Source organism: Pseudophryne corroboree, chromosome 7 (assembly GCF_028390025.1).
Source record: "Pseudophryne corroboree isolate aPseCor3 chromosome 7, aPseCor3.hap2, whole genome shotgun sequence".
NCBI classification, from domain to species: Eukaryota; Metazoa; Chordata; class Amphibia; order Anura; family Myobatrachidae; genus Pseudophryne; species Pseudophryne corroboree.
Genome location: NC_086450.1, coordinates 281,904,434 through 282,481,149, shown reverse-complemented (window position 1 = coordinate 282,481,149; position 576,716 = coordinate 281,904,434). Strand labels below are relative to the sequence as shown.

General features: G+C 47.1%; 2 protein-coding genes across 6 annotated transcripts; one reads left to right on the top strand and one right to left on the bottom strand.

The window, feature by feature from the left end:
- Window positions 1-226,115: 226,115 nt before the first annotated feature.
- CPSF4 (cleavage and polyadenylation specific factor 4) lies at window positions 226,116-351,228 on the bottom strand. 2 transcript variants are annotated; one of them, XM_063934163.1, is made up of 8 exons: window positions 351,084-351,228; window positions 292,555-292,608; window positions 292,119-292,271; window positions 289,741-289,836; window positions 289,564-289,657; window positions 260,670-260,742; window positions 260,274-260,444; window positions 226,116-226,460 (listed from the first exon to the last, which is right to left on the bottom strand). In XM_063934163.1, exons 1-8 carry the CDS (start codon window positions 351,226-351,228, stop codon window positions 226,392-226,394), a joined length of 855 nt encoding a protein of 284 aa, XP_063790233.1. In that variant the 3' UTR covers window positions 226,116-226,391. The 2 variants fall into 2 exon arrangements, with proteins under 2 accessions (XP_063790233.1, XP_063790234.1); XM_063934164.1 differs by having other exon boundaries at window positions 292,558-292,608.
- Window positions 351,229-351,321: 93 nt separating this feature from the next.
- PTCD1 (pentatricopeptide repeat domain 1) lies at window positions 351,322-467,241 on the top strand. 4 transcript variants are annotated; one of them, XM_063934159.1, is made up of 9 exons: window positions 351,322-351,407; window positions 359,167-359,615; window positions 393,567-393,707; window positions 425,810-426,028; window positions 426,695-426,796; window positions 454,264-454,932; window positions 464,063-464,179; window positions 464,836-465,018; window positions 466,932-467,241. In XM_063934159.1, the coding sequence occupies exons 2-9, from the start codon at window positions 359,211-359,213 to the stop codon at window positions 467,085-467,087; spliced, it is 1,992 nt and encodes a 663-aa protein (XP_063790229.1). In that variant the 5' UTR covers window positions 351,322-351,407; window positions 359,167-359,210; the 3' UTR covers window positions 467,088-467,241. The 4 variants fall into 4 exon arrangements, with proteins under 4 accessions (XP_063790229.1, XP_063790231.1, XP_063790232.1 ...); XM_063934160.1 differs by lacking the exon at window positions 351,322-351,407 and adding an exon at window positions 351,452-351,534; XM_063934161.1 differs by lacking the exon at window positions 393,567-393,707.
- The last annotated feature ends 109,475 nt before the right edge of the window (window positions 467,242-576,716 follow it).

Sequence of the window (576,716 nt, the reverse complement as noted above, 5' to 3'; positions counted from 1 at the left end):
GCTCTGGGGTCTTTTGTTCTTGACCCGTATGCCGGAACTTTGTTGTTCAAACTGGACGCCATGAGATCTCTGGCAACCCCCACTTGTCTACTAGAGTCTGAAACACTTCCGGGTGTAGAGCCCATTCGGTTGCTCGAATGGTGTGTCGACTGAGAAAGTCCACTTCCCAGTTTAGGACTCCTGGAACGAACACTGCGGATAATGCTGGAAGATGGAGTTCTACCCACTTTAGTATGTGACTTACCTCCTTCATTGCTTTTTGGCTGCGAGTTCCTCTCTGATGGTTGAGGTACGCTACTGCCGTTGCATTGTCCGAGTGGATCTGGACTGGTTTTCCTTGCAATGTCCTTTGCCTGAATCAGTGCCATGTATATGGCCCGGAGTTCCAACAGATTTATTGGCAGATAACTTTCTTCTGTGGTCCATTGTCCCTGGAACCACAATTTTCCGGACACTGCTCCCCAGCCCTGAAGACTGGCATCCGTTGTCAGGATCTCCCAATCTGATATCCAAAAGGGTCTCCCCTTGTCCAGATGGGATGTCTGTAGCCACCAGGCTAATTACCTTTTTACCTTTACTGGAAGTACCATCATTTGTTTCTTTATTGTCTGATGTACTCCATTCCATCTGGTCAGAATCAGGTGTTGCAAAGATCTTGAGTGGAATTGTGCATATGCCACCATGTCAAATGTTGACACCATCAACCCCATCACTCGCATTGCCGTGTGAACTGATATTGTTTGACTGTGCAACAATTCCTGAGTCATTAACTGCACCTTGGATATATTTTCCACTGGTAAAAATATTCTCTGCAGACTTGAATGCAATACAGCCCCTAAGTGAATCATCCGTTGTGACGGAATCAGAGATGACTTTGCCCAATTTATGAGCCATCTGTGTTTCTGTAGACAAGTTATTGTCTGTTGAAGATGGCTCAAGAGCAATTCCTGGGATTGTGCCAGGATTAAAAGATCGTCAAGGTATGGGAAAATCCTTATCCCCTGCTTGCTGAGGTAAGCTGCCATAACCACCATGATCTTGGCAAATACTCTGGGGGCTGTGGCTAACTCGAAGGGTAATGCCTGGAATTGAAAATGTTGCTGGAGGATAGCGAACCTGAGGGACACTGATGGGACAATGCTATCGGCACATGCAGGTAAGCATCCTGTATATCCAGAGATACCATGTAATCCCCTGGTTCCATGGCCAAAACTATGAAGCGTAATGTCTCCATGTGGAACCTTGGGACCCAAGTGTATTTGTTTAACATTTTGAGATTGCGGATGGGCCGAAATGACCCATTTGGCTTCTGGACCAAAAATAGGTTGTATTAAAAACCCTGCCCCCATTGTGCCGGGGGTACTGAAATAATTACCCTGGAGTGAATCAATTTCTGAACTGCTTCTTGCAGGGCTCTGGCTTTCGGCTCTATATGAGACAGGCTGGTGCAAAAAAACCTTCGAGGAGGCTGCTTCTTGAAAGGGAAACCATAACCCAGAGCTTCTTGCACCCAAGCGTCTGTTGTCGACTGCTGCCACATGTGTGCAAACTGAAGAAGATGGCACCCTACCTTGGAGTCCCCCAGGTGGAGGCCCGCACCATCAGGGTGATGGTTTCTGTTTGTTATGCACACCAGTGCCAGCAGGAATGTACTGGTGTCTGAACGGTGAGGGATGCAAAACAAATGAACTCACAGACAGACTGGGGAATATGACATTACATACACAGAAGGTGATAGGGTAACAAAATAAACACAAAGTGAACAGAGAAGCCCAAAGGCTAAGAAACTGGGTGTCTCCCTAGTATTAGGAATGCTCAGATGGAAAGAAGCGAGATGTAGTGATTTAATACGTAGAGAACCCGAAATGCTGTTGCTAAGGGCAACAGCAAAACCCTAAAGGGTTACCAACGGGTGTGGCAGTAAACTCCTTGGTCAGAGATGGAATAATAGACACAAGGAGAGTCTCCACAATCCTAGTCCTCACTTGCAGTGCACTGGTTCAGCTTACTGCCACTAAACTGACACCTGAACACCTTGCACAGTGAGAAAGGATTTAGGCAGGCAAGTCTGAGAATACAGCCGCAAACTTGCTAGGTTCACAGAGTAGCAAAAGAACCCCAGCAGGTTAAACGACTGACTCCAGTCTTACTGCTAGGTCTGGATTGGCAGAGTGTAATACCAAATCCCAAGGCCTATTTGCAGTAAGCAACAAACAAATACAAAGTTTACACAGTACTAGCTAGCTTTCAGGAACTGACTAACCAACAAAGATTCAGCAGCATCTGCCTAACCTGAGAAGAGGGTTTATATAGCAGGTGCTGTCCACGCCCCACTCAGACCTCACAGACTGTGAGCACAAAAACCAGCACCGGATCCCCTGCCGTGCACAGAGCCTGTAACCACTGCACAGCAAAAGACCCGAACCGGAGTATCAGCTACGCTCAGGTTACTACGCTAGCACTTGTCTCCCGATTGCCATGACGACGTGGCAGCACAGAGCAGGAGACCCTAACAGTACCCCCTTTCTGACGAGGGGTCAAAGAACCCCTACCACCGGGTTTATCGGGGAACTGTGAGAAGAAAGAGCGTAACAGTCTGGGGGCATGAAGATCACAACTGCGCACCCACGACCGCTCCTCCGGGCCATACCCCTTCCAGTGCACCAAAAATGACAGCCGACCCCGAACCATCTTGGAGTCAAGAATCCTTTCAACAACAAACTCCCTCTGGCCACGTATCAGAAGAGGGGAAGGTCTTCCACTGGAAGAAGGATTACTAATCGCCCGGTTTAAAAGGGAACAATGAAATGTTTTATTGATACCCAAAGAACGGGGTAGATCTAACTGAAATGCCACCGGATTGATAACCCTAGTGATCTTATAAGGACCGATGAACCGGGGGCCTAACTTATGAGATGGCTGTCTCAACTTCAAATTCTTGGTAGACAACCAGACGAAGTCTCCTAATTTGAAGCTGCAGGGTCTTTTCCGCTTATCAAAAACCCTTTTGGTCACTAATGACACAGACACAAGGGCTTTCTTCACTTTCCTCCAAATACCTCTAAGGACCGAAACCACATAGGAACCACCAGGCATGGAGTCCAGGGGGTCAAAAGAATTGGCCTTAGGATGATGCCCATACACACAAAGGAAGGGAGAGATCCCTGTAGCAGAGTGAGCCGCGTTGTTATAGGCAAACTCCGCCATGGACAAATGAGCAACCCAGTCAGTCTGACACTTGGAGACATAACACCTGAGGAACTGCTCCAAGGACTGGTTCACCCTTTCAGTCTGCCCATTAGACTGCGGATGGTAGCCTGACGACAAGCTGACAGAAATCTGGAGATCGGAACAAAATGCCCTCCAGAATTTGGCCACAAACTAGGATCCGCGGTCAGAGACCACATCAAGTGGCAACCCGTGGAGGCGCACAACATGCAGCATAAATAATTCAGACAGGCGTCTGGCCGATGGCAGCCCAACCAATGGAACGAAGTGCGCCATCTTCGAAAACCTGTCAACGACAACCCAGATGGCTGTCATCCCCGAGGATTTGGGCAAGTCCACCACAAAATCCATTGAAATGTGGGTCCATGGCTTAGATGGAATAGAGAGTGGATGTAATGGGCCAACAGGAACCCCTCTAGGAGTCTTATTTCGGGCACAGATGTCATATGCCCGAACCCACTGATCCACATCCCTAGCCACCGAGGGCCACCACACCGCCCTAGATAGCAACTCCCGAGTTCTGGCAATACCCGGGTGACCTGCCGACTTCTTGGCATGGAATTCCAGGAACACTCGCTGTCTTAACCTAGGAGGCACAAACAAAAGACCTACCGGAAGGTCTTTAGTCTAAGGACTAATGACAAGAGGTCCTGGGTAATGCCCACTTTAATACATGATGGGGACACAATGGGCAATGGCTCCTCGGTGGTCTCCTGGATTGGAGCAAAACTCAGCGAGAGCGCATCAGCCTTGATGTTTTTTGACCCAGGGCGATATGTTATCAAAAAATTAAAGCGAGCAAAAAACAAAGCCCATCGTGCCTGCCTGGCATTGAGGCGCTTCGCTGACTCTAAATATGCCAAATTCTTATGGTCGGTGAGAATTGAGACCACAAACTTAGCCCCCTCAAGCCAGTGTCTCCACTCTTCGAGTGCATCCTTAATAGCCAACAATTCCCGGTTACCCACGTCATAATTCATCTCGGCAGGCAAAAATTTACGGGAAAAGTAAGCACAGGGATGAAGGCGATTATCAGACACCCCCATCTGAGAGAGCACTGCCCCAATACCCATCTCAGAGGCATCCACCTCCACCACAAAAGGACGCTCTGGATCTGGGAGTCGCAGCACCTTGGCCGAGACAAATGCCCTTTTGAGACGGGCAAAAGCCGCTTTGGCCTCACAAGACCAGTGAGCAACATCCGCCCCTTTCTTAGTGAGTGCCACCAAGGGCGCCACTATAGACGAAAATCCAGTGATAAATCGTCTATAAAAATTTGCAAAGCCCAGAAAACGCTGAAGCGCCTTCAAACTAGTGGGCTGCACCCAATCCAGGACTGCCTGTACCTTGGAACCCTCCATTTGGAAACCTTCTGGGGAGATAATATATCCTTGAAATGCGATTTGCTGAACTTCAAATTCGCACTTCTCCAGCTTCGCCCCAAGCCGGTGGTCTCTGAGTTTCTGGAGGACTAAGCGTACATGCTTCCGATGTTCCTCCAGGGAATGGGAGAAGATTAGGATGTCATCTAAGTATACAACTAAGAATCTATCCAAATATTCCCTGAGCACATCGTTCATGAAGTCCTGGAAGATTGCCGGGGCATTACAGAGCCCAAAAGGCATCACTAAATATTCATAATGCCCTGAGTGGGTATTAAAGGCAGTCTTCCATTCATCCCCCTCTCTTATTCGGATTAGATTGTACGCACCGCGTAGGTCAATCTTAGAAAAAATGGTGGCAGTACGAAGCTGGTCAAACAAGACCGAAATGAGAGGCAGTGGGTATGAGTTTTTAATCGTGATACGGTTCAATTCCCTGAAGTCGATGCAGGGTCGCAACGAACCGTCCTTTTTACCCACGAAGAAGAACCCCGACCCAACTGGAGACTGTGAAGGTCTGATAAATCCCTTAGCCAAGTTCTCCTGAATGTACTCTGCCATAGCCTGAGTCTCAGGACGTGACAGGGAGTACAACCTGCTCTTGGGAAGCTTAGCACTCGGAAACAAATCAATGGCACAGTCATAGGGGCGATGGGGAGGTAGTACCTCTGCAACTCTTTTGGAGAACACGTCCGCAAAATCTGCATAACATCCTGGCAATCCTGGCAAACTTAGCTGCGAAAGCCTGACTGGAAGGCTCAAGCAACTCCTGAAACAATCAGTACCCCAACTAAGAATCTCCCCAGAGACCCAGTCAAATTGAGGATTGTGGGCCCTTAACCAGGGTAACCCCAACACCAATGGGGCAAAAGTACAGACAGTCACATAAAAGGACAATTTTTCAGAGTGTGTGGCTCCAATAAACAAGGAAATCTGGCTAGTGCAAGAGGTAATTTTACCCTGGGATAATGGTTCCCCGTTTAACCCACAAATCTCAATTTCCGATGCCAAGGGTACTAAGGGAACAGAGTGTTTCAGGGCGAATTGGCGGTCCATAAAAACCCCGTCGGCCCCACTGTCCACAAAGGCCTCAGTCTTGACAGTTTGACCGAGGATCTTCAAGGTCACCGGAATGATAAAAGTCTTCTTGGGAAATTCTGACTTCTGGCCTGACAGGATATTTCCCATCACCCTCAGGCCCTGAAGTTTTCCGGCTTTTCTGGGCATGATACTACCACATGACCTTTATTCCCACAGTACAAACATAACCCCTGCTGTCTCCTCCGCGTCTTCTCACGCGAGGAGAGGCGGGTAGCCCCAATCTGCATAGGCTCCTCGGAAAATTCCTCAGAGTCTGAGGTTCCCTTGGGAAAGAAGGAAACCTCGGTCTCCCTTTCAAGCCTGCGCTCTCTCAGCCGTCTATCCATCCGAATGGATAACTGCATGAGCTGATCCAAGCTATCAGGCAAGGGATATTGTACCAGTTGGTCTTTTAACTGGTTAGAAAGACCTCTTCGGTACTGGTGTCTCAAGGCTGGGTCATTCCACTGGGTATCATGGGCCAACCTCCGAAACTCCATATAATAAACCTCAACTGGCCTTCGCCCTTGCTTAAGGATCGAAATCTGAGCCTCGGCTGAGGCCGTCTTGTCAGGGTCATCATACAACATGCCCAGTGCCGTAAAAAAAGCATCAACACTTTTAAGCGACGGACAGTCAGGCTGCAACCCATATGCCCAGACCTGTGGGTCTCCTTGAAGCAAGGAAATCACTATGCCCATCCGCTGAATCTCCGACCCAGAAGACTGAGGCCTAAGCTGGAAATATAGCTTGCAGCTCTCCTTGAAACAAAAGAACTGCGAGCGATCTCCAGAAAAACGATCCGGGAGATTTACTTTCGGCTCTTTAACCCCTGAAGGTACTGCTGCTGCGGGAGCTCCGCCAGCGGCCTGTGAGGTGTGCATTTTAATGGACAAATCATTAAATTGTCGAGTCAGGTCCTGCACCTGATCGACCACCTGTTGCAAAGTATTTTGAGGGGTATGCTCCATATTCCCACAAAATTTCAACAGGAGTATTGGGCTGCTGAATATGTTATGCACACCAGTGCCAGCAGGAATGTACTGGTGTCTGAACGGTGAGGGATGCAAAACAAATGAACTCACAGACAGACTGAGGAATATGACATTACATACACAGAAGGTGATAGGGTAACAAAATAAACACAAAGTGAACAGAGAAGCCCAAAGGCTAAGAAACTGGGTGTCTCCCTAGTATTAGGAATGCTCAGATGGAAAGAAGCGAGATGTAGTGATTTAATACGTAGAGAACCCGAAATGCTGTTGCTAAGGGCAACAGCAAAACCCTAAAGGGTTACCAACGGGTGTGGCAGTAAACTCCTTGGTCAGAGATGGAATAATAGACACAAGGAGAGTCTCCACAATCCTAGTCCTCACTTGCAGTGCACTGGTTCAGCTTACTGCCACTAAACTGACACCTGAACACCTTGCACAGTGAGAAAGGATTTAGGCAGGCAAGTCTGAGAATACAGCCGCAAACTTGCTAGGTTCACAGAGTAGCAAAAGAACCCCAGCAGGTTAAACGACTGACTCCAGTCTTACTGCTAGGTCTGGATTGGCAGAGTGTAATACCAAATCCCAAGGCCTATTTGCAGTAAGCAACAAACAAATACAAAGTTTACACAGTACTAGCTAGCTTTCAGGAACTGACTAACCAACAAAGATTCAGCAGCATCTGCCTAACCTGAGAAGAGGGTTTATATAGCAGGTGCTGTCCACGCCCCACTCAGACCTCACAGACTGTGAGCACAAAAACCAGCACCGGATCCCCTGCCGTGCACAGAGCCTGTAACCACTGCACAGCAAAAGACCCGAACCGGAGTATCAGCTACGCTCAGGTTACTCCGCTAGCACTTGTCTCCCGGTTGCCATGACAACGTGGCAGCACAGAGCAGGAGACCCTAACACTGTTCTGGTTTGGAAGCTGGCCCTCTAGTGGCCCATTACTTCTTTGCTTTACCAGACTTATTATACTGTGTTTGCTTTGATTTAATTTTTACATTTTGTTTTACCTTGCCACCAAAATGGCTGATATCCCGAGCCCTTAGGGTTATAACTGGCAGGAAACCTGACCTTCTTGGATTCAGCTTCTGATTCCAGAATAGCTGTCAGTTCCTTACCAAAAAATGTTCCCAACAAAAGCAAAGCTTCCAGAACCTTTTTGGATTCTGAATCAGCTTTCCATGTACGTAGTCAAATTGCTCAGCGAGCAGCTACCGTTAAGGCTGATGCTTTAGAAGCAATCATACCCATATCCATTGCTGCTTCTTTTAGGAATAGCGCAGCCTGTTTCATATGGGCTATATGGGACTCCTGCTCCCTCATAGGTGCTGAGAGCCCATTTTCCAGTTCTTCAGCCCATTCAACTACCGCTTTTGCCATCCAGGCTGAGGCCATAGCCGGCCTTATGACTGCCCCTGACAGAGAAAATATGTTTTTCAAAAAACCATCAACTCTTCTGTCTGTGACATCATTTAATGACATAGATGGCAAAGGCAAAATAGATTTTTGCACTAATCGAATGAAGTGCGTATCTACCTTAGGAGGCACGTCTCTTTTTTTAAACAGTCCCCAGTTGGAAAAGGGTAGTAAGAATCCCATTTTTTTGGAATTCTATATTTCCTATTGGGCATAACCCAAGGTTCCTCCCTAATCTCCGTCAGTTCCTCTGAACCTGGAAACTCAACCCTAACTGTTTTGGGACGTTTAAACAATTTTAAAAAAAAGCTCCAATTAACTCAGCTATATCCTCTGAGCTGAAACCCTCCATTTGTTCTTCATATGGTGAAGTAGAGTATATGGAGTCATCATCTGTTGTATCATCCTGTGTAGCCTGTGAATTTGATGATATATTTACCCTTGGTTTATCAGCTTGTTGATTTGTAGAAGCTGTAGGGGCTGTACCATAAGATGGGAGCTGCATGTATGGGTTAATAGTGTACCCTATTCCTGAGGTTGAAGCTGCTGGGTCCAACCTGTCAGCTATACTGGATAAGGTTTGTGCAAGCACAGCCCAAGGTGGATCTACTTGTCGTTGAACAGGGATCTGCCTGGCAATCTGCTGAAACGCAAAACAATTTGCACATAAACCATCATGTGCCAGACTTTGAGTTGATAACCCCACCTTGCAGGATAAGCATGTTATGAGTGTTGGTGTTACTGTTAATGTAACCTCGTTACCTTTGCCGCTCTTAGACATGATAAACAATTAGCTTTTTCACAGTATACTACACAATCTGTGACTGTAATCACTTTACATGTATAAAAGTGATATCAATCTGACCCCAACCCAAGCACCAGCATTAAGGCTCAGAAGAAAACACTGACAAATATATATAACGTCAGCAATCACACTAGCAGTCAGTCACATGTTATATATTTGTCATATGAGCATATTATCAACTGTGAACACATTTCAAATATGTAGGAGTACATCTACTGTATTCTGTTCTATACAGTTATTTTAATGTATTCAGACGCAATTGCGGAGAAAACCACAGTATTGTACATAAACTCATATCCAATAGGCACTAAACTTACCTATTCGTACTGACAAAAAGTAGATAGAAATTTAGTGCTGTATAACCCTTACTCCGTAGAGTGGGATACAGGGAGACTCACCCCACTTCCAGGATCGATCAATACGTTAGTAAATGCTGAGTGGATCCAGAAGCTACTAGTGTACACTGCTGCTCCGGTAACTTTTAGTGGACACAGACGCTCAGTGAATGCTAGTGCATGCAGACGCTCATGTCTGTGACCTGGTCTCTTAGCGGTAAACCTTAGTGTATACAGACGCAGCAGCCTATGCTGCGACTGAGTCCCCTCGAGGTAGCGTCTGAGACGGAAGTGAAGCAATCAGTTCATGGCAGGAGACGCATAGTAACTGGTCATGAACTGGGGGGAGGGGCAACAAGGAGAGCGTCTGATTCCCCACTGCTGACATCAACCCTAGGGATCGCAGCCTCAAACTAATCCTGGCACCTTATGATCACTAAAGCCTAGCGCTGGAGCACCCGTGGTGGCAGCGGCGCGCCAGCTACTGTTAGGTAGTCTCCTCCCAAAACAGTGCGGCTGTGTCCGTATTCCCCTTCTAAGCGGAACCGATGCCTTACCTTCTTCCTGTGCTCTGGCCACAGCCTGGTAACGTCTGCTGGACCTGCTAGTTACATCCAACACAGACGCCCGTCGAGACAGCACTTGTACCGTGGGTAAGCGTGACCTGGCGGAGAGTTGTTGGAGCGACTCTTTTCAATATGCGTGTAGGACACTGTAAGGAAAGATCACTCAGAAAACATAGTAAGACTATGAAAATAAATCAAATAAAGCTTAGGGCTGCCAAAAAACAGCAGCCCTGTGACCATGGTCCGGCTCCTGCCGCACTAAACAAAAAACTGATTTGACTGAGTCAGTGGGCGGGATTATATGGACGCCCATTGCATCCTGGGAGGCCAGAAAGCTTGTGATCGTTTGGTGCCAATCTGCTGTCGCTCCATCATATCCCAATGTTATCCTGTGGATAACCTGTGGACCCTGCCGGAGTAAAAAACCTTTAACTTGCATATAAAGTTATGACAAATATGTTTCTGAAATAACAAAAAAAAAAAATTACCAAGGTAATTTGTAGAGATGAGCGGGTTCGGTTCCTCGGAATCCGAACCCGCCCGAACTTCATGTTTTTTTTCACGGGTCCGAGCGACTCGGATCTTCCCGCCTTGCTCGGTTAACCCGAGCGCGCCCGAACGTCATCATGACGCTGTCGGATTCTCGCGAGGCTCGGATTCTATCGCGAGACTCGGATTCTATATAAGGAGCCGCGCGTCGCCGCCATTTTCACTCGTGCATTGAGATTGATAGGGAGAGGACGTGTCTGGCGTCCTCTCCATTAGAATAGAGATAGATTAGAGAGAGAGATTGTGCAGAGTCGCAGACAGAGTTAGTTTACCACAGTCAGTGACCAGTGCAGTTGCTAGTTAACTTTTATTTAATATAATATATCCGTTCACTTCTCTCTGCTATATCCGTTCTCTGCCTGAAAAAAAAAACGATACACAGCACAGTCAGTCACACAGTGTGACTCAGTCTGTGTGCACTCAGCTCAGCCCAGTGTGCTGCACAGTCATCAATGTATAAATTAAAAGCTTATAATTAATTGTGGGGGAGACTGGGGAGCACTGCAGGTTGTTAGCAGGAGCCAGGAGTACAATTATATTAATTAACAGTGCACACTTTTGCTGCAGGAGTGGTGACCAGTGCCTGACCACCAGTATAGTATTGTTGTATACTACTAATATCTCTTTAAATATCAACCAGTCTATATTAGCAGCAGACACAGTACAGTGCGGTAGTTCACGGCTGTGGCTACCTCTGTGTCGGCACACGGCAGGCAGTCCGTCCGACCAGAATTGTATTATTTATTATTATATACCTACCACCTAACCGTGGTTTTTTTTTCATTCTTTATACCGTCATAGTGTCATCCTAATTGTTACGAGTATACTACTATCTCTTTATCAACCAGTGTACAGTGCGGTAGTTCACGGCTGTGGCTACCTCTGTGTCGGCACACGGCAGGCAGTCCGTCCGACCAGAATTGTATTATTTATTATTATATACCTACCACCTAACCGTGGTTTTTTTTTTCATTCTTTATACCGTCATAGTGTCATCCTAATTGTTACGAGTATACTACTATCTCTTTATCAACCAGTGTACAGTGCGGTAGTTCACGGCTGTGGCTACCTCTGTGTCGGCACACGGCAGGCAGTCCGTCCGACCAGAATTGTATTATTTATTATTATATACCTACCACCTAACCGTGGTTTTTTTTTTCATTCTTTATACCGTCATAGTGTCATCCTAATTGTTACGAGTATACTACTATCTCTTTATCAACCAGTGTACAGTGCGGTAGTTCACGGCTGTGGCTACCTCTGTGTCGGCACACGGCAGGCAGTCCGTCCGACCAGAATTGTATTATTTATTATTATATACCTACCACCTAACCGTGGTTTTTTTTTCATTCTTTATACCGTCATAGTGTCATCCTAATTGTTACGAGTATACTACTATCTCTTTATCAACCAGTGTACAGTGCGGTAGTTCACGGCTGTGGCTACCTCTGTGTCGGCACACGGCAGGCAGTCCGTCCGACCAGAATTGTATTATTTATTATTATATACCTACCACCTAACCGTGTTTTTTTTTTCATTCTTTATACCGTCATAGTGTCATCCTAATTGTTACGAGTATACTACTATCTCTTTATCAACCAGTGTACAGTGCGGTAGTTCACGGCTGTGGCTACCTCTGTGTCGGCACACGGCAGGCAGTCCGTCCGACCAGAATTGTATTATTTATTATTATATACCTACCACCTAACCGTGGTTTTTTTTTTCATTCTTTATACCGTCATAGTGTCATCCTAATTGTTACGAGTATACTACTATCTCTTTATCAACCAGTGTACAGTGCGGTAGTTCACGGCTGTGGCTACCTCTGTGTCGGCAGTCGGCAGGCAGTCCGTCCATCCATAATTGTATTATTATTATAATATATACCACCTAACCGTGGTTTTTTTATACCACCTAACCGTGGCAGTCCGTCCATAATTGTATACTAGTATCCAATCCATCCATCTCCATTGTTTACCTGAGGTGCCTTTTAGTTCTGCCTATAAAATATGGAGAACAAAAAAGTTGAGGTTCCAAAATTAGGGAAAGATCAAGATCCACTTCCACCTCGTGCTGAAGCTGCTGCCACTAGTCATGGCCGAGACGATGAAATGCCAGCAACGTCGTCTGCCAAGGCCGATGCCCAATGTCATAGTACAGAGCATGTCAAATCCAAAACACCAAATATCAGAAAAAAAAGGACTCCAAAACCTAAAATAAAATTGTCGGAGGAGAAGCGTAAACTTGCCAATATGCCATTTACCACACGGAGTGGCAAGGAACGGCTGAGGCCCTGGCCTATGTTCATGGCTAGTGGTTCAGCTTCACATGAGGATGGAAGCACTCAGCCTCTCGCTAGAAAACTGAAAAGACTCAAGCTGGCAAAAGCACCGCAAAGAACTGTGCGTTCTTTGAAATCCCAAATCCACAAGGAGAGTCCAATTGTGTCGTTTGCGATGCCTGACCTTCCCAACACTGGACGTGAAGAGCATGCGCCTTCCACTATTTGCATGCCCCCTGCAAGTGCTGGAAGGAGCACCCGCAGTCCAGTTCCTGATAGTCAGATTGAAGATGTCAGTGTTGAAGTACACCAGGATGAGGAGGATATGGGTGTTGCTGGCGCTGGGGAGGAAATTGACCAGGAGGATTCTGATGGTGAGGTGGTTTGTTTAAGTCAGGCACCCGGGGAGACACCTGTTGTCCGTGGGAGGAATATGGCCGTTGACATGCCAGGTGAAAATACCAAAAAAATCAGCTCTTCGGTGTGGAGGTATTTCACCAGAAATGCGGACAACAGGTGTCAAGCCGTGTGTTCCCTTTGTCAAGCTGTAATAAGTAGGGGTAAGGACGTTAACCACCTCGGAACATCCTCCCTTATACGTCACCTGCAGCGCATTCATAATAAGTCAGTGACAAGTTCAAAAACTTTGGGTGACAGCGGAAGCAGTCCACTGACCAGTAAATCCCTTCCTCTTGTAACCAAGCTCACGCAAACCACCCCACCAACTCCCTCAGTGTCAATTTCCTCCTTCCCCAGGAATGCCAATAGTCCTGCAGGCCATGTCACTGGCAAGTCTGACGAGTCCTTTCCTGCCTGGGATTCCTCCGATGCATCCTTGCGTGTAACGCCTACTGCTGCTGGCGCTGCTGTTGTTGCCGCTGGGAGTCGATGGTCATCCCAGAGGGGAAGTCGTAAGCCCACTTGTACTACTTCCAGTAAGCAATTGACTGTTCAACAGTCCTTTGCGAGGAAGATGAAATATCACAGCAGTCATCCTACTGCAAAGCGGATAACTGAGTCCTTGACAACTATGTTGGTGTTAGACGTGCGTCCGGTATCCGCCGTTAGTTCACAGGGAACTAGACAATTTATTGAGGCAGTGTGCCCCCGTTACCAAATACCATCTAGGTTCCACTTCTCTAGGCAGGCGATACCGAGAATGTACACGGACGTCAGAAAAAGACTCACCAGTGTCCTAAAAAATGCAGTTGTACCCAATGTCCACTTAACCACGGACATGTGGACAAGTGGAGCAGGGCAGGGTCAGGACTATATGACTGTGACAGCCCACTGGGTAGATGTATGGACTCCCGCCGCAAGAACAGCAGCGGCGGCACCAGTAGCAGCATCTCGCAAACGCCAACTCTTTCCTAGGCAGGCTACGCTTTGTATCACCGCTTTCCAGAATACGCACACAGCTGAAAACCTCTTACGGCAACTGAGGAAGATCATCGCGGAATGGCTTACCCCAATTGGACTCTCCTGTGGATTTGTGGCATCGGACAACGCCAGCAATATTGTGTGTGCATTAAATATGGGCAAATTCCAGCACGTCCCATGTTTTGCACATACCTTGAATTTGGTGGTGCAGAATTTTTTTAAAAACGACAGGGGCGTGCAAGAGATGCTGTCGGTGGCCAGAAAAATTGCGGGACACTTTCGGCGTACAGGCACCACGTACAGAAGACTGGAGCACCACCAAAAACTACTGAACCTGCCCTGCCATCATCTGAAGCAAGAAGTGGTAACGAGGTGGAATTCAACCCTCTATATGCTTCAGAGGTTGGAGGAGCAGCAAAAGGCCATTCAAGCCTATACAATTGAGCACGATATAGGAGATGGAATGCACCTGTCTCAAGTGCAGTGGAGAATGATTTCAACGTTGTGCAAGGTTCTGATGCCCTTTGAACTTGCCACACGTGAAGTCAGTTCAGACACTGCCAGCCTGAGTCAGGTCATTCCCCTCATCAGGCTTTTGCAGAAGAAGCTGGAGGCATTGAAGAAGGAGCTAACACGGAGCGATTCCGCTAGGCATGTGGGACTTGTGGATGCAGCCCTTAATTCGCTTAACAAGGATTCACGGGTGGTCAATCTGTTGAAATCAGAGCACTACATTTTGGCCACCGTGCTCGATCCTAGATTTAAAGCCTACCTTGGATCTCTCTTTCCGGCAGACACAGGTCTGCTGGGGTTGAAAGACCTGCTGGTGACAAAATTGTCAAGTCAAGCGGAACGCGACCTGTCAACATCTCCTCCTTCACATTCTCCCGCAACTGGGGGTGCGAGGAAAAGGCTCAGAATTCCGAGCCCACCCGCTGGCGGTCATGCAGGGCAGTCTGGAGCGACTGCTGATGCTGACATCTGGTCCGGACTGAAGGACCTGACAACGATTACGGACATGTCGTCTACTGTCACTGCATATGATTCTCTCAACATTGATAGAATGGTGGAGGATTATATGAGTGACCGCATCCAAGTAGGCACGTCACACAGTCCGTACTTATACTGGCAGGAAAAAGAGGCAATTTGGAGGCCCTTGCACAAACTGGCTTTATTCTACCTAAGTTGCCCTCCCACAAGTGTGTACTCCGAAAGAGTGTTTAGTGCCGCCGCTCACCTTGTCAGCAATCGGCGTACGAGGTTACATCCAGAAAATGTGGAGAAGATGATGTTCATTAAAATGAATTATAATCAATTCCTCCGCGGAGACATTGACCAGCAGCAATTGCCTCCACAAAGTACACAGGGAGCTGAGATGGTGGATTCCAGTGGGGACGAATTGATAATCTGTGAGGAGGGGGATGTACACGGTGATATATCGGAGGGTGAAGATGAGGTGGACATCTTGCCTCTGTAGAGCCAGTTTGTGCAAGGAGAGATTAATTGCTTCTTTTTTGGGGGGGGTCCAAACCAACCCGTCATATCAGTCACAGTCGTGTGGCAGACCCTGTCACTGAAATGATGGGTTGGTTAAAGTGTGCATGTCCTGTTTTGTTTATACAACATAAGGGTGGGTGGGAGGGCCCAAGGATAATTCCATCTTGCACCTCTTTTTTCTTTTCTTTTTCTTTGCATCATGTGCTGATTGGGGAGGGTTTTTTGGAAGGGACATCCTGCGTGACACTGCAGTGCCACTCCTAGATGGGCCCGGTGTTTGTGTCGGCCACTAGGGTCGCTAATCTTACTCACACAGTCAGCTACCTCATTGCGCCTCTTTTTTTCTTTGCGTCATGTGCTGTTTGGGGAGGGTTTTTTGGAAGGGACATCCTGCGTGACACTGCAGTGCCACTCCTAGATGGGCCCGGTGTTTGTGTCGGCCACTAGGGTCGCTAATCTTACTCACACAGTCAGCTACCTCATTGCGCCTCTTTTTTTCTTTGCGTCATGTGCTGTTTGGGGAGGGTTTTTTGGAAGGGACATCCTGCGTGACACTGCAGTGCCACTCCTAGATGTGCCCGGTGTTTGTGTCGGCCACTAGGGTCGCTAATCTTACTCACACAGTCAGCTACCTCATTGCGCCTCTTTTTTTCTTTGCGTCATGTGCTGTTTGGGGAGGGTTTTTTGGAAGGGCCATCCTGCGTGACACTGCAGTGCCACTCCTAGATGGGCCCGGTGTTTGTGTCGGCCACTAGGGTCGCTTATCTTACTCACACAGCGACCTCGGTGCAAATTTTAGGACTAAAAATAATATTGTGAGGTGTGATGTGTTCAGAATAGGCTGAAAATGAGTGTAAATTATGTTTTTTGAGGTTAATAATACTTTGGGATCAAAATTACCCCCAAATTCTATGATTTAAGCTGTTTTTTAGGGTTTTTTGAAAAAAACACCCGAATCCAAAACACACCCGAATCCGACAAAAAAATTTCGGTGAGGTTTTGCCAAAACGCGGTCGAACCCAAAACACGGCCGCGGAACCGAACCCAAAACCAAAACACAAAACCCGAAAAATTTCCGGCGCTCATCTCTAGTAATTTGTCCGGCGCTGTTGAGAGGGTATGCTTATCCTTTACAGCTGCTGTTTTAAAGGGATAGTTGGTCCCTGAATGAGTGAAAAAGGTAAGGTATATACAGCGCTAACAGAAAACTGGATATGGGAAAATAATCACAATTTATTAAAAAACATTGTTGCAACAAATAAATTCATATATAAAAAGAGGACAATATTTTGTCATTAAAAAATAAATAAATAAAGAAATAAATATAGGGCAGGCACAGCAATTTTTGTTTGATAAATTACCACACGAGGAGACCGAATAGATGTACTGGTATGAGTCCTTGGAATGGTAGCCACAGTCCTAGGGAGCAGTTTGCAGTGCTAGCAGGTGAGGTCCAAATATAAGAGGCAGATCTTTCAGATGTTTGATCCGGACTGAGGTGCGTCCTGTTGGATTAGTGGATCTTTCTGCGCCTCGTGGACATCCGCTATTTTTCCCAATTAGCTGGTGGACTTCTAGGCTGGTTTCCAAGTTCCAAGAATAGTTCCAGTAATATACGGCTCCTCAGAACCAACGCGTTTCGCTGTATTCACAGCTTTTTCAAGGTATATGTGCCCTCTGTGTGGATGCCCTTTTTAAAGGCTGTGCTAATTGCCCATTGAAAACAGCTGAGATCGATTTTGAATATCTCAATAAATCAAAAAACAAAACCATATCCAGTTCAAACTAATTGTAATTGATGGAGACAAATGTATATTCATAAACCCAACAGAAATAATTAGTATAAAAGAAGATGTATAATAAGAATACAGGAATACTTCCTGTTTATTTATGGGCAGGTCACATGACCGCCTGTGTGCGTCGTCATGTATTGGTTCAATCATAACATATGACCTAATCACGTGACTCGGTCACGTGACTCGCTCCGGTCACGTGACTCGCTCCGGCCGCGTGACTCGCTCCGGTCACGTGACTTGCTCCGGTCACGTGACCGGCGCCATGTCCGGACATACAGCAGCTCGTGTCACTTCCTATCTTGTATTTATTAGACATCAGGTCACATGTTGGAAGCAAACATGTGACCGGCATCATAGGCCGGAAATGCATCATTCCCTTACTCTGAAGCCTCTAAAGGGTCACGTGACCGGGTGCAGAAATAGTTATATTGCCCTTAGTAGATGTTTTACCTTTATTCCACAATATAAATTCGTTATTATACTTGTAAAACTTTACTATAGGCAGTATAAATTCTTTAGATAGATAATTGTGGGTATATAAGGAAAGAATAAAGATCCCATAACAGCGATAGTTGTCAGCAGTTCCAATGAGTAATTCGATGCAGTATTGATAAACATAAATAAACCCATAGAGTATAAACTTCTTTCAATTTGTTTTATCATAGACTACGATCAGGTATAGACATGATTCAAAACATCACTTGGAAATCATCTTATGCATTTGCCACCCTGGATGTATCCAGCTTGTACACAAATATTCCTCATAAACAAGGTGTACAGGTGGTAGATCGAATCTTAGCAGAAGATGCAGACCTTTCCGAGAGACACCGGGGGTTTATTGTCGACTCTATTAATTTCATACTATCTCACAATTATTTTCTTTTCATATATACCCACAATTATCTATCTAAAGAATTTATACTGCCTATAGTAAAGTTTCACAAGTATAATAACGAATTTATATTGTGGAATAAAGGTAAAACATCTACTAAGGGCAATATAACTATTTCTGCACCCGGTCACGTGACCCTTTAGAGGCTTCAGAGTAAGGGAATGATGCATTTCCGGCCTATGATGCCGGTCACATGTTTGCTTCCAACATGTGACCTGATGTCTAATAAATACAAGATAGGAAGTGACACGAGCTGCTGTATGTCCGGACATGGCGCCGGTCACGTGACCGGAGCAAGTCACGTGACCGGAGCGAGTCACGCGGCCGGAGCGAGTCACGTGACCGGAGCGAGTCACATGACCGAGTCACGTGATTAGGTCATATGTTATGATTGAACCAATACATGACGACGCACACAGGCGGTCATGTGACCTGCCCATAAATAAACAGGAAGTATTCCTGTATTCTTATTATACATCTTCTTTTATACTAATTATTTCTGTTGGGTTTATGAATATACATTTGTCTCCATCAATTACAATTAGTTTGAACTGGATATGGTTTTGTTTTTTGATTTATTGAGATATTCAAAATCGATCTCAGCTGTTTTCAATGGGCAATTAGCACAGCCTTTAAAAAGGGCATCCACACAGAGGGCACATATACCTTGAAAAAGCTGTGAATACAGCGAAACGCGTTGGTTCTGAGGAGCCGTATATTACTGGAACTATTCTTGGAACTTGGAAACCAGCCTAGAAGTCCACCAGCTAATTGGGAAAAATAGCGGATGTCCACGAGGCGCAGAAAGATCCACTAATCCAACAGGACGCACCTCAGTCCGGATCAAACATCTGAAAGATCTGCCTCTTATATTTGGACCTCACCTGCTAGCACTGCAAACTGCTCCCTAGGACTGTGGCTACCATTCCAAGGACTCATACCAGTACATCTATTCGGTCTCCTCGTGTGGTAATTTATCAAACAAAAATTGCTGTGCCTGCCCTATATTTATTTCTTTATTTATTTATTTTTTAATGACAAAATATTGTCCTCTTTTTATATATGAATTTATTTGTTGCAACAATGTTTTTTAATAAATTGTGATTATTTTCCCATATCCAGTTTTCTGTTAGCGCTGTATATACCTTACCTTTTTTACATGTTTCTGAAATAAGTTTTCTAAGTATATGTTCAAATAATTCCCAGTCAGTGTCTGAAGGAAAGATGTCTGTAAGTAATATGATCTCTTTTTACTTTTTTTTCTTTACTGTCAATAGTCTCCTATTAATCCTACCCAACATGCCACGTCTGTTCCTACAAAAATGGTTTATACTACATATACACAGTGCTGTTCTATATATAGTGGTCTGCATGCAATATAAAATTATAACAAAGGATTAGATATTTCTCTTTGATAAATCAATGCATGTGCAAAGTCTGTTTTCTTCTAGGGACATTATGTTGCCAAGACGTATGGCATTATTATTTCTCCTACATACAGGTGATGTATTAAAAAGTCCTAGTTCTTTTCTTTGTCTTAATTCATCTTCAAGTTTCTGAGATAGTTTGCCAAATTTTTACAGTGTCAGAAAAACCCCTTTTATTAATCCAGTGTTTGTTATTTGCTTCACACTTCCTCTGGAAAGTTTGCCTCTTTTAAAAATTGCACTTGCCCCTTGAAGTGCTCTTTCCCCTCCCTTAGTCCGGACAGCCTCTAAGGGACTCTTTCCCCTAGATTTACTATTATACGAGCCTCATCGCGTGATTGTTCAGTTCACCTTGCGATATCCTTATGGGCTGCACCCGTCATTTGTACTGCGCAGTATTCTCAAAAGTCAGTGTATACTTCTGTGGGAGATCCTTATCGGAAAGTTAACCAAACCAACAATAAAAAGGTCAAATGAAGCAAACACTGTGGATCTTAACTTCTGACACAACAAACCAAAAAACGTTGATATTGCTGACTTAATTTGTACCTAATCCACAGATATTTCTCCAACCACTGTCTAAGAATGTTAAACTCTTTGAACAGATAGGAATACATTCAGGTGGTAAATGATTGATAAGCAAAAACCGCAGAAAATAGGGATAAGTTTCGCCAATAAACTGTTTTAATATATCAGTTATATACTTTGAAACTTTGATTTTAACTCAAAAGATAACCTTAGGGGGCATGGCCTGACACAGGAGGAAAGCAGTCGCAGCTCCTGCTCCTAAACCACCTTTTATCCCTCCTGACCAGCTTAGACCCGTCTATATGCCACATCCTTCCCTCTCAAACTCCCCCCTACCCTCCCTACTACTACACACTCGAAGCTGTGGAGTCGGGGAGCGACGTGGAAGCTCCTGCGGACTGCAGTCTACACTTGGCCCTGAAGCCAGGGCCTCGATTTGACCTTCGGCCCGCCGGGCCTCCAGACGCACCGTGGTAACGGCGTCCAGACCTGTCTCTCCCCCTCTGGCGCTCGCGGACCTGACTACCGGCTGTAGACGTCCTCACCTGGCCTTGCGACCGCTGCTTCTGCGGGGGAACCCGGCTGGAGGTGCCGCGATCGGCCCTTCTGACGCGACGACGCGACCCGGCGGCTCTCTCCTGCTGCTGCGGGCGGCCTGGAAGGAGCGGAGATCAAGGCGGCACCTGCCCGCCATGAACCACCCCTCTACAGTGACCGTCTCTCCCTGCACTGCGGCCCGCAGGGTGCTGCTGGCCGGGGCTGGATCCGTGGGCGGCGGCCATCTTGAAATACAGGTCTGCAATGCATGTGTCCCCCGAAGTGCAGATGAGCCTGGGGGATCCTGCACACTGCACAGGGGACCCGGTACTGGGCTACTGAAGTGATTGGGAGGCTGGGGCTTTGATGTGTGCGGTGTCCCAGCTGTCACCCCCCCCCCCCCCCTTTCCATTTACTGCTGCCTCTCACTCCCTGGAGCCTATATGGTGGAGGTGGATCCGGGCTGCTGACACCTCTGTTATGAGAAAAAGTCACTGGGTTACACTGGATTCGTGTGCACCACTGTCCAGGCACTACCCTGCTAATTTGAGTTTTGACCTCCGCATCTGTTTAAAGTGCCATTGCTCAGCATTACCTTCTTCTGCAGGAGGCACAGCAAGCATCACTTGCATATCCCTTGTTTGACTTTAAGGACTTGGAGCTCCCTCCTGTGGCAACTTCTTGAATTACACTCTTTCTTCAGACTCTCTTTTACTATAACAAGGAGCTTACGGAGCCCTCTCCCACTGCTGGCTCTGCTGTTCTGTAGAGTGGGATCACTCAGCACTACAGCACGGTGGCGGCTGCCCTCCCATGCTGGAATTGCTCCCTGTTCTTTACTCCGGATAGATCCGGCCTTCTACAACAATGTCACTCTACTCTTCACAACATAGTGACTGAACTTTAAACTACAATGACCTGACCGGGCCACGCTGAGGGGAACACGTGCTATGTCACCTATATGTTGATATTCAGCTCGACGATAATTCATTCTGACTACACTTAACACCGTGCCTCATGCCGTGAAGACGTTCCGCCAAGAAATGGTCAAATACTCCAGCCACTTCATCCCAAGCCACAGCTTTTCGTACACTATTTCGGCCACCAGTGTCCAACTTTGCCTCGTCCACCCCTTCATCACCCTCCTTACTCTCCAGTGCCATGGAAGACAACGCGGCTGCGGAACCCCCTGCTCTCCCTCCACCGTCTACTCCTATTATGGAATCCTCAGACTTATCTGCCATTCTCTCTAAATTCAGGTCTCTTCCCATCCGCCAAGACCTGCAGCAGGACCTCCAGTCCATGGAACAACGGATACAGGACTCCATTCAGGCCTGTATTTCTTCCATTCAGTCTGATGTCACAGACAGAGTGGTAATGTTAGAAGATTGCTCTGAGAGGACAGATTCTAAAATATCTGATCGCCATGATCTCATCTCTCGCCAATCCCGCTCTCTGATAGCCATGGGCCGCAGACTCGATGACGTTGACAACAGAGGGCACAGGAATAACCTGCGAATAAGGGCACTGCCTGAAGACGTCACACTCCAAAACATTGAACCTGCTCTCACCAAAATATTCAATGAACTTTTGGGGGCAAACTTAGACTATCAAATGGTGTTTGACAGGGCGCATTGAGCCCTATGCCCTAGAGGGGCCCCAACGGAAAGACCACGCAACGTTATCTGCAGACTCCACTACTTTCAGGAAAAGGAGGAGATTCTTAAAGCGGCCAGACGTGCACCGGACATTGCTTTTGATGGCCATAGGATACAAGTTTTTCCGGACCTCTCATGGTCTACCCTGCAATAGAGGCGTATTCTCCGCCCCCTCACGGATGATCTCAAAAAACGTAACATCAAATTTCGCTGGGGATTCCCCTTATCTATTCAAGCGACCTACAAAGTAACCCTCTTTGTTTTACAGGAATATGAAGGTCTTAAATACATTTGTTCGGCCCTAGACATCCCTACCCAGAGTCATCCTAATTGGCTGGACCCGTTTGAACTGTCATTATCACCTCCACCTCGTGCGGAACAGTGGCAGAAAGTCCGTAATTCTAGGAGGCGACGGCGAGCTGACACAGTCGTGGAATCTGAAACCGTTATGACTGCAGCAGCTGCCGCTGATCACACGGGATGACTACTGCGAGCTGGACTTCAAGTTACACTCTCCATGGACATGTGACTATTTGACATACTTAATGTGTTTTTGCTATGTTTTTTCTTTTTGATGTGTCCTTCCATTGATGGTTAAATAGTTCGCTGTCTGCGATTGTTTAGGTTATTGTTTGCCTCATTGCTGCTTGAATAATGCCACTTCCTGCCAGGTTATGTTTTTCGGTTTTCAGGTTGTGTCACTTCTATACTAGGTCAATACTACTTGTCATGCCTTTTTGTCTTTAGTTTTCAGCGCACTACTTGATCTCGTAGTCTTGACTCAGTTTTCTTCTTTCTTCGAGCTGCTCTCTCTGCTGGTTAATTTTGTTTAAATTTCAATGCTGCTTCACGGCGATGTATCCCGATTCCCCTCTGACCCCCCTTGCTCTGCTATATATTTGTAGATCATGGGCCGTTTATGGTTTCCCATGACTAATGATGCAGAGTATTGCTGTTGTACTAACAGCTGTTTTTTTGTCTCTTTTTGTCTACGTTACTTCCCCCTGTCTTTCCTCTTGTGATTTCCTTCCCCCGCTCCCCCAATTGGATGAGGTATTATGGGTGGTTACTCTCTCAACAAGGTAAAATGGGTGATACGGTGTTGTGGCGGCGTTGAGATTCCCTGGTGACTTGTCAATATGGCTAATTTGAAGTTAGTATCATTTAATGTGAAAGGCCTTAACATCCCCGAGAAGAGGTCCCGGCTTCTACACTACCTACATACCGATAAAGCGGATGTGGTGTTCCTCCAGGAGACACACTTTAAAAGAGGTGCCTCTCTGAAGCTACACTCACGTCATTTCCCGCAGGGATATCACAATGATTTCTCAGTAGCTAAGGCCAAGGGAGTTGCAATTTTATTTGCCAAACATGTTAGATTGAGTGATGTATCAGAGGTTCCTATTGCGGATGGGAGGGGCCTACTGGTGAAAGCTGCTATTACTGGCCAGACTTTTACATTTGTAAACCTTTATCTCCCTAATCAGGGTCAGAGCCATTTTCTGAGGGAGGCTTTGGAGTTGGATGAGCAAACTTTGGAAGGGGTGCTGGTGGTAGGTGGGGATCTTAACTGGGCATTGGAGCCTCTTCTAGATACCTCAACTGGCGCAACCAGGTCTTCTTTAACCAATATTAAAAGCTTTAAATAAATTCTACATGACTTCCAACTAATAGACACCTGGCGACTGCTCTACTGTAAGGATAGGGACTACACATTTTATTCTTACCTGCACAATTGTTATACCCGTATTGATTATCTCTGTGTGGACCATAACTCTCTTGATTCTCTTGTAGATGCCACAATAGGACAAATAGTTGGCTCTGACCACGCCCTCATTACTCTTATCCTATCTTTACGCCACCCTCCCCCGCGCCAATGGCGATGGCGCTTTAATGAGCAATTTCTTAGAGACCCAGACTGTCGGCCCCAAATAGAAAGTGCTATTGAGGATTACATTGCTCTTAATATGACTGACAAGGTCTCCCCAGTGACGGTGTGGGAAGCCCATAAATGCGTGGTTAGGGGTAAATGCATCCAACTGGGTTCCCACCTCAAGAAACAAAAACATGAATGCCGGGAAGCCCTACTTGCTAAAATTAAAAGACTGGAACTTACGCATAAATCTACGCTATCTTCCGATGTGTCAGCAGAACTGCAAGAGGCTCGGTCATCCCTAAATAGTTTACTGAACGAAGGCACCTCCAGAGCGTTTCGTTGCTGCTGACATAAATTCCATAGGTGGGGTAATAAACCTGGGAAGCTTCTTGCTCGTGTCCTTCGAGCCCAAAGATCCCTAACTTATCTTAAAGAGATTAAGGATTCCTCTGGTGTGTCTCATGCTTCGGACAATAAGATGGCTGAGATCTTTCATGCTTATTATACTGATCTCTATAATTTGACATCACCGCGCTCCCAGTGTGAGCAGTCAGTGCATGAGAAGGCAGTAGAGGACTTTCTAGAGGAGATTAAATTCCCGTCACTCTCCCCAGCTATGATTTCAGCCCTTGAAGACCCCTTTACTGACGGTGAACTCATGTCTGCCCTGAAGTCCTTCCCATCTGGTAAAAGTCCGGGCCCCGACGGCTTCCCCATATCTTATTACAAATTGTTTCAAGATAAACTGCTCCCTCTTTTGCTCCGTGCCTGTAACTCGGTCTCTCTCCAGGCCCCTTTCTCGAATCAGTCCTTAGGAGCCCACATCGCAGTCATTCCTAAAGATGGTAAAGATCCATCATTGCCGTCCAGTTATAGGCCAATCTCCCTCCTTAACGTAGATGTTAAATTATATGCCAAACTCATAGCGGACCGCCTGAGTTTGTTGCTGCCGGAAGTGATACACTCGGACCAGGTTGGCTTTGTTCGAGGTAGGGAAGCAAGGGACAACACCATAAGGGTGATTGACCTGATAGCCCATGCAGGCTCGGCTAAGACTCCTATGATGCTTCTCTCCATCGACGCCGAGAAGGCCTTCGACCGTATAGACTGGGTTTTTATGGAGATGACACTGCGAAGACTGGGCCTGGGAGAGGTGTTCTTGCAAAAAATCTTGGCACTATACCGGGCTCCCTCGGCACAGGTGCGGGTGAACGGAATATTTTCCGACCCGATAACCATCTCTAATGGGACTAGACAGGGATGCCCGTTGTCACCTTTAATATTTGTTGTCTGCATGGAGGCCCTGGCTAGGGCAATTAGGCGGAACCCTGATATCAATGGATAGAAAGTGGGTGAAAGTGAACATAGACTTGCATTGTTTGCAGATGACCTTCTGGCGGTCGTTACGTACCCTGCTGTGTCATTACCTAACCTTATGAAAGAGTTTTCACATTTTGGGCATTGTCTAATTTTAGGATTAATTATGCTAAATCGACTGCTCTTAATGTCTCCCTCCCTACTGAATTAGTCTCCCCCCTGAGGGCTGTGTTTCCCTTCACCTGGCACCCCACATACATTAAGTATTTTGGCATTCTGATCCCCTCCTCTCTTTCTACTACAGTCACTTTAAATCATCTCCCTTTACTGCGGAAGTTGCGCAGGGAAATGACGCAGTGGCTCCAGCAGAAATTTTCCTGGTTAGGCCGTATGAGCATTGTGAAAATGAATTTCCTGCCAAGGTTGCTGTATCTTTTCCAAAATATCCCCTTGAAGCTCCCCCATCAGTTTCTGGGCGATAAGCCGATTTGTTTGGGGTGGCAGGAAACCCAGGTTCAAACATTGCTACTTATTTTCTAGGAGGGCCCATGCGCATATTACCAGGCCATGATTTTGAATAGGATCCTGGATTGGTCGCGACCTGGCGCCAGCTCTAAACAGTGGGTAGATTTGGAGAGAAGGTCCTCGAGACTACAGTTACAGGCAGTACCCTGGCTTAGAACCATTGGTCGCTCTTCTCATTTGACGGTTGGACCCACTTTAGTTCTATAGAGAGCACTACGTTCTAAATTGGGTCTTTCTTTGTCAACTTCCCTCCTTTTCCCGCTTAACAACCCATTGTTTGTGCCGGGTATTGGAGGAGGTGCGACCGCCAGATGGAAACGGGCAGGCTTGACTAAGATATCACATTTGCTCTCAGGGGGAAAAGTTAAATCTTTTGATGAACTCAGGGAGGGCACTGATATTCCTGCGACTGACTTTTGGTTCTATTTCCAGACTCCTCACTTTATTTTGTCACACAGGACAGCTACTGCATTAACAATAGGCGTCACACCTTTTGAAGCAATGTGTTCCCAATCCTCTAAACCCACCCATGTTATATCAGGTATATATAAGAAATTACTACATGGTCTTCTCACAGGAGATCCCGCCTTTTGTACGAAATGGGATGCTGACCTTATACCTCGAGGGATACATATTAATTGGAAAAACCACTGTGAAGTTATATCTCTGTGCTCTACAAGTTTGGAGGTGATAGAAACACAGTATAAACTCCTTACTAGGTGGTATCGATGTCCCTCCCTCCTGCATAAGTTCTTTCCATCGGTGTCCCCCCTGTGCTGGAGGGGTGGTAGTGAACGAGGTACCCTTATTCATATATGGTGGGACTGCCCTCTAATTGCTACTTTTTGGGGCAAAGTTATTCAAATTTCCTCCGAAATCCTGGGGTTTCAGGCTCCTACTGAGCTTGACTTCTGGTTACTCTCCCATACTGCAATACCACTAGCAAATTATAAACATTCCCTTCTCAAGCATCTTAATAACGCAGCAAGGGCAGTAGTCTCGGCCATGACTAGTGGCAGCAGCTTCAGCACGAGGTGGAAGTGGATCTTGATCTTTCCCTAATTTTGGAACCTCAACATTTTTGTTCTCCATATTTTAATAGGCACAACTAAAAGGCACCTCAGGTAAACAATGGAGATGGATGGATTGGATACTAGTATACAATTATGGACGGGCTGCCGAGTGCCGACACAGAGGTAGCCACAGCCGTGAACTACCGCACTGTACTGTGTCTGCTGCTAATATATAGACTGGTTGATAAAGAGATAGTATACTCGTAACTAGTATGTATGTATAAAGAAAGAAAAAAAAACCACGGTTATGTGGTATATACAATTATGGACGGGCTGCCGAGTGCCGACACAGAGGTAGCCACAGCCGTGAACTACCGCACTGTACTGTGTCTGCTGCTAATATAGACTGGTTGATAAAGAGATAGTATACTACTAATATTATATACTGGTGGTCAGGTCACTGGTCACTAGTCACACTGGCAGTGGCACTCCTGCAGCAAAAGTGTGCACTGTTTAATTTTAATATAATATTATGTACTCCTGGCTCCTGCTATAACCTATAACTGGCACTGCAGTAGTGCTCCCCAGTCTCCCCCACAATTATAAGCTGTGTGAGCTGAGCAGTCAGACAGATATATAATATATATAGATGATGCAGCACACTGGCCTGAGCCTGAGCAGTGCACACAGATATGGTATGTGACTGACTGAGTCACTGTGTGTATCGCTTTTTTCAGGCAGAGAACGGATATATTAAATAAACTGCACTGTGTGTCTGGTGGTCACTCACTATATAATATATTATGTACTCCTGGCTCCTGCTATAACCTATAACTGGCACTGCAGTAGTGCTCCCCAGTCTCCCCCACAATTATAAGCTGTGTGAGCTGAGCAGTCAGACAGATATATAATATTATATATAGATAATAGATGATGCAGCACACTGGCCTGAGCCTGAGCAGTGCACACAGATATGGTATGTGACTGAGTCACTGTGTGCTGTGTATCGCTTTTTTCAGGCAGAGAACGGATTATAAATAAAAGTGGTGGTCACTGGTCACTATCAGCAAAACTCTGCACTGTACACTACTGAGTACTCCTAATGCTCCCCAAAATTAGTAAATCAAGTGTCTAAACGGAGAGGACGCCAGCCACGTCCTCTCCCTATCAATCTCAATGCACGTGTGAGAAAATGGCGGCGACGCGCGGCTCCTTATATAGAATCCGAGTCTCGCGATAGAATCCGAGCCTCGCGAGAATCCGACAGCGTCATGATGACGTTCGGGCGCGCTCGGGTTAACCGAGCAAGGCGGGAAGATCCGAGTCGCTCGGACCCGTGAAAAAAAACATGAAGTTCTGGCGGGTTCGGATTCAGAGAAACCGAACCCGCTCATCTCTAACAAATACCAGATCCCACTAGAATCATCATGATAATGCTTTTCTGTGTAGACCACTTCACTGTATAGAAACCACTCTTGTAATTAGATACGATTGATTAGCTCACTCATTCCCCTTCCTTGACTCTGCCCTTTCCCCCCTCTACCCTTTGTCTTGTCTTCTTTTCATTAATATAACTTGTGCTTCCATTGTGCTTTGTTGTACTCTTTTTTTTACATATATTGAGTATATTATTGCTGATCCTCTGCTGTATAATATAAACTTGATTATTTTCTTGTTGGATCAATTATATCTATTGTGTTTTTTTCTCTCTCTTAATTTCCTTTGTGTTTTTGATGTTCTGTGATATATTGGTCTGGCGACCCCTGTGTTTATACAATATTGCATTATCTGTAACATCTTTACCTTTTTTTTTTTTTTTTTAAACAAAATAAAGAATATATAAAAAAAAATAACCTTGGGTGCCTATGATATGAATATACTGGATCAATTAGCAGGTAATTAGCAGCCAAAACGGAGGCTCCCATTCCTGGGAATGATACTGGATGTGGAGTCGTAGAAGGTGTTCCTTCCGTTGGAAAAGAAGGCATTAGTAATCCAGTCAATGGTTCGGGATGTCCTGAAGCCAACACGGATATCAGTGCATCTATGCATTCGCCTTCTGGGGAAAATAGTGGCCTCTTATGAGGCTCTTCAATATGGAAGGTTTCACGCAAGACCCTTCCAGCTCGATCTGTTGGACAAATGGTCTGGATCGCATCTTCACATGCACCAGAGGATCCATCTGTTGCCAAATGCCAGGATCTCCCTTCTGTGGTGGCTACAGACTTCTCACCTCGTCGAGGGTCGGAGGTTTGGAATTTAGAACTGGATTTTGCTAAACACAGACACAAGCCTCAGAGGGTTGGGGAGCAGTCACTCAGGGGGTGCAGTTTCAAGGAAGATGGTCCAGTCAGGAAGTCATCCTTCTAATCAACATTCTGGAACTCAGGGCCATATACAACACCCCTCTACAGGCCTCACATCTTCTTCAAGATCGGGCCATTCAGGTCCAGTCGGACAATGTGACGGCAGTAACTTACATAAACTGACAGGGCGGAACGAAAAGCAGAGCAGCAATGTCAGAGGTGTCAAGATTTCTCCCCTGGGCAGAGAAACGCTGTGGCGTTGTCAGCGGTCTTCATTCCGGGAGTCGACAACTGGAAAGCAGACTTCCTCAGCAGACATGATCTGCACCCAGGGGAGTGGGGCCTTTGCCCGGAAGTATTCAGGTGCTTGACACGTTGATGGGGATATACACAGGTCGACTTGATGGCCTCTCGTCTCAACAAGAAGCTCAAGCGGTATTGTTCCAGGTTGAGAGACCCACAGGTGGTGGTGGTAGACACCCTGACGACTCCATGGGGTTTATTTACTAATATTCGTTTTCGAGTCGGTTTGTTTAGTGTTTAAACTCATTTTTTATCGGGTGCATTTTCATGCAACTTTTTGAAACTATATACGCTAATTTACAAAGCAGTCGAGTTTATGATTTTCGGGTTTTCCGATGTCGATGCCAGCCATTTTTTTTTTGACACATTTACGGCCGTCATTGTCGTTTGCGTAAGTGTTTTTGTTGTTTTTACTGGTTTATTTTCTATGTTAAACGCGGCAGGGTTATTTATCAACCACGGCCGCATTTTCACTTTTAGTTTCGATTTTCATCCCCGTTCGTGATTGGTTGTGTTTCAGATGTAGGAGTGTCTCTGCGCAACCATATAAATACGCCCCAAACAGTCCGCACCTCGTGGGTTTAGTTAGTGGTGAGGAGGGAGGTTGTGCTGTGGAGTTTGGTGAGTAGTTGGTTTGGTGAGGAGTTTTTTGGGCGATTTCTGAGTGTAGTATTGTGTTTGAAAATAAGATTTTACTTACCGATAAATCTATTTCTCGTAGTCCGTAGTGGATGCTGGGGACTCCGTCAGGACCATGGGGATATAGCGGCTCCGCAGGAGACAGGGCACAATAATAAAAGCTTTAGGATCAGGTGGTGTGCACTGGCTCCTCCCCCTATGACCCTCCTCCAAGCCTCAGTTAGGATACTGTGCCCGGACGAGCGTGCATAATAAGGAAGGATATTGAATCCCGGGTAAGACTCATACCAGCCACACCAATCACACCGTACAACCTGTGATCTGAACCCAGTTAACAGTATGATAACAACGAAGGAGCCTCTGAAAAGATGGCTCACAACAAGAATAACCCGATTTTTGTAACAATAACTATGTACAAGTATTGCAGACAATCCGCACTTGGGATGGGCGCCCAGCATCCACTACGGACTACGAGAAATAGATTTATCGGTAAGTAAAATCTTATTTTCTCTGACGTCCTAGTGGATGCTGGGGACTCCGTCAGGACCATGGGGATTATACCAAAGCTCCCAAACGGGCGGGAGAGTGCGGATGACCCTGCAGCACCGAATGAGAGAACTCCATGTCCTCCTCAGCCAGGGTATCAAATTTGTAGAATTTAGCAAACGTGTTTATCCCTGACCAAGTAACTGCTCGGCAAAGTTGTAAAGCCGAGACCCCTCGGGCAGTCGCCCAAGATGAGCCCCCTTCCTTTTGGAATGGGCTTTTACCGATTTTGGCTGTGGCAGGCCTGCCACAGAATGTGTAAACTGAATTGTATTACAAATCCAGCGAGCAATCGTCTGCTTAGAAGCAGGAGCACCCATCTTGTTGGGTGCATACAGGCTAAACAGCGAGTCAGATTTTCTGACTCCAGCCTTCCTGGAAACATATTTTTCAGGGCCCTGACAACGTCAAGTAACTTGGAGTCCTCCAAGTCCCTAGTACCCGCAGGTACCACAATAGGTTGGTTCATGTGAAAAACAGAAAACACCTTAAGGAGAAATTGAGGACGAGTCCTCAATTCTGCCCTGTCAGAATGAAAAATTAAGTAAGGGCTTTATATATGATAAAGCCGCCAATTCTGACACACGCATGGCTGAAGCCAGGGCTAATAGCATCGTCACCTTCCATGTGAGATATTTTAAGTCCACAGTGGTGAGTGGTTCAAACCAATGTGACTTTAGGAAACTCAAAACAACATTGAGATCCCAAGGTGCCACTGGGGCACAAAAGGAGGCTGTATATGCAGTACCCCTTTTACAAACATCTGAACGTCAGGCACTAAAGCCAGTTCTTTCTGGAAGAAATTCGACAGGGCCGAAATTTGAACCTTAATGGACCCTAATTTTAGGCCCATAGACAGTCCTGTTTTCAGGAAATGTAGGAAACGACCCAGTTGGAATTCCTCTGTAGGGGCCTTCTTGGCCTCACACCACGCAACATATCTTCGCCAATGCGGTGAAAATGTTTTGCGGTTACATCCTTCCTGTCTTCAACCAGGGTAGGGATGACTTCATCTGGAATGCCCTTTCAGGATCCGGCGTTCAACCGCCATGCCGTCAAACGCGGCCGCGGTAAGTCTTGGAACAGACAAGGCCCCTGCTGGAGCAGGTCCTTTCTTAAAGGTAGAGGCCACGGGTCTTCCGTGAACATCTCTTGAAGTTTCGGGTACCAAGTCCTTCTTGGCCACTCCGGAACCACGAGTATCATTCTTACTCATCTCCCTCTTATGATTCTCAGTACTTTTTGTATGAGAGGCATAGGAGGGAACACATACTCTGACTGGTACATCCACAGTGTTACCAGAGCGTCCACCGCTATTGCCTGAGGGTCCCTTGACCTGGCGCAATATCTAGTTTTTTGTTCAGGCGGGACGCCATCATGTCCACCTTTGGTTTTTCACAACGGTTTACAATCATGTGGAAGACTTCCCGATGAAGTCCCCACTCTCCCGGGTGGAGGTCATGCCTGCTGAGGAAGTCTGCTTCCCAGTTTTCCACTCCCGGAATGAACACTGCTGAGAGTGTTATCACATGATTTTTCGCCCAGCGAAGAATCCTTGCAGTTTCTGCCATTTCCCTCCTGCTTCTTGTGCCGCCCTGTCTGTTTACGTGGGCGACTGCCGTGATGTTGTCCCACTGGATCAATACCGGCTGACCTTGAAGCAGAGGTCTTGCTAAGCTTAGAGCATTGTAAATTGCCCTTAGCTCCAGTATATTTATGTGGAGAGAAGTCTCCAGACTCGATCACACTCTCTGGAAATTTTTTCCTTGTGTGACTGCTCCCCAGCCACTCAGGCTGGCATCCGTGGTCACCAGGACCCAGTCCTGAATGCCGAATCTGCGGCCCTTTCATAGATGAGCACTCTGCAGCCACCGCAGAAGAAACACCCTTGTCCTTGGAGACAGGGTTATCCGCTGATGCATCTGAAGATGCGATCCGGACCATTTTTCCAGCAGATCCCACGTAAAGGTTCTTGCGTGAAATCTACCGAATGGGATCGCTTTGTAAGAAACCACCATTTTTCACAGGATCCTTGTGCAATGATGCACTGATACTTTTCCTGGTTTTAGGAGGTTCCTGACTAGCTCGGATAACTCCCTGGCTTTCTTCTCCGGGAGAAAACATCCTTTTCTGGACTGTGTCCAGAATCATCCCTAGGAACAGTAGACGTGTCGTCGGAAAAAAATGCGATTTTGGAATATTTAGAATCCACTCGTGCTGTCGTAGAACTACTTAAGATAGTGCTACTCCGACCTCCAATTGTTCTCTGGACCTTGCCCTTATCAGGAAAGCGTCCATATTTCTTTTAAGAAGAATCATCATTTCGGCCATTACCTTGGTAAAGACCCGGGGTGCCGTGGACAATCCAAACGGCAGCGTCTGAACTGATAGTGACAGTTCTGTACCACGAACCTGAGGTACCCTTGGTGAGAAGGGCAAATTTGGACATGTAGGTAAGCGTCCCTGATATCCAGTGACACCATATCGTCCCCTTCTTCCTGGTTCGCTATCACTGCTCTGAGTGACTCCATCTTGATTTGAACGCTTGTATGTAAGTGTTCAAATATTTCAGATCTCACCTAGCCGTCTGGCTTCAGTACCACAATATAGTGTGGAATAATACCCCTTCCCTTGTTGTAGAAGGGGTACTTTGATTATCACCAGCTGGGAATACAGCCTGTGAATTGTTCCCAATACTGCCTCCCTGTCGGAGGGAGACGTTGGTAAAGCAGACTTCAGGAACTTGTGAGGGGGAGACGTCTCGAATTTCCAATGTACACCTGGGATACTACGTGTAGGATCCAGGAGTCCACTTGTGAGTGAGCCCACTGCGTGCTGAAACTCTTGAGATGACCCCCTACCGCACCTGAGTCCGCTTGTACGGCCCCAGCGTCATGCTGCGGACTTGGCAGAAGCTGTGGAGGGCTTCTGTTCCTGGGAATGGGCTGCCTGCTGCAGTCTTCTTCCCTTTCCTCTACCCCTGGGCAGATATGACTGGCCCTTTTGCCCGCCTGCCCTTATGGGGACGAAAGGACTGAGACTGAAAAGACTGTGTCCTTTTCTGCTGAGATGTGACTTGGGGTAACAAAAGGTGGATTTTTCAGCTGTTGCCATGGCCACCAGGTCCGATGGACCGCCCCTTTATACGGCAATACTTCCATGTGCCGTCTGGAATCTGCATCACCTGACCACTGTCGTCTGGCAGATATGGACATCACATTTACTCTTGATGCCAGAATGCAAATATCCCTCTGCGCATCTCGCATATATAGAAATGCATCCTTAAAATGCTCTATAGTCAATAAAATCTTGTCCCTGTCAAGGGTATCAATATTTTCAGTCAGGAAATCCGACCAAGCCCCCTCAGCGCTGCACATCCAGGCTGAGGCGATTGCTGGTCGTAGTATAACACCAGTATATGTGTATATACTTTTAGGATATTTTTCAGCTTCCTATCAGCTGGCTCCTTGAGGGCTGCCGTATCTGGAGACGGTAACGCCACTTGTTTTTATAAGCGTGTGAGCGCCTTATTCACCCTAAGGTGTGTTTCCCAACTCGCCCTAACTTCTGGCGGGAAAGGGTATACCGCCAATAATTTTCTATCGGAGGAAACCCACGTATCATCACACACTTCATTTAATTTATCTGATTCAGGAAAAACTACAAGTAGTTTATTCACACCCTACATAATACCCTTATTTGTGGTACTTGTAGTATCAGAAATATGTAACACCTCCTTCATTGCCCTTAACATGAAACGTGTGGCCCTAAAGGAAAATACGTTTGTTTCTTCACCGTCGACACTGGAGTCAGTGTCCGTGTCTGTGTCTGTGTCGACCGACTGAGGTAAATGGGCGTTTTTACAAGCCCCTGACGGTGTCTGAGACGCCTGGACAGGTACTAATTTGTTTGCCGGCCGTCTCATGTCGTCAACCGACCTTGCAGCGTGTTGACATTATCACGTAATTCCTAAATAAGCCATCCATTCCAGTGTCGACTCCCTAGAGAGTGACATCACCAATACAGGCAATTTGCTCCGCCTCCTCACCAACATCGTCCTCCTACATGTCGACACACACGTACCGACACACAGCACACACACAGGGAATGCTCTGACAGAGGACAGGACCCCACTAGCCCTTTGGGGAGACAGAGGGAGAGTTTGCCAGCACACACCAAAAACGCTATAATTATACAGGGACAACCCCTTATACAAGTGTTTTCCCTTATAGCATTTTTATATATGTAATCATATCGCCAAATAAGTGCCCCCCCTCTCTGTTTTAACCCTGTTTCTGTAGTGCAGTGCAGGGGAGAGCCTGGGAGCCTTCCTCACAGCAGAGCTGAGCAGGAAAATGGCGCCGTGTGCTGAGGAGAATAGGCCCCGCCCCCTTTTCGGCGGGCTCTTCTCCCGGAGTTTGTGAGATCTGGCAGGGGTTAAATACATCCATATAGCCTCAAGGGCTATATGTGATGTATTTTAGCCATAAAAAGGTATTATACATTGCTGCCCAGGGCGCCCCCCCCAGCGCCCTGCACCCTCAGTGACAGTTGGTGACTGTTGGTGAAGTGTGCTGACAACAATGGCGCACAGCTGCAGTGCTGTGCGCTACCTTATGAAGACTGAAAGTCTTCTGCCGCCTGTTTCTGTACCTCTGGACCTCTTCAACTTCGGCATCTGTAAGGGGGGTCGGCGGCACGGCTCCGGGACGAACCCCAGGGTGAGACCTGTGTTCCGACTCCCTCTGGAGCTAATGGTGTCCAGTAGCCTAAGAAGCAAATCCATCCTGCACGCAGGTGAGTTTTCTTCTCTCCCCTAAGTCCCTCGTAGCAGTGAGCCTGTTGCCAGCAGGACTCACTGAAAATAAAAAAACTAACTTAAACTTTTATTCTAAGCAGCTCAGGAGAGCCACCTAGATTGCACCCTTCTCGTCGGGCACAAAAATCTAACTGAGGCTTGGAGGAGGGTCATAGGGGGAGGAGCCAGTGCACACCACCTGATCCTAAAGCTTTTATTATTGTGCCCTGTCTCCTGCGGAGCCGCTATATCCCCATGGTCCTGACGGAGTCCCCAGCATCCACTAGGACGTCAGAGAAAGTAGTCTTGTCATTCTTGCAGTCTTGTTTTTTTGGGTTTTGCCTCATTTTTTGTCCAAGTTATTTTGCTTTAGAGTCCCTTGTCAGTGTGTGTGTGTGTGTGTGTGTGTGTGTGTGTGTGTGTGTGTGTGTGTGTGTGTGTGTGTGTGTGTGTGTGTGTGTATGTTGTGCAGTGGTAGTGGAGGAGTGTGTTGTTTGTCTTTTTTTTTTTTCTGTGTTAATTGTTGAACCACACAATTATGTCTGACTCAGAGGTGGGTGAGGTGGCTAAGGTGAGTGAGGTGGAGGGTGTGAGTGAGGGGGAGGAGGTTGATCAGGTGGAGGAGGTGAGTGAGGTTAGTGAGGTGGAGGAGGTGGGTGAGGTTGCTGCAGCAGCCTCAAGTGACAGTGATAGTGACAGTCAGAGAGCTCAGCAGCCACGCACCACTATTAAGACTGGGCGGAATGTAAAGTTTAGTTATGCTGAAAATGTGGCATTGGTGCGGGAGCTGATGAAGTATCAGCGGCAGCTATTTGGGCCTGAGTCCGCCAAGGTGCCAACACGGAAGAAGACGGTGTTGTGGGCGAAAGTTGTTGCTGCTGTAAATAGTGAGGGGGTGGTCAAGAGGACGGAGGACACGTGCCACAAATGGTACTATGACATAAAGCGACGTGTCAAGTCCAAAATGGCCAAGGAGGCGAAGTCGGCTCACAAAACCGGTGGTGGACAGCCCTATATTGCCAGATATATGGACTATGAGGAGCCCATGCGGAGTTTAATACCTCCTGAAGTAGTGTCTGCAACCCATGTCCGTGATTCCGATCTGCCCAGGAAGGATGGTGGGCATGTGTATTTGTCTTAACATTCTATTACATTACTTGTGTCGTTATTTTTTGGGTAAATGTGTGTCATGTGACGTTGCATATTACTCCCATCTTCATGTGTGCGTCAGCAAAGACATTGTTTTGGGTAATGTTTTCTACAAAAGCCAATGTAACATAGTACTTTATTGTATGTCATGTTGTTTTTTAACAGTACATTTTCCATGTGTAGTTTGGACTTGGTGTGTCATTGAATTGTCCAGCAATAATGTTTTCCTTTTGCACATTTTACAGTTTGCAATTTGGACTATGCTTTATATTTCAGTTATCCATGTGCAATGTTTCAAAAACAGTGGTTGACATGTTAGAGTAGGGGTGGGCAACAGGCGGCCCGCGGGCCGGATGCGGCTCGCAGACCGATCCTGCCTGGCCCGCTGTGCCCCACCAGAGTGCAATGACAAGAGGCCCGACATGCCGCTTGTCATTGCACTGCTCTCAGACGCGGGGCCGCTGAGGAAATCCCGGTCACGTCACAGGGTCAGCTGACCGGGATTTTCTCTGTTATCATGCGCTGGGCGGCACGGGGGGCGGGCACTGCAGTGAGCAGGAGCGGCGGCCGAGAAGCGGCGGCCAGTGAGGAGAGGAAGCGGCGGGCAGCGAACGGGAGCAGGAGATGCCACATCAGCAGTGACTCCGGCCGGCAGCAGCGCAGATCATCGGACAGCGGGGATTGTCTGCCACTGTGACAAACAGGTAAACCCCCTGTCCAGCCAGCCCCTGGATCACTGCTTAAGCTGCTATATAGGTTTAGGGGTGGGGAGGGAGGGGAGTTAAAAACTGCAATATGGGTTAAGGGGAGGGGGGTTGGGGTAAAGGGGGGTAGGGACTGTCTGCCGTAATGTGTAAAAACGGGGGCCCTGTATGCCGTAATGTGTAAAAACGGGGGCGCTGTCTGCAGTAATGTATAAAAACGGGGGCGCTGTCTGCCGTAATGTATAAAAACGGGGGCGCTGTCTGCCGTAAAACGGGGGCGCTGTCTGCCGTAATGTATAAAAACGGGGGCGCTGTCTGCCGTAATTATAAAAACGGGGCGTTGTCTGCCGTAATGTGTAAAAAAGGGGACGCTGTCTGCCGTAATGTGTAAAAACGGGGGCCCTGTCTGCCGTAATGTGTAAAAACGGGGGCGCTGTCTGCCGTAATGTGTAAAAACGGGGGCGCTGTCTGCCGTAATGTATAAAAACGGGGGCGCTGTCTGCCGTAATTATAAAAATGGGGGCGCTGTCTGTCGTAATCTGTAAAAAGGGGACGCTGTCTGTCGTAATGTGTAAAAAGGGGGGCGCTGTCTGCCGTGATGTGTAAAAAGGGCACGCTGTCTGCCGTAATGTGTAAAAAGGGATCTCTTTTTGAGTATTTTGTGTGTGGCCCTCGAATATTCGCTGAAAGTGTTAAGCGGCCCCCCAGCTGAAATAATTGCCCACCCCTGTGTTAAAGGCTGGAGTAGTGCAAAGTGGCTTTGAAGCCAGTTACATGTGTAATTTCATTAGTACTGAATGTAATCTTGTTTAAGACAAACCCACTATTTTTTGGTTCATTTAGAGTCTGTATTTGTACCCTGACACAACACTGCAGACTTAGTTTCCTTACTATTATGATTTTTTTTTATTTTGGTTTGGTTTTTGGCTCATATTGTGCTAATGTGTGTATGGATTGCCACATCACAGAGCATTTTCTATATTGCATCTTTCATTAATGACATAACATTTTTAAATGAAGATGTCTGTGTTTTGGCTTGTTAGTGTATGTATTAGTAATTGTGGGGCAGATTTATTAAGCCTGGTGTAGTGATAAAGTACCAACCAATCAGCTCCTAACTTCCATGTTACAGACTGGGTTTGAAAAATGACAGTTAGGAGCTGATTGGCTGGTGCTTTATCACCTTCCGCTTGATCACTTCACCAGGCTTAATAAATCTGCCCTTGTGTCCTATGTCCTGTACATTATTTCCTGTGTTGCACTTTCCATAGTGCATATGGGTATTGGCCAAAGTGTGTGTTTTTTAAATTATTTTATGGTTTTGGTCCGAAATTTTTCCCTCCATAAATAAGCATCCATTTTTGAAAAATGTAATGTTTAGAAACATAATGGGTGGATGTATCAACAATAGCATGAATAAATTAGTTCTTTTATTTGTTTCATTATTTACAGTGTTGGAAAAAAGCAGTACTGGCCGGCCTACAGTTACTCCCATGACATCTGATGATGATGACGCTGCGGAAGCAGGTAAAGTGTCCATTGTAGTATAGGTTATGTTTGTAAAGGAATGGCCATAACAAAAGTACACTTTAAATCCTAGGTCCATCAAAAGAAGGCGGACTCCTGTAGCACACCAAACAATAATACATGTGGCAACAAAGAAAGCAAGGTCTGATGTCTAATCACAACCACAGCAGTCTACCCCGCCACGAAGATTGTCTACTGTATCCAAATTTTGGTCACACCTCCAAGACGCCAACCACACTCCCCTCATCTTGATTGTGAGTAAGAAACTGTAATGAATAAAAAAATTACTCATCTCATAATAATCTATTTAATTAGACTAATTAACTCTAAATTCAACAAAATCTGCTATACTTACCGAAAACAATAAAACATCAAATGGATTCTGTGCAAAATGGGCTTGTCCACATCCAGTAAAGATATGGATGTCCACTTCAGCCATACAGCAGCAGATTGTGTGGAAGATGCTGCAACATAAACACATGTGTAAGCTTGGCAAATAGTAAGGTTTTTTTCCTCAAGTTCATTTATGTGTTTGTCCTACCATTGGCACCAACATGCCAAAACATTACTATGGGTTTTTTTTTTAAACACTATAAGGCAACACATTATGATTTAAAGTGTGTTTTTATGGTGGAGTATGTCTGATCTACCATACAACTCATGTGCTTGCTTTAAGAATGAAGTAACCAGACACATTTGCCACAAACAGGAATATGTCTGTATTTAAGTTCTGAGTGATGATGTTGCTATGCTGGATATCTGAAAGCACCATTTAAATACATGTGTTCCATGTTTATTGCTTTGCTTTAATTTCACAAACATATGTCTAACTAACGCCAAAATTATTCTAATTCCAGATTCTAGTACTGGTACCAGCATCCTGATGCAACAGCAGCAACACAGTGACATGGATGAGACAATCATGTTACAAATGCAGCCATTAATCGAAGGAATCAGCCACCCAGCACCTGTGAGTACACCACCACAGCAAAGCACTCCACCACCACAACACAGCCCAACAACACCAGTAGCACAAGGCCCTGATCAAGTGTTTTGGGACAGTTGGGCTACACAGCAGGCCACTAATCAAGATTGCCTGCGTAGGCAGACCCAAATTTTTGCTAACCTACCATCTCACCTCAGAAGAATCAGCAGAAATATCAGTTGCCAAAATGAACCAACCACCAGAATTGCCAATACCATGGAAATCATGCGTGCAGACATTACACATGTCATGGGCAACTTACAACGCATAATGGAAGAACAGCACAGACAACAGCAAAGCTACATCAACATCTTAGAAAACAATCAAATGATCAATGAATCTATCACCAGAATTTAGAAAATCAAAATGCTGCAACACATGAACTCAATGCCACCCTCACTAACCTCAATGAAACACTCAGATCCCAGCACCAACAGCAACCAAGCAGCAGTTCTGGTATGACTACTCCTATTCTATCGCCAGTGTCCTCATCACCAAGGCGCTCCACCAGAGCACGCCAACACGACAGTGGTAAAGGCAAAGGCCAGTCCAAGCAGCCAACCCAAAAAATAAATAAATAGAGACACCGAATTCTGTATATAGAAGAAAATAAACACGGTTCGAAAGTGTAGGTTTGTCACAAAATATATATATCACTTAGCACCTTGTCAATTTGTTCAACATCATTAATTATAAGTGTTACAAACAACAACAGGATTTTTGGCAACACATTTAGTCTTTAACATCTTTGTATTTTTTTGGAGGAGGAAAAAGTTATTTGATCTGCACATTGATCTTAGCATGCAGTAACAATACCACTTGATTTTTTTCTAATAATGACTCTTTCTAGATTCCAATCATTCTCATATCCGGCAGACAGACTAATTGGCAGCCATGCAGAATGTCTTTAGCATGCAGAAACAAGACCACTTGATATTTTTTTTCTAATAATTACTCTTTCTAGATTCCAATCATTCTCATATCCTGCAGACAGACTAATTGGCAGCCATGCAGAATGTCTTTAGCATGCAGAATCAAGACCACTTGATTTTTTTCTAATAATTACTCTTTCTAGATTCCAATCATTCTCATATCCTGCAGACAGACTAATTGGCAGCCATGCAGATTCATCCATGACCAATACAACCTACAATGTGAATTTTAACTCTTTTACATTTCTTCTCTAGACGACATTACAAGAATAACACAATTGAGTTGGCTAAAAAGGTCCTAATATGTTGTGAAACAATTTAGATAATTCAGTCCCAAAATGAATTACATTATTGTTGTGCCATGTTTGTGTGTGTTAAAAATGAGTAATCAGATTCTTACACATGATGCAGAAACAAAGAAATTGTAAATATTTTAATGTACAAAAATAATGTGTCTAATAATGGATATATGTTGAAAACTGTGTATTGACTTACAAATCAGCAAGTTTACTCCAGCAAACATAACAAGATAAATTATTTTGGATGATACTAAGTTTGTGTCCCTTAAATACGATGGAGCATCACACATAGGGACACATGTATTCCTCAAGGCTAACATATTATATGTGGAGAAGTGTTACATTAGGATGTTACACACATTCATAAAGTAAAATACTAAAAAAATTACTATGTGGATTATGTGTGCTTTTAATAAATTATCAGTACAAGTTTATTAACACTTATCTAGACTTCATGCATGCCACTCATAATCTGTTGTTTAGAGATTTTAAATAAACACAATACACATGCTACATTTGTTTTACATAAAGCGAGGGTATGTTTGTATGTCTCAAGGAGACAGACACATTCTGAGTAATGGTTTTTAAACAAAAAATGGGGCAACATATATTTAGGCTTACACAACAAATTAAAGAAGCAAACAAAACTTACATTAAAAATAACTATTTATGAGGTCTTGCCCAACCTGCCTCCCTACATCTGTACTGCAAGTATCACCAGATGTCTCTAATTCATCTGCTTGCTGGCTGCTTTCTTCATCCTCCTCCTCCTCATCAACATGTGGCAGATCTTGTTGCAAACACATGTTATGAAGAAAGCAGCAGCAGAACACAATTTGAGTCACCTTCAAGGGACTATACAACAAAAGGCCACCAGACTTATCCAGACACAGAAACCTAGATTTCAGCACACCAAAACATCTTTCTCTCACATTCCGCGTGGACTTATGTGCATGATTGTAATTGTGTTCAGCAGGGGTATCAGGTCGGGACAATGGAGTTAAAAGCCAAGAGAAACAGCCATATCCTCCATCACCTGAAAGACAGATATAGTAACGTGATTCATGTTAAGATACAGCAACACATAAGTAACACACTGTATTTGGACAAAGTATACACAGGCCTACACATATCAAATTACAAACCCAGCAGCCATCCATCTGGCATTTGTCCATCCTCAAACTTATCAAAGAGGGATGACTGACTGAGGATGAAGGAGTCATGGCAGCCCCCAGGGTAACCAGCAACAACACTCATTATTTTGAGTTTTGCATCACAGACCACCTGCACATTTGTGGAGTGCTCTAGATGACGATTAGTATAGATGTGCTGCCTGCCCCTAGGTGGTCTCGGCTGAATGTGTTTGCAATCCATGGCTCCCAGCACATTGGGCATGCCAGCAAGCTAATAGAAATCTACCCTGATGGCATGCCACTGAGACTCCTGGGTAGGGAAGCAGATTGAGGCATTGATGTGGGGCTGCAAAACAGCCAACACCTGTGTGTATATTTGATGGAAAAAAACATGAAATTTTAGGACAGAACTGGCCACTGAGAGTAATTAAAACCAACCAAAAACAGAGGAGGTAGTTAGGTATACATCACCTGTGTTAATATTCTAGAAAATGAGGGCTTTGAGATTCCTATGACTTCCCCATACACAGCCTGAAAGCTCCCAGTAGCCATAATGTGCAACACAGCCAGGAGTTTGTGTAGGCCTGAGACAGGGCGAGAGCGTGCTGTCTCAGGGTCTAGGCCCAGTTTGACAAGGTCATACAGACGGAAAATGTTGTTATGATTTAGACGGAACATCTGTATGACCCTGTCATCGGACAATGTGTTCAAGTTTAAACACCCCCTAAAAAAACGAGGCCTGCGCAGCCTCCGCGGAACCTGTACAACCTGCTGACCATGTTCAGTTTCTTGGCCCTGGCTACTTACAGGCTGATGTCTGAGTCTGAGGAATCCCACAGCACACAAAAGATCACTGGTCCACAGTCCTGCTGCCATTTCTGAGTGTAGGTTGTTTGAAATGGGCCTAAGATCTTTTTATAGGCATCCTAATTCAGGTGTGAATGATTTGTAAGTGGCAACACATGTAAACACGCCTGAAAAAAGCAGGTCTATTTTTTTGCCGCTTTTTTTAACGAATCGCAAAAAAATACGACCGCAATTGAGCACTCAGAGACTAACGCCCAAATACGAATGAATAGTGAATACCCGTGTTGTATGACATAACAGCCGCGTTTGACCGATGGTCTATTCATTCGTATTTCTGAACTTTGCCATTAAAACCATTACGAATAGCCCAAACACTGCCGAGAAATGTGCTTAGTGAATTCCCATGTTGGGACTTAGAAAAAAAAAAAACACAAATCGGACAAACTCGGATTATTAGTAAATATAGGCCCATGGGTCTATCAGATGGTGTACGTGTTTCCCCCACTTCCTCTGATCCCAACATTTCTAAAAATAATAATAAAAAAGGAAAAGGTTCAAGCAATTCTAATTGCTCCGGACTGGCCAAGAAGGGCCTGGTACGCAGACATTCTGGAGATGCTCCTCGAAGATCCGAGGCCTCTATCTCTTCACGAGGATCTTCTGCAACAGGGCCCATTCGTCTATCAGGACTTACCGCAGCTACGTTTGATGGCATGGAAGTTGAACGGCTTAGTCTAGCCAGGAGAGGGATCCCTAACAAGGTTATCCCGACTGTGATCCAAGCCAGGAAGGGGGTAACGTCTAAGCATTACCATCGTATTTGGAAGAAATACGTCTCTTGGTGTGAGAGCAGAAAATTTTCTTTGGTGGAATTCCATCTAGGACGTTTCCTGCTTTTTCTGCAAGCAGGCATGGATGTGGGCCTACGTCAGGGCTCCATAAGAGTCCAGATTTCGGCCTTGTCCATTTTCTTTCAGAAACAATTGGCTTCTCTCCCTGAGGTCTAGACATTCTTGAAAGGTGTTCTGCACATCCATCCTCCCTTTGTGCCTCCCATGGCACCTTGGGATCTCAATGTAGTGCTGCATTTCCTGCAATTGGACTGGTTTGAACCGTTACAGAAGGTGGACATAAAATATCTTATGTGGAAGACCGTCACACTGTTGGCCTTGGCATCAGCAAGACGTTTGTCGGAGCTGGGGTCTTTGTCTCACAAAAGTCCCTATTTAATTTTCCATGAGGACAGAACTGAACTCAGAACTCGTCAGCAATTTCTTCCTAAGGTGGTGTCCGCGTTTTACATTAACCAACCAACCTATTGTGGTTCCGGTTGTCGCCGACACATCTGCTACTTCAAAGTCTTTGGATGTTGTGAGGGCTTTGAAGGTGTTTGTGAAAAGAACAGCTTGTCACAGAAAGATGGACTCGCTGCTTGTTCTTTGTGATCCCAATAAGATTGTGTGTCCTGCTTCAAAGCAAACGATTGCACGCTGGATCAGACTTACTATCCAGCATGCTTATTCCACGGCATGTTTGCCATGTCCAAAATCTGTACAGGCCCACTCTACTAGGTCGGTGGGTTCTTCCTGGGTGGCTGCCTAGGCTGACTCGGCTTTACAGCTCTGCCGACCAGCTACTTGGTCAGGTTCAAACATGTTTGCAACGTTCTATAAGTTCGATACTTTGGCCTCTGAGACCTTCAGTTTGGTCAATCAGTTCTGCAGGACCCTCAGCACTCTCCCACCAGTATCCTCTAGGACATAAGAGAAAAATAGGATTTTAATTACCTACCGGTAAATCCTTTTCTCGTAGTCCATAGAGGATGCTGGGGTTCCATTTAGTACCATGGGGCAAAGATGGGTACCTTGGGAGCCATGGGCACTTTAAGAGTTTAATAGTGTGGGCTGGCTCCTCCCTCTATGCCCTCCTACCAGACTCAGTCTAGAAAGTGTGCCCGCGGAGACGGACATACTTCGGGAGAAGGGAATACACAGATAGTGGTGAGATTCACACCAGCTTACACAGAACAAACGGAAAGCCAAGCCAACCAGCTTGAAACAATTCAGCAATGGCTGAACAACTGTACTTAACCAAGTAACAACGCAGTACTTAACAAAGTAACAATGCAGGAAAACGAAGCGCTGGGTGGGCACCCAGCATCCTCTACGGACTACGAAAAAAGAATTTACCGGTAGGTAATTAAAATTCTATTTTCTATTACATCCTAGAGGATGCTGGATTTCCATTTAGTACCATGGGGATGTACCAAAGCTCCCAGTACGGGAGGGAGAGTGCTGAGGCTCCTGCAGAACAGATTGACCAAACTTAAGGTCCTCAGAGGCCAAAGTATCAAACTTATAGAACTTAGCAAACATGTTCAACCCTGACCAAGTAGCTGCTCGGCAAAGTTTTAAAGCCGAGACACCCCGGGCAGCCGCCCAGGAAGAACCCACCTTATGAGTAGAGTGGGCTTTAACAGATTTTGGACACGGCAAGCCTGCCATAGAATAAGCATGCTGGATAGTAAACCTGAGCCAGCGAGAAATTGTCTGCTTAGAAGCAGGACACCCACCCTTGTTAGGATCATAAAGGACAAACAGAGCGTCCGACTTTCTGTGAAGAGAAGTTCTCACATAAATCTTCAAAGCCCTCACAACATCCAAGCACTTTGAGGTAATTGAGGAGTCAGTAGCAACTGGCACAATAGGTTGGTTGATATGAAAAGCCAATACAACCTTTGGAAGAAATTGCGGACGCGTCCTTAGCTCAGCTCTATCTAAATGGAAAATCAAGTAGGGGCTTTTGCAGGACAATGCCGCCAATTCTGACACACGTCTAGCAGATGCCAATGCCAACAGTGTGACCGCCTTCCAAGCAAGAAACTTGACATCAGCCTCCTGTAAAGGCTCGAACCAATACGATTGCAGGAACTGCAGCACCACATTAAAATCCCAAGGTGCCGTAGGAGGCACAAAGGGTGGTTGGATATGCAGAACCCCTTTCAAGAAAGTCTGAACCTCGGGGAGAGCAGCCAATTGTTTCTGGAAGAAAATGGACAAGGCCGAAATCTGGACTTTTATGGAGCACAAACAAGCGCAGACCCACATCCATACAGAAAGAGGAGAAACCGTCCTAGTTGAAACTCCACCGTAGGAAACTTCTTGGATTCACACCAAGACACATACTTTTTCCAAATCCGATGGTAATGTTTCGACGTTACTCCCTTCCTAGCCTGTATCAGTGTAGGAATGACCTTTTTCAGAATGCCCTTCCAAGCTAAGATCTGGCGTTCAACCTCCATGCCGTCAAACATAGTCGCATTAAGTCTTGATAAGCGAACGGCCCCTGTTGAAAAAGGTCGTGAAGAGGAAGAGGCCTCAGATCCTCCAGGAGTAAATCCAGAAGATCTGCGTACCAAGCTCTTCTTGGCCAGTCCAGAGCAATGAGGATCACCTGAACTCTTGTTCTTTTTATTAGTTTGAGAATCCTTGGGATGAGCGGAAGTGGAGGGAACACCTACACTGAGTGGAACACCCATGGATTCACCAGTGCATCCACTGCCACTGCTTGTGTGTCTCTCGATCTGGAATAGTACCTCCGAAGCTTCTTGTTGAGGCGAGAGGCCATCATATCTACCTGAGGGACAACCCATTGGCTTGTCACCTCTGCGAACACCTCCGGGTGGAGGCCCAATTCTCCTGGATGGAGATCGTGTCTGCTGAGGAAGTCTCCTTGTCCACTCCGGGAATGAAAATTGCTGACAGCGCCACCGCGTGCTTTTCTGCCCGGAGGATGATTCTTGTTACCTCTGACATTGCCACTCTGCTCTTCATTCCGCCCTGTTGGTTTATGTAGGACACTGCCGTTACATTGTCCGATTGTACCTGAATGGCCTGATCCTGTAGAAGATGTGCTGCCTGCAGAAGGCTGTTGTACACAGCTCTTAGCTCCAGAATGTTTATCGGAGGGATGGATTCCAGACTTGACCACTTTCCTTGGAAGTTTTCCCCTTGGGTGACTGCTCCCCAACCTCTGAGACTTGCGTCTGTGGTTAGAAGGATCCAATTCTGAATCCCGAACCTTTGGCCCTCGAGAAGGTGAGAAGTTTGTAGCCACCAGAGGAGCGAAATTCTGGCTTTTGGCGACAGGCGAATCTGCTGGTGCATGTGAAGATGACCATTTGTCCAGGAGATCCAGTTGGAAGGACCATGTGTGAAATCTTCCATACCGTACAGCCTCGTAGGAGGCAACCATCTTCCCCAGAAGGCGAATGCACTGATGAACCGATACCCGGGCAGGTTTCAGGACCTCCCGGACCATTGATTGTATCATCAACACTTTCTCCATTGGTAGAGACACCCTCTGCATTTCCGTGTCGAGGATCATCCCCAAGAAGGACAGACACCTCGTCGGCTCCAAATGTGACTTTGGAAGGTTCAAGATCCACCCATAATCCTGGAGTAGTTGAGTTGAGAGAGCAATGCTCTGTAACACCTTCTCCCTGGAAGATGCCTTTATCAGCAGATCGTCCAGATATGGAATAATGTTCACTCCCCGCTTGCGGAGGAGTAGCATCATCTCTGCCATGACCTTTGTGAACACTCTCGGTGCTGTGGAGAGGCCAGATGGCAGTGCCTGGGACTGATAGTGACAGTCCAGTAGAGCAAATCTTAGATAGGCCTGGTGAGGCGGCCAGATCGCAATGTGAAGGTACGCATCCTTGATATCCAGGGATACCAGAAATTCCCCCTCCTCCAGACCTGAGATCACCGCTCTCAGAGACTACAGCTTGAATTTGAATTACCTCAAATAGGGGCTTACCGAACCGTCCAGTTTCGGCACCACAAATAGGTTGGAGTAATAACCCATGCCTTTTATGTGAGGTGGAACTGGAACAATGACACTTGTGTGTAACAATTTTTGAATGGCTTCCTGTAGGATAGCACTTTCTGTCAGCAAATCTGGCAAACCTGACTTGAAGAATCTGTGAGGTTGGAGTTCCTGAAACTCCAGTCTGTAGTACCCCTGGGCAACAATATCTTTTACCCAGGGGTCTAGGCAAGAAGACACCCAGATGTGACTGAAATCTTTTAGTCTGGCTCCCACCTGCCCAATTACCAGGCTGGGAGGTCCACCGTCATGCTGAAGACTTAGAGGAAACAGAACCTGGCTTCTGTTCCTGGGAACCTGTTGTTGCAGGTATTCTGGATTTCCCCTGACTGCCTGTAAAGAAAGTGGAAGGGGGTTTGGACTTTTTACCTTTCGTGGTCCGAAAGGACTGCATTGTAGATGTAGGATAAGATTTACTAGCTGGTGGCGTAGCTGAGGGAAGGAAGGTCGACTTATCCACAGTTGCCGTGGAGATCCACACATCCAATGCGTCCCCAAACAGAGCCTGACCTGTGAATGGTAGGTTCTCCACACTTCTCTTGGATTCCGCATTCGCAGACCATTGGCGCAGCCAGAGTCCTCTGCATGCCGAGACAGCCATGGAAGAAGCCCTTGCATTAAGTAGGCCAAGTTCCTTCATGGCCTCTCCCATGAAACCTGCAGAATCCTGTATGTGACGCAAAAACAATTCAATGTCACTCCTATCCATAGTATCTAATTCCTCTAGTAATGTGCCTGACCACCTTACTATGGCCTCAGAAGTCCATGCACAAGCAATAGTGGGCCTTAATGCCACGCCTGTAGCTGTGTATAGTGATTTGAGCGTAGTCTCAATCTTGCTGTCAGCCGGCTCTTTTAAAGCGGTTGAACCAGGGACAGGTAAAACCACCTTTTTAGACAACCTAGATACGGAAGCGTCTACAATAGGCGGGTTTACCCACTTTTTCCTGTCCTCTTCAGGGAAGGGAAAAGCAATGAGAACCCTCTTTGGGATCTGGAATTTTTCTCCGGGTTTTCCCAGGATTTTTCAAACAAGGAGTTTAACTCCTTAGAAGCAGGGAATGTAAGGGAGGATTTCTTATTGTCTGTAAAGTAAGTCTCCTCTACCTACTCAGGTACTTTTTCAGTAATGTGTAAAATGTCCCTAATGGCCTCAATCATTAGTTGCACCCCCTTAGCAAGGGATGCATCTCCCTCCTGCTTATTCCCATCACCGTCCTCTGTATCAGAGTCGGTGTCCGTGTCAGCCTGCATTATGTGGGCCAGAGCACGCTTTTTAGGGTATGTAATGGGGGCCTTAGATGAGGTAGTGGAAGCTGGACACTTCAAAACTGCTAGATTGATTTAAAACCTGCATTTCATTCTGAGTATGTGACATCCTAGATCAGATCTAGGATGTAATTTCCCTTATAGAATCCACCCATGGGGGTTCGGACTATGGAATATGGCAGTCCTGAGTACATGGAAGAGACTCTTCAGGAGAAGATACACATTCTGCAGCGCAAGACACAGAGTCCCTAGACATGGTAATGTGAGATATACAGACACACACACACACACACACACACACACACACAGGAAAATGTCCGACACCATTTCCCCCAGAGTACCTTCAGAGAGTCACAGAGTATAAGGAGCCAGCCCCACAGCCCCCAGTAGGCAGTTAATAGAATAAACAGCCGGCGCTTACTAAGTAACCTTAATAGAATAAACAGTTCTTATAACACTCTTCCCCCCTGTCTATAACACCCTGGTACTGCAGAGGTATGCTGGAGTGATGAGGAGTGCAGCACTCCCTGTCAGCGTCTCATCTGTGTGATCTGCAGGGAGAAAATGGCACTGGTGAGTCCTGGATTCGCCTGTAATGGCGCATCTTCCCGCACTTAAGAGATTATACTGTCCTGAGGTATTTGTGCTGCTAACAGCGGGATTAGCCCCTGTTAGCATATTTGACCAGTGTAGGGTATGTGCGCTGGCCCAGGACGCCCCTCACTGCGCCGTACACCAAGTGCCGCTGAGCCTTCCTTCCCTTGTGTCCGGGGCGCCGGCGTCATACTCACCACTCTTCTTTCTTGTGGCTCTGTTAGGGGGTGGCGGCCAAGCTGTGGGAGTGAGCGGTCGCCTCGTGCGCTTGCGATCAGCACCCTCAGGAGCTCAGTGTCCTGTCAGCGGAGATAGAGAATCATTAACTTATAGAGTTGGTTCCTACTCCCCCCACTAAGTCCCACAAAGCAGGGAGGCTGTTGCCAGCAGCCTGCCTGCTCAGAAAACAATAAAACTAGAAAAACTCCTAGGAGCTCCCTTAGCTGTGACCGGCTCCTCCGGGGCACATTTTCAAAACTGAGTCTGGTAGGAGGGGCATAAGGGGAGGAGCTAGCCCACACTATTAAACTATTAAAGTGCCCATGGCTCCCAAAGGACCAGTCTATACCCCATGGTACTAAATGGAACCCCAGCATCCTCTAGGACGTAAGAGAAATAAGATTTTAAATACGTACCGGTAAATCCTTTTCTCATAGTCTGTAGAGGATACTGGGCGCCCGCCCAGTGCTTAGTTCTTCCTGCACTGTTACTTGGTGTCAAAGTCGAAAAATATTGTAGTACACACACCACGTACTAACAACACACATGCCCGCTGCGCGTGCACTTGTTCCGCCGTGCGTGCACATATCCGCAATTTGCGTATGATCGCTCCCGCGGTCCTGCGCGTGGTATGGGTATTTATGGCGGAGTTTGTGAGCGCATAGAGGGTTATCAAAACATTACATGTTTAATCCAAATAGTGCACATTGTACACATAGCCCCCCTGCACCACATGAGCAAGTATCAACAGTTTAAATGATTCCAGGACTAAGGGATTTGCCTTTGCATGATAGGAAGGTTATAAGGTGATGTCTAGTATCCAGCTGTAGGGTATTTTAAGGGTAACATTCCGGTGTTGGTTAGAGGAAGATCGCATGTTCCTGCGTATAGTTATGTGCAGAAGTAGAATATAGATATAAACTGTATTTACTGTATATTATGTACGCGGCGGGAATCCAGAGGAGACCACCCACAAGAGCAGTTGAGAAAGACATCGCCCACCTTTTCAAATCAACCTATGACCTCTCCTGTAATGTAAAGATGCATCTCTGTGTCCAATGGACAAAGGGATTACAGTATCCATTCGGTTTCCGAGAAACCGAACCCCCCCGAACTTCACCCTTTTTACACGGGTCCGAGCCATACTCGGATTCTCCCGTATGGCTCGGTTAACCCGAGCGCGCCCGAACGTCATCATCCCGCTGTCGGATTCTCGCGAGATTCGGATTCTATATAAACAGCCGCGCGTCGCCGCCATTTTCACACGTGCATTGAGATTGATAGGGAGAGGACGTGGCTGGCATCCTCTCCGTACTAATACAAGACAGTTGGTTGATCTGATTGCTTGTTTTATTTTACTATAATTGTGGGGAGGATTGGGGAGCAGCTGTTAGGAGGAGTACAGTGCAGAGTTTTGCTGATAAGTGACCACCAGTTTTTTATCCGTTCTCTGCCTGAAAAAAACGCTCCATACCATATCTGTGCTCAGTGTGCTGCATGATATATCTGTGCTGAGTGCTCACACTGCTTAATTGTGGGGACTGGGGAGCAGCTATAGCAGGAGTACAGTGCACAGTTTTGCTGACAGTGACCACCAGTATACGTTTGTCTGCCTGAAAAACACTCCTGTGGTGGCTTTTTTTTATACTAGTAGTTTAGCAGTTTGCTGACAGTGTCCACCAGGTCCATTTATTATACTGTATATAGCAGAACGGTAGGCCACTGCTGTACCTACCTCTGTGTCGTCACTCGTCATCCATTAATAAGTATACTATCCATCCATCTACATTGTATACCTGTGGTGGCTTTTTTTTTATACTAGTTTAGCAGTTTGCTGACAGTGTCCACCAGGTCCATTATACTGTATATAGCAGTACGGTAGGCCACTGCTGTACCTACCTCTGTGTCGTCACTCGTCATCCATTAATAAGTATACTATCCATCCATCTACATTGTATACCTGTGGTGGCTTTTTTTTTTTATACTAGTTTAGCAGTTTGCTGACAGTGTCCACCAGGTCCATTATACTGTATATAGCAGTACGGTAGGCCACTGCTGTACCTACCTCTGTGTCGTCACTCGTCATCCATAAGTATACTATCCATCCATCTACATTGTATAGCTGTGGTGGCTTTTTTTCTTTATACTAGTTTAGCAGTTTGCTGACAGTGTCCACCAGGTCCATTTATTATACTGTATATAGCAGAACGGTAGGCCACTGCTGTACCTACCTCTGTGTCGTCACTCGTCATCCATAAGTATACTATCCATCCATCTACATTGTATACCTGTGGTGGCTTTTTTTCTTTATACTAGTTTAGCAGTTTGCTGACAGTGTCCACCAGGTCCATTTATTATACTGTATATAGCAGTACGGTAGGCCACTGCTGTACCTACCTCTGTGTCGTCACTCGTCATCCATTAATAAGTATACTATCCATCCATCTACATTGTATACCTGTGGTGGCTTTTTTTCTTTATACTAGTTTAGCAGTTTGCTGACGGTGTCCACCAGGTCCATTTATTATACTGTATTTAGCAGTACGGTAGGCCACTGCTGTACCTACCTCTGTGTCATCACTCGTCATCCATAAGTATACTATCCATCCATTTACATTGTATACCTGTGGTGGCTTTTTTTTTTATACTAGTTTAGCAGTTTGCTGACAGTGTCCACCAGGTCCATTTATTATACTGTATATAGCAGTACAGTAGGCCACTGCTGTACCTACCTCTGTGTCGTCACTCGTCATCCATAAGTATACTATCCATCCATCTACATTGTATACCTGTGGTGGCTTTTTTTCTTTATACTAGTTTAGCAGTTTGCTGACAGTGTCCACCAGGTCCATTTATTATACTGTATATAGCAGTACGGTAGGCCACTGCTGTACCTACCTCTGTGTCGTCACTCGTCATCCATTAATAAGTATACTATCCATCCATCTACATTGTATACCTGTGGTGGCTTTTTTTCTTTATACTAGTTTAGCAGTTTGCTGACAGTGTCCACCAGGTCCATTTATTATACTGTATATAGCAGTATGGTAGGCCACTGCTGTACCTACCTCTGTGTCGTCACTCGTCATCCATTAATAAGTATACTATCCATCCATCTACATTGTATACCTGTGGTGGCTTTTTTTCTTTATACTAGTTTAGCAGTTTGCTGACAGTGTCCACCAGGTCCATTTATTATACTGTATATAGCAGTACGGTAGGCCACTGCTGTACCTACCTCTGTGTCGTCACTCGTCATCCATTAATAAGTATACTATCCATCCATCTACATAGTATACCTGTGGTGCCTTTTAGTTGTGCGCAGTATATATAGTAGTAGGCCATTGCTATTGATACTGGCATATAATTCCACACATTAAAATATGGAGAACAAAAATGTGGAGGTTAAAAAAATAGGGAAAGATCAAGATCCACTTCCACCTCGTGCTGAAGCTGCTGCCACTAGTCATGGCCGAGACGATGAAATGCCATCAACGTCGTCTGCCAAGGCCGATGCCCAATGTCATAGTACAGAGCATGTAAAATCCAAAACACAAAAGTTCAGTAAAATGACCCAAAAATCAAAATTAAAAGCGTCTGAGGAGAAGCGTAAACTTGCCAATATGCCATTTACGACACGGAGTGGCAAGGAATGGCTGAGGCCCTGGCCTATGTTCATGGCTAGTGGTTTAGCTTCACATGAGGATGGAAGCACTCATCCTCTCGCTAGAAAAAAGAAAAGACTTAAGCTGGCAAAAGCACAGCAAAGAACTGTGCGTTCTTCGAAATCACAAATCCCCAAGGAGAGTCCAATTGTGTCGGTTGCGATGCCTGACCTTCCCAACACTGGACGTGAAGAGCTTGCGCCTTCCACCATTTGCACGCCCCCTGCAAGTGCTGGAAGGAGCACCCACAGTCCAGTTGCTGATAGTTAAATTGAAGATGTCAGTGTTGAAGTACACCAGGATGAGGATATGGGTGTTGCTGGCGCTGGGGAGGAAATTGACAAGGAGGATTCTGATGGTGAGGTGGTTTGTTTAAATCAGGCACCCGGGGAGACACCTGTTGTCCGTGGGAGGAATATGGCCATTGACATGCCTGGTCAAAATACAAAAAAAATCAGCTCTTCGTTGTGGAATTATTTCAACACAAATGCGGACAACAGGTGTCTAGCCGTGTGTTGCCTTTGTCAAGCTGTAATAAGTAGGGGTAAGGACGTTAACCACCTCGGAACATCCTCCCTTATACGTCACCTGCAGCGCATTCATCATAAGTCAGTGACAAGTTCAAAAACTTTGGGCGACAGCAGAAGCAGTCCACTGACCAGTAAATCCCTTCCTCTTGTAACCAAGCTCCTGCAAACCAGGGACGTGCAGTCAGGGGAGGCAGGGGAGGCAGTGCCTCCCCTGTCATTAATGATTAAGTTAATACAAAGAAGATGCATATGACACATATTCTGTGTCATATGTATCTTCTTAATATTATTCTTTACATTGCTCCCCTCTGTATGTGTTTGGGATGCACCGATCGTGGTGCCTCCCGTTGTCACTGGGGAAAGTATGGGGAGCGGGGGGCGGGCACAGGCGGGGACTAGCCATGGGCTGTAAAAGCCCATTGAAAATATATGGGAAAGCGTCACCATTAGTGGTGCCGCTTTCCTACAGGGACGTGCTTTCAACCTATGAAAGCACGTCCCTGTCAGTGAGGCCACAGTGATTGGCCAGCGGATCCGTAACTGGATCCGCTGTCAATCACTGTGTCGGCGACGCTGGCGGAGGAGGTGCGGGCGGCTGGATGCGGCGGTGGTGCGGGCGGCGGCGGTGCGGGTGGCGGGTTGCGGCGGCGGAAATGTACCTTTATCTGCAGAGTTTGGCAGCGGAGCGGTTCCAGTTTCAAAAATGGCGCCTCAGCGTCATTTTTGAAATTCAAGATGGCCGCCGCGAGCCAATCACGGCTTGCCGCGTCATCGTCCCGCCCCCTCCGGCTGACTTATATAAGTCAGCGCGAGGCGGAGGAGAGTCAGTCCGACGGCGGAGGAGGAGCAGTGAAGAGCTCCTGAAGAAAGAAGACGCCGGAAGTCCTGGCTGGGCGGCGGCTATGCAAAAGAGCTTAGCAGCCGCCGCCCACCAGGTGAAGACGCTGGAAGCCCTGGGGGGGTGGCGCCCCCCAGGTGAAGACGCCGGAAGCCCTGGGAAGGCGGCGGCCACGTAAAAGAGCTTAAAGGCCGCCGCCCCCAGGTGAAGACCCAGTTTAATAAAGCTTATTTTTGTGTGGTGTTTTATTTTAATATTTTCTTTACAGGTGGACTACAGGTGCCAGCGGGCCCTTTATGTCCGGGAATGCTGGCACTTGTGGTTCTCCAAGTGCCAGCATGCTGGGGCAGGCTTGCTGGGACCTGTAGGCTACCTGTAAAGAACAATATTACTATTCTTTGCAGGTGGACTACAGGTGCCAGCAGGCCCTTTATGTCCGGGCATGCTGGCACTTGTGGTTCTCCAAGTGCCAGCATGCTGGGGCAGGCTTGCTGGGACCTGTAGGCCACCTGTAAAGAACAATATTAACACACAATGAACCCCGCACCCACCGCCACCAGGGGTGCGGGGCATAGCACTGGGCTATCAGCCCAGTGCTGGTTATTGCTCGGGAGGGGGGACCCCATTTTTATTTTTTGGGGTTCCCACTTTCCGAGGAATTCCAACCCTGGGCTGACTGGCTGGGGGGGCAGATTAATGTTATGGCAGGGGGACACCACACTGAGTGTCTCCCCTGCTATGGCATTACTTTCCCTGGCTGGTTCTGCCTAGTGCTGGTTTTACTGATGTGCTGGGGGACCACACTTTTTTTTTTCGGGGGGGGGGAGGGCTTGTTAGCTGCCAGTGCCTCCCCAACCAGTGACCTCACCGCACGTCACTGCTGCAAACTACACCACCAACTCCCTCAGTGTCAATTTCCTCCTTACCCAGGAAAGCCAATAGTCCTGCAGGCCATGTCACTGTCAAGTCTGACGAGTCCTCTCCTGCCTGGGATTCCTCCGATGCATCCTTGAGTGTAACGCCTACTGCTGCTGGCGCTGCTGTTGTTGCTGCTGGGAGTCGATCGGCATCCCAGAGGGGAAGTCGGAAGACCACTTGTACTACTTCCAGTAAGCAATTGACTGTACAACAGTCCTTTGCGAGGAAGATGAAATATCACAGCAGTCATCCTGCTGCAAAGCGGATAACTGAGGCCTTGGCAGCCTGGGCGGTGAGAAACGTGGTTCCGGTATCCATCGTTAATTCAGAGCCAACTATAGACTTGATTGAGGTACTGTGTCCCCGGTACCAAATACCATCTAGGTTCCACTTCTCTAGGCAGGCGATACCGAATATGTACACAGACCTCAGAAAAAGACTCACCAGTGTCCTAAAAAATGCAGTTGTACCCAATGTCCACTTAACCACGGACATGTGGACAAGTGGAGCAGGGCAGACTCAGGACTATATGACTGTGACAGCCCACTGGGTAGATGTATTGCCTCCCGCTGCAAGAACAGCAGCAGCGGCACCAGTAGCAGCATCTCGCAAACGCCAAATCGTTCCTAGGCAGGCTACGCTTTGTATCACCGCTTTCCAGAATACGCACACAGCTGAAAACCTCTTACGGCAACTGAGGAAGATCATCGCAGAATGGCTTACCCCAATTGGACTCTCCTGGGGATTTGTGACATCGGACAACGCCAGCAATATTGTGCGTGCATTACATCTGGGCAAATTCCAGCACGTCCCATGTTTTGCACATACCTTGAATTTGGTGGTGCAGAATTATTTAAAAAATGACAGGGGCGTGCAAGAGATGCTGTCGGTGGCCCGAAGAATTGCGGGCCATTTTCAGCGTTCAGGCACCGCGTACAGAAGACTGGAGCACCACCAAAAATACCTGAACCTGCCCTGCCATCATCTGAAGCAAGAGGTGGTAACGAGGTGGAATTCAACCCTCTATATGCTTCAGAGGATGGAGGAGCAGCAAAAGGCCATTCAAGCCTATACATCTGGCCACGATATAGGCAAAGGAGGTGGAATGCACCTGTCTCAAGCGCAGTGGAGAATGATTTCAACGTTGTGCAAGGTTCTGCAACCCTTTGAACTTGCCACACGTGAAGTCAGTTCAGACACTGCCAGCCTGAGTCAGGTCATTCCCCTCATCAGGCTTTTGCAGAAGAAGTTGGAGACATTGAAGGAGGAGCTAAAACAGAGCGATTCCGCTAGGCATTTGGGACTTGTGGATGGAGCCCTTAATTCGCTTAACCAGGATTCACGGGTGGTCAATCTGTTGAAATCAGAGCACTACATTTTGGCCACCGTGCTCGATCCTAGATTTAAAACCTACGTTGTATCTCTCTTTCCGGCAGACACAAGTCTGCAGGGGTTCAAAGACCTGCTGGTGAGAAAATTGTCAAGTCAAGCGGAACGTGACCCGTCAACAGCTCCTCCTTCACATTCTCCCGCAACTGGGGGTGCGAGGAAAAGGCTAAGAATTCCGAGCCCACCCGCTGGCGGTGATGCAGGGCAGTCGGGAGCGAGTGCTGACATCTGGTCCGGACTGAAGGACCTGCCAACGATTACTGACATGTCGTCTACTGTCACTGCATATGATTCTCTCACCATTGAAAGAATGGTGGAGGATTATATGAGTGACCGCATCCAAGTAGGCACGTCAGACAGTCCGTACGTATACTGGCAGGAAAAAGAAGCAATTTGGAGGCCCTTGCAGAAACTGGCTTTATTCTACCTAAGTTGCCCTCCCTCCAGTGTGTACTCCGAAAGAGTGTTTAGTGCAGCCGCTCACCTTGTCAGCAATCGGCGTACGAGGTTACTTCCAGAAAATGTGGAGAAGATGATGTTCATTAAAATGAATTATAATCAATTCCTCCGTGGTGACATTCACCAGCAGCAATTGCCTCCAGAAGGTACACGGGGACCTGAGATGGTGGATTCCAGTGGGGACGAATTAATAATCTGTGAGGAGGGGGATGTACACAGTGAAAGGGGTGATGAATCGGACGATGATGATGAGGTGGACATCTTGCCTCTGTGGAGCCAGTTTGTGCAAGGAGAGATTGATTGCTTCTTATTTGGTGGGGGCCCAAACCAACCAGTCATTTCAGTCACAGTTGTGTGGCAGACCCTGTCGCTGAAATGATGGGTTCGTTAAAGTGTGCATGTCCTGTTTATACAACATAAGGGTGGGTGGGAGGGCCCAAGGACAATTCCATCTTGCACCTCTTTTTTCTTTCATTTTTCTTTGCATCATGTGCTGTTTGGGGACTATTTTTTTCAAGTGCCATCCTGTCTGACACTGCAGTGCCACTCCTAGATGGGCCAGGTGTTTGTGTCGGCCACTAGGGTCGCTTAGCTTAGTCACACAGCTACCTCATTGCGCCTCTTTTTTTCTTTACATCATGTGCTGTTTGGGGACTATTTTTTTCAAGTGCCATCCTGTCTGACACTGCAGTGCCACTCCTAGAGGGGCCAGGTGTTTGTGTCGGCCACTAGGGTCGCTTAGCTTAGTCACACAGCTACCTCATTGCGCCTCTTTTTTTCTTTGCATCATGTGCTGTTTGGGGACTATTTTTTTGAAGTGCCATCCTGCCTGACACTGCAGTGCCACTCCTAGATGGGCCAGGTGTTTGTGTCGGCCACTTGTGTCGCTTAGCTTAGCCATCCAGCGACCTCGGTGCAAATTTTAGGACTAAAAATAATATTGTGAGGTGTGAGGTGTTCAGAATAGACTGAAAAAGAGTGAAAATTATGGTTATTGAGGTTAATAATACTATGGGATCAAAATGACCCCCAAATTCTATGATTTAAGCTGTTTATTAGTGTTTTTTGAAAAAAACACCCGAATCCAAAACACACCCGAATCCGACAAAAAAATTCCGGTGAGGTTTTGCCAAAACGCGTCCGAACCCAAAACACGGCCACGGAACCGAACACAAAACCAAAACACAAAACCCGAAAAATTTCCGGTGCACATCACTAGGTGTAACATCATTGCAGTGCTTTGCTGCATAAGGTTTAGAGTGTAATAATATCATTGCGTTGCATTACTAATAAGGTTTAAAGTATATCAAGAGTGTGTGCGCGCTGTGTGTACTTTGTACCTCCAGCGCGGCGTTTGTACGTTAAGTCCGTACACGGTACGAGACTCTGTACCCAAATAGCGTACAAAGTACGTAGAGTGCATATTAAGTCTTACGGCCGCAGCAGCTCCATGGTAAAAGTGTGTTTAAAGGTATAGCTTTATGGTTTAATATAATATCGACATTATCATTGGTTAAGTAATGTTGGTTCAGCCGTTGCTTTTCCTGTTTCAAGTTTGGTTAGCATGGCTTTCCACTTGTGTGTGCTGGTTCAGAATCTCACCACTATCCTTATCTATCCTCTCAAAGTATGTCCATCTCTTTGGGCACAGTTTCCTAGACTGAGTCTGGTAGAAGGGGCATAGAGGGAGGAGCCAACCCACACTATCAAATTCTTGAAGTGCCCATGGCTCCTAGTGGATCCATCAATACCCCATGGTGCTAAATGGAAACCAGTATCCTCTACGGACTACGAGAAAAGGATTTACCGGTAGGTAATTAAAATCCTATTATTATTGTGCCTCTGGAACTAGCCTCGAGGGCTAGTACCAGAGGCACAAGGTTATCTGTCACTGTTTAGGGCAGCAGCGTTAACCAATGTCCCACCACCACCACCACCACCACCAAATTAAGGGGTCTATTTACTAAGCCTTGAACGAAGATAAAGTGGATGGAGATAAAGTATAAACCAATCAGCTCCTAACTACCTTGTCACAGGCTGGGTTTCAAAAATGACAGGAGCTGGTTGGCTGGTACCTTATCTCCGTGCATTTTATCTCCATGTAAGACTTAGTAAATAGACCCCTAAGTATTCATTGATTAAAGTGATACAATGCTCATTAAAATTTATGTTGGGGCTCCATTTCAAACGTGTAGACCAAAAATTTACATTTGTAATCTAAAAAAATAAATAAAATAAAAACTCCCAGGATGAGAGAGACTCAATTGTGAGAAAAGGGATGGGTACTGAATACTTCAGGATAGTGCACAAATTCAGCATTTAAAATGTAAGCCATTTGGAATTTAAGACTAGGGAGAAGTTGTACAGTTAAATTGTATTTCTCTTACGTCCTAGTGGATACTGGGGTCTTGTACTTTAGTACCATGGGGTATAGATCGGGTCCTCTGGAGCCTGGCACTTTAAAAAACGTTTAGTGTGTGTATGTATGTGCTGGCTCCTCCCCTCTATGCCCCTCCTACCAGACTCAGTTTAGAAAAATGTGCCCAAGGAGCCGGGTGCATCTTTCTGGAGCTCCATAGATTTTCCTTTGTTTTTACTGTAGTTTATTATTTTCAGGTAGCTCTGGTTGGCAACCAGGCTACCTGCTTCGTGGAACTTAGAACGGGGACCGAACCAACCTCCTGAGGGTTAATGGTTGGTAATCCCAGCTGACTGGACACTGAGCTCCTGAGGTACTGATCACACATCGTTAGTATGTGTGCCCACGCCAGCAGCCAGCCGCCACCCTCTAACAGATGTCGAAGTTACAAGGTGCGGTGAGTGTTACACCGGGGTCCCGGTTAGCGGGTCCCCAGTACAGTTTTGGCGGCAAGTCATATAGCGTTCACGGGCCCAGAGCTGCGGTGCTCGCCGCAGACAAACTTGCTCAGGGCTGTTAAGCTGTCTCAGGGCTTTGTGTGTACTGTACAATGTATATTATGCAGTTCGTTATAAGTGGCCAGTATAAACTATCATAGGGACAACGCGCCATTACAAGGGGTGGGGCTTCCCGGAGCGGGACAGCATCGGGAAGGCGCCATTTCCTGCTGCTGCAGATCTTTAAGGCTGCATACACGCTGCTACTCCTGGACCCACGCTGCTACAGACTGCAAACTGGTACCAGGGGGACATAGAAAGGGGGGAGCATGCCAGCGGTAGAGCCGCTGCACTTATATCAGGTCATACACATATTTCTGCACACTGTGCTGCTGTGTTCTGTGTGCTGGTGTCCGCTCCTCAGTCTCATTCCAGGGGCTCTCTAGGGTCTGTGTGGAGGTGTTGGTCAGTGGGCTGCGCTGTATTACTATTGTGTAAGATGTCTGTTGAGATGGGGGGTAATTGAGAGTTAATCGCAGCAGAAAATTTGTTAGCAGTTGGGCAAAACCATGTGCAGATATAACATGTGCAGAGAGAGTTAGATTTGGGTGGGATGTGTTCAAACTGAATTCTAAATTGCAGTGTAAAAATAAAGCAGCCAGTATTTACCCTGCACAGAAACAATATAACCGAGCCAAATCTAACTCTCTCTGCAAATGTTATATCTGCCCCCCTGCAGTGCACATGGTTTTGCCCAACTGCTAACAAATGTGCTGCTGTGATCAACTCTGAATTGCACCCCTGGTTATGTGTGCTGCTTGTAACTCTACCCCGTCTTCAGTGGAGTCACTCATGTGTGAGCAATGTTCCTTATCACCACAGGGACCCAGCTCACCAGCACCTGATTGGTTAAATAGCTTTAAAAGCATGATTCAGAATGTAAATTCAGAATTGGCTGCAGCTAGAGAGACAGGTGTTAAAACACTATTAATTGTGTGGCTAAAGCAGCAGATACCAAGAAGGCTTCTCAGCCCCCTCTAGTGATTTCACATAAATGCTCACTGTCACAGGTGCTCCAGTCTGATTCTGATCAGCCTGATGTAGATAATGATGATGATATGGACGAGGACAGCTCTCTGTCCCCAGGAGTGGAGGCTCTCATTTTTGCTGTAAGAGAGGTTCTTCACATACCGGATCAGGAGGCAGATCCAGAAGAGGAGTTGTATTTTAGTGTTAGTCTTAAGACCTCAGCAATTTTTATCTAATTTTCCCCTTCCAGCTGAGGACAGGAAGATATGGGAAAACCCTCCGTCAGTCGATACATTTGTATCCGGACGGTCTAAGAAATTGGTACGGTCGGTGCCAGGGGGCTATATCCCTAAATGAGCCAGCTGACCATAAAATTGAGACCATGCTCAAGGTAATATATACGGCGGCAGCTGCGGATCAAAGCACCACAATTGTTTGTGGGTGGATTTCCAGGGCAGTAGTCAAGTGGTCTGTTAATGTTCTTGACGGTTTAGACTCTCTGCACTGGGATGAGGTCATTACTCGGCTGCAACATATACAGGATGCTGCGAATTTTATGAGCACGGCTATTAAGGATTTGTGTAGGATTAATGGCCACACTACTGTCATGGTTGTTTCAGCGCGCAGAGCTCCGTGGTTATGTCTGTGGTAGGCAGACGCTGATTCCAAAAAGGGTGTAGAAAATCTTCCCTTTACAGGTGATGTCTTGTTTGGAGACTAATTAAATAAATGGACCTCTCAAGCAACGGCGGGTAAGTCTACCTATCTGCCGTCGGCTGCACCACCAGCTAGGCATTCTTACACTGGACCCTCCTTGCAGTCCTTTCGTGTGGCAAGGTTCAGAGGCAGGGGCCGAGGGATCTTCACCACTCCCAGAGGATCTCGTGGTAAGTCCCGTAAACTTGCAACTGCTGTCTCCCTGGACCAGACCACTGGATCCCCTGCCAATAATACTTCCGCGTGATGGTTGGCCCCAGCAGCAAGGTGATTTTCAGGTAGGTGCTCGCCTTCAACACTTTGCCCACGTGTGGGTGTAGTCCTGCTGGGATCCTTGGGTGAGGGACCTCATTTCCCAGGGTTACCGGCTGGAATTTCAAACACTACCTCCTCACAGATTTTTTAGGTCAGGCTTACCAGCTTTACCCACAGCAATAGTTACCTTGCAAGAGGCTATTCAAAAGCTTTTGCAGACATGGGAGGTGGTTCCAGTACCTCCTGCATTACGCAACCGGGGTTTTTACTCCAGTCTTTTTGACGTTCCCAAACCGGACGGTTCGGTGCGCCCCTTCTTGAACCTGAAGTCTCTAAACCCGTATCTGCGGGTGTTCAAATTCTAGATGGAATTCCTGTGGGCAGTGTGTCTGCTCTGGAGGAGGGGGAGTTCCTTGTGTCTCTGGATGTCAAGGATGCTTACTTACACATTCCCATGTGGCCCCCTCATCAGGCTTACCTCAGGTGCGCCATATTGGACGACCATTTCCAGTTCAGGCCATGGTGGAGATGATGCTGCAACTGCGCATGATGGGAGTAAACATAGTCCCTGACTTGAACAACCTCCTCATACAGGCTGTGTCCAGGGAGTGTCTACTGCACAGCATCGATCTGACGACTTGTCTGCTTACAGATCATGGGTAGATCCTGAATTTTCAGAAATCTCACCTGGAACCGACCCAACGTCTTTAGTTCATGGAAATGTTTCTGGATACAGTGTCTCAAAAGGTGTTTCTCCCAATGGACAAGGCCTTGACTATCCAGGCTATGGTTCTTTCAGTGCTCAGCCCTCGCAGGGTATCCATACATCTTTGCATCCGATTACTGGGCTAGATGGTGGCTGCTTATGAGGCAGTCCAATACGGCAGATTTCATGCTCGTCCATTTCAGCTGGATCTGCTGGACAAATGGACGGCGTCTCACCTTCACATGCATCAGGAAGTGACCTTGTCTCCGAAAGCCCGGATTTTTCTATTATGGCGACCACAGGTTCACACCTGGTAGAAGGCAGGAGTTTCAATATCCACTCTTGGATTCTACTGACAATGGATGCCAGCATTCGGGGATGGGGGACTGTGACTCAAGGGGCCCAGTTACAGGGGATATGGTCAAGACAGGAATCTGCTCTGCCAATAAACATCCTGGAACTCAGGGCTCTTTACAATGCTCTTCTGCAGGCATCTCATCTCCTCAGGGATCAGGCGATCCAGGTTCAGTCGGACAATGCCACAGCGTTGGCGTACATAAACCAACAAGGGGGTACAAGAAGCAGAGCGGCGATGAGAGAAGTATCAAAAATCCTCCTCTGGGCGGAGCCAACGCAAGGGCATTTCAGCCATATTCATCCCTGGAGTGGACAACTGGGAAGCAGACTTTCTCAGCAGGCACGACCTCCATCCGGGGGAACGGGGCCCACATCCCCAAGTGTTTCAACAGTTAATTCACCGGTGGGGCTGTATGCAGATAGATCTGATGGCTTCTCGACTCAACAAGAAACTATGCATTTACTATTCCAGGACGAGGGATCCACAGGTGGTTGCAGTGGACACGCTGATGATACCGTGGATGTACCAGTTTGTATAACTGTTCCCTCCTCTACCGCTAATCCCAAGGGTTCTCAAAAGACTAAGAATGGAAAGCATTCAGCCAATTCTAATTGCCCCGGATTGGCCTCGACGGGTGTGGTACTCGGACCTCCTAACCATGGCTCTGGAGGATCCTTGACCTCTACTGCTACGAGACGATCTTCAACAAGGTCCGTTCGTCTATCCAGACTTACAGCGGCTACGTTTGATGGCTTGGAAGTTGAGAAGGAAATTCTAGCTAGAAAAGGTCTTTCCTCCAGGGTCATTTCCACCATGGTACAGGCCAGGAAGATGGTTACATCAAAACATTACCATCTTATTTGGAAAAAGTAGGTCTCCTGGTGTGTGGGTAGATAGGTTTCTCCCGTGGAATTTCGGATTGGTAGTTTTCTACTTTTCCTGCAAGCGGGTGTGGATATGGGCCTATGGTTGGGCTCTATCAAAGTCCAGATTTCTGCGCTCTCTATTTTCTTCTAGAGACAGCATTCCTTGTTGCCAGAAGTGCAGACTTTCCTAAAGGGAGTTCTTCTTATGCAACCGCCCTTTGTACCTCCCACGGCCCCGTGGGACCTCAGTGTGGTTCTATCCTTTCTCCAATCGGACTGGTTTGAACCATTACATAGGGTGGAGTTAAAATTTCTCACCTGGAAGACGGTGATGTTATTGGCATTGGCATCTGCCAGGCGTGTCTCTGAATTGGGGGCCTTATCCTGTAAGAGCCCTTATTTGATTTTTCATGAAGACAGGGCGGAACTTAGGACCCATCCTCCGTTTTTGACGAAAGTGGTGTCCGCTTTTCATGTGAATCAGCCTATTGTGGTTACAGTTTTGTCTGACGCTTCCGTTGGTCCTGAGTCCTTGGATGTGGTCAGGGCTTTGAAGATTTATGTCAAAAGGATGGCCAGTCATCGGAAATCTGACTCGCTGTTTGTCCTTTATGATGCCTTCCAGATTGGTCGGCCAGCTTCTAAGCAATCTATTGCTCGTTGGCTCAGGTTGACGGCTCTGCCTTTGCCGACGTCTATTCAGGCCCACTTGATGAGGTCTGTGGGCTCTTCCTGGGCGTCTGCCCAGGGTGTCTCGGCCTTACAGTTGTGCTGAGCTGCTACTTGGTCTGGTTCGAACACGTTTGTTAAATTCTATAGGTTCGATACCTTGGCTAAGGATAGCCTTCAGTTTGGTCAGGCAGTTTTTGAAGGGGTCTCAGAACTCTCCCACCTGTTTGGGAGCATTGGGACTTCCCCATGGTACTAAAGTACAAGACCCCAGTATCCACTAGGATGTAAGAGAAAATAGGAATTTAATACAGTACCTACCAGTAATTCTTTTTCTCCTAATCCAGTGATGGCTAACCTTGACACTCCAGCTGTTGTTGAACTACACATCCCAGCATGCCCTGCTACAGTTTTGCTATTTGGCCATGCTAAAACTGATGCAGGGCATGCTGGTAAGCGCAGTTCAACAACAGCTAAAGGGTCAAGGTTAGCTATCACTGTCCTAGTCTGTAGTGGATACTGGGTGCCCGCCTCAGTGCTTTGTTCCTGCTTACCTGTGTAAGTATTGGGTTGGACCAGAGTTGCGGTCTCATTATGTTGTTGGGGTAGCCGTGCTATCCTGGTTAGGTTGGCGTTGCTATCCTCTGTTCGGGTTAGCGCCCTCCTCTCGTTTCTGGTTGTGTGTTGGCTTGTTGCCTCACCGCTGTTGTAATGTTTCTTCTCTCATATTATGTCCGTCTCTTCGGGCACAGTTTTCCTAGACTGCGTCTGGTAGGAGGGGCATAGAGGGAAGGATCCAGCACACACCTACACACACTAAAGGTTTGTTTTAAAGTGCCAGGCTCCAGTGGACCTGATATATACCCCATGGTACTAAAGTACAAGACCCCAGTATCCACTATGGACTAGGAGAAAAGGAATTACCGGTAGATATTAAATTCCTATTTTCTCTAGCATCCATAAGGGATATTGGGGGAATCTAGTACGATGGTGTATAGGGTATCCGTTCACATGGTCGACACATGAAAGGTCGACATATGAAAAGGTCGACATGAGTTTTTTAACTTTTTTTTCTTTTGGGGAACTTTTCCATACTTTACGATCCACATGGACTATGATTGGAACGGTAAAGTGTGCCGAGCGAAGCGGTAGCGGAGCGAAGGCACCATGCCCGAAGCATGGCGAGCGAAGCGAGCCATGCGAGGGGACGCGGTGCACTAATTGGGGTTCCCAGTCACTTTACGCAAAAAACGACACCAAAAAAAGTAAAAAAACTCATGTCGACCTTTTCATATGTCGACCTTTCATGAGTCGATCATTTTCATGTGTCGACCATGTGTCCATGTCGACCATGTCAATGTCGACCAATGGTGGTCGACCTAATGACTGTCGACCATAACATGGTCGACCATTCATACCGGAACCCAATTTATTAGTGTATTAAGTCCCTAATCTAGATACTTAGTCTGCGACGCGACTTAGCTTGTCATTAGCGATAAGGTGCTGGTTCCATAATCTGTCTCTTCCTGGAAGGGCTCTTTGTGGGTTAAATGTGTATTTAACCTTTTCCTGTGTGTGTGTGCTGTCACTGCTACAGTATGTCAGGCAAAGAGTGTGTTTCATGTAAGGCACAGTGGGGGTAATTCCAAGTTGATCGCAGCAGGAAATTTTTTAGCAGTTGGGCAAAACCATGTGCACTGCAGGGGAGGCAGATATAACATGTGCAGAAAGAGTTAGATTTGGGTGGGTTATTTTATTTCTGTGCAGGGTAATACTGGCTACTTTATTTTTAGACTGCAAATTAGATTGCAGATTGAACACACCACACCCAAATCTAACTCTCTCTGCACATGTTATATCTGCCTCCCCTGCAGTGCACATGGTTTTGCCCAACTGCTAAAAAAATTCCTGCTGCGATCAACTTGGAATTACCCCCAGTGTTCCTCTTCTCCAGGGGGTTCACTGGTGTGTACTCAGTGTAGTATCCCTTCCCAGGCTAGTGGGGCAGAACCAGCGTGGCTGGACTCCATTAGGGGAATGATTTCCACCATTTCTACTAAATTATCTCGGAATGAGAAAAAGAAGCAATACTTAAGACAGTCTATGGCTGATTTATGAAAAAGGACTCAGTACCCAGACCAGCGTCTCAGTCCCCTACCAATTGTCCGAAAAAAACCTTCTTTGGCCCATATCCTGCACTCTAACTCTGATAATGAGGAGTGAGAAATGGAGGAGAGTGAGTTGGACTCAGAGGTGGGGGAGGGTACTCTGTCACAGGGAACATAGGTTCTCATAGATGCTATCAGGGAAGCCCTCAATATCCCTGATATGGTGACAGAGGAGAGTGAGGAATCATACTTTAATATAAAGAAAAAATTCTCAGCTACTTTTCCTTTGTCAAAGGAACTCAATACTCTGAATAACCGTGGGTTAATCCCGATAAGAAAATTAAAATCCCTAAGAGGTTGTTCTCATCTTTTCCTTCTCCTCCTGAGGATAGGGAAAATCCACCGATAGTGGATGCATCAGTCTCAAGGCTTTCACGGAAAATTGTATTGCCTGTCCTAGGTGCAGCCTCCCTAAAAGACCCTGCTGATCGCAAAATTAAGAATACGCTCAAATCTTTGTATACAGCTGCTGGGTTGGTGCAGAGACCCACTAAAGCATGGGGGTGGATTACGCGAGCCACTGCTAAATGGTCAGGTAACCTAATTGAGGGGTAAGACACCTTACCTCAAGAGGGGATTATTTTGCTCCTGCAACATATACAGGACTCGGCGCACTTTATGGTGGAAGCCATAAAAGAGATAGGCTTGCTTAATGCACGCACTACGGCTATGGCAGTGTCGGCACACTGGGGCTTATGGCTACGCCAGTGGACTGCGGATACAGACTCCAGGAAAGGCGTGGAGGGCCTACCTTTCACAGGTGAGGCCTTATTTGGAGATGAACTAGACAAATGGATCTCCAAAGCTACTGCGGGTAAGTCCACATACCTACCGTCTGCAGCTACGATGGCCTACTCAGGATCCAATTTACAGTTCTTTCGGACTGCCAAGTTTAGGGGCAAGACCAGAGGTTCTTCTACCGCCGCCAGAGGTGTTAGAGGTAAACCACGAAAACCAGCTACTGCCGGTTTACAGGAACAGAGCTCAGGCTCAGCTTCCTCAAAACCTTCCATATGACAGTGGACCGCGATTCCTGGAAGACAGGCAAAGGGGAGCCCGGCTAAAATTCTTCAGTCACATCTGGACAAGATCGTGCCAGGATACCTGGGTTATAGACCTTATATCCCAGGGCTACAGACTGGAGTTCCAGGAGCTCCCACCTCATAGATTCTTCAGATCAGGCTTACCAGTTTCACAAGAGGCAAGAATAACCTTACAGGATGCAATTCAAAAACTGTTACAGACCCAGGTCATTGTTCCAGTTCCACATCATCTACTAAAAGGAGATTTATGGTAAGAAATTACCGTTGTTAAATCTCTTTCTGCAAGGTACACTGGGTTCCACAGGGAATAACATCAGGGTGTAGAGTTGGGTCTTGATCCGAGGCACCAACAGGCTAAAAGCTTTGACTGTTCCCAAGATGCACAGCGCCGCCTCCTCTATAACCCCACCTCCATGCACAGGAGCTCAGTTTTGTTAACCAGTCCAATGCAGTAGCAGGTAAACGAGATGAAAAACTTTAGTATCCACATATTCCACATTCTTGCGACAGGAGAAGGTACCAGCGGCTAATGCTATACAAACCCAAAGAAGCTAAGTGCGTCAGGGTGGGCGCCCTGTGGAACCCAGTGTACCTCGCAAAAAGAGATTTAACAAAGGTAAGTTCTTACCATAAATCTCCTTTTCTGCAGTGGGTTCCACAGGGAATAACATCGGGGATGTCCTAAAGCAGTTCCTCATGAGAGGGGATGCACTGTAGCGGGCACAAGAACCTGGCGTCCAAAGGAGGCATCCTGGAAGGCGGAAGTATTGAAGGCATAGAACCTAATGAACGTGTTCACGGAGGACCACATAGCCTTTAACAATTGTTCAAGGGTCGTACCACGTCGGGCCACCCAAGAAGGTCCAACAGACTGAGTAGAATGTGCTTTGAAGGTAGCAGGAGCTGGAAGACTAGCCTGTACATAAGCATGTGCAATCACCATTCTAATCCATCTGGCCAAGGTCTGCTTATTAGCAGGCCAGCCAGGTTTGTGAAAACCATAAAGGACAAAGAGGGAATCAGATCTCCTAAGACAGACATGTCCAAACTGCAGCCCTCCAGCTGTTGTGAAACTACATATCCCAGCATGCCTTGACACAGTTTTGCTGTCAAAGAATGCTAAAGCTGTGTCAGGGCATGCTGGGATGTGTAGTTTCTCAGCAGCTGGAGGGCCGCAGTTTGGACATGCCTGTCCTAAGAGAAGCTGTTCTCTTCACATAAATACGGAGAGCCCGTACCACATCCAAAGACCGCTCTTTGGAGGATAAACCTGGAGAGGTAAATGCCGAAACCACAATTTCCTGGTTAAGGTGTAAAGACACTACCTTAGGCATATAACCAGGACGAGTTCTAAGAACCGCCCGGTCATGGTGAAAAATCAGAAAGGGAGACCTACAGGACAAGGCACCAATGTCTGAAACCCGTCTAGCAGAGGCAATAGCCAGCAAGAACAAGACCTTAAGAGTAAGCCACTTAAGGTCCACAGACTCAAGAGGTTCAAACGGAGACTCTTGTAAGGTGTCCAGAACAACCTTCAAATCCCAAGGAGCCACAGGCGGAACATAGGGAGGTTGAATCCGTAAAACACCCTGAGTGAATGTATGAACATCAGACAGAGTCGCAATTTTTATCTGAAACCCTATATCGACAAGGCAGAAATATGAACCTTGAGGGAGGCTAGACGAAGGCCTAAGTCCAGGCCCTGTTGCAGGAAAGCCAACAGCTTGGCAGTACTGAACTTATATGCGTCATAATGGTTAGTCGCACACCAGGCGAAGTAAGAATTCAAGACCCTATAATAAATCCGAACAGACGCCAGTTTATGGGCCTTCAACATAGTTTGAACGTCCGCCTCAGAAAATCCTATGGCCCTCAGTACGGAAACTTCAAGAGCCACACCGTCAAAGCCAGCCGGGCCAAATCCTGGTAGACACAAGGGCCCTGAACGAGGAGGTCTGGGTGCAGTGGAAGTAGAAAAGGACACGATCAAGAGACCCTGCAGGTCTGATAACCAATGCCGTCTGGGCCATGCTGGAGCAATTAGTAGTAGTCCTCCTTCTTGCTTGAACTTCCTTATCACCCTGGGCAGAAGTGACACCGGAGGGCACACGTACAGCAGCCGAAAGTTCCATGTAATTGCTAGTGCGTCCACGAACGCTGCTTGAGGATCCCTTGTCCTTGCTCCGAAGACCGGAACCTTGTGATTGTGTCGAGATGCCATCAGGACTACATCTGGTAGGCCCCACTTGTCCACTAGGAGTTGAAAGACTTCTGGATGAAGGCTCCACCCTCCAGCATGTACGTCCTGGCGGCTGAGGAAGTCCTCTTCCTAGTTGAGGACTCCCTGAATAAACACTGCCGATATGGCTGGCAGATGGCGTTCCACCCAACAAAGGATTTTTGACATTTCCTTCATTGCCATGCGGCTTCGAGTGCCGCCTTGATGATTTATATATGCCACCGTTGTGGCATTGTCCTACTGTACTTGAACAGGCCTGTTCTGTACCAGAGGCAGGGCTAGTGTCAACATATTGTATAGTGCCTGCAATTCCAGAATGTTTATCGGGAGAAGAGATTCCTCCCTGGTCCACCGATCCTGAAGAGTGTTGCTCCAACACCACTCCCCAGCCCCGCAGACTGGCATCCATCGTCAGAAGGACCCAGTTAGAGATCCAGAAGGGACGACCCCTGCGCAGTTGCTGGTCCTGTAGCCACCAGCTCAGTGACAAGCGGACCTCTGGAGTCAAGGAGATCATGTGAGTCCTGATCCGGTGAGGCAGGCCATCCCACTTGGAGAGTATCAACCTCTGCAGAGGGCGGGAATGAAATTGAGTGTACTCTACTATGTCGAAAGCTGACACCTTGAGGCCTAGTACTTGCATCGTCGAGTGTACCAACACATGTGGGCAAGAGAGGAAGCATCTTATTTTGTCCTGAAGTTTCAGGACCTTCTCCAGAGACAAAAACAACCGCTGGTTGTGGGTGTCCGATAGCGCTCCCAGGTGCACCATGCTCTGAGCAGGGACCATGGAAGATTTCTTCCAGTTGATGAGCCACCTGTGGGCTTGCAGGACCGTCAGTTCCAAATGACAGAGGAGAACCTCTGGAGAGTTCACCAGGATCAACAAGTCGTCCAGATACGGCAGGATCCTGATACCCTGACGGCGGAGCAGAGCCGTCATAACCTTGGTGAAAATTCTTGGAGCCGTGGTCAGACCGAAAGGTAAGGCCTGGAATTGAAAAGGTAGGTTGTCAATAGCAAACTGCAGGTACTGCTGATGCGACACTGCAATAGGTATATGCAGGTAAGCATTCTGTATATCCAGGGATACCATATAGTCCTTGGGCTCCAATGCCAGAACAATAGAGCGAAGTGTTTCCATACGGAATTTGGAAACTTTCACAAATTTGTTCAAAGACTTGAGGTTGAGAATGGGCAGAGAAGACCCATTCAGTTTCAGGACTAGGAACAGCGTGGAATAATACCCCCTGCCTCTCTGTGAGCCAGAGGCACCGGCACTATCACTCCTGTATAGAGGAGAGATTGTACCACCAAATGGAGAGTTTTTGCTTTTACCTGATCCAAAGGGATGTTTGTTGAGCAAAATTGGCAAGAGGGACGTTTCTTGAAAGAGATGGCGTATCCGTGAGTGACGACTTCCCTTACCCAGGCATCCGATGTGGTCTGTAACCACGCCTGAGCAAACCGTAGAAGTTGGCCTCCCACCCTGGGATCCCCTAGGGGGAGGCCCGCCCTGCATGCAGCAGGCTTGTCTGTTTTGGAAGCAGGCTGACGGGCAGCCCAGGCACATTTAGGTTTGGGCTTAGAGGTTTTGGAAGTGCAAGCCTGTTTCGGGTACGCCTGACCCATTGCTTTACCTGGAGGTCAAAGGTACAAAAGGAAGTACTCTTAGCTTTCAGAGCCGAAGGAGAAGTACTCGGCAGACATGCAGTCTTAGCTGAAGCTAAGTCATCAACAATCTTGTTGAGATCTTCCCCAAAAAGAATGTTTCCCTTAAATCTACAGACCAGGACCGCAACCAGAGAATTCGGCAAGCCAGAATGGACATAGTAGATGCCTTGGACACCAGGACACCTGCATCAGATGCTGTAATAATATATGAAAGACACTGTCTAGCATCATCACAAAAATCTGACGGTAGTTCCGCTTCAACTTCCTGAACCCAGGCTTCAATAGAAATCACACAGCAGCTATTGGCACGCACTCAGTCACATATACAATGCAGAAATTATTACAAACAATAAAACTGCACTGGACTAGCAATACTAAGTACAAGCTGTACCACTAAGTAAAGCTATAAAGGTATATAGATATAACAATGCACAGTAAAGACTCGATGTATATCACAGGGTACTTGTACTAGCTATCCCTGCAGCAGGCGGCTTTACAGAGGAGACATTGCCCAGCAGTCCCAAAATCAGCTCAGCATGTGTGTAATGGCACCCAAACACTGACAGGGAGTGAGGGAGACAGAGAGATGCAGCTCCATGGTGGGAACATTTGCAGTAAATGGCACCTGGGGCTGGGGGAGGGACTACAGGTCAGAGCCTTATGCCCTTGCTAGACTTCACCACCGGGTACTGCGAGGCCTATTAAAGTGGATTATGAGGTAATCCGACCTGTGCCCCTTGCCCTGGTGGTCTAGTGGGGTCCCTATACGGCCACAGTGTCCACACCAGCGTGCACGGCCCTTCTCCTAGAGACCGTGGCGGATCACAGTTTTCAGCGGGTCCCACCTGGGTGACCCTCTTACCTCCTCCCTGTAAAGCGGCCACGCGATCCTGGAGAGCAGTTGCAAGTGTGTGTGTGCCTGAAGAGAAACCGGAGCCCTCTTCTGTAAGTACCTGGCAACCAGGGCACGGGAGTATACAGCGCCACTAGGGGAGGTGAGGGAGCCGCACCACTATATGCGGCCCTTGAAGTCTTCTTTCTTCTAAAAAAGCTCTTTTCAGGGCTGCCTAGTGCAGCCCACCCTGTTAGCTGCCTGCACTGCAGGCACCAACTTACAAACTGAGCTCCTGTGCACGGAGGCGGGGTTATAGAGGAAGTGGCGCTGTGCATCTTGGGAACAGTTAAAGCTTTTAGCCTGTTGGTGCCTCAGATCAAGATCCAACTCTACACCCCGATGTTATACCCTGTAGAACCCCAGTGTACCCCGCTGCAGAAACAAGGGTTACTATTCCAGCTTTTTTGTAGTACTGAAGCCGGACAGTTCGGTAATACCGATTCTGAACCTCAAGCCGTTGAACCTGTAGTTATGATCTCAGGTCTGGAGGAAGGGGAATTCCTAGTGTCTCTGGATATCAAGGATGCGTACCTTCATATTCCGATCTGGCAGCCTCATTAGGCTTATCTACGGTTTGCACTGCAGGACTGTCACTACCAGTTTCAGGCCCTGCCATTTGGTCTCTCCATGGCACCGAGGGTGTTCACCAAGGTGATGGCAGACATGATGTTTCTACTCTGCAAACAAGTGAACATGGGCCCTCATTCCGAGTTGATCGCTCGCTAGCTATTTTTTGTAGAGCAGCGATCAGATAGTCACCGCCTCTAGGGGAGTGTATTTTCGCTTTGCAAGTGTGCGAACGCTTGTGCAGCCGAGCGGGACGAAAACGTTTTTTGCAGTTTCTGAGTAGCTCTGAACTTACTCAGCCCTTGCGATCACTTCAGCCTGTCCGGTCGCGGAATTGACGTCAGACCCCCACCCTGCACACGCCTGGACACACCTGCGTTTTCCCTACCACTCCCAGAAAACGGTCAGTTGACACCCATAAACGCCCTCTTCCTGTCAATCTCCTTGCGATTGGTTGTGCGAATGGATTAGTTGCTAGAAGCATTGCACAGCAACGATGCTGTTTGTACCCGTACAATGTGCATGCACATTGTGGTGCATACGCATGCGCAGTAGTAGCCAGATCAATGTGCTGCGAAAATCGTCAGCGAGCGATTAACTTGGAATGACCCCCATAATTCCGTACCTGGACAATCTTATGATAAAGGCACTGTCCAGGGAGCAGTTGTTGGAGAACATTGGTCTCTCAACCAGACTACTCCTGGATCATGGGTGGATTCTGAATCTACCAAAATTTCACCTAGAACCAACGCAGAGGCTTCATTTCCTGGGAATGATACTGGACACAGAGTCTCAGAAAGTATTCCTTCCCTTGGAAAAGGCAATGATAATCCAGTCGATGGTTCGAGCTGTCCTGAAGTCAACCAGGATCTCAGTGCATCTCTGCATATGCCTTCTGGGGAAAATGGTGGCCTTTTACAAGGCGATTCAGTACAGAAGGTTTCATGCAAGGCCCTTCCAGCTGGATCTGTTACAAAATGGTCCGGATCGCATCTTCACATGCACCAGAGGATTTGTCTGTCCCCAAAAGCCAGGATCTCTTTCTGTGGTGGCTACAAACTTCTCATCTAGTCGAGGGTCGGAGGTTCGGCATTCAGAATTAGATTCTGCTAACCACAGACGCAAGCCTCAGAGATTGGGATGCAGTCACCCAGGGGGTTCAGTTTCAGGGAAGATGGTCAAGTCAGGAAGTCGTCCTTCCAATAAACATCCTGGAACTCAGGGCTATCTACAACGCCCTTCTGCAGGCCTCATTTCTTCTTTAGAATCAGGACAGTCAAGTCCGGTCGGACAATGTGATGGCGGTGACGTACATAAGCCGACAGGGCAGAACGAAAAGCAGAGCCGCAATGTCAGAGGTGTCAAGAATTCTCCTCTGGGCAGAAAAACACGCTGTGGCGTTGTAAGCGGTCTTCATTCTGGGAGTAGACAACTGAGAAGCAGACTTCCTCAGCAGACACGACCTGCACTCGGGGAAATGGGAGGTTGACGCGTCGGTGGGATTATCCACAAATCAACATGATGGCCTCTCGACTCAACAAGAAGCTCAAGCTGTATTGTTCCAGGTCGAGAGACCCACAGGCTGTGGCGGTAGACGCTCTGACAACTCCAAGGGTCTACTAGCTGGTGTACGTGTTTCCTCCACTTCCTCTGGTCCCAAGAATGCTAAAAAGAATAAAAAGGGAAAAGGTTCAAGCAATCCTCATTGCTCCGGATGGCCACGAAGGGCCTGGTATGTGGATCTTCTAGAGATGCTGATTGAAGATCCATGGCCTCTGCCTCTTCACAAGGATGTTCTGCAACAGGGCCCGTTTGTCTATCAAGACTTACTGCAGCTACGTTTAACGGCATGGAAGTTGAACGGCTGATTCTAGCCAGGAGAGGGATTCCTGACGAGGTCATCCCGACTATACTCCAAGCCAGGAAGGGGGTAACATCTAAACATTACCATCGTATCTGGAAGAAATATATTCTGCGGTGGAATTTCATCTGGGACGTTTCCTGCTTTTTCTGCAGTCGGAAGTGGATGTGGGCCTACATCTAGGCTCCATAAAAGTCAGATTTTGGCCTTGTCTATTTTCTTTCAAAAACAATTGGCTTCTCTACCGGAGGTCCAGACCTTCTTAAAAGGTGTTCGGCACATCCAACCTCCCTTTGTGCCTTCCACGGCACGTTGGGATCTCAATTTGGTGCTGCAGTTCCTCCAATTGGACTGGTTTGAACAATTACAGGAGGTGGACGTAAAGTACCTTACGTGGGAGACTGTCACACTATTGGCATTGGCTTCATCAAGACATGTGTCGGAACTGGGGGCGTTGTCCTACAAAAGCCCCTACTTGATTTTCCATGAGGACAGAACTCAGGACTAATCAGCAATTTCTTCCTAAGGTGGTGTCCGCGTTTCACATCAACCAACCTATTGTGGTTCCGGTTGTTACGGATGCCTCTGCTACTCCAAAGTCTTTGGACGTTGTAAGGGCTTTGAAGGTATATGTAACGTGAACTGCTCATCACAGGAAATCAGCCTGTTTGTTTTATATGATGCCAACAAGATTGGGTGTCCTGCTTCAAAGCAGTCAATTGCTCGCTGGATCAGACTCACTATCCAGCATGCTTATTCCATGGCAGGCTTGCCGATTCCAAATTCTGTGCAAGCCCACTATACTAGGTCGGTGGTTTCCTCTTGGGCGGCTGCCCGGGGCGTCTTGGCATTACAGATCTGCTGAGCAGCTACTTGGTTGGGTTTGAACACGTTTGCAAAGTATTAAAAGTTCGATACCTTGGCCTCTGAGGACCTTCAGATTGGTCAGTCAATTCTGCAGGAACCTCAGCACTCTCCCACCCGGTTTAGTCAGCTTTGGTACTTCCTCATGGTACTAAATAGATTCTCAGTATCCCCTAGGACGTAAGAGAAAAGTACTTTTCTCGTAGTCCGTGGGGGATACTGGGTGCCTGCCCGGTTCTTCGTTCTTTCTGCACTGTTACTTGATTAAGTTATGTTGTTTGGTTCAGCTGTTGCTGTTCCTGTTTACAAGTTTTGGTTAGCATGGCTTTCCACTTGTTATGGTTGTGCTGGTTCGAATGCTCACCACATTCCTTTTCTATATCCTTCTCTCAAAGTATGTTAATCTCCTCAGGCACAGTTTCCTAGACTGAGTCTGGTAGGAGGGGCTTAGAGGGAGGAGCCAGCACACCTAATCAAACTTCTATAGTGCCCAAGGCTCCTAGTGGATCCGTCTATACCCCATGGTGCTAAATGGTTTCCCAGTATCCCCTACGGACTACGAGAAAAGGATTTACCGGTAATTAAAATCCTATTTTTACACTCCTAGGGAGACTTTGCCAGTATAAATATAATAAACTCCAGCGCCATTACAGGGGGTGGAGCTTCCTTGGAGAGGGACTAGCAGCGTTTTTGTGCCTTCCTCTGCTTACAGCTGCAGCAGCAGGCACACACAGCTCCTCCAGACACTCGGGATACGCAGGAAAACTGGTACAGGGGTGTACCAATGTGGGAAATCCACTATTGTACACATTCTGTGTCCTGAAAAGGCCAAAACTCCAGTGTTTCACTGTGATATACCTGCTTGCAGCCTCACTGGGGCTGTTTAGCTTGGGTGAGCTGTTCCCTTCTCTCTGTTTCCCTCTCACATACAGTAAAGGCAGGCTTGCTATTGTATTACTTGTCTGTGTGTAAGTGTTATTTACTGTAAACATGGTAAAACACCAATTATGCAGTGTCACACCAAATTCTCTCCCTCTACATATGGTTCCATGTCATGTGAACAATGTAGTCAGTCCTCACAGCACACTGAGGGGACTGGAGGAGGAGGGTGAAGAGCCTTCCTGGCTTGGTGCCATAAAATTCATGATTTCAGATATGCCATCTCAGCACCCTGCTAATGCTAAAAAAAAACTCAACTGCAGCAGGCTGTTGCAGACCTGGCTGCAAGGGCAGATGATCCACAGACCCCCATCTCTAGCACAGGACCACTTAAATGTGGATTACCTGCCTTACTCTCAGACTCTGATGAGTAGATACAGGAGGAGGGGTAGGAATTGGATCCCCTTACTGGGCATTCCCCTTCTGCACGGGGTATTGAGCCTCTCATTTCTCTTACGTCCTAGAGGATGCTGGGGACTCCGTAAGGACCATGGGGTATAGACAGGCTCCGCAGGAGATAGGGTACCTAAAAAGAACTTTGACTATGGGTGTGCACTGGCTCCTCCCTCTATGCCCCTCCTCCAGACCTCAGTTAGATCTTGTGCCCAGAGGAGAATGGGTGTACTGCAGAGAGCTCTCCAGAGTTTTCTGTGGAAAAAGAATTTTGTTAGGTTTTTTATTTTCAGGGAGTCTTGTTGGCAACAGACTCCCTGCATCGTGGGACAGAGGAGAGAGAAGCAGAGCTGGTTTGTCAAGTTGGGCACTGCTTCTAAGGCTACTGGACACCATTAGCTCCAGAGGGAGTCGGAACACAGGTCTCACCTGGGGTTCGTCCTGGAGCCGCGCCGCTGTCCTCCTCACAGATGCCGAAGATAGAAGCCGGATAGAGAAGGCAGAAGACATCTTAGGCGGCAGAAGACATCAGATCTTCATGAGGTAAGGTGCACAGTGGTAAGCTGCGCGCCATTGCTCCCAGTCTCACACACACAGAGCAGCACTGAAGGGTGCAGGGCGCAGGGGGGGGCGCCCTGGGCAGCAATAAACCTCACATTTTGGCACAAATACAGTTGGATTAGACTGCGGAGGCAGTAAATCTATGAGCCCCCGCCATTTTATTGAAAAATCACTGGGACCGAAGCCCGCCGTCGGGTGGGCGGGGCTTGATCCTCAGCACTAACCAGCGCCATTTTCTCCACAGAAGCTGCATGAGAAAAACGCTGGCTCCCTGGTCTCTCCCCTGCTGAACTCACAGGCTGGAAAAAAGAGGAGGGGGGCACATTAGCGACGCAGTGAGTGGGAATTGGCATAATATATATAAAAAAGCGCTATCTGGACATATTTTTTCCAGTGTTTTTAAGCGCTGGTGTGTGCTGGCATACTCTTTCTCTGTCTCTCCTTAGGACCTGGTTGGGGTTTTGTCCCCTTATAGGTTAATCCCTGTGTGTGTGGGGTGTCGGTACGTGTGTGTCGACATGTCTGAGGCGGAAGGCTTCTCCAAGGAGGAGGTGGAGCAAATGAGTTGTGTGTCCCCATCGGTTGTGCTGACTCCAGATTGGATGGACATGTGGCATATGTTGAATGCAAGTGTGGCATCTTTACATAAAAGGCTTGATAAGGCTGATTTAGGGGGGACATCAGGGGGTCAATCCTCAGATTGTACCGACTCACAGGGCCCGTCGGGGTCTCAAAAGCGTCCCTTAACACAAGACACTACTACCGACACGGATTCTGATTCCACTGTCGACTATGACAAAGTAAAATTGCACCCTATGGTGACTAAAACCATTCAGTGTATGATTGTGGCAATAAGGGATGTGTTGCATATTGTGGATGAACCCTCGGTCTCCGACACAAGGGTACACATGTTTAAGGAAAAGAAACAGATTATTAACTTTCCCACATCTCATGAATTAAATTAATTCTTTGGTAAAGCTTGGGAGACTCCGGATAAGAGACCGCAGATCCCCAAAAGAATTTATATGGCATACCCTTTCCTCTAAGCAGGACAGGGAGATTTGGGAATCACCCCCCACTGTGGACAAGGCCCTGACGCGCTTGTCCAAGAAAGTGGCGCTACCGTCTCCTGAGACAGCGGCCCTTAAGGACCCTGCAGATCGCAGGCAAGAAACTACCTTAAAGTGTATTTATTCTCATACGGGTGCTGTGCTAAGACCGACAATTGCGTCGGCATGGGTGTGTAGCGCAATTGCAGCTTGGACAGATGAGCTGACAGATCAATTTGATAATATGGATAAGGATACTATATTCCTAACTCTAGCCCATATTAAAGACGCAGTCTTATTTATGAGGGATGCTCAAAGGGACATTGGATTGCTAGCTTCTAGAGCCAATGCCATGTCTGTCTCAGCGAGAAGATCCTTATGGACTCGCCAATGGATGGGTGATGCGGATTCCAAGAAACATATGGAAGTACTACCCTATAAGGGGGATGTATTGTTTGGGGATGGGCTGACGGACCTGGTTTCCACAGCTACAGCAGGTAAATCTAATTTTTTACCATATATTCCCCAACAGCAAAAGAAAGTAACACCCTATCAGATGCAGTCCTTTCGGTCACACAAGTCCAAAAGAGGTCGGGGATCCTCTTTCCTCGCCAGAGGTAAGGGCAGAGGCAAGAGAGCACCTGCTTCGGCAGGTGCCCAGGAACAAAAGTCTTCCCCGGCTGCTCCAAAACCCACAGCATTTCGCTGGGGCTCCCCTGAGGGAGTCCGTACCGGTGGGGGCACGTCTTCGACTTTTCAGTCAGGCTTGGGTCAGTTCGGACCTGAATCCCTGGGTGTTGGAAATAGTTTCCCAGGGTTACAAATTGGAATTCGAGGAGGTGCCCCCGCGCCGATTTTTCAAATCGGCCCTACCAGCTTCCACATCGGAAAGGGATGTAGTGTTAGCTGCAATTCAAACGCTGTGTATACAGCAAGTGATAATCAAGGTTCCCCTGCACCAGCAGGGAAGAGGTTACTACTCAACCCTATTTGTGGTCCCGAAACCGGACGGTTCGGTCAGACCTATTTTGAATCTGAAATCCCTAAAACTGTACATAAAAAGATTCAAATTCAAAATGGAATCTCTCAGAGCGATAATAGCCAACATGGAGGAGGGGGAGTTTATGGTGTCTCTGGACATAAAGGATGCGTACCTTCATGTCCCCATATATGCCCCCCATCAGGAATACCTGAGATTCGCTGTACAGGATTGTCATTACCAATTTCAGACGTTGCCGTTTGGACTCTCCACAGCCCCAAGGATTTTCACCAAGATAATGGGCGGAAATGATGGTGGTCCTGCGCAAGCATGGAGTCACAATTATCCCATACTTGGACGATCTCCTGATAGAAGCGAGATCAAGGGACAAATTGCTGAGCAGTGTGGCGCTCTCTCTGAGAGTGCTCCAGCAACACGGTTGGATTCTAAATCTACCGAAGTCACAGTTGATTCCGACAACTCGACTACCGTTCCTAGGTATGATACTGGATACGGAACAAATGAAGGTCTTCCTCCCAATAGAGAAAGCCCAAGACATCCAGAACATGGTCAGAGACCTGCTAAAACCGAAAAGGGTGTCAGTTCACCAATGCACTCGAGTTCTGGGGAAAATGGTGGCGGCCTACGAGGCCATTCCCTTCGGAAGGTTCCATGCAAGGACTTTTCAATGGGACCTTCTGGACAAGTGGTCCGGGTCTCATCTGCACTTACATCGGAAAATAACTCTGTCCCCAGGGACCAGAGTGTCCCTCCTGTGGTGGTTGCAAAGTGCTCACCTCCTGGAGGGTCGCAGGTTCGGAATTCAGGAGCCTCCGAGGATGGGGAGCGGTCACACAGGGAAAAATTTTTCAGGGTCTTTGGTCAGACCAGGAGTCCTGTCTACACATCAATGTGTTGGAACTCAGGGCCATTTACAACGGCCTTCGACAAGCGGAGAGTTTTCTTCGAAACCTACCGGTTCTGATTCAATCAGATAATGTCACAGCAGTGGCTCATGTGACCCGCCAAGGCGGGACAATAAGCAGAGTCGCGATGGCGGAAGCCACAAGGATCCTTCGCTGGGCGGAAAATCATGTAAGCGCTCTGTCGGCTGTCTTCATTCCGGGAGTGGACAACTGGGAAGCAGACTTCCTCAGCAGACACGATCTCCATCCAGGAGAGTGGGGACTTCATCAAGAAGTCTTTGCAGACGTAACACGTCTTTGGGGAACTCCTCAAATAGACATGATGGCGTCACGCCTCAACAAAAAACTTCGGAGGTATTGCGCCAGGTCTCGGGACCCTCAGGCAGTAGCAGTAGACGCTCTGGTAACACCGTGGGTGTTCAAATCGGTCTACGTGTTTCCTCCTCTTCCTCTCATCACAAAAGTGTTGAGGATCATAAGACGAAGAAGAGTACAGACGGTACTCGTTGTCCCAGACTGGCCTCGAAGGGCCTGGTACTCGGATCTACAAGAGATGCTCACAGGAGATCCCTGGCCTCTTCCTCTGAGGGAAGACCTGTTGCAGCAGGGGCCCTGTGTATTTCTAGACTTACCGCGGTTACGTATGACGGCATGGCGGTTGAACGCCGAATCCTAGCGAAAAAGGGGATTCCGGAAGAGGTCATCCCTACTTTTATAAAAGCTAGGAAGGTGGTGACGGTAAAACATTATCACCGTATCTGGCGAAAGTATGTGTCTTGGTGTGAGACCAAGAATGCACCTACGGAAGATTTTCATCTGGGTCGTCTTCTCCACTTCCTACAGACAGGAGTGGATATGGGCCTGAAATTAGGCTCTGTTAAGGTACAGATTTCATCCCTCTCGATTTTCTTTCAGAACGAATTGACTTCTCTTCCAGAAGTCCAGACGTTTGTAAAGGGAGTGCTGCACATCCAGCCCCCTTTTGTGCCTCCAGTGGCACCATGGGACCTGAACGTGGTGTTGCAGTTCCTAAAATCACATTGGTTTGAACCGCTTAACAAGGTTGAGTTGAAATTTCTTACCTGGAAGGTGGTCATGTTGTTGGCCTTAGCATCAGCAAGGCGAGTGTCAGAATTGGCGGCTTTGTCACACAAGAGCCCCTACTTGATTTTTCATGTGGATCGAGCTGAATTGAGGACACGTCCGCAATTTTTGCCTAAAGTGGTTTCTTCGTTCCATATGAATCAACCTTTTGTGGTGCCTGTGGCTACAAGTGACCTGGATGATTCCAGATCCCTGGACGTAGTCAGGGCCTTAAAAATGTATGTAGCCAGGACGGCTAGAATTAGGAAAACAGAGGCTCTGTTTGTCCTGTCGCTCCTGCTTCGAAGCAGACTATTGCTCGCTGGATCTGTAATACGATTCAGCAGGCTCACTCTACGGCTGGATTGCCGGTACCAAATTCGGTTAAGGCCCATTCCACTAGGAAGGTGGGCTCTTCTTGGGCGGCTGCCCGAGGCGTCTCAGCATTACAACTTTGCCGAGCGGCGACTTGGTCGGGGTCAAACACTTTTGCTAAATTCTACAAGTTTGATACCCTGGCTGATGAGGACCTAGCGTTTGCTCAGTAGGTGCTGCAGAGTCATACGCACTCTCCCGCCTGATTGGATGCTTTGGTATAAACCCCATGATCCTTACGGAGTCCCCAGCATCCTCTAGGACGTAAGAGAAAATAAGATTTTAAACCTACCGGTAAATCTATGTCTCCTAGTCCGTAGAGGATGCTGGGCGCCCGTCCCAGTGCGGAAACTCTGCAAGACTTGGATATAGTTGTTGCTTACATAAGGGTTATGTTACAGTTGACATCGGTCTTGGACCGTTACTGTCGTTTGTTCATACTGTTAACTGGTTATAGTAAAAATGGTGATCACCAGCGCTAAGTTGTATAAAGGATATATAATACACTAGTTATATCAATAAAAAATCTAGGACGGTAGGTTATGTTGAAAAAGTATATAGTATATTTAATAAGAACAATATCTTAAAATCACAGATGTCTTTACAACACAATTAAAAATTAATTATTCATATGAAATGACACATCCACACATCCCCTCAATAAGATATTATATCATACCCCGGCTAGGACTCCCTCTGGAATTATGTCCATATAAATTGCTGGAGAATTTATGAAAACAATGGAGTTCAGAATGTCCCTTTTAAGCATACCAATGCAAGCGTTTCCAAGCCAATTCCTCCACAGATGGTAGTGTCCAAGGGAAATGCTGTCCAATTGATGCCGATTGGGATGGGGACATTTCTTCAGCTTCCACTTTCGTATCAACACTTAATTCTAATCATTATAATTTATCCTTCACTTCCACTTATAGTCAGGAAAGTGTTGATTTCTTGGATGTGACCCTTAGAGTAGTAGAGGATAAAATAATTACTTCTAATTATATTAAACCGGTAAATACCAATTCATACCTGCATTATAAAAGTGTCCATTATGCTCCCTGGAAACGTAATATCCCAAAGGGACAACTGATGAGGTTTAGACGTAACTGCACTGAAATTGATACCTTTCATATACAAGCCAATGCTATGATTGAATCATTTAGACTATGGGAGTATCCTGAAATCATTCTGGAACAAGCCCTAAAAGAAGTTTCTAGCATGGATAGAAAGGACCTTTTAAAGAAGCATAAGGGCCATAAATCCCTTCAGGATCATCAAAAAGGAATAGAAGATAGACAATGTGCCTTTATTAGCAAATACAACAGATGTTCGGGACAAATTAAAGCTATTATTACTCATAATTATAAAGTACGTAGACAGGATAACATACTTGGTAAACTATTACCAAACAATGCACAAGTGATCTATAAGAAAAGCAAAACACTAAAAACCATTTTAATACCAAGTCATTTAAGAACAAACAAAACTAATGTTAAAACTCCGAATCATAGTTGGCTAATACAGAGACCTCCCGGCTTCTATAGATGTGGCAAAACCAGATGTACTATGTGCTCCTATATGCCAAGAAAGATCATGTCTATACAGCTACCATCAACCAACGAAGAGTATACATTACAATCCTTTATGAATTGCGACTCAAAATTTGTTATATATCTTCTTAAATGTGGCTGTGGCCTATGCTATGTAGGAAGAACTACAAGATCACTTCATACTAGGTTCATGGAACATCGTCGCAATATCATGAAGAATTGCAATACACATAGTGTCTCACGACACTTTAATGATATGCACTCCAACGACCCCAGCAGTCTTTCTATTGTATGCTTAGAATTTGTTGCACCTACAGCTAGAGGTGGCAACCGGTTTAGTAAATTATGCAACAGGGAGGTTTATTGGATGCTGAAGTGTAACTCCTTACACCCTGACGGACTTAATGAGACAATAGAACTCAACTCTGTAATATAGATATAACATCTCCTCTTCTCCTCCCTTTATTCCTGTCTATCACCCTCCTTTGGTCTTATTCCATGTGGATGATTTTAATGTTGTGTATATATATATATATATATATATATATATATCTTCTAACATTGTCTCTCCATTATCCATTTATCCTTTTGTGACAGTTATAATAACATATAGTTGAACACTACTCCCAGTGATGGATATAATATAGCATCATATCTTTAAAGACAATATTATCTTTTAAGCAAATAATTAATCAATATTATATATATGCCTTTCCTGTTATTGGTTAATATGAACACATTATTCCTTAGACATATTGTCTCTGTATTGAGTGAAATAATCACTATAGATATGTACCTAATGTTGGTGGATTCATTTCATGTTTATATCTCCATATCTACTTAGAACAAAAGTATTTGGGGATCGCCGGGCGGGTGCGCACGCGCGGGCCGTGGACGATCCGTACTCGCTGGATTCCCTGCGGCCGCGTTACCATGGTGCGGCGTCCCGGCTCCGATCACGTGCTTTGGTCACGTGTGTCGACGTCACGGGTCGCGCGGCATGGTGGGAGGCCGCGGGAGTGTCCTGAGTGAGTGCGGATGTGCCCGCGGCTGGCGCAGGCGCACCAGCCCGGTGGGATGAAGATTCGGGTCGGACTGGTCACCTAACCCGAACAGACCAATTATTCTAGGAAATTGGATCATGTGACGACGTTTGGTCACATGACCGGACTTGATAAATATTACAAAGGAATTAAATGTATATTTTAAACACTTTCTAAATCTCGTTTTTGGACATAAAATGATGTTTATACATGTGAGACCAATTCTAATATGAATGGTATATAATGTTTATATTTTTATTTGGACGGTTAGGTTTGTTGAATAATTGCATTTCAGGTGTCTAGAATTTTACTAATTGTCTAGGGTTTATAAGGAGCCCAGGGTCAGACTCTACCATTCACTCCTGAGGAAGCTGGGTGCTAATACCAGCGAAACGCGTTGAGTTAGAGACTGCCGGACACATCTTTAAAAATCCCCTCAACACCGTTGGACATTCTCTTTTTCATTACCCATACGGCATCAATTGGACAGCATTTCCCTTGGACACTACCATCTGTGGAGGAATTGGAGTTTTTCCCTATCTGCTTGGAAACGCTTGCATTGGTATGCTTAAAAGGGACATTCTGAACTCCATTGTTTTCATCAATTCTCCAGCAATTTATATGGAAATAATTCCAGAGGGAGTCCTAGCCGGGGTATGATATAATATCTTATTGAGGGGATGTGTCATTTCATATGAATAATTAATTTTTAATTGTGTTGTAAAGAAATCAGTGATTTTAAGATATTGTTCTTATTAAATATACTATATACTTTTTCAACATAACCTACCGTCCTAGATTTTTTATTGATATAACTAGTGTATTATATATACTTTATACAATTTAGCGTTGGTGATCACCATTTTTAATGTATACATTTCTTTGGGGAATTACCACCCCCTACACCAGCAGCTTTTGACAGCGCACTCCTTCTATTCTCTTTTACGTGTTAACTGGTTATGTATGTTCCAAGTTACATGGTATGATTGGTGTGGGCTGGTATGAATCTTGCCCTTGGATTGCTAAATCCTGCCTAGTATTGTCCATCTCCTCTGGGCACAATTCTCTAACTGAGGTCTGGAGGAGGGGCACAGAAGGAGGAGCCAGTGCACACCCATAGTCAAAGTTCTTTTTAGATGCCCTATCTCCTGCGGAGCCCGTCTATACCCCATGGTCCTTACGGAGTCCCCAGGATCCTCTACGGACAAGGAGAAATAGATTTACCGGTAGGTTTAAACTCTTATTTTTAGCTATACGGGATGTGTTAAAACTCCCTCTAGAGGATGCTACGGCACAGCAGTCATTTTTCTTCACACAGAACAAGCTCAGTGTCACTTTCCCTAATTCTGCAGAGTTAGATGACCCTATTTAAGTTAGCCTGGAAAAATCCAGATAAAAAATACCAAATGTCAAAACATTTTTTTGCACACTTTCCCGTTTGCTCCTGAATGCAGGAAAATCCGGGAGGAACCCCTGGCTGTTGACATATCAAGATCTCGTCTATCTAAAAAGGCGGTACTGCCAACTCTGGGCTCCTTTACCATAAGGGAAACCTGGGGATAGAAAAATAGAGACTACACTGAAGTCTATCTATACTGCAGCGGGTATATCACAAAGACCGGTCATAGCAGGTTGCTGTATGACTCATGCCATTCATACCTGCGCTACTCAGATTCAAGAGGGCCTCTCGGGGGATATGTCCCTGGTCACTACAGTGACTCTCCTGAAGTACATTCAGGGCACTGCACATGTCCTGTGTGACTCTCTCAAGGAGATATGCAATATTAATGCTAGGACATCTGCTATGGCAGTGTCGGTACTCAGGGCTTTGTGGTTGCGTCACTGGATAGCGGACGCAGAGTTCAAGCACAGTGTGGAGTCTCTCCAATTTTCAGGGGAATGGCTCTTTGGGGTGGAATTGGATACGTGGATTTCTAAAGTTAATGCGGGGAAATCTACGTTTCTCCCCTCTGGGGCCCCGCCGGCTAGACGTTCCCGTCGCCTTCTACTCAGTCCTTTCGGTTTAACAGATTTTGATCTAGAATGCGGCTAGAGGCACCAGAGGTAAGACAAGAAAACCAGCAATCGCAGGTTCTCAGGAGAGCACCAGTTGAGCTTCCAGTAAGGAAGGGGATCTCGAGTTGGGAGCTCGGTTGCATCACTTCAGCCGCATCTGGGAAATTTCCTGCCAGGATACCTGGGTAACGGACATAATTTCTCAGGGCTACATGCTGAAGTTTGACGGTGCTCCTCCCCAACGATTTTTCAAATCAAGCTTGCCAGTTTTGGAGGATCTGCATGTTTCGCTGCAACAGGCCATCCTCAAGTTGGTCCAGTCCCAAGTCATTGTTCCAATGCCACTTCAACGACAAGGAAAGTGTTACTACTCCAACCTGTTCGTGGTACTAAAACCAGATGGTTCGGTAAGACCCATTCTGAATCTGAAGTCCTTGAACCCTTACCTAAAGGTTTTCAGGTTCAAGATGGAATCCTTGCGAGCAGTGATCGTGGGTCTGGAAGAAGAATTCCTGGTCTCCCTGGATATCAAGGATGCCTATTTCCATATCCCAATTTGGCCACCTCATTAGGCTTACGTGAGGTTTGCCCTACTGAAGATCACTACCAGTTCCAGGAGCTACCCTTTGGTCTGTCCACAGCTCCGAGGGTGTTCACGAAGGTGATGGTGGATATGATGTTCCAACTCCGGGTCCAGGGGGTCAATGTTGTCCTTATCTGGATGATCTCTTGATAAAAGCGAGATCTAGGGAGCTTTAATTGCTCCATATAGATCGCACTATTCAGCCTCTGTCACACCATGGGTGGATCCTCAATTTACAGAAGTCTCACCTGGAGCCCACTTAATGGCTCCTGTTCCTGGGAATGTTGCTGGATACTGTGGCCCAGAAAGTGTTCCTCCCAGAGGCGAGTACACTTCAGATGGTCATCCGCATGGTTCTCCGGCCTACTCAAATATCCATCCATCCCTGCATAAGATTGTTGGGGAAAATGGTTGCTTCATATGAGGTGATCCAGTATAGGAGGTTCCATGCCAGAACATTTCAATTAGATCTCCTGAGCAAGTGGTCCGGATCACATCTTCAGATGCACCGGATAATACGGCTGTCACCGCAGAACAGGATTTCCCTCTTGTGGTGGCTGCAGTCCTCCAACCTACTGGAAGGCTGAAGTTTCGGGATTCAGAATTGGATCCTCCTCATGACTGATGCGAGTCTGAGAGGATGCGGAGCTGTCACCCAAGGGGCTCAGTTCCAGGGCAGGTGGTCAGCCCATGAAGGCCTCCTTTCGATCAACATTCTGGAACTTCAGGCGATCTATAATGCTCTGATTCAGGCATCTCCTCTACTCAGGGATCACGCGATCCAGGTACAGTCGGACAATGCCATGGCAGTAGCGTATATCGATTGACAGGGAGGAACAGAAAGCAGGGCCTGAATGCGAGAGGTGTCAAAGATACTCCTCTTGGCAGAAAGAAATGCAAGAGCACTGTCAGCAATCTTCATTCCGGGAGTGGACAACTGGGAAGCAAACTTTCTGAGTCGTCACAATCTCCACCCAGGAGAGTGGGGGCTTCACCATCAAGTGTTTCAGCAGATCATCGACCAGTGGGGCTGCCAACAAATAGACATGATGGCTTCTCGTCTCAAAAATAAGCTTCCCTGGTAATGCTCACGAACCAGGGACCCTCAGGAGAGGGCAGTAGATGCACGGACGTCGCCTCGGCCTTACTGGCTGGTCTACCTGTTTCCTCCAATTTCATTGCTCCGAATGGTGCTCAAACAAATCAGGAATCAAGGAGTCCAGACAATTCTGATTGCCCCGGATTGGCCTCGGAGGGCGTGGTACGTGGATCTTCTGGACATGTCCATTGAAGACCCTTGGCCTCTGCCACTGAGAAGAGATCATCTTCAGTAAAGGTACGTTCGTCTCTTTGGACTTACGGCAGCTTCGTTTGATGGCATGGAAGTTGAGCGGGACATCCTAGCTCACAAGGGCCTTTCCAAAAGGGTTATTTGGACCATGGATCAGGCCAGGAAACCTGTGACATCAAAATCTATCATCATATCTTGAGGAGATATGCCTCTTGGTGCGAGGACCACACTTATCCACCTGTGGAGTTCCACTTGGGATGTTTTCTCCGTTTCCAGCAGGCTGGTGTGGATAAGGGCTTATGTCTGGGTTCCATTAAGGTCCAGATTTCAACTCTCTCCATCACGTGGAAGACGGTGATGTTATTGGCCCTGGCTTCTGCTAGGCGTGTCTCAGAATTGGGGGCCTTATCATGTAAAAGTCCTTAATTGGTCTTTTATGAGGACAGAGTGGAGCTCAGGACTAGGCAGCAGTTCCTGACGAAGGTCTTCTCTGCGTTCCACTTGAATCAACCTATTGTGGTTCCATCGATTTCTGCCACTTCTGCTCCTCTGGAGGCATTGGATGCTGTGTGAGCCTTGAAGATCTATGTCAAGAGATCAGCTCGGATCAGAAAGATAGATTCCTTATTCGTGCTTTATGATGAATACAAAAAGGGTTGCCCTGCTTCAAAGCAGTCCATTGCTCGTTGCCTTAGGCTTACTATCCAACAGGCCTATGTATTGGCAGCCTTACCTGTTCCAAAGTCTCCAAAGGCCCATTCTACAAGATCGGTGGGTCTTCCTGGGCAGCTGCCCATGGAGTCTCGGCCTTGCAACTATGCCGAGCTGCTACCTGGTCGTGGAAGAACAACTTTGTGAAGTTCAACAGGTTTGATACCCTGGCCAAAGAGGATTCCCAGTTTGGGCAGGCGGTACTGCAGACATCTCCGCATTCTTGCTCATTCTGGAAGCTTTGGGATGTCCCCATCATACTAGATTCCCCCAATATCCATTGTGAATGCTAGAGAAAATAGGATTTTAATTACCTACCGGTAAATCCTTTTCTCGTAGTCCATAAGGGATATTGGGCGCCTGCCTCGTAGTGCGTTGACTTTCTGCAGGTTGTCTTTTATATGGTTACCTGTTCAGCTGTTTTGTTCCCAGCCATTGCTGGTCGTTATTATGTTAGTGGTGTGCTGGTGTGTAAATCTCACCACTCATTGTTATTATGTTCCTTCTCTCAATTATGTCCTTTCTCCTTCGGGCACTGTTTTACCTATAATTGACTGTGGGAGGGGTCATACAGGGGAGGAGCTATCACACCCAGTTGAAGAAATTTAAAGTGCACCGGCTCCTTTGGACGCCGTCTATACCCCATCGTACTAGATTCCCCCAATATCCCTTATGCACTACGAGCAAAGGATTTACTGGTAGGTAATTAAAATCCTATGTTCTCCTAAGTCCACAGGATAACATTGGGGAAATGATGACACAACAGTGGATTTGCACCAAATGGTCAAAGCTTTCGGCCTCCCAGCATGCAACGGGCCCGTCCATATATCCCCACCTTCTGGCTCAGGCAAATCAGTCGTTTTTCCAAAGCTCAAGGCAGGAGCATCATAGAGAGCCCTAATCAGGCGAGAAGAACACACATGCACACCCTTCCATACAAGGAAGAGGTTAGTGAGTGAAAGGATCCTCAAATCAGGTGCGTCAGGGTGGGATCCCTGTGGATCATGTGGACTTAGGTGAAATACCGTTATCAACGGTAAGTTCTTACAATAACGACTATTTCTCCGGCAGAGTCCATAGGTTATCCACAGGATAACATTGGAATGTCCCAAAGCAATTTAGTGGTGGGGGACGCTCCTGATTGGACAGGAGAATCCTTCGCCCAAATTCAGCGGCCTTAGAGGCAAGGGTATCAAAGGCATAATGTCTAATGAATGTGTTAATGGAAGACCATGTGGCTGCCTTACATATCTGTTCTGCTGAAGCACGTTTGTGCTGCCCATGATGGACCTACCTTACGAGTAGAGTGAGCAGAGACATTAGCCAGAAGAGGGAGATCAGCATGAGAATATGCTTCTGAAATGGTCATCCGAACCACCTCGCCAGTGTCTGCTAATCAGCAGGCCATCCTCTCTTGTGAAATAAATATATATATATAGAGAATGAAGAGAGTGTCTTTCTGATGGCACTGGTACGATTCACGTAGATCTTTAAGGCATAGACAACGTCCAATGATGCATCTCCCGCAGAAAGGTCCTGTCCCTGGAAGGCCAGGACTACAATTTCTTAATTAAGGTGAAATTTAGACACCACCTTAGGAAGATACCCAGATTTGGTTCTGAGAACTGCTCTATCTAGATAAAAAATCAGTAATGGAGGACGACATAATAATGCCTCTAAATCTGAAACTCTTCTAGCTGAAGCAGCTGTTAACCATTTAAGATCCAATCTTTTAAGTGGTTCAAATGGGGCAACCAGAATGGCCTTTAGGGCTAAACTTAAGTCCCAAGTCACTGTAGGAGGAACAAAAGGAGGTTGAATGTGCAGCATTCCTTGGAAAAAAGTGCGTAGGTTAGCAATTTTCTTTTGGAACCATACAGTCAATGCTGACACTTCCATTCTCAAGAAAGGCACCTGTAAACCTTTATCCATTCCTACTTAAAGGAATGCTAGGACTCTGGAAACTCTGAAAGACCTAAGGTCAAATTTTCATTCATTGCACCATTGAATATAGGCTTGCCATATTCTGTGATAAATGTGAGCTGAGGAAGGTTTCCTTGCTCTGAGCATAGTTTGAATTAACTGTGTGAGAATCCTCTTGCCTTCAGGATGGAAGTCTCGAGAGCCATACCGTCAAAGACAGTCAATCCAGGTGTTTGTGATAACAAGGACCCTGAGACAGTAGATCTGGATGTTGAGGGAGTAGGAATGGAGCATACATTGACATCCTCTGCAGATCTGTGTACCAATGTCTTCTGGGCCAAGCTGAAGCTATTAGTATTACGCCACCCCTTTCTTGTTTTGCCTTTTGCATCACCCTGGGTAATAGGGCGATTGGTGGAAACACATAGGCCAGACAAAATTCCCATCTTACAGGCAGGGCATCCACAAAGATCGCTTTGGGATCCTTTGTTTTTGACCCGTATGCAGGAACTTTGTTGTTCTGATGGGATGCCATGAGATCTATCTCCGGCAACCCCCACTTGTCCACTACAGTCTGGAAGACCTCAGGGTGTAAAGCCCATTCGTTTGCATGAATGGAGTGTCGACTGAGAAAATCCGCTTCCCAGTTTAGGATGCCCGTAATGAACACTGCGGAAAAGGCCGGATGATGAAGTTCTGCCCACTTTAACGTGTGACTTACCTCCTTCATTGCTTTCTGGCATCCTCCCTGATGGTTGAGATACACTACTGCCGTTGCATTGTCCAAGTAGATTTGAGCTGGTTTCCCCTGAAGGATGTCCTTTGCCTGAATAAGTGCCATGTATATGGCCAGGAGTTCCAATATATTTATTGGCAGGCAAGTTTCTTCTTTGGTCCACTGCCCCTGGAAACAGTTCCTTCCTGACACTGTTCCCCAGCCATGAAGGCTGGCATCTGTTGTCAGAATTTCCCAATCTGATATCCAAAAGGGTCTCCCTTTGTCCAGATGGGATTTCTGTAGCCACCAAGCTAATGACCTCCTTACTTCCAGAGTAAGGACCATAGTTTGCGTATTTATTGTCTGATGAAAACCATTCCACTTGGCAAGGATCAGACATTGCAGAGGCCTCGAGTGGAACTGAGCCTACTCCACCATGTCGAATGTTGACACCATCAATCCCATCACATGCATTGTGGCGTGAATGGATACCTTTCGACTGTGTAGCAGCTCCTGAATCCTTAACTGAACTTTGGATATTTTGTTCAGAGGTAAGGTTACTTTCTGAAGGCTCGAATCCAACACAGCCACCAAGTGAGTCATCCATTGTGATGGAACCAGAAACTACTTTGCCCAATTTATGAGCCAACCGTGTTTCTGCAGACAAGCTATTGTCTGTTGCAGATGACACAGAAGCAATTCCTGAGATTGTGCCAGGATTAATAAGTCATCGAGGTATGGAAAGATTGTTATCCCCTGCTGGTGGAGATAAGCTGCCAATACCACCATAATCTTGGTAAATACTCTGGGGGTGGTTGGCAGTCCAAATGGAAGGGCCTGGAACTGGAAATGCAATTTTGGATGATAGCAAACCTGAGATAGTGCTGATGGGACAGTGCTGTAGGAACATGTAGGTAAGCATCCTGGATATCCAGGGATACCATAAAATCCCCTGGCTCCATGGCCAAAATGATGGAACATAAAGTCTCCATATGAAACAGAGGCACCCAAATGTACTTGTTCAGCACCTTGAGATTGAGTATGGGCCGGAACGACCCATTTGTCTTCTGGACTAGAAACAGGTTGAAAAAAAACCCTGTCCTCGTTGCGCAGGAGGAACTGGGATGATTACTCCTGACTGAAGCAATTTCTGAACTGCCTCTTGCAAAGCCCTGGCCTTTGTTGTCACTGAAGATGGGCTGGTACAGAAAATCCTTTGAGGAGGGTGTTTCTTGAAAGCAAATGCATAACCGTGAGATATCGCTTCTTGCACACAGGCATCTGTGGTAGTCTGCTGCCAGATCTGTGCAAACTGAAGAAGTTTGCCTCCCACCCTGGGGTCCCCCAGATGGAGTCCCGCACCATCAAACTGTTGGCTTATCTTCTGATTTAGAAGTTGGTCCTCTGGTAGCCCAATGCTTTTTAGTCTTACCAGACTTCTTGTACTTGGACTGTTTGCCATCACCTTTTCCTTTTCCTTGAGACCGAAAGGCTGGAAATTTAGGCTCGAATTTGTGTGTGGAAAGAAACTTCACTTTCTTCACTGTCTACTTCTGACTCCAAAAATAGGAATTTAATACCTACCGGTAATTCCTTTTCTCCTAGTCTGTAGTGTATACTGGGGATCTGTACTTTAGTACCATGGGGGTATAGTGTGTGTGTATGTGTGTGCTGGCTCCTCCCCTCTATGCCCCTCCTACCAGACTCAGTCTAGGAAAACTGTGTCCAAGGAGACAGACATACCACAATAGAAGAAACAAATACAACAGCGGTGAGGTAACAAGCCAATACACAACTAAAACCGAAAGGAGGGTGCCAACCAGAACAGAGGATAGCAACGCCAACCTAAACAGGATAGCAAACTATACCAACAACATAAAGGGACCACAACGGTGGGCATACCAAAAAACCCAGGTAAGCAGGAATCGAAGCACTGAGGTGGGCGCCCAGAATCCACTACGGACTAGGAGAAAAGGAATTACTGGTAGATATTGAATTCCTATTTTCTCTTACGTCCTAGTGAATACTGGGGATCTGTACTTTAGTACCATGGGGAAGTCCCAAAGCTCCCAAATGGGTGGGAGAGTGCTGAGACCCCTGTAAAACCGCCTGACCAAACTGAAGGTCATCCTTGTGTCAAACCGATAGAACTTAACAATAGTGTTCAAACCAGACCAAGTAGCAGCACGGCACAACTGTAAAGGCTGAGACACCCAGGGCAGCCTCCCAGGAAGAGCCCACAGACCTCGTCGAGTGGGCCTGAATAGACATTGGCAAAGGCAGATCCGCCGAAGTATAGGCCTGTTGAATGGTCAACCTGAGCCAACGAGCAATTGATTGCTTAGAAACCAGTCGACCAATCTTGGCGGCATCATAAAGGACAAACAGCGAATCAGATTTCTGATGACGAGCCGTCCTCTTGATATAAATCTTCAGAGCCCTCACTCTGGCCCAATGGAAGCGTCAGACAACACCGGAACCACAATGGGTTGATTGACATGAAAAGCTGAAACCACTTTTGGCAAAAAACTGAGGACGTGTCCTGAGTTCTGCCCTTTCATCATGAAAAATCAAATAAGGGCTCTTACAGGATAAGGCCCCCAATTCAGAGACACGTCTGGCTGATGCCAATGCTAGTAACATCACCATCTTCCAGGTGAGAAATTTCCACTCCACCCTATGTAAGAATTGAAACCAGTCCCATTGAAGAAAGGACAGAGCCACATTGAGACGCCACGGAGCCGTGAGAGGCACACAGGGTGGTTGCATATGAAGAACTCCATTTAGCAAAGTTTGTACGTCCGGCAACATGGCAAGTTGTTTCTGGAAGAAAATAGAGAGCGACAAAATCTGGACTTTGATGGAGCCTAAAGGCCCATATCCACTCCCGCTTGCAGGAAAAGTAGAAAACGACGAATTATAAATTCCACGGGAGACACCCTTCTACTTTTACAACAGGAAACATACTTTTTCCAGATATTATGATAATGTTTTGACGTAATCACCTTCCCAGCCTGGACCATGGTGGAAATAATCGAGGAGGGAAAGACCTTTTCTTGCTAGAATCTCCCTCTCAACTTCCAAGCTATCAAATGTAGCTGCTGTAAGTCTGGATCGACGAACGGACCTTGTTGAAGAAGATCCTTTTGGAGCAGTAGAGGCCAGGGGGTATATTTACAAAGATTCGTGTTTTGGGCGTTTTGAAGGGTGTTTGAACTCGAATGGTATCGGGTGCATTTTACTGCAACTTTTTGAATCCTGATACGATCATTCACTAAGCTGCCGAGTTTTGCACAATCGTTTTTTCCGATGTCTATTTGATTCGTAATATCAGGCAGTGTTTTATGGGAGTGATGAGTAAAACACTGCCTGACAAAACACAAGGAATCCCGTCCGGATCTGTGAGATCCATGCAGGGCTTCATTGTGTACCTTAAAAAGTTGATTAAAGTCTTAAAAAAATCTGAAAAAAATTACGTGGGGTCCCCCCTCCTAAGCACAACCAGCCTTGGGCTCTTTGAGCCGGTCCTGGATGAAAAAATATGGGGGAAAAAATGACAGGGGTTCCCCCATATTTAATCAACCAGCACCGGGCTCTGTGCCTGGTCCTGGTTCCAAAAATACGGGGGACAAAAAGCGTAGGGGTCCCCCGTATTTTTGAAACCAGCACCGGGCTCCACTAGCCAGGTACATAATGCCACAGCCGGGGGACACTTTTATACTGGTCCCTGCGGCCCTGGCATTACATACCCAACTAGTCACCCCTGGCCGGGGTACCCTGGAGGATTGGGAACCCCTTAAATCAAGGGGTCCCCCCCTCCAGCCACCCAAGGGCCAGGGGTGAAGCCCGAGGCTGTACCCCCCATCCAAGGGCGGCGGATGGGGGGCTAATAGCCTTGTGAAAAAATGTGAATATTGTTTTTAGTAGCAGTACTACAAGTCCCAGCATGCCTCCCTCGCAAGCTGGTACTTGGAGAACACAAGTACCAGCATGCGGTGGAAAACCGGGCCCGCTGGTACCAGTAGTACTACTACTAAAAAAATACCCCCAAAAAAACAGGACACACACACACCGTGAAAGTATAAGTTTATTACATACATGCACACCTCCATACACACATACTTACCTATGTTCCCACGAGGCTCGGTCCTCTTCTCCATGTAGAATCCTTGGGGTACCTGTGAAAAAAATTATACTCACATAATCCAGTGTAGAATCCGACCTTTGAATAATCCACGTACTTGGCAAAAAAATAAAACGGAAACCCGACCACGCACTGAAAGGGGTCCCATATTTACACATGAGACCCCTTTCCCCGACTGCCAGGACCCCCCTGACTCCTGTCAAAGAGGGTCCCTTCAGCCAATCAGGGAGCGCCACGTCGTGGCACTCTCCTGATTGGCTGTGTGCTCCTGTAGTGTCTGTCAGGCAGCACACGGCACAGATACAATGTAGCGCCTATGCGCTCCATTGTAGCCAATGGTGGGAACTTTGCGGTCAGCGGTTGACCGAAAGTAACCTCACCGCTGACCGCAAAGTTCCCACCATTGGCTACAATGGAGCGCATAGGCGCTACATTGTATCTGTGCCGTGTGCTGCCTGACAGACACTACAGGAGCACACAGCCAATCAGGAGAGTGCCACGACTTGGCGCTCCCTGATTGACTGAAGGGACCCTCTTTGACAGGAGTCAGGGGGGGTCCTGGCAGTCGGGGAAAGGGGTCCCATGTGTAAACTAGAGATGAGCGCCGGAAATTTTTCGGGTTTTGTGTTTTGGTTTTGGGTTCAGTTCCGCGGCCGTGTTTTGGGTTCGACCGCGTTTTGGCAAAACCTCACCGAATTTTTTTTGTCGGATTCGGGTGTGTTTTGGATTCGGGTGTTTTTTTTCAAAAAACACTAAAAAACAGCTTAAATCATAGAATTTGGGGGTCATTTTGATCCCAAAGTATTATTAACCTCAAAAACCATAATTTACACTCATTTTCAGTCTATTCTGAATACCTCACACCTCACAATATTATTTTTAGTCCTAAAATTTGCACCTAGGTCGCTGGATGACTAAGCTAAGCGACCCTAGTGGCCGACACAAACACCGGGCCCATCTAGGAGTGTCACTGCAGTGTCACGCAGGATGTCCCTTCCAAAAAACCCTCCCCAAACAGCACATGACGCAAAGAAAAAAAGAGGCGCAATGAGGTAGCTGTGTGAGTAAGATAAGCGACCCTAGTGGCCGACACAAACACCGGGCCCATCTAGGAGTGTCACAGCAGTGTCACGCAGGATGTCCCTTCCAAAAAACCCTCCCCAAACAGCACATGACGCAAAGAAAAAAAGAGGCGCAATGAGGTAGCTGTGTGAGTAAGATAAGCGACCCTAGTGGCCGACACAAACACCGGGCCCATCTAGGAGTGTCACTGCAGTGTCACGCAGGATGTCCCTTCCAAAAAACCCTCCCCAAACAGCACATGACGCAAAGAAAAAAAGAGGCGCAATGAGGTAGCTGTGTGAGTAAGATAAGCGACCCTAGTGGCCGACACAAACACCGGGCCCATCTAGGAGTGTCACTGCAGTGTCACGCAGGATGTCCCTTCCAAAAAACCCTCCCCAAACAGCACATGACGCAAAGAAAAAAAGAGGCGCAATGAGGTAGCTGTGTGAGTAAGATAAGCGACCCTAGTGGCCGACACAAACACCGGGCCCATCTAGGAGTGTCACTGCAGTGTCACGCAGGATGTCCCTTCCAAAAAACCCTCCCCAAACAGCACATGACGCAAAGAAAAAAAGAGGCGCAATGAGGTAGCTGTGTGAGTAAGATAAGCGACCCTAGTGGCCGACACAAACACCGGGCCCATCTAGGAGTGTCACTGCAGTGTCACGCAGGATGTCCCTTCCAAAAAACCCTCCCCAAACAGCACATGACGCAAAGAATAAAAGAGGCGCAATGAGGTAGCTGTGTGAGTAAGATAAGCGACCCTAGTGGCCGACACAAACACCGGGCCCATCTAGGAGTGTCACTGCAGTGTCACGCAGGATGTCCCTTCCATAAAACCCTCCCCAAACAGCACATGACGCAAAGAAAAAAAGAGGCGCAATGAGGTAGCTGTGTGAGTAAGATAAGCGACCCTAGTGGCCGACACAAACACCGGGCCCATCTAGGAGTGTCACTGCAGTGTCACGCAGGATGTCCCTTCCAAAAAACCCTCCCCAAACAGCACATGACGCAAAGAAAAATTAAAGAAAAAAGAGGTGCAAGATGGAATTGTCCTTGGGCCCTCCCACCCACCCTTATGTTGTATAAACAGGACATGCACACTTTAACCAACCCATCATTTCAGTGACAGGGTCTGCCACACGACTGTGACTGAAATGACGGGTTGGTTTGGACCCCCACCAAAAAAGAAGCAATTAATCTCTCCTTGCACAAACTGGCTCTACAGAGGCAAGATGTCCACCTCATCATCATCCTCCGATATATCACCGTGTACATCCCCCTCCTCACAGATTATCAATTCGTCCCCACTGGAATCCACCATCTCAGCTCCCTGTGTACTTTGTGGAGGCAATTGCTGCTGGTCAATGTCTCCACGGAGGAATTGATTATAATTCATTTTAATGAACATCATCTTCTCCACATTTTCTGGATGTAACCTCGTACGCCGATTGCTGACAAGGTGAGCGGCAGCACTAAACACTCTTTCGGAGTACACACTTGTGGGAGGGCAACTTAGGTAGAATAAAGCCAGTTTGTGCAAGGGCCTCCAAATTGCCTCTTTTTCCTGCCAGTATAAGTACGGACTGTGTGACGTGCCTACTTGGATGCGGTCACTCATATAATCCTCCACCATTCTTTCAATGGTGAGAGAATCATATGCAGTGACAGTAGACGACATGTCCGTAATCGTGGTCAGGTCCTTCAGTCCGGACCAGATGTCAGCATCAGCAGTCGCTCCAGACTGCCCTGCATCACCGCCAGCGGGTGGGCTCGGAATTCTGAGCCTTTTCCTCGCACCCCCAGTTGCGGGAGAATGTGAAGGAGGAGATGTTGACAGGTCGCGTTCCGCTTGACTTGACAATTTTCTCACCAGCAGGTCTTTCAACCCCAGCAGACTTGTGTCTGCCGGAAAGAGAGATCCAAGGTAGGCTTTAAATCTAGGATCGAGCACGGTGGCCAAAATGTAGTGCTCTGATTTCAACAGATTGACCACCCGTGAATCCTTGTTAAGCGAATTAAGGGCTCCATCCACAAGTCCCACATGCCTAGCGGAATCGCTCCGTGTTAGCTCCTCCTTCAATGTCTCCAGCTTCTTCTGCAAAAGCCTGATGAGGGGAATGACCTGACTCAGGCTGGCAGTGTCTGAACTGACTTCACGTGTGGCAAGTTCAAAGGGCATCAGAACCTTGCACAACGTTGAAATCATTCTCCACTGCGCTTGAGACAGGTGCATTCCACCTCCTATATCGTGCTCAATTGTATAGGCTTGAATGGCCTTTTGCTGCTCCTCCAACCTCTGAAGCATATAGAGGGTTGAATTCCACCTCGTTACCACTTCTTGCTTCAGATGATGGCAGGGCAGGTTCAGTAGTTTTTGGTGGTGCTCCAGTCTTCTGTACGTGGTGCCTGTACGCCGAAAGTGTCCCGCAATTCTTCTGGCCACCGACAGCATCTCTTGCACGCCCCTGTCGTTTTTTTAAAAATTCTGCACCACCAAATTCAAGGTATGTGCAAAACATGGGACGTGCTGGAATTTGCCCATATTTAATGCACACACAATATTGCTGGCGTTGTCCGATGCCACAAATCCACAGGAGAGTCCAATTGGGGTAAGCCATTCCGCGATGATCTTCCTCAGTTGCCGTAAGAGGTTTTCAGCTGTGTGCGTATTCTCGAAAGCGGTGATACAAAGCGTAGCCTGCCTAGGAAAGAGTTGGCGTTTGCGAGATGCTGCTACTGGTGCCGCCGCTGCTGTTCTTGCGGCGGGAGTCCATACATCTACCCAGTGGGCTGTCACAGTCATATAGTCCTGACCCTGCCCTGCTCCACTTGTCCACATGTCCGTGGTTAAGTGGACATTGGGTACAGCTGCATTTTTTAGGACACTGGTGAGTCTTTTTCTGAGGTCTGTGTACATTTTCGGTATCGCCTGCCTAGAGAAGTGGAACCTAGATGGTATTTGGTAACGGGGGCACACTACCTCAAGAAATTGTGTAGTTCCCTGTGAACTAACGGCGGATACCGGACGCACGTCTAACACCAACATAGTTGTCAAGGCCTCAGTTATCCGCTTTGCAGCAGGATGACTGCTGTGATATTTCATCTTCCTCGCAAAGGACTGTTGGACAGTCAATTGCTTACTGGAAGTAGTACAAGTGGTCTTCCGACTTCCCCTCTGGGATGACCATCGACTCCCAGCAGCAACAACAGCAGCGCCAGCAGCAGTAGGCGTTACACGCAAGGATGCATCGGAGGAATCCCAAGCAGGAGAGGAATCGTCAGAATTGCCAGTGACATGGCCTGCAGGACTATTGGCATTCCTGGGGAAGGAGGAAATTGACACTGAGGGAGTTGGTGGGGTGGTTTGCGTGAGCTTGGTTACAAGAGGAAGGGATTTACTGGTCAGTGGACTGCTTCCGCTGTCACCCAAAGTTTTTGAACTTGTCACTGACTTATTATGAATGCGCTGCAGGTGACGTATAAGGGAGGATGTTCCGAGGTGGTTAACGTCCTTACCCCTACTTATTACAGCTTGACAAAGGCAACACACGGCTTGACACCTGTTGTCCGCTTTTCTGTTGAAATACCTCCACACTGAAGAGCTGATTTTTTTGGTATTTTCACCAGGCATGTCAACGGCCATATTCCTCCCACGGACAACAGGTGTCTCCCCGGGTGCCTGACTTAAACAAACCACCTCACCATCAGAATCCTCCTGGTCAATTTCCTCCCCAGCGCCAGCAACACCCATATCCTCCTCATCCTGGTGTACTTCAACACTGACATCTTCAATCTGACTATCAGGAACTGGACTGCGGGTGCTCCTTCCAGCACTTGCAGGGGGCGTGCAAATGGTGGAAGGCGCATGCTCTTCACGTCCAGTGTTGGGAAGGTCAGGCATCGCAACCGACACAATTGGACTCTCCTTGTGGATTTGGGATTTCGGAGAACGCACAGTTCTTTGCGGTGCTTTTGCCAGCTTGAGTCTTTTCAGTTTTCTAGCGAGAGGCTGAGTGCTTCCATCCTCATGTGAAGCTGAACCACTAGCCATGAACATAGGCCAGGGCCTCAGCCGTTCCTTGCCACTCCGTGTGGTAAATGGCATATTGGCAAGTTTACGCTTCTCCTCCGACAATTTTATTTTAGGTTTTGGAGTCCTTTTTTTACTGATATTTGGTGTTTTGGATTTGACATGCTCTGTACTATGACATTGGGCATCGGCCTTGGCAGACAACGTTGCTGGCATTTCATCGTCTCGGCCATGACTAGTGGCAGCAGCTTCAGCACGAGGTGGAAGTGGATCTTGATCTTTCCCTAATTTTGGAACCTCAACATTTTTGTTCTCCATATTTTAATAGGCACAACTAAAAGGCACCTCAGGTAAACAATGGAGATGGATGGATACTAGTATACTTATGGATGGACTGCCGAGTGCCGACACAGAGGTAGCTACAGCCGTGGACTAACGTACTGTGTCTGCTGCTAATATAGACTGGATGATTGATAATGAGATGAAATCAATATATATATGTATGTATATATAATATCACTAGTACTGCAGCCGGACAGGTAGATAATATATTTATTAGGTAATGATGACTGATGACGGACCTGCTGGACACTGTCAGCTTAGCAGCACCGCAGACTGCTACAGTAAGCTACTATACTATAGTAGTATGTACAAAGAAGAAAGAAAAAAAAAAAACCACGGGTAGGTGGTATACAATTATGGATGGACTGCCGAGTGCCGACACAGAGGTAGCTACAGCCGTGGACTAACGTACTGTGTCTGCTGCTAATATAGACTGGATGATTGATAATGAGATGAAATCAATATATATATGTATGCATATATAATATCACTAGTACTGCAGCCGGACAGGTAGATAATATATTTATTAGGTAATGATGACTGATGACGGACCTGCTGGACACTGTCAGCTCAGCAGCACCGCAGACTGCTACAGTAAGCTACTATACTATAGTAGTATGTACAAAGAAGAAAGAAAAAAAAAACCACGGGTAGGTGGTATACAATTATGGATGGACTGCTGAGTGCCGACACAGAGGTAGCTACAGCCGTGGACTAACGTACTGTGTCTGCTGCTAATATAGACTGGATGATTGATAATGAGATGAAATCAATATATATATGTATGTATATATAATATCACTAGTACTGCAGCCGGACAGGTAGATAATATATTTATTAGGTAATGATGACTGATGACGGACCTGCTGGACACTGTCAGCTCAGCAGCACCGCAGACTGCTACAGTAAGCTACTATACTATAGTAGTACGTACAAAGAAGAAAGTAAAAAAAAAAACCACGGGTAGGTGGTATACAATTATGGATGGACTGCCGAGTGCCGACACAGAGGTAGCTACAGCCGTGGACTAACGTACTGTGTCTGCTGCTAATATAGAGTCTAGACTGGATGATAAATTATTGATAATGAGATGAAATCAATATAATATCACTAGTACTGCAGCCGGACAGGTACTATATATATTTATTATGTAATGACTGATGACGGACCTGCTGGACACTATCAGGTCAGCACAGCACCGCAGACTGCTACAGTAAGCTACTATAGTAGTATGTATAAAGAAGAATGAAAAAAAAAAAACCACGGGTAGGTGGTATACAATATTATATATATATATATATATTATATACAATTATATATATATATATATATATATATATATATATATATATATTAAACTGGTGGTGATTGATTATTAAACTGGTGGTCACTTCAGGTCACGTTGCAACTTGCAACTAGTACTCCGAGGCCTAAGCAGACAATCACAAAATATATTATTATACTGGTGGTCAGTGTGGTCACAACAATGGCAGTGTGGCACTGACTCTGGCAGCAAAAGTGTGCACTGTACGTTATATGTACTCCTGAGTCCTGCTCTCAGACTCTAACTGCTCCCCACTGTCAGTGTCTCCCCCACAAGTCAGATAATACACTTACAGTCACACTATCTAATCTATAAATATCACTTCAGCAAGTAGTATAGTAGTATACAGTAGTAGTACTCCTCCTAATAATGCTCCCCAAATACTGTGTCTCTCTCTTCTCTAAACGGAGAGGACGCCAGCCACGTCCTCTCCCTATGACTCTCAATGCACGTGTTAAAATGGCGGCGACGCGCGGCTCCTTATATAGAATCCGAGTCTCGCGATAGAATCCGAGCCTCGCGAGAATCCTACAGCGTGATGATGACGTTCAGGCGCGCTCGGGTTAGCCGAGCAAGGCGGGAAGATCCGAGCCTGCTCGGACCCGTGTAAAAAAACCTGAAGTTCGGGCGGGTTCGGATTCAGAGGAACCGAACCCGCTCATCTCTAGTGTAAACATGGGACCCCTTTCAGTGCGTGGTCGGGTTTCCGTTTTATTTTTTTGCCAAGTACGTGGATTATTCAAAGGTCGGATTCTACACTGGATTATGTGAGTATAATTTTTTTCACAGGTACCCCAAGGATTCTACATGGAGAAGAGGACCGAGCCTCGTGGGAACATAGGTAAGTATGTGTGTATGGAGGTGTGCATGTATGTAATAAACTTATACTTTCACGGTGTGTGTGTGTCCTGTTTTTTTGGGGTATTTTTTTAGTAGTAGTACTACTGGTACCAGCGGGCCCGGTTTTCCACCGCATGCTGGTACTTGTGGTTCTCCAAGTACCAGCTTGCGGGGGAGGCTTGCTGGGACTTGTAGTACTGCTACTAAAAACAATATTCACATTTTTTCACAAGGCTATCAGCCCCCCATCCGCCGCCCTTGGATGGGGGGGGGGACAGCCTCGGGCTTCACCCCTGGCCCTTGGGTGGCTGGAGGGGGGGACCCCTTGATTTAAGGGGTTCCCACTCCTCCAGGGTACCCCGGCCAGGGGTGACTAGTTGGGTATGTAATGCCAGGGCCGCAGGGACCAGTATAAAAGTGTCCCCCGGCTGTGGCATTATGTACCTGGCTAGTGGAGCCCGGTGCTGGTTTCAAAAATACGGGGGACCCCTACGCTTTTTGTCCCCCGTATTTTTGGAACCAGGACCAGGCGCAGAGCCCGGTGCTGGTTGATTAAATATGGGGGAACCCCTGTCATTTCTTCCCCCATATTTTTACAACCAGGATCGGCTCAAAGAGCCCGAGGCTGGTTATGCTTAGGAGGGGGGACCCCACGCAATTTTTTTTCCAGTTTTTACACTAAACAGACCCTTTCCCATAGATAACCATGCACAGATCTCACTGATCCATGCATGGTTATCCAAACTCGACTGGAAAAAGCAGGTCTATTTTTTTGCTGCTTTTTTTAACGATTCAAAAAAAAAAACAGACCCGCCCTTGAGCACTCAGAAACTAACACCCAAATACGAATGAATAGTGAATGCCTGTATTGTATGAAATATCAGCCGCGTTTGACCGATGGTCTATTCATTCGTATTTGTGAACGTTGTCATTCAAACCATTACAAATAGTCCAAACACTGCCGAGATTGGTGCTTAGTGAATTCCCGCATTGGGACTTAGAAAAAAAAACACAAATAGGACAAACTCGGATTTTTAGTAAATACTGGCCCATGTATTCTCCAGAGCCATGGTTAGGAGGTCTGAGTACCATGCCCATCGAGGCCAATCTGGGCCAATTAGAATTGCTTGAACGCTTTCCCTTCTTAGAATTTTTAGAACCCTTGGGAGTAGCGGTAGACGAGGGAACAGGTACACAAACTGGTACGTCTAAGGGTGTCATAAGCACATCCACTGCTACAGCCTGCGGATCCCTTGTTCTGGAACAATAACGGCATAGCTTCTTGTTGAGACAAGAAGCCATAAGATCTGCGGACAGCCCCACTTGTGAAATAACTGTTGAAACACCTGGGGATGTAGGCCCCATTCTCTCAGATGGAGGTCGTGTCTGCTGAGGAAGTCTGCTTCCCAGTTGTCCACTCCTGGAATGAATATGGCTGAGATGACCCTTGCGTTGGCCTCCGCCCAGAGTATTTTTGACACTTCTCGCATCGCCGCTCTGCTTCTTGTTCCCCCTTTTCAGTTTATGTACGCCACCGCCGTGGCATTGTCCGATTGAACCTGGATCGCCCGATCCCTCAGGAGATGGGAAGCTTGCAGAAGGGCAGAGCAGATTCCTGACTTGACCATATCCCCTGGAACTGGGCCCCTTGGGTCACAGCCCCCCAACCCCAGAGGCTGGCATCCATTGTCAGTAGAATCCACGAGTGGATATTGAAACTCCTGCCCTCTACCAGGTGAGGAACCTGTAGCCACCATAATAGAAAAATCCGGGCTTTCGGAGACAAGGTCACTTCCTGATGCATGTGAAGGTGAGACCCCGACCATTTGTACAGCAGATCCAGCTGAAATGGTCGGGTATTAAATCTGCTGTATTGGATTGCCTCGTAAGCGGTAACCACCCAGCCCAGCAAGTGTATGCAAAGATGGATGGATACCTTGCGAGGATGGAGCACTGAGCGAACCATAACCTGGATAGCCAGTGCTTTGTCCATTGGAAGAAACACCTTCTGAGACACTGTATGCAGTATCATTCCCAGGAACTGAAGAAATTGGGTTAGTTCCAGGTGAGAATTCTGGAAATTTAGTGTGAAGTTCTAATTATTTTAAAGAAACATTTCAACGCCAGCGCTAATATATACTGCGGACGCAAGGCGCATCTTATTAGCATATACGATAAAAGTCCGCTGAACGTTGCAGCACTATATCCCTTAAGAGAAAGCAAGCAGTCGCACACATTGTATGCTGAGGTCCAACACTCAGAGATATATATATTTGATATTAAAGGTTATGCATACAAAGTAGCATATGTACAGTATATCATTAAGTATAACATGTATAAATTATGGTTTCAGAGTTACAGTTATAAAAGAACCAGTTACAGTTACAAAAGAATCAGTTACAGCCAATATACATACGCTTAGTTTCACTGGAATCAGGCAGCCAGTCATCAGGTAGGAGACCTCTGATAAGGGGGGGGGGGGGGGGGGGGGGCAGTGTCAGAATGCCATTGCCTGATCCTGAGTCCCTCTTTTTATACAGTAAAATAATGGGTGTATACAATGGCGAGTTTCCTCTTCTTCCATTGGTCCAGAGGCCAGGCCTCTCAAGAACTCGACGGCTCATAGGCCAGTGTGAGGGCTTTTGTCATATGTTGTAAACACATGTTTGCCCCCAGGGCCATGACTGTGCATCCAGTTTCCAGTCTTAGAAAGTCCTTTGTATTCATACATTTGGTCATAACTAATCGTTGCAATGTGCTACAATCCACCCATAGCTATCAAATTACTCCACACATTCTCCTGATCATTTTGACACTAAGCATGTTATATTTAACTTGTTCCGTTCCAATAATACATATATATCTGATGTTACACTCTATTATATAAATACATTATAATGTCTGGTGCTTGACATGTTTTGTCTATGTGTAATTTATGTGTTGTATGAAATATGTGTTGAATATATCTTTGTGTCTTGTCTGTGTGAATGCGTATGCTACCATATAGCCTGTGCATGAACAGGGACCTCTCTGTTTGGAGTTTGTAAGTTGTGTGTATGTAATATATTTTTAATAAAGTATTTTTTATTCAATAGAATGGAGATTAAGTTACAGAAATTGCATATCAACGGCATATCACATATATCAAACAAATCACATCCTCATTTATGAGATAAGTTTACAGCAGTGGAGTAACAGGCTGTGTCCATGAGGAAATGAGCAAAGACATACAATTGTTCGGAACATTTGGACTTGCAAGATCCGCAACTAATATATAAATCCCCATTAACCTTTTTGTTTTTCGCCCTTAAACTAACCCCCCCAAAAAAAACACATAGAAAGAAGCACAGTAAGGAGGAATCATCTAATTCAGGACCTCATCAGTCATGCATGTAATTAGGCGAACACGCAGAGCTCAACAGCCAAACATCTAAACGTACATCATTAAACATTAAGTCAGTGACACAATAGCACTTCAGTGCCCACTATGATTGAGGGACCAGGTGGGAATGGGGAGATTCCAGCCATGGAGACCAGACTCTTTAAAATTTGGCTGATGCGTTTTGTTTCATATATATATATCTTTCCTTGGATATTGTATCGTTAACTAGGGTCTTGAGCGCAGAAACTAAAGGGCCACTAGGGGCCATCCAGAGCCTTGCAATGCAAACCTTAGCCAAGGCACATACATTGCGAGCATATAGACCCACCGGAACAGACACAGAAGTAGAGCATCCCATCCCCAAAATACAGAATTGTGGGGTAAGCAATCCTCCAGTCACTCCTGTACTCTCCAGAATCGACCTGACCCCCGACCAGAACACCTGCAGCCTCGGGCAGTCCCACACTAGATGCCAAAATGTTCCCACCTCCACCCCGCACTTAGGGCAGAGGCTAGATCCGCCAGTCCCAAAAGTGGCCAGTCTAGCTGGAGTCATATATGTTCTATGTAGAATGAAGAATTGAATTTGTTGATACCTGAGAGACTTGGTAACTGTAGCAGGATATTCCAGAGCAAGGGCCCAGTCCTCCTCAGTTATTAGACCCATATCCTCCTCCCGTTTTCCACGGAGACGTGTCAAAGGGTCCGTATGGAGTTTGGTAAGAAGATATCCATACGCAAGGGAGACCATCTTAGCTCGACCCAATGTAGTCACAAAGGTCTTGATAGGAAATGGGAGGATTCGTGGGGGGGACTCAGCAAATTGGGACTGGAAAGCATGACGAAGTTGAAGGTATCTGAAAAAGTAGGAGTTGGGTAAATCAAACTCATCTTTCAGTTGCTGAAAGGATTTGAGTACACTATCTAGGTAAAGTTGGGAAATAGAAACCACAGATCTAGGGGCCCATACCTCCCGTCCCTCAAGCGCATGTAATTCAGGAAGCCAGTCAGAGTACCAAAGGGGGGTATCTGGGTTCAGGTCGTCGTACCCCAAGAGGTCCCTCAGGGCCCGCCATATCTTTAAGGCCTGGAAAATAATAGGGGGAAGAAACCGAGCTATGCTCCCACTCAGCAGCACCTGCATAGGAGAGAGGTGAGGAAAATAGCAGCGAATAAACTCACAATGTAAAGAATCAGCGCCAGAATCCTGCGCCCACACACTAATATGAGTCAGCTGAGCAGCATAATAATACATCTGAAAGTTAGGCATAGCCAGGCCGCCATCAGAGCGCTGCCTGGTGGGGGTATTTAACTGTATCCTAGGTCGTTTGTTAGCCCAAATCAGTGAGGATAAAACACTATTCAATTTCCTAAAGAATAATGGATAGATATATACAGGGGACTGGAGAATAATATATAAAAGTTTGGGCAGTATGATCATTTTAATGAGATTAACCCTGCCAGACACCGTCCGTGGAAGCTTACACCAAGTTTTGGATTTGCACATGACCTGCCGCATGGTCGGGTCCAGGTTCAGAGGGATAAAATCAGAAGGGTCGTTAGTTATTTGGATTCTGAGGTATTTAAATTGTATTGTCCAACATAATGGCAGGGAGATTTTGGGAACAGTAGGAGGGGGGCCTATGACTGGCATAATGTATGATTTAGACCCAGTTGATTTGAAGACCCGAATGAGCACCAAAGCTCTCAATCACACGCAACAGAATGGGCATTGACTTGGTGTAATCTTGCAAAAACAACAACATGTCGTCGGCGTAGTAGAGAACTATTCTATCCTCACGTGGGCCCGTACAGATTCCCACAATATCTGGATGCGATCTTACCAAACAGGCCAAGGGCTCGATGGCCAAGGCAAACAGTGTGGGGGATAGGGGGCAGCCCTGCCTAGTACCACGGGACAATTGAAAGGAGGGGGATACATAGCCATTCACCAAGATCCTGGCACTCGGATGTTGATACAGTAATTTAGTCCATCTGATAAAGTTGGGCCCAAAGCCCATACAAGCCATCACCTCCCATAAATAAGCCCATTCAATGCTGTCAAAGGCCTTGGCCGCGTCCAGCGAGACCACAGCCGAGTCAGAAGGGGAGTCATGTGGGAGTTGTAAAATGGTATACAGTCTACGTAGGTTAATAGACGTGGACTTCCCTGGTATGAAGCCAGTCTGGTCCGGGTGAATGAGGGAGGTGATCACTGTGTTAAGCCGTACTGCCAATATCTTTGCCAGGATCTTAGCATCGGTGGGAATCAGAGATATCGCCCTATAGGAGTCTGGAGACCTAGGGTCCCTACCGGGCTTTGGAATCACTATTATAACTGCCTCTGACATAGAGGGGGGAAGTTCGTTATTGGCAAATATATCTAAGTATAAGGCATGGAGCCTGGGCCCGAAAAAAATCAATATGAGTTTGGTATACTTCGGAGGGAATTCCGTCACACCCGGAGCCTTGCCATTAGGGGACACACCAATAGCCGCAGTCACCTCCGCGAGCGTCAGAGGTGCCTCCAGTACCTCACGGGCCTCAGAGGAGAATGCGGGCAGCGGAATACCCCCCAGATAATATGAGAGATCCAGAGTAGAGCATGTCAACTGTGAGCTATAAACCTTAGAGTAATAAGATCGGAATAACTGCGCAATGTCCGGCGTGGTGTCAACAAAGAAGCCATCACTGTCGGACATTTGGGTGATCGTAGTCCCAGGATGATCATGATGTATCAGACAGGCCAGGAGGTCACCCGTCCTATCAGCCTGCATATAAATATTAGTAGCCCTAAAGAGGAGGGACCGTGAGTTTTTATCAGATAGGTGGGCCAACCAAGCCGACTGAGCCACCAGCCAGCGTGCTTTCGTCGTGGGGGTACCATCCAGCAAATATTGGGATTCCAGATCTCTGGCGTCACTTTCAAGGGCCTGTTCCCTCTCCCTAGAGGATATTTTATGAGCTGCTATGTGTCCAATATATGAACCCCTCAAAAACGCCTTGAATGAATCCCAAACCATCGTCCCCGGGGCAGACCCTGTATTGTCGTTAAAGTAACCCCCCCACTGAGTCTCCAGTTCACTGCAGTCACCCAGCTGAGTCAGCCAAGAAGGGTGCAGCTTCCAATAAGAGTGCCCCCTCTGACTTTCCACAGCAAGAGTCATCAACAAAGGGGAGTGGTCAGAGACCCCTCGGGCCTCGTAGTGGACGTCAGTGATCACAGGGACGAGGGCGGGGGACACCAGTATCAGGTCGATTCTGGAAAAGGAGCCATATGTGCTGGAGAAACAGGAGAACTGACGGGCCGCAGGGTGACGAAGCCTCCACACATCTACCCACTGCAAGCTATCCAAGAAATCAGCAAACTTGGTAGAACCACTACCCACCACCGCAGCATTCGGGGAATGCCATCTATCCAAAGACAAATCTAATATATTATTAAAATCGCCCAGACATATCACCGGGTTGGTAGGAGAGGAAGCTATAAAAGAGGCAGCTTGCTGCAACACAGCATATTTAAAAAGGAGGGGGGACATACACCGCTAAAATGTAATAGGGCTGGGAACTCAGTTTGCATTCCAGGAATACAAATCTTCTATACGGGTCAGTTTTGATCGATATTAACTCAAATCGCACCAATTTTTTAATCAGAACCGACACACCCCTGGAGAAGGAGGAATGAGAGGCATGGTAAGCCCATCCCACCCAAGCCCGTCGTAGAGATAACAACCTATTTCCCTCTAAGTGGGTCTCGCTAAGGCATGCAATATCCGGGTCATATTTCCTAATCATATTTAGAACCAAAGAGCGTTTGATTTTGTTATTCAAACCTCGGACATTCCATGCCAGAAATTTCAGGTTAATCATGACCCCAGGTAAACTCTATGTGCCACACGGATAGACATCTCTTCCAAGTTGGAGACACGTGTCTCCGCCTCACCCACTCTCTCACGGATATGCTGAACATCTTGTCGGAGTAAGGAGAGGTCGCACTGCACCCTTTCAATCTTATCGGAGAGATGCTGTTCACTGCCAGCTATAGCCTCCAGCACCTGCTGAATAGACGGCGCCTCTGCTGCCGCTGGGGAGTTGACAGTAGATGCAGAGGGGGAGCTTGAGTGAGTTGGAGAGGCTCCCTGAGGAGGAGCCGATGACACCCTGGGGTTGGGTTGCCTAACAAATCTCTCTAGTTTGGCCGCGGCCGCACTCTGGCCGTTCCTAACCATATTGAACAAGGAGCAGTCACACACACCCCCGGGTAGGGTTGCAATATAGAAGTGCAATTAGAAGGCGGCAGCAGCAGCAAGGTTGTATGTATTCAGTGGCGGGAAGCAACCTTGACCGATCTTTAGGTCAATATATCAATGGATAGGAAGCACAGGCTTTGTGTAAAAGTAAAAATAATAAAGGTAATATTGAGGAGAGAGCAGCAGTGCAAGTATGCGGGTACGCTCGGGTACGGAGTACCCTTAAGAATTTGGCAGCAGGTACGCAGTACCACCTGCCACACACTTTGCCATTACCACAATTATAATGTGCCCCAAAGCAATAAGACCGTGGTGCTCGGCAGCATGACGGCTCCTCCCACTTTGTCAGGGTTACTGGGAGTGCGACAGTGGCTATATTTTCCTGTTATAATGGAGGCATTACTATATATTGCTATTAAATTGGGGGCATTACTAGAAAATGTCTATTATACTGGAGGTATCACTATATATTTCTATTATACTGGAGGCATTACTATATATTTTTAGCCTTGCCAGATTTCCTCCCCCTCTTCCCCCCCAAAAAAGGGGCTGTGTCGTGTGGCTACGCCGCTAGTGTCATGTAGCCACTCCCACTATCAGCATGTGGTCACGCCCCCTCACAACACATGGCCACACCCATTTTTCGGTACTCAGTACCACTAAGAAAATATTTCTACTTGCACCACTGGGAGAGAGTATCCTGCAGCAAATTCCAGGAGGCAAAGGTAGGATATTGGTGTGTAGTACACTGTGAGATATTAGTGCAGCACAACAGTTCAGTCAGTTCCAAGCTATATGCAGCCCCTGTAGGGTAGACTGGGAGAGCTGTGCAGTGAGGCTATGTATGGAGCTGCACCCAAAATGGCCCCCGGGTTTACAGGCACTTCTCCACTTCTCCCCCTCCCCTGGAGTACCTGTCTTTGTTGTCCAACAAGGTGATTATTTAGCATAGAAAATGAGAACAGGTGAGAGCAATCTGCAGTATGGTCCCAAAAAGCAGAATCAGTTCACAGGACACAGCAGTATCAGATCAGGCAGCCCTTCAGATGCTTATAACCTTTCCAGGTAAGGATAGCAGGCCAGAGCAGTGGGGCCATCTGTGTAAGCTGCTTCTAAAATGGCCGCAGTGCCCCCTCCCCAGGAGTACCTGCTTCTCCTCCGGGCATCAGGGCTCCGGGCCGCAGCCTGTCAGGGAGAGGAGAGGTAGTCGCCTCCTCCCAGTCGTCCCGCCGCTCGAGCTCCGGGCGTCCCGCGGCCGAGGGCGCCGAAATTGAGGCCGGGGATCCGGAGGAGGCACAGACCGCAGGGCCGGATGTCAGCCGCCGCAGCTCCACGGTCCGTGGAGATAGCGGAGGAGGGTGCCCACCGGTGCCCAGCAGTATGGGGAAGGAATCAGGCCGGGTAAGCACACCAGAGGGGGTCAGGATGATTTACAGGAGTAATGTAGCCGGGGAGCCCCAGAGACTTGCTGCTTACTCCTTAGCTGCCGTGGCCACGCCCCGTATGTAATATATTTGACTTCAAAAGTCCACCCTTTGACAGTAGACAATAACTGTCATAACGGTCACACTAAACATAATTAAAAAAATATTTCAAACAATAATTGGTGACCTAGACACACGTATGTATTCATTTCGCAAATCAGACATTGACTATAGTTGGGGAAGGCAGGGAAGAGGACGGGACATCCTCGATATGCGCTCGGTGGTCGCGAGACCACTGGTTGGATGTGGGACGACATTTAACCTATAGAGTATGCTGGGACAGTGCTATAGCAAATGATGTCTGACTTGAACGAACGTTACATACATACATACATACATACATACATACATGTACCTACGTCTTTGCACACTGATGTTCGGATTCGACAGAGGTTTTGCTGGGTAAAGGGAAAAAACACAAACAAGTTGTGAAAGAGACATATAAAATTTTCATGGTATATATTCCTATCACTCCCTGAACATTGTTTCAATTTCTGAATCGTATGCTAGGCCTGTTTCATCATTGAACAAGGGTTATTATTTCAGGTAGTGTCCTTCCTAGATAACATAAACCTTCAGAGTTCGGGAAGAGCCACTCATAAACTTTTCTTCCACATATATTAGTGAGCTCTTTATCTGCTATGTGTGAATAGGCCATTGTCTGATTGTTCCTGATTACCTCCCAACTTCCTGGTTTCCTGAAATTGGTGAGATTTAAACATACAAGGGATTTATCTATGGTACTGGTGGATCTTAAGACTAGGGGGTCTAGTTATTAGAGATGAGCGGATTCGGTTTTACTCGGTTTTACTCGGTTCTCAAAACCGAATCTTATTGGCTCACGGATGTCACGTGTTTTGGATAGCCAATAAGATTCGGTTTTGAGAACCGAGTAAAACCGAATCCGCTCATCTCTACTATTATATTCCTTGTCCACCGGTCCCGTTCCCCCCCCCCACTCCGTGTAATTCAAGTAGTTTAGCTAACTCTGAAGAACATGCCACTAATCCTGCATTATTTTGTCTTAGAGGTACCTGTGAGCACATCCAACATTCTGTTTGGTTTAAGACCTTACCCACTAGTGAGTGGTAATCACTCATAGCATGTCTGTTAAATTCTACAATATTGCTTAACTGACATGCACTCATCTTCAATTATAGGGTCACAATAACTACAAAATACAGTATTCCTCAGACAATAGCCTATCATGTTACCTCCGCCCTCTGTAACTACTAGACCTTTGATTTTCTCTGGCTTTTAGTGACAGGCTGATCCTGGGATCCTATAAAGATATCACTCCTTTCTCCAGAACCAGTTTCAGTCCCACACTCGACTCCTCAAGAAACCTCACAAAAATAGAATGTCCTGAAAAAAAATGTTTGTCAAAAGAAAGATAGAACAAAACAAATCTTGCTTATAGCAAATCCATTACGACGACTGGTCTTTTTGTAATCCTTTAGTACGCTCAGGTAGTGTTCAACAGTGCCGCCACTCAGTCTTCACGGAACAGATTCTCAGGTGATATTTCTGCAATTTCACTCCCTTTACGAGTTCCTTCCGGACTAACGATTTCCTGCGATGGGAATCGTGGACCCAAGTCTCTCTCTCTGCTACTTTCACTGAAATAGTGCGGTCAACAAAACTTGGTACGGTCCTTCCCACCTTTCTATTAGGCACAGTGCCGTAACTAGGCATTTTAGCGCTGTGTGCAAGAAACGGAATTGGCGCCCACCCCCATGTAAAACACATGCAGTGCGTGTCATAGGCGCGTGCACAATTTTTAGGGGTGTGGCTTCATAGGGAAGGGGTGTGGCCGCAAAATAATACCAATTCATACTACAGTGCACAGTAGTCTCCATTATTAAAATTACGCTGCACAGTAGCGTCACTACACCAGGTAGAGAGCCTTTTACACATTACGGCAGACAGTCCCCCTTTTTACACGTTACGGTAGACAGCGTCCCCCTTTTTACACACATTACGGCAGGCAGCGTACCGTTTTTACACATTATGGCAGACAGCGTCCCCTTTTTACACATTACGGCAGACAGTGTTCCCCTTTTTACACATTACGGCAGCCAGTCCCCCTTTTTACACATTACGGCAGACAGCGTCCCCCTTTTTACACAGTACGGCAGACAGCATCCCCTTTTTACACAGTACGGCAGACAGCATCCCTGGCAGGCCCCCCCCTTCCCCACACACACCGATTGTTGGCCTCAGTTGTCAGTACAACAATCAGTGTGTGTGTGTGGGGGGGGGGGGGTGCCTGCCAGGAAAGTGCTGCTGGAGGTGAGGCCAACACTGGCAGGCACACTGATTCATTAAACTCCCCCCCCCCCTCCGGAAGGCACATACCACAGATCTGCGCCTCTCCTCTCTGTGTGGCTGCTGGGGAGCTGGCTGGAAGTGAAATCCAGTCCACTACGCTGCGGCTGCCTGACTCCTTCTTCATAGGCTTAGCCGGTCCGGCAGCGGCGCAACCCGCTCAGTCTCCCCAGTTGCCTGCTGGTCACATGCACACTGGAGGAGGGAAGGGCTACTGTTGGCGTGAGCTGGCTCTGGTCCCAGCGGCAGCTGTCAAATCAGCGTGCGCTGACAGCCTGCTGGGGCCGGGCCGGCACAAATTAAAAATAAAATAAATCCTCTGCCGCTAAGTGTGTGACACAGCGCACAATGCGCTACCACCGCAAGTGCGCTGTGTGCAAGGCACACTTAGCCCACACCAAGTTACGGCTCTGATTAGGCAACCTGAGCGTAAGAACAATCACACAGACTCTTGGTTCACAATCAAGACAGTTAGTAGTTGGCATATCAAGAATGAACAGTTTCAAGTTCTTTTGTTAAGTTCTCAAATGCTGGCTCATCTCGATAAGGTACTGTACTGTAACCTCATTGGTGTATTTCTGATCATGGTGCGGACCGATCATGACATGAGGTTGTCTTCCAGAAAAAAATCCCCCCCCCCCCCAATTTTTTTTCAAAGAGGGTGATTCGTTAAGTTGGGCTCTGGGAGTGGTTCCGATGCTACATAACACTAGTGGCAGTGTCTATGACCACAATAGTCCAGTTTCAGCCATCACTTTGCTCCTACTCCTAAGGATACCATATCTACACACAAATTTCTGCACAATTTTCTTTGCGGTAAACACTGCAGTATTTGTGGCAGCAGGAAATGCCTCTACCCAGTTTGCGAAAACATCAGTGCACACCAATACATATTTCAAATTCCTACAGGGTGTTAACTGTACAAAGTCAATTTGTATTACATGAAAAAGGTCCATCTGCAGGAGGAGTATGGGATGGCTCTGTCAGTGCTACCTTACCAAATGTTCTTCCTCATGCAAGTAAGACATGTCATTGCTTTCCTGCTTGCCTGAGAAGAGAACCCTGGTGCACGCAAGTAAGCTCTTCCCAATTTGCACATACCTTCCTTACCCTAGGTGAGTCAGACCATGTGCCGCCTCAGCTAGGCCTGAGAGATACGTCCTGGGGGCCACTGGCTTACCTTGTCCATCTCTCCAGAGTCCTGAGGACTCCAGACCGCCTTTTCCTGTAGGGAACACAAATTTGCATCTCAGTTTAACTGCTGTGTGTTTGCAATGTAGAGTAAAAACATCTCTAGAGGAGAACAAAAATATCAGGTCTGCGTTCACTAACGGGCTGTCACTTATGTCTGGTCTCGTAGTAAAGGTCTGATTCAGATATTCCACACCATCATGTATGTACAAAATGCAAAATCAGTGTCTGTACTAAATTTCCCTTCACCAGTATTCTCATCCTCCACCCTTTGTGCATGACAAGGCACATGCAGTATTATACTGGTGTCATCAGTGACAGCTCCCTTTTGTGCTGATGAGACATACCGGGTTTGGGCAGAACTTTGAAGGACCAATATGGCATGTGATGTATTAACTGTCAAATCATGTACCAGTACTACGTCCTAAGTATTTGACCCCTGTCCCACACGACTGCAGTTTATCCCTTGAGACCTTGTGTCCTGTCCATTCTCAGGCTGAAAGAACTGTAAACAGTCATGTAGGGCTTGGGAGAAAATACTCAGGCTGTCACTTGAAACCTTGGGAGAGTCGGGTCCATGTATTGTACCACCTTTGTGAATGCAAAGATGAAGAGGAAACTGTGAAGAAAACAGAATAGAGGTTGGTGACAGTAAAGTTTGTAGAGGTGGAGAGGGTTTTATTAAAATGACAACTGGATTGGACACTATGGGGAATTGATTCTTAAATACTTGGTCTACCCCCTTAAATCTTGTGCTTGCTGTGTTACTACTGGGACTACCCCAGCCATCAATCCAGGGTCCTGTCCATCCTAAGTTCATAGGGAACCCGGTATCTGTGAGATAATTTCCTCTACCTGTGATGGCCATGAATCTAGAACAGTGGAATACAACATTAGTCTTTGAAGAGTATCTAACATACCTTGTACTTCCTGAGCCGAAGTACAATATATGTATTTCACAGTTTAATTTACACAACAAAATCTCTGTCGATTAAGTTAGTCAGGGGCCACTGCTGCTAGGAGAAAAGAAACGGGTTTAGCATCATAGAGGCCCAATCATAACTTCAGCAGGTTTTGGCAAAGGGTAATGTTGCACTTCTCTCGTTACTCCCATTTGCCGAATTAGTATTTACCTGTGATTTTTCTTACTATATATGTACTTGAATGGCTCTATCCTTACTAGTTCCATTGGTCTCACCACTTCCCCTGCAGGCTATAGCTCCTCCTTTACCGGTTGGATATTACTCCTCTTGTCAGGCTCTGTCTAGTTTGTGTTCCCGGAGAGAACACTAGTGGGTCAGTGGAGATGGGATGGAGAAAATGAGGAGGCTGGATAAGATTCTTGCGCATCTGCACTGTGTTGTTTATTTAACAATTGATACAAACAATATGGCAGCAGGAGTACTGATGACAACAGAAGATATGCAATTGTGGGTGGACCAGCGTGGAAGCTGAAAGTCTATGGCAAAGTCTGTGACGTGGGTAACAATCGATCAGGGGACGGATGTATCGGCATGGGAACCGATGGTTCCTGGATCGTGGAGCACCGCAGGGCTGATGGTGGGAATAGCGAGCAAGGTAACTGTTGCAGGAGACAGGAATAAGTGGTTTAAATCCTCAGTGCAGGTTGGAATAATACTGGCAGCTTGCAGGCTGACGAACAGGTGTAGGTAACGAGATACACATGGAGGAGAGTCTCTACTGCAGAAGGCTGGAGAACACTGTAGATGGATAAGGTGTGAAGCTGATCACAGGTACCCGGGTTGCTGGTGCTTGTGGTTCCATGGCTGTGCAGGACCAGACTGGAAAGCAGAGCAGGTACCAAGAGGAACTGGAGAATGGAGCCAGAGACACAGGTCAGAGGAATGACACGAAGTCCAAGGCAAGGACTGACTCACCCTGCTGCTCCTGATATACCCCCCGGTCTGCAGGTATAGGTTGGGAGTGAACGGGAGGTGCAGCCAGGCTATGGATTGGCTGATGCGGGGACTGTCATGGTGGCGCCCATGCCGTGGTTTGGCGGGAATGCGGCGTGCATGCACACCGGCTGACAACATGAGTGTCCTTAGGCCCAGAATGGCATTTAGCGACAAGGTGACCAGTGGCAGCGAGACATGGGAGCCTCAAACAGAGGTTGCACCGGTGGACAGGTGCAGCTGCAGTAAGTCAATTCCTGACACCTCTGAGTGCATGAGAAATGGCCGAAACCAGTCAGGTCACCATCTCCTCCTAAATAAAACTTTTTTTTTAAACATTAGATTTTATTGGAAAAATTACACAGAAATAGTGGGAACAGAAAAACAGAAAAAAGAAATAGGAAAAATATTGGGGGGGGGGGGGGGGTCAAGGTCCTAAATAAAACTTTTGACAGTCATTAGTACATTCATATTTTTATTACTTTCTATAGTTTGTATACTGGCTGTAACTGCTTCCACATCTACATATGGCGGTTTACTTGCTTTCTCTTTTTTTTTTTTTTTACTTACTTCTTCCCATTGTTGCTACGAGTTCAAACAGTTATTATATTTTCGTTCTTGTCTTATATGACTTTGGTTAAACATACTACCTGCAATACCTTAGGATCAAAACCGCCAATTACTGGAAATGATGCCCTATCATCAACAATCATTCGTACCCATTCATCACAAAAAGCCTCTGTGTATGGATCATATTTCCTACACATAATATAACCAGCGGACCCTTTCAGCCCGTCCTTCAGCCTGAACCCTGGCTGGCGCACGTTTCTCGCTTGTGCATTTGGCTCCCATTGTGGACTTTCTAAACACAAACACCAAATAGACAATGCAAGCAAACGATGAAAGTTCTCCCGAGTTCTTTCACCAACTCCACAGTCCACTCCAGTAGTGACTGCCCGTGTACCCAGTGAGGACCCTACCAGACCCCTCAGCACTGGAAGTATGAAGTATTAACAGCAATAAATCAATACCCCACCTTTTTCAGTGGAGGTTGAAAGCCTGATCTTTTTGGTTTCTATCCACTGAAAATTTTATTGGGTGAGAAACAACTTATCGATCACCCTATCCAATGAATGTCCACCTAGGAATATTTCCTGAGAGAGTCAGCAAAAATTCCTTCTCTTTACACAAATCATGTCTGCATGTGCTAACACAGCGCGTATGATGACGCAGTTGCGTGAAATGACGCAAATGGTATCACGTTGCGCCGCATATCACATACACACATGTGCGGTCCAATCGCACCGCTTATAGATATTTGTTATCTATACGCCCTATGATCACGGGAGTCGAATTCACATGCTGCGCTCCACAGCCGGAGCGTAACACCAAAATCATGCTCCTCCACACGTTTTACTTTTAAAACACACACACTATGTGCCTCAATACCAATACGTGAGGTCGCTAGCCTCCACGCCACTAAGCCTCTGCTTACTCAGTGGCTCACCGACGAGATCCCGCTTTGTACTGGGGTTCAATGCACTCACTTATTTTCAACAACCCACACTTTTAGATTTTCTGTACAGAAAAAAAAATCACTCCCTTTGATTGATTGCTTGCCCCAGAGGTAGTACACTTATAATTCATTATGGCTATTGACTAGGGCCCTCATTCCAAGTTGTTCGCTCGCTAGCTGCTTTTAGCAGCATTGCACACTCTAAGCCGCCGCCCTCTGGGAGTGTATCTTAGCTTAGCAGAATTGCGATCGAAAGATTAGCAGAATTGCAAATAGAAATTTCTTAGCAGTTTCTGAGTAGCTCGAGACTTACTCAGCCATTGCGATCAGTTCAGTCAGTTTCGTTCCTGGTTTGACGTCACAAACACACCCAGCGTTTGCCCAGACACTCCCCCGTTTCTTCAGACACTCCTGCGTTTTTCCCAGAAACGCCAGCGTTTTTTCGCACTCCCAGAAAACGGCCAGTTTCTGCCCAGAAACACACACTTCCTGTCAATCACAGTACGAACACCAGAACGATGAAAAATCCTCATTATGCCGTGAGTAAAATACCTAACTTTTGTGTAAAATAACTAAGCGCATGCGCTCTGCGAACCTTGCGCATGCGCAGTAAGCGACTAATCTCAGTATAGCGAAAATCGGCAACGAGCGAACAACTCGGAATGACCCCCTATAATTTAAATATGATATGATTCAGATTGGATAGCTATCTTGCAGAACCCACAATGATATAAATATCCATATAATAATAGTAATATAACACACACATATATATATATATATATATATATATATATATATATATATATATATATATATATATTATACAGGTTGAGTATCCCTTATCCAAAATGCTTGGGACCAGAGGTATTTTGGATATGGGATTTTTCCGTATTTTGGAATAATTGCATACCATAATGAGATATCATGGCGATGGGACCTAAATCTAAGCACAGAATGCATTTATGTTTCATATAAACCTTATACACACAGCCTGAAAGTAATTTTAGCCAATATTTTTTATAACTTTGTACATTAAACAAAGTGTGTCTACATTCACACAATTCATTTATGTTTCATATACTCCTTATACACACAGCCTGAAGGTCATTTAATACAATATTTTTAATAACTTTGTGTATTAAACAAAGTTTGTATACATTGAGCCATTAAAAAACAAAGGTTACACTATCTCACTCTCACTCAAAAAAGTCCGTATTTCGGAATATTTCGTATTTCGGAATATTTGGATATGGGATACTCAACCTGTATATACACACTGCTCAAAGAAATAAAGGGAACACTTAAACAAAACATCCTAGATCTGAATGAATGAAATATTCATATTAAATACATTGGGGTAGATTTATTAAGCTCGGTGAAGTGATAAAGTGGAAGGTGATAAAGGACCAGCCAATCAGATCCTAACTGACATGTCACAGGCTGGGTTTGAAAAATGACAGTTAGGAGCTGACTGGCTTGTTCTTTATCACCTTCCAATTTATCACTTCACCGAGCTTAATAAATCTGCCCCTTAGTTCTTTACATAGTTGAATGTGCTGACAACAAAATCACACACAAATTATCAATGGAAATCAAATTTATTAACCCATGGAGGTCTGGATTTGGAGTCACACTCAAAATTAAAGTGGAAAAACACACTACAGGCTGATCCAACTTTGATGTAATGTCCTTAAAACAAGTCAAAATGAGGCTCAGTAGTGTGTGTGTGGCCTCCACGTACCTGTATGACCTCCCTACAATGCCTGGGCATGCTCCTGATGAGGTGGCGGATGGTCTCCTGAGCTATCTCCTCCCAGACCTGGACTAAAGTATCCGCCAACTCCTGGACAGTCTGTGGTGCAACGTGGTGTTGGTGGATGGAGCGAGACATGATGTCCCAGATGTGCTCAATTGGATTGAGGTCTGGGGAACGGGCGGGCCAGTCCATAGCATCAATTGCCTTCGTCTTGCAGGAACTGCTGATACCGAAGTGGACATTGCAACTGTGAACTGTTTATTATATCCACATAATTGATGGACTCTTAAATTATTATTATTTGAATTTTTAAACACTCAATGAGCTCACATGTTTAATTAGCCCCCGCGTGGAGCTTGCTTTTACAGAGTTGCCTTCAATTACAAGAGTTCTACAATCAAAAGCAAAGATTGATACAATATTTTAAGGGAGCTTCTCAGTGTGTACTTTATTTGATACAAACATAAACAAAAAGCTACTAATATACAGAGTGCAGAATCAGTATCATTAGTCACTTTTTAAAGATTCAGGACATTTGGTTTTATTTGTATTATTTTGATAACTTTTTAATAAATTGTTCCTTTAATACTTTCAACGACAGCGCTTCTCTGTGTTTTTTTTTACCATTTTTATGATATTTTTTGAGGCTTAGCACCTCAATTTTTGAAGCTGCAGTCAGTGATTAGTATTCTAGGATTTATTAGTGTCTCATAGCCAGTGTACTAGCGCCCACTTCCATCATTTTGTGTGTATTTTGTTTAACAAACTATCAGGAACAGCTGGAAGTCAGCTGTTAGCTAGGTGGATAGGGAGTGACCTTATGTTATGTTGCTTTTAAGTCCAATGCAGACTGTACCTTTCACTAGACTCAAAATGGCCGCTGCTCCTCCCCCTCCCAAGCCATGTGCTTGGAAAAAATAGTGTCCACGCCATGGGGCCAGAATACACAAACACTAGCTCTATCCTTTGTCACAAATAAATCACAAATTATTCAAGCCCCGGAAGTTGCCCTAATGGACAATTCCCACTGCATGGTAACAAAAATTTCCACACACTGCTTTTTCAGCACGAACAAAGCTTTGCTACTTCAGCTATATCCATACTATGCACCAACTTTTAAATGCTCTTTACATTTACTTAACAGATAAACAATCCAATCTGAATCAAACACAATATGACTTATTGAACCTCGTTTAGCAACAATAAAAAGTAAGCTGTAGCATTTCTAATATTGTGCGTTTTTGTCACACAGGCAACAAAGAAATCTATTGTCTCGATTCATATCAGCGCCTTTCTGATAACGCAAAAAACGTATGTGGTTCAGCAGCATCTAGATGCGTCCATCCTTAGCTGGTAGACCACAGTGTGTCTGTACAGCGCATCATTAAGTACGTGATATCCTGGCTGCGAGCCCCCAACTGTGAAGTTCTAATTATTTTAAATAAATATTTCAATGCCAGCGTTAATATATACTGCAGACGCAAGGCGCAACTTATTACCATATACGATAAAAATGCACTGAACGTTGCAACACTATATCCCTTAAGAGAAAGCAAGCAGTCGCACACATTGTATGCTGAGGTCCAACGCTCAGAGATATATATTTGATATTAATATATATATGATATTAAAGGTTATGCATACAAAGTAACATATGTACAGTATATCATTAAGTATAACAGGTCTAAATTATGGTTACAGAGTTACAGTTATAAAAGAAGCAGTTACAGTTACAAAAGAACCAGTTACAAAAGAATCAGTTACAGCCAATATACATATGCTTAGTTTCACTGGAATCAGGCAGCCAGTCATTAGGTAGGAGACTAGAACACTAAACAAATCCCCTCTTGCGCTATAAATAATATGGTATGGCTCAAAAGTTCAATAAAAACAAGTTGATAATTTCATATAATCTATGTTTTTTAAAATCACTAACAATGTCTTTGCATATCAAAAGGATATATTTCAACATATGGACTGAGTTTTATACATTTTTTGAAAATTTTAATTCTCTGTGCACAGAGTTTATTTAGATCCACCTCCTTTAGATATGCAAAGACATTGTTAGTGATTTTATTGACCGGTCGAATAGTTTATTTGTAAAGTATATATATACTGATAAAGCTAAATATTTATCTTATTTAAAACCCTTTAAGAGGTCTAAGAACACTGTACGCTATTGACGTATGGAGTACCGTAAGGGTACGCACGTTGCGTAACGATCGCTTAGCCGTAGTCGAGACGCTCAAGCGTCACGTTCGCTCACGGCCAAGAGATCACAGGCAGGCACGCTATTGGCTGCCGACTAACGTAATGATTCGCTATAGCGATGCGAACGCTCGGGACCACGAGGAGATCACCAGCGGCGCAGACGCCCACAATGTTAAACCTTTATAACTATACCATAAAACTGTGTATTATGCAGTAAACCTTGGTGTAGAGATAGAGTGTGGATGCAACACAGTGTAACCTTATTAACTTAAAAAGCGCTCTGAGAATACTTAACACTATAAGAAACACACAGATACCGTGCTTAGGGTCTAACGCCTAATATGAATGTTATACTTGAAAAAGAATAATACAATACAAGTCATACACTACAATATAACATAGACTAACTAACCAGATAACTACACAGTAAATACAATACAGTACACTTACGTTTTAAGGGAAAATGAGAGAAAAAGGAGAAGAGAGAGAGAAAGAGATATGGCCCATAATAACAAGAAAGACAATATGATTGCGGAGAAAACTTACGCACAAAGGGAACGATCGCATGCGCCTCTGGACATCCAGCTCCCGATTATCAGCAATGAGAACCGTTGAAGAGTGAGAGCTGGATGTGGTCGGCTTGTCTATTTATGCCCCACACACAATACAATTCAATGGTCCCTACAATCTCATTGTTCATTGGACACAGGAATTCCTCTTCGCATTATAACAAAAGGTCATAGGTTGATTCATACAGGTGGGCTGTGACAATTTCCAACTGCTCAGGTGGGTGGGAAACTAGTTTTCCCGCCGCATGGATAAGTAAGTGCAAATAATAGTAAATGGACATAAACTTCTTATGTCCATAACTATTCGCACGAGCGATTAATCTGCTTCAAACCAACACCGGAATATTGCTAATTAAATACTCTTCCGATGGATACTAAACACCACTGTATTACTCCTGTCTGACCCTTCGTATCAAACAATGAGGGATCTCTTTGTCCAGGAACATGCTACATTAACTAAACTTTCAGAATCTATCAAAGGGACCATAATCTATAAAATACATTATATAGTTAAAATATGTTATGAACGAGTCGCCCGCTAGACGCATACAATCTCTACCGTAAATGCGCATACCGTGCGCCTGCGGGTGCCCGCAACAGCGAGTATGCGCACGCACGGGAGAGCGCACGCATGCGCAGCAGGGACACATATGAGGTGCAAATATGGCAGTGTGCATCGTGATATTTTTCTGACTTTGACAGTCCACCCTTTGGCAGTCAACAATAACTGCCACTTCCTAAAACATTTCAAAACGAGAAAAATATATGTCAAGTGTAAATACATTTCCATGGTTGAGTAGGGGAGGAGAGGAGAAGGTAGGAAAAGGGTATGACATATTGAGATAGCAGAAGCATGTGTGTATGAATCCGTGTTTGGGGGTCATGTATCATCGTGCCGTACTTGTTTTAAATCAAGCTTCGAGGTATTGCAAAGTATACATTTGAATTCCTTCTTATCCCGTGGTACGGGTCTGTGGATGGGCTGTCAAACTTTACCGAGCTTTCTTCGGCTTTGGTTGTAACAAAATGGGGAGCACATTTTAGTTGATGATACATGAATGGGGGAATATGTGATTGCTGATATCTGTGCCTGTATTCCCTATCGACTATGTGTGTAATTACCTGAAGGTTGTAGAGATGAAGATAAGACACAATTACGGTAAATGCAGTGGTATTCTATGTCAGGTTAATGAACATTTGTCGATTGAAGTCTTGTTCGGTGTCTGTTGAATGCAGTCTTCTTTGTGCTTTTGCCAAAAGGCGTAGGCAAAAAGCTTTGTCAATGTCCATAGACTTACAAAAGTGTTGGGCTAGCCTAATTTTAAAATTTCTAGGGAAACTGGGGGTCTATGGCATAGTTCATCAAATCTCTGTGTATAAGGTTGTCAAAACTTCTTCTTTAATCCACCAGTTGTCTGTATACAGGATCATCAAATTCCTCGTCAAACGTAGGTCTTTTTACCTTGGAGAAACCGGAAAAACAGGTGAAAGAAACGGACCGTATAATCGCATTTTCATCACATCATTGTTTCTACAGTTGGGTCATAAATCAAATCCATTGGAATTACAATTTCCTCACTCCTTAGACTCATTACCCTGGTACTACGTTTGCACTTCATTAAAGCCTGACCGCATCTAAATATCAAGCCAATCGATATGACAACACCTAAGATACATAGGAGAAACTTCCCTACATCCATTATGACTCCTTGAGCCCATTCTCCTAAACCAGAGAACCAATTTCGCGGGTTCAACCATGACACCCAACTAGTCAGCTCATTACTCACAGCAGCAAGGGTGAGATTGTGTCTCCTGCGAAATTCCCATTTTAATTGGAGAATGTCGTCCATCTTTTGGTCTATGACCTCGACCGGGTCCTCGGTACTATTTGTAATATATGTGCAACATTTCACGCCGTACTGCGTTGCCAGTGTGACACAATATCCACCTGTTACTGCTGTGAGATAATTGAGAACCATTCTATGCTGAACTAGTTCTGTTTTATAAGCTTGAAGTTCTCTTCCAGTATATCTAAACGTGTCATCATACATTTCAGTGATATTATCTAACAAATTTGCAAGCGCAGAGATGTATCTATAGTTCAGCACTCCTCTAGCGGTGCGAGTGATATCTAACGCGATTAGGAATTGAATCCCGGTGGATTCACTGATCAGGTCAGAGGCCGGATGCTCTGTTCTCTCTATCAGGTGCCGTTTAACTACGTGCTCGTAATGAGTGTGAGTATAAGGAGCTTGGGCACCACGGTGAATATCTTTCATTTTGGCATGTGATACAGTCATTACTTCAGGCAGTACTTTTCCAATATAACACAATCCTTCAGAGTTTGGGGCAAGCCACTTATACGCCTTCCTCCCGCATATGAAATATGCATCATCGGGGAGAACATATGGGACGGAGTAGGACATAACCATATTACACATCTTCCATGTGAAATCTCCTAACCCTAATTCTCCCATCTGTCTAGTACACGTACCAGTTTGTACGATATGTGCACAGTATCCTGGTGATACCTCTCCAACTCTCGTAATCCTACTTCCTAGGGTATACCTATATCGGAAAGATTTTTCTCTACTGGCTATGTGGCGTATAAGCTCTGTATCTGTAGTCATTCTATCTGCCCTATATGAAAAGGTCATGGTTTGGTTACTCCATGACACTTCCCAATTTCCCGGCTTTCGGGGATTGGTAATGTTAAAACATATTAGGGACTTATCCACATGATATTGGTGGAGCTTCAAACTAGGAGGACTGGAGATATTAAACCTCCTGTCCACCGGTCTCCCACCCTTTAGCTCAAGTACCTCCCCTACCGTTAAAGGGAATGGTACTAGTCCTGACTTGCTATGACCTTGAGGTACTTGAGAGCATACCCAACAATCTGTTTGATTTAACACACTACCCACTAATGAGTGATAGTCACTCAAGGGATGCCGGTCCATGTGGATATTAAAACTGGATTGGCATTTCTTGATGCACCCATCCTCCACTACATTGTCACAGAGCCTACAGATACAGTTTTCTTCAGCTAACAATCCTTCACAATTCCTTCTATGGTCTATGTTATCGGATCGTTTTCTGATACTCGCCTTTACTTGTTGGTTAAGTTGTTCTTGGAAAACTACGCCTCCATCTTTGTCATCAGAACCCATTCCAGAACCTTTCTCGACCTCCATGGTACTCTCGCCGGAACAGACTGCTCTGGTCAACATCATGGTCAACAGGAAAATCCGGATCACAGTCTCTTGGGGCAAGTCCATCTTATAGGAGGAAACGAAGAAGAATGAGAAGGGGGAAAAAATAATTTGAGGGAGAGGGGATGGGAAGTGGAGAAAAACAATAAAAGGGAACAGGGAATCGACAACTGCTTTTGATCTTGTGATTTTCAATGCTCAGGTGCCGCCTCAGTCCTCCTGGAACAGACACTCCAGTGATACAACTTCCTCTACCGTCTGTTTCTTATCACGGGACCTCTCTGGATCAGCAACCTTCTTACAGTGGGACGAATGAACCCAAGTCTCTCTCTCGGCAACCTTCAATGCTGTAGTGCTAGTCAATAAGACTTGGTATGGTCCTTCCCATCGGTCAATAAGGCAACCTGAGCGTAGAAAATTCTGTATCATTACATAATCCCCAGGTTCAATGTCATGACAATTACTATCTGGCAAATCAGGAATCACTAACTTCAGATTGTCATTTTGATTCCTTAGCTGTTTACTCATATTAACCAGGTACTTTACAGTCACTTCATTGTTACACTTCAAATCATCCTGAGGGTTAATCATAACATGCGGTTGTCGACCAAACAAGATTTCAAAGGGAGACAGATTAAGAGGGGACCTGGGAGTGGTTCTGATGCTGTACAGTACAATGGGTAAAGCTTCTGGCCATGTCAATCCTGTCTCTGCCATAACTTTGCTCAGTTTATTTTTAATAGTGCTGTTCACTCTTTCCACCTTCGCACTCGCCTGTGGACGGTATGGAGTGTGCAGCTTGCTATCAATTCCCATCAACTTACACATTCCTTGAAAGACATCACCTGTAAAATGGGTACCCCTATCACTTTCGATAATTCTAGGGATACCATATCTACATACAAATTCCTGCACAATTTTCTTAGCAGTAAACATAGCGGTATTTGTGGCCGCAGGAAATGCTTCGACCCAATTTGAGAATACATCTATACAAACAAGTACATATTTCAAATTTCGACAAGGGGGTAATTGAATAAAGTCAATCTGTATTACCTGAAAAGGGCCGCCTGTAGGTGGGATATGGGATGGTTCTGTTGGTATTGCCTTTCCGATATTCTTTCTCAGACAGGTAAGGCATGACATTGCTCTCTTACTTGCATGAGATGAAAATCCTGGGGCGCACCAATATGCTCTTACCAACTTGCACATTCCCTCCATGCCCAGATGAGTCAGCCCGTGAGCTGCCTCAGCTAAACATGGAAGATATGCTCTGGGGGCCACTGGTTTACCTTGTCCATCCGTCCAGAGTCCTGAGGACTCCTGGCCATATCCCTTTGCCTTCCAGACTGCCTTTTCCTGTGTGGAACACAAATTTTGCATTTCACACAGCTTCTGTGTGTTGATGGTATTAAATACCATCAGTTGTGTGGTGTCTGTCTGTCTGGGGGTACCAGCTGCTAATTTAGCAGCTTCGTCTGCTCGGCTGTTACCAAGTGACACTGGGTCCTGGCTATATGTGTGTGCTTTACACTTGATAACAGCCACTCTGTCGGGTTCCTGTATCGCTGTTAGAAGCCTTTTTATGTGAGCTGCATGTGCTACCGGTGTACCAGCTGCCGTCATGAAGTTTCTGAGGCGCCATAGGGCTCCGAAATCATGGACTACCCCGAATGCGTATCTAGAGTCGGTGTAGATATTGGCTGATTTGCCCTTAGCCAATTCACATGCTCTGGTTAGGGCGACCAGTTCAGCAACCTGGGCTGAGTGAGGTGGGCCTAGCGGTTCCGCTTCTATGGTGCCTTGGTCATCTACGACTGCGTATCCAGTACACAAGTCTCCCGAGTCTGACTGTCTGTGACAACTACCGTCCGTGTAGAAAGTTAGATCTACATCTTCCAGTGGGTTGTCACTGATGTCAGGCCTTGCGGTAAAATTTTGGGTCAAATATTCCATACAATCATGTGTGTCATCCTTTGTATTAAATCCTCCTTCCCCACCACTCTCATCCTCCACCCTTTGTGCCTGTCCAGGCACACCTGGGAGATATGTTGCAGGATTTAATGCACTGCATCTCCTTATGGTGATGTTTACGGGGGCCATTAGTGCCAATTCCCATCTTGTAAACCGCGCTGATGAGACGTGCCTGGTTTGGGCAGAATTTAGCAAGGCTGACACTGCATGTGGTGTATGAATTGTGAGGTTGTGACCTAGCACTACATCTTCGCTTTTTGTTACTAGCAATGCTATTGCAGCAACGCTTCGCAAGCATGTGGGGAGGGATCGCGCTACCGTATCTAGCTGAGCGCTATAGTATGCTACCGGCCTGCTGGCATCACCGTGCTTTTGGGTTAGGACGCCTGCCGCGCAACCAGCACTTTCTGTTCCGTACAGCTCAAAGGGTTTCCCATAGTCTGGCATACCTAATGCTGGTGCCTGCGTTAGGCACTGTTTAAGTCTCTCAAATGCCATCTCGGACTCGTCTGTGTGCGAAATCCGATCAGGCTTGTTTGAGGAAACCATCTCCTGCAAAGGTAATGCTAGAATGGAAAATCCTGGGATCCAGTTACGGCAATACCCACACATTCCTAAAAACGTTCTGATCTGTTGCTGGGTTTGTGGCAGAGTCATGTCTCTAATTGCTTGAATTCTATCAGCGGTCAGGTGTCTCAGTCCTTGTGTTAGACAGTGTCCCAAATACTTTACCTTAGTTTGGCATAATTGCAACTTGTCTTTGGAAACCTTGTGTCCAGTGTCTGAAAGATGAAACAGGAGCTGTTTCGTATCCTTCAGGGATGCTTCCAATGAATCAGAACACAGTAGTAGATCATCCACGTACTGTATTAATACTGATCCACTCTCTGGTTGGAAAGACTGTAAACAATCATGCAAAGCCTGGGAAAATATACTTGGACTGTCTATGAAACCTTGTGGTAATCGAGTCCATGTGTATTGGACTCCTCTGTATGTAAATGCGAACAAATACTGGCTGTCAGGGTGCAGAGGTACCGAAAAGAAAGCGGAGCAGAGGTCAATAACAGTGAAAAATTTTGCAGTGGGAGGGATTTGCATAAGGATGACAGCTGGATTTGGCACTACGGGGAACTGACTCTCAACTATTTTGTTAATCCCCCTTAGATCCTGCACTAGCCTGTATCCCCTCCCCCCACTCTTTTTAACAGGGAAGATGGGACTGTTGGCTGTGCTGGATGTTCTTACCAGAATGCCCTGTTGTAGCAAGCGCTCTATTACTGGGTAAACTCCTAACTCCACCTCTGGCTTCAGAGGGTATTGTGGGATTTTTGGAGCTATCCTACCATCTTTTACTTGTACAACTACCGGAGCTACGTTTGCCATTAATCCAGTGTCCTGTCCATCTTTAGTCCACAGTGACTCTGGTATCTGGGATGTCATTTCTTCTACTTGGGATGGAGTCCTATTTGTCATAATGGTATGTGACATTAATTTTGATGGGGAGTCTAACATGTCTCGCACTTCCTGAGCGTGATTCTCAGGTATGTCCAAGAATACACCTTCAGGAGTACAATAAATAACGCACCCCATTTTACACAATAAGTCTCTTCCCAGGAGATTAGTCGGTGCCGATGCAGCCAGCAAAAAGGAATGCTTGGTGTGTAAAGGCCCTACTGTAATCTCGGCTGGTTTGCTAACAGGGTAATGCTGGACTACTCCTGTTACTCCCATGGCTGGAATTGTCTTACCAGTGGTTCTCATGCCCACTGTCGAATTTATCACTGATTTGGCCGCCCCCGTATCTACAAGGAAGTTTAATGATTTACCAGCTACATTAATTGCAATTTCGGGTTCACTCCCAAGACTTGCAATCAATTTTACTGGTTGCAGATTACAGGTATGGCCACACCCCTATTGGGTATGGTGACCTCCCTGAATCCCGCTGGCAGCAACTACTTGTGAAGGGGTTAAATGGGAACTACCAGAGGCTTGCCAGTCTCTGTTCGGGGGGTATCTTTTTGTTTCCCCTGCATGTGGCTCATAACTCCGTTTCTGCGGACCCTGCTCCCAATGTCGTGTGTCGTGTCGTTGTCTAGGGGGTTGATATGAGTTTTGTGAATGTTTCACTCTACAGTCTCGTGCCATGTGTCCCTGTCTATGACAAGAAAAACAAGTTACCACATTTGACTTACCCACAGGGTTTGGTGATTTATACAAAGGCTGCCTTGTGGTCAGGGCCTGTATACTTACGGCCATTAACTTATCACCTTGTGACTCCCTGTGTCGGGTGATATTCCGGTCGTGATCAATAGCAGCCTCTCTCAAAGTAGCCACCGACAGACCTCGCCAACATGGTTGCGTGGTCTGTACCCTTGTCTTTAATGTCTCTTTTAAACCATCCATTAGTACAGATACTGCTACTTCTCGATGGTTTATGTTTGTTTTAATGTCCTCTATACCTGTGTATTTTGCCATTTCTAGTAATGCCCTGTGAAAATATTCTGCAGCAGTTTCTGACTCTTTCTGTTTAATGGAGAAAATCTTGTTCTATTTAACTACAGCTGGAAAATACTCCTTTAACTGTAAATTTATTCTTTTTACGTTATCTTTGTTGTACACATCTGTAAGAGGTACATCCTGATCCAATCCACAGTCAGCTAAAAATTGAGCTGCGTCGACATTGGAGGGTAAACATGCCCTCAGCAATATCTGCCAGTCTTTATTATTGGGCTCTAAAGTGTTCCCTAGGTCTCTGATGTATTTCTGGCTAGCAACTAAGTCTTTCCTAGGGTCAGGGAATTCAGACACTATGGTTCTTAATTCCATTCGGGAAAATGGGCTGTACATGGCAATGTTCCTAACAGGTGTGATTCCTGTTGTGTCAGTTTTCCCATTTGGCACTGCTATTACCCTAACAGGATTAAGTCTACTAACATCATTCTGTGTAGGTTCTACAGCCTGTGGTGAAATGGTTTCAGCATAGTGTATGGTGCCGTACTTACCTGTAGATACGACCTCACCTATCCCTCCGCTAGGGGCTTTTGTTACTAATCTCGGGGGTGGAGCCGTGCCTACTGTTGTCTCTGCTATGGTGGCTGCTAGAGAGAGCGCCGATATTGTTGCCGATTCGTCCTCTTGATCACACTCCTGGGGAAAGTTCAAAACAGGGTACAACTTGCACGGGTTAATACTTGCATTGGTTAACTTATTAACATTTACACAGTTGCTAAGTGTTTGTTTGTTACACCCTAATGCGTCATTCTCCGCAACCAATTTCTCTCCTGATATGTATGGTGGCGGCGGGGCCGTGGCTACCAATTTCTTGATAGGATTAGATCCCGCCGCCAGAGCCAATCCTCTCTGTATTTCACCCTCCTGTTGCCATAACTGCAAATAATCATAATGTTGGATTCGTCTCTTTGTTGATTTAATGAGACATATCCTCCTCCTTAAATTTTGCAACACTTCTGGGCTAAAGCTACCTACTCTTGGGAATTTCTCCCCGTCATGCACTGTCATTCTCTCCCATTCATCACATAAAACCTCTGTATGTGAACCATATTTTTCACACATTACGTACCTTGCCGACCCGACTGGTCGGTTCACTGAATCAACCCGAACCGAGGTTGATCGCCCCCTTCCTGAACAATTGGCCCCCATAACTTGCAGGCGTTGCTTTCACCACCTCTGACCTTCAATCAGGGTCTTCAGCGAACCCTTACAAAAAAACAAAATGTTCACGATAGGCTGACGGTGGCGGTTTACCGAGTACCCCACTCACTCGCCCATGCCGACCAATACGACCTACACACTGCCTTAGCGCTGGCGTACTCGACCCAGGGCCCCTATAAACCTCTATTTACTGGAACATGCGAGGGATATCCGCAGAACACTTACTCTTTCCAGTAACTATTGGTTGTTGGACAATTCCTGAGTGACCAGCGAACTTCCCTTCAGAAAATAAAAAAATTACACAAATCACGTCAGAATGTACAAATAGTTTTATGACCGGGTTCGTACACAAATGGTACTGGTCAGACTAACTAATGCACACAATTGCGTGCGGTACAATCGTTCAGCACATAAGCAACTAATCTTATGTGCTGAGCGACCAGTGGAATCGAAAATTTCGGCTGCGAATTCCTTCAGCCAGAGCTTTATTGGCCTATATGGGTTTTGCACCAACCCCCTGGGTTGTGCCCTTTTCTCTTATTTATAGCGGACTTCTTAGTCTGCTGTACCTGGACCTCCTGGTCTGTTCTGGACCTCCTGGTCTGTGCTACAGTATGACCTCCTGGTCTACTATACTCTACTGCTCAAATTTTATATTTAACAAGGGATGCCTCCCTCGCCACCATGTACGACACTTACATGCATGTACCTCTGCGAGAACTCGACTTCTTGTGGTTCAACCTGGAAAATTGTATAAACTTATATATACAAAACACTCACTCACCACATGTACACTTTTGTTTCTATTTCTATTTCTGCGCAGAAATTTTCTTTAAACCAGATGTGTTGTAAATTTGGAGAAGGATCTGTTAGTCTAAATTTCGGACACTAAAATAAACTTGCGCTATTTATCGCGTTGCCACCTTTTCGCCTGTTACGATAACACTACCGTGTGATTTGAATTACGTGGGCGTACCCGGGCGCTCCGTTGCGTAATATACGCTGCGTGCGTCGGCCTTTGAGTTGCGTACGCGAGTCTCACCCTTTGTTAGAGACACGTGTACGCAAAGCAAATATCCACCGTAACACAACTAACACGTTTATCAATGTAGATGATCCTCGATCGTCTACCGCGCACCACACCAATCTCTCCTTATACCTTAGGTAGAGTTGCGTGTGGGCTTTACACTTTATCCCTTAATATATTACTTTTACACTTTAACTATGAAATAGCGACAAATCTCTCTTAGCACGTTTTATCAATTATAAAATGGCAAACAGGAGAGTGATATGAAAATACACTAATGAAAAAGAAATGCAGATATGTGCGTGCGTACGCAAGACAGAAATAAACAGTTTTAAAAGACACTAGCGTTTTGTTCTTACCTCCGGTTCCGGATTCCTTCAGCACCCTTTACTAAGCTAAGCAGACGCTTATCCAAACAGCACTACGAGGAATATGACCTCCCGCCCTTTGCTGCTGGATAATGTCTGCTGAAATTACCTAGCAGAGATATGTGAAGGACGGACGAGCCGCCAATTGATAAAGCTAAATATTTATCTTATTTAAAACCCTTTAAGAGGTCTAAGAACACTGTACGCTATTGACGTATGGAGTACCGTAAGGGTACGCACGTTGCGTAACGATCGCTTAGCCGTAGTCGAGACGCTCAAGCGTCACGTTCGCTCACGGCCAAGAGATCACAGGCAGGCACGCTATTGGCTGCCGACTAACGTAATGATTCGCTATAGCGATGCGAACGCTCGGGACCACGAGGAGATCACCAGCGGCGCAGACGCCCACAATGTTAAACCTTTATAACTATACCATAAAACTGTGTATTATGCAGTAAACCTTGGTGTAGAGATAGAGTGTGGATGCAACACAGTGTAACCTTATTAACTTAAAAAGCGCTCTGAGAATACTTAACACTATAAGAAACACACAGATACCGTGCTTAGGGTCTAACGCCTAATATGAATGTTATACTTGAAAAAGAATAATACAATACAAGTCATACACTACAATATAACATAGACTAACTAACCAGATAACTACACAGTAAATACAATACAGTACACTTACGTTTTAAGGGAAAATTAGAGAAAAAGGAGAAGAGAGAGAGAAAGAGATATGGCCCATAATAACAAGAAAGACAATATGATTGCGGAGAAAACTTATGCACAAAGGGAACGATCGCATGCGCCTCTGGACATCCAGCTCCCGATTATCAGCAATGAGAACCGTTGAAGAGTGAGAGCTGGATGTGGTCGGCTTGTCTATTTATGCCCCACACACAATACAATTCAATGGTCCCTACAATCTCATTGTTCATTGGACACAGGAATTCCTCTTCGCATTATAACAAAAGGTCATAGGTTGATTCATACAGGTGGGCTGTGACAATTTCCAACTGCTCAGGTGGGTGGGAAACTAGTTTTCCCGCCGCATGGACAAGTAAGTTCAAATAATAGTAAATGGACATAAACTTCTTATGTCCATAACTATTCGCACGAGCGATTAATCTGCTTCAAACCAACACCGGAATATTGCTAATTAAATACTCTTCCGATGGATACTAAACACCACTGTATTACTCCTGTCTGACCCTTCGTATCAAACAATGAGGGATCTCTTTGTCCAGGAACATGCTACATTAACTAAACTTTCAGAATCTATCAAAGGGACCATAATCTATAAAATACATTATATAGTTAAAATATGTTATGAACGAGTCGCCCGCTAGACGCATACAATCTCTACCGTAAATGCGCATACCGTGCGCCTGCGGGTGCCCGCAACAGCGAGTATGCGCACGCACGGGAGAGCGCACGCATGCGCAGCAGGGACACATATGAGGTGCAAATATGGCAGTGTGCATCGTGATATTTTTCTGACTTTGACAGTCCACCCTTTGGCAGTCAACAATAACTGCCACTTCCTAAAACATTTCAAAACGAGAAAAATATATGTCAAGTGTAAATAAATTTCCATGGTTGGGTAGGGGAGGAGAGGAGAAGGTAGGAAAAGGGTATGACATATTGAGATAGCAGAAGCATGTGTGTATGAATCCGTGTTTGGGGGTCATGTATCATCGTGCCGTACTTGTTTTAAATCAAGCTTCGAGGTATTGCAAAGTATACATTTGAATTCCTTCTTATCCCGTGGTACGGGTCTGTGGATGGGCTGTCAAACTTTACCGAGCTTTCTTCGGCTTTGGTTGTAACAAAATGGGGAGCACATTTTAGTTGATGATACATGAATGGGGGAATATGTGATTGCTGATATCTGTGCCTGTATTCCCTATCGACTATGTGTGTAAATACCTGAAGGTTGTAGAGATGAAGATAAGACACAATTACGGTAAATGCAGTGGTATTCTATGTCAGGTTAATGAACATTTGTCGATTGAAGTCTTGTTCGGTGTCTGTTGAATGCAGTCTTCTTTGTGCTTTTGCCAAAAGGCGTAGGCAAAAAGCTTTGTCAATGTCCATAGACTTACAAAAGTGTTGGGCTAGCGTAATTTTAAAATTTCTAGGGAAACTGGGGGTCTATGGCATAGTTCATCAAATCTCTGTGTATAAGGTTGTCAAAACTTCTTCTTTAATCCACCAGTTGTCTGTATACAGGATCATCAAATTCCTCGTCAAACGTAGGTCTTTTTACCTTGGAGAAACCGGAAAAACAGGTGAAAGAAACGGACCGTATAATCGCATTTTCATCACATCATTGTTTCTACAGTTGGGTCATAAATCAAATCCATTGGAATTACAATTTCCTCACTCCTTAGACTCATTACCCTGGTACTACGTTTGCACTTCATTAAAGCCTGACCGCATCTAAATATCAAGCCAATCGATATGACAACACCTAAGATACATAGGAGAAACTTCCCTACATCCATTATGACTCCTTGAGCCCATTCTCCTAAACCAGAGAACCAATTTCGCGGGTTCAACCATGACACCCAACTAGTCAGCTCATTACTCACAGCAGCAAGGGTGAGATTGTGTCTCCTGCGAAATTCCCATTTTAATTGGAGAATGTCGTCCATCTTTTGGTCTATGACCTCGACCGGGTCCTCGGTACTATTTGTAATATATGTGCAACATTTCACGCCGTACTGCGTTGCCAGTGTGACACAATATCCACCTGTTACTGCTGTGAGATAATTGAGAACCATTCTATGCTGAACTAGTTCTGTTTTATAAGCTTGAAGTTCTCTTCCAGTATATCTAAACGTGTCATCATACATTTCAGTGATATTATCTAACAAATTTGCAAGCGCAGAGATGTATCTATAGTTCAGCACTCCTCTAGCGGTGCGAGTGATATCTAACGCGATTAGGAATTGAATCCCGGTGGATTCACTGATCAGGTCAGAGGCCGGATGCTCTGTTCTCTCTATCAGGTGCCGTTTAACTACGTGCTCGTAATGAGTGTGAGTATAAGGAGCTTGGGCACCACGGTGAATATCTTTCATTTTGGCATGTGATACAGTCATTACTTCAGGCAGTACTTTTCCAATATAACACAATCCTTCAGAGTTTGGGGCAAGCCACTTATACGCCTTCCTCCCGCATATGAAATATGCATCATCGGGGAGAACATATGGGACGGAGTAGGACATAACCATATTACACATCTTCCATGTGAAATCTCCTAACCCTAATTCTCCCATCTGTCTAGTACACGTACCAGTTTGTACGATATGTGCACAGTATCCTGGTGATACCTCTCCAACTCTCGTAATCCTACTTCCTAGGGTATACCTATATCGGAAAGATTTTTCTCTACTGGCTATGTGGCGTATAAGCTCTGTATCTGTAGTCATTCTATCTGCCCTATATGAAAAGGTCATGGTTTGGTTACTCCATGACACTTCCCAATTTCCCGGCTTTCGGGGATTGGTAATGTTAAAACATATTAGGGACTTATCCACATGATATTGGTGGAGCTTCAAACTAGGAGGACTGGAGATATTAAACCTCCTGTCCACCGGTCTCCCACCCTTTAGCTCAAGTACCTCCCCTACCGTTAAAGGGAATGGTACTAGTCCTGACTTGCTATGACCTTGAGGTACTTGAGAGCATACCCAATAATCTGTTTGATTTAACACACTACCCACTAATGAGTGATAGTCACTCAAGGGATGCCGGTCCATGTGGATATTAAAACTGGATTGGCATTTCTTGATGCACCCATCCTCCACTACATTGTCACAGAGCCTACAGATACAGTTTTCTTCAGCTAACAATCCTTCACAATTCCTTCTATGGTCTATGTTATCGGATCGTTTTCTGATACTCGCCTTTACTTGTTGGTTAAGTTGTTCTTGGAAAACTACGCCTCCATCTTTGTCATCAGAACCCATTCCAGAACCTTTCTCGACCTCCATGGTACTCTCGCCGGAACAGACTGCTCTGGTCAACATCATGGTCAACAGGAAAATCCGGATCACAGTCTCTTGGGGCAAGTCCATCTTATAGGAGGAAACGAAGAAGAATGAGAAGGGGGAAAAAATAATTTGAGGGAGAGGGGATGGGAAGTGGAGAAAAACAATAAAAGGGAACAGGGAATCGACAACTGCTTTTGATCTTGTGATTTTCAATGCTCAGGTGCCGCTTCAGTCCTCCTGGAACAGACACTCCAGTGATACAACTTCCTCTACCGTCTGTTTCTTATCACGGGACCTCTCTGGATCAGCAACCTTCTTACAGTGGGACGAATGAACCCAAGTCTCTCTCTCGGCAACCTTCAATGCTGTAGTGCTAGTCAATAAGACTTGGTATGGTCCTTCCCATCGGTCAATAAGGCAACCTGAGCGTAGAAAATTCCGTATCATTACATAATCCCCAGGTTCAATGTCATGACAATTACTATCTGGCAAATCAGGAATCACTAACTTCAGATTGTCATTTTGATTCCTTAGCTGTTTACTCATATTAACCAGGTACTTTACAGTCACTTCATTGTTACACTTCAAATCATCCTGAGGGTTAATCATAACATGCGGTTGTCGACCAAACAAGATTTCAAAGGGAGACAGATTAAGAGGGGACCTGGGAGTGGTTCTGATGCTGTACAGTACAATGGGTAAAGCTTCTGGCCATGTCAATCCTGTCTCTGCCATAACTTTGCTCAGTTTATTTTTAATAGTGTTGTTCACTCTTTCCACCTTCGCACTCGCCTGTGGACGGTATGGAGTGTGCAGCTTGCTATCAATTCCCATCAACTTACACATTCCTTGAAAGACATCACCTGTAAAATGGGTACCCCTATCACTTTCGATAATTCTAGGGATACCATATCTACATACAAATTCCTGCACAATTTTCTTAGCAGTAAACATAGCGGTATTTGTGGCCGCAGGAAATGCTTCGACCCAATTTGAGAATACATCTATACAAACAAGTACATATTTCAAATTTCGACAAGGGGGTAATTGAATAAAGTCAATCTGTATTACCTGAAAAGGGCCGCCTGTAGGTGGGATATGGGATGGTTCTGTTGGTATTGCCTTTCCGATATTCTTTCTCAGACAGGTAAGGCATGACATTGCTCTCTTACTTGCATGAGATGAAAATCCTGGGGCGCACCAATATGCTCTTACCAACTTGCACATTCCCTCCTTGCCCAGATGAGTCAGCCCGTGAGCTGCCTCAGCTAAACATGGAAGATATGCTCTGGGGGCCACTGGTTTACCTTGTCCATCCGTCCAGAGTCCTGAGGACTCCTGGCCATATCCCTTTGCCTTCCAGACTGCCTTTTCCTGTGTGGAACACAAATTTTGCATTTCACACAGCTTCTGTGTGTTGATGGTATTAAATACCATCAGTTGTGTGGTGTCTGTCTGTCTGGGGGTACCAGCTGCTAATTTAGCAGCTTCGTCTGCTCGGCTGTTACCAAGTGACACTGGGTCCTGGCTATATGTGTGTGCTTTACACTTGATAACAGCCACTCTGTCGGGTTCCTGTATCGCTGTTAGAAGCCTTTTTATGTGAGCTGCATGCGCTACCGGTGTACCAGCTGCCGTCATGAAGTTTCTGAGGCGCCATAGGGCTCCGAAATCATGGACTACCCCGAATGCGTATCTAGAGTCGGTGTAGATATTGGCTGATTTGCCCTTAGCCAATTCACATGCTCTGGTTAGGGCGACCAGTTCAGCAACCTGGGCTGAGTGAGGTGGGCCTAGCGGTTCCGCTTCTATGGTGCCTTGGTCATCTACGACTGCGTATCCAGTACACAAGTCTCCCGAGTCTGACTGTCTGTGACAACTACCGTCCGTGTAGAAAGTTAGATCTACATCTTCCAGTGGGTTGTCACTGATGTCAGGCCTTGCGGTAAAATTTTGGGTCCAATATTCCATACAATCATGTGTGTCATCCTTTGTATTAAATCCTCCTTCCCCACCACTCTCATCCTCCACCCTTTGTGCCTGTCCAGGCACACCTGGGAGATATGTTTCAGGATTTAATGCACTGCATCTCCTTATGGTGATGTTTACGGGGGCCATTAGTGCCAATTCCCATCTTGTAAACCGCGCTGATGAGACGTGCCTGGTTTGGGCAGAATTTAGCAAGGCTGACACTGCATGTGGTGTATGAATTGTGAGGTTGTGACCTAGCACTACATCTTCGCTTTTTGTTACTAGCAATGCTATTGCAGCAACGCTTCGCAAGCATGTGGGGAGGGATCGCGCTACCGTATCTAGCTGAGCGCTATAGTATGCTACCGGCCTGCTGGCATCACCGTGCTTTTGGGTTAGGACGCCTGCCGCGCAACCAGCACTTTCTGTTCCGTACAGCTCAAAGGGTTTCCCATAGTCTGGCATACCTAATGCTGGTGCCTGCGTTAGGCACTGTTTAAGTCTCTCAAATGCCATCTCGGACTCGTCTGTGTGCGAAATCCGATCATGCTTGTTTGAGGAAACCATCTCCTGCAAAGGTAATGCTAGAATGGAAAATCCTGGGATCCAGTTACGGCAATACCCACACATTCCTAAAAACGTTCTGATCTGTTGCTGGGTTTGTGGCAGAGTCATGTCTCTAATTGCTTGAATTCTATAAGCGGTCAGGTGTCTCAGTCCTTGTGTTAGACAGTGTCCCAAATACTTTACCTTAGTTTGGCATAATTGCAACTTGTCTTTGGAAACCTTGTGTCCAGTGTCTGAAAGATGAAACAGGAGCTGTTTCGTATCCTTCAGGGATGCTTCCAATGAATCAGAACACAGTAGTAGATCATCCACGTACTGTATTAATACTGATCCACTCTCTGGTTGGAAAGACTGTAAACAATCATGCAAAGCCTGGGAAAATATACTTGGACTGTCTATGAAACCTTGTGGTAATCGAGTCCATGTGTATTGGACTCCTCTGTATGTAAATGCGAACAAATACTGGCTGTCAGGGTGCAGAGGTACCGAAAAGAAAGCGGAGCAGAGGTCAATAACAGTGAAAAATTTTGCAGTGGGAGGGATTTGCATAAGGATGACAGCTGGATTTGGCACTACGGGGAACTGACTCTCAACTATTTTGTTAATCCCCCTTAGATCCTGCACTAGCCTGTATCCCCTCCCCCCCACTCTTTTTAACAGGGAAGATGGGACTGTTGGCTGTGCTGGATGTTCTTACCAGAATGCCCTGTTGTAGCAAGCGCTCTATTACTGGGTAAACTCCTAACTCCACCTCTGGCTTCAGAGGGTATTGTGGGATTTTTGGAGCTATCCTACCATCTTTTACTTGTACAACTACCGGAGCTACGTTTGCCATTAATCCAGTGTCCTGTCCATCTTTAGTCCACAGTGACTCTGGTATCTGGGATGTCATTTCTTCTACTTGGGATGGAGTCCTATTTGTCATAATGGTATGTGACATTAATTTTGATGGGGAGTCTAACATGTCTCGCACTTCCTGAGCGTGATTCTCAGGTATGTCCAAGAATACACCTTCAGGAGTACAATAAATAACGCACCCCATTTTACACAATAAGTCTCTTCCCAGGAGATTAGTCGGTGCCGATGCAGCCAGCAAAAAGGAATGCTTGGTATGTAAAGGCCCTACTGTAATCTCGGCTGGTTTGCTAACAGGGTAATGCTGGACTACTCCTGTTACTCCCATGGCTGGAATTGTCTTACCAGTGGTTCTCATGCCCACTGTCGAATTTATCACTGATTTGGCCGCCCCCGTATCTACAAGGAAGTTTAATGATTTACCAGCTACATTAATTGCAATTTCGGGTTCACTCCCAAGACTTGCAATCAATTTTACTGGTTGCAGATTACAGGTATGGCCACACCCCTATTGGGTATGGTGACCTCCCTGAATCCCGCTGGCAGCAACTACTTGTGAAGGGGTTAAATGGGAACTACCAGAGGCTTGCCAGTCTCTGTTCAGGGGGTATCTTTTTGTTTCCCCTGCATGTGGCTCATAACTCCGTTTCTGCGGACCCTGCTCCCAATGTCGTGTGTCGTGTCGTTGTCTAGGGGGTTGATATGAGTTTTGTGAATGTTTCACTCTACAGTCTCGTGCCATGTGTCCCTGTCTATGACAAGAAAAACAAGTTACCACATTTGACTTACCCACAGGGTTTGGTGATTTATACAAAGGCTGCCTTGTGGTCAGGGCCTGTATACTTACGGCCATTAACTTATCACCTTGTGACTCCCTGTGTCGGGTGATATTCCGGTCGTGATCAATAGCAGCCTCTCTCAAAGTAGCCACCGACAGAGTTAGCCAACATGGTTGCGTGGTCTGTACCCTTGTCTTTAATGTCTCTTTTAAACCATCCATTAGTACAGATACTGCTACTTCTCGATGGTTTATGTTTGTTTTAATGTCCTCTATACCTGTGTATTTTGCCATTTCTAGTAATGCCCTGTGAAAATATTCTGCAGCAGTTTCTGACTCTTTCTGTTTAATGGAGAAAATCTTGTTCCATTTAACTACAGCTGGAAAATACTCCTTTAACTGTAAATTTATTCTTTTTACGTTATCTTTGTTGTACACATCTGTAAGAGGTACATCCTGATCCAATCCACAGTCAGCTAAAAATTGAGCTGCGTCGACATTGGAGGGTAAACATGCCCTCAGCAATATCTGCCAGTCTTTATTATTGGGCTCTAAAGTGTTCCCTAGGTCTCTGATGTATTTCTGGCTAGCAACTAAGTCTTTCCTAGGGTCAGGGAATTCAGACACTATGGTTCTTAATTCCATTCGGGAAAATGGGCTGTACATGGCAATGTTCCTAACAGGTGTGATTCCTGTTGTGTCAGTTTTCCCATTTGGCACTGCTATTACCCTAACAGGATTAAGTCTACTAACATCATTCTGTGTAGGTTCTACAGCCTGTGGTGAAATGGTTTCAGCATAGTGTATGGTGCCGTACTTACCTGTAGATACGACCTCACCTATCCCTCCGCTAGGGGCTTTTGTTACTAATCTCGGGGGTGGAGCCGTGCCTACTGTTGTCTCTGCTATGGTGGCTGCTAGAGAGAGCGCCGATATTGTTGCCGATTCGTCCTCTTGATCACACTCCTGGGGAAAGTTCAAAACAGGGTACAACTTGCACGGGTTAATACTTGCATTGGTTAACTTATTAACATTTACACAGTTGCTAAGTGTTTGTTTGTTACACCCTAATGCGTCATTCTCCGCAACCAATTTCTCTCCTGATATGTATGGTGGCGGCGGGGCCGTGGCTACCAATTTCTTGATAGGATTAGATCCCGCCGCCAGAGCCAATCCTCTCTGTATTTCACCCTCCTGTTGCCATAACTGCAAATAATCATAATGTTGGATTCGTCTCTTTGTTGATTTAATGAGACATATCCTCCTCCTTAAATTTTGCAACACTTCTGGGCTAAAGCTACCTACTCTTGGGAATTTCTCCCCGTCATGCACTGTCATTCTCTCCCATTCATCACATAAAACCTCTGTATGTGAACCATATTTTTCACACATTACGTACCTTGCCGACCCGACTGGTCGGTTCACTGAATCAACCCGAACCGAGGTTGATCGCCCCCTTCCTGAACAATTGGCCCCCATAACTTGCAGGCGTTGCTTTCACCACCTCTGACCTTCAATCAGGGTCTTCAGCGAACCCTTACAAAAAAACAAAATGTTCACGATAGGCTGACGGTGGCGGTTTACCGAGTACCCCACTCACTTGCCCACGCCGACCAATACGACCTACACACTGCCTTAGCGCTGGCGTACTCGACCCAGGGCCCCTATAAACCTCTATTTACTGGAACATGCGAGGGATATCCGCAGAACACTTACTCTTTCCAGTAACTATTGGTTGTTGGACAATTCCTGAGTGACCAGCGAACTTCCCTTCAGAAAATAAAAAAATTACACAAATCACGTCAGAATGTACAAATAGTTTTATGACCGGGTTCGTACACAAATGGTACTGGTCAGACTAACTAATGCACACAATTGCGTGCGGTACAATCGCTCAGCACATAAGCAACTAATCTTATGTGCTGAGCGACCAGTGGAATCGAAAATTTCGGCTGCGAATTCCTTCAGCCAGAGCTTTATTGGCCTATATGGGTTTTGCACCAACCCCCTGGGTTGTGCCCTTTTCTCTTATTTATAGCGGACTTCTTAGTCTGCTGTACCTGGACCTCCTGGTCTGTGCTACAGTATGACCTCCTGGTCTACTATACTCTACTGCTCAAATTTTATATTTAACAAGGGATGCCTCCCTCGCCACCATGTACGACACTTACATGCATGTACCTCTGCGAGAACTCGACTTCTTGTGGTTCAACCTGGAAAATTGTATAAACTTATATATACAAAACACTCACTCACCACATGTACACTTTTGTTTCTATTTCTATTTCTGCGCAGAAATTTTCTTTAAACCAGATGTGTTGTAAATTTGGAGAAGGATCTGTTAGTCTAAATTTCGGACACTAAAATAAACTTGCGCTATTTATCGCGTTGCCACCTTTTCGCCTGTTACGATAACACTACCGTGTGATTTGAATTACGTGGGCGTACCCGGGCGCTCCGTTGCGTAATATACGCTGCGTGCGTCGGCCTTTGAGTTGCGTACGCGAGTCTCACCCTTTGTTAGAGACACGTGTACGCAAAGCAAATATCCACCGTAACACAACTAACACGTTTATCAATGTAGATGATCCTCGATCGTCTACCGCGCACCACACCAATCTCTCCTTATACCTTAGGTAGAGTTGCGTGTGGGCTTTACACTTTATCCCTTAATATATTACTTTTACACTTTAACTATGAAATAGCGACAAATCTCTCTTAGCACGTTTTATCAATTATAAAATGGCAAACAGGAGAGTGATATGAAAATACACTAATGAAAAAGAAATGCAGATATGTGCGTGCGTACGCAAGACAGAAATAAACAGTTTTAAAAGACACTAGCGTTTTGTTCTTACCTCCGGTTCCGGATTCCTTCAGCACCCTTTACTAAGCTAAGCAGATGCTTATCCAAACAGCACTACGAGGAATATGACCTCCCGCCCTTTGCTGCTGGATAATGTCTGCTGAAATTACCTAGCAGAGATATGTGAAGGACGGACGAGCCGCCAATTGATAAAGCTAAATATTTATCTTATTTAAAACCCTTTAAGAGGTCTAAGAACACTGTACGCTATTGACGTATGGAGTACCGTAAGGGTACGCACGTTGCGTAACGATCGCTTAGCCGTAGTCGAGACGCTCAAGCGTCACGTTCGCTCACGGCCAAGAGATCACAGGCAGGCACGCTATTGGCTGCCGACTAACGTAATGATTCGCTATAGCGATGCGAACGCTTGGGACCACGAGGAGATCACCAGCGGCGCAGACGCCCACAATGTTAAACCTTTATAACTATACCATAAAACTGTGTATTATGCAGTAAACCTTGGTGTAGAGATAGAGTGTGGATGCAACACAGTGTAACCTTATTAACTTAAAAAGCGCTCTGAGAATACTTAACACTATAAGAAACACACAGATACCGTGCTTAGGGTCTAACGCCTAATATGAATGTTATACTTGAAAAAGAATAATACAATACAAGTCATACACTACAATATAACATAGACTAACTAACCAGATAACTACACAGTAAATACAATACAGTACACTTACGTTTTAAGGGAAAATGAGAGAAAAAGGAGAAGAGAGAGAGAGAGAGAGATATGGCCCATAATAACAAGAAAGACAATATGATTGCGGAGAAAACTTACGCACAAAGGGAACGATCGCATGCGCCTCTGGACATCCAGCTCCCGATTATCAGCAATGAGAACCGTTGAAGAGTGAGAGCTGGATGTGATCGGCCTGTCTATTTATGCCCCACACACAATACAATTCAATGGTCCCTACAATCTCATTGTTCATTGGACACAGGAATTCCTCTTCGCATTATAACAAAAGGTCATAGGTTGATTCATACAGGTGGGCTGTGACAATTTCCAACTGCTCAGGTGGGTGGGAAACTAGTTTTCCCGCCGCATGGATAAGTAAGTGCAAATAATAGTAAATGGACATAAACTTCTTATGTCCATAACTATTCGCACGAGCGATTAATCTGCTTCAAACCAACACCGGAATATTGCTAATTAAATACTCTTCCGATGGATACTAAACACCACTGTATTACTCCTGTCTGACCCTTCGTATCAAACAATGAGGGATCTCTTTGTCCAGGAACATGCTACATTAACTAAACTTTCAGAATCTATCAAAGGGACCATAATCTATAAAATACATTATATAGTTAAAATATGTTATGAACGAGTCGCCCGCTAGACGCATACAATCTCTACCGTAAATGCGCATACCGTGCGCCTGCGGGTGCCCGCAACAGCGAGTATGCGCACGCACGGGAGAGCGCACGCATGCGCAGCAGGGACACATATGAGGTGCAAATATGGCAGTGTGCATCGTGATATTTTTCTGACTTTGACAATACATATATCTATTTTTCACGTAATAAAAAACATAGATTATATGAAATTATCAACTTGTTTTTATTGAACTTTTGAGCCATACCATATTATTTATAGCGCAAGAGGGGATTTGTTTAGTGTTCTAGTGTTACCGGAGACTTTTAAGTGCCGGTTCTTTTTGACTTGATTTACCCCAAGTCGAGCTCTCTCCTGCAGCTTAAGTATTTATTAATCATAGTACTATCTGTATACAAATTTTAATACTAGTAATTTGATCACCAGGATATGGTGATGATTTATTAGCGCCTGGTTATATTTTCTTCTAGTATTAGGTAGGAGACTTCTGATAAGGGTGTGTGAGTGTGTGTGAATGAATGTATCAGAATGCCATTGCCTGATCCTGAGTCCCTCTTTTTATACAGTAAAATAATGGGTAAAATACAATGGTGAGTTTCTTCTTCTTCCATTGGTCCAGAGGTCAGACCTCTCAAGAACTTGATGGCTCATATGTTAGTGTGAGGGCTTTTGTCCTATGTTGCAAACACATGTGTTTGCCCCCAGGGCCATGATTGTGAATATGGCGAAACTGATGTAAGCCTGATGAGGGGGCCACATGGGAATGTGTAGGTAATCATCCTTGACATCTAGGGATACCAGGAATTCCCCCTCCTCCAGACCGGACACCACTGCCTGCAGAGATTCCATCATAAATTTGAACAACCGCAGATACGGGTTGAGACACTACAGGTTAAGGATGGGTTGCTCCGAACTGTCTGGTTTTGGAACGACAAAAAGACTGGAGTAAAAACCCCGGTTGCGTAACGGAGGAGGTACTGGGACCCCCACCCCTCTCCGCAAAAGTTTTTGAATAGCCTCTTGCAAGGTAACTCTTGCTGCGGGTAAAATTGGCAAGCCTGATTTGAAGAATCTGTGAGAACAGAGTGCTTGAAATTCCAGCCAGTATTCCTGGGAAATGAGGTCCCTCACCCAAGGATCCCAACAGGACTTTGCCCACACGTGGGCAAAGTGTTGAAGGCAAGTACCCACCTGAAAGTCGTCTTGCCGCTGGGGCCAACCGTCATGCGGAAGGCTTAGTGGAAGGGGATCGGTGGTCTGGTCCAGGGAGGCAGCAGCTGCAGCTTTACGAGACTTACCACGAAATCCTCTCAGAATCGTGGAGACGCCCTGGCCCCTGCCTCTGAATCTTGCCACATGAAAGGACTGCAAGGAGGGTCCTGTGTAAGAACTTCTAGCAAGTGGCGCAGCCGATAGCAGATAGGTAGACTTACCCGCGATTACCTGGGAGATCCATTTATTTAATTCATCACCAAACAAGGCATCACCTGTAAAGGGAAGATTTTCCACACCCTTTTTGGAATCAGTGTCCACTGATCATGGACGTAACCATAGAGCTCTGCGTGCCGAAACAGCCAGTGTGGCCTTTTATCTTACACAATTCCTTAATAGCCTCGCTCTTAAAAGTAGCAGCATCTTGAATGTGCTGCAGCAGAGTAATGTCCTCATCCTGGGGCAGATTGTCTAATCCACAGGTTCTCAAACTCTGTCCTCAGGACCCCACACAGTGCATGTTTTGCAGGTCTCCTCACAGAATCGCAATTTAAATAATTAGCTCCTCCTGTGGACCTTTTAAAATGTGTCAGTGCGTAATTAATACACCTGTTAACCTGCTGGGTTACCTGCAAAACATGCACTGTGTGGAGTCCTGAGGACCGAGTTTGAGAACCTGTGGTCTAATCCATTAATAATATGATCAGACCACTTGACCATTGCCCTAGAAATCCACCCACAAACTATTGTGGGGCACTGTGCAACGCCCGATGCCTTATATATTGCATTGAGAGGTGTCTCAATTTTATGGTCAGCCGTTTCTTTTAGGGATATAGCCCCTGGCACCGGCAGTACCAACTTCTTAGACAGTCTGGACACAGATGTTTCGACTGACGGGGGGTTTTCCCATATCTTCCTATCCTCAGCTGGGAGGGGAAAGGTAGCTAAAAACCTCTGAGGAATTTGAAATTTCTTATCAGGGTTTAATCACGCTTCCTTGGCCAGGGAGTTTAACTCCTTAGACACAGGATAAGTTGCTAGTGTCTTTGGTCTAACATTAAAGTACAACTCATCTGTTCTGCCTCCTGATCCGGTATGTGAAGAACCTCTCTTACAGCAAAAATGAGGGCCTCCACCCCTGGGGACAGAGAGCTGTCCTCATCCATATCATCATCTACATCAGGCTGATCAGAATCAGACTGGAGCACCCGTGGCAGTGAGCGCTTATGTAAAACCAACAGAGAGGGCTGAGAAGCCTTTCTGGTATCTGCTGCTTTAGCCATACAATCAATAGACTGTTTCAACACCTGTCTTTCCTTTTTAGCTACAGCTAATTCTGAATTGACATTCTGAATCATGCTTTTAGAATTATCTAACCAGTCAGGTGCCTGTGAACTGTGTCCCTGTGGAGATGATGAGCATTGTTCACACATGAGGGACCCCGCTGATGAAGGGGTAGAGTTACAAGCAGCACACATAATCATGTCAACAGACATATTTACACAATGGAAAATACAGCGCAGCTCACTGAAAACCCCTCCACACAGACCCTAGAGAGTCCCTGGAGTGACACTGAGGAAACGGAGACCAGCACACAAACACAGCAGCCCAATGTGTGAATGTAAGTGTACAACCTGTGTAAGTGCGGCGGCGCTGCCACTGGAGAGCTCTCCCCCTGCTATGAAGCCCTGGTACCAGGACAGAAGTCTGTAACAGGTGCCCGGAGGAGCAGTGTTCATGCAGCCTTGATGATCCGCAGCAGGAAATGACACCTTCCCGTCTCTGTTCCTGTTCTGGGAAGCCCCACCCCTTACAATGGCGCGCGGTCCCTGCAGTTTTTTTTATACTGGCAATGTTAAAACACAGTAAACCAAAACAGTACACACAAAGCCTTGTCTGACAGTGAGCACAGCTGAGGAGAGACCGTTTTGTCCGCAGCGGGCACCGCAGCTTGTGGCCGCCACGCAACATGCCGCCAAAACTGCACCGCACCTTGATCTTCGGCATCTGTTAGAGGGTGGCAGCAAGCGGCCAGCATGGGCACACATACTAACGATGTGTGATCAGCACATCAGGACCTCAGTGTACTGTCAGCTGGGATAACGAACCATTAACCTTCAGGAGGTTGGTTCAGTCCCCCCTCTAAGTCCTACGAAGCAGGTAGCCTGGTTGCCAACTAGAGCTACCTGAAAATAACTAACTAAAATAAAAAATAAAGGAAACTCTCTGGAGCTCCAGAGAAATGTTCCCGGCTCCTTGGTCACATTTTTCTAAACGGAGTCTGGTAGAATGGGCATAGAGGGGAGGAGCCAGCACACGCATACAAAAAAGGTCTTAAAGTGCCAGGCTCCAGTGGACCCGATCTATACTCCCATGGTATTAAAGTACAGATCCCCAGTATCCACTAGGACATAAGAGAAATGCTGTTTAATTCTTTACAAAAAAGAATATCTCCAGTAAAAGGCAAAGTCTCTAGAACCTTTTTGGATTCTGAATCAGCTTTCCATGTACGTAGCCAAACCACTCGTCGGGCTGCTACTGCTGAAGCTGATGCCTGAGATGCAATTGTACCCATATCCAAGGCTGCTTCTTCCATAAACATCGCCGCCTGTTTGATATGTGCAATATGGGATTTTTGCTCTCTAGATGCCATTGAAAGATCCTCCTCCAATGCATCAGTCCAGGCAGCCACTACTTTTGCCATCCAGGATGAAGCCATGGTTGGTCTTATGATTGCCCCAGGCTCTGCTGCCTCCTCTAAGGACAGAATGGCTTTCATTGCACTAACTAGCTCAGATATGTCCACTGAGCTGAGGCCTTCCTTGTCTCCGTATGCAGAACCAGAGTGTGAAGAGTCTTCATCCTCCGCCAAATCTTCATCTGAAATGTGTAGACTGTGCAGATGTTGTTTCATGTCTATGTGATTTACTTACCACCGGCCTTTCAGCCTGTTTTTGTTGAGAGGCTGCTGCTTTCCCTGCTGGATGTAATAATCCCTAGGTGGAATGCTGCATGTAAGGGTTAATAGTATAACATATCCCTGGTACAGAAGTTGGCATTATCCGTTCAGCTATACTGGGTAATGTCTGTGCAAAGATAGCCCATGGGGGATCTACTTACACCCGTGTCTGCCTTGGATTTTTCAAGAGACTTTGGTGAAAGCTAAAACCATTTACACACAAACCATTTTGAACCAGATCCTGAGAGGTTAACCCAGCTTTGCAAGACGAACATGACATGAATGTTGGTGCTGCTGTGACAGTATTTTCCTCATCCTTGCCGCTCTTAAACATGATAAATAATCACACACTTGTACAGCGTTAACTACATAATTTTGTTAAAGTGACATACAATCCGACCCTACCCTGCTTTGCACCAGCACTGAGGATTGGAATACACAGAAAACTGACAGAATTATAGTAAAGTCAGCACTCACACTAGCAATCAGTCACAGGTTATACATTAGTATAATAAGCAATATGAGCACATAATCAACTACAAAATACATTTCAAGTATGTAGGAGAACATATTACTGCATTACCTTATACAAGAGTCGCAAAAAAACAGCAGCAATATTTATGCATCAGGCACTTATCCAACTATTCGTACACAAAGGTATATAGAGACATTGGGGTTAATTCAATTCCGGCCTCAGATTGTCGACAATTCCCGGAGCAGTCAAATTTGCGCTCATCGCGGTAATTAGTTTGGCGGGAGTTTACGGTTTTGTAGGGAATTCAATTCGGGGCATGTTCACCGACATAAATATGCATGTCAGGGAGTGGTTTGGACGGAGAGTTGTATTCCCGCCGAGGATATATAGCGCGAGTTTGCTGGAAGAAGCCACCCTGCCATTTTTCCAAGCACCTGTAAGGAGCACTATTGGAGTGGGCTGCGCACTGGCATCACAAGAGAGTTTGCAGAGTGGAACAGCAGTGGAGTGGGCACAACTCACCTTTAGTTAGTATTTTGCAGAAACTGTTTGTTTGTTTTTGTTTGTTTTTTAAGATTATGATTTAATGCATATTTACCCTTATCTAGTTCACCCTGCCCAGCAAGTATGTTTAGTTCACCCTTTCCAGCTAGTATCTTGCTTGTAATATTATGGAAGGGCAGATGTATGCTTTTCTAATGCAGATAAACTTGCATGACAAACTGTTTATGTATATGTTATGTTATTGAAGTTTGTTTTCTGCATATGTAGCCTTATCTAGTTCACCCTTCCCAGGGGCGTAGGGAGGGTGGTTCCGGTGGAGCTCGAGCTCCAGGCGCCCAAGACAGTGCAGGGCGCCGTAGCTTGACTCCGCCGGTACCTCCGCCTGGCCGCACGGAGCTCGCAGCCAGGGCCGGTGCTAGGGTGTTCGGCGCCCACCTGCAAACTATAAATTTGCGCCCTTCCACCCATACTTATAAAGGGACAGTGCACAAATAAAGGGGTGTGGTCTCACAAGGAAGGGCTGTGTCCACACAATAATACCTCCAAATACATATTACGCCACACAGTAGCACAATTTTATTCACATTAAACCACACGTAGTGCCTGATTTACCATGCTGCCTACCTGGCCGAGTGTCAAGGTGTGGACCTGCTCAGTAAGCCATGGCTAGCATTCAGCGTATGAACAGCAATGCAGCTGCAGACCTAGCATGCCAACATTAGGGTAGGGTTGTCAAGAGAAATCCTGGACCCCGGTACAGGAACTTCCCGGGGCCCCCCCCTGGAGAGGGTGTGATTACAACTTGTTGGGGGCATACCTGCAAATAATAAGTACGCCCCGAATGTAAATAGCTAGGAACCAAAGCAGATATTAGAGATAGCTGCTGCATTCTCCCATTTTCCCCTATAGGTTTTATTGAGAGCTGCTTTTGAGCTGAATTTACCAAGTTCCAGAATTACGGAGCTTGACCCTGTAGCTAAACACCATCTGAAGATGGTGTTAGGCCGCAGTATTGCACGCAGCTCCTGAAGTAGTGAGAGGAGTGCGACTGCAATCCCTTTATTACTAATACCCCTCAGAGTGTATTTTAATACATTCAGACGAATCATGATTTCGTATTATCATGAGTAGAAACAAAAATAAATGATTATTATGGGGTCTAAGACCCGATAATTAATATTTCCATAAATAACATACAGTAAAATCCTTCCTAAACAGAAATATATTTCTATGTTCCCTTTTATGAAAGAACCAAGAATTTCCTTCCAAAAAAAAAATCTGAATAGGTATCTTCACCTAAGTCAATGCAGATGAGGCAATAGCAATGACATCCCCCATCGTCTCTGCATGTAAGGTCGACGGAGGATATCACTGTGTGTGTATATAGAGAGATAACGAGTTTTATGGTAAGAACTTACCTTGGTTAAAACTCTTTCTGCGAGGTACACTGGGCTCCAAAAGGATAGACATTGGGGTGTAGAGTAGGATCTTGATCCAAGGCACCAACAGGCTCAAAAGTTTTGACTGTTCCCAAGATGCATAGCGCCGCCTCCTCTATAACCCCGCCTCCCTGCACAGGAGCTCAGTTTTTAGTTAACCAGCCCAATGCAGTAGCAGGAAAAGAGACGACAACGGTTAGTAGCCACAAACACCACATTCTCACGACAGGAGAAGTGTCAGCGGCTAATGCCATACCAACCCAAAGAAGCTAAGTGCGTCAGGGTGGGCGCCTTGTGGAGCCCAGTGTACCTCGCAGAAAGAGTTTTAACCAAGGTAAGTTCTTACCATAAAACTAGTTTTCTGCTGCGGAGTACACTGGGCTCCACAAGGATAGACATTGGGGATGTCCTAAAGCAGTTCCTTATGGGAGGGGACGCACTGTAGCGGGCACAAGAACCCGGCATCCAAAGGAAGCATCCTGGGAAGCGGCAGTATCGAAGGCATAGAACCTTGTGAACGTGTTCATTGAGGACCACGTAGCCGCCTTGCACAATTGTTTAAGGGTCGCACCACGGCGGGCCACCCAAGAAGGTCCAACAGACTGAGTAGAATGGCCCGTAATGTGAGCAGGAGCTGACAGACCAGCCTTCACATAAGCATGTGCAATCACCATTCTAATCCATCTGGCCAAAGGCTGCTTGTGAGCAGGCCAGCCACGTTTGTGAAAACCAAACAGAACAAAGAGAGAATTAGATTTCCTAATAGAATCAGTTCTCTTCACATAGATACGGAGAGCCTGTACCACATCCAAATACCGCTCTTTGGGAGACAGATCAGAAGAAACAAGTGCCGGAACCACAATCTCCTGATTAAGGTGGAACGAAGAAACCACCTTAGGCAAATAACCGGGACGAGTCCGAAGAACCGCCCGGTCACGGTGAAATATCAGATATGGGGAACGACAAGACAAGGCACCCAAATCCGACACTCTTCTAGCTGAGGCAATAGCCAGCAGAAACACCACCTTACGGGAAAGCCACTTAAGATCAGCTGAACCAAGAGGTTCAAACGGAGACTCTTGTAATGCCTCCAAAACCACCGACAAGTCCCAAGGAGCCACAGGCGGGACATATGGAGGTTGGATACGCAACACACCCTGAGTAAAGGTATGCACATCAGGTAAGGTCGCAATTTTTCTCTGAAACCACACCAACAAGGCAGAAATTTGAACCTTGAGGGAGGCCAGACGCAGGCCTAAGTCCAGACCCTGCTGAAGAAAAGCCAACAACTTGGCTGTACTAAACTTGGAAGCGTCATAATTGTTAGATGCGCACCAAACAAAGTAAGAATGCCAGACCCTATGGTAAATCCGAGCAGAAGCCGGTTTCCGGGCCCGCAACATAGTTTGAATGACCGCCTCAGAAAACCTTTTAGCCCTCAAGACGGAAGCTTCAAGAGCCACTCTGTCAAAGACAGCCAGGCTAAGTCCTGGTAGACACAGGGGCCCTGAACGAGGAGGTCTGGGCGTTGTGGAAGTAGGATTGGACGCTCTGACGATAGGCCCTGCAGGTTTGAGAACCAGTGCCGTCTGGGCCACGCTGGAGCTATGAGAAGCAGGATTCCTCTTTCCTGCTTGAACTCCCGAATTACCCTGGGCAGGAGTGACACCGGAGGGAACACGTATGGCAGCTGAAACCTCCACGGCACCGCCAGCGCATCCACGAATGCTGCTTGAGGATCCCTTGTCCTTTCTCCGAAGACTGGAACCTTGTGGTTGTGTCGAGACGCCATCAGATCCACGTCTGGCAGGCCCCACTTTTCCACTAGGAGTTGAAACACTTCTGGATGGAGGCCCCACTCTCTGGCGTGTACGTCCTGATGACTGAGAAAGTCCGCTTCCCAATTCAGGACTCCCGGAATGAATATTGCCGATATGGCCGGTAGATGGCGTTCCACCCATTGCAGAATCCGTGAGACTTCCTTCATTGCCAAACGGCTTAGAGTGCCGCCTTGATGATTTATGTAAGCCACTGTGGTGACGTTGTCCAACTGTACTTGAACAGGACGGTTCTGAATTAAATGCTGGGCCAGGTTCAACGAGTTGAAGACCGCCCGCAATTCCAGAATGTTGATCGAGAGAAGAAACTCCTCCTTGGTCCACCGACCCTGAAGGGAGTGTTGCTCCAGCACCGCGTCCCAACCCCTTAGACTGGCATCTGTCGTCAACAGGACCCAGTCGGATATCCAGAAGGGACGGCCCCTGCACAATCGTTGGTCCTGGAGCCACCAGTCCAGCGACAGACATACCTCCGGAGTCAATGAGATCATGTGAGACCTGATCCGGTGAGGCAGGCCGTCCCACTTGGCCAGAATCAGCCTCTGGAGGGGGTGAGAATGGAATTGAGCATACTCCACCATGTCAAATGCTGACACCATGAGGCCCAGTACCTGCATCACCGAATGTATCGACACTTGCGGACGAGAGAGGAAGCAACAAATCCTGTCCTGAAGCTTCAGGACTTTCTCCTGAGACAAGAACAACCACTGGTTGTGAGTGTCCAATAGCGCTCCCAGGTGCACCATGCTCTGAGCAGGGACCAGGGAGGATTTCTTCCAGTTGATGAGCCACCCGTGGGCTTGCAGAAACCAGACAGTAATATCCAGATGACGCAGGAGAAGTTCTGGGGAATTTGCCAGGATCAACAAGTCATCCAGATACGGTAGGATCCTGACCCCTTGACGGCTGAGTACCACCGTCATCACCGCCATAACTTTGGTGAAGACTCGCGGAGCCGTAGTTAAACCAAAAGGTAACGCCTGAAACTGGAAATGGAGGTTGCCAATCGCAAACCTCAGGTATTGCTGATGCGACACTGCTATAGGAATATGCAGGTAAGCATCCTGTATATCCAGGGAGACCATATAATCCCCAGGTTCCAAGGCCAGTACTATAGAGCGAAGGGTTTCCATACGGAACTTGGAGACTTTCACAAACTTGTTCAATGCCTTGAGGTTTAGAATGGGCCGGGAGGACCTATTCGGTTTTCGGGACTAGAAACAGCGGAGAATAGTACCCCCGGCCTCTCTGAGCAAGAGGCACCTGTACTACCACTCCTGTGTCCAGGAGGGTCTGTACCACCGAATGTAGAGTTTTTGCCTTTGTCTGGTCCAAAGGGACTTCTGTCAGGCAAAATCGATGAAGGGGACGGTTTTTGAAGACTATGGCGTAACCTCGAGTGACGACTTCCCGTACCCAGGCATCTGAAGTGGTCTTCAACCATTTCTGGGTATACCCTAGAAGCCGGCCCCCTACCCTAGGATCCCGCAGGGGGAGGCCCGCCCCGTCATGTGGCAGGTTTATCGGTCTTGGAAGCTGGCTGACAGGCAGCCCATGCTCTTTTGGGCTTTGGCTTACCAGGTTTGGAAGTGTGGGCCTGCTTGTGGTATGCCTGACCTTTTGCTTTACCTGAAGGATGAAAGGGACGAAAGGAAGTACCTTTAGCCTTCGACACAGAAGGAGCGGTACTTGGCAGACAGGCAGTTTTGGCAGTAGCCAAGTCAGCCACTATCTTATTTAAGTCCTCCCCAAACAGAATATCTCCCTTGAAAGGGAGTACCTCCAGGGTTTTTCTAGAGTCCAGATCCACAGACCAGGATCTCAGCCACAATATCCGGCGAGCCAGGACTGACGTAGTAGAGGCCTTGGCTGCTAGGATACCGGCATCAGAAGCTGCCTCTTTAATATAGTGAGAAGCTGTGACAATATATGACAAGCATTGTCTAGCATGGTCAGAAGAGATTTCAGCTTCCAACTCTAGGGCCCATGCTTCAATAGCCTCTGCAGCCCATGTTGCTACAATAGTGGGCCTTTGTGCAGCACCCGTGAGGGTGTAAATCGCTTTCAGACAACCCTCCACATGTTTATCCGTAGGGTCTTTTAGAGACGTGACGGTAGTGACAGGTAGAGCTGAGGAAACCACCATCCTAGCAACATGCGAGTCCACTGGAGGAGGCGTTTCCCAATTTTTAGACAGCTCTGGCGCGAAGGGATAGCAAACCAGCATCTTCTTTTGAGGCACAAACTTCTTCCCTGGGTTTCCCCAGGATTCCTGACGTATATCCACTAGGTGGTCAGAATGAGGTAAAACTTGTTTAACCACCTTCTGATGCTTGAACCTATCTGGTTTCTTAGGAGGGACGGATGGCTCGGGATCATCCGTAATCTGTAGAATCAACTTAATAGCCTCCAAAAGATCAGAAACATCCACATGTGAACTACCCTCCCCATCAGCAGTATCTGTATCAGAATCTGTGGGGTCAGTGTAAGCGCCATCTTCATCAGACGAGGTGTCAGTGACATCAGTGGATTGTGAGGAGGTAAGAGTTTGCTTAGAGGACCCCTTGGTCTTAGACGAGCGAGGGTCAGACTTTTTAGTAGTCAAGGACTGGTTCAATTTCTTCAATTGAGCAGACAAGTTATCTGCCCACGGCGGGTTAGCAGCGGGGACCACATACGGTTAAACCGGCAAAGGAGGTCCCATAGGGGGGCGTTAGTTTAGTAACTAGCGTATTTAGAAGTGTGGAGAATGTAGCCCACGGCGGGTCATTATGGACCCCCGTTGCCACAGTTCCACTGGGGGGCAAGGAGCCCCCAGAACCAGAGCCCGCAGCTGCTATATTCTCTTCATAGGGATCTGTGGCGTCAGCAACACCAGTAGTGTGTTCAGCCCCAGAACCGTTACCCTCAGAAGCAGACATGATATAACTTGCAATATCAGGTAACACAGTACAATTGTCAGCAGCACAATACCTCTTGCCCAAACCCCTGCGCAGTGTAGTCAGCACAAGCAGGGATACAGGAGAGATATGGTGACTAAAATCACAGAGAAAAATACAAATTAGAGTATATCTTGTGGATATCCTATATTTTATTATTATAAACCTGACGCACCAAGCCCCCTCAGGTTATAGAATATAGGGACAGCAAGTTGAGTGAGAGACATGAAATGCAAATCACCCAGCAAGCTAATGCACACACATATAGTCACAGTTATACAATGCAGAGATTATTACCAACAATAATACTGCACCGGACTAGCTTATATATATAGCTATGTAGTCAATAGATATAACACTGCACAGTAAGAACTAGATGTATATCACAGGGTACTTGTACCAGAGAACACTGACTAAATGCACTCTTTCTTAACTATCACTGTCTAAATGACATGTAGAATACTTAAGTGTCATGTAAAGTCACAGCGCTGACTACAAGGCGGCTTTACAAATCAGGATTTGCCCAAGCAGTCCCAGGAACAGTGTAGCTGAGAGAAATGGCGCACAAACACCGACAGGGAGTGAGGGAGAGACAGATATGCAGCTCAGGGGTGGGAACATTTACTGGAAATGGCTCCCTGGGGCAGGGGGAAGGGCTCCAGGTCTAAGCCTTATCCCCTCTGCTGGTAAAACCACCTGGTACTGCGGGCTACAAATAAAAAGGTTTAAAGTGAAAACCTGACCTGCACCCATGCCCTGGTGATCCAGTGGGATCGCCTGTACAGCCACAGTGTCCACTGCCAGCGCGCGGCGCGCCTCCCACCGGCCGCGCCGGATCGCGATACAGCACGGGTACCGCGAGCGGGAACCACTCAACACCTCCCGAAGCGCGGCCACGCGATCCCGGAGAGCCCCAGTCATGTGTGCCTGACCAGAAGAAAACCGGAGCCTCCCGCTGTAGTTACCCGGCAACCTGGGCACGGGAGTGTACAGCGCCGCTGGGGCAGAGATGGACCTGCAGCAGTGAATGTCTCCTGACATCTACACACTGCTGCAGCCCTCTAAGTCTTCACTTTTCTTCATAAAAAAGCTCTTCTTAGGGCTGCCTGGAGAAGCCCCTCTGTTATGTGCCTGCTATCTGCGGCACCAACTACAAAACTGAGCTCCTGTTCAGGGAGGCGGGGTTATAGAGGAGGCGGCGCTATGCATCTTGGGAACAGTCAAAGCTTTTGAGCCTGTTGGTGCCTCGGATCAAGATCCTACTCTACACCCCAATGTCTATCCTTGTGGAGACCAGTGTACCCCGCAGCCAGCAGAAAGTGAGATAGTTAGAGAGTAATGGGCCCTACACACTGGCCGATACCAGTGAAAGATATGAACGATCTCATTCATATCTTTCAGTGTGTAGGCACCAGCGATGAACGATGCTCGGCCCCGTGCTCGTTCATTGCTGGTGCTGGCTCATTTAAACATGCATGCGAATATGGACAATCTTGTCCATATTAGCATGCAATGCTATGGTGCCGGGTGATGGGAGGATTGAAGAAACTTCACTCCCCCCATCACCACCCCTCCGCCGCCAGGTCGGCCACATCGGCCGTCGGGCACCTCACCCGGCAATCGTGAAGTGTGTAGGGCCCGACAGATAGATGGATAGATAGATAGATAGAAAGAAAGATGGATAACACAAAAAACTCACTTATCTGTAGGACAAAAGGCTGGGATTCCATGACGGTTTCTTTGGAATCCACCTCAGTACTCTTCCCAGTCTCTCTGTTTGTGCTGAGATCTCTATTTTGACCCCTCATCTGCCAGTTCGGGGTCAGGATTCTCAGTACAGTAGATCCAAGCTCTGGCAGGTGAGGTGATTCAGTCACTGTAGATGGGGCATCTAGTGGCTCCTGGCAGTACTGCAGGCAGCACACTACCTACAACTCTCTTTTTCCTGACATCTCATGAAGAGCCGTCATCTGCTTCTCTGCCGGCCAGTCATAATCGGGGGAAGGGGGGACTGGAGACAGAAGCGCAGCACTTGTGATGCTGCCAGCGCCGCTGCCTGTGACAAGGTGCAGGGGAGGGGGGACTGCAGACAGAAGCGCATCGCTTGTGACGCTGCTGGCGCTGCTCTCTGTGACAAGACGTGGGGAGGGTGGGACTGGAGACAGAAGCACATGCTTGTAACAAGGCGCACCGACAGCCACCAGCATCAGCGGAATGCAGCAGAGCAGGGAGAGCGCCTCTCCAGCCAGGCGCTTCCCTACACTGCATCCCTTTGCTGAGCGGATAGCGCCGGCTCTGTTTGCAGCTGCCAGTCACTGACAGCTGCGAGCCTGAGCAGCATCAGCCAGTGTCGGACTGGGGCATGTAGGGCCCACCGGGGGAATGCAGTGGTAGGGGCCCATGTTAGGGGTGTGGCCAGTCTGCACCTCATGGTTTGACTAACCATTAGAGAGTGCAACGTCTGGGCCCCTTCATAAATATATACAGTAAATTCAGCTGCTGCATGCATGATAATGTACCAGATTAATAACAGCAATGCACTGTAGAAAATACACCATAGTCCAGTATAAGGTAACATATGTATAATGTATTATTAAAGTGCACAGTCTGGAACCTGATCCTTAGAGCAGGAGGTGGGCTCCCAGGCAGTGTGGCCCACCGGGGGTTTCCCCTGTGGGCCAGTCCAAGCCTGGCGTCAGCTCTCTACCTCCCTCCCTCCACCCCTCCGCGCTCTGTGATGCACGGGCATCTCATGACGTCAGACAGGTGGAGACGCGGCCAGACTGCACAGGACTGCGGAAACGGAGCAGCAGCAATGGCAAGCAGGAGTGGGGAAGGTGAGTTTTGTTTTTTTGTTTTTCTTTAGTGTTTGTAAGCGGCACTACCAGGGGGCACAAACCAGGGGCACAATTACTCTGGGCACAGCTGCAGGGGGCACAACTACTGGGGGCAAATCTACAGGGGGAACAGCTACAGGGAGCACTACTACTGGGGGAAAATCTACAGGGGCACAACTACTGGGGGCAAATCTACGGAGGGTACAGCTACAGGGGGCACAGCCACAGCGGACACAGCTACAGGGGACACAGCTACTGAGGGCACAGCTACAGGGGCACAACTACTGGGGGCATAGCTACTGAGGGTACAGCAAATCTACAGGGGGCAAATCTACTAAGGTCACTGCTACAGGGGCAAATCTACAGGGGGCACAGCTACTGGGGCACAACTACTGAGGGCACAACTAATCCGGGCACAGCTACAGGGGGCACAACTACTGGATCTATAACTACAGGGGGCATAACTGTGGCCATGCCCCTTCCCTATGAAGCCACGCTCCATTTTTTTTTTTTGCCACGCGCGTTTGGGGGGGGGGGGGGGCGCCAAAGGAAACTTTCACCCTGGGTGCCACAAGGTCTAGAACCGACCCAGATGGCCACGCCCCCAATTCAGTACAGGCGAGGGGGCTCTGAAACATACCTTGCTCCAGGCACCATGACACCTTGCTACACCTCTGACCCTTCCTAGCTAGTATGTTGCTTCTAATATTATGGAAGGGCAGTTGTATGCTTTTCTAATACTGATATATTTGCTGGAGAAAGTGTTTATGTACTTCTCTAGTTGTTATGTTATTGAAGTTTGTTTTCTACAACACTTCTTTATGCAACTATCTGGTGTTTGGCTGTAAAATAAATATACATGCTGGCTGTAGAATTATGTTTGTTTGTTTGTTTGTTTGTTTGTTTGTGTGTATGTTAACATATTTGCTATAAATAAATGTTATTTTTGTTTTACTTTTTAAACCCAGATATATTTATTTTGGGACCATTGGCAGTGGAGGGTATTTGCTGTGTTGAGTTTGTGCTTGTCCATTTGCCCCTTTATCATAGGTGTGCTCTGTGTGGTGGTCTTGTTTGCTTATGCTTTGCTAGGGGAATGGTGTGTTGTATTTAGTTGGGAAGATGTGTGTGATATGTGTCACTTGTGGGTAAGCTATATGTGTTGTGCATGTGTTTTGTTTTTTTCCAGCTTTGTGCCACACCTAGTTCTTAATAATATGCATTGGGGAATGGACATGTTTTCTTGGTGCAGTTGTATGCCATGTTTGTTTTTCAGCTTTGTGCCACGCCTAGTTCTTAATACTGTGCATTGGGGAATGGACATGTGTTCTTGGTGTAGTTGTATGCCATGTTTGTGCCACGCCTAGTTCTTAATACTGTGCATTGGGGAATGGACATGTGTTCTTGGTGTAGTTGTATGCCATGTTTGTTTTTCAGCTTTGTGCCACGCCTAGTTCTTAATACTGTGCATTGGGGAATGGACATGTTTTCTTTGTGCAGTGGTATGCCTGATGTGTCATTGTTATTTCAGCGTTTTGCCACGCCTACTCATTTGTGCTGGCCATTTGGAATGGTTTGCTATATAACAATTTTATTACTTTCTTTAGTTTGCCTGGACCTTCCGCCTGTCAGACATTATTTGGACGTTTTTTTTGAAAACTCCTGGACCCTATGTAAGTGTCTTTATAAACAGATTTAATGTATATTATTTTCCAATGTTATTAGATTTTTGAATGTTTTTTTTTTCAGCATGTCACAGAACAGTGATAGTGAACCACAGCCTGCTGTTGCTGAAGAAACCACTTCTGCTTCATCAAGTGAGAAATGGGTAGCCCCACTCCCAGAGAGCAGGAAAAGGAAAAAACAATGGAAATCAAATAAAGACAAAGATGCCTCTAGTAATGAAGAAGATTCTGAGGCTGAAGTTTCACGCGCTCCAAGATTCTCTAAAGACGAAAACGATGTCCTTGTCAGTTTAGTTATTCAACATTATGACAAGCTTATGGGTATTTCTGCTGCTATGACAACACTCCGGCAGAAAAACAACATTTGGAGTGACATAGCTGAAAAAGTTAGTGCTGAGGGGGTGAGAAAGCGCACCATTGAAAATTGTAAAAAAAAAAAGATTGCGAGACTGTAAAAAAATGACAAAAGACAAAATGGCTCGCCGAACGAGACATGCAGATGGTACCGGGGGATGGACCAGTATTGATGTGAATTTCAATTAAAAAGAAGAAATACCGCGCTGTTGCCGGGATTTGGGTGTTTGAGCTGCCTTGAATAAAAGAAATAATTAAATCGATACTAACAGTGTGTTAAAAACAAGGCGCTTGTAACAATGTTGTTACAAGCGCCTTGTTTTTAACACAATGTGAATTTCAATGTCTGGGAAGAAAAAGTATGAAATCATTTCTCACCTGTACTTGTCGAAGGAGTTGAGTGTGGTGTGGACACGGCTGTACCTTCCACTTTTACAAATCCCGGAATAAATGTATGTTTTTCTAATTTTTTGTGTGTTGCTATTTGTCAGTGATTGGCAGGGTTTGATTAATTTTTATTTATTTTTCTTTTGTTTTGTTAAGTGCCCACTCAGTGCCGTTTCTAGCGGCGGGCGAGCCGTGCAACCGCACGGGGCGCCCGCCGCGGCACTTTGTGACTCCTTATCTCCTCTCCTCCCTCTCCCCGAGCGCTCCTGCTCGGGGGCGGAGTTTCGCGGAATGACGCGTTTGCGTCGTGACGTCACGACTCAACGCGTCATTCCGCGAAGCCCCGCCCCCCGAGCAGGAGCGCTCGGGGAGAGGGAGGAGAGGAGATAAGCATGGAAGGAGGAGGCGGCCGGCACGAGGGACGTGAGTCGGCGGGACCCGAAGAGCGGGAAGATGTAAGTATTATCTCTCTCTCTCTCCCCCTTCCTTCCCCCCCACTTGACACCTGCCTGCCGCACTGTGTAAAATGGGGATACCTGCCTGCCGCACTGTGTAAAATGGGGATACCTGCCTGCCGCACTGTGTAAAATGGGGATACCTGCCTGCCGCAATGTGTAAAATGGGGATACCTGCCTGCCGCACTGTGTAAAATGGGGATACCTGCCTGCCGCACTGTGTAAAATGGGGACACCTGCCTGCCGCACTGTGTAAAATGGGGACACCTGCCTGCGTACTGTGTAAAATGGGGATACCTGCCTGCCGCACTGTGTAAAATGGGGGTACCTGCCTGCCGCACTGTGTAAAATGGGGATACCTGCCTGCCGCAATGTGTAAAATGGGGATACCTGCCTGCCGCACTGTGTAAAATAGGGATACCTGCCTGCCGCAATGTGTAAAATGGGGATACCTGCCTGCCGCACTGTGTAAAATGGGGATACCTGCCTGCCGCACTGTGTAAAATGGGGATACCTGCCTGCCGCACTGTGTAAAATGGGGACACCTGCCTGCCGCACTGTGTAAAATGGGGACACCTGCCTGCGTACTGTGTAAAATGGGGATATCTGCCTGCCGTACTGTGTAAAATGGGGATACCTGCCTGCCGCGCTGTGTAAAATGGGGGCACGTGCCTGCCGCGCTGTGTAAAATGGGGATACCTGCCTGCCGCACTGTGTAAAATGGGGATACCTGCCTGCCGCACTTTGTAAAATGGGGATACCTGCCTGCCGCACTTTGTAAAATGGGGGCACCTGCCTGCGTACTGTGTAAAATGGGGATATCTGCCTGCCGTACTGTGTAAAATGGGGATACCTGCCTGCCGCACTGTGTAAAATGGGGACACCTGCCTGCGTACTGTGTAAAATGGGGATATCTGCCTACCGTACTGTGTAAAATGGGGACACCTGCCTGCCGCACTTTGTAAAATGGGGACACCTGCCTGCCGCGCTGTGTAATATGGGGACACTTGCCTGCTGTAATGTGTAAAAAGGGGACTTTTTTTATTTTTATATTTTTTTCCCCTGTGGTGGGTGTGAAATCAGACGAGGCCACGCCCACTTTAATGAGACCACGCCCATTTTAATCAGGCCACACATCCTTGTTGGGAGCGCGCGCGCCTTCTTTTTCTTTTTATGGCTATATGGGGGGGGGGGGGCACGCACTTTTTTTTTTATAGCAATGGGGGGGGGGGGGCATTTTGAAATCTCGCACTGGGAGCCAAATTGTCTAGAAACGGCCCTGTGCCCACTACTGCAGCTCAGAATCTGGTCAGGGAACAACCTAGTAAAAGCTCAGGAACAACTGTAGACCAGTCTAAAAGAAGCAGTGAGGTGACCAAAGCAGCCACATGCATTTGGGAAAAAAACTTTAAAAAAAACTTGACCTTCGAGGCACTGAAGAGCGTGCCAAAGGTTTTCTTTTTTTCCCTATTGAATGTTCTCTTTTTAAAGTTTGGTACTGTACAATTGTATTTATTTTTCATATTTTAAAATTTCCAGAAGTTGGTGTTGCTAGGGCAATAAGGCAGCCTGTTGCGGTGACCCCAGTCAGAAGAATACCTGCTGGTAATTTTTATTTTTTTTGGGACAAGTTGTGATCAGAGTGAACTGTGGAATGATTAGGTATGTTTGTGCTTCTTATGCCTGAATGCTTTTATTACCTTGCTATATGCACTAATATGCATTGGGCCTGTTTAAAATTGGCTGGTTGTACCTGTGGTGTGTTTGCTGTGCAATTGGTGTGTAATTTGAACTGCTGATCAAGGTACAGTATATTACATGTGGGGCCTGATGCACTAGCATACAGCCTCTGATGCAAGTAGTGAAACTCCCATGTACAAAAGACCAATGAGGTTAGGGTTTGAGGAAGGGGTGTAAAGCACCAGTCAGTTAAGGTGTTGAGAGGTGCAGGGGACAAATGAGATGCATGCAGGAGCTGAGCCGTGAACAAAAGAGGTGCCTCTATGGATTACGGTTTCCCTCAAACCAAAAATGTAGTGGCAAAAGAGGGTTATCCATTCATATGGTCAACAATGTTAAGGTCGACAGTCATTAGGTCAACCACTATTGGATCGACAGTGGCATGGTCATATGTTCGACACATGAAAAGGTTGTCGTGTTTTTTCAAAGATGTATTATATTACATTTTTCAAACTGTACAATCCACGTGGACTACGTTTGGTGATAGTAGCCTGTGCCAAGCAAGGCACCTTGTCTGCAGCATGCCGAGCAAGGGGATTTGGGGTTCCTGGTCATGTTACGGTAAAAATTACACCATAAACAGGTCAAAAATCTATGTAGACCTGTTCATGTGGCGCCCTTTCATGTGTCCCCAATTTACATTTGACAATCATTTGTCCATGTCGACCAATAGTGGTCGACATATTGACTGTCGACCTTAACATTGTCGACCAGTGTGAAATAGCAATTTAAGAGGCTTTACAGATAAGACAGGCGTACAAAGTCTTGAAATGTGAAACCTATTTCTGGAAGGGGGCACCGATGTGGGCAATTCTGTTTGAGTTAGCATCCCAGAAACCGAGGGCTTATCTGTACAGGTTTTTTTTTTACAATTTTATTTTGCAGTATACCATGATTGGGTTGCATTTCTACCTAAGCTGGCAGTTTTCTTTTTTGCCACTTCTGATGTATATTGGTTTGGGGTATGAAATGAGGTATTCAGAATTTTGGTTAGCCTTTAGTGCTGTGGTTGGATTTAGGATTTGCACAAGATGTACGTTCATTAATATCGGCTGTGGCCTAAACACACTACTGTAATCGAGAATATAAATTAATGCAAATTATGGTCAAGTGTGATGCATTTTTCATTTATATTTTTGCATAGCTCCTCTGACACCAGCACCAGCATCACTGACCCCTGAAAGTTCGGTCACCCCTTTAACAAAAGCTCAGAGGAAAAGTACAAGCCCTTCAGGTATGTATGCTTATACTGGTTGATACCTAAGACATGATAGTCATCATTTATAAATTACCCCTTGCAACTTCCTGTGCTTTTTTCAAAATACAGATCTCATGCTCAGGACGGATAGCTCTCAGGTGACAGTAATGGCTGAATCTGCTAGTGAGGAACCAATTGCAAGTATATCCCAGACAGCACTCCCAACCCAACCTTCTACTCAGGAATAAGTCATGTACGAAGGTAGTTTTTCGTACCATCCAGTGATGCACACAGACCTGCGGATATCTCTGTCTCCGCATCCCATGTGTATTATGTGGGATGCAGGATGGCTAGTGTAGTATCTGATGTTTGAAATAATAATGGTTGTTTGACTGAACTTTGAGGATAATATTAGAAAGATGTAGTAATTTGTGGATGTGATATTTGGATACACGTATTTTAGTTCCCTTGGGGAGAGATTCTTAGATGTTGTATAGCTTCCATTCTCTTTTCAATTTCATTTATGTTTATAGTTAAGTTCATGAGCTGTTACACCGTGGAAATCACCTTACAATACAGACAATAGTTTTAAAACTTATATTTTAACTTGGTTAGGGTTTTTAAAGCTGTGTGTTTCCAATATGCTGACTGGTGGGCTCCTGAAGTATGGGTAGTGAAATGGTTATTTCAGCAGATTGTTAATTTAACTAACTTTTTTTTGGAGAAGTCAGGCTTCATTAAAGTCTAAACATTACAGATACTTTTAAGTACTATAGCTGTTGTTTCTTTATAAAGGGGGGGGACCAGAGTTCCTATTTATTGTAGTCTTATAGGAGATATATATAATAGATTTTTCATTACTATAAAGCTATATTGATTAAGATTTGCTTGCAAGTATGTTTCTCCAATTTTGTAACTTGCAGCATTTGACATGTAATGTGAAGCTGGCAACCATTTTTGATAATGCATGTGTGATAGCCGGGCAGCGGTATGTCCATCAGTGATTTTAAAAAGCATTGCACGCCAGGCCGTCTCATCACATAAGCAAGCAGTTTATTCACAGTTCAGTCAGAGTTATCACGACAATAACATTTAACTCCTTGTTCTCCTCTCCAGCGCAATATTCATATTGGTTACATCAAGTTACATCTCCTTTCATTTGCTTCACTGGCAATAACAGCATTTACAGTGATGTGGCAGCATTACAGTACAGTACATACCAGCGCAGTCTCTGGGAATCAGTAGTGCGGCTTCCGCAAACTGAGATTCATTTCAGTGTGCTCTCCCCCATTCTCTAGGGGCTCTATCTAAACGGGATCTCTCATGGACACGTTACTGGGGGCCTTCCGCCAAACGTGATTTCCTATCACTCACCCAGCTCGTCCTCTCCCGCAGACTCACACCTCCCGTCCTGCTTCTTGGGTACACCTGAAGGTCCTTTGTTCCTGGTTCCTTCCACTGTACTCTGCATACTGTGGCTCTCGCACTGCACTCTCCATCTCTCACTGAAGCTGCTGGCTCTGCTGTCACACTGCAGATATGGGCTCTCCCTCTCTTCATAGCAACACCCACACGCTGCTCTTCTCTCCATCATGCCAGGGACTGTGGAGTGCCATTCTTGTTCCACAGTCCCCAGACTGCGTTTCTCCTGGACACTAGCCTGTGCCCTCCAACCTCAGTCCTCAGCTCATACTGAACTGTCCTGTACTTTGTTCCTTTTTGCTAAAATCCCCCTGCACTTCCTGTCCTAACCCCCTACATGTGGCAGGGTCTGCAAGTAACTGGTGTTGGGGCCATAAAACTCCCCCACTCACTGATAAGAATTAAATGGCTTTTGGAACTTTCCAATATCTCTTGTCTCCTAACATTCCAGTATGCCACACATGCCTTTGCGGCCCCTCAAAAAATTGACAACTGTAGTTGTTTAGGCCTCTGGAAGGTGGGGTGCGGGCCCAGAGTGTAGACAACAGGAATATTCATGGTGATTTTTTTATGCTTGATGGGGTCAGTTACTGTAACTGCTGCCTTTACGAATTAAAAAGTGCCTATTTGATTAGGATAGCGCATAGGAATAAGTATGTTGGGATGTGGCATTCGTTTGCAGTAGGTTTGGCTAGTTTTTGTGAGTTGGGTCATTTTCGCCATTGGTTGCTGTTGCTTTAAACTTATGGTTTGGCCCCCATGGAACTGACCTAAATTTGAGGAAAAGACGGGCAGAGTTGTATTTGGTTTGTATTGTAAATTCTTGAAAGTAAATTTGTCTACATTTTCCAATAGGAAGTGGTTTTATGGAGTTGCCTCAGGTAACATCAGGAACCAGTTCTCAAATTTCTGAAGCTAATTAGTGTTTCTTTCCCAGATGTGAAAAGTGTAATTTTCTAGCTACTAAAATGGATCTTTATATTTGTTGTATTAGGTAGGCCTGCAAATTATTTCAAACTTCTACATGGCTTTCCATAATATGCTGCTCTATACAACCATAGATCAAGGCCAAGCAGACCTTCCTACAACTACTTTCGACAACATTGCTGATGTTGCCCGAACCATGGTAAGCAAGCAAGAAATTCACAGAAGAAAAATGGAAGGAAGCATGGGTTTTCTTGCTCAATGCATAGACCATTTGGCAGACAACCTTGAAAAGGATATGAGAGCAAAGAGCGCGTGATGCTCGAAGCGATACTCAGCACTCCCAAATTATAGATGGCTTAAACAACATCCATGGAACTCTACATCAAGTTAATCTGTTGCTCACACATTCTGCCTCTGCGTCCATATCTATGTCAACTAGTCTTGCAGTGATAGCTGACGAATTGCAGAGATCACATGTTTCCTTCTCTGATTTTCCCAGTCCCTCTTTGGCCAGTACACCACAAGAGACATTTGCTGATGGAGCCACACCCTCCTTCAGCAGAATGACACAATCTACCACGGAACACACAGCAGCTGCTTTGCGCAGAAGAATACTCGATGACCCTAATGCTGTTCTTCCCTCTGGAGGTAATTCTTTTTCTTTGTCTTGGGTGCAGGAAGGGTGGGATGGGTTTACAGTATGGGACACCTATGGCCCACTGAAGAGGTCAACTGATTTGAATTTTTACATGTAAAAAACTATAATAATCCTCTCATGGCCTTGTCCAAAGTTCACATGTTGTACAGTGGTTCTAAACTTTCGAGCCAGAACAGAAGTCACTTGTGGATCTTTAAAAGGTTTGGAGTCACAAACACAACCCTTTCAAATTTTGAAAGTGTCGACTTCTAAAAAAAAAAGTTCTTCATATACAGGAGTTTGCCCTTGTTAATTTTGGTTTAAAAAAAATCATACTGTTAATTTGCTTGGACCACGTATTCATAGTGGACAAAAGTGTGTGATACATTTTCAAAACTTTTAGAGCAGGAGTAGTTTAAGGCAAAGCTAATCTACTATGCTGTGCCGGAAGGAGGTTTTTTTTGGGTGCAATGCGGCAGAAATTGCATAGCAAACACAATTTATGCTTCCTCATAGAAGGGGCGGCAGCAGGTCGCATGCTGTCCGGCCCCAGCACGCAGAGCCGGCCTTAGGCATAGGCAAATGCCTAGGGCATTTTGTATGCTTAGGGGCACCAGCAGCTTCTGCTGATTAAAATGATATGCGGCATGCCTATATTCTGTGTGTGACTGCGGCTGTATCTGCATACGAAATACTACATTGCAGTGTATTCCTGGAAATCACTGTAATGTAGCATTTCGTATGCAGATACAGCTGCAGTCGCACACAGAATATAGGCATGCTGCATATCATTTTAATCAGCAGAATCTGCTTGTGCATCCTAGCCACATAGTAATGCAAATAAGATGCATTTTCAGAAACAAAAGGCGCCAGACATTAGCAGAGCTGCCAGATGACTCATGCCAGGCATCTCCTGCAGAACTAGTGGTGGTGCTAGGGGGCACCAGCCAAAATCTTGCCTAGGGCATCATATTGGTTAGGGCCGGCTCTGCCAGCACGCAATAAAATTGTTCGCAAAATATGCTAATTAGCAGATTTTGCAAACATAACTGTATTAACTGTATTAAGCCCTAACTGTATTATAGTGTTACAGTCTCCACATTACGATGGATACTGAATGTTGGGTTATCTTGGAATGGCCAGTCTTCTGCATCTGCAAAAGAAAAAAAATATATACATTTTACTATTTGTCACAACGCTGTCGGCCAATTCTACAGATACGTAAATTCAAGAATTGCCACATGCGACGTGCTTTCGACACGGGATTAATCAAATACCTTAGCTGCCACTAGCAAGAGGAAATTTAGCATCTGAACGCAAGGTAGCCTCCGCTTCTACCTGTCACACACATACACTGCAATACTTTAAAAAGTAGGTAGACGTGAGCCACATGGGCCTTGGTTCATAAAAATCACAGAATGAGAACTAAAATTAGATATTTAATTTCAAGAATACTTCAGAGCTTTAGTTACAAAAAGGTTACAAAGATTATTAAGAATATTTTAAAAACGGGGGCGTGGCTTGGATCGGAATGGAGTAGCAGCGTGCAACTCTAGCTCTCCATAATAATCCTGCTAAAACATCCTTTTTCCCCTAACCCGTGACTCCTGGGACCTACCTGCGGGCATAGGAAGGTGTGCTGCCCCTGCTGTCATCCGCGCTGGCCGGGAGCGTGAAGCGGCTCCTTGTGTCAGACCCCTCCAGTGTGCTGGCCCGGCTCCCTGCCTCTCTGCGTGCCGGAGCGAAGACGCGAGGGACACGCGACAGCGCTCCTGACGGCGGCCCTGCAGTGATCCCCCAGCTGGGGATCGGAGACTGAAGAGTTCCTGACTGACGGCCGGGAGTAGCGGTGACTACCAGAGGACCCGGCGGGCGGGTGAGTGCAGGGAGGAAAGCCCGCGAAGCCGCCATCCTCTTTTCTTTTCTCTAGTCTGCACATGTGAAACTGGTCTCTCAGCGCCATCTGGTGGTGCAATACAATAAAGTGAGCTGTGGCTGGAGCTTCCTCTATATCTCCCTCCTGGGCTTAATAAATAACCAAAAGTGTGGTGCCCCAATAAAACGGAAGAAGGGGGAAAGGAAAAAAAATAATAAAATATATATAAAATACAAAATTATTACTCCCCCTACATCCACTGAGGAGTTCCTGATTATACAGAAGAAGAAGGGGAATAGAGGGCAATAATAAGGAAGGAAACAGCACAGTCCTTATATGCTCCCTGCAAACCTGCAATAACCACATAGTTTTGCTCTTGTGCTGAATCAGCTAATCTCCTATTCTCTGCATACAACCTATTTTGTGGTGTGCTCATAGGCCTGCTCTACTTTGCTACATTATTATTTATCATATCTGCCCGATCCGAGCGGCTCCAGCACCTGTGCTGACCTGATACTGCTCAGAGACTTTTTTGCTGTAATATCCTTGGAGTCCTGACTTCGCGTCCAGTGCTGCAATGGTGAAAGGAGGTCAGAGCGCGGCGAGCGCCGCTGCAAAACTGGAGAAATTCGCTAGGTCGCAACAGGCAACTCATTCGGCAAAGCAGGGTGACACTGACCCATCCCCGCCTGCGGCTGAGGTCGCTGCCCCTGACCCCACTGAGCAGGTTCAGTCTACCCAGCAAATACTACAGGCCATTGCTGCGTCTGAGCAAAGGGTCACAGACAGGATTGGGCAAGTCCAGGCGGACGTCTCTCTCTTAAGACAGGATCTACAAAAAATCCGGGAAAGAGTGAGTGAAACTGAGCATCGGATATCAGATCTGGAAGACACTACATCACCCTTACAATTGAAAGTGGCCGACCTATCTACCCAGGTGATATCTATGCAGAGTAAAATGTCCGATATCGAGGGGAGACTACGGCGCAACAACGTTCGGTTTGTTGGGCTCCCTGAGAGGGCAGAGGGCACCTCCCCGGAATCCTTTCTGGAAAATTGGCTTATTAAATTATTTGGCAAAGAAGCATTTACCTCTCAATTCGCGGTGGAACGAGCGCACAGGCTCCCGCCTAGACCGCCACCACCCGGGGCTCCGGCTAGAACATTTATTGCTCGTTTCCTACATTTTAAGGACCGTGACGCTATACTCCATATGGCCCGGACACAGGGCCCTATCCAACTAGATGGACATAATATATCCGTTTTCCCTGACTTTGCCCTGGAGGTGCAAAAGAGTAGATCACAGTTTCTGCATGTTAAGCGTCAACTCCGTGACCGCAATATACAATACTCTATGCTGTTCCCGGCCAAACTGAGGGTGGTGTCTGATAACACCACTCATTTCTTCTCCACTCCTCAAGATGCTGCTGCATGGTTGGAACGACAGCCTCGTCCTCCTCGTTGATGTAATATCATACATTTGTTGATCTGTTACTTTCTTATTGCTGGCTAAGACTAACTGTTCCAAATCACGATACGCTAGTCATGCTGTGGATATATATGCAAAGTACTAGGGGGGCAATGTTGAGCAGCCTAATGTTGATATTAATCTCAGTCTCGTTTTTATATGTTGGGGTACGCTGCTAGATATGTTTTTCTTTTCTTTTTCTTCCTTCTTTTTTTATTTTTCCAGGGTTAGGGTAATACTTCTACTGGTATTCTGAGGAGAGTTTATGCCGAAGATAGTGTAGGGGCATTTCTTTGGGATCTTAGTTAGGCCCCTATCCCTTAGCTTAGTTACTTTGGTGGGAGTTATGGGATCCAGGTATACCTTATGTTCGCAAGGTGATACAGGGTGGGTGTGGGGGGGGTTAGTTTGTTTTTTTTCATGCCATCAATTTTTGACTATGTGTGTGTTCTGCTACACTGCGTTATTAGGTGATACAGGGTGGGTGCGGGGGGGGTTAGTTTATTTTTTTCCAAGCCATCACTTTTTAGCTCTGTGCGTATTTTGCAAAGACGTGTATTCTCTGCATTATGTTGCTTTGTGCTCATGTGCCTCCAGGAACGTAGGGGGACTGGTTATTCCTGTCCCTATGTACTGTTGGCTCAACGTTGATATGCTGCGATGCCAGGCTCTGCTATATGTCTCTTTAACCTATCCTGTTATCCCTCTCCGGTATGATTTCTATGTCTACTGTTTCTGAAGGGCTCCGTCTGCTCAGCTGGAACGTTCGGGGATTGAATGAAAAAATCAAAAGATCGTTAGTCCTGACTCAGGTTAAAAAATATCAGGCAGACATAATTTGTCTTTCTGAAACACATTTGCATGGAGGTAGAGTGTTGGCGCTTAGAAAACCATGGGTCAGTCACGTGTATCATTCCACCTTCTCTAGCAATGCAAGAGGCGTTTCTGTAATGATTAAAAAGTCCGTACAATTTCACATGGATGAATGTGAAACTGACCAATATGGCAGGTACGTCTTCCTACGAGCCCATATTAACAGCCGACTGTTTAATATATTAGCAGTATATGTCCCCCCGCCATATAACAATGAGGTCCTCCGGCACGCTGCCCGTTTTCTGGCCCGGTCCCCTGCCACCCCTGTGATATGTCTGGGAGATTTTAACAATGTCATGGATGGTGGTATGGACAGGTGGAGGGAGCCGGTTGCATCTTCCCCTCCCATGGCGTCCCCTACCTCATTCGCAGGACTGGTGGGGGAGATGGGGCTGGTGGATATATGGAGATGTCGAAATCCCGCGGTTCTCCTGTCAATCCGCTACCCATCACGCTTTTTCTCGTATTGATTTGGTGTTGGTCTCCCATGGTTTGTCCCCGGACGTACTGGCGGTGGATTATCTCCCTAGGGGCATATCGGATCATTCTCCTGTTTTGGTCACAGTTAATATAGGTTGGGAGCAGGGAGCAAAAATGTGGAAGCTTAATCCCTTTTGGTTGACTCTGCTGGGGAAGGGTGAGGATCTGGTGGCCGCCTGGGAAGGGTTCCAGGAAGATAATTCACTATACAATGTTCTGACAATGAAGCATGATGCTTTTAAGGCGTTTCTGCGGGGCTCCTTTATAAAGCGGATCTCTGAAGTTAAAGCGTTCAGTAAAAGGGAGGAGATGCGGTTGGAATATTTGTGCCAGCAGTTGGAATCTCAATATCTTAATACCCATTTGCGGTCTGATGAATTGTTGTGGAAGAACGCGCAGAATGAGTGGTCGGATTGTTTATTTGAGAAATCCAGACGTAGACTCCTTTTTGCGGGACATGAGCAGTATTTTCGGGCTGAGATGAATGGTAGCTATTTGGCCTTTTTGGCCCGATCTGACTCCCCTAGAACAGTAATTCAGTGTGTGAAAGACTCTGCTGGCCAAATGTGTTACTCTGGATCAAAAGGTGGCGGAGACTTTCCGTAGTTACTATACCTCGCTCTATGCATCCCGAGCCGATTACTCTGATGATCAGCTGGGGGATTTTTTGGCTCAGCTGACCTTGCCATGCTTGTCCCGGGAGGACTCTGGGGCTCTGGATGCGCCTATCACGGTGGAGGAGGTGGAGGCCGCGATCCTGTCTCTCCCGGCGTCTAAGGCACCGGGATCGGATGGACTCCCGGGCGAGGTCTATAAAAAATACATTACTTTCTTTGCCCCCTATCTCCTACAACTGTTTGAACTACTCTTAAAGGGTGGGGCCCTCCCGCGTTCTATGGCCGAGGCCAATATAATTGTCCTGCTGAAACCAGGGAAAGACCCCCTGCTCCCCGAGTCCTATCGACCCATTTCCCTCCTCAACACTGATGTAAAAATATTAGCAAAAATCTTGGCATCTCGATTGAATTCGGTAATTACAACGATAATTCATCCAGACCAGACGGGCTTTATGCCGGGTAAGTCCACGGCCCAAAATTTACGTAGATTGTTCTGCCATCTCCAGAGAAATGATGTGGGGGGATCGGACGCGGTGGTGGTGTCCCTTGATGCGGCCAAAGCGTTCGACTCCGTAGAGTGGAGGTACCTATGGGGGGTGCTGGAGAAATTTGCCTTTGGTCCTCGTTTTATTGGCTTTATCCAATTATTGTATTCCTTGCCCGTGGCTCGTGTGACGGCCAATGGTTTCACGTCTGAGCTTTTTGCACTGGAGAGGGGCACTCGACAGGGCTGCCCCCTGTCTCCTGCACTGTTTGCGATGGCCGTGGAGCCGTTGGCCGCCCTGCTGCGAGGTAATGGCGGGGTCAGGGGAGTTGAGATTGGGGGTCATGTGGATGTGGTGGCGCTATACGCGGATGACATGCTACTTTTCCTGCAGGACTCTGATGACTCCCTACGTACAGCATTACATGTAGTGGAGAATTTTGGTATCTTTTCCGGTCTGCTAATTAACTGGGACAAATCCCACATTTTTCCTATCTCTGGCCTTCTTCCCGAAAACACACAGGGGGCGTATCCTTTGCAATGGACACTGCGATTTAAATATCTAGGCATCTGGATTACTCCTATGGCGAGTAGCTATATGGCCCAAAATATTGACCCCATACTAGCGACATTTAAAGAAAAGGCACATAGCTGGAAAAAATTACCGTTGTCTGTCCTGGGTAGGGTCAATTTATTTAAAATGGTGATGCAGCCAAAGTTTCTCTATGCTCTACAGAATTCCCCGGTCTACCTTCCCAAGAAAATCTTTACTGTTATTGAGGGAGTTTTATCCTCATTTATATGGAGTGGCAGGCAGGCGCGGGTCTCTATAAGAACGATGTGCAGATCTCAGATGTCTGGCGGAGCAAGCCTCCCAGATCTCAGACTGTACTATGTGGCCACTCAGCTGGCCCATCTGAGTGAATGGACTGGGGGCTATCTGGGGGATACGATGAGGGGGTTTCTGGCCGAGTGGACGGAGTGCTCTCCTGCTTTCTCTCTCTCTCCTCTTCAACTTCTCCTTTCTGGTCTCTCAACGTCTGGCATGCCTCCCTTGTTGCGTCAAGCCTTGCTTATTTGGCGTTATGCGCACACTTTGTATGACTGGGAGGGACATGATACCTGTACTCCATTGTGGTTCAACAGTGCATACCCTGAGCTATATGAGATGTCGCTAGATAACATATGGATTGCTAGGGGAGTAGTGGCACTGGGTCAGCTATACCACGGTGGAGTGCTGAAGTCATTTCAGCAACTTAAGATCGAATTTGATGTGCCTAACACAGTTATGTTCCGATACTTTCGGCTTAGACATGCTATACAGACCCAATTCCCTCACGGCCCACCATCGATTGCTGACTCACCTGTTAAAACGCTGCTTGCTTCAATGAGCCGGAGGGGGAAGGTGTCTACCATATATGCTGCTCTAAATAACAATAACTATCCCGATCTATTAAACAATCTCCGTACTAAATGGGAGACTGACTTAGGGCAATTGTCCCAAGAGCAGTGGCTTCAGATTATGAGTTCACTTAAATACACTACTCCATGTATAAGGTATAAGCAGGTTTTTTTCTACATTCTACACAGGTCCTATCGCACTCCGATTGGTATGCAGAGGGCTGGTCTTAGGGAAGATTCTAATTGCCCCAGGTGTCAGGCAGCTGATGCCGGATTTTGGCACTTATTGTGGGACTGCCCTGAGATTTCCCTTTTCTGGCATAGAGTTTGGGGTGATGTAGTCATGACAGCACCGTCCCTTCCTACATTAGATCCTGGCATATGTTTATTTGGGCTAGATTTGGAGGAGACGCACTCTGTTTTGCTGTACAAATATGTCCTGTGTCTCACAACGCTAGCTAAGGTGGTTATTGCTAGGGTCTGGTTCTCTGCTGATATACCTAGGGTGGAGCACTGGAGGGCGTTGGTGAACGAGGTAATTCGCCATGAGAGACATATGTATAAAATACGGGGTTCCACCTCTCGGTTTACGGAGATGTGGGGCCGCTGGGGTGGCGCAGGGCTGGGCGAACAAGTATTAAGCACATGAGCGACATTGTAAAACTATGGATACTCCTCGTCATGGATATATATATGTAACTATATATGATAAGAAACAACACGCACACCAAAATGTGATTGGAAAAACCGGTTTATTGATGGCAACTGTTAAAGTTATAGTTAAATTTCAATGTTGATGTTTTGTTTTGTTTGTTTGTGACATAAAACTCAATAAAAACTACTTGATTTAAAAAAAAAAAGAATATTTTAAAAACACACAGAATACAGCAATCTCAATAAATGAAAAGAAATAAAAAATACAGAAAACCTAACTCACTCACTCAAACGAACTTAGGTTTTCTGTTGTGGGGGAGTGTCACAGAATAACTCAGGTCATCTCCAACATTGTTGTTGAGTCCCCAAGAGATGCACTTTGTGTCCCAGTGAGAGATACAGATATAGTCCACAGCTTCCTCAGCCCCCACCCTTGGGATTTTTAACTACTTCCCTGCTGGACACTACACATACACCAGTTTTACATACTTGGTGCTTAGCAAAAGGCAGGGGGGAGGGGTTGTAGCCCAAAGGCATACTCTATGAATCGCTTTCAAAGAGAGTGAGGTCTGGGCTCTGGGTGTCACATCTTCCTAAGCCTGGAGTTGTGGATTTGAAGTTTTAGAGGTTTATGACATTAGCCAGGAAATAGGACTCCTGAACATTCGAATCAGGACATTTTGATCACACTTCCCTGTTTACAGAGCCCCCCTGTTGAAATAACAAACAAATGGAGCTTATCAGACCTCAATGTCCAGAGCTTGGCAATATCTGCTTTTGATGTAGAAATGCAATCCTCTTTTACAATGCCATGTCGGGGGCCCAGGCCACAGTTAATTTATAGTTTGGACAATATACAACTGAGGTCAGCTCACAGGAGAAACTGTGATTTCCCTGACATCTCCCTCTTATAAGTATTTATAACCTCCGGTCTGGTCATTGCTTTCATCACCCTTTATGGTCTGCAGATCTCCCCCAGCCTAGATGTATGGAGGTTAAATGCAGGACATTGCCTGTCAGCCATTTTGTCACATCTAAGCTGAAAGAATACAAAATTATTATGTGCGGGTTCGGTTTTACTCGGGGCTCGAAACGGCATCTTATTGGATCACAGATGTCACGCGTTTTGGATAGCCAATAAGCAAAACCCAAAATACCAGAGTAAATCCGAGTAAAACCAAACCCGCTCATCTCTAAAAATGATATCTATAGTCACTTGAAAACATTATTGGTGATTATTCCTGCAGGTAATCACCACACCTTAGATCACATATAATTTGTGATCCTCCTTTCTGTATTTAAACATGATACTACAGATGTAGCCACCTTTATCTTGACTGGCTGAGACGTTTGTCCCGATCGAGCATACGCAGCGTACCGGGGCGTAGGGAGGCGCGCCTAGTCACAGAGAGGCGTACCCTAATCGCACAGAGGCAGACAGAGCATTTGGCGTTACCTTTATGTGTAATACCTGCGATCATCCACCAGATGTCGCTTTTTACAATCACCACTGCGCATGTGTGTGGTCTCCCGTAAAATACAATACTAAAATATATAATAAGGACTACTTTACTAAGGCATCTCATTACGCTGCATACAGTAAATACTCATTACGCTGCATTATTTAATACAGTAAATACTCATTACACTGCATTATTTAATACAGTGTATACGGTACAGACGCAAATAGTACAGCATACAGTATATGATCCATCTACAGTAGTTTATGAATATGTGAGCGTCCAAGTCCCGCAGACAAAACAACATAAAACCAGTAGTGTACATTGTCGCAAATGGACGTGTTAGAAGTTCACTATTGCCTCTTGAGATTAGGAATTTTGTACAGTATGTTAGCGTCCTAATTCCATAGCCATTACAGCATAATCAAAACCAATGGATTTATTCATTTGTCTGTGGCGAAGTGGTGAAGTGTTCCACTTCCTATACTCAGAGTCCCAGGTTCGATTCCTAAAGTACGAATGCATGTTAGATTTTCCAGACACTTTATTATTTTTTTTATTCACATAAACCAGGGCAAAGCTGCAGGAGCGGTTCTACTGTTAAGGTTCTATGCACCGTACAGTACACATACAATTCTGTAGCAGGGCAGACTCAATAGAAATGGCTATCACCTATGACTCCTTGCCCCACGAAGGCCCTAGGCTACGGAGCAAGTAACAGTCCAGATTTTGCGGGCTATGGGGCAATGCTGAAGGAGTGTCACAATCCCCTAGCTAAAATACACAGGGGCGATAGGAATAAGTGAGGTCTATGCACATTACGGTACACCAGACTCGATCGCATAGCACACTGGCAAATTGGCCACCGCCCCTGAACCCCCACCACGTGGCAGGCAGCGCTCGGCTATGGAGTGAGAGATGGCATAAGTTTTGCAGGCTACGGGGCAAAGCTGAAGGAGCGTCACAATCCCCTAGCCAAAATACACAGGGGCGATAGAGATAAGCGAGGTCTATGCTCATTATGTTACACCGGGCTCGATCGCATAGCAAACTGACAAAACACAAGTTTTACATAAAGCTGCAGGAGAGTTTCTACTGTCAAGGTTCTATGCACCGTACGGTACACATACAATTCTATAGCAGGGCAGACTAAATTGAAATGGCTACCGCCTGTGACTCCTAGCTCCATGGAGGCACTCGGCTATGGAGCAAGCAACGGCATAGGTTTTGCAGGCTATGGGGTAATGCTGAAGGAGCGTCAGAATCCCCTAGCTAAAATACACAGGGGTGATAGGGATAAGCGAGGTCTATGCACATAACGATACACCGCAAAATTCCCCATGGTTTTGATTATGCCTTTTCTTTGAACACGGCATTTTCCACTGCCTCGCCCTACACCCCCATCCCACTTTCCCCTTCCCCCCTGGAAGCCTGCAAAGTACATGCAGTAGACAGGGAGGGAGTTTCTATCAGGTTACAAGACATGTGCAACAGTATACTACTGTATGTAGGAAAATCTCCTGCCCACTCTGATTTATGTGAAACCTGTGTGCACCCTTCCATTGAATGTATAACAAAGAAAAAAAATAATAATAAAGTGAATGTTACAGGAACACATTCAAAAAAAAGGTTGGCACTTCCTTCCCATTGGTGTTGGTTTATGCCTTAGGGGACTCGGACGCTAATACTTGTATTTCAAAAGCACGGTATTTTCCACCGCCTCTCCCTACCCCCATCGCCCTTTCCCCCCCCTGGGAGCCTGCACAGGTCATGCAGTGGACAGGGAGGCAGTTCAGGTCAGGTACAATACACGAATGCCGACAATCTACAGTACTGTGTTGCTCAGTTAGTTGCGTCGGAATACACTAATTTATACTCATTACCGCTCTTTATTTGTATATAGCGGAATGAATCGCTGCTGCAGATTTACTTTGATTTATGTGAAACCTGTGTGTACCCTTTCATTGAATGTATAACAAAGAAAAAATAAATAAAGTGAATGTCACTGGAACATATAAAAAAATAAAAAATAAAGGTTGGCACTTTGGGACTCAAACCTGGGACTCTCAGCGTGGGAGGTGGGAGCCTTCATCGCTAGGTTGGTATGGAAGGGGAGACAATTAGCTACCGGAGGGTACCAACCCCAAGTTTCTGTGACCCCCACGAGGCTCATGGCAAGCGTTGGAACCCATGGTGGGTCTGAATTAACGGGCCCATTATAGTTTATGGGAAAATGGGTCCACTTTGCGTACTGATATCTCTGGTTCTGGGTGTCCCAGAGACTCAGGACTGGTACCATACAAAAGAGGAGACTCTTGGCTTTCGGGGCAGACCAACCACTAGTTTATGTGACACTGGAAATGGAAATGGGAAGCAACCGTGTATCAGGTCCCCTCCAGTTGTCCGCCTAGCTTGCACAGGATGCAGGGTTTCTGGCTAGGTAGGAAATACTGTACAGAAATGCTAAGCATGGTAATTTGATATCCAGGAACATAGGGAGGCATTTTTATCTCTCTCCATTATACTTAGAAAAATTACACTTGCCACTGTACGTTATAAGCTGTTCATGCTAATTAGTACACTAGTAGAACATACTGTACAGAGATACTAAGTACAGTGATTTGGCATCCACGAATTTAGAGAGGAGCTTTAATCTCTCTCCATTGTAATCTTTCTAAGTATAATGGAGAGAGATAAAAGCTCCTCCCTAAGTTCCTGGGTGCCAAATTACCGTCCTTAGTATCTCTGTACTCTATGTTCTACCAGTGTACTAATTAGCACGAACAGCTTGTAACGTACAGTGGCAAGTTTAATCTTTCTATGTATAATGGAGAGAGATAAAAGCTCCTCTGTAAGTTCCTAGATGCCAAATCACCGTCCTTAGTATCTCTGTACAGTATGTTCTACTAGTGTACTAATTAGCACAAACAGCTTTTAACTGGATGCCAAATCACCGTACTTAGTATCTCTGTACAGTATGTTCTATTAAGGTATTAATTAGCACGAACAGCTTGTAACATACAGTGGCAAATTTAATCTTTCTAAGTATAATGGAGAGAGATAAAAGCTCCTCCCTAAGTTCCTGGATGCCAAATCACCGTACTTAGTATCTCTGTACAGCATGTTCTATTAGGGTACTAATTCGCTGTTCGTGCTAATTAGTACCCTAATAGAAAATACTATACAGAGATACTATGGACGGTGATTTGGCAACCAGGAACTTACGGAGGAGCTTTTATCGCTCTACATTATACATAGAAAGATCAAACCTGCCACTGTACGTTACAAGCTGCTCGTGCTAATTAGTACACTAGTAGAACATACTGTACAGAGATACTAAGTACAGTGATTTGGCATCCACGAACTTAGGGAGGAGCTTTAATCTCTGTCCATTATACTTAGAAAGATTACAATGGAGAGAGATAAAAGCTCCTCCCTAAGTTCCTGCATGCCAAATCACTGTACTTAATATCTCTGTACAGTATGTTCTACTAGTGTACTAATTAGCACTATCAGCTTGTAACATATAGTGGCAAATTTAATCTTTCTATGTATAATATATAGAGATAAAAGCTCTTCCCTAAGTTCCTGGTTGCCAAATCACCGTCCTTAGTATCTCTGTACAGTATTTTCTATTAGGGTACTAATTAGCACGAACAGCTAATTAGTACCCTAATAGAACATACTGTACAGAGATACTAAGTACAGTGATTTGTCATCCACGAATTTAGGGAGGAGCTTTAATCTCTCTCCACTGTAATCTTTCTAATTATAATGGAGAGAGATAAAAGCTCCTCCCTAAGTTCCTGGATGCCAAATCACCGTACTTAGTATCTCTGTACAGCATGTTCTATTAGGGTACTAATTCGCTGTTCGTGCTAATTAGTACCCTAATAGAAAATACTATACAGAGATACTATGGACGGTGATTTGGCAACCAGGAACTTACGGAGGAGCTTTTATCTCTCTACATTATACATAGAAAGATCAAACCTGCCACTGTATGTTACAAGCTGCTCGTGCTAATTAGTACACTAGTAGAACATACTGTACAGAGATACTAAGTACAGTGATTTGGCATCCACGAACTTAGGGAGGAGCTTTAATCTCTCTCCATTATACTTAGAAAGATTACAATGGAGAGAGATAAAAGCTCCTTCCTAAGTTCCTGGATGCCAAATCACTGTACTTAGTATCTCTGTACAGTATTTTCTATTAGGGTAATAATTAGCACGAACAGCTAATTATTACCCTAATAGAACATACTGTACAGAGATACTAAGTACGGTGATTTGGCATCCAGGAACTTACTGAGGAGCTTTTATCTCTCTCCATTATACATAAAGATTAAACTTGCCGCTGTACGTTACAAGCTGTTCGTGCTAATTAGTACCCTAATAGAACATACTGTACAGAGATACTAAGTACGGTGATTTGGCATCCAGTTAAAAGCTGTTCGTGCTAATTAGTACACTAGTAGAACATACTGTACAGAGATACTAAGGACGGTGATTTGGCATCTACGAACTTAGGGAGGAGCTTTTATCTCTCCATTATACATAGAAAGATTAAACTTGCCACTGTACGTTACAAGCTGTTCGTGCTAATTAGTACACTAGAAGAACATACTGGGGACTCGGACTCATACAGTACTTGCATTTCAAAAGCACAGTATTTTCCACTGCCTCCCACTAGCCCATCGCCCTCCCCCCCTGGGAGCCTGCACAGGTCATGCAGTAGACAGGGAGGGAGTTATTCACATAAACCAGGGCAAAGCTGCAGGAGCGGTTGTACTGTTAAGGTTCTATGCACCATACGGTACACATACAATTCTGTAGCAGGGCAGACTCAATTGAAATGGCTACCGCCTGTGATTCCTTGCCCCATGGAGGCCCTTGGCTATGGAGCAAGTAACAGCACAGATTTTGTAGGTCACGGGGCAATGCTGAAGGAGCGTCAGAAGCCCCTAGCTAAAATACACAGGGTCGATAGGGATAAGCGAGGTCTATGCACTTAACGATACCCCAGACTCCATCGCATCACAAAGTGACAAAATGTCCAAGGCACATGAATATCCACCTTGTGTCAGCACTCAGCTATGGAGCGAGTGACAGCATAGGTTTTGCAGGCTACGGGGCAGTGCTGAAGGAGCGTCGGAATCCCCTAGCTAAAATACACAGGGGCGATAGGGTTATGCAAGGTCTATGCACATAATGCTACAAGGTGGGGGTTCATGTGCCTCTGACATTTTGTCACTTTGTGATGCGATGGGGTCTGGTGTATCGTTATGTGCATAGACCTCGCTTATCCCTATCGACCCTGTGTATTTTAGCTAGGGGATTCTGACGCTCCTTCAGCATTGGCCCGTTCTTTGAACACGGTATTTTCCACTGCCTCTCCATACCCCCATCCCACTTTCCCCTTTCCCCCTGGGAGCCTGCACAGTTCATGCAGTAGACAGGTAGGGAGTTCCGATCAGGTTACAAGACAAGATTTATGTGAAACCTGTGTGCACCCTTCCATTGAATGTATAACAAAGAAAAAAATGATAATAAAGTGAATGTCACGGGAACTCGGACGCACATACTGTACATGTATTTCAAAAGCACGGTGTTTATGCATTGTACATACTTCCTTTTACACAGTTAGTTGCGTCTCCATACACAAGCGTTTTAACATGTTCGTTTGTGTCTGTATAAACTATTTATTTATATTGAGAACTCTCACCGTCTGACCATTGGTCACCATCTATTAACATTACAGTCGTCACTGACCATTTGCTGCAGATCAATCCGCCGCTATATGATCGAAAGTACTGGATTAGTGGAGCATTAGCGACCCAGTGGTGGTGATGTGTAATGCATGCTGAGTATCTAGAATCGCCTCAACACGCCTGCCTGTGATTAAACTCAGCAAGCCAAACTATCACCTTAGCGTGACTAAACGTCCGTCTAGGTGGAGAATCGGTCAAGATAAAGGTGGCTACATCTGTATATAACTGTATTGTCCTAGAATCCCTAATTGCTTGCAAGCAAAATATCTCACTGATCCTGGGGCAAAATGTATCCAAATTCATTTTTAGATAAACTATTACGTTATTGCCTTTTCAGTAGGCCATGATTGTGGAATAAACCGAAGCTTTGCAGGAATTAAGGTCTACTCGGGCCCCTATCTAAGCTACACCCTTTTGCCTTCTGTAATGGAAAATATCAATGTCCAAAATGAAAAGTAAAAACTGAAATACCTAATGGCCTGCAACTCTTCCTCTGGCCTTTGGTTAGAGTGGAGGCCATATTTTCCATGGGTCAGTAGTGCTGAGACAGGTGTGGGGAAAACTATGCAGAAACTCAACATTTGCAGCATTCATTTTGTAAGGGGGACGCACCACAAATGCTTCTATATATTTTACAATTAATACTAATGCATGAACTGATTTTTGGTAATCACAAAATTCAGACTGACCAGGGGAATTATCAAACACTCCAAACATGCAGGAAGGTTAAAGCTAATGAGCACCCGGACACTCTGGAGCATCAGCTAGTTTGCTGTTAGTTATCCAAATGGAAGAAACTCACCTGTGTGCCTGATTCCGCAGGCCCATAGTCCCTCTGCATGCCAAACATCATCCGTCCAGGGGTCCAATTGGGGCAGCCTTCACTGTCGAAGTGGGTCTCCGTGGCACCACTTGTTGAGAAAGGCTCACTATAAAACAGACCTCACAAAAAAGGTAAGAAACTACACGCACACACACAATCTTCCTAACTTTGGAGAAGGCCAGGGGGCAGATGCATTGACCTGCAGTAGGCATAAAGAAGTGATAAACCAGTGATAAACACACCAGTCAAACAGTTAGGAGGTGACTGGCTGGTGCATTTAATACTTTCTTTTGCCTTTTCCAGATTAATACATCTGCCCCCAGGTTCTTTACAATACCCACTTGTTTGGAATCCACAGTGAGGTTCTCATCCACAGGCAGCCGCTGATTTATCCTGGGGAAGTCCTTTCAGCGCGACAGGCTGATGTTGGCAAAAAAAAAAGGAAAAAACAGTGGTTAGACTCTGGAAATGCTTTTCAGTCTCCAATCTTGGGAAGGTGTGACCAAGGCTGTGTCCTAAGAGAGTGGGCCGGCCCTACCTAGACTTAAGCAGACACAAATACAGGTGGGCACCACATTATTGTAGGAGGGAGAGAAGCCACAGTTAGAGGACACTCGCCTGTGTGCCGGATTCAGCAGGCCCATAGCCCCTCTGCTTGCCAGTCCAAATTAACACAGGTACTCATAAAGCAGTGAGGTGACTCTGCTGCACTACCTGTGGGATGGCTCGCTCTAAAGAATAATTCAAAGAGAGTTTGGTAAAATCCCACCCAAGGCAATTACTTTTTTAAACAAAAATATCAATTACCGTAGCCAACAAGACTTCCTAAAACAGATAGCCGCTGTATTAAAGGCCAAACAAAACAAGGCTGTAAGCAGAAAATAAATAAAGACCTGTAACATGCTATAACGCCATTTAAGAAAAAAAAAACCCCAAAACCCCCAAAACTTACCCTTGGAAGTAACCGGAATGCAAAGAAGATAACCTGAAAACTAACAGAACAAAACGGTCAACATGTTGAAACTTAGAACGAAGAACTTGCTGTGGATCTGTGAACTCCACCAAAATAAATCCATGTTGAAGGGAAAAACATTAGAAATTGTTTTTTTTTTTTTTTTAAAAACAGGCTTCAGAGGAGATTACACTTACAAGAACTAAAGAATCCCGCGAGTAGATCCTGCCTGGTATCAATCCCTATATCAACCACATCAGGTACTGCTGAACTGAGGCTCAAATCCAGGGGAACCAATGGATAGTAACATAGTAACTAAGGTTGAAAAAAAGACAATTGTCCATCAAGTTCAACCTATGTGTGGTCTCCTATGCAGTCTTATTATAGGACTAGTTATTTTTATTTTAGGAAAAGTTATATTAACTATAATGCGTGCCTACGCACCATAACCCTGAATATCTTTATCCAATAGGAATTTATCTAACCCATTCTTAAAGGTGTTGACTGAGTCCGCAGTTACTACTCTCTCAGGCAGGGAATTCCAAACATGTATTGTCCTTACTATGAAAAAACTTTTTCGCCTCAATGTGCGGAAACTCCGCTCCTCTAATCTAAGCGAGTGACCATCTGTTCTCTGTGCTGATCTTACAGAAAACAGGTCCCTCCCAAGCTCTGTGTATTGACCCCTTATATATTTGTAGATGTTGATCATGTCCCCTCTTAGTCTCCTCTTTTCCAGTGTAAACATGCCTAGCCTTGCAAGCCTTTCCTCATATTCCAGCGTCTCCATGCCCTTGATTAGTTTGGTCGACCGCCACTGAACCTTTTCTAGCTCCAGGATATCCTTTTTGTAATATGGTGCCCAAAATTGCACACAGTATTCAAGATGAGGCCTCACTAGTGATTTATATAATAGGAGTGCATCAATTCGCTGTGTTATGCATGCTAATATCTTATTAGCCTTCTTTGCTGCACTCCTACTTTGGGTACTGCTGCTTAATTTGTTATCTATGTGAACCCCCCATTCTTTTTCCAGTACAGAATCCCCTAATATTACCCCATTTAGTATGTAGGTGTTATTTTGGTCTTGCCCCCACAGTGCATTACCTTACACTTGTCTGTGCTGAATCTCATTCTCTATTTTGCTGCCCATGCTTCCAGTTTAGTTAAGTCATTCTGAAGAGACTCAGCATCCCCCTCCGTATTTATAACCTTACACAATTTGGTATCATCTGCGAAAATTGATACCATGCTCTCTACTACTGCTACTGTTAGGTGGTTGATGAAAATGTTGAACAAAAGTGGTCCAAGTACAGACCCTTGTGGCACACCACTTAGTACTTTAGTCCAATTTGAAAATGATCCTTTGACCACAACGCGCTGCTCCCTATTACCTAACCAATTGCTGACCCAAGTGCATATTGTGCTCCCTAGCCCTATTCTTGTAGCTTGTAGATAAGACGCATGTGTGGTACAGTGTCGAAAGCTTTGGCAAAGTCTAAAAAGATTATATCCACCTCCTTACCCTGATCCAGGTTCGCACTTACTGTTTCATAAAAGCCAAGTAAGTTGGTCTGACATGATCTGTCCTTCACAAATCCATGTTGGTTCCTTTTAATGACCTTATTTGCTTCAAGGAACTTTTGAATACTGTCCCTTAGAATACCTTCCAATACTTTCCCCACTATAGATGTAAGACTAATTGGTCTATAATTACCTGGTTTAGCTTTGCTCCCCTTTTTAAATATCGGCATTACAGCCGCTATACGCCAGTCTTTGGGAATCATACCCGATTTAACCGAATGCATGAAGATAAAAAATAGAGGTCTTACTAGTTCAGCGTGGAGCTCCATAAGAACCCTCGGGTGAATTCCATCGGGACCAGGTGAATTATTAATCTTGAACTTTTTTAATCGGTCAAAAACTACCTCCTCACATAAATAAGCAGTTAGCAGTGGGACATTATCTTTGTTGAGACTTTGTGTTAGACCCAGCATTTGGTCCTTTCTGGTAAATACCGTTGAAAAAACTTGTTTAGTTTGTTTGCTATGTCATTTTCATTTTTGATTAAGACTCCACTCTTGTCCTTTAAAGGGCCTAAGCTCTCCTTCTTTAGTCTCTTGCTGTTGATGTATTTAAAAAAAAATTTGGGATTCGCTTTGCTTTCCTTTGCTACTAGTTTTTCAGTTTCTACTTAGCCGCTCTTATTCCTTTTTTGAATATTTTATTACAGTCCTTATAGTGCTGGAATGACTCCGTATCCCCCTCAGATTTGTATTTTTTAAATGCTCGTTTTTTTGTCCATTAATTCCTTTATATTTTTGTTAAACCACATTGGTTGGGGATTTTTATTCCTTTTTTTTGCTGCTGGTGGGAATAAATTTACGAGTATTGGCCCTCATTCAGAGTTGTTCGCTCGCAAGCTGCTTTTAGCAGCATTGCACACGCTAAGCCGCCGCCTACTGGGAGTGAATCTTAGCTTATCAAAATTGCGAACGAAAGATTTGCAATATTGCGAAAAGACTTCTCTGTGCAGTTTCTGAGTAGCTCGAGACTTACTCTTCCAGTGCAATCAGTTCAGTGCTTGTCGTTCCTGGTTTGACGTCACAAACACACCCAGCGTTCGCCCAGACACTCCTCCGTTTCTCCAGCCACTCCCGCGTTTTTCCCAGAAACTGTAGCGTTTTTTCAAACACTCCCATAAAACGGCCTGTTTCCGCCCAGAAACACCCACTTCCTGTCAATCACATTACGATCACCAGAACAAAGAAAAAACCTTGTAATGCCGTGAGTAAAATACCTAACTGCATAGCAAACTTACTTGGCGCAGTCGCACTGCGGACATTGCGCATGCGCATTAGCGACTAATCGCTCCGATGCGAAAAAAAATAACGAACGAACAACTCGGAATGACCCCCATTATTAATTAGCAGTGATTTTAATACATCCCATTTCCCTGTAGTATTTTTTCCTTGAAACAGAATTTCCCATTCAATGTCGCTTAACGCTTCCTTCATCATGTCAAAGTTGGCTTTGCTAAAGTTTAGAGTCCTAGTTGAGCCAGTATAGGACTGCTTATGAAAACTGATATTGAATGTGATCATATTGTGGTCACTGTTACCTATGTGCTCTCCTACTTCAATATTTGATACCAATTCCCCATTGTTAGTTAATACCAGGTCTAAGATTGCATTGTACCTAGTTGGTTCCTCGATTAATTGAACTAAGTAATTATCATTTAGCATGTTTAAAAACATATTGCCCCTAGCAGTATCACATGAATTGATTTTCCAGTTTATCTCGGGATAGTTAGTCACCCATCACTATGTCTCCTACTCCTGCTGCTCTTTCAATTTGGTTCAGTAACAGTTTCTCATCAGACACATTAATACCAGGTGGCCTGTAGCATAACCCCAATAATAACTTCTTTATTCCTTTACCCCCGCATGCAATTTCTACCCATAACATCTCAATAGTATTTACAGTCCCTTCTTGAATATCTTCCCGTATAACACCCTGTTTATTTAGTCCGTCTCTCCTGTACAGCGTGTAACCCTCTAGATTGGCTGTCCATTCGGGAGATTCTTCCCACCACATTTCAGTAATGCCTAAAATATCATATTCCCTGCTTGCTGCAAGGATTTCTAGTTCCCCCTTTTTACCTGTAAGGCTTCTAGCATTTACATATATACAATTGAGATATGTATTTCCCCTTATGGTAGGGACATCATAAGTCTTATGCTGTAAAGATGACCCGTTATTGTCGTTGGATACTGTTATTCTAAAACCCTTTTTAGTTCCCACTTTACTACCCTTGCCGTCTGCTCTATACCTCCCCCTACTCCTCCCCCATTTTGTTCACTAACGCCACCCCTGCTATTCTTACTGAATGACCCGTAATTTCTTGCTAAACCCTCCCCCCAGGCACCTAATTTAAAATCTCTTCCAACCTTCTAACCATCCATCCCAATCTCCCCAACCATGTCCAGTTTATTTGCAATACAGATGTTGTGCAGAATGCTACATGCAACAACTATACTGCAAACTTTGGCAGGAGAAAAGAGAAGCAGGCCCTTGCCGTGGTCTAGGCACCTAAAGCGGCTTTTAAGAACACCAAAAGTTTGTTCTATAACAACTCTGGTCTTTTTGCGGGCCCTTTGATACCTCCTTTCAGCAGTACCATGTGGATCGGAGAGAGGAGTGAGCAGCCACGTGCGATTCCCATATCCAGCATCATCTTTAATAAGAGGAGATGATTTAAAATTACTAGTACCAAGTAAATGTATATAGACTACAAAGGAAATAAAATCAACATGGCTACACTTACCCAACAGGCAGCCGTTCGGAAAAGCACTCTCCTCAAACAAACGGCAGATTGCAGACTGCTGCAAGATAAAAGAATAGTCAGTGGAACCAGGAAAGCGGGAATTCACGTTCATTATCCTTAGGTTTGAGTCACAAACCATCTGGACATTAAGTGAATGGAAGAATTTCTGTTGCGGTAATATTCCTCCATTTGCTTTGGCGCTGTCATCGCAATGTGGGTGCAGTCTATTGCACCAAGCACTTTGGGCGTATGCGCAAGATCATAAAAATCAGCTTTCACAGCACGCCACTCAGCCTCACACTGGGGAAATTTAATAAATTTCCCAGTGTGTTTTAATATAGCCTTGAGAAATTGGTTCAGGCAATGGGAAAATGTTGCCTGTGACATACCAGTCACTTCGGCTAAAGTGGGCTGATACGTGCCAGATGCCAAAAAATGCAATGCACCAAGAAGTTTACACATCCCAGGCACTGCTTTGTTTGTTGGCATTTTGGGCTCCAAATCCTCATGCAAGAGCTCATATAGCTCATAAATTGCTGAGGGGTAAAGGCGGTAAAGCTTTACCACACGATCCTCTCGTATGCCATCTAGCAACTGTCTTTCACGATAAAGACGAGGCCTGGGGATACGGGCTGGCTGCAGGTTGGTGTTTGGTGTTATGTTATCAGCACTATGCTCCTTCAGCCATTGCCTTCTGAAATCACTGGCATAGGCTGCAAACAAACACCCACACAGAATCTGGGAAAAACTCCATTGCAATGTGAGAACAGAACTGTAAACAAAACTGCAAACTATATAAAACCACACTCCAAAAGATCAGGGATGGAACGGATCCTCTTCAGAATCCTCCTCACTGCTGGTCCAGCAATCCTCCCTCTTCAGCTGGAGCTTCTTCTGCAGCTGGATATGTAACTTGACACAACTGAAAAAGGGGGAGTGAGAAACCACTTTCTAACTAAGCCAAGGAGGAAAAAGTAGTTGGTTAGAGAGTTAGGGGCTATTTAAGGCATAAGACAATTGAAAGCATTGCCTTAAAATCAAAATTGAGAAAAACTCTCACCCTTTGGGGGATGAGAGAAACAAAGGGAGAGTTTAAGTCTAAAACTGTCAGGAATTAAAACTCTCAGCCCACCCGCAAGTTCATTGAATTGGTCCGACCATTATAACCTATAGTGAGAACAACTTGTCAGGAATTATATACATCGCCGACCACAACCGAACATCGCCAACTAAAGAGTCACATTGGCGGGAATTGAATTAGTGGGAATTACAATTGTAGACAAAACGTAACAAAACTAGCGAAGTCGCCAACAAGTCATCGAATTGAATTGACCCCTTAGTGCTGCATTTCCCGGCTCAGGAAAGTGGGATACAGGGAGACTTTACCCTGCTTCCAGGATCGATCAATTACGTTAGCGAACGCTGAGTGGATGCAGACGCTAATAGTGTACACACTCGCCCTGTGAACCTATAGTGAACACAGATGCCCAAGTGAACACGGAGGCACTAGTCACACAGCCACCTATGCTGTGACTGGGTCCTTTTATATACACAGCGTCTCAGATGGAAGTGGGAATTCAGTTCATGGCGGGAAACCCGTAGAAAACTGGTCATGAACTAGGGGAGGGACGACCAAGGGAGCATCTGACTCCCCACTGCTGACAACTACCCTAGGGATCGCGGCCTCATACTACCCCTGGAGCCTATGTTCCCTAGGGCCTAGCGCTGGTGCACCCTAGGTGGCAGCCGTGCCAGTGACTGTTTGGTAGTCTCCTCCCAAACAGTGCGGCTGTGTCCGTGTTCCCCCTCTAAGCGGAACCGATGCCTTACCTTCTCCTTGTGCTCCGGCCACAGCCTGGTAACGTCTGCTGGATTTGCTAGTACATCTGACACAGATGCCCGCCGAAACAGCACTGTACTTGTGGGTAAGCATTGTCGCGACCCGGCGGGGAGTTGTTGGAGCGACTCTTTCCAAGGTACATATAAGAAGCTTTTTAGAAAGATCGCTCAAAAAATAGTAAGACTATAAAAATAAAAGAAAAAAGCTCATGGCTGCTAAAAAAAACAGCAGACCACTGAGCATAGTCCAGCTCCAGCCGCACCAAACAAAAATCTTATTTGACTGAGCCAAGAGGCGGGGATATATGGACGGGCCCGTTGCATGCTAGGAGGCCAAAAGCTTTGACTGTTTGGTGCAAATCCGCTGTCGCGTCACCATATCCCCAATGTTATCCTAGCGCTGGTGGCCGTAGCATACCTCGGCCAAGCTCCAGCACCCACAGTAGGGGAGCCGCAGGCAGTTACTTCTGGGACAGGTAAGCCGCACACATCGCAACTGTTGGTGAGGGAGACCACTGGCAGTGGGGGTCTAGGTGGTGTCCACATGCGCACTAGACCACCAGGACATCTTTTAAGCAACTGGGCACCACTACTGTGATGGCCATTGCCCGAGGGTCCATCCCAGAAGGAAGGTAGGCTCTCCCTGGTTCAGGCAGCCCACCACCCACTCTCCTCTCCCCCAGGAGAAGCTGGGTGGCCATTTTAACCACATTGCCTCAGCAACTCTTCAGAGAGAACCTGTATAGCTCACTGTTATGGTCAGGTTATACATACAGCTCCTTCCTACCCTATTGGGGTTGGATTGTTGAGCGCTTTCTGTCCGTTTGTAAGTTGCATTGAGGGTGCATGTAGTTTTTTTTCTACACTGTCTACTTATTTCTAATGTACTGTGTTTAGCCTGTACTCTACTAATACTGTTGCTTTTGAGATACTTCTTTTTACTTGTTAACACACTTTGTCACGGACCCAGGAGGGGTTCTGTTCACACATAGACGAGACCTGGGTCGAACTGCAAGCCCCGGCAAAAACCCAGGTAGGAAGCGGTATCATTCTGCTTGTAATCATATCAGACCTTGTTAAAATGTTATTTATTTTTATTTATGTTTTAGAATTTCATGAACTTTGAGTATACACTGAAGTGCACATTATTACATTAACTGCTATTTCTGGTTATCAACCAGGGCAGCGGTTACAATAAAAGCATACTAACTTTTGCAACTGAAGGGCACACCCTGTAATGCAAAAATAATATGTAGCCATTTAAAGCTTATTGAGTTTATTTTAGTGCAACTACAAATATTTCAACCATGCAAGTATGATTTAATTACACACATAACCTAATAACTTTCTATTTTTAGAACTTAAATTGATTTACACCAACCTAGTTATGTAAAAGGAAATTTATGGTAAGAACTTACCTTTGTTAAATCTCTTTCTGCGAGGTACACTGGGTTCCACAGGGAATAACATCGGGTTGTAGAGTAGGATCTTGATCCAAGGCACCAACAGGCTAAAAGCTTTCACTGTTCCCAAGCTGCTCAGCGCAGCCTCCTCTATAACCCCGCCTCCGTGCACAGGAGCTCAGTTTTGTTAACTAGTCCAGTGCAGTAGCACGTAAACGAGATGACAACCGTTAGTAGCCACATACCTTCTCCTGTCGTGAGAACGTGGTGTATCAGCGGCTAATGCCATACAAACCCAAAGAAGCTAAGTGCGTCAGGGTGGGCGCCCTGTGGAACCCAGTGTACCTCGCAGAAAGAGATTTAACAAAGGTAAGTTCTTACCATAAATCTCCTTTTCTGCAGCGGGGTACACTGGGGTTCCACAGTGAATAACATCGGGGATGTCCTAAAGCAGTTCCTCATGGGAGGGGAGGCATTGTAGGGGGCACAAGAACCCGGTGTCCAAAGGAAGAATCCAGGGAGGCGGAAGTATCAAAGACATAGAACCTTATGAACGTCTTCACTGAGGACCACGTAGCCACCTTGCACAATTGTTCAAGGGTCGCACCACAGCAGCCCGCCCACGAAGGTCCAACAGACCAAGTAGAATGGGCTTTGATGGTAGCAGGTACTGGAAGGGCAGCCTGTACATAAGCAAGTGCAATCACCATTCTAATCCATCTGGCCAAGGTCTGCTTGTTAGCAGGCCAGCCACAATTGTGAAAACCAAACAGTACAAAGAGAGAATCAGACTTCCTAACGAAGGCTGTCCTCTTCACATAGATACGGAGAGCTTGTACCACATCCAAATACCTCTCTTTGGAAGACAATTCAGGAGAGACAAAGGCCGGAACCACAATCACTTGGTTAAGGCGGAAAGAAGACACCACCTTAGATAGATAACCAGGGCGCAGTATAAGAACCGCCCGGTCACTGCGAAAAATCAGTTAGGGGGACCTACAAGACAAGGCACTCAAATCTGATACCCGTCTAGCAGAGGCAATAGCCAGCAGAAACAATACCTTAAGAGAAAGCCACTTAAGGTTCGCAGATTCAAGAGGTTCAAATGGAGACTCTTGCAAGGCCTCCAGAACCACAGACAAATCCCAAGTAGCCAAAGGTGGGACATAGGGAGGTTGAATCCGTAAAACACCCTGAGTGAATGTATGAACATCAGGCAGAGTCGCAATTTTTCTCTGAAACCACACCGACAAGGCAGAAATATGAACCTTGAGGGAGGCCAGCCGAAGGCCCAAGTCCAGGCCCTGTTGTAGGAAGGACAAAAATGAGGCCGTACTAAACTTGTAAACGACATGATTGTTAGATGCGCACCAAGCATAGTAAGAATTCCAGACCCTATGGTAAATCCGAGCAGAAGCCGGCTTACGGGACTTCAACATAGTTTGAATGACTGCCTCAGAAAATCCTTTGGTCCTCAGTACGGAAGCTTCAAGAGCCACGCCGTCAAAGCCAGCTGGGCCAGATCCTGGTAGACACAAGGGCCCTGAACGAGGTGGTCTGTTCATTGTGGAAGCAGAAGAGGCCGCCCCAGCGGGAGACCCTGTAGGTCTGAGAACCAATGCCATCTGGGCCACGCCTGAGCTATCAGAAGTAGGATTCCTCCTTCTTGCTTGAACTTCCTCACCACTCTGGGCAGGAGTGACACCGGAGGGAACACGTACGGCAGCAGAAAGTTCCATGGAATTGCCAGTGCGTCCACGAACACTGCTTGAGTATCCCTTGTTCTTGCTCCGAAGACCGGAACCTTGTGATTGTGTCAAGACGCCATCAGGTCTATATCTGGTAGGCCCCACTTGTCCACTAGGAGTTGAAGGCTCCAATCTCCGGCGTGCACGTCCTGACTAATGAGGAAGTCCGCTTCCCAGTTGAGGACCCCTGGAATGAGCACTGCCGAGATGGCTGGCAGATGGCGTTCCGCCCATTGAAGAATCTTTGACACTTCCATCATTGCCATGCGGCTTCGAATGCCGCCTTGATTATTTATGTACGCTACCGTGGTGGCGTTGTCAGACTGTACATGAACAGGCCTGTTCTGTACCAGATGCTAGGCCAGTTTCAGAGCATGGAACACTGGCCGCAATTCCAGAATGTTTATCAGGAGGAGAGACTCTTCCCTGGTCCACCGACCCTGAAGAGAGTGTTGATCCAACACCGTGTCCCAACCCCTCAGACTGGCATCCATCGTCTGGAGGACCCAGTTGAAGATCCAGACGGGATGACCCCTGCACAATTGTTGGTCCTGTAGCCACCAGCTTAGTGACAGACGAACCTCCGGAGACAAGGAGATCATGTGAGACCTGATCCGGTGAGGCAGGCCATTCCCACTTATCAAGAATCAGCTTCTGCAGAGGGCATAAATGAAATTGAGCGTACTCTACCATGTTGAAAACCGACACCATGAGACCTAGTACTTGCATCGCTGAGTGTATCGACACTCGCGGGCGAGAGAGGAAGCATCGCATCCTGACCTGAAGTTTAAAGACTTTCTCCTGAGACAAAAACAACCGCTGGTTGTGTGTGTCCAACAACGCCCCCAGGTGCACCATGCTCTGAGCAGGGACCAGGGATGATTTCTTTCAGTTGATGAGCCACCCGTGGGCTTGCAGAAACTGGACCGTCAGATCCAGATGATGGAGGAGAACATCTGGGGAATTCGGCAGGATCAGCAAGACGTCCAGATACGGTAGGATCCTGATACCCTGACGGCGGAGCAGGGCTGTCATCACTGCCATTACCTTGGTGAAGATTTGCGGAGCCGTAGTCAGTCCAAAGGGTAAGGCCCGGAATTGATAATGGAGGTTGCCAATAGCAAACCGCAGGTATAGCTGATGCAACATGGCAATACACCATAAAGTCCCCTGGCCCCAAAGCCAGGACAATAGAGCAAAGGGTTTCCATACAAAACTTGGAGACCCTCACAAATTTGTTAAAAGACTTGAGGTTGAGAATGGGCAGATAGGAACCATTCGGTTTCGGGACTAGGAACAGCGTTGAATAGTACCTCCTGCCTCTCTGAGACAGAGGCTCCGGCACTACCACTCCTGTTTCCAGGAGGGACTGAACCACCAAACGAAGAGTCTTTGCCTTTACCTGATCCAAAGGGATGTCTGTCAGGCAAAAGTGATGAGGGGGACGTTTCTTGAAGGATATGGCATATCCGTGAGTGACGACTTCCTGTACCCAGGCGTCTGAAGTTGTCTTCAACTCTGTTTTGGAAGCAGACTGACGGGCAGCCCAGGCACGTTTACGTTTGGGCTTAGTGGATTTGGAAGTGCAAGCCTGTATCGGGTACGCCTGACCCTTTGCCTAACCTGGAGGTTGAAAGGAACGAAAGGAAGTACTCTTAGCCTTCGGAGCTGAAAGAGTAGTACTAGGCAGACATGCAGTCTTAGCAAATGCCAAGTCAACAGTGATCTTGTTGATCACCTCCAAGGCCTTTCTAGAGTATCTACAGACCAGGACCGCAACCAGAGGATGCGGCGAGCCAGAATATATACGTAGTAGATGCTTTGGCCGCCAGGATACCTGCATCAGATGCCGCCTCCTAAATATAATGGGAGGCCGTAATAATATATGAAAGACACTGCCTAGAATTATCAAGAAAAATAAGATTTTAAACCTACCGGTAAATCTTTTTCTCGTAGTCCGTAGAGGATGCTGGGGACTCCGTAAGGACCATGGGGGATAGACGGGCTCCGCAGGAGACATGGGCACTTTAAGAAATAATTTAGTTCTGGGTGTGCACTGGCTCCTCCCTCTATGCCCCTCCTCCAGACCTCAGTTAAAGAAACTGTGCCCAGAGGAGATGGACATTATGAGGAAAGGATTTTGTTAATCCAGGGTAAGATTCATAACAGCCCACACCAATCACACCGTATAACTCGTGATAACAACCCAGTTAACAGTATGAAAACAACATAGCATCATTTCCTTATCGAATCAATAACTATATACAAGTATTGCTGAAGTTGTCCGCACTTGGGACGGGTGCCCAGCATCCTCTACGGACTACGAGAAAAAGATTTACAGGTAGGTTTAAAATCTTATTTTCTCTAACGTCCTAGGGGATGCTGGGGACTCCGTAAGGACAATGGGGATTATACCAAAGCTCCCAAACGGGCGGGAGAGTGCGGATGACTCTGCAGCACCGATTGAGCAAACATGAGGTCCTCCTCAGCCAGGGTATCAAACTTATAGAATTTGGCAAAGGTGTTTGAACCCGACCAAGTAGCAGCTCGACACAGCTGTAGTGCCGAGACCCCTTGGGCAGCTGCCCAAAAAGAGCCCACTTTCCTAGTGGAATGGGCCTTGACCGATTTAGGTAACGGCAATCCTGCCGTAGAATGCGCTTGCTGAATCGTGTTACAGATCCAACGAGCAATAGTCTGCTTTGAAGCAGGGCCGCCAAGCTTGTTGGCTGCATACAGAACAAACAGTGCTTCTGTTTTCCGGACTCTAGCCGTCCTGGCTACATCAATTTTCAAAGCCCTGACCACATCCAGGGACTCGGAATCCTCTAAGTCCCGTGTAGCCACAGGCACCACAATAGGTTGGTTCATATGAAAGGATGAAACCACCTTTGGCAGGAACTGAGGACTTGTCCGTAATTCCACTCTATCCATATGGAAAACCAGATAGGGGCTTTTATGTGACAAAGCCGCTAATTCCGACACTCGCCTAGCCGAAGCCAGGGCTAATAACATGACGACCTTCCACGTGAGATATTTCAACTCCACCGTTTTAAGTGGTTCAAACCAGTGTGATTTTAGGAAACTTAACACCACGTTAAGGTCCCAAGGCGCCACCGGAGGCACAAAGGGAGGCTGAATATGCAGTACTCCCTTTACAAAAGTCTGAACTTCTGGGAGAGAAGCCAATTCTTTTTGAAAGAAAATGGATAGGGCCGAGATCTGGACCTTAATGGAGCCTAATGTAAGGCCCAAATTCACTCCAGTTTGTAGGAAGTGAAGGAAACGGCCCAGATGGAATTCTTCCGTAGGAGCATTCTTGGTCTCACACCAAGAAACATATCTCCGCCATATACGGTGATAATGTTTTGCTGTTACTTCCATCCTAGCCTTTATCTGCGTAGGGATAACCTCAACCGGAATGCCTTTTTCTGCTAGGATCCAGCGTTCAACCGCCACGCCGTCAAACGCAACCGCGGTAAGTCTTGGAACAGACAGGGCCCCTGTTGCAACAGGTCCTGTCTTAGAGGAAGAGGCCACGGATCTTCTGTGAGCATTTCCTGTCTGCTCAGGGAACATGTTTGGATCCTGAACCTTCCAAAGTCACATTTGGAACCGACGAGGAGATTGTCTTTCCTGGGGATGATCCTCGACACGGAAGTGCAGAGGGTGTTTCTACCGGTGGAGAAAGCATTGGTGATAACATCGAAATTCCGTGATGTCTTGAAGCCTGCCCGGGTATCGTTGCGTCAGTGCATTTGCCTTCTGGGAAAGATGGTTTCCTCCTACGAGGCTCTAAAAGGTATGGTTCTTATCTACATACCAACCTGAGGATGCGTCTGTTGCCGAAAGAAAGGATTTCACTCCTCTGGTGGCTGCAAATGCCTCACCTTCTGGAGGGCCGCAAGTTTGGTTTCAGGACTGGATCCTTCTTACCACGGATGCAAGTCTCAGGGGATGGGGCGCAGTCACTCAAGGGGAAACATTCCAAGGAAGGTGGTCAGGTCTGGAATCCAGTCTTCCAATAAACATTCTGGAGCTAAGAGCCGTGTACAACAGTCTCCTCCAAGTGGCACATCTTCTGCAAGATCGGGCTATTCAAGTGCAGGTGGACAATGTAATGACTGTGGCATACATAAACTGACAGGGCGGAATGAAGAGCAGAGCTGCAATGTTGGAGGTAACAAGAACCATCCTCTGGGCAGAAAAGCACACGTTGGTGCTGTCAGCAATTTTCATTACGGGAGTGGACAACTGGGAAGCAGACTTCCTCAGCAGACACGATCTCCATCCAGGAGAGTGGGGCCTCCATCCGGAGGTTTTCACGTAAGGTGACAAATCTTTGGGGTGTACCTCAAATTAACATGATGGCCTCCCGTCTCAACAAGAAGCTTCGGAGGTACTGTTCCAGTTCAAGAGACCCACGAGCAGTGACTGTGGACGTCCTGGTTACTCCGTGGGTGTTCCAGTTGGTGTACGTGTTCCCTCCACTTCAAACCATGCAAAGGATCCTAAAGCTCACAAGGAGAACTAGAGTTCAGGCAATCCTCATTGCTCCGGATTGGCCAAGAAGGGCTTGGTAAGCGGACCTTCTGGGTGTTTTGCTGGAAGACCCGAGGCCTCTCCCTCTTCGGGAGAACCTGCTGCAACAAGGGCCGTTCACCTATCAAGACTATCAAGTTTCCTATGGTGGAGTTTCAACTGGGACGATTTCTCCTCTTCCTACAAGCAGGTGTGGATATGGACCTGAGGTTGGGATCCGTAAAGGTCCAGATTTCAGCCTTATCCATTTTCTTCCAGAAACAGCCAGCTTCCCTCCCTGAGGTTCAGACTTCCTTGAAAAGGGTTCTGCACATCCAGCCTCCCTTTGTGCCACCTACTGCGCCCTGGGATCTTAACGTGGTGTTGCAGTTCCTCCAATCGGATTGGTTGGAGCCTCTACAGGAGGCTGAGGTCAAGCTTCTCATGTGGAAGGCTGTCACTTTGTTGGCTTTAGCTTCTGCTAGACGTGTGTCGGAGTTGGGGGCTTTGTCTTGTAAAAGTCCCTACTTGATCTTTCATGAAGATAGTGCTGAGCTCCGGACCCGTCAGCAGTTTCTTCCAAAGGATGTGTCGGCTTTTCATATCAATCAACCTATTGTGGTGCCAGTTGCTACTGACTCCTCAATTCCATCAAAGTCCTTGGATGTTGTAAGGGCTCTGAAAATTTATGTGAAGAGAACTGCTCGTCACAGAAAATCGGACTCTTTGTCCTGTATGATCCCAAGAAAAGTGGGTGTCCTGCTTCTAAGCAGACGATCTCTCGCTGGATCAGGTTCACTATCCAGCATGCGTATTCTTTGGCAGGATTGCCGTGGCCAAGATCTGTTAAGGCCCACTCTACTCGTAAAGTGGGTTCTTCCTGGGCTGCTGCCCGGGGTGTCTCGGCTTTACAGCTTTGCCGAGCGGCTACTTGGTCTGGCTCAAACACGTTTGCTAAGTTCTACAAGTTCGATACTTTGGCTTCTGAGGACCTAAAATTTGGTCAATCAGTTCTGCAGGAGCCTCCGCACTCTCCCTCCCGATCTGGGAGCTTTGGTACATCCCTATGGTACTAATGTGGACCCCAGTATCCTTTAGGATGTAAATCCGGTAAATCCTTTTCTCGTAGTCCATAGAGAATGCTGGACGCCCGCCCAGCGATTCGTTATCCTGCAGTGGTTACTTGGTTCAGTACTGCGTTGTTCGTTGTTAAGTACTGCGCTGTTGCTGAGTTTTCAAGCTAGTTAGCTTGGTTTGCCTTGTTTGTGTGAGCTGGTGTGAATCTCGCCCCTATCTATGTAAAATCCTTCTCTCGAAGTTGTCCGTCTCCTCGGGCACAGTTTCTAGACTGAATCTGGTAGGAGGGGTATAGAGGGAGGAGCCAGCCCACACTATTAAACTCTTAAAGTGCCACTGGCTCCTAGTGTACCCGTCTATACCCCATGGTACTAATTTGGACCCCCAGCATCCTCTACGGACTACGAGAAAAGTCTTTACCGGTAGGTAATTAAAATCCTATTTTTACCTTATTCTGACCACTTGGTTGATATTAGTCAGGAAACCTGGGAAAACCGGGTAAGAAGTTTTCCTTGTCTACGAAGGTGCTAGCTCGTTATCCCCTCGCTGCAGAGTTAAGTAACAATTAGGAAACACCGCCGCTGGTGGATTTTCAAGTTGCGCGTCTGGTGGTCTCATCTGCTCTGCCTGTCACTACCGTCACCTCCCTGAGGGGACCGACGATAAGCGTGTGGAGGTTTGCTCAAAGTCTATTTACACTCTTGCCTGAGCTATGCATAGGCTTACTATTGCGGCCTCTTGGGCTGCTAAAACTATAGAGGCCTGGGTTCAGGAAGTTGAGGCGGATCTAACCTCTAATTTCTCGAACGTCCTAGAGGATGCTGGGGACTCCGTAAGGACCATGGGGGATAGACGGGCTCCGCAGGAGACATGGGCACTTTAAGAAAGAATTTAGTTCTGGGTGTGCACTGGCTCCTCCCTCTATGCCCCTCCTCCAGACCTCAGTTTGATACTGTGCCCAGAGGAGCTGGGTGCTTTTCAGTGAGCTCTCCTGAGTTTACTGATAAAGTATTTTGTTAGGTTTTTTATTTTCAGGGAGCTCTGCTGGCAACAGACTCCCTGCATCGTGGGACTGAGGGGAGAGAAGCAGCCTTACTCTCTGAAGCTAGGTCCTGCTTCTTAGGCTACTGGACACCATTAGCTCCAGAGGGATTGGTACGCAGGATCTCACCCTCGCCGTCCGTCCCAGAGCCGTGCCGCCGTCCCCCTCGCAGAGTCGGAAGACAGAAGCCGGGTGAGTATGAGAAGGCAAGAAGACTTCACAGGCGGCAGAAGACTTCATGATCTTCACTAGAGGTAACGCACAGCACTGCAGCTGTGCGCCATTGCTCCCCGCACCTCACATACTCCGGTCACTGTAAGGGTGCAGGGCGCAGGGTGGGGAGGGGGGGAACGCCCTGGGCAGCATTTGGGACCTCATATTGGCAAAAGAACACATATATACAGCCCACACCAATCACACCGTATAACTCGTGATAACAACCCAGTTATCAGTATGAAAACAACATAGCATCATTCCCTTATCGAATCAATAACTATATACAAGTATTGCAGAAGTTGTCCGCACTTGGGACGGGCGCCCAGCATCCTCTACGGACTACGAGAAAAAGATTTACCGATAGGTTTAAAATCTTATTTTCTCTAACGTCCTAGAGGATGCTGGGGACTCCGTAAGGACAATGGGGATTATACCAAAGCTCCCAAACGGGCGGGAGAGTGCGGATGACTCTGCAGCACCGATTGAGCAAACATGAGGTCCTCCTCAGCCAGGGTATCAAACTTATAGAATTTGGCAAAGGTGTTTGAACCCGACCAAGTAGCAGCTCGACACAGCTGTAGTGCCGAGACCCCTCGGGCAGCCGCCCAAATAGAGCCCACTTTCCTAGTGGAATGGGCCTTGACCGATTTAGGTAACGGCAATCCTGCCGTAGAATGCGCTTGCTGAATCGTGTTACAGATCCAACGAGCAATAGTCTGCTTTGAAGCAGGGCTGCCAAGCTTGTTGGCTGCATACAGAACAAACTTCTGTTTTCCGGACTCTAGCCGTCCTGGCTACATAAATTTTCAAAGCTCTGACCACATCCAGGGACTCGGAATCCTCTAAGTCCTGTGTAGCCACAGGCACCACAATAGGTTGGTTCATATGAAAGGATGAAACCACCTTTGGCAGGAACTGAGGACGTGTCCGTAATTCCACTCTATCCATATGGAAAACCAGATAGGGGCTTTTATGTGACAAAGCCGCTAATTCCGACACTCGCCTAGCCGAAGCCAGGGCTAATAACATGACCACCTTCCACGTGAGATATTTCAACTCCACCGGTTTTAAGTGGTTCAAACCAGTGTGACTTTAGGAAACTTAACACCACGTTAAGGTCCCAAGGCGCCACCGGAGGCACAAAGGGAGGCTGAATATGCAGTACTCCCTTTACAAAAGTCTGAACTTCTGGGAGAGAAGCCAATTCTTTTTGAAAGAAAATGGATAGGGCCGAGATCTGGACCTTAATGGAGCCTAATGTAAGGCCCAAATTCACTCCAGTTTGTAGGAAGTGAAGGAAACGGCCCAGACGGAATTCTTCCGTAGGAGCATTCTTAGTCTCACACCAAGAAACATATCTCCGCCATATACGGTGATAATGTTTTGCTGTTACTTCCATCCTAGCCTTTATCCACGTAGGGATAACCTCAACCGGAATGCCTTTTTCTGCTAGGATCCGGCGTTCAACCGCCATGCCGTCAAACGCAGCCGCGGTAAGTCTTGGAACAGACAGGGTCCCTGTTGCAAAAGGTCCTGTCTTAGAGGAAGAGGCCACGGATCTTCTGTGAGCATTTCCTGTAGATCTGGATACCAGGTCCGTCGTGGCCAATCTGGACAATGAGGATTGTTCTCACTCCTTTTCTTCTTATTATCCTCAACACCTTGGGTATGAGAGGAAGAGGAGGAAATACATAGACTGACCGGAACACCCACGGTGTCACTAGGGCGTCTACCGCTACTGCCTGAAGGTCTCTGGACCTGGCGCAATACCTCTGTAGCTTTTTGTTGAGGCGGGACGCCATCAAGTCTATCTGTGGCAGTTCCCACCGACTCACAATCTGTGCGAAGACTTCTGGATGAAGTCCCCACTCTCCCGGGTGCAGATCATGTCTGCTGAGGAAGTCTGCTTCCCAGTTGTCCACTCCCGGAATGAACACTGCTGACAGTGCGCTTACATGATTCTCCGCCCAGCGAAGAATTCTGGCGGCTTCCGCCATTTGCACTCTGCTCCTTGTGCCGCCTTGGCGGTTTACATGAGCCACTGCGGTGATGTTGTCTGACTGGATCAGAACTGGTTGGTCGCGAAGTAAGGTCTCCGCTTGACGTAGGGCGTTGTATATGGCCCTTAGTTCCAGGATGTTGATGTGAAGACAAGTCTCTTGACTTGACCAAAGACCTTGGAAATTTCTTCCCTGTGTGACTGCCCCCCAACCTCGGAGGCTTGCGTCCGTGGTCACCAGGATCCAATCCTGAATGCCGAATCTGCGGCCCTCGAGCAGGTGAGCCCTCTGCAGCCACCACAGGAGTGACACCCTGGCCCTGGGGGACAGGGTGATCAGCCGATGCATCTGTAGATGTGACCCGGACCACTTGTCCAGTAGATCCCATTGGAAAGTCCTCGCATGGAACCTGCCAAAGGGAATGGCCTCGTATGATGCCACCATCTTTCCCAGGACTCGAGTGCAATGATGCACTGACACCTGTCTTGATTTCAAAAGGTTCCTGACCAGAGTCATAAGTTCCTGGGCTTTTTCTATCGGAAGATAAACCCTTTTCTGGGTCGTGTCCAGAATCATGCCCAAGAAAGGCAGACGAATCGTAGGAACCAACTGCGACTTTGGAATATTGAGAATCCAGCCGTGTTGCTGTAACACTTTCAGTGAAAGAGATACGCTGTTCAGCAACTGCTCTCTTGATCTCGCTTTTATGAGGAGATCGTCCAAGTACGGGATAATTGTGACACCTTGCTTCCGCAGGAGCACCAACATTTCCGCCATTACCTTGGTGAAAATCCTCGGGGCCGTCGAGAGACCAAACGGCAACGTCTGAAATTGGTAATGACAATTCTGTACCGCAAATCTTAGGTACGCCTGATGAGGTGGATAAATTGGGACATGAAGGTACGCATCCTTTATGTCCAGTGACACCATAAAATCCCCCCCTTCCAGGCTTGCGATGACCGCTCTTAGCGATTCTTTCTTGAACTTGAACCTTTTCAAGTATAGGTTCAGAGATTTTAAATTCAATATGGGTCTGACCGAACCGTCCGGTTTCGGGACTACAAACATGGTCGAATAATAACCCCATCCCTGTTGAAGGAGGGGAACCTTGACCACCACCTGCTGAAGATACAACTTTTGTATTGCATTTAGCACTATCTCCCTCTCTAGGGGGGAAGCTGGCAGGGGCGATATGAAATATCGGCGAGGAGGCACCTCTTCGAATTCCAGCTTGTAACCCTGAGACACAATTTCTATTGCCCAGGGATCCACCTGGGAGTGAACCCACATGTGGCTGAAATTCCGAAGACGTGCCCCCACTGGGCCCGACTCCGCCAGTGGAGCCCCAGCGTCATGCGGTGGATTTTGCAGAAGCCAGGGAGGACTTCTGTTCCTGGGAACTAGCTGTGTTGTGCAGCTTCTTTCCTCTGCCCCTACCTCTGGCAAGAAAGGACGCACCTCGGACTTTCTTGTTTCTTTGTGAACGAAAGGACTGCATTTGATAATGCGGTGCTCTCTTAGGCTGTGAGGAAACATAAGGCAAAAAATTTGACTTTCCAGCTGTAGCTGTGGAGACCAGGTCCGAGAGACCTTCCCTGAACAATTCCTCACCCTTGTAAGGTAAAACCTCCATATGCCTTTTTGAGTCGGCATCACCTGTCCATTGCCGAGTCCACAGGACCCTTCTGGCAGAAATCGACATAGCATTTATTCTAGACCCCAGTAGACTAATGTCTCTTTGAGCATCTCTCATATATAGGACAGCGTCTTTAATATGCCCCAGGGTCAATAATACAGTATCCTTATCTAGGGTATCAAATTCCTCATGCCGCTACAGCACTACATACCCAGGCCGACGCAATTGCCGGTCTTAGTAAGGTACCCGAATGTGTATAAATGGACTTCAGGGTACCCTCCTGTTTGCGATCAGCAGCATCTTTGAGGGTAGCCGTATCTTGGGACGGCAGGGCTACCTTTTTGGATAAGCGTGTTAAAGCTTTGTCCACCCTAGGGTAGGATTCCCATCGAAACCTATCCGTTGGCGGGAAAGGATACGCCATAAGAATCCGTTTGGAAATCTGCAGTTTTTTATCTGGAGATTCCCAAGCTTTTTCACCTAACTCATTCAGTTCGTGTGAGGGGGGAAAGGTTACCTCAGGCTTCTTTCCCTTATACATATACACCCTCGTGTCAGGGACAGGGGTTTCCTCTGTGATGTGCAAAACCTCCTTTATTGCTATAATCGGGTGGTCTTCTGTATGCCGAATGTCGGGATCCCGGCGCACAGTATACCGGCGCCGGAATCCCGACACCCGGCATACCGACAACTATTCTCCCTCATGGGGGTCCACGACCCCCTGGAGGGAGAATAAAATAGTGTGGCGCGCGTAGCGCGCCACCGTGCCCGCAAGGGGCCCTTTTGCGCTCGCCACGCTGTCTGTATGCTGGCGCCGGTATACCGTACGACACCCCTATAATCATATATCGAAGGGATTTAGCCAATTTTGGCTGTAACTTTGCATCATGGAGTCAGAATCCATGTCGGTATCTGTGTCAACAATTTGGGATAGTGGGCGCTTATGAGACCCCGACGGTCCCTGCGACATACGGTCAGGCACGGGTTGAGACCCTGACCCCCCCAATGCATCAGCCTTGTCAAGTCTTTTATGCAAGGAATTAACATGATCATTTAAAACCTTCCACATATCCATCCAATCAGGTGTCAGCGCCGTCGGCGTAGACACCACATTCATTTGCTCTCGCTCCTCTTCCACGTAGCCTTCCTCATCAGCCATGTCGACACAAGCGTACCGACACACCACACACACACACACACACACACACACACACACACACACACACACACACAGAGAATGTCCTTTCTGAAGACAGTTCCCCCACCAGGCCCTTTGGAGAGTAAGAGAGTGTGCCAGCACACACCCCAGCGCTATAATATCCCAGGAATAACACAGTAACTTGATGTTAATCCCAGTAGCTGCTGTATGTATAGTTTTCGCGCCTAATTATGTGCCCCCCTTCTCTTTTCAACCCTCTTCTACCGTGTATCAGCAGGGGAGAGCCCGGGGAGCTTCCTCTCAGCGGTGCTGTGGAGAAAAAAATGGCGCTGGTGAGTGCTGAGGGAGAAGCCCCGCCCCCTCGGCTGCGGGCTTCTGTCCCGATTAAACAGTAATTTCGGTGGGGGCTCATACATATATACAGTGCCCAGCTGTATATATGTGTTCTTTTGCCAATATGAGGTTCCAAATGCTGCCCAGGGCGTTACACCGCCCCCCCCCCCCCCCCCCTGCACCCTTACAGTGACCGGAGTATGTGAGGTGTGGGGAGCAATGGCGCATAGCTGCAGTGCTGTGCGTTACCTCTAGTGAAGATCATGAAGTCTTCTGCCGCCTGTGAAGTCTTCTTGCCTTCTCATACTCACCCGGCTTCTGTCTTCCGGCTCTGCGAGGGGGACGGCGGCGCGGCTCTGGGACGGACGGCGAGATCCTGCGTACCAATCCCTCTGGAGCTAATGGTGTCCAGTAGCCTAAGAAGCAGGACCTAGCTTCATAGAGTAGGGCTGCTTCTCTCCCCTCAGTCCCACGATGCAGGGAGTCTGTTGCCAGCAGAGCTCCCTGAAAATAAAAAACCTAACAAAATACTTTATCAGTAAACTCAGGAGAGCTCACTGAAAAGCACCCAGCTCCTCTGGGCACAGTATCAAACTGAGGTCTGGAGGAGGGGCATAGAGGGAGGAGCCAGTGCACACCCAGAACTAAATTCTTTCTTAAAGTGCCCATGTCTCCTGCGGAGCCCGTCTATCCCCCATGGTCCTTAGAGTCCCCAGCATCCTCTAGGACGTTAGAGAAATTAGAGGTTAGATCCGCCTCAACTTCCTGAACCCAGGCCTCTATAGCTTTAGCAGCCCAAGAGGCCGCAATAGTAAGCCTATGCATAGCTCAGGCAAGAGTGTAAATAGACTTCGAGCAAACCTCCACACGCTTATCGTCGGTCCCCTCAGGGAGGCGACGGTAGTGACAGGCAGAGCAGATGAGACCACCAGACGCGCAACTTGAAAATCCACCAGTGGCGGTGTTTCCTAATTGTTACTTAACTCTGCAGCGAGGGGATAACGAGCTAGCACCTTCGTAGACAAGGAAAACTTCTTACCCGGTTTTCCCAGGTTTCCTGACTAATATCAACCAAGTGGTCAGAATAAGGTAAAAATAGGATTTTAATTACCTACCGGTAAATCCTTTTCTCGTAGTCCGTAGAGGATGCTGGGGTCCACATTAGTACCATGGGGTATAGACGGGTACACTAGGAGCCAGTGGCACTTTAAGAGTTTAATAGTGTGGGCTGGCTCCTCCCTCTATACCCCTCCTACCAGATTCAGTCTAGAAACTGTGCCCGAGGAGACGGACAACTTCGAGAGAAGGATTATACATAGATAGGGGCGAGATTCACACCAGCTCACACAAACAAGGCAAACCAAGCTAACTAGCTTGAAAACTCAGCAACAGCGCAGTACTTAACAACGAACAACGCAGTACTGAACCAAGTAACCACTGCAGGATAACAAATCGCTGGGCGGGCGTCCAGCATTCTCTATGGACTACGAGAAAAGGATTTACCGGATTTACATCCTAAAGGATACTGGGGTCCACATTAGTACCATAGGGATGTACCAAAGCTCCCAGATCGGGAGGGAGAGTGCGGAGGCTCCTGCAGAACTGATTGACCAAATTTTAGGTCCTCAGAAGCCAAAGTATCGAACTTGTAGAACTTAGCAAACGTGTTCGAGCCAGACCAAGTAGCCGCTCGGCAAAGCCGAGACACCCCGGGCAGCAGCCCAGGAAGAACCCACTTTACGAGTAGAGTGGGCCTTAACAGATCTTGGCCACGGCAATCCTGCCAAAGAATACGCATGCTAGATAGTGAACCTGATCCAGCGAGAGATCGTCTGCTTAGAAGCAGGACACCCACTTTTCTTGGGATAATACAGGACAAAGAGTCCGATTTTCTGTGACGAGCAGTTCTCTTCACATAAATTTTCAGAGCCCTTACAACATCCAAGGACTTTGATGGAATTGAGGTGTCAGTAGCAACTGGCACCACAATAGGTTGATTGATATGAAAAGCCGACACATCCTTTGGAAGAAACTGCTGACGGGTCCGGAGCTCAGCACTATCTTCATGAAAGATCAAGTAGGGACTTTTACAAGACAAAGCCCCCAACTCCGACACACGTCTAGCAGAAGCTAAAGCCAACAAAGTGACAGCCTTCCACATGAGAAGCTTGACCTCAGCCTCCTGTAGAGGCTCCAACCAATCCGATTGGAGGAACTGCAACACCACGTTAAGATCCCAGGGCGCAGTAGGTGGCACAAAGGGAGGCTGGATGTGCAGAACCCTTTTCAAGGAAGTCTGAACCTCAGGGAGGGAAGCTGGCTGTTTCTGGAAGAAAATGGATAAGGCTGAAATCTGGACCTTTACGGATCCCAACCTCAGGTCCATATCCACACCTGCTTGTAGGAAGAGGAGAAATCGTCCCAGTTGAAACTCCACCATAGGAAACTTGATAGTCTTGATAGGTGAACGGCCCCTGTTGCAGCAGGTTCTCCCGAAGAGGGAGAGGCCTCGGGTCTTCCAGCAAAACACCCAGAAGGTCCGCGTACCAAGCCCTTCTTGGCCAAACCGGAGCAATGAGGATTGCCTGAACTCTAGTTCTCCTTGTGAGCTTTAGGATCCTTTACATGGTTTGAAGTGGAGGGAACACGTACACCAACTGGAACACCCACGGAGTAACCAGGACGTCCACAGCCACTGCTCGTGGGTCTCTTGAACTGGAACAATACCTCCGAAGCTACTTGTTGAGACGGGAGGCCATCAAGTTAATTTGAGGTACACCCCAAAGATTTGTCACCTTACGTGAAAACCTCCGGATGGAGGCCCCACTCTCCTGGATGGAGATCGTGTCTGCTAAGGAAGTCTGCTTCCCAGTTGTCCACTCCCGTAATGAAAATTGCTCACAGCACCAACGTGTGCTTTTCTGCCCAGAGGAAGGTTCTTGTTACCTCCAACATTGCAGCTCTGCTCTTCATTCCACCCTGTCAGTTTATGTATGCCACAGTCATTACATTGTCCACCTGCACTTGAATAGCCCGATCTTGCAGAAGATGTGCCACTTGGAGGAGACTGTTGTACACGGCTCTTAGCTCCAGAATGTTTATTGGAAGACTGGATTCCAGACCTGACCACCTTCCTTGGAATGTTTCCCCTTGAGTGACTGCGCCCCATCCCCTGTGACTTGCATCCGTGGTAAGAAGGATCCAGTCCTGAATCCCAAACCTGCGGCCCTCCAGAAGGTGAGGCATTTGCAGCCACCAGAGGAGTGAAATCCTTGATTTCGGCAACAGACGCATCCTCAGGTTGGTATGTAGATAAGAACCCGACCTTTTAGAGCCTTGTAGGAGGCAACCATCTTTCCCAGAAGTCAAATGCACTGATGCAACTATACCCGGGCAGGCTTCAAGACATCCCGGAATTTCAATGTTATCACCACCGGTATCTCCACCGGTAGAAACACCCTCTGCACTTCCGTGTCGAGGATCATCCCCAGGAAAGACAATCTCCTCGTCGGTTCCAAATGTGACTTTGGAAGGTTCAGGATCCAAACATGTTCCCTGAGCAGACAAGTCGTGAGAGCAATGGACTGCAACAACCTCTCCCTGGACGATGCCTTTAAGCAGATCGTCCAGATATGGAATTATGTTCACTCCCTGTCTGCGGAGAACTGTCATCTCTGCCATCACCTCGGTGAACACCCTCGGTGCTGTGGAGAGCCCAAATGGCACTGATAGTGACTGTCTAACAGTGCAAATCTGAGATAAGCCTGATGCGGCGGCCAAATCGGGATGTGGAGGTATGCATCCTTGATATCCAGGGATACCAGAAACTCTCCCTCCTCCAGACCTGAGATCACTACTCTCAGAGACTCCATTTTGAATTTGAACTCCCTCAAATAAGGGTTCAACGATTTCAAGTTCAAAATCGGTCTGACCAAACCATCCGGATTCGGTACCACGAAAAGGTTTGAATAGTAACCCATGTGTTGCATATGAGGTGGAACTGGAACAATGACCTCTGACTTTTCCAATTTTTGGATGGCTTCCTGTAGGATAGTCCTGTCTGTCAGTAAAGCTTGCAAGCCTGATTTGAAGAATCGGTGAGGCGGGAGTTCTTTACACTCCAGTCTGTACCCCCGGGACACAATATCCTGTATCCAGGCCGGACGACACCCAGACGTGGCTGAAACATCTGAGTCTCGCACTCACCAACCCATTCTCCAGGCTGTGCAGTCCACCGTCATGCTGAGCATTTTGAGGAACCAGAAGCAGGCTTCTGGTCCTGAGAGACTGCAGGAGCAGGCTTCTTGGATTTTGCCTGACCACCTCTAAAGAAAGTGGTAGGAGGCTTGGCCTTTTTCGTCTTAGTGGTCCGAAAGGACTGCGATGCCGAGGAAGAAAAGGGTTTTTTCGTAGGAGGAAAAAATTACTGTTTGCGCTCTAGTATTACAAGGTGCATATATGAATAAAAACACTTGTATAATAAACAACCATCTGGTTTTATTTCAATAATGTCTAAATCAAAATACCATAAATACAAATTTCATGTGAGCTCACTTTTTACCTATTTTAGAACCATGGCCCTCATTCCGAGTTGATCGGTCGCAATGCGAATGTAGCAGAGTTACACACGCTAAGCCGCCGCCTACTGGGAGTGAATCTTAGCTTCTTAAAAGTGCGACCGAAGTAATCGCAATATTGCGATCACAAACCTCGTAGCAGTTTTGGAGTAGCTTCAGACTTACTCTGCCTGTGCGATCAGTTCAGTGCTTGTCGTTCGTCACAAACACACCCAGCGTTCGCCCAGGCACTCCCACCGTTTCTCCGGCCACTCCTGCGTTTTTTCCGGAAACTGTAGCGTTTTCAGCCACACGCCCCTAAAACGCCGTGTTTCCGCCCAGTAACACCCATTTCCTGTCAATCACATTACGATCGCCGGAGCGATGAAAAAGCCGTGAGTAAAATTACTTTCTACATAGCAAAGTTACTTGGCGCAGTCGCAGTGCGAACATTGCGCATGCGTACTAAGCGGATTTTCATTGCGATGCGATGAAAAATACCGAGCGAACAACTCGGAATGAGGGCCCATATACAATTCATGTATACATATATGTCTTCCAACATTAGTTCTATATTAGCCATTCAATGTTGTAATATTTTAAAAAGTCTTGTGTTTTATACTACTGTGCATATGTAGGAAACTTTCAAACAGCTGTATATTGCTTCTCCAATTTAAACCACAGTCTCTTAAGGCCCATATAGACGGGCTGATGCGGGGAGAGATGTGTGCTGAGCGAACCGCTCAGCACACATCTCTCTTGCCGCTCAGCACAGCGCGATCTGTGCTGAGCGTGCGGGGGGAGACGGGGGGGCCGCTCACTTCACCCAGCGGGTGAAGTGAGCGACCCGCTAAATTGGCCTGCACGGCAGGCCAATCTAGCAGCAGCGATAGCGATGCGCGGGGCTGCGCATCGCTATCGCTGTAAGGGCTACACACGGAGTGATCAGGCTTATATTCTAAGCAATCTAGTCAGATTGCTTAGAATATCGCTCCGTGAGTACCCCCCTTTATATAGAAATACAGGTGGATTTTAGAGCACTATCCCACAGTCTATGTGCTGCTCGATTAGCATGTGAATGCAGCTTACCGCTCCAGCCTATTGGCAGACAATGGTAAAGTCCTTCGCTGTGCACAGCGGTGGGTGGTAACCGTCTCTCACCCATTCGTGTCAGCTACGGCTGATGATCCCAAAAGCTCGATGTGCTGGAGCCGATTGTATGTGGACGTTTTGCAGGTATGCCTCTTGCCGTCAGCTGGCTGATGGAAATCCAGCGGTGCAGGTGTATAGAGTCTCGTCAACCGTTCTTAGCTCCCAGCTTGTTGTCAGTGTGGCATAAACCTTGTAGAATGATCAGCAAATTCTCCCTGTAATGCGTTTCGCACCTTGGTGCTTTTTCGTAGAAGGAGCAGCTGAGGGAAGAAAAGGCGACTTACCTGCGGTAGCCGTGAAAATCCATGCATCCAACGCTTCCCCAAATAGAGCCTGACCTGTGAAGAGTAGGTTCTCCACACTTCTCCTGGATTCCGCGTCTGCAGACCATTGGCGTAGCCAGAGTCCCCTGCGAGCTGAGAACAACATGGAAGATATCCTTGCATTCGGCGTACGCCTGGGTACGCCGAATGGACTCCACCATGAAACCCACAGAATCCTGTATGCTACGTAAAAACAGTTTAATGTCACTTCTATTCAATGTATCTAAATCTTCTAGTAACGTGCCTGACCACTTTACTATAGCTTCAGAAATCCATGCACAGGCAATAGTAGGCCTTAACGCCACCCCTGAAGCAGTGTATATGGATTCGAGCGTAGTGTCAATTTTACGATCAGCCGGTTCTTTTAACGTGGTAGATCTGGATACAGGTAACACTACCTTTTTTGACAGCCTGGAAACAGATGCGTCAACTATGGATGGGTTTTCCCATTTTTTTTCTATCCTCCTCAGGGAAGGGAAAAGCAACCAGAACCCTCTTGGGAATCTGGAATTTTTTCTCCGGGGTTTCCCAGGATTTTTCAAATAGAGCGTTTAATTCTTTAGACGCAGGGAAGGTTAGCGAGGCTTTCTTATTGTCTGTGAAGTAAGCCTCCTCAACCTGCTCAGGTGGTGTGTCAGTAATCTTTAACACATCTCTAATGGCCTCAATCATAAGCTGCACTCCCTCCTTTGCAAGGGATGCCGCCCCCCTCAGCACATCCCTATCACCGTCTACTGTATCAGAGTCTGTATCCGTGTCGGCTTGCATAATCTGGGCAAGCGCACGTTTCTTTGGGTATATGCTAGGGGCTTTAGATGGAATAGGAACAGAATCTGAACAAACTGCCATAGAATTCTTTAAAACCTGAGGTCCAGACTCGGTATGAGCCACCCTAGTAGCAATCTGAGAGATCATTCCCTTAACTGAAGTCAGCCATTCCGGCTCAGAGATAGAAGCCAGTGACAAGCATTACATTCCTGGGTACATGGAGTGGATTCATCTGGAGAAGAAACTTCCTCTGCAGTATAAGACACAGAGTCCGTGGACATGGCTATGTGAGAGAACACACACACACACACGCACGCACACACACACACACACAGGGAAAGTCAGACAGTCTGCCATAGAATTCTTTAAAACCTGAGGTCCAGACTCAGTATGAGCCACCCTAGTAGCAATCTGAGAGATCATTTCCTTAACTGAAGTCAGCCATTCCGGCTCAGAGATAGAAGCCAGTGACAAGCATTACATTCCTGGGTACATGGAGTGGATTCATCTGGAGAAGAAACTTCCTCTGCAGCATAAGACACAGAGTCCCTGGACATGGCTATGTGAGAGAACATACACACACACAGGGAAAGTCAGACACTCTCCCCCCCCCCCCCCCCCAAGTACCTTCAGAGAAACACGGAGTTTGGAGCCATGTGGAGGGACAACACTCCCAGTCAGCGTCTCTGTAGCTGTATCTGCAGGGAGAAAATGGCACTGGTAGCGGCTGGGTCCGCTCTGAGAAGCTCCACCCCTTGAACATGGCGCGTCTTCCTGCACTTTCAATTCTTTATTCTGGCCTGAAGTATGGTTAGCAGCGTTACTGGGGTCCCCGACAGCCTTGAGTGACCAGTGTAGGGTGTTTGCACTGGCTCAATGAGTCCTTCATAGCGCTGCACTGTGTACCGCTGAGCTCTCCAGAGCGCAGTTAGTACTGCGCTCCTAGCCTGTTGCCGCCATTCACAATGGCTCCCTGCTTGTCGGGTCGCCGGTGACTCACTCGCCACCGGAATCTTCTGGCTGTTAGGGGGTGGCGGCATGCTGCAGGAGTGAGCGGTCGCCTCGGGCGGCTAATGATCATCACCCTCAGGAGCTCAGTGTCCTGTCAGAGGAGATAGTGGCCATTAACCTGTCAGGGTTGGACATTACTCCCCCCCCTAAGTCCAACGAAGCAGGGAGGCTGTTGCCAGCAGCCTCCCTGTGCCTAACGCTAAGAAAAATAATAAAACTAGAAAAAGTCCTAAGGAGCTCCCCTAGCTGTGACCAGCTCCTCCATTTTCTAAACTGAGTCTGGTAGGAGGGGCAAAGAGGGAGGAGCCAGCCCGCACTCTTAAACTCATAAAGTGCCAGTGGCTCCTAGTGGACCAGTCTATACCCCATGGTACTAATGTGGACCCCAGCATCCTCTAGGACGTAAGAGAAACTAACTTAGTAACCTTCTGACGTTTAAACTTATCTGGTTTCGCAGAGGTAGCTGGAAGCCCTTCATCATCATTGATTTGAAGTATCAGCCTCCAAGCGGTCAGGAACATCCACCTGTGTCAGAAATTCCCCATTAGAAGCATCTGCATCAGAGTCTGAAGGGTCAGTGAAAGTGCCATCTACATCGGATGAGGTGTTCGAAACATGTGTGGATTGTGAGGAAGTAATGGCCGGTTTAGATGACACCCTGGTCTTAGGCGGGTGAGAGTCAGGATTTTGCTTAGCTAGTGACTGATGTAATTGCTGTAACCGAGAAAACAGAGTGACAATATGTGACTGTAATGGCATGACACAGGAGGTCCCACAGGGGGCGCAAGTCTAATTACTAGTGTAGTCAGTAAATTAGAGAAAACAGCCTAAGGTGGGTCTTGATTTGCTCCTGTTGCTGCAGACAGACCATTGGGTATAGAACCCCGAGTACCTGAACCCTCAGCTGCTACGTTTTCCTCTGAGAAATCCGTGGCATCAACACTGCATGGTGCAGGATCAGCCATGGATTTACCACCCTGTGTAGCAGACATTATATGTAAGTGTAACCCTAGGGTTTAACAGTACAAGATAAGCAGACAAACTACCTGACGAAAATCCCCTGTATGGTGTGACTGCAAGGTAGAGCACAAACAGAGGATTTCTGAGGTAAAATGTGACTGAAAAACACAAGAGAAAAAATAAGAATTTACTTACCGATAATTCTATTTCTCGTAGTCCGTAGTGGATGCTGGGGACTCCGTAAGGACCATGAGAATAGCGGCTCCGCAGGAGACTGGGCACATCTAAAGAAAGCTTTAGGACTAACTGGTGTGCACTGGCTCCTCCCCCTATGACCCTCCTCCAAGCCTCAGTTAGGAAACTGTGCCCGGACGAGCGTACACAATAAGGAAGGATTTTGAATCCCGGGTAAGACTCATACCAGCCACACCAATCACACCGTATAACTTGTGATCTGAACCCAGTTAACAGTATGATAACAGAGGAGCCTCTGAAAAGATGGCTCCCAACAATAATAACCCGATTTTTGTAACAATAACTATGTACAAGTATTGCAGACAATCCGCACTTGGGATGGGCGCCCAGCATCCACTACGGACTACGAGAAATAGAATTATCGGTAAGTAAATTCTTATTTTCTCTAACGTCCTAAGTGGATGCTGGGGACTCCGTAAGGACCATGGGGATTATACCAAAGCTCCCAAACGGGCGGGAGAGTGCGGATGACTCTGCAGCACCGAATGAGAGAAGTCCAGGTCCTCTTCAGCCAGGGTATCAAATTTGTAGAATTTAGCAAACGTGTTTGCCCCTGACCAAGTAGCTGCTCGGCAAAGTTGTAAAGCCGAGACCCCTCGGGCAGCCGCCCAAGATGAGCCCACTTTCCTTGTGGAACGGGCTTTTACAGATTTTAGCTGTGGCAGGCCTGCCACAGAATGTGCAAGCTGAATTGTACTACAAATCCAACGAGCAATAGTCTGCTTAGAAGCAGGAGCACCCAGCATGTTGGGTGCATACAGGATAAACAGCGAGTCAGATTTCCTGACTCCAGCCGTCCTGGAACATATTTTCAGGGCCCTGACAACATCCAGCAACTTGGATTCCTCCAAGTCCCTAGTAGCCGCAGGCACCACAATAGGTTGGTTCAGGTGAAAACGCTGGAACCACCTTAGGGAGAAACTGAGGACGAGTCCTCAATTCCGCCCTGTCCGAATGGAAAATCAGATAAGGGCTTTTACAGGATAAAGCCGCCAATCCTGACACGCGCCTGGCCTAGGCCAGGGCCAACAGCATGACCACTTTCCATGTGAGATATTTTAACTCCACAGATTTAAGTGGTTCAAACCAATGTGACTTTTGGAACCCAAACTACATTGAGATCCCAAATTGCCACTGGAGGCACAAAAGGAGGCTGTATATGCAGTACCCCTTTTACAAACGTCTAAACTTCAGGGACTGAAGCTAGTTCTTTTTTGGAAGAAAATTGACAGGGCCGAAATCTGAACCTTAATGGACCCCAATTTCAGGCCCATAGACACTCCTGTTTGCAGGAAATGTAGGAATCGACCCAGTTGAATTTCCTCCGTCGGGCCTTACTGGCCTCGCACTACGCAACATATTTTCGCCAATTGCGGTGATAATGTTTTTGCGGTTACATCCTTCCTGGCTTTTGATCAGGATAGGGATGACTTCATCCGGAATGCCGTTTTTCCTTCAGGATCCGGTGTTCAACCGCCATGCCGTCAAACGCAGCCGCGGTAAGTCTTGGAACAGACAGGGTCCTTGCTGGAGCAGGTCCCTTCTTAGAGGTAGAGGCCACGGATCCTCCGTGAGCCTCTCTTGAAGTTCCGGTTACCAAGTCCGTTTTGGCCCATCCGGAGCCACGAATATAGTGCTTACTCCTCTCCATCTTATCAATCTCAGTACCTTGGGTATGAGAGGCAGATGAGGGAACACATACACTGACTGGTACACCCACGGTGTTACCAGAGCGTCTACAACTATTGCCTGAGGGTCTCTTGACCTGGCGCAATACCTGTCGAGTTTTTTAATCATGTGGACGACTTCTGGGTGAAGTCCCCACTCTCCCGGGTGGAGGTCGTGCTGAGGAAGTCTGCTTCCCAGTTGTCCACTCCCGGAATGAATACTGTTGACAGTGCTATTACATGATTTTCCGCCCAGCGGAGAATCCTTGCAGCTTCTGCCATTGCCCTCCTGCTTCTTGTGCCACCCTGTCTATTTACGTGGGTGACTGCCATGATGTTGTCCGACTGGATCAACACCGGCTGACCTTGAAGCAGAGGTCTCGCTAAGCTTAGAGCATTGTAACTGGCCCTTAGCTTCAGGATATTTATGTGAAGTGATGTATCCAGGCTTGACCCTAAGCCCTGGATATTCCTTCCCTGTGTGACTGCTCCCCAGCCTCGCAGGCTGGCATCCGTGGTCACCAGGACCCAGTCCTGAATGCCGAATCTGCGGCCCTCTAGAAGATGAGCACTCTGCAACCACCACAGGATGGATACCCTTGTCCTTGGTGACAGGATTATCCGCTGATGCATCTGAAAATGCGACCCGGACCATTTGTCCAGTAGGATCCACTGGAAAGTTCTTGCGTGGAATCTAACGAATGGGATTGCTTCGTAGGAAGCCACCATTTTTTCCCAGAACCCTTGTGCATTGATGCACTGAGACTTGGTTCGGTTTTAGGAGGTTCCTGATTAGCTCGGATAACTCCCTGGCTTTCTCTTCCGGGAGAAACACCTTTTTTTCTGGACTGTGTCCAGGATCATCCCTAGGAAACAGAAGACAAGTCGTCGGAACCAGCTGCGATTTTGGAATATTGAGAACCCAATCGTGCTGCCGCAACACTACCTGAGATAGTGCTACACCGACCTCCAACTGTTCCCTGGATCTTACCCTTATCAGGGAATTGTCCAAGTAAGGGATAACTAAAATTTCCTTCCTTCGAAGGGATATCATTTCGTCCATTACCTTGGTAAAGACCCGGGGTGCCGTGGACCATCCCTACGGCAGCGTCTGAACTGATAGTGACAGTTCTGTACCATAACCTGAGGTACCCTTGGTGAGAAGGGTAAATTTTGACATGAAGGTAAGCATCCTTGATGTCCAGAGACATCATGTAGTCCCCTTCTTCCAGGTTCGCAATCACTGCTCTGAGTGACTCAATCTTGAATTTGAACCTCTGTATGTAAGTGTTCAAAGATTTTAGATTTTAGAATCGGTCTCACCGAGCGTCTGGCTTCGGTACCACAATAGTGTGGAATAATACCCCGTTCCTTGTTGCAGGAGGGGTACCTTGATTATCACCTGCTGGGAATACAGCTTGTGAATGGCTTCCAAAACTGCCTCCCTGTCAGAGGGAGACGTCGGTAAAGTCGACTTTTGGAAACGGCGAGGGGGAGACGTCTCGAATTCCAATATGTACCCCTGAGATATTACCTGAAGGATCCAGGGGTCTACTTGCGAGTGAGCCCACTGCGCACTGAAATTCATTGAGAACGGGCCCCCACCGTGCCTGAGCTTGTAAAGCCCTAGCGTCATACTGAGGGCTTGGTAGAGGCGGGAAAGGGTTTCTGTTCCTGGGAACTGGCTGATCTCTGCAGCCTTTTTCCTCTCCCTCTGTCACGAGCAGAAAAGAGGAACCTTTTGTCCGCTTGCCAACAAAGGACTGCGCCTGATAATACGGCGTCTTATTTTGAGAGGCGACCTGGGGTACAAACGTGGATTTCCCAGCTGTTGCCGTGGCCACCAGGTCTAAAAGACCGACCCCAAATGTCCCCTTTCAAAGGCAATACTTCCAAATGCCGTTTGGAATCCGCATCACCTGACCATTTTACTGGTAGAATTGGACAACACACTTATACTTGATGCCAGTCGGCAATTATTCCGCTGTGCATCATGCATATATAGAAATGCATCTTTTAAATGCTCTATAGGCAATAATATACTATCCTTATCTAGGATATCAATATTTCCAGTCAGGGAATCCGACCATGCCAACCCAGCACTGCACCTCCAGGCTGAGGCGATAGCTGGTCGCAGTATAACACCAGTATGTGTGTAAATACCTTTTTTTGGATACCCTCCTGCTTTCTATCAGCAGGATCCTTAAGGGCGGCCATCTCATGAGAGGGTAGAGCCCTTGTTCTTACAAGCGTGTGAGCGCCTTATCCCCCCTAGGGGGTGTTTCCCAATGCATCCTAACCTCTGGCGGGAAAGGGTATGCAGCCAATACTTTTTAAGAAATTATTAATTGTTATCGGGGGGAAACCCACGCATCATCACACACCTCATTTTATTTCTCAGATTCAGGAAAACTACATGTAGTTTTTCCCTCACCGAACATAATACCCCTTTTTTGGTGGTACTCGTATTATCAGAAATGTATAAAAACATTTTCCATTGTCTCAATCATGTAACGTGTGGCCCTACTGGAAATCACGGTTGTCTCTTCACCGTCGACACAGGAGTCAGTATCCGTGTCGGCGTCTGTATCTGCCATCTGAGGTAACGGCCGCTTTAGAGCCCCTGACGGCCTATGAGACGTCTGGACAGGCACAAGCTGAGTAGCCGGCTGTCTCATGTCAACCACTGTTTTTTTATATAGAGCTGACACTGTCACGTAATTTTCAACAGTACATCCACTCAGGTGTCGACCCCCTAGGTGGTGACATCACTGTTACAGACACTCTGCTCCGTCTCCACATCATTTTTCTCCTCATACATGTCGACACAAACGTACCGACACACAGCACACACACAGGGAATGCTCTGATAGAGGACAGGACCCCACTAGCCCTTTGGGGAGACAGAGGGAGAGTATGCCAGCACACACCAGAGCGCTATATATATACAGGGATAACCTTATATAAGTGTTTTTCCCCTTATAGCTGCTGTATGTTTTAATACTGCGCCTAATTAGTGCCCCCCTCTCTTTTTTTAACCCTTTCTGTCTGCAGGGAAGAGCCAGGGAGCTTCCCCCCAACTGAGCTGTGAGGGAAAATGGCGCCAGTGTGCTGAGGAGATAGGCCCCGCCCCCTTTTCGGCGGCCTTATCTCCCGTTTTTTTGTATATTCTGGCAGGGGTTAAATGCATCCATATAGCCCAGGAGCTATATGTGATGCATTTTTTGCCATGTAAGGTATTTCTGTAATGTTTTATTGCGTCTCAGGGCGCCCCCCCCCAGCGCCCTGCACCCTCAGTGACCGGAGTATGAAGTGTGCTGAGAGCAATGGCGCACAGCTGCAGTGCTGTGCGCTACCTTATTGAAGACAGGAACGTCTTCTGCCGCCGATTTTCCCGGACCTCTTCGCTCTTCTGGCTCTGTAAGGGGGCCGGCGGCGCGGCTCCGGGACCCATCCAGGCTGGACCTGTGATCGTCCCTCTGGAGCTAATGTCCAGTAGCCAAGAAGCCCAATCCACTCTGCACGCAGGTGAGTTCGCTTCTTCTCCCCTTAGTCCCTCGATGCAGTGAGCCTGTTGCCAGCAGGTCTCACTGAAAATAACAAACCTAAACTAAAACTTTCACTAAGAAGCTCAGGAGAGCCCCTAGTGTGCACCCTTCTCGTCGGGCACAGAAATCTAACTGAGGCTTGGAGGAGGGTCATAGGGGGAGGAGCCAGTGCACACCAGTTAGTCCTAAAGCTTTCTTTAGATGTGCCCAGTCTCCTGCGGAGCCGCTATTCCCCATGGTCCTTACGGAGTCCCCAGCATCCACTTAGGACGTTAGAGAAATACAAATACGTATACCCTGTGAAATACCTATATTATCTAATAACCCTGACGCACGGAGTCCCCTCAGGGTACAGAATATAGAGATAGCCATATGTGTGAGATACATGAAATAGAGACCACACAGCAGCCATTAGCACACACTCAGTCACATATACAATGCAGAGATTATTACGAACAATAAAACTGCACTGGACCAGCAATACTAAGCAACTATACTACTGAGTAAAGCTATGTAGAGATTATATATATATATATACACACATATACATATATATATACATACACACACACACACACACACACACACTTTTTCCAAAGAAAAAAAAAGGACCAGCACTCACGTTCTGATGATGAAACGGGCCGACGGCCGTTTCAACTCTCTGTGGTTTTCATCAGGTGAGTGCTGTCACTTTGCCATGTTTATATATATATATATATATATATATATATATATAAATATAAAACAATGCACAGTAAAGACTGGATGTATATCACAGAGTACTTGTACTAAATAACCCGGAATGTATACACTTGTTCTTAACTAACACTGTCTAGACGACATGTAGAATACTTAAGTGTCCTGTAAATGCACAGCACTGATGAAGTAGGCGGCATTACAGAGGAGGCATTGCCCACCAGTCCCAGAGTCAGCGTAGCATGTGTCGGTAATGGCGCCTAAACACTGAAAGGGAGTGAGGGAGAAAGAGATGCAGCACCAGGGCAGGAACATTTACTCTAAATGGCGCCCAGGGGCTGGGGGAGGGGCTACAGGTCAGAGCCTTATCCCCTTGCTGGACTTCACCACCGGGTACTGTGGGCCATAATAAAACGGTTATATGTGTATATATATATATATATAAATAAAACCGACCAGTGCCCCTGCCCTGGTGGACTGATGGGGTCCTTGTACCAACACAGTGTCCACACCAGAGTGCTCGGCTCGCCTCCTAATGGCCACGCTGGATCGCGATTTTACCCCACCTGGGGTAACCTTTTACCTCCTCTCGATGCGGCCATGCGATCCTGGAGAGATGCGGCAAGTGTGTGTGCCCTAGGTGAAGAACCGCAGCCTCTGATGTAAGTACCCGGCATCCAGGGACGCGGAAGGTGATGGAGCTGCAGCAGATGTCAGAATGACATTTAGCACTAAGAGTGCCTCTGCTGCAGCCCTTGAAGTCTTCTATCTTCTTTTAAAAAAGATCTTTTCTGCCTGTTAATGTCCTGCCTGCAGGGCACCATCTTACAAACTGAGCTCCTGTGCACGGAGGCGGGGCTGAGCATCTTGGGAACAGTCAAAGCTTTTAGCCTGTTGGTGCCTCGGATCAAGATCTTACTCTGCACCCCAATGTTATTCTCTGTGGAACCCCAGTGTACCCCGCTGCAGAAAACAGGACTTTTGCCCAAAATTAAGAGGTGATGTAAGACAGGTAAAGTATCTTTCAAAGTAGGTATTTGTTTAACATGCAAAAAAGGTTATATCTAGGTATATTCGGGCGCTGGGTGTATGAGATTCTTGCAGTGAAATACTGATCTATCTCCTTACCCAATATTCAGGGTAATTTATCCCTCTTTTTAATATAGTACATGAATTCATGTTATTCCAAGTGTTATATATGCCTAATATATTTTGTGGTTTTTATTAAATTGTTTTTCTTTTAAAAACAAATTTTCTTGTTAGGAGCCACTATTGTCTAGATCTATTAAAGTGCAGCCTCCATTCTGCTTTAATTTGTTTAACATATTAAAAAGTATTATAAAAATATAAAGCATTTCCTGCAATAATTGAATTTGTTAATTTCCTTATTTGGTCTGAGATCTCCTGTGACTTCTAATACAGGTTGAGTCTCCCTTATCCAAAATGCTTGGGACCAGAGGTATTTTGGATATGGGATTTTTCCGTATTTTGGAATAATTGCATACCATAATGAGATATCATGGCGATGGGACCTTAATCTAAGCACAGAATGCATTTATGTTACATATACACCTTATACACACAGCCTGAAGGTCATTTTAGCGAATATTTTTTATAACTTTGTGCATTAAACAAAGTGTGTGTACATTCACCTAATTCATTTATGTTTCATATACACCTTATACACACAGCCTGAAGGTCATTTAATACAATATTTTTAATAACTTTGTGTATTAAACAAAGTTTGTGTACATTGAGACATCAAAAAACAAAGTTTTCACTATCTCACTCTCAGTCAAAAAAGTCCGTATTTCGGAATATTCCGTATTTCGGAATATTTGGATATGGGATACTCAACCTGTATACTGAAATATATGCACTAAACCATAGGTTCTCAAACTCAGTCCTCAGGACCCCACACAGTGCATGTTTTGCAGGTAACCCAGCAGGTGCACAGGTGTATTAATTACTCACGGACACATTTTAAAAGGTCCACAGGTGGAGCTAATTATTTCACTTGCGATTCTGTGAGGAGACCTGCAAAACATGCACTGTGTGGGGTCCTGAGGACCGAGTTCTGTGCACTATACAACATAAAAATTAATGTAGTAAAAACAGTACAGAACAAATGTACACGGTTTATTTAAAAAAATTCATTGCCAAAATATATTTTGGAAACTGAACAAGGGAGAATTTTCTTCAGAAGTTCAGAGCGAGCAATAGGTAGAAGGTTGGCCTAGTTTACAGAATAGCACAAAAAAACCCTGCAATTTAAAGAATAGTTAAAATTATATGTATAAAAAAATAAAGCCCAGTGTCCTTGTGTTTATCCAAGTAAAAAAAACCAACATCTTCATTCCTTAAAGAACCGGATCCACACATATAGGACTTCCATCACTGGCCACTCAGGAATGCCAAATGGCCTTTTGTACATCTGTTGGCATAATGTCCTTTCTCACCGCACTGCAAGAACAAATCAGTACACAGAATTAATTAATTGTTATGACCGTAACATACACTTAAGCTTGAAAGATCCTTTAAGAGATAAGTGCAAGGTTTTTTTTAGCTGAAATGTTGTAGCTTGTATAGGAAACATTATCACTGTACAATCAAGATATATTGGGGGAAATGTAATAGCCTGCAACTTGCAGGCACCTACGAGATCCTGGTGACTCTGGTTGGATGTTTTAAGTGGCAATCATTTAAAATACAATGATTGCCAATTAAAGCATTGGGTAGACTTGTCGGGATCTCAACAATACCTGCAAGTCGCGTGCTTATATTTTTCCCCTTTTTTAAGCCCATTACAAAATGCTCTAAATCAACACGAATATAGCTTATCTACAAGCAATTCATTAAATAAACATCCTTTAATACAAGTGTAGGTGTCCAGTCGGCTCTGATAGTGCGACAAAAGACTGACCTTAGACCAGTGGAGCTGGTTTTCTGCACTCTTATTCCCCCCCCCAAAATATTTCACTGTAAGACTGCAAGTTACAATGCATAATAACAGTAGACTGAGACAATGGAACAATAAAAATAACATACTCAATGGATTACACAATATCACAATCCACACAGCAACTTAGAGTATCCACCGCAACAAGTAATGTGCAGAAAATCACGTACAATAATTAAGCACATAAAAATCAGCAAACGCAGAACAAAGAGCCATCAGTACTTTTAGAGATTGTAAGCCTGCAAGAGCAGGGCCTTCTCCCCTCATGTGCCTTTCCTTCTCTTACTTACACTAGCTTATACTCAGTACTCCCTTTGATGCCACCTAACCCCTGGTTTTCTACATATACCTTGTACTTGTCCTCTATTGTCTCAAACTAAGTGTTTTTTTTTCTTGTTTTTCGCATTTGTTTATGTATTCTGTAATAGGCGCTGCGCCATATAAATAAAAGGGATCGGTATGGGATCCCGGCGTACGGGATGCCAGCTGCCAATATACTGACAGCGGCATCCCAGCTGCCAGAATGCCAGTAGCGGGGCAAGCACTTCGAGGTCCCTGCAGGCTCGCTGCGATCGCCATGCTGTGGGCACGGTCGCTCAGCTTGCCACAGGTTCTATTCTCCCTCTACGGGCATCATGGACACCCCACAGAGGGAGAATGAACTACTCACCGGGATTACGACGGCGGGTTTGTATCCCTGTCGGGATTACGGCGTCGGTATTGTTACTGCCGGGATCCCGACGGGCGAAATTTTAAACGCATACCAATTAAAAGATAGTACAGGTTGAGTATCCCTTATCCAAAACGCTTGGGACCAGAGGAATTTTGGATATCAGATTTTTCCGTATTTTGGGATAATTGCATACCATAATGAGATATCATGGCGATGGGACCCAAGTCTAAGCACAGAATACATTTATGTTTCATATACACCTTATACACACAGCCTGAAGGTAATTTTAGCCAATATTTTTAATAACTTTGTGCATGAAACAAAGTGTGTGTACATTCACACAATTCATTTATGTTTCATATACACACAGCCTGAAGGTCATTTAATACAATATTTTTAAGAACATTGTGTATATTAAACAAAGTTTGAGTACATTGAGCCACAGAAAACAAAGATTTCACTATCTCACTCTCACTCAAAAAAGTCCGTATTTCGGAATATTCCGTATTTCGGAATATTTGGATATGGGATACTCAACCTGTAATAAAATAGGTGAATTAAAAAGGGGAAGTACTTCAAGATAATATTTCTGTATTATACAGGTCGTCAAATTAACTGCAGATCTAAGGGTTTCTTAATTGGGGGGAAGGGTTAGAGTACGAATATGCGGAAACCAGATGGAAATTTATTTTTCTGTCCCCCTTATATGTATTAATAGACATTTCCAGCCACTCTATGTGAAATAAATAGGACACTCTAGGGCGTAAAGGGCCAGATTTAGTGTGTCAGATTAGATTCACTGGGAAAAAGTATAGTAGTTGTTTTCTTTTGGCGGCTGCCGTCATTTTTTCCAGCAACTGCCGTTTACCGTTGGCCAAGTGAGACGAGACAGGTGAGGTAAAAAATGTCCCATAAAGCCCTCTCGGGGGTCAACTCAAAAGTTATCCCCAGTGTGGCAGAAAATAGGATTTTGGTACTTACCAGGTAAATCCTTTTCTTTGAATCCATAGGGGGCACTGGAGTACTCTTGGGATATGGACGGCTTCAGCAAGAACAGGGCACTGAATATTTAAATTTAGAACTCTCCTCCCCTCCATATCCCAGAGTACCTCAGTGTTTTTTACTGAGCCGAACAGGAGCTATAGAGAGGTTGACAATGGAGAATTACATATAACATAACGGACAACAATAAAGTTGACACATAACGTTACTGACAACTAAACAGTTGACACCATAACCGATAGAACTTGAAACTTTGAACCAGTCGGTGAGAATGTGTTACCATAAGATCCACTGAACTTACCACAAATTAGGTAAAACTGCTCTGGGTGGGCGTCCAGTGCCCCCTATGGATTCAAAGAAAAGGATTTACCTTGTAAGTACCAAAATCCTATTTTCTTTTTCATCCACTAGGGGTCACTGGAGTACTCTTGGAACGTACCAAAGCTTCTTCCGTGGGCAGGAGAGCTGTTTGGCACCTGTAACACTAGGCGGCCAAAGCTAGATGCTGATGCCGCAAATGTATCAATCTTGTAAAAGCGCACAAACGTGTGCACTGATTACCATGTAGCCGCACGGCAAAGCTGCGTCGTAGAAGCCCCACGACCAGCTGCCCATGAAGTTCCCAGAGAACGTGTGGAATGAGCTGTTACTGATGTAGGCGGCTGTAACCTAGCATGAAGGTAAGCCAGACGTATGGTCAGTTTTAACCATCTGGATAAGGTCTGCTTAGAAGCTGGCCAACCCATCTTGGCAGCATCATAGAGAACAAACAAGGTATCCGTCTTACGAACTGTAGACGTTCGGGATAATTAAACGCGTAATGCGCGTACCACATCCAAAGTTCCAGAATGTCCTGTTAACACAGGAACTACTATTGGTTGATTGATGTGAAAAGATGACACTACCTTTGGTAAGAAAGCGGGATTCGTCCGAAGTTCCGCTCTGTCATCATGAAACACCAAATACGGTGGTTTGCATGACAAGGCACCCAAATCTGAAACACGCCTTGCCGAAGCTAATGCTAGTAGAAAAATTGTTTTCCAAGTGAGAAACTTAATATCCACTTGCTGTAAGGGTTCAAAATATGAAGACTGTAAGAAATCTAAAACCAGATTCAAGTCCCATGGCGCTGTAGGTGGAATGAATGGAGGCTGTACTCTGAGGACACCTTGCAGAAAAGGTGTGTACAGACGGTAATAGAGCCAATCGCCTTTGAAAGTAAATTGACAAAGCAGATACCTGCACCTTTAGTGTAGATAAACGCAGTCCTCCATCTAACCCCGTCTGTAGAAATAACAAAAGACGGGATAACTTGAAAGATGATGTCGGAAACTTCCGAGCTTCACACCAACCTATATAGGCACGCCAAATTCTGTAATAATGAGCTGCCGTAACTGGCTTCCTAGCACGTAACATGGTTGGTATAACCGATTCTGGAATGCCCTCTCTTCTTAAGAGGGCGGTCTCAACAACCACCCCGTCAAGCGCAGCCGCGGTAAATCGGGGTAAAGGAACGGACCCTGTTGTAACAGGTCCGGACGAAGTGGAAGCGGCCAAGGATAGTCTGCGAGTAGTCCGCGGAGATCCGAGAACCAAGCTCTCCGAGGCCAATGAGGCGCCACTAGTATGACTGTGGCGGACTCTCTTTTGATCAGTTTTAGCAACAGAGGGAGCAGCGGAAACAGATACATGAGGCTGTACGGCCACGCGATTGTGAGAGCATCCACCGCCACTGCCTTTGGATCTCGCGTTCTGGACACATACTGGGGCGTTTGGCGATTGTGGCGAGATGCCATCAGGTCCACTTGAGGGTTACCCCACCTCTGGACCAACATGTGAAACACTTCTGGATTTAATGCCCATTCTCTGGATGAAAATCCCGATGGCTGAGATAATCCGCCTCCCAGTTGTCCACTCCCGGAATGAACACTGCCGACAATATCACTTGGTGATGCTCGGCCCAATTGAGGATTCAAGCTACTTCCCGCATTGCCATGCGGCTTCTCGTTCCTCCTTGTTTGTTGATGTACGCGACCGTCGTTGCGTTGTCTGACTGCACCTGGACAGTCTGAGACCGAAGCATGTGCACTGCTTGTCGTAGCGCATTGTAAATTGCCCGGAGTTCCAGGACATTTATAGACAGCAATCTTTCGTGATCCACCCAGAGACCCTGGAGCTGACAATTTTGAACTACAGCTCCCCAACCTCTGAGACTCGCGTCCGTCGTTAGAATTATCCAATTCCAGGCGCCGAACCGTTTCCCTGCGGTTAGACTGTGTACTTTGAGCCACCAGAGTAGAGATACCCTGGCCCGTGGCGACAACCTCTCCCTGTGGTGAATCTGCAGATGCGAGCCCGACCACTATGCGAGCACATCCAGTTGAAAAGGACGTGAGTGAAATCTTCCGAACTGAAGTGCTTCGAAAGCCGCCACCATTGTGCCTAAGAGGCGAATGCACAAATGTACAGAGACTGTGCGTGGCTTGAGCACTAATTGTACCAGATGACGAATAATCTGTACTTTCTGTTCTGGTAGGTAAATTCTTTGATTTACCGTATCGAGAATCATACCTAGGAATTGAAGTCGTTGAGACGGAATTAGATGTGATTTCTTGAAGTTGACAATCCAAACGTGCTGAACTAGTACATTGTACGTTAGCAACGCATGTTGGAGGAGCATCTGTTGAGACGGAGCTTTGATGAGCAGATCGTCCAAGTACGTAACTATTATCACTCCCAGGGATCTGAGATAAGCTATCATCACAGACATCACTTTGGTGAATACCCGAGGCACTGACGAGAGGCCAAACGGTAGAGCCTGAAACTGGTAATGGTTCTGCCGTATCGCAAAACGCAAGAACCTCTGATGAGGTGGCCAAATCGGAATGTGTAAGTACGCATCCTTGAGATCTAGCGCAATCATGAATTCCTGTGGCTCTAAACCTGCAATTACTGACCGCAGAGATTCCATCTTGAATCTGTAGTAAGTGACGTATTGATTGAGACCCTTTAAGTTCAATATTGGCCTGACGGAGCCATCTGGCTTTGGTACCACAGACAGACTGGAATAATAACCCTGACCTTGTTGGTGTACAGGGACCGGAATCAAAACTGCTGAATCCAGCAGGGACTGAATGGCTTTGCAGAACCGCCCTCTTGTCGTCCGACAGAGGCAGTCCTGTCTTGAAAAACCGCAGTGGCGGGAGACAGTCGAACTCTATTTTGTAACCTTTTAACACTAAATTGCGGATCCACCCATCTGTGGATGTCTGGAACCACGCCAAATGGAACGTCTGAAGGCGTGCTCCCACAATTGGAGATCCGAGATGGGCTGGGAGCCCGTCATGCCACTGGCTTGTCAGTGACCTTAGCGTCCTGACGACTGGTGTTGGTTTGTTGGAAACCACGTCCTCGACCTCGTCTACCAGCCGTGGCTGACCCTCTACCACGGCCTCGAAAGGGCTGAGGTCTAAAGGATTTGAATGCCGGGCCAGAGTATTTCCGTGTAGGTACCGTTGGAGGCAATGGTAGAAAAACAGACTTTCCTCCCGTGGCCTCAGAAATCCATTTGTCCAATTCAGGACCAAACAACTTCTCGCCACCGTAAGGTAACGCCTCTATACCTCTTTTGACCTCTGCCTCCGCTTGCCAAGAACGCAGCCAGAGTGCTCGTCGTGCTGTAACTAGCGACGATGAAATGCGAGAAGTGAGCTGACAGACGTCAGTAGAAGCTGTACATAGATACTCAGCAGCTTCACAGATTTGATCAGCGAGAAGTACAAGGTGATCGTCATGTAGGCCAGACTTGAGTTATGTTATCCATACAATTAGCGCCTTAGTCACCCAAATGCCAACCAACCCAGGTCTAAGCAACACTCCTGCTGCTATATACATGGACTTTAGCATAGCTTCTATTTTACGGTCTGAAGGGTCTTTAAGCGTAGTAGCAGTTGGTACTGGTATGGTTAATTTCTTTGTAAGTTTTGACACAGACGAATCCACCAATGGCGGATTCTCCCATGTAGATGTCACAGACTCTGGAAACGGGTAACTAGACTTAAATCTGCGAGGTACAGAAAACCGTTTATCCGGATTTTTTCGTGTTTCTACTAACATCTTATTAAGAGATTCCGAAACAGGAAAACACATTGGAGATCTCTGTCGTTTAGTAAAGACGACTTCATCATGTGTCAGAGGCTCCTCAGTTTCTGTAAACTTCAGAGGCTGACGCACCGCTCTGATGAGATTATCAATGCCTGGCCAGTCAAAATCTTCACTATCTGACTGCTGGTCCACTTCGCCCTCCTCACCCTCATCTTCTGCAGTGAGGTCTGGCATAGAATCGTCAGAATGCAACATAGCCAAAACTGGTAAATCATAAGACAAATGAAATTTATCCCTTCTACCCCAAATGGACTTGGACTTTTGGCAAGGATGAGACCCCTCCGGTAGTTAAGGCGGTCTCACCCTAGACTCAGATCTTGCCGCTTCCCGCTCTTGACATCTATTAGCATAGCCCATGGAGGGTCCGGCAATGAAAACGGCTTTGAAAATGGAGCGGAAATTGTATTTGTAGCTGAATTCACAAAACATACTGTACATGTGGTAGATCCATCAGGTAACACACTGTTACAGACATTGCAGTGAAACTGCTTTTTAGTTTTTGCTGGTGCCTTACTCATTATGCAGACAAACAATACAATATACAAAGACAGACCACTTGCACGACTCAGTAAAATAGTACTAAGGTGTGTGTAATATATATATCTGGCCAAGTGCAGTGCACGTGGCCAGTACTATATGAAATCTGATCCCAAATTCCCACTAACACCCCTGCGCCATCCGGTGGAGTAGTGTTGTAGGACAGGATCTTCCAAACTGAAAGAGAAACAGGATTGAACAGGAAGCATGGTTAAAATGGCCCCCATGCTATGCTAACACTAATAATCACAGGTCAGGTTATAACACACATTTAAAGTCTACAACCTGTAACCAACTGCATTAAAAAGCAACCCTGTTAATATAGGCTCAAAAGCATATGTAATTATACCACAACCCATGCAGCCTTCTCCCCCCCCTTTGCAGCCACGCTGCTGTGAGAAGAATCGTCCCTCCCTGTACTCCGAGTACCGTCACGAACCGGAGATCTTGCAGGTAGCCGGGGAGCCTCTATAGCGGCGGGACGCAGCGGTGGACTTCCAGCGGGGAGCGGGTGCCGGGCGGATCTGCGGCCGGCGCAGTGCACAGCGTGTGGAACTGTGAGCGGCTTTGAGCGGCTCTGGCGGCGGGCGGCAACTAGCAGGGAGCACTGGCGTGCACTAAACAATGTTCCCCACACAGCGGGGCGGCAGCGTGAGCTGACCGCCCCGTCCCCAGCATACCTGAACTCCTGTGGCGAGGGGCTATGACGGGGCTTCTTCTGTAAGCTACGTCCAGCTTCCTGCAGGTTGTCTGCACTTGGCTGTGAGGGTGCTCTGTAGTGAGGACCGACACGCCAGTAGCTGCTTGTAGCAGCTTCCACTATCCCGGACCCACGCCTTTTGGAAGGGGTGAAGGGATGTGAATAAAGTGTTGTAAAAATAAAAAATAAAAATAAAATATTCAAAATAGGTGTGGGAGCTTCACACAAGCCTTGTTGCCACTTCGAGCACAGAAAAAACACTGAGGTACTCTGGGATATGGAGGGGAGGAGAGTTCTAAATTTAAATATTCAGTGCCCTGTTCTTGCTGAAGCCGTCCATATCCCAAGAGTACTCCAGTGACCCCTAGTGGATGAAAAAGAAATACAAGTATGGACTAAGGACCAACATTTCTCTACTTCCTCACAGGACCACATACAATGCATCAAATCTGGCTCAGGCTGTTTGCACTTTTAATAACTAGAGAGTCTATAGAGACACCAGCAATAATAAATAGTTATGGAAAAACTTACCCTTGTTAACTCTTTTTCTTCGAGAGCCATAGGATCCACAGGGATGACCTTGGGGTATGATGGTGGAGACCAGGAACAGGCACCAAATAGTTAAGCTTTTTGCTCCCAAGATGCACTGGTCCTTCTCCCGCCCACAGCTCAGGCTCCTCCATTTTTCTTAACAAGCCCAAAGCAGAAGCTGGAGAGGAGAGAAGGAAGAATGGTACACACAGGAAACACACTCTCGCAACCAGGAGACGGGATCTGGTGACAGAGAAGAGTAACCCATTGAAGCTAGGTGCGTTAGGGTGAGTGCCCTGTGGATCCTATGTACATCGAAGAAAAACAGCTATGAGTTTGGTAAAGACTCTCTGTGCCGTAGAAAGACCAAATGGCAGTGCCTGAAATTGGAAATGCTGGTGTAGTACAGCAAATTGAAGGTATTGCAGAGGAGAGGGCGCTATAGGTACATATAGGAAAGCAGCCTGAATGTTCAGAGAGACCATAAAGTCCCCAGGCTGCATAGCCAGGACAAAGGAACGGAGGGTTTCCATACGAAACCTGGGCACTCAGATATTTGTTCAGTAACTTGAGGTTGAGCCGATGGGACCCACTGGGTTTCTGAACTAAGAAGAGCATTGAGTAAATGCCCTTGCCCTGTTGGGCCAGGAATTATCACACCTTACTGTAGTAAGGAGTGAATAGCTGACCGCAGAGCCTGTGCTTTGATGAGTTCTGCGGGAGGGCGTACCCATGAGAGACCACTTCCTGCACCCAGACTCTGTTGTGATCTGATGCCAATAGTGTGTGAACCGAAGAAGTCTGCCTACCACTCTGAGGATCCACGAGGAGGCAGCCAGTCCAGTCAGGCTCAGGGTTTATCTTCGGGCTTAGTAGCCGGGGTGTCTGGTATCCCAGGTTTGCTTGGTTTTGGCTTAGAGGCCATCGTGGAGTGTGACAGTCGAGCAAAGGCTTGCCCTCTGGGGGGCGAACGGACAGAAATGTGAAAGTCCGAGTGCGGGAAGAGGATGCCGAGGGGGCAGGAAAGGTGTTTTAGAGGCTGCAAGAGTAGTGACAATCTTGTCCAGCTCAGGTCCAAAAAGAATCTCACCCGTATAAGGAAGTGCTTCAAGGGCATTCTTGGTATCTTCGTCAGCTTTCCATGAGCCAAATAATGCAGCAGCCCGATACTGCCGAAGCTTTGGATGCTAGAAGGGCAGCATCCAGAGCCGCTTCTCCAATATAAAATGCTGCATCGCAGATATTTGCAATTAATGAAAGTTGCTCCTGTGCAGCATCTGAGAGGAGACTGCTCTCTAGGGCATCTGTCCAGCTCTCAATAGACTTAGCCACCCAGGCAGTTGCTGTGGTAAGGCACGTCGTCAAACGCAGCTGCTCCAAACTAAAAAATTACAACCAAGCTGCGCCAGCAGGGGACATCCACAATTTCAGCGATCACGTGGATGGGTGGTCAGCTGCATGCTGGGCGGCCTTGACCTGCGATGGGTGGCCCCCAGCATGCGATTCAAAGGATTGCAAATTCTGCTAAAAAGCAAAATTTGCAATTCTCTTTTGAATAACCCCCTACAATTTGCTGCTGGAAGGGGGTAAAAGGAATTCAGCCTTTTTGCTGGGAGTCTTCCATGCTTCACCCCTGATCTCAGTGAAGTGATCTGAGTGGGAAAATTCTGCCAGCACTAGCTTCTGGCTTTTGCAAAGAAGATCATCTGCCTTAGGTGCTGGTTCCTCATTTTCAAAACTAAAGAGTAAATTTAACAGCCCTCACTAAAGCAGCTACATTCAATTTAGAGTGAATTCCTCCTCCCCTGAGGGGGATTCAGCCTCAGAGAGACCTGCATTCTCTGCGTCACCAGAGGATTCTTCAGAATCTGAAAGTGGCGTAGACTGCGAGGATGGCACAGCACGCTTAGCAGTGGTACTAGGCAAGGGTCCCTGGCCCTGCAAATATGGTGAAAGGCAGCCAGACTCTGCACTGAGGCAGAGAACATGTCCATCCATGGGGGACGGAACGGTGTCACCGGTATAGCCTGGTGTACCTGTTGTGATAACTGGTGCGATTGCCGGGAATGTAATGCGGTCTGCAATCTTTCCCAGCATTTCAGAAAAAGAAGCCAGTGGGGCTCTTGTGCTGTATTTAGAGGGGCTGACTAGCCAGGTGGGGAATAGCAAGACTGACCATCTTGCAACACATCCTGCGGAGTTAAGCCTGCTAAACAGGACCTGCAGGACACTAATGTAAGAGCCAGAGCTTGTTTAGTTCCCTTGCCTTTGCTAGACATAGCTGCTTATTGCCATATTGTGTGTTGTACCTCCCTGCAATGTGTAACAAAATCAGTATGAAAATATGTATGTGACAACATAGATCCCCAAATCAATGGGAAATATGGAACACAGTGAACCTTGTACACACCAGAAATCAAGGGGTTACAATGAGAAAGGAGGGAAAGCTATAATCTGACAGAAAAGAAAGGCAAAAGTTGTCATTGGAAATGGCGCTCCTCGCTGTCCTTAATGTCCCTCAGTAAAAAAGAAAAATTAAACAGTGTAGTTTGTTTTTTTACATGCAAATATAGCTCTGTGTTCAGATGGAAAAAAGTGGGGACCAAGCACCTCCTGAAGACCCCTCCTAATAATTCCGTTACCTTAGGTATTACCTCAAAGTGAAATGAGGTAAATGCACACAGTTGTGATGGAGATCCACAACCAGTCAGTGAAAACACCCCTTGTGGAAATATGGTTACCTTACAAGTACCCCCAATCAAATGAGGTTAAAAAGGACACATCGGAGGGAAATCCTATGTGGACTGTATGTGACTGCCTATGCCTGACGATCACCTATTTGGAATATAACCGGGACTCTATTTGTCCTATATACTCTATTCAGACAAATGAACATCCTACAAACACATTGGAATAATTTTCCCTATTATATGTTTTTTAATGTGTAATGTCTAAAGTGTGTGTTTTATTAAAACCTTTTTAAAACTTTATCACACTATGCGACACGTGACTTTTTCCATACATATCTGGGGAGTCTTTGAAGTGGAACAAACAATAAAAAAAGATCCATTTGCCTGCTGTTTGCCTTGGAAAATGTTCATGCTCCATCACCTCATTTGATTGGGGGTACTTGTAAGGTAACCATACCTCCACAAGAGGTGTGTTCACTGACTGGTTGTGGATCTCCATCACTTATATACTGTGTTCATTTACCTCATTTCACTTTGAGGTAATACCTAAGGTAAATTAAATTATTAGGAGGGATCATCAGGAGGTGCTCACAGAGCCACATTCTCACGACAGGAGAATGGACTAGCGGCTAATGCCATACAAACCCAAAGAAGCTAAGTGCATCAGGGTGGGCACCCTGTGGAATTCAATGTACCTCGCAGAAAGATTTAACAATGGTAAGTCTACCATAAATCTCCTTTTCTGCAGCGGGGTACACTGGTATTCCACAGGGAATAACATCGGGGATGTCCTAAAGCAGTTCCTCATGGGAGGGGACACACTCTAGCGGGCACAAGAACCCGGCGTCCAAAGGAAGCATCCTGGGAGGCGGAAGTATCAAAGGCATAGAACCTGATGGACGTGTTCACAAAAGACCACGTAGCCGCCTTGCACAATTGTTCAGTGGACGCGCCACGGCGGGCCGCCTAAGAAGGTCCAAACGACCGAGTAGAATGGGCCTTGATAGCAGCAGAAGCTGGGAGCCCAGTCTGCGCATAAGCTTGTGCAACCACCATTCTAATCCATCTGGCCAAGGTCTGCTTATTCGCAGGCCAGCCACGTTTGTGAAAACCAAAGAGCACAAAAAGGGAATCTGATCGCCTGATGGAGGCAGTCCTCTCCACACAAACACGGAGAGCCCATACCACATCCAAAGATTTTTCTTTGGAAGATAGACCAGAAGAGTTGAAGGCCGGAACCAAAATCCCCTGGTCAAGGTGAAAAGATGATACCACCTTAGGCAAATAACCAGGGCGAGTTCGAAGAACAGCCCAGTCACGGTGAAAAATCAGAAAGGGTGGGCGACAGGACAAAGCGCCTAAGTCCGACACCCTCCTAGCAGAGGCAATAGCAACAGAAATATGACCTTAAGCGTAAGGCATTTAAGGTCCACAGACTCAAGAGGTTCAAATGGAGACTCTTGCACGGCATTTAAGACGACAGACAGATCCCATGGAGCCACAGGGGGGATATAGGGAGGCTGAAGCCGTAGAACACCCTGAGTGAAAGTGTGAACGTCAGGAAGAGATGCAATTTTTCTCTGAAACCACATCGACAAGGCAGAAATATGAACCTTGAGGGAGGCCAGACGAAGGCCCAAGTCTAGGCCTTGTTGTAGAAAAGCCAAAAGTCTGGAAGATTTGAACGTATATGCATCATAATTCTTAGCAGCACACCATGTAAAGTAAGAATTCCAGACCCTGTAATAAATCCGAGCCAAAACTGGTTTACGGGCTTTCAACATAGTTTGAATAACTGCCTCAGAAATTCCTTTTGATCTCAGGAGTGACGCTTCAAGAGCCACGCCGTCAAAGCCAGCCTGGTCAGGTCCGGGTAGACACAAGGGCCCTGAACAAGGAGGTCTAGGTGTTGAGGAAGTAGAAGAGGACGCTCAATCGACAGACCCTGCAGGTCTGATAACCAATGCCGTCTGGGCCACGCTGGAGCGACTAGAAGTAGTATTCCTCCTTCTTGCTTGAACTTCCGTATTAACCTGGGCAGGAGTGACACTGGAGAGAACACGTATGACAGCCAAACGTTCCATGTAATTGCCAGTGCGTCCACGAACGCTGCTTGAGGATTCCTTGTCCTTGCTCCGAAGACCGGAACCTTGTGATTGTGTCGAGATGCCATCAGGTCTTGTCCACTAGGAGTTTAAAGACTTCGGGATGAAGACTCCACTCTCCGGTGTGCACGTCCTGATGACTGAGGAAGTCTGCTTCCCAGTTGAGGACTCCTGGAATGAACACTCGTGATATGGCTGGCAGATGGCTTTCCGCCCACTGGAGAATTTTTGACACTTCCATCATTGCCATGCGGCTTCGAGTGCCGCCTTGATGAATTATGTACGCCACCGTGGTGGCGTTGTCTGATTGTACTTGAACAGGCCTGTTCTGTACCAGAGGCAGGGCCAGTGTCACGCATTGAACACTGCCCACACTTCCAGAATGTTTATCGGGAGGAGAGATTCCTCCCTGGTCCACCAACCCTGGAGGGCGTGTTGCTCCAACACCGCACCCCAACCTCGCAGACTGGCATCCGTTGTCAGGAGGACCCAGTTGGTGATACAGAAGGGACGGCCTCTGCTCAACTGTTGGTTCTGTAGCCACCAGCTCAGTGACAGACGAACCTCCGGAGTCAAAGAGATCATTTGAGATCTGATCCGATGAGGCAGACCATCCCATTTGCAAAGGATTAACCTCTGCAGAGGGCAGGAATTAAATTGAGCGTACTCTACCATGACGAAAGCCGACACCATGGGGCCTAGTACTTGCATCGGCGAGTGAATCGACACTCTCTGGCGAGAGAGGAAGCATCTGATCTTGTCCTGAAGTTTCAGGACCTTCTCCAGAGACAGAAACAGTCTTTGGCTGTGTGTGTCCAAAAGCACCAACAGGCGCACTATGCTCCAAGCAGGGACCAGCGAGGACTTCTTCCAATTGATGAGCCACCCGTGGGCTTGAAGGAATTTGACCGACATCTCCAGATGACTGAGGAGGACTTCTTGGGAGTTCGCCAGAATCAGCAAGTCATCCAGATACGGCAGGATTCTAATTCCCTGAGGACGGAGAAAAGCCGTCATCATGGCCATTACCTTGGTGGTGCCATGGCCAGTCCAAATGGCAAGGCCTGGAATTGAAAATGAAGGTTGCCAATAGCAAACCGCAGATATTGCTGATGCGAAATGGCAATAGGTATGTGCAGGTAAGCATCCTGTATGTCCTGGGATACCATAAAGTCCTCGGGTTCCATGGTCAGCACAATCGAGCACAGAAATTCCTATACGGAATTTGGACACTCTTACAAACTTGTTCATTGATTTGAGGAAAGACCCATTCGGTTTCGGAACTAGAAACAGGGTCGAAGAGTATCCCCTGCCTCTCTGGTATAGAGGTACCGGCACTAGCACTCCTGTTTCCAGGAGGGATTGTACAATCAGGTGTAGAGCTTGTGCTTTCAACAGATCCGAGGGGATAACCGTTGAACAGAACTGGCGAGGGGGGACGTCTCTTGAAAGAGATTCTGTACCCGTGAGAGACAACTTCCCGTACCCAGGCGTCTGAGTGGTCTTTAACCAGACCTGGGCGAACTGCAGAAGTCGGCCTCCAACCCTGGGGTTCCCCAGGGGGAGGCCCGCCCCATCATGCAGCAGGCTTGTCTTGTTTGGAAGCAGGCTGATGGACGGCCCAGGATTGTTTAGATTTGGGCTTAGTGTTTTTGGAAGTGCGAGCCTGTCTCGGGTACGCCTGACCTTTTGCTTTACTTGGAGGTCGAAAGGAGCGAAAAGTGGTACTCTTAGCCTTCTAAGCAGAAGGATTAGTACTTGGGAGAAACGCAGTCTTAAATAATAAACAAAAAAGAGGATTGCTCTGCGCTCCAGAGATCACTTTAAATTAATTAATTTATTAATTAAGTGCAGTCTAGCAGGGAGAATAATTGACTCAATAAAACTCAACTTTTAAAAAAAGATTAGTTTATCATATCAAAATATTATTGTTTGACAAAGACTCACAAAACAAACAAACAGTTAATATATGTAGCAGTTAAAAAAATCAGAGGTTCCAACCTCTTGCATGCACAATAGATAGAGACACTATGAGAACGTGCAAGTTAAGGCAACATACAATGTGTCTGAATAAAGGATTTTTGAAACATAGAAAGAAGGCTCTCTTTAAGTAAAATGTCAATTGATTTTAACACTGGCGTCCCAGTGTAATAGCATAAATAATATCCACAGATGGCTCCACAATGGCTAATAAATTGTTTGAGGCATACAAACAGTAATAATTACCCTCGTGCTGGTTCCTGAAATTTACTACAGGGTCCTGTGTGCAACTACACGTGGTAAAAGAAGAAACTTTGATGCCTCAATGTCAGTTGTAAAGCGGACCCGCTGATGATCCTAGATCTCCGTCAAAGCAGCTGTCGGAGGACCACAGAATAAACTGCTTTGAGAGCCTCACAGCGGAGGACGTGATCAATTTGGCTGGCGGTAGCAGTGAGTAGCGGTGGAGCCGCAAATAGCCGGCGTTGTATCAGTCACACAGCAGGAGTCCGTTCACGTCCGGCTGACAGCGGCGGTATATCTGTGCCGCAAGAGGCTAAAGGTGCTTGTACCTCACAGCGGAGGTTTGGCTGAGAAAGGCTAGTAGGCTGCAGTGTGGATGGGTGACGGAGTGCGGGAGCTGATGGAGAGCCAATCTGTGTTGTAGCAATTGTCCACTGAACTGAACTTGTAAAAAGGGGCGTCAACGCGTTTCGTCTCTTAGCAACGGAGACTTCCTCAAGACGAATACCTTCCTACTGAGAGCTGCATAATTTATACCTGACTAATTACTCAAATGAACTCTGGTGTGTCAATTAGTATTCAAAGAATAATTAAATAGTATTAATATCCTTACAACTAAAATAGACATATTTAAAAACAATATTCCTTGCTCATAACAATAAATAGTTTAGAGAAACATTGAGTCAGTAATGCTGTGTCTTCAAATAATGGAATAGAAAAACAGTTTATGTTTTTTAGGCTAATTTAGCCTTAATTAGAACCACAAGTAAGAAGCAGAAAGGAGAGGGTATTAAAACCTTAACCCTCTCTATACTAAAGGTAGATGTAATTCAGGGATAATGGGAATAAACTAGGTTAATTGTACCCCATAGAATCTCAATTTATCCTGATACTTAATGTTAGTATTTACCTGATTTCTTACATCTATTATTGCCCAATGGAATTTACTTAAACAAACTATCCTTTACCAATGTGATCTTTATTTCTGTATTAAGGCCATGTCTAGACAACTAGTTACTTATAAAATCTTTTTTTTAAAGTTGAGTTTCATTGAGTCAATTATTCTCCCTGCTAGACTGCAGTTAATTAATAAATTAATTAATTTAAATTGATCTCTGGAGCGCAGAGCAATCCTCTTTTTTGTTTATTATTTAATCTGTATTTCAGCCTAGCCAGCTGTTTTGCTCAGCAGCTCCATCACCTACGGTTTCTCTTACTAAATTTTGATAAACTATCTATTGGTAATTCTATTATTATATATAGCGCCAGGTTCATACAGTTTGAGATTATTCTCTAACCGTATTTGTATAGAAACGCAGTCTTGACTGTTGCCAAGCCAGTCACAATCTTATTCAGATCTTCCCCAAACAGGATGTCTCCCTTGAAAGGGAGTACTTCCAAGGTCTTTTTAGAGTCCAGGTCCACCTTCCAGGACCTCAACCATAGAATCCGGCGAGCCAGGATAGACGTAGTAAAAGCCTTGACCGCCATGACCCCTGCATCAGAGGCCGCCTCCTGAATATAGTGAGAGGCTGTGGTAATATACAACAGATACTGTCTGGCAGTGTCAGAAAAAATAAGATTTTACTTACCGGTAAATCTATTTCTCGTAGTCCGTAGTGGATGCTGGGGACTCCGTAAGGACCATTAGGAATAGACGGGCTCCGCAGGAGACAGGGCACTTTAAGAAAGAATTTGGATACTGGTGTGCTCTGGCTCCTCCCTCTATGTCCCTCCTCCAGACCTCAGTTAGAGAAACTGTGCCCGGAAGAGCTGACAGTACAAGGAAAGGATTTTGGAATCCAGGGCAAGACTCATACCAGCCACACCAATCACACCGTATAACTTGTGATAAACTTACCCAGTTAACAGTATGAACAACAACGGAGCATCAGATCAACCCTGATGCAACCATAACATAACCCTTACTTAAGCAATAACTATATACAAGTATTGCAGAAGAAGTCCGCACTTGGGACGGGCGCCCAGCATCCACTACGGACTACGAGAAATAGATTTACCGGTAAGTAAAATCTTGTTTTCTCTAACGTCCTAGTGGATGCTGGGGACTCCGTAACGACCATGGGGATTATACCAAAGCTCCCAAACGGGCGGGAGAGTGCGGATGACTCTGCAGCACCGAATGAGTAAACACAAGGTCCTCCTCAGCCAGGGTATCAAACTTGTAGAACTTTGCAAAAGTGTTCGACCCTAACCAAGTAGCCGCTCGGCAAAGCTGTAATGCCGAGACCCCTCGGGCAGCCGCCCAAGAAGAGCCCACCTTCCTTGTGGAGTGGGCTTTTACTGATTTTGGAAGCGGCAATCCAGCCGTAGAATGAGCTTGCTGAATCGTGTTACAGATCCAGCGAGCAATAGTTTGCTTTGAAGCAGGAGCACCCAGCTTGTTGGGTGCATACAGGATAAACAGCGACTCAGTTTTCCTGACTCTAGCCGTTCTGGCTACATAAACCTTCAAAGCCCTGACCACATCTAGTAACTCGGAATCCTCCAAGTCACGAGTAGCCACAGGCACCACAATAGGTTGGTTCATATGAAAGGATGACACCACTTTTGGCAGAAATTGTGGACGGGTCCGCAGTTCTGCCCTGTCCATATGGAAAACCAGATAGGGGCTTTTATGTGACAAAGCCGCTAATTTTGACACACGCCTAGCCGAAGCCAAGGCTAATAGCATGACCACCTTCCACGTGAGAAATTTTAACTCCACGGTTTTGAGTGGCTCAAACCAGTGTGACTTCAGGAAACTCAACACCACGTTAAGATCCCAAGGTGCCACTGGAGGCACAAAAGGGGGCTGAATATGCAGCACTCCCTTTACAAACGTCTGGACTTCAGGAAGAGAAGCCAGTTCTTTTTGAAAGAAAATGGATAGGGCCGAAATCTGGACCTTAATGGACCCCAATTTTAGGCCCAAAGTCACTCCCGACTGTAGGAAGTGAAGGAACCGGCCCAGCTGGAATTCCTCCGTAGGGGCCTTCCTGGCCTCACACCAAGCAACATATTTACGCCATATACGGTGATAATGTTTAGCCGTAAGATGAGGAGGTGGTCCGGGGCCGACAGACCCCAGGCAACCAGATGGCAGTGTCCCGCAGCCTCATACCGACAAAGACACGAAGCTCCTCTCACGTCTTTCCTAGCCTTTATCAGCGTAGGAATAACCTCATCCGGAATGCCTTTTTCTGCTAGGATCCGGCGTTCAACCGCCATGCCGTCAAACGCAGCCGCGGTAAGTCTTGGAACAGACAGGGCCCCTGTTGCAACAGGTCCCGTCTTAGAGGCAGAGGCCAAGGGTCCTCTGTGAGCATTTCTTGCAGCTCTGGATACCAAGTCCTTCTTGGCCAATCCGGAACAATGAGTATTGTTCTCACTCCTCTTTTTCTTATGATTCTCAGCACCTTGGGTATGAGAGGAAGAGGAGGAAATACATAAACCGACTGGAACACCCACGGTGTCACTAGTGCGTCTACAGCTATCGCCTGAGGGTCTCTTGACCTGGCGCAATACCTCTGTAGCTTTTTGTTGAGGCGGGATACCATCATGTCCACCTGTGGCAGTTCCCACGACTTGCAATCTGCGCGAAGACTTCTTGATGAAGTCCCCACTCTCCCGGGTGGAGGTCGTGCCTGCTGAGGAAGTCTGCTAGTTGTCCACTCCCAGAATGAACACTGCTGACAGTGCTCTTACGTGATTCTCCGCCCAGCGAAGAATTCTGGTGGCTTCCGCCATCGCCACCCTGCTCCTTGTGCCGCCTTGGCGGTTTACATGAGCCACTGCGGTGATGTTGTCTGACTGAATCAGCACCGATTGGTCGCGAAGCAGGGTCTCCGCTTGACTTAGGGCGTTGTATATGGACCTTAGTTCCAGGATATTGATGTGAAGGCAAGTCTCCTGACTTGACCACAGACCTTGTAAATTTCTTCCGTGTGTGACCGCCCACCACCCTCGGAGGCTTGCATCCGTGGTCACCAGGACCCAGTCCTGAATGCCAAATCTGCGCCCCTCGAGAAGGTGAGCACTCTGCAGCCACCACAGAAGAGACACCCTGGCCCTGGGGGATAGGGTGATCATCCGATGCATCTGTAGATGAGATCCGGACCACTTGTCCAACAGATCCCATTGAAAGGTCCTCGCATGGAACCTGCCAAAGGGAATGGCCTCGTATGATGCCACCATCTTTCCCAGGACTCGCGTGCAGTGATGCACCGACACCTGTTTTGGTTTTAAGAGGTCTCTGACCAGTGTCATGAGTTCCTGAGCCTTCTCCGTCGGGAGAAAAACCTTCTTCTGGTCTGTGTCCAGAATCATGCCCAGGAAGCACAGACGCGTCGTAGGAATCAGCTGCGACTTTGGAATATTCAGAATCCAGCCGTGCTGTTGTAACACTTCCCGAGAGCGTGCTACACTGATCAGCAACTGCTCTCTGGACCTCGCCTTTATGAGGAGATCGTCCAAGTATGGGATAATTGTGACCCCTTGCTTTCGCAGGAGTACCATCATTTCCGCCATTACCTTGGTGAAAATTCTCGGTGCCGTGGAGACACCAAACGGCAACGTCTGGAATTGGTAATAACAATCCTGTACCACAAATCTGAGGTACGCCTGATGAGGTGGATAAATGGGGACATGAAGGTATGCATCCTTTATGTCCAGAGACACCATAAAAGCCCCCCCTTCCAGGCTTGCGATGACCGCTCTGAGCGATTCCATCTTGAACTTGAACCTTTTCAGGTATATGTTCAGGGATTTTAAATTCAATATGGGTCTGACCGAACCGTCCGGTTTCGGTACCACAAACATGGTCGAACAGTAACCCCTTCCCTGTTGAAGGAGGGGAACCTTTACCACCACCTGCTGAAGATACAATTTGTGAATTGCAGCTAACACTATTTCCCTCTCTAAGGGGGAAGCTGGCAGGGCCGAATTGAGGTAACGGTGAGGGGGCATCTCTTCGAATTCCAGCTTGTATCCCTGAGACACAATCTCTATAGCCCAGGGATCCACCTGGGAGTGAACCTACTTGTGGCTGAAATTTCGGAGACGCGCCCCCACCGGGCCTAGCTCCGCCTGTGGAGCCCCAGCGTCATGCGGTGGATTTAGTGGAAGCCGGAGAGGGCTTCTGTTCCTGGGAACTAGCTGTATTGTGCAGCTTCTTTCCTCTGCCCCTGCCTCTGGCAAGAAAGGACGCACCTCGGACTTTCTTGCCTTTTTGTGATCGAAAGGACTGCATTTGGTAATACGGTGCTTTCTTAGGTTGTGAGGGAACATATGGCAAAAAATTTGACTTTCCAGCCGTAGCTGTGGAGACCAGGTCTGAGAGACCGTCCCCAAACAACTCCTCACCCTTGTAAGGTTAAACCTCCATATGCCTTTTTGAGTCGGCATCGCCTGTCCATTGCCGAGTCCACAGGACCCTTCTGGCAGAAATCGACATTGCATTTATTCTAGAGCCCAGTAGGCTAATGTCTCTTTGAGCATCCCTCATATATAGGACAGCATCTTTTATATGCCCCAGGGTTAGTAATATAGTATCCTTATCCAAGGTATCAAGTTCCTCAGATAAGGTATCTGTCCATGCTGCTACCGCACTACACATCCAGGCCGACGCAATCGCCGGCCTTAGTAAGGTACCTGAATGTGTATAAATGGACTTCAGGATACCCTCCAGCTTTCTATCCGCAGCATCTTTTAGGGTGACCGTATCCTGTGACGGCAGGGCTACCCTCTTGGATAAGCGTGTTAAAGTTTTGTCTACCCTAGGGGAGGATTCCCAGCGTAACCTGTCCATTGGCGGGAAGGGATACGCCATAAGCATCCGTTTGGAAATCTGCAGTTTCCTATCTGGAGATTCCCAAGCCTTTTCACATAACTCATAACTCATGTGAAGGGGGAAAGGTCACCTCTTGCCGTTTTTCCCCATACATATAAACCCTCTTGTCAGGGACTGGGGTTTCCTCTGTGATGTGCAACACATCTTTCATTGCTATAATCATGTAACGGATGGCTTTAGCCATTTTAGGCTGTAATTTTGCATCATCGCCATCGACACTGGAGTCAGAATCCGTGTCGACATCTGTGTCAACAATTTGGGATAGTGGGCGCTTCTGAGACCCTGACGGCCTCTGCGACATAGGATCAGACATGGGCTGAGACCCCGGCTGTCCCAAGGCTTCAGCTTTATCCAACCTTTTATGCAAGGAAGTAACATTATCATTTAAAACTTTCCCCATATCCATCCAATCGGGTGTCGGCGCCGACCCCACATTCATTTGTTCCTGCTCTGTTTCTACATATCCTTCCTCGTCAAACATGCCGACACAAGCGTACCGACACACCACACACACAGGGGATGCTCTATTTGTAGACAGTTCCCCCACAAGGCCTTTTGGAGAGACAGAGAGAGAGTATGCCAGCACACACCCCAGCGCTATATGTCCCAGGAATCACACAGTAACTTAGTGTTAACCCAGTAGCTGCTGTATATACTGTTTTTGCGCCAAAATTATGTGCCCCCCCCCCCCCTCTCTTTTTACCCACTTCTACCGTGATTCTGCAGGGGAGAGCCTGAGGAGCTTCCTCTCAGCGGAGCTGTGGAGAGAAAATGGCGCTGGTGTGTGCTGAGGAAGAAGCCCTGCCCCCTCAGCGGCGGGCTTCTGTCCCGCGTTCGTGTGTAAAATAATGGCGGGGGCTCATGCATATATACAGTGCCCAACTGTATATATGCTGCTTTTTGCCAAGAGGTTCCTAATTGCTGCCCAGGGCGCCCCCCCCCCCCCCTGCACCCTACAGTGACCGGAGTGTGTGGGTTTAGTGTGGGAGCAATGGCGCACAGCTGCAGTGCTGTGCGCTACCTCATATGAAGACTGGAGTCTTCTGCCGCTGATTTCGAAGTCTTCTTGCTTCTGACGCCGGCTTCTGTCTTCTGGCTCTGCGAGGGGGACGGCGGCACGGCTCCGGGATCGGACGACCAAGGGTGCGATCCTGTGTACGATCCCTCTGGAGCTAATGGTGTCCAGTAGCCTAAGAAGCAGGACCTATCTTCAGAGAGTAGGGCTGCTTCTCTCCCCTCAGTCCCACGTAGCAGAGAGTCTGTTGCCAGCAGATCTCTCTGAAAATAAAAAAACCTAACAAAATACTTTCTTATTAGCAAGCTCAGGAGAGCTCACTAAGTAGCACCCAGCTCGTCCGGGCACAGATTCAAACTGAGGTCTGGAGGAGGGACATAGAGGGAGGAGCCAGAGCACACCAGTATCCAAATTCTTTCTTAAAGTGCCCTGTCTCCTGCGGAGCCCGTCTATTCCCCATGGTCCTTACGGAGTCCCCAGCATCCACTAGGACGTTAGAAAAATTCTGGAGGTAGCTCCTCCTCAATTACCTAAAACCCATGCTTCAATTCCTTTTGCCGCCCAAGAGGAAGCCATAGTGAGTCTATGTACAGCACCGGTAAGAGTGTAAATAGACTTCAGGCATCCCTCCACACGCTTATCTGTCGGTTCCTTCGGTGAGGTGACAGTGGTGACAGGCAGAGTAGAGGACACCACAAGACGGGCGACATAAGAGTCCACCGGCAGTGGAGTTTCCCACTTGTTGCTCAACTCCGCAGGGATAGGATAACGAGCTAGCATAGTTTTAGACAGGGAAAACTTTCCTGGAGATGACCAGGATTAAACTTATCAGGTTTCTTAGACGCAGTAATAGGCTCAATGTCATCATCAATTTGGAGAATCCGCTTGATAGCCTCCACAAGGTCAGGAACATCAACCTGGGGTGCAGATTCCTCATCAGAAGCAACTGGATCAGTGTCTGACGGATCAGTATATTCCCCATCTTCATCGGAAGAATTATCCAAAATATTAGTGGATTGTGAGGAAGAAATGGCCCGCTTAGATGACCCCTTGGCCCCAGAGGGACATGAGGTGGACTTTTGGCTAACCAAAGTCTGATTTAATTGCTGTAACTGGGTAGACAAAGTATCCGCCCATGGCAGATAAACTACAGTGACAATATGTGGCTGCAATGGCACAGGAGGCCCCTCAGGGGGTGTGAGACGCGTTATAAGCATAGTCAGCATATTTGAAAAAGCTGCCCAAGGTGGGTCCTGATTGACCACAGGTGCCACAGACGGTTGGGAGATGTACGATCCCCAGCGCCTGAACCAGCTGCTAACACTTATCCCACTGGTGAATCCGTGACAACAGCACTGCATGCTGCAGGAGCGTCAGCGGATGTCCCACCCTGTGTAGCAGACATCATGTGGGATGCAGCCTTAGAATGCAATAGTACAATATAGCCAGACAAACAAACAAAATAAAACAGCAAATAATCCCCTGTGTATTGTGACAGTAAATACATAGCACAAACAGAGGAGATAAGCGATGTGGGGTGACTGAAAAAATAGGATTTTGGTTACCTACCGGTAAATCCTTTTCTCGTAGTCCGTAGAGGATGCTGGGGTCCACATTAGTACCATGGGGTATAGACGGGTCCACCAGGAGCCATTGGCACTTTAAGAGTTTGAGTGTGGGCTGGCACCTCCCTCTATGCCTCTCCTACCAGACTCAGTCTAGAAACTGTGCCCGAGGAGACGGACATCTTCGAGAGAAGGATTTAACACAGATAGTGGCGAGATTCATACCAGCTCATACACACAAGGCACATCAAGCTTACTTGCTTGAAACTCTCAGCAACTGCTCAAACAGTACTTACCAAGTAACAATGCAGTACATAACTAAACAAAGATGTACTGAACCAAATAACGATTGCATGAAAACGAAGCGCTGGGCGGGCGCCTAGCATTTTCTACAGACTACGAGAAAAGGTTTTACCGGTAGGTAACCAAAATACTATTTTCTCTTACATCCTAGAGGATGCTGGGGTCCACATTAGTACCATGGGGATGTACCAAAGCTCCCAGAATAGGAGGGAGAGCACGGAGGCTCCTGCAGAACTGATTGACTGAACTTCGGATCATCAGAGGCCAAAGTATCAAACTTGTAAAACTTTGCAAACGTGTTCGACCCAGACCAAAGTTGCAGCCCGGCAAAGTTGCAGTGTCGAGACACCCCGGGCAGCCGCCCGGGAAGACCCTACCTTACAAGTAGAGTGGGCCTTAACAGATTTTGGACACGGCAATCCTGCCGTAGAATAAGCGTGCTGGCTAGTGAACCTAGGCCAGCGAGAGATCGTCTGCTTAAAAGCAGGACACCCAATTTTCTTGGGATCATATAGGACAAACAGAGTCCGACTTTCTGTGACGAGAAGTTCTCTTCACATATACCTTCAGAGCCCTCACAACATCCAAGGACTTCGATGTAATTGAGGAGTCATTAGCCACTGGCACCACAATAGGTTGGTTGATATGAAATGCCGACACAACCTTCGGAAGAAACTGCTGACGTGTCCGAAGCTCAGCTCTATCTTAATGGAAGATCAAGTATGGGCTTTTACATGACAAAGCCCCCACTCCGACACACGTCTAGCAAAATCTAAGGCCAACAACGTGACAGCCTTCCATGTAAGAAATTTGACCTCAACCTCCTGTAGAGGCTCAAACCAATCGACTGGAGCTGCAACACCACGTTGGCGGTACAAAGGGAGGTTGGATGTGCTTAACTCCCTTCAAAAAAGTCTGAACCTCAGGGAGGGCAGCCAATTGTTTCAAGAAGAAAATGGATAAGGCTGAAATCTGGACCTTCACAGATCCCAACATCAGGCCCATATCCAAACCTGCTTGCAGGAAGACGAGAAAACGTCAGAGTTGAAATTCCACCGCAGGAAACTTCTTGGATTCACACCAAGAGACATATTTCTTCCAAATACGATGGTAATGTTTAGACGTTACCCCTTTCCTAGCCTGTATTAGGGTAGGAATGACCTTCTTCGGAATGCCCTTCCGAGCAAGTATCAGGCACTCAACTTCCATGCCGTCAAACGTAGCCGTACTAAGTCTTGATAGGCAAACGGCCCCTGCTGCAGCAAGTCCTCCCGAAGAGGAAGAGGCCTCAGCTCTCCCTGCAAGAGATTCAGAAGGTCCGCGTACCAAGCCCGCCTTGGCCAGTCTGGAGCAATGAGGATCGCTTGAACTCTTGTTCTCCTTACGAGCTTTAGAACTCTTTGAATGAGTGGAAGTGGTGGAAACACGTATACCGACTGGAACACCCACGGATACACCAGGGCATCCACTGCCACTGCTTGTGGGTCCCTCAACCTGGAACAATAGCGTTGAAGCTTTTTGTTGAGACGAGAGGCCATCATGTCTATTTGGGTTAACCCCCAAAGGACTGTTATTTCCTTGAACACCTCCGGATGGAGACCTCACTCCCCTGGATGGAGATCGTGTCTGCTGAGAAAGACTGCTTCCCAGTTGACCACTCCCAGAATGAAGATTGCTGAGAGTGCTAACACGTGTCTTTCTGCCCAGAGGATGATCCTTGTCACCTTCGTTCCGCCTTGTCGGTTTATGTAGGCTACCGTCGTTACATTGTCCGACTTCATTTGAATGGCCCGATTTCTTAGAAGATGGGCCGCCTGAAGAAGACCGTTGTAGACGGCTCTTAGTTCCAGGATGTTGATGGGCAGGCCGGCTTCCAGACTTGACCACCTTCCTTGGAAAGTTACTCCTTGAGTGACTGCTCCCCAGCCCTGAAGGCTCGCATCCGTGGTTAGAAGGACCCATTGCTGTATCGCGAACCTGCATACCTCCAGAAGGTGAGGTAATTGTAGCCACCAGAGGAGCGAAATCCTGGCCTTCGGCGACAGACGTATTCTCTGGTGCAAGTGGAAATTAGATCCTGACCACTTGTCCAGGAGATCCAGTTGGAAGGCCCGAGCGTGGAACCTCCCGTACTGGAGAGCCTCGTAAGAGGCCACCATCTTTCCCAACAGGCGAATGCATTGATGAACCAACACCCGGGCTGGCTTCAGGACATCCCGGACCATTGTTTGCATCACCAACGCCTTCTCCTGCGGAAGAAACACCCTCTGCACTTCTGTGTCTAGGATCATTCCCAGAAAGGACAATCTCTGGGTTGGTTCCAAATGTGACTTTGGAAGGTTCAGAATCCAACCGGAGGCGGGTTGTGAGAACAATGGACTGCAGCAGCTTCTCCTTGGACGATGCCTTTATCAGCAGATCATCCAGATATGAAATGAAGTTCACCCATTGTTCGCGGAGGAGAACCATCATCTCTGCCATTACCTTGGTAAACACCCTCGATGCTGTGGAGAGATCGAATGGCAGGGCCTGGAACTGGAAATGACAGTCCAGTAATGCGAAATGGAGATAAGCCTGATGCAGCAGACAGATCGGAATGTGTAGGTACGCATCCTTGATATCCAGGGATACCAGGAATTCCTCCTTTTCCAGACCTGATATCACCGCCCTGAGAGACTCCATCTTGAACTTGAACTCCTTTAGAAAGGGGTTCAGTGATTTTAGGTTCAGAATGGGCCTGACCGAACCATCCGGTTTCGGACCACGAAAAGGTTCGAATAGTAACCTGTGGTTTGCAAATGAGGAGGAACTGGCACAATGACCTGTGCCTCCACCAACTTCTGGTCAGCCTATTGTAGGATAGTTCTGTCTGTCAGTAGAACTGGCAAGCCTGATTTGAAAAATCGGTGAGGAGGGAGATTCTGAAATTCCAGCCTGTATCCCTGGGACACAATATCTATCACCCAGGGATCCAGGCCGGACGGTACCCAGACGTGACTGAACTGTCTGAGTCTCACTCCCACTGACCACTTCAGGCCACGCGGTCCACCGTCATGCGGAGGATTTTGGCGTACCTGAAGCAGGCTTTTGTTCCTGGGAACCTGCAGCAGCAGGTTTCTTGGACTTAACTCGACCTCCCCTAAAGAAGGTATTGGACTGTCTGGCCTTTTTAGGCTTGTTAGGCCGAAAGGACTGTGTTGCTGAAAAAGAGAAGAATTTCTTCGGAGCAGGTGCAGCTGAGGGAAGAAATGGAGACTTACCCGCCGTAGCCGTGGATAGCCACGCGTCTAAAGCTTCCCCAAGGAGAGCCTGACCTGTATAGGGAAGGGACTCCACACTCTTCCTGGATTCCGCGTCGGCCGACCACTGACGCAGCCACAGTCCCCGACGAGCTGAAACAGACACGGAAGAGATTCCTGCAGCCATGGAACCCAGGTCTTTCATGGATTCTACCATAAAACCTGCTGAATCGTAAATGTTGCGTAAATATAATTCAACATCACCCTTATCCATCGTATCCAAATCCTCTAGTAAGGTAGCCGACCACTTTACTATAGCCTTTGCAATCCAAGCACTAGCAATAGTGGGACGTAATATGGCCCCTGAAGGAGTGTACATTGATTTAAGCGTGTTATCAATTTTTCAATCAGCCGGCTCTTTTATGGCGGTAGATCCTGAAACAGGTAAAACCACCTTCATTGAGAGTCTGGACACAGATGCGTCAACAATCGGCGGGTTTTCAAAAAATTTTCTATCCTCCTCAGGGAAAGGAAACGCCAGCTGTACCCGTTTAGGGATCTGGATTTTTTTCTCTGGGTTTTCCCATGCTTTCTCAAATATATCTTTCAATTCCTTTGGCGCAGGGAAGGTTAGCGAGGCTTTTTTATTTTCAGTGAAAAAAGCCTCCTCAACCTGCTCAGGTGTGGTATCATTAATATGTAACACGTCCCTGATAGCCTCTATCATCAATTGCACCCCCTTTGCAAGAGATGCAGACCCCAGCAACACATCCCCATCACCGTCTGTGGTGTCAGAATCGGTATCCGTGTCATCTTGCATGACATGAACAAGCGCACGTTTGTGGGGGTATATAGCGGAGCGTTTCGAGGTACCAGAATCGGGCCATACTGCCATAGAGTTCTGTAATACCTGGGTTCCAGATTCATTACTTGCAACCCTGTCAGAAATCTGAGAAATTCAAGATTTGATAGAGGAAAACCACTAAGGCTCCCTTGCTGGTATCTGTGCTAAACCAGTGCTATCCTGATTACATGGAATGGGATCATCCTGGGAGGACAAATCCTCTGCAGCATATGACACAGTGTCCCTGGACATAGCTAAAGGAGACCAACAAACACTCCACACACACACAGGGGAGGGCAGACAGTTTCCCCCCAAGAATGGCAAGAGAGATAAAGAGATTGGATTCAACCCACACACAGTGCTTTTTTTTACTAAAGGGAGACACCTTTTCAGCGCTGACTGTGAACCATAACAGGATACACAGTCGTATTGCAGCCTCCCCCCTTCCCCTTCTACAACCCCCTGGTACCGTTTGCAGATAGCTGGAGTTGCTGTGGAGGGACCCGATTCTCCTGGTCAGCGCTGTGCAGGCAGGAAAATGGAGCTGAACGCTGATGGGTCCGCTCTGAGGAGAAACTCCGCCCCCAAAATGGCGCTGTCTTCCCACTCTTCATCAGATTATACTGGCCTAAGGATTTAGTGCTGGCTGAGACCTGGGGACCCGGACAGGCTTCTGGACCAGTGTAGGGTGTCGCGCTGGCTCAGGGCGTCCCTCATTGCGCCGCACCATGTACCGCTGAGCCATCCCCGGAGCGCAGTTAATACTGCGCTCCTACCCTGCTGCCGCCATCTTCACACCACTTGCCATCTTCACCCCGCTTGCTAGGGGGGTTGGAGTCTCACTCGCCACCGATTCTTCAGCTCTACAAGGGGGTGGCGGCATGCTGCTGGGGAGAGCGGTCCCTTGTGGCGGAGAACGATCAGACCCCTCTGGAGCTCAGTGTCCAGTCAGCAGAGACAATGGCTCAGACCCCACAGGGCGGACACTGCTCCCCCCCTAAGTCCCTCGCTGCAGGGAGGCTGTTGCCAGCAGCCTCCCTGTAAAACAATAAACTAAAAAAAATAACTTTTACCAGGAAAACTCAGGAGAGCTCCCCTAGCTGTGACCGGCTCCTCCAGGCACATTTTCTAAACTGAGTCTGGTAGGAGGGGCATAGAGGGAGGAGCCAGCCCACACTCTCAAACTCTTGAAGTGCCAATGGCTCCTGGTGGACCCGTCTATGCCCATGGTACTAATGTGGACCCGGCATCCTCTAGGGCGTAAGAGAAAAACACAGTGAGAAATACAAACAGTATACCCTGTGTAGCACTATATATTATATGAGACCATGACGCACCTAGTTCCCTAGGGTACAGAATATAGTGATAGCAAACGTGTGATACACAGGAGTGGAATTCACACAGCAGCTATAGGCACACTCAGTCCCAGGTACAATGCAGGAATTAACACATATAACAATAAAACTGCACTGGACTAGTAATTACATATAGATATGTATGTATACAGATATAACAATGCACAGTAAACACTGGATGTATATCACAGAATACTTGTACTAAATATACAGCAGGCAGGACACTTGTTCTTAGCTAACACTGTCTAAAATGACATGTAGAATACATAAGGGTCTGTAAATGCACAGCGCTGACGATACAGGCAGATTTACTGGGGAGACAGTGCCCAGCAGTCCCGGAGATCAGCCCAGCCATGTAATGGCGCCAAAATCTCTTCAGGGAATGAGGGAGAGATATAGATGCAGCTTCAGGGCGGGAACACCAGCAGTAGATGGCGCCCAGAGCTGGGGGAGGGGCTACAGGTCAGCACCGTATCCCACCTGCTGGACTTCACCACCGGGTACTGTGGAGCCTTTTGTAAATGGATTTTAATAAATCCAGCCTGTGTTCCTTGCCCCGGTGGATATAGTGGGGTCACTGTGCGACACAGTGTCCACACCAGCGCAGCGGTCCTGGGACCACGCTTTACCTTACCTCCCCCCTTCAAGTGCAGCCACGCAATCCTAGAAAATAACAGCGGTGTATGCCTGAAGAAAACCAATGTGTCTCCGCTGCAAGTACCCGGGAACCAGGCCGCGGGAGTATGCAGCGCCGCTGAGGGAAGTGATGAAGCCGCAGCACAGCATGTCATAAAAACATAGAAAGTGCTGCGGCCCTTGAAGTATTCTAAAAAAGCTCTTTCCAGGGCTGCCTAGCGCAGCGCCCCTGTTAGTGACCTGCACTGCAGGCACCAACTTACAAACTGAGCTCTCAGATCCCACATCTCAGTTTGACTTTTTTTTAAATCGAACTGAGATGGTCGGAAATGGGGCCAAAACCTGTCGAATTTGGCCCCGTTTCCCGCAGAAGTACGCAAATCGGCAGCTATACCGCCGATTCACGTACTACTCAACAAGTTGAATTCCCAGACTTGTCGAATAAAAATGCTCGGGACTGAATAGGTCAGAAACCCTTCGACCTGAAAAAGTCGAAAACTGACGTCTTTTCGACAAGACAGCAGTTTCTACCTTAATTGACTATACCCCCAATTCGGGCATTCCTTTAAATGATTCTAACCACTTCTGGCATTTGTACATTACTACACTGTAAAGGTAGGGAACACTAAATATATAGGAGAGATCCCCTTTGTGAAGGTGAAAACACTGTGTTGCATGAGGTACACACAGTCTTTATTGCCAGACATTCAGTTTTAGAAGAAATACACACAGTACAGTCATTTAACACAGGAAACCCCAGTCTGAATGGAGTGACACACAGAGGAATGAGACTAGCACACAATACCCAGTCAAAGCAGTGCTCTGCTGGGTATAAATCAGATCCTTAGTAAGGCATATTATGTATATTAACGGGATATGGTTGTTAGGTCGACACAGCTTAGGTCGATATGGTCAATAGGTTGACATGGTCATTAGGTCGACATGTACTAGGTCACAGGTCAAAATACCATGGTCATTAGGTCGACATGTACTAGGTCACAGGTCAAAATACCACACTTCGACATGAGTTTATCACATTTTTTTTTCTTAATTTTTTGGACTTTTCATACTTCACGATCCACGTGGACTACCTTGCCCGAAGCATGGCGAGCGAAGCAAGCCATGCAAGGGGACACGGTGCACTAATTGGGGATCCCGGTCACTTTACGAAGAAAGTGACACACAAAAAAAAAAAAGTCCAAAAATCCATGTCGACCTTTTGACCTAGCACATGTCGACCTAATGACCGTCGACCTAAGTTGAGTCGACCCAATGACCCATATTAACCTATATGCTTCCCCCTTACTATAAAACCCCCTGTATCAGTACAATTGTGTGATTTAGCAGGGTCTGTGGAGGAGCAGCGCTTGCATGCAGTCTGGAGATCAGCAGCAGCTGGAAATGGCGCCTTTCAGTGTCTAGTCCCGCTCTCTGGGAAGCCCCGCCCCTTCAATGGCGTGCGGACCCTCACAAGATTATACTGGCTTTTATATACAGTATATACAATGGATTTAATAACCCCTTCACCATGTAAAAAGGAAGTTTAATAACCCCCTTATGTAGCACCAATTCGAGTTTTGCGGCGGGCATCGTACCTCGCAGCCTGTGACCGCCACTCCTTAGTGCCGCCATATGTCACTGGGGACCCGCTAACCGGGACCCCGGTGTGTCCACTCACTGGACCGGCGTCTACTTCAGCATCTGTTAGGGGGTTGCGACGTGCTGCTGGCGTTCGCACGCACAGTGTGGTATGTGAAACAGCGCCTCAGGAGCTCAGTGTCCTGTCAGCTGGGATTACGACCCATTAACCCTAGGGAGGTTGGTCCGGTCCCCCCCCCCCCAAAGGTTGGTCCGGTCCCCCCGTCCCAAGTCCCACGACGCAGGTAGACTGGTTGCCAACCAGTACTGCCTGAAAATATCAAACTAAAATTACATTTTGAAGAAAACTCTGTGGAGCTCCAGAGTAATGAATCCAGCTCCTTGGGCACATTTTCTAAACGGAGTCTGGTAGGAGGGGTATAGAGGGGAGGAGCCAGCACACACTAATGTTTTCTTAAAGTGCCAGGCTCCAGTGGACCAGATCTATACCCCACAATACTAAAGTACACTATGTTTTGTTATTTTTTTCTTTTTTACTGAGGAAAATTAAGGACAGAGAGTAGCGCCATTTCCATTGACAACTTTTGGACTTTGTATTTGAATATTGGTGATATCTTTCTCTTTGGAGGCTGCACAGTTTGTTTTTGTTCAGGAGCTCTGTAATAAGTACTACTCTTTCTTTAGAAAAGAAAGGCAGACAGCAGAGCTAGCATAAGTCAGATACAATGCAGATCATGCAATAAAACTGCAATGGGCACTAAATTCAACTACTCAACCGCAGTGGCTGGTAGGAAATAGCACTGAATAACCTTAAGGCCAGTACTCACTGGCTGATGCGGGAGAGATGTGTGCTGAGCGTGCAGGGGGAGACGGGTGGGGCGCTCATTTCACCCAGCGGGTGAAACGAGCAACCTGCTAGATTGGCCTGCATGCAGGCCAATCTAGCACCAGCAATAGCGATGCGCGAGGCTGCGCATTGCTATCGCTGTGGAGGTTACACACGGAGCGATCATGCTTAAAATCTAAGCAATCTACTCAGATTGCTTAGATTTTAAGCAGCGATCGCTCCGTGAGTACCCCCTTTACTCCTGGGAAAAGTATACAGAGAGACTGGACCCAGCATTCCCGGAGACCTTATAGGACGTTGGATGTGGTGACGTCACAAGCAGCTACCAGAACTTGGCGATCTATCCAGGAAGTGTAATCTCGCTGCACAGATACAGTTAAAGCAAGGAGACTTACTACCCAGTGTGAGCCAGAGACACAAGAGTCTTTGCATGAGGATGGGGTTTAACAGAAGGTGTGTGTGTGTGTGTGTGTGTGTGTATATATATGTGTGTGTGTGTGTATGTATATATATATGTGTGTATGTATATATATATATGTGTGTGTGTGTGTGTATATATATATATATATATATATACACACAGGTTGAGTATCCCATATCCAAATATTCCGAAATACGGAATATTCCGAAATACGGACTTTTTTGAGTGAGACTGAGATAGTGAAACCTTTGTGTTTTGATGGCTCAGTGTACACAAACTTTGTTTAATACTCAAAGTTATTAAAAATATTGTATTAAATGAACTTCAGACTGTGTGTATAAGGTGTATATGAAACATAAATGAATTCTGTGAATGTACACACACTTTGTTTAATGCACAAAGTTATAAAAAATATTGGCTAAAATGACCTTCAGGCTGTGTGTATAAGGTGTATATGAAACATAAATGCCTTCTGTGCTTAGATTTAGGTCCCATCACCATAATATCTCGTTATGGTATGCAATTATTCCAAAATACAGAAAAATCCGATATCCAAAATTCCTCTGGTCCCAAGCATTTTGGATAAGGGATACTCAACCTGTATATAAAATTACAAACATACACACAACGCTGTGTCTGGCTCTCCCTCCACATGCTCTCTGCTGCGCTGGGTGCCCGCAAAAATAATTACACAATCATCCACCTGGTGCAGCACTCCTTGAGTCTAAATAATAACAATATAGTTGGCATATAGTTTAGGTAACGTTTCTTAAAGTAAAATAAATGAAAAAAAAAATCACACAGTGAATCTTTAGAAAATGAATGGATCAATGTATGAAAAGGAATGGCAGAAATGAATGAGAAAAGTCATACTACACTACGAGATTTATAGTTTGCAATGCAGAAACAAGACATATTAGAAGAGTTGCAGTGGAATACAGACAGACAGGAGGAATACAGCTTATCACAAAGATGCACAATCAGCTTTTGCAGTGATGTAAGTACACAATATCTGACCTTATAGCATGTGACCTGATCAAGTGGTCTAGGTCCCCGATTTCCTATATTGTTGTTCTGTGACTGCATGACACCAATAGTCTGTGGAGAGCGTTGCTGGGAAATAGGTGAGCTCTGACTTGTTAACTGGATGAGTGAAGATGATCTCTGCGTCGGCTGGTTATTATTTTGCTGTAGACATAAAAATGAATGAAATACCTAGGACTGAATGCTCCACTGAATGATGCGTGGAAGATTTATGTCAACTGTGAGACAAGTGTTGAATCCTTTTGCGCTCAGTTAGATTGATTAAAAAATAGGACAATTTATATTCCAATTTATAACAGTTGATCATGTTTTTTTTTAACCTATTTCAGTTTCCACAAATGTTCCCCAATAGAAGATGTGATTGATTACCTTTTGCTGGGTCTGCGTTTGTTGAGGTAGAGGAGGCTGTTCAGTTGCTCCCATAGGCAATTCAAACCGTGGGCTGCAAAATTATATAGCACAAGTTATTCATCACCACCAAAATCTGGTCCCCAAGCGCCACTCCGTCAAAGTCTGACTTGCCCTGACAACTTCAACAGAATTAACGATATAGTACCAACTCCTAAACCTTTCCTCTAATCCAACAGTCAACCAGTGTCCTCCAGGTAGGACAAATGAAAACGATAAAATTAAGTGTAAAGTAATTCTTTAAAGTGATATTTTTACTCTTTAACTGGTTCACATTTCCAACCAGACTGCAATCATACAGAGGGAGCAGAATACTTTTCCAGGCAATACAAAATGAATGAGAGCACATGACTTGCTATACATAAGATGTACAAAGCTTAGAACTAGTATACTACAAAATGTTTACTATAACGTATAATGGAACTGAATAATTTTATTTTAAGATGTTTTCTATAATAATAATCTATTCCCCATAGTCTGTTCACAAGCATGTACATTTAAGGGTCAATCCAATTAGCCGCAATTATCTCAAGGGTGTGAGTCATCGTGGCAGCAGCCACACTTTACAGCGGCCAGAATTTGCAGAAAAGTGCTTATCACCCCACAGAAGTCCAAGCAAATTTTTGTGAATTGGTGCTGATTTTAGCCTGCAAAGTGTGTGAGATCGGGAGCCGTTGCCGTCATTAAAACACTGTGGCAACGGCACATCCCACTCTGCGCAGCTAATTGGATTGACCCCATTGTTCCGCATAAGGAGATTTCTGAAAAGACTTACCATTGTTAAATTTCTTTCTGCGAGTTACACTGGTTTCCACAGGGAATAACATTGGGGTGTAGAGTTGGATCTTGATCCGAGGCACCAACAGGCTAAAGCTTTAACTGTTCCCAGGATGCACTGCACCGCCTCCTCTATAGCCCTGCCTCCAGGCACTGGAGCTCAGTTTTGTTAACCAGTCCAATGCAGTAGCAGGTAAGAAAGACGGTAGATGTTAATCACATAGACCAAAATTCTGACAACAGGAGTAGGGACTAGCGGCTAATGCCATACAAACCCAAAGAAGCTAAGAGCGTCAGGGTGGGCGCCCTGTGGAAACCAGTGTACCTCGCAGAAAGAGATTTAACAATGGTAAGACTTACCATAAATTTCCTTTTCTCCAGGGTGTACACTGGTATTCCAAAGGGAATAACATCAGGGATGTCCTAAAGCAGTTCCTCATGGGAGGGGACACACTGTAGCGGGCACAAGAATCTGGCGTCCAAAGGAAGCATCCTGGGAGGCGGAAGTATCAAAGGCTTAGAACCTGACGAACGTGTTCACAAAGGACCACGTAGCCACCTTGCACAATTGTTTAGCGGACACGCCACGGCGGGCCACCCAAGAAGGTCCAACAGACCGAGTAGAATGGGCCTTGATAGCAGCAGGAGCTTGGAGTCCAGCCTGTGCATAAGCTTGTGCAATCACCATTCTAATCCATCTGGCCAAAGTCTGCTTAGTCGCAGGTCAGCCACGTTTGTGAAAAACAAAAAAGTACAAAAAGAGAGAATCTGATCTCCTGATAGAGGCAGTCCTTTCTACATATATACGGAGGGCCCGTACCACACCCAAAGACCGCTCAAACCAGGAGAGATAAAGGTTGGAACCACAATCTCTTGGTCAAGGTGGAAAGATGACACCACCTTAGGTAGATAACCAGGGCGAGTTCTAAGAACTGCCCGGTCACGGTGAAAAATCAGAAAGGGTGGACGACAGGACAAAGCGCCTAAGTCTGACACCCTCCTAGCAGAAGCAATAGCCAACAGAAAAAATAATAATTTACTCACCGGTAATTCTATTTCTCGTAGTCCGTAGTGGATGCTGGGGACTCCGTAAGGACCATGGGGAATAGACGGGCTCCGCAGGAGACTGGGCACTCTAAAAGAAAGATTAGGTACTATCTGGTGTGCACTGGCTCCTCCCTCTATGCCCCTCCTCCAGACCTCAGTTAGGGAAACTGTGCCCGGAAGAGCTGACACTACAAGGAAAGGATTTGGAATCCAGGGTAAGACTCATACCAGCCACACCGTACAACTTGTGATAACCATACCCAGTTAACAGTATGAACAACAACTGAGCCTCAATCAACGGATGGCTCATAATAATAACCCTTTAGTAAGCAATAACTATATACACGTATTGCAGAAGAAGTCCGCACTTGGGACGGGCGCCCAGCATCCACTACGAACTACGAGAAATAGAATTACCGGTGAGTAAATTCTTATTTTCTCTGACGTCCTAGTGGATGCTGGGTACTCCGTAAGGACCATGAAGATTATACCAAAGCTCCCAAACGGGCGGGAGAGTGCGGATGACTCTGCAGCACCGAATGAGCAAACTCAAGGTCCTCCTCAGCCAGGGTATCAAACTTGTAGAACTTAGCAAATGTGTTTGAACCCGACCAAGTAGCAGCTCGGCAAAGCTGTAAAGCCGAGACCCCTCGGGCAGCCGCCCAAGAAGAGCCCACCTTCCTTGTGGAATGGGCTTTTACTGATTTTGGATGCGGCAATCCAGCCGCAGAGTGAGCCAGCTGAATCGTGCTACAGATCCAGCGAGCAATAGTCTGCTTCGAAGCAGGAGCGCCAACCTTGCTGGCTGCATACAGAATAAACAGCGAGTCAGACTTTCTGACTCCCGCCGTTCTGGAAACATACACTTTCAAAGCCCGGACTACCGTCCAGCAACTTGGAATCCTCCAAGTCCCTAGTAGCCGCAGGCACCACAATAGGTTGGTTCAAATGAAACGATGATACCACCTTAGGGAGAAATTGGGGACGAGTCCTCAATTCTGCCCTGTCCATATGGAAGATCAAATATGGGCTTTTACATGACAAAGCCGCCAATTCTGACACACGCCTAGCCGAAGCTAAGGCCAACAGCATGACCACTTTCCACGTGAGATATTTTAGCTCCACGGTCTTAAGTGGCTCAAACAAGTGGGATTTCAGGAAATCCAACACAACGTTAAGATCCCAAGGTGCCACTGGTGGTACAAAAGGAGGCTGAATATGCAGCACTCCCTTTACAAACGTCTGAACCTCAGGCAGTGAAGCCAGTTCTTTTTGAAAGAAAATGGATAGGGCCGAGATCTGAACCTTTATGGACCCTAATTTGAGGCCCATAGTCACACCTGACTGTAGGAAGTGCAGAAAACGACCCAACTGGAATTCCTCTGTAGGGGCCTTCCTGGCCTCACACCAAGCAACATATCTCCGCCATATGCGGTGATAATGCTTTGCTGTCACATCCTTCCTAGCTCTTATCAGCGTAGGAATTACTTCATCCGGTATACCCTTTTCCGCTAGGATCTGGCGTTCAGCCGCCATGCCGTCAAACGCAGCCGCGGTAAGTCTTGAAACAGGTCCCGTCTGAGAGGCAGTGGCCATGGTTCCTCTGTGATCAACTCTTGTAGCTTTGGGTACCAAGTCCGTCTTGGCCAATCCGGAACGATGAGTATTGTTCTCACTCCTCTCTTTCTTACTATTCTCAGCACCTTGGGTATGAGAGGAAGAGGAGGAAACACATATACCGACTGAAACACCCACGGTGTTACTAGTGCGTCCACAGCTATCGCCTGAGGGTCCCTTGACCTGGCGCAATTTTTTTTAGCTTTTTGTTTAGGCGGGACGCCATCATGTCCACCTGTGGCCGTACCCACCGATTTACAATCTGCTCGAAGACTTCTTGATGAAGTCCCCACTCTCCCGGGTGGAGGTCGTGCCTGCTGAGGAAGTCTGCTTCCCAGTTGTCCACTCCCGGAATGGACACCGCTGACCGTGCTTGCACGTGATTCTCCGCCCAACGCAGAATCCTTGTGGCTTCCGCCATTGCCGCCCTGCTTCTTGTGCCGCCCTGGCGGTTTACATGGGCGACTGCCGTGATGTTGTCTGACTGAATCAGCACTGGTTGGTCTCGAAGCAGGGGCTCCGCTTGACTCAGGGCATTGTATATGGCCCTTAATTCCAGTATGTTTATGTGCAGACAAGTCTCCTGACTTGACCACAGGCCCTGGAAGTTTCTTCCTTGAGTGACTGCCCCCCATCCGCGGAGGCTTGCATCCGTGGTCACCAGGACCCAGTCCTGTATGCCGAACATGCGGCCCTGAAGAAGATGAGCACTCTGTAGCCACCACACCCTTGCCCTCGGGGACAGGGTCATCAGCCGATGCATCTGAAGATGCGACCCGGACCACTTGTCCAACAGATCCCACTGAAAGATCCTGGCATGGAACCTGCCGAAGGGAATGGCTTCGTATGACGCCACCATCTTTCCCAGAACTCGCGTGCAGTGGTGCACCGATACCTGTTTTGGTTTCAGGAGGTCTCTGACCAGAGTCACTAACTCCTGAGCCTTTTCCTCCGGCAGAAACACCTTCTTCTGTTCTGTGTCCAGAATCATACCCAGGAAGGGCAGACGCGTCATAGGACACAGCTGCGACTTTGGAATATTCAGAATCCAGCCGTGCCGTAGCAACACTTCCTGAGAGTATGCTACGTTGATCAACAACTGCTCCCTGGACCACGCCTTTATGAGGAGATCGTCCAAGTACGGGATAACTGTAACTCCTTGCTTCCGAAGGAGTACCATCATTTCCGCCATTACCTTGGTAAAAACTCTCGGTGCCGTGGACAGACCAAACGGCAACGTCTGGAATTGGAAATGACAGTCCTGCACCACAAACCTGAGGTACTCCTGGTGAGGTGGATAAATGGGGACATGCAAGTACGCATCCTTGATGTCCAGAGATACCATAAAATCCCCCTCTTCCAGGCTCGCAATGACCGCTCTGAGCGATTCCATTTTGAACTTGAACTTTTTCATGTAAATGTTCAAGGATTTTAAATTTAGAATGGGTCTTACCGAACCGTCCGGTTTCGGTACCACGAACAGTGTGGAATAGTAACCCTTTCCCCGCTGAAGGGGGGGTACCAGTATTATCACTTGCTGGAGGTACAGCTTGTGAATTGCCGCCAGGACTACCTCCCTCTCCGTGGGAGAAGCTGGCAAGGCGGATTTTAGGTAACGGTGAGGGGGGGTCACCTCGAACTCCAGCTTGTATCCCTGCGATACAATCTGTATAGCCCAAGGATCCACCTGTGAGCGAACCCACTGATTGCTGAAGTGTCGGAGACGCACCCCCACCGCTCCTGGCTCCGCCTGTGGAGCCCCAGCGTCATGCGGTGGACTTAGTGGAAGCCGGGGAGGACTTTTGTTCCTGGGAACTGGCTGCATGGTGCAGCTTCTTTCCTCTACCCCTGCCTCTAGCAAGAAAGGAAGCACCTCTGACTTTCTTGCTTTTTTGAGAACGAAAGGACTGTATCTGGTAATTACTAATACGGTGCTTTCTTAGGCTGTGAGGAAGCCTGTGGCAAGAATGTTGACTTTCCAGCCGTTGCTGTGGATACGAGGTCCGAGAGACCGTCCCCAAACAACTCCTCACCCTTATAAGGCAAAACCTCCATGTGTTTTTTAGAGTCGGCATCCCCTGTCCATTGCAGAGTCCATAAGACCCGCCTGGCAGAAATGGACATTGCATTTATTCTAGAGCCCAGCAGGCAAATGTCCCTCTGGGCATCCCGCATATACAAGACAACGTCTTTAATATGGCCAAGGGTTAGCAATACGGTATCCCTGTCCAGGGTATCTAACTCCTCCGACAGAGTATCTGTCCATGCTGCTACAGCACTGCACATCCAGGCTGAAGCAATAGCCGGTCTCAGTAGAGTACCAGAGTGTGTATACACTGACTTCAGGATACCTTCCTGCTTTCTATCCGCAGGCTCTTTTAAGGCGGCCGTATCCTGAGACGGCAAGGCCACCCTCTTAGATAAGCGCGTCAGGGCCTTGTCTACCCTAGGGGAGGATTCCCAACGTAACCTGTCCGTTGGCGGGAAAGGGTACGCCATTAGTATTCTTTTGGGAATCACCACTTTCTTATCAGGGGAAGACCATGCTTCTTCACATAACTCATTTAATTCATGTGACGGGGGAAAAGTCACTGGCTGCTTTTTCTCCCCAAACATATTTACCCTCTTGTCAGGGACAGGGTCAACCTCTGAAATGTGTAATACATTTTCATTGCAATAATCATGTATCGGATGGCCTTGGTCATTTTAGGCTGTAATTGTGCCTCATCATCGTCGACACTGGAGTCGGACTCCGTGTCGGCATCCGTGTCAACCAGCTGAGTAGTGGGGCGTTTTTGAGACCCTGCCGGCCTCTGAGGCGCCTGGGCAGGCCCAGGTTGAGAGCCCGGCTGTCCCCCGGCAGCAACATCATCAAACCTTTTGTGTAATGAGTTTACATTGTCATTTAAGACCTTCCACATATCCATCCAATCAGGAGTCGGCACCGACAGCAGCATCACCACATTTATCTGCACTTACTCCGCCTCCACGTAACCCTCCTCATCAAACATGTCGACACAGCCGTACCGACACACAGCACACACACAGGGAATGCTCAGACTGAGGACAGGACCCCACAAGGTCTTTGGAGAGACAGATAAAGAGTATGCCAGCACACACCACAGCGCTATATAACTCAGGGATATACACCACAAGAAGTGATTTCCCAATAGCTGCTTAATAAACACCTTTTGTGCCTAAATTTATGTGCCCCCCCTCTCTTATTACCCTTCTAGCTTCCAGGAGACTGCAGGGGAGAGCCTGGGGAGCGTCCTTCCAGCGGAGCTGTGAAGAAAAATGGCGCTGGTGTGCTGAGGAAGAAGGCCCCGCCCCCTCAGCGGCGGGCTTCTCCCGCTGTCTGTGACAGGAAAATGGCGGGGGATTTTTCACATATACAGTACCAGACTGTATTATGTGTAGATTTATGCCAAAGGTACTCTAATTGCTGCCCAGGGCGCCCCCCCCCCAGCGCCCTGCACCCTACAGTGACCGGAGTGTGTGGTGTGCAGTGGGAGCAATGGCGCACAGCTGCGGTGCTGTGCGCTACCTTAAATGAAGACAGGAGTCTTCAGCCGCCGATGTGACCGTCTTCCAGCTTCTGATCTTCTGGCTCTGCGAGGGGGACAGCGGCGCGGCTTCGGGAACGGACGATCGAAGACAGCTGCCTGTGTTCGAACCCTCTGGAGCTAATGGTGTCCAGTAGCCTTAGAAGCGCAACCTAGCTGTGAACAGGTACGTTTGCTTCTCTCCCCTCGGTCCCACGTAGCAGTGAGTCTGTTGCCAGCAGAAGCTCACTGAAAATAAAAAACCTAACAAATACTGTCTTTAACTAGCAGGCTCAGGAGAGCCCACTAGGAGCACCCAGCTCTGGCCGGGCACAGATTCTAACTGAGGTCTGGAGGAGGGGCATAGAGGGAGGAGCCAGTGCACACCAGATAGTACCTAATCTTTCTTTTAGAGTGCCCAGTCTCCTGCGGAGCCCGTCTATTCCCCATGGTCCTTACGGAGTCCCCAGCATCCACTAGGACGTCAGAGAAATTACCTTAAGCGTAAGGCATTTAAGGTCCACAGACTCAAAAGCTTCAAACTGAGACTCTTGAAGGGCATTAAGAACAACAGGAGGGACATAGGGAGGCTGATTCCGTAGTACGCCCTGAGTGAATGTATGAACGTCAGGAATAGATACAATTTTTCGCTGAAACCACACCGACAATGCAGAAATGTGAACCTTGAGGGAGGCCAGGCGAAGTCCTAAATCCAGGCCTTGTTGCAAAAAGCCAGAAGTCTAGAAGTACTAAACTTGTATACATCGTAATTCTTAGCAGCACACCAGGTGAAGTAAGAATTCCAGACCCTATAATAAATCCGTGCAGAAGCCGGTTTTCGGGCCTTCAACATCATTTGAATAACCGCCTCAGAAAATCCTTTGGCCCTCAGGAGCGAAGCTTCACGAGCCACGCCGTCAACCCAGTCTTGCCAGGTCCGGCTAAACACAAGGGCCCTGAATGAGGAGGTCTGGGCGTTGAGGAAGTAGAAGAAGACGCTCGATCGAGAGACCCTGCAGGTCTGAGAACCGATGCCCTCTCGGCCACGCTGGAACGATTAGAAGTAGTATTCCTCCTTGCTTGAACTTCCTTATCACCCTGGGCAGAAGTGACACCGGAGGGAACACGTACGGCAGCCGAAAGTTCCATGGAATTGCCAGTGCATCCACAAACGCAGTTTGAAATCTAGAAGGGACGACCCTTGCTCAAATGTTGGTCCTGATGCCACCAACTCAGTGACAGACGAACCTCCGGAGTCAAGGATATCATTTGGGACCTGATCCGGTGAGGCAAGCCGTCCCACTTGGAAAGGATTAACCTCTGCAGAGGACAGGAATGAAATTGAGTGTACTCTACCATGTCGAAAGCAGACACCATGAGGCCTAGTACTTGCATCGCAGAGTGTATCGATACTCTTTGGCGAGAGAGGTAGCATCTGATTATGTCCTGAAGTTTCAGGACCTTCTCCGGAGACAAGAACAAACGTTGGTTGTGTGTGTCCAGTAATGCCCCCAGGTGCACCATGCACTGAGCAGGGACCGGTGAGGATTTTTTCCAGTTGATGAGCCACCCGTGGGCTTGTAGGAATTGGACAGTCAGTTCCAGATGACGGAGGAGAACCTCTGGGGAGTTCACCAGGATCAACAAGTCATCCAGATACGGCAGGATCCTGATCCTCTGACGGCGGAGAAAGGCCATCATGACCGCCATGACCTTGGTAAAGATCTGAGGAGCCGTGGTTAGTCCAAAAGGCAAGGCTTGGAACTGATAATGAAGGTTGCCAATAGTAAACCGTAGATATTGCTAATGCGAGATGGGAATAGGTATGTGTAGGTAAGCATCCTGTATGTCCAGGGATACCATATAGTCCATGGGTTCCAAAGCCAGTACAATAGAGCGCAGAGTTTCCATACGGAATGTGGACACCCTCACAAATTTGTTCAAAGACTTGAGGTTGAGTATAGGCCAGGAGGATCCATTCGGCTTCGGAACTAGAAACAGCGTTGAATAGTATCCCCTGCCTCTCTGAGCCAGAGGCACCGGCACTATCACTCCTGTATCCAGGAGAGATTGGACAACCAAATGTAGAGTTTGTGCTTTTAACGGATCCGAAGAGATAATCAGCAAAACTGGCGAGGGGGACGTCTCTTGAAAGAGATAGTCTACCCGTGAGAGACCACTTCCTGCACTCAGGCATCCAAAGTGGTCTTTAACCATACCTGGGGGAACTGCAGAAGTCAGCCTTTAACCCTGGGGTCCTCCAGGGGGAGGCCCGCCTCATCATGCAGCAGTCTTGTCCGGTTTGGAAGCAGGCTGACAGGCGGCCCAAGAATGTTTAGGTTTGGGCTTAGAGGATTTGGAAGTGCGACCCTCTCTCAGGTACGCCTGACCCTTTCCTTTACCTGGAGGTCGAAAGGAACGAAAAGTAGTATTCTTAGCCTTCAGAGCCGAAGGATTAGTACTTGAGAGAAATGCAGTCTTCGCTGAAGCCAAGGCGGTCACAATCTTGTTCAGATCATCTCCAAATAGTATATCTCCCTTAAAAGGAAGCACCTCCAAGGTCTTCTTAGAGTCCAGGTCCACCAACCAGGACCGTAAAAACAGAATCCGGCGAGCCAGGATAGACGTAGTAGATGCCTTGGCCGCCATAACGCCTGTATCAGAGGCTGCCTGCCGAATATAGTGGGAGGATGTGTTAATATAAACAGATGTTGTCTGGCAGTGCCAGAATTTTTTTTAATTTTAATTACCTACCAGCAGTCCGTAGAGGATGCTGGGGTCCACATTAGTACCATGGGGTATAGACGGGTCCACTAGGAGCCACTGGCACTTTAAGAGTTTAATAGTGTGGGCTGGCTCTTCCCTCTATGCCCCTCCTACCAGACTCAGTCTAGAAACTGTGCACGAGGAGACGGACAACTTCTAGAGAAGGAATTTACACAGAAAGTGGCGAGATTCACACCAGCTCTCACATACAAGGCAAACCAAGCTAACTAGCTTGAAACATCAGCAACGGGTGAACAAGGGCCCTCATTCCGAGTCGTTCGCTCGGTATATTTCATCGCATCGCAGTGAAATTCCGCTTAGTACGCATGCGCAATATTCGCACTGCGACTGCGCCAAGTAATTTAACAATGAAGATAGTATTTTTACTCACGGCTTTTTCTTCGCTCCGGCGATCGTAATGTGATTGACAGGAAATGGGTGTTACTGGGCGGAAACACGGCGTTTCATGGGCGTGTGGTTAAAAACGCTACCGTTTCCGGAAAAAACGCAGGAGTGGCCGGAGAAACGGAGGAGTGTCTGGGCGAACGCTGGGTGTGTTTATGACGTCAAACCAGGAACGACAAGCACTGAACTGATCGCAGATGCCGAGTAAGTCTGAAGCTACTCTGAAACTGCTAAGTAGTTTGTAATCGCAATATTGCGAATACATCGGTCGCAATTTTAAGAAGCTAAGATTCACTCCCAGTAGGCGGCGGCTTAGCGTGTGTAACTCTGCTAAAATCGCCTTGCGAGCGATCAACTCGGAATGAGGGCCAATATTACTTAACCAAGTAACAAAACAGTACTAAACCGAGAACTAAGCAGTACTGAACAAAGTAACCACTGCAGGATCATGAAGCGCTGGGCGGGCACCCAGCATCCTCTACGGACTACGAGAAAAGGATTTACCGGTAGGTAATAAAAATCCTATTTTCGCTTACGTCCTAGAGGATGCTGGGGTCCAAAGTATCGAACTTGTAGAACTTTGCAAACGTGTTCGACCCCGACTAAGTGGCCGCTCTGCAAAACTGTAAAGCAGAGACACTCCGGGCAGCCGCCCAGGAAGAACCCACCTTACGAGTAGAGTGGGCCTTACAAGACGTAGGACACGGCAAACCTGCTGTAGAATACGCATGTTGGATAGTGAACCTGATCCAGCGAGAGATCGTCTGCTTAGAAGCAGGACACCCAAGTTTCTTGGGATCATATAGGACAAACAGAGTCCGATTTCCTGTGACGAGAAGTCCTCTTCACATAGATTTTAAGAGCCCTTACAACATCCAAGGACTTTGAAGAAATTGAGGAGTCAGTGGCAACTGGTACCACAATAGGTTGGTTGATATGAAATGCAGACACAACCTTCGGAAAGGAACTGCTGACGTGTCCGGAGTTCAGCTCTATCTTCATGGAAGATCAAGTAGGGGCTCTTACAAGACAAAGCCCCCAACTCCGACACCCGTCTAGCAGAAGCTAAGGCCAACAAAGTGACAGCCTTCCATGTGAGAAACTTAACCTCAACCTCCTGTAGAGGCTCGAACCAATCCGATTGGAGAAACTGCAGCACCACGTTAAGATCCCATGGTGCCGTAGGCAGCACAAAGGGAGGCTGGATGCGCAGAACCCCTTTCAAAAAGGTCTGAACCTCCGGGAGGGAAGCCAACTGTTTCTGGAAGAAAATGGATAGGGACGAAATCTGGACCTTTACGGGTCCCAACCTCAGGCCCATATCTACACCTGCTTGCAGGAAGAGGAGAAACCGTCCCAGTTGAAACTCCACCATAGGAAACTTTTTACAAATACGATGTAAATGTTTAGACGTTACTCCTTTCCTAGCCTGCATCAGGGTAGGAATAACCTTGTTAAGAATGCCCTTCCGAGCTAATATCTGGCGTTCAACCTCCATGCCATCAAACGTAGCCGCGGTAAGTCTTGATAAGCGAATGGTCCCTGCTGCAGCAGGTCCTCCCGAAGAGGAAGAGGCCTCGGCTCTTCTAGCAGTAGATCCAGAAGATCCGCGTACCAATCCCTTCTTGGCCAGTCCGGAGCAATGAGGATCGCCTGAACTCTTGTTCTCCTTATGAGTTTTAGAACTCTTGGAACAGGTGGAAGTGGTGGAAACGCATACACCGACTGGAACACCTACGGAGTCACTAGGGCGTCCACCAGCACGGCTTGCAGGTCCCTCGACCTGGATCAATAGCGCAGAAGCTTCTTGTTGAGACGAGAGGCCATCATGTCTATTTGAGGTACACCCCAAAGATCTGTTACCTCCGTGAACACCTCCGGATGGAGTCCCCACTCTCCTGGATGGAGATAATGTCTGCTGAGGAAGTCCGCTTCCCAGTTGTCTACTCCCGGAATGAAGATTGCTGACAGCGCCAACGCGTGTTCTTCTGTCCAGAGGATGAATTTTGTTACCTCTGACATTGCAACTCTGCTCTTCGTTCCGCCCTGTTGGTTTATGTAAGCCACTGTCGTTACATTGTCCGACTGCACTTGAATGGCTCGATCTCACAGAAGATGGGCCGCTTGGAGAAGACAATTGTAGACGGCTCTTGGTTCCAGAATGTTTATTGGCAGGCTGGATTCCAGGCTTGACCACCTTCCTTGGAAGGTTTCCCCCTGAGTAACTGTGCCCCAGCCCAGGAGACTTGCATCCGTGGTTAGAAGGATCCAGTCCTGAATCCCGAACCTGCAGCCCTCAAGAAGGTGAGGTAGTTGTAGCCACCAGAAGAGTGAAATCCTGGCTTTTGGCAACAGACGTATTCTCTGGTGCATGTATAGATGAGATCCCGACCACTTGTCCAGGAGATCCAGTTGTAAGGGCAGAGCATGAAACCTTCCGTACTGTAGAGCCTCGTAAGAGGCCACCATCTTCCCCAGAAGGCGAATGCACTGATGAACCGAAACCCGGGCTGGCTTCAGGACATCCTGGACCATTGTGTCACCAACGCTCTCTCTTCTGGAGGAAACACCCTCTGCACTTTCGTGTCGAGGATCATTCTCAGAAAAGACAACCTCCTTGTCAGCTCCAAATGTGATTTTGGAAGATTCAGAATCCAACCGTGTTCCCTGAGCAGATGAGTCGTGTGAACAATGGACTGCAACCTCTCCCTGGACGATGCCTTTATCAGCAGATCGTCCAGCTATGGGATTATGTTCACCCCGTCTGTGGAGGAGAACCATCATCTCTGCCATCACCTTGGTGAACACCGGCGGTGCTGTGGAGAGGCCAAATGGTAGTGCCTGGAATTAATAGTGACTGTCTAACAGTGCAAATCTGAGATAAGCCTGGCTAGGCGGCCAAATCGGAATATGGAGGTACGCATCCTTGATATCCAGGGATACCAGAAACTCTCCCTCCTCCAGACATGAAATCACTGCTCTGAGAGACTCCATTTTGACCTTGAACACCCACAGATAAGGGTTAAACGATTTCAAGTTCAAAATTGGCCTGACCGAACCATCCGGTTTCGGTACCACGAAAAGGTTTGAATAATAACCCTTGTTTTGCATATGGGGTGGAACTGGGACAATGACCTGTGACTTTTCCAAGTTTAGGATGGCCTCCTGTAGAGTAGCCCTGTCTGTCAGCAAAGCTGGCAAGCCTGATTTGAAGAATCAGTGAGGCGGGAATTCTTGAAACTCCAGCCTGTATCCCCGGGATACAATATCCTGTACCCAGGGATCTAGGCCGGGCGACACCCAGAATTGCTTGAAACGTCCGAGTCTCGCACCCTCCAGGCTTTGAGGTCCATCATCATGCTGAGGATTTTGAGGGACCAGAAGCAGGTCTCTGGTCCTGGGAGCCTGCGGGTGCAGGCTTTTTGGATTTTGCACGACCACCTCTAAAGAAAGTGGTAGAAGGCTTGGGCTTTTTTGTGTTAACGGTCTGAAAGGACTGCGGCATAGGTGAAGAAAATGGTTTCTCCGTAGAATGAGCAGCAGGGTGAAGGAAAGGTGACTTACCCGAGGTTGCCGTGGAAATCCACGCATCCAACGCTTCCCAAAATAGAGCCTGACCTGTGTAGGGTAGGTTCTCCACACTTCTCCTGGATTCCGCGTCTGCAGACCATTGGCGTAGCCAGAGTCCCCTGCGAGCTGAGACCGACATGGAGGATATCCGTGCAGTCAGCGTGCCCAGGCCTTTCATGGATTCCACCATGAACCTTGCAGAATCCTGTATGTTACGTAAAAACAATTCAATGTCACTTCTATCCATTGTATCCAAATCCTCTAGTAATGTATCTGACCACTTTACTATGGCTTTAGAAATACATGCACAGGCAATAGTGGGCCTTAAGGCCACTCCTGAAGTAGTGTATATGGATTTGAGCGTATTGTCAATCTTACGATCAGCTGGTTCTTTCAACACGGTAGAACCAGGGACAGGTAAAACCACCTTTTTAGACAGTCTGGAGACAGATGCGTCAACAATTGGTGGGTTTTCCCATTTTTTCCTATATTCTTCAGGGAAGGGAAAAGCAACCAGAACTCTTTTTGGGATCTGGAATTTTTTCTCCAGGTTGCTCCCTGTTGCCGCCATCTTCACACCGGCTCCATGCTTGCTTGGGGGGCCGGTGACTCACTCGCCACAAACATCTTCTGGCTCTATTATGGGGTGGCGGCATGCTGCTGGGGTGACCGGTCACCAGGGGCGGCTAACGATCTATCCCCTCTGGAGCTGTGTCCTTTCAGCGGAGATAGTGGCTCGCACCCCTTAGGGTAGGACACTACTTCCCCCCCTAAGTCCCACAAAGCAGGGAGGCTGTTGCCAGCAGTCTCCCTGTAAAATAATAAACTCTAAAAAAAAATTTACTAGAGAAACTCTGGAGAGCTCCCCTAGCTGTGACCGGCTCCTCCGGGCACATTCTCTAAACGGAGTCTGGTAGGCGGGGCATAGAGGGAGGAGCCAGCCCACACTATTAAACTATTAAAGTGCCAGCGGCTCCTAGTGGACCCGTCTATACCCCATGGTACTAATGTGGACTCCAGCATCCTCTAGGACGTAAGAGAAATTCAGATGTAGCTCTTCCTCAATTGCTTGAACCCATGCTTCAATGCCTTTTGCAACCCAAGTGGCTGCCATAGAGGGTCTATGTACAGCACCTGTAAAAGTGTAAAAAGACTTCAAGCAACCCTCCACACGCTTATCCGTCGGTTCCTTCAAAGAGGTGACGGTGGTGAGAGGCAGAGTAGATGACACCACAAGACGTGCTACATGTGAGTCCACTGGTAGCGGGGTTTCCCACTTGTTACTCAACTCTGCAGATATAGGATAACAAGCTAGCATCTTTTTAGACAGGGAAAATGTCTTTCCTGGAGAAGACCAGGATTCCTGACGTCTGGCAATTACATGGCAAGACTAATTTAGTAACCTTCTGACGTCTGAACTTATCAGGTTTCTTAGACGTATCAGGAGGGTCAATCTCATCATCAATCTGAAGAATCAGTTTGATAGTCTCCACTAGGTCAGGAACATCAACCTGTGTTGTAGAATCTTCATCAGAAGCAGCGGTATCAGCATCTGATGGATCAGTATATTCTCCATCCGAATTGGAAGAATCATCCGAAATATTAGTGGAATGTGAGGGAGAAATGGCCCGCTTAGATGACCCTTTGGTCCCAGTAGGGCGAAAGTTAGGTTTTTGTTTAACCAAGGACTGATTTAATTGCTGTAACTGGGTTGACAGAGTATCCGCCCATGGCGGATTAACTACAGGGACAATATGTGGCTGTAATTGTACAGGAGGTACCACAGGGGGCTTAAGCCGTGTTACAATCGTAGTCAGCTTATTTGAAAATGCAGCCCAATGTGGATCCTGATTTGCCACAGGTGCTGCGGGCTGACTAGGGGGTGCAGAACACCCAGTACCTGAACCCTCAGCAGAAATCTTTTCCACAGGTAAATCCATGGCGCCAGCAGTGCATGGAGCGTCTGCGGATTTCCCGCCCTGTGTAGCAGACATTATTGGGACTGTAGCCTTAGGGCGTACCAGACAAACACAAAACCTGACAAAAAAACCCCTAAGATATGTGACAGCAATTGCAGAGAACAAACAGAGGATTTAAGTGGTATGAGGTGACTGAAACACACAGTGAAAAATACACACAGTGAAAAATACAAACAATATATCCTGTGGAACACTGTATAGTATATGAGACCCTGAGGCACTTAGACCCCCAGGGCACAGAATATAGTGATAGCAATATGTGTGATACACAGATAGAATCCTCACAGCAGCTATAGGCACAGAGTCACAGGTACAATGCAGAAATTATTAGATATAAAAAATAAGACTGCACTGGACTAGCAATACTACATAAAGATATGTATGTATACAGATATAACAATGCACAGTAAACACTGGATGCATATCACAGAATACTTGTACTAAATATTCATACAGAAGTGCACTTGTTCTTAACTAACGCTGTCTAAACGACATGTAAAATACTTAAGTGTCCTGTAAATGCACAGCGCTGATGAGACAGGCTGCTCTACAGAGGAGACAGTGCTCAGCAGTCCCAGGATCAGCGCAGCTCTGTGAAATGGCGTCCAAACGCTGACAGGGAGTGAGGGAGAGAGAGAGATGCAGCTCCAGGGCAGTAACACCTGCTGTAGATGGCGCCTGGAGCTGGGGGGAGGAGATACAGATCAGCACCTTATCCCCTCTGCTGGACTTCACCACTGGGTACTATGGAGCATATAATAAACAGATTTTAGTAAATTTGACCTGTGCTCCCTGCCCTGGTGGATATAGTGGGGTCCCTGCATGGCCACAGTGTCCACGCCAGGGGCACGGTCCATCCCCTGGGACCGCGGCCGGATCGCGATTTCGGCGGGTCCAACCTGGGAGACCCTCTTACCTCCTCCCTGAAGTGCGACCACGTGATCAAGGAGAGCAGCAGCGGTGATGTGTGCCTGATGACCGGAGCGCCTCTACTGCAAGTACCCGGCAACCGGGGCGCGGGAGAATGCAGCGCCGCTGGGGGAGGTGATGGAGCCGCAGCACAGAGTGCCAGCATGACATACACAGCATCTAGTGCCTGTGCTGCAGCCCTTGAAGTCTTCTTTCTTCTTAAAAAGCTCTTATTAGGGCTGCCTAGCGCAGACCCCCCTGTTAGTGAACTGCACTGCAGGCACCAACTTACAAACTGAGCTCCAGTGCCTGGAGGCGGGGCTATAGAGGAGGCGGTGCAGTTCATCCTGGGAACAGTCAAAGCTTTAGCCTGTTGGTGCCTCGAATCAAGATCCAACTCTACACCCCGATATTATTACCTGTGTAATACCAGTGTACCCAGCTGCAGAAAATTTGATTACACTTTATTTTAACAGCTGACAGTCCTTGTTAGGGGAGTGGGTACCCTCTTTTTGTTATGAAAAAATGTTTCAATGAGAGGACACAGCATAAAAAAAAAAGGGAGGACACAAAACGATTTTGAAAAATGTGTTTTGTCAGAACACTTTACTTATAGGAAAATTATAATAGTCCTAATTTCCCTAGAATGAAAATTAAGATTTTACTCACCGGTAAATCTATTTCTCGTAGTCCGTAGTGGATGCTGGGAACTCCGTAAGGACCATGGGGAATAGACGGGCTCCGCAGGAGACTGGGCACTCTATAAGAAAGATTTTGTACTATCTGGTGTGCACTGGCTCCTCCCTCTATGCCCCTCCTCCAGACCTCAGTTAGGATACTGTGCCCGGAAGAGCTGACACAATAAGGAAGGATTTTGAATCCAGGGTAAGACTCATACCAGCCACACCAATCACACCGTATAACTCGTGATACTATACCCAGTTAACAGTATGAAATATAACAGAGCCTCTCAACAGATGGCTCAACAATAACCCTTTAGTTAGGCAATAACTATATACAAGTATTGCAGACAATCCGCACTTGGGATGGGCGCCCAGCATCCACTACGGACTACGAGAAATAGATTTACCGGTGAGTAAAATCTTATTTTCTCTGACGTCCTAGTGGATGCTGGGAACTCCGTAAGGACCATGGGGATTATACCAAAGCTCCCAAACGGGCGGGAGAGTGCGGATGACTCTGCAGCACCGAATGAGAGAACTCAAGGTCCTCCTCAGCCAGGGTATCAAATTTGTAGAATTTAGCAAACGTGTTTGCCCCTGACCAAGTTGCAGCTCGGCAAAGTTGTAAAGCCGAGACCCCTCGGGCAGCCGCCCAAGATGAGCCCACTTTCCTCGTGGAATGGGCTTTCACTGATTTAGGACGCGGCAATCCAGCCGCAGAATGCGCCAGCTGAATTGTGCTACAAATCCAGCGAGCAATAGTCTGCTTAGAAGCAGGAGCACCTATCTTGTTGGGTGCATACAGGACAAAAAGCGAGTCAGTCTTCCTGACTCCAGCCGTCCTGGAAACATAAAGTTTCAAGGCCCTGACTACATCCAGTAACTTGGAATCCTCCAAGTCCCTAGTAGCCGCAGGCACCACAATAGGTTGGTTCAAGTGAAAAGCGGATACCACCTTAGGGAGAAACTGGGGACGAGTCCTCAATTCTGCCCTATCCATATGGAAAATCAGAAAAGGGCTTTTACAAGACAAAGCCGCCAATTCTGACACACGCCTGGCCGAAGCCAAGGCCAATAACATGACCACTTTCCACGTGAGATATTTCAGATCCACAGTTTTAAGTGGTTCAAACCAATGTGATTTTAGGAAACTCAACACCACATTGAGATCCCAAGGTGCCACGGGAGGCACAAAAGGGGGCTGAATATGAAGCACTCCCTTTACAAAAGTGTGAACTTCAGGCAGTGAAGCCAGTTCTTTCTGGAAGAAAATCGACAGGGCCGAAATCTGGACCTTAATGGAACCCAATTTTAGGCCCATAGTCACTCCCGACTGTAGGAAGTGCAGAAACCGACCCAGCTGAAATTCCTCTGTTGGGGCCTTCCTGGCCTCACACCACGCAACATATTTTCGCCAAATACGGTGATAATGGTTTGCGGTTACTTCTTTCCTGGCTTTTATCAGCGTAGGAATGACTTCCTCCGGAATGCCCTTTTCCTTTAGGATCCGGAATTCAACCGCCATGCCGTCAAACGCAGCCGCGGTAAGTCTTGGAACAGACAGGGCCCCTGCTGTAGCAGATCCTGTCTGAGCGGTAGAGGCCATGGGTCCTCTGATATCATTTCTTGAAGTTCTGGGTACCAAGCCCTTCTTGGCCAATCCGGAACCACGAGTATCGTTCTTACTCCTCGCCTTATTATTATTCTCAGTACCTTTGGTATGAGAGGCAGAGGAGGGAACACATAAACCGACTGGTACACCCACGGTGTCACTAGAGCGTCCACAGCTATCGCCTGAGGGTCCCTTGACCTGGCGCAATATCTCTTTAGCTTTTTGTTGAGCCGGGACGCCATCATGTCCACCTGTGGCCTTTCCCAACGGTTTACCAACAGTAGGAAGACTTCTGGATGAAGTCCCCACTCTCCCGGGTGTAGGTCGTGTCTGCTGAGGAAGTCTGCTTCCCAGTTGTCCACTCCCGGAATGAACACTGCTGACAGTGCTAAGACGTGATTTTCCGCCCATCGGAGAATCCTTGTGGCTTCTGCCATCGCCATCCTGCTTCTTGTGCCGCCCTGTCGGTTCACATGTGCGACTGCCGTGATGTTGTCTGACTGGATCAGTACCGGCTGGTTTTGAAGCAGGGGTTTTGCCTGACTTAGGGCATTGTAAATGGCCCTCAGTTCCAGAATATTTATGTGCAGGGAAGTCTCCTGACTTGACCATAGTCCTTGGAAGTTTCTTCCCTGTGTGACTGCTCCCCAGCCTCGAAGGCTGGCATCCGTGGTCACCAGGACCCAGTCCTGTATGCCGAAACTGCGGCCCTCTAGAAGATGAGCACTCTGCAGCCACCACAGTAGAGACACCCTGGTCCTTGGAGACAGGGTTATCAGTTGATGCATCTGAAGATGCGATCCCGACCACTTGTCCAAGAGGTCCCACTGGAAGGTCCTTGCATGGAACCTGCCGAATGGAATTGCTTCGTATGAAGCCACCATTTTTCCCAGGACTCGTGTGCAGTGATGCACCGATACCCGTTTCGGTTTTAGGAGGTCTCTGACTAGAGATGACAGCTCCTTGGCTTTCTCCTGCGGGAGAAACACTTTTTTCAGTTCTGTGTCCAAAATCATCCCCAGGAACAGTAAGCGAGTGGAAGGAACCAGTTGTGACTTTGGAATGTTTAGAATCCAGCCATGCTGTTGTAGCACTTCCCGAGATAGTGCTACTCCGACCAGTAACTGCTCCCTGGACTTCGCCTTTATAAGGAGATCGTCCAAGAATGGGATAATTAAAACTCCCTTTTTTCGAAGGAGTATCATCATTTCTGCCATTACTTTGGTAAACACCCTCGGTGCCGTGGACAGTCCAAACGGTAGTGTCTGGAATTGGTAATGGCAATCCTGTACCACAAATCTGAGGTACTCCTGGTGAGGAAGGTAAATGGGGACATGCAGGTAAGCATCCTTGATGTCCAGGGATGCCATGTAATCCCCCTCGTCCAGGCTTGCAATAACCGCCCTGAGCGATTCCATCTTGAACTTGAATTTTGTTATGTAAGTGTTCAAGGATTTCGGTACCACAAACAGTGTGGAATAGTAGCCCCGGCCTTGTTGAAGTAGGGGTACCTTGACTATCACCTGCTGGGAATACAGCTTGTGAATGGCCTCTAGCACAGCCTCCCTGCCCGAGGGAGTTGTCGGTAAGGCCGATTTGAGGAAACGGCGGGGGGGAGGCGCCTCGAATTCCAGCTTGTACCCCTGAGATACTACTTGAAGGATCCAGGGATCCACCCGTGAGCGAGCCCACTGATCGCTGAAATTCTTGAGGCGGCCCCCCACCGTACCTGGCTCCGCCTGTGGAGCCCCACCGTCATGCGGCGGATTTGGAAGAAGCGGGGGAGTACTTTTGGTCCTGGGAACCTGCTGTGTGTTGCAGCTTTTTCCCCCTTCCTCTGCCTCTAGACAGAAAGGACCCGCCTTTTCCCCGCCTGTTTTTCTGGGGTCGAAAGGACTGTACTTGGTAATACGGTGCTTTCTTAGGCTGTGAGGGGACATGGGGCAAAAATGCAGACTTCCCAGCTGTTGCTGTGGAAACAAGGTCTGAGAGACCGTCCCCGAATAACTCCTCACCCTTATAAGGCAAAACTTCCATGTGCCTTTTAGAATCTGCATCTCCTGTCCACTGCCGAGTCCATATGCCTCTCCTAGCAGAAATGGACAATGCACTTATTCTAGATGCCAGCCGGCAGATCTCCCTCTGTGCATCTCTCATGTATAAGACTGAGTCTTTTATATGCTCTACGGTTAGCAATATAGTGTCCCTGTCTAGGGTGTCAATATTTTCCGACAGAGAATCTGACCAAGCAGCAGCAGCACTGTACATCCAGGCTGAAGCAATAGCTGGTCTCAGTATAACACCAGTGTGTGTATATATAGACTTTAGGATAGCCTCCTGCTTTCTATCAGCAGGTTCCTTTAGGGCGGCCGTATCCGGAGACGGTAGTGCCACCTTTTTAGACAAACGTGTGAGCGCTTTATCCACCTTAGGGGGAGTTTCCCAACGTGACCTATCCTCTGGCGAGAAAGGAAACGCCATTAGTAATTTTTTTGAAATCGCCAATTTTTTATCGGGGAAAGCCCACGCTTCTTCACACACATCATTCAATTCCTCAGATGGGGGAAAAACTATTGGTCGTTTTTTCTCCCCAAACATAATACCCTTTTTTGAGGTACCTGGGTTTATATCAGAAAATAAGAATTTACTTACCGATAATTCTATTTCTCGGAGTCCGTAGTGGATGCTGGGGTTCCTGAAAGGACCATGGGGAATAGCGGCTCCGCAGGAGACAGGGCACAAAAAGTAAAGCTTTACGATCAGGTGGTGTGTACTGGCTCCTCCCCCTATGACCCTCCTCCAAGCCTCAGTTAGGATACTGTGCCCGGACGAGCGTACACAATAAGGAAGGATTTATGAATCCCGGGTAAGACTCATACCAGCCACACCAATCACACCGTACAACCTGTGATCTAAACCCAGTTAACAGTATGATAACAGAGGAGCCTCTGAAAGATGGCTCCCTACAACAATAACCCGAATTAGGTAACAATAACTATGTACAATTATTGCAGATAATCCGCACTTGGGATGGGCGCCCAGCATCCACTACGGACTCCGAGAAATAGAATTATCGGTAAGTAAATTCTTATTTTCTCTATCGTCCTAGTGGATGCTGGGGTTCCTGAAAGGACCATGGGGATTATACCAAAGCTCCCAAACGGGCGGGAGAGTGCGGATGACTCTGCAGCACCGAATGAGAGAACTCCAGGTCCTCCTTAGCCAGGGTATCAAATTTGTAGAATTTTACAAACGTGTTCTCCCCCGACCACGTAGCCGCTCGGCAGAGTTGTAATGCCGAGACCCCTCGGGCAGCTGCCCAAGAAGAACCCACCTTCCTTGTGGAGTGGGCTTTTACCGATTTTGGCTGTGGCAGGCCTGCCACAGAATGTGCAAGCTGAATCGTACTACAAATCCAGCGAGCAATAGTCTGCTTAGACGCAGGAGCACCCAACTTGTTGGGAGCATATAGTATAAACAGTGAGTCAGATTTCCTGACTCCAGCTGTCCTTGAAATGTATATTTTTAAAGCTCTGACAACGTCCAACAACTTGGAGTCCTCCAAGTCGCTTGTAGCCGCAGGCACTACAATAGGCTGGTTCAGATGAAATGCTGACACCACCTTAGGGAGAAAATGCGGACGAGTCCGCAGTTCTGCCCTGTCCGAATGGAAAATCAGTTATGGGCTTTTGTAAGATAAAGCTGCCAGTTCTGACACTCTCCTGGCCGAAGCCAGGGCTAGTAGCATGGTCACTTTCCATGTGAGATATTTCAAATCCACAGTTTTTAGTGGTTCAAACCAATGAGATTTGAGAAAGTCCAAAACAACATTGAGATCCCACGGTGCCACTGGAGGCACCACAGGGGGCTGTATATGCAGCACTCCCTTAACAAAAGTCTGGACTTCAGGAACTGAAGCCAATTCTTTCTGGAAGAAAATCGACAGGGCCGAAATTTGAACCTTAATAGATCCCAATTTGAGACCCATAGACAATCCTGATTGCAGGAAATGTAGGAATCGACCCAGTTGAAATTCCTCCGTCGGAGCACTCCGATCCTCGCACCACGCAACATATTTTCGCCAAATGCGGTGATAATGTTGCGCGGTTACTTCCTTCCTTGCTTTAATCAAAGTAGGAATGACTTCTTCCGGCATGCCTTTTTCCTTTAGGATCCGGCGTTCAACCGCCATGCCGTCAAACGCAGCCGCGGTAAGTCTTGAAACAGACAGGGACCCTGCTGAAGCAAGTCCCTTCTCAGAGGTAGAGGCCACGGATCTTCCGTGATCATCTCTTGAAGTTCCGGGTACCAAGTCCTTCTTGGCCAATCCGGAACCACTAGTATCGTTCTTACGCCTCTTTGCCGTATAATTCTCAATACTTTTGGTATGAGAGGCAGAGGAGGAAACACATACACCGACTGGTACACCCAAGGCGTTACCAGCGCGTCCACAGCTATTGCCTGCGGATCTCTTGACCTGGCGCAATACCTGTCCAGTTTTTTGTTGAGGCGAGACGCCATCATGTCCACCATTGGTCTTTCCCAACGGGTTACCAGCATGTGGAAAACTTCTGGATGAAGACCCCACTCTCCCGGGTGAAGGTCGTGTCTGCTGAGGAAGTCTGCTTCCCAGTTGTCCACTCCCGGGATGAACACTGCTGACAGTGCTATCACATGATTCTCTGCCCAGCGAAGAATCCTTGTGGCTTCTGCCATTGCACTCCTGCTTCTTGTGCCGCCCTGTCTGTTCACATGGGCGACTGCCGTGATGTTGTCCGACTGGATCAACACCGGTTTTCCTTGAAGCAGAGGTTCTGCCTGGCTTAGAGCATTGTAGATTGCTCTTAGTTCCAGAATGTTTATGTGAAGAGACGTTTCCAGGCTCGACCACACGCCCTGGAAGTTTCTTCCTTGTGTGACTGCTCCCCAGCCTCTCAGGCTGGCGTCCGTGGTCACCAGGATCCAATCCTGTATGCCGAATCTGCGGCCCTCCAATAGATGAGCACTCTGCAACCACCACAGAAGAGATACCCTTGTCCTTGGAGACAGGGTTATCCGCTGGTGCATCTGAAGATGCGACCCTGACCATTTGTCCAACAGATCCCTCTGGAAAATTCTTGCGTGGAATCTGCCGAATGGAATTGCTTCGTAAGAAGCCACCATTTTTCCCAGGACTCTTGTGCATTGATGTACAGACACCTTTCCTGGTTTTAGGAGGTTCCTGACAAGTTCGGATAACTCCTTGGCTTTTTCCTCCGGGAGAAAAACCTTTTTCTGAACCGTGTCCAGAATCATCCCTAGGAACAGCAGACGTGTTGTCGGAATTAACTGGGATTTTGGAATATTCAGAATCCACCCGTGCTGTTTTAGCACTTCTTGAGACAGTGCTAATCCCATCTCTAGCTGTTCTCTGGACCTTGCCCTTATTAGGAGATCGTCCAAGTATGGGATAATTAATACGCCTTTTCTTCGAAGAAGAATCATCATCTCGGCCATTACCTTGGTAAAGACCCGAGGTGCCGTGGACAATCCAAACGGCAGCGTCTGAAACTGATAGTGACAGTTCTGTACGACGAACCTGAGGTACCCCTGGTGTGAGGGGTAAATTGGAACGTGGAGATACGCATCCTTGATGTCCAAGGATACCATAACGTCCCCTTCTTCCAGGTTCGCTATCACTGCTCTGAGTGACTCCATCTTGAACTTGAACTTCTTTATGTATAGGTTCAAGGATTTCAGATTTAGAATAGGTCTTACCGAGCCATCCGGCTTCGGTACCACAAATAGAGTGGAATAATACCCCTTTCCTTGTTGTAAAAGAGGTACCTTGACTATCACCTGCTGAGAGTACAGCTTGTGAATGGCTTCCAAGACCGTCACCCTGTCGGAGGGGGACGTTGGTAAAGCAGACTTCAGGAAACGGCGAGGTGGATCCGTCTCTAGTTCCAACCTGTACCCCTGAGATATTATCTGCAGGATCCAGGGATCTACCTGCGAGTGAGCCCACTGCGCGCTGAAATTCTTGAGACGACCCCCCACCGCCCCCGAGTCCGCTTGAGAAGCCCCAGCGTCATGCTGAGGCTTTTGTAGAAGCGGGGGAGGGCTTCTGTTCCTGGGAAGGAGCTGCCTGTTGCAGTCTCTTCCCCCTTCCTCTGCCTCGTGGCAGATATGAATATCCCTTTGCTCTCTTGTTTTTAAAGGAACGAAAGGGCTGCGGTTGAAAAGTCGGTGTCTTTTTCTGTTGGGGAGTGACTTGAGGTAAAAAGGTGGATTTCCCGGCTGTAGCCGTGGCCACCAAATCCGATAGACCGACACCAAATAACTCCTCCCCTTTATACGGCAAAACTTCCATATGCCGTTTTGAGTCCGCATCACCTGACCACTGTCGCGTCCATAAACTTCTTCTGGCCGAAATGGACATAGCACTTACCCGTGATGCCAGTGTGCAAATATCCCTCTGTGCATCACGCATATAAAGAAATGCATCCTTTATTTGCTCTAAAGACAGTAAAACATTGTCCCTATCCAGGGTATCAATATTTTCAATCAGGGACTCTGACCAAGCTACCCCAGCACTGCACATCCAGGCTGTCGCTATAGCTGGTCGTAGTATAACACCTGTATGTGTGTATATACTTTTTTGGATATTTTCCATCCTCCTATCTGCTGGATCTTTAAGTGCGGCCGTCTCAGGAGAGGGTAACGCCACTTGTTTTGATAAGCGTGTGAGCGCCTTGTCCACCCTAGGAGGTGTTTCCCAGCGCGCCCTAACCTCTGGCGGGAAAGGTTATAAAGCCAATAACTTCTTTGAAATTAGCATTTTTTTATCGGGGGCAACCCACGCTTCATCACACACCTCATTTAATTCATCTGATTCAGGAAAAACTATAGGTAGTTTTTTCACACCCCACATAATACCCTGTTTTGTGGTACCTGTAGTATCAGCAATATGTAACGCCTCCTTCATTGCCAAAATCATATAACGTGTGGCCCTACTGGAAAATACGGTTGATTCATCACCGTCGCCACTGGAATCAGTGCCTGTGTCTGGGGCTGTGTCGACCGACTGAGGCAAAGGGCGTTTTACAGCCCCTGACGGTGTTTGAGGCGCCTGGACAGGTGCTAATTGATTGTCCGGCCGTCTCATGTCGTCAAACGACTGCTTTAGCGTGTTGACACTATCCCGTAATTCCATAAATAAAGGCATCCATTCTGGTGTCGATCCCCTAGGGCATGGGTCTTCAACCTGTGGCCCTCCAGCTGCTGCGGAACTACACATCCCACCATGCCCTGCCACAGTTTTGCTATTAAGGCATGGTAAAACTGAGGCAGGGCATGCTGGGATGTGTAGTTCCGCAGCAGCTGGAGGGCCACAGGTTGAAGACCTATGCCCTAGGGGGTGACATCCCCATATTTGGCAATTGCTCCGCCTCCACACCAATATCGTCCTCATACATGTCGACACACACGTACCGACCCACAGCAGACACACAGGGAATGCTCTTAAAGAAGACAGGACCCCACTAGCCCTTTGGGGAGACAGAGGGAGAGTTTGCCAGCACACACCAAAAAGCGCTATATATGACAGGGATAGCCTTATAATAAGTGCTCCCTGTATAGCTGCTTTAATAATATAATTTTGCCACAATTTTGCCCCCCCTCTCTTGTTTTACCCTGTTTCTGTAGTGCAGTGCAGGGGAGAGCCTGGGAGCCTTCCTGACCAGCGGAGCTGTGTGAGGAAAATGGCGCTGTGTGCTGAGGAGATAGGCCCCGCCCCTTTTTCGGCGGGCTCGTCTCCCGCTCTTTAGTGGATTCTGGCAGGGGTTAAATATCTCCATATAGCCCCCGGAGGCTATATGTGAGGTATTTTTAGCCAAAATAGGTTTTCATTTGCCTCCCAGGGCGCCCCCCTCCCAGCGCCCTGCACCCTCAGTGACTGCCGTGTGAAGTGTGCTGAGAGGAAAATGGCGCACAGCTGCAGTGCTGTGCGCTACCTTAAGAAGACTGAGGAGTCTTCTGCCGCCGATTCTGGACCTCTTCTCGTTTCAGCATCTGCAAGGGGGCCGGCGGCGAGGCTCCGGTGACCATCCAGGCTGTACCTGTGATCGTCCCTCTGGAGCTAATGTCCAGTAGCCAAGAAGCCAATCCATCCTGCACGCAGGTGAGTTCACTTCTTCTCCCCTAAGTCCCTCGTTGCAGTGATCCTGTTGCCAGCAGGACTCACTGTAAAATAAAAAACCTAAGCTAAACTTTTCTAAGCAGCTCTTTAGGAGAGCCACCTAGATTGCACCCTTCTCGGCCGGGCACAAAAATTTAACTGAGGCTTGGAGGAGGGTCATAGGGGGAGGAGCCAGTACACACCACCTGATCGTAAAGCTTTACTTTTTGTGCCCTGTCTCCTGCGGAGCCGCTATTCCCCATGGTCCTTTCAGGAACCCCAGCATCCACTAGGACGATAGAGAAAGGTGTAATACCTCTTTCATTGCCTCAATCATGCCACAAATGGCCCTAGTGGACATTAAATTTGACTCATCGTCGTCGACACTGGCATCAGTATCCGTGTCGACATCTGTGTCTGCCATCTGAGGTAGTGGTCGTTTCAGGGCCCCTGACGGCCTTTGAATCGCCTGGGCAGGCACGAGCCGAGAAGCCGGCTGTCCCGCATTTGGCATGTCGTCAAATTTTTTATGTAAGGAGTCGACACTTGCACGTAATTCCTTCCATAAGTCCATCCACTCAGGTGTCTGCCCCGCAGGGGGTGACAACACATTTATAGGCATCTGCTCCGCCTCCACATAAGTCTCCTCATCAAACATGTCGACACAGCCGTACCGGCACACCGCACACACACAGGGAATGCTCTTAAAGGAGACAGGACCCCACAAAAGCCCTTTGGGGAGACAGAGAGAGAGTATGCCAGCACACACCAGAGCGCTATAATAATGCAGGGACTAACTGAATTATGACCCTTTATAGCTGCTTATTGTATTAAACTGCACCTAAATTTAGTGCCCCCCTCTCTTTTTTACCCTTTCTGTAGTGTAGACTGCAGGGGAGAGTCAGGGAGCTTCCTTCCAGCGGAACTGTGAGGGAAAAATGGCGCCAGTGTGCTGAGAGAGATGGCTCCGCCCCTTTTTCGGCAGACTTTTCTCCCGCTTTTTTCTGTATTCTGGCAGGGGTAATTACCACATATATAGCCTCTGGGGCTATATATTGTGGTTATTTTGCCAGCCAAGGTGTTTTTATTGCTGCTCAGGGCGCCCCCCCCCCAGCGCCCTGCACCCTCAGTGACCGGAGTGTGAAGTGTGTATGAGGAGCAATGGCGCACAGCAGCAGTGCTGTGCGCTACCTTGGTGAAGACTGAAGTCTTCTGCCGCCGATTTTCCGGACCATCTTCATGCTTCTGGCTCTGTAAGGGGGACGGCGGCGCGGCTCCGGGAACGAACACCAAGGACGGGTCCTGCGGTCGATCCCTCTGGAGCTAATGGTGTCCAGTAGCCTAAGAAGGCCAAGCTAGCTGCAAGCAGGTAGGTTCGCTTCTTCTCCCCTTAGTCCCTCGATGCAGTGAGCCTGTTGCCAGCAGGTCTCACTGTAAAATAAAAATCCTAATTTAAACTTTCTTTCTAGAGGCTCAGGAGAGCTCCTAGTGTGCAACCAGCTCGGGCCGGGCACAGAAATCTAACTGAGGTCTGGAGGAGGGGCATAGAGGGAGGAGCCAGTGCACACCAGATAGTACCAAATCTTTCTTATAGAGTGCCCAGTCTCCTGCAGAGCCCGTCTATTCCCCATGGTCCTTACGGAGTTCCCAGCATCCACTAGGACGTCAGAGAAATGTTACAGCACGACTGTAAAGTGCTATTACTCTTCGTTACGTTTAGTAAAATACCTCGCCCACCTTTGATGTATCACCCATATGCATATAAAACGCTACAAAGAACTACTTACTGCATAAATTTACAGTTTGGGCCCTCCAGACAAAATCCCACCAGATAGTTAACACAGATAACTCTACGTGTATGCCGATGCCTGCACAGAGGGCCTGTAGGGACAAACAAGTGTTATGTACACTGGATTTTTTGAATTTGACTTCAGGTTCATCTGCATAGTGTTTGTATATCTTACCATGTTTACAGAAGCCTCGATCATACCAAGGGCAGTCTTTTATCTTTGATTCTGGGTCAATGTGTAAAAATGGACACTCCTTGTTACTGCACTCGCCTAACAAATAGAAACAGATATTTTATTTGATATCCCAAACACCTGAGGTTCTATACATAACTTTCAAGTTTCCGAGGACTCAGTGTGTGGCTGTTATTAAACAATATTGGACTTTTTTAAATGAGTTCTCCAATGTCGAGGCCATGAATCCAAACAGCCCTCATATGGTCGAAAAACCTGAAAAGGGTCGAGATTTCCTACCTCATTAGGTCACCCAGCCAAAGATGCCCCTAGTTTGCTCTCACTGAAGGCCTGAAGAGTATGAGGGTAGATGGATTATATTTATTGCAACTGGAGAGCTCAAAAAATTATGAATATTCAAGTGAAAGGCACAGAGCTGATCTATGTGCAGCCATCTTTCTCATCTGCATGCCATTTTATGAGTGGTGTGCAATAAGTTTCCTGATGCACAAAACGTACATTTACAAAAGGAACATTATTTTTTCAAATTAATTTGCCAGAGCAGTCTATGCAAAGTTGCATGCGCTCAAATCACTTGGTGAAGCAGCAGGACCAGTTCGAAGCTGGATGTAGGTCTACACTGCAGATTCCAAAACGAATCCCACACATTTTACGCTTGAATAAGTCGCCAGTTATGGACTATACAGTGGATAACCAAGCTCCTGGATGCCTTGATTGACCAGAAAATCCACCTTTGTCCTGGACTTGTTGGAGAAGGGCAGCACGAGTTCATGGTCGGTGCCTGAAAATGGCTTCTAGCACTTGCGGCAGACATTGGTTGGTGCACCAGTCCCAAGTGACAATGTGTTGCTGCACAAGTGGTACGGAAGCTACATGATCAGTGTTGCCCACTAAAACAGCCACCATCTGCTTGGCCATGCTGTGCTCACATTGGAACTTCTGTGGTGGCGCACCTCCAACTGGGGTCCACTGGGCCGATTGTTTAGTCTTAGGGTCAAAACTGTAGATCCTGCATTCATTACCACTGAATAACTTCCAGACAGAGTTTGAGTGACTGCCACCAAACCTGGCCTTCATGTTGTGGCACCAAGTCACCTGAGCCTCTTTCTGCTCTCAAGTCTCAAGCTATTGGGGTACCCAGCGTGCAAAAAACCTTGTTGAGACCAAGCTTTTCATGTAGCATCAAGCGGATGGATCCCTACGAGATGCCTATCTCCTTCTCTGACTGGGCCATGGTCACCCTGGCGTCCACCTCAACTATGGCCTGCATGGCAGCAACATGATCTTCGGCGATGGTGGACACAGGTCGGCCACAACACTGCTTATTTTCCAGGGACCGTCACCCACACCAAAATTTAGCAAACCTGCAAACCACTCAAATGCAGTAAGGGGCGGTGCTTCCACCCCAAAAGCAACTTGCATTCAGTCAAAACTTTACTGCTGTCACAGACGAAGGTCGTTGGCGGGATGTAATGCAGTCCGAGATTACCGGAGGAGCGGGTTGCTGGCCGATCTCGGATGTTTTTTAAAGGGACAATCACTTACAAGGCAAAACCATGCCTTGTAAGTAATAGTTCCTTTAAAAAAAAAGAAAAACGTCTGAGAACGGCCGGCAACCCACACCTCCGGCGATCTTGGACTGCATTACATCCCGTCGCATGTCGTAGAAGATCATGGCTTTATAGTGGCCTCTGCTGAGATCCATAACAAGTTCATGAAGGAAGTGAACATGCTGACGTCTTCGGTGTGCAGTGCTGCTTATACAATTTATGGTTCTGTGACATGACATTTCACAAAAAAATTAGTCAGATATTACAGTTCACAACCAGTCATCTTGTGTCTTACTCTAACTATACACTCCACATCCGGAAACTTATTGCATACCCCTCGTATCAGTGGGCAATGGAGGTATGTAATGTGCATACATTAAGGTGGTAAATCCGGTTACTCACAGCTATTTCCTTGCCACTTAAGAACATTTAAGCCTTTTCTTGTTTTAAGTTGGCATTACAACACAACACAACACAGGAGTGCCTTACCTATATTTCTACCCTTAACAGTTCTGTGATGAGGGCAATCATCTTAGCAGCTATTTGTTCTATAGGAAAATGGCGGCCACTGTTAGGTTTGTTGCACTACACAGTACATATAGGAATACTTTAGAAGGACATTTCTGTGTGAATAAACAAAATCACAGCCATCTCCAAATGGAGCCACAATGTTGCAAAGACACACTTATGGGCAATTCAATTTTGTGGTGTGATGTTCATTTTTTTTTTAAAAGCAACAAAATAAGTGTATGAACAAGTTAGAAAACAAACACAAGTAATTAGCATACAATGGACAAATCTCTTCCTTACCAAACTTGGAGTAGAAGTAACACTCTGGCATTTTGGTCATGTCATATTCATGCAGGAACTCACACTGGTCACCTTTCTTACAGAGCCCTCGTAACCAGTGCTTGCACACTACCGTCTTCTCCCCACTTATGTGCCGAAAAGGACACATACCCCCTGCAAACAAAATAAAACCCATCTTTAAATTCAACAAGGAGGTGTAAATCTACATTTAATATTGCAATGGGTTGTATATGTCCTTTACTTGTAGTTACGTTTGTTAGGCAGGAACAAATCTCTGACAAAAACAAAACAAAATCTGTAGTAAATGTTTGTAATCTCAATTTATTTACAGTGTACTTTAACGCCAACATGCAAAATACAATACAATTCTATGTGTAACAGATGTAGCAAGTGACATGTAGTCTACACAAGTAATATGGAAACGCTTCTGACTTGCCACCTTTGACGCAGGCCGCTTTTAAGAAAAACTCGCACACAGCTGCCCCGGACTCTGCAATAAAAGGAGAAAAAAAAAAAGGCAAATGTTATATAAAAATCAGTGAACAGCTGTATTACATAAAACTTGATATATAGCCTATTATGCTTTTAGTTAAAAAATAAGCTGTTGGGAACTATGCAATGACTAGTTGACAACTGATCCCTCCATAGGACACCGTAAGTAGAAGGAGAGTATCTCTTCACATTATGCTTAAAAAAAAAAAAAGTTCCATTGATATATTTCAGTTGTTTGATTAGTACTATAAATATACATTTTCTATGCAAGAAATACATTTTGCACATAAAAAATCTGAAAGTTTGGTCTCGCATGCATACAACTGTACTACTAGAGCAGGATTTCACTTTATGGACACAGCTGGTAACATGGTTGGAGGCGTGAAATATTATTATACGAAGCAGCCAGAGAGACTTTTTAGAATATGAGCAGTGGAATGAATGCTGGCAGCTTTGGGAAGTGGAGATGGAAAGGATGTATTTAGAGAAAATGTGGAAAAACAACACATTTTATTGCATTTTTATCGATTTTCTGTGACCTTGGGAAAAAAACTAATTTTATTTCAATTCAGTCTTAAGGGAAGTCAGTTTTCATTTGGTGCCTTTTATTTTATTAACACTCCAGTTTTAGATTGAAGTGACATCACTAAGCAGGGGATTGTTGTACTAAAAAATGTACATTTAAACTATTCAAGATATTGAATAAAGAGGAACAAAGTGGAGATTAGTGTGAAACATTGCTTCGTTTAGGTTTTTTATACAATATATTTAAACAAGATTACAAATCTGCACATATGCCATAGAAAACAAACTAAACTAAATAGATGAGGAAAAAAAACAACCACAAAATGACACTTCTGCACAACAGCAGGTTGTTTTGGATATTTGTCACTTGAATAGAGATTTTTTTTTTGTAACTTTAAAATGCATTAATACCAATAATTACCAAAGCCTATGTTACATAGCTAAATGTACATGAAAAGTTTATACTTCAAAAGAAACAATTTCTACTTCTGTATCAAACTAAAACTGTGTAGAAACAAGGCTAGCAGTTTCATACGTGTGAGCAAACAGTTTGGTGTCTCTTGAGTAATGAAAATGAAGCAGCAAATCATGTTTAGCGAGTTCTCTTCAAACTTTAAAGCCCCATATGCACTAGGCGATTTTTTTTAAGATATCGCTCATTTTCGCCCTTTTTGTTGGCTCGGGTTCTTCTTAGAGCAGGCTTTTTCAACCAGTGCGCCGTGGCAGACCAGTTGCAAGGTGTGCCGTGGAGCCAGAGCCGCTTCCTGCACCTTCAGAGTGAACTGTTGGCTCGGGCTCTTCTTAGAGGATCAGTTGTGATCGGTTCGTGACCTATGCCTTGAAGACGCAGTGGTGTGATATCATAGGTCACAGCTGCCGCGTCTCACACCCAGCCAGCCCACCCACCTGCATACATATCATCCAGTTCCCGCCTACATTCACAGCTTTCCTTGACTACCCATGCCCACACCTGCCCGACCGCCTGCTGCTCAGTATTCGCATTCCACTATGAACAACCCCCACCACTGAGGGACAAGGAGGAGGACAGCTGACTGGTAGGGGCTAATATTTGTTATTTTATTTCTCCTGTGGGGAGCAAGAGGATTTGTGTGTGGAGAATAAGGATTTATGGGGGGAATAATGTGAATAATTCATGTGGAGAGCAATAGGATTTATGTGGGAGCAATGTGATAGTTTTTTCTGCGTCGGCCAATGTATGTGAGGATTTTTTTATTTATTTTTACTGTGAGGCCCAATGTGTGTGTTTTTTTCTGTGGGGAACTGATGGTGTGCCTTGACAATTTTAAAATATTGTTCAGTGTGCTGCGAGTAAAAAAAGGTAGAAAATCACTGGTCTAGTGTGTACCTTGGTTTAGATGTGTTATTTTAAAGCTTGTGAAAACGGAATGGAATACAACCTAGTGTTGCATAAAAAACAGGATTTTAATACCTACCGGTAAATCCTTTTCTCCTAGTCCGTAGAGGATGCTGGGGTCCACTTCAGTACCATGGGGTTATACCAAAGCTCCAGTATGGGCGGGAGAGTGCGGATGACCTTACAGCACCGATTGACCAAACTGTAGGTACTCATCGACCAAGGTGTCAAACTTGTAAAACTTATAAAAACGTGTTTGCCCCTGACCAAGTAGCTGCTCAGCAAAGTTGTAATGCCGAGACCCCCGGGCAGCCGCCCAGGATGAGCCCACCTTTCTAGTAGAATGGGCAGTCACCGAATTCGGTACCGGCAATCCTGCTGTAGAATGAGCGTGCTGAATCGTACCTCTGATCCAGCGCGCAATAGTCTGCTTAGAAGCAGGACACCCAACCTTGTTGGAAGCGTACAGGACAAACAGAGACTGTTTTCCGTATCCGAGCCGTTCTTGCGACATAGATTCTCAAAGCCCTGACCACATCTAGAGACTTTGAAGCAGCGATGGTGTCAGTAGCCACTGGCACCACAATAGGCTGGTTTATATGGAAAGAAGAAACCACCTTTGGAAGAAATTGTTGACGAGTTGGGAACTCAGCCCTATCTTCATGGAAAACCAAGTAAGGGCTCTTGTGAGACAAGGGCCCTAACTCAGACACCCTTCTTGCGATGCCAAGGCCAACAGCATGACCACTTTACAAGTGAGAAATTTCAACTCTATCTCCTGAAGAGGTTCAAACCAATCCGATTGAAGAAATCGCAACACCACGGTAAGATCCCATGGTGCCACAGGAGGCACAAATGGAGGATGGATGTGCAGCACCCCTTTCACGAATGTCTGAATTACTGGAAGGGAAGCTAATTGTTTCTGAAAGAACACGGACAAGGCCGAAATGTGGACCTTGATTGAACCCAATCGTAGGCCGCCATCCACACCCGCCTGGAGAAAACGTCCTAACTGAAACTCTACCGTTGGAGCCTTCTTGGTTTCACACCAAGACACATATTTTCTCCAAATACGGTGGTAATGTTTAGACGTTACTCCTTTCCTGGCCTGAATATGAGTGGGAATGACTTCTTTGGGAATACCCTTTCAGGCTAGGATTCGGCGCTCAACAGCCATGCTGTCAAACGTAGCAGCGGTAAGTCTTGATACACGCACGGCCCCTGCTGCAGCAGGTCCTCGCGAAGAGGCTCTTCTATGAGTAACTCCTGAAGATCTGGATACCAAGCCCTCCTTGGCCAGTTTGGGACAATGAGGATTGCTCGAACCCCTGTCCTTCTTATGATTTTGAGAACTTTTGGTAACAATGGAAGTGGAGGGAAGACATATACCGACTGAAACACCCACTGGGTCACCAGTGCATCCACTGCTATTGCTTGAGGGTCTCTCGACCTGGAACAATGGCCCTCATTCCGAGTTGTTCGCTCGCTAGCTGCTTTTAGCAGCATTGCACACGCTAAGCCACCGCCCTCTGGGAGTGTATCTTAGCATAGCAAAATTGCAAACGAATAGAAAATTCTTAGCAGTTTCTGAGTAGCTCGAGACTTACTCCTACATTGCGATCAGTTCAGTTAGTTTTGTTCCTGGTTTGACGTCACAAACACACCCAGCGTTCGGCCAGACACTCCCCCGTTTCTCCAGCCACTCACGCGTTTTTCCCTGAAACGCCTGCGTTTTTCCGAACACTCCCAGAAAACGGTCAGTTTCCTCCCAGAAACACCCACTTCCTGTCAATCACTCACCGATCAGCAGAACGATGAAAAAGCTTTGTTATGCCGTGAGTAAAATACCTAACTTTTGTGTAAAGTAAGTAAGCGCATGTGCTCTGCGAACCTTGCGCATGCGCAGTAAGCGACTAATCGCAGTATAGCGAAAATCGTCAACGAGCGAACAACTCGGAATGACCCCCAATATCTCTGAAGCTTCTTGTTGCGACGAGACACCATCATGTCTACTTGAGGAATTCCCCAAAGACCTGTCAACTCTGTGAAGACTTCTTGGTGGAGGCCCCATTCTCCCGGTTGGAGATCCTGTCTGCTGAGGAAGTCTGCTTCCCAGTTGTCCACTCCCGGAATGAAAATTGCCGACAGAGCTTTTGCATGTCTTTCTGCCCAGAGGAGGATCTTTGACACCTCTGCCATTGCCGCTCTGCTTTTCATTCTGCCCTGACGGTTTATGTACGCGACTGCTGTTACATTGTCCAACTGGAACTGTACGGGTTGATCTTGAAGAAGATGCACCGCTTGCAGAAGGCCATTGTAAATGGCTCACAACTCCAGAATGTTTATGTGAAGACAAGTTTCTTGACTTGACCCTCTTCCTTGGATGTTCTCCCCCAGTGTGACTGCTCCCCAGCCTCGGAGACTGGCATCCGTGGTCACCAGGATCCAGTCATGAATCCCGAACCTGCGTCCCTCTAGGAGGTGAGAACTGTGTAGCCACCACGGGAGCGAAATTCTGGCTTTTGATGACAGGATTATCCTCTGATGCATGTGTAGATGGAATACGGATCACTTGTCCAATAGGTCCCACTGGAACACTGGCATGGAATCGGCCAAACTGTATGTCCTCGTAGGCCGCTACCATCTTTCCCAACAACAGAATGCATTGATGAATCGACACTCTTGTTGGTTTCAGAATTTGTTTGACCATTCTCTGGATTTCCAAAGCCTTTTCTACTGGAAGAAATACCCTCTGTACTTCTGTGTCCAGTATCATTCTTGTCGTCGGTTCCAATTGTGACTTTGGAAAATTTATGATCCAACCGTGATGTTGAAGTACTGTCAGGGAGAGTGCAACTTACCGGTAAATCTATTTCTCGTAGTCTGTAGAGGATGCTGGGGACTCCGTAAGGACCATGGAGAAGAGACGGGCTCCGCAGGAGACATGGGCACTTTAAGAAAGAATTTAGTTCCTGGTGTGCACTGGCTCCTCCCTCTCTGCCCCTCCTCCAGACCTCAGTTAGAGAACTGTGCCCAGAGGAGATTGACAGTACGAGGAAAGGATTTTTGTTAATCCAAGGGCAAGATTCATACCAGCCACACCAATCACACCGTATAACTTGTGATAACAAACCAGTAAACAGTATGACAGTAACACAGCATCAGTTCACGCCCGATGCAACAATAACGTAACCCTTATTGAAGCAATAACTATATACAAGTATTGCAGAAGAAGTCCGCACTTGGGACGGGCGCCCAGCATCCTCTACGGACTACGAGTAATAGATTTACCGGTAAGTAAAATCTTATTTTCTCTAATGTCCTAGAGGATGCTGGGGACTCCGTAAGGACCATGGGGATTATACCAAAGCTCCCAAACGGTTGGGAGAGTGCGGATGACTCTGCAGCACAGATTGAGCAAACATGAGGTCCTCCTCAGTCAGGGTATCAAACTTATAGAATTTTGCAAAAGTTTTTGTACCCGACCAAGTAGCAGCTCGACACAGCTGTAGTGCCGAGACCCCTCGGGGAGCCGCCCAAGAAGAGCCCACTTTCCTAGTGGAATGGGCCTTGACCGATTTGGTAACGGCAAACCAGCCGTAGAATGCGCTTGCTGAATCGTGTTACAGATCCAGCGAGCCAGAGTCTGCTTTGAAGCAGGGCCACCAAGCTTGTTGGCTGCATACAGAACAAACAGTGCTTCTGTTTTTCGGACTCTAGCCGTCCTGGCTACATAAATCTTCAAAGCCCTGACCACATCAAGGGACTCGGAATCCTCTAAGTCCCGTGTAGCCACAGGCACCACAATAGGTTGGTTCATATGAAAGGATGAAACCACTTTTGGCAGGAACTGAGGACGTGTCCGCAATTCCGCTCTATCCATATGGAAAACCAGATAGGGGCTTTTATGTGATAAAGCCGCTAATTTCGACACTCGCCTAGCCGAAACTAGGGCTAATAACATGACCACCTTCCAAGTGAGATATTTCAACTCCACCGTTTTCAGTGGTTCAAACCAGTGTGACTTTAGGAAGTCCAAGACCACATTAAGGTCCCAAGGCGCCACCGAAGGCACAAACGGAGGCTGAATATGCAGTACTCCCTTAGCAAAAGTCTGAACTTCTGGGAGAGAAGCCAATTCTTTTTGAAAGAAAATGGATAGGGCCGAAATCTGGACCTTAATGGAGCCTAATTTAAGGCCCAAATCCACTCCAGGTTGTAGGAAGTGAAGGAAACGGCCCAGATGGAATTCTTCCGTAGGAGCATCCCTGGCCTCACACCAAGAAACATATCTTCGCCATATATGGTGATAATGTTTTGCTGTTACTTCCTTCCTAGCCTTTATCAGCGTAGGGATAACCTCAACCAGAATACCTTTTTCCGCTAGGATCCGGCGTTCAACCGCCATGTCGTCAAACGCAGCCGCGGTAAGTCTTGGAACAGACAGGGTCCCTGTTGCAACAGGTCCTGCCTTAGAGGAAGAGGCCACGGATCTTCCGTGAGCATTTCCTGCAGATCTGGATACCAGGTCCGTCGTGGCCAATCTGGAACAACAAGGATTGTTCTCACTCCTTTTCTTCTTACTATTCTCAACACCTTGGGTATGAGAGGAAGAGGAGGAAATACATAGACGGACCAGAACACCCACGGTGTCACTAGGGCGTCTACCGCTACTGCCTGAGGGTCTCTGGACCTGAGGCAATACCTCTGTAGCTTTTTGTTGAGGCGGGACGCCATCATGTCTATCTGTGGCAGTTCCCACCGACTCACAATCTGTGCGAAGACTTCTCCCGGGTGTAGGTCGTGTCTGCTGAGGAAGTCTGCTTCCCAGTTGTCCACTCCCGGAATGAACACTGCTGACAGTGCGCTTACATGATTCTCCGCCCAGTGAAGAATCCTGGTACCTTCCGCCATTGCTGCTCTGCTCCTTGTGCCGCCTTGGCGGTTTACATGAGCCACTGCAGTGATGTTGTCTGACTGGATCAGAACTGGTTGGTCGCGAAGTAAGGCCTCCGCATGACGTAGGGCGTTGTATATGGCCCTTAGTTCCAGGATGTTGATGTGCAGACAAGTCTCTTGACTTGACCACAGACCCTGGAAATTTCTTTCCTGTGAGACTGCTCCCCAACCTCGGAGGCTTGCGTCCGTGGTCACCAGGATCCAATCCTAAATGCCGAATCTGCGGCCCTTGAGAAGGTGAGCACTCTGCAGCCACCACAGGAGCGACACCCTGGCCCTGGGGGACAGGGTGATCAACCGATGCATCTGTAGATGTGATCCGGACCACATGTCCAACAGATCCCATTGGAAAGTCCTCGCATGGAACCTGCCAAAGGGAATGGCCTCTTATGAGGCCACCATCTTTCCCAGTACTCGAGTGCAATGATGCACGGACACCTGTCTTGATTTCAAAAGGTTCCTGACCAGAGTCATAAGTTCCTGGGCTTTTTCTATCGGAAGATAAACCCTTTTCTGGGTCGTGTCCAGAACCATGCCTAAGAAAGGCAGACGAGTCGTAGGAACCAACTGCAACTTTGGGATATTGAGAATCCAGCCGTGTTGTTGTAACACTTTCAGTGAAAGAGATACGCTGTTCAGCAACTGCTCTCTTGATCTCGCTTTTATGAGATCGTCCAAGTACGGGATAATTGCGACACCCTTCTTGCGCAGGAGCACCATCATTTCCGACATTACCTTGGTGAAAATCCTCGGAGCCGTTGAGAGACCAAACGGCAACGTCTGAAATTGGTAATGACAGTCCTGTACCGCAAATCCAGGGTACGCCTGATGAGGTGGATAAATGGGGACATGAAGGTACGCATCCTTTATGTCCAGTGACACCATAAAATCCCCCCCTTCCAGGCTGGCGATGACCGCTCTTAGCGATTCCATCTTGAACTTGAACCTCTTCAAGTATAGGTTCAGAGATTTTAAATTCAATATGGGTCTGACCGAACCGTCCGGTTTCGGAACCACAAACATGGTCGAACAATAACCCCTTCCCTGTTGAGGGGAACCTCGACCACCACCTGCTGAAGATACAATTTTTGTATTGCATTTAACACTATCTCCCTCTCTAGGGGGGAAGACGGTAGGGCCGATTTGAAAAACCGGCGAGGAGGCACCTCTTCGAATTCCAGCTTGTAACCCTGAGACACAATTTATATTGCCTAGGGATCCACCTGGGAGTGAACCCACATGTGGCTGAAATTCCGAAGACGCGCCCCCACTGTCCCCGACTCCGCCAGTGGAGCCCCAGTGTCATGCGGTGGATTTTGCAGAGGCCGGGGAGGACTTCTGTTCCTGGGAACTAGCTGTATTGTGCAGCTTCTTTCCTCTGCCCCTCCCTCTGGCAAGAAAGGATGCACCTCGGACTTTCTTGTTTCTTTGTGAATGAAAGGACTGCATTTGATAATGCGGTACTCTCTTAGGCTGTGAGGGAACATAAGGCAAAAAATTTGACTTTCCAGCCGTAGCTGTGGAGACCAGGTCCGAGAGACCTTCACCGAACAATTCCTCACCCTTGTAAAGTAAAACCTCCATATGTCGTTTAGAGTCGGCATCACCTGTCCATTGCCGAGTCCACAGGACCCTTCTGGCAGAAATCGACATAGCGTTTATTCTAGAACCCAGAAGACTAATGTCTCTTTGAGCATCTCTCATATAAAGGACAGCGTCTTTAATATGCCCCTTTAATAAAACAGTATCCCTATCTAGGGTATCAAACTCTTCTGATAAGGTATCAGTCCATGCCGCTACTGCACTACACACCCAGGCCGACGTGATTGCCGGTCTGAGCAAGGTACCCAACTGTGTATAAATGGACTTCAGGGTACCCTCCTGTTTGCGATCAGCAGCATCCTTGAGGGTAGCCGTATCCTGGGACGGCAGGGCTACCTTTTTGGATAAGCGTGTTAAAGCTTTGTCCACCCTAGGGGAGGATTCCAATCGTAACCTGTCCGTTGGCGGGAAAGGATACGCCATAAGAATCCGTTTGGAAATCTGCAGTTTTTTTACCTGGAGATTCCCAAGCTTTTTCACATAACTCACTCAGTTCGTGTGAGGGGGGAAAAGTTACCTCAGGTATCTTTCCCTTATACATATAAACCCTTGTGTCAGGGACAGGGGTTTCCTCTGTGATGTGCAAAACTTCCTTAATTGCTATAATCATATATCGGAGTGATTTAGCCAACTTTGGCTGTAACTTTGGATCATCGTAATCGACACTGGAGTCAGAATCCATGTCGGTATCTGTGTCATCAATTTGGGATAGTGGGCACTTATGAGACCCCGACGGTCCCTGCGACATAGGATCAGGCAAGGGTTGAGACCCTGCCTGTCCCAATACATCAGCCTTGTCTAATCTTTTATGCAAGGAATTTACATTATCATTTAAAACCTTTCACATATCCATCCAATCAGGTGTCGGCGCCATCGGCGGAGACACCACATTCATTTGCTCCCGCTCTTCTCCAACATAGCCTTCCACATCAGACATGTCGACACAAGCGTACCGACACACCACACACACACACACACAGGGAATGTCCTTTCTGAAGACAGTTCCCCCACGAGGCCCTTTGGAGAGACAGAGAGAGAGTATGCCAGCACAGACCCCAGCGCTATATAACCCAGGAATAACACAGTAACTTAATGTTAACCCAGCAGCTGCTGTTTATATACTTTTTTGCACCTATTTATGTGCCCTCCCCTCTCTTTTCAACCCTCTTCTACCATGTATCAGCAGGGGAGAACCTGGGGAGCTTCCTCTCAGCGTGCTGTGGGAAAAAAAATAAGAATTTACTTACCGATAATTCTATTTCTCGTAGTCCGTAGTAGATGCTGGGGACTCCGTAAGGACCATGGGGAATAGCGGCTCCGCAGGAGACTGGGCACAAAAGTAAAGCTTTAGGACTACCTGGTGTGCACTGGCTCCTCCCCCTATGACCCTCCTCCAAGCCCCAGTTAGGATACTGTGCCCGGACGAGCGTACACAATAAGGAAGGATTTTGAATCCCGGGTAAGACTCATACCAGCCACACCAATCACACCGTATAACTTGTGATCTAAACCCAGTTAACAGCATGATAACAGAGGAGCCTCTAGAAAAGATGGCTCACTACAGCAATAACCCGATTTTTGGTAACAATAACTATGTACAAGTATTGCAGACAATCCGCACTTGGGATGGGCGCCCAGCATCCACTACGGACTACGAGAAATAGAATTATCGGTAAGTAAATTCTTATTTTCTCTGACGTCCTAGTGGATGCTGGGGACTCCGTAAGGACCATGGGGATTATACCAAAGCTCCCAAACGGGCGGGAGAGTGCGGATGACTCTGCAGCACCGAATGAGAGAACTCCAGGTCCTCCTCAGCCAGGGTAGCAAATTTGTAGAATTTTACAAACGTATTTGCTCCTGACCAAGTAGCTGCTCGGCAAAGTTGTAAAGCAGAGACCCCTCGGGCAGCCGCCCAAGATGAGCCCACCTTCCTTGTGGAGTGGGCATTTACAGATTTTTGGCTGTGGCAGGCCTGCCACAGAATGTGCAAGCTGAATTGTACTACAAATCCAACGAGCAATAGTCTGCTTAGAAGCAGGAGCACCCAGCTTGTTGGGTGCATACAGGATAAACAGCGAGTCAGATTTTCTGACTCCAGCCGTCCTGGAAACATATATTTTCAGAGCCCTGACAACGTCTAGCAACTTGGAGTCCTCCAAGTCCCTAGTAGCCGCAGGCACCACAATAGGTTGGTTCAGGTGAAACGCTGAAACCACCTTAGGGAGAAACTGAGGACGAGTCCTCAATTCCGCCCTGTCCGAATGGAAAATCAGATAAGGGCTTTTACAGGATAAAGCCGCCAATTCTGACACGCGCCTGGCCCAGGCCAGGGCCAACAGCATGACCACTTTCCATGTGAGATATTTTAACTCCACAGATTTAAGTGGTTCAAACCAATGTGACTTTTGGAACCCAAAAACTACATTGAGATCCCAAGGTGCCACTGGAGGCACAAAAGGAGGCTATATATGCAGTACCCCTTTTACAAACGTCTGAACTTCAGGGACTGAAGCTAGTTCTTTTTGGAAGAAAATTGACAGGGCCGAAATTTGAACCTTAATGGACCCCAATTTCAGGCCCATAGACACTCCTGTTTGCAGGAAATGTAGGAATCGACCCAGTTGAATTTCCTCCGTCGGGCCTTACTGGCCTCGCACCACGCAACATATTTTCGCCAAATGCGGTGATAATGTTTTGCGGTTACATCCTTCCTGGCTTTGATCAGGATAGGGATGACTTCATCCGGAATGCCTTTTTCCTTCAGGATCCGGCGTTCAACCGCCATGCCGTCAAACGCAGCAGCGGTAAGTCTTGGAACAGACAGGGTCCTTGCTGGAGCAGGTCCCTTCTTAGAGGTAGAGGCCACGGATCCTCTGTGAGCATCTCTTGAAGTTCCGGTTACCAAGTCCTTCTTGGCCAATCCGGAGCCACGAATATAGTGCTTACTCCTTTCCATCTTATAATTCTCAGTACCTTGGGTATGAGAGGCAGAGGAGGGAACACATACACTGACTGGTACACCCACGGTGTTACCAGAGCGTCTACAGCTATTGCCTGAGGGTCCCTTGACCTGGCGCAATACCTGTCGAGTTTTTCCCAACGGTTTATAATCATGTGGAAGACTTCTGGGTGAAGTCCCCACTCTCCCGGGTGGAGGTCGTGTCTGCTGAGGAAGTCTGCTTCCCAGTTGTCCACTCCCGGAATGAATACTGCTGACAGTGCTATCACATGATTTTCCGCCCAGCGAAGAATCCTTGCAGCTTCTGCCATTGCCCTCCTGCTTCTTGTGCCACCCTGTCTGTTTACGTAGGTGACTGCCGTGATGTTGTCCGACTGGATCAACACCGGCACCCCTTGAAGCAGAGGTCTTGCTAAGCTTAGAGCATTGTAAATGGCCCTTAGCTTAAGGATATTTATGTGAAGTGATGTCTCCAGGCTTGACCATAAGCCCTGGAAATTCCTTCCCTGTGTGACTGCTCCCCAGCCTCGCAGGCTGGCATCCGTGGTCACCAGGACCCAGTCCTGAATGCCGAATCTGCGGCCCTCTAGAAGATGAGCACTCTGTAACCACCACAGGAGAGACACCCTTGTCCTTGGTGACAGGGTTATCCGCTGATGCATCTGAAGATGCGAACTGGACCATTTGTGCAGCAGGTCCCACTGGAAAGTTCTTACGTGGAATCTGCCGAATGGGATTGCTTCGTAGGAAGCCACCATTTTTCCCAGAACCCTTGTGCATTGATGCACTGAGACTTGGCTCGGTTTTAGGAGGTTCCTGACTAGCTCGGATAACTCCCTGGCTTTCTCCTCCGGGAGAAACACCTTTTTCTGGACTGTGTCCAGGATCATCCCTAGGAACAGAAGACGAGTCGTCGGAACCAGCTGCGATTTTGGAATATTGAGAATCCAACCGTGCTGCCGCAACACTACCTGAGATAGTGCTACACCGACCTCCAACTGTTCTCTGGATCTTACCCTTATCAGGAGATCGTCCAAGTAAGGGATAACTAAAACTCCCTTCCTTCGAAGGAGTATCATCATTTCGGCCATTACCTTGGTAAAGACCCGGGGTGCCGTGGACCATCCAAACGGCAGCGTCTGAAACTGATAGTGACAGTTCTGTACCACAAACCTGAGGTACCCTTGGTGAGAAGGGTAAATTGGGACATGAAGGTAAGCATCCTTGATGTCCAGAGACACCATGTAGTCCCCTTCTTCCAGGTTCGCAATCACTGCTCTGAGTGACTCCATCTTGAATTTGAACTTCTGTATGTAAGTGTTCAAAGATTTTAGATTTAAAATCGGTCTCACCGAGCCGTCCGGCTTCGGTACCACAACAGTGTGGAATAATACCCCTTTCCCTGTTGCAGGAGGGGTACCTTGATTATCACCTGCTGGGAATACAGCTTGTGAATGGCTTCCAAAACTGCCTCCCTGTCGGAGGGAGACGTCGGTAAAGCCGACTTTAGGAAACGGCAAGGGGGAGACGTCTCGAATTCCAATTTGTACCCCTGAGATACCACCTGATGGATCCAGGGGTCTACTTGCGAGTGAGCCCACTGCGCGCTGAAATTCTTGAGACGGGCCCCCACCGTGCCTGAGTCCGCTTGTAAAGCCCCAGCGTCATGCTGAGGGCTTGGCAGAGGCGGGAGAGGGCTTCTGTTCCTGGGAACTGGCTGATTTCTGCAGCCTTTTTCCTCTCCCTCTGTCACGGGGCAGAAATGAGGAACCTTTTGCCCGCTTGTCCTTATGGGAACGAAAGGACTGCGCCTGATAATACGGCGTCTTCTTATGTTGAGAGGCGACCTGGGGTAAAAACGTGGATTTCCCAGCTGTTGCCGTGGCCACCAGGTCTGAAAGACCGACCCCAAATAACTCCTCCCCTTTATAAGGCAATACTTCCATATGCCGTTTGGAATCCGCATCACCTGACCACTGTCATGTCCATAACCCTCTTCTGGCAGAAATGGACAACGCACTTACTCTTGATGCCAGTCGGCAAATATTCCGCTGTGCATCACGCATATATAGAAATGCATCTTTTAAATGCTCTATAGGCAAAAATATACTGTCCCTATCTAGGGTATCAATATTTTCAGTCAGGGAATCCGACCACGCCAACCCAGCACTGCACATCCAGGCTGAGGCGATTGCTGGTCGCAGTATAACACCAGTATGTGTGTAAATACATTTTAGGATACCCTCCTGCTTTCTATCAGCAGGATCCTTAAGGGCGGCCATCTCAGGAGAGGGTAGAGCCCTTGTTTTGACAAGCGTGTGAGCGCTTTATCCACCCTAGGGGGTGTTTCCCAACGCATCCTAACCTCTGGCGGGAAAGGATATAATGCCAATAACTTTTTAGAAATTGTCAGTTTTTATCGGGGGAAACCCACGCTTCATCACACACCTCATTTAATTTCTCAGATTCAGGAAAACTACAGGTAGCTTTTCCTCACCGAACATAATACCCCTTTTGGTGGTACTCGTATTATCAGAAATGTGTAAAACATTTTTCATTGCCTCAATCATGTAACGTGTGGCCCTACTGGAAGTCACATTTGTCTCTTCACCGTCGACACTGGAGTCAGTACCCGTGTCGGCGTCTGTATCTGCCATCTGAGGTAACGGGCGCTTTAGAGCCCCTGACGGCCTATGAGACGTCTGGACAGGCACAAGCTGAGTAGCCGGCTGTCTCATGTCAACCACTGTCTTTTGTAAAGAGCTGACACTGTTAATTCCTTCCAACAGTTCACCCACTCAGGTGTCGACCCCTCTAGGGGGTGACATCCCTATTACAGGCAATTTGCTCCGCCTCCACATCATTTTCCTCCTCATACATGTCGACACAAACGTACCGACACACAGCACACACACAGGGAATGCTCTGATAGAGGACAGGACCCCACTAGCCCTTTGGGGAGACAGAGGGAGAGTTTACCAGCACACACCAGAGCGCTATATATATACAGGGATAACCTTATATAAGTGTTTTCCCCCTTATAGCTGCTGTATTGTTAATACTGCGCCTAATTAGTGCCCCCCTCTCTTTTTTAACCCTTTCTGTAGTGTAGTGACTGCAGGGTAGAGCCAGGGGAGCTTCCCTCCAACGGAGCTGTGAGGGAAAATGGCGCCAGTGTGCTGAGGAGATAGGCTCCGCCCCTTTTTCGCAGACTTTTCTCCTGCTTTTTTATGGATTCTGGCAGGGGTTAAAATTCATCCATATAGCCCTGGGGGCTATATGTGATGTATTTTCGCCAGCCAAGGTGTTTTTATTGCTGCTCAGGGCGCCCCCCCCTAGCGCCCTGCACCCTCAGTGACCGAAGTGTGAAGTGTGCTGAGGAGCAATGGCGCACAGCTGCAGTGCTGTGCGCTACCTTGGTGAAGACAGGATGTCTTCTGCCGCCGATTTTCCGGACCTCTTCTTGCTTCTGGCTCTGTAAGGGGGCCGGCGGCGCGGCTCTGGGACCGGACTCCATGGCAGGGCCTGTGTTCGATCCCTCTGGAGCTAATGGTGTCCAGTAGCCTAAGAAGCCCAATCCACTCTGCACGCAGGTGAGTTCGCTTCTTCTCCCCTTAGTCCCTCGATGCAGTGAGCCTGTTGCCAGCAGGTCTCACTGAAAATAAAAAACCTAAAACTAAACTTTTCACTAAGCAGCTCAGGAGAGCCACCTAGTGTGCACCCTTCTCGTTCGGGCACAAAAATCTAACTGAGGCTTGGAGGAGGGTCATAGGGGGAGGAGCCAGTGCACACCAGGTAGTCCTAAAGCTTTACTTTTGTGCCCAGTCTCCTGCGGAGCCGCTATTCCCCATGGTCCTTACGGAGTCCCCAGCATCCACTAGGACGTCAGAGAAATGGCGCTGGTGAGTGCTGAGGGAGAAGCCCCGCCCCCTCGGCGGAGGGCTTCTGTTCCGCTTAAATTTTATTTCTTTGGCGGGGGCTCCTACATATATACAGTCCCCAGCTGTATATATGTGTTCATTTGCCAGAATGAGGTCCCAAATGCTGCCCAGGGCGCGCCCCCCCCCCCCCCTGCGCCCTGCACCCCAACAGTGACTGGAGTATGGGTAGGTGTGTGGAGCAATGGCGCACAGCTGCATTGCTGTGCGTTACCTCCAGTGAAGATCACGAAGTCTTCTGCCGCCTGTGAAGTCTTCTTGCTTCTCATACTCACCCGGCTTCAGTCTTCCGGCTCTGCGAGGGGGACGGCGGCGCGGCTCTGGGACGGACGGCGAGGGTGAGATCCTGCATACTGATCCCTCTGGAGCTAATGGTGTCCAGTAGCCTAAGAAGCAGGACCTAGCTTCAGAGAGTAGGGCTGCTTCTCTCCCCTCAGTCCCACGATGCAAGGAGTCTGTTGCCAGCAGAGCTCCCTGAAAATAAAAAACCTAACTAAAAAAAAAAAACTTTCTACCAGCAAACTCGGGAGAGCTCACTGAAAAGCACCCAGCTCCTCTGGGCACAGAATCAAACTGAGGTCTGGAGGAGGGGCAGAGAGGGAGGAGCCAGTGCACACCAGGAACTAAATTCTTTCTTAAAGTGCCCATGTCTCCTGCGGAGCCCGTATCTTCTCCATGGTCCTTACGGAGTCCCCAGTATCCTCTAGGACGTTAGAGAAAATAGGATTTTAATACCTACCGGTAAATCCTTTTCTCGTAGTCCATAAGGGATATTGGGGAAAACTAGTACGATAGGGCATAGACGGGATCCAATGGAGCCAGTGCACTTTAAATTTCTTCAACTGGGTGTGCTGGCTCCTCCCCTCTATGCCCCCTCCGACAGGCTGTTATAGGTAAAAACGTGCCAGAAGGAGAAAGGACATATATGAGAGAAGGAACATAATAACAAAGGGTGGTGAGATTTACATACCAGCACACCGCTAACACATAACAACCAGCAACGGCTAGTAACAACAGCAGCAACAGCTGAACAAGTAACCATAAAACAAGAACATGCAGAAAAGTCAATGCACTGAGGCGGGCGCCCAATGGGGGTCATTCCGAGTTGATCGTAGCTGTGCTAAATTTAGCACAGCTACGATTATTCACACTGACATGCGGCGGGACGCCCAGCACAGCGCTAGTTCGCCCCGAATGTCAGTGCCGTGCCCCCCCCCCCTGCAGAAGTGCAAAGGCATCGCACAGCGGTGATGCCTTTGCACTTCAAGAGTAGCTCCCGACCAGCGCAGCTCAGGGTACTGTCAAACTCCAGCTTGTAGCCCTGAGAAACAAGCTCTCTGACCCAGATATCCTGGCATGAAGTCTCCCAGATGCGGCTGATGTTACGCAGTCGAGCTCCCACCTCGAGATCCCATCGGGGTGGGTGGGTACCGTCATGCTGAGGCCTTTGTGGAAGCAGAACCGGTGGACTGTTCCTGAGAACTGGTACTTGCAGGTTTTCTGGATTTACCTCTGGTGCCTCTAGCTGCATTGGAGGCACCTCTGGCCTTCGACCGAAATCTGAGAGACCGAAAGGACTGGACAGACGGCCCCGGATAGAAGCGTCGCGCTAGCGGGGCTCTAGAGGGGAGAAACGTGGATTTCCCAGCCGTAACTTTGGAAAGCCAGGCATCCAATTCAACCCCAAAAAGCCATTCCCCTGAAAAGGGGAGGGATGCCACACTACGTTTGGATTCCGCATCCACAATCCACTGACACAACCACAAGGCCCTGTGCGCCGACACTGCCATGGCAGAAACCCAAGCATTAATGTTCCCCATCTCCTTGAGGGAATCACAGAGGACACGGGTAGTGTCCTGAATGTTCTTCAGGAGGGTTACCATAGTAACTAAGGGCATATCCCCCGAGAGGCCCCCCTGAATTTGAGTGGCCCAAGAATGAATAGCATGGGTCATCCAGCAACCTGCAATAACCGGTCTTTGAGATATTCATCTGCCCTAGCAGCTAAATCTGCAACAGCTAGTTGAAGTAGCTGAGTCTTCTGCACATTAGCAGTGAGCTGGGAAGACATATTAGACATCATAGTTTTAAGAGACCCTAACCAGTGGGGCTCTGGACCCTCCCCCCCAGCCCCTTCATTGATTTGTGAAGACTAGCTACATTGTTCACAAGAAACAGTCAGTAGATAATGGAGAGAATCTAGTGTGACATACACTGCACAGTTTGTGTTTATAGTGTTCACGCTAGGCAGTTTTAGCAGGGCGATGCGTCCTGCCTGATTTTTTAAGGACAAAACCCGCCCTGCCCTTTCTGCGGCGCCCTGCTAAAACTGCCGCCCGCTTCCTGCCCTCACAGCGTGTAAAGATGCCGCGCGCATGCGCGCGCCATCCATTCACACTGAGAGAGCGCTTGGGGGAAGCCCAGCACCTCCGTAGGTGCCGGGCATGCCCCAAACAGTGACGCCGCCCACGCCCTCTTTTATTAGCCGTGATGACCCGCCCAATATTTAGCATGACCACGCCCCCTTTTCGCAGCGCGCGCTAGTGTCCCTCTAGATCCGGCGCCCTGCCCTGCCCGGATTCTAGAGGGAACACTAGTTTACCCATATTTGTGTGTAAGCATAATAACATACACATACACACAGACAGTTATAATGCAAGCCTGCCCTACTGTATGTGAGAGGTGACACAGAGAGAGAGTCATCTCACTATAATACTGTAAACACCAACAATTTCTATTCTAAATAGGATTTAATAAGAATTTACTTACCGATAATTCTATTTCTCATAGTCCGTAGTGGATGCTGGGGACTCCGTAAGGACCATGGGGAATAGCGGCTCCGCAGGAGACTGGGCACATCTAAAGAAAGCTTTAGGACTAACTGGTGTGCACTGGCTCCTCCCCCTATGACCCTCCTCCAAGCCTCAGTTAGGATACTGTGCCCGGACGAGCGTACACAATAAGGAAGGATTTTGAATCCCGGGTAAGACTCATACCAGCCACACCAATCACACCGTATAACTTGTGATCTGAACCCAGTTAACAGTATGATAACAGAGGAGCCTCTGAAAAGATGGCTCCCAACAATAATAACCCGATTTTTGTAACAATAACTATGTACAAGTATTGCAGACAATCCGCACTTGGGATGGGCGCCCAGCATCCACTACGGACTATGAGAAATAGAATTATCGGTAAGTAAATTCTTATTTTCTCTAACGTCCTAAGTGGATGCTGGGGACTCCGTAAGGACCATGGGGATTATACCAAAGCTCCCAAACGGGCGGGAGAGTGCGGATGACTCTGCAGCACCGAATGAGAGAACTCCAGGTCCTCCTCAGCCAGGGTATCAAATTTGTAGAATTTAGCAAACGTGTTTGCCCCTGACCAAGTAGCTGCTCGGCAAAGTTGTAAAGCCGAGACCCCTCGGGCAGCCGCCCAAGATGAGCCCACTTTCCTTGTGGAACGGGCTTTTACAGATTTTAGCTGTGGCAGGCCTGCCACAGAATGTGCAAGCTGAATTGTACTACAAATCCAACGAGCAATAGTCTGCTTAGAAGCAGGAGCACCCAGCTTGTTGGGTGCATACAGGATAAACAGCGAGTCAGATTTCCTGACTCCAGCCGTCCTGGAAACATATTTTCAGGGCCCTGACAACATCCAGCAACTTGGATTCCTCCAAGTCCCTAGTAGCCGCAGGCACCACAATAGGTTGGTTCAGGTGAAAACGCTGGAACCACCTTAGGGAGAAACTGAGGACTAGTCCTCAATTCCGCCCTGTCCGAATGGAAAATCAGATAAGGGCTTTTTACAGGATAAATCCGCCAATTCGGACACGCGCCTGGCCCAGGCCAGGGCCAACAGCATGACCACTTTCCATGTGAGATATTTTAACTCCACAGATTTAAGTGGTTCAAACCAATGTGACTTTTGTAACCCAAACTACATTGAGATCCCAAATTGCCACTGGAGGCACAAAAGGAGGCTGTATATGCAGTACCCCTTTTACAAACGTCTAAACTTCAGGGACTGAAGCTAGTTCTTTTTTGGAAGAAAATTGACAGGGCCGAAATCTGAACCTTAATGGACCCCAATTTCAGGCCCATAGACACTCCTGTTTGCAGGAAATGTAGGAATCGACCCAGTTGAATTTCCTCCGTCGGGCCTTACTGGCCTCGCACTACGCAACATATTTTCGCCCATTGCGGTGATAATGTTTTTGCGGTTACATCCTTCCTGGCTTTAGATCAGGATATGGATGACTTCATCCGGAATGCCTTTTTTCCTTCAGGATCCGGTGTTCAACCGGCATGCCGTCAAACGCAGCCGCGGTAAGTCTTGGAACAGACAGGGTCCTTGCTGGAGCAGGTCCCTTCTTAGAGGTAGAGGCCACGGATCCTCCGTGAGCATCTCTTGAAGTTCCGGTTACCAAGTCCTTCTTGGCCAATCCGGAGCCACGAATATAGTGCTTTCTCCTCTCCATCTTATCAATCTCAGTACCTTGGGTATGAGAGGCAGAGGAGGGAACACATACACTGACTGGTACACCCACGGTGTTACCAGAGCGTCTACAACTATTGCCTGAGGGTCTCTTGACCTGGCGCAATACCTGTCGAGTTTTTTAATCATGTGGAAGACTTCTGGGTGAAGTCCCCACTCTCCCGGGTGGAGGTCGTGCTGAGGAAGTCTGCTTCCCAGTTGTCCACTCCCGGAATGAATACTGTTGACAGTGCTATCACATGATTTTCCGCCCAGCGAAGAATCCCTGCAGCTTCTGCCATTACCCTCCTGCTTCTTGTGCCACCCTGTCTGTTTACGTGGGTGACTGCCATGATGTTGTCCGACTGGATCAACACCGGCTGACCTTGAAGCAGAGGTCTTGCTAAGCTTAGAGCATTGTAAATGGCCCTTAGCTTCAGGATATTTATGTGAAGTGATGTATCCAGGCTTGACCCTAAGCCCTGGATATTCCTTCCCTGTGTGACTGCTCCCCAGCCTCGCAGGCTGGCATCCGTGGTCACCAGGACCCAGTCCTGAATGCCGAATCTGCGGCCCTCTAGAAGATGAGCACTCTGCAACCACCACAGGATGGATACCCTTGTCCTTGGTGACAGGGTTATCCGCTGATGCATCTGAAAATGCGACCCGGACCATTTGTCCAGTAGGTTCCACTGGAAAGTTCTTGCGTGGAATCTAACGAATGGGATTGCTTCGTAGGAAGCCACCATTTTTACCCAGAACCCTTGTGCATTGATGCACTGAGACTTGGTTCGGTTTTAGGAGGTTCCTGACTAGCTCGGATAACTCCCTGGCTTTCTCTTCCGGGAGAAACACCTTTTTTCTGGACTGTGTCCAGGAACATCCCTAGGAAACAGAAGACAAGTCGTCGGAACCAGCTGCGATTTTGGAATATTGAGAATCCAATCGTGCTGCCGCAACACTACCTGAGATAGTGCTACACCGACTTCCAACTGTTCCCTGGATCTTACCCTTATCAGGTAATCGTCCAAGTAAGGGATAACTAAAATTCCCTTCCTTCGAAGGGATATCATTTCGGCCATTACCTTGGTAAAGACCCGGGGTGCCGTGGACCATCCCTACGGCAGCGTCTGAACTGATAGTGACAGTTCTGTACCATAACCTGAGGTACCCTTGGTGAGAAGGGTAAATTTTGACATGAAGGTAAGCATCCTTGATGTCCCGAAACATCATGTAGTCCCCTTCTTCCAGGTTCGCAATCACTGCTCTGAGTGACTCAATCTTGAATTTGAACCTCTGTATGTAAGTGTTCAAAGATTTTAGATTTTAGATTTAGAATCGGTCTCACCGAGCCGTCTGGCTTCGGTACCACAATAGTGTGGAATAATACCCCGTTCCCTGTTGCAGGAGGGGTACCTTGATTATCACCTGCTGGGAATACAGCTTGTGAATGGCTTCCAAAACTGCCTCCCTGTCAGAGGGAGACGTCGGTAAAGCCGACTTTTGGAAACGGCGAGGGGGAGACGTCTCGAATTCCAATATGTACCCTTGAGATATTACCTGAAGGGTCCAGGGGTCTACTTGCGAGTGAGCCCACTGCGCACTGAAATTCATTGAGAACGGGCCCCCACCGTGCCTGAGCTTGTAAGGCCCTAGCGTCATACTGAGGGCTTTGCAGAGGCGGGAAAGGGTTTCTGTTCCTGGGAACTGGGTAATCTCTTCAGCCTTTTTCCTCTCCCTCTGTCACGAGCAGAAAAGAGGAACCTTTTGTCCGCTTGCCAACAAAGGACTGCGCCTGATAATACGGCGTCTTATTTTGAGAGGCGACCTGGGGTACAAACGTGGATTTCCCAGTTGTTGCCGTGGCCACCAGGTCTAAAAGACGACCCCAAATGTCCCCTTTCAAAGGCAATACTTCCAAAAGCCGTTTGGAATCCGCATCACCTGACCATTTTACTGGTAGAATTGGACAACGCACTTATACTTGATGCCAGTCGGCAAATATTCCGCTGTGCATCATGCATATATAGAAATGCATCTTTTAAATGCTCTATAGGCAATAATATACTATCCTTATCTAGGATATCAATATTTCCAGTCAGGGAATCCGACCATGCCAACCCAGCACTGCACCTCCAGGCTGAGGCGATTGCTGGTCGCAGTATAACACCAGTATGTGTGTGAATACATTTTTGGATACCCTCCTGCTTTCTATCAGCAGGATCCTTAAGGGCGGCCATCTCATGAGAGGGTAGAGCCCTTGTTCTTACAAGCGTGTGAGCGCCTTATCCCCCCTAGGGGGTGTTTCCCAACGCACCCTAACCTCTTGCGGGAAAGGGTATACAGCCAATACTTTTTAAGAAATTATCAATTGTTATCGGGGGGAAACCCACGCATCATCACACACCTCATTTTATTTCTCAGATTCAGGAAAACTACAGGTAGTTTTTCCCTCACCGAACATAATACCCCTTTTTGGTGGTACTCGTATTATCAGAAATGTATAAAACATTTTCCATTGTCTCAATCATGTAACGTGTGGCCCTACTGGAAATCACGGTTGTCTCTTCACCGTCGACACAGGAGTCAGTATCCATGTCGGCGTCTGTATCTGCCATCTGAGGTAACGGCCGCTTTAGAGCCCCTGACGGCCTATGAGACGTCTGGACAGGCACAAGCTGAGTAGCCGGCTGTCTCATGTCAACCACTGTTTTTTTATACAGAGCTGACACTGTCACGTAATTTTCAACAGTACATCCACTCAGGTGTCGACCCCCTAGGTGGTGACATCACTGTTACAGACACTCTGCTCCGTCTCCACATCATTTTTCTCCTCATACATGTCGACACAAACGTACCGACACACAGCACACACACAGGGAATGCTCTGATAGAGGACAGGACCCCACTAGCCCTTTGGGGAGACAGAGGGAGAGTATGCCAGCACACACCAGAGCGCTATATATATATATACAGGGATAACCTTATATAAGTGTTTTTCCCCTTATAGCTGCTGTATGTTTTAATACTGCGCCTAATTAGTGCCCCCCTCTCTTTTTTTAACCCTTTCTGTAGTGTAGTGACTGCAGGGAAGAGCCAGGGAGCTTCCCTCCAACTGAGCTGTGAGGGAAAATGGCGCCAGTGTGCTGAGGAGATAGGCCCCGCCCCCTTTTCGGCGGCCTTATCTCCCGTTTTTCTGTATATTCTGGCAGGGGTTAAATGCATCCATATAGCCCAGGAGCTATATGTGATGTATTTTTTGCCATGTAAGGTATTTTTATCATGTTTTATTGCGTCTCAGGGCGCCCCCCCCAGCGCCCTGCACCCTCAGTGACCGGAGTATGAAGTGTGCTGAGAGCAATGGCGCACAGCTGCAGTGCTGTGCGCTACCTTATTGAAGACAGGAACGTCTTCTGCCGCCGATTTTTCCGGACCTCTTCGCTCTTCTGGCTCTGTAAGGGGGCCGGCGGCGCGGCTCCGGGACCCATCCAGGCTGGGCCTGTGATCGTCCCTCTGGAGCTAATGTCCAGTAGCCAAGAAGCCCAATCCACTCTGCACGCAGGTGAGTTCGCTTCTTCTCCCCTTAGTCCCTCGATGCAGTGAGCCTGTTGCCAGCAGGTCTCACTGAAAATAACAAACCTAAACTAAAACTTTCACTAAGAAGCTCAGGAGAGCCCCTAGTGTGCACCCTTCTCGTCGGGCACAGAAATCTAACTGAGGCTTGGAGGAGGGTCATAGGGGGAGGAGCCAGTGCACACCAGTTAGTCCTAAAGCTTTCTTTAGATGTGCCCAGTCTCCTGCGGAGCCGCTATTCCCCATGGTCCTTACGGAGTCCCCAGCATCCACTTAGGACTTTAGAGAAATATAGTGTACACAAGCGGCTCTCCCCCTTTGCTACACCCTGTACCAGATATCCAGCGTGTCTGAGGAGTCAGGAAGCGCTGTGTGTGCTGCATATGGCTGCAGTAAGCAGAGGAAGGAGCAAAAACGCCTCAGGTCCCGCTCTGAGCTTCCAATGGCACCGGAGTTACATACATATATTATTCGGGCCAAAGTCTCCTTTTTAGCGTAAAACATCACACAAGTGCTAGTCAAGCCCTTTTGTGCCAGTTCTACACGGGGGATCTTAGCGGGACCCCCCGGGAGTGTCCCGTACGCTGCGCCCGTGGTCAGCCACACTTTGAACCGGGGGACCCCCCTAGCGGGGCCGCCGTTTTGTACTCACCACCGATGTCACCTACAGGCATCGTTAGGGATTGTGTGGAGTGCTGTGACAGCCAAGGCGCAGTGCCCTGCTGAACAACAACCCCTCAAGACGGTGGTCCGGCAGCGGGGAAGCGGCTCTGCACCTTGTAAGGCCGGTGACCGCAGCCCCTCCCCCTAACTTCCACGGTGCAGGTATACTGTTGTCCAGACAGCATACCCAAAATAATAAAAGTTTAAAAGAAAATGAATAAAACACTCTGGAGCTTCAGAGATGTGCATCCTCTCCTGAGGGCACTTTTTTTTAAACTGCCTATGGAAGGGGGCATAGAGGGGAGGAGCCAGCACACCCAGTGGAAGAAATTTAAAGCGCACTGGCTCCTTTGGACCGTGTCTATACCACATCGTACTAGTTTTCCTCAATATCCATTATTGATGCTACAAAATCAGAGAATTTGACGGCAGATAAGATACGCTTGGACCATCTGGTCTGCCATAAACACATATACGTGCAAACACTTACACACTAGGGTTAGTTTCTTTTTTGTGTCAGGAACCAATTAACCTACCAGTACATTTAAGATTGTGGGAGGAAACCGGAGTACCCAGAAGAAACCCACACAAGTAGAGGGAGAATATCAAACTCAACACAGTTAGGGCCATGGTGGGAATTGAACCCTTGACTTCACTGTTGTGAGGCAGTAATGCTAACCAAAGTCCCCCATATACTGTATCTACGATGGATTGGGGAAATACAATCTGTTGAATTTCCCTGGTTTTCTAATCCCAGCCAAAAACTGATTGGGAATAGCAAATGACGGAATTTTAAAAAGCACAGTTTCCCTGAATCCCCATCGGGGATTCCCCGGGGAATCAGAGAAAGCAGGGGTATGGACCCTTAACTCTAACGCCCCTTATCTTCTAGGAAGACTTACATATTGGAACCCAAGTGCAAAGCTTACAACTGTATTCTGTGTCCTATCCCATTTGTGTCATCTGTTTTCAGTACATTCAAAGAATGTCACTGCACTTGAAAATGTCCCATCATCTTCATGGGAGCACAATATATGCATAGCTACTTTGAGTGGACAGATCAGTTATGCTGTTTTTCTCCCATTCATGACAATGCTATTGATTTAATATTCCCAATGAAATGACTGACTATCCACAGCATTAGTAACTGTTTGTTTTTTCTACATGAAACATAAAGCACCAAAACAGCCCTGGTATGTGTGGTTAATGATCTTCTAATGGCAAGAGACAAAGGTGACATGTTTAATCCTTCAGGATCTCTCTGCAGCATTTGACACCGTGGACCATGGAATTCTAACGGAGAGCCTGAATAACGTCTGTAAACTGGATGTCCTTATCTGGTTCAAATCATCTGTCACCGGCAGGTCACAGAGAGCTTCGTCTCAGCATCACTGCCACAGATTCTATATGATCTCGCATGCTTTTTGCAGTATTCATGCTATCACTGGGTGAAATAATAGGATTTTAATTACCTACCGGTAAATCCTTTTCTCGTAGTCCGTAGAGGATGCTGGGGTCCACATTAGTACCATAGGGTATAGACTGGTCCACTAGGAGCCAGTGGCACTTTAAGAGTTTGAAAGTGTGGGCTGGCTCCTCCCTCTATGCCCCTCTTACCAGACCCAGTCTAGAAAATATGCCACAGGAGGCGGACATCTTTGAAAGAAGGATTTAACACAGATAGTGGATAGATTCATACCAGCTCAAACACAGAAGGCAAACCAACTAGCTTGGAAATTCAGCAACCGCTGAAATAGTACTTCCCAAGTAACAATGCAGTACTTAACTAAAAATGAAGTTGTACTGAACCAGAAAACCACTGCAGGAAAACGAAGCGCTGGGTGGGCGCCCAGCATCCTCTACGGACTACGAGAAAAGGATTTACCGGTAGGTAATTAAAATCCTATTTTCTCTTATGTCCTAGAGGATGCTGGGGTCCACATTAGTACCATGGGGATGTACCAAAGCTCCCATAATGGGAGGAAGAGCGCGGATGCTCCTGCAGAACTGATTGACCAAACTTAAGGTTCTCAAAAGCCAAAGTATCGAACTTGTAGAACTTTGCGAACGTGTCCGACCCCGATCAAGTAGCCGCTCGGCAGATTTGTAAAGCAGAGACACCATGGGAAGCCGCCCAGGAAGAATCCACCTTTCGAGTAGAGTGGGCCTTAACAACCGTAGGACACGGCAAGCCTGCCGTAGAAAACGCATGCTGGATAATGAACCTGATCCAGCGAGAGATCGTCTGCTTAGAAGCAGGACACCCAATTTTCTTGGGATCATACAGGACAAAGAGTCCGATTTTCTGTGACGAGCAGTCCTCCTCACATAGATTTTTAGAGCCCTTACAACATCTAAGGACTTCGAAGAAATTGAGGAGTCAGTCGTAACTGGCACAATAGGTTGGTTGATATGAAATGCCGACACAACCTTCGGAAGGAACTGTTAATGTGTCCGGAGCTCAGCTCTATCTTCATGGAAGATCAAGTAGGGGCTCTTACAAGACAAAGCCCCCAACTCCGACACACGTCTAGCAAAAGCTAAGGCCAACAAAGTGACAGCCTTCCACGTGAGAAACTTGACATCAACCTCCTGTAGAGGCTCAAACCAGTCCAACTGGAGGAACTGCAACACCACGTTAAGATCCCAGGGTGCCGTAGGCGGTACAAACAGAGGTTGGATGTGCAGAACTCCCTTCAAAAAAGTCTGAACCTCCGAGAGGGCAGCGAATTGTTTCTGGAAGAAAATGGATACGGACGAAATCTGGACCTTTATGGATCCCAACCTCAGGCCCATATCCACGCCTGCTTGCAGGAAGAGGAGAAACCGTCCCAGTTGAAACGCCACAGTAGGAAACTTCTTGGACTCACACCAAGATACAGATTTATTCCAAATACGATGGTATTGTTTAGACGTTACTCCTTTCCTAGCCTGTATCAAGGTAGGAATAACCTTGTTCAGAATACCCTTCCGAGCTAATATCTGGCGTTCAACCTCCATGCCGTCAAACGTAGCCTCGGTAAGTCTTGATAAGCGAACGCCCCTGCTGCAGCAGGTTCTCCCGAAGAGGAAGAGGCCTCGGCTCTTCTAGCAGTAGATCCAGAAGATCCGTGTACCAAGCCCTTCTTGGCCAGTCCGGAGCAATGAAGATTGCCTGAACTCTTGTTCTCCTTATGAGTTTTAGAACTCTTGGAATGAGTGGAAGTGGAGGAAACACGTACACTGACTGGAACACCCACGGAGTCACTAGGGCGTCCACCGCCACGGCTTGCGGGTCCCTTAACCTGGAACAATACCGCCGAAGCTTCTTGTTGAGGCGAGAGGCCATCATGTCTATTTGAGGTACACCGCAAAGATCTGTTACCTCCGTGAACACCTTCGGATGGAGTCCCCACTTTCCTGGATGGAGATAGGGTCTGCTGAGGAAGTCCGCTTCCCATTTGTCTACTCCCGGAATGAAGATTGCAGACAGCGCCACCACGTGCTTTTCTGCCCAGAGGATGATTCTTGTTACCTCTGACATTGCAGCTCTGCTCTTCGTTCCGCCCTGTCGGTTTATGTAGGCCACCGTCGTTACATTGTCCGACTGAACTTGAATGGCTCGATCTCGCAGAAGATGAGCCGCTTGGAGAAGACTGTTGTAGACGGCCCTTAGTTCCAGAACGTTTATTTGAAGACTGGATTCCAGGCTTGACCACCTTCCTTGGAAGGTTTCCCCCTGAGTGACTGCGCCCCAGCCCCAGAGACCCAGTCCTGAATCCCGAACCTGCGGTCCTCCAGAAGGTGAGGCATTTGCAGCCACCAGAGGAGTGAAATCCTGGCTTTCGGCGACAGACGCATCCTCTGGTGCATGTGTAGGTGAGAACCCGACCATTTGTCTAGGAGATCCAGTTGGAAGGACAGAGCATGAAACCTTCCGTACTGTAAAGCCTCGTAGGAAGCAAACCATCTTCCCCAGAAGGCGAATGAACTGATGAACCGATACCCGGGCTGGCTTCAGGACATCCCGGATCATTGTTTAAATCACCAACGCATTCTCCTCCGGCAGATACACCCTCTGCACTTCCGTGTCGAGGATCATCCCCAGAAAAGAATCTCCTTTTCGGCTCCAAATGTGACTTTGGAAGGTTCAGGATCCAATCGTGTTCCCTGAGCAGATGAGTCATGAGAACAATGAACTGTAACACAGTCTCCTGGGACGATGTCTTTTCAGCAGATCGTCCAGATATGGGATTATGTTCACCCCCTGTCTGCGGAGGAAGACCATCACCTTGGTGAACACCCTCAGTGCTGTGGAGAGGTTGAATGGCAGTACCTGAAATTGATAGTGACTGTCTAACAGTGCAAATCTCAGATAAGACTGGTATGGCGGCCAAATCGGAATGTGGAGGTATGCATCCTTGATATCCAGGGATACCAGGAATTCTCCCTGTTCTAGACCTGAAATCACTGATCTGAGAGACTCCATTTTGAACTTGAACACCCTTAGGCAAGGGTTCAACGATTTAATGTTCAAAATTGGTCTGACCGAACCAACCGGCTTCGGAACCACGAAAAGGTTTGAATAATAACCCTTGTTTTGCATATGTGGTGGAATTGCGACAATGACCTGTGACTTCTCCAACTTTAGGATGGCCTACCGTAGGATAGCCCTGTCTGTCAGCAAAGCTGGCAAGGCTGAGTTGAAGAATTGGTGAGGCGGGAGTTTTTGAAACTCCAGTCTGTACCCCTGGGACACAATATCCTGTACCCAGGGATCCAGGCCGGACGACACCCAGACGTGTCTGAAACGAGTGTCGCACCCACCAGCCCATCCTCCAAGCTGTGCAGTCCACAGTCATGCTGAGGATTTTGAGGAACCAGAAGCAGGTCTCTGGCCCTGGGAGCCTGTGGGTGCAGGCTTTTTGGATTTTGCACGACCGCCTCTAAAGAAAGTGGCAGGAGGCTTGGACTTTTTTACCTTAGCGGTCCGAAAGGACTGCGACACAGCTGAAGAAAATGGTTTCTTCGTATGTGGTGTAGCAGAGGGAAGGAAAGGTGACTTACCCACGGTTGCCGTGGAAATCCACACATCCAACGCTTCCCCAAAAAGAGCCTGACCTGTGAAGGGTAGGTTCTCCACACTTCTCCTGGATTCCGCGTCTGCAGACCATTGTCGTAGCCAGAGTCCCCTATGAGCTGAGACCGACATGGAAGATATCCGTGCAGTCAGCATTTCCAGGTCCTTTATGGATTCCACCATGAACCCCGCAAAATCCTGTATGTTACGTAGAAACAATTCAATGTCACTTCTACCCATTGTATCCAAATCCTCTAGTAATGTGCCTGACCACTTTACTATGGCTTTAGAAATCCATGCACAGGCAATAGTGGGCCTTAATGCCACTCCTGAAGCAGTGTATATGGATTTGAGCATAGTGTCAAACTTACAATCAGACGGTAGATCCAGGAACAGGTGAAACCACCTTTTTAGACAGTCTAGAGACAGATGCATCAACTATGGGTGGGTTTTCCCATTTTTTCCTATCCTCCTCAGGGAAGGGAAAAGCAACCAGAACCCTTTTTGGGATCTAGAATTTTTTCTCTGGGTTTTCTCAGGATTTTTCAAATACAGCGTTCAATTCTTTTGACGCAGGGAGGGTTAGCGAGGCTATCTTATTGTCAGTTAAGTAAGCCTCCTCAACCTGCTCAGGTGGTGTGTCATTAATGTTTAACACATCTGTAATGGCCTCAATCATGAGCAGCACTCCCTTTGCAAGGGATGCTGCCCCCCTCAGCACGTCACCATCACCGTCTGCTGTATCAGTCGGTATCCATGTCATCTTGCATAATGTGGCAAGTGCACGTTTCTGTGGAAACATACTAGGGGATTTTGCAGGAGTAGGAACATTACCTGACCAAACTGCCATAGACTTCTTTAACACCTGAGTTTCAGTCTCAGTATGAGCTACCCTGGTAGAGATCTGAGAGCTCATCCCCTTAATAGAGGACAACCACTCAGGCTCATTAATTGGGATCTGAGACAAAACATTACAATCCTGTGTACATGGAATGGATCCCTCCTGAGAGGAAACCTCCTCTGCAGCATATGACACAGAGTCCCTAGACATGGCTAGGTGAGACAACAAACACCCACACAGGGAAATGTCAGACACAATTATCCCCCAAGTATGCCACAGAGAGACAGATTGGAGCCAACCCACACACAGCACTTACTGAGGTAGAGATAATACAACTACCTAGCGCTTACTGTGTACCTTAATAGACTACACAGTACATACACAGCCACCCCCCCCCCCTTTCTATAAACCCCTGGTACCGCACAGGATAGCTGGAGTTGCTTGGAGGGACAGCTCTTCCCGTCAGCGTCGCTGTTGAGGATCTGTAGGCAGGAAAATGGCGCTGAACGCTGCTGGGTCCGCTCTGAGAAGCTCCGCCCCATGAACGTGGCGCTGCTTCCCGCTTTTCAATTCTTTATACTGGCCTGACGATTTCTGCTGGCAGTGTAACAGAGGTCCCTGACAGACTTGCTGACCAGTGTAGGGCATCAGTGCTGGCTCAGGGTGCCCCTCACAGCGCCGCACTATGTACCGCTGAGCCTCTGGAGCACAGTTAATACTGCGCTCCCACCCTGTTGCCACCATCTTCACACCGGCTCCCCGCTTCTGAGGGGGCCGGTGACTCACTCGCCACCAGAATTCTTCTGGCTCTGTTAGGGGGTGGCGGCATGCTGCATGAGTGAGCGGTCGCCTGGGGCGGCTAACGATCACCATCAGGAGCTAATTTCCTCTCAGCGGAAATAGTGTCTCAAAACCGCTCCCCCCCCCCCCCCCCCCCCCCCCCAAGTCCCACGAAGAAGGGAGACTGTTGCCAGCAGACTCCCTGTGCCTAACTCTAATAAAAACAACAAAACTAGAAAAACTCCTATGGAGCTCCCCTAGCTGTGACCGGCTCCTCCGGGCACATTTTCTAAACTAAGTCTGGTAGGAGGGGCATAGAAGGAGGAGCCAGCCCACACTCTCAAACCCTTAAAAGTGCCAGTGGCTTCTAGTGGACCCGTCTATACCCCAGGGTACTAATGTGGACCCCAGCATCCTCTAGGATAGGGGTGGGCAAAATACGGCCCGTGGGCCGGATGCGGCCCGCAAACCGATCCTGCCCGGCCCACTGCTTCCCACCAGCGTGCGATGACAAGCGGCCCGACCGACCGAGCTGCTTATCATTGCTCTGCAGTACCTCCAAGCTGCCGACGCCTGTCTCCCCTGCTGCTGCTGCACGGCGCCTGACACACTCATCCTCCTCCCGCCTCCAGAGTCTCCAGTGACAAAGGCAGTGATCAGACGAAAAGGGGCCAGAGCTATGCGGAGATGAGGGGGCGGGACTATGCGGGACCTCAGGGGGCGGAGCTACACAGGACATAAGCCACTGCTACAGATCCATCCTGCCTGCCACTGCCAGCCAGACACAGATCAGTAAGTTAATGGAAAAAATAAGATTTTACTTACCGGGTAAATCTATTTCTCGTAGTCCGTAGTGGATGCTGGGGACTCCGTAAGGACCATGGGGAATAGACGGGCTCCGCAGGAGACAGGGAACTTTAAGAAAGAATTAGGATACTAGTGTGCACTGGCTCCTCCCTCTATGTCCCTCCTCCAGACCTCAGTTAAGGAAACTGTGCCCGGAAGAGCTGACAGTACAAGGAAAGGATTTTGGAATCCAGGGTAAGACTCATACCAGCCACACCAATCACACCGTATAACTCGTGATAAACTTACACAGTTAACAGTATGAACAACAACAGAGCATCAGATAAACCCTGATGCAACCATAACATAACCCTTATTTAAGCAATAACTATATACAAGTATTGTAGAAGAAGTCCGCACTTGGGACGGGCGCCCAGCATCCACTACGGACTACGAGAAATAGATTTACCGGTAAGTAAAATCTTATTTTCTCTAACGTCCTAGTGGATGCTGGGGACTCCGTAAGGACCATGGGGATAATACCAAAGCTCCCAAACGGGCGGGAGAGTGCGGATGACTCTGCAGCACCGAATGGGCAAACACAAGGTCCTCCTCAGCCAGGGTATCAAACTTGTAGAACTTTGCAAAAGTGTTTGAACCCGACCAAGTTGCTGCTCGGCAAAGCTGTAATGCCGAGACCCCTCGGGCAGCCGCCCAAGAAGAGCCCACCTTCCTTGTGGAATGGGCTTTTACTGATTTTGGTAGCGGCAATCCAGCCGCAGAATGAGCCTGCTGAATCGTGTTACAGATCCAGCGAGCAATAGTTTGCTTTGAAGCAGGAGCACCCAGCTTGTTGGGTGCATACAGGATAAACAGTGACTCAGTTTTCCTGACTCTCGCCGTTCTGGCTACATAAACCTTCAAAGCCCTGACCACATCCAGCAACTCGGAATCCTCAAAGTCACGAGTAGCCACAGGCACCACAATAGGTTGGTTCATATGAAAAGATGACACCACTTTTGGCAGAAATTGCGGACGGGTCCGCAATTCCGCCCTGTCCATACGGAAAACCAGATAGGGGCTTTTATGTGACAAAGTCACACGCCTAGCTGAAGCCAAGGCTAACAGCATGACCACCTTCCACGTGAAAAATTTTAACTCCACGGTTTTAAGTGGCTCAAACCAGTGTGATTTCAGGAAACTCAACACCACGTTAAGATCCCAAGGTGCCACTGGAGGCACAAACTGGGGCTGAATATGCAGCACTCCCTTTACAAACGTCTGAACTTCAGGTAGAGAAGCCAGTTCTTTTTGAAAAAAAATGGATAGGGCCGAAATCTGGACCTTAATGGACCCCAATTTTAGGCCCAAAGTCACTCCCGACTGTAGGAAGTGAAGGAAACGGCCCAGCTGGAATTCCTCTATAGGGGCATTCCTGGCCTCACACCAAGCAAAATATTTTCGCCATATACGGTGATAATGTTTAGCCGTCACGTCCTTCCTAGCCTTTATCGGCGTAGGAATAACCTCATCCGGAATGCCTTTTTCTGCTAAAATCCGGCGTTCAACCGCCATGCCGTCAAACGCAGCCGCGGTAAGTCTTGGAACAGACAGGGCTCCTGTCTTAGAGGCAGAGGCCATGGGTCCTCTGTGAGCATTTCTTGCAGCTCTGGATACCAAGTCCTTCTTGGCCAATCCGGAACAATGAGTATTGTTCTCACTCCTCTTTTTCTTATGATTCTCAGCACCTTGGGTATGAGAGGAAGAGGAGGAAACACATAAACCGACTGGAACACCCACGGTGTCACTAGTGCGTCCACAGCTATCGCCTGAGGGTCTCTTGACCTGGCGCAATACATTTGTAGCTTTTTGCTGAGGCGGGATGCCATCATGTCCACCTGTGGCAGTTCCCACTCTCCCGGGTGGAGGTCGTGCCTGCTGAGGAAGTCTGCTTCCCAGTTGTCCACTCCCGGAATGAACACTGCTGACAATGCTCGTACGTGATTCTCCGCCCATCGAATAATTCTGGTGGCTTCCGCCATCGCCACCCTGCTCCTTGTGCCGCCTTGGCAGTTTACATGAGCCACTGCGGTGATGTTGTCTGATTGAATCAGCACAGATTGGTTGCGAAGCAGGGTCTCCGCTTGACTTAGGGCGATGTATATGGCCCTTAGTTCCAGGATATTGATGTGAAGGCAAGTCTCCTGACTTGACCACAGACCCTGGAAATTTCTTCCGTGTGTGACTGCCCCCCACCCTCGGAGGCTTGCATCCGTGGTCACCAGGATCCAGTCCTGAATGCCGAATCTGCGGCCCTCGAAAAGGTGAGCACTCTGCAGCCACCACAGAAGAGACACCCTGGCCCTGGGGTATAGGGTGACCAGCCGATGCATCTGTAGATGCGATCCGGACCACTTGTCCAACAGATCCCATTGAAAGGTCCTCGCATGGAACCTGCCGAAGGGAATGGCCTCGTATGACGCCACCATCTTTCCCAGGACTCGCGTGCAGTGATGCACCGACACCTGTTTTGGTTTTAAGAGGTCCCTGACCAGTGTCATGAGTTCCTGAGCCTTCTCCGTCGGGAGAAAAACCTTCTTCTGGTCTGTGTCCAGAATCATGCCCAGGAAGGGCAGACGCGTCGTAGGAATCAGCTGCAACTTTGGAATATTCAGAATCCAGCCGTGCTGTTGTAACACTTCCCGAGAGCGTGCTACGCTGATCAGCAACTGCTCTCTGGACCTCGCCTTTATGAGGAGATCGTCCAAGTATGGGATAATTGTGACTCCTTGCTTTCGCAGGAGCACCATCATTTCTGCCATTACCTTGGTAAATATTCTCGGTGCCGTGGACAGACCAAACGGCAACGTCTGGAATTGGTAATGACAATCCTGTACCACAAATCTGAGGTACTCCTGGTGAGGTGGATAAATGGGGACATGAAGGTAAGCATCCTTTATGTCCAGAGACACCATAAAATCCCCCTCCTCCAGGCTTGCGATGACCGCTCTGAGCGATTCCATCTTGAACTTGAACCTTTTCAGGTATATGTTCAGGGATTTTAAATTCAATATGGGTCTGACTGAACCGTCCGGTTTCGGTACCACAAACATTGTCGAATAGTAACCCCTTCCCTGTTGAAGGAAGGGAACCTTTACCACCACCTGCTGGAGATACAATTTGTGAATTGCAGCTAACACTATTTCCCTCTCTATGGGGGAAGCTGGCAGGGCCGATTTGAGGTAACGGTGAGGGGGCATCACTTCGAATTCCAGCTTGTATCCCTGAGACACAATCTCTATAGCCCAGGGATCCACCTGTGAGTGAACCCACTTGTGGCTGAAATTTCGGAGACGTGCCCCCACCAGGCCTGGCTCCGCCTGTGGAGCCCCAGCGTCATGCGGTGGATTTAGTGAAAGCGGGGGAGGAATTCTGTTCCTGGGAACTAGCTGTATTGTGCAGCTTCTTTCCTCTGCCCCTCCCTCTGGCAAGAAATGCACCTCGGACTTTCTTGTTTCTTTGTGAACGAAAGGACTGCATTTGATAATGCGGTACTCTCTTAGGCTGTGAGGGAACATAAGGCAAAAAATTTGACTTTCCAGCCGTAGCTGTGGAGACCAGGTCCGAGAGACCTTTGTTATCATGTTCCTTCTCTCATATATGTCCTTTCTCCTTCGGGCATGTTTTTACCTATAACAGCCTGTCGGAGGGGGCATAAAGGGGAGGAGCCAGCACACCCAGTTGAAGAAATTTAAAGTGCACTGGCTCCATTGGATCCCGCCTATACCCTATCGTACTAGTTTTCCCCAATATCCCTTATGGGACGCACCTCGGACTTTCTTGCCTTTTTGTGATCGAAAGGACTGCATTTGGTAATACGGTGCTTTCTTAGGTTGTGAGGGAACATATGGCAAAAAATTTGACTTTCCTGCCGTAGCTATGGAGACCAGGTCAGAGAGACCGTCCCCACACAATTCCTCACCCTTGTAAGGTAAAACCTCCATGTGCCTTTTTGAGTCGGCAGCGCCTGTCCATTGCCGAGTCCACAGGACCCTTCTGGCAGAAATCGACATTGCATTTATTCTAGAGCCCAGTAGGCTAATGTCTCTTTGAGCATCTCTCATATATAGGACAGCGTCTTTTATATGCCCCAGGGTTAGTAATATAGTATCCTTGTCCAAGGTATCAAGTTCCTCAGATAAGGTATCTGTCCATGCTGCTGCAGCACTACACATCCAGGCCGACGCAATCGCCGGCCGTAGTAAGGTACCTGAATGTGTATAAATGGACTTCAGGATACCCTCCTGCTTTCTATCCGCAGCATCTTTAAGGGTGGCCGTATCCTGTGACGGCAGGGCTACCCTCTTGGATAAGCGTGTTAAAGCTTTGTCTACCCTAGGGGAGGATTCCCAGCGTAACCTGTCCGTTGGCGGGAAAGGATACGCCATAAGCATCCGTTTGGAAATCTGCACTTTCCTATCAGGAGAATCCCAAGCTTTTTCACATAACTCATTTAACTCATGTGAAGGGGGAAAAGTCACCTCTTGCCTTTTCTCCCCATACATATAAACCCTCTTGTCAGGGACTGGGGTTTCGTCTGTGATGTGCAACGCATCTTTCATTGCTATAATCATGTAGCGGATGGCTTTAGCCATTTTAGGCTGCAACTTTGCATCATCGCCATCGACACTGGAGTAAGAATCCGTGTCGATATCTGTGTCAACAATTTGGAATAGTGGGCGCTTCTGAGACCCTGACGGCCTCTGCGATGTAGGATCAGGCATGGGTTGAGACCCTGACTGTCCCAAGGCTTCAGCTTTATCCAACCTTTTATGCAAGGAATTAACATTATCATTTAAAACCTTCCACATATCCATCCAATCGGGTGTCGGCGCCGTCGGCAGCGACCCCACATTCATTTGTACCTGCTCTGTTTCCACATAGCCTTCCTCGTCAAACATGCCGACACAAGCCTACCGACACACCACACACAGGGGATGCTCTATTTGAAGACAGTTCCCCCACAAGGCCTTTTGGAGAGACAGAGAGAGAGTATGCCAGCACACACCCCAGCGCTATATGACCCAGGAATCACACAGTAACTTAGTGTTAACCCAGTAGCTGCTGTATATACTGTTTTTGCGCCAAATATATGTGCCCCCCCTCTCTTTTTACCCTCTTTCTACCGTGATTCTGCAGGGGAGAGCCAGGGGAGCTTCCTCTCAGCGGAGCTGTGGAGAGAAAATGGCGCTGGTGAGTGCTGAGGAAGAAGCCCCGCCCCCTCTGCGGCAGGCTTCTGTCCCGCGTTTTGTGTGTAAAATAATGGCGGGGGCTCATGCATATATACAGTGCCCAACTGTATATATGCTGCTTTTTGCCAAGAGGTTCCCAATTGCTGCCCAGGGCGCCCCCCCCTGCGCCCTGCACCCTACAGTGACAGGAGTGTGTGGGTTTAGTGTGGGAGCAATGGCGCACAGCTGCAGTGCTGTGCGCTACCTCATATGAAGACTGGAGTCTTCTGCCGCCGATTTCGAAGTCTTCTTGCTTCTCACGCCGGCTTCTGTCTTCTGGCTCTGCGAGGGGGACGGCGGCGCGGCTCCGGGATCGGACGACCAAGGGTGCGTTCCTGTGTACGATCCCTCTGGAGCTAATGGTGTCCAGTAGCCTAAGAAGCAGGACCTATCTTCAGTGAGTAGGGCTGCTTCTCTCCCCTCAGTCCCACGTAGCAGAGAGTCTGTTGCCAGCAGATCTCTCTGAAAATAAAAAAAAATCCTAACAAAATACTTTCTTTTTAGCAAGCTCAGGAGAGCTCACTAAGTTGCACCCAGCTCGTCCAGGCACAGATTCAAAACTGAGGTCTGGAGGAGGGACATAGAGGGAGGAGCCAGTGCACACCAGTATCCTAATTCTTTCTTAAAGTGTCCTGTCTCCTGCGGAGCCCGTCTATTCCCCATGGTCCTTGCGGAGTCCCCAGCATCCCCTAGGACGTTAGAGAAAGTGAGGGAAAGAAAGTGTGTGTGTGTGTGTGTGTGTGTGTGTGTGTGTGGGCAGTGGCGTCAGACTGTTTTTAGGTTAGCGGGTAGATCTTTAACACTCACTGTACCGTGTTCCACTTCCATCATCGTGTCCGACCCCCGTGTTCTGTCACTGTGTCACACCTTTCCCCAGGGACCATAAGACACTGGATAATTTGCTTGCTGAGCAATGATTATCCCAAATAAAATGTTAATGTGTAAAAGGGACTCTACCTGCCGTAATGTGTAAAAGGGGGCTCTACCTGCTGTTATGTGTAAGAGAGAGCTCTACCTGGCGTAATGTGTGACAGGGGCTCTACCTGGAGTAATGTGTGTAAGTGGCGCTACTGTGTGGCGTAATTTGAATAATGGAGACTATTGTGCAGCCTAATATGAATCTGTATTATTTTTTGGCCACACCCCTTCCCCATGAAGCCACGTCCCTATATTTTTGGCACGTGGGGGAGCTGCTATTTTGTGTGTGGCCCTCGAATACTGACAGGAAAGTGTCAAGTGGCCCCTCAGCTGAAATAATTGCCCACCCCTGCTCTAGGACGTAAGCGAAAACAGGATTTTAATACCTACCGGTAAATCCTTTTCTCCTAGTCCGTAGAGGATGCTGGGGTCCACTTCAGTACCATGGTGTATAGACGGTTCCGCTTGAGCCATGGGCACTTTAAGACTTTTTCAGAGTGTGAACTGGCTCCTCCTTCTATGCCCCTCCTCCTGACCTCAGTATAGGAACTGTGCCCAGGGAGACGCACATTTCGAGAAAAGGATTTACTTTTAAGTTAATGGTGAGATTCATACCAGCTCACACGGCATTCAACAAAACACATGCCAACGGGCATGAACATTACAGCAACCGTGCTGAAAACATTTTTAACAAGTTAACAACTGCAGGTAAAGTACGCACTGGGCTGGGTGCCCAGCATCCTCTACGGACTAGGAGAAAAGGATTTACCGGTAGGTATTAAAATCCTGTTTTCTCATACGTCCTAGAGGATGCTGGGGTCCACTTCAGTACCATGGGGTTATACCAAAGCTCCAGTACGGGCGGGAGAGTGCGGATGACCCTGCAGCACCGATTGACCAAACCGTAGGTCCTCATCGGCCAAGGTATCAAACTCTTAAAACTTAGCAAACGCGTTTGCCCCTGATCAAGTAGCTGCTCGGCAAAGTTGTAATACCGAGAGCCCCGGGCAGCCGCCCAGGACGAGCCCACCTTTCTAGTAGAATGGGCAGTCACCGAATTCGGTATCGGCAATCCTGCCGTAGAATATGCGTGCTGAATCGTACCTCTGATCCAGCGCGCAATAGTCTGCTTAGAAGCAGGACACCCAATCTAGTTGGGAGCATACAGGACACACAGAGCCTCTGTTTTCCGTATCCGAGCTGTTCTTACGACATAGATTTTCAAAGCCCTGACCACATCCAGAAAATTGAAGCAGCGAAGGGATCAGTAGCCACTGGCACCACAATAGGTTGGTTTATATGGAAAGAAGAAACCACCTTTAGAAGAAATTGCTGACAAGTTCTTAATTCAGCCCTATCTTCATGTAAGATCAAGTAAGGGCTTTTGTGAGACAAGGCCCCTAACTCAGACACCCGTCTTGCGGATGCCAAGGCCAACAGCATGACCAATTTCCAAGTGAGAAATTTCAACTCTATCTCCTGGAGAGGTTCAAACCGATCCGATTGAAGGAACAGCAACACCATGTTAAGATCCCATGGTGCCACAGGAGGCACAAATGGAGGTTGGATGTGCAGAAACCCCTTTACGAACGTCTGAACTTCCGGAAAGGGATGCTAATTGTTACTGAAAGAAAACGGACAAGGCCGAAATCTGGACCTTGATTGAACCCAATCGTAGGCCCCCATCCACACCCGCCTGTAGAAAATGGAGAAAACGTCCTAACTGAAACTCTTCCGTTGGAGCCTTCTTGGTTTCACACCAAGACACACATTTTCAAAAAATACGGTGGTAATGTCTAGACGTAACTCCTTTCCTGGCCTGAATATGAGTGGGAATGACTTCTTTGGGAATACCCTTTCGGGCTAGGATCCGGCGCTCAACAGCCATGCTGTCAAACGTAGCCGTGGTAAGTCTTGATACACGCACGGCCCCTGCTGCAACAGGTCCTCACGAAGAGGAAGAGGCCGTGGATCTTCTATGAGCAACTCCTGAAGATCTGGACACCAAGCCCTCCTTGGCGAGTCTGGGATAATGAGGATCGCTCGAACGCCTGTTCTTCTTATGAGCTGGAGAACTTTCGGAATGAGTGGAAGTGGAGGGAAGACATATACCGACCGAAACACCCACCTGGTCACTAGTGCATCCACTGCTATTGCTTGAGGGTCTCTCGACCTGGAACAATATCTCTGAAGCTTCTTGTTGAGACAAGATGCCATCATGTCTACTTGAGGAACTCCCCAAAGACCTGTCACCTCTGCGAAGACTTCTTGGTGGAGGCCCCATTCTCCCGGATGGAGATAGTGTCTGCTGAGGAAGTCTGCTTCCCAGTTGTCCACTCCCGGAATGAAAATTGCCGACAGAGCTCTTGCATGTCTTTATGCCCAGGGGAGGATCTTTGACACCTCTGCCATTGCCGCTCTGCTTTTCGTTCCGCCCTGACGGTTTATGTACGCTACTGCTGTTACATTGTCCGACTGGATCTGTACGGGTTGATTTTGAAGAAGATGCACCGCTTGTAGAAGGCCGTTGTAAATGGCTCTCAACTCCAGAACGTTTATGTGAAGACATGTTTCTTGACTTGACCCTCTTCCTTGGAAGCTCTCCCCCTGTGTGACTGCTCCCCAGCCTCGGAGACTTGCATCCGTGGTTACTAGGACCCAGTCTTGAATCCCGAACCTGTGTCTCTCTAGGAGGTGAGAACTGTGTAGACACCACAGGAGCGAAATTCTGGCTTTGGATGACAGGATTACCCTCTGATGCATGTTTAGATGGGATCCGGACCACTTGTCCCACAGGTCCCACTGGAATACTCTGGCATGGAATCGTCCAAACTGTATGGCCTCTTAGGCCGCTACCATCTTTCCCAACAACCAAATGCATTGATGAATCGACACTCTTGTTGGTTTCAGAATTTGTTTGACCATTCTCTGGATTTCCAGAGCCTTTTCTACTGGAAGAAATACCCTCTGCACCTCTGTGTTCAGTATTATCCCCATAAAGGACAACTTGTCGTAAGTTCCAACTGTGAAAAGTTATGATCCAACCGTGTTGTTGAAGTATTGTCAAGGAGAGTGCAATGTTCTGCACCAACCTTTCTCTGGACCTCGCTTTTATCAGGAGATCGTCCAGGTCAGGAATTATATTGACTCCTTGCTGTTGAAGGAGGACCATCATTCCTGCCATTACCGTGGTGAAAACCCTCGGTGAAGTGGAAAGTCTGAACGGCAACGGCTGAAATTGGTAATGACGATTCTGTATTGCGAATCTCAGATAAGCTTGATGTGGAGGATAAATAGGAACATGTAAGTAGGCATCTTTTATGTCCACTGACACCATGAAGTCCCCCTCCTCCAGACTGGAAACCACTGACCTCAGAGATTCCATCTTGAAGTAAAACCTTTGCAGGTAGAGATTCAGAGTATACAGGTTTAGAATCGGTATGACCGAGCCGTCCGGCTTCGGAACCACGAATAGGCTTGCAATAAAAATCTTCTCCTTGTTGTAACAAGGGAACCAGGACAAGGACTTGATCCTGACACCATTTTTGTATTGCTGCTGCCACCACTACTCTGACTGGGATAGAAGCTGGTAAGGTCGATTTGAAAATACGGCCTGGGGAAATGTCTTGAAACTCCAGTTTGTACCCGTGGGACTCTATTTGTACGACCCACGGGTCTAGGCCAGATTGTACCAAGAACTGACTGAAGAGTTTCAGACGTTCCCCCACCTGAGCGGACTCCCTCCCGCAAGGGAGCCCCAGCGTCATGCTGAAGATTTGGCAGAAAAGGAGGTTGATTTCTGCTCCTGTGATCCTGGAGACACTGTGGACTTTATTTCCTTTTCCCCTTCCTTTACCCACAAAGAAAGGGGAACCTTTACCCTTTTTGCATTTATTGGGCCGAAAGGACTGCATCTGAGAGTGATGTGTATTTTTCGCTGGCGCAGGAGCATTAGGCAAGAATGTCGACTTACCTGCAGTAGCCGCAGAAACTAAAGCATCCAGCCCATCTCCAAATAAGGCCTCACCTTTATACGGGAGAGCCTCCATATTCTTTTTGGAATCTGCATCAGCATTCCATTGGCGAATCCACAACGCCCTCCGTGTTGAGATTGCCATGGTAGCGGCTCTTAATCCCAAGAGACCAATATCTTTCATGGTTTCTAGCATGTACGCAGCAGCGTCTTTGATATGACCTAACGTTAGGAGTATCTCGTCTCTATCTATTGTGTCAATGTCTGATGACAAGTTTTCCGATAGTTTTTTTCAATAGCACTACTCACCCTCGGACTTTCTTGCCTCTTTGTGAACGAAAGGACTGCATTTGGTAATATGGTGCTTTCTTAGGCTGTGAGGGGATATATGGCAAAAAAATTGACTTCCCAGCCGTAGCTGTGGAAACTAGGTACGAGAGACCTTCTCCAAACAATTCTTCACCCTTATAAGGTAAAACCTCCATGTGCCTTTTTGAGTCGGCATCACCTGTCCATTGCCGAGTCCACAGGACCCTTCTGGCAGAAATCGACATTGCATTTATTCTAGAGCCCAGTAGGCTAATGTCTCTCTGGGCATCTCTCATATATAGGACAGCGTCTTTTATATGCCCCAGGGTCAGTAATATAGTATCCTTGTCCAAGGTATCAAGTTCCTCAGATAAAGTATCTGTCCATGCTGCTACAGCACTACACATCCAGGCCGACGCAATTGCCGGCCTTAGTATGGTACCTGAATGTGTATAAACGGACTTCAGGATACCTTCCTGCTTTCTATCTGCAGGATCTTTTAGGGTGGCCATATCCTGTGACGGCAGGGCTACCTTCTTTGATAAGCATGTTAAAGATTTGTCTACCCTAGGGGAGGATTCCCAGCGTAACCTGTCCGCTGGCGGGAAGGGATACGCCATAAGCAACCGTTTGGAAATCTGCATTTTCCTATCTGGAGATTCCCAAGCTTTTTCACATAACTCATTTAACTTATTTGAAGGGGGAAAGGTCACCTCATGCCTTTTTTCCCCAAACATATAAACCCTCTTGTCAGGGACTGGGTTTTCCTCTGAGATGTGCAATACATCCTTCATTGCTATAATCATGTAGCGGATGGCTTTAGCCATTTTAGGCTGCAACTTTGCATCAGCGCCATCGACACTGGAGTCAGAATCCGTGTCGATATCTGTGTCAACAATTTGGGATAGTGGGCGCTTCTGAGACCCTGACGGCCTTTGCGCTGTAGGATCAGGCATGGGTTGAGACCCTGACTGTCCCAAGGCTTCAGCTTTATCCAACCTTTTATGCAAGGAAGTAACATTATCATTTAAAACCTTCCACATATCCATCCAATCGGGTTTCAGCGGCGATCCAACATTCATTTGTACCTGCTCTGCTTCCACATAGCCTTCCTCGTCAAACATGTCGACACAAGCGTACCGACACACCACACACACAGGGGCTGCTCTATTTGAGGACAGAACCCCCACAAGGCCTTTTGGAGAGACAGAGAGAGAGTATGCCAGCACACACCCCAGCGCTATATGACCCAGGAATTACACAGTAACTTAGTGTTTACCCAGTAGCTGCTGTATATACTGATTTTGCACTAAATTTACGTTCCCCCCCCTCTCTTTTTACCCTATTTCTACCGTGAATCTGCAGGGGAGAGCCTGGGGAGCTTCCTCTCAGCGGAGCTGTGGAGAGAAAATGGCTCTGGTGAGTGCTGAGGAAGAAGCCCCGCCCCCTCAGCGGCGGGCTTCTGTCCCGCGATTTTGTGTAAAATAATGGCGGGGGCTCATGCATATATACAGTGCCCAACTGTATATATGCTGCTTTTTGCCAAGAGGTTCTCAATTGCTGCCCAGGGCGCCCCCCCCCCCCCCCCCCCCTGCGCCCTGCACCCTACAGTGACCGGAGCGTGTGGGTTTAATGTGGGAGCAATGGCGCACAGCTGCAGTGCTGTGCGCTACCTCATATGAAGACTGGAGTCTTCTGCCGCTGCTTTTGACGTCTTCTTGCTTCTCACGCCGGCTTCTGGCTCTGCGAGGGGGACGGCGGTGTGGCTCCGGGATCGGACCACCAAGGGTGCGTTCCTGTGTTCGATCCCTCTGGAGCTAATGGTGTCCAGTAGCCTAAGAAGCATGACCTATCCGCAGTTAGTAGGGCTGCTTCTCTCCCCTCAGTCCCACGTAGCAGAGAGTCTGTTGCCAGCAGATCTCTATGAAAATAAGATTTTACTCACCGGTAAATCTATTTCTCGTAGTCCGTAGTGGATGCTGGGAACTCCGTAAGGACCATGGGGAATAGCGGCTCCGCAGGAGACTGGGCACAACTAAAGAAAGCTTTAGGACTACCTGGTGTGCACTGGCTCCTCCCTCTATGACCCTCCTCCAGACCTCAGTTAGGATACTGTGCCCGGAAGAGCTGACACAATAAGGAAAGGATTTGGAATCCCGGGTAAGACTCATACCAGCCACACCAATCACACCGTATAACTCGTGATATTATACCCAATTAACAGTATGAAATATAACTGAGCCTCACTAATACCCCTTTTACACTCGCAGGAAAATCCCGGGATATTGCACGTGAACGCGCATCATCCCGGGATTCTTCTCAGTGTAAATGGGTACATGGACAATTTCCCGGGACGAGCATCCCGGGATTTCATCCCAGGTCAAAAGCAGGGTTGAACCCGGGACCGTCCCGGGAAGCTGTGTAGTGTGAAAGGGTCCGTCCCGGGATTCACTATCCCGGGACTGTTAAAAGGACTTGGATTGGAGCTTTCTTGGGCTCAGAAAAGCTGATGTCATCTTTTCTGAGCCCAAGGCCATTTCTAATGACATACTAATGCATTTGCAGGGATATCCCCGGATCAGTGTAAATGGGGCTGTCCCGGGTCGATCCCAGGTCTTAATGCAGTGTGAAAGGGGTCAGTCCCGGGAATGCATCCCGGGAAGCATCCCGGGAGTGACCCGGGAGTGCGAGTGTAAAAGTGGTATAACAGATGGCTCATAACAATAACCCTTTAGTTAGGCAATAACTATATACAAGTATTGCAGACAATCCGCACTTGGGATGGGCGCCCAGCATCCACTACGGACTACGAGAAATAGATTTACCGGTGAGTAAAATCTTATTTTCTCTGACGTCCTAGTGGATGCTGGGAACTCCGTAAGGACCATGGGGATTATACCAAAGCTCCCAAACGGGCGGGAGAGTGCGGATGACTCTGCAGCTCCGAATGAGCAAACTCAAGGTCCTCCTCAGCCAGGGTATCAAACTTGTAGACTCTTGCAAAAGTGTTTGAACCCGACCAAGTAACAGCTCGGCAAAGTTGTAAAGCCGAGACCCCTCGGGCAACCACCCAAGAAGAGCCCACTTTCCTCGTGGAATGGGCTTTTACAGATTTAGGGTGCGGCAGTCCAGCCGCAGAATGTGCAAGTTGAATCGTGCTACAGATCCAGCGAGCAATAGTCTGCTTAGAAGCAGGAGCACCCAGCTTGTTGGGTGCATACAGGATAAATAGCGAGTCAGTTTTCCTGACTCCAGCCGTCCTGGAAAATAAGAATTTACTTACCGATAATTCTATTTCTCGGAGTCCGTAGTGGATGCTGGGGTTCCTGAAAGGACCATGGGGAATAGCGGCTCCGCAGGAGACAGGGCACAAAAAGTAAAGCTTTAGGATCAGGTGGTGTGCACTGGCTCCTCCCCCTATGACCCTCCTCCAAGCCTCAGTTAGGTACTGTGCCCGGACGAGCGTACACAATAAGGAAGGATTTATGAATCCCGGGTAAGACTCATACCAGCCACACCAATCACACTGTACAACCTGTGATCTGAACCCAGTTAACAGTATGATAACAGCGGAGCCTCTGAAAAGATGGCTCACAACAATAATAACCCGATTTTTGTAACTATGTACAAGTAATGCAGATAATCCGCACTTGGGATGGGCGCCCAGCATCCACTACGGACTCCGAGAAATAGAATTATCGGTAAGTAAATTCTTATTTTCTCTATCGTCCTAGTGGATGCTGGGGTTCCTGAAAGGACCATGGGGATTATACCAAAGCTCCCAAACGGGCGGGAGAGTGCGGATGACTCTGCAGCACCGAATGAGAGAACTCCAGGTCCTCCTTAGCCAGGGTATCATATTTGTAGGATTTTACAAACGTGTTTGCCCCTGACTAAATAGCCGCTCGGCAAAGTTGTAAAGCCGAGACCCCTCGGGCAGCCGCCCAAGATGAGCCCACCTTCCTTGTGGAATGGGCATTTACATATTTTGGCTGTGGCAGGCCTGCCACAGAATGTGCAAGCTGAATTGTATTACACATCCAACTAGCAAAAGTCTGCTTAAAAGCAAGAGCACCCAGTTTGTTGGGTGCATACAGGATAACAGCAAGTCAGTTTTCCTGACTCCAGCCGTCCTGGAACCTATATTTTCAGGGCCCTGACCACATCTAGCAACTTGGAGTCCTCCAAGTCCCTAGTAGGCGCAAGACACCACAATAAGCTGGTTCAGGTGAAACACTGACACCACCTTAGGGAGAGAACTGGGGACGAGTCCGCAGCTCTGCCCTGTCCGAATGGACAAACAGATATGGGCTTTTTTGAGAAAAAAACCACCAATTTGACACTCGCCTGGTCCAGGCCAGGTCCAAGAGCATGTTCACTTTTCATGTGAGATGCTTCAAATCCACAGATTTGACTGGTTTTAAACCAATGTGTTTTGAGGAATCCCAGAACTACGTTGAGATCCCACAGTGCCACTGGAGGCACAAAAGGGGGTTGTATATGCAATACTCCCTTGACAAACTTCTGGACTTCAGGTACTGAAGCCACTTCTTTCTGGAAGAAAAATCAACAGGGCCGAAATTTGAACCTTAATGGACCCCAATTTGAGGCCCATAGACACTCCTGTTTGCAAGAAATGCAGGAATCGACCGAGTTGAAATTTCTTCGTGGGGCCTTCCTGGCCTCACACCACGCAACATATTTTCGCCACATGTGGTGATAATGTTGTGCGGTCACCTCCTTTCTGGCTTTGACCAGGGTAGGAATGACCTCTTCCTGAATGCCTTTTCCCTTAGGATCCGGCGTTCCACCGCCATGCCGTCAAACGCAGCTGCGGTAAGTCTTGGAACAGACATGGTACTTGCTGAAACAAGTCCCTTCTTAGCGGCAGAGGCCATAAGTCCTCTGTGAGCATCTCTTGAAGTTCCGGGTACCAAGTCCTTCTTGGCCAATCCGGAGCCATGAGTATAGTTCTTACTCCTCTACGTCTTATAATTCTCAGTACCTTAGGTATGAAAAGCAGAGGATGGAACACATACACCGACTGGTACACCCACGGTGTTACCAGAACGTCCACAGCTATTGCCTGAGGGTCTCTTAACCTGGCGCAAAACCTGTCCCGTTTTTTGTTCAGACGGGACGCCATCATGTCCACCTTTGGTAATTCCCAACGGTTTACAATTATGTGGAAAACTTCCCCATGAAGTTCCCACTCTGCCGGGTGGAGGTCGTGCCTACTGAGGAAGTCTGCTTCCCAGTTTCCATTCCCGGAATGAAACACTGCTGACAGTGCTATCACATGATTTTCCGCCCAGCGAAAAGTCCTTGCAGTTTTTGCCACTGCCCTCCTGCTTCTTGTGCCGCCCTGTCTATTTACGTGGGCGACTGCCGTGATGTTTTATCCCACTGGATCAATACCGGCTGACCTTGAAGCAGAGGTCTTGCTAAGCTTAGAGCATTATAAATTTACCCTTAGCTATATTTATGTGGAGAAAAATCTCCAGACTTGATCACACTCCCTGGAAATTTTTTCCTTGTGTGACTGCTCCCCAGCCTCTCGGGCTGGCCTCCGTGGTCACCAACATCCAAAACTGAATGCCGAATCTGCGGCCCTCTAGAAGATGAGCACTCTGTAACCACCACAGGAGAGACACCCTTGTCCTTGGATATAGGGTTATCCGCTGATGCATCTGAAGATGCGATCCGGACCATTTGTCCAGCAGATCCCACTGAAAAGTTCTTGCATGAAATCTGCCGACTGGAATTGCTTCGAAGGAAGTCACCATTTTTTTACCATGGCCCTTGTGCAATGATGCACTGATTTTAGGAGGTTCCTGACTAGCTCGGATAACTCCCTGGCTTTCTCTTCCGGGAGAAACACCTTTTTCTGGACTGTGTCCAGAATCATCCCTAAGCACAGGAGACTTGTTGTCGGGATCAGCTGCGATTTTGGAATCTTTAGAATCCACCCCTGCTGTTGTAACAGTATCCGAGATAGTGCTACTCCGACCTCCAACTGTTCCCTGGACTTTGCCCTTATCAGGAGATCGTCCAAGTAAGGGATAATTAAGACGCCTTTTCTTCGAAGGAGAACCATCATTTCGGCCATTACCTTGGTAAAGACCCGGGGTGCCGTAGACAATCCAAACGGCAGCGTCTGAAAGTGATAGTGACAGTTCTGTACCACGAACCTGAGGTACCCTTAGTGATAAGGGCAAATTTGGGACATGGAGGTAAGCATCCCTGATGTCTCGGGACACCAGATAGTCCCCTTCTTCCCGGTTCGTTATCACTGCTCTGAGTGACTCCATCTTGATTTGAACCTTTGTAAGTGTTCAAATTTTTTTAGATGTAGAATAGGTCTCACCTAGCCTTCTGGCTTCAGTACCACAATATAGTGTGGAATAATACCCCTTTTCTTGTTGTAGGAGGGGTAATTTAATTATCACCTGCTGGGAATACAGCTCGTGAATTTTTTCCCATACTGCCTCCTTGTCGGAGGGAGACCTTGGTAAAGCAGCCTTCAGGAGCCTGCGCAGGGGAAACGTCTCGACATTCCAAACTGTACCCCTGGGATACTACTTGTAGGATCCAGGGGTCCTGTACGGTCTCAGCGTCATGCTGAGAGCTTGTCAGAAGGGTTGGAACGCTTCTGTTCCTGGGAATGGGCTGCCTGCTGCAGTCTTCTTCCCTTTCCTCTATCCCTGGGCAGATATGACTCTTATAGGGACGAAAGGACTGAAGCTGAAAAGACGGTGTCTTTTTCTGCAGAGATGTGACTTAGGGTAAAAACGGTGGATTTTCCAGCAGTTGCCGTGGCCACCAGGTCCGATGGACCGACCCCAAATAACTCCTCTTCCTTTATACGGCAATACACCTTTGTGCCGTTTGGAATCTGCATCACCTGACCACTGTCGTGTCCATAAACATCTTCTGGCAGATATGGACATCGCACTTACTCTTGATGCCAGAGTGCAAATATCCCTCTGTGCATCTCGCATATATAGAAATACATCCTTTAAATGCTCTATAGTCAATAAAATACTGTCCCTGTCAAGGGTATCAATATTTTTAGTCAGGGAATCCGACCAAGCCACCCCAGCTCTGCACATCCAGGCTGAGGCGATCGCTGGTCGCAGTATAACACCAGTATGTGTGTATATACTTTTTATGATATTTTTCCAGCCTCCTGTCAGCTGGCTCCTTGAGGACGGCCCTATCTATAGACGGTACCGCCACTTGTTCTGATAAGCGTGTGAGCGCCTTATCCACCCTAAGGGGTGTTTCCCAACGCGCCCTAACTTCTGGCGGGAAAGGGTATACCGCCCATATTTTCTATCGGGGGGAACCCACGCATCATCACACACTTCATTTAATTTATCTGATTCAGGAAAAACTACGGTAGTTTTTTCACATCCCACATAATACCCTCTTTTGTGGTACTTGTAGTATCAGAAATATGTAACACCTCCTTCATTGCCCTTAACGTGTGGCCCTAATAAGGAATACGTTTGTTTATTCACCGTCGACACTGGATTCAGTGTCCCTGTCTGTGTCTGTGTCGACCGACTAAAGTAAACGGGCGTTTTAAAACCCCTGACGGTGTTTTTGAGACGTCTGTTTGTCGGCCGTCTCATGTCGTCAACCGACCTTGGCGCGTGTTGACATTATCACGTAATTCCCTAAATAAGCCATCCATTCCGGTGTCGACTCCCTAGAGAGTGACATCACCATTACAGGCAATTGCTCCGCCTCCTCACCAACATCGTCCTCATACATGTCGACACACACGTACCGACACACAGCACACACACAGGGAATGCTCTGATAGAGGACAGGACCTACTAGCCCTTTGGAGAGATAGAGGGAGAGTTTGCCAGCACACACCAAAAACGCTATAATTATATAGGGACAACCTTATATAAGTGTTTTCCCTTATAGCATCTTTTTTATATATTTCTAACGCCAAATTAGTGCCCCCCCTCTCTGTTTTAACCCTGTTTCTGTAGTGCAGTGCAGGGGAGAGCCTGGGAGCCTTCCCTCCAGCCTTTCTGTGAAAGAAAATGGCGCTGTGTGCTGAGGAGATAGGCCCCGCCCCTTTTTCGGCGGCCTCGTCTCCCGCTCTTAACGGATTCTGGCAGGGGTTAAATATCTCCATATAGCCCCCGGAGGCTATATGTGAGGTATTTTTAGCCAAAAAAGGTTTTCATTTGCCTCCCAGGGCGCCCCCCTCCCAGCGCCCTGCACCCTCAGTGACTGCCGTGTGAAGTGTGCTGAGAGGAAAATGGCGCACAGCTGCAGTGCTGTGCGCTACCTTAAGAAGACTGAGGAGTCTTCTGCCGCCGATTCTGGACCTCTTCTCGTTTCAGCATCTGCAAGGGGGCCGGCGGCGAGGCTCCGGTGACCATCCAGGCTGTACCTGTGATCGTCCCTCTGGAGCTAATGTCCAGTAGCCAAGAAGCCAATCCATCCTGCACGCAGGTGAGTTCACTTCTTCTCCCCTAAGTCACTCGTTGCAGTGATCCTGTTGCCAGCAGGACTCACTGTAAAATAAAAAACCTAAGCTAAACTTTTCTAAGCAGCTCTTTAGGAGAGCCACCTAGATTGCACCCTTCTCGGCCGGGCACAAAAATCTAACTGAGGCTTGGAGGAGGGTCATAGGGGGAGGAGCCAGTGCACACCACCTGATCCTAAAGCTTTACTTTTTGTGCCCTGTCTCCTGCGGAGCCGCTATTCCCCATGGTCCTTTCAGGAACCCCAGCATCCACTAGGACGATAGAGAAACATATTTTCAGGGCCCTGACTACGTCCAGTAACTTGGAGTCCTCCAAGTCCCAAGTAGCCGCAGGCACCACAATAGGTTGGTTCACATGAAAAGCTGATACCACCTTAGAAAGGAATTGGGAACGAGTCCTCAATTCCGCCCTATCCATATGAAAAATCAGATAAGGGCTTTTGCATGACAAAACCGCCAATTCTGATACACGCCTGGCCGACGCCAAGGCCAACAGCATGACCACTTTCCACGTGAGGTATTTTAGCTCTACGGATTTAAGTGGCTCAACCCAATGCGACTTCAGGAAATCCAACACCACGTTGAGATCCCACGGTGCCACTGGAGGCACAAACGGGGGCTGAATATGCAGCACTCCCTTAACAAAAGTCTGAACTTCAGGCAGTAAAGCCAGTTCTTTTTGGAAGAAAATGTACAGAGCCGAAATCTGGACCTTAATGGAACCCAATTTTAGGCCCATAGTCACTCCTGACTGTAGGAAGTGCAGAAATCGACCCAGTTGAAATTCCTCCGTTGGGGCCTTCCTGGCCTCACACCAAGCAACATATTTTCGCCATATGCGGTGATAATATTTTGCGATCACATCTTCCCTAGCCTTAATCAGCGTAGGAATGACTTCCTCCGGAATGCCTTTTTCCTTTAGGATCCGGTGTTCAACCGCCATGCCGTTAAACGCAGCCGTGGTAAGTCTTGGAACAGACAGGGCCCCTGCTGCAGCAGGTCCTGTCTGAGCGGCAGAGGCCATGGGTCCTCTGAGATCATTTCTTGAAGTTCTGGGTACCAAGCTCTTCTTGGCCAATCCGGAACCACGAGTATAGTTCTTACTCCTCTCCTTCTTATTATTCTCAGTACCTTGGGTATGAGAGGCAGAGGAGGGAATACATACACCGACTGGTATACCCACGGTGTTACCAGAGCGTCCACAGCTATCGCCTGAGGGTCCCTTGACCTGGCGCAATATCTTTTTAGCTTTTTGTTGAGGCGGGACGCCATCATGTCCACCTGTGGCCTTTCCCAATGGTGTACAATCATTTGGAAGACTTCTGGATGAAGTCCCCACTCTCCCGGGTGGAGGTCGTGCCTGCTGAGAAAGTCTGCTTCTCAGTTGTCCACTCCGGGAATGAACACTGCTGACAGTGCTAACACATGATTTTCCGACCATCGGAAAATCCTTGTAGCTTCTGCCATCGCCATCCTGCTTCTTGTGCCGCCCTGTTGGTTTACATGGGCGACTGCCGTGATGTTGTCTGACTGGATCAGCACCGGCTGGTGTTGAAGCAGGGGTCTAGCCTGACTTAGGGCATTGTAAATGGCCCTTAGTTCCGGAATATTTATGTGTAGGGAAGTCTCCTGACTCGACCATAGTCCTTGGAAGTTTCTTCCCTGTGTGACTGCCCCCCAGCCTCGAAGGCTGGCATCCGTGGTCACCAGGACCCAGTCCTGTATGCCGAATCTGCGGCCCTCTAGAAGATGAGCACTCTGCAGCCACCACAACAGCGACACCCGGGCCCTTGGAGACAGGGTTATCAGCCGATGCATCTGAAGATGCGACCCGGACCACTTGTCCAACAGATCCCACTGTGCATGGAACCTGCCGAATGGAATTTCTTCGTAAGAAGCTACCATCTTTCCCAGGACTCGCGTGCATTGATGCACCGACACCTGTATTTGTTTTAGGAGGTCTCTAACTAGAGATGACAACTCCTTGGCCTTCTCCTCCGGGAGAAACACTTTTTCCTGTTCTGTGTCCAGAACCATACCCAGGAACAGTAGACGCGTCGTAGGAACCAGCTGCGACTTTGGAATATTCAGAATCCAGCCGTGCTGTTGTAGCACTTCCAGAGATAGTGCTACTCCGACCAACAACTGCTCCCTGGACCTCGCCTTTATAAGGAGATCGTCCAAGTACGGGATAATTATAACTCCCTTTTCTCGAAAGAGTATCATCATTTCGGCCATTACCTTGGTAAATACTCTCGGTGCCGGGGACAGACCAACGGCAACGTCTGGAATTGGTAATGACAGTCCTGTACCACAATTTTGAGGTACTCCTGGTGAGGAGGGTAAATGGGGACATGCAGGTAAGCATCCTTGATGTCCAGTGATACCATGTAATCCCCTTCGTCCAGGCTTGCAATAACCGCCCTGTGCGATTCCATTTTGAACTTGAACCTTCGTATATAAGTGTTCAAGGATTTCAATTTTAGAATGGGTCTCACCGAACCGTCTGGTTTCGGTACCACAAACATTGTGGAATAGTAACCCCGGCCCTGTTGAAGGAGGGGTACCTTGATTATCACCTGCTGGAAGTACAGCTTGTGAATTGCCGCCAGTACTACCTCCCCTTTCTCCGAGGGCAGCAAGCAAGGTTGATTTGAGGTAACGGCGAGGGGGAGTCGCCTCGAACTCCAGCTTGTATCCCCGTGATACTACATGCAGAACACAGGGATCCACCTGTGAGCGAGCCCACTGGTTGCGGAAGTTCCCGAGACTCACCCCCACCGCACCTGGCTCCACCTGTGGAGCCCCAGCGTCATGCGGTGGACTCAGAGGAAGCGGGGGAAGATTTTTGATCCTGGGAACTGGCTGTCTGGTGCAGCTTTTTCCCTCTTCCCTTGTCTCTGTGCAGAAAGGAAGCGCCTTTGACCCGCTTGCTTTTCTGAAGCCGAAAGGACTGTACCTGATAATACAGTGCTTTCTTAGGCTGTGAGGAAACAATTTTTCTTCCCAGCTGTTGCTGTGGATACGAGGTCCCAGAGACCATCCCCAAACAATTCCTCACCCTTATAAGGCAGAATCTCCATGTGCCTTTTAAAGTCAGCATCACCTGTCCACTGCCGGGTCCCTAATACCCTCCTGGCAGAATGGACATTGCATTAATTCTGGATGCCAGCCGGCAAATATCCCTCTGTGCATCCCTCATAAATAAGACGACGTCTTTAATATGCTCTATGGTTAGCAAAATAGTATCCCTGTCCTGACAGAGTAACAGACCACGCTGCAGCAGCACTATCCATGCTGAGGCAATTGCAGGTCTCAATATAGTACCTGAGTGTGTATATACAGACTTCAGGATAGTCTCCTGCTTATTTATCAGCAGGCACCTTCAAAGTGGCCGTATCCTAAGACGGCAGTGCCACCTTTTTTGACAAACGTGTGAGCGCCTTATCCACCCTAGGGGATATCTCCCAACGTGACCTATCCTCTGGCGGGAAAGGGTACGCCATCAGTAACTTTTTAGAAATTACCAATTTCTTATCGGGGGAACCCACGCTTCTTCACACACTTCATTCACTCATCTGATGGGGGAACAAAACACTGGCTGCTTTTTCTCCCCAAACATAAAACCCCTTTTTTGTGGTACTTGGGTTAATGTCAGAAATGTGTAACACATTTTTCATTGCCGAGATCATGCAACGGATGTTCCTAGTGGATTATGTATATGTCTCAACCTCGTCGACACTGGAGTCAAACTCCGTGTCGACATCTGTGTCTGCCATCTGAGGTAGCGGGCGTTTTTTGAGCCCCTGATGGCCTTTGAGACGCCTGGGCAGGCGCGGGCTGAGAAGCCGGCTGTCCCACAGCTGTTACGTCATCCAGCCTTTTATGTAAGGAGTTGACACTGTCGGTTAATACCTTCCACCTATCCATCCACTCTGGTGTCGGCCCCACAGGGGGCGACATCACATTTTTCGGCATCTGCTCCGCCTCCACGTAACCTTCCTCATCAAACATGTAGAGATGAGCGGATTCGGTTTTACTCGGTTTTACTCGGTTCTCAAAACCGAATCTTATTGGCTATCCAAAACACGTGACATCCGTGAGCCAATAAGATGTCGTTTTGAGAACCGAGTAAAACCGAGTAAAACCGAATCCGCTCATCTCTACAAACATGTCGACACAGCCGTACCGACACACCGCACACACACACACAGGGAATGCTCTGACTGAGGACAGGACCCCACAAAGTCCTTTGGGGAGACAGAGAGAGAGAGAGTATGCCAGCACACACCAGAGCGCTATATAATGCAGGGATTAACACTATAACTGAGTGATTTTTCCCAATAGCTGCTTGTATACACAATATTGCGCCTAAATTTAGTGCCCCCCCCTCTCTTTTTAACCCTTTGAGCCTGAAAACTACAGGGGAGAGCCTGGGGAGCTGTCTTCCAGCTGCACTGTGAAGAGAAAATGGCGCCAGTGTGCTGAGGGAGATAGCCCAGCCCCTTTTTCAGCTGACTTCTCCCGCTCTTATAATAATAATGTGGCAGGGGTATTTTACACATATATAGCTTATTAGGCTATATTATGTGTGATTTGCCACTTTTAAGGTACTCTAATTGCTGCCCAGGGCGCCCCCCCCCCCAGCGCCCTGCACCCATCAGTGACCGGAGTATGTGGTGTGCACAGGGAGCAATGGCGCACAGCTGCAGTGCTGTGCGCTACCTTAATGAAGACCGAAGTCTTCTGCCGCCGATTTCCAGGACCATCTTCTTGCTTCTGGCTCTGTAAGGGGGACGGCGGCGCGGCTCCGGGACCGGACGATCGAGGTCGGGCCCTGTGTTCGATCCCTCTGGAGCTACTGGTGTCCAGTAGCCTAAGAAGCCCAAGCTAGCTGCAAGCAGGTAGGTTCGCTTCTTCTCCCCTTAGTCCCTCGTAGCAGTGAGTCTGTTGCCAGCAGATCTCACTGAAAATAAAAAACCTAAAATATACTTTCTTTTCCTAGGAACTCAGGAGAGCCCCTAGTGTGCATCCAGCTCAGCCGGGCACAAGATTATAACTGAGGTCTGGAGGAGGGTCATAGAGGGAGGAGCCAGTGCACACCAGGTAGTACTAAAGCTTTCTTTAGTTGTGCCCAGTCTCCTGCGGAGCCGCTATTCCCCATGGTCCTTACGGAGTTCCCAGCATCCACTAGAACGTCAGAGAAAATAAAAAATCCGAACAAAATACTTTCTATTTAGCAAGCTCAGGAGAGCTCACTAAGGTGCACCCAGCTCGTCGGGGCACAGATTGAAACTGAGGTCTGGAGGAGGGACATAGAGGGAGGAGCCAGTGCACACCAGTATTCCTAATTCTTTCTTGAAGTGCCCTGTCTCCTGCGGAGCCCGTCTATTCCCCATGGTCCTTACGGAGTCCCCAGCATCCACTAGGACGTTAGAGAAATCCCTGTGTCGCGTACTTTGTACACAGAGACTTTCCGCTCTATATATATTGCCAATAATAGGTTATAACACCACAATATACACTTTCCCCCACTTTTTACACTCTGGTACTAAAATCAGAAGTTGAGAGGAGGATCAGCGTTTCTTCCCCTGCTGTGTGCTGGAAGAAAATGGCGCTGAGCAGTGTGCCGGCTGCCTGAGGAAGAAGCCCCGCCCCCTGCAATGGCACGTTTTTCCTCAGCTATTGAACTAGATATTTATACAAGCGGGGTGTAGGACTGTGCCACAGCATATGCCACCTTTTGCAGGTTTCATACTTCCCAGGTCTTGTGTGGGAAGGGAGTGGACACAATAGTACTTCCAATTCAAACTAGGCCACACAGTAGTGTCCCTTATTCACATTACACCGCACAGTAGTGTCTCGTATTCACGTTACACTATCCCTCCCCCCTACCTCTAACCCACCTTTCCCATAGCCTGACCTTAACCCACCCCCCAAAAAAATCCTCTTCATTGGTGCCTAACTCTAACCCACCCTTCCTAATCTCCCTCCCTGCAGCCTGACCCTAACCCTCCCACCCTCGCAGCCTAACCCTAACCCTCCCACGCGGCTTGACAGTGGAGATTTTTGCACCAACTCGACGGATTTTGGCATTCTGCATCGCTATCTATGTTGGGATGCTAGCATCAGCATTCCGAGCAGTTTCGGGATGCTGGCGTCAGCTTTCCAACCGCCGGGATGCCAAACGCCAGCATCTTGACTGCATCCAGAATGAAATGCTAATGAGCTGCTGTGAGATGAGCCTCAAACCATACACCATTAGTCGGATGGTAGAAGTGCTTCCTGTTAGAAAAAACATCAGGGTGCCATCACTTCCAAGATAAAATGAACAATTATACAATTAACTGATATACATTTCCTTGAACCTGGCCTTGAAATTGGTAAGATATGTATTTTGTTTATTACACGGAACAAGTTAAAGTTTTCGCTTACATCTAACATGCATGAAAATTGTGTAGTTTTCCAGATACTACAGTCAATTCTCCCAAACACTGACACTTTTTTATTATCTTCAACAACAAATAGACCTATAGCACTGTGCTATACAACAATTGCTGTGTACCTGGTGAGAGTCTATTACTGCCGGCGCGGCGCCGGTGTCCGTCAGCACAGCACGGCACTAGTGATCAGACTAGTGTCCGGCAGCACCGCCCTTGTAATCAAGCTCACAATAAACTACAGTTCCCAGCAGCCCTTCCTGCCGGGAGCTCCCAGCAACAAGGGCTGCTTGGAGCTGTAGTTTATTTTGAGTCTGATTACAAGTGGGGTGCTGCCGGACACCAGCGCCGCTCCAGCAGTAACAGACTCACACCAGGAACAGTCTGACAGTACTGCTATTCTACCCTTTGGCCGTGGGTGGCACAGCCAGGCGGCGCCCCCTTCTTGCCTGGCTCCCCTGGCGAGTGCCATCCTTGCCAATAGGTAGATACACCCCTGACTATATGCATCGGGCCCCTTCAAAAGTTTACTATGAGGTCCATAAGGTAGTTACACCAGTAAGGTCCCAATATTGTTCATATACCAAGAGTGCGGGGAAGAGCGCAGATCTTGGTCAGGATGGGGCTTTTAACCTGGGAGAAAGAAGCCCTTTATTTACTCATTTCCCAAAAATAATAGGACACGCTGGATGGCTTACATTAGGACAGGGATGTAACTCTGGGGACTATTTACTAAGCCTTGGATGGAGATAAAGTACCAGCCAATCGGCTCCTAACTGCTATGCCAAAGGCTGTGTTTGAAAAATGACAGTTAGGAGCCGATTGGCTGGTACTTCATCTCCTCTCACTGTGCCTGTGAGGTCTATTTACTAAACCTTGGATGGAGATAAAGTCGCTGGAGTTAAAGTCCCAGCCAATCGGCTCCTAACTGTCATTTTTCAAACACAGCCTGTGGCATAGCAGTTAGGAGCCGATTGGCTGGTACTTTATCTCCATCCAAGGTTTAGTAAATAGAGCCCACAGGCACAGTGAGAGAGATGCTCTGGATGCACCACTGCAGACGGGTCCAACACTAGTGCCCTGTGAGCGGCAGCGCAGATAGGAGGTGCTCTCTCCCTCTCCCTTGCAGGTGATTGCCAGGGGTCTATTCATGAAGCAATGAAAAGTGTGGAGAAGTCAGTCAGTGGAGAAGTTGCCCATGGCAACCAATCAGCTGCTCTGTATAATTTTATAGTATGCAAATTATAAATGTTACTTCATTGCTGATTGTTTCTTCTCCACTGGCTCACTTCTCCACAGTTTTCACTGCTTCATGAATAGACCCCCTAGGGACACAGAGGAGACTATCCCTAATGCTCCCTAACGTCCGGGAGGCGGCCTGAGACCTATCTAGCGGCTATGATGGGGAAAGAGTCGTGTATCACAGCACGGGCTGGGGTGCAGCAGCATGCTGGAGAGAGGCCCCACTCTCAGGGTCACACTTACTGTCCATGCCCGGGAACGGGAGCGGCTGTGCCCCCAGCTGCTGCTCCACAGCCAGCTCCAGGTCGAAGCGAATATGATCCACACAGGCGATAAGCTCCTGCATCGTGACCAAAGCCCAGTTCTCGCACACACCGGGTATCAGCATCAGCCCCAACTAGGAGACTGCAGATTACCACCGGGCAGCGACTGAGTTGCCTGCCGCAAGGCTCTCTGGGAAAAAGGAAGCGAGCCGAGGGGTGCTGGAGCAATGCATGTTGGGCAATGTGGCATGTGTGTGTCTCTCTGAGCCGGCTGACGCTGGGTGCATGATGGGCAGAGCTGCAGGTACATGATGAGCGCCGCTCAGTCACTGTCTGCTATGTGTGATGTGTAGCGCTGCGGGGGCACCTCCGGACAGGAACGTCTATGTAACTAACTATAGTGTAATGTGTTTAGCGCCTTTGGGGCAGAGGTGAGTTTGGTAGGATTGGGGTTCGCGCTGTTCATCGCATTGGGGAGATGTATCAAACCTTCAAAAGAGGACAAGTGACGGTAGCCTTAGCGTCAGTCAAGTTCTATCATTTTAGAGCATGTAGCAGACAAATGATAGCTAGAAGCTGATTGGTTGCAATGGACTACTGTACTACTCTTTACAAGGTTTGGTATATCTCCCCCTATGAGAAAGGGGCAATGTAGAGAGATTATTGTTCCCCAATGACTCACTCTCCTCTGTGCTCTGCTTGGCCAGGAAGGAATATGCCGCAGCAGGAAGGGTATGATGTGAGCTTCTAGGGTGGCTAATGCCCTACAAAAGGTTTATTGTCCTTGGGGATGTTTTTTTTTTTTTTCCCTTTTGTTTTTTTGTTTTTTTAAATATTTTTTATTTTCTTTTATACATGTGTACACGTGTTTGTGTGTGTGTTGGGGTTTTGGTGTCACAGTGGGGACTTGGTTAGGTCTAAACCCAAGTTGAGGAAGGGACCTCTGAAGCCACCAGGGGGAGGAGTGATGTCACCAAGGATAGGAGCCATGCCCGAGCAGGGTAGCCGGAATGTACGCTCGCCACGCTTCGGGCACGGTGGCTCACTCCGCTTGGCTTGCCACCGAGTTACTAAAGGGAGTAATTGGTGGCGTGGATAGAAGAAGCACTATCCCGCTGGTCTAGCTCCGTCCCCTGGTGTCGTGGCTCCTCCCCCTGACGTCAGAGGTCCTTTCTCCAACTTGATTCTAGCATCTACCGTGGGGACTTACGGACGTTGAGGAGGGGCGCTCATGCAGTCTCCACCCGGGCCCCTTTCTCTGTAGCAGGCAGCGCAGTTACAATATATTTATTGAGCACTGGGTTGTGCTCGAGCTTTTGGTAAAATGCTGCTGCTGGAGAAAATGGTGCTGCAGGGGAAAGGGCTGTAACACACGCTCCGGTTTTTCCCGGATGGCAAAAAGCCGGACAAACTTTGTCCGGCTTTTTGCCATCCGGGTATGGTCTTTCACACACAACGGCTTTGAGCCGTGTGTAATGCTATGCGCAGCAGCAGACACGGCTTGAAAAAAAAACCTTGTGTGTGAAAGCTCCCCTTCACACACACTGTTTACAGCCTTCAAAGACGCCCCGGCCCGGCAGCTGGACCTTCCAGTGGATATTTCCGGCTGCAACCCGGCAGCCGGGTCGGGCCCGTGCAGTGTGAAAGGACCCTACCCTTCACACTGTTAATTACAATACCGGCACGGGAAAAAGCAATCCGGCTTTTTCCCGGTTGGCAAAATCCGGCGCGTGTGTAACTGGCCATAATGGTGCTGCGGGCATTTGGCCGGCTATTTTTTCTACAGCACATGCGCAAAATGCCGGTAATATGGCCACCAACGCGACACTCCGCAGACGTAACTATTGAAAAAATGGATGTAGTGTGGGCGTCCTGAATCCAGGGGCTCATGTGTACCACAACTCATTGCACCTAATATAGATACACCACTGGGTGCTATGCCAGTGGAGATCTTTTGCCACTGGAGGTGTGGGGAGTAATGCTACTGGGGGATCTATTGACACAGCTGGGTAGGAGGTACAGTTACAATGGTGGGCCTATGGACACACATTTTTTTTTATTTTTTCAAATAAAATATTCAAATCTACTTTTAAAAATATGTTCTAAACTTAATTAATAAGAAAATAAAGACCGCAGTTTTGGGGAAAAATGTAGGTAGTTCCTTTGCACTTAATAATGCTCTGCTGTTTACTGCAAGCTTATAATTAGGCTCATGTGCTCAGAGACTCATCATTTTTTATATATATATATATATATATATATATATATATATATATTTATTTATTTTTTATTTCTCTAACGTCCTAGTGGATGCTGGGGACTCCGTCAGGACCATGGGGAATAGCGGCTCCGCAGGAGACAGGGCACAAAAAGTAAGCTTTTAGGATCACATGGTGTGTACTGGCTCCTCCCCCTATGACCCTCCTCCAAGCCTCAGTTAGGTTTTTGTGCCCGTCCGAGCAGGGTGCAATCTAGGTGGCTCTCATAAAGAGCTGCTTAGAAAAAGTTTTTTAGGTTTCTTATTTTCAGTGAGTCCTGCTGGCAACAGGCTCACTGCTACGAGGGACTTAGGGGAGAGAAGTGAACTCACCTGCGTGCAGGATGGATTTGCTTCTTAGGCTACTGGACACCATTAGCTCCAGAGGGATCGAACACAGGCCCAGCCATGGAGTCCGGTCCCGGAGCCGTGCCGCCGACCCCCCTTGCAGATGCCGAAGTTGAAGAGGTCCAGAGGTCCGGAAACAGGCGGCAGAAGACTTTCAGTCTTCATAAGGTAGCGCACAGCACTGCAGCTGTGCGCCATTGTTGTCGGCACACTTCACACCAGCGGTCACTGAGGGTGCAGGGCGCTGGGGGGGGCGCCCTGGGCAGCAATGTATAATACCTTTTTCTATGGCTAAAATACATCACATATAGCCCTTGAGGCTATATGGATGTATTTAACCCCTGCCATATATCGCAAACTCCGGGAGAAGAGCCCGCCGTTTTAGGGGGCGGGGCCTATTCTCCTCAGCACACAGCGCCATTTTCCTGCTCAGCTCCGCTGTGAGGAAGGCTCCCAGGACTCTCCCCTGCACTGCACTACAGAAACAGGGTAAAACAGAGAAGGGGGGCATATTTTGGCGATATTTTTATATATTAAGCGCATATAACAGAAACAACACCTTTTAGGGTTGTTTATATACATTTTTATAGCGCTTTGGTGTGTGCTGGCAAACTCTCCCTCTGTCTCCCCAAAGGGCTAGTGGGGTCCTGTCTTCGATAAGAGCATTCCCTGTGTGTCTGCTGTGTGTCGGTACGTGTGTGTCGACATGTATGAGGACGATGTTGGTGTGGAGGCGGAGCAATTGCCGGTAATGGTGATGTCACCCCCTAGGGAGTCGACACCGGAATGGATGGCTTTAATTATGGAATTACGTGATAATGTTAGCACGCTGCAAAAGTCAGTTGACGACATGAGACGGCCGGAAAACCAGTTAGTACCTGTCCAGGCGTCTCAGGCACCGTCAGGGGCTGTAAAACTTCCCTTACCTCAGTCAGTCGACACAGGTACCGACACAGATGAATCTAGTGTCGACGGTGAAGAAAGAAACGTATTTTCCAATAGGGCCACACGTTATATGATCACGGCAATGAAGGAGGCTTTGCATATCTCTGATACTGCAGGTACCTCAAAGGGGGGTATTATGTGGGGTGTGAAAAAACTACCTGTAGCTTTTCCAGAATCAGAGGAATTGAATGACGTGTGTGATGAAGCGTGGGTTAACCCCGATAGAAAACTGCTAATTTCAAAGAAGTTATTGGCATTATACCCTTTCCCACCAGAGGTTAGGGCGCGCTGGGAAACACCCCCTAGGGTGGATAAGGCGCTCACACGCTTATCAAACAAGTGGCGTTACCGTCTCCTGATACGGCCGCCCTCAAGGATCCAGCTGATAGGAGGCTGGAAACTACCCTGAAGAGTATATACACACATACTGGTGTTATACTGCGACCAGCAATAGCCTCAGCCTGGATGTGCAGTGCTGGGGTGGTGTGGTCGGATTCCCTGACTGAAAATATTGATACCCTGGATAGGGACAGTATTTTATTGACTATAGAGCAATTAAAGGATGCTTTTCTTTATATGCGAGATGCTCAGAGGGATATTTGCACTCTGGCATCGAGAGTAAGTGCGATGTCCATATCTGCCAGAAGAAGTTTATGGACGCGACAGTGGTCAGGTGATGCGGATTCCAAACGGCATATGGAAGTATTGCCGTATAAAGGAGAGGAATTATTTGGGGTCGGTCTATCGGATCTGGTGGCCACGGCAACAGCCGGAAAATCCACTTTTTTACCTCAGGTCACCTCCCAACAGAAAAAGACACCGTCTTTTCAGCCGCAGTCCTTTCGTTCCTATAAGAACAAGCGGGCAAAAGGACAGTCATATTTGCCCAGAGGCAAAGGAAGGGGTAAGAGGGTGCAGCAAGCAACTACTTCCCACGAACAGAAGCCCTCCCCGGCTTCTACAAAGCCCTCAGCATGACGCTGGGGCTGTGCAAGCGGACTCAGGGGCGGTGGGGGGTCGACTAAAGATTTTCAGCACACAGTGGGCGCGCTCACAGGTGGACCCTTGGATCCTGCAGGTAGTATCTCAGGGTTACAAGTTGGAATTCGAAAAGTCTCCCCCTCGCCGGTTCCTAAAGTCTGCTTTACCAACGTCTCCCTCAGAAAGGGCGACGGTATTGGAAGCCATTCACAAGCTGTATTCTCAGCAGGTGATAGTCAAGGTACCCCTCCTACAACAGGGAAAGGGGTATTATTCCACACTATTTGTGGTACCGAAGCCGGACGGTTCGGTAAGACCTATTCTAAATCTGAAATCCTTGAACCTGTACATACAGAAATTCAAGTTCAAGATGGAGTCACTCAGAGCAGTGATAGCGAATCTGGAAGAAGGGGACTTCATGGTGTCCCTGGACATAAAAGATGCTTATCTGCATGTCCCAATTTACCCTTCACACCAAGGGTATCTCAGGTTCGTGATACAAAACTGTCATTATCAGTTTCAAACGCTGCCGTTTGGTTTGTCCACGGCACCTCGGGTCTTTACCAAGGTAATGGCCGAAATGATGGTTCTTCTACGAAGAAAAGGCGTATTAATTATCCCTTACTTGGACGATCTCCTGATAAGGGCAAGGTCCAGAGAACAGCTGGAAGTCGGAGTAGCACTAACTCAAGTAGTGCTTCAACAACACGGGTGGATTCTGAATCTTCCAAAATCTCAATTGACCCCGACGACACGTCTGCTGTTCCTGGGAATGATTCTGGACACTGTTCAGAAAAAGGTGTTTCTCCCGGAGGAGAAAGCAAGGGAGTTATCCGAACTTGTCAGGAACCTCCTAAAACCAGGAAATGTGTCAGTACATCAATGCACAAGAGTCCTGGGAAAGATGGTGGCTTCTTACGAAGCAATTCCATTCGGCAGATTCCACGCACGAATATTTCAGTGGGATCTGCTGGACAAATGGTCCGGATCGCATCTGCACATGCATCAGCGGATAACACTGTCACCAAGAACAAGGGTGTCTCTTCTGTGGTGGTTGCAGAGTGCCCATCTGTTAGAGGGCCGCAGATTCGGCATACAGGACTGGGTCCTGGTGACTACGGATGCCAGCCTACGAGGCTGGGGAGCAGTCACACAGGGAAGAAACTTCCAGGGCGTGTGGTCAAACCTGGAGACGTCTCTTCACATAAATATACTGGAGCTAAGAGCGATTTACAATGCTCTAAGCCTGCCAAAACCGCTGCTTCAGGGTCAGCCGGTGTTGATCCAGTCGGACAACATCACGGCAGTCGCCCACGTAAACAGACAGGGCGGCACGAGAAGCAGAAGAGCAATGACAGAAGCTGCAAGGATTCTTCGCTGGGCGGAAAATCATGTCATAGCACTGTCAGCAGTGTTCATTCCGGGAGTGGACAACTGGGAAGCAGACTTCCTCAGCAGACACGACCTCCACCCGGGAGAGTGGGGACTTCATCCAGAAGTCTTCCACATGATTGTGAACCGTTGGGAAAAACCAAAGGTGGACATGATGGCGTCCCGTCTCAACAAGAAACTGGACAGATATTGCGCCAGGTCAAGAGACCCTCAGGCAATAGCTGTGGACGCTCTGGTAACACCGTGGGTGTACCAGTCCGTGTATGTGTTTCCTCCTCTGCCTCTCATACCAAAGGTACTGAGAATTATACGGCTACGGGGAGTAAGAACAATACTCGTGGCTCCGGATTGGCCGAGAAGGACTTGGTACCCGGAACTTCAAGAGATGCTCGCGGAAGAGCCGTGGCCTCTACCGTTAAGAAGGGATCTGCTTCAGCAGGGACCTTGTATGTTCCAAGACTTACCGCGACTGCGTTTGACGGCATGGCGGTTGAACGCCGGATTCTAAAAGAAAAGGGCATTCCAGAGGAAGTTATTCCTACCTTGATTAAAGCCAGGAAGGAAGTGACCGCACAACATTATCACCGCATTTGGAGAAAATATGTTGCGTGGTGTGAGACCAAGAAGGCCCCAACGGAGGAATTTCAATTGGGTCGATTCCTACATTTCCTGCAGGCAGGATTGTCTATGGGCCTCAAATTGGGGTCTATTAAGGTTCAAATTTCGGCCTTATCGATTTTCTTCCAGAAAGAATTGGCTTCAGTGCCTGAAGTACAAACCTTTGTCAAAGGTGTACTACATATACAGCCCCCGATTGTGCCTCCAGTGGCACCGTGGGATCTCAACGTAGTTTTGGATTTTCTCAAATCCCATTGGTTTGAGCCGCTCAAATCGGTAGATTTGAAGTATCTTACATGGAAAGTATCAGAGTTGGCGGCTTTATCGTACAAAAGCCCATATCTGATTTTCCATTCGGACAGGGCAGAACTGCGGACGCGTCCTCAGTTTCTGCCTAAGGTGGTTTCGGCTTTTCACTTGAACCAGCCTATTGTGGTGCCTGCGGCTACTAGCGACTTGGAGGACTCCAAGTTGCTGGACGTTGTCAGAGCATTGAAAATATATATTTCAAGGACGGCTGGAGTCAGAAAATCTGACTCGCTGTTTATCCTGTATGCACCCAACAAGATGGGTGCTCCTGCGTCTAAGCAGACGATTGCTCGTTGGATCTGTAGCACAATCCAACTTGCACATTCTGTGGCAGGCCTGCCACAGCCTAAATCTGTAAATGCCCACTCCACAAGGAAGGTGGGCTCATCTTGGGCGGCTGCCCGAGGGGTCTCGGCATTACAACTTTGCCGAGCAGCTACGTGGTCAGGGGAGAACACGTTTGTAAAATTTTACAAATTTGATACTCTGGCTAAGGAGGACCTGGAGTTCTCTCATTCGGTGCTGCAGAGTCATCCGCACTCTCCCGCCCGTTTGGGAGCTTTGGTATAATCCCCATGGTCCTGACGGAGTCCCCAGCATCCACTAGGACGTTAGAGAAAATAAGAATTTACTTACCGATAATTCTATTTCTCATAGTCCGTAGTGGATGCTGGGCGCCCATCCCAAGTGCGGATTGTCTGCAATACTTGTACATAGTTATTGTTACAAAAATCGGGTTATTATTGTTGTGAGCCATCTTTTCAGAGGCTTCTTCGTTGTTATCATACTGTTAACTGGGTTCAAATCACAAGTTGTACGGTGTGATTGGTGTGGCTGGTATGAGTCTTACCCGGGATTCAAGATCCTTCCTTATTGTGTACGCTCGTCCGGGCACAGTACCTAACTGAGGCTTGGAGGAGGGTCATAGGGGGAGGAGCCAGTACACACCATGTGATCCTAAAAGCTTACTTTTTGTGCCCTGTCTCCTGCGGAGCCGCTATTCCCCATGGTCCTGACGGAGTCCCCAGCATCCACTACGGACTATGAGAAATAGAATTATCGGTAAGTAAATTCTTATTTTTTTTAACTGGAGTCAGTACAGTTCTGCCAACTCCACCCAAAATTGCCTCTGAATCTACATCTCAGACAAATGTTTTCTTTATACCCAAATTATTATCCATTGTTTTAAATTTGATATTTGTTTTCACTGTAGGTCATATGAAATAAAAATACATTGATTGCCAGCTTGGAGCCATCATGGGTGTCTTGCAGATTCTCACTCACTTGTCATCACGCTCCCTGATTTCAGGATGTCTCTTACAAGCACAGCCTGTGTGCAGACAGGTTTGTTTAGCTTCTATTCGCACTCCGTCAAAGCTATCATGCCAGTGGGTGACACAAGTCAGGACCCAGAATTATTCTGACCACAGAAAAGCTGCTGGTGATTTGCAGCCTCCATTAGAGGAAAACTTTGGGACGTTGTCTGAAGTGTATTCTTCAAGAAAAGTGTTCAGGAAATCTTCCCCAGAGCTCCAGAACATGCAATACACGGAGGATGACGGGGGAGAGGAGACACTGCAGATAACCAAAAGATTCAAAGGCAGAAGAAACACTCCGTATTGGTACTTTCTACAGTGTAAGGCCAAAATAAAAGAAGGCAAGGTAAGGTAGTAGTATATAGGACCTGATTCAGAGTTATATGATACTGCTGCCGCAGCTGCAAATGTGTACGCGGATACTGTGTGAAAATATGCATATACTGCAGCCACCAGGATTTGTGTTGAGACGCCCACATGTGGCTTTGTAGGTCCCAGTGGCTGTATGCAAAGACGCAGATCAGTCGATTATTGGACTTCTACATAGTACTATGGTGGCACAGATTGGCCGCAGGAATTGAGACACTAGAGCCATTGCAGCTGTGTACAGGATCTGAGACACGACCCTATAGTGGTTGTCACACCCTTGGGTTTTTGCCTCTGCTCCCTGTCAACTCCCCCACATGGTCCCAGTCAATCATTTTGCGAATTAGACCTTTTCACGCTCGCCATTACAAGACCATTGCAGCACATGCTCAGCTGTAAAAAGCATCGGGTTTGTGTAGGGGAGGTAGTTTCGTGACCAGCGGTCAGGAGACCGCCAGTCACAATACAGACACCAGGATCCCTGCCCCCTACAGTTCCGACAGTCGGCATGCCGACTAATAGGGACAATTCCCAAGAGGGAACAGAACCTGTGGCGAGTGCAGAGAGCCCGCAAGTGTCTTCGTTTTGCTTGCCCCCCTTCCCCCACCCCTTGCAGGTCGTCTAAAAATAGGTTTTTAATTACCTACCGGTAAATCCTTTTCTCGTAGTCCGTAGAGGATGCTGGGGTCCATTTTAGTACCATGGGTTATAGACTGTTCCGCAGGAGCCTTCGGCACTTTAAGACTTTTCAACAGTGTGAACTGGCTCCTCCCTCTATGCCCCTCCTCCAGACTTCAATATAGGAACTGTGCCCGAGGAGACAGACAACTTTGAGAGAAGAATTTACATTAAACTAGTGGCGAGATTCACACCAGCTCACACCATACCAAACATGCCGCCTAACATGGCTTTCTCTGACGTCCTAAGTGGATGCTGTGGACTCCGTCAGGACCATGGGGATTAGCGGCTCCGCAGGAGACAGGGCACAAAACTAAAGCTTTAGGATCAGGTGGTGTGTACTGGCTCCTCCCCCTATGACCCTCCTCCAAGCCTCAGTTAGGTTTTTGTGCCCGTCCGAGCAGGGTGCAATCTAGGTGGCTCTCTTAAGGAGCTGCTTAGAAAAAGTTTTTAGGTTTCTTATTTTCAGTGAGTCCTGCTGGCAACAGGCTCACTGCATCGAGGGACTTAGGGGAGAAGAAGTGAACTCACCTGCGTGCAGGATGGATTGGCTTCTTAGGCTACTGGACACCATTAGCTCCAGAGGGAGTCGGAACACAGGTCTCACCCTTGGGTTCGTCCCGGAGCCGCGCCGCCGACCCCCCTTGCAGATGCTGAAGATTGAAGTCCAGAAACCGGCGGCAGAAGGCTTTTCAGTCTTCATGAAGGTAGCGCACAGCACTGCAGCTGTGCGCCATTGTTGTCACACACTTCACACCAGCGGTCACTGAGGGTGCAGGGCGTTGCTGGGGGCGCCCTGGGCAGCAATGTATAATACCTTATTCTGGCTAAAAATACATCACATATAGCCCCTGGGGGCTATATGGATGTATTTAACCCCTGCCAGGTCTCAGAAAAACGGGAGAAGAAGCCCGCCGAAAAGGGGGCGGGGCCTATTCTCCTCAGCACACAGCGCCATTTTCCCTCACAGAAAGGCTGGTGGGAAGGCTCCCAGGCTCTCCCCTGCACTGCACTACAGAAACAGGGTTAAAACAGAGAGGGGGGGCACTTATTTGGCGATATGTATATATATATTAAAATGCTATAAGGGAAAAACACCTATATAAAGGTTGTCCCTGTATAATATAGCGTTTTTGGTGTGTGCTGGCAAACTCTCCCTCTGTCTCCCCAAAGGGCTAGTGGGGTCCTGTCCTCTATCAGAGCATTCCCTGTGTGTGTGCGGTGTGTCGGTACTTGTGTGTCGACATGTATGAGGACGATGTTGGTGAGGAGGCGGAGCAATTGCCGGTAATGGTGATGTCACTCTCTAGGGAGTCGACACCGGAATGGATGGCTTATTTAAGGAATTACGTGATAATGTCAACACGCTGCAAGGTCGGTTGACGACATGAGACGGCCGGCAAACCAATTAGTACCTGTCCAGGCGTCTAAAACACCGTCAGGGGCGTTAAAACGTCCTTTTACCTCAGTCGGTCGACACAGACACGGACACTGACTCCAGTGTCGACGGTGAAGAAACAAACGTATTTTCCTTTAGGGCCACACGTTACTTGTTAAGGGCAATGAAGGAGATGTTACATATTTCTGATACTACAAGTACCACAAAAAAGGGTATTATGTGGAGTGTGAAAAAACTACATGTGGTTTTTCCTGAATCAGATAAATTAAATGAAGTGTGTGATGATGCGTGGGTTTCCCCCGATAGAAAATTATTGGCGGTATACCTTTTCCCGCCAAAAGTTATGGCGCGTTGGGAAACACACCTTAGGGTGGATAAGGCGCTCACACGCTTATAAAAACAAGTGGCGTTACCGTCTCCAGATACGGACGCCCTCAAGGAGCCAACTGATAGGAGGTTGGAAAATATCCTAAAAAGTATATACACACATACTGGTGTTATACTGCGACCAGCGATCGCCTCAGCCTGGATGGGCAGCGCTGGGGTGGCTTGGTCGGATTCCCTGACTGGAAATATTGATACCCTTGACAGGGACAGTATTTTATTGACTATAGAGCATTTAAAAGATGCATTTCTATATATGCGAAACTCTGGCATCAAGAGTAAGTGCGATGTCCATACAGACGATGTTTCTGGACACGACAGTGGTCAGGTGATGCAGATTCCAAACGGCACATGGAAGTATTGCCGTATAAAGGGGAGGAGTTATTTGGGGTCGGTCCATCGGACCTTGTGGCCACGGCAACAGCTAGAAAATCCACCTTTTTTTTACCCCAAGTCACATCTCAGCAGAAAAAGACATAGTCTTTTCAGCCTCAGTCCTTTCGTCCCCATAATATCTGCCCAGGGATAGAGGTAAGGGAAGAAGACTGCAGCAGGCAGCCCATTCCCAGGAACAGAAGCCTTGCACCGCTTCTGCCAAGTCCTCAGCATGACGCTGGGGCCGTACAAACAGGTGCGGTGGGGGGTCGTCTCAAGAGTTTCAGCACGCAGTGGGCTCACTCGCAAGTGGACCCCTGGATCCTACAAGTAGTATCCCAGGGGTACAGATTGGAAATTCGAGACGTCTCCCCCTCGCAGGTTCCTAAAGTTTGCTTTACCAACGTCTACCTCCGACAGGGAGGCAGTATTGGAAACAATTCACAAGCTGTATTCCCAGCAGGTGATAATCAAAGTACCCCTCCTACAACAAGTAAAGGGGTATTATTCCACACTATATTGTGGTACTGAAGCCAGACGGCTCGGTGAGACCTATTCTAAATGGAGTCACTCAGAGCAGTGATAGCGAACCAGGAAGAAGGGGACTATATGGTGTCCCTGGACATCAAGGATGCTTACCTCCATGTCCAAATTTGCCCTTCTCACAAAGGGTACCTCAGGTTCGTGGTACAAAACTGTCACTATCAGTTTCAGACGCTGCCGTTTGGATTGTCCACGGCACCCCGGGTCTTTACCAAGGTAATGGCCGAAATGATGATTCTTCTTCAAAGAAAAGGCGTCTTAATTATCCCTTACTTGGACGATCTCCTGATAAGGGCAAGGTCCAGAGAACAGTTGGAGGTCGGAGTAGCACTATCTCAAGTAGTTCTACGACAGCACGGGTGGATTCTAAATATTCCAAAATCGCAGCTGTCTCCGACGACACGTCTGCTGTCCCTAGGGATGATTCTGGACACAGTCCAGAAAAAGGTGTTTCTCCCGGAGGAGAAAGCCAGGGAGTTATCCGAGCTAGTCAGGAACCTCCAAAAACCAGGAAAAGTGTCAGTGCATCATTGCACAAGGGTCCTGGGAAAAATGGTGGCTTCTTACGAAGCGATTCCATTCGGCAGATTTCACGCAAGAACTTTTCAGTGGGATCTGCTGGACAAATGGTCCGGATCGCATCTTCAGATGCATCAGCGGATAACCCTGTCTCCAAGGACAAGGGTGTCTCTTCTGTGGTGGCTGCAGAGTGCTCATCTACTAAAGTGCCACAGTTATGCATTCAGGACTGGGTCCTGGTGACCACGGATTCCAGCTTGAAAGGCTGGGGAGCAGTCACACAGGGAAAAAAAAAAAAAAATTTCCAGGGAGTGTGATCAAGTCTGGGGACTTCTCTCCGCATAAATATACTGGAGCTAAGAGCAATTTACAATGCTCTAAGCTTAGCAAGACCTCTGCTTCAAGGTCAGCCGGTATTGATCCAGTGGGACAACATCACGGCAGTCGCCCACGTAAACAGACAGGGCGGCACAAGAAGCAGGAGGACAATGGCAGAAACTGCAAGGATTCTTCGCTGGGCGGAAAATTATATGATAGCACTGTCAGCAGTTTTCATTCCGGGAGTGGGCAACTGGGAAGCAGACTTCCTCAGCACGACCTCCACCCGGGAGAGTGGGGACTTCATCGAGAAGTTGTTTCCACATGATTGTGCACCGTTGGGAAAGACCAAAGGTGGACATGATGGCGTCCCGCCTGAACAAAAAACTGGACAGGTATTGCGCCAGGTCAAGAGACCCTCAGGAAATAGCTGTGGACGTTCTGGTAACACCATGGGTGTACCAGTCGGTGTATGTGTTCCCTCCTCTGCTTCTCATACCAAAGGTACTGAGAATTATAAGACGTAGAGGAGTAAGAACTATACTCGTGGCTCCGGATGGGCCAAGAAGGACTTGGTACCCGGAACTTCATGAGATGCTCACAGAGGACTCAGGGCCTCTGCCGATAAGAAGGGACTTGCTTCAGCAAGTACCATGTCTGTTCCAAGACTTACCGCGGGTGCGTTTGACGGCATGGCGGTTGAACGCCGGATCTTAAGGGAAAAAAGGCATTCCGGAAGAGGTCATTCCTACCCTGGTCAAAGCCAGGAAGGAGGTGACCGCACAACATTATCACCACATGTGGCGAAAATATGTTGCGTGGTGTGAGGCCAGGAAGGCCCCACGAAGAAATTTCAACTCGGTCGATTCCTGCATTTCCTGAAAACAGGAGTGTCTATGGGCCTCAAATTGGGGTCCATTAAGGTTCAAATTTCGGCCCTGTCGATTTTTCTTCCAGAAAGAATTGGCTTCAGTTCCTGAAGTCCAGAAATTTGACAAGGGAGTACTGCATATACAACCCCCTTTTGTGCCTCCAGTGGCACTGTGGGATCTCAACGTAGTCCTGGGATTCCTCAAATCACGTTGGTTTAAACCGCTCAAATCTGTGGATTTGAAATATCTCACATGGAAAGTGACCATGATGTTGGCCCTGGCCTCGGCCAGGCGAGTGTCAGAATTGGCGGCTTTGTCTCACAAAAGCCCATATCTGATTGTCCATTCGGACTGGGCAGAGCTGCGGACTCGTCCCCAGTTTCTCCCTAAGGTGGTGTCAGCGTTTCATCTGAACCAGCTTATTGTGGTACCTGCGGCTACTAGAGACTTGGAGGACTCCAAGTTGCTAGATGTTGTCAGGGCCCTGAAAATATAGATTTCCAGGACGGCTGGAGTCAGGAAAACTGACTTGCTGTTATCCTGTATGCACCCAAAAAACTGGGTGCTCTTGCTTCTAAGCAGACGATTGCTAGTTGAATGTGTAGTACAATTCAGCTTGCACATTCTGTGGCAGGACTGCCACAGCCAAAATATATAAATGCCCATTCCACAAGGAAGGTGGGCTCATCTTGGGCGACTGCCCGAGGGGTCTCGGCTTTACAACTTTGCCGAGCTGCTACTTGGTCAGGGGCACACCCTGGCTGAGGAGGACCTGGAGTTCTCTCACTCGGTGCTGCAGAGTCATCCGCACTCTCCCGCCCGTTTGGGAGCTTTGGTATAATCCCCATGGTCCTGACTGAGTCCCCAGCATCCACTTAGGACGTCAGAGAAAATAAGATTTTACTTACCGATAAATCTATTTCTCGTAGTCCGTAGTGGATGCTGGGCGCCCATCCCAAGTGCGGATTGTCTGCAATACTTGTACATAGTTATTGTTACAAAAAAATCGAGTTGTTATTGTTGTGAGCCGTCTGTTCAGAGGCTCCTACGTTTGTCATACTGTTAACTGGGTTTAGATCACAAGTTATACGGTGTGATTGGTGTGGCTGGTATGAGTCTTACCCGGGATTCAATATCCTTCCTTATTGTGTACGCTCGTCCGGGCACAGTATCCTAACTGAGGCTTGGAGGAGGGTCATAGGGGGAGGAGCCAGTACACATCACCTGATCCTAAAGCTTTAGTTTTGTGCCCTGTCTCCTGCGGAGCCGCTAATCCCCATGGTCCTGACGGAGTCCCCAGCATCCACTACGGACTACGAGAAATAGATTTATCGGTAAGTAAAATCTTATTTTCAACATAACCCATGCTAACGTGCATGCATAATGCAACAGCTGTGAACATTTTAACACATGAGAACCTGTGTAAAAAGATAAAACGTAATTCTGCAGGAAAAATGAGCACTGGGCGGGCGCCCAGCATCCTCTACGGACTACGAGAAAAGGATTTACCGGTAGGTAATTAAAATCCTATTTTCTCTTACGTCCTAGAGGATGCTGGGGTCTATTTTAGTACCATGGGGATGTACCAAAGCTCCCAGTACAGGCCGGAAAGTTCCTGCAGAACTGACTGACCAAACTGTAGGTCGTCAGCAGCCAAGGTGTCAAACCTGTAAAACTTAACAAACGTGTTTGCCCCTGACCAAGTAAATGCTCGGCAAATTTGCAACGCCAAGACCCCCCGGGCAGCTGCCCAGGAAGAACCCACTTTCCTTGTAGAGTGGGCATTTACCGAACTCTGTAACTGCAATCCTGCCGTGGAATAAGCATGCTGAATGGTACCTCTGATCCAGCGCGCAATAGTCTGCTTAGAAGCAGGACCCCCAATCTTGTTGGGGTCATAGAGGACAAACAAAGATTCTGTTTTCCTTACACGAGCCGCTCTTGCAACATAAGTCCTCAACGCTCTGACGATATCCAAGGACTTTGAAACGGCTGAGGTGTCAGAAGCCACTGGCACCACCACATGTTGGTTGATATGGAAATAATACACAACCTTTGGAAGAAAATGCTGACGCTTCCGCAGTTCATCTCTATCTTCATGTAATATCAAATAAGGACTCTCTTGTGTGACAGAGCCCCTAATTCAGACACTCGTCTGCTTGAGTCCAAGGCCAACAGTATGACCACTTTCCAAGTGAGAAACTTCAGCCCTACCTCTTGTAGAGGCTCAAACCAGTCCGATTTAAGGAACTGCAACACCACATTAAGACCCCATGGTGCCGCAGGAGGCACAAAGTGAGGTTGGATGCGCAGAACCTCCTTCACGAACGTCTGGACCCCGGGAAGGGAAGCCAACTGTTTCTCAAAGAAAATGGACAAGGCTGAAATTTGGACCGTGATAGACCCTAATCTCAAGCCAGCATCCACACCCGCCTTTAGAAATAGGAGAAGACGTCCTAATTTAAACTCCTTCGCAGGAGACTTCTTGGATTCACACCAAGATACATATTTTCTCCAAATACGATGGTAATGTTTGGACGTTACCCCTTTCCTGGCCAGAATAAGTGTGGGAATGACTTAATTGGGAATACCCTTACGGGCTAGGATCTGGCGCTCAACAGCCATGCCGTCAAACGCAGCCGCAGTAAGTCTTGATAAACAAACGGCCCCTGCTGAAGCAGGTCCTCGCGAAGAGGAAGAGGCTGAGGATCTTCCAGTAATATCTCTTGAAGATCTGGATACCAAGCCCTCCTTGGCCAGTCTGGAGCAATGAGAATTGCTCGAACCCTTGTTCTTCTGATGATCTTGAGAACTTTTGGTATTAGTGGAAGTGGAGGGAACAGATACACCGCCTGAAACACCCACTGGGTCACCAGTGCATCCACTGCTATTGCTTGTGGGTCTCTCTACCTGGAACAATATTTCTGAAGCTTCTTGTTGAGACAAGATGCCATCATATCTACTTGAGGAACGCCCCAACGATCTGCTACCTCTGCAAAGACTTCTGGGTGGAGGCCCCATTCTCCTGGATGGAGATCGTGTCTGCTGAGGAAGTCTGCTTCCCAGTTGTCCACTCTCAGAATGAAAATTGCCGACAGAGCTTTTCAATGTCTTTCTGCCCAGAGGAGTATCTTTGTCACCTCTGCCATTGCCGCTGTGCTTTTCGTTCCGCCCTGGCGGTTTATGTAAGCTACTGCTGTTACATTGTCTGACTGGATCTGCATGGCACGACCTTGAAGAAGGTGTGCCGCTTGATGAAGGCTGTTGTACACAGCTCTCAATTCAAGAATGTTTATGTGAAGGAGTACTTCTTTACTTGACCATCGTCCTTGGCAGCAAGGGAGTGTGACTGCTCCCCAACCTCGGAGGCTCGCATCTGTGGTCACCAGGATCCAAGTCTGAATCCCGAACCTGCGTCCCTCTAGGAGGTGAGAACTTTGAAGCCACCACAAGAGTGAAATACTGGCTTTTGTTGACCGGATTATCCTCCGGTGCATGTGTAGGTGCGATCCGGACCACTTGTCCAGTAGATCCCATTGGAACACCCTGGCGTGGACTCGGCCAAATTGTAGAGCCTCGTAGGCCGCTACCATCTTCCCCAGCAGGCGGATGCACTGATGAATCAATACGCGTGCTGGTTTTAAAACCTGTTTGACCATCCTCTGGATCTCCAGAGCCTTTTCCACCGGTAGGAATACTTTCTGTCCTTCCGTGTCCAATATCATTTCCAGAAATGATAACCTCATTGTGGGTTCCAGTTGTGATTTTGGAAGGTTTATGATCCAACCGTGCTGTTGAAGCACCGTCAGGGAAAGTGCAATGTTCTGCACTAGTTTCTCCCTGGATCTCGCTTTTATGAGGAGATCGTCCAAGTATGGGATTACTTTGACTCCTTTCTTGCGAAGAAGAACCATCATCTCCGCCATCACCTTGGTGAATATTCTCAGAGCCGTGGAGAGCCCGAAAGCCAAAGTTTGTAACTGGTAGTGGCAGTCCTGCACCGCAAACCTCAGGTATGCCTGATGTAGCGGGTAGATGGGAACATGTAAATAAGCATCTTTGATGTCCATCGATACCAGAAATTCCTTTTCCTTCAAGCTGGAGATCACCGCTCTCAGGGATGCAATCTTGAATTTGAACCTTTTCAAATAAAGGTTCAGAGTCTTTAGGTTTAAAATCGGTCTGACCGAGCCATCCGGTTTTGGCACTACAAACAGGCTTGAATAAAACCCTTTTTCCTGTTGTGACACAGGAACTAAGGAAATTACGTTGTCTTGACATAATTTCTGTATTGCGTTCAGCATTTTTGCCCTGTCCTGAACAGAAGCTGGTAAGGCTGATTTGAAAAATTGGCACGAGGAAGGTCCTGAAATTCCAATTTGTACCCTTATACTATCTGTAATACCCAAAGATCCAGATCTGAGTGAACCCAGAACAGAAATAACCAACTGGGTTGGAAGGGGCGCTCAAGCTATAGCTCCAATTAATGTGTATTTAGCAGCCGTCTAGATAGGCTAGTCACACCTATAACCTCATACATACAAACAAGAAAAACAGGAATGAGACAGCGCTGACTGAGATGGATTGTCGTTAAAAATACAATAATATTTAATGACTTTAAATTAGATTACAATAAAATATTTAAATGAAATAGGTCTCACTGCACTAATGAGCTTATAGTCACCATACATATATATATAGATTAATCACTTGCCGCTTGATCCAATGTCCCCATGGGACCCGCACGGTTTGAATGTCCCTTATCCTGGGGTTGTTGCACAATCCCCGGGCCGAATGCTTGTAATAACGCTTGAGGAATGTCTGTCCCAGTAGTGTGGCAATACAACAGGAAAGTCCTCACCAGTAGTGCGTAGTTGTAATGAAGTTCGGTCCTTGTTATATGGATGTGGGTACAAATGGCAGTGCTTTTTGGCAGAGTCCACAGAGGTCCAAGCGGTGATGAATATTCCGTGAAAAGGTGACACAGGCTCACACCTGACGCGTTTCACAGCTAACTGCTGCTTTATCATCTCAGTCAGCGCTGTCTCATTCCTGTTTTTCTGAGTGAACCCAGACCTGGCTGAAAGACAGTAGACGTGCCCCCACCCGATCGTACTCCTATAGGGGAGCCCCAGCGTCATGCTGAGGTTTTAGCAGAAGTAGCTGTTGACTTCTGCTCCTGCGAGCCTGATGGTGTTGTAGATTTTTTACCTCTTCCTCGACCTCTTCCTGTGAAGAAGGGGGTAACCTTTGCCTTTTTGAACTTGTTGGGTCGAAAGGATTGCATCGTATGAGAATTAAATCCTTTCCTAGGTGGAGCAGCTGCGGAAGGCAGAAATGCTGACTTGCCTGATGTAGTTGTTGAAATCATGGCATCCAGCTTGTCTCCAAAGAGGGCTTCTCCATTGTAAGGAAGCGCCTCAATATTCTTTTTTTGATTCCGCATCAGCATTCCATTGGCGGATCCACAGCGCCCTGCGGGCTGAAATCGCCATAGCGGAGGATCTTGAACTCGGCAACCCAATATCCTTCATAGCTTCAACTAAGTAACCTGCAGCATCTTTGATATGGCCGAGAGTTAGGACTATTTCATCCCTGTCACCTGTGTCTATGTAAACAAGCAAGTTGTCAGACCATTTTTCCACAGCTTTACCTACCCACGCACAAGCAATGGTGGACCTGAGCACCATTCCGTTAGCCGTATATATGGATTTTAGGGTGGTTTCTAATTTACAGTTAGCTGGATCTTTTAAAGAGGCGGAACCAGGAGCAGGCAAAACTATTTTCTTAGACAGCCGCGAAACTGAGGTGTCTATCATTGTAGGTGTCTCCCATTTGTGCCTGTCTTCCGCTGGGAAAGGGTACACTACACGTATCCTTCTGGAAAGGTAAATGTCTTCTCAGGGTTAGCCCAGGATTCTTCAAAGAACGCATTCAAATGCTTTGAAAAAGGAAAGGTCACAACCTGCTTTTTATTTAATTTAAAATAATCCCTTTCCTCTGTGAGCAGTGTTTCAGGAAACTCCAACACTTCCGTTATAGCAACTATCATACATTGTATGCTTTTGGCTAATTTGGGGTCTACCCCTCTCAAATCCCCAATGTCGACGTCCGAGTCGGAATCTGTGTCTGTGTCCCCTTGCATTATCTAGGCCAGAGACCTTTTCTGGGAACTGGATAGGACCCGAGTGGATGATATAGAGGGGTCAGTAAACAGTGCATCCTCCACAGACTGCCTCCAATATTTAGTCTGTTGTTTAGACTCGGAGACTTTCTTTGCAAGCATTGACATATTCTTTTGCAACATTCTCACCCACTCCGGCTCCTTCTGAGAGGGAAGGGCCACCGCATTACCCTCTTGTGCATCTAAAATGGGTTCTTCCTGGGAAGAACCCTCCCCAATGTCTGACATGTTACACACTTGTGTGTACATACACACACACACACACACACACACGCTATTGGGGACAGACCCACACTAAAGTCTGTCGGAGAGACACAGAGGGATCTGCCAGTCCACACACTGCGCCTTATTGTTATTTGTGGAAAAATTACCCACTTACAGCGCATATACCAATAATAGACCCACAGACCTAATTATAATGAACACTCTCTGCCCCTTCTATAACACCCTGTACTTGTATCAGCGTTGAGGAGCTTCACACTGGAGTTTCTGCAGGAGAAAATTTCACCCAGTGAGTGTTCTGGCAAGTCTGAGGAGAAGCCCCGCCCTTCAGCCTCAGCAATGTAATAGTTATACTGGCTGGGAATGGCACATCAGCGGCTGTACATGGATGTACCCTTTTTGCTAGTGAGAGTAAGGTTTTAAAACATGCCCTCAGAGTGCCTCCCCCTGCGCTCTGCACCCTTGTGCTGAGAGACATGGCACGCAGCGTGCGCGTGTACCTGTATGCCGCCCCAATGTTAGGGGGTGGCGGCAGTGCTGTGGGAGTGAACGCTGGCCAGGCTTGGGCTGTGTTCAGTACCCTTCAGGAGCTGATGGTGTCCTGTCAGCGGAAGCAGAACCATTAACTAATTGAGAAGTTGGTTCCTACTCTTCCCCCCCCAAGTCCCACGAAGCAGGGAAGCTGTTGCCAGCAGCCCCCCTGTAAAATAAAAAACCTAAGAAAGTATTTTTCCAGCAAAGCTATGTAGAGCTCCACTAGTGTGTATCCAGTCTCCTGGGCACATTTTCTAAACTGAGGTCTGGAGGAGGGGCATAGAGGGAGGAGCCAGTTCACACTGTTGAAAAGTCTTAAAGTGCCGAAGGCTCCTGCGGAACCATCTATACCCCATGGTACTAAAATGGACAGCATCCTCTAGGACGTAAGAGAAATGAGAAATAGTTCTAGAAGGAGGAGGGCTAAGATCTTGGGGGAATTCATTTTGCCACAATATTTAGTGGGCAGAGCCGCGATGTCTGGCCGGTTACGGCCATTGCCACAAGTTTTCCCTCCCACATCTATGTGGTGGAAGTTAAAACATTCTATGTTGGCAGGAAGCAGTGTGCTTTCCTGGAATAGCATATAATGTCAGTGTTGGGAATGAATTCCTACACGTTGAATGCAATTGTGAAACATGAAAAAGGCCCATTTTTTTTCATGTAATCAGGCTGTGAAATTGTCTTAGTAAATGTGCTAAGTTGCATTAATTTATAAGCTCTCCTGTGGTGTGACTTTATAGGATTTGTAATGTGTATCTACATCTGGTTTCAAATAACAAAGTCATTGTGGGGGTGGGGGGTAATTGTTGCATTGATTTTGTTGTAGTTATGGTAATTTCGTTGGTATAACACACCCGAGTTTTAAATGAATCTGATCACATATTTTATGTACTTCTATTGTGATGTTAATTCACTGTTTATTAGTAAGTTCATATTGTACTTATTCAATTCAGTTCAGTGCTGAATGGTTAGCGCTGGAAATTAGCTGGGTGCTATTCAATTCAGCGCAAAGTGACGCCCAACGAGAGGATTTCTTGTCGCACCACTCCGGGGGAGCAAGCAGAGATCCGACAAAAGTGCGGGTGTTGCTGTTTTCTACCCATAGCGTGGTGGAAACCGCATCGGGCTAGGCACTGGAGGATGCCAGTTCTTGCGTCAAAACACCCTGTTTAGTCCCTCGAGAACCAGCATCCTGAATTGAATGGCACTGGGAGCCACTTTCCCGGCGCTATCCAGTACACACAGAATTGAATTGACCCCTGTGATTTTATTTTTCCCATTTCATATGTATATTGCTCCATTCACTCAAGTTCGAATCATCATTGCTGAAGTCTGTGGTGCTGACGCAGAGTTGAACGTACTGTATACCTGTTTCTTAGTGTGTTTTGGATTAGTTTGTTCTGCATATGAAAAATTAGTTGCAAGGAAATTAGAAATTGCGTACCAAGTGCTTTCTGATCGTATCTACGCTCACATCCGTGGAAGCGGAATATGGGTGTCCTTACTTGGGAAAATAATGTATTGCCCCTGTGAGGGCAGTAATGTATGCCTGGTAGCTTCTTACGTATAATCTATAAAAGAAAATTACCATGCAAACACAACACACAAGACACCACACGAGACTTTAGATGTTTACTTTTCAGTGATATAATGCTTTTGCGATACTTTAGTTACAGTAGGGATAACTATTATATCCAATAAAGTTTATATGTATTTGGGACAGATCATGTATAAATGAAAGAAGCAGTTCATGAGATGCATCTTAATATACAGCTATGTATTATATATTATTATTAAAATCTATAGATTGTAAGCTTGCAGCAAGGTCCTTTTGTCATTCAGGGGGAATTAAATCGTTTTGTACGTGCCCAAACGTAATGGGTGCCCATCGGAGCTATTCAGTTGTCGTCCCTGTCAGCCCCCCCATATGTACAGAGTTTAGCAACACAAAGTTGCTATATCCTTCTAAAGTCCTGGTTGCACATTTCAGCTTGTATCTCAGGAGTCTGCAAGTTGAAATGTGTCCAGTGGAAACCCCCCACAGCTGCTTACGTGTACCCAAACGGAGCAACAATGGAATTGCTCCACTGGATGCCATCTAGTGGAAGCCAGAGGGAAAACAATTAAATTCCCTTTTCTCTTACGTCCTAGAGGATGCTGGGGACTCCGTAAGAACCATAGGGTATAGACGGGCTCCGCAGGAGACATGGGCACTCTAAAGACTTTAGAGTGGGTGTGCACTGGCTCCTCCCTCTATGCCCCTCCTCCAGACCTCAGTTAGATCCTGTGCCCAGAGGAGACTGGGTGCACTGCAGGGGAGCTCTCCTGAGTTTCTCTGAAAAATACTTTTTGTTAGGTTTTTTATTTTCAGGGAGCACTGCTGGCAACAGGCTCCCTGCATCGTGGGACTGAGGGGAGAGAAGCAGACCTACTTAAATGATAGGGTCTGCTTCTTAGGCTACTGGACACCATTAGCTCCAGAGGGTCGGAACGCAGGTCTCACCCTCGCCGTTCGTCCCGGAGCCGCGCCGCCGTCCTCACAGAGCCGGAAGATAGAAGCCGGGTGAGTATAAGAAGAAAGAAGACTTCGAAGGCGGCAGAAGACTTCAGATCTTCACTGAGGTAACGCGCAGCGGTAACGCTGCGCGCCATTGCTCCCACACATATACACACACACACACACACACAGCGGGCACTGTAAGGGTGTAGGGCGCAGGGGGGGCCCCCTGGGCAGCAATTTTAACCTCCAGGGACACTGGCATATAATTACATACTGCGGAGGCGGTATATTGAAACCCCCCCCCCGCCAGTATAAATAATTTGAGCGGGACCAAAGCCCGCCTGTGAGGGGGCGGAGCTTGATCCTCCAGCACTAACCAGCGCCATTTTCTCCACAGCACACTGCAGAGTAGCTGGCTCCCCGGACTCTCCCCTGCTGAACACGGTTACAGAGGGCAAAAAAGAGGAGGGGGGGGGGCACATTTAATTGGCGCAGTGAGTGTATTTATATATTTATATAAAAAAAGCGCTGTACTAACTGGGATTTTATTCCAGTGTCCGGTGTCGCTGGGTGTGTGCTGGCATACTCTCTCTGTTTCTCCAAAGGGCCTTATTGGGGGACTGTCTCCATATAGATATATCCCTGAGTGTGTAGGGGTGTCGGTACGTGTGTGTCGGCATGTCTGAAGCGGAAGGCTCATCTAAGGAGGAGGTGGAGCAGATGATTGTGGTGTCTCCGTCGGCAACACCAACACCTGATTGGTTGGATATGTGGAATGTTTTAAATGCAAATGTGTCTTTATTACATAAGAGATAAAACAGGGAGTCAATCTATGGCTTTGACTGTGTCACAGGGCCCTTCAGGGTCTCAGAAACGTCCCCTGTCCCAAGTAGCAGACACTGATACCGACACGGATTCTGACTCCAGGTGTTGACTACGATGATGCGAGGTTACACCCAAGGGTGGCCAAAAGTATTCATTATATGATTATTGCAATAAAAGATGTTTTGCATATCACAGATGACCCCTCTGTCCCTGGCACGAGGGTATGCATGTTTCAGGAAAAGAAACCTGAGGTAACCTTTCCCCCATCTCATGAGCTGAACGCGTTATTTGAAAAAGCTTGGGAAACTCCAGACAAAAAACTGCAGATTCCCAAGAGGATTCTTAAGGCGTATCCTTTCCCTGCACAGGACAGGGTACGGTGGGAATCCTCGCCCAGGGTGGACAAGGCTTTAACGCGCTTGTCCAAAAAGGTGGCGCTACCGTCTCCAGACACGGCAGCCCTCAAGGATCATGCTGATCGCAGACAGGAAACTACCTTAAAGTCAATTTATACACATACGGGTGCTTTGCTCAGACCGGCAATAGCGTTGGCTTGGGTTTGTAGCGCTGTAGCAGCTTGGGCAGATACCTTGTCGTCTGACATTGATACCCTAGATAGGGATACCATTTTATTGACCTTAGGTCACATTAAAGACGCAGTCTTATATATTGTTATGATTCCAGCACTCTGGTCTTAGGAGATCTTATTGCGAGGACCGGAGCACTGGAACGTAATGCTGAGGAAGGGAGCGGGAATGGAAAATAGCCCCTGGCGCCCTAACTCCGTTGTCTCGCCCGTGCTGTCAGAAATCCCCTGCGAGACTATGGTTGCTTGAGCCCATGGCAGCCGCGTTTGAAGGGCGGATTACGTCTGCCCAACTCTGATGCCCCCCCAGTTCTTAATGAGAGACAAAGGGAAATCCGAGACAGGGTGATAACAAGGGGCCCTCTGACTAAACAACCAGGCCAGGGGCTACAAGCTAATAAAAACTAGAATATGTGCGGAAAAACCGCCAGGGAAAAGGACAACCAAAATATCCACTTGTCCACTTCTCCTACCCGGCACCGCCGAGTTCCAGAGAGGACTTGTGGAAGCGGAACCCTCCGCAAATGCTCCAAAGACAAAATATGTAAAGATAAAGCGGCTGAGCCGCAACACACGGCAGAGCCGCAACTCACGAAACACCACTCGATATTCAAAGGTGATCAGTCAGGACTACTGGGGACCCAACGACTTCCTGGGATGAGATGACAACTCCCGGATACAGTACTTCTGAGGACAGGAATGACCGGATACAGCAGGACTGGAACAGACTCTCAGCAAACCAAAGCAGCATGCAGGAAGCTATTACCGGCGTCTGTGAGAAGCACTGAGAAGGTATTTAGCAGGGAGTCCTCCAATCAGCTGTTCAGAGCCTGATTGGTATTAATGCCGTGCAGCTGCCTTGCTGCACGGCCAGAAGACAAGTGTGTGTGCGCCCGTGGCGTCCCCGTTGCTAGGGTCCGTGCGGCTCAGTGCGCCCGGCGTCTAGCGTTGCTAGGAAGCCGGTGGCTGAACGCGCACGGCGTCCCTAGTTGCTAGGCGCCGGGCCGCGCGGACATTGCGGACCCCGGCGCCTAACAGTACCCCCCCTTGAGGAGGGGTCAAGGAACCCCTAAAGCCAGGTTTCTGAGGAAATTCCCGAAAAAATGCCCTCTTGAGCCTAGGGGCATGAAGATCCTTATCTAGGACCCAAGACCTTTCCTCCGGACCATAGCCTTTCCAGTGAACTAAAAAATAAAGCCGACCCCGGGACAATTTGGAATCAAGAACTTTCTCTACCAAGAACTCCTGTTGTCCCTGTACATCCACTGGAGATCTACCCTGAGAGATCCTCCGAGGAAATCTACTGGAAGAAACGTATTGTTTCAACAGGGAACAGTGAAACGTATTTCCAATCTTGAGAGATCTTGGTAAACGTAGCCGAAAGGCAACTGGGTTGACTCTTTTAATAATAAGAAATGGTCCAATAAATTTGGGTCCCAGTCTAGCCGAGGATTGTCGAAGCCTGATGTTGCGAGTTGACAACCACACCTTATCTCCCACCTTAAAAGTGCAAGGACGTCGGAGCCTGTCAGAACATTTCTTCTCTCGAAAGGACTCTTTTCTGAGAGCAAGGTGCACTTTTTTCCAAATTGCTCTGAGATGGGAGGTCGCTGCCAGCGAGGAGACTGGAGAATGATGAAAAAAATAATTAGCTCTGGGGTGAAAACCAAAAACTGAAAAGAATGGAGACTCTTTAGTGGAGGAATGACAAGAATTATTGTAAGCAAATTCAGCCAAAGGAAGAAACTCTGACCAATCATTCTGGAGTTTGGCTGAATACAAGCGCAGATATTGTTTCAATGACTGGTTAACTCGTTCGGTTTGCCCGTTGGATTGTGGGTGGTAACCGGATGTTAACGACAGTTTCATCTTTAATGAAGCACAAAAACATTTCCAGAATTGTGCGACGAATTGTGGACCCCGATCAGAAACAATATCAGTGGGCAACCCATGAAGCCTGAACACATGGCGGAGGAACAAAACTGCCAACCCTTGAGCAGAAGGCAATCAGGGACGAGCAATAAAATGAGCCATTTTACTAAAACGGTCCACTACCACCCATATGACTCGGAATCCAGCTGAAAGGGGAAGGTCAACCACAAAATCCATGGAAATATGAGACCATGGCCTGAGAGGGACACTTAAGGGCATAAGTTGCCCTATAGGCAAGGAACGGGGAACCTTATGCTGTGCACAAACCTGACATGAATAAACAAATTCCCTAACGTCTTTAGAAATACTAGGCCACCATACTGAGCGAGAGACTAACTCCAATGTTTTAGTGATTCCTGGATGCCCTGAAACTTTGTTGTCATGGAATTCAGTTAAAACAGTAGCTCTCAAAAATTCAGGAACGTAAAGACGACCAGCAGGAGTAAATCTAGGAGCTTGATGTTGAAGCTGGTTTAACTGGGTAAATAAATCCTGTGTGAGGCCTGCCCGGATGACCGAAGATGGAAGTATTGGGGTAACAACAGGATTGTTATTGTGAACCGGAAGAAAGCTACGTGACAGGGCATCAGCTTTAGTATTCTTGGAACCAGGCCTGAAAGTGATTGATTATAAATTTGAAATGAGTAAAAAATAATGCCCAACGTGCCTGCCGGGCATTAAGCCGTTTAGCTGATTCAATGTATTGCAGGTTCTTATGGTCAGTCAATACCGAAATAGTATGCTTTGCTCCTTCCAGCCAATGCCTCCACTCCTCAAAAGCCCACTTTACCGCCAGTAACTCCCGATTACCAACGTCATAATTGGATTCAGCGGAGGAGAATTTCCTGGACATAAAGGCACAAGGATGTAACTCCAGGGACTCCGGATCCTTTTGAGAAAGGACGGCCCCCACTCCAACTTCTGAGGCATCAACCTCCACAACAAAGGGCAATTCCGGATTAGGATGTCTTTGGACTGGAGCTGAGACAAAGGCTTGTTTCAGGGCCCGGAAGGATAACTCAGCTTCATGCGACCAGTTGGTAGGATCCGCTCCTTTCTTTGTCAGAGCTACAATGGGAGCAACCAGGTCAGAAAAAGAATGAATGAACCACCTATAATAATTCGCAAACCCTAAAAAGCGCTGAATTGCTTTTAAATTGGTGGGTTGCGCCCAATTAAGGATGGCCTGGAGCTTCTTTGGTTCCATCGAAAATCCCTGAGGGGAAATTATGTACCCTAAAAAAGATACTTCCGTGACGTGAAATTCACACTTCTCCAGCTTGGCATATAAATGATTCTCACGTAACTTTTGAAGAACCAGACGCACCTGGGCGATATGTTGTTCCATCGATTCAGAATAAATCAAGATGTCGTCTAAATAAACGACCACGAATTTCCCTAGGAAGTCACGGAGCACATCATTTATGAGGTCTTGAAAAACTGCTGGAGCATTAGACAGGCCGAACGGCATCACCAGGTATTCGTAGTGACCCGACTGAGTACTGAAAGCCGTCTTCCACTCATCTCCAGATTTAATTCGGATGAGGTTGTAAGCTCCTCTCAGGTCAATTTTAGAAAAAATCACAGCAGAACGTAACTGATCAAAGAGTACAGAAATCAACGGCAAAGGATAGGTGTTTTTAACTGAGATCTTATTCAGGGCTCTAAAATCTATGCATGGTCTAAGCGAGCCATCCTTCTTCTCCACAAAGAAAAAAACAGCACTTAAAGGGGATTTTGATGGTCTAATAAATCCTTTCTGTAAGCTCTCCTGAACATAGTCATTCATAGCCGAAGTTTCTGGCCCGGACAATGCATATAATCTCCCCTTTGGCAATGCGGCACCAGGAACTAGCTCAATAGCACAATCATAAGGCCGATGGGGAGGCAGAATGTCCGCATTGCCTTTGGAGAATACATCGGCAAACTCCTGGTATTCCCCAGGAATGAGTTCTGAAATGATAGCTGCGACTCTGACTGGAAACGAAATACACTCCTTAGCACAAAATGTACCCCATTGGGAAATCTCCCCGGACCGCCAATCAATGGTGGGATTATGAAAGGCCAGCCAAGGGTGACCCAGAACAACTGGAACTGCTGGGCAATGTGTTAGATAGAATTCGATATTTTCGGAATGTAAGGCTCCTACTGTAAGTACTACGGGAGGTGTACGGTGGGTAATAACCCCATTGGAAAGCGGACTCCCATCTAAGCCACGCATGGTGACACACCTATCCAATGGTAACTGTGGAATGCCTAAGGCCTTAGCCCAAGTTAAATCCATAAAGTTTCCTGCAGCTCCACTGTCAACAATAGCCGACACCAAAGAACTGAGGCTGTCAAAGGAAACCTTAACTGGGACTAAAAGAGAGTTATTCGAGGAGATAAGCTGCAGACCTAGGTGAACCCCCTCACAATTCACCTGGTCAAAGCGTTTCCCGACTTGTTCGGACAGTTACGAGCAAAATGTCCCTTACCACCACAGTACAAACAAAGACCGGAATTTTGCCTTCTGGTCCTTTCCTCAGGAGACAGCCGGGAGAGACCCATCTGCATGGGCTCCTCGACGTCTTCTGGAATGGAATAAACACAAGGACTTGACCTTACAGATGTTCCTCCTTTCAGCTCTCCGCTCTCTGAGACGACGATCAATCTTAATAGAAAGCTCCATGAGTTTATAGAGAGTCTCAGGAGCGGGGTACTGGAGGAGACTGTCTTTAATAGACTCTGATAAGCCGAGGCGAAACTGACTGCGCAGGGCTGGGTCATTCCAGCCACAGTCGTTCGACCAACGGCGAAACTCAGTACAATAAACCTCTGCAGGATTTCTACCTTGTTTGAGAGCGCGCAGCTGACTTTCAGCGGACGCCTCTCTATCTGGGTCATCATACAAAAGCCCTAAAGATTTAAAGAAAGCGTCTACTGACAACAACGCAGGATCCTCTGCTCTTAAACCGAATGCCCAGGTCTGAGGATCCCCCTGGAGTAAAGAAATAATAATCCCAACCCGCTGAGATTCAGTACCAGAGGAAGTAGGTCTTAAACGAAAATAAAGTTTACAGGATTCTTTAAAATTAAAAAATAATTTTCTATCACCAGAAAAACGGTCAGGCAAATGCATCTTTGGTTCAGGGACTCCCCTTGGGGAGGCTCGCAAAAGATCTTCCTGCGACCTCACCCGAAGAGAAAGATCCTGAACCATCTGAGTAAGTTCTTGAATCTGATTGACTAAGAGCTGGCCAAGGTTTGGCCCTAAACCTGTCGGATTCATGAGGCCAAAATATTTTTAACAAAAACTGAATGAGAGGAAAAAATTAAAGCCCTGTTTAATTTTAATTTTTGGTATGGCCGGTAACAATGTTATGATTCCAGCACTTTGGTCTGAGGAGATCTTATTGCGAGGACCGGAGCACTGGAACGTAATGCTGAGGAAGGGAGCGGGAATGGAAAATAGCCCCTGGCGCCCTAACTCCGTTGTCTCGCCCGTGCTGTCAGAAATCCCCTGCGAGACTATGGTTGCTTGAGCCCATGGCAGCCGCGTTTGAAGGGCGGATTACGTCTGCCCAACTCCGATGCCCCCCCAGTTCTTAATGAGAGACAAAGGGAAATCCGAGACAGGGTGATAACAAGGGGCCCTCTGACTAAACAACCAGGCCAGGGGCTACAAGCTAATAAAAACTAGAATATGTGCGGAAAAACCGCCAGGGAAAAGGACAACCAAAATATCCACTTGTCCACTTCTCCTCACCGGCACCGCCGAGTTCCAGAGAGGACTTGTGGAAGCGGAACCCTCCGCAAATGCTCCAAAGACAAAATATGTAAAGATAAAGCGGCTGAGCCGCAACACACGGCAGAGCCGCAACTCACGAAACACCACTCGATATTCAAAGGTGATCTGTCAGGACGACTGGGGACCCAACGACTTCCTGGGATGAGATGACAACTCCCGGATACAGGACTTCTGAGGACAGGAATGACCGGATACAGCAGGACTGGAACAGACTCTCAGCAAACCAAAGCAGCATGCAGGAAGCTATTACCGGCGTCTGTGAGAAGCACTGAGAAGGTATTTAGCAGGTAGTCCTCCAATCAGCTGTTCAGAGCCTGATTGGTATTAATGCCGTGCAGCTGCCTTGCTGCACGGCCAGAAGACAAGTGTGTGTGCGCGTGTAACTAGACCCTGCAACGGGGAACGCGGTCCGCCCGTGGCGTCCCCGTTGCTAGGGTCCGTGCGGCTCAGTGCGCCCGGCGTCTAGCGTTGCTAGGAAGCCGGCGGCTGAACGCGCACGGCCTCCCTAGTTGCTAGGCGCCGGGCCGCGCGGACATTGCGGACCCTGGCGCCTAACATATATGAGAGACGCTCAGAGAGACGTTGGGATCCTAGGATCGAGAGCCAACGCCATGGCGATTTCTGCTAGGCGAGCCCTGTGGACCCACCAATGGACGGGTGATGCCGACTCGAAGAGGCATATGGAAGTTTTGCCTTACAAGGGTGAGGTTTTATTTGGGGAAGGTCTTGTGGACCTGGTTTCCACAGCTACTGCGGGTAAATCTTCTTTTTTACCTTATGTTCCCCCACAGCAGAAGAGAACACCACAGTATCAGATGCAGTCCTTTCGGCCGCATAAGTCCAGAAGAGGTCGGGGCTCTTCTTTCCTCGCCAGAGGTAAGGGTAGAGGGAAAAGAATGCCTGCTACGGCTATTTCCCAGGAGCAGAAGTCCTCCCCGGCTTCTACTAAATCCACCGCATGACGCTGGGGCTCCACTGACTGAGTCCGCGCCGGTGGGGGCACGTCTTCGACTCTTCAGCCACGTCTGGGTTCAATCAGACGTGGATCCTTTGGCGATGGAAATTGTATCCCAAGGATACAAGCTGGAATTCAAAGAGGTGCCTCCGCGCCGATTTTTCAAATCGGCTTTGCCAGCTTCTCCCCCAGAGAGGGAGATCGTTTTAGCTGCAATTCAAAAGCTGTATCAACAGCAAGTGATTGTCAAGGTTCCCCTAGTTCAACAGGGGAAGGGGTACTATTCAACCCTGTTTGTGGTTCCGAAACCGGATGGCTCGGTCAGGCCCATTCTAAATCTAAAATCCCTAAACCTGTACTTGAAAAAGTTTAAATTCAAGATGGAATCGCTCCGGGCAGTTATCTCCAGCCTGGAAGGGGGGGATTTTATGGTGTCACTAGACATAAAGGATGCATACCTTCATGTCCCCATATATCCCCCCTCATCAGGCGTACCTGAGATTCGCTGTACAGGACTGTCATTACCAGTTTCAGACGTTGCCGTTTGGGATTTCCACGGCCCGAGGATTTCCACTAAGGTAGTGGCGGAAATGATGGTGCTCCTGCGCAGGCAGGGAGTCACAATTATCCCATACTTGGACGATCTCCTGATAAAAGCGAGATCGAGAGATCAGTTGCTGAAAAGCGTGTCGCTCTCCCTGAGAGTGCTGCAGCAACATGGCTGGATTCTAAATCTACCAAAGTCACAGTTGGTTCCAACGACTCTGCTATCTTTCTTAGGCATGATTCTGGACACGGAACAAAAGAGGGTTTTTCTCCCGATGGAAAAAGACCAGGAACTCCAGAACATGGTCAGAGACCTGTTAAAACCGAAAAGAGTGTCAGTCCATCAATGCACTCGAGTACTGGGAAAAATGGTGGCAATCTACGAGGCCATCCCCTTCGGCAGGTTTCATGCGAGGACATTTCAGTGGGACCTTCTGGACAAGTGGTCCGGGTCCCATCTTCAAATTCATCAGAAAATAAGCCTGTCCCTCAGTGCCAGGGTGTCTCTCCTGTGGTGGCTGCAGAGTGCTCACCTTCTAGAGGGTCGTAGGTTCGGCATTCAAGACTGGGTTCTGGTGACCATGGACGCGAGCCTCCGAGGATGGGGAGCAGTCACACAAGGAAGAAATTTTCAGGGAACATGGTCAAGCCAGGAGGCTTGTCTACACATCAACATACTGGAATTAAGGGCCATATACAACGGCCTACGACAAGCGGAGAATCTTCTTCGCGACCTACCGGTTCTGATTCAATCGGACAACGTCACAGCCGTGGCTCATGTAAACCGCCAAGGCGGGACAAGGAGCAGAGTGGCAATGGCAGAAGCCACAAGGATTCTGCGCTGGGCGGAAAATCACGTAAGCGCTCTGTCAGCAGTCTTCATTCCGGGAGTGGACAACTGGGAAGCAGACTTCCTCAGCAGACACGATCTCCATCCAGGAGAGTGGGGACTTCATCAAGAAGTTTTTGCAGAGATAACAAGTCAGTGGGGACTTCCACAAATAGACATGATGGCGTCACGCCTCAACAAGAAGCTTCGGAGGTATTGTGCCAGGTCAAGGGACTCTCAGGCAGTAGCGGTAGACGCCCTGGTGACACCATGGGTGTTTCAGTCGGTCTATGTATTCCCTCCTCTTCCTCTCATCTCAAAAATATTGAGAATCATACGAAGAAAAAGAGTACAGACAATACTCATTGTACCAGATTGGCCTCGAAGGGCCTGGTATTCAGATCTTCAGGAAATGCTCACAGAAGATCCATGGCCTCTTCCTCTCAGGGTAGACCTGTTGCAGCAGGGGCCCTGCGTGTTCCAAGACTTACTGCGTTTACGTTTGATGGCATAGCGGTTGAACACCGAACCCTAGCTGGGAAAGGTATTCCGGAGGAAGTCATCCCTACTCTGATAAGGACTAGGAAGGAGGTGACGACGAAACATTATCACCGTATCTGGAGGAAGTATGTTTCTTGGTGTGAAGCCAAGAATGCTCCTATGGAAGATTTCCACCTGGGCCGTTTTCTCCACTTTCTACAGACAAGAGTGGATATGGGCCTGAAGTTAGGGCCGAAATCTGTACCTTAATGGAGCCTATCTATATTCTTGTAGAAGGAATTGGCTTCTCTCCCAGAAGTCCAGACTTTTGTAAAGGGAGTGCTGCACATCCAGCCTCCTTTTGTGCCCCCAGTGGAACCATGGGACCTTAACGTGGTGTTACAGTTCCTTAAGTCACACTGGTTTGAACCTCTTCAAACAGTTGAGTGGAAATTTCTCACTTGGAAAATGGTCATGTTGTTAGCCTTGGCATCTGCGAGGCGGATGTCCGAATTGGCGGCTTTGTCTCACAAAAGCCCCTATCTGATTTGCCATGTGGATAGAGCCTAAGGTGGTTTCATCGTTTCATATGAACCAACCTATTGTGGTGCCTGTGGCTACGGTGGACTTGGAGGATTCCAAGTCTCTTGATGTAGTCAGGGCCTTTAAAAGTCTATGTAGCCAGGACGGCTCGGGTTAGGAAAACAGAGGCACTGTTTGTCCTGTATGCAGCCAACAAGGTTGGCGCCCCTGCTTCTAAGCAGACTATTGCCCGCTGGATTTGTAACACGATTCAGCAGGCTCATTCTATGGCTGGATTGCCAATACCAGATTCGGTAAAGGCCCATTCCACTAGACCAGTTAGTCTTACATCTATAGTGGGGAAAGTATTGGAAGGTATTCTAAGAGATAGTATTCAGAAGTTCCTTGAAGTCAATAAGGTCATTAAACGGAATCAACATGGGTTTATGAAGGACAGATCCTGTCAAACCAACTTACTTGGCTTTTATGAAACAGTAAGCGCAAACCTAGATCTGGGTAAAGAGGTGGATGTAATCTTTTTAGATTTTGCCAAAGCGTTCGATACTGTATCACACATGAGACTTATCTACAAGCTACAAGAATCAGGGCTAGGAAGCACAATATGCACTTGGGTCAAAAACTGGTTAGATAATAGGGAGCAGCGCGTTGTGGTTAATGGATCTTTTTCAACCTGGACTGAAGTGCTAAGTGGTGTGCCGCAAGTCTCAGTATTAGGACCGCTATTGTTCAATATTTTTATTAACGACCTAACAGAAGGTCTAGAGAGCATGGTGTCAATTTTTGCAGATGATACCAAATTGTGTAAAGTTATAAATGCAGAGGGGGATGCTGAGTCGCTTCAGAATGACTTAGTTAAATTAGAAGCTTGGCCAGCGAAATGGAGAATGTGCTTCAATACAGACAAGTGTAAGGTAATGCACTGTGGTAACAAGAACAAAAATAACACCTACCTACTAAATGGGGTAAAATTAGGGGATTCTGTACTGGAAAAGGACTTAGGTGTCCTCATAGATAGCAAACTAAGCAGTAGTACCCAAAGAAGGACTGCAGCAAAGAAGGCTAATAAGATATTAGCATGCATAAAACGGGGAATTGATGCTAGGGACGAGAGTATTATACTCCCGTTATATAAATCACTTGTGAGGCCACACCTTGAATACTGTGTACAATTCTGGGCACCTTACTACAAAAAGGATATCCTGGAGCTAGAAAAGGTTCAAAGGCGGGCGACCAAACTAATTAAGGGTATGGAGACTCTGGAATACGAGCAAAGGCTTGCAAGACTAGGCATGTTTACACTGGAAAAGAGGAGATTAAGAGGAGACATGATCAACATTTAGAAATATATAAGGGGACAATATACAGATCTTGCGCAGGACCTGTTTTTGGTTAGATCAACACAGAGAACTCGTGGACACTCGCTCAGGTTAGAGGAGAGGAGATTCCACACAATACGGCGTAAAGGCTTTTTTACGGTAAGGACGATACGTGTTTGGAATTCCCTGCCTGAGGGAGTTGTAATGGCCAACTCAGTCAACACCTTTCAGAATGGGTTAGATAAATTCCTAATGGATAAGGATATCCAGGTTTACGGGGCATAGTCACGCAGTATTGTTATTATAAAAAAGAGGGGTTAATCGGAATGGCAGTCAGCAACTTCAGTCAAAATTTTATACAAAATAATCGTGCATAGGAGACCACAAATAGGTTGAACCCGATGGACAATTGTCTTTTCTCTAACGTCCTAGTGGATGCTGGGAACTCCGTAAGGACCATGGGGAATAGCGGGCTCCGAAGGAGGCTGGGCACTCTTGAAAGATCTTAGACTACCTGGTGTGCACTGGCTCCTCCCACTATGACCCTCCTCCAAGCCTCAGTTAGATTTCGTGCCCGGCCGAGGTTGGATGCACACTAGGGGCTCTCCTGAGCTCTTAGAAGAAAGATAGTCTTAGGTTTATTATTTTCAGTGAGACCTGCTGGCAACAGGCTCACTGCAGCGAGGGACTAAGGGGAGAAGAAGCGAACTCGCCTGCTTGCAGCCGGATTGGGCTTCTTAGGCTACTGGACACCATTAGCTCCAGAGGGATCGACCGCAGGCCCAGCCTTGATGTTCGGTCCCGGAGCCGCGCCGCCGTCCCCCTTACAGAGCCAGAAGCAAGAAGATGGTCCGGAAAATCGGCGGCATGAAGACTCAGTCTTCACCAAGGTAGCGCACAGCACTGCAGCTGTGCGCCATTGCTCCTCTCACACACTTCATACTCCGGTCACTGAGGGTGCAGGGCGCTGGGGGGGGCGCCCTGAGGCAGCAATAAAAACACCTTGGCTGGCAAAAATACCTCAATATATAGCCCCAGGGGCTATATATGAGGTAAATACCCCTGCCAGAAGTCCATAAAAAACGGGAGAATAGGCCGCGAAAAAGGGGCGGAGCCTATCTCCTCAGCACACTGGCGCCATTTTCCCTCACAGCTCCGTTGGAGGGAAGCTCCCTGGCTCTCCCCTGCAGTCTACAAGGGTTAAAAAAAGAGAGAGGGGGCACTAAATTTAGGCGCAGTATACATTATATATATATAGATATAAAGCTATAGGGGACATAACTCAGTTAGTCCCTGCAGTATATAGCGCTCTGGTGTGTGCTGGCATACTCTCACTCTGTCCCCCCAAAGGGCTTTTGTGGGTCCTGTCCTCGTTTAGAGCATTCCCTGTGTGTCTGCGGTGTGTCGGTACGGCTGTGTCGACATGTTGAATGAGGAGGCTTATATGGTGACGGAACAGAGGCCGATATATGTGATGTCGCCCCCTGTGGGGCCGACACCAGAGTGGATAGAGAGGTAAAAGGTATTAACCGACAGTGTCAACTCCTTACATAAAAGGGTGGATGACGTAACAGCTGTGGGACAGCCGGCTTCGCAGCCCGCGCCTGCCCAGGCGTCTCAAAGGCCATCAGGGGCTCAAAAACGCCCGCTCTCTCAGATGGCAGACACAGATGTCGACACGGAGTCTGACTCCAGTGTCGACAAGGTGGAGACATATACACAATCCAATCCGTGACTTGATCCCGGCAATAAAAAATGTGTTATACATTTCTGACTTTAACCTCTATAAATGGGTTTTAGGTTTGGGGAGAAAAAACAGGCAGTGTTTTGTTCCCCCATCAGATGAATAAATGAAGTGTGTGAAAAGCGTGGGTTCCCCCGTTAAGAAACTGGTAATTTATAAAAAGTTACTGATGGCGTACCCTTTCCCGCCAGGAGGATAAGTTACGCTGGGAGATATCCCCTAGGGTGGATAAGGCGCTCACACGTTTGTCAAAAAAGGTGGCACTGCCGTCTTAGGATACGGCCACTTTAATAGGTACCTGTTGATAAAAAAAACAGGAGGCTATCCTGAAGTCTGTATTTACACACTCAGGTACTAGACTGAGACCTGCAGATAGTGCTGCTGCAGCGTGGTTGGTGACCCTGTCAAACAGGGATAATAGTTGGCAAACATAAAAACATATTAAAGACGTTGTCTTATATATGGGGGATGCACAGAGCGATATTTTGCCGGCTGGCATCCAAAATAAATGTAATGTCCATTCTGTCAGGAGGGTATTAGAGACCTGTCACTGGACAGGTGATGCTGACTTAAAAAGCGCATAGAGAGCCTTATAAGAGTGAGGAATTATTTGGGGATGGTCTCTGGGACCTCGTATCCACAGCAACTGCTGGGAAGAAATAATTTTACCTCAGGTTTCCTCACAGAAAAAGGTACAGTCCTTTCGGCTTCAGAAAAGCAAGCGGGTCAAATGGCGCTTCCTTTCTGTACAGAGATAAGGGTAAAGGGAAAAAGCTGCACCAGTCAGCCTGTACCCAGAATCAAGATTCTTCCCCCGCCTCCTGTGAGTACACACCATGACGCGGGTGCTCCACAGGTGTAGCCAGGTACGGTGGGGGGGCCGCCTCAAAAATTTCAGCAATTAGTGGGCTCGCTCACAGGTGGATCCCTGTTTCTTCCAAGTAGTATTTCAGGGGTACAAGCTGGAATTAGAGATGTCTCCCCCCAGCCGTTTCCTAAAATATGCCTTGCTGACAACTCCCTCAAGCAGGGAGGCTGTGCTAGAGGCAATTAATAAGCGGTATTCCCAGCAGGTAATACTCAAGGTGCCCCTACTTCAACAAGGACGGGGTTACTATTCCACACGGGTTGGGGTACCGAAACCGCATGGTTCGGTGTGACCCATTTTATATTTAAAATCCTTGAACATAAAAAAATTCAAGTTCAAGATGGAATCGCTCAGGGCGGTTATTGCAAGCCTGGACGAGGGGGATTACATGGTATCCCGGGACATCAAGGATGCTTACCTGCATGTCCCCATTTACCATCCTCGCCAGGAGTACCTCAGATTTGTGGTACAGGATTACCATTACCAAGTCCAGACACTGCCGTTTGGACTGTACATGGCACCGAGGGTGTTTTATCAAGGTAATGGCCGAAATGATGATACTCCTTCAAAAAAAAGGGAGTTGTAATTATCCCGTAATTGGACAATCTCGTTATAAGGGCGAGGTCCAAGGAGCAGTTGGTAGTCGGGGTAGCACTATTTTGGAAAGTGCTACAACAGCATAGGTGGATTCTAAACAGTCCAAAGTCACAGCTGGTTCCTATGACACGTCTACTGTTCCTGGGGATGGTTCTGGACATAAACCAGAAATAGTGTTTCTCCCGGAGGAGAAAGCCAAGGAGTTGTCATCTCTAGTCAGAGACCTCCTGAAACCAAAATAGGTAACGGTGCATCATTGCACGCGAGTCCTGGGAAAAATGGTAGCTTCTTACGAAGCAATCCCATTAGGCAGGTTCCATACAAGAACTTTTCAGAGGGACCTGTTGGACAAGTGGTCCGGATCGCATCTTCCGATGCATAGGCAGATAACCCTGTCTCCAAGGACCAGGGTATCTCTACTGTGGTGGCTGCAGAGTGCCCATCTTCAAGAGGGCCGCAGGTTCGGCATACAGGACTAGGTCCTAGTGACCATGGATTCCAGCCTTTGAGGCTGGGGGGCAGTCACATAAGGAAGAAACTTCCAGGGACTTTGGTCAAGTCAGGTTATTTCCCTACACATAAATATTCTGGATCTGAGGGCCATTTACAATGCCCTGAGGCCAGCAAGGCCTCTGCTTCAAAACCAGCCGGTACTGATCCAATCAGACAACATCACGGCAGTCGCCCATGTAATCAACAGGGCGGCACAAAAAGCAGGATGGCGATGGCAGAAGCCACAAGGATTCTCCGATAGGCGGAAAATCATGTGTTAGCACTGTCAGCAGTGTTCATTCCCGGAGTGGACAACTGGGAAGCAGATCTTCTCAACAGACACGACCTCCACCCGGGAGAATGGGGACTTCCTCCAGAAGTCTTCCAATAGGATTGTACACCATTGGGAAAGGCCACAGGTGGACATGATGGCGTCCCGCCTTAACAAAAAGCTATAAAAGATATTGCTCCAGGTCAAGGGACCCTCAGGCGATAGCTATGGACGCTCTGGTAACACCGTGGGTGTACCAGTCGGTTTAGGTGTTCTCCCCTCTGCCTCTCATACCAAAGGTACTGAGAATAATAAGAAGGCGAGGAGTAAGAACGATACTCGTGGATGGCCAAGAAGAGCTTGGTACCCAGAACTTCAAGAATTTATATCAGAGGACCAATGGCCTCTGCCACTCAGTCAGGACCTGCGGCAGTAGGGGCCCTGTCTGTTCCAAGACTTACCGCGGCTGCGTTTGACGGCATGGCGGTTGAACGCCGGATCCTGAAGGAAAAGGGTATTCCGGAGGAAGTAATTCCTACGCTTACTAAAGCCAGGAAAGAGGTTACAGCAACTCATTATCACCGCATATGGCGAAAATATGTTGCATGGTGTGAGGCCGAAAGGGCCCCAACAGAGGAATTTCAACTAGGTCGATTTCTGCATTTCCTGCAAGCAGGAGTGACTATGGGCCTTAAATTGGGTTCCATTAAGGTACAGATCTCGGCTCTGTCGATTTTCTTTCAAAAAAGAACTAGCTTCAGTACCTGAAGTTCAGACATTTATAAAAGGAGTGCTGCATAGTCAGCCCCCGTTTGTGCCTCCTGTGGCACCTTGGGATCTCAACGTGGTGTTGAGTTTTCTTAAAATCACTTTGGTTTGAACCACTAAAAACCGTGGATCTGAAATATCTCACATGGAAGGTGGTTATGTTATTTGCCTTGGCTTCTGCCAGGCGAGTATCAGAATTGGCGGCTTTGTCTTGTAAAAGCCCTTATTTGATTTTCCATATGGATAGGGCAGAATTGAGGTCTCGTCCCCAGTTTCTCCCTAAGGTGGTGTCAGCGTTCACCTGAACCAGCCTATTGTGGTGCCTGCGGCTACTAAGGATTTGGAGGACTCCAAGTTGCTGGACGTTGTCAGGGCCCTGAAAATATATGTTTCCAGGACGGCTGGAGTCAGAAAATCTGACTCGCTGTTTATCCTATATGCACCCAACAAGCTGGGTGCTCCTGCTTCTAAGCAGACTATTGCTCGTTGGATTTGTAGTACAATTCAGCTTGCACATACTGTGGCAGGCCTGCCACAGCCAAAATCTGTCAATGCCCATTCCACAAGGAAGGTGGGCTCATCTTGGGCGGCTGCCCGAGGGGTCTCGGCTTTACAACTTTGCCGAGCAGCTACTTGGTCAGGGGCAAACACGTTTGCAAAATTCTACAAATTTGATACCCTGGCTGAGGAGGACCTGGAGTTCTCTCATTAGGTGCTGCAGAGTCATCCGCACTCTCCCGCCCGTTTGGGAGCTTTGGTATAATCCCCATGGTCCTTACGGAGTTCCCAGCATCCACTAGGACGTTAGAGAAAATAAGAATTTACTCACCGGTAATTCTATTTCTCGTAGTCCGTAGTGGATGCTGGGCGCCCATCCCAAGTGCGATTTATCTGCATTACTTGTACATAGTTATTGTTAACTAAATCGGGTTATTGTTGAGCCATCTGTTGAGAGGCTCTATTGTTTCATACTGTTAACTGTGTTTCATATCACGAGTTGTACGGTGTGATTGGTGTGGCTGGTATGAGTCTTACCCGGGATTCAATATCCTTCCTTATTGTGTACGCTCGTCCGGGCACAGTACCTAACTGAGGCTTGGAGGAGGGTCATAGTGGGAGGAGCCAGTGCACACCAGGTAGTCTAAGATCTTTCTAGAGTGCCCAGCCTCCTTCGGAGCCCGCTATTCCCCATGGTCCTTACGGAGTTCCCAGCATCCACTACGGACTACGAGAAATAGAATTGCCGGTGAGTAAATTCTTATTTTTTTCAACCTTAGATACTGTTACTAGGAAGGTGGGCTCTTCTTGGGCGGCTGCCCGAGGCGTCTCGGCATTACAGCTGTGCCGAGCAGCTACTTGGTCGGGTTCAAACACTTTAGCAAAATTCTACAAGTTTGATACCATGGCTGATGAGGACCTCATGTTTGCTCAATCGGTGCTGCAGAGTCATCCGCACTCTCCCGCCCAGTCTGGAGCTTTGGTATAATCCCCATGGTCCTTACGGAGTCCCCAGCATCCTCTAGGACATAAGAGAAAATAAGATTTTAAACCTACCGGTAAATCTTTTTCTACTAGTCCGTAGAGGATGCAGGGCGCCCGTCCCAGTGCGGACTAAATTCTGCAAGACTTGTATATAGTTTTTGCTTACATAAGGGTTATGTTACAGTTTTGATCAGTCTCGGGCTGATGCTGTGTTGTTTCATACTGTTAACTGGTGGCGTATATTCCGTGTTATACAGTGTGGATGGTGTGGGCTGGTATGAACTTGCCCTTAGATTAACAAAAATCCTTTCCTCGTACTGTCCGTCTCCTCTGGGCACAGTTTCTCTAACTGAGGTCTGGAGGAGGGGCATAGAGGGAGGAGCCAGTGCACACTCATTCTAAAGTCTTTAGAGTGCCCATGTCTCCTGCGGAGCCCGTCTATACCCCATGGTCCTTACGGAGTCCCCAACATCCTCTACGGACTAGGAGAAAAAGATTTACCGGTAGGTTTAAATTCTTATTTTTTATATTCATACCCAGCCTTATTATATTAATATGTTGTACTGGGTTTTTTTATTTGAAAAGTGGTGCTGGTGGCTGTTAGTGGTTGGGATGCCAGCATATCGACAGCAGCTTCCCAATGATTGAAATCCCGACAGGGGAAGGTAAGTACTTGCCTTCCCCCGACCCCCTAGCCCACCCTCCCCGCAGCAGCAGACTAACCCTAACCCTCCTTGTTGGTGCCTAAACCTAACCCCCTTCCCCGAAGCTTAACCCTAACCCTCCCCCCACAACCTAAAAGACACCCCCCACCCCCCCATTCCCCGCCTCCACGGCTCACCTGTCCTGTGTCCAGGTGGATGGGCGTTCGGATTCTCAGCTGCAGGATTCCTGCGCCGGGATGGTAACTCTATTCAGGATGCAGTTGTCGCCATTCCGAATAGTGTCCGGTTTCCGGCGTCTGTATTCTGTTAGGTGCCCTCCTGTGTGCCGGCTGTTAGGTCCCCTCTTGTCTGCTACTCTTGTCACTGTTACTAGTCTTCAGTTGTAGTATTCCCTTCATTAGACCTCCAAGAGGCTTTTCTACAGTCAGATCTGTAAATCTTAAACAGAGTCTCCAAAGTCTGAACATGCTGTTGTACAGTCTTTACTGGAAGTGCAGTATTCATCTACCTTCTTTGGGTGGCAGCACTGTTTTCTGGCTGATCATGAGTGGTTCATTTTTTTTATTTTTATTTTTATGTTCCTTCAGGGTTTATGACGTATAGAGCATACAGCACCATGTGTCATATCATAAACAGTTTCATCTTTTGAATAAAAGCAGTATTATTGAGTCTGCCACTAAAAAAATCCAAACCTTTTTCCTGTGTGTACAGCTAGCAGAGGCCTTGGAGCTGTTTGAAGTTAAGATGCTGAAAGAGGAGCGACTGCAGCCTGAAGAAAGTAACTACACTATCCTTATAGGTGGATGTGGGAGAGCTGGATATGTTAAGAAGGCTTTTCAGTTGTATTCCGATGTAGGTAGCGATGCATGCCTCACATTGTTGTGTATGTACAAGTGTGCACTCAATTTCAACTGTAGCGTAGTTCATTCAGCAACCACCACCCCTATGATAAACGGAGATAGATATATAATACCATTTTTTCTGTCAGCCACTAGGGGACACTGGCACAATTTCAAGACTGTGGGGTGATGATGGTGGTTTAAAGGTAGCTGTCACTTTAAATAATTTAAGAAGAGAAATAGGCTCCTCCCCCATCATCCTCCAGATTTGAATTTGTGCCGAGGGAGCCGGTCACTGCTGACTGAGCTCCTGCTCAGTTATATTACTTTACTTTATTTCAATTTTCTCTTACGTCCTAGGGCAGTCATGTCCAAAGTCCGGCCCGGGGGACAATTGCGGCCCATTCTCACATTTCCACCCACCCGCAGCCTCTGAGCAGTCGGAAGCTAGGCGTCTTTCACAGGGCGCTGCGCCCTGCCCCTTTTTAAAGATCCAATTTCCGCCTTGCCCATTTGTGTGCGCCCTGCTTGTTTATTACTGATCGCCGCACCCCGATGACCTGACACTCAGCCCCGCAGTCCGCTGTCTTTCAGGCACACTGCCTTTGCAGACCGCTGCACCCCGCCGCACTGACACTCCCTGCCCGTTGATGTCGGCCGCGATACACAGTGACTGACAGCTATCTTCCCCTCCTCTGTGTGCAGACTATAGGCTGGTCTGCTGATGATCTGGTGAGACAGGAGGGCGGGGGGTGCCTCTCCCGCCGAGACAAACCCAGCCCTCCTGTATATATGAATCTATAAAAGGAGACACCAGGGAGGATCATCACGGTGGCCATCGTTACTGCAGCTCCGCAGCGGTGATCAGTGGTCTCAATATGTTCAGTGCTTCTCCCCCTCATAGGTGTTCTGGGTTAAAGCATTTTCACTTGTAAGTAGTTCTCCAGTGTAATGTTTGCAGAGTCAGTTGTTAACAGTTTAGTGGTGCCAGAATAAGCTATATATAATTCCTGGTGTGCCTTTAGCTTTAATTTGCCAGCACACAATCCACTCCATAATAAGATTTCTGCTGCGGGGTACACTGGGCTCCACAAGGAAAGACATAGGGGTGTAGAGTGGGATCTTGATCCGAGGCACCAACAGGCTCAAAAGCTTTGACTGTTCCCAGAATGCATAGCGTTGCCTCCTCTATAACCCCGCCTCCCTGCACAGGAGCTCAGTTTTTGCAGTTGGTGCTGCAGATAGCAGGCACATAACAGAGGGGCTTTTTTTGAGAAGAAAAGTGAAGACTTCATGGGCTGTAGCAGTGTCTAGTGACATTCACTGCTGCAGCTCCATCTCTCCCCAGCGGCGCTGTACACTCCCGAGCCCTGGTTGCCGGGTAACTACAACAGGAGGCTCCGGTTTTCATCTGAGTCAGGCACACACAACGGGGGCTCTCCGGGATCGCGTGGCTGCGCTTTGGGAGGTGGTGAGTGGGTCCTGCTCGCGGGACCCGTGCTTTATCGCGATCTGGCGCTGGCGGTGTACACTGTGGCAGTACAGGCGATCCCACTAGATCACCAGGGCATGGGTGCAGGACAGGTTTTCTCTTAAAACCTTTTTTTGTGTGTAGCCCGCAGTACCTGGTGGTTTTGCCAGCAGAGGGGATAAGGCTTAGACCTGGAGCCTCTCCCCCAGCCCCAGGGCGCCATTTCCAGCAAATGTTCCCGCCCTGGAGCTGCATATCTGTCTCTCCCTCACTCTCTGTCAGTGTTTGGGCGCCATTTCTCTTAGCTACACTGTTCCTGGGACTGCTTGGGCAAATCCTCCTTTGTAAAGCCGCCTGGTTGACAGCGCTGTGACTTTACATGACACTTAAGTATTCTACATGTCAATTAGACAGTGTTAGTTAAGAAAGAGTGCATTTAGTAAGGGTTCTCTGTTACAAGTACCCTGTGATATACATCCAGTTGTTACTGTGCAGTGTTATATCGACTACCTATATATATATATATATATATATATATATATATATATATAGTCCCGCAATGGTGTGGCACTCGGCTTTGAAGAATAAACAATAAACCAGCCAGGTTTAGCAACGTTTCAGTGCTTTATTGCACTATCGTCAGGATACAAAGTATACAAATAACATTACATACCTTTTATAATCATGCACCCAGAGTGAGTTCGCGCCAGGGTGTCCGTTTGAACCTCCCCTGAGCGTCTACTACGTAATACATCATCACGTTAGTGAATCCCATCACCATGACAACCAACAATAAATTATCACTTCTACGGTTCAGAAAAAAGTATCCATATATTTCAAAAGAGTAGTTTTCTAAAAGCAACTAAAGCTCATGTATTCGTTTAACCCTCTGGGTGATAATACTCCCAGACGGTAAATCCATTCTGTCTCACGTTGCAGCAATAATCGATTGCGATCACCACCCCTTAAAGGCTTCTTAACAAAATCGATCATCCTATATTTAATACTGGCAACGCTATGGTTAAATTCAGCAAAGTGCCGAGCCACCGGTTGGTCAGATTTACTCTTACTGACCAAAGCCGCTCTAATGGCTGATCGATGGGCCGACATGCGATCTTTAAATCTGCCCTGGGTCTTACCTATATAGGAAAGACCACAAGGACAGATGATCTGGTACACCACATAAGTAGAATTACAAGTTAAATGATGTCTGATACGGTACTCTTTTCCTGTATGGGGGTGACAAAAAGTGTCACCAGGAATCAGATAACCGCAAGTGGTACAACCACATTTAAAACAGCCTAAGCTTTTATTTGACAAAAAATGTGATGGTTTATCCTTATCAATAACACTTATGTCGGCATGTACCAGTAGATCCCTTAGGTTACGGCCTCTTGTAAAACATGGCATGGGATTAATATTCTGAAAGGGCAATTGACGGTCCGTTTTAATAACATGCCAATGTTTTTTAATTACCGCATTAACATTTTTAGATTGGGTATTAAATTGATTAATTACCGGGAATCGTGTTTTCTCATTCTTTTTTGGCTCTGATTTTTCTAATAATAACGTTCTATCAATTGTCATTACTCGGTCCCTAGTTTCCAACAAATCTTGTCTATGATAACCTCTTATAACCAGTTTCTCAATTAAAGACTCAATCTGTATTCTAGCTAAATCACTGTCAGAATTAATTCTCCTAATTCTCATCATCTGTGAATAGGGTAGTGATTTCTTTAAGCTAGGTGGATGACAACTGGTATATTGTAGGAGTGTGTTGCGATCAGTTAATTTCGTGTGTACTGATGTCATCAATTTCTGAGCCTCAATCTTAATGTCCACATCAAGAAAATCAATTTTTTCTTGGCTCATTCTGATAGTAAATTTAATGGGACAATGGCTGTTATTATTAATTTCTATTAATTCAATAAACGATGTCTCAGTACCACTCCAAACAATAAATAAATCATCTATAAATCGTTTGTACAATACAATATTCGATGAAATATCTGGATTAGAAAAAAAGATTTTCTGTTCTACATTGAACATAAAAATATTAGCTATCATCGGAGCCACAGCAGAACCCATTGAGCATCCGCTCAATTGAATGTAATACTTATTATCAAATAAAAAATAATTTTTCTTCAAAACAAATTCCAATAAACTAATACAAAATTCCACAAAATCCTCCGCATATACATTACTGGTAACCAAGAACTCTTTAACCATTAGTAAGCATGCCTCCTGTGGTATCACTGTATATAAGCTTACAACATCTGCACAGATCATCCATGCCCCTTCAGGAATCTCCCCCATAGTGATAAGTTCATTCAAAAACATGGTAGTGTCCAGCAAAAAGTTCTTATGTTTTTTAACCAAAGGTTGAAGTAATGCGTCCAGGTATACAGAGGCTGGTTGAGACAACGAGCCCCGTGCCGATACAATCGGCCGTCCGGGAGGGGGGGTTAACCCCTTGTGCACCTTTGGAAGGGTGTAAAGAAGGGGAGTCAATGGAAACTTGGGGAGCAATGAATCTGCTAGTTTCTGGTTAATTACGTTGTTATCAACTGCTCTTTTAAGGATAAGTCCCAATTCTTTTTGGAAAGTAGTTACCGGATCAAAAGGTAATTCTCTGTAGGTATTGGTATCACTTAGTTGACGTAAAATTTCTGTGCGATAGTCTTGTACATCCTGTAGTACTATTGACCCACCCTTATCGGCGGGTCTAATGATCAAATCTGTGTTGCCAGATAGGGTTTTAATAGCTAATTTTTCACCAGGAGATAAATTAGGATGCACATACCTAATGTCAGAGGTTACCATACCGATTTCTTTATCCACCAGTCGCATATAAGTTTTCAGGCTGGGATTATTTGTATTAGGGTCAAAATTAGATCTAGGTAAAATTTTTCTCAGCTGTTCTGGTACAGGGTCAGGTTGTGTGCTACTTATAGGAGGTACAGATTTACTGAAAAACTCCTTGATTTTTAATTTCCGAAATAGCTGGTGCTTTTCTTGTTGCCATCTAAAGTCATCAAAATGTGTGGTCGGAATGAACGATAGACCTCTATTTAATAAGGACTTTTCTGTCCTAGATAAATCGTAGGAGGAAAGATTAAATATTATTTCCTCCTGGCTGCTGGAGGTTTCTTTCCAAGGGCCCCTTCTTTTATTTTGGCCACCCCTCCTTGTTGCTTTACATTTTTTGCCTTGATTTTTGAACGGGTTTGTGCCCCTAAAGGGGCTTTACCTGACTGGGAGAAATCAGAATCACTGTTAGTAGTGTAATCTTGGGAGGAGGACTCTCCAAACCTAGGATTACGCCTAAAGAATGGGCGTCTATTAGAATTCCCCCTATTACCGGAGATCCACTGGTATACCGTATGTTGTTCATAATCTAACTGAACCTTGGAGAACTTCTCCTTCTTAAATTTTAATAGATCTCGACGGTAATTAGCAACTTGATTTTCTAATTTACCCAGCCAGTCACCCTCTGTGTCTGCCGTTAATGTTGTCAAATGTTGGTCCTCAAAAACTTTTATCTTATCCCTTAATGTTATCTGTTCATTTTTGGCAAATTCAATGATAAGTAACATTAAATCAAATGAGCAGCGATTAAGTATACCGGTCCACTTTTTACAAAACTGTGGATCCTGTCTGCCCACAGTCGGTCCATTCTTCATGCGTAACCCACGTGGGATGACTTTAGCACGGTAATGATCACTTAAGGAAATGGCATGAAATTTATAGTCAGTTTCCTTTCTTTTTAATTTCCAAAGTTCTTTATATAAAATGTCACAAGAAGAAGCCTCAGGTTGTGCATTTAAACCCTGTAGTTCCAGTATAACTTCTGCCTCTGCCTCAGAGAAACCAAAAGTATCGCTCCCGGAAAATAATGCAGGGTTAAACGGAAACTCCTCGTCCCTTTCACCTCCTTCTGCCATAATAAACCAAAAATGTTGCAGTCTCTCAATGAAGATACTTAAATGCTTGTTTTCAAAATAAGTGTATAAAACCAGTTGTTCTTACCAACTCACTTAGAGTTCCTTTGCATAGAACCATACAGAGCCGTGAGTGATAATCACCTCCAACCACCATAGGATGATCGATTTTGTTAAGAAGCCTTTAAGGGGTGGTGATCGCAATCGATTATTGCTGCAACGTGAGACAGAATGGATTTACCGTCTGGGAGTATTATCACCCAGAGGGTTAAACGAATACATGAGCTTTAGTTGCTTTTAGAAAACTACTCTTTTGAAATATATGGATACTTTTTTCTGAACCGTAGAAGTGATAATTTATTGTTGGTTGTCATGGTGATGGGATTCACTAACGTGATGATGTATTACGTAGTAGACGCTCAGGGGAGGTTCAAACGGACACCCTGGCGCGAACTCACTCTGGGTGCATGATTATAAAAGGTATGTAATGTTATTTGTATACTTTGTATCCTGACGATAGTGCAATAAAGCACTGAAACGTTGCTAAACCTGGCTGGTTTATTGTTTATTCTTCAAAGCCGAGTGCCACACCATTGCGGGACTATATTTATACATATGTGTATATGTGGAGGCACCGGCGCAGCTATTTGTCTTCACCGTGGAGTGCCGGTCTGAAAATTGCTATATATATATATATATATATATATATATATATATATATATATATATATATATATATATATATATATATATATATATATATATATAAAAGCTGGTCCAGTGCAGTATTATTGTTAGTAATAACCTCTGCATTGTATAACTGTGAATATGTGTGTGCATTAGCTTGCTGTGTGGTTTCCATTTCGTGTCTCTCACTCAACTTGCTTTCCCTATATTCTATAACCTGAGGGGGCTTGGAGCGTCAGGTTTTATAATTATATAGGATTTTCACAAGATATACTTTTAATACGTATTTTTCTCTGTGATTTTAGTCACCATATCTCTCCTGTATCCCTGCTTGTGCTGACTACACTGTGCAGGGGTTTGGTCAAGAGGTATTGTGCTGCTGACAATTGTACTGTGTTACCTGATACTGCAAGTTATATCATGTCTGCTTCTGAAGGTAACGGTTCTGTGGCTGAACACACTGCCGGTGTTGCTGAAGCCAGAGATCCCTATGAGGAGACCATAGCAGCTGTGGGCTATGATTCTGGGGGCTCCTTGCCCCCCAGTGGGACTGTGGCAACGGGGGTCAATAATGACCCGCTGTGGGCTTCTTTCTACACGCTTCTACATATGCTAGTTACTAAACTAACACCCCCTATGGGACCTCCTATGCCGGTGCAACCGTATGTAGTCCCTGCAGCTAACCCGCCTTGGGCGGATAATTTGTCTGCTCAATTGAAGTTGAACCAGTCCTTGACTACTAAAAGGTCTGACCCTCGCTCACCTAAGACCAAGGGGTCCTCTAAGCGAGCTCTTATCTCCTCACAATCCACTGCTGTCACTGACACCTCGTCTGATCAAGATGGCACTTACACTGACCCCACAGATTCTGACACAGGTACTGCTGAGGGGGAGGGTAGTACACATGTGGATGTTCCTGATCTTTTGGAGGCTATTAAGTTGATTTTACAGATTACGGATGATCCTGAGCCATCCGCCCCTCCTTAGAAACCAGATAGGTTCAAGCGTGAGTAGGTGGTTAAACAAGTTTTACCTCACTCTGACCACCTAGTGGATATATGTCAGGAATCCTGGGGAAACCCGGGAAAGAAGTTTGTGCCTCAAATGTAGATGCTGGCTCGCTATCCCCTCGCGCCAGAGCTGTCTAAAAATTGGGAAACTCCTCCTCCAGTAGACTCGCATGTGGCTAGGATGGTGGTTTCCTAAGCTCTACCTGTCACTACCGTCACGTCTCTAAAAGAGCCTACGGATAAACGTGTGGAGGGTTGTCTAAAAGTGGTTTACACCCTCACGGGTGCTGCACAAAGGCCCACTATTGCAGCAACATGGGCTGCAGAGGCTATTGAAGCATGGGCCCTAGAGTTAGAAGCTGAAATCTCTTCTGACCATGCTAGACAATACTTGTCCTATATTGTCCCAGCTTCTCACTATAATAAAGAGGCGGCTTCTGATGCCGGTATCCTAGCAGCCAAGGCCTCTACTACATCAGTCCTGGCTCGACGGATATTGTGGCTGAGATCCTGGTCTGTGGATCTGGATTCTAGAAAAACCCTGGAGGTACTCACTTTCAAGGGAGATATTCTGTTTGGGGAGGACTTAAATAAGATAGTGGCTGACTTGGCTACTGCCAAAACTGCCTGTCTGCCAAGTACCGCTCCTTCTGTGTCGAAGGATAAAGGTACGTCCTTTCGCCCCTTTCGTCCTTCAGGTAAAGCAAAAGGTCAGGCGTACAACAAGCAGGCCCCCACTTCCAAACCTGGTAAGCCGAAGCCCAAAAGAGCCTGGGCTGCCCGTCAGCCAGCTTCAAAGACCGATAAGCCTGCCGCATGATGGGGCGGGCCTCCCCCTGGGGGTTCCCAGGGTGGGGGGCTGGCTTCTAGGGTATACCCAGGAATGGTTGAAGACCACTTCAGATGCCTGGGTACAGGAAGTCGTCACTCGAGGTTACGCCATAGCCTTCAAAAACCGCCCCCCTCATCGATTTTGCCGGACAGATGTCCCGTTGGACCAGACAAAGGTAAACACTCTACATTCGGTGGTACAGACCCTCCTGGATACAGGAGTCGTAGTACAGGTGCCTCTTGCTCAGTGGGGCCGGGGGTACTATTCTCCGCTGTTTCTGGTGCCGACACCGAATGGGTCATCCCGGCCCATTCTCAACCTCAAGGCATTGAACAGGTTTGTGAAAGTTTCCAAGTTCCGTATGGAAACCCTTCGCTCTATAGTTCTGGCCTTGGAACCTGGGGACTACATGGTCTCCCTGGACATACAGGATGCTTACCTGCATATTCCTATAGCAGTGTCACATCAGCAATACCTGAGGTCTGCGATTGGCAACCTCCATTACCAGTTTCGGGCGTTACCTTTTGGTTTAACTACGGCTCCGCAAGTCTTCACCAAAGTAATGACGGTGAGAACGGTAGTACTCCGCCGTCAAGGGGTCAGGATACTGCCGTATCTGGACGACTTGTTAATCCTAGCAAATTCCCCAGAACTTCACCTACGTCATCTGGATATGACTGTCCGGTTTCTACAAGCCCACGGGTCGCTCATCAACTGGAAGAAATCCTCCCTGGTCCCTGCTCAGAGCATGGTGCACCTGGGAGCGCTATTGGACACTCACAACCAGCGGTTGTTCTTGTCTCAGCAGAAAGTCCTGAAGCTTCAGGACAGGATTTGTTGCTTCCTTTCTCGTCCGCAAGTGTTTATACATTCGGCGATGCAGGTGCTGGGCCTCAGCATTCGACATGGTGGAGTATGCTCAATTCCATTCTCGCCCCCTCCAGAGGCTGATTCTAGCCAAGTGGGACGGCCTACCTCACCGGATCAGGTCTTACATGATCTCATTGACTCCGGAGGTCTGTCTGTCGCTGCACTGGTGGCTCCAGGACCAACGATTGTGCAGGGGCCGTCCCTTCTGGATATCAGACTGGGTCCTGTTGACGACAGATGTCAGTCTCAGAGGTTGTGGAGCGGTGATGGAGCAACACTTCCTTCAGGGTCGGTGGACCAAGGAGGAATCTCTCCTCTCGATCAACATTCTGGAATTGCGGGCAGTCTTCAGTGCGTTGACCCTGGCCCAGCATTTAATTCAGAACCGTCCTGTTCAAGTACAGTCGGACAACGCCACCACAGTGGCTTACATAAACCATCAAGGCGGCACTCAAAGCCGTTTGGCAATGAAGGAAGTCTCACGGATTCTACATTGGGCGGAACGCCATTTACCGGCCATATCGGCAATATTCATTCCGGGAGTCCTGAATTGGGAAGCAGACTTTCTCAGTCGTCAGGACGTACACGCCAGAGAGTGGGGCCTCCATCCAGAAGTGTTTCAACTCCTAGTGGAAAAGTGGGGCCTTCCAGACGTGGATCTGATGGAGTCTCGACACAATCACAAGGTTCCGGTATTCGGAGCAAGGACAAGGGATCCTCAAGCAGCATTCGTGGATGCGCTGGCGGTGCCGTGGAGGTTTTGGCTGCCGTACGTGTTCCCTCCGGTGTCACTCCTGCCCAGGGTAATTCGGAAGTTCAAGCAAGAAAGAGGAATTCTTCTTATAGCTCCAGCGTGGCCCAGACGGCACTGGTTCTCAGACCTGCAGGTCATATAGTCAGAGCGTCCTATTCTACTTCCACAACCCCCAGACCTCCTCGTTCAGGGCCCCTGTGTCTACCAGGACCTAGCCCGGCTGTCTTTGACGGAGTGGCTCTTGAAGCTTCCGTCTTAAGGGCTAAAGGGTTTTCTGAGGCGGTCATTCAAACTATGTTGCGGGCCCGGAAACCGGCTTCTGCTCGGATTTACTATAGGGTTTGGCATTCTTACTTTGTTTGGTGCGCATCTAACGATTATGACGCTTCCAAGTTTAGTATAGCCAAGTTGTTGGCCTTTCTTCAGCAGGGCCTAGACTTAGGCCTGCGTCTGGCTTCCCTCAAGGTTCAAGTATCTGCCTTGTCGGTGTGGTTTCAGAGAAAGATTGCGACCTTACCTGATGTGCATACCTTTACTCAGGGTGTGTTGCGTATCCAATCTCCCTATGTCCCGCATGTGGCTCCTTGGGACTTGTCGGTGGTTTTGGAGGCGTTACAAGAATCTCCGTTTGAACCTCTTGGCTCAGCTGATCTTAAGTGGCTTTCCCTTAAGGTGGTGTTTCTGCTGGCTTTGCCTCAGCTAGAAGAGTGTCGGATTTGGGTGCCTTGTCTTGTAGTTCCACATATCTGATATTTCACCGTGACCGTGCGGTTCTTAGGACTCGTCCCGGATATTTACCTAAGGTGGTTTCTTCGTTCCACCTTATCCAGGAGATTGTGGTTCCGGCACTTTTTTCTCCTGAGCTGTCTCCCAAAGAGCAGTCTTTGGATGTGGTACGGGCTCTCCGTATCTATGTGAAGAGAACTGCTTCTATTAGGAAATCTGATTCTCTTTGTGCTGTTTGGATTTCACAAACGGGGCTGGCCTGCTTACAAGCAAACTTTGGCCAGATGGATTAGAATGGTGATTGCACATGCTTATGTGAGGGCTGGTCTATCAGCTCCTGCTCACATTACGGGCCATTCTACTCGGTCTGTTGGACCTTCTTGGTCGGCCCGCCGTGGTGTGACCCTTGAACAATTGTGCAAGGCAGCTACGTGGTCCTCTGTGTACATGTTCATAAGGTTCTATGCCTTCGATACTGCCGCTTCAGGATTCTCCCTTTGGACGCCGGGTTCTTGTGCCCGCTACAGTGTGTCATTTCCCATAAGGAACTGCTTTAGGACATCCCCTGTATCTATCCTTGTGGAGCCCAGTGTACCCCGCAGCAGAAAACGACTTTTATGGTAAGAACTTACCTTTGTTAAAACTCTTTCTGCGAGGTACACTGGGCTCCACAAGGCGCCCACCCTGACGCACTCAGCTTCTTTGGGTTGGTATGGCATTAGCCGCTGCCACTTCTCCTGTCGTGAGAGTGTGGTGTATGTGGCTACTAACCGTTGTCGTCTCCTTTCCTGCCACTGCATTGGGCCGGTTAACTAAAAACTGAGCTCCTGTGCAGGGAGGCGGGGTTATAGATGAGGTGGCGCTATGCATTCTGGGAACAGTCAAAGCTTTTGAGCCTGTTGGTGCCTCGGATCAAGATCCTACTCTACACCCCTATGTCTTTCCTTGTTGAGCCCAGTGTACCTCGCAGAAAGAGTTTTAACAAAGGTAAGTTCTTACCATAAAACTCATTTTTTTGTGTGAAGTATTTTTTTAATTATTTTTTGGAGCATAATTGGGCTACTAGATTAAAGTAAAATGTGTCACAAGGGGTTTTCTTTTTCATCCACTAGGGGTCACTGGAGTACTCTTGGGATATGGACGGTTCCACTGGAACTAGGCACTGAACAGTTAAACTTTGACTATACCTCCCCTCCATATCCCAGAGTACCCCAGTGTTTTTTCGGTGCTCACAGAGCAACTAGGCTTGTGGAAGTGGATCCACAATTATTGATTTTTCTCTTTGATTATTTTTTGAAAACATCCTTTTCCACCTTCCAAGAAGGCGAGGGTTTGGGATAGTGAAAGCTGCTAATGCAGCTGTGGGTGTCGGACCTCTCTAGAAGAGCTCCCTCATTGCCACGTGCAGGACACCTGCAGTAAAAGGCTGACAGTGCTTGCAGAGAAGCCCCGTCATTGCCCTCAACACAGGGTCCAGGTATGTGTTTGGGGCGGTCAGCTCTTGCTGCCGCCTGCTGTGTGGGATTACTGTGTCTGTGTATTTTGCCATGCGCTGCCCGCTGCCGCCCGCCGCCGCTTTCAGCGCCTCTGTGAATACCTCTCCCGCCGCGCTCAGCCACGCTGGTGCATAGCCGCTCCACGGCTCCATGCGGCATATCGTCTGGCACTTCCGGAGTCATAGCGGTCTCCGGATACAGAGTAGCGGTACACGGAGCACGGGGGAGAGAGGTAGGCACACACTTCTTTATCGAGGGTGTATGGTCTAACACAGAGCCAGCAGCGCTGTATAAATAAGTAACAGGAATGGCATATATACATTTAAGTTTATAATCTGCTGCATAAGTTAAATGTTTGCACTTTGTGATATTCTGTGAGCATGTGGACATATTAAACCATGCTTCCTGTTTTTCCTGTTTCTCTCCAGATTTTCCTGTAATACATCTCTCCACCATTGAAGGCGCAGGGGTGTTAGGGGGATTTTGGGATCAGGCATATTACTGCCACATTTGGCCAGATATATAGAGACACCTTAGTACTATTTACGCACAGGTTTTCTCTCTCTTGTCTTTGTATTTATATTGTTTTGTTTTTTTTGCATAATGAGTAAGACACCAGCAAAGTCTAAGAAGCAGTTTTTCTGCAATGTCTGTAAGGGTGTATTACCTGACGGATTTACCACATGTAAAGTATGTGTGGTAAATTCCGAAACAAATACAACTCCTGCTCCGGTTCCAAATCCAGTTTCTACCCCGGACCCGCCATGGGCTATATTAGCAGATGTTTTAGCTGGTTTGCAATCAGAGTTGCCCGCCTCTCGGCAGGAGCGAGAGGCGGCAAGATCTGAATCTAAGGTGAGACCGCTAGAACTTCCTGAGGGGTCTCGGCCTTACCAAAGGTCCTCTTTGACTAAAGGGGATAAGTTTAATTTTTCTTATAAACTACCGGTTTCTGCTATGTTACTGTCTGATGATTCTTCACCAGACCTCACTGTACAAGATGTGGGTGAGGAGGGCGAAGTAGACCAGCAGTCAGATGGTGACGATTTTGACAGGCCGGGTATTGATAATCTCATCAGAGCAGTGCGTCAGTCTCTGAATTTTACAGAAACTGAGGAGCCTCTGACAAATGATGAGGTCGTTTTTACTAAACGACAGAGAATTCCAATTTGTTTTCCTGTGTCAGAATCTCTTAATAAAATGTTACTAGAAACAAGGAAGAATCCGGATAAACGGTTTTCTGTACCTCACAGATTTAGGTCTAGCTATCCGTTTCCAGATTCTATGACGGCTACATGGGAGAATCCGCCGTTGGTGGATTCATCTGTGTCTAAACTTACAAAGAAATTAACCATACCAGTACCAGCTGCAACTACACTCAAGGACCCTTCGGACCGTAAAATAGAGGTTATGCTGAAGTCCATGTATACAGCGGCAGGAGTGCTGCTTAGACCTGGGTTGAGTGGCATTTGGGTAACTAAAGCTCTAATGGTATGGATAACAGAACTCAGATCTGCCTTAACTGATGATCATCTTATACTTCTCGCTGATCAAATCTGGGAAGCGGCTGACTATTTATGTACAGCTTCTACTGACGTCTGTCAGCTCACTTCTCGCCTTTCATCATCACTAGTCACAGCACGACGTGCGCTCTGGCTACGTTCTTGGCGAGCGGAGACAGAGGTCAAGAAAGGGATAGAAGCATTACCTTATGAGGGCGAGAAGTTATTCGGTCCTGAATTGGACAAATGGATTTCTGAGGCTACTGGAGGGAAGTCGGTTGTCTTACCATTTCCTCCAACAGTGCCTAGGAAAAGATATTCTGGACCGGCGTTCAAATCTTTTACACCTCAGTCCTTTCGCGGGCGTGGCAGGGGAACGGCCACTCCAGGTAGACGAGGTCGGGGACGTAGTTTCCAACGAGCCAATACCACTCGTCAGGATACTAAAGTCACCGGTAAGCCAGTGGCATGACGGGCTCCCAGTCCATCTCGGTTCTCCTATTGTAGGAGCACGTCTTCAGTCATTCCAGTTGGCGTGGCTTCAGACGTCCACAGATGGGTGGATCCGCAATCTAGTTTTAACAGGTTACAAAATAGAGTTAGACTGTCTCCCGCCAATGCGGTTTTTCAGGACAGGACTGCCTCTGTCGGACGACAAGAGGGCGATTCTGCAGACTGCCATTCAGTCTCTGCTGGACGCAGCAGTTTTGGTTCCGGTCCCTATGCACCAACAGGGTCAGGGTTATTATTCCAGTCTGTTTGTGGTACCGAAGCCGGATGGCTCGGTCAGGCCAATATTGAACTTAAAGGGCCTCAACCAGTACGTCACTTACTACAGATTCAAAATGGAATCTCTACGATCAGTAATTGCAGGTCTAGAACCACAGGAGTTTATGATTGCGCTGGATCTCAAGGATGCGTACTTACACATTCCGATTTGGCCTCCTCATCAAAGGTTTTTGCGGTTTGCAATACGACAGAACCATTACCAGTTTCGGGCTCTACCGTTTGGCCTCGTCGGCGCCTCGGGTATTCACCAAGGTGATGTCTGTGTTGATAGCTCATCTCAGATCTCTAGGAGTGATAATAGTTCCATACTTGGACGATCTACTCATCGAAGCTCCGTCTCAACAAATCCGCCTTCAACAGGCATTGCTGACATACAATGTACTGGTTCACCACGGTTGGATTGTCAACTTCAAGAAATCACATCTAGTTCCGTCCCAACGACTTCAATTCCTAGGTATGATTCTCGATACCTCGATACCTACCCAAACAGAAAGTACAGGTCATTCGTCATCTGGTACAATTAGTGCTCAAGCCACGCACAGTCTCGGTTCATTTGTGCATTTGCCTCTTAGGCACAATGGTGGCGGCTTTCGAAGCACTTCAGTTCGGAAGATTTCACTCACGTCCTTTTCAACTGGATGTGCTCGCACAGTGGTCGGGCTCGCACTTACAGATTCACCACAGGGTAAGGTTGTCGCCAAGGACCAGAGTGTCTCTACTCTGGTGGCTCAGGGTACAGAATCTAACCGCAGGAAAACAGTGCGGCACCTGGAATTGGGTAATTCTCACGGCAGACGCAAGTCTCAGAGGTTGGGGAGCTGTAGTTCAGAATCTTCAGCTCCAGGGTCTCTGGGCGGATCACGAAAGATTGCTGTCTATAAATGTCCTAGAACTCCGGGCAATTTACAATGCGTTGCGACAGGCAGTGCACATGCTGCAGGCTCAGGCAGTCCAGGTGCAATCAGACAATGCGACGGCGGTCGCATACATCAACAAACAAGGCGGAACGAGAAGCCGCATGGCAATGCGGGAAGTAGCTCGAATCCTCAATTGGGCAGAATACCACCAGGTCATATTGTCAGCAGTGTTCATTCCGGGAGTGTACAACTGGGAGGCGGAATTATCTCTGTCGTCGGGATTTTCATCCAGGAGAATGGGCATTAAATCCAGAAGTATTTCTCATGCTGGTCCAGAGGTGGGGTTACCCACAGGTGGACTTGATGACATCTCGCCACAATCATCAAACGCCCCAGTATGTATCCAGAACGAGAGATCCAGAGGCAGTGGCGGTGGATGCTCTCACAGTCAGGTGGCCATACAGTCTAGTATATCTGTTTCCACCGTTTCCGCTGCTCCCTCTATTGCTAAAACGGATCAAAATACCTGAGGTCTGCGATTGGCAACCTCCATTACCAGTTTCGGGCGTTACCTTTTGGTTTAACTACGGCTCCGCAAGTCTTCACCAAAGTAATGACGGTGAGAACGGTAGTACTCCGCCGTCAAGGGGTCAGGATACTGCCGTATCTGGACGACTTGTTAATCCTAGCAAATTCCCCAGAACTTCACCTACGTCATCTGGATATGACTGTCCGGTTTCTACAAGCCCACGGGTCGCTCATCAACTGGAAGAAATCCTCCCTGGTCCCTGCTCAGAGCATGGTGCACCTGGGAGCGCTATTGGACACTCACAACCAGCGGTTGTTCTTGTCTCAGCAGAAAGTCCTGAAGCTTCAGGACAGGATTTGTTGCTTCCTTTCTCGTCCGCAAGTGTTTATACATTCGGCGATGCAGGTGCTGGGCCTCGGCATTCGACATGGTGGAGTATGCTCAATTCCATTCTCGCCCCCTCCAGAGGCTGATTCTAGCCAAGTGGGACGGCCTACCTCACCGGATCAGGTCTTACATGATCTCATTGACTCCGGAGGTCTGTCTGTCGCTGCACTGGTGGCTCCAGGACCAACGATTGTGCAGGGGCCGTCCCTTCTGGATATCAGACTGGGTCCTGTTGACGACAGATGTCAGTCTCAGAGGTTGTGGAGCGGTGATGGAGCAACACTTCCTTCAGGGTCGGTGGACCAAGGAGGAATCTCTCCTCTCGATCAACATTCTGGAATTGCGGGCAGTCTTCAGTGCGTTGACCCTGGCCCAGCATTTAATTCAGAACCGTCCTGTTCAAGTACAGTCGGACAACGCCACCGCAGTGGCTTACATAAACCATCAAGGCGGCACTCAAAGCCGTTTGGCAATGAAGGAAGTCTCACGGATTCTACATTGGGCGGAACGCCATTTACCGGCCATATCGGCAATATTCATTCCGGGAGTCCTGAATTGGGAAGCAGACTTTCTCAGTCGTCAGGACGTACACGCCAGAGAGTGGGGCCTCCATCCAGAAGTGTTTCAACTCCTAGTGGAAAAGTGGGGCCTTCCAGACGTGGATCTGATGGAGTCTCGACACAATCACAAGGTTCCGGTATTCGGAGCAAGGACAAGGGATCCTCAAGCAGCATTCGTGGATGCGCTGGCGGTGCCGTGGAGGTTTTGGCTGCCGTACGTGTTCCCTCCGGTGTCACTCCTGCCCAGGGTAATTCGGAAGTTCAAGCAAGAAAGAGGAATTCTTCTTCTTATAGCTCCAGCGTGGCCCAGACGGCACTGGTTCTCAGACCTGCAGGTCATATAGTCAGAGCGTCCTATTCTACTTTCACAACCCCCAGACCTCCTCGTTCAGGGCCCCTGTGTCTACCAGGACCTAGCCCGGCTGTCTTTGACGGAGTGGCTCTTGAAGCTTCCGTCTTAAGGGCTAAAGGGTTTTCTGAGGCGGTCATTCAAACTATGTTGCGGGCCCGGAAACCGGCTTCTGCTCGGATTTACTATAGGGTTTGGCATTCTTACTTTGTTTGGTGCGCATCTAACGATTATGACGCTTCCAAGTTTAGTATAGCCAAGTTGTTGGCCTTTCTTCAGCAGGGCCTAGACTTAGGCCTGCGTCTGGCTTCCCTCAAGGTTCAAGTATCTGCCTTGTCGGTGTGGTTTCAGAGAGAGATTGCGACCTTACCTGATGTGCATACCTTTACTCAGGGTGTGTTGCGTATCCAATCTCCCTATGTCCCGCATGTGGCTCCTTGGGACTTGTCGGTGGTTTTGGAGGCGTTACAAGAATCTCCGTTTGAACCTCTTGGCTCAGCTGATCTTAAGTGGCTTTCCCTTAAGGTGGTGTTTCTGCTGGCTTTGCCTCAGCTAGAAGAGTGTCGGATTTGGGTGCCTTGTCTTGTAGTTCCACATATCTGATATTTCACCGTGACCGTGCGGTTCTTAGGACTCGTCCCGGATATTTACCTAAGGTGGTTTCTTCGTTCCACCTTATCCAGGAGATTGTGGTTCCGGCACTTTTTTCTCCTGATCTGTCTCCCAAAGAGCAGTCTTTGGATGTGGTACGGGCTCTCCGTATCTATGTGAAGAGAACTGCTTCTATTAGGAAATCTGATTCTCTTTGTGCTGTTTGGATTTCACAAACGGGGCTGGCCTGCTCACAAGCAAACTTTGGCCAGATGGATTAGAATGGTGATTGCACATGCTTATGTGAGGGCTGGTCTATCAGCTCCTGCTCACATTACGGGCCATTCTACTCGGTCTGTTGGACCTTCTTGGGCGGCCCGCCGTGGTGTGACCCTTGAACAATTGTGCAAGGCAGCTACGTGGTCCTCTGTGTACACGTTCATAAGGTTCTATGCCTTCGATACTGCCGCTTCCCAGGATTCTCCCTTTGGACGCCGGGTTCTTGTGCCCGCTACAGTGTGTCATTTCCCATAAGGAACTGCTTTAGGACATCCCCTGTATCTATCCTTGTGGAGCCCAGTGTACCCCGCAGCAGAAAACGACTTTTATGGTAAGAACTTACCTTTGTTAAAACTCTTTCTGCGAGGTACACTGGGCTCCACAAGGCGCCCACCCTGACGCACTCAGCTTCTTTGGGTTGGTATGGCATTAGCCGCTGCCACTTCTCCTGTCGTGAGAGTGTGGTGTATGTGGCTACTAACCGTTGTCGTCTCCTTTCCTGCCACTGCATTGGGCCGGTTAACTAAAAACTGAGCTCCTGTGCAGGGAGGCGGGGTTATAGATGAGGTGGCGCTATGCATTCTGGGAACAGTCAAAGCTTTTGAGCCTGTTGGTGCCTCGGATCAAGATCCTACTCTACACCCCTATGTCTTTCCTTGTTGAGCCCAGTGTACCTCGCAGAAAGAGTTTTAACAAAGGTAAGTTCTTACCATAAAACTCATTTTTTTGTGTGAAGTATTTTTTTAATTATTTTTTGGAGCATAATTGGGCTACTAGATTAAAGTAAAATGTGTCACAAGGGGTTTTCTTTTTCATCCACTAGGGGTCACTGGAGTACTCTTGGGATATGGACGGTTCCACTGGAACTAGGCACTGAACAGTTAAACTTTGACTATACCTCCCCTCCATATCCCAGAGTACCCCAGTGTTTTTTCGGTGCTCACAGAGCAACTAGGCTTGTGGAAGTGGATCCACAATTATTGATTTTTCTCTTTGATTATTTTTTGAAAACATCCTTTTCCACCTTCCAAGAAGGCGAGGGTTTGGGATAGTGAAAGCTGCTAATGCAGCTGTGGGTGTCGGACCTCTCTAGAAGAGCTCCCTCATTGCCACGTGCAGGACACCTGCAGTAAAAGGCTGACAGTGCTTGCAGAGAAGCCCCGTCATTGCCCTCAACATAGGGTCCAGGTATGTGTTTGGGGCGGTCAGCTCTTGCTGCCGCCTGCTGTGTGGGATTACTGTGTCTGTGTATTTTGCCATGCGCTGCCCGCTGCCGCCCGCCGCCGCTTTCAGCGCCTCTGTGAATACCTCTCCCGCCGCGCTCAGCCACGCTGGTGCATAGCCGCTCCACGGCTCCATGCGGCATATCGTCTGGCACTTCCGGAGTCATAGCGGTCTCCGGATACAGAGTAGCGGTACACGGAGCACGGGGGAGAGAGGTAGGCACACACTTCTTTATCGAGGGTGTATGGTCTAACACAGAGCCAGCAGCGCTGTATAAATAAGTAACAGGAATGGCATATATACATTTAAGTTTATAATCTGCTGCATAAGTTAAATGTTTGCACTTTGTGATATTCTGTGAGCATGTGGACATATTAAACCATGCTTCCTGTTTTTCCTGTTTCTCTCCAGATTTTCCTGTAATACATCTCTCCACCATTGAAGGCGCAGGGGTGTTAGGGGGATTTTGGGATCAGGCATATTACTGCCACATTAGTGGCAAGAGGCCGAGAGGCGGCAAGATCTGAATCTAAGGTGAGACCGCTAGAACTTCCTGAGGGGTCTCGGCCTTACCAAAGGTCCTCTTTGACTAAAGGGGATAAGTTTAATTTTTCTTATAAACTACCGGTTTCTGCTATGTTACTGTCTGATGATTCTTCACCAGACCTCACTGTACAAGATGTGGGTGAGGAGGGCGAAGTAGACCAGCAGTCAGATGGTGACGATTTTGACAGGCCGGGTATTGATAATCTCATCAGAGCAGTGCGTCAGTCTCTGAATTTTACAGAAACTGAGGAGCCTCTGACAAATGATGAGGTCGTTTTTACTAAACGACAGAGAATTCCAATTTGTTTTCCTGTGTCAGAATCTCTTAATAAAATGTTACTAGAAACAAGGAAGAATCCGGATAAACGGTTTTCTGTACCTCACAGATTTAGGTCTAGCTATCCGTTTCCAGATTCTATGACGGCTACATGGGAGAATCCGCCGTTGGTGGATTCATCTGTGTCTAAACTTACAAAGAAATTAACCATACCAGTACCAGCTGCAACTACACTCAAGGACCCTTCGGACCGTAAAATAGAGGTTATGCTGAAGTCCATGTATACAGCGGCAGGAGTGCTGCTTAGACCTGGGTTGAGTGGCATTTGGGTAACTAAAGCTCTAATGGTATGGATAACAGAACTCAGATCTGCCTTAACTGATGATCATCTTATACTTCTCGCTGATCAAATCTGGGAAGCGGCTGACTATTTATGTACAGCTTCTACTGACGTCTGTCAGCTCACTTCTCGCCTTTCATCATCACTAGTCACAGCACGACGTGCGCTCTGGCTACGTTCTTGGCGAGCGGAGACAGAGGTCAAGAAAGGGATAGAAGCATTACCTTATGAGGGCGAGAAGTTATTCGGTCCTGAATTGGACAAATGGATTTCTGAGGCTACTGGAGGGAAGTCGGTTTTCTTACCATTTCCTCCAACAGTGCCTAGGAAAAGATATTCTGGACCGGCGTTCAAATCTTTTACACCTCAGTCCTTTCGCGGGCGTGGCAGGGGAACGGCCACTCCAGGTAGACGAGGTCGGGGACGTAGTTTCCAACGAGCCAATACCACTCGTCAGGATACTAAAGTCACCGGTAAGCCAGTGGCATGACGGGCTCCCAGTCCATCTCGGTTCTCCTATTGTAGGAGCACGTCTTCAGTCATTCCAGTTGGCGTGGCTTCAGACGTCCACAGATGGGTGGATCCGCAATCTAGTTTTAACAGGTTACAAAACAGAGTTAGACTGTCTCCCGCCAATGCGGTTTTTCAGGACAGGACTGCCTCTGTCGGACGACAAGAGGGCGATTCTGCAGACTGCCATTCAGTCTCTGCTGGACGCAGCAGTTTTGGTTCCGGTCCCTATGCACCAACAGGGTCAGGGTTATTATTCCAGTCTGTTTGTGGTACCGAAGCCGGATGGCTCGGTCAGGCCAATATTGAACTTAAAGGGCCTCAACCAGTACGTCACTTACTACAGATTCAAAATGGAATCTCTACGATCAGTAATTGCAGGTCTAGAACCACAGGAGTTTATGATTGCGCTGGATCTCAAGGATGCGTACTTACACATTCCGATTTGGCCTCCTCATCAAAGGTTTTTGCGGTTTGCAATACGACAGAACCATTACCAGTTTCGGGCTCTACCGTTTGGCCTCGTCAGCGCCTCGGGTATTCACCAAGGTGATGTCTGTGTTGATAGCTCATCTCAGATCTCTAGGAGTGATAATAGTTCCATACTTGGACGATCTACTCATCAAAGCTCCGTCTCAACAAATCCTCCTTCAACAGGCATTGCTGACATACAATGTACTGGTTCACCACGGTTGGATTGTCAACTTCAAGAAATCACATCTAGTTCCGTCCCAACGACTTCAATTCCTAGGTATGATTCTCGATACCTACCCAAACAGAAAGTACAGGTCATTCGTCATCTGGTACAATTAGTGCTCAAGCCACGCACAGTCTCGGTTCATTTGTGCATTTGCCTCTTAGGCACAATGGTGGCGGCTTTCGAAGCACTTCAGTTCGGAAGATTTCACTCACGTCCTTTTCAACTGGATGTGCTCGCACAGTGGTCGGGCTCGCACTTACAGATTCACCACAGGGTAAGGTTGTCGCCAAGGACCAGAGTGTCTCTACTCTGGTGGCTCAGGGTACAGAATCTAACCGCAGGAAAACAGTGCGGCACCTGGAATTGGGTAATTCTCACGGCAGACGCAAGTCTCAGAGGTTGGGGAGCTGTAGTTCAGAATCTTCAGCTCCAGGGTCTCTGGGCGGATCACGAAAGATTGCTGTCTATAAATGTCCTAGAACTCCGGGCAATTTACAATGCGTTGCGACAGGCAGTGCACATGCTGCAGGCTCAGGCAGTCCAGGTGCAATCAGACAATGCGACGGCGGTCGCATACATCAACAAACAAGGCGGAACGAGAAGCCGCATGGCAATGCGGGAAGTAGCTCGAATCCTCAATTGGGCAGAATACCACCAGGTCATATTGTCGGCAGTGTTCATTCCGGGAGTGTACAACTGGGAGGCGGAATTATCTCTGTCGTCGGGATTTTCATCCAGGAGAATGGGCATTAAATCCAGAAGTATTTCTCATGCTGGTCCAGAGGTGGGGTTACCCACAGGTGGACTTGATGGCATCTCGCCACAATCATCAAACGCCCCAGTATGTATCCAGAACGAGAGATCCAGAGGCAGTGGCGGTGGATGCTCTCACAGTCAGGTGGCCATACAGTCTAGTATATCTGTTTCCACCGTTTCCGCTGCTCCCTCTATTGCTAAAACGGATCAAAAGAGAGTTCGTCACAGTCATACTAGTGGCGCCTCATTGGCCACGGAGAGCTTGGTTCTCGGATCTTCGCGGATTACTCGCAGACGATCCTTGGCCACTCCCACTACGTCCGGACCTGTTACAACAGGGTCCGTTTCTTTACCCCGATTTAGCGCGGCTGCGTTTGACGGGGTGGCGGTTGAGACCGCCCTCTTAAGAAGAGAGGGCATTCCAGAATCAGTCATTCCAACCATGTTACGAGCTAGGAAGCCGGTTACGGCAGCTCATTATTACAGAATTTGGCGTGCCTATATAGGTTGGTGTGAAGATCGCAAATTTCCGACATCTTCTTTCAAGTTATCCCATCTTTTGTTATTTCTACAGATGGGATTAGATGGAGGTCTACGTCTATCCACACTAAAAGTGCAGATATCTGCTTTGTCAATTTACTTTCAAAGAAGATTGGCTCTTTTACCATCAGTACACACCTTTATGCAGGGTGTCCTCAGAGTACAGCCTCCATTCATTCCACCTACAGCGCCATGGGACTTGAATCTGGTTTTAGATTTCTTACAGTCTTTTCATTTTGAACCCTTACAACAAGTGGATATTAAATTTCTCACTTGGAAAACAATTTTTCTTCTAGCCTTGGCTTCGGCAAGGCGAGTTTCAGATTTGGGTGCCTTGTCATGCAAGCCACCATATTTGGTGTTTCATGATGACAGAGCGGAACTTCGGACGAATCCCGCTTTCCTACCAAAAGTAGTGTCATCTTTTCACATCAACCAACCAATAGTAGTTCCTGTGTTATTAGGACATTCTGAAACTCTGGATGTGGTACGCGCTTTACGCGTTTGTGTCTCGAACGTCTACACTTCGTAAGACGGAGACGTTGTTTGTTCTCTATGATGCTGCCAAGAGGGGTTGGCCAGCCTCTAAGCAGACCTTATCCAGATGGATAAAACTGACCATACGTCAGGCTTATCTTAGGCTAGGTTACAGCCGCCTACATCGGTAACGGCTCATTCCACACGTTCTGTTGGAACTTCATGGGCAGCTGGTTGTGGAGCCTCTACGACACAGCTTTGCCGGGCGGCTACATGGTCATCAGTGCACACGTTTGTGCGCTTTTATAAGTTTGATACTTTTGCGGCATCAGCATCTAGCTTTGGCCGTTTAGTGTTACAAGTGCCAAATAGCTCTCCCGCCCACGGGGGAAACTTTGGTACGTCCCAAGAGTACTCCAGTGACCCCTAGTGGATGAAAAAGAAAATAGGATTTTGGTACTTACCAGATAAATCCTTTTCTTTGAATCCATAGGGGGCACTGGACGAATCCATAGGGGGCACTGGACGCCCACCCAGAGCAGTTGTTACCTGGTTGTGGTAAGTGCAGGGAATATTATGGTAACACACTCTTACCGACTGTTTCAAATTAGAAATTCTGTCGGGTTGGTGTCAACTGTTAGTTGTCATTTTTTGTTGGTATCAACTTTATTGTTGTCCAGTTTTGTTATATGTATTTCTCCATTGTCAACCCCTATAGCACCAGTTCGGCTCAGTAAAAAACACTGAGGTACTCTGGGATATGGAGGGGAGGTATAGTCAAAGTTTAACTGTTCAGTGCCTAGTTCCAGTGGAACCGTCCATATCCCAAGAGTACTCCAGTGCCCCCTATGGATTCAAAGAAAAGGATTTACCTGGTAAGTACCAAAATCCTATTTTCTATACCATGAATGGGCTGCTAGATTAAAATAAACGTCTACCAAGGTGTTTTATGTAATGGGAGGGGGGGGGGGTTCAGCTGTGTGCTCCCTTTGCTGTGCTGTGCCTACTCTCTCACACACACACATTATATGTCAGGCTGAATGGTCGACCCGTAGCACATCTACGATCAACTTCTCTGACATGTGGGGGGGACGCCCAGCACAGGGCTAGCCCGCCCCGCATGTCAGTCCCTGCCCTGTCGTAGAAGTACAAAACGAACAGGCACAGCAGCGATCACGTCTGAATTAGCCCCCTAGTTCCCTTAGCCGGATGAACCATTCGCCACTTTTCCAGAGAAGTGGGGTCCGGGTCACACACCAGCAGCAAGCGGCACAGGAGAACAGCGCTTAACCAGAGAAGCACTGTTCCTCCCAACACAGCCGCATCCTGAGGCTCCGGTCTGGTGAGTGAGCCTCCTTGTAGGCACAGCGGCTGGCCTCCCATCCCCTTCTCTGCCCGGTCACACTGGACCCGATAGCAGCTGGACTCCCACTGCACTGCCGCGCTGACAGACATAGTGTGGCAGCGTGGGGAAATAGTGCACGCCTGCTCCCAGCTATCTCCCCAGCAACGGCGTTGAGGTCTTCCTGCACTGCCGCACTGACAGTACACAGCGCGGCAGTGTGGGGGAAGAGAGCAGAGCACGTTTCCATTTGTCCTCCTCTCCCCACTGTGTCTTGTCTGCGACACGGCGCAGTGCCATGGGGGAATGACTGGTTCCTCTGTACATTGTGGAGTGACCGCGTCCCGCGCAGCGCCGGTATCATGTATGTAGTAGCCATCTTCCTGCACTGCCATGCTGACATTACACGGAGCGGCAGTGTTTATCAGCATTTCACACAAACTTCATCTGGAACTGGAGAGATAGTCCAGCACTCCAGTGCAGTAAGGCTAAAGTCTAATTTATAGAGGGGGAGGAGGACATGAGCTTATTGTTTAATTGAGGCACCCACTCAAAATGGCGGGGACCTGGTGAGATGGGTGCCTCTGCATAGGGGCAGAGTTGGCAGGTTTTCAACCTGTCCAGTCAAACTCCTTCCTCAGCTAGGCAGCTCATTAATGGCAACAATTATTTTTACCCTCAGGAATCTGCACTGTAGAGCAGAGACAGGTGCACATTGCTACAGACTGCCAGAAACTACAGGCTGGTGGCTGAGGGGATTTAGAATAGCGGAGTCAGTCAAATTCCTCCCTCTATCCTTCTGACTTTTCTCTCTCTCTCTCTCTCTCTCTCTCTCTCTCTCTCTCTCTCTCTCTCTCTATCTATCTATATATATATATATATATATATATATATATATATATATTATTGGGAGTGCTGGTGGAAAATTGTGTGTGTCCCTACAATGGCAGGCAAGGGACTAGCGAATAAGGCGTCACAAAAATTGGTCGTATGTGCGAAGTGTAACAAAAAAAGCTCACACGGATAATTACTCCCTGTGTGAGGCATGTGCTTTGGAGGTTAAGTTAGTTGACCCGTCTCAAGACGCTAATTCTCCCCCCTGGGCAGTAGTGCTAATAGAAACCATCTCTCAATTACATACTGAGGTGGCTGCTTTACGGAAGACTTGTGAGACGGTTATGGAGATTCTTCAAAGTGATGCACCTTCTATTGCTACAGAGCCACCTTGGGTGTCAGGATAAGCCAGGTCGGTAGAGGGTCTCACAAGATGCTTGGACTCGACCAGTAAAGAGCCGCGGACAGTGTCCAAGGCTATGAAACGTCCCGTGCCCTTAATTCTTCAGATTCGATGAATCCGAAGAAGAACTTCTCTCTCAGGATGAAGCTGAGGAGGACGATCGTGAGTTGGGCGAAATTACAGACGCAGATAACGAAGTTCCATCAGAACCTTTTCATGGGGTTGAGCCTCTTATTTTAGCTATAAGACCAGGGGTTTTTTTCTTTTCAATTCAGTATTTTTTTTATTGATTTTCTGTTTTTAGCTTAACAAAAAAGCAAAACAGCAAGATGCAGAAAGAAAAAACAAAACAACAACAAACACATTTCCTGAACTAGGGAATGCGCAGATTCCCGGCACTAAAAGTAATCGTTATATGACTAAAGAAGTACAGGCTTGAGTTTCAAGTATACTTGTATAAATATTGGATGCCAGATGTCGATTTCCCAGGGTCTGTAAGATAGATTTGACTGGGGAGTCACTAATCATGGGGGGGCGTGTCGGGAAACTGTGCGTTACTCGCATGTCTTAGCTGCAGGTAGCGGTAGAAATGAGAAGAGGGTATATTATTTTCCTCTTGGAGTTGCAGGAAGGATTTCAATATAGCATCGTTATACAGGTGTCCCAGAGAAGTCAATACCGCCCCAGGCTGCAGCGAGGCCAATTCTGGGAAACCGAGGACATCGTCCAAAGGAGTGTCTGGATCTATACCTTTGCCTAACAATATAACATGTACCTGTTTCCATATAAGAATGGCCTGCCTTATTATAGGGATCTTAGACAATTTAGGATTCCCACAGAGAAGCATCTGTAACTGAGAGCCAGCAGGATATTCCTGTAGAAGCATTTGTGAGTATATAGTGAGGGTATCGAAATCAGTCACCCATTCCAATATGTGTGCCAGCTGCGCAGCGTAATAGTAAAAACTAAAGAGAGGGAGAGCTAGGCCACCCTGCAGTCTTGGTGTGGACAAGGCGTCAAGCCTCAACCGCGCTCTCCTACTGGCCCAGATCAAGGAGGATAGCAAACTGTCAACCTGTCTGAATATTTTCAAGTATATATATATATATATATATATATATATATATATATATATATATATATATATATAGCCAGTGATGGTTCTCTGGGATGGATTACTGCTCCTCTCCTCTATGCAAAAAGAACCAGGCGGCTCTCCACGGATTTAAACAGGTATAAATGTATTAAAAGTGAATCAAAGCATTACAAGCATAGTGGACACCAACGTTTCAACGCCTCCTGGGCGTTTTTGTCAAGGTGCTACGCTGTGTTGTGAAAAACAAAACAAAGGGAGCCGGAGGGCAGAGGTCAGAGCCGCAGGAGGATGGAGAGCAGCGGCGTCACCCGCGGCAGCGCCACTACGGGAGACCCCGCAGAGACTCACACTGGTAAGGCATGGATGGATGAAGCTTGCTCGGGTTTCTCTCAGGCTCCGAGACCGCACAGGGGCTGTAGCCAGGCTCGGGCGCTAGGAGTGGGAAGGGCAGTGATCGGAGAGCGCGGGCAGAGAGGCGAGCGGCGTCCCACGTGGTGCCGAAGGCTCAGGAGTCCGGCACACAGAAACAGCTCTGCCGCGGCGGGGAGCAAACGAGCGGGTCTCAAACTATCACAGGGTCCCCTCCACACCTTTAGAGAGAGTGGTTTTCAGACCCAGGGGGGATACAGGATAGGGCCACGCCCCCCTATAAGACCAGTTTTGAACATTTCCGAGACTACGACACCGGAGTCGCCATATACTGTGTTATTTGGTAGAAACCACCATTCTTCGGTCATGTATCCTTTTTCAAAGAAGCTGGATAATCAGCCGACGAAGGCTTTGAAAAACCCTAACAAGCAATTTCAGATGCCCAAAACATTCCTTAGTGTTTATCCGTTTCCATCGGCTATGACGAATAAATGGGAGAAGTCAACTCAAGTGGACTCCTCTCTTTCCAAGTTGTCAAAGAAAACGGCATTACCTGTTCCGGGAGCAACTTTGAAAGACCCTTCTGACAGGTACTTGGACACCATGTTGAAGTCCATCTATTCGGCCGCTGGGGTGGCACTTAGACCAACCTTGGTGAGTTCCTGGGTGAACAAGGCAGTGGAGCATTGGGCCACTAAGTTGATTAAAGATTTGCAAGAGGGTGCTCCGTTAGAAGACGTAGTTATCCTAGCGGAACACATTAAAGAATCAGCTATATACTTAGGAGAAGCGGGACAAGTTAACTCGAGGATCTCAGCAGCAAGTATTGCAGCCAGAAGAGCCCTTTGGCTGAGGTCATGGCAAGTAGACGCGGAGGCACTCCCATTTACAGGTGACATTCTTTTTGCAAAATAACTAGACACGTTAATTCTAAAAGCTACGTGTGGTAAATCTACCTTCTTTCTGACCCTTCCACTACCGTCTAAACGCTCTTATACTGAAACTTCCGTTTGATCCTTTCGTTCCATTCAACCTTTTAAAGGACGTGGAAGTGCTAAACCCTTTGCGAGGTAGAGGTCGCGGCAAGCAACCAGTCGCTGCTCGTCGTCAAGACCCAAAGCCTACAGAACATCATTTCCCAAGGGTACAAGTTAGATTTCAAAGTTTTACAGCCAAAGATATATTTTACGGCAAGTCTTCCCATCCTTCTGGACAAACGTTTAGCCCTTCAAGGTGCAATACGGACCTTAGTAGAATCAGCTCTACTGCCGGTACCACTGAGTTAGCGAAAAAGGGTTACTATTGCAATCTTGGTTTCAAAACCAGACGGTATGGTAAGACAAATCCTGAACCTAAAATCATTAAATCAGTTTCTGTCTTATTACCGGTTCAAGATGGAGTCACTCAACTCAATGATTTCGAGCCTGGAACCCAAGGAATTCATGATAGCTCTAGACATCAAGGATGTATATTTCCACATTCCGATTTCTCAGGTTCGTGATCATTTTCAGTTCAGAGCCTTACCATTCGGACTGTCCACAGCACCCAGAGTGTTTACCAAGATCATGTCGGTGATGATTGCTCACTTCAGATCATTGGGAATCACAATAATACCATACCTAGATGACCTCCTCCTCAAGGCTCCATCCAATCTCAGTCTCCAGGAGCATGCTCTATTAACATACAGTGTGTTGGTAGAACATGGATGGATAATTAATTTTAGGAAATCCAACCTTCAGCCGTCACAGCATCTCCAGTTTCTCTGTGTGATCCTGGACACCAATGTACAGAGAGTTTTTCTGCCACAAGACAAAGCTCTGAGTATACAGAAACTGGTACGGGCTGTTCTCAAGCCACGACAGGTATCAGTCCGTGTATGCATTCGTCTGCTTGGGAAGATGGTAGCTGCTTTCGAAACTCTGACGTCCGGACGTTTTAATTAACGTCCTTTTCAGCTGGACCTGTTACATAAATGGTCAGGGTCGCATCTACTCGTTCAACAATTAGTTTGTCTAACTCCGGAGAAACGACTTTCGCTTCTTTGGTGGCTACAGCTGCACAATCTCACTGCGGGCAGGCGCCTACATTCTTTGATCCAAGGCAGTAAAAGTTAATTCGGACAATGTGACTGCTGTAGTGTACGTAAACAAACAAGGCGGAACTTAGTCGCCAGGCAATGCAAGAGGTGTCACGTATTCTCCAATGGGCAGAATGCAATGCATAAATTCTCTCGGCGGTATTCATTCCAGGAGTGGACAATTGGGAAGTAGACTACCTCAGAAGTCAGGATCTACATCTGGGAGAATAGGCACTTCACCCGGAGGTGTTCAGTGATCTGATACAAAGCTGGGGGTGTCCAGACGTGGATCTCATGGCATCTCGTCTCAATCATCAGCTTCTAAGATACATCTCCAGATCCCGAGATCCTCAAGCGGAAGCTGTGTGCGCTCTGGCCGTTCCTTGGCCGTACGACTTAGTTGACGTGTTCCCTCTATTGTCTTGAATTCTCAAAAGAATCAAACTGGAGTTAATCACGGTGATCCTGGTGGCAACAGATTGGCCTCGGAGGGCTTGGTATTCAGACCTGTGCTTTCTTATAGTGGATCATCCTTGACCTCTTCCTCTGCGTCCGGATCTACTCCAACAAGGGCCTTTAGTGCATCCAGATTTACCACGGCTACGTTTAACGGGATGGCTATTGAGGCAGACATCATGAAAAGAAAAGGAATTCTGGAATGTGTGATCCCCACAATGTTGTGGGCTTCGCATCTGGCGATCCTATATAGCTTGGTGTGATCAAAGAGGATTTCCTTCGGATTCTTTTAGTCTCTCACGGTTCTTAGTGTTTGTCTTCAAACAGGATTAGATTCCGGACTTTGTCTAGGATCCCTGAAGGTTCAGGTATCTGCTTTATCGATTTTTTATTTTATTTTATTTTTAAAGAAACTCTAGCACTCCTGGTGGATGTGCAACCCTTTCTGCAAGGGGTTCTACGGGTAGAACCTCCATTTGTTCCACCTACAGCTACTTGGGATTTAAATCTGATGCTGGAATTTTTACAGTCAAGCTGTTTTGAACCTGTGGAAGAAGCTGACCTTCGATTTCTTACTTGGATGACTGCTTTTCTACTAGCCATAGCTTCAGGCCGGAGGGTTTCTGAATTAAATGCCTTGTCTTGCAGACTCCCCTTTTTTGATTTTTCATCCTGATCGGGCGGAGTTAAGAACACGTCCTTCTTTCCTTCTCAAGGTCGTGTCGTCCTTTCACATCAATCAGCCTATTATGGTTCCATCTTTGCAAGACAATTCTGGGACACCTTCTTCTCTGGATGTAGTGAGAACTTTGAAGATTTACGTAGAGCGGGCTGTGTCTTTCAGCAAGTCTGCTTTATTCGTGCTTTATTATGTCCCTCGTTGAGGGTGGCCTGCTACTAAGCAGGCCCTGGCCCGCTGGATTAAGTTGACAGTTTGTCAGGCCTATCTCCACCAGTTTAGGCGACCGCCAGTATCCATTGCTGCCCACTCTACGCTACAATTGGATCTTCGTGGGTCGCTAGTAGGGGGACTACCACGTCTCAGCTCTGTCGTGCAGCCACTTGGAGAGGATCCGTCACTGCACTATTCAGTCTCCGGACATTTCCGACAGGTTTAGCCGTTTTTGACAATGGCGATCCTACTTTTTTTTTAAAGTCGAGTCGGCATTGTTGAAAACAGGCCAAAAACCTGTCGAAAATGCCTGCAAATTAGACAAAACACGTGAATCCACAGTTAATCCACCAATCCATGTGTTTTCCGACAAGTCTGAAAAACGGCAACTAACTTGAGTAGGTCAAATCCAAATTCGACCTAAAAATGTCGGAAAATGCAGTTTTTCTGATTTGTTGAATAAATTTTGTATAGACCCCTTAGCGAACATCAAAAATTACTTGACAGCAGGATTGTTTCTGTCTTGATTTTGGGTGACCATCTTGTTTTAGGATGTAGAATCCTAGTTGCAACATTTGAAAGCTAGCTTTTCTTTTTTAACTTTTTTATTTTAATAACATTGGCCCGGTTATTTATTTATACCGCTTTAACACAGCCAATGCCGGATCCCACCCTGGAATTGTAAACGGGTCCTTCCTGGGTGGGATCTGGCATTGGACCCTATCTGCTGGTTCCCCCGACCTGGCAATATGCTGGGCCACTTGCCATAGTGGGGGGCAGAGGTGGCGCTGGGAGGTGAACTCATCTCCGCTCCGCCTCTTCCCTATGTAGTGACAGGTCCGGGATCTAACCCATTCACGCTGCCACTGACCCAGTATAAGATCCGGGAATAAAACTGCTTTAGTCCCCGGTTGAATTATCTGGTCAGGCGACCTGGGAATTCGACCATGGCCCTTTCACACCGCACACTGACCCGTGTCAACCCCGATACCGGGTTATTTGTGCGGTGTGAAACGGGTATTACAAAAACAATGAAATGGTCTTTTTAGCCAAGTCTACATAACCCATCCTTATGTTAATTTAATTTCCCTCCTTTCCATCTTTTCTATCTTGCATACTGTATATTGAGGGCAGAACTGGTGTCATGGTGACGCCTAAGAAAAATGAAACTATGTCTATTCCTCATTTGTATGCCGAGCGAAAGGTCAAGTGATGAGAACAGGTTTAGGCAACACTTCCCAAAAATGTTCAATCCCCCCCCCCAAAAAAACGCATCACAGTTATTGCATGGAGAATATCAGTGACAAGCAGGTGCAGTGAATGTATCATGTCTAAATATTAATAATACAGTTATATACTCATCAGTACAAATGAACCCGCTCATTGGCAGAGGGGTGTTGCAGGGTGTTTATAGCATAGTTGAATCCCCCTTCCTTTTACCTTGTAAACATTGTAGTTTAGGTCCAGGGTGAGTTGTCTCACTGGATTTACCCTTAGGGCATATATGACAGCATAGGGATACATCCTATTTTATACATAAATAAGCTGACCCAAGATCTTAATATAGTATAGAATTGTAAACCAATTTATCTTTTACTTAACATATTGCATTGTCTTACATACTGCTTACATTTTCCAACATTTAGATGAAAAAAAGAGGTCTAGAACCCACAGATGCCACGTTTACTGCTCTATTTAATGCCTGTGCTGAGTCACCATGGAAAGACTCTGGCTTACAGCAAGCATTGAAACTGCGAAAGGAATTGATGGATAAGAACATTAAACTTAACCTCATCACATATAACTGTTTCCTAAAAGTCTGCACATTGAGCCAAGGACTGCAAGGTAGCTTGGAGATATTCAAGGTGAGTCAGTCCTGTTTCAGTAATAGGGGGATATCCAATTACTCCCAGTCAATTACCGTGGCTATTTGTCTCGCCGGGGGCTATCCTATTGGCCCTGATAAGACGACGTGAGCTGCGGCTTATAGAGGATTTTGATTCACCTGCCTAAAGCAGGCAAAACCAAATCCCCGGAAACATAGGTTTCACTGAACCTGTGTTTTTGTGAGAAAATTTATTTTTTCCACAGGCGACCAAATTGGATAGCCAGTAAAAAAATAAAAAAATATATAGGTGAAAAATCGGGAAAACGTTTTTTTGCGCTTTAATGTTTCTTCTCAGGTAATTGGATACCCGCCATAATGTTATATAAAAATGTCTCATACTTATTAGTGTTCTCTGCTGCCTTCTCTGCTTCTATCACTATGATCCAATAATATAACATAATATTCTGAATAATTGTGACCACTGTGGTTGACACAATGTATTAAACTTGGCATTATTTCACTGTTTTAGTTCTCTGCTAAGGAGGACATCCAATAGAACAAGTAAAAGTTTTGATTTTATAACAAAATATAAATGACACACAGTGGCATGGTTTCAAAATGAACGAATACAGTACATATTATATACAGGCTTTGTCTCTGAATCTGGTTCCTCAAACTAACACAACTTTTTCATTCTCTTCAGGAAATTGTGCAGAATTTTCGTATTACCAATCCTGACACCTTCAACATCCTTTTTATGAGTTGTATAAAGGACAAAGATTTGGGCTTTCGCTATGCTCTACAGGTATGATGGCTGTGGGGGGATGAAGATTAAAAGAGATTAATTCATAAAATGCAATTGGCGCAATTTAATTATTTCTCTAACGTCCTAATGGATACTGGGAACAGTACTTTAGTACCATGGGGTATAGATCGGGTCTGTAGGAGCCGGGCACTTTGAGAAATTAAGTGTGTGTTGGCTCTTCCCCTCTATGCCTCTCCTGCAGACTCAGTTTAGAAAAATGTGCCCAAGGAGCTTGTTGCATTCCCCTGGAGCTCCAGAGAGTTTTCTTCAGAAATGATATTATTTTCAGGTGGTACTGGTTGGCAACCAGTCTACCTGCATCGTGGGACTTAGAGAGGGGGGGGGGGGGGGGGGACCAACCTCCTGAGGGTTAATGACTCTGTAATCCCCGCTGACAGGACATTAAGCTACTGAGGCTCTGTTTCACGTACCGTACTGTGTGTGCCCAGGCCAGCAGCGCGCCGCCACCCCCAACAGATGCTGAAAACAGACGACCGGTGCGGCGAGTGTTTACACCGAGTTCCCGGTTAGCGGGTCCCCGGTGTCATGTGGTGGCTAAAGGGCACGGCGGTCACCGGCTGCGAGCTACAGTGCCCACCGCGGACCCAAACACTGGCAGTATGAAGAGGGAAAAAAGCTTTCTTATTTTCTCATACATCCTAGAGGATGCTGGGGTCCACATTAGTACCATGCGGTATAGACGGGTCCACTAGGAGCCATTGGCACTTTGAGTTTGAGAGTGTGGGCTAGCTCCTCCCTCTATGCCCCTCCTACCAGACTCAGTTTAGAAAATGTGCCCGGAGGAGCCGGTCACAGCTGGGGGAGCTCTCCAGAGTTTCCCTGGAAAAGTTTTATTTAGAGTTTATTATTTTACAGGGAGGCTGCTGGCAACAGCCTTCCTGCTTTGTGAGACTAAGGGGTGGAATAGTGTCTGCCCTGCGGGGTGCGAGCCACTTACTCCGCTGACAGGACACTGAGCTCCTGAGGGGTCAGATCGCTCCCTGCCGCAGGGGATCGCTCGCCCCAGCAGCATGCCACCACCCCCTTACAGAGCTGAATAATCGGTGGCGAGGGAGTCACCGACCCCACACACCCCTAGCAAGCGGGGGGTCGTTGTGAAGATTGCAGCAGCAGGGTAGGAGCGCAGTATTAACTGCGCTCTGGGAGGCTCAGCGGTACATGGTGGGGCGCCCTGAGCCAGCGCTACACCCTACACAGGTCTCTCAGCCTGTTGGGGTCCTCGGATCTCAGCGAGCACGCAATCCTCAGGCCAGTATAATCAGTGGAAGAGCGGGAAGACAGCTCCATTTTGGGGGCGGAGCTTCTCCTCAGAGCGGACCCAGCAGCGTTCAGCGCCATTTTCCTGCCTGCACAGCGCTGATCAGGAGAAACAGGTCCCTCCACAGCAACTCCAGCTATCTGTAAACGGTACCAGGGGTTGTAGAAGCTAGGGGAGGCTGCAATACGACTGTGTATCCTATTAAGGTGCATAGTCAGCTCTGACAAGGGGTCTCCCTTTGGTTAGAAGCACTGTGTTTGGATTGGCTCCAATCTCTGTCTCTCTTGCCATTCTTGGGGGGGGAAACTGTCTGCCCTCCCCTGTGTGTGTGTTTGGTGGTCTCCTTTAGCTATGTCCAGGGACACTGTGTCATATGCTGCGGAGGATATGTCCTCCCAGGATGATCCCATTCCATGTAATCAGGATAGCACTGGTTTAGCACAGATTCCAGCAAGGGAATCTGAGTGGTTTTCCTCTATCAAATCTTGGATTTCTCAGATTTCAGACAGGGTTGCAAGTAATGAATCTGCAACCCAGGTATTACAGAACTCTATTGCAGTATGGCCCGATTTTGGTACCTCAAGACGCTCCGCTATATACCCCCACAAACATGTGCTTGTTCATGTCATGCAAGATGACACGGATACCGATTCTGACACCACAGACGGTAATGGGGATGTGTTGCGGGGGTCTGCTTCTCTTGCAAAGGGGGTGCAATTGATGATAGAGGCTATCAGGGATGTGTTGAATATTAATGATGCCACACCTGAGCAGGTTGAGGAGGCTTTTTTTCACTGAAAATAAAAAAAAGCCTCGCTAACCTTCCCTGCGTCAAAGGAATTAATTGCTATACTTGAGAAAGCATGAGAAAAAGTTCCAGATCCCTAAAAGGGTCCAGGTGTTGTTCCTTTTCCCTGAGGAGGATAGCAAAAAAATGGGAAAACCCGCCAATTGTTGATGCATTTGTGTCCAGACTCGCAAAAAAGGTGGTTTTACCTGTTCCAGGATCTACCGCCTTAAAGGAGCCGGCTACTTGAGGACTTCGATACGATGGATAAGGGTGATGTTGAATTGTTTTTGCGTAACATTCAGGATTCAGCAGGTTTTATGGTAGAATCCATGAAAGACCTGGGTTCCATGGCTGCGGGAATCTCTATAATGTCTGTTTCAGCTCGTCGGGGTCTGTGGCTGCGCCAGTGGTTGGCCTACGCGGAATCCAGGAACAGTGTGGAGTCCCTACCCTACACAGGTCAGGCTCTCTTTGGGGAAGCTTTGGATGCATCGATATCCACGGCTACAGCGGGTAAGTCTCCGTTCTTTCCCTCAGCTGCACCTGCTCCGAAGAAATCCTTCTCTTCATCAGCATCACAGTCCTTTCGGCCTAACAAGCCTAGAAAGGCCATACCATACAATACCTTCTTTAGGGGAGGTCTAGTTAAATCCAAGAAACCAGCTGCTTCAGGTTCCCAGGAACAAAAGCCTGTTTCAGGTACGCCAAAGTCCTCCGCATGACGGCGGACCGCGCGGCCTGGAGGTGCACCCAGTGGGAGCGAGGCTCAGACAGTTCAGTCACTTCAGGGTATCGTCCAGCCTTGATCCCTGGGTGATAGATATTGTGTCCCAGGGATACAGGCTGGAATTTCAGAATCTCCCTCCACCGATTTTTCAAATTAGGCTTGCCAGTTCTACTGGCAGACAAAACTATCTTACTGTCCAGAAGTTGGTGGAGGCACAGGTCATTGTGCCAGTTCCTCCTCATTTGCAAACCACAGGTTACTATTCGAACCTTTTCGTGGTACTGAAACCGGATGGTTCGATTAGGCCCATTCTGAACCTAAAAGCACTGAACCCCTTTCTAAAGGAGTTCAAGTTCAAAATGGAGTCTCTCCGGGCGGTGATATCAGGTTTGGAAGAGGGGGAATTCCAGGTATACCTCCACATTCCGATTTGGCTGCTGCATCAGGCTTATCTCCGTTTCGCATTACTGGACTGTCATTTCCAGTTCCAGGCCCTGCCATTCGGCCTCTCAACAGCACTGAGGGTGTTCACCAAGGTGATGGCAGAGATGATGGTTCTCCTCCGCGAACAAAGGGTGAACATCATTCCATATCTGGACAATCTGCTGATAAAGGCATCGTACAGGGAGAAGCTGTTGCAGTCCATTGTTCTCACAACCCACCTACTCAGACTCCACGGTTGGATTCTGAACCTTCTAAAATCACATTTGGAACCAACCCAGAGGTTGTCTTTTCTGGGGATGATCCTCGACACTGAGGTGCAGAGGGTGTTTCTTCCACAGGAAAAGGCGTTGGTGATAAAAACAATGGTCCGGAATGTCCTGAAGCCAGCCCGGGTGTCGGTTCATCAATGCATTCGCCTTTTGGGAAAGATGGCGGCCTCTTACGAGGCTCTCCAGTACGGGAGGTTCCATGCTCGGGCTTTCCAACTGGATCTCCTGGACAAGGGCCGGATTAAGCCTTGGGGGGGCCTGGGGCACTTAACACAGGGGGGCCCTGGTGGAGGGGGAGGGTGTGTATTAGATTGTGCATACTTCCTGACATGACCCATTCGGGGAGGGAGAACTTTTTCTCCCCCTGGACGTCCCTTTTAATATATGATTGGTATCACATATGTTGACCAATTTAATTGATAAAAAAAGGTATTTCAACAAAAATGATTACAATCATAAATTAACAGGGAAGTCCAGGTAGAGAGCATTTTGTCCCTCCTGGAATGGGTCATGTAGGGAGGTATGGATTGTATATATTAAATATAAACCAATGGTGTATATCAGATTTAAACTAATAGTTTAGGTACTGTTTATATCTCCACCTAATAGAGAGACAACTATTTTATAATGTTTGCCTGTAGTGGAACAAAGACAAGTTAAACAACCTTAAAATACACATAGAAAAAGAAAATCTATAATTTATCTTGCAAAAATGCAATAGCAGCAGCCTCTGTACTACTAACACATTGGGACAGGACTCGGGAGGATGCTTTGTGTGTGTCTTTTGAGACATGAACGCTCTCATTAGATAACAGGTTACACAGGACCCTGACACCTAGCAGGAGGAGGAGAAGCTGGAATCCCTGGGTCAATTACAGCTTTCTCCCCTCGGCTATCTCTCCTCTGGTCAGGAAGCTCTGTTGGCATCTCATGAAACCTGATACTCCTGTATCTCTGCCTGCAATGCATACTGTCCTTCTCACATCCTGGTAGCCTGGTTCTGCTGCTGCACAAGAGGGAGAGCTAGTGATGTCAGTGTGCTCTGGCTGGGGGGGCCCTTAAAAGAGGGGGGCCCGGGGTACAGTATGCCCTGCATCCCCCCCTTAATCTGGCTATGTCCTGGACAAGTGGTCAGGATCTCATCTCCACATGCACCAGATAATTCATCTGTCACCAAAGGCCAGGATTTCACTCCTCTGGTGGCTCCAATTGCCTCACCTTCTGGAGGGCCGCAGGTTCGGGATTCAGGACTAGGTCCTTCTAACCACGGATGCGAGCCTTCGGGGCTGGGGCGCAGTCACTCAAGGGGAAACCTTCCAAGGAAGTTGCTCAGGTCTGGATGCCGGCCTGCCGATCAACCTCCTAGAACTAAGAGCCGTCTACAACGGTCTTCTTCAGGCGGCCCATCTTCTAAGAGATCGGCCATTCAAGTACAGTCAGACAATGTAACGACGGTGGCTTACATAAACCGACAGGGCGGAACGAAGAGCAGAGCTGCAATGTCAGAGGTGACGAGAATTATCCTCTGGGCAGAAAGACACACGCTGACGCTCTCAGCAATCTTAATTCCGGGAGTAGACAACTGGTAAGCAGACTTCCTCAGCAGACACTATCTCCATCCAGGAGAGTGGGGTCTCCATCCGGAGGTGTTAAATAACAGACCTTTGGGGGTTACCCCAAATAAATATGATGGCTTCTCGTCTCAACAAGAAGCTTCAACGCTATTGTTCCATGTCGAGGGACCCGCAAGCAGTGGCAGTGGACGCCCTGGTGTCTCCGTGGGTGTTCCAGTCGGTGTACGTGTTTCCACCACTTCCACTCATTCCAAGAGTTCTAAAGCTTGTAAGGAGAACAAGAGTTCAAGCGATCCTCATTGCTCCAGACTGGCCACGGATGGGCTTGGTACGCGGACCTTCTGAATCTCTTGCAGGAAGAGCCGAGGCCGCTTCCTCTTCGGGAGGATCTGCTGCAGCAGGGGCCGTTCGCCTATCAAGACTTACCGCGGCTACATTTGACGGCATGGGAGTTGAGCGCCTGATACTTGCTCTGAAGGGCATTCCGAAGAAGGTCATTTCTACCCTCATGCAGGCTAGGAAAGGGGTAACGTCTAAGCATTACCATCGTATTTGGAATAAATATGTCTCTTGGTGTGAGTCCAAGAAGTTTCCTAAGGTGGCGTTTCAACAGGGACGGTTTCTCCTCTTCCTGCGAGCAGGTGTGGATATGGGCCTGTGGTTGGGATCTGTGAAGGTCCAGATTTCATCCAGGTCCATTCTCTTCCAGAAACAATTGGTTGCCCTCCCTTAGGTTCAGACCTTTTTGAAGGGAGTTCTGCACATTCAACCTCCCTTTGTACCGCCTACGGCGCCTTGGGACCTTAACGTGATGTTGCAGTTCCTCCAGTCGGACTGGTTTGAGACTCTACAGGAGGTTGAGGTTAAATTTCTTACATGGAAGGGTGTCATGTTGTTGGCCTGCTAGACGTGTGTCATAATTGGGGGCTTTGTCCTGTAAAAGCCTTATTTGATCTTCCATGAAGATAGAGCTGAGCTCCGAACACGTCAGCAGTTTCTTCCAAAGGTTGTGTCGGCATTTCATATCAACCAACCTATTGTGGTGCCAGTGGCTACTGACTCCTCAATTTCGTCAAAGTCCTTGGATGTTGTGAGGGCTTTGAAAATAAATGTGAAGAGGACTGCTCGTCACAGGAAATCGTCCTGTATGATCCCAAGAAAATTGGGTGTACTGCTTCAAAGCAGACTATATCTCGCTGGATTAGGTTCACTATCCAGCATGCATATTCTACGGCAGGATTGCCGTGTCCAAAATCTATTAAGGCCCACTCTACTCGTAAGGTGGGGTCTTCTTGGGCGGCTGCCCGGGGTGTCTCGGCGTTACAACTTTGCCGAGCGGCCACTTTGTCTGGGTCGAACACGTTTGCTAAGTTCTACAAGTTCGATACTTTGACTGAACTTCAGATCATCAGAGGCCAATCCGTTTTGCAGGAGCCTCCGCGCTCTCCCTCCCGTTCTGGGAGCTGTGGTACATCCCCTTGGTACTAATGTGGACCCCAGCATCCTCTAGGACGTAAGAGAAAATAGGATCTTGGTTACCTACCGGTAAGTCCTTTTCTCGTAGTCCGTAGAGGATGCTGGGCGCCCGCCTAACGCTTCGTTTTCCTGCAATCGTTATCTGGTTTAGTACAACTTTGTTTAGTTATGTACTGCATTGTTACTAGGTAAGTAATGTTTCAGCAGTTGCTGAATGTTTCAAGCTAATTAGCTTGATGTGCCTTGTATGTGTGAGCTGGTATGATTCTCGCCACTATCTGTGTTAAATCCTTCTCTCAAAGATGTCCGTCTCCTCGGGCAAAGTTTCTAGACTGAGTCTGGTAGGAGGGGCATAGAGGGAGGAGCCAGCCCACACTCTCAAACTCTTACAGTGTCAATGACTCTTTGTGGACCCGTATATACCCCATGGTACTAATGTGGACCCCAGCATCCTCTACGGACTACTAGAAAAATGGATTTACCGGTAGGTAACCAAAATCCTAGTACACCGATATGTATGTGTAAAATCGTGTAGCCAGTATAATTATTACTGTAGGGGCCGCGCGCCATTGAAGGGGCGCGGGTCTTCCCAGAGAGCGAGACCAGCGGTTAAAAGGGGACATTTCCAGCTGCTGCTGACTGAAAGGCTGCCTAACAGAGCTCCTCCACAGGCCCTGCTGAACACCAATAGTACTGGTACCGGGGTTATAGAGAAGGGGGAGCAATCAGCGGTGATTCACTGCTGCATCTACTGTTTATCTATATTTATTATTTCCAGCTTGTCTGGATATTGTGTGCTGGTCCAATTCCTCTCGGTGTCACTCCAGTGGGGCTGTCTGGGGTGCAGGTGCTGTCTCAATGTTGTGTTGTTACTGCACTGTATTTCTCATAACTCTGTTTGTTTCTGCAATAACATGTCTGGTGGAAAAGGCTGTGTGTCCTTCATGTAAACTAAGTTTACTCCCTCACCAGACGGTCTCTTATGTGTAATCAATGTTCCATACCCTCTCTGGTACCAGAATGGTTAAAATCTATCAAAAACATGATTCATAACATAAATGCAACTAGACTAGAGTGACAGTCCCTAAACAGTCGGTATATAATATGTTTATTTAAACTGCTGGCCTCAGACATGCTCCTCAGCCCCCTCTGTTGCTCTCACATAAACGCTCACCTCCACAGATTCTCCAATCTGACTCTGATACTGAGTTACCAGAGCTGGATGAGGGGGAAATTGACATGGAAGAGGACAATGTTCTGTCCCCGGGTGCTGAGGCCCTGATATAGTCCATTAGGGATTTACTCAACATACCGGATTAGGAATCAGAACCAAAAGAGTCATTATTTTGTTAATATAAAATCCTTGGCTACCTTCCCTGTCTCTAAGGATTTAAAGTCACTTTCCGGGGAGGCATGGGTCAATCCTGACATAAGTTTCAAGACCCCCTCAGCGGTTATTGAATTCCTTCCCTTTTTCCTTCTGTGGACAGAAAAATTTGGGAAACTCCCTCGGCGGTGGATACGTCATTGTGCAGACTGTCACACAAATGGCATTACCTGTACCTGGGGCTATCTCCCTCAAGGACCCTACTGACCGCGAAATTGAGACTACTCCCAAATCCATATATTCTGTGGTGAGCTTTGCTCAGAGACCCACTACAGCATGCGGCTGGATTTCGAGGGCCATGGTAAAATGGTATGATAATCTTATACAAGGCTTTGACTCTCTCCCTCAGTAGGACGTCATGACACTACTGCATTATATCCAAGATGCTGCTAACTTTATGGGTGAGGCTATTAAAGAATTGTGTCTCATCAATAGCGGTGCTATGGCGGTCTCGACCTGCAGGGCCTTTTGGCTGCGACAGTGGTCAGTGGATGCTGATTCCAAAAAAGGCGTAGAGAATCTTCCTTTTACAGGCGAGGCCTTATTTGGGGGAGAACTGAACAAATAGGCAACGGCGGGGAAGTCTACCTAAGAAACCTATCTGCCATCTGCTGCGCCTCCTGCTAGATGTCCCTATCCCGGGCCTTCTCTGCAGTCCTTTTGTTTGGCCAGATTCAGGGGCAGAGCCAGAGGTGCCTCAAATGCTTCTAGAGGCAACAGAGGTAAGTCCCGTTGGTCCGCAGCTGCTGCATCCCTGGACCAGACCTCTGGATCATCTGTCACTAAGCCCTCCGCATGACTGTTGGCCCCAACAGCAAGGCGACTTTCAGGTAGGTGCTCGCCTTCAACACTTCGGCCGTGTGTGGGCAAAATCCTGCCAGTACCCTTGGGTGAGGGACCTCATATCACAAGGGTACCAGTTACAATTTCGAGAGCTAACTCCTCTCAGATTCTTCAAGTCAAGTTTACCAGCTTCACCTGTAGCAAGGGTTACCTTGCAAGACGTCATACCAAAGCTATTGCTAACATGGTTTCTCGTTCCAGTGCCTCTCCTGTCTCAGAACAGGGGCTTTTATTCAACTCTATTTGTTGTACCGGAAACGGACGGTTCGGTACGCCCAATACTGACCCTCAGATCTCTGAACCCGTACCTGCATGTGTTCAAGATGGAATCCCTAAGGGCGGTGGTCTACGGATTGGAGGAAGTGGAGTTCCTGGTAATCTTGGATATCAAGGATGCGTATCTACACATACCTATATGGCCTCCTCATCAGGCTTACCTGGACCGCCACTTCCAATTTCGGGCGTTACCTTTTGGTCTTTCCACAGCTCCAAGGGTGTTCAGTTCCCTATTTGGACGATCTCCTGATAAAAGCTGCGTCCAGAGAATGTCTGCTGCACGCATTGCTTACAGACCATGGGTGGATCCTGAATTTGCAGAAGTCTCACCTGAAACTGTCACAGAGACTTCAGTTCCTAGGTATGATACTGGACACAGAATCTCAGCAGGTATACCTTCCCATGGAGAAGGCCTTGGCAATCCAAGCTATGGTTCGCTCTGTCCTCAAACCTCGCAGGATCTCTGTCCACCTTTGCATTTGTCTACTGTGCAAGAGGGTGGTCCCATATGAGGCAATCCAGTACAGCAGGTTCCATACCCGCCATTTCCAACTGAATTTACTGAACAAGTGGTCAGGGTCTCGCCTACACATGCATCAGCTTGTGTCTTAATCACCAAGAGGCCATCTCAGCCATATTCATTCCAGGAGTGGACAACTGGGAAGCGGACTTCTTCAGCAGGCACGACCTCCATCCGGGGGAATGGGGCCTTCATCCTCAGGTGTTTCAACAGCTGGTTCACCGGTGGGGCTGCCCGCAGGTACACCTGATGGCTTCCCGTCTCAACAAGAAGCTCCGGCGTTTCTGTTCCAGAAATGGAACAGAAAAATTGCATCCCCAAAAAGGACTGCACTTCTCTTGGGAGATTCCATTATTAGAGGAATACATCTGGGAAATGCAAATGAAGTAGAGAAACAAGTAAGGTGCTTACCTGGAGCCACAGCTCCAAGGGATAAAGAGCGCATGCTAAGAATTGTGAAGGCAGCAAGAAAAGATGGGGAGGTGGATGTCATTGTCCACCTAGGGACAAATGACCTGGCAAATGCTGAACTCATGGCCGTAAAAGATGAATTTAGGAAGTTAGGGACTGCTCTGTAGCAGGTGGCAACCACTGTATCTTTTTCAGAAGTATTGCCAGTACACAGAGGGGAAGACAGAACTCATCGCATCAGAAACTTCAATGTTTGGCTAAGGACATGGTGCAATGAGGAGAGATTTGGATTTATAGGCCACAGTCACACCATCTGGCAAGATAGGAGCTTATACAAAAGTGACGGCCTGCACCCATCTTCAAGGGGAACGGGAATACTAACTGAACAGTTTGGATGCTTCATCAAGAACTATTTAAACTAACAGAGGGGGCAGTGAACCAAACAAGAATAAAGAAATCTGTTCCCCCAACACAGAGGTATTGTTTCTGCAGGCAAAGGGAATAGGTAGCATATCCACAGCAATAGATGATAATTCAGATCAAAACCAAGTAAAAATAGGCAGAGAGAGGAACATAGCTAGGAACAGGAAAAGCACAAACAAAACTCTAAAAGCTATGTGTGCAAATGCTAGGAGCTTAGGAAATAAAATCCCAGAACTAATTGCAATAATGACAAGGGATGATCTAGACTTTGTGGCAATTACAGAGTCATGGTACAATGAAAATCATGACTGGGACATAGTTATACCGGGATATACTTTATTTAGGAAGGACAGAATTGGAAAAATCGGAGGAGGGGTAGCAATGTATGTAAAAAAATGCATAAATACTACATTAATACAAAGTATTGAAGAAAAAACTGAGGCCCTTTGGGTGACAATAGAAACGGGAAAAGTCGAGTATTTGTATTGGCGTGATATACAGGCCACCAGGTCAGGAAGAGGAACTCGACAAGTACCTATTGCAGGACATAACTAAAATGGCATTAAAAGGAGAGGTAATAATAATGGGAGACTTTAATCTTCCTGATGTAAACTGGGAAGTGTCTGTTGCTAGTTCCACTAGAAGTAGGGACATTTTAAATTCCCTTCAGGGAGCATCCCTCCACCAATTGGTGAGGGAGCCCACTCGGAAAGACGCTATATTAGACTTAATACTTACAAATGGAGACAGAATATCGGACGTAAAAGTGGGTGGAAACCTGGGATCCAGTGATCATCAAGCAGTATGGTTCAGCATAAAGACAGAGACTGACTCATCCCATACAAAAACAAAGGTGTTGGATTTTAGGAAGGCTGATTTTGTAGGGATGGGAAAATGTGTAAGCGATTCTTTGGTAGAGTGGAGGAACTTGGAAGCCGTGCAGGAGAGGTGGGAAACATTAAAATGTGCAATATTAAAGGCAACAGACATTTGTATCAAAAGTGTTAGGAAAAACACAAGGAAAAGGAAGCCAGTGTGGTTTGCAAAAGAAGTAGCAAATATTGTGAAAGCAAAAAAGATGGCTTTTAGGAAATATAAGCAGACACAAAATAATGAAGACAAAGAGATATATCTTGTTAGACAGAAGGATACTATGAAGGTAATCGGATGTGCAAAGGCACAAGCTGAGGAGAAAATGGCCCAGTCAGTGGGTAAAGGAGGTAAAACTTTTTTTAGGTATATAAGCGAAAGGAGAAAAACAAAAGGCGGAATAATAAAACTAAAGACAGACACTGAGAGTCTTGTTGAGGGAGACAATTTAATAGCAGATCATCTTAATTATTTTTGCTCAGTATTTACTACTGAAAGAGAGGGGAAGGGGCCACAGTTAAGTTTCGGAGATATTCAGGAAAATGACACATTTACAGAGGAGAAGGTCCTAACAGAACTCTCAAAGCTGAAAGTGGACAAATCTATGGGGCCAGATGGGATACATCCAAGGATACTAAAAGAACTTAAAGAGGTGCTGGTAGCACCATTGACAGAATTATTCAACCAGTCATTAGCTACAGGAGTAATTCCAGAGGACTGGAAAAGAGCAAACGTAGTCCCACTGCACAAAAGTGTAAGCAAGGAAGAGGCAAACAACTACAGACCAGTGAGTCTTACATCAGTAGTAGGGAAATTGATGGAAACACTCTTAAAAGAAAGAGTTGTAGATTATCTCAAATCCGGCAATTTACAGGATCCCAAACAGCATGGATTCACTGGGGGGAGATCATGTCAAACAAATCTTATTGACTTTTTTGACTGTGTGACTAAAGTGATGGATAAAGGTGGAGCCATGGATATAGCTTATCTAGACTTTAGTAAGGCTTTTGACACTGTTCCACATCGCAGACTGCTAAATAAACTTGAAAGTTTGGGATTGGATATTAGGATTATTGAATGGATGAGATCTTGGTTGAAGGATAGAAAACAGAGAGTTGTGGTAAATGGAGTGCATTCACAGGAGGGAAATGTTACCAGTGGAGTGCCCCAGGGATCTGTACTTGGACCAGTGCTTTTTAATATCTTTATTGGTGACATTGCAAATGGCATTAAAGGGAAAGTATGCCTGTTTGCAGATGACACAAAGGTATGCAACAGGGTAGACACACCAGGTGGGGTAAAACAAATGATTGAGGATCTAGGTAGACTAGAGGAATGGTCAAGAGTGTGGTAATTACAGTTTAATGCCAAAAAATGCAAAATAATGCACTTGGGTCTCAAAAATCCAAAGGCTAAATGTAGTATTAATGGCATTATACTGGAAACTACTGAGGAGGAAAGGGATCTAGGAGTCACTATTTCAGATGACTTAAAGGCAGGTAAGCAATGTAACAAAGCAATGAGGAAGGCTAGTCAGATGCTTGGCTGCATTGGGAGAGGAATCAGCAGCAGAAAGAAAGAAGTAATAATGCCACTGTATAGGTCATTGGTACGGCCTCATCTAGAATACTGTGTTCAATTCTGGAGGCCATATCTTCAAAAGGATATTAATACATTAGAAACTGTACAAAGAAGGGCAACTAAAATGGTGCATGGCCTACATCACAAAACATACCCAGAAAGACTAAGAAATCTCAATATGTATAGTTTGGAGCAGAGAAGGGAAAGGGGGGACATGATAGAAACTTTCAAATATATCAAGGGTTTTAACAAAGTCCAGGAGGGAAACATTCTCCAAATGAAGAGAAGCAATAGGACACGAGGACATGCACTGAGACTGGAGGGGGGGAGGTTCAGGGGAAATTTGCGGAAAAATTACTTCACAGAAAGGGTAGTGGACAAGTGGAATAGCCTCCCATCGGAGGTGGTAGAGGCTAAGACACTAGAGCAATTTAAACATGCATGGGATAGACATAAGGATATCCTTACAAAGAAATAAGGATCAATTAAGGTTAGAGATAAAAAAAAAAAAAAAAGGGGGGCAGACTAGATGGGCCAAGTGGTTCTTATCTGCCGACAAATTCTATGTTTCTATGTAACATGGGATCCATAGGCGGCTGCTGTGGACGCTCTGGCGGCGCTGTGGACTTACCAGTTCGTGTACCTGTTTTCCCATGGATTGGCCTCGACAGGCCTGGTATGCGGTCCTCCGTAGTATGTCTCTGGAGTAACCCTGGCATCTGCCGCTGCTCAAAGACCTTCTTCAACAAGGACTATTCGTCTATCCAGACTACAGTGGCTTCATTTGACAGCTTGGAGGTTGAGAGGGAAATTCTAGCCAGAAAAGGTCTCCCCTCCAAGGTGATTTCCACGATGGTCCAGACCCGGAAGGTGGTCCCGTCGAAATGCTTCCACCGTATCTGGCAGAAATGTCTCCACGTGTGAAGGTAGAAAATATGCTCCTGCGGAGTTTCGCATTGGTCATTTTCTACTCTTCCTACAAGCAGGAGTGGATAAGGGCCTAATGTTAGGCTACATCAAAGTCCAGATTTCTACTCTCTCTATCTTCTTCCAAAAACAACTTGCTGTTTTGCCTGAAGTTCAGACTTTTCTAAAGGGGGTTCTTCACATTCAACCGCCCTTCGTCCCTCCCACGGCTACGTCGGATCTAAATGTAGTCTTGAATTTTCTCCAATCGGATTGGTTTGAACCCTTACAAAGGGTGGTATTGAAATATCTAACGTGGAAGACTGTCATGTTGCTGGTGTTGGCCTCGGCAAGACGTGTTTTGGAATTGGGGGCGTTATCTTGTCAGAGCCCGTATTGGATATTTCACGAGAATAGGGCGGAACTCAGGACTCGCCCGCAGTTTTTGCCGAATGTAGTGTTGGTTTTTCACGTATGTCAACCTATTGTGGTTCCAGTGTTGGCTGACCCATCATTTGCTCCAAAGTCCGTGGACGTGGTGAGGGCTTTGAGAATTTCCGTCAAAAGGACTGCTCGTCACAGAAAATCTGACTCGCTTTTTGTCCTTTTATGATTAAACCGAGATTGGTCATCCTGCTTCTAAGCAGTCCATTGCTCGTTGGCTCAGGTTGACAATTCAACAAGCCTATTTCTTCGGCAGCTTTGCCACTGTCGACTTCTATCCAGGCCCACTCCTCTAGGTCAGTGGGTTCTTCCTGGGCGGCTGTCTGGGGTGTCTCGGCCTTACAGTTGTGCCGTTCAGCTACTTGGTCTGGTTCAAACACATTTGTGAAGTTCTACAAGTTCGACACTTTAGCAAGGGATGACCTTCAGTTTGGTCAGGCTGTTTTGAAGGGGTCTCAGCACTCTCCCATCCGTTTTGGGAGCTTTGGGACTTCCCCATGATACTAAAGTACAGTTCCCAGTATCCACTAGGACGTTAGAGAAAATAGGAATTTGATACCTACCGGTAATTCCTTTTCTCGTAGTCCGTAGGGGATACTGGGCACCCGCCTCAGTGCTTCGGTTTTCCTGCTTACTACGTTGTAAGTTGTCTTGGTTGGGTCTGCCGTTGCTGTCCCTGTTCCATGTTTGATTAGCCTTGCTAATCTTGTTGTTGGTTAGCATTGCTACCTTCTGTTTTTGGTTAGCATTGCTATCCTTCTATTGTTGCGTGTTGCTTAATTACCGCACCGCTGTTTATGTGTATATCCTTCTCTCAAGGTGTGTCCATCTCCTCGGGCACAGTTTTCCTAGGCTGAGTCTGCAGGAGGGGCATAGATGGGAGGAGCCAGCACACACTGTTAATTTCTAAAAGTGCCAGGCTCCTACGGACCCGATCTATACCCCATGGTACTTAAGTACAGTTCCCAGTATCCACTACGGACTACGAGAAAAGGAATTACTGGTAGGTATCAAATTCCTATTTCTCTTACGTCCTAGAGGATGCTGGGGTCCACATTAGTACCATGGGGTATAGATGGGTCCACCAGGAGCCATTGGCACTTTAAGAGTTTGAGAATGTGGGCTGGCTCCTCCCTCTATGCCCCTCCTACCAGACCCAGTTTAGAAAATGTGCCCGGAGGAGCCGGTCACAGCTAGGGAAGCTCTCCAGAGTTTCCTTAGTAAAAGTTATTTTTTTAGAGTTTATTATTTTACATGGAGGCTGCTGGCAACAGCCTCTCTGCAGCGAGGGACTTAGGGGGGGAGCAGTGTCCGCCCTGCGGGGTCTGAGCCACTGTCTCCGCTGACTGGACACTGAGCTCCAGAGGGGATAGATCGTTCCCCACCACAGGGGATCGCTCACCCCAGCAGCATGCCGCCACCCCCTTGCAGAGCTGAAGATTGTGGCGAGTGAGACACCGACCCCCCCTAGCAAGCGGGGGGGGGGGGGGGGGGCGGTGTGAAGATGGCGGCATTAGGGTAGGAGCGCAGTATTGACTGCGCTCCGGGGAGGCTCAGCGGTACATTGTGCGACACTGTGAGAGGCGCCCTGAGCCAGCGCCTGCACCCTACACTGGTCACTCAGCCTGTCAGGGTCCCCGGATCTCAGCCAGCATCAATCCTCAGGCCAGTATAATCCTATGAAGAGCGGAAGGCAGCTCCATTTTGGGGGCGGAGCTTCTCCTCAGAGTGGACCCAGCAGCGTTCAGCGTAAAGCGCCATTTTCCTGCCTGCACAGCGCTGTCCTGGAAAGAAGCAAGTCCCTCCACAGCAATCTCCAGCTATCTCACAGTACCAGGGGGTTGTAGAAGGGCGGGGGAGGCTGCAAAACGGCTGTGTAACCTATTAAGGTACACAGTCAGTGCTCATAAGGGGTCTCCCTTATATGTATAAAAGCGCTGTGTGTGTGGGTTGGCTCCAATCTCTGTGTCTCTTTTGCCATTCTTGGGGAAAAACTGTGTATATCGTGTGTGTGTGTGTGTGTGTGTGTGTGTGTGTGTGTGTGTGTGTGTGTGTGTGTGTGTGTGTGTGTGTGTGTGTGGCGTGTTTGTGGACACCAATAGCAATGTCCAGGGACTCTGTGTCATATGCTGCAGAGGATTTGTCCTCTCAAGATGATCCCATTCCATGTAATCAGGATTGCACTGATTTAGCACAGATCCAGCAAGGGAGCCGGAATGGTTATCCTCTATCAAAAGTATGATTTCTCAGATTTCACAGAGGGTTGCACAAAATGAATCTGCTACCCAGGTGCTGCAGAATATGGCAGTGTGGCCCAGTTCTGGTACCTCAGGTTTCCCCGCTGTGTACTCCCATAAGCGTCCTTTAGCACAAGTTATGCAGGATGACACAGATACAGATTCTGACGGTGATGATGGGGTACGGGGGACATAATCTCTAGCTAAAGGGGTGCAGTTGATGATAGAGGCTATTAGGGATGTGTTGAATATTAATGATACACCACCTGAGCAGGTTGAGAAGGCTTACTTCACTGAGAATAAGAAAGCCTCACTAACCTCCCCTTCGTCAAAATAATTAAATGCTATTTTTGAAAAGGCTTGGGAAAACTCTGAGAAAAAATTCCAGATCCCTAAGAGGGTTCAGGTGGCATTTACTTTCCCTGTTGAGGATAGGAAAAAATGGGAAAACCCGCCTATTGTTGACGCGTCAGTATCCAGACTTTCAAAAAAGGTGGTGTTGCCTGGTCCGGGATCTGCCGCCTTGAAAGAGCTGGCTAATCGTAAGATTGATAATATGCTCAAATCCATGTACACTGCTTCAGGGGCTATACTGCGTCCCACTATTGCCAGTGCTTGAATTGCCAAAGCTATAGTAAAGTGGTCTGGCACCTTACTTGAAGATTTGGATACTATGGATAAGGATGATGTTGGCTTATTTGTGTGCAACATTCAGGATTCAGCGGGATTTATGGTGGAATCCATGAAAGATCTGGGTTCCATGGCTGCAGGAATTTCTTCCATGTCGGTCTCAGCGCGGTGAGGACTGTGGCTACGTCAATGGTCTGCCGACACAGAATCCAGGAAAAGTGTGGAGTCCCTACTGTATACAGGTCAGGCTCTCTTTGGGGAAGCACTAGATGGGTGGATTTCCACAGCTACAGCGGGTAAGTCTCCATTTCTTCACTCAGTTGCTCCTGCTCCGAAGAAACAGTTTTCTTCACCTACATCACAGCCCTTTCGGACTACGAAGCCCAGAAAGGCCAGGCCGTCAGACACCTTCTTTTGGGGAGGTAGGCCAAAGTCCAAGAGACCCGCTACAGAAGGTTCCTAGGATCAGAAACCTATTTCAGGTACACCAAAGTCCTCCGCATGACTGTGGACTGCTGGTCCCGGAGGTGGGGCCGATGGGAGCGAGACTCGGGCAGTTCTGTCATGTCTGGGTGTTATCCGGCCTGAATCCCTGGGTGAAAGATATTGTGTCCCAGGGGTACAGGCTGGAGTTTCTCCAGTACGGAAGGTTTCATGCTCGGTCCTTCCAACTGGATCTCCTGGACGAGTGGTTAGGATCTCATCTGCACATGCACCTGAGAATTCGTCTGTCGCCAAAGGCCAGGTTTTCGCTCCTCTGGTGGCTCCAACTACCTTCTGGAGGGCCGCAGGTTCGGGATTCAGGACTGGATCCTTCTAACAACGGATGCAAGCCTCCGATGCTGGGGCGCAGTCACTCAAGGGGAGACCTTCCAAGGAAGGTGGTCAATTCTGGAAGTCGGCCTTCCGATCAACATTCTGGAATTAAGAGCCGTATACAACAGTCTTCTTCAGGCGGCCCATCTTCTAAGAAATCAGGCCATTCAAGTGCAGTCGGACAATGTAACAACAGTGGCTTACATAAACCGATAGGGCGGAACGAAGAGCAGAGCTGCCATGGCGGAGGTAACGAGAATCCTCCTTTGGGCAGAAAAACATGTTTGGTAGCTGTTCGCAATCTTCATTCTGGGATTAGACAACTGGGAAGCAGACTTCCTCAGCAGACACGATCTCCATCCGGGGGAGTGGGGTCTCCATCTGGAGGTGTTCAAAGACATAACAGACATTTGGGGATTACCCCAAATAGACATGATGGCCTCTCGTCTCAACAAGAAGCTTTGGCGTTATTATTCCAGGTCGAGGGACCCACCGGCAGTGGCAGTGGACGCCCTGGTGTCTCCGTGGGTGTTCCAGTCGGTGTACGTGTTTCCACCACTCCCACTCATCCCAAGAATCCTAAAGCTCAAAAGGAGAACAAGGGTTCAAGCGATCCTCATTGCTCCAGACTGGCCAAGAAGGGCTTGGTATGCGGACCTTCTGGATCTACTACAAGAAGAGCCGAGGCCCCTTACTCTTCGAGAGGATCTGCTGCAGCAGGGGCCGTTCGCCTATCAGGACTTATCACAGCTACGTTTGACGGCATGGGTGTTGAACACCTGATACTAGCTCGGAAGGGCATTCCGAACAAAGTTATTCTTACCCTGATACAGGCTAGGAAAGGATCAACGTCTAAACATTACCATCATATTTGGAAAAAATATGTGTCTTGGTGTGAGTCCAAGAGGTTTCCTAAGGTGGAGTTTCAACAGGGACGGTTTCTCCTCTTCCTGCAAGCAGGAGTGGATATGGGCCTGAGGTTGGGATCTGTGAAGGTCCAGATTTCGGCCCTATCCATTTTCTTCCAGAAACAATTGGCTGCCCTCCCTTAGGTTCAGACCTTTTTGAAGGGAGTTCTGCACATCCAGCCTCCCTTTGTACCGCCTACGGCGCCATGGGATCTTAACGTGGTGTTGCAGTTTCTCCAGGCTGACTGGTTTGAGCCTCTGGGCTAGCTTCTCCCTCTATGCCCCTCCTACCAGACTCAGTTTAGAAAATGTTCCCGGAGGAGCCGGTCACAGCTAGGGGAGCTCTACTGAGTACTCTTGGTAATAGTTTTATTTATTTCTTTCAGGATTTTTTGTTTTACAGGGAGGCTGTTGGCGACAGCCTCCCTGCAGCGTGGGACTGGGGGGGGGAGCAGTGTCCGCCCCGCCGGGTCCTGAGCCACTGCTCCCGCTGACTGGACGCTAGCTCCGGGGGGTCCGATCGCGTCCCGCCACAGCGGAACGCTCGCCCCAGCAGCCGCCCCCCCCCCCCCAGATGCTGAACATGGCGAGTTAGTCACTATACCCCCTTGCAAGCGAGGGGACAGTGCGAAGGGGGCGGCTATTAGGGCGGGAGCGCGGCCTTGACCGCGCTCCTGGGCGGCTCAGTGTACCTTGGTGCGGCGCTGGGGGGCCTGCTCCAGACCCCCACACTGGTCATCTCCTGACGGGGTCTGCGGATCCAGGTCAGCCACTGTTCCTCCAGGCCAGTATAATCTCTTTACAGAGCGGGAAGCCGGCGCCATTGAAAGGGGCGGAGCTTCTCAGAGCGGATCCAGCAGCGTTCAGCGCCAATTTTCCTGCCTGCTCTCACTGCCAAGTGGATCCAGGTCCCTCCAGAGCAATCTCCAGCTATCTGTACGGTACCAAGGGGGTTGTAGAAGCGGGGGGGGGGGGGGAGAGCTGTATACAGGCTGTATCACCTATTAAGGGACACAGTCAGCGCTGGTTAGGGACTCCCTATACCTTTAATAGCGCTGTGTGTGGGTTGGCTCCAATCTCTGTGTCTCTCTCCATTCTTTGGGGGGAAACTCTGCCTTCATAATACTGTGTGTGTGTGTGTGTGTGTGTGTGTGTGTGTGTGTGTGTGTGTGTGTGTGGGGTAACATGTCTAGGGACAATGTATCATATGCTGCAGAGGATTTATCCTCACAAGAGGATGTGGGCCTGAGATTGGGCTCCATCAAGGTCCAAATCTCTGCCTTGTCCATCTTCTTTCAGAAGCAATTGGCTGTCCTTCCTGAGGTTCAGACCTTTTTGAAAGGGGTTCTGCATATCCAACCTCCTTTTGTGGCGCCGACGGCACCCTGGGATCTAGATGTGGTGTTGCAGTTCCTACAATCAGCTTGGTTTGAGCCTCTACTGGAGGCTGACATCAAGTTTCTCACGTGGAAGGCGGTCACTTTGTTGGCCTTGGCTTCTGCTCGACGCGTGTCGGAATTAGGGGATTTATCTTATAAAAGCCCTTATCTGATCTTTCATGAAGACAGGGCGGAACTTAGGACTCGTCCGCAGTTCCTGCCTAAGGTTGTATCGGCTTTTCATATCAACCAGCCTATTGTGGTGCCAGTGGCTACTGACTCCTTAATTGCTTCAGAGGCCTTGGATGTTGTGAGGGCTTTGAAGATCTATGTGCAGAGGACAGCTCGTCATAAAAAAACTGACTCTCTGTTTGTCCTCTATGATCCCAAGAAAATTGGGTGTCCTGCTTCGAAGCAGTCGATTTCACGCTGGATTAGGTTCACTATTCAGCATGCCTATTCTACGGCAGGATTGCTGTGTCCGAAATCGGTTATGGCCCAACTCTACTCGTAAAGTGGGTTCTTCCTGGGCGGCTGGCCAGGGGTGTCTCGGCTCTACAGCTTTGCCGAGCTGCTACTTGGTCTGGTTCAAACACGTTTGCCAGGTTTTACAAGTTCGACACTTTGGCCTCTGATGACCTCAAGTTTGGTCAAGCGGTCTTGCAGGAGCCTCCGCGCTCTCCCTCCCGTTCTGGGAGCTTTGGTACATCCCCATGGTACTAATATGGACCCCAGCATCCTCTAGAACGTAAGAGAAAATAGGATTTTAATTACCTGAAACGGTAAATCCTTTTCTCGTAGTCCATAGTAGTGCTTCGTTTTCCTGCTTTGGTGTATAGTTCAGTTCTACCTGGTTCCTAGGTAAGTTCTGCATTGTTTACTGTTTCGGCTGTTGCTGAGTTTTTGCGGCTTGTTAGCCGGATTTGTCTGTTGTGTGATCTGGTATGAATCTCGCCACTATCTGTGTATTTCCTTCTCTCGAAGTATGTCGTCTCCACGGGCACAGTTTTCTAGACTGAGTCTGGTAGGAGGGGCATAGAGGGAGGAGCCAGCCCACACTGTTAAACTCTTATAGTGCCAATGGCTCCTGGTGGACCTGTCTATACCCCATGGTACTAATATGGACCCCAGCATCCTCTACGGACTACGAGAAAAGAATTTACTGTTTCAGGTAATTAAAATCCTATATATATATTATTATTTTTTGCGCTGCTGTAAATAACGGACGCCTGAATACTGTATATTGCTGCTGCCGATGGGTGTGAATGCCGATTTTGTATCCATTTTTCTGCTTACACCCTCCTTTTTTGGTGTGCATATATCTGTAAAAAGTCCATGATTTGGGCACTGCAGTCAGTACTTTAGACTAGTTTAGCTGCTTTACGTGAATAAACCCTGTGCTTTTGGGCAAGATAAGTAATGATCGCCGAAAAGCAATTGAATAGCTCCATTCATTACTTAGCGGTGCACAAAAAAAACCAAATCACACTCAGTATGTTATAAATTCTAGAAGGGATGGCAAAGGTCAGCTACCAGCAAAGCCTCTCTGCTAATTTATCTTCTCAGGAGGAAATAAATCCCATCTCACCCCATACAGTACATGGCTATTAGATTGCCTCTCTGTTTATACAGTATTTCAAAATGATAACTGTGCTGTATATCTAGTGGTTCCGTTGGTATATTAAACGATTTCTAAACTGTTAAATTATTACCTGTATTGTGATAGAGCTGTCTAGGTAGCTCCGGTTTTGTCCCTTCTATTATCATGTCACCTCTGGATACCAGGTCGTAATGTATTGCTGAGAGAACTCAAAAGACACACACAGCCGCATGTCTCATAAGTAATCTGCTTTACTTTGGTCATCTTCGATATTTATACACACATATTGGCAGTAAATGATTAACACAATTATATAACTTCATATGCCCTTTGTCCTTCTGCTTATCTGGAGCTACATATAGATATTTTCCATTTCTGAAGAGAGAGCAGAGAGCAGGGTGCCAGATGCTCACTTTCACACACAATGTTATATAGAAACACGCTTTTATATTTTCCATATGTTCAAGCTAGTTTAATCAAATCTCTTTGTAATATTAAAATGAATTGCATTATTATAATTAAGAATGGTAGCTAAGCTTTTATCTCTATCATTTTCCCTCCTATTTATAATAATCAAACATTACAGGTTCATCTGGTATTACAATATGACATTACAGTTGAGCTACAAGGCATCACATAAACTCTACCTACAAGAGACTAAGCAAACAGTCTAGCTATAATGGTGCTAAAGGCTATGTTCCCATAGGACGGTGCTTGTCACTCTATCCCACGGAAGGTAAAGAACCGTTCACATCATATCCATTAAGGTAGACTGCTCACGGCTCCTTCTTGCCAAGCTCTTCTGTAGTTTACACTTTACAGATTTCTTTCAAGCTGAAAGGAAGGGAAACAAAGATAGCATCTTAAATTCAGATATATGCAATTTGCTAAAAAAACATCACTATTTCAACAATCTCCTTTGCATGTTTGCATTATTTCATCGTTCAAACTTAACTTGAGCAAAATTGCAGTGGAACCCAAGTTTCTCTTTCCTTAATTGACACAGAAGTGGGCGTGGTCAGAAACACTCGATATGGACCATCAAATCTGGGCTCAAGTGACTTTTTCACGTGTCTTTACAGATACACCCAATCTCCTGGTTAAAGCTTGTGGGGATTCAGATCTGCTCCTGAATCTGGGAGATAAAAAAACTAGAGAACACAGAGGTGTCAGTTTCTTCAGTAAGAACACTTTAGCATCCCTTTCTGGTTTCTGTGACACACTCACTAATCTGATACTGTAACTTCTGGTACTCCTTATCTGCAAATATCTTCTGAACTTAATTTTCTATCTATTGATCTTGCTGTAGCTTTTGCCATTGGCCAATAACTGAAAAATGTCTGTGACTATCAATACATCTTTGGCAGTTAGTTATAGTCAATTTGCAGTATGGAAAATAACTTTTGGGGATTGCTCCAAGGGTTGTCTTGACCTTCTGTCCTGGATTGGACATTTCCACATATCCAGCAGGCTTGTACAAACTTGGCTGCATCTGGATAAAATTCTGGAGCTATCCATCTTTTCTGTGACTAAGTTTCCCATCTGATCATTTCCCAGGTGTGTGAGTCCATGGCTGACTTAACACATACGGGGGTATAAGCTTCTGGGTAAGTATAAATTTTCTTCTAATTTTCATAAGTCAGTGTCTTCTTCTTGTCTGGCTCCTCTTCTCTGCCATGCTGCTTTTTCTTTAGGACCTGCTTGTTCCTGAAATTTCTTCAAATCCTGTAGATCAGGCATTTGAGGCTTTGCTTCTTTCTGTTACTTCTGTATGTGTGGTGTAGATGGCTACCTTTACTGGTTGTTTCGTTGCTTTCTCTTTCCACAGGCTTCTTTCTCACTCTCTTCTGCTTTGTTCTGAAGTTCAATCAGCATAGCATAATCAGGCATTTGGTCTGGCACTGGAATGGTTACTGTATAGGCTTGCCTTATCTGCTGGGGGCATTTTGCTGCCCTCTTTGCTTCAGCATCTTGCCAGATTGTTGCCTCTTGTTTCAGGAGTGTCATTTCTTCATGTGCCTGGATCTTCATTACTGCAACATTTTCTGTGGCCCTTGCAGAGCTCTCAACTGGTGTCTGATCAGGGAAGCACATTGTATGTCTTCGCCATTTGCCTTCTTGAAGCCTCTGCTTTTCCATATCTGGCCCACAATCCTGTGCTGGGATGGTAGGGATCCTGAGTCCACAACTTCATGTTTAGTGGTTACTGCGTATCCTGTATAAGGAATCCCATCCTCATAGTATCTTGAACCATCCACATAGAGATTGTGCTGTGCATCAGGAAGGGTTGTGTCTGTGACATGAGGTATTGGTTGAGTCTCTTGTTCCATCAGAGCCATGCAGTCATGGGAAAAATTTGTATTGTGAATATTTTCATCACTTTCTGCATTCCCATAGTTCATGTGGTCCTCATCATCCTGGTTATTCTGGGTACCATTGCTAGAGATATTATATGTCTCTCTTCTCCCTCCTTTTGAATCTAGAGATTCATACTCTGCTCCTTCTTCCTGCAATAGGGCTGGTAGTAGAGTTGCTGGGTTGAGGGTGGTGCATCTTTTGATGGTGACATTTGTGGCACTTAGTAGAGCTACTTCATACTTGGTGAGTCTTGCAGCTAATAAGTGCTTGGTTCTGGCTTGCTGTAGTATTTCAGTCACCGCATGTGGTACCTGAATGATCAGTTCATGATTAAGCACAATGTCTATGCATTTCTGTTTGAGGACTGCTGTTGCTGCGACTGCTCTGATGCAGGTGGGTGCTCCTTGGATAATGTTGTCCAGTTTGTTTGACAGATAAGCCACTGGGCGTTGCTTGCTTCCATGCAGTTGCGTGATGACTCCAAGTGCATGACCTCTTTCCTCATGGAATTTCTTCAACTTGCTCTGTGGTGTAGCTTGAAGCCTCTTTCTTTGTGCTGTCATACAAAACTTGCATGTAGATAAACTTCAATTGCTGCTTCAATGCTAGGCTTCATGATAGCTGGAATATTGCTGGTATACTTGATTCCTTGTGGGGTATACTGAATAGTAGCTTGCATGATGTTAAGGATATCAGCTCCCAACAAATTCACTCTTTGAAGAGGGAGGGGCTGTCCTCCCAGTCCTGTCCCATCGACATAGTGGCTGGTTAAGAGTTCTTCTGGGACGTCAGTTTTCTTAAGTACAGTGACTGCTGCTCCAGTGTCCAAAAGGCATTCTAGGGTGTTTCCTGTAGATAGAGTAAGCATAACAGTACCTTTTATGGGGTCAGTGTAGGTGTCACTTGAGTAGGTGGACCCCGTAGCAGGATTCAGTCATTCCTGTTGTACCGTGAAGGTTGGGACAGAGTCCTTATATTTCAGCCATGTCTGGTATTTTCTGCTTTTCTTCTTCTGATGACCTGAAACCTTGCACCAAAAACATTTACCAGTCATGTCTTCACCCTGCACATTTCTTGTGGTGTAGGGCCTGGAGTTATTTACACCTTTACCTTGATTTTGGACCTTATTTGTCTTGGTGTTAGACTGGGCAGCCTGCACTACATGTATAGTAACAGCTGGTGCTTTGGAAGTTCTCTTATCTCTCCTTTCTTTCTCGTTATCTTGAATCCCTTCTAGGACTTCTACTAGTGAGGTAATGTTCATCAAATTTGCTTCTGGTCGGACTGCATACAACTGCTGCCTGTATTCAGGTCTAAGTCCATTAAGGAACCTGGTCTTAAACAGTCTGGCGTTGTTAGAGTATTCCCTTATGCTGAGGTTTTTTTTGTACCAGATCAGGTTCAGCTGGTGCAGTGTCTCTGATTTGCTTACATCTGACTTGTACTCTATACAACAGTTGTGAGCCTGAAGCTAGAGTATAACGGTTAGCTTCAGAGGGAGCTGCCTTAATTTCTCCTCTATCACTATCTGCCTCCTGAGGAGCTATGGCAAGAAGCATATTATATTCACCTATTCCTATGGAAGCTCTAAGAATCTGTTCTAAATCAACCCAACACGGTCTATACACAAGATACACTTGTTTAATCTTTTTTTCAAATTCAGCTGGACTTTTTCTGATATCTGGTAAGTCATTTACAGTACGCATAACCTCTGAAGGGAGCCAGGGTATGTATTGTTCCTGCTCCACATATTCTGCAATATAACCTTCAGCCCCAGGTAACCTGTCAGTTGTATGTCTGGGATTAGCATGACTACTAACTCTAACAGGCATTACATTGTAATTTTTACGAGATATTCCTCTTGGATCTCTGTTAGGACTACTAGCAAAGTTCCACAACCTCCTAAATATCCCTGGAGTTTTTGGTTTAACATTTTGTGATTCACATGGTCCTGAATTTGGCTCTACCCAGTTACCACAAAAGAAACATTTTTCACTTCCCTCCGGAACACATCTCCCACAATAAAGACACTTTCTTTCAGGGTAGTGGATAACATCCCTAAGAACCAGTGTACCTTCTGGATTTTTTTTATAACTTAAAGTATTTTCATAACGTTTTTCAGGTGTCATTTGTTCTGCATATGTTGCTGAAGGAGTTAAAACTCCTGCTTTATCATGTGTCCTTGATTCTGCATGCATTGATACTGCTGAGGGGGCTGACCCCCCTTCCACATTCCCATCATTATAAATAGCATAACATGTTATTGTAACATTGGGTGGTGGTATTATATTAGACCTACAATCTTCCTGTCTAATTCTTTCCTCATCTTCCAGTTCTTGTGAAACAATAAGCCATATATTTACAGTGTCCAAATAACCTTTCTTTTGTAACCAGTGACTATCTGTGGCCTGGAACCTTTTCCAAGCCTCTGTATCTAAGATTCCATCCTTTGGAAAATTAGCTCTTTTAAGGATAGCGTTAATACGCTTAAATCCTCTCCTTCCCTCACGTTCTGCTAAGCGCTTCATCTTACTCCCTTTCCCTCCCATTGGGGTAATTAAGCCCTCTGGGTGTGGCCGAATCCACCTGCGGTGAAGAGGGATATGTCCTTGAACGAGAAGTATCTGTGTATCACTGGCTATAAGTTTTGTCTGGACACAAACCTTTCTCAGCCTATTTTTGTTTCTACTGAACTTGTCTGACTGTACTAAATCACATATACAATACATGCAATCTAAAACACCATATTCAGTCTTCTAACTTTTCTGACAACTTGTTGGACACTGCTGGTATTTTTAAAAAATGATCAGTAGGTTAATCAGCTAAGCATAAAGGATATGGTTCATTTCTATGCACTGACAACAATTGAGCATCCAAATGATATCCCACAATACTAGCAAATTCTGTTAAAATGCCTTTCCTATTCAGAGATGGTTATCTACGTTGCAAAAAACACTGGGTAAATCCTGCATAATAATGAACCTTGGTACACCTCTGTACCGCACACAATTGCAAACTAGGTACGCCTTTGTATACTATTCCAATTGTTCTGTGGGCGCATGCGCTAATAAGACATGGACACAGATTCAGTCATTCAGCATACATATAGAACATACAAACATATGACAACAACTGCAATATGCCTTACGCCTTATGCCTTAGCTTTATGTGCATTTTTCATTTGTGAGTGTTTAAACTGATTTCAATAGAGGTTATTTACTACAGTCCCTGTCTATCTGTTATTATTTTTATTATTAGTGTTGTATATTTTGTTAATTCTAATTCAGTAATTAAGTCTTTCTATTTGTCTATGCTGCAGGTTTGGAGGCAGATGTTGTATATGGGTATAAAACCAGATATTAACACCTATAACCTGCTCATTCGTGCCACCAGAGACTGTGGCATTGGAGATCCTAATGAGGCTTTTCATTTACTTCTGCGCTCCAAGGATCTGACACCCTTGAAGTTAAGTGCAGGCAAAGAAGAACAAGGTAAAAAAGGCAAAAGGGTCAGAGCAACAAAGGAACAGGGTGAGGAGACAAGAACACAGCAGCTGCTTCTGGACAATTCTGTAACTATCAAGGACCATAAGACCGTTATGGACCAACCATCTGAACATGAACTTGCGGAGATGAATAGAATATCTCCGTCTCCTGACATGCTATCACTTGATGTCTGTAAGGTCCCAAACTTGCTGGATCTGGCCCTAAATACGGATGATGTAATAACACTTGTGGATGTCAACACCCCATCTGCTAGATTTGCTCTGATTGGTGACTTGGACGGGATCCTTCAGAAAATGAAGGAAGACAAAGTATGCCCTACAATAAAAACCTTCACCCTCTTGGCTGAAGTAATGAAGCCTGATGCCCAGTCAGAGGCCACACTGCTTGGCATTATGGAGAGTTTCCAAATACAACCAGATCTGACTTTTTTTAATACTTTTGTGTTGAAGAGGACTAAAACGATGAACCTACAGTTTGCTAAGGTAAGAAATATTAGCCTCATGTGGGACACTTAAGAAACAAAGTAGCTTATAAAGCATGATTTACAGATAATGACTATTATTTCTCTTACGTCCTAGAGGATGCTGTAGTTCCATTTAGTACCATGGGGTATAGACGGGTCCTTTGGGAGCCACCGGCACTTTAAGAGTTTAATAGAGTGGGCTGACTCCTTCCTCTATGCCCCTCCTACCAGACTCAGTTTAGAAAATGTGCCCGGAGGAGACAGTCACAGCTAGGGTAGCTCCTAGGAGTTTTTCTAAGAGTTGTTAGGTACAGGAAGGCTGCTGGCAACAGCCTTCCTGCTTCTTGGGACTGGTCAACTATGCTAACGGGCTAATCCCGCTGTTAGCAGCACAAATACCTCAGGCCAATATAATCCATTAAGTGCGGGAAGACGCGCCATTACAGGGCGCGGGGCTTCTCCTCATAGCGGATCCAACACTCACCAGCGCCATTTTCTCCCTGCAAATTACACAGATGAGGACGCTGACAGGGAGCGCTGCCCTCCTTATAACTCCAGCATACCTCTGTGGTACCAGGGTGTTATAGACAGGGGGGGAGAGTGTTATAACATCTGTTTATACTATTAAAGTTATTCAGTCTGCGCCGGCCGTTTATTAACTGCCTATTGGGGCACTGTGTGGCTGGCTCCTTATACTCTGACTCTCTGAAGGTACTCTGGGGAAACTGTGTCTGACATTTTCCTGCGTGTGTATGTGTGTGTGTATGTGCATTTATCCACATTACCATGTCTAAGGGCTCTGTATACTGTGCTGCAGAGTGTGTATCTTCTCCTGAAGAGTCTATCCCATGTACTCAGGACTGCAATGTGCTTTCCCAACCTGTCGAATCCGAGCCCCCATGGGTGGATTCTTTAAGGCGCATGATATCACAGATTTCATCTAGGATGTCACATAATGAGAAGGAAACTCAGTTTTTGACGAAGTCTGTAGAGTGGTTACAGCATTGAGCTCCTACTCCCTCCCATACCCCACCTACATACCCTAAGAAACGTACATTTGCACAAATAATGCAAGTTGATACTGATACCGACTCTGATACAGGGGACGGTGATGGGGATATGCATGGGGGAATGCATCCCTTGCTAAGGGGGTGCAGCTGATGATTGAAGCCATTAGGGATGTTTTGCATATTACTGAGAAGGTATCTGAGCCGGAGGAGGAATATTATTTCACAGAAAATAAGAAATCCTCTCTCACCTTCCCTGCTTCTAAAGAGCTGAACTCTGTATTTGAAAAATTCTGGGAAAACCCAGAGAAAAAATTCCAGATTCCTAATAGAATTCTCATTGCTTTTCCTTTTCCTGAAGAGGATAGGAAGAAATGGGAAACACCACCTATAGTAGACGCTTCTGTATCTAGGTTGTCTAAAAAGGTGGTTTTACCTGTCCCTGGTTCAACCGCCCTCAAGGAGACGACTGACCGCAAGATTGAGACTACGCTCAAATCTATATACACTGCTACAGGCGTGTCTTTAAGACCCACTATTGCTTGTGCGTAGATTTCTAAAGCCATAGTAAAGTGGTCAGGCACATTACTAGAGGACTTAGATTCTATGGATAGGTGTGACATTGATTTGTTTCTGCGTCACATACAGGATTCTGCTGGGTTCATGGTGGAGGTCATGAAAGACCTTGGAATGCTGAATGCAAGGACTACTTCCATGGCGGTATCAGCACGCAGAGGACTCTGGCTACGCCAATGGACTGTGGATGCAGAATCCAAGAAAAGTGTGAAGAACCTACCCTTCACAGGTCAGGCTCTCTTTGGGGACGCATTGGATACGTGGATTTCTTCGGCAACTGCGGGTAAGTCAACATTTTTGCCCTCAGCAGCTCCACCGACTAGGAAATCTTTTCCTACATCCACACTGCAAAATTGAAATCCCCTTCCACCTTCTTTAGGGGAGGACGGGAAAAATCCAGAAAACCTGCACCGACAGGTTCTCAGGAACAGAAACCAGGTCCTGTCTCCTCAAAATCGTCAGCATGACGGTGGAAACCCCAGCATGGGGATCGGGCAGGTGGAGGCAAGACTAAATTTCAGTCACATCTGGGCGTCATCAGGCCTAGACCCCTGGGTGACGGAAATTGTTACCCAGGGCTACAGACTGGAGTTTCAGGAACTCCCACCTCACAGATTCTTCAAATCAGGCTTACCAGTTTCGCAGACAGAAAGGCCTATCCTACAGGAAGCCATTCAAAAATTGGTCAAAACAGATGTTATTGTCCCAGTTCCACCTACTCTATACCACAGGGGTTATTATTCCAACCTGTTTGTGGTGCCGAAACCGGATGGTTCGGTAAGGCCAATTTTAAACCTAAAATCATTGAACCCCTACTTAAGGAAATTCAATTCAAGATGGAATCTCTGAGAGTGGTAATATCAGGTCTTGAGGAAGGGGAATTCCTAGTATTGCCTAGATATCAAGGATGCGTACCTTCACATTCCGATCTTGCCACCTCGCCAGGCTTATCTCAGTTTCGCGCTACTGGATTGTCACTATCAGTTCCAAGCGTTGCCTTTTGGCCTCTCCACAGCACCGAGGGTATTCACCAAGGTCATGGCAGAGATGATGCTACTCCTCCGCAAGCAGGGAGTAAACATAATTCCATATTTGGACGATCTCCTGATAAAAGCATCTTCCATGGAGAGGTTGTTGCAGAGTATAGCTCTCTCAACTCGACTACTCCAGGATCATGGGTGGATCCTGAACTTCCCAAAGTCACATTGTGAACCGACAAGGAGACTGCCCTTCCTGGGGATGATATTCGACACGGAAGTGCAGAGAGTATTTCTACCGGTGGAGAAAGCGCTGGTGATCCAATCAATGGTACGGGATATCCTGAAGCCACAACGGGTATCGGTTCATCAGTGCATTCGCCTTCTGGGGAAGATGGTAGCCTCCTACGAGGCTCTTCAGTACGAATGATTCCATGAGAGGTCTTTCCAACTGAATCTCCTGGACAAATGGTCAGGGTCACATCTTCACATGCGCCAGCGGATACGCCTGTCGCCGAAAGCCAGAATTTCACTCCTCTGGTGGTTGCAAACTTCTCACCTACTCGAGGGTCGCAGGTTCGGGATTCAGAGTTTGATCCTTCTAACCACGGATAGAAGTCTCAGAGTTTGGGGAGCAGTCACCCAAGGGGAAACTTTTCAAGGAAAGTGGTCAAGTCTTGGAATCCATCCTTCCGATAAACATTCTGGAACTGAGGTCCATATACAACGGCCTTCTACAAGCGGCACATCTTCTGCAAGATCAGGCTATTCAGGTTCAGTCGGACAATGTGACGGCAGTGTCCTACATAAACCGACAGGGCAGAACGAAGAGCAGAGCAGCAATGACAGAGGTAACAAGAATCCTCCTCTGGGCAGAAAAGCACGCGGTGGCGCTATCAGCAATCTTCATTCCGGGAGTGGACAACTGGGAAGCGGACTCCTCAGCAGACACGATCTCCATCCAGGAGTATGGGGCCTCCACCCGGAGGTTTTCGCAGAGGTGACATGCTGTTGGCGTGTACCTCAGGACATGATGGCCTCTCGCCTCAACAAGAAGCTTTGCAGGTACTGCTCCAGGTCGAGAGACCCACAGGCAGTGGCGGTGGACGCACTGGTAACTCTGTGAGTGTTCCACTCAGTGTATGTGTTCCCTTCACTTCCACTCATCCCAAGAATTCTCAAACTAATAAAAAGAACAAGAGTTCAGGCCATCCTCATTGCTCCCGACTGGCCAAGGATCTTCTGGAGTTACTCCTGGAGGATTTGAGGCCTCTTCCTCTTCGCGAGGAGCTTCTTTAACAGGGGCCGTTCGCCTATCAAGACTTACCGTGGCTACGTTTGACGGCATGGAGGTTGAACGCCAGATCTTAGCTCGGAAGGGCATTCAGAAAAGGGTCATTCCCACCCTAATTCAGGCTAGGAAGGGAGTTACGTCTAAACATTACCATCGCATTTGGAAAAAGTATGTGTCTTGGTGTGAATTCAAGAAGTATCCAACAGTGGAGTTTCAACTGGGACGTTTTCCCCTCTTTCTGCCGGCTGGGGTGGATGTGGGCCTACACTTGTGCTCCATTAAAGTCCATATTTCTGCCTTGTCCATTTTCTTCCAGAAACAATTGGCTGCCCTCCCTGAGGTTCAGACTTTCTTGAAAGGGGTTCTGCACATCCAACCTCCCTTTGTGCCTCCTACAGCACCTTGGGATCTTAATGTGGTGCTGCAGTTCCTGCAATCGGATTGGTTCGAACCTTGGCAAGAGGTGGACGTCAAGTTTCTTACTTAGAAGGCAGTCACACTGTTGGCATTGGCATCTGCTAGACGTGTGTCTGAATTGGGGGATTTGTGTTGCAAGAGGCCCTATTTAATTTTCCTTGAAGATAGAGCTGAGCTCAGAACGCGTCAGCAATTTCTTCCTAAGGTTGTGTCTGCTTTTCATATCAATCAACCTATTGTGGTGCCAGTGGCTACTGACTCCTCAATTACTTCAAAGTCCTTAGATGTGGTGAGGGCTTTGAAGATTTATGTGAAGAGTACCTCTCGTCACAGGAAATCGGATGCTTTGTTCGTTCTTTATGATCCCAACAAGGTTGGGTGTCCTGCTTCTAAGTAGACAATTTCTCGTTGGATCAGGATTACTATGCAGCATGCTTATTTTACGGCAGGCTTGCCTTGTCCAAGATCTGTTAAAGCCCACTCTACTCGTAAAGTGGGTTCTTTCTGGGCGGCTAACCTTAGTGTCTTGGTTTTACAGCTTTGCCGAGCTGCTACTTGGTCTGGGTCGAACAAGTTTGTTAAGTTCTACAAGTTCGATACTTTGGCCTCTGAGGACCTAAAGTTTAGTCAATCTGTTCTGCAGGAACCTCAGCACTCTCCCTCCCGTACTGGGAGCTTTGGTACATCCCCATGATACTAAATGGAACCCCAGCATCCTCTAGGACGTAAGAGAAAATAGGATTTTAATTGCCTACCGGTAAATCCTTTTCTCGTAGTCCGTAAAGGATGCTGGGCGCCCGCCCAGTGCTTCGTATTCCGGCATTGTTACTTGGTTCAGTATTGTTGTTTCAGCCGTTGCTGAATTGATCCAAGTTGGTTAGCTTGGCTTTCCTTTCTTGTCATGTGTGAGCTGGTAGGAATCTCCCCACTATCTGTGTATTTCCTTCTCTCGAATTATGTCCGTCTCGTCGGGCACAGTTTCTAGACTGAGTCTGGTAGGAGGGGCATAGAGGGAGGAGCCAGCCCACACTATTAAACTCTTCATGTGCCAGTGGCTCCCAAAAGACCCGTCTATACTCCATGGTACTAAATGGAACCCCAGCATCCTCTACGGACTACGAGAAAAGGATTTACCGGTAGGTAATTAAAATCCTATTTTTAACCTCCTAACTTTGTCAGTAGCAAATTCACTTAAATGTCACTGAAATCTGTTGTTTTTAGGTGTGCTTTGCTGAAAAGATAATTCTAACAGTCCCTTTGTTTGCCATGTTCCCTTCAGTCAGTACAAGCATCAATTGCCATGGGTGCTGCACCATTTCTTATTACAACAGCTGGCTGAAAATAAAGTGTTGACTTTTAAAAGAGGAGCTAAGGGCATAGATCTGCTGCTCTGCCCTGTACAGAAAACTTAATACAAATACTTTAAGATGGTGACCCCAGAGTTGCTGGTGCTATCAGGAGAACGTTCAAGCCCCATATAAAAAGGGGAGGCTGATGTGGAGCGTATATTCAATTGCAGTACCTGCACGCTTGGAATGTAGGTGTGCAAGAGCAGTCATACATAATACAAACACAGCTACACTTAAAACTGAACAAGCTGAACTTGTATGTGATGTGACGCTCTCACATACGCATAGTTCAGTGAGCAGATGATCATGCAAATGCAGGCTATGCAGACTTGGATGTAAGAGAGAATATGCCTTTTTGGAAGTGTCTCTATTGCACCTAGTATTATGCAAGTTGGTTCATGATGATTAGTAGCAAAGCAGACTATGCAGATATGCTGTACACTGAGATGCTGTCGCATCTCAAACTTTGTATATGGGCAAATAAGCACATATTTTTTTCATGTACACCTCTTTTGAGTAATGCATGGCCGATTTACTGCCAACTCCGCATCAGCCCCAAAACATCTGCATGTAGCGCACGCTAGTAGCAGGTGCAAATGTAAATGTTTACAAAACCGCTTTACAATAAGCAAATCAAAAGCTATGATGGAAGATCTCATCCTTTCTCCGGCTGGGTCCACAGGTTATTCACAGGATAACATTGGGATATGCCGGAGCGACAGCGGAAATGGCACCAAATAGTCACAAGCTTTCTGGCCTCCCAGGATGCATCGGGCTTGTCCATATAATCCCGCCCACCGACTCAGTCAAATCAGTTTTTTGTTTGGTGCGGCAGGAGCCGGACCATGGTCACAGGGCTGCTGTAAAGGCAGCTCTAAGCTTTATTTTATTTTTATAGTCTTACTACGTTTTGAGTGATCTTTCTTAACAGCGTCTTATACGCATGCTAGAAAGAGTCGCTCCAACAACTCTCCACCGGGTCGCAACATCTCTTACCTCCGGGTACTAGTGCTGTCTCGGCGGGCGTCTGTGTCGGATGTTCTAGCAGGTGCAGCAGACGTTACCAGGCTGTGGCCGGAACATGGGGAGAAGGTAAGGCATCGGTTCCACTTACTAGGGGAATTCGGAAACAGCCGCACTGTATTGATGGAGACTATAAACAGTGGTTGATGCGCTGCCAACCTTAGGTGCTCCAGCGCTATGCTTTAGGGATCATAGGCACCAGGACTAGGTTGAGGCCGCGATCCCTGGAGTTTGTCAGCAGGGGGAGTCAGACGCTCTCCTGGTCGCCCCTCCCCCCAGTTCATGACCAGTTTCCGTGCGTCTCTCGTCCATGAACTGATTGCCTCACTTCCGGCTCAGACGCTACCACAAGGGGAACTCGGTCGATGCTTAGGCCGCTGTGACCGTGTACACTAGAGTTTACTGCCAAGACCGGGTCGCGGACAGGAGCGTCTGCATACACTAATCGTTCACTGAGCGTCTGTGTCCTTTATCAGTTACCGGAGCGGCAGTGTACACTAGTAGCGTCTGGATCCAGTCAGCGTCTTTCGAGCGTATTGATCGATCCCGGAAGGGGGGTGAGTCTCCCTGTATCCCACTCTACTGAGTAAGGGTTATACAGTACTAAAATTCTATCTACTGTGTAGTACGGATAGTTAATTTTGGTACACAATGCATATGAGGCCTGTACAGTACTGACGTTTTTCTGAATAATGTCTGAAACGTTTGAAATAGCTGTTTAAAAACAGAATACGGTAATTGTACGCCTACATACTGGAGAAGTATTTTTGTGGTTGATTACATACTCATATGACAATGGCTAATATTTAACATGTCACTGACTGCTAGTGTGATTGCTTACTTTTATATGTTTGTCGGTATTGTTTCTGAACCTCAATTCGGGTGCTCGGGTTGTGGTCGGATTGACATCACTTCTATATTTAAATAAGTGATTTCAGTCACAGAGAGTGTAGTATATTGTATAAACGGATTATTTACCATGTCTGTGAGCGGCAAAAGTGACAAGGATACTTTATCAGGGACTCCTACACCCTTAACATGTTTATCTTGTAAAGTAGGGGTGTTAGCCCAGTATCTAACGTATGACGGGTTATTTGCAAACTGTTGTGCGTATCAGCAAAGTAAAAGACAGGTTCTGGTTCAGCAACCAGTAGATCCACCATGGGGTGTGTTTGCACAGACTTTATCTACAATAGCTGACAGATTAGCACCTGCAGTTCCACTCCCAGGAGTAGGATACACTATTAACCCTTACATGCAGCTCCTTTCTTGTGGTTTAATTCCAGCAGCTTCAACAAGTAAGCATGCTAGTAAAACCAGGGTAGATACATCTATGTTACAGACTACACAAGACGATACAACAGATGAGGATACATTGTATTCAAATACCCCATATGACGACCAGTTGGAGGGTTCAGCTCAGAGGATATAGCTGAGCTTATTGATGCCATGAAGGCTATTCTGTCTCTGGAAGAATCAGTAGGAACAAGAAGAGAAAAAGAACTGTATTGTCGATGCACAAAAAGAAGGGAGACCTAATTATCGCAACCTTCTGAGAAAAATAATTTCTAAAATTTAACTTTTATTGATGTCTAATAAAATAGTGTGACAATAACTCACACACAAACCACGAGTACAGACGAAACATAGAGGTTAAAATCAAAACATACACAACATATACCACAAGTGCAGTGAAATAGTTGGCACCCATCATTGGGTTGGGAGGGCACAATTTGATTCACAGCCTGCCAGTTAGCCCGAAGGGTGAGGATTGGTCCAACCCCCCGAGCACGCATCTGCATGCAGGCTGACGTTTGTTTACGGCAAGCAGCAACCAAGTCTGTGAAAGTTACTGCTGGCCATCGCACTACCTTCTTTCTCATACCCAGTGGAGGTCTGGGTTACAGTACTTTTGGTGTGCCCAGTGCTTTGCAGGGTAGGATAGCGTCTCTATCAGGAACTTGTTCTCCGTTGTCGAGATGGACTTCTGATGGTACTGAGTGCTTTTTATTGCACCAAGGGTCTTTTACCATAGAGTGCCCATCCCTTGAGGACTGCTTTGGGACTTCCCCAGCTTAAATGCTCCCCCAGTGGAGGATAACAGGATTTTGGTACTTACTGGTAAAATCCATTTCTCCAAATCCATGGGGAACACTGGATGCCCTCCCTGCGCTCTGTATGTTAATCTGTTCTCGTTCAGACCTCTGGGTCTTGGGAGGTGGTCTGTGTCCTGTTTTGTTTCTCCTCTCCTCCTTCTCTCCAACCTCCTACTGGCTTGCTAATGTTGCTGGGGTATGGAGGGGGAGGAGCCAGTTCAGACTAATTTGATTTTAAAGTGCCAGGCTCCTCTACCATTACCTATTCCCCATTGTAAATGCTCCAGTGTCTCCTGTGGATTTGTAGAAATGGATTTTACTGGTAAGTACCCAAATCCTGTTTTTACTATTACAGGATTAATATTGTGCACAGGATCCCACGTAATTCCTACTTGTTGACAAATTTACAGGAGCTGTTGCCCATTATGGCCCAGAGAGGAATTGCACCAGACCTCTACACATTCTGCAATCTGGCTAGGGCATGTCACAAAAAAGAAGACGGCTTACAGTTGCTGCAAGACATGACGGTACAAACGCATGCCTAGTTTTCACTTGTCTTTCAGTGTATTTGATGTATATCAACCAAGAAATAGAGTTGTTTCTCTATAAGATATGATAAAATCATATATCACTGTGATTCATTAATATGAATATATAAATATAACATTATTTTCACAAACAGGTGCACACAACTACAGTACTAGAACGGTCTCTATGACAGACACTAGTCACTAATGGGTAACATTATCTTTGTACTTTAACAATTGAATTAATTGCACAATTACTGTACCTTAAAAAAAAGTATAATAAATTGGGTTCTACACATACTTGTAACGAATATACAGTATCTGACATTTGTTACCTATTGCAATAACCTGTTTCTATCTGTTCTGTATTTATGTTAAGATGATTTTACTAGTCATTATTCTGTCTTGGCCACTGACCTTTTCTTAGAACACAGTATGAGGGCTTCTTAAGGCTGCTTAGCAAGCTCTGGTGTCTTTTTTTTTTTTTTTTTTTTAAATAGTTTAATTTTATTTTTACTGTGGAACTTGCTTTAACTTGAGTACAGTATCATATCTATATATTTTATTTTACTTAACAATACTCATTTAGCTGTATACTGACAAACGTATGTAGGGTAGAATTAATTATAACCTGTTTTTTCTGACTTGTGTTACAGATCGCTGGTTTCCGCCCCAATAATAATATATACAGCACTTTGATTAATGTGGCCATTAAACAATTAGATTATAGATATTTGATTGAGATTCTACGAGACATGAGGAACAGGAAAGTGGCCCCTAATGAAGTGGTGATCCGTCAGCTGGAATTTGCTGCACAATACCCTCCAAACTTCGATAGAGTATGTTCATGGTTTAATGAGACAAAGATAACTGATAACATTATTGACCATTAGTTTGTGTAGATATTTCTCCTTCATCCACTGGGGTCACTGGAACATTGTGGTATAGATGGTGGTTGAGCCTGGCCCTTTAAATATTAAGTGATATGAACAGGGCTTCTCCCCTTCTATACTTCCGTTTTAAGTGCCTGTTGGAGCTGGGCGTTTTGGGGTTTTTTCACAGGTTGCTCAGCAAGCCAGTCAGTTTATTTGTTTTCACTGTTCTTGCTGGGCAGACTGTGCTACAGAAGCTGCCTATTACATGGGCACCTCTAGAGGGACATGTAATATCTGACACATGGTTGTGTTAGGGCTTCCTGAGTGCAGCATCTATTGACACTGGAAACTTGTGGTAGCAAATAAGTAGGATCTTCCTTTGGGTGAATCAGCATTGGCCATGACGCCGGAATCGACGAGGGCAGGGGACGTGACCAGTGACAGTTGCTTGTAAAGCTCCTCTCTCTTAGGATTGGCTGCCTCTATGAAGATTTTTTTTGCAGTTCAGTACCTTGTCCTGTCACTCCCCTTATCTGGTGTTTCGAGATGAGAGGGCAGTACTTTGTACTAAGCCCTCTATCTTGCCAAAATTGGTGTCGAAAGTTCACATAAATCAACCACTTGTGGTTCTGGTTTTGCCTTGTGACATTCTATTCATTGCCCAGGATTCTTGTCATTCTTTGGATGTGGTCTAGGATCCCTGGATCTATATTTGCCACTCTTCAAACTTACACTTACTCATGGCAGATGGTTTGTTTATTCTTTTTGACTCTCGGAAGAAGCCTCAAAACTTTCTTTTTGGGCAGTCACTCGCCAGGCTTATATTGTCTGTACTAAACAGATTCTTTTCCAGATTATATCTCTTTCGACTCAATCGGTTGACACCTCTTGGACTGCATGTCATTAGGCCTCTACTGACCAGCTGTGTTATCTGGCTACCTGGTCTTCAATGCATAATTTAGCACAATTTTGCCCCTTTAACACTTTTCCATCTAAAGATGTAATCTTTGGGTGCAAGGTGACAGTACGGCTACAAAGTGCTCCCACCTCTGAAGACTACTTTGGGACATTCCCTGTGTTACAGTGTCCCCTAGTGGATGATAGAGAAAACAGGATTTCTGTACTGTAAATTCTTTTTCTCCGATTCAATGGAGGCCTTGGATGTCCTCCCAGCCCTTCCTGTTGTATGATCCTTTCTTGGTTGGTTGGTTACTGTTGTGATTGTTTTGTCACTTTGTCTTTTGTGATTGTTGTGTTTTGGATCTCTTTTTGGCCTTAGTTAACTTAACAGTGAAGTTATTTGGGCTATAGAGAGAGGCCCTGTTTACATAATTTAAGATTTAAAGTGCCAGCTCCATGCACCACCATCTATTTCCCAATGTTCTAGTTTTCCCCCATGGAATTGGAGAACGGGATTTTACTGGTAAATACAAAAATCCTGTGTTTAATTCCTGGTTCACAGCTTATCAAACTGTAAATCTGCATCAGCTAAATTCTTTTATGATCAGTTCTCTATATGCCCCCTCCTGTATTTAAGGTGATGCTATTGGGGTATAATCACAGATATTGTGAGTGCTAATAGGCAGTCATGTCATCTCGTACTGGTTTCTGCTCCCCAAGCCACATGGCGAACAATGCAGTATATAACCATGGAAGCCACTGTGATCTGAAATGAACATCTTAAAATTTTCAATGCACCAGGAGCTCTTGTCTGCCATGTAACTGACAGTGGGCAGTCAGCGGAACTATGCAAATAAGTTTATGTTCCTGACATGGGTTTGTGCAGTCTTGATTTATGGGCTAGTTGTTCATCATTACCTAAACTCACCAGGCACCTTTTACTTATTATAATAAATGCAATTTTATTTTGTTTCTAGTACAAAAGAAAGAATGTATTCTTGGAGCAGATTGATGGCTTTCGTGGTTATTACTCCCGCTGGCTAGAATGGATGGATGCAGAGGAACCTGAGCACCCATGGAAGAAGTTCCGGACTAAGCAAGAAATTAAATCTGAAGCTAGTACAGAACTATGAAGATATTGTTGTTTTTTTTTGTATATGTGAATTTATACGTGTGTGTATATATATAAGTGTGGGGGAAGGCTGTTCCAACTGGTTAATATGTCATTCCTGTAAGTGCTTCATGATTTATTATAAAGTAGTGGTTTTATTTATGTGGAAATATCCAGCCCTTTCATCTTCAGTTTATTCAGTGTTTGTTAGTAACAAATCCTTAAAGTTAATGTCTATGTAGCTGAATCTAGTCTTCCTGCAACTTGGACAATTATTCCTGTGTCAGTTGGAGCCACAATCCCAAATCGTGGGGGGAATTCAAATGTTTGAAAAGTTGGTTGAGTGTCCGTTTTTTCCTACCTATTAGATAGGAAAAAACAGACTCCCAACTGACTTTTCAAACAATTGAATATCCCCCCATGTATTCATGTGCATGGATTGGCAGGGGATTTATTTCTTCAAATGATTCACCTGTTTTTCTACTAATATTTATTTTGTAATTGTGTCCAAAACCTACAGTTCTGTTTTATCAGTTCATGCTGCCATAATGTTTCCGTTTTTTCCTAGTCTTCCACTGTTTAACAATATTCAATATATATATTTCTCTGACGTCCTAAGTGGATGCTGGGACTCCGTAAGGACCATGGGGAATAGCGGCTCTGCAGGAGACTGGGCACAACTAAAGAAAGCTTTAGGACTACTTGGTGTGCACTGGCTCCTCCCTCTATGACCCTCCTCCAGACCTCAGTTAGAATCTTGTGCCCGGCTGAGCTGGATGCACACTAGGGGCTCTCCTGAGCTCCTAGAAAAAGAAAGTTTAATTTAGGTTTTTTTATGTTCAGTGAGATCTGCTGGCAACAGACTCACTGCTACGAGGGACTAAGGGGAGAAGAAGCGAACCTACCTGCTTGCAGCTAGCTTGGGCTTCTTAGGCTACTGGACACCATTAGCTCCAGAGGGATCGAACACAGGGCCCGACCTCGATCGTCCGGTCCCGGAGCCGCGCCGCCGTCCCCCTTACAGAGCCAGAAGCAAGAAGACGGTCCTGGAAATCGGCGGCAGAAGACTTCGGTCTTCATCAAGGTAGCGCACAGCACTGCAGCTGTGCGCCATTGCTTCCCATGCACACCTCACACTCCGGTCACTGATGGGTGCAGGGCGCTGGGGGGGGGCGCGCCCTGGGCTGCAATATTAAGTACCTTGGCTGGCAAAACTACACATAATATAGTCATAGAGACTATATATGTGTAAAATCCCCTGCCAGATATACCTACAAAAAAGCGGGAGAAGTCTGCGGAAAAGGGGCGGGGCTATCTCCCTCAGCACACTGGCGCCATTTTCCCTCACAGCTCCGCTGGAAGGATCGCTCCCAGGCTCTCCCCTGCAGTTTCCAGACTACATAGGGTAAAAAAGAGAGGGGGGGGCACTAAATTTAGGCGCAATATTGTGTATACAAGCAGCTATTGGGAAAATCACTCAGTTACAGTGTTAATCCCGGTGTATATATAGCGCTCTGGTGTGTGCTGGCATACTCTCTCTCTGTCTCCCCAAAGGGCTTTGTGGGGTCCTGTCCTCAGAGCATTCCCTGTGTGTGTGCGGTGTGTCGGTACGGCTGTGTCGACATGTTTGATGAGGCTTATGTGGAGGCGGAGCAGATGCCGATAAATGTGATGTCACCCCCCGCGGGGCCGACACCTGAGTGGATGGATAGGTAGAAGGTATTAACAGACAGTGTCAACTCCTTACATAAAAGGCTGGATGACGTAACAGCTGTGGGACAGCCGGCTTCTCAGCCCGCACCTGCCCAGGCGTCTCAAAGGCCATCAGGGGCTCAAAAACGCCCGCTACCTCAGATGGCAGACACAGATGCCGACACGGAGTTTGACTCCAGTGTCGACGAGGTTGAGACATATACACAATCCACTAGGTACATCCGTTGCATGATCTCGGCAATGAAAAATGGGTTACACATTTCTGACATTAACCCAAGTACCACAAAAAAGGGGTTTTATGTTTGGGGAGAAAAAGCAGCCAGTGTTTTGTTCCCCCATCAGATGAGTGAATGAAGTGTGTGAAGAAGCGTGGGTTCCCCCGATAAGAAACTGGTAATTTCTAAAAAGTTACAGATGGCGTACCCTTTCCCGCCAGAGGATAGGTCACGTTGGGAGATATTCCCTAGGGTGGATAAGGCGCTCACACGTTTGTCAAAAAAGGTGGCACTGCCGTCTTAGGATACGGCCACTTTGAAGGAGCCTGCTGATAAAAAGCAGGAGGCTATCCTGAAGTCTGTATATACACACTCAGGTACTATATTGAGACCTGCAATTGCCTCAGCATGGATAGTGCTGCTACAGCGTGGTCTATTACCCTGTCAGGACAGGGATACTATTTTGCTAACCATAGAGCATATTAAAGACGTCGTCTTATATATGAGGGATGCGCAGAGGGATATTTGTCGGCTGGCATCCAGAATTAATGCAATTTCCATTCTGCCAGGAGGGTATTAGGGACCCGGCAGTGGACAGGCGATGCTGACTTTAGAAGGCACATGAAGATTCTGCCTTATAAGGGTGAGGAATTGTTTGGGGATGGTCTCTGGGACCTCGTATCCACAGCAACAGCTGGGAAAGAAAAATTTTTACCTCAGGTTTCGCCACAGCCTAAGAAAGCACCGTATTATCAGGTACAGTCCTTTCGGCTTCAGAAAAGCAAGCGGGTCAAAGGCGCTTCCTTTCTGCACAGAGACAACGGAAGAGGGAAAAAGCTGCACCAGACAGCCAGTTCCCAGGATCAAAAATCTTCCCCCGCTTCCTCTGAGTCCACCGCATGACGCTGGGGCTCCACAGGTGGAGCCAGGTGCGGTGGGGGCGTGTTTCGGGAACTTCAGCGACCAGTGGGCTCGCTCACAGGTGGATCCCTGGGTTCTGCAAGTAGTATCACTGGGATACAAGCTGGAGTTCGAGGCGACTCCCCCTCGCCGTTACCTCAAATCAGCCTTGCCTGCTGCCCTCGAGGGGAGGTAGTACTGGCGGCAATTCACAAGCTGTACTCCAGCAGGTGATAATCAAGGTACCCCTCCTTCAACAAGGTCGGGGTTACTATTCCACAATGGTTGTGGTACCGAAGCCAGACGGTTCGGTGAGACCCATTCTAAAATTGAAATCCTTGAACACTTATATACGAAGGTTCAAGTTCAAAATGGAATCGCTCAGGGCGGTTATTGCAAGCCTGGACGAAGGGGATTACATGGTATCACTGGACATCAAGGATGCTTACCTGCATGTCCCCATTTACCCTCCTCACCAGGAGTACCTCAAAATTGTGGTACAGGACTGTCATTACCAATTCCAGACGTTGCCGTTGGTCTGTCCCCGGCACCGAGGGTATTTACCAAGGTAATGGCCGAAATGATGATACTCCTTCGAAAAAAGGGAGTTATAATTATCCCGTACTTGGACGATCTCCTTATAAAGGCGAGGTCCAGGGAGCAGTTGTTGGTCGGAGTAGCACTATCTCGTGAAGTGCTACAACAGCACGGCTGGATTCTGAATATTCCAAAGTCGCAGCTGGTTCCTACGACGCGTCTACTGTTCCTGGGTATGGTTCTGGACACAGAACAGAAAAAAGTGTTTCTCCCGGAGGAGAAGACCAAGGAGTTGTCATCTCTAGTCAGAGACCTCCTAAAACAAATACAGGTGTCGGTGCATCAATGCACGCGAGTCCTGGGAAAGATGGTAGCTTCTTACGAAGAAATTCCATTCGGCAGGTTCCATGCAAGGATCTTCCAGTGGGATCTGTTGGACAAGTGGTCCGGGTCGCATCTTCAGATGCATCGGCTGATAACCCTTTCTCCAAGGACCAGGGTGTCGCTGTTGTGGTGGCTGCAGAGTGCTCATCTTCTAGAGGGCCGCATATTCGGCATACAGGACTGGGTCCTGGTGACCACAGATGCCAGCCTTCGAGGCTGGGGGGCAGTCACACAGGGAAGAAACTTCCAAGGACTATGGTCGAGTCAGGAGACTTCCCTACATATAAATATTCTGGAACTAAGGGCCATTCACAATGCCCTAAGTTAGGCTAGACCCCTGCTTCAACACCAGCCGGTGCTGATCCAGTCAGACAACATCACGGCGGTCGCCCATGTAAACCAACAGGGCAGCACAAGAAGCAGGATGGCGATGGCAGAAGCCACAAGGATTTTCTGATGGGCGGAAAATCATGTGTTAGCACTGTCAGCAGTGTTCATTCCCGGAGTGGACAACTGGGAAGCAGACTTTCTCAGCAGGCACGACCTCCACCCGGGAGAGTGGGGACTTCATCCAGAAGTCTTCCAAATGATTGTACACCATTGGGAAAGGCCACAGGTGGACATAATGGCGTCCCGGCTCAACAAAAAGCTAAAAAGATATTGCGCCAGGTCAAGGGACCCTCAGGCGATAGCTGTGGACGCTCTGGTAACACCGTGGGGGTACCAGTCGGTGTATGTGTTCCCTCCTCTGCCTCTCATACCCAAGGTACTGAGAATAATAACAAGGAGAGGAGTAAGAACTATACTCGTGGTTCCGGATTGGCCAAGAAGAGCTTGGTACCCAGAACTTCAAAAAATGATCTCAGAGGACCCATGGCCTCTGCCGCTCAGACAGGACCTGCTGCAGCAGGGGCCCTGTCTGTTTCAAGACTTACCGCGGCTGCGTGTGACGGCATGGCGGTTGAACGCCGGATCCTGAAGGAAAAGGGCATTCCGGAGGAAGTCATCCCTACGCCTGATTAAAGCTAGGAAAGAAGTGACCGCAAACCATTATCACCGCATATGGCGAAAATATGTTGCGTGGTGTGAGGCCAGGAAGGCCCAACGGAGGAATTTCAGTTGGGCCGTTTTCTGCACTTCCTACAGTCAGGTGGTGACTATGGGCCTAAAATTGGGTTCCATTAAGGTCCAGATTTCGACTCTGTTGATTTTCTTCCAGAAAGAACTGGCTTCACTGCCTGATGTTTAGACATTTGTTAAGGGAGTGCTGCATATTCAGCCCCCTTTTGTGCCTCCAGTGGCACCTTGGGATCACAACGTGGTGTTGGATTTCCTAAAGTCACATTGGTTTGAGCCACTAAAAACCGTGGATTTGAAATATCTCACGTGGAAAGTGGTCATGCTGTTGGCCTTGGCTTCGGCCAGGCGTGTGTCAGAATTGGCGGCTTTGTCATATAAAAGCCCTTATCTGATTTTCCATATGGATAGGGCAGAATTGAGGACTCGTCCCCAGTTTCTCCCTAAGGTGGTATCAGCTTTTCATTTGAACCAACCTATTGTAGTGCCTGCGGCTACTAAGGACTTGGAGGATTCCAAGTTGTTGGACGTAGTCATGGCCCTGAAAATTTATGTTTCCAGGACAGCTAGTGTCAGGAAAACTGACTCGCTATTTATCCTGTATGCACCCAACAAGCTGGGTGCTCCTGCTTCAAAGCAGACTATTGCTCTCTGGATTTGTAGTACGATTCAGCTTGCACATTCTGCCGCATCCTAGATCAGTAACAGCCCATTCCACGAGGAAGGTGGGCTCTTCTTGGGCGGCTGCCCGAGGGGTCTCTGCTTTACAACTTTGCCGAGCAGCTACTTGGTCGGGGTCAAACACATTTGCTAAATTTTACAAGTTTGATACCCTGGCGGAGGAGGACCTAGAGTTTGCTCATTCGGTGCTGCAGAGTCATCCGCACTCTCCCGCCCGTTTGGGAGCTTTGGTATAATCCCCATGGTCCTTACGGAGTCCCAGCATCCACTTAGGACGTAAGAGAAAATAAGATTTTACTCACCGGTAAATCTATTTCTCGTAGTCCGTAGTGGATGCTGGGCGCCCATCCCAAGTGCGGATTGTCTGCAATACTTGTATATAGTTATTGTTAACTAAAGGGTTATTGTTGAGAGGCTCAGTTATATTTCATACTGTTAACTGGGTATAGTATCACGAGTTATACGGTGTGATTGGTGTGGCTGGTATGAGTCTTACCCGGGATTCAAAATCCTTCCTTATTGTGTCAGCTCTTCCGGGCACAGTATCCTAACTGAGGTCTGGAGAAGGGTCATAGAGGGAGGAGCCAGTGCACACCAGGTAGTCCTAAAGCTTTCTTTAGTTGTGCCCAGTCTCCTGCGGAGCCGCTATTCCCCATGGTCCTTACGGAGTCCCAGCATCCACTACGGACTACGAGAAATAGATTTACTGGTGAGTAAAATCTTATTTTTTTTTAAGTCCTCTGCTAATTGGAGTCCACAGTTTTTTTGCATAACATCCTAAAGGATTACATTATGCAGGATACAGAAGACAAAGATAAATGGCAGACTTAAGGGGTCATGAAGATCTGCTCACTGCTATGCATTTTCGCACAGTGGGCAATCAGAGCCGAACTGCGTATGCACCGCACTGGCGCGTCGCATGGCTGCAACGGGCATCGGTGCCCTGCTACGGAATGGTGCAAAGGATCTATTCGCAAAAAGATTGACAGGAAGAGGCCGTTTGTGGGTGTCAAGTGACTGTTTTCAGGGAGTGTCCGGAAAAACGCAGGCGGGATCAAGCGTTTTCAGAGAGAGTGTCTGACGTCACCTCCGGTCTCGATCAGCTTGTTCTCATCGCACTGGAAGAGTAAGTCCTGGGCTGTGCAGAGACTGCACAAAATCAGTTTGTGCAGCTCTGCTACACATGCGATTGCACAGCGAAAGCCCACTCCCCCTGTAGGTGGCGACTATCTGATCTCAGGGCAGCAAAAATTACAGCCCAGTGATCAGATGTGAATGCCCCACTTAGTGCAGTATGAAATTGTTCCATTGATAAATACAAAGAGCTGCTATACTTAGAGCTCAAAATAAGTCCATAGTTTCAGTAAAATACAACAAGACGGCTTAGGTTATTGTTCTAACAGTGATAGAGAAAGAATAAACAAAAGGATAATGGGGGTAATTCAGAGTTGAACGCAGCAGCAAATTTGTTAGCGAATGGGCAAAACCATGTGCACTGCTGCTGTGGCAGATATAACATTTGCAGAGAGAGTTAGATATGGGTGGGTTATATTGTTCCTGTGCAGGGTAAATACCGGCTGCTTTATTTTTACACTGCAATTTAGATTTCAGTTTGAACACACCCCACCCAAATCTAACTCTCTGCACATGTTATATCTGCCCCCCCCCCCCCTGCAGTGCAGCACGGTTTTGCCCATCTGCTAACGAATTTGCCGCTGCGATCAACTCTGAATTAGTCCCAATGTAAGATTTATAAAGGCAAGAAAAGGAAAAGAGCTACATCAAATAGGCGAAGACAGGAGGCATGAAGAAAATAAAAATTAAAAAGGAAAGCACAAGATTAGAGAAAAGGTAGTAATAGAAGGGTGAGAGAGTATCATCATCATCATCATCACAACCCTATGGCACAGTGAAGGGAGAAGGTACCATGTAAACTGCATATGCTGATGTTTCCTTGAAATTCAACCAGTTAGCTGTAAAACAGGAGAAGGATTGGCTGGAGGAGGCTGTAAGGTCTTCCATAGCCATATAAAAGTCAATCCTTTGGAACCACTTGGAAATGAGGGGCAGCATTCATAAGATGTTTCAGCAAAGCTTTCTTGAATTGGGATTGGGGGATATCCATTAGATTGAAAAGCCAAAACGCAAGAACCTCAGGGACTGGATATCCTGTGAGCTGCCGAGTGATAGATTGGACCTGCTGCCAGAAGCTAGCCAATGCTCAGCACTGCCACCATATGTGGAGAGTAGTGCGCTGCGGTTGGCTGCACCTCCAGCAGAGTGCGGCTATACTAGGAAACATTTTGAGAGACACAGTTAGGGCAACTGTACCATGTAGATACAATTTTATATTGCGTTTCCACTACCTGGAGTGAAGGAGAGCTGGCAAAGGTGAAGCAGTATACATGAAACCATTGTTCATCAACAGTTAATTCCCTTTGCCAGGCCGCTACAATTTTAATTCCCTTTGCCAGGCCGCAACAAATGATGGAGGCTGAAGAGAAAGGCTTGTGATGCATTGTCTATACAATAGAGAAGCTAAGTGTCGTGTCACGACCATTGTGAGAGATAGAGATTCATATGGTGTCTGGTTCCACCCATTTACACAGGCCGTTAATGAGATGAAATAGTGCCAGAGTTGTAAATAGGCCCAAAAAGACCTGGACGGAGCCCAAAAGTGTGTTGCAGGTCTGCAAAAGAACGGATTTCACCCAAACCTACCAAGTGACACTGGGGGTAATTCAGACCTGATCGCTAGGGTGTGGTTTTTGCATCCCTGCGATAAGGTAGTCTCCGACTACAGGGGAGCGGGAATTCTCTGTGCAGGTGTGATGCAAAAACAGAAGTTTGTGCAATCTCTGCACAGTTCAGGACTTACTCCGCTGCTGCGATGATCGGGGCGGAAGCTGACGTCACAAATCCTCCCACAAAACGCCGGGTCCCTACTGCGTTTTTCCGGACACTCCCTGAAAACGGTCAGTTGCCACCCACAAAAGCCCTCTTCCTGTCAGTCTTCTTGCGATCGCCAGTGCGATTGGATTGTTCGCACCATCCCGTTGCTGCGGACTTGCACGCCTGTGCATTGCAGTGCATGCGCAGTTCAGGATCTGGTCGACCACTGTGCGAAAAAACCCATCAACGATCACTTCTGAATTATCACCAAAGTTGGGAGACACCGGCCTTAGACCAGACGAGAGGGGAGACAGCGAAAGAGGGCCTGGAGGTAAGTGCGGATTATGTAGTAAGGGTGTGGGTAGGGAAGGTCCTGGGCTAAAAAACGCTAGACGTTTACATTTTTTCCAACGGTTGAGAGTTGGGTCTAGAGTGGGGTGTCTAGTGCGGGGGATTATCTGGAGCCACGGAAGAATGTGTGAGAGGATGTCAATGGCAGATTCTGCCATTTTAAGCCCATTGCTTGCAATTCTTTAAAAAGGAAACTGGTAACGATATAAGTAAGTGTTACAAGCCACCACTGGTAGGTCTGTGTAATTGCAGCATGACTCCTATGTCTTCTGTGTGTGCAGTCCAGCTACAGCATAATTAGGCCATTAGCACTAGGCCTTGTGTGTCAGGCTGCTTACCTGCAGTGATTCTTCTCATTAAGGGGGCTTGTCCTTTTTGCCTGTACTGATTGGATATTGTGTCTTTTATTACCCAGCCTGCCTAGTACCTAGCGGGACCGTGTGGGAGGTAGGCCGTGGCGGCTGCATGATGTCACACGCAGCCGCTGCGATCTGGGACAGCGACAGTTAGATCCCTGCCAGCGCGCAGGAGCTGCGCAGGTAGGGAGCTACTCGTCAAGTACAAAAGCATCGCCGCTTTGCTATGCTTTTGTACTTGTGTGGGGTGGGGTTAGGGCCAGACATGTGGGGCAAACTAGCCCTGTGATGGGCGTCCCCCCGCATGTCTGAGTAACTGGCTACGATTAGGTTTGAATTCGGCCCTGACTCGGTATAAGTCAGAGTTATTCTGAGTCAGGAGAACCCCTAAATACTTGAGTTGAGATGAATGCCACTGGAATAGAAACAAGTCTTGGAGACCCTCTATCACTCGCAGAGGAATTGAGATGTTCAAAGCACCTGATTTTGTGTAATCTTAAAGATTAAGATAAAGAATTAAATCTATGAAATTCCTGCATGAGGGCAGGGAGGGAAGTCACCCGGTCCGTCATAGTAGCGAGGAGATCGTTGGCATATAATGCCAGTTTATATTCACAGTCACCAGCCCACACACCATGGATGTTTGGGTTGGGCTGGATTGCCCTCGCCAACTCCTCCATGCAGAGTACAAATATAAACAGGGACATAGGACACCCCTGCCTCGTTCCAAATGAATAAGATCAATGATCTTTGAAATATTGTGTTTCGCCTCTCGACCCATATTGAACAACACCTGATCCCCATGCACCACCACAGGGAGGATGGGACCAAATCGATTTGCAAGCAACTTAGCAAAAAGCTTCACATCACACTTTAAAAGAGAGTAGGTCTATAACTTGAGCACTGGGAAGGATCCTTGCCCTCCTTTGGTATCGCAGATATGTGGGCTTTCAAGAACATGGGGGAGGGGGTGGAAGCCTGTCTCACAGGAAATGCAGTTGCACACTGTCAGAAATAAAGGTAAGAGGGGCAATTTAAATGCTTTATAGTAGCTTACAGGGAAGCCATCTGGTCCCGGACTTTTGCCAGTTGGGGTAGCAAAAAGGGCCAACTCCTCAATAGTGAAAGACTGTTCCAGGGTGTCTAGGTTGCTCCTTTTTTAACTGAGCACCAAGCTGTATACACTTGCCCCGAATTACACATTTGTGTGCCTCCCAAATCGTGACAGCGCTAGCATCTGGGGTATCACTGACTGCAATATAATCGGATATGGCGGAGGTGAGGTCAGCTTTAAGGTGGGGGTCATGGAGCAATAAATTATTGAACGGCCAGGCCCATGGTTTTAGGGGAGCTGGGGGAAAATTAACAGGCATACACCAGGGCATGGTCTGATCAAGATATGTGGCTGATCGTGCTGGATGGAAAGATATGTAAAAAAAACTGTGGTCCACTAAAAAATAATCTGGACGCGAGTACATTGTGGGGGTAATTCCAAGTTGATCGCAGCAGGATTTTTGATAGCAACTGGGCAAAACCATGTGCACTACAGGGGAGGCAGATATAACATGTGCAGAAAGAGTTAGATTTGGGTGTGGTGTGTTCAATCTGCAATCTAATTTGCAGTGTAAAAATAAAGCAGCCACTATTTACCCTGCACAGAAATAAAATAACCCACCCAAATCTAACTCTTTCTGCACATGTTATATCTGCCTCTCCTGCAGTGCACATGGTTTTGCCCAGTTGCTATCAAAAATCCTGCTGCGATCAACTTGGAATTACCCCCTGTATCGGGAGGGGAGAAATTTGTACAGTCCTTCACAATCGGATGTTGGGTTCTTCATAAGTTGGTACTCAAGGAGAAGTCGACCGACACGACAGTGGTTGCATGTCAGATGTCGAGAAGATGAAGGTGTGCAGTCAAACACTGGGTCCAAGGACCAATTAAAATCACCTCCCAGAATAATACAGCTCTCCTTGAGGGGTTCTAAATGCCATTAGATATTAGCAAGGAATTGTCTTTGGTTTTGATTAGGGGAGTATATATTGGCAAAAGTGTATAACTGGTTATAGATTTTACATTTGAGAACCTGACATCTACCTTCCTCTAAAACAAGGTGGAAAATGTCAGTGGACGGAAGGCGACCGGAGGGTAAAATTGCCATTCCGAGGGACTTACTAAGAGGGTTAGCGCTATAAAAAACCTGTGGATAGTAATAATTGGCCAATTTAGGAGAAACCTGAAACTTAAAGTGCGTCTCTTGCATAAAGGCAATATCCACATATTCAGTGCGGATTTCACGCAATAAAGTGGGCCACTTTTTCGGGAATATGAAGCCCCATCACATTGAAGGCGCATAACCTAATATCAGAGGATGACATTGGAGCTCAATTCACACCAAAAAATTAGTAAAGGAGAAAACATGTACTTGCTATCAAAATGAGGTAGCCCAGACATCGAGCAGGACAAACAGCGCCAGGTTGTGATGATGAAAGAGGAGGTAGGAAAGAGAAAGGGAAGAAAGGAGAAAAGAAAATGCAGCAGACAAAAGAGAAAAAAACATACACACTAGCAAAAACAGCAGAAGATATCGTAATTTGATAGTATAGCCACCAATGGGCTACATGGACTGGTAACCATAGCCCAAAGTCCAATGCAGGATGGCGGACAGATACAACTGGGGTATGGCAGTAATAAAACTGCCCAGGGTGATAGCAGGTAGAAACACGAAATAGTGGGCATATGTTAACAGTGAAATCAGTCAAAAAAGTAAGAGTACCCCTATATTAGAAAAGAACATATACAAGGATATGATTGCATGAACAATTAAGAATACGCTGTAAACCATGAAATGAAGCTATGTAGTACAATGGTGAAAAGGGAGGCGGTAATCAGGACATCATACTCTACTCCCATTAGATAATAGATCTCTTTAGAGGCAACAAAGGCATGGAGGTGGTCCAAGTATAGAAGTAAAGTCACAAAGAGATCACCAAACATCTCAGGGCCACAATGTGGAAGCCAAAAAGGAACATGCTGATGGGTCCAGGTAGCACCAGGTTATAGCATCCATTTGGCCCAAAGTGTAGATGGGGAGCCCCGCTTCTGGTTACCGACAGGGGTCCATGGAGCACGAGGAGAGGGGAGCTGTGGTGGGTCAAAGCAGTGGTGTAATTGTATCTAATCTGCTAGGGGAGGCTTGGTTATGGACAGTATAGAACAGAAATTGTCCAAGTCTTGTATATAAGGTCAGCTGGCGACCTTCGTTGGAAGCCTTAAAGGGAAGTCCCAACAGAACCGTATGCCCTTTTCCTTAAGGGCATCTGTAAGAGACCTGAGAGAACGGCGCTGCTGAAGCGTTTACCGCTACAGGTCAGGGAAAATTTATATTACTGTATCATTGAATTCCAGACGATCTAGCTTACGGGCCTTGGTAAGTACTTCCACCTTGGTGTGGTAGTAGTGGAGGTGACATATGATGTCCCTTGGAGCCTCAGATGAAAGTCCTTTGGGTGCAGTGCCCTGTGTGCCCGATCAAACAAGATAGTGTTGTCTGGTTCTGCTTTGGTGACTTTGTTAAAGATCTTGGTGAGGGCATCGACAATTCCAGGGCCCTGTAATCCTCTGGTAACCCCCGAATATGCAGATTGTTTCTCCTCCGTCTATTATCAAGATCATCTTGACTCCGCTGCATCGTCTTCAGTTCTTGCGCTTGTAGAGTGACAGTATCATAAAGCTGCTGTTGTAATGTGGCAACCCTCCTCCTCAGTGTCAGACACTCGGTGAGTTATTTGAGAAATGTCAACCTGAAGAACTGAGAACTTGGATTTGTCTGTGTCCCGTATCGTCTGTTCAAGGAAGTCCCATTTAGAATGGGGGATCTTTTTTTATTGCGAAGGGAGCATAACTGCGCTAACACATCAGCCATGATAATATCCGCTCCACTGTCCAAGACTGGGGGAATTGAAGTGGCCATTTTACTAATGTCATCAGGAGAGGAGGATATCGTGGAAGATGAACGGGTATCCTCACTGTCAGCCTCAGGTTGTAAATACCGGAATAAGTTGGGTTGTAGGGAGTTGCCAGTTTTCTTAGCAGCAGGAGTCCACCCCCCTCCTTTGGTCGTCCCCATCAACAGACTGGAGTCATAATGATACACAAAAATAAGGGAAGATAAAGCAGGGTCAGAAAACCAGCACTACGTATGACAGCTGTAGGATTCTTGCTGTATAAAATGAATTTCTGGGCTAAATTATCATCTGCCCACCCCCATAATATATGGGTGGTTCAGGGGGTCATAGGTCAGCTGAGGCATAATGATCAGCATAGGGGGGCTCAGATAAAGGAGTGTGGAGGGGATGCTTGTAGTTTACATAGTGGCCACAGGGGGAGCACCAGCCAGTAGACTAATTGGACACAACCTGTGGACTCTGGCTCTTGGCACACAAAAGTAGGTAAAATGTAATGTAAGGTACTGCTATGTGCAGATACATATATACATAAGGATATCTTTAATATTGGCTACCAAAGGAGGATATACAGAAGAGGGTCTCCAATGTGACCTCAGTGCCAGGAGTTGCCGGGGTCTATTAGCAGGGGCCAGGTCAACCAGTGGGAGAGGCAGGGGCCAGCCTCAGGTACCACCACCACACTGAGACAGGCCAGCGCTGTCCCCCAGGTTCAGGATGGGAGTAGCAAGAAAGCAGCACAGGAGACCAGGCAGCAGTTCATCACAGCCACACAGCAGGAGTACGATTTGGCAGCTCACCAGCCTCACACACCCGCCCCCAGCCGCAGGTCGCGGGACCGAGCAGTAGGGTTCTAACTCGGATCCCTTACAGCCAGCAGAGAACCCAGCGGGATATAGGCAGGAAGGGGGGAATACTTTAAAAACTTTAAAAGACGCGTTTCCCCACTTGTATAAATGTGTCAGCGGCTACCTCAGTTAGACGTATTTTATAGTTTTAAAGCTGATTCTGACACCTCGAGCTGCTATACCATGGAAAAACAACCTGCCTCATGACTGGGGAATTTCTAACCCAATCTCCGAATAAGGCTTGCTGAGAGGGTTTGAGCACCAGAGCCGGGAGTTGAAAGTAATTTTAACCCAGGAGGAGGATCTGATAATATATATTCCAACATGGCCATGTGTAATTTACAGCTGTTTTACATGAACAACCTTGCTTTTTCTAAAAACTGCTTTAAAGTCCTGCATGCTGCCTAACATTTATACTGGCAGAAAAGTTGTGCTTTATAAAAGCTGCACAGATCACTGAACATCATAACTTCTTTATAAGTGGATAAAAGAAACTTTGTTGCAACAGCCTGCTAACACTACTAACAAATTAATATTTAACATTTGAGCTGATAAGGATGCAAAATATATAGTGGAGCATGGCTATATATTGTTATATTGTTTCTGTGCAGTGTAAATACAGGTTGAGTATCCCTTATCCAAAATGCTTGGGACCAGAGGTATTTTGGATATGGGATTTTTCCGTATTTTGGAATAATTGCATACCATAATGGGATATCATGGTGATGGGACCTAAATCTAAGCACAGAATGCATTTATGTTTCATATACACCGTATACACACAGCCTGAAGGTGGTTTTAGCCAATATTTTTTATAACTTTGTGCATTAAACAAAGTGTGTGTACATTCACACAATTCATTTATGTTTCATATACACCTTATACACACAGCCTAAAGGTCATTTAATACAATATTTTTAATAACTTTGTGTATTAAACAAAGTTTGTGTACATTGTGCCATCAAAAAACAAAGGTTTCACTATCTCACTCTCACTCAAAAAAGTCCGTATTTCGGAATATTCCGTATTTCGGAATATTTGGATATGGGATACTCAACCTGTACTGGCTGCTTAATTTTTACACTGCAATTTAGATTTCAGTTTGAACACACCCCACCCAAATCGAACTCTCTCTCTGCACATGTTATATCTGCCCCCCTCTAGTGCACATGGTTTTGCCCATCTGCTAACAAATTTGCTGCTACGATCTGGTCTGAATTAGGCCCAATGTTTGGGGGAAACCAGGCACCGCTCATCACCAGGCCAATAGCATCCCTACAGTGAAGCATGGTGGTGGAAGCATCATGGTGTGGAGATGTTTTTCAGCAGCAGGAACTGGGAGGCTAGTCAAGGTAGAGGGAAAGATGAATGCAGCAATGTACAGAGACATCCTGGATGAAAACCTGCTCCAGAGCACTCTTGACCTCAGACTGGGGCAACGGTTCATCTTTCAACAGTACAACCACCCTAAGCACACAGCCAATATATCCTAGGAGTGGCTTTAGGACAACTCTGTGAATGTCCTTGAGTGGCCCAGCCAAAGCCCAGACTTTAATCCAATTGAACATCTCTGGAGAGATCTGAAAATGGCTGTGAACTGACGCTTCCCATCCAACCTGATAGAGCTTGAGCAGTTCTGCAAAGTGGCATGGGCGATACTACCCAAAGATAGGTGTGCCAAGCTTGTGGCATCATATTCAGAAAGACTTGAGGCTGTAATTGCTGCCAAAGGAGCATCAACAAATTATTTAGCAAAGGCTGTGAATACATATGTACATGTGATTTCTTAGTTTTTTATTTGTAATAAATTTGCAAAAATCTCAAAAAACTTTTTTCACGTTGTCATGTGTTGTGTGTATAATTTTGAAGCCAAAAATGAATTTATTCCTTTTTTGGAATAAGGCTGTAACATAACAAAATGTGGACAAGGTGAAGCGCTGTTAATACTTTCCAGATGCACTGTATATTACTATTAAATGTTGATATTGTTCGCCAAGATACTTGCTGACTGCCTGACACCCCTATTGCCATCTTTATTTCCCCCAAGCAAAATTAGTTTTATTCCGAATCGGCAGGCTGTTGACAATACTAGGCGCCTCATTTACCTCATCCATCTTACACAAGAACAGTCTTTATCGGCTCCACTGGTGGCCCTTGACACGGAAAAGTCCTTTGACAGGGATGCTGACTTTTCATACAGGACACACTGCTTTGTATGGGTTTTTAAAGGTAATTTTGCTCTTTATCTCAACCCCTTTGCCTCTGTACTAGTAATTGATCTATCTTCTGACCCCTTCACCATAGGAAATAGCACTTGCCAAGGATGTCCTCTATCCCCCCTCCTATTTGCTCTGGTGATGGAACTGCTGGCTGTCAGGCTTAGACGTATCGCTAATATCTCAGGTAACACTTGTCCAAACAGACCGTAACATTGCATTATATGCGTACAATATGATACATGCTCTGACTGCCCTCCGTCACTCTTAAGTCTGTTTGAGGTCAAGAACTATGGTCGGCACTTTGACTATAAAATCAGCACTGACACATCCGCATTTTTAATTTTTTTAAAGAAATCTGTTTATTGGTTTTTGCTTTTTCAAACTTAAAAGATTAAATGATACATAATACACCAGTTGATTAAATGGTAAGGGGAATATGAAGCAGTCAAACATGAGATATGGGCCGAGATGTAAATGAGAGTTGATAATGCCGGACGGAAGAGTATTGCACTGCATTAGACATTACTAATGTGCTTCTATTTACCGCAACTCGGGCAATGTAGTGGTGTGCGTATCTTTCCTGTCTTCAGCATGTCGGATCCCAGGCGTTGTGGTATTTAGACTAGAAAATGTCCGATATTTACCAGCCAACCAAAATGTCTTCTAGTATTGGAGGACCACAGTGTCAGAGAAAGTCACCCATTGTACCCCAAAAGTGCCATGATTAAAGCAGCACACACACTAAATAATCCCCAGTCCTCCAGGAAGCACAAGCAGTTTATGCTGATTTAAATGATATGCGGCATGGCTATATTCAGTGTGTAATTGCGACTGTATCTAATTATGATACAGTGTATATAGAAAAAAAAGGGGGTATACCAGCACTGGCTGTATAAGTAAATGCAAGACTATTTGGTTAACAAATATCCACATTTATTATCACAAAATAAATGAGCAATAAAATCACATAAAATTAGATATGTGCCAATAGTAATTAGCCACTAGTTGCCCAATAATACACTTGTTATGGCTAGGAATCTTCCTTATGAATGAATGGAAAGTTACAGTGATAGAAATTAGCAGATTGATAGTCCAGGTCAGCAGACCTTGGATGGATATTACCAGTGGTGTTCGTTTAAAAATGGTAGTCGTCCCCTTGTCATCAGCTGGGATGTCCTTTAAATGCTGGTGGGGTATTAAACCACTGAAACAATGACTGGTTGGGAGAGTGCGATCTCTTGATGGGTCAGCTGGAAAGTCCTTTGTATGTGTCAATTGCTGCTGATAATACCAGTGACAGATGGGGTGATGATTCCAAAGTATTGGCAGAAGTAAGGCTGTGTCTCCTGTTGGGGGCACAGGTGGCGTCAGGTTCAACATGTTTTGCTGGTATATAGCGTGTCCAGTTTCCTCAGGAGCATACAAAGGACTTTCCAGCTGACCCATCAGGAGATCATAGAAAACCTGCCATAGAGCCGATGGCCATCTCAGCCCATCAATCGCCTCTGCCTGATTGACAGGCAGAGGCGAGAGGGGGAGGACCAGCTGCGTTTGGCCACCATTTTGGGGACGTGGTCCAGGCAACGCAGGTGCGCCCGGACCATGCGGGCAGCGGCAGGCCACGGTGGCAGCGTGATGCCACACGCAGCCGCTGTGACCCAGGAAGCGACAAGTAGCTCCCTGCCAGTGCGCAGGAGCTGCGCTGACAGGGACCTTCTCCTCAGGTACAAAAGCATCGCTGCCATGCAATGCTTTTGTACTAAGAATGCCAAATTGATTTCTCACAAATATTTCTCTGACGTCCTAAGTGGATGCTGGGACTCCGTAAGGACCATGGGGAATAGCGGCTCCGCAGGAGATTGGGCACAACTAAAAGAAAGCTTTTGGTCTACCTGGTGTGCACTGGCTCCTCCCTCTATGACCCTCCTCCAGACCTCAGTTAGGTACTGTGCCCGGAAGAGCTGACACAATAAGGAAGGATTTTGAATCCCGGGTAAGACTCATACCAGCCACACCAATCACACCGTATAACTCGTGATACTGTACCCAGTTAACAGTATGAACAATAACTGAGCCTCTCAACAGATGGCTCAACAATAACCCTTTAGTTAGACAATAACTATATACAAGTATTGCAGACAATCCGCACTTGGGATGGGCGCCCAGCATTCACTACGGACTACGAGAAATAGATTTACCGGTGAGTAAAATCTTATTTTCTCTGACGTCCTAAGTGGATGCTGGGACTCCGTAAGGACCGTGGGGATTATACCAAAGCTCCCAAACGGGCGGGAGAGTGCGGATGACTTTGCAGCACCGAATGGGCAAACTCTAGGTCCTCCTCAGCCAGGGTGTCAAACTTGTAGAATTTAGCAAATGTGTTTGACCCCGACCAAGTAGCTGCTCGCCAAAGTTGTAGAGCCGAGACCCCTCGGGCAGCCGCCCAAGAAGAGCCCACCTTCCTCGTGGAATGGGCTTTCACTGATTTAGGATGCGGCAGTCCAGCCGCAGAATGTGCAAGCTGAATCGTACTACAGATCCAGCGAGCAATAGTTTGCTTTGAAGCAGGAGCACACAGCTTGTTGGGTGCATACAGGATAAACAACGAGTCAGTTTTCCTGACACTAGCTGTCCTGGAAACATAAATTTTCAGGGCCCTGACTACGTCCAACAACTTGGAAGCCTCCAAGTCCCTCTATGACCCTCCTCCAGACCTCAGTTAGAATCTTGTGCCCGGCTGAGCTGGATGCACACTAGGGGCTCTCCTGAGCTCCTAGAAAAGAAAGTATATTTTAGTTTTTTTTATTTTCAGTGAGATCTGCTGGCAACAGACTCACTGCTACGAGGGACTAAGGGAGACGAAGCGAACCTACCTGCTTGCAGCTAGCTTGGGCTTCTTAGGCTACTGGACACCATTAGCTCCAGAGGGATCGTACACAGGGCCCGACCTCGATCGTCCGGTCCCGGAGCCGCGCCGCCGTCCCCTTTACAGAGCCAGAAGCAAGAAGATGGTCCTGAAAATCGGAGGCAGAAGACTTCGGTCTTCAACAAGGTAGCGCACAGCACTGCAGCTGTGCGCCATTGCTCCTCATGCACACCTCACACTCCGGTCACTGATGGGTGCAGGGCGCTGGGGGGGGGGGGCGCCCTGAGCAGCAATATTAACACCTTGGCTGGCAAAATAATCACAATATATAGTCCTAGAGGCTATATATGTGAAAAATACCCCTGCCAGGATCCATAAAAAAGCGGGAGAAGCCCGCCGAAAAAGGGGCGGGGCTATCTCCCTCAGCACACTGGCGCCATTTTTCCCTCACAGCTCCGCTGGAAGGACCACTCCCAGGCTCTCCCCTGCAGTTTCAAGACTACAAAGGGTAAAAAAAGAGAGGGGGGGCACTAAATTTAGGCGCAGCAGTATATATATATAAGCAGCTATAAGGGAAAATCACTCCGTTATAGTGTTCATCCCTGTGTTATATAGCGCTCTGGTGTGTGCTGGCATACTCTCTCTCTGTCTCCCCAAAGGGCTTTGTGGGGTCCTGTCCTCTGTCAGAGCATTCCCTGCGTGTGTGCGGTGTGTCGGTACGGCTGTGTCGACATGTTTGATGAGGAGGCTTATGTGGAGGCGGAGCAGATGCCGATAAATGTGATGTCACCCCCTGCGGGGTCGACACCTGAGTGGATGGTTATGTGGAAGGAATTACGCGACAGTGTCGACTCCTTACATAAAAGGTTTGACGACATACCAAATATGGGACAGCCGGCTTCTCAGCCTGTGCCTGCCTAGGCGTCTCAAAAGCCATCAGGGGCTCTAAAACGCCCGCTACCTCAGATGGCAGACACAGATGTCGACATGGATACTGACTCCAGTGTCGACGACGATGAGCCTAATGTAACTTCCAATAGGGCCACACGTTACATGATTGAGGCAATGAAAAATGTGTTGCACATTTCTGATGTTACCCCAGGAACCACAAAAAAGGGTATTATGTTTGGAGAGAAAAAACTACCAGTAGTTTTTCCTCCATCTGAGGAATGAAGTGTGTGAAGAAGCGTGGGCTTCCCCCGATAAGAAACTGGTAATTTCTAAAAGGTTACTAATGACGTACCCTTTCCCGCCAGAGGATAGGTCACGTTGGGAAACATCCCCTAGGGTGGATAAAGCGCTCACACGCTTGTCAAAAAAAGGTGGCACTACCGCCTCCGGATACGGCCGCCCTAAAGGAGCCTGCTGATAGGAAGCAGGAGGCTATCCTGAAGTCTGTATATACACACACAGGTATTATACTGAGACCAGCTATTGCTTCAGCATGGATGTGCAGTGCTGCAGCTGCGTGGTCAGATTCCCTGTCGGAAAATATTGATACCCTAGACAGGGACACTATATTGCTAACCGTAGAGCATATTAAAGACGCAGTCTTATACATGAGAGATGCACAGAGGGATATTTGCCGGCTGGCATCTAAAATAAGTGCAATGTCCATTTCTGCCAGGAGAGGGTTATGGACTCGGCAGTGGACAGGTGATGCAGATTCTAAAAGGCACATGGAAGTTTTGCCTTATAAGGGTGAGGAGTTGTTCGGGGATGGTCTCTCGGACCTCGTTTCCACAGCAACAGCTGGGAGTCAGCATTTTTACCCCATGTTCCCTCACAGCCAAAGAAAGCACCGTATTATCAGGTACAGTCCTTTCGGCCCCATAAGGGCAAGCGGGTTAAAGGCGCGTCCTTTCTGCCCAGAGGTAGAGGGAAAAAGCTGCAGCATACAGCCAGTTCCCAGGAGCAAAAGTCCTCCCCCGCTTCCTCCAAGTCCACCGCATGACGCTGGGGCTCCACAGGCGGAGCCAGGTACGGTGGGGGCCCGTCTCAAAAACTTCAGCAATCAGTGGGCTCGCTCACGGGTGGATCCCTGGATCCTTCAAGTAGTATCTCAGGGGTACAAGCTGGAATTCGAGACGTCTCCCCCCCGCCGTTTCCTCAAATCTGCCTTGCCAACAACTCCCTCAGGCAGGGAGGCAGTGCTAGAGGCAATTCACAAGCTGTATTCCCAGCAGGTGATAGTCAAAGTGCCCCTCCTTCAACAAGTACGGGGTTACTATTCCACAATGTTTGTGGTACCGAAACCGGACGGTTCGGTGAGACCCATTTTAAATTTGAAATCCTTGAACACATATATAAAAAAAAAAATTCAAGTTCAAGATGGAATCGCTCAGGGCGGTTATTGCAAGCCTGGACGAAGGGGATTACATGGTATCACTGGACATCAAGGATACTTACCTGCATGTCCCCATTTACCATCCTCACCAGGAGTACCTCAGATTTGTGGTACAGGATTGTCATTACCAATTCCAGACGTTGCCATTTGGTCTATCCACGGCACCGAGGGTATTTACCAAGGTAATGGCCGAAATGATGATACTCCTTCGAAAAAAGGGAGTTTTAATTATCCCGTACTTGGACGATCTCCTGATAAAGGCGAGGTCCAGGGAGCAGTTGTTGGTCGGGGTAGCACTATCTCGGGAGGTGCTACAACAGCACGGTTGGATTCTAAAGATTCCAAAGTCACAGCTGGTCCCTACGACACGTCTACTGTTCCTGGGGATGGTTCTGGACACAGAACAGAAAAAAGTGTTTCTCCCGGAGGAGAAGGCCAAGGAGCTGTCATCTCTAGTCAGAGGCCTCCTAAAACCAAAACAGTTGTCGGTGCATCACTGCACGCGAGTCCTGGGAAAAATGGTAGCTTCCTACGAAGCAATTCCATTCGGCAGGTTCCATGCAAGAACTTTTCAGTGGGACCTGTTGGACAAGTGGTCCGGATCGCATCTTCAGATGCATCGGCTGATAACCCTGTCTCCAAGGACCAGGGTGTCTCTGCTGTGGTGGCTGCAAAGTGCTCATCTTCAAAAGGGCCGCAGATTCGGCATACAGGACTGGGTCCTGGTGACCACGGATGCCAGCCTTCGAGGCTGGGGGGCAGTCACACAGGGAAGAAACTTCCAAGGACTATGGTCAAGTCAGGAGACTTCCCTACACATAAATATTCTGGAACTGAGGGCCATTTTCAATGCCCTAAGTCAGGCAAAACCCCTGCTTCAAAACCAGCCGGTACTGATCCAGTCAGACAACATCACGGCAGTCGCCCATGTAAACCGACAGGGCGGCACAAGAAGCAGGACGGCGATGGCAGAAGCCACAAGGATTCTCCGATGGGCGGAAAATCACGTGTTAGCACTGTCAGCAGTGTTCATTCCGGGAGTGGACAACTGGGAAGCAGACTTCCTCAGCAGGCACGACCACCACCCGGGAGAGTGGGGACTTCATCCAGAAGTCTTCCAACTGATTGTAAACCGTTGGGAAAGGTGGACATGATGGCGTCCCGCCTAAACAAAAAGCTAGAAAGATATTGCGCCAGGTCAAAAGACCCTCAGGCGATAGCTGTGGACGCTCTAGTGACACCGTGGGTGTACCGGTCGGTTTATGTGTTCCCTCCTCTTCCTCTCAATGATCTCAGAGGACCCATGGCCTCTGCCGCTCAGACAGGACCTGCTGCAGCAGGGGCCCTGTCTGTTCCAAGACTTACCGCGGCTGCGTTTGACGGCATGGCGGTTGAACACCGGATCCTGAAGGAAAAGGGCATTCCGGAGGAAGTCATTCCTACGCTGATTAAAGCTAGGAAAGAAGTGACCGCAAACCATTATCACTGCATTTGGCGAAAATATGTTGCGTGGTGTGAGGCCAGGAAGGCCCCAATGGAGGAATTTCAGTTGGGCCGTTTTCTGCACTTCCTACAGTCAGGGGTGACTATGGGCCTAAAATTGGGTTCCATTAAGGTCCAGATTTCGGCTCTATCGATTTTCTTCCAGAGAGAACTGGCTTCACTACCTGAAGTTCAGACTTTTGTTAAGGGAGTGCTGCATATTCAGCCCCCTTTTGTGCCTCCAGTGGCACCTTGGGATCTCAACGTGGTGTTGGATTTCCTAAAGTCACATTGGTTTGAGCCACTTAAAACCGTGGAATTAAAATATCTCACGTGGAAAGTGGTCATGCTGTTGGCCTTGGCTTCGGCCAGGCGTGTGTCAGAATTGGCGGCTTTGTCATGTAAAAGCCCTTATCTGATTTTCCATATGGATAGGGCAGAATTGAGGACTCGTCCCCAGTTTCTCCCTAAGGTGGTATCAGCCTTTCATTTGAACCAACCTATCGTGGTGCCTGCGGCTACTAAAGACTTGGAGGCTTCCAAGTTGTTGGACGTAGTCAGGGCCCTGAAAATGTATGTTTCCAGGACAGCTAGTGTCAGGAAAACTGACTCGTTGTTTATCCTGTATGCACCCAACAAGCTGTGTGCTCCTGCTTCAAAGCAGACTATTGCTCGCTGGATCTGTAGTACGATTCAGCTTGCACATTCTGCGGCTGGACTGCCGCATCCTAAATCAGTGAAAGCCCATTCCACGAGGAAGGTGGGCTCTTCTTGGGCGGCTGCACGAGGGGTCTCGGCTCTACAACTTTGCCGAGCAGCTACTTGGTCGGGGTCAAACACATTTGCTAAATTCTACAAGTTTGACACCCTGGCTGAGGAGGACCTAGAGTTTGCCCATTCGGTGCTGCAGAGTCATCCGCACTCTCCCGCCCGTTTGGGAGCTTTGGTATAATCCCCATGGTCCTTACGGAGTCCCAGCATCCACTTAGGACGTCAGAAAATAAGACTTTACTCACCGGTAAATCTATTTCTCGTAGTCCGTAGTGAATGCTGGGCGCCCATCCCAAGTGCGGATTGTCTGCAATACTTGTATATAGTTATTGTCTAACTAAAGGGTTATTGTTGAGCCATCTGTTGAGAGGCTCAGTTATTGTTCATACTGTTAACTGGGTATAGTATCACGAGTTATACGGTGTGATTGGTGTGGCTGGTATGAGTCTTACCCGGGATTCAAAATCCTTCCTTATTGTGTCAGCTCTTCCGGGCACAGTATCCTAACTGAGGTCTGGAGGAGGGTCATAGAGGGAGGAGCCAGTGCACACCAGGTAGACCAAAAGCTTTCTTTTAGTTGTGCCCAGTCTCCTGCGGAGCCGCTATTCCCCATGGTCCTTACAGAGTCCCAGCATCCACTACGGACTACGAGAAATAGATTTACCGGTGAGTAAAATCTTATTTTAAAATGCCCGCTCTAATATATATTGCAGACGCCAGGCACATCTTATTACCATATATGATAAAAGTGCGCTGTACATCGCAAAACATTGTATCCCATAAGAGAAAAAAATACACCCACACATTATCTGAGTTCCAAAGCTCATTGAAGTATATATTTGCTATTAAAAGGATATGGATTCAATATATATTACAAAGTACAGTATATCTATAGTTACATGAATACAACTCACACAGTAAGCAGTTAATACATAAAGTTACATACAGTTACATATAGTTACAGTTACATGCCAGCGATACAATACCATATCTTTCTCATATAATATAAATTTGGACCATACATATGACTCTCTTTCTCTCTGTAAAATCATGCAAGACCTCCATCATCATCTGGGACCGATCAGCAACTCCGAGACCAAAACAGGAACTAACTTCCTGTGTGACCAGCAAAATGTGTTAACTAGTTTCTGGAGGAGGGATTCACGATGAGTCACCAGTTTCTTTGGATATGGTAATCAGATTCAGCCTTGAAGACATCCAAAGGGCTGGCCTGAGTTTCCTGTCCACTACCTGTTTGGAACATCCATTGTTCTAATAAAAGTGATTTTAGCTTTTATACATGTAATCATAACTATGCAATGTCCCACAACTTCACAACAAGTATCAAATGAATCTACACATCAATCTGGTTGCTTCAATAGTAAACATGACAGGTCTATTTTGTTTTGTTCAAATAATACACATACAGGACATTACTTCAATATATATAATTTTAAATCATCATGATGTCTGGTGCTTGATATTATTATAATTATGTACTGTATGAGATAAGTCTCGAATCCATGTCTGTGGCATGTCCGTGTAAATGTGAGTGTTACCATATATTGCTGTGCTCGCTGCGCGTATTTGCAAGTATAGCGACTCATAATGTGTGTAGTTTGTATGTTCTCTTTATGTAATATTTTTTACTTTGACAGTCCACCCTTTGGCAGTAAACAATAACAGCCAACAATTATTAACATAAGAAAAAAAAAATTCATACCATAATCGGTGACCTAGACACAAGTATGTATGCATTTCGCAAATCAGACACTTGACTATATTTGGGGAAGACAGTGAGGAGGACGAGACATCCTCTATATGCACTCGGCGGTCACGGGACCACTGGTTGGGTGTGGGACAACATTCAACCTATAGAGTATGCTGGGACAGTGCTTTGGCCTATAATGTCTGATTTGCAACAAACATTTCACACATACATGTACCTACATCTTTGTACACTGATGTTTGGATTCGATTGAGGTTCTGCTTGGTAGGTGAAGAAGACACAAACAAATCGTGACAGTGACATATAAAATTTTCATGATCTACATATCCCTATCATTTTCTGAACATTGTTTCCATTTCTGGAACGTATGCTAGGTCTGTTTAATCATTGAACAAGGGTTATAAGTAGCAATTGGTAGAGTTTGGAACAAAAGTCCTATATGTGTAATATAAATCGGGTAGTTGATAAGAAGGATGACGGCGCGGGGACCAAAGCAGGCTAGATAGGGAATATATAGCTAAATAATTTGCCTCAATAGTAGTCCACACTCTATGGAAAGGTGGAGCATGTCAGAGTTAGGGAGGCCAATCCCGGCCATTTTTTCAATCCCAGGTATCGGGATTGAAAAATGGTCAATCCTGGGATTGGCTATTCCCTATGTGTCCGCCCCCTCGCGAGGGCGGATGGAAAACATCCATCACTCTCAGCGGATACTGGTGGACGGCGCAGCGTGACCTGTCACTGCACATCACACTGCGCTGGGAGGAGGGAGCCGGGCAGCGTCTGAGCATCCTGTGGACGGTCAACACTGATCCCTCAATCCCCGGGATTGGAGCTTCCAATCCCGAGATTGAATCCTGGCTGTTTTTGGGCCTAAATCCCTGGATCCCGATCCTGGGATTGGCCTCCCTAGTCAGAGTATGCAAGGGGCAAGATGCACGGTATGGAAATATTTATTAAGTCTGGGACTCCCAGAACTCCGGAAGTATGAAGTTTTTGTAACAGTCGCATGTGGACTTTTTTTCCCCTGCCCATATAAAATCAGTAATTTCCCATTGGAGATGTTTGAGAATTTTATAGAGATAGGTATAGGGAGGGTCTGCCAAATGGAGGGTAGGCGAAAGAGAACTAAAATCTTAACAGCTGCTATTCGACCAAGCAAAGATATAAATTGTTTATTCCAGGAGGTAAGGTCAGATTTAATGGAAGCAAACATCTGGGAAATTTTGAAGAATAAAGAACACAGTATGACTTAGTGAGATAGATCCCCAATTTAAGTTTGCTACGTGGGCATCTAAGTGGGAAAAGTGTTCTGTAGAGAGATTAGTTCTGCAGTGGATATATTGAGATCTAGTACTGATGCATAGGAATTATGATACAGAGATAAGATGCCGCTAAGAAAAGTACAATCAAATCCCATACAGAGATGGGTTTGTTGGATAAAAGGCCAAGCAGCTCTATCAAAGGCTTTTTCTGCGTTGAGAGCAACTACTAGAGCAGACAGGTCTCTCTCTTTCGCCAAGTGTATTAAATTAAAGAGGCGTCTAGTGTTATCAGCAGCTTGCCTATTCAGAATAAATCCCACTTGATCTGGGTGGATTATGGAGTGTAATAGAGGGCTTAATCAGTTAGCAAAACTTTTGGTGAATAGTTTGATATCTACATTTAAGAGATATTTTTGTCTGTAGTTATCCATATCTAATGGATCAAGCTTAGGAATTACGATAATGTTGGCTCTGGTGGTGGCAGTCTTGAGCGAGTTGCCCTCTAATAGTGAATGAAACAAAAGCTTAAGCATAGATAGTAGGGTTTGGGATAGTTTATTATAATAAAGGCTCCTGAATCAATCCGGGGCAGTGGCATTGTAGCGACAGAGAGTTTTTATGGCAACTAGAATTTCCTCCTCCATTATAGGAGAGGAAAGCTTATGCAAAAAGCAAGAATCCAAGTACCTATGAATTGCATCAAGGCTTGGAGAGGGGTTTACTGAAGCTGGAGCTAAGTTTTAGAGAGATTCATAAAAGGAGTGAAACTGATTTGCCATCTTCTGAGGATTATGAATAGTCGAGCCGTCTAAACATTTCATACGGTTTTGCTTGCAGTTGATGGGCAAGCAAAGAATCAGCTTTGTTGGATTTCTCATAAAAATCTTTGTTGGACCAAAATGAGGCACTGAGATGCTTTCCTAGAGAGGATCTGTGCTAATTGACCTTTAACCGCTGTGCTCTTTAGGTATGTGCATTTTTTGGGGTAACTTTGATGAAGATGGGTTCAGGAAGTTAGAGAAGATACAAGTTTGAGCATGTGAGCAGATGTAACTTTGAGGTCTTAGCCCCGAGGAGATCGACTAAAAGAGAATCGGATTATACAAATTGTGAGGTGGTGAATAGTGGGTGTACTCTCTAGCGGAGGGATAGAGGATGCGCCAAATATAGAAATCATTAAGCGATAATTGCGAGAGGAAGCGTTTAGAAAGTTTGGCATGAGTAGTTAGAGCTAAGCTTGTATGGGACTTATCAAGAGAGGGTTGCAGCGTAACGTTAAAGTCACCTCCTATAATAGAGAAACATCAGGGGAGTTGGAAAAGTCATTTAAAAAAGGTATATAGAGACCCCTGCTGCATATTTACAGCGTGGAAGAGTAATAGACATGTGGGTATTGTTTGCAAATTAAGGAGGGATGAGGAAATTTAAGGTTTTTCTCCTGTAGCATAACCATATCAGGTATATACCTGGAAAACTATTGAATGGCCATGGCACATTTAGTGGGGGAATTAAGGCCGTTAACATTGAGAGTTAAAACTTTCAGCATCGTGGGGAATCATAAATCAAAATGTGAAAAAGATTGGGGGACACACATCGACCGAGAAAAAAGAGCAAAGAAGAGGAGGTTGCGAGAATATGAAATGAGAGAGAAGAGGAAAAAAAGTTGGAGGGACTAGGTGGCCCTCTCTGTGAAGAGAGCAGGGCCTAGGAAACATCTGAAATGTTAAGATTTCAACATTCCTCCAGTAGACCTTACCTTCATCCAAAACTCTTATACAATTTGCTGGCAGACACATAATAATACCTCACTATATCATATTCTGAATTGTATACTGTCAACTTTCCAAGGCTATTGGCCTTTATTAGATTAGATCTCTTCCACCTGGAATAAGTTGCTTATATCTTGACTTGGTCGCATCGCTACAGTTAAAATGACTGTTTTGCCTGTGTGCTTTACTTCCTATGAAAATAGTAACAACACCTCCACAAACAAAACAAAAACTGAGGTAAGATCTGCTTCTTACAGAAACACCACACCTCTAGTTTGCCAGAACTTGAATCAGGCCCACTGGCCCTTGCCCCTTAATGATCCTGTTTAAACCATTATAATCTCAAAGAAATGTAATTTACTGTAAAGTGAAGGGGTTAACCCTAGTGTGTGTGTGGTAGGGAATTGTATGCTCCACAGAAGCAGGGACTGATGTTAATGGCTATATATTGTCTGTTAAAAACTTTGGAACATGTATGCACTAAATAAATAAATTAATATGAAAAAAATAATAGTATCAAAGTATTGATTCAGACACCCACAAACTGCAAGGTAATCCTATGCAAATGCCTATTTCTGCTGCGGGGTACACTGGGCTCCACAAGGATTTACATCGGGTGTAGAGTAGGATCTTGATCCGAGGCACCAACAGGCTCAAAGCTTTGACTGGTCCCAAGATGCACAGCGCCGCCTCCTCTATAACCCTGCCTCCGTGCACAGGAGCTCAGTTTGTAAGTTGGTGCCATGCAGTAAGCAGGCATACAACAGGAGGGCTGCCTTTTGCAGCCTATTGATAGCTTTATTTGAAGAAAAAGAAAGAAGAATATTTCTACAGACTTCAAGGGTTGCAGTGTGTAAAGTCACATAGACTTTCATGACTGCAGCTTCATCACCCCCAGCGGCGCTGTATACTCCCGCGCCCTGGTTGCCGGGTCACTACAGTGGAGGCTCCGGTATCTTTCCTACGTCAGTCACACACATGCCGCTGTCCTCCCGGATCGCATGGCCGCAGGTATGGGCCCTTTACCGCAATCCGGCGCGGCCGTGGGAGGCGGGCCCTGCGCGCACTGGTGTGGACACTGTTATTGGGCAGCCGCTCCACTAGCTACCAGGGACATTGGGCACAGGTGTGGGGGTTTTTACTCTCTTAAAACCCCATTTTCAAAGCCCGCAGCGCCAGGTGGGGATGCCAGCAGGGGGAGCAGGCCTAACCTGTAGCCCCTCCCCCAGCCCCAGGGCGCCATTTCTGTAAATGTTCCCGCCCTGGAGCTGCGTTTCTTTCCCTCACTCCCTGTCAGCAGCCATCACAAACAGAGATGAGCTGTTCCTGGGACTGCTGGGGCAAATCCTCCTCTGTAAAGCCGCCTGATCACCAGCGCTGTGCATATTACAGGACACTTAAGTATTCTACCTGTCACTGGGACAGTGTTAGTTAAGAAAGAGTGCATACATTCAGGGTTGTGTGGTACAAACACCCTGTGATATACATCCAGTATCTACTGTGCTTTGTTATATCTATTGTTGACACATATAGCCATACTGAGTATTACTTTGTATTGCTAGTCCAGTGCAGTTTTATGGTGCATAATTTCTGCATGGTACGCTTGTGACTATATATGTGTATGTGTGTGTGTATGTAGCTGCTGCGTGGCTGCCTTATTGGGTATTTCACTCAGCGTGCTACTCCTATATTCCTATACTTGAGGGGGCTGAGTGTATCAGGGTTTTTTCGGATAATATAGGATTTGTTTCACAAGATATACTGTACTTGCTGTGTATTTTTACTTCTGATTTATAGTCACCCTATATATCTCTTGAACTCCCGGCTTGTGCTGACACGGTCACACTTCACTGGGAGTTCTTGCTAAGTATATCGTTGCTAAGACTTGTACCAGGTTGCCCGATATTGTGCACATTAGTATGTCAGCTACACGTGGCAACGGAGCTGGGGCTTCTCCTACATTGCGCGGTGGTAATGCCGCAGACATGTTGGAGGAAAATATGGCAGCTGAGAGTTCAGGTTCAGGGGGTTCATTACCCCCCAGTGGATTTGTAGCACGGGGGCATCACATGACCCACCTTGAGCTACCTTTTCCACGCTGTTAAATACGCTTGTGACTAAATTGGCGTCCCCTGTGGGACCACCTGTGCCAATGCAGCAGTTTATGGTCCCTGCTATTAATCCACCATGGGCAGATCAAATCTCCACTCAGTTACAGCAATTGAACCGGTCATTGACTAAATTTGTCACTCTTGCCCGCCTAAGACTAAGTCGTCTTTTAAACGGGCCATTACCTCTTCCTAATCCACTGCTATCCCAGACACGTCCTCTGAGGAGGATGGTGCATATACTGATCCCACAGACACTGACCCAGATATTTCTGATGGGGAAGGGAAATCATTGGTGGATGTCCCGGATTTGATTGAGGCAATTAGGCTCACTCTTCAGGTGTCTGATGATCCTGAGCCTGAAGCTGTCTCTAAAAAGCCAGATAGGTTTAAGCGTAAGAAGGTGGTTAAACAAGTTTTACCTCATTCTGAACACCTGGTTGACATACGTCAGGAATCCTGGGAAAATCCGGGGACAAAATTCACACCAAATAAGAGACTGTTGGCTCGCTATCCTCTCTCTGCGGAGATATTTAAGAATTGGGAAACTCCTCCGCCTGTAGATTCTCAAGTGGCGTGCATAGTAGTTTCCTCTGCTCTGCCAGTAACTACCGTCACCTCTCTGAAGGAACCGATGGATAGACGTGTGGAGGGTTGTTTGAAGGCAATTTACACTCTAACGGGGGCTGTGCATAGGCCAACCATTGCAGCGACATGGGCTGCTGAAGCTGTTGAGGCGTGGGCTCAGAAGCTTGAGGCGGAACTGCCTTCCAATGCATCTGAGCATGCTCGACAATGTCTTTCATATATTACCACGGCTTCTCTGTACCTTAAGGAGGTGGCCTCCGATGCCGGGGTGCTGGCGGCCAAGGCTGCTACTACGTCCATCTTGGCCAGACGTATCCTTTGGTTGAGATCCTGGTCGGTGGATATGGATTCCAAGAAAACCCTGGAGGTGCTTCCTTTCAAGGGAGACATTCTCTTTGGAGAAGACCTCAATAAGATTGTGGCTGATCTGGCTACTGCTAAAACAGCTTGCCTACCTAGTACAGCTCCTTCCGCACAGAAGGCTAAAAGTACTTTCCCTCGGCTCTTTCGTCCTCCAGGTAAAGCAAAAGGTCAGGCGTACCCAAAGCAAGCTCGTGCTTCCAGACCCAGACTGCTTCCAAAACTGACAAGCCTGCCGCATGACGGGGCGGTCCTCCCTCTGGGGGATCCCAGAGTGTGGGGCTGACTTCTAGGTTTTGCCCAGGAATGGTTGAAGACCACTTCAGATACCTGGGTAAGGGAGTCGTCACTCGAGGTTACGCCATACCCTTCAAGAATCGTCCCCCTCATCGATTTTGCCTGACAGATGTGCCTCTGGATCTGACCACAGGAGTGGTGGTTCAGGTGCCTCTAGCTCAGAGAGGCAAGGGGTACTATTCACCGCTGTTCCTAGTCCCGATCGCGGCCCATTCTCAATTTGAAGTCCTTGAACAAGCATGTGCGGGTTTCCAAGTTTCGTATGGAAACTCTGCGCTCTATTGTTCTGGCCACGGAGCCTGGGGACTTTATGGTCTCCCTGGACATACAGGATGCCTACCTGCATATTCCTATTGCGGTGTCTCATCAGCAGTACCTGAGCTTTGCGGTGGGCAACCTCCATTACCAATTTTGGACATCACCCTTTGGTTTGACAACGGCTCCCCGAGTCTTCACCGAAGTTATGGCGGTCATGACGGCTACGCTCCACCGTCAAGGGGTCAGGATCCTACCGTATTTGGACAATTTGTTGATCCTGGCGAATTCCCCAGAACTTCTCCTGTGTCATCTCGATCTGACGGTCCAGTGCATGATAGCCCACGGGTGGCTGATCAAATGGAAGAAATCCTCCCTGGTTCCTGCTCGGAGCATTGTACGCCTGGGAGTGTTATTGGACACTCACAACCAGTGGTTGTTCCTGTCTCAGGAGAAAGTCCTGAAACTTCAGGACAGGATTTGATGCTTCCTATCTCGTCCACAAGTGTCGATTCATTCGGCAATGCAAGTGCTAGCTCTCATGGTGTTAGGTTCCTGGTGCTCAGAACAAGGGAGATGTTATGAAGCGAGTCCAGAGCACCAGGACGTAATGCTGGGAAAGGGGAATGGAAAGGGAATAGCCCCTGGCGCCCTATCTCCGTTGTCTCACCCGTGCTGTCAGTACACTCTTGCGAGACTATGGTTGCTTGAGCCCATGGCAGCCGCGTTTGAAGGGCGGATTACGTCTGCCCAACTTCGATGCCCCCTCAGGTCTTAATGAGAGACAAAGAGTGAACCGAGACAGGGTGATAACAAGGGGCCCTCTGACTAAACAACAAGGCCAGGGGCTACTAACAAACCTAAAACCAAAGTATGTGCGGCTTGCCGCCAAAGGAAAAGAACAACAAAGGAAATGCTGACCACACACCGACACAATACTCTTGTGTACCGGCGGTGACAGCATAAGCAGAACCCTCTGCAAAACACCAGTGACAGAAATAATAAGGGAATACAGCGGCCTAAGCCAACGGACGCGGCCGTGCCGCTACTCACGGAACCGGTACGAATACTGGCAAACGGACAGGAACTCCCAATGCTGCTGACACAGACTCTCAGAACTGGAGGACAGGCAGAATCCCAAACGACAGACCGGTGGACACCAAGAAGCCAGAAACTTGCACAGGCAAAGGTACTGGACCTCAGGACAGGAACGCCTCACGGCAGGACACGGGATCAGACATAGGAATCGACACAGGGACTGACACAGGAATCGACACAGGAAGCTCAGGAACTAGCAGGAACCAAGCTCAGAACTCAAGCAGACTGAAAACCCAGGAATATCACCAGCATCTGTGAATTGCAAACAGCCAGCATATAACAGAGAGGCCTAATTAATAATCCCATGCAGCTGCCTTGTTGCATGATTCCAAACTGACCAGATGCAATTAGCAGCCAGGTGAGGCTGAACACAAGGGAACAAGCTGCAATTACACAGACTCACCAGCGGCAGCAGACAAGAGTATTCTAAAACAGAGCAACAGGAAATCCTGGCATGCAAGACAACTTTATAAACATAAAATAGGAATGAACCACTACCTGTGGTTCATAACAGTATCCCCTCCTTAAGGGTGAGCTCCGAGCACCCCATGACACCTACGGGGAACATAAACAGAAGTATAACATGAAATACAGAACAAAACTGCAAAACAGGAATGAGCCACAGCCGTGGCTCATAACACATGGTGTCGGCTTTCGACATGGTGGAGTATGCTCAATTCTATTCTCGCCCTCTGCAGAAGTTGGTTCTGTCCAAGTGGGACGGCCTGCCTCACCGGATCAGATCTCACATGATATCCTTGTCTCTGGAGGTCCGGCTGTCACTGAGCTGGTGGCTTCAGGACCAACGATTGAGCAGGGGCCGTCCCTTCTGGATATCCAACTGGGTCCTGCTGACGACAGATGACAGTCTGAGAGGTTGGGGCGCGGTGTTGGAACAACACTCTCTCCAGGGTCGGTGGACCGAGGAGGAGTCACTACTCCCGATAAACATTCTGGAATTGCGGGCAGTGTTCAATGCGTTGACAATGGCCCAGCATTTGATACAGAACAGACCTGTTCAAGTACAATCGGATGCCACCACGGTGGCGTACATCAATCATCAAGGCGGCACTCGAAGCCGCATGGCAATGAGGGAAGTATCACGGATTCTTCAGTGGGCAGAACGCCATCTGCCGGCCATATCCGCAGTGTTCATTCCGGGCGTTCTGAACTGGGAAGCAGACTATCTCAGTCGTCAAGACATACACGCCGGAGAGTGGAGCCTCCATCCGGATGTGTTTCAACTTCTCGTGGACACGTGGGGCCTTCCAGATGTGGATCTGATGGCGTCTTGACACAATCACAAGGTTCCGGTCTTCGGAGCAAGGACAAGGGATCCTCAAGCTGCGTCCGTGGACGCTCTGGCAATTCCATGGAACTTTCAGCTGCCGTATGTGTTCCCTCCGGTGTCAATTCTACCCAGAGTAATACGGAAGTTCAAGCAAGAAGGAGGAAACCTACTTCTGGTCGCTCCAGCGTGGCCCAGGCGGCACTGGTTCTCCGATCTACAGAGCCTCTCGTTGGATCGTCCCCTTCTACTTCCACAACGACCAGACCTCCTCGTTCAGGGCCCTTGTGTTTACCAGGATTTGGCCCATCTGGCTTTGACGGCTTGGCTCTTGAAGCTTCTGTCCTGAGGGCCAAGGGTTTTTCTGAGGTGGTCGTTCAAACTATGTTGAAGGCTCGTAAGCCGGCTTCTGCTCGGATCTACCATAGGGTCTGGAATGCTTACTTTACTTGGTGTGCGTCTCACAATCATGACGTTTTCAAGTTTAGTACAGCCAAACTATTGGCCTTTCTACAACAGGGCCTGGACTTAGGCCTGCATCTGGCCTCCCTCAAGGTTCACATATCTGCCTTGTCGGCTTGGTTTCAGAGAAAGATTGTTACCCTACCTGATGTCCATACATTCACTCAGGGTCTGTTGTGGATTCAGCCTCCTTATGTGCCACCAGTGGCCCTTTGGGATCTGTCGGTGATTTTTGGAGGCCTTACAAGAGTCTCCATTTGAGCCTCTTACCTCTGCTGACCTTAAGTGGCTTTCCCTTAAGGTGCTATTCTTGTTGGCTATTCAGCTAGAAGGGTCTCGGACTTGGGTGTCTTTTCCTGTAAGCCTCCCCATTTGATTTTTCATCGTGACCGGGCGGTTCTTAGAACACGGCTAGGTTATTTACCCAAGGTGATGTCTTCCTTCCACCATAACCAGGAGATTGTGGTTCCGGCCTTTAATTCTCCTGAGTTGTCTACCAAAGAGCGGTCTTTGGATGTAGTACGGGCTCTCCGTATCTATGTGAAGAGAACATCCTCCATTAGGAAATCTGATTCTCTTTTTGTGTTGTTTGGTTTTCACAAATGTGGCTGGCCTGCTTCCAAGCAGGCTCTGGCCAGATGGATTAGAATGGTGATTGCACATGCTTATGTACAGGCTGGTCGTCCGGTTCCTGCTACCATCAAAGCACATTCTACTCGGTCGGTTGGACCTTCTTGGGCGGCCCCCCGTGGTGCGACCCTTGAACAATTGTGCAAGGCGGCTACGTGGTCCTCTGGGAACACGTTCATTAGGTTCCATGCCTTCGATACTTCCGCCTCCCAGGATGCTTCCTTTGGACGCCGGGTTCTTGTGCGCGCTACAGTGCGTCCCCTCCCATAAGGAACTGCTTTAGGACATCCCCGATGTGAATCCTTGTGGAGCCCAGTGTACCCTGCAGCAGAAAACGAGATTTATGGTAAGAACTTATCGTTGTTAAATCACTTTCTGCGAGGTACACTGGGCTCCACAAGGTGTCCACCCGGACGCACTTAGCTTCTTTGGGTTGGTATGGCATAGCTGCTGACACCCTCTCCTGTGGTGAGTGTGTGGTGTAATTGGCTATGAGCGATTGTCGTCTCTGGTACCTGCTACTGCATTGGGCTGGTTAACGAAACTGAGCTCCTGTGCACGGAGGCGGGGTTATAGAGGAGGCGGCGCTGTGCATCTTGGGAACAGTCAAAGCTTTGAGCCTGTTGGTGCCCCGGATCAAGATCCTACTCTACACCCGATGTTAATCCTTGTGGAGCCCAGTGTACCTCGCAGAAAGAGATTTAACAACGATAAGTTCTTACCATAAATCTCGTTATTTTGGTCAATGCAGAGGCTGGCAGTGGGTACAGTTTATGACAAATATACACATGCATCACTGCATGATTTCCCATCGCATCCACAATTTGCAGGTAACTGAACTAACCCCTAAGATTTAAAAAAAAAAAAAAAAGCTAGCAAACAGTGCATGTACAACCACAGAATGAAATAAACACATGAATAGAATAAGCCTTAATAGGTATGGTTTATGTACTACGGGGCTAATTCAGTAAGGATAGCAAATTCTGCTAATTAGCAGAATTTGCTATCCTTTGGATCGCATGCTCGGGGGGGCCGCCCAGCATACTGACCGGTGCCTCCCCCCTTGATGAAGCAGAAATTGCAAGCGCCTCGCAATTTCTGCTTCAGCGTAAAAATTCTTGATGCCTCCTGTTGGTGCAGCTTAGCTGCGCCTGCAGGAGACTTGGCGCCATTTTACCCATTGCGGCGGCTGTGTGTGACGTCATGATCACGCCCACGACATGCACCTACTAGGGAGCAGGAATCTCATATAGCCCACATGAAGCAGGCTGCGGTATTCTTAGAAGAAGCGGCAATAGATATGGGTACTATTGCTTCCAAAGCGTCAGCCTTAGCTGTAGCTGCTCGCAGAGCAATTTGGCTACGTACATGGAAAGCTTGTCAGAATCAAAATCATCCCTGTGGGAGGGATCCGATCGGACCCCTCCCAGCATGCCCTGTGGCATCACTTAGCGGCCGGGAGACATGTGCCGACAGCGGTAACCTTGACCTCTGTGCAGCGGAGATACCAGCTCCTCTTACCGGAGAGCAGCGCCAAGGTGTGGCTAGAGGCTTTGGAGCTTGGCCCGGCTCAGGTAGAGCTTCCTCCAGACAGCGTCAGACTTCCTCCACGCAACTCTGGCTAATCCAGTCCAGGTAGACCAACTCCTCCTCCTGCTGCTGGGGACACGGGTGGGTCCTTTACCGGGGATCGGGAAGGACAGCTCTTATCGGAAGAGCTGTCCTTCGCAATGCTAATTGCATATGTAAGTACATAAGTGAATAGCATCATGACGATGAGCGGCGATGTCACATAGTACATCCCGCCCTATATGTGTAGGTGGTTGTAAGCTTATTAGTTATATAACAAGAGGAGTAATGCTGTGTTTAAATGTATTACTGAAAATTGGGGGTTAATGTTTAGTGGTTGCCTGTAAGTGCAGAACATGTGAACACTCCCGCCCCTTTGGCTGAACCCATGTCAGTATGTACTGATGCAGTCTATAGGGGAAAATTTCATTTGACTGCTGGAGGTATATAAAAAGAATAACTACGGTGCAGGGTTTTCCCCGCATCCGCTGAGTTTTGCTATTCAATTAAAGGAGAGAAAAGGAGACACTATGATTTCTATTAAGCATCACAGCGTCTTTTAATTGGACAACATGGGCACTGGGAGCTTGCATACCCGCAATAATCCAAAATTGGGCGCGAAGTCCGCAAGGTTTTTTTGCCGACTAAACCTCACAACCAATGTGTGTCACAGGGATGGAAAAACGTTTGTCAGACGAGTTGTTCGCTCGCTAGCCGCTTTTCGCAGCAGTGCACACACTAAACCGCCGCCCTCTGGGAGTGATTCTTAGCTTAGCAGAATTGCGAACAAAGTATTCGCAATATTGCGAAAAGATTTTTCTTTGCATTTTCTGAGTAGCTCGAGACTTACTCTTCCAGTGCGATCAGTTCAGTGCTTGTCGTTCTTGGTTTGACGTCACAAACACACCCAGCGTTCGCCCAGACACTCCCCCGTTTCTCCAGCCACTCCCGCGTTTTCCCCAGAAACGGCAGCGTTTTTTCACACACTCCCATAAAACGGCCAGTTTCCGCCCAGAAACACCCACTTCCTGTCAATCACACTCCGATCACCAGAACGAAGAAAAAACCTTGTAATGCCGTGAGTAAAATACCAAACTTCTTAGCAAATTTACTTGGCGCAGCCGCAGTGCGAACATTGCGCATGCGCAGTTAGTGGAAAATCGCACCGATGCGAAGGAAAATAACGAGCGAACAACTCGAAATGAGGGCCATAATCCTTTTCAGAGCAAGTATTGACCTGCAAAACAACCTGAAGCTATTCTACCTCTTTGCCCTTTCAAATAACGTGACCCCTGAGAGATCATAGAAAACACCTCTGCACTGTACAAATCTTTATGAAGTCCAGGGAAGGAAGAATATGTTCCCAGGCTTTGCTTCAATAACCTCAGCTGCACCCTTATTTTTAAAGCGAAAACCTTATTTTAAAAGACAACAGTCCCCTTTTTCAAATGATGTCACACCTTAGTAGTTATTGCCCATGATCGCCAGGGGTGGTCTTCAGGTTGCCGACTGTCGGGATCCTGGCGCACAGTATACCGGCACCAGAATCCCGACAGCCGGCATACCAACAGTTTTTCTCCCTCGTGGGGGTCCACGACCCCCCTGGAGGGAGAATAAATAGAGTGCGCCCGCAGTGTGGCGAGCGCAACGAGCCCGCAAGGGGCTCATTTGCGCTCGCCATGATGTCAGTATGCCGGCAGTCGGGCTTCCGGCGCCTGCATGCTGGTCGCTGGGAGCCCAGCCGCCGGCATACCATACCACACCCCACCAGGCAATATCAACCTGCAGTACAGAAAACAGCAAATTATACTTACGATAATTCCTTTTCTTTGAAATACTTCATGGCAGCCCTTACTATGGATTATCATCCCCTTCTCCTTAATTAGATAGGTTTTTTCTTAGGATCAGCCCACCTTGGGTATATAGCTGTACTCCTCCCCTTCCTCCTTGTCTTTGGCTGTCTCAGTATAAGAGATCCTAGAAAAAAAACACTGACAACAGGGAGGGCAATTCATGGGCTGCCATGAAGTATTTCAAAGAAAAGGAATTATAGTAAGTATAATTTCCTTTTTTTTTTTCTGGTTCATGGCAGCCCTTATTATGGGATATACCACTATGGGATATACCACCCTCGGTGTCATCCTAAAAGGAACAGGATCAGTACAGGTTGCTGACAGCTGCTGTGCACAGTGGCTCCGGTGGGCAAAGGACACTGTACCTTCAGGGCCCATTGAGCACTGCTAACCCAGCCTGAGTTCTATCAATATTAGAGCCCTGGATCAGCTTTCCCCCACTGCTGCAGCCAGCCTCAGTGCCCTGCTGGTCTGGAGGATTTATGCCTAGTATATATGCAATTGCTGCCATACAGTGAGGGTACAAAGCCCTGTTTATCACATTATATATTACAGGGCCTATTGTCCTATTGTCTATCACAGTGCCTTTGGATTTGATATACATGTACACTTGTGATCACAAGCCTCTCAACAAAGTGCAGTTTATTTCTATCCATTTGCTCTCTGACTTGTTTCTCCCCTACTGAGGAGCAGCTCAACCCTGGACTGCAACACATGCTACTGAATTGGTTCACTACTTTCAGCTGTGAAATATAACTATATTTCTCCAATTACTGAAGCTGGAGCTCCCTCTTGTGACCAGTTATGGAAATTACACTGCTTTGAATCTATCCTGGATAAAGCACTTCCTTGTTCCCCTGTCTATGCTTACTGTTATGTAGTTGAATACCAAGGATGAGATGCTGCTCTTACTGCTACCATGAAGTAAATAGGCCATGCAGGGGATGCCATTTGACGCGACAAGTCCTACCGATATGCCTAGTTGACTGCAGCGATTCTTTCATACAGTCCTAGCCGCGGGTATGGTTATCCTGCTAAATGCCAAGACATCGTAGCTCCAGAAAATCTGTAACCTCTACAACCAAGCCTTCTCAAACTAAAGCTTTTCACTCCTTATTTGGAACACCTGCATGAGAACCCACCTTACCCACTCCATCGTCTCCATTAGGGTCCTCCGGCCCTATGGCGGAAGCACCGTCACCCTGTGCATTTGGAACACCTGCATGAGAACCCACCTTACCCACTCCATCGTCTCCATTAGGGTCCTCCGGCCCTATGGCGGAAGCACCGTCACCCTGTGCATCCCCCACTGACCCCGAGTCAAGCTTGTCCACAGAGTTCAGAAATTAACGCTATCCTGTCTCAACTGCGCTCTCTTCCAATGCGCCAAGATATGCAGCAGGATCTACAGTCTATGGAAACGAGGATTCAAGAATCTATCCGATCACACATAGCGACTATTCAAACAGAACTGACTCAAGTAACAGACAGAGTGGGGGATCTTGAACACCGTGAGGAGACTGACACTAAAATCGCAGAACTAACTGATCTAGTCTCCCGTCAGTCACGCTTAATGGTGGACATGAAACGCAGATTAGATGATATTGATAACGGGTAGAAGAAATAATCTACGAATCAGAGGTATACCTGAAGATGTCCCTCCGCATGGTATCGTAGACGCCTTGACCAAAGTGTTTAACGATCTTCTAGATGCTGCCCCTGACTCCGAGATCGTGTTTGATAGGGCACATAGAGCGTTACACCCTAAAGGATCGCCATCAGATCGCCCTCGCTATATCATCTGCAGACCGCATTATTTCAGTGTTAAAGAAGAAATATTGAAAAAGCTCTAGACAAGTCTCAGAAATTGATTTCTATGGCCACCAGATTCAAATATATCAAGATCTGACGTGGGCCACCCTACAACAGAGATGTATATTTCGTCCTATTACAGATGAACTTAAGAAACATGAGATACGATTTAGATGGGGCGTCACCATAAGTATTCTTGTGAATCACGGTGGGAAGTCCTTTGTGCTCCAGGAACATGAAGACGTACCAACGTTTTGCTCATCCTTGGAACTTTCTCTGATTACTGTTTCCAATTGGCTTGACCCTCTCAAATTGCAGACGACGTCACTGACCCGCTCAGAGTCATGGACAAAGTTCCACAACTCTAGGAGACGAAACCGACCAGACCCAATGGCTGACAACTCAGGAAACACGTGATAGACGACTCATCTTCCAAGAGATAGCCTTTACTATATTGTTTCATGGGATGTTATTTAGTTTACAGGATTGTGTGTCCATTTAATTCCCATCTGCTTATAGTTGCTTAACGGTGACATGGAGTGAACTCCGGTATCTTACCCATATTGAAGTTTATTCTCTCAAACTACCCATATGCTTGTAGGCTAGTTCTAAGATGCCTTCTGTTTAGCTGACAAATGTTTAATATTGTCGTGTCTAGTGGTATTCCCTGGACCCCAGTTCTCTGCTGTACATATTATAAATAAAAACTTAATTGCGCTAGAATGGAAATATAATAGCAGCTCTATTAAAAATATATACTGTAGGGGGGGCGTGGCCTGGACGTTACATGGAGCAGACGTGCCTCAGCAAGAGCTCCTGCTAACACAGCCCTATCACTCAATTTACTTGAGATTTCAGGTCATAATCCTCCCTAGGGGACCTGCACACTTCAGAGGACAGTGCCCTGCATAAAGTACCGGCGCCCGGAGTCCGTTGCCGCTAGCCGCCGCCCGCGGCCTTCTCCTTCACCACAAGCCGGGGCCTCGAGTTTCGGGCCGGCCGGCCCCCGAGCTCCGGAAGCGGGACGTGCCGCGCATAAGACCCGGAGAGTCCCCTCCTTCCTCCTGTGCTTGCCTGCGACCCTCCCTGCCTGCGGCTCCCCCGCTGACCACCACACTTACGAGGAAAAGCCGCTGCTGCTCCCGGGAAGACAGATCACCCGGACAGATCCTCCAGACTCTCCCGGCGCCGGCGGCCATCTTGACGACAGGTGAGAGCCCATGCGGGCCGCGGCCTAAGGCAACCCACACTGCTCTCCTCCCCAGCCTACCTCTCTACTTACCTGCACAGACACCTGGGTGCCCCGATATCCGGGACCCACGCAGCGGGAGGCAAACATCACGGCCCCCTGCCCGGCCGTCTACGCGGCCCTCGGCCTCCGGCCCCCCCCCCCGCCCTATTGGTGCTCTGATCCTCTCCCTCTGGGCCAGAGCCCCCCGGCCTCTGTGTCATCTCGGCATAGGCTACTGGAGCGACTACCGGCCCGCCGCACAGCTGCCGCTCCCCAACCCTACCCGCTTCTCCTGGCATCTGCGGTCCATATGGCCTAAGAGAACACCTGCCCTCTACCAGACTGGTCATATCTTCAGCCCACCAGAACCGCCTCATCTGAGCCAGAAGTCCGCCAACTGGCTGTACCCACGAAGTAAACCCAGGCATTACCTACACCCCCGTGTTACCTCCTGGATCACATAATCTAAACCTGTAGGGATATATTGCCTACAATTCACCGTCCACGAATTCCAACGTTGCAGCGGTACAACCTGATTCACCGCTTTAGGAGCAAATCTCCTCACTCCGTCTTTACTCTATATTTACAACTGACGGCTATAGGACCTAAATGCCCGTCATCTTCAATCCCTCCGGAATGTAGGGGCTCTTGAAGCAGCCCACCGCCACTCATGTTTGCTTGAATAACACGTATGTGACTTTATTGTGACTGAGTTCTCCTGTTTCTTTAGTACCTGTTGATCGGTCCCGGTCTAGATCTCTTCCCTCCCGTACCTCCCTCACTTGCCCCCGGGCTAAAGAATGGCCCCTAAAAAAGCCAAGGATATAATCCCTCCCAAGATATCCTTCCCATAGGTGTGCGCAGGGGGGGTGCCTGGTGCGCACAGGCACCCCCTAATGTCTGGCACACCGATCTCACATGCCTGATGCAGCGATCGCCGAGCAGGCTGATTACTGTCCCTTCTGCACTGCACCCTGTCAGGACTGCATTACCGACCGGACGCCTGGGTTAATCAAGGGTGCCACTGACACCGGCTTTCAAATTCCCAGCTCCACCTCCATGTACAAAAACAGTGTGATGTGACGTTATTACGTCATGCTGCTCGCATGCCCACCCGCCACATGCCCACCTCTCTCCTTCTATGCTATGCCAACGCCAGCCACTGACAATGTATCTGCTTTATTAGGATTGGTACAAAGGGGGATATTTTATATGCGTTGACCATCAATAGATGGTGCTAGACACGCTTAAAAGGCGGTGCACGACACACCCCTCCAACGGTGCACCCCCTAATAAAATGTGCTGCGCACGCCAGTGATCCTTCCCCTCTCAGAAACCCCCCCAAATCTCTCCCCTACAAAACGCCTCCTCTCCCCCCCCCCGTGTCAGACCACATGGGTTCTAGTGTCCTGTCCTCCGCCCTTTCAGGGTCAGGAGTAGATTGTGAATCAGACGCCCCTCTGACTGTGAGATCCCTCTGTCAGATCCTATCCGCCTTTAAGTCGGAACTCTCTAAGGACCTGACCTCAGCTGTCCGTGAGGTCAAGACCGAACTGGTGGCACTGGGAGATCGCACAGATCATATAGAACGCAAGATGGAGGAATTGGTCGCCTCCCACAACGACCTGCTCGCATCCCACGATCGCCAACAGCAAGATCTGGATCAATTCAAGTCCAAGTTGGCAGATATGGAGGACAGATCACGACGGAATAACGTCAAGATCAGAGGCATCCCAGACTCAGTATCCAACTCTGAACTGGAGTCCTACGCTACAGCTTTATTCAAAAAACTCCTTCCAAATGCGGCAGCTTCAGAACTTTTGATCGACCGCATTCACAGACTGCCTAGACCACGCACCGTCTCATCCGACCTCCCTAAGGATACTCTCCTCCGGATCCACTTCTTCCCAATTAAGGAACGTATCATGAGGGCAGCCAGAGAATCCAAGAACTCCGACATCTTAGGAGGCATCCAAATTTTTCAAGACTTCTCAGCAGTCACCATAGCAAAGAGGCGGGCCTTCACTCCTATCACCCTTGCCCTAAGGTCCCACGACATCCACTACCGCTGGGGATTCCCAGTCAAACTGATAATCACGCACGATGATTCGACCTATATCATCTCCTCCCTAGATGCGGGGGTGAAATTACTACTGGACTGGGACATTTCTATCCAGAAGCCGTCTACATCGTCCCGTGCCTCTGCTGTCCGCCAAGACTGGGCGACCGTTTAACTCACTGGACCGATACAACAGGTCTCCTCATACTCCCCTAGCCGGCTTCTCCGGCTCGGGGAGAATGTAGACCTCCCTCCCTCCACTCAAGGGAGGGGAAGGCAACTTAACTATCTAGGTTATCTACAATCTAATGCCACTATTTGCCTGTCTACATGTTTTCTTCTCTAACCTGCTAATTACAGGTTAACTCTTTCACCAAATGTCTCGCTGATGGTTACGCTATGGGTCTAAGTTTTGTTTACTTCTACATACCTGTTGATTACCTGTTATGACCCCTGGCACTTCCATCCGCTGATTAGTGAGGATTATTACGTTTGTACGTGTGTTGATACCCACGTTTTATAGTTGTTTTAGAGTGGCGGTGCAAGCCTATCCGGCCCGCCTCCACCACTTCCTGCACTACTGCTAACCCCCGACCCTTTACATTACAAGAAACCCACTTCTCCTCTAACAACCCTCCCCTCTTTAAGAATAATAACTTCCCCTTGGGATACTATGCTAATGGTCCATTTAAAAGAAACGGAGTTGCTATCCTATTTAATAAGAATGTCTCCTTTACCCTGCATACCCAACTTTCAGACAAAAGCGGTAGATATCTCATCCTTACCGGCCTTCTGGACAATAAACCCGTCACACTAGTATCCCTCTATGCGCCTAACTCCAACCAAATCACATTCCTACGTAAACTATTCCTCACCATACGCAACTCGACAAAGGGCTCCCTAGTGATTTTTGGGGACTTTAATCTAGTCCTAGACCCTAAACTGGACAAATCCCGCCATCTCTCCCAATCTACTCCTTCCGCTCTCTCAGGCCCTTCCTTAGCATTCCGTAATATGCTCGCAGAATTCGACCTCTATGATATCTGGAGAGTCTCCAACCCTTCGGGAAGGGGCTACACATTCCACTCCCTGGTCCATAATACTTACTCCAGAATAGACCTGATCCTCTGTGACAAATGGTCCCTCCAGAGGACTGGGGACGTAGATATTTTGCCAATCACCTGGTCGGATCACGCCCCAGTTCTCTGGAAATGGAAACTGCATGATCTTCACAACCCTCCCCACCAGTGGAGGTTATACCCGTATTTGCTGAATAACCCTGTATCAAGAAAAATCATCTCTGACTCTATTGATTCTTATCTTGCCACTAATTCCCCTCAAGACACCTCCCCCATTAACCACTGGTGTGCCCTCAAGGCGGTTACCCGTGGAGCTGCCATTCAAGCCGGTGCTACTCTCAAAAAACAGGCCCGACTAAAGCAAGCGAAACTAGAATCGGAATTACTAGCCCTCGAATCTCGAAATTTAGCCCAACCCTCTAGAACTCTTAAAAATGAAATTTCTTCCATTCGAGGTCAACTCCAAAAACTTCTACTCGCCCGCACCCAAGTGGCCCTGAATAAGTTACGCCACAAATTTTACCTCCTTGGCAATAAAGCTGGAAAAATGCTGGCCCGTAAATTACGAGCACAGCAAGCCAGGAACAGGATTAAGTGCATACATTCCCCCACCAAACAAAAAATATTAAACCCCAAAGACATAACTAACCAATTTGCTCAGTACTATGCTAAACTTTATAATCTAGAGACCGATCCTTCTACTCCTCAACCTACTCCCCTCTCTATTTCCTCTTTCCTAGATAATCTATCTTTCCCTGCACTCACTCACGAACAATTATCTACTCTTAATGCCCCATGGTCAGTGGAGGAAATCTCAGCAGCTATTAAATCCTCTCCTAGAAACAAAGCCCCCGGCCCAGACGGTTTTGTCTCTGACTTTTATTCTTCCTTCCATGACGTCCTCTCCTCCCTCATGACGGCCCTCTTTAATACATTTTCAGACCACGGCTCACTTCCCGCTGAACTCCTAGAAGCCCGTATTGTCACTATCCCAAAACCCGGAAAGGACCCCGCCTTTGTCCATAACTACCGACCCATTGCATTACTAAATTGCGACATTAAATTATACGCCAAAATGATAGCGACACGAATTAACAACTTTCTCCCACTATTGATACACCCGGACCAAACTGGCTTCGTACCAGGAAGACAGGCATCTGACAACACGCGGAGAGTATTTAACTTAATAGACTCCTTAGCTGGAGACCAGGGCCTTCTCTTGCTGTCCTTGGATGCGGAGAAGGCCTTTGACAGACTGAACTGGAAATACATGCAGGAAGCTCTACGTAGATTCGGTTTCAGAGACCGTATCCTAACCTCTATTTTGGCGCTCTACAGCTCTCCTTCGGCCCGGGTGTTCAATGGTGGCTTCCTATCTGAACCTTTCGGTATCACCAATGGCACTAGACAGGGTTGCCCCCTATCCCCCCTAATATTTGTCCTTTCAATCGAACCCCTTGCAATTTCAATACGTGATAATCCTCACATCCCGGCTCTACAGATGGGAGCATCCTCCCACAAACTGAGCCTATTTGCAGACGACGTTCTCCTCTTCATCTCCGACCCCTCTACATCTCTACCCCTCATTCACTCTACCTTAGACGCCTATAGCCTAGCATCTTATTATAAACTTAACACGACCAAGACGGACGCCCTCCCCTTCAATCTATCCCAGTCCCTTCCAACACTTCAAACCTCCTACCCTTACAACTGGAGGAAATCCACATTAAAATATCTAGGTATCCACATCCCTGTCTCCTCTCCTGATGTCTTCACTGCCAACCTCTCTCCCTTAGTGGAGTCGCTGGACATCCTTACAAAATCCTGGGCAGCCTTTGAGGTCTCCTGGCTAGGACGTATGGCAGCATTTAAAATGTCCCTGCTTCCCAAGTTAATGTACCTCTTCCGCACAATCTCATACCCTTTCCCAAAAAAGACACTCCAAGCCTGTTCCAATATCATGTCTCGGTACATCTGGGCCTCAAAACCCCCCCTACTGGCTCTATCTAGAATGGTTTTACCGAGAGAATTTGGTGGATTCAATCTACCCAACATTTCCCTGTATCATGAAGCTTCTCTCTTGGCCTCCACTAAACACTACTTTAAGGTCCACCCTCAATTGAATTGGGTGGAGCTAGAACAAGCACGAGCAAAATCAATCCCCTTAGCCGACCTTTTCCGTATCCCTAAACCGCTTCGTCCTATCTCGACAAATCTCCTTCCATCCACTCAAGCTACACTTCGTTCTTGGGACAAACTGTCCACCTCCTTCCCCTCCCATATCTCCAATATTCCGCAGATCTCCATTACCACATTAGCACTGATGATTCCTCACCTTAATCTATCCAAATGGAAACAGGCAGGCATCCTTCTACTAGCTGACCTACTAGATGGATTAGTTTTGTCTTCCTTCTCAGATCTTCGGTCACGTTTTACTTTACCAGCCACAGAGTACTTTCACTATATGCAAATTGCTCATTGGTGGAGATCAATTCCCCCTACCTTCTTAACCCTACACGCGACTTCATCCACACTCTTCTCTCGCCTCGCCCTAACTAAAACTAAAGGGGACATCACATACTGGTACAAACTTCTCATAACCCCTTCTTCTCACTCCAAAACCAATGCGCACATGAAATGGGAACAAGACCTAGGTAGTACCCTGACCCCAAACGACTGGCGACTTACTTTCCTATCCTCGTATTCCATGTCCAAATGTTTAAACCACACGGAAATGCAAATAAAACTAATAAATAGAATGTACCTGACCCCTGACCGTCTTCATAAATTCTGGCCTTCTCAGAGTAATAAATGTTGGAGACAGTTCGGCTCGACAGGCCACATCTACCATATTTTCTGGAAATGCCCTGTGATCGCCAGCTACTGGTCAGAAATATTCGACCTGATAAATAGGGTCCTATCCATCAATATTACACCTGACCCGATTATTGCATTGTTCCATATATTCCCTCCCTCAGTTCCACCTCCTGCCAGATACGTTCTAGGTCACATCTTAATAGCCGCTCGGGCCAACCTGGCTCAGTTGTGGAAACAGACCTCACCCCCCACCCTGCTTAAGGCGATCCAAAAGATAAACCATCACTTCCTCATGGAAACAGAATTTAACCCCCCATCCACTAGTCCACCCCCCCACAAATCCAGTTGGTCCCCATGGCTCCTCTTCGTGTCCTCGAAAGAAGGCTCTCAATACTTTCATAAGTCAACTACGGATACCTTCTCCCCCTGTAGCTCAACGGAACAACCTAACCCCTCCTAGAGGCAACTATGCTAACCCCATTCCCGCTCTCTCGAAGTTTCCGGGACATTTCCCTTTTTTCTATATGCTAAAGGATACCAATGACTTCTATGTTATATTGTGTTGCTGAATATGTCGATTATGTACATGTTGTCCCCCACATGCTCAATGCTGTTGAACTATCCTCTTTCCTAAGTCTGGACGCTCCCCCCCTCTCCCCCTCTCCCCCCCCTACCCAATAAGCTCCTCTCATACCCCCCAGTGCAATGTATTGTGTTATATTCCCCTTTCTTTTTGTTTTGTACCCCATAAATGTGATATTTCTTTTCCTGCACAATAAAAACTATTGATGGAAAAAAAAAAAAATATATATATATATATATACTGTAAAACTGGGAAAAAGAGCGCTTGTAAAAAATATGTGTATGCGCAAAACCTGTGGAAAAAAGGATTTAATTAGTAGGTAATGTTTACAGCCCTTTTAGGGCTTTGTAAGGACCGGATTTTGAACTAAGCAAAAATAAAAAAAGAATACTTTGATTCCTATCTAACCCTGTCTAAATACCTTTAAAGCCTGTTGGAATATGTGAAGAGCTTCCACGTCCAGGTATGATGGAATCCTTCTGTGGTGTCCGCTCTCCACTGCTTAGTTGTAGTAGCGGCTGCTGCTGGCTGGAATTAGCGGCTGGCGGTTTGTTAATGTAATTGACGGATGATAGATGGCTGATTTCCCGTCTCGCCGCTGGCGGCTGAGTGCCGTGATTCCTTCTGCACTTACACTTTAGATTGAAAGTGCAGTGTTACTGCAAAGGCTGCAGCTTCTGATCTTTGATCGCTGATTGCTGTGGCTTGACGGTTGGCGGCTGTAATTAGCTGTTAGCAGCCGGCTTATTCCCCCGTCTATGTACACAGTGTTCGGTCCTTAAAAGTACAATCCAACGCGTTTCAGGCGTAAGCCCTTCATCTAGGATAAATAGTGGATGTCCTCCTTCCTTTTTATAGGATAAAACTTTATTAGGAAAAACGGAAGTTCACAATTAAAAACGGCGGCTGCCATGTGTTCTAATACTTTATAAAAAACAAAAAGAAATCTTTCAATAATGAATTTAGTGGTTTTTCCATTCGACATCTATAAGGTTTTGCGCAATTCTAATGTTATGTATGTCATAGTGAATCTGTTATATTTATAAAAAGGCATTTAATTCTATATCAATATTTAACCCCTTTGGTACTAGGGTATCCATGAAGTATATCCATTTAGTTTCTGCTTGTTTTAAAACTTGAGATATATCTCCTCCTCTCCAGTTATTTTCTACCTTATATATACCCATAAAGTTTAATTTTGATGCGTCTCTATTATGGTAATCAAAAAAGTGTTTAGACACACTATGGGTTTCCAAGCCTTTTTTATTATTTAATATATGCTCGGATATACGAATCTTGAGCTTCCTCTTAGTTTGTCCAATATATTGATACCCACATGGATATTCCAGCATATATATTACTCTCTCTGAGTCACAAGTGATTCTGCTTTTCACATTAAATTCTTTTTTTGTAGCACTAGACTTAAATGTTTGTTTGGGCTGAACTGATGTTTGTTTTGTTGTTCTGCATGCAACACATTTTAAACAATAAAAGTTACCCTTATTCTCCTTTAATTTTACATTTTTAGGTGGTATATAGCTTCTCACTAAATTTTGTTTTACATTTTCTGCCTTTTTGTATATTATTTGCGGTTTATCCTTAATCAAAGGTCTTAATTTATTGTCAAGTTGTAGAATGTGCCAATGCGTATTTATGATTTTTTCAAATGCTTGATGCTGGCTATTAAACTGAGTGACAAAAGCTAGAGAAAAATTATTTTCTGGATTTTTTGGTTTATATTGAATTAATTCCTTTCTATCCATATTTGCAACTTTGGTGATTTCTTGTTGCAGGTTATCTTCGTTATAACCTTTCCCTACAAATTTATTTCTTAAAGAGTCACTCTGAGCCAAAAAGGTGTCATATTTGGAAGAGTTTCTTCGAAGCCTCCTGAACTGACCCCCTGGAATGTTTTTAATCCAATTATTGTGATGATTGCTATTATAGGAAAGCATATTGTTACCGCTAACTGTTTTTGTATGAGTTCTAGTATGAATTTTATTATCTTCAATATATATCTCTAAATCTAGGTATATGACTATATCTCTGCTTATTGTGAATGTGAAATCAAGACCATAATTATTATTTTTCATATAGGATAGGAATTCTATTAAGGTGCTTTCTGGACCCTTCCATATAAAGATCAGATCATCTATGTATCTCTTCCATATTATTAGATGGGGAAAAAATGGGTTATTATTCCAGATGGATTCCTCCTCCCACCTAGCCACAAAGAGATTCGAATAGCTAGGTGCGAAGGAAGAACCCATCGCTACTCCTTTCTTCTGATTGTAAAATTTACCATCATTCCAAAAATAATTGTGATTTAATATATATTTGATACAATCCATAATAAAATTAATTTGTGCATTAGGTAAGTGTGTATTATTGGATAGAAAATGTCTATTAGCCTCACAGCCTATATTGTGTGCAATGCACGTATACAAAGAACGTACGTCACATGTACATAGAATATAATCCTTATCCCAAACAATTGTTTCTAAGATTTGCAAGATACTTATAGTATCTTTTAAATAACTTTTTTGATCTTGTACTATGTCTTGAAGATAAAAGTCCACATACTTTGACAAATTTGAAGATAAGGAATTTATGCCTGATACTATTGGGCGTCCGGGGGGATTCTGTGGGTTCTTGTGAAGTTTAGGTAGCTGATAGAAGGTTGGAACCTTTGGATGTATTTTGAGAAGAAAATCGTATTCTTTTTGATTTAGAATGTTTAACTGTAAACCTTCCTGCAAAAGTTCATCGAGTTCCCTTTTATATTGATTAGTTGGATCACATTGGAGTATTTGATATGTCTCTGTGTCAGAAAGTAAGTTATTAATTTCTTGTTCATATTTTTCTTTGTCCATTATAACCAATCCTCCACCCTTGTCCGCTGGTTTGAAGATGACATTGTCGTTCTTTTTTAGTTCTTTTAGTGCTTCTTGTTCTTCCTTAGAAAGATTGTATTTCTTCTTCTCTTTCCCTGTAAGGGCCATGTACATACCTAGACCATGGGCGAATTAAGGCTTCCCATGGCTATACGTGCAGAGTGTTCTTATACCAAAGTTCCTTTTTTGCTGTTTGTGTTACTGACCTGTTTGGCTATGCTCTGTGTGCTGATTGAGTCAAATAAGGTTATGGTCCTGCAGATCTTCACTACCCTCATGTGTATTCCCCTCCCCCCTCCCTGTAGTCTACATATATATGCAGTGCCGTAACTAGGCATTTTAGCGCTGTGTGCAAGAAACGACAGTGGCGCGCCCCCCCCATGTAAGACAGGGGCAGTGCGCGCCGTAGGCGCGTGACAAATTTATAGGGGCGTGGCTTCACTGGGAAGGGGCGTGGCCACAAAATAATAGCAATTCATACTACGGTGCTGTTATGATTCCAGCACTCTGGTCTGAGGAGATCTTATTGCAAGAACCGGAGCCCTGGAACGTAATGCTGGGGAAGGGTGCGGGAATGGAAAATAGCCCCTGGCGCCCTAACTCCATTGTCTCGCCCGTGCTGTCAGAAATCCCCTGCGAGACTATGGTTGCTTGAGCCCATGGCAGCCGCGTTTGAAGGGCGGATTATGTCTGCCCAACTCCGATGCCCCCTCAGGTCTAAATGGGAGACAAAGGGAAATCCGAGACAGGGTGATAACAAGGGGCCCTCTGACTAAACAACCAGGCCAGGGGCTACAAGCTAACTGGAAACTAGAATATGTGCGGAAAAACCGCCAGGGAAAAGGACAACCAAAATATCCACTTGTCCACTCTCCTACCCGGCACCGCTGAGTTCCGGAGAGGACTTGTGGAAGCGGAACCCTCCGCAAATGCTCCGAAACAGAATATAAAGATAAAGCGGCTGAGCCGCAACACACGGCAGAGCCGCAACTCACGAACACCACTCGATATTCTCTGGTGATCGATGAGGACTACAGGGGACCAAACGACTTCTTGGGATGAGATGACAACTCCAAGATACAGGACTTCTGAGGACAGGAATGACCGGACACAGCAGGACTGGAACAGACGTTCAGCAAACCAAAACAGCATGCAGGAAGCTATTACCGGCGTCTGTGTGAAGCACTGAGAAGCATTTAACAAAGAGTCCTCCAATCAGATGCCCCCAGTCTAATTGCCCCAAATGCTGTGCAGCTGCCCTGCTGCACGCCCACAAGACCAGCGTGTATGTTGAAATCTGACCCTGCAACGGGGAACGCGGTCCGTCCATGGCGTCCCCGTTGCCAGGGTCCAGGCGGCTCAGCCGCTCGGCGTCCCTGTGTTGCTAGGGAGCCGGCGGCTACGTACGCATGGCGTCCCTAGTTGCTAGGCGCCGGGCCGCGAGGACATCGCGGACCCCGGCGCTTAACAGTACCCCCCCCCCCTTCAGGAGGGGTCAAGGAATCCCTAAAGATAGGTTTCTGAGGAAATTCTCGAAAAAATGTCCTCTTGAGCCTAGGGGCATGAAGATCCTTATCCAGGACCCAAGACCTTTCCTCCAGACCATAGCCTTTCCAGTGCACTAAAAAATAAAGCCGACCTCGGGACAATTTAGAGTCAAGAACTTTCTCTACCAAGAATTCCTGTTGTCCCTGTACATCCACTGGAGATCTACCCTGAGAGATCCTCCGAGGAAATTTACTGGAAGAAATGTATTGTTTCAACAGGGAACAATGAAAAGTATTTCCAATCTTAAGGGATCTTGGTAAACGTAGCCGAAAGGCAACTGGGTTGACCTTCTTAATAAGAAGAAACGGTCCAATAAATTTGGGTCCCAACCTAGCCGAGGATTGTCGAAGCCTGATGTTGCGAGTTGACAACCACACCTTATCTCCCACTTTAAAAGTGCAAGGACGTCGGAGCCTGTCAGAAAATTTCTTCTCTCGGAAGGCCGCTTTTCTGAGAGCAAGGTGCACTTTTTTCCAAATTGCTCTGAGATGGGAGGTTAAGGTTAGCGAGGAGACTGGAGAATGATGAAAAAAAGAATTGGCTCTGGGGTGAAAACCAAAAACTGAAAAGAATGGAGACTCTTTAGTGGAGGAATGACAAGAATTATTGTAAGCAAATTCAGCCAAAGGGAGAAACTCGGACCAATCATTCTGGAGTTTGGCTGAATACAAGCGCAAATATTGTTTTAATGACTGGTTGACTCGTTCGGTTTGCCCGTTGGATTGTGGGTGGTAACCGGATGTTAACGACAGTTTCATCTTTAATGAGGCACAAAAACATTTCCAGAATTGTGCGATGAATTGTGGACCCCGATCAGAAACAATATCAGTGGGCAACCCATGAAGCCTGAACACATGGCGGAGGAACAAAACTGCCAACCCTTGAGCAGAAGGCAATCGAGGAAGAGCAATAAAATGAGCCATTTTACTAAAACGGTCCACTACCACCCATATGACTCGGAATCCGGCTGAAAGGGGAAGGTCAACCACAAAATCCATGGAAATATGAGACCATGGCCTGAGAGGAACAGTTAAGGGCATAAGTTGCCCGATAGGCAAGGAACGGGGAACCTTATGCTGTGCACAAACCTGACATGAATAAACAAATTCCTTAACGTCTTTAGAAAGACTAGGCCACCATACTGAGCGAGAGACTAACTCCAATGTCTTAGTGACTCCCGGATGCCCTGAAACTTTGTTGTCATGAAATTCAGTTAAAACAGTGGCTCTCAAAAATTCAGGGACGTAAAGACGACCAGCAGGAGTAAATCTAGGAGCTTGGTGTTGAAGCTGGTTTAACTGGGTAAATAAATCCTGTGTGAGGCCTGCCCGGATGACCGAAGATGGAAGTATGGGGGTAACAACAGGATTGCTATTGTGAACCGGAAGAAAGCTACGTGACAGGGCATCAGCTTTAGTATTCTTGGAACCAGGCCTGAAAGTGATTATAAATTTGAAACGAGTAAAAAATAATGCCCAACGTGCTTGCCGGGCATTAAGCCGTTTAGCTGATTCAATGTATTGCAGGTTCTTATGATCAGTCAAAACCGAAATAGTATGTTTTGCTCCCTCCAGCCAATGCCTCCACTCCTCGAAAGCCCACTTTACCGCCAGTAAGTCCCGATTACCAGCGTCATAGTTGGATTCAGCGGAGGAGAATTTCCTGGACATAAAGGCACAAGGATGTAACTCCAGAGACTCCGGAACCTTTTGAGAAAGGACAGCCCCCACTCCAACCTCTGAGGCATCAACCTCCACAACAAAGGGCAATTCTGAGGACTGGAGCCGAGACAAAGGCTTGTTTCAAGGTCCGGAAAGACAACTCAGCTTCATGCGACCAGTTGGTAGGATCCGCTCCTTTCTTTGTCAGAGCCACTATGGGAGCAACCAAGTCAGAAAAAGAATGGATGAATCTCCTATAATAATTCGCAAACCCTAAAAAGCGCTGGTTTGCTTTTAAATTGGTGGGTTGCGCCCAATTAAGGATGGCCTGGAGCTTCTTTGGTTCCATGGAAAATCCCTGAGGGGAAATTATGTACCCTAAAAAAGATACTTCCGTGACGTGAAAATCACACTTCTCCAGCTTGGCATATAAATGATTCTCACGTAACTTTTGAAGAACCAGACGCACCTGGGTAACATGTTGTTCCATCGATTCAGAATAAATCAAGATGTCATCTAAATAAACGACCAAGAATTTCCCTAGGAAGTCACGGAGCACATCATTAATGAGGTCTTGAAAAACTGCTGGAGCATTAGACAGGCCGAACGGCATCACCAGGTATTCGTAGTGACCCGACTGAGTGCTGAAAGCCGTCTTCCACTCATCACCAGATTTAATTCGGATGAGGTTGTAAGTGTTATGAACCACAGGTAGTGGTTCATTCCTATTTTATGTTTATAAAGTTGTCTTGCATGCCAGGATTTCCCGTTGCTTTGTTTTAGAATACTCTTGTCTGCTGCCGCTGGTGGGTCTGTGTAATTGCAGCTTGTTCCCATGTGTTCAGCCTCACCTGGCTGCTAATTGTATCTTGTCAGTTTGGAGTCATGCTAGAGGGCAGCTGCACGAGATTATTAATTAGGCCTCTCTGTTATATGCTGGCTGACTGCAATTCACAGATGCTGGTGATATTTCTTGGTTTTCAGTCTGCTTGAAGTCTGACCTGGTTCCTGCCAGTCCCTGAGCTCCTGTATAGCAGTGTCTGACTAGCTGCTTCCTGTGTTGATTCCTGTGTCAGTCCCTGTGTCGATTCCTGTGTCTGATCCCGTGTCCTGCTGTGAGGCGTTCCTGCCCTGAGGTCCAGTGGCTTTGCCTATCCCTGGTCAAGTTCCTGGTTTCCTGGTGTCCACCGGTCTGTCGTTTGGCATTCTGCCTGTCCTCCAGTTCTGAGAGTGTGTGTCGGCATCATTGAGGGTTCCTGTCCGTTTGCCAGTATTCGTACCGGTTCCGTGAGTAGCTGCTCTGCCGCGTCCGTTGGCCTAGGCCGCTGTATTTCATTATTGTTTCTGTCCCTGGTGTTTTGCAGAGGGTTCTGCTTATGCTGTCACCGCCGGTACACAAAGGTATTGTGTCGGCGTGTGATCAGCATTTCCTTTGTTGTTATTTTCCTTTGGCGGTTTCTCCGCACATACTTTAGGTTTTTAGTTAGCTTGTAGCCCCTGGCCTGTTTGCTTAGTTAGAGGGCCTCTTGTTATCATCCTGTCTCGGATTTCCCTTTGTCTCTCACTAAGACCGGGGGGCATCGGAGTTGGGCAGACATAACCCGCCCTTCAAACGCGGCTGCCAAGGGCTCAAGAAACCATAGTCTCGCAAGGGATTTCTGACAGCACGGGTGAGACAACAGAGTTAGGGCGCCAGGGGCTATTCCCTTTCCATTCCCCTTTCCCAGCGTTACGTCCTGGTGCTCTGGACTCACTTCATGAACATCTCCCTTGTTCTGAGCACCAGGAACCTAACATTATCACCAGCCATACCACAAAAAAGAAATAAAACTTTTTTTTCTTTTTTGGCCCAGTCCAGTGTCTAGTCTAGAATCCAGTCTTGTCTAGAATTCAGTGTGCAGAATCCAATCCGGTGTTTAGAATCCAATCCTGTCTAGAATTCAGTGTGCAGAATCCAGTCCGGTGTTTAGAATCCAGTCCGCTGTTTAGAATCCAGTCCGGTGTTTAGAATCCAGTCCGCTGTTTAGAATCCAGTCCGGTGTTTAGAATCCAGTCCGGTGTTTAAAAAAGTCTTGTTTTGTTTAGCAAAAATTTAGTCTTGCCTTGTCTTGTCTTGTCTTGTCTAGTTTTAAATCCTCCTATGTCTACTATGCAAGCCCTGCAGGCATCTCTCGCAGCCCTGAACTCTGTTTTCAGTGCTTTGAGACCAGAGCGACTAGAAGTTTTGCAGCAATCCCTAAAGCAACTGCAAAACCTTCTGACTAAAATCTTGCTCATCTTGCCAGAAGTCGTTGAGAGTACATCTATCTCTAAAGAGACTCTTGTTCACAGTATGGTGACAAGAGAATCCTCTGGTTTAATTGAAGAGAAAAGGTTTAAAAGTTTTCTGCGGCCCAGGCTTTCAGAAGAGGAGCGTCTGCGTCGCAGAAACTTAAACTTGTGCCTATATTGTGGGGGTTTAGGCCACTATCTGCAGACCTGTGAGTTGCGCAAGCCAAAGTGTGGTGACGAGTCTTGCCCTCTGGCCAAGTTGAGTCAGGATACAAGACCTACTCCTGTCTCTACTGTGGCAGAGGTACTTGTCACACAACCCACACTAAAAAGCTTTCTGTCCTATAATTGGGGTCCTTGGGCAAGGGAGCCCCATTATAGATTCAGGAATCAAAAGAGAATGTTTCTCTCCTCTCTTGAGGTTCCTGTGGAAGCGGAGTTGCAAGCCCCTGGAGTGGTGCCCGATGCCCAGGTTCCTGGAGTGGTGCCCGACGCCCAGGGTCCTGGAGTGGTGCCCGATGCCCAGGGTCCTGGAGTGGTGCCCGATGCCCAGGGTCCTGGAGTGGTGCCTGTAGCCCAGGGTCCTGGAGTGGTGCCCGTAGCCCAGGGTCCTGGAGTGGTGCCCGTAGCCCAGGGTCCTGGAGTGGTGCCCGTAGCCCAGGGTCCTGGAGTGGTGCCCGTAGCCCAGGGTCCTGGAGTGGTGCCCAGGGTCCTGGAGTGGTGCCCGTAGCTCAGGATCTTGGTGCGGTACCCGATGCCCAGAGTGCTGGTGCGGTACCCGATGCCCAGAGTGCTGGTGCGGTACCCGATGCCCAGAGTGCTGGTGCGATACCCGATGCCCAGAGTGCTGGTGCGGTACCCGATGCCCAAGCTTATAGAGGGACATCAAATATTGTAGTTCAGGTGTCCATACCAGAAGGGGTCTCAGAAGCTGTTACCCCAGGTAGGGACTTGAAGAGCGCAACCCTAGAAAGGGTCTCTAAAACCATAGTTCTTGAAGGGAACTCGAGAAGCAAAACCCCAGAAGGGATCTTTGAAGTAATATCCCCAAGTGGGGTCTCGAGAGACGCAGCCCCAAAGAAGGGTCTAGAAGTCGCTTCCCCAGGAAAGAACTTAAGAAGCATAGCATTAGTGGAGGATCTGAACGTTATTGCTTCAGCAAAAGTCCCGGAAGTCATAGTCCCGGGAGAACTTTCGATAATTATCGACTCAGAGAGGGAGGTCGATGGCCCGATCCCAGTCAGGGAGGCCAACGGCCCGGTCCCAGTAAAAGAATCCGAGGTGCTGACCCCAGCGGGGTTCCCGGAGGCCACTGCCCCAGCGGGGTTCCCGGAGGCCACTGCCCCAGCGGGGTTCCCGGAAGTCACTGCCCCGGGTGGGGTTCAGAAAGTCATTGCACCGGTTGGGGTTCAGAAAGTCACTGCCCCGGGTGGGATTCAGAAAGTCACTGCCCCGGGTGGGATTCAGAAAGTCACTGCCCCGGGTGGGGTTCAGAAAGTCACTGCCCCGGGTGGGGTTCAGAAAGTCACTGCCCCGGGTGGGGTTCAGAAAGTCTCAGCCCCGGGTGGGGTTCAGAGAGTCTCAGCCTCGAGTAAGGTCAATAGTGACCAGGTCCTAGCAAAGCACTCCAGTCAGTCAGATGGGAAGGAAACAGATCCTGACTCTGATATCTCAACATCCATAACCTTTGATGGGGACTTAGCCCAATTTCTGGCGCTTTTCAAACACTATTACACTATTATGTTGTCTAGACCATTTCTGGGCATCACTTCAGAAAACCTTGGGCCCTATCTGATTTATTCTTTTAGAGGAGAGCCTTTTGAGTGGGCGACCAGCCTAATGAAAGCTGAAGATCCCATTCTTCAGGATCCCCTAGCATTCTGTGATGCAATTATTAAAAGATATGGTTCCAAAGAAATTGGTTCAGGTTCCTCTAAGTCACCCGTCTTGTCTGCTGAGAGTCCACCAAATACTGTAAACTCGGCATAAGAGTCCCAGCCCGTTGTTTTGACTGCAGGATGTGCTTTTCTGACTTCTTCTTCTAATAATAGTACTTTACCAGAAAGTTCAGCTCCCAAGGGTAAGAGACCTGTCTCTGATTTGAACGCAGCCTTGCTGGGTGGTACCATCAGTTCAGACAATGTTTGGGGAATTACCTTGGTCAGACCTAAAGAGCTTTGTAAAAAGAAGAAGAAGAAAAAGAAATAATTTTTGACTCTTGCCTTGATAAAAAAAAAAGAAAGATTTTTTTTTTTTCCTTGTCTTGTGACCAGTGGCCACCATCAAGGGGAGGGCACTGTTACAAGTTGTTGCTACAGCTTGTTTTTTGTTTTCTTGTCTGGTAGACCAGTGTGTCAGGTTTTTTTTATTTTTATCCCTTGTTCTGGATAGTCTGAATTTTGGGGTCTTTTGACCCCTCCTCAAGGGGGGGGTAATGTTATGAGCCACGGCTGTGGCTCATTCCTGTTTTGCATTTTTGTTCTGTATTTTATGTTATACTTCTGTTTATGTTCCCCGTGGGTGTCATGGGGTGCTCGGAGCTCACCCTTAAGGAGGGGATACTGTTATGAACCACAGGTAGTGGTTCATTCCTATTCTATGTTTATAAAGTTGTCTTGCATGCCAGGATTTCCCGTTGCTCTGTTTTAGAATACTCTTGTCTGCTGCCGCTGGTGGGTCTGTGTAATTGCAGCTTGTTCCCATGTGTTCAGCCTCACCTGGCTGCTAATTGTATCTTGTCAGTTTGGAGTCATGCTAGAGGGCAGTTGCACGAGATTATTAATTAGGCCTCTCTGTTATATGCTGGCTGACTGCAATTCACAGATGCTGGTGATATTTCTTGGTTTTCAGTCTGCTTGAAGTCTGACCTGGTTCCTGCCAGTCCCTGAGCTCCTGTATAGCAGTGTCTGACTAGCTGCTTCCTGTGTTGATTCCTGTGTCAGTCCCTGTGTCGATTCCTGTGTCTGATCCCGTGTCCTGCTGTGAGGCGTTCATGCCCTGAGGTCCAGTGGCTTTGCCTATCCCTGGTCAAGTTCCTGGTTTCCTGGTGTCCACCGGTCTGTCGTTTGGGATTCTGCCTGTCCTCCAGTTCTGAGAGTGTGTGTCGGCATCATTGAGGGTTCCTGTCCGTTTGCCAGTATTCGTACCGGTTCCGTGAGTAGCGGCTCTGCCGCATCCGTTGGCCTAGGCCGCTGTATTTCATTATTGTTTCTGTCCCTGGTGTTTTGCAGAGGGTTCTGCTTATGCTGTCACCGCCGGTACACAAAGGTATTGTGTCGGCGTGTGATCAGCATTTCCTTTGTTGTTATTTTCCTTTGGCGGTTTCTCCGCACATACTTTAGGTTTTTAGTTAGCTTGTAGCCCCTGGCCTGTTTGCTTAGTTAGAGGGCCTCTTGTTATCATCCTGTCTCGGATTTCCCTTTGTCTCTCACTAAGACCGGGGGGCATCGGAGTTGGGCAGACATAATCCGCCCTTCAAACGCGGCTGCCAAGGGCTCAAGAAACCATAGTCTCGCAAGGGATTTCTGACAGCACGGGTGAGACAACAGAGTTAGGGCGCCAGGGGCTATTCCCTTTCCATTCCCCTTTCCCAGCGTTACGTCCTGGTGCTCTGGACTCACTTCATGAACATCTCCCTTGTTCTGAGCACCAGGAACCTAACAGTAAGCTCCTCTAAGGTCAATTTTAGAAAAAATCACAGCAGAACGTAACTGATCAAAAAGTACAGAAATTAACGGCAAAGGATAGGTGTTTTTTACTGAGATCTTATTCAGGGCTCTAAAATCAATGCATGATCTAAGCGAGCCATCCTTTTTCTCCACAAAGAAAAAACCTGCACTTAAAGGAGATTTTGATGGTCTAATAAATCCTTTCTCTAAGCTCTCCTGAACATAATCATTCATGGCCGAAGTTTCTGGCACGGACAATGCATATAATCTCCCCTTTGGCAATGCGGCACCTGGAACTAGCTCAATAGCACAATCATAAGGCCGATGGGGAGGCAGAATGTCCGCATTGCCTTTGGAGAATACATCGGCAAACTCCTGGTATTCCACAGGAATGAGCTCTGGAATGATAGCTGCTACTCTGACTGGATACGAAATACATTCCTTAGCACAAAATGTACCCCATTGGGAAATCTCCCCGGACCGCCAATCAATGGTGGGATTATGAAAGGCCAGCCAAGGGTGACCCAGAACAACTGGAACTGCTGGGCAATGTGTTAGGTAGAATTCAATATTTTCGGAATGTAAGGCTCCTACTGTAAGTACTACGGGAGGTGTACGGTGAGTAATTACCCCATTGGAAAGCGGACTCCCATCTAAGCCGTGCATGGTGATACACCTATCCAATGGTAACTGTGGAATGCCTAAGGCCTTAGCCCAAATTAAATCCATAAAGTTTCCTGCAGCTCCACTGTCAACAAAAGCCGACACCAAAGAACTGAGGCTGCCAAAGGAAACCTTAACTGGGACTAAAAGAGAGTTATTCGAGGAGATAAGCTGCAGACCTAGGTGAAACCCCTCACAATTCACCTGGTCAAAGCGTTTCCCGACTTGTTCGGACAATTACGAGCAAAATGTCCCTTACCACCACAGTACAAACAAAGACCGGAATTTTGCCTTCTGGTTTTTTCCTCAGGAGACAGCCGGGAGAGACCCATCTGCATGGGCTCCTCGACGTCCTCTGGAATGGAATAAACACAGGGACTAGACCTTACAGATGTTCCTCTTTCAGTCCTCCGCTCTCTGAGACGACGATCAATCTTTATAGAAAGCTCCATGAGTTTATCGAGAGTCTCAGGAGTGGGGTACTGGAGGAGACTGTCTTTAATAAACTCTGATAAACCGAGGCGAAACTGACTGCGCAGGGCTGGGTCATTCCAGCCACAGTCGTTCGACCAACGGCGAAACTCGGTACAATAAACCTCTGCAGGATTTCTACCTTGTTTGAGAGCGCGCAGCTGACTTTCAGCGGACGCCTCTCTATCTGGGTCATCATACAAGAGCCCTAAAGACTTAAAGAAAGCGTCTACTGACAACAACGCAGGATCCTCTGCTCTTAAACCAAATGCCCAGGTCTAAGGATCCCCCTGGAGTAAAGAAATAATAATCCCAACCCGCTGAGATTCAGTACCAGAGGAAGTAGGTCTTAAACGAAAATAACGTTTACAGGATTCTTTAAAATTAAAAAATGATTTTCTATCACCAGAAAAACGGTCAGGCAAATGCATCTTAGGTTCAGGGACTACCTTTGGGGAGGCTCGCAAAAGATCTTCCTGCGACCTCACCCGAAGAGAAAGATCCTGAACCATCTGAGTAAGTTCTTGAATCTGATTGACTAAGAGCTGGCCAGGATTTGGCCCTAAACCTGTCGGATTCATGAGGCCAAAAAACTTTAACAAAAACTGAATGAGAAAAAATTAAACCCTGTTTAATTTTAGTTTTTTGGTATGGCCGGTAATAATGTTATGATTCCAGCACTCTGGTCTGAGAAGATCTTATTGCAATAACCGGAGCCCTGGAACGTAATGCTGGGGAAGGGTGCGGGAATGGAAAATAGCCCCTTGCGCCCTAACTCCATTGTCTCGCCCGTGCTGTCAGAAATCCCCTGCGAGACTATGGTTGCTTGAGCCCATGGCAGCCGCGTTTGAAGGGCGGATTATGTCTGCTCAACTCCGATGCCCCCTCAGGTCTAAATGCGAGACAAAGGGAAATCCGAGACAGGGTGATAACAAGGGGCCCTCTGACTAAACAACCAGGCCAGGGGCTACAAGCTAACTGGAAACTAGAATATGTGCGGAAAAACCGCCAGGGAAAAGGACAACCAAAATATCCACTTGTCCACTCTCCTACCCGGCACCGCTGAGTTCCGGAGAGGACTTGTGGAAGCGGAACCCTCCGCAAATGCTCCGAAACAGAATATAAAGATAAAGCGGCTGAGCCGCAACACACGGCAGAGCCGCAACTCACGAACACCACTCGATATTCTCTGGTGATCGATGAGGACTACAGGGGACCAAACGACTTTTTGGGATGAGATGACAACTCCAAGATACAGGACTTCTGAGGACAGGAATGACCGGACAAAGCAGGACTGGAACAGACGTTCAGCAAACCAAAACAGCATGCAGGAAGCTATTACCGGCGTCTGTGTGAAGCACTGAGAAGCATTTAACAAAGAGTCCTCCAATCAGATGCCCCCAGTCTAATTGCCCCAAATGCTGTGCAGCTGCCCTGCTGCACGCCCACAAGACCAGCGTGTATGTTGAAATCTGACCCTGCAACGGGGAATGCGGTCCGTCCATGGCGTCCCCGTTGCCAGGGTCCAGGCGGCTCAGCCACTCGGCGTCCCTGTGTTGCTAGGGAGCCGGCGGACATCGCGGACCCCGGCGCCTAACAGGTGCACAGTAGTCTACATTATTCAAATTACGCTGCACAGTAGCCCCACTACACCAGGTAGAGCCCCTTTTATACATTACAGCAGACAGCATCCCCCTTTTTACACATTACAGCAGACAGTCTCCCTTTTAACACATTGCGGCAGCCAGTCCCCCTTTTTACACATTGCGGCAGACAGCGTCCCCTTTTTTACACATTACAGCAGACAGCGTCCCCGTTTTTACACATTACGGCAGACGGTGTCCCCCTTTATACACATTGCGGCAGCCAGTCCCCCTTTTTACACATTACGGCAGCCAGTCCCCCTTTTTACACATTGCGGCAGCCAGGCCCCCTTTTTACACATTGCGGCAGCCAGGCCCCCTTTTTACACATTGCGGCAGCCAGGCCCCCTTTTTACACATTGCGGCAGCCAGGCCCCCTTTTTACACATTGCGGCAGCCAGGCCCCCTTTTTACACATTGCGGCAGCCAGTCCCCCTTTTTACACATTGCGGCAGCCAGTCCCCCTTTTTACACATTGCGGCAGCCAGGCCCCCTTTTTACACATTGCGGCAGCCAGGATCCCTTTTTACACATTGCGGCAGCCAGGACCCCTTTTTACACATTGCGGCAGCCAGGCCCCCTTTTTACACATTGCAGCAGCCAGGCCCCCTTTTTACACATTGCGGCAGCCAGGCCCCCTTTTTACACATTGCGGCAGCTAGGCCCCCTTTTTACACATTGCGGCAGCCTGGCCCCCTTTTTACACATTGCGGCAGACGGTGTCCCCCTGAGAGAGAGAGAGAGAGAGAGAGAGAGAGAGAGAGAGAAAGAGAGATATACTTACCATCTCCCCGCTGGCAGTCAGGCTCCTCGTTCAGGTCCCTCGGTGCAGGCAGGTGAGAAGGAGGAGGAGGGAGGGGGAGCAGGGAGCCGCAGCAGCGCAATGTCATTGGTAGTAAGCGCCGCTGCAGCATCCCCCTCTCCTTCCGTATTGGCTGCCCGGCGCTGCTGTGGATGCTGGGATGGAGGAACCGCATCAGAGCATCCACAGCAGCGCCGGGCAGCCAATACAGAAGGAGAGGGGGATGCTGCAGCGGCGCTTACTACCAATGAAATAGTGCTGCTGCGGCTCCCTGCTCCCCCTCCCTCCTCCTCCTTCTCCGCTGCCCGGCGCGGCTGCAGACTTCTCCCTCCACAGCGCGGCGCACGGCGCAGACTTAGAGGCGGCATGTAATGAGTCAATTTGACTCATTACATTCCGCTGGCCGTGCACCCTCAGGGCAACTGCGCTGTGTGCCAAGCCCACTTGGCACACACGTAGTTACGGCCCTGCATATATGACTCACTATGGTGGCTGCTGAGTAATTTTCACTTGCGGCTTCATCTAAAACACCTTCATGGCTAGCTTGAAGATTCTCTCATATGTTAGGCGCTTAAATGTACCAGAGAAAAGATCGCGTCACCTACACACGTTACGCACAGATAAAGCTGACGTTGTGTTCCTACAGGAAACACACTTTCGGAAAGGTTCCTCTCCAGGTCTGCATTCACGTCATTTCCCCCGAGGATACTTTAATGATTATTCAAAAACAAAAACCATGGGCGTTGCGATACTGTTTGCTAAGCACTTGAGACCTGATGAAGTTTCGGTGCATCCTATAGGTGATGGTAGAGGTATTTAAGCTACAGCCACTATTGCCCGCCAAATATTCTCGTTTGTGAACCTATATCTACCTAATATGGGGCAAGCAAGATTAATAAAAGACTCTCTGGAATCAGTTGAACAAAATTTAGAAGGCATACTGGTGGTGGGGGGGACTTTAATTGGGCACTCGAACCCTTACTGGACACATATCGAGGCACTCCCAGGATGTCCCATAAGGACATTAGACGTTTTAAAATGATTCTACAAGATTTTCAATTAGTAGACACTTGGCGCCTTCTTAACTACGCGTATTATACGTTCTACTCACCCCCACACAATTCATACACGAGAATAGACTTGTGTGAGTCAAGCGCATTTAGACCTCCTTAGAGATGCAACTATTGGTCAAATAGTGGTCTCGGATCATGCACCGATTACTCTCACCTTGAATCCCAAAAATCCCCATTTTAAACAGTGGCAGTGGCGTTTTAATCAACAACTTTTGAGAGACCCTGACAGTCGGGCCCAATTAGAAAAAGCTATAGAGGAGTATTTAGCTATTAATATGACGCCAGATATTTCCCCGGTTACCTTATGGGAGGCACACAAATGAGGTAAGTGTATCCAGCTGGGCACCTATCTTAAGAAGCAGAAATGCATTGCTCCCCAAGATTAAAATGTTAGAACTCGCACACAAGACCACCCTTTCCTCTGACACTTTAGTTGAGATACAAAATGCATGGGCTTCTCTTAACATCTATTGAATGTACTCGGCAAGCCTTTCGCTGCTGCCAACACAAATACCATAGATGTGGAAACAAACCCGGAAAATTATTAGCAAGAGCCCTTAGAGCCCAAAGATCCGCTAACATATATCCCTAAGCTTAAGGACTCTACTGGAGTTCTCCATGCCACTGATAAAGATATAGCCAAGGTCTTTCACGCTTACTACTCACTTATACAATTCAACGTCACGATTATCGGAACCTGCTAGGTCTGCCAATGAGAAAACGGTTGAAGATTATTTAAGAGATGTTGAGTTCCCCACTCTCCCTGCAGAGATAACACAAGCCCTAGAAGATCCATTTACTGAACTTGAACTGTTAGCTGCACTCAAATATGCCCCCACCGACAAGAGCCCAGGCCCCGATGGCTTTCGTATAACATATTATAAAGCCTTTCAGGACAAACTTCTCCCTCTTCTTCTTAAGGCTTGCAATGCAGTGTCTTCTGAAAACACCTTTCTCTCCACTAGGCGCCCATATTACAGTTATCCCTAAAGAAGGAAAGGTCCAGTTATAGACCAATATCCTTACTGAATGTAGACATAAAATTATATGCAAAACTTCTCGCTAATCGCTTGGGCCCGCTATTCCATATCATTGTACATCCAGATCAGGCCGGTTTTGTATTGGAAAGAGAGGCGAGGGATAACACTATCAAAGTATTTGATTTGATAGCTCATGCTCAAACTATGAACATCCCTCTGATGCTTCTCTCGACGGATGCGGAAAAGGCCTTTGACTGAGTGGACTGGGTTTTTATGGAAAAGGTTCTGAGATGGATGGGCATAGGTGAGATCTTCCTTCAAAAAATCCTCTCTCTGTATAAGTCTCCCTCAGCTCAGGTTAGGGTGAATGGGACTCTCTCCTACCCGATTACGATATTGAAGGTACTTGCCAGGGCTGCCCGCTATCACCAATGATAATTGTAATAACGATGTAAGCTTTATTGAGGTAATTCAGAGGGAACCTCAACATTACTGGCTTGCAGGCTGGGGACGTAAATCATCGCCTGGCCCTATATGCAGATGATTTATTAGTGGTTATTACTAACCCTACCACCTCACTGCCCTATCTTCTGGATGAGTTTACATGCTTTGGTGAGGTATTTAATTTAAAAAAAAACTACTCGAAATCCATGGCACTAAATATAACACTTCCTCCTCCTCTGGTCTCAGCTCTTACGACATCGTTTCATTCACCTGGCACCCAACACATATTAAATGCTTGGGTATAGTGATTCCCTCTTCTCTCCACACAACAGTATTAACCAGACGCTCTTCCTACGTAAACTGAGACAGGAACTAGCACATTGGCTCACACAGAAATTCTCTTGGCTAGGGCGTATAAACATAATTAAGATGAATTTACTTCCCAGACTACTTTATCTCTTCCAGACGATTCCCCTAAAACTTTCCCCCAACTTCCTATCGGAAGCGCATAAAGCAATCAGTCACTTTGTATGGGGCGGAAGGAAGCCTAGGTTTAAGCACAGCCACCTATTTAGAAGAAAATCACAGGGGGGTCAACAACTCCCTATGATATCTTCATACTTTCAGGCCATGGTCCTACACAGGATGATAGATTGGTCCAGATCAGGACTCAAGGAAAAACTGTTCGTCAACTTAGAATCTGTCTCTACAAATTTAAACTTACAAACAATACCCTGGACTTTACAGTTTAAAAGATCGACACATCCGACTGTAGGCCCCACCCTACCAACTTGGAAATTGTTGCGTAAAAGAACTGGGATTTCCTCGGAGCATTCCCCTCTCTTACCCTTTTTTGATAACCCACTATTCCCTCCAGGAACATCAAAATGGATATCCTCTAGATGGCAGACAGCGGGACTGTTTAGGGTGATACATATGCTTAAGGATGGAGTAATTAGACCCTTAGCGGATATTAGTACACACACCAGGATAACATCAAAGGATTATTGGTTTTATCTCCAATTGCATCGTTTTATTTCTTCTTGGGAAGGAGTGTCTAGATTTAATAGAGATCTCACGCTCTTTGAGAGACTGTGTTATCAGGTCAGTGATCCTTCGCATGTTATCTTGGGGATTTACCAGTTACTGTTGCAGAGGCACTTTCCTGATAACCCCACCTTCCTGGAGGCTTGGGATGGTGACCTAATACACAGAGGGATTCGTATTAACTGGGAAAAGCACTGCACTGTGATGTCACAGTGCTCTTCTAGTCTGGAGATTACTGAAACACAATATAAAATCTTAACTAGATGGTATAGATGCCCTTAATATCTTTTACATACATTTTACCCTTCTGTATCTCCCATGTGTTGGCATTGCGGAATGGACAAGGGCACTCATACACATCTGGCAACCTTATAGGAACCTTCTGGTCTAAAATTGTGGCTCAACTGAAATCCTGGGTTTCTCAGTCTCAGAAGGGCCAGATTTCTGGCTGCTCTCTCACTGACATTCCTGCAGCGAGATACAAAAAGTCCCTCCTCAAACATTTAAACAATGCCGCCCGAGCAGTAGTTCCAGTGCACTGGCGAGATACAGCTGCACCCACAACCTGGGAATTGTTTCAGTAGATCGACTTTTATATGTCCATGGAAGACATTTTTCACTCAGCATTGGAAAAACGCTCAGATTTTGTAGCTACCTGGTATAGCTGGATGGAATTTAAATCTACCCAGTCCTGTGTCACCTGTATGCCAGTGTTAAACCCAGTAAATTACAAAATGTATACTTTCATCAGCCGATTCTCTTGATAGATAATGGAGTACTTTTGATTGCCTGATCTTTCTTCCTGTCCCCCTCCTTTTCCTTTCCCTCTTAGATCCTACACTTAATTCCTTGTCTTGTTTTATATTTCCCCCATTTAAAGGTAATTGTTGTATTTGTTGCTGTTTGTATATTGTTCATTGGAGATCTGAACAGTACACTGTCACTGAGTGCTTTCTTGCACTGGACTTTTCTTCTAGAATACATTACAGTACTAATGATGCCAACCATTATAGCACTGTATTGTATACCTGTGATTTCAGAAAGGATATTTTATGTTAATGGTGTATGTATCTTGTGATGACTGCCTTATTACAACAAAATTAAATAAATATCTTATAATAATAATAATAATAATAATAATAATAAAAAAGACTCATAAAGTTATTTATGTGAAAAGACAGTAGAAGTCATCTTAGGAACTTTAATATGAAAAACCATGAAAACAACAAAAATAGACATCCTTAGTCTCACTGTTATTAAATTAAATAAAAGTAAACTTTTTGACATAAATAAAAGTATTTTTTCCCTAATTTGTGCATTTGTATGAGAGAACTTTTTGCAACATTTCACTTGTATAAAAAAGAAGAAGAAAAAAAGACTCGCAATCTATTTCTGATGTAGCAGATTTTGCTTGTGGCCGTACTCCTGGCACCTGTGTAATTATATTTTCCATCCGGGTACGTACATTCTGTTGAAAAGGTAGCTTTTGACACTTAGTCCCGTCTTTGCCAACATATTGTGATGTTCGTACCTGGATTTCTGAAGTCTGGCGGGTGTTTGTGCTTGAAGAATCTTGCTGAGGATGACTAGATACTGAGGAACGTATTTGATGCTGTATATTATCATCATTGCTGTTAGATGCTTCTTGCTCTGTTTGTCACTCTGCTGGCTGCATATACTAACGTGATCTTCATTTACCTCACTTTCTGTCAAATGGTCACTTTGTTCTGAATCAGATTACTCTAAAAAAGATAAAATACGTTGCCGTTCACATTCCTCGAGATCCATTTTTAAGAAAAACCTATATATATAGCAAAAAACTTAAACAATAAACACTACACTAATTTGGCACGAAATTGTAACATCGACTCTAAGGTTGTGTCATATTTACCTATTTGACGTTTGCGCACATCTATCTCCTTGCGCAGTTGCACGTCAACTAAGCTGTGGTGAAAAACAAGAAGTGAGGGGTCTTAACTCCAGCTACTGAGAAGTTTGGCAACGTTGCATTACAAAAAAAAATACACACAAGTGAAAACTGCCCAGGTCATAATGACCCAACCTGACTGACGCCGGGTTAAGTAATTTATATTTATACCAAGACTTGTTTAAGAACTTGGGGCCTAATTCAGATCTGATCGTAGCAGTAAACTTGTTAGCTAATGGGCAAAACCATGTGCGCTGTAGGTTTAGATTCCGGTGTGGTGAGTTCAAACTGAAATCTAAATTGCAGTGTAAAAATAAAGCAGCCAGTATTTACCCTGCACAGAAACAAAATAACCCACCCAAATCTAACTCTCTCTGCAAATGTTATATCTGCCCCCCCCCCCCCCCCCCCCCTGCAATGCACATGGTTTTGCCCATTAGCTAACAAATTTGCTGCTGCAATCAGATCTGAATTAGGCCCTTGGTCTCCAAAGTGAGCGTTAGCAATATCTAGAACATATTGTTTAGAAAAAGTATGCACCGATGACTATGTGGCAGCAGCACAGATATCCTTGATCGACACCTGCACCTTCTTAGCCCATGAAACTGACAATGCCCTTGTTGAGTGTGCCTTGATACCTTCTGGAATCTTACGACCATTCTTCTGGTACACAAATCATATTACTTCCTTTGTCCATCTTGCAATGGTCTGTTTCGTTGGTGCACAACATCTACCTGCTCCTGCTGGTATGATAAAAAGATTCTTTGTTCTTCTGAACTCCTTTATCCTGTAAATATATTAATATTGCTCTTACAAGATCCAACATATGTAACCCTTCTTATTTCTCGTTAGCTGGTTGAGAGAAGAACGATGGCAAGACTATTTCCTGATTAATATGTGTCACGATCCGGGTATCTGGACGCCATTACCTGCCGTTTAGGTGTCTTCTGAGACTGGCCCAGCGTTCCAAATCCGGATCTCATCTGTGTCAACACTCTGCACATCCCTCCTGTCATTCTGAGACACTACCACAGCGGCGCCATGTTTGAATCCAACATGGCGTCTCCCGTCCTCCGCGGCCTCCGCCGCAGTTACTGTGTTATTGCTGCAGGTTCTCAGAATCATGTATCATGCCTGCCGCGGCCTCTGCTGCCCTCCAAGTGTCTCAGCATATAACTGTCATCTGGCGTCTCCTGTCCTCCGCGGCCGGCGCCGCCATTATCATTATGTTTGCACATTTCATTTCAAACCAGTTTTCCCTCCAGGTTCCAGCATGGGCGCAGCCATGTTGGATTTGATCACATGCTCCAATTCCTCCAATCCACCGTTGCTGGAATCTGCATAATTGCCCAGCCAATGCCTGCATAGCAGCAGGTATAAGTATCCTGTGTCTGGGCCAGATAGAGGTCAGTGCTTTGAATGTCATACCTTGTTCCAGTCTCTCTCTCCTGTGGCTTGTTTCTCCAGGTTCCAGCTCCTGTCTCCAGCATCCACGAAGAGACCCGCACCTGCTTTCCATCCTGCGGTGCAGCCTGACTTTGCAATCCTCTGTGACTGATCCAGCTTTCAGCTATTACTTCGTTTGCTTCCAGCTTCCAAGCTTTCAGCTATTAACCCATCTGTTTCCAGCAACCTGCTTCCAACAGAATTCAGCCTCCTTAAAGAGCCGGTGTTCTCCCAGCGGATTTCTTCTTACCAGCAGTATCCACTACCACCGGTAACCACTCTTCATTTCATCTGTTTCCACGCACCCTAGCATCTTTCAGTTTTAACTCCGTGTCTCCACCATCTGGCTGGTTCCGTCCAGTGACTCCTACAGTGCATTTCAGTTACCAGCATCATCTCATACACCTACTCGCGTGTTCCTCGGTTGTCTCCACTACTACAGCTTGGCCTGGTAAGGTTATTCTACCCAAGGACTATAACATCCGTTCTGCAACCTACCAGTGCCCTGTTATACCTTTTATGGTTTAGTGATCCAGGAACTGTATTATCTGCCACTGCTAATACTGACTGTGAACGCTGTTGTGATTATACGGAGTCTGTTTAATAAACTTTCATTTGACTTTTAACCTGCTTGTCATGGTCACACCTTCGGGTTTCCTTCCACACTTACATGTCCAGGGGTCTGATTAAACCATCTAAGTTTAACTTCATTCCAGCCCCTACAACTGAGGCTTCCTCCCGTCAGCCTAAACCCTCAGTTGTGACAGTAAGCACTGACCATATGAATCCAGCCGGAGACCAGGATCAAGCGGCTAGACCTATACAAGAACTGGCAGCCAGACTCGAACATCAGGAGGCTGCACAAGGTCACATCACCCGCTGTCTCCAGGATCTTTCTACTCGGCTGGATGGGATTCAGACGACCCTCCGTGGACCTGGCACATCTGGTGCGTCCACCACAGTGACTCCAGCTGTAACCCCACCCACCTTGCCCATTTCCATACCACGTCTTCATCTTCCAACGCCAGCAAAATTTGACGGATCTCCAAGGTTCTGCAGGGGATTTCTTAACCAATGCGAAATCCATTTTGAGCTTCAATCTGACAACTTCCCCAGTGACCGTACCAAAGTTGCTTATATTATTTCTCTCCTCAGTGGCTCAGCCCTTGATTGGGCATCACCGTTATGGGAGAAGTCTGATCCCCTGCTGTCCTCCCATACTGACTTTGTAGCATCATTCAGGCGCATCTTCGACGAGCCGGGCCGGGTTTCCTCTGCTTCATCTGAGATTCTCCGTCTACGCCAGGGAACACGTACTGTGGGACAGTATCTTATACAGTTCAAAATCCTGGCATCTGAACTGGCCTGGAACGACGAGGCCCTGTATGCTGCATTCTGGCATGGCTTGTCAGAACGCATTAAAGATGAGTTAGCTACCAGAGACTTGCCTTCTAAGTTGGATGAGCTAATTTCACTATGCACGAAGGTTGATCTACGGTTCAGAGAGAGAGCAACCGAGCGAGGAAGATCATCCGTTCCTAAATCTTCTGCTTCTCCTCCTCGTCAACCATCTCCATCCAAGGATGAGCCTATGCAAATTGGTCGTTCCCGTCTATCTCCCGCTGAGCGCCGAAGACGCCTCTCCGAGTCTCTATGTCTCTACTGTGCAGCTCCGTCGCACACTATCAACGCCTGTCCCAAACGTTCGGGAAACTCCAGATCCTAGCTCGCCAAGGAGAGGGCTGGCTAGGAGTAATGATCTCCTCTCCATCTTCTCATGATTGTAACCTCCCAGTATCGCTCCAAATTGCTCAACGTTACAGGAACGTCATTGCCCTCCTTGATTCCGGAGCAGCTGGGAATGTCATAACCGAAGCTTATGTTAATCGGTGGTCCCTACCCACCGAGAGACTGTCCTCGTCCATCTCTTTGACTGCCGTGGATGGCAGCAAGATTTTTGACGCAGTCATTTCCTTAAGGACTCTTCCAGTTCGTCTGAGAGTGGGAGTTCTTCATTCTGAGTATATTTCTTTTCTAGTGATTCCAAGAGCCACACATCCAGTGGTTTTAGGCCTTCCATGGCTCCGTCTCCACAACCCATCAATTGACTGGACGACTACGCAAATACTGGCATGGGGTCCCTCCTGTGCTGAGACTTGTTTAGCCAAAGTTCTTCCTGTTTGTTCTTCCTTCCCCAGGTCATCTGATGTTCCGCCTCCTCCATATCAAGACTTCACGGACGTGTTCAGTAAAGCCTCTGCTGATATCCTTCCTCCTCATAGAGAATGGGACTGCCCAATCGACCTCATTCCAGGGAAGGTTCCACCGCGAGGCCGAACTTATCCGTTGTCTCTGCCTGAGACACACTCCATGGAAGAGTACATCAAAGAGAACCTGGCGAAGGGTTTCATCCGACCATCTTCTTCTCCAGCCGGCGCAGGCTTTTTCTTCGTTAAGAAGAAAGACGGTGGTCTGCGTCCGTGCATCGACTACAGAGGTCTGAACGACATTACCGTCGAGAACCGATACCCTTTACCCCTGATTACCGAGCTCTTTGATAGAGTTAGTGGTGCAACCATTTTCACAAAGCTGGACTTGAGGGGTGCCTACAATCTCATCCGAATCCGTGAGGGTGACGAGTGGAAGACCGCCTTTAACACCCGTGACGGACATTATGAGTACCTCGTCATGCCCTTCGGATTGAGCAACGCTCCAGCAGTCTTCCAGCACTTCGTGAATGAGATCTTCAGGGACATCTTGTACCGCCATGTCGTGGTTTATCTAGATGACATCCTCATCTTTGCTAATAATCTCGAAGATCATCGTTTCTGGGTAAAAGAGGTTCTTTCCCGTCTCTGTGTCAATCACCTCTATTGTAAATTGGAGAAGTGTGTGCTTGAAGTTAAAACCATTCCGTATCTAGGTTACATTGTGTCCGGTTCCGGACTAGAGATGGATCCTGAGAAACTCCAAGCAATCCAGAATTGGCCTTTACTCTTAACCCTCAAAGGGGTCCAGAGGTTCTTAGGGTTCGCCAATTATTATAGAAAATTTATACGAGACTTTTCCACCATTGTGGCGCCTATCACTGCATTAACCAAGAAAGGTGCTAATCCGTCCAAGTGGTCCGAGGAAGCTACGCAGGCCTTTCACCTTCTGAAGCAACGGTTCATCTCTGCACCAGTTCTGAAACAGCCCGACACCGACTCTCCTTTTATCTTAGAGGTAGATGCCTCCTCCGTTGGAGTAGGAGCAGTGTTATCCCAGAGGGCCAAAGATGGACATCTACATCCTTGCAGTTTCTTCTCCCGGAAGTTCTCCCCAGCTGAGCGCAACTATGCCATTGGCGATCAGGAGTTGCTGGCCATCAAGCTCGCTCTGGAGGAGTGGAGATACCTGTTGGAGGGAGCTTCCCACTCAATCACCATACTTACCGACCACAAAAATCTTTTATATCTCAAAGGCGCACAATGTCTGAATCCTCGTCAGGCCAGATGGGCACTTTTCTTTTCTAGGTTTGACTTTAAACTCCAGTTCTGTCCGGGTTCTCAGAATCGTAAGGCCGATGCCCTTTCCCGCTCATGGGAGCAAGAAAATGAGTCCGAGTCTGCAGACAAGCATCCTATTATTAATCCGTTGGCATTCTCCACGGTAGGGATGGACTCTACGCCTCCAACAGGGAAAAGTTTTGTTAAGCCAGTTCTAAGGAAGAAGCTCATGCATTGGGCCCATGCTTCCCGTTTTGCTGGACATACAGGCATTCAGAAAACCCTTGAATTTATTTCTAGGTCCTACTGGTGGCCAACTCTGAAGAAGGACGTTATGGAATTTATTGCCTCCTGCCCAAAGTGTGCCCAACACAAAGTCTCCCGCCAGTCGCCTGCGGGGCAACTGGTTCCATTATCTGTTCCCCGTCGACCATGGACCCATTTGTCGATGGACTTTGTTTCCGATCTACCTATCTGCAACAAGTTTAATACCATCTGGGTGGTAGTTGACCGGTTCACCAAGATGGCACATTTCATCCCTCTCACCGGTCTTCCGTCAGCTTCCAAGTTGGCTCAAGTATTTATACAAGAGATCTTCCGACTTCACGGTCTTCCTGAAGAGATCATCTCGGATCGTGGAGTACAATTTGTAGCCAAATTTTGGCGAAGTTTGTGTCAAGCCCTCCAATCAAGTTAAAGTTTTCCACGGCTTACCATCCTCAGACCAATGGTCAAACCGAGAGGGTGAATCAGGACTTGGAGGCCTTCCTCCGTATATATGTGTCTTCCTCTCAAGATGACTGGGTTCAACTCCTTCCTTGGGCCGAGTTCAGCCACAACAATCAATACCATTCCTCATCTTCTTCTACACCATTCTTCATTAATTATGGATTCCACCCTAAAGTCCCAGAATTCCAACCGCTTCCCGCAACTTCTGTTCCAGCAGTGGATGTCACCTTGCGTCAGTTTTCAAATAACTGGAGGAACGTCCGCGCAGCCCTGCTTAAAGCCTCATCCAGGTATAAGAAGTTTGCCGATAGGAAGCGTAGAGCGGTTCCTGCTCTCAAGGTGGGTGATCGTGTGTGGTTGTCCACGAAGAATTTGAGGTTGAGAGTTCCCAGCATGAAATTTGCACCTCGCTACATCGGTCCCTTCAAGATTGAACAAGTCATCAATCCTGTTGCCTACAGATTACAGTTACCACCCTTCTTGAAAATACCCAGGACATTTCATGTTTCCTTGTTGAAACCGCTGATCCTAAATCGGTTTCATTCCGCACTTCCTCCAGCTCCCAAAGTTCAGACTCAACGGGGAGTCGAGTACGAGGTGGCCAAGATTTTGGACTCACGTTTTCGTTACGGTCAGCTACAGTATCTCATTGACTGGAAGGGCTAAGGTCCTGAAGAACGCTCTTGGACCAATGCCTCAGACGTCCATGCTCCTGCCTTGGTCCGAAATTTCCACTCAAAGTTTCCTTTAAAGCCTAAGAAGTGTCCTGGGGCCACTCCTAAAGGGGGGGGTGCTGTCACGATCCGGGTATCTGGACGCCATTACCTGCCGTTTAGGTGTCTTCTGAGACTGGCCCAGCGTTCCAAATCCGGATCTCATCTGTGTCAACACTCTGCACATCCCTCCTGTCATTCTGAGACACTACCACAGCGGCGCCATGTTTGAATCCAACATGGCGTCTCCCGTCCTCCGCGGCCTCCGCCGCCGTTACTGTGTTATTGCTGCAGGTTCTCAGAATCATGTATCATGCCTGCCGCGGCCTCTGCTGCCCTCCAAGTGTCTCAGCATATAACTGTCATCTGGCGTCTCCTGTCCTCCGCGGCCGGCGCCGCCATTATCATTATGTTTGCACATTTCATTTCAAACCAGTTTTCCCTCCAGGTTCCAGCATGGGCGCAGCCATGTTGGATTTGATCACATGCTCCAATTCCTCCAATCCACCGTTGCTGGAATCTGCATAATTGCCCAGCCAATGCCTGCATAGCAGCAGGTATAAGTATCCTGTGTCTGGGCCAGATAGAGGTCAGTGCTTTGAATGTCATACCTTGTTCCAGTCTCTCTCTCCTGTGGCTTGTTTCTCCAGGTTCCAGCTCTTGTCTCCAGCATCCACGAAGAGACCCGCACCTGCTTTCCATCCTGCGGTGCAGCCTGACTTTGCAATCCTCTGTGACTGATCCAGCTTTCAGCTATTACTTCGTTTGCTTCCAGCTTCCAAGCTTTCAGCTATTAACCCATCTGTTTCCAGCAACCTGCTTCCAACAGAATTCAGCCTCCTTAAAGAGCCGGTGTTCTCCCAGCGGATTTCTTCTTACCAGCAGTATCCACTACCACCGGTAACCACTCTTCATTTCATCTGTTTCCACGCACCCTAGCATCTTTCAGTTTTAACTCCGTGTCTCCACCATCTGGCTGGTTCCGTCCAGTGACTCCTACAGTGCATTTCAGTTACCAGCATCATCTCATACACCTACTCGCGTGTTCCTCGGTTGTCTCCACTACTACAGCTTGGCCTGGTAAGGTTATTCTACCCAAGGACTATAACATCCGTTCTGCAACCTACCAGTGCCCTGTTATACCTTTTATGGTTTAGTGATCCAGGAACTGTATTATCTGCCACTGCTAATACTGACTGTGAACGCTGTTGTGATTATACGGAGTCTGTTTAATAAACTTTCATTTGACTTTTAACCTGCTTGTCATGGTCACACCTTCGGGTTTCCTTCCACACTTACATGTCCAGGGGTCTGATTAAACCATCTAAGTTTAACTTCATTCCAGCCCCTACAACTGAGGCTTCCTCCCGTCAGCCTAAACCCTCAGTTGTGACAATATGAAAGGTTGATACTATCTTTGGTAAAAAAAAAAAAGATGGATTAGTTCTCAGAACAACCTTATCAGGAAAAATTCTTAAATATGATTCTTCCGCCCACAATGCTTGCAATTCACAGACTCTCCTCGCAGTGAGAACACAACCTTTCAAGTTAATAGTTTCACATTAATTTGTTCCAATGGCTCAAAAGTAGGCTTCATTAAAGCGTTAATAACTAAATTCCAGTCCCATGATGGTAACACTGACCTAAAACTAGGTCTTAGTCTTTTTATCGCCTTGCAGAACTTCCTTACCAACTCATCCTCTGATAATTTTCTGTCCAACAGGACACTTAAGGCCGCTATTTGAACATTGGGGGTAATTCCAAGTTGATCGCAGCAGGAATTTTGTTAGCAGTTGGGCAAAACCATGTGCACTGCAGGGGAGGCAGATTTAACATGTGCAGAGAGAGTTAAATTTGGGTGTGGTGAGTTCAATCTGCTATCTAATTTGCAGTGTAAAAATAAAGCAGCCAGTATTTACCCTGCACAGAAACAAAATAACCCACCCAAAACTAACTCTTTCTGCATATGTTATATCTGCCTCCCCTGCAGTGCACATGGTTTTGCCCAACTGCTAACAAAATTCCTGCTTCGATCAACTTGGAATTACCCCCCTTGATCGTAGATACTGCCAAACCTTTAGCAAACCCATCATGCAGAAATTGTAGGATCTGCGGTATCTCAGCTTTTATTACGTTGAACTTGTCATTCGCCCAGGCCACAAAAAATTTCATATTCTGTAATATATCCTAGAAGACACCTTCTTTCTGGCCTGAATAAGAAGCTGGACTACTGAATCAGATAATCCTTTCTTCCTCAATTACTCCCGCTCAATCTCCAAGCCGTCAAAGCTTTTGCGGATCAGGATACTTCAGAGGACCCTGGTGCAACAATCCAGACTCTATTAGTAATATCCACGGTTTCCCGACTGCTATTCTCAGTACTGATGGGAACCAAGATATTCTTGGCCAATAGGGAAGAATTGCAACAACTTCCACTCCTTCTTCCTTGATCTTCAGGGTGTGAGTAATCAGGACAAAATGTGGGAACACATAACCCATCTTGAAAATCCACTTCTGAGAGAGTGCATCTACACCCCTTGTTTGAGGTAGATGAGACCTGGAAAAGAATTGGGCTACCTTTGCATTCTGACATGTTGCCATGAGATATATTTCTGGCTACCCAAATCTTCTCACTACTTCCTAGAAAACTTTTTTTGTTCAGCTCCCATTCCCCATGAAGAACTTGCTTCCTGCTTAGATAATCTGCCAGCACATTGTCTTTGCCAGGGACATGTAAAACAGTTAAGAGATTCCAGATTTCATATTATGAGACACTACCATCATTATGGCTCGACTTTTTGTGACCCCTTGCCGGTTCAGATATGCCACCACTGCTGCATTGTCTGAGAACACTCTTAAGTGATTCCCCTGACCACCTTCTTCCAACAAATGCGCTCCCCAACCGATCGAACTTGCGCCTGGCGTGAATATCAAGTACTAGGTGATTCATCGCGCCCTACGTCCCCTAACCCTTGCATGCCCTTGTGACATGCAATATTTTATTATATGGAGTATTTTCACCAATCATAATTGTGTGAGTGGTTAAATATTGCACGGACAAAGGGCGTGCAATGGTTAAGGGGTCGTAGTCTCCCTAGAAATGGCATGAACAGCGCATGCAGGGATTGATGAATCACCTAGTAGGTGCTGTGGTTGGGGGAGTGGCGGGTGCAGGGGAGATTTGGATGGGGTAGGGTGCTGGGGGTGCCGCGGGAAGGGCGGTTGCTGGGGTGCTGTGGGTGGGGGAGTGGCGGGTGCTGGCAGAACTGACTCACTGAATCAATGTAATAGGGGAGTGCTGTGCAGTGTCAGTGCACACTGCCCACCCACTGCACTGCACAGCACTGTCACCTTTTACATTGATTCAGCGTCCAGACATTACCCTCCGTGATATCACCCACTCTATCCATTACATTAGCCATCTCGGGGCTTCCAGACCGACATCCCAGGTGCTGAGATGCGGAGTCAGGGCCTCTGGGAATCTAAGCGTGGCTGGCTGTGGCGGGTAGGGGGGGGCACTTCTGTGACATCAAGCACAGATGAGGCTCCGGGGCTCAGAGAGTATGCGGCGCAGGGAGGGCTATGAAAGCCTTCCGCTGCACCGCTCTCATACACATCTATGCCGGTGGCCGCAGCAGCTTTTGTTCCACCTGCGCCATGGCTAGGTAGTGGGGATTGTTGATGCCGGTGGGGGCAGACAGACTGGCAGCAGGACATAGGGAAAAATAAATCCTTTTACTGCAGCGTCCTATCTACAGCGCAGGGACTTGCTTCATACCCTCCACCTGTACCTTTTTGGCAAGTACAGTACCATTATTTTATGGTCTGTACCGATTTCTGGCTCTCCAACCTTCCACTGAAAGTAAAGGAAAAGGGGCATGGCCTTGCCCCTTAACCTGTGGCCACGCCCCTCTTTGCATTTGTACCAATTTTTATGTGTAAATTGTTGGATGGTATGTTGCTGCAGATGCAGTGGGCCTACTTTGGGGTGTGGGCCTGGAGCTTCAGCTCCATCAGCCCCATTGTTAATCCTGCTCTGGGAACACACAGCAGCCAAGGGGCAGAGCCTCTCATTGGATGTAACCTGTGTGCGAGGGCGTTTATCGCCCAATCAGCTGTGGACTGGGTGTGATAGACCTGCCGCTAACCCAATGAGAGCTCCTAGCCACGTCCAGCATTATACACACAGTCACAGATCTGGGCTATTATATAGGAGATTGGGGCTCCATCAGTGATACCCCTCAACCATATAATGGCTTGCTTTTCCACCAGTAAAGGGAATCCTTCATCTTCTTTGCCAGACTTATCTAATGACATAAAGGAATTTTTCTCCTGGAATATTTCAATAGGTCCCATTGCAATACTCTCATCTTCCATTTTGCCCATGGAAACACTTCTACAGTGGAGGACATCATCCCCAACAGTCGCATTGCAAGGTGCAGTTGTATTCTCTTCTTCTTCTGAACCAGCAAAACTAAATCTTGGATTTTCATGTATCTTTCTACCGAAAGCACAACCATATAATCCAACATATTTATGTGAACACCCAGAAACTGTAATTCTCTTGTTGGTCTCTGATTACTTTTTTTCCAATTGATCAGCCAGCCATGATGTTGAAGGAAACTCAGTGTGCTTTCCAAAGCTTCACTTACTAGATCCTCTGATTGCCCTGCAACAAGCAGATCGTCCAGGTATGGCCAGATAATTACTCCTTGTCATCTGAGATGAGCTATAAGAATTATCAACACTTTCATAAATACTCTTGGAGAGGATGTGAGACCAAAGGGAAGACAGGTAAACTGGAAATGTACCCTTCCGATACTGAATCTTAGGTACGTCATTTTTGATAGGGATATGAAAATGCGCCTATAGAGGCAGGAAATCAACTCTCTTTACCCCCATCAGAATTGATTTCAGTGTCTCCATATGAAACTATTTTCTTTAGAACTTTGTTCAGACCCCTGAGGTCCAATATCATTCTGAATCCCCCTGAAGACTTTTCCACCAGAAACAGACTGGAATATACGTAGTTATGATAGACTTAAGTCCACAGTATCCACAGGATAAACATTGGGATATGAGGTAGTGTCAGCAGATTGGCACCAATGATCAAAAGCTTTCGGCCTCCAAGAACGCAACGGGCCAGTCCCCTATGTCCCTGCCTCCTGGCTCAGGCAATTCAGTTGTTTTCCAAAGCTCAAAGCAGGAGCATCATAGAGAGCCCTAATCAGGCGAGTGATTCCATTTTTAACTTGAATCTCTTCAAGTACAGGTTCAGGGATTTTAGATTTAAATTGGGTCTGACCGAACCGTCCGGTTTCGGGACCACAAACAGGGTTGAGTAATATCCCTCTCCTTGTTGGAGATGAGGAACTTTGACTATCACCTGTTGAATATACAATTTTTGGATTGCAGCTAACACTAGCTCCCTCTCTGATGGGGAAGTCGGCAGAGCCGATTTGAAAAACCGGCGAGGAGGCATGTCTTCGAATTCCAGTCTGTATCCCTGAGAAACAATCTCTAATGCCCAGGGATCCACCTGCGAGTGAACCCAGACGTGGCTGAAAAATCAAAGACGTGCCCCCCACTTGATCTGCCTCCCCCCGGGAAGCCCCAGCGTCATGCGGTGGACTTTGCAGATGCAGGGGAGGACTTCTTCTCCTGGGGACTAGCTGCGTGCAGCTTTTTTCCCTTGCCTTTACCTCTGGCAAAAAAGGACGATCCCCGTACCTTCTTGCTCTTATTGGAACGAAAGGACTGCATCTGATAATGGGGTACCTTCTTAGAATGCTGCGGGGGAACATAAGGTAAAAAATTAGATTTACCGGCAGTAGCAGTAGAGACAAGGTCCGAGAGGCCGTCTCCAAACAACTCCTCCCCCTTGTAAGGCAATGACTCCATATGCCGCTTTGAGTCGGCGTCTCCCGTCCACTGTCGGGTCCACAAGAGTCGCCCAGCAGAAATAGACATAGCGTTTATTCTGGAGCTTAGTAAACAAATGTCTCTTTGAGCATCTCTCATATACAAGGCAGCATCTCTGATATGCTCTATGGTCATTAAAATGGCATCCCTATCTAAGGTGTCAAGCTCCGTAGATAAGGAATCTGCCCATGCCACGACAGCACTACAAACCCAGGCCGACGCCATAGCCGGTCTAACAATAGTACCTGAATGTGTGTAAATGTGCTTCATGGTAATTTCCTGCTTGCGATCAGCAGGATCCTTGAGGGAAGCTGTATCCTGAGAAGGTAGTGCCACCTTCTTGGATAAGTGTGTCAGCGCCTTGTCTACTTTAGGCGAAGATTCCCATCGTATCCTATCCTTTTGTGGAAAGGGATACGCCATAAGAATCCTTTTGGGAACTTGTAGTCTCCTATCTGGAGATTCCCAAGCCTTTTCGCACAATTCGCTTAGCTCAAATGAGGACGGAAAATTGACCTCAGGCTTTTTCCCTTTATACATGTGTACCCTCGTGTACCCTCGTGTCACGGATATGCAAAACCTCTTTAATGGCAATAATCATGTACCGAATACCTTTTGCCACCTTTGGCTGTAATTTTGCATCTTCATAGTCGACACTAGAGTCAGTATCTGTGTCGGTATCTGTGTCATCGACCTGGGATATGGTGCGCTTTTGAGAACCCGAAGGTCCTGGCGCCACAGGGACAGGCATGGTCTGGCTACCTGACTGATCCCTAGCTTCAGCCTTGTCTAACCTTTTATGCAGTAAATTTACATTTGCATTTAAGACATTCAGCATATCCACCCAGTCCGGTGTCGGCGTTGCCGACGGCGACCTGACATTCAAGCACTCCCCCTCCACATTAAGCGAGCCTTCCTCGTCAAACATGTCGACACACGCGTACCGACACACTTCACCCACACAGGGAAACTCTTTTCTGAAGACAGTATTCCCTTTAAGGCCCTTTGGAGAGACAGAGAGAGAGTATGCCAGCACACACCCCAGCGCTATACCCCTGGAAAGAAACACAGAATGCTTTTCCCCAGTAGCGCTGTGTAGTAATAAAATGCCAATTATGTGCCCCCCCCCCCCTCCTCTCCTTCAAAACCCCCTTTCACCATGTGTAAAGCAGGGGAGAGTCCGGGGAGCTTCCTCTCAGCGGTGCTGTGGAGAGAAAATGGCGCTGGCGAGTGCTGAGGGAGAAGCCCCGCCCCCTCGGCGGCGGGCTTCTGTCCCGCTCAAAGTTATTTAAAAAATGGCGGGAGCTCTTTTATATACATGTACGGTGCCCACCTGTACATGTATATAGTCTTTTGCCATAAGAGAGGTGTTTATATTGCTGCCCAGGGCGCCCCCCCTGCGCCCTGCTCCCTTACAGTGACCAGAGTGTGTGAGGTGTGTGGAGCAATGACGCACAGCTGCAATGCTGTGCGTTACCTCAGTGAAGCTCTGAAGGCTTCTGCTGCCTGAGACGTCTTCTGACTTCTTTTCTTCTGGCTCTGTGAGGAGAACGGCGGCTCTGGGAGTGAACGCCCAGGACATAGAAACATAGAATTTGTCGGCAGATAAGAACCACTTGGCCCATCTAGTCTGCCCCTTTTTTTTTTTTTTTATCTCTAACCTTAATTGATCCTTATTTCTTTTTAAGGATATCCTTATGTCTATCCCATGCATGTTTAAATTGCTCTACTGTCTTAGCCTCTACCACCTCCGATGGGAGGCTATTCCACTTGTCCACTACCCTTTCTGTGAAGTAATTTTTCCGCAAATTTCCCCTGAACCTCCCCCCCTCCAGTCTCAGTGCATGTCCTCGTGTCCTATTGCTTCTCTTCATTTGGAGAATGTTTCCCTCCTGGACTTTGTTAAAACCCTCGATATATTTGAAAGTTTCTATCATGTCCCCCCTTTCCCTTCTCTGCTCCAAACTATACATATTGAGATTTCTTAGTCTTTCTGGGTATGTTTTGTGATGTAGGCCATGCACCATTTTAGTTGCCCTTCTTTGTACAGTTTCTAATGTATTAATATCCTTTTAAGATATGGCCTCCAGAATTGAACACAGTATTCTAGATGAGGCCGTACCAATGACCTATACAGTGGCATTATTACTTCTTTCTTTCTGCTGCTGATTCCTCTCCCAATGCAGCCAAGCATCTGACTAGCCTTCCTCATTGCTTTGTTACATTGCTTACCATCTGAAATAGTGACTCCTAGATCCCTTTCCTCCTCAGTAGTTTCCAGTATAGTGCCATTAATGCTATATTTAGCCTTTGGATTTTTGAGACCCAAGTGCATGATTTTGCATTTTTTGGCATTAAACTGTAATTGCCACACTCTTGACCATTCCTCTAGTCTACCTAGATCCTCAATCATTTGTTTTACCCCACCTGGTGTGTTTACCCTGTTGCATACCTTTGTGTCATCTGCAAACAGGCATACTTTCCCTTTAATGCCATTTGCAATGTCACCAATAAAGATATTAAAAAGCACTGGTCCAAGTACAGATCCCTGGGGTACTCCACTGGTAACATTTCCCTCCTGTGAATGCACTCCATTTACCACAACTCTCTGTTTTCTATCCTTCAACCAAGATCTTATCCATTCAATAATCCTAATATCCAATCCCAAACTTTCAAGTTTATTTAGCAGTCTGCGATGTGGAACAGTGTCAAAAGCCTTACTAAAGTCTAGATAAGCTATATCCATGGCTCCACCTTTATCCATCACTTTAGCCACACAGTCAAAAAAGTCAATTAGATTTGTTTGACATGATCTCCCCCCAGTGAATCCATGCTGTTTGGGATCCTGTAAATTGCCGGATTTGAGATAATCTACAACTCTTTCTTTTAAGAGTGTTTCCATCAATTTCCCTACTACTGATGTAAGACTCACTGGTCTGTAGTTGTTTGCCTCTTCCTTGCTTCCACTTTTGTGCAGTGGGACTACGTTTGCTCTTTTCCAGTCCTCTGGAATTACTCCTGTAGCTAATGACTGGTTGAATAATTCTGTCAATGGTGCTACCAGCACCTCTTTAAGTTCTTTTAGTATCCTTGGATGTATCCCATCTGGCCCCATAGATTTGTCCACTTTCAGCTTTGAGAGTTCTGTTAGGACCTTCTGCTCTGTAAATGTACTTGTGTCATTTTCCTGAATATCCCTGAAACTTAACTGTGGCCCCTTCCCCTCTCTTTCAGTAGTAAATACTGAGCAAAAAATAATTATTAAGATGATCTGCTATTAAATTGTCTCCCTCAACAAGACTCCCAGTGTCTGTCTTTAGTTTTATTATTCCGCCTTTTGTTTTTCTCCTTTCGCTTATATACCTAAAAAAAGTTTTGCCTCCTTTACCCACTGACTGGGCCATTTTCTCCTCAGCTTGTGCCTTTGCACATCTGATTACCTTCTTAGTATCCTTCTGTCTAACAAAATATATCTCCCCCTCTGGAGCTAATGGTGTCCAGTAGCTGAGGAAGCAGAGCCTATCATTTAAGTAGGTCTGCCCCTCTCTCCTCGATGCAGGGAGCTTGTTGCCAGCAGTGCTCCCTGTAAAAAAATAGAGAAAAAATCCAAACAAAAATGCTTTCTAGGCAGAGAACTCAGGGGAGCTCCCTGCAGTGCACCCATTTCCTCTGGGCACAGTGTAAAAACTGAGGTCTGGAGGAGGGGCATAGAGGGAGGAGCCAGTGCACACCCAGAATCCAAAGCTTTCTTAAAGTGCCCTATCTCATGCGGAGCCTGTCTATTCCCCATGGTCCTTACGGAGTCCCAGCATCCTCTAGGACGTTAGAGAAATACTGACTATAAGTTATTTTTCAAAATTTTAGCGGATAGACTTAAACTTATTTTGCCATTTATCATTCATGACGACCAGTCTGGGTTTATTGCTGGTCGCCATTCAGTTGTCAATGTCCGAAAGGTCCTTGCTACTATGCAATGGTTGGAGTCGTCTGGGGCGCCGGATCATTATGCGATCCTTTCTCTTGATGCCGAGAAGGCCTTTGACCTTGTGTCTTGGAAACATCTATTTGATGTCATGGGTAGGTTCGGTGTCCCAGACGGCTTCATCTCAGTTTTAAAACGCCTCTATCACAACTTATCACACATTTTAAGCAATAATTATCTTTCACCTCCTTTCCCAATCTTGCAGGGCACGAGACAGGGCTGCCCCCTTTCCCCTCTATTATTTGCAATGGCATTGGAACCTCTGGCAATAGCTCTACGGAATTCTCAGGATTTCCAAGGTATTATGGTCCGCAATACGGAAGTAAAGCTTAGTCTATTTGCGGACGATATGCTACTTTTCTTGTCCAACCCGTCGCAATCTATTACTGCTGTTATGCGCATTATAGATAAATTTAGCTCATTTGCTGGCTTTCGGGTAAATTACTCTAAATCCAGATTGTTACTCCTTTCGTCAAATGATTCTTTTTTTGCCTCTCATCTGATTTTATCTGAATTTACAATTTGCCGGGCCCCCCTGAAGTATTTAGGGGTTCTCATCCCAAGACAACTTTCTCTGCTCTACTCAGTTAATTTCAAACCAATTTTGCTCTCTATTCAAAAATCTATAACTAATTGGATGAGGCTACCATTGTCTATGTCAGGCAGGATAACTATGTATTAAAAGTATTCTTTTCCCAAAACTTTCTTACCTCCTGCAAATGCTCCCTTTGATGCTGTCTATTAAAGATGCCTCCTCTCTTAGAAAACTATTTTCCACTTTTATTTGGAATGAGAAGAAGGCACGCATATCCTACATGAAATTGATACTACCTAAGTCACTGGGGGCTTTAGTCCTCCAGATGCGACGGTTTTCTCGCAGGCTGCTCTATTTAGACATGTTATAGATTGGTTTCTCCAACAATCACTTTTCTCCAACTACACCTTAGAAAAGGCCCTATTCCATCCCTACTCACCTAGTGCACTTATACATATCCCTTTGAAACAACTCCCCCCGGGCATACTTTCAAATATTCTTTTCACATACACTTACAAGGCTTGGCGCACTATCAACAATAAACTGAACAGAAATGTCACGTATTCTCCATATATCACGTTTTGGGGTAACCCTGCCTTCCCCTCTGGTTTGGATAACTTTACTTATGTACAATGGAGAGACAGAGGTATATCTGCTATTAAAGATGTGTTCGATCCTGGAGGCAAATTGCGCCCATTTGCTTATTTTCAAGAAACATGGCAGATAGACCATAAATGCTTTTTTATGTATCTTCAAATTAGGCATTTTATCCAAACTAGACCTAAAACCCTGGAGGAGGGCAGTGATGTAGATCAAATAATGGCTGTTATGTCCTTTATATCATCTAAAGCAGAGGTTCTCAAACTCGGTCCTCGGGAGCCCACACAGTGCATGTTTTGCAGGTAACCCAGCAGGTGCACAGGTGTATTAATTACTCACTGACACATTTTAAAAGGTCCACAGGTGAAGCTAATTATTTCACTTGCGATTCTGTGAGGAGACCTGCAAAACATGCACTGTGTGGGCCCCCGAGGACCGAGTTTGAGAACCTCTGATCTAAACCATACAAATTGAGGTGCACAAAAAACAATTTTGGCACTGCGCTAAAGAAAGAGAATAGGTTAAAACTGTATAGTGCTGCTGCAAGGATGGGGTTACTACCTAGCTCCACTAGGCTAAAGACACTGTTAGGGTATGTTAACCTATTCAGGTCTGGTCTATAAACGCTCTTCAGTAATCAGTCAGAATTCTGTTTCTTTAGCAACCGGTTGGAGGTCACTGAATGATAAGATGACACAAGTTCATGTGTAACCTATGCAAATCATAAATGACCTGCTAGGGGCCGTCATAGCTTTATTATTTATAGCTTAAAGACAAAGGATTCATGTTTGCCAATACATTTAGCCAATCAGAATATACCATGTATGTCTTGAAATACATCGATTGTCATACAATGTTCCAAGTGGCAACTAGAACAGCCTTGAAAATGGTTATTGTTTCGTTTATCAGTCTTTCGGACATAAACTCAAAAGATTTCTTTCAACATTCTTCTCAATTAGCCTTGGATATATCTGGTGTTGCTTTGTCCGCCTTGGATACATTTAATGTTGCATTTGTCTTGTACAAGTCATGCTTTAGAACAAGATATTCAGCAAATATAGTATTCTGACCAGCTCTGCACATTTTTCTTAAGGACACATGAACCCATTTTGTGATTAACAGTAAATATCTTAATAAATGCGAAAAAGCGTGAATCAATATATATTTGCTATACTGCGGAAGCTCCTACACTATCAACACGAAAAACACAGGATTTTTCCCCAGCGCACAGTACAGAATATACAATAAAGAAAGCTAAAACCAATTTATTTCGATTCCTTAAATCTCTTTTTTTATTGAATAATTCAAGAGAAGTTCAATATCCAGCTAAAAAACATACATCAATAAAATTGGTGACTGCCTATTACCGGTAAACATACACATAACAATTACAGACGAAAAGACATATAGAATGGGGGTATATGAAGAGTGGATATTCACTATGCCCCACAGTACTTAGGTAGTCTCCAGTACATGAGTAGAATGCAACCAGTCCTCATAGATCGGATGCGCTGCTCTGCGGCTTACTCCCTCTATAGTAATTAGATAAGTGACTGCGGATTTCCTTCCAAACAAAGTCCTTTCAAAAGGGGCACACTCCCAGTTATGTAAACCGTATTTGTAGAAGTAGTGATCCTTCCAATCAAAATGGGCACATCCCTACAGTTATTAATTTTACTGACCGCAAAGGAAGTCCTGTCTTGATAAGGAATTACCTTCCAACGCACCAAATGCTCTCTCCAGGAGGGAACTCTCTGGCTGATGTGTCCTCAGAACTGATGAGCGGGGTCCGGAGTCCACCGGCGGAAGTCCCGTGCACGCTGTGTGTAGCGCTACTCAGCGTTGCTCGGGATCGATGTTCTACGTAATCGACGCGTTTCGCCTGCGGGAGGCTTCGTCAGGAATGCAGAGTAATCGCTCCGTCTCCCATTCTCAGCTATATAGGACGTCCAGCCGTTACTTCCTGTTCCTGTGTGCGTTCCAGCCTGATCTTCCTTTTCCTATATGCGTTCCACTGTGTTATACACTTCCTGGTCCACACAGATGTATTCCTACACTATGTTATATCGGCCATTTGCCCAATGTGCGGTCTCAAGAAAGCGGGGGGACAGTCTACACCACCACCACACATACCAACATAAAACAGTGCTCCTAAAACCCTATAACCTATAATTTTATTACAATACACTATTAAAACACACCACAATAAGATGCGATATTTAAAGGTACAGTACCTAAAAGGAAAGTGTTACTTACACTATGTGGGTACTAAACTATTAACTCATAGTTCTATGTGTTCTAATAATAAAACTATCATCTGTTAAAAACCGTACAATCTAAATAGAATGGGCCAAAAAAGAAAAAAACACATATACTCACTATATAAAGTATACTAAAAAATCTAAACTAACTTCTCCTCAAGAAACATTCGAACAATCCATTATTTACTACCTCTATCTACTACCTATTCATAAAAAAAGGCATTAAATCAAAATCGATATTCATAAAAAACCTAGGGGATTGAATATCGATTTTGATTTAATGCCTTTTTTAGTACCCACATAGTGTAAGTAACACTTTCCTTTTAGGTACTGTACCTTTAAATATCGCACCTTATTGTGGTGTGTTTTAATAGTGTATTGTAATAAAATTATAGGTTATAGGGTTTTAGGAGCACTGTTTTATGTTGGTATGTGTGGTGGTGGTGTAGACTGTCCCCCCGCTTTCTTGAGACTGCACATTGGGCAAATGGCCGATATAACATAGTGTAGGAATACATCTGTGTGGACCAGGGTGTATAACACAGTGGAACGCATTTGGAACTCATATAGGAAAAGGAAGATCAGGCTGGAACGCATCTGGAACGCACACAGGAACAGGAAGTAACGGCTGGACGTCCTATATAGCTGAGAATGGGAGACGGAGCAATTACTCTGCATTCCTGACGAAGCCTCCCGCAGGCGAAACGCGTCGATTACGGAGAACATCGATCCCAAGCAACGTTGAGTAGCGCTACACACAGCGTGCACGGGACTTCCGCCGGTGGACTCCGGACCCCGCTCATCAGTTCTGAGGACACATCAGCCAGAGAGTTCCCTCCTTGATAAGGTAATTCCTTATCAAGACAGGACTTCCTTTGCGGTCAGTAAAATTAATAACTGTAGGGATGTGCCCATTTTGATTGGAAGGATCACTACTTCTACAAATACGGTTTACATAACTGGGATTGTGCCCCTTTTGAAAGGACTTTGTTTGGAAGGAAATCCGCAGTCACTTATCTAATTACTATAGAGGGAGTAAGCCGCAGAGCAGCGCATCCGATCTATGAGGACTGGTTGCATTCTACTCATGTACTGGAGACTACCTAAGTACTGTGGGGCATAGTGAATATCCACTCTTCATATACCCCCATTCTATATGTCTTTTCGTCTGTAATTGTTATGTGTATGTTTACCGGTAATAGGCAGTCACCAATTTTATTGATGTATGTTTTTTAGCTGGATATTGAACTTCTCTTGAATTATTCAATAAAAAAAGAGATTTAAGGAATCGAAATAAATTGGTTTTAGCTTTCTTTATTGTATATTCTGTAATGTGCGCTGGGGAAAAATCCTGTGTTTTTCATACAAATTGAGGTATCTGTATCCTTACCTAATTACGCCCACTGCTCATAAAGCTTGGGCACGCTCAGTGGATTCATGGTCTCCTGACATACCTTTGATTCAGTCTCAAGAGGATTTACTTTCCCTGATAGCGACCGCCATAAAATTTCTTACCTCAGCAGCTTTACAGGAGGTGCATCTTAAAGTAGTAAATAGAGCCTTCATTTCCTAATCCCAAAGGAAATATATGGTTCCTAATGAATCAGGTCAATGCCCTAAATGCCATTCACAATTTGCTACCTTTTTCCACAATTTTTGGAGTTGTGGAAAGGTGCTACATTTTTGGAATAAGGTTATATTATTCATTAATACTGTCTTCTCTCTACAATTGAGTAGGCTTCCTGGGCCTTGTTTGCTACTTAATTTTGCAGGTTGGGATCTTGGACCCAACGTGAAGCATATTAGACCTGTAATTATTGTTATTCTCACACTGTTGAAAAAAGCCCTACTGAATCACAGGCTTTCATCTGCCCCTCCTATGCTTTTAGAAGTCAAACAGCTGATTCTGCAGGTTTTATATTATGAACGACATTGTGCATTTCCTGATATTGAAAGGGGAGTGGTCCGTTTTTACAATAAGTGGGAAATATATATTGAACATCTTCCTCATGTGGAGCAATTGAGAATACAGAAGATCTTTGAATCTACTAGTTGGTATTACCTGAAACAACTGTCATAACCAATGTTTTATCTGTTTCCTCATTGATATTTTCTCTGTGATTTTATGTTCCGAAATGTGTCCATGTGATGCTCTTCTCTACCTCCCCTCCCCCCCTAGCACTTTCTTTTTGTCTACATGTATTCTCTCATCCTTGTTGTGCTACCCTCTGCCATCCCCACCCCTTCCCCCTCCCCACCTTTTTATTGTTACAAATTTTGTTGTTATCTGACTGTTCTCTTTGTTTATATTCAGATTGTATTCCAAAAAATTTATGGTGTATAGAGACATGATGTAATGGGTCACCATAACTTCCATATTGGGACTTGTGGTCTCGGCTATCGCTTATCATGACTGCTGAATTTTTCTGCACCTTATTTCTCATATGTGCCTGTTTACATGATGATCTTACTGTTGTATTGCATCTTTGTCTCCGCCTCATGCACTTAATAAAAATTGTTTATACAAAATAAAAAATAAGATTTTAAACCTACCGGTAAATCTTTTTCCCGTAGTCCGTAGAGGATGCTGGGGACTCCGTAAGGACCATGGGGATAGATGGGCTCCGCAGGAGACATTGGCACTTTAAGAAAGACTTTAGATCTGGTGTGCACTGGCTCCTCCCTCTATGCCCCTCCTCCAGACCTCAGTTAGAGAAACTGTGCCCAGAGGAGACGGACAGTACGAGGAAAGGATCTTTGTTAATCCAAGGGCAAGATTCATACCAGCCACACCAATCACACCGTATACTAACCAGTTAACAGTATGAAAACGACATAGCATCAGTCCAAGACCGATGAGATTATAACATAACCCTTATGTAAGCAGTAACTATATACAAGTTTTGCAGAAGAAGTCCGCACTTGGGACGGGCGCCCAGCATCCTCTACGGACTACGAGAAAAAGATTTACCGGTAGGTTTAAAATCTTATTTTCTCTTACGTCCTAGAGGATGCTGGAGACTCCGTAAGGACCATGGGGATTACACCAAAGCTCCCAAACGGGCGGGAGAGTGTGGATGACTCTGCAGCACCGATTGAGCAAACAGGAGGTCCTCCTCAGCCAGGGTATCAAACTTATAGAACTTTGCAAAAGGAGTTTGAACCCGACCAAGTAGTAGCTCGGCACAGCTGTAGCGCCGAGACCCCTCTGGCAGCCGCCCAAGAAGAGGCCACCTTCCTAGTGGAATGGGCCTTGACCGATTTAGGTAACGGCAATCCCGCCGTAGAATGCGCCTGCTGAATCGTGTTACAGATCCAGCGAGCAATAGTCTACTTTGAAGCAGGGGCACCAATCTTGTTGGTTGCATACATGATAAACAGTGCTTCTGTTTTTCTGACTGTAGCCGATCTGGCCACGTAAATTTTCAAAGCCCTGACCACATCAAGGGACTCGGGATCCTCCAAGTCACGCGTAGCCACAGGCACCACAATAGTTCATATGAAAGGATGAAACCACTTTTGGCAGGAATTGAGGTCGGGTCGGGTCCGCAATTCCGCTCTATCCATATGGAAAACCAGATAGGGACTTTTATGTGATAAAGCCACTAATTCCGACACTCGCTTAGCCGAAGCCAAGGCTAATAACATGACCACCTTCCACCACCATTTTAAGTGGTTCAAACCAGTGTGACTTAATGAAACTTAACACCACGTTAAGGTCCCAAGGCGTCACCGGAGGTACAAAAGGAGGCTGAATATGCAGTACTCCCTTCACAAAAGTTTGTACTTCAAGGAGAAAGGCCAATTCCTTTTGAAAGAAAATGGATAAGGCCGAAATCTGAACCTTAATAGATCCTAATTTTAGGCCGAAATTCACTCCAGTTTGCAGGAAGTGAAGGAAACGGCCCAGATGGAATTCTTCCGTAGGAGCATTCCTGGCCTCACACCAAGAAACATATTTTCGCCATATACGGTGATAATGTTTAGATGTCATGTCCTTCCTAGCCTTTATTAGCGTAGGAATTACCTCATCCGGAATACCCTTATCCGCTAGGATCCGGCGTTCAACCGCCATGCCGACCAACGCAGCCGCGGTAAGTCTTGGAATAGACATGGCCCCTGTTGCAACCGGTCCTGTCTTAGAGGAAGAGGCCACGGATCTTCTGTGAGCATTTCCTGCAGATCCGGATACCAGGTCCTTCGTGGCCAATCTGGAACAATGAGGATTGTTCTCATTCCTCTCCCTCCTACCATTCTCAACATCTTGGGTATGAGAGGAAGAGGAGGAAATACATAGACCGACTGGAACACCCACGGTGTCACTAGGGCGTCTACAGCTACTGCCTGAGGGTCTCTTGACCTGGTGCAATACCTCTATAGCTTCTTGTTGAGGCGGAACGCCATCATGTCTATCTGTGGCAGTTCCCACTGACTTGCAATTTGTACGAAGGTTTCCTAAAGAAGTCCTCTCTTGGATGCAGGTCGTGTTTGCTGAGGAAGTCTGCTTCTCAGTTGTCCACTCCTGGAATGAACTGCTGAAAATGCGCTTACATGATTTTCCGCCCAGCGGAGAATCCTGATGGCTTCTGCCATTTCCACTCTGCTCTTTGTGCCGCCTTGGCGGTTTACATGAGCCACTGCGGTGATGTTGTCTGACTGGATCAGAACCGGTAGGTCGCGCAGCAATGTTTCCGCTTGCCGAAGGGCGTTGTATATGGCCCTCAGCTCCAGGATGTTGATTTGAATATAAATTTTTTGACTTGACCCAAAGACCTTGGAAGTTTCTTCCCTGTGTGACTGCTCCCCCACCTCGGAGGCTCGCGTCCGTGGCTACCAGAATCCAGTCCTGGATGGCGAACCTGCGACCCTGCAGAAGGTGAGCACTCTGCAGCCACCATAGGAGAGACACCCTGGCCCTAGGGGACAGGGTGATTAACTGATGCATCTGTAGATGTGATCCGGACCACTTGTTCCATAGATCCCATTGGAAAGTCCTCGCATGGAACCTGCCGAAGGGAATGGCCCCGTAAGATGCCACCATCTTTCCCAGGACCCGAGTGCAGTGATGCACTGACACCTGTTTTGGCTTTAATAGGTTTTTTACCAGAGTCATTAGTTCCTGGGCCTTCTCTATCGGAAGAGAAACCCATTTCTGGTCCGTATTCCGAATCATACCCAAGAAGGGCAGACGAGTCATAGGAACCAACTGTGACTTCGGGATATTGCGAATCCAGCCGAGTTGCTGTGACACCTTCAGCGAAAGTGACACGCTGTTCAACAACTGCTCTTTTGATCTCACCCTTATTAGATCGTCCAAGTATGGAATAATTGTGACTCCTTGCTTGCGTAGGAGCACCATCATTTCCGCCAATTACCCTGAAATTGGTAATGACAATACTGTACCATAATTCTCAGGTACGCCTGATGGGCTGGATAAATGGGAACATGAAGGTATGCAGCCTTTATATCTAGATACACCATAAAATCCCCCCCTTCCAGGCTGGCGATGATCGCTCTGAGCGATTCCACCTTGAATTTCAACCTTTTCAAGTATAGGTTCAGAGATTTAATTTTAAAATAGGTCAGACCGAACCGTCCGGTTTCTGGACTACAGCCAAGGTTGAGTAATATCCCCTTCCTTGTTGAAGGAGGGGAACCTTGAGCACCACCTGTTGGAGATACAATGTGTGAATTGTATTTAATATTATCTCCCTTTCTGGGGGAGAAGCCGGTAGGGCCGATAAGGAAAACCGGCGAGGAGGCACCTCTTCGAATTCCAGCTTGTAACCCTGAGAAACAATTTCTATTGCCCAGGGATCCACCTGTGAGTGAACTCAGATGTGGCTGAAGAGTCGAAGACGTGCTCCCACTGGGGCGGACTCCCTTAGCGAAGCCCCAGCATCATGCGGTGGATTTAGTAGAGGCCGGGGAGGACTTCTGTTCCTGGGAACTAGCTGTGCCCTGCACCCTTACCTCTAGTAAGAAAGGACGCTCCTCGTACTTTCTTGTTTTTCTGCGACCGAAAGGACTGCATTTGATAATATTGTGCTTTCTTAGGCTGTGAGGGACTATAAGGCAAAAGATCAGATTTACCAGCTATAGCTGTGGAGACCAGGTTCGAGAGCCCTTCTCCACACAATTCCTTACCCTTGTAAGGTAAAACCTCCATATGCCTCTTTTAGTCGGCATCACCTGTTCATTGCATGTTCCACAGGACACGTCTAACAGAAATCGACATAGCGTTGACTCTAGAACCCAGTAGACCAATGTCTCTTTGAGCATGTATTATATATAAGACCGCATCTTTTATATATCCTAGGGTCAATAACATGGTATCCTTATCTAGGGTTTCAATCTCCGCTGATAAGGTATCTGTCCACGCTGCTACAGCGCTATAAACCCCTGCCGACACAATCGCCGGTCTGAGTAGTGTACCAGAATGTGTGTAAATGGACTTCAAAGTACTTTTCTGCATGCTATCTGCAGGATCCCTGACGGTAGCTGTATCTTGGTATGTCAGCGCTACCTTTTGGGTAAACGTGTCAACGCCTTGTCCACCCTAGGGGAGGATTCCCATCGTATCCTGGCCCTAGCAGGGAAAGGATACGCCATGAGAATTCTTTTGGGAAACTGCAGTTTCTTGTCTGGAGATTCCCGCTCTTTTTCACACAATCCATTTGGTTCATGAGAGGGGGAAATGTTGTCTCAGCTTTCTTCCCCTTAAACATGTGTACCCTTGTGTCAGGGACAGATGGGTCATCAGTGATATGCAAAACATCTTTTATTACAATAATCATATATTGAATACTTTTCTGCCAGTTTTGGCTGTAACTTTGCATCATCGTAGTCGACACTAGAGTCAGACTCCGTGTCGGTATCAGTGTCCATTATTTTGGATAGTGGGCGTTTTGAGACTCTGAAGGTCCCTGCGACATAGGGACAGACATGAGTAGATTCCCTATCTGTTCTCTAATCTTTTGTGCAATAAATTTACCTCAGCACTTAATTCCACATATCCAGTCAGGTGTCGGCGTTGTCGACAGAGACACCACACACACACACATTTGCTCCATCTCCTCCTTAGAAGAGCCTTTTACCTCAGACATGTCGACACATACGTATCGACACACCACACACTCAGGGAATCCTCTTATCTGAAGACAGTTCCCCCACAAGGCCCTTTGGAGAGACAGAGAGAGTATGCCAGCACACACCCAGCGCTAATACCCCAGGAAAAACACACAATGTGTTTACCCAGTAGCGCTGTAATACTATTATTTGCTGCCAATTATGTGCCCCCCCCCCCCCTCTTCTCTGAAACCCCCTTTCACCGTGGATAAGCAGGGGAGAGTCCGGGGAGCTTCCTCTCAGAAAATGGCGCTGGTGAGTGCTGAGGGAGAAGCCCCGTCCCCTCGGCGGCGGGCTTCTGTCCCGCTTAAATATAATAAAAACTGGCGGTGGCTCTTTATATATACAGTGCCAAGCTGTATATATATATATATATATCTTTTGCCAGAAATGAGGTTTACATTGCTGCCCAGGGCGCCCCCCCTGCGCCCTGACCCTTACAGTGACTGCCGTGTGTGAGGTGTGTGGGAGCAATGGCGCACAGCTGCACTGCTGTGCGTTACCTCAGTGAAGATCATAAAGTCTTCTGCCGCCTCTGAAGTCTTCTTTTCTTCTCATACTCACCCGGCTTCTATCTTCCGGCTCTGTGAGGACGGCGGCGCGGCTCCGGGACAAACTCCAGGGTGAGAACTGTGATCTGACTCCCTCCGGAGCTTATGGTGTCCAGTAGCCTAAGAAGCAGAGCCTTGAAACTCACAGAAGTAGGTCTGCTTCTCTCCCCTCAGTCCCTCGATGCAGGGAGTCTGTTGCCAGCAGGCTCCCTGAAAATAAAAAACCTAACAAATATACTTTCTGTCAGAAAGCTCAGGAGAGCTCTCTGAAAAGCACCCAGTCTCCACTGGGCACAGTATCAAACGGAGGTCTGGAGGAGGGGCATAGAGGGAGGAGCCAGTGCACACCAGATCTAAAGTCTTTCTTAAAGTGCCCATGTCTCCTGCGGAGCCCGTCTATCCCCATGGTCCTTACGGAGTCCCCAGCATCCTCTAGGATGTAAGAGAAAACCATATTCTCCAATGGACAATTAAAATAAGAAATAGTGATAGTGCAGTACCGTCTGTGTATAGGGTTAAAAAAGTTTTTAATATAAACACTCACAAACACAGATTAAAAGACAGCATATAACAAGGTGGTGTTGCATGGACATCAAGGACAACAGGAAACAGCAGCCAACAGCATAGGAATATAGTCACCAACAGTCCCGGTTACTAGAGGTGTCCCCACGCTGCTAGATACGTCCTCCAAATCCTCAGTCAATGCAGCACGAACAGTCCCCAGTTTAAGCGCTTTAGGATCAAGTATCCTTCTTCAGAAGCTTGGGGGACAAGCGCACTAGCAGCTTTAAATAGTGTCCTAATCGTAGGATAGGAGCATAGGCGTGCACAGCACATTTTATTAGGGGGTGCACCGTCGGAGGGGTGTGTCTAGCACCATCTATTGACGGTCAACGCAATATAAAATATCCACCCTTGTGCCAAGCCTAATAAAGCAGATACATTGTCAGATGTTGTGGTGTGCACCAAACAAACACCCCTGATGGCACTCACTGCAATTACAAAGCTCCTCCTCAACCTGGTCTGGCTCCCCCTCTCTTTCCCCTGCAAGCTGCAGCAGCTTACTTACAAGTCAGCCACTCACTGACACTGACAGTCGCAGACTAGTACTGCTGCTGCTGGAAAAACGAGTGACGTGTCAATGCTGCTGCCGGCCGCCTGCCAGTATTGAATTTGTATTCCTTAGAGGAACGCTGGCTGCTTGCTGATCCTCATCAGTGGCTGGCGTTGGCATAGCATAGAAGGAGAGAGGTGGGCATGTGGCGGGTGTGATAGGTGGGCGGTGGCATCCTTGATTAACCCAGGCGTCTGGTCAGTAATGCAGTCCTGACAGGGTGCAGCATAGAGGGGACAGTAATCAGCCTGCTCGGCGATCGCTGCATCAGGCATGGGGTATCGAGGTGCCAGACATTAGGGGGTGCCTGTGCGCACCAGGCACCCCCCCTGCGCACACCTATGGATAGGAGACAGCTGTGGCTGAATACATTAACATCCGGCGAGCGGGTCCGCGTCGCAGGAAATGACGTCTGCGTTCCATTTCAATCCCGGAAGACGCGTCACCGGAAGTGACGTATGTGGGTCACGACTAGCGTGGTATGCATTCTATTCCGCTATATCTACATTCCCTGCATGTCAGAAGTCCACATCTCCATAATAAAAGTCCATAGGGATTACCAAAACATAAAAAATAATAAAAATATATGAACACGTTAAGTACATAAGATGGAAATAAGAATAAAAACATTTAAATCACTGGATAAAAAAAGGAAGTAAAAGCAAAGGATAATTGATGTTCACTAAGACAAAAAGGAGAAGAGCATTATTTAAAAACCATTAAAAATCATTATAAAAACCATTTTAGTTCGAAGTCACTATTGAGGCCCAGAGGCACTAAGGTCTTTAATTTATATATCCATTTCATCTCGGTTTTAGATAATACAACATCGATTTCTTTATTACGTGGGGTTGGACTGATTGTTCGAATGCCCCAAAAAGATTTAAAATGACAGGGTTTACATGCATGTTTTAATTTAAAATGCTTGGAAACTGTATGAGTGTCTAATCCTTTTTTAACATAACAAACGAGTGAATTACACGATCGCTTTGTTGAGAAAGGTTACAGTATGGAGGTCTTGACAAAAGCCCAGGAGAAAACAAAAGCTGTTAATAGGAGAGACTTAATACAAGGGACTAAACGAAAGGTGTCCAAAAGAGAATGACTCTCAGTGGTCTTTTATCTCTAATTTCAATTCTCAACATAGAGAAATTGCATTTATTATGAAAAAACACTGGATGTTGCTTATTAAAGATCCTGTTTTAGGTCCATTATTACCTCCTTTTATTTATAGAAGATCCAAATCCATCAAAGATAATTTGGTGCGTAGTTCCTAAGAGAAGCAGTGTCAGAAGCATAGGGTTTTATAGATGTGGCCTCTGTGCTTTGTGTAAATGCACAAAGGGCACAAGTAAAATAAAAGATTTTGGGGGGTATCACTTACCCAATAAGAGACTTCATTACGTGCAATTCGAGAAACGTTATCTATGCATTGGAGTGTGACTGTGGTTTAATCTATGTCGGAAAGACTGGTAGGAACCTGAGAACCAGATTATCCGAACATATGTTAAAAAAGGATTAGACACTCATACAGTTTCCAAGCATTTTAAATTAAAACATGCATGTAAACCCTGTCATTTTAAATCTTTTTGGGGCATTCAAACAATCAGTCCAACCCCACGTAATAAAGAAATCGATGTTGTATTATCTAAAACCGAGATGAAATGGATAATAAGATTTTACTCACCGGTAAATCTATTTCTAGTAGTCCGTAGTGGATGCTGGGGACTCCGTAAGGACCATGGGGAATAGACGGCTCCGCAGGAGACTGGGCACATCTAAAGAAAGCTTTAGGACTATCTGGTGTGCACTGGCTCCTCCCCCTATGACCCTCCTCCAAGCCTCAGTTAGGACACTGTGCCCGGAAGAGCTGACACAATAAGGAAGGATTTTGAATCCCGGGTAAGACTCATACCAGCCACACCAATCACACCATATAACTCGTGATAGGAACCCCGGTTAACAGTATGATAACAATGGAACCTCTGAATAGATGGTTCGCAATAACAACCTGATTTTTGTAACAATAACTATTTACAAGTATTGCAGACAATCCGCACTAGGGATGGGCGCCCAGCATCCACTACGGACGAGAAATAGATTTACCGGTGAGTAAAATCTTATTTTCTCTGACGTCCTAGTGGATGCTGGGGACTCCGTAAGGACCATGGGGATTATACCAAAGCTCCCAAACGGGCGGGAGAGTGCCGATGACTCTGCAGCACCGAATGAGAGAACTCAAGGTCCTTCTCAGCCAGGGTATCAAACTTGTAGAATTTTGCAACGTGTTTGCCCCTGACCAAGTAGCAGCTCGGCCAAGTTGTAAAGCCGAGACCCCTCGGGCAGCCGCCCAAGATGAGCCCCCTTCCATGTGGAATGGGCTTTTACAGATTTAAGCTGCGGTAGTCCCACAGCAGAATGCGCAAGCTGAATAGTGCTACAAATCCAGCGCGCTATAGTCTGCTTAGAAGCAGGAGCACCCAGCATGTTGGGTGCATCTAGGATAAACAGCGAGTCAGTTTTCCTGACTACAGCCGTCCTGGAAATATAATTTTTCAGGGCCCTGACTACGTCCAGTAACTTGGAATCCTCCAGGTCCCTAGTAGCCGCAGGCACCACAATAGGTTGGTACAAGTGAAAACCTGATACCACCTTCGGGAGAAAGTGAGGACGAGTCCTCAACTCTGCCCTATCCATATGGAAAGTCAGGTAAGGGCTTTTTTATGACAAAGCCGCCAATTCTGACACATGCCTGGCCGAAGCCAGAGCCAACACATGACCACTTTTCATGTGAGATATTTTAAATCCACGGTTTTAAGTGGCTCAAACCAATGTGATTCCAGGAACTTCAAAACCACATTGAGATCCCAAGGTGCCACTGGGGCACAAAAAAGGGGCTGAATATGCAGCACTCCCTTACAACGTCTGAACTTCAGGCTGACATCCTTCCTGGCTTTGATCAGGATAAGAATGACTTCCTCCGGAATGCCTTTTTCACTCAGGATCCGGTGTTCAACCGCCATGCCGTCAATGCAGCCGCGGTAAGTCTTTGAACAGACAGGGCCCCTGCTGCAGCAGATCCTGTCTGAGTGGCAGAGGCCATGGGTCCTCTGAGATCAACTCCTGAAGTTCCAGGTACCAAGCCCTTCTTGGCCAATCCGGAACAACGAGTATAGTTCTTACTCCTCTTTTCCTTATTATCCTCAGTACCTTGGGTATGAGAGGGAAAGGAGGGAACACATAAACCGACTGGTACACCCGCGGTGTCACTAGAGCGTCCACAGCGATCGCCTGAGGTTCCCTTGACCTGGCGCAATATCTTTTTTATTGAGGCGGGACGCCATCATGTCCACCTGTGGTCTTTCCCAACGGTTTACCAGCATTTGGAAGACTTCTGGATGAAGTCCCTATTCTCCTGGGTGGAGTCTGCTGCGGAAGTCTGCTTCCCAGTTGTCCACTCCCGGAATGAACACTGCTGCCAGTGCTACCACATGATTTTCCGCCCAACGGGGAATCCTTGTGGCTTCTGCCATCGCCCTCCTGCTTCTTGTGCCGCCCTGCCTGTTTACATGGGCGAGCGCCGTGATGTTGTCTGATTGGATCAGTACGGCTGGTGAAGCAGGGGCCTTGTTTTGCTTAGGGCCTTGTAAATGGCTCTTATCTCCAGAAAATTTATGTTAAGTGAAAACTCCTGTTTGGACCATAGTCCTTGGAATTTTATTCCCTGTGTGACTGCACCCCAGCCCCGAAGGCTGGCATCCGTGGTCCCCAGGACCCAGTCCTGTATTCCGAATCTGCGGCCCTCTAGTAGATGAACCCTCTGCAGCCACCACCGCAGCGACACCCTGGTTCTTGCCGACCGGGTTATCCGCTGCTGTATCTGGAGATGGGACCCGGACCATTTGTCCAACAGGTCCCACTGGAAAATCCTTGCGTGGAACTTTCCGAATGGAATTGCTTCGTACGAAGCTACCATTTTTCCCAGGACTCGTGTGCATTGATGTACCGACACCTGTCCCGGTCTTAGGAAGTTTCTGACTAGAGATGACAACTCCTCGGCTTTTTTCCATTGGAAGAAACACTTTTTTCTGGTCTGTATCCAGAATCATTCCCAGGAACAGAAGACGTGTCGTCGGGACCAGCTGTGACTTTGGAATTGAGGATCCAGTCCTGCTGTTGCAGCACTTCCCGAGAAAGTGCTACCCCCTTACCAACTGTTCCTTGGACCTCGCCTTTATCAGGAGATCGTCCAAGTACGGGATAATTAAAACTCCCTTCTTGCGAAGGAGTATCATCATTTCGGTCATTACCCATGGTAAAGACCCTCGGTGCCGTGGATAATCCAAACGGCAGCGTCTGGAACTGATAGTGACAGTCCTGTACCACAATCTTGAGGTACTCCTGGTAAGGAGGGTACATGGGGACATGCAGGTAAGTCTCCTTGATGTCCAGAGAGACCCTGTAATCCCCCTCGTCCAGGATCGCAATAATCGCCCTGAGCGATTCCATCTTGAACTTGAATCTTTTGTTATATGTGTTCAAGGATTTTAAATTTAAGATGGGTCTCACCGAACCGTCCGGTTTCAGTACCACAACATTGTGGAAAAGTAACCCTTTTCCTGTTGAAGGAGGGGTACCTTGATAATCACTTGCCGTGAATACAGTTTTTTGGATAGCCACCAACAGTGCCTCCCTGGCAGAGGGAGTTGCCGGTAAGGCAGATTTTAGGAATCGGCGGGGGGGGGGGAGACGTCTCAAATTCCAGCCTGTACCTCTGAGATACTGTTTGAAGAACCCAGGGATCCACCTGTGAGAGAGCCCACTGTGCGCTGAAATTTCTGAGACGGGCCCCCACCGTACCCGGGTCCGCCTGAGCAGCCCCAGCGTCATGCTGTGGACTTACCGGACGCAGGGGAGGACTTCTGCTCCCGGGAACTAGCTGTGTGCTGCAGCTTTTTCCCTCTACCTTTTCCTCTTGGCAGAAAAGATGAGCCTCTAGCCCTCTACTTTTCTGGGGCCGAAGGGACTGTACCTGATAATACAGTGCTTACTTTTGCTGTGGGGTAGCTTGTGGCAAAAGTTTTGATTTCCCAGCCGTAGCTGTGGAAACGAGGTCTGAAAGACCATCCCCAAACAGTTCCACCCCCTTCTAGGGCAAACTTCCATGTGCCGTTTTGAATCGGCATCGCCCGACCATTGCCGAGTCCATAACCCCCGTCTGGCGGCAATGGTTTTACATAGCGCTTATTAGTGATGCCAGTCGGCAAATATCCCTCTGTGCATCACGCATGTATAAAACAGCGTCTTTTATATGCTCTATTTTCAGCAAGATATTGTCCCTATCTATAGTATAAATATTATCCGACAGGGAATCTGACCACGCAGCTGCCGCACTGCACATCCATGCCGAGGCAATAGCAGGTCTCAATATAATGCCCGTGTGTGTGTGTGTGTGTATATAGCTTTAAGGGTAGTTTTCTGCTTTCTATCAGCAGGTCCATCAGGGCGGCCGTATCCGTAAACGGTAGTGCCACCTTTTTTAATAAGCGTGTAACCGCTTTATCTACCCTAGGGGTTATTTCCCAACGTGACCTATCCTCTGGCGGAAAAGGGTACGCTGCTTAGAAATTATCAATATCTTATCGGGGGAAGTCCACGCTTCCTCACACACCTCATATCAATTCCTCAGATGCAGGAAAACTACTGGTAGTTTTCTGTCACCAAACATAATACCCTTTTTTGTGGTATCTGGGGTATTATCAGAAATGTGTAATACATTTTTCATTGCCTCAATCATGTAACGGGTGGCCCTATTGGAAGGTACACTAGTCTCATCGTCGTCGACACTGGAGTCGGTATCCGTGTCAACATCTGTGTCTGCCATCTGAGGTAGCGGGCGTTTTAGAGCCCCTGATGACATGTGAGACGCTTGGACAGGCACAAGCTGAGCAGCCGGCTAGCCTATGTCGTCAAACCTTTTATGTAAGGAGTTGACACTGTCACGTAATTCCTTCCAGAAGTCCATCCACACCGGTGTCGACCCGCAGGGGGTGACATCCCATTCACAGGCATTTGCTCCGCCTCCACATCATTATCCTCATCATACATGTCGACACAGCAGTACCGACACACAGCACACACACAGGGAATGCTCTGACAGAGGACAGGACCCCACAAAGCCCTTTGGGGAGACAGAGAGAGAGTATGCCAGCACACACCAGAGCGCTATATATCACAGGGATATCACCTATAGAGAGTGTTTTCCCTTATAGCTGCATAATATATATATATATATATATATATATATATATATATATATACTGCGCCTAATTTGTGCCCCCCCCCTCTCTTTTTAACCCTTTTCTGTAGTGCAGGACTGCAGGGGAGAGCCAGGGAGCGATCCCTCCAGCAGAGCTGTGAGGGAAAATGGCGCCAGTGTGCTGAGGGAGATGGCTCCGCCCCTTTTTTCGGCGGGCTTTCTCCCACTATTGTAAAAGTTCTGGCAGGGGTTAATAAACACCTATATAGCCCCTGGGGCTATATATGGTGTCAGTTCGCCAGCCAAGGTGTTAATATTGCTGCTCAGGGCCCCCCCCCCCCCCCAGCGCTCTGCACCCATCAGTGACCGCAGTGTGTGGTGTGCATGAGGAGCAATGGCGCACAGCTGCAATGCTGTGCGCTACCTTGGAGAAGACAGAAGTCTTCAGCCGCCGATTTTCCGGACCACCTTCTTGCTTCTGGCTCTGTAAGGGGGACGGCGGCGCGGCTCCGGGAACGGACGACGAGGTCGGGTCCTGTGTTCGATCCCTCTGGAGCTAATGGTGTCCAGTAGCCTAAGAAGCCCGAGCTACCACCACTTAGGTAGGTTCGCTTCTTCTCCCCTAAATCCCTCGGTGCAGTGAGCCTGTTGCCAGCAGGTCTCACTGAAAATAAAAAACCTAACATATACTTTCTTCCTAGGAGCTCAGGAGAGCCCCTAGTGTGCATCCAGCTCAGCCGGGCACAGAAATCTAACTGAGGCTTGGAGGAGGGTCATAGGGGGAGGAGCCAGTGCACACCAGATAGTCCTAAAGCTTTTTTTAGATGTGCCCAGTCTCCTGCGGAGCCATCTATTCCCCATGGTCCTTACGGAGTCCCCAGCATCCACTAGGACGTCAGAGAAATATAAATTAAAGACCTTAGTGCCTCTGGGCCTCAATAGTGACTTCGAACTAAAATGGTTTTTATAGTGATTTTTAATGGTTTTTAAATAATGCTCTTCTCCTTGTCTTAGTGAACATCAATTATCCTTCGCTTTTACTTCCTCTTTTTATCCAGTGATTTAAATGTTTTTATTCTTATTTCCATCTTATGTACTTAATGGTAATCCCTGTCTGTAACTGTTTATTGAAGGATCTGTTGATACTGTAACACTTTTACATCAGCAATATTATATATCAGTAATGTTTTATACAATTTGTATTATCAATACACGATAACAGATGCCATATGATAATGTACTACATATAACATGGAGCACGCAGAACTAATCAATTAATTACAAGCACGCATACATGGCTAGTGTCTGTACGACTATACCTTCTAATGAGGCACCTCTTTAGGAGTTCCAACCAATTCCTCATGATTGACGCTGTGTTATTCGGCGCTATTTTTAATTTTTAATCTTTATGAGGATTTATGAGCCAATTCATATATACAATGGATAAAATCCTCTTTCAAATATTTAACAAGATGAACAATGGCTCTGTTTAACACTATAGTTATTATAGAAAAGGAATACAGTCATGCCGATTTAATACATATGCATTACTGGTGATGCGCACACCATGAATATGTTATTTTGTTGAGAAGAAAGTCTCAGATATTAAATTCATTTTGTGTCTATCTTTCAATTTATATAAAGTAAATAACAGACACTTTTGCATGACCGTTGGAATATAAATATGCCACAGTAGCCAATTTTCAATCTTAGGCAACATTTGATACATATCCCAACTTGGGAGAATAAATATCAAACAATAAGAATTTACTCACCGGTAATTCTATTTCTCGTAGTCCGTAGTGGATGCTGGGAACTCCGAAAGGACCATGGGGAATAGCGGGCTCCGAAGGAGGCTGGGCACTCTAGAAAGATTTAGGACTACCTGGTGTGCACTGGCTCCTCCCACTATGACCCTCCTCCAAGCCTCAGTTAGGACACTGTGCCCGGACGAGCGTACACAATAAGGAAGGATTTTGAATCCCGGGTAAGACTCATACCAGCCACACCAATCACACCGTACAACTCGTGATATGAATCCCAGTTAACAGTATGAAACAACTGAGCCTCTCAACAGATGGCTCAACAATAACCCGATTTAGTTAACAATAACTATGTACAAGTATTGCAGATAAACCGCACTTGGGATGGGCGCCCAGCATCCACTACGGACTACGAGAAATAGAATTACCGGTGAGTAAATTCTTATTTTCTCTAACGTCCTAGTGGATGCTGGGAACTCCGAAAGGACCATGGGGATTATACCAAAGCTCCCAAACGGGCGGGAGAGTGCGGATGACTCTGCAGCACCGAATGAGAGCACTCTAGGTCCTCCTCAGCCAGGGTATCAGATTTGTAGAATTTTGCAAACGTGTTTGCCCCTGACCAAGTAGCTGCTCGGCAAAGTTGTAAAGCCGAGACCCCTCGGGCAGCCGCCCAAGATGAGCCCACCTTCCTAGTGGAATGGGCATTTACAGATTTTGGCTGTGGCAGGCCTGCCACAGAATGAGCAAGCTGAATTGTACTACAAATCCAGCGAGCAATAGTCTGCTTAGAAGCAGGAGCACCCAGCTTGTTTGGTGCATACAGGATAAACAGCGAGTCAGATTTTCTGACTCCAGCCGTCCTGGAAACATATATTTTCAGGGCCCTGACAACGTCTAGCAACTTGGAGTCCTCCAAGTCCCTAGTAGCCGCAGGCACCACAATAGGCTGGTTCAGGTAAAACGCTGACACCACCTTTGGGAGAAATTGGGGACGAGTCCTCAATTCTGCCCTATCCATATGGAAAATCAGATAAGGGCTTTTACATGATAAAGCCGCCAATTCTGACACACGCCTGGCTGAAGCCAAAGCCAATAACATGACCACTTTCCACGTGAGATATTTCAGATCCACGGTTTTTAGTGGCTCAAACCAATGTGATTTTAAGAAACTCAACATCACGTTGAGATCCCAAGGTGCCACAGGAGGCACAAATGGGGGCTGAATATGCAGCACTCCTTTCACAAATGTCTGAACTTCAGGTACTGAAGCTAGTTCTTTTTGAAAGAAAATCGACAGAGCCGAGATCTGTACTTTAATGGAGCCTAGTTTTAGGCCCATATTCACTCCTGCTTGCAGGAAATGCAGAAAACGACCTAGTTGAAATTCCTCTGTTGGGGCCTTTTCGGCCTCACACCATGCAACATACTTCCGCCATATGCGGTGATAATGATTTGCTGTAACCTCTTTCCTAGCTTTAATAAGCGTAGGAATGACTTCCTCCGGAATGCCCTTTTCCTTCAGGATCCGGCGTTCAACCGCCATGCCGTCAAACGCAGCCGCGGTAAGTCTTGGAACAGACAGGGCCCCTGCTGTAGCAGGTCTTGTCTGAGCGGCAGAGACCACGGGTCCTCTGAGATCATCTCCTGACGTTCCGGGTACCACGCTCTTCTTGGCCAATCCGGAACCACGAGAATTGTGTTTACACCTCGCTTTCTTATTATTCTCAATACCTTTGGTAGGAGAGGTAGAGGAGGGAACACATAAACTGACTGGTACACCCACGGTGTCACTAGAGCGTCCACAGCTATCGCCTGAGGGTCTCTTGACCTGGCGCAATACCTCTCTAGTTTTTTGTTTAGGCAGGACGCCATCATGTCCACCTGTGGATGACCCCACTGATTTACAATCATTTGGAAGACTTCTGGATGAAGTCCCCACTCTCCCGGGTGGAGGTCGTGCCTGCTGAGAAAGTCTGCTTCCCAGTTGTCCACTCCCGGGATGAACACTGCTGACAGTGCTAGTACATGATTTTCCACCCATCGGAGAATCCTTGTGGCTTCTGCCATTGCCATCCTGCTTCTTGTGCCGCCCTGTCGATTCACATGGGCGACTGCCGTGATGTTGTCTGACTGGATCAGCACCGGCTGGTGTAGGAGCAGGTATTTTGCTTGACTTAGGGCATTGTAAATGGCCCTTAGTTCCAGAATATTTATGTGAAGGGAAGTCTCCTGACTTGACCATAGTCCTTGGAAGTTTCTTCCCTTTGTGACTGCCCCCCAGCCTCGTAGGCTGGCATCCGTGGTCACCAGGACCCAGTCCTGTATGCCGAATCTGCGGCCCTCCAAAAGATGAGCACTCTGCAGCCACCACAGAAGAGACACCCTGGTTCTTGGGGACAGGGTTATCAAGCGATGCATCTGAAGATGCGATCCGGACCACTTGTCCAACAGGTCCCACTGTTTTGGTTTTAGGAGGTCTCTGACTAGAGAAGACAACTCCCTGGCTTTCTCTTCCGGGAGAAACACTTTTTTCTGGACTGTGTCCAGAATCATTCCCAGGAACATTAGACGTGTCGTCGGGACCAGCTGTGACTTTGGGATATTCAGAATCCAGCCGTGCTGGCGCAGCACTTCCTGAGATAGTGCCACTCCCACTAACAACTGTTCCTTGGATCGTGCCTTTATTAGGAGATCGTCCAAGTATGGGATAATTAAAACTCCCTTTTTTCGAAGGAGTATCATCATTTCCGCCATAACCTTGGTAAATACCCTCGGTGCCGTGGAGAGTCCAAACGGCAGCGTCTGGAATTGGTAATGGCAATCCTGTACCACAAATCTGAGGTACTCCTGGTGAGGATGGTAAATGGGGACATGCAGGTAAGCATCCTTGATGTCCAGGGATACCATGTAATCCCCCTCCTCCAGGCTTGCAATAACCGCCCTGAGCGATTCCATCTTGAACTTGAATTTTTTTATGTATGTGTTCAAGGATTTCAAATTTAAAATGGGTCTCACCGAACCGTCCGGTTTCAGCACCACAAATAGTGTGGAATAGTAACCCCGGCCTTGTTGAAGTAGGGGTACCTTGATTATCACCTGCTGGGAATACAGCTTGTGAATCGCAGCTAGCACCGCCTCCCTGCCTGAGGGAGCAATCGGCAAGGCAGATTTTAGGAACCGGTGGGGTGGAGCCGCCTCGAATTCCAGCTTGTACCCCTGAGATACTATTTGAAGGATCCAGGGATCCACCTGTGAGCGAGCCCACTGATCGCTGAAATTCATGAGGCGGGCCCCCACCGTACCTGGCTCCGCCTGTGGAGCCCCACCGTCATGCGGCGGACTTGGAAGAGGAAGCGGGGGAGGACTTTTGCTCCTGGGAACCTGCTGTTTTAGCAGAGATGGACAATGCACTTATTTTAGATGCCAGCCGGCAGACTTCCCTCTGTGCATCTCTCATATATAAGACTGAGTCTTTGATATGGTCAATTGTTAGCAGAATCGTGTCTCTGTCTAGTGTGTCAATATTTTCTGACAGTTTATCCGACCACGCAGCGGCAGCACTGAACATCCATGCTGACGCAATAGCTGGTCTAAGTATAATGCCTGAG

Excerpts from the sequence above, each read along its gene's own strand:
- CPSF4 (XM_063934163.1), bottom strand. The coding sequence starts at position 351,228 with ATGCTGATACCCGGTGTGTGCGAGAACTGGGCTTTGGTCACGATGCAG. Across the intron at positions 292,272-292,554 it reads AGCGGCCTGCGTCAAAGGTG|GGGGTATGTGTCCTTTTCGG; the intron begins GCAAGTCAGAAG and ends TTTTGTTTGCAG. Across the intron at positions 260,743-289,563 it reads CCAAACTGTAAATTTATGCA|CCCACGGTTTGAATTGCCTA; the intron begins GTAAGTAGTTCT and ends ATAATTTTGCAG.
- PTCD1 (XM_063934159.1), top strand. The coding sequence starts at position 359,211 with ATGGGTGTCTTGCAGATTCTCACTCACTTGTCATCACGCTCCCTGATT. Across the intron at positions 359,616-393,566 it reads CCAAAATAAAAGAAGGCAAG|CTAGCAGAGGCCTTGGAGCT; the intron begins GTAAGGTAGTAG and ends CTGTGTGTACAG. Across the intron at positions 393,708-425,809 it reads CTTTTCAGTTGTATTCCGAT|ATGAAAAAAAGAGGTCTAGA; the intron begins GTAGGTAGCGAT and ends TCCAACATTTAG.